Source organism: Pongo pygmaeus, chromosome 4 (genome assembly GCF_028885625.2).
Source record: "Pongo pygmaeus isolate AG05252 chromosome 4, NHGRI_mPonPyg2-v2.0_pri, whole genome shotgun sequence".
Taxonomy (NCBI): Eukaryota; Metazoa; Chordata; class Mammalia; order Primates; family Hominidae; genus Pongo; species Pongo pygmaeus.
The window spans coordinates 175,847,743-176,377,868 of record NC_072377.2 but is presented as its reverse complement, the minus strand read 5'-3'; the positions used below and the strand labels follow the sequence as shown (position 1 = coordinate 176,377,868).

General features: G+C 39.0%; 2 protein-coding genes, 1 non-coding gene and 2 pseudogenes across 12 annotated transcripts; all 5 read right to left on the bottom strand.

Annotated features, from left to right (window-relative positions):
- Positions 1 to 11,697: 11,697 nt before the first annotated feature.
- Positions 11,698 to 11,832, bottom strand: LOC129037702 (small nucleolar RNA SNORA70). The gene has a single exon (XR_008502930.1). It is a non-coding gene; the product is annotated as a small nucleolar RNA SNORA70 (small nucleolar RNA).
- Positions 11,833 to 64,665: 52,833 nt separating this feature from the next.
- TLX3 (T cell leukemia homeobox 3) lies at positions 64,666 to 67,564 on the bottom strand. Its single transcript, XM_054489195.1, has 3 exons — positions 67,026 to 67,564; positions 66,419 to 66,662; positions 64,666 to 65,416 (listed from the first exon to the last, which is right to left on the bottom strand). Exons 1-3 carry the CDS (start codon positions 67,444 to 67,446, stop codon positions 65,206 to 65,208), a joined length of 876 nt encoding a protein of 291 aa, XP_054345170.1. The 5' UTR covers positions 67,447 to 67,564; the 3' UTR covers positions 64,666 to 65,205.
- Positions 67,565 to 76,805: 9,241 nt separating this feature from the next.
- Positions 76,806 to 508,915, bottom strand: RANBP17 (RAN binding protein 17). Of its 10 annotated transcripts, XM_054488234.2 has the most exons (29): positions 508,638 to 508,825; positions 492,504 to 492,650; positions 488,857 to 488,947; positions 478,224 to 478,390; positions 474,557 to 474,622; positions 460,926 to 461,030; positions 459,557 to 459,722; positions 456,462 to 456,535; positions 454,383 to 454,502; positions 452,078 to 452,224; positions 451,334 to 451,506; positions 446,429 to 446,622; positions 411,010 to 411,115; positions 399,308 to 399,443; positions 217,699 to 217,758; positions 208,980 to 209,053; positions 207,889 to 207,969; positions 195,975 to 196,038; positions 195,775 to 195,883; positions 179,700 to 179,803; positions 173,857 to 173,945; positions 165,709 to 165,816; positions 157,617 to 157,699; positions 138,209 to 138,423; positions 136,523 to 136,661; positions 111,262 to 111,428; positions 83,079 to 83,177; positions 80,728 to 80,855; positions 76,806 to 77,994 (listed from the first exon to the last, which is right to left on the bottom strand). In XM_054488234.2, the coding sequence occupies exons 1-29, from the start codon at positions 508,653 to 508,655 to the stop codon at positions 77,898 to 77,900; spliced, it is 3,327 nt and encodes a 1,108-aa protein (XP_054344209.1). In that variant the 5' UTR covers positions 508,656 to 508,825; the 3' UTR covers positions 76,806 to 77,897. The 10 variants fall into 10 exon arrangements, with proteins under 10 accessions (XP_054344209.1, XP_054344211.1, XP_063521418.1 ...); XM_054488236.2 differs by lacking the exon at positions 217,699 to 217,758 and having other exon boundaries at positions 508,638 to 508,830; XM_063665348.1 differs by lacking the exon at positions 454,383 to 454,502 and having other exon boundaries at positions 508,638 to 508,794.
- On the bottom strand, positions 125,620 to 127,311 carry LOC129036707 (ubiquitin carboxyl-terminal hydrolase 12-like; annotated as a pseudogene).
- On the bottom strand, positions 461,293 to 473,745 carry LOC129037106 (tubulin epsilon chain-like; annotated as a pseudogene).
- Positions 508,916 to 530,126: the final 21,211 nt, after the last annotated feature.

Sequence of the window (530,126 nt, the reverse complement as noted above, 5' to 3'; positions counted from 1 at the left end):
TCCTTTTTCTTTTCTTTTCTCTTTTTTTTTTTTTTTGAGGCAAGTTCTCTCTCTGTTGCCCAGGCTGGAGTGCTATGGCGCGATCTCTGCTCACTGCAGCCTTGACTTCCCGGGTTTAAGCAAATCCTCCCACCTCAGTCTCCTGAGTAGCCAGGACTACAGGGACTCGCCACCGCATGCTGCCAATTTTTTGTATTTTTAGTAAAGACAGGGTTTCACTATGTGGCCCAGGCTGGTCTCCAACTCCTGGGCTGAAGCAACCCTACCACCTTGGCCTCTAAAAGTGCTGGGATTACAGGCATGAGCTACCACGCCTGCCCATATTAAACTCTTTAAGAAACTGCAGAGCCAGGGCCAGGCGTGGTGGCGTGGTGGTGCACACCAGTAAATGCAGCTACTTGGGAGGCTGAGGCTCAAGAATCGCTTGAACCTGTGAGGCATCATAGCAAACCCTGGTCTTTACTAAAAATACAAAAAAATTAGCCGGGTGTGGTGGCGCATGCCTGTGGTCCCAGCTACTCAGGAGGTTGAGGTAAGAGGATTGTCTAAGCTCTTGCCTGAGCCTGGGAGGTCGAGGCTGCGTGAGCTGAGATCGCACCAGTGCACTCCAGCCTGGACAACAGAGTGAGACTGTCTCAAAAAAAAGAAGAGGAAGAGAAGAAAAAGTAAAGAAATGGCCAAACTGTTTTCCAAAGTTATTGAAGTTATTGTACCATTTACAGTAAATTGCCATGTGTGATTGCTTTAGTTCCTACACATCCTCATCCTCACTAATGCAATTTCATTTCAGACGATCTATGATGTGTGCAGAGGCATCTTATTGTGATTTTAATTTGCATTTCCCTAATGACTAATGATGGTCAATGTGTTTTCATGTGCTTATTTGCTATTCACATATCATCTTTGGTGAAATGTCTGTTTAAATCTTTTCCTCCTTTTGTTAAATATTTTGCTTTCTTCTTTTTTTTTTTTTTGAGACGGAGTCTTGGTTTGGCGCCCAGGCTGGAGTCCAGTGGCGTGATCTCAGCTCACTGCAACCTCTGCCTCCCGAGTTCAAACGATTCTCCTGCCTCAGTGTCCCGAATAGCTGAGATTACAGGCACGCACCACCATGCCCGTCTAATTTTTATATTATTTTCTATTTTTAGTAGAGATAGAGTCTCACCATGTTGGTCAGGCTGGTCTCGAACTCCTGACCTCAAGTGATCAATGCCCTCGGCTCAGCCTCTTGAGTAGTCGGGGTTACAGGTGCCCGCCGCCACACCTGGCTAATTTTTGTATTTTTAGTACAAAAGACCAGCCCAGCCCTGTTGGCCGGGCTGGTCTTGAACTCCTGACCTTAGATGATCTGCCCTCCTAGATCTCCGAAAGTGCTGAAATTACAGGTGTGAGCCACCACACCCGGCCCTTCATCCCCCATCATTTTTTTTTAAGAGACGTCTCACTATGTTGCCCAGGTTGGTCTGGAACTCCCGGCCTGAAGTAATCCTCTCATCTCAGCTTCCTGAGTAGCTGGGCTTAGAGGCTTGAGCCATCTTGCCAGGTTTTTATGCTCATTTTTTAAAGTTGGATTATTGTTTTCTCATGATTGAGTTTTGGGAGGTTTATATATTCTGGATACAAGTTCTTTATCATCTAGGTGATTTGCAAATATTTTCTCCCAGCCTGTGAATTGTCTTTTCATTTCCTTAATAGTGTCTTTTGAAGAGTAGAAGATTTTAATTTTGATGAAATCTCATTTATCAGGTTCTTTCTCATATGGAGCATGCTTTTGATGTAGTGTCTAAAATATCTCAAAATATCTTTCCCTAATCAAAGGACAAAAAATATCCTCTGTTTTTTTGTTTGTTTTGAGACAGGGTCTCACGGTCATCGAGGCTGGAGTGTGATCACAGCTCACTGCAGCCTCAAACTCCTGGGCTCAAGCGATCATCCCATCTCAGCGTCCCCAGTAGCTAGGACTACAGGTGTGCACTAGACCACACCGGCTAATTTTTTATGTGTTATTGAGACAGGGTTTCTTCTCCATGTTCCCCAGACTGGTCTCGAACTCCTGGGCTCAAGCAATCCTCCTGCCTTGGATTCCCAAAGTGCTGGGATTACAGGCGTGAGCCACCACACTCGGCCTCTCTCTCTCTCTCTTTTTTTTTTTTTTTTTTTTAGAAGTTTTCTCTTTCTTTCTTTTTTTTTTTCTCTTTTTGAGACAGAGTTTCACTCTTGTTGCCCAGACTGGAGTGCAATTGCACTATTTCGGCTCACTGCGACCTCTGCCTCCCAGGTTCAAGTGATTCTCCTGCCTCAGCCTCCCGAGTAGCCGGGGTTACAGGCATGCGCCGCCATGCCTGGCTAATTTTTTATTTTTAGTAGAGATAGGATTTCTCCATGTTGGTCAGGCTGGTCTCGAACTCCTGACCTCAGGTGATCCGGCTCCTCGGCCTCCCAAAGTGCTGAGATTACAGGCATGAGCCACTGCACCTGACAGAAGTTTTTTCTTAGTAGTTTGAAGATGTTGCCCCATTGTCTTCTGGCTTGCTTTATTTTTTTCTTCTAACAAGAAGTCAGCTGTCATTTTTATATTTTTTCCTCTCTATGCAATGTCTTATTCTCTGATTACTTTTAAGATTTTCTCTTTATTCCTGATTTTAAGCAATCTGATTATAATAGATGGTATATATATTATACAGTAAAATATAATATAGTCTCATGTTTCTTTTGTCTGCGGTTCTTTGATTTTCTTGGATCTGTGGACGTATGATTTCCATTAAATATAGAACATTTGAAGCCATTATTATTCAAAATATTAAAATATTTTCCTGGTCCCTCTTTTACCTCCCTCCTAAGAGATTCCAGCTCCACATACATTAGGATATTTGATTTGTCCCAGAGCTCACTGATACTCTATTTTTTTTCAGTCTTTTTTTCCTCAATGTTTCATTTTTTTTAACTACTTTTTTTTTTTTTTTTTTCCGAGACGGAGTCTCACTCTGTCGCCCAGGCTGGAGTGCAGTGGTGAGATCTCAGCTCACTGCAAGCTCCACCTCCCGGGTTCACACCACTCTCCTGCCTCAGCCTCCAGAGTAGCTGGGACTACAGGCACCCGCCACCACACCCGGCTGATTTTTTTGTATTTTTAGTAGAGACGGAGTTTCACCGTGTTAGCCAGGATGGTCTCGATCTCCTGACCTCGTAATCCGCCCCCCTCGGCCTCCCAAAGTGCTGGGATTACAGGCGTGAGCCACCGCACCCCGCTCATTTTTGGTAACTTCTATTACTATATCCCTATTGTTCACGAATCTTCTTTTGTTTATTATGTAATTTGCTGTTAATCCCATTCAGTGTATTTCTCATTATCTTTTTTTTTTTTTTTTTTTTTGAGATGGAGTCTCCCTTCGTCGCCCAGGCTGGAGTGCAGTGGCGCAATCTCGGCTCACTGCAAGCTCCGCCTCCCAGGTTCATGCCATTCTCCTGCCTCAGCCTCCCAAGTACCTGGGACTACAGGAGCCCGCCACCATGCCCGGCTAATTTTTTGTATTTTTAGTAGAGACGGGGTTTCACCGTGTGAGCCAGGATGGTATCGATCTCCTGACCTCGTGATCTGCCCACCTCGGCCTCCCAAAGTGCTGGGATTACAGGCATGAGCCACCGCGCCCAACCTTTCATTATCTTACACATATTTTTTTTTTCTCTGAAAGTTCCTTTTTTTTGAGACAGAGTCTCACTCTGTTGCCCAGGCTGGACTGCAGTGGCACGATCTCGGCTCATTGTAACCTCCACCTCCTGGGTACAAGCAATTCTCCCGCCTAGCCTCCCAAGTAGCTCGGACTACAGGCATGCGCCACCCACGCCAGGCTATATCCCTAAAAGTTCTATTTGACTTTTTTTTTTTTTTACATCATTCATGTTTTCCTTTAATGCCTATGGTTTTTTTCTACCTTCTTGACCATATGTAATATAATATTTGTTTATTGTCTTTTTCTGCTAATTTAATCATTTGCGTTCTTTCTTTCTTTCTTTCCTTTATTTTTTATTTATTTTTTTTTTTTGAGACGGAGTCTTGCTCTGTTGCCCAGGCTGGAGTGCAGTGGTGCAATCTCAGCTCACTGCAACCCCCACCTCCTGGGTTCAAGCAATTCTCCTGCCTCAGCTTCCCGAGTAGCTGGGACTACAGGTGCGCACCACTACACCCAGCTAATTTTTTATATTTTTAGTAGACACAGGGTTTCACCATATTGGCCAGGCTGGTCTTGAACTCCTGACCTCGTGATCCACCTGCCTCGGCCTCCCAAAGTGCTGGGATTACAGGCAAGAGCCACCGCACCCAACCATCATTTGTGTTATAATTTGTGTTATATCTGAGTGTGTGTGTGTGTGTGTGTGTGTTTTACCAGAAATCGATGTTTACTATATGAGAAAATAGATATCAAAAAGTAGCACAAAAAGGAAGCATTCTGAAACGAATACTGTGGAGGTAACTGGAAATTCGCATGGAAAACCGACACAACGATTCAGATGGATTAAGAAAACATGAATACACACACACACACACACACACACACACACACAGAGAGAGAGAGAGAATAAGCCAAAGAAAAAGTAGTTGAAAACTAAAGACAACATTTATCCCAAATGTAGAGGATACTTACTAAGGACTGAAGATATTACATAAAAGTAGAAGTTCAGGCTGGGCGCGGTGGCTCACGCCTGTAATCCCAGCACTTTGGGAGGCCGAGGCGGGCGGATCATGAGGTCAGGAGATCGAGACCATCCTGGCTAACATGGTGAAACCACATCTCTACTAAAAATACAAAAAATTGGCCGGGCGTGGTGGTGGGTGCCTGTAGTCCCAGCTACTCTGGAGGCTGAGGCGGGAGAATGGCGTGAACCCGGGAGGCGGAGCTTGCAGTGAGCTGAGATCACGCCACTGCACTCCAGCCTGGGTGATAGAGCAAGACTCCATCTCAAAAAAAAAAAAAAAAAAAGTAGAAGTTCAGGCCAGGCATGGTGGCTCACGCCTGTAATCCCAGCACTTTAGGAGACCGAGGCAGGCTGATCACTGAGCTCGGGAGTTCGAGACCAGCCTGAGCCACATGGAGAAACCCCGTCTCTACTAAAAATACAAAAATTAGCCGGGCATGGTGACAGATGCCTGTAATCCCAGCTACTCGGGAGGCTGAGACAGGAGAATCGCTTGAACCCAGGAGGCGGAGGTTGCAGTGAGCCAAGATCGTGCCATTGCACTCCAGCCCGGGGAACAAGAGCGAAACGGTTTCAAAAAAAAAAGTAAAAGTTCAACAACTTTGAGTAGTTGGAAAGTTAAAATTTTGGACAATACAAAATAACAGCCCACAGCAGCTGATGCCTGTAATCCCAAAACTTTGGGAAGCCAAGTTGGGAGGACTGCCTGGGCTTAGGAGTTCAAGAACAACCTGGGCAACATAGCGAGACCCTGTCTCTACAAAAAATAAAAAAATAGGCTGGGCCCAGTGGCTCACGCCTGTAATCCCAGCACTTAGGAAGGCCGAGGTGGGTGAATCACTTGAGGTCAGGGGTTTGAGACCAGGCTGGCCAACATGGAGAAACCCTGTCTCTGCTAAAACAAAAACAAAAACAAAAAACCCCACACAAATTAGTCAGGCATGGTAGCAGGCACCTGTAATCCCAGCTGTTCAGGAGGCTGAAGCAGGAGAATCACTTGAACCTGGGAGGCAGAGGTTGCAGTGCCATTGCATTCCAGCCTGGTCAACAGAGTGAGACTCTCTCTCTCAAAAAAAAAAAAAAACAATAAAAATAAAAACAAATAAAATTATCCAGGTGTAGTGGTGCCAGCGGTAGTCCTGGCTATTAGGGACTCTGAGCCAGGAGAATCCCTTAAGGCCAAGATTTAGAGGATGCAGTGAGCGATGATGGCACCACTGTACTCCAGCCTGGGCGACAGAGCAAAACCCCAACTCAATAATAATAATAACAGTGGGAAATACTGGACTAGGGACAATGCCACCAACACAAGAAGTCAAGACCACCAGTGTTCACAATACATCCTCTGCTTCGTTTCACACCTGTGGGCAGGATGCATGTGCCATGAGACGATGTAGGCAGTATTCGGACATGCCGAATGATCAACCTTGCCAGGAAACAGACGCACATAAAAACAGAAAGGTGCCAACACAAGCCGAATCTATGCGGCTGAGGCTGCAGTAACAAGAGCAGCAAGCAGTGCCGCACTAAACCCACACCTGAGCACCCAGGGCCCACAAGGTCTGGACAGGCGCAGTGGGGGCTGTGGTGCTGCCGGCTCAGGGGCTGGTGGTCCAGGAGCCCTCTTCAGGACCTGGAAGCACCTTCCCTGGATCATCAACTCCAGTCTGGGTTCGGGAGATGGCACCTCTGCCAAGCACAGATCCCAGGGGAATTCTGGTCATGGTGAGAACAATCCACTCGTCCTTGGATTGCTGAATTTGCAGCTGGAGTTTGAGGAGGAAACCAGGAGAAAGCAAACCTCAATGAGGTTCTGGAAGGTGCAGGCTGACGCGCTTTGTGTCTCTTTTGATTGACTGATTTTTATCCTCCTTGTGGGTCATATTTTCCTTCCTTGCGACCAGGTAAGTTTTAATCAGATGCCAGGATGCCAGGTATTGTGAGTTTTACCTTGATGAGTGCTGAATATTCTTTTTTTTTTTTTTGAGACAGTGTCGCCCTCTGTTGCCCAGACTGAAGCACAGTGGCATAGTCTCAGCTCACTGCAACCTCCGCCTCCCAGGTTCAAGCGATTCTTCTGCCTCAAGCTCCTGAGTAGTGGGGACTACAGGCACGTGCCACCACGTCTGGTTAATTTTTGTATTTTTAGTAGAGATGGGGTTTCTCCCTGTTGGCCAGGCTGGTCTCAAACTCCTGACCTCAAGTGATCTGCCTACCTCAGCCTCCCAAAGTGCTGGGATTATAGGCGTGAGCCACCGTGCCCGGCCAACTGCTGAATATTCTTGTATTTTAAAAAAATACTGTCCAGCGTGGTGGTTCACGCCTGTAATCTCAGCACTTTGGGAGGCCAAGGCAGGGGATAGCATGAGCCCAGAAGTTCAAGACCAGATTGGGCAACATAGTGAGACCCTGTCTCTACTAAAATTAAAAAAAAAAAAATAGCTAGGTGGGGTGGCATGCACCTGGAGTTCTAGCTACCCAGCTACTTGGAGGCTGAGGTAGGAGGATCTCTTGAGTCCAGGAGGTCAAGGCTGCAGTAAGCCGAGATCAAGCCACTGCACTCCAGCCTGGGTGACAGAGCGAGACACTGTCTTTAAAAAATAAATTAAAAATACTATTGAGTTGGCCAGGCGCAGTGGCTCATGCCTGTAATCCCAGCACTTTGGGAGGCCAGGGCAGGTGGATCACCTGAGGTCAGGAGTTCGAGACCAGCCTGACCAACATGGTGAAATCCTGTCTCTACCAAAAAATGCAAAAATTAGCCGAGCATATGGTGCATACCTGTAATCCCAGCTACCGGGGCGGCTGAGCCAGGAGAATGGCTTGAAACCAGGAGGCGGAGGTTGCAGTGAGCTGAGACCATGCCACCACACTCCAGCCTGGGTGACAGAGCAAGACTCCATCTCAAAAAAAAAAATAATAATACTATTGAGTTTTGTTTTGGCACACAGTTAAGATTCTCAGAATGAGTTTGATTCATTGTGAATCTTGCTTTTCGGTTTCATTAGGTGGAATTAAAGCAGCCTATTATCTAGAGCCAGTTTTCTCACCATTTCTGAGGCAAAAACTTTTGAGTACTCTACTGGATGCCCTGGGCAGGATGAGGTTTTCCCACTCTGCCTGAATACCAATGATCCCCAGCCGTGTGAGCTCTAGGGATGGTTCTTTTGGGGGGGGGGGGGTTCTTTCTCCAGCTTCAAGTGGTTTCTTTTCTTTTCTTTTCTTTTCTTTTTTGAGACGGAGTTTTCACTCTTGTTGCCCAGGCTGGAGTGCAATGGCTTGATCTCAACTCAGTGCAACCTCCGCCTCCCGGGTTCAAGCGATTCTCCTGCCTCAGTGTCCCAAGTAACTGAGATTAAAGGTGCCCGCCACCACCCCTGGCTAATTTTTTTGTATTTTTAGTAGAGACGGGGTTTTACCATGTTGGTCAGGCTGGTCTTGAACTCCTGACCTCAGGTAATCCACCCACCTCAGCCTCCCAAAGTGCTGGGATTACAGGCCTGAGCCACCGCACCCGGCTTCAAGTGGTTTCTGTCACGCGCGTCCGTGTGAAGAGACCACCAAACAGGCTTTGTGTGAGCAATAAAGCTTTTTAATCACCTGGGTGCAGGCAGGCTGAGTCTGAAAAGAGAATCAGCAAAAGGTGGTGGGATGATCATTAGTTCTTACAGGTTTGGGATAGGCAGTGGAGTTAGGAGCAATTTTTTTGTGGGCAGGGGGTGGATCTCACAAAGTACATTCTCAAGGGTGGGGAGAATATTACAAAGTACCTTCTTAAGGGCGGGGAATATCACAAAGTACATGATCGCAAGGGCGGGGAGCGTGTATCATCATAAGGTCAACTGATCAGTGAGGGTGGGGCAGGAACAAAGCACAATGGTGGAAAGGCAAGACCTGGCTATTTTCACTTCTTTTGTGGATCTTCAGTTGCTTTGGGCCATCTAGGTGTATACCTGCAGGTCACAGGGGATATGATGGCTTAGCTTGGGCTCAGAGGTCTGACAGTTTCTATACAAGCCTTTGCTGATTCGTCTTCAGTTGAAGACATGAAGGGAGCTTTCTGCAGCTCTCTGGGTCTCTCTGTGTATAACTCTCTCCTCCCCAGTACTCTGCCCTGCAAACGCTAGCCACCTGGGCCTCTCTAAACTCCCAATGCTACCTCAACTCAGGGAGACGACCAGGCTCCACACATCCCGCCTCCCTTTGCAGTGGCCTGGAAACACTCCTAGAACTCAGCTGGGCAATCATCTGTTTCCTCTTTCAAGCGTGATTGCCCTGTGCTGACTATGTGATGTCTGAAAAGGCTTATTTCATATATTTTGTCAAGTTTTTAGTTGTTTAAAATGGAAGTGTAAATCCAATCCCTGTTATCCATCTTAGTCAAACACATTAGTTTAAGACTGTCGTTTTTTGTTTTTGTTTTTGAGACGCAGTCTCATTCTGTCGTCCAGGACAGTGATGCAATCTCGGCTCACTGCAACCTCCACCTCCTGGGTTCAAGCGATTCTCCTGCCTCAGCCTCTCAAGTAGCTGGGATTACAGGCACCCACCACCACGCCCGGCTAATTTTCCTTGTGTGTTTTTGTTTTTGTTTTTGTTGTTGTTGTTTTGTTTTTTTTTTGTTTTAGTAGAGACAGGGTTTCACCATGTTGGCCAGGCTGGTTTCAAACTCTTGACCTCAGATGATCTGCTCCCCTCCACCTCCCAAAGTGCTGGGATTACAGATGTGAGTCACTGTGCCCAGTAAGACTGTTGCTTTTTAACCTAAGTTTTGAAGTTGCAGTTTCTTCTAAAATTTCCCAGTGGAGAATCATAGTGTTACATAAATACTAACTATGTTCTGGGCACTGTGAAAAGCTAGGTTCCAGCTTTGGGGGATTTGTCTCTTTTTTTTTTTTTTTTTTTTTGAGATGGAATCTCACTCTTTTGCCAGGCTGGAGTGCAGTGGCGCGATCTTGGCTCACTGCAAACTCTGACTCCCAGGTTCAAGTGACTCTCCTGCTTTGGCCTCCCGAGTAGCTGGGACCACAGGCACGCACCACCATGCCCAGCTAGTTTTTTGTACTTTTAGTAGAGACGGGGTTTCACCATGTTGGTCAGGCTGGTTTCAAACTCCTGACCTCAAGTGATCCACCCGCCTGGTGAGATCTGCCTGCCTCTGTTGTTATTTTTAGAAACTAAAGTTTATTTTCCATCAATCTTATTTTCATGTTGCTTAAGAGCCTGTGGGGCTGGGTGCAGTGGCTCACGCCTGTAATCCCAGCACTCTGGGAAGCCGAGGCGGGCGGATCACCTTAGGTCGGGAGTTCAAGACCAGTCTGGCCAACATGGTGAAACCCCGTCTCTACTACAGATATGGAAAAATTAGGCAGGTGTGGTGACACACATCTGTAATCCCAGCTACTTGGGAGGCCGAGGCATGAGAATCACTTGAACCTGGGAGGCAGAGGTCTCAGTGAGCCAAGATTGTACCATTGCACTTCAGTCTGGGTGACAAAGCAAGACTTCATCTCAAAAAAAAAAAAAAAAAAAAAAAAACCTTGTGGAAGAACAGCTTAAGACCACACATTGGTTGTTCGTACCCATTTAGTGGCCTGAGCAATGAGAGCTGCAGGTCAGTCTTCCATGGCAGGCTGAGCGTTCCACATCTTCAATAGAGAACTGCTGGATAGACATTGGGTATCTGCATGCCTCCGACCAGTCTGCAACCTCAGGCTAAGTACCAGTGAACTCAGGAGCTGGAGCAGTCCATTCACCCTGAAATCTGAAATTCCTCTGTGGTCTGTGGTCGTAGCTTTTTCAGCAGTAGCTTGTTCTTTTTTCTTTTCTTTTCTTTTCTGTTTTTTTTTTTTTTTTTTTTTTTTTTGAGACGGTGTCTCATTCTGTCACCCAGGCTGGAGTGTGGAGTGCAGTGGTGCGATCTTGGCTCACTGCAACCTCCGCCTTCCAGGTTCAAGTGATTCTCCTGCCTCAGCCTCCTGAGTAGCTAGGACTACAGGCATGTGCCACCACGCCCAGCTAATTTTTTGTATTGTTAATAGAGACGAGGTTTCATTGTGTTAGCCAGGATGGTCTCAATTTACTGACCTCGTGATCTGCTTGCCTCGGCCTCCCAAAGTGCTGGGATTATAGGCATGAGCTTTTCAATCTCTTCGGGATCTCTGTAGAAGCAGAGATCAGGCATGATCTCTAATGGGTGTTCACAGGAGACAGTGCCAGGCATGTGCAGACCTCCCTGAACCAGCATTCCCCACATCAGACCCCCTGAGTGAACTCCCTTGTTGCATGGGATGGAAATATCCACACAGCGCAGAGGAGAACCTGTGTTCCACAGAGGTATGGTAGGTAGGTTATCATGAGATGCCGCTGTGAGAGGCCAGTGGCCACCCTGGGATCAGTATGTACCAACAGACGCAGCTCCCAGAAGGCTGCCTGGACCTGGTTAATGAAGGTTCCAGGAGTGAAGCGGCCAGCAATAGGAGTGGCTCCTGTGGCAGCAGCAAAGCTCAGCTCAGCCCGCTGGCCAGGATTCCAGGAGGACATGAGACTGACATCAGAAGGGTTTTAATTTTTTTTTTTTGGACAGGAAGTAGAATGTATTGGTGAATATTAAGAGGGGGGCAGCACAGTGCAAGCCCTCATGAGTGCAGGGCCCGCCACTTGTCCAGAAGGCCACGACTGGGGATGTACTTGACCCCACAGCCATCTGGGATGAGCCGCTTCTCAGCCACCATGTCTTCAAATTCATTGGCATTGAACTTGATGAAGCCCCACTTCTTTGAGATATGGATCTTCTAGCGGCCAGGAAACTTGAGCTTGGCCCTCTGCAGGGCCTCAATCACATGCTCCTTGTTCTGCAGCTTTGTACAGATGGACATGATAACTTGGCCAATGTGAACCCTGGCCACAGTAACCTGGGGCTTTCCAAAGGCACCTCGCATGCCTGTCTGGAGCCTACACTGGGGTAGTGCAAAGTCAGAAACATGAACATCCATATGAACAGCCTGTCTCCAAGGTTCCGTAGAGCAACCCATACAATAAACAGGCTGCATATACTACCAACGAAGCTGCTGTTTGCAGCGATTGCACACTGGGCCCCCATGAGGAAGGGAACTCAGTCGGCTTAATTGGCTGCAGAATCAGAAGGGTTTTCAATGGCAACAGTGGTACAAGCTGCCAACAGAATTAGATTCTTCAGATTTAGGAAGTAAATGCCATCAATTTTCCTTTTTTTTTTTTTTTTTTGAGACAGAGTTTTGCTCTTGTTGCCCAGGCTGGAGTGCAATGGCGCGGTCTCTGCTCACTGCAACCTCCGCCTCCTGTGTTCAAGTGATTCTCCTGCCGCAGCCTCCCAAGTAGCTGGGATTACAGGCATGCACCACCATGCCCGGCTAATTTTGTATTTTTAGTAGAGACAGGGTTTCTCCATGTTGGTCAGGGTGGTCTCAAACTCCCAAGCTCAGGTGATCCACCTGCCTCGGTCTCCCAAAGCGCTGGGATTACAGGCGTGAGCCACCGCGCCCAGCACTTTTCCTTTGTAGATATACTGTTCCAACTGGAACCAGGTTGGTGCCACCTAAGTGGGTTCTTGCTGCAAGAAACTAGAGGACATTCCCCTCCTTCATTTGCAGGACGTCGAGGTTCTGGACATTGTGGAAATTTCCCTTTAAGTTAAGATGAGAATCCAGAACAGCGTCGTATGGCCCCCTCTATGGGTAGCATGGAGAACCTACAGAATGTTAAATGGGGTCTTACTGATTATCTCCGGCTCCCAGTTCAGTCTCCAGTCTGAGGAAAATAGCTGACATGTCTTCCTCTTTCTAAAGTGCACCAATCAAGCAGAACCTACTAGAAGTTGCTAACCCATCCTATGGCATATAGTTCATTACATATCTCCAGATCATAGAGAAGAGCAACCAGGAGAGTCATTGAGGAGACTGATCGGAGGATACAGAGGATTTCTTTGAAAGGGGTTACTGGCCTAGAGGTCAGGGCTATTCCCACCCTGGACCTGAAGTCAAGTCAGAAGCCGCCATTAGCCTCAGTGCTGCCCTGTACTGGAGCAAAAGATGCTGAGGGAGATCTGGAAAATGTGACCTGTGTCTCCTGGAGTTAAGGGAGTGCAGAGTCCACTTCCCAACTCTTTTTTTTTTTCTTTTTTGAGAAGAAGTCTCACTCTGTTGCCCAGGTTGGAGCGCAGTGTCATGATCTCGGCTCACCTGCAACTTCTGCCTCCTGGTTTAAGCAATTCTCCTGCCTCAGCCACAGGAGTAGCTGGGACTACAGGCGTGCACTAGTACACCCGGCTAATTTTTGTATTTTTAGTAGAGACAGGGTTTCACCACATTGGCCAGGCTGGTCTTGAACTCCTGGCCTCAAGTGATCCACCCACCTCGGCCTCCCGGAGTGCTGGGATTACAGGCATGAGCCACCACGCCTGGTCAATGCTTCCCAACTCTTGCCTGGAAAAGTCTGAAGGCCAGAGGCTGGCTAGAGCTACCTGTGTTGGCAAAGAAAAGAGAGAACTAGAGTGAGCTTGACTGCATTTCCAGAATTTGGCACATCCAGAAGTAACCAGCTTAGAGAATTCTTAAAAGGACCTTACCAAGAGAACTTTACCTACTCAGTGAGGCAACACTAGGCTACAAAGGCTGATTTCTTCCCCCCAGATTTATTTATTTATTTATTATTTTATTTTGTAGAGACAGGATCTCCCTATGTTGCCCAGGCTGGTCTTAAACTTCTGGCCTCAAAATGATCCTTTCTGCCTCATCCTCTCAAAGTGCTGGGATTACAGGCGTGAACCACTGTATTCAGCCTCCAGATTTACATACATTGCAAAAATAGTACCAGAAAAAATTCCTTATACTTTTTGTCCAGATTCCTCAAATATTAACATTTTACATAACCACAATACATATATAAAAGCCAGGAAATTAACACTGATACAGCACTATTATCTGATTTATAGACCTAATTCAAATTTTACCAACTGTCGCACTGATCTTCTTTTTCTGGTTCAGGATTCAGTGCAGCATCTCACCATGCATAAAGTTGCATATCTCCTTAATCTTCTGTAATCTGGAACTGTTCCTCAGTCCTTTGTCTTCCATGACCGTGACACTTGTAAAGATAACTGGCAACTTATCTCGTACAATAGCCCGCATCTGGGGTTTGGCTGAGGTTTCCTCGTGACTAATTTCGGTTCTGCATTTTTGTTGTGAATATCAGAGAAGGCATGCTATGTCCTGTGTGCATCATGTCAGGAGGCACATGATATTTTTCCCATTTCTGGGGATGTTCACTGTGATCACTTGATAGGGTGATGTCTAGAGGTTTCTCCACTACAAAGTTACCTTTTCCCTTTGTAATTAATAAGTATTTTGTGGGAAGATCTTTAAAACTAAATAACTATCCCATTTTCTATATTATTTTACCTACTCATCCTAGCTTCTGCTGAAGTGTTTTTACCTAAAAAAGTGATTAGCATAGTATTTGCCAAACAATGCTTTTCAATGTCTATTTGCTAGTTGAAATTCTGTAAGGAAGAGCTTTTCCATCTTATCTCTGTATTTATTTGTCAGGATGGATTCATGATTCTTACTTTATTCTGTATGTTGTAATGTATTACTCTTAGTATTGACTTTCTTTTTTCTTTCTCTCTCTGTCCTTTTCTTTTTGAGACAGGGTCTTGCTCTGTTGCCCAGGCTCAAGTGCGGTGGCACAATCATGGCTTACTGCAGCCTTGACCTCCCAGGCTCAAGCAATCCTCCCACCTCAGCCTCCAGAGTAGCTGGGACTACAGGTGCATACCACCACACCGGGCTAATTTTTAAATTTTTTGTAGAGCTAGGGTGTCACTGTGTTGCCTAGGCTGGTCTCGAACCGTGGGTTCAAGAGATCCTTCCGCCTTGGCCTCCCAAGGTGCCGGGATTACAGATGTGAGCCACCAGGCCCAGCCTGCTCTCTTGCTTAAACTGTTTAAGGTTTGGCCATTGGAACCCCTTCAAATGGGCTCCTGTGTCCTTTTGACACATCCCATCATTTTGTGTGTGTGCAGTTCCTATTTTCTGTTGCACATTAATTTTGTACTTTCCCTGCCCTAGCACTGAAATCAGCCATTTCTTCAGGGAGATGTAATTCCTTTCATTGGCTAATGGTATTTAGAAATCCAGATCCGGGTGCTAGTTGTGTTCATTGGTTGTAGGATGCACGCGCGCACACACACACACACACACACACACACTAGTTCATACCTACAATTGCAAACCTAAATAATAGGTTTCACGCAGCCTTTCCCATTTCTTATTTTAACTGCTTTCTCTGACAAAGAGAAATTTAGCTTTCATTGTCCATAATGCATTTATTTTCTCCAATACACGTAAATTAGTTTCAGAGATGCTAATATATAGCCATGAGAAAAACTACTAAGTATAATACTTATGCTCAATTTTTTCTTTGGCCTTATAGGACATAGCCAAAAATGCTCTTTTCCAGAGTTACTTAGGGTAGTTATTTTCTTCCTCCATCTCCAGTGTGGTTTGGGATTCATTTTTGTTACAGCTAGTTTTTTTTTTTTTTTTTTTTTTTGAGACGTAGTCTCGCTCTGTTGCCCAGACTGGAGTACAGTGGCAAGATCTCGGCTCACTGCAACGTATTCCTCCCAGGTTCAAGTGATTCTCCTGTCTCAGCCTCCCGAGTAGCTGGGATTATAGGCGTACACCACCATGCCTAGCTAATTTTTTGTATTTTAGTAGAGACAGGGTTTTACCTTGTTGCCCAGGCTGGTCTTGAACTCCTGAGTTCAGGCAATCCACCTGCCTTGGCCTCCCAAAGTGCTAGGATTACAGGCATGAGCCACTGCGCCTGGCCAGTTTATTGTTTTTGTCTGTATTTCATTTGGGGCCCTATCCCATCTTTGTTGATTACATTTTCATTCATTTTTAAGTATGTGAAATATTTACATGGTTTTCAAAGTCAGAAATATACAAAAAGGATGGCTCAGAGTGATATCACTTCCCCTATCCTTTTTACCCTGTTCCTGTCTACTGCCTATAAATTACCAATCTCAGTTATTTCTTTTTTTTTTTTTTTTGAGACAGACTTTTGCTCTGTCACCCAGGCTGGAGTGCAGTGGAGCAATCTCGGCTCACTGCAGCCTCTGCCTCCCAGGTTCAAGCGATTCTTGTGCCTCAGTCTCCTGAGTATCTGGAATTACAGGCGCACACCACCACGACCAGCTAATTTTTGTATTTTTAAGATACAGCCATGTTGGCCAGGCTGGTCTCGAACTCCTGACCTCAGGTGATCCACCCGCTTTGGCCTCCCGAAGTGCTGGGATTACAGGCATGAGCGACTGCGGCCGGCCCAATTATTACAGAAAAGGAGTCCCGAACTAGACCCCAGTAGAGGGTTCTTGGATCGTGCGCCAGGAAAAATTCAGGGCGAGTCCGCAGTGCAAAGTGAAGGCAAATTATTAAGAAAGTAAAGGAATAAGAGAATGGCTACTCCATAGACAGGGGAGCCCTGAGGGCTGCAGGTTCCCCATTTTTATGGTTATTTCCTGATGATATGCTAAACAAGGAGTGGATTATTCAGGCATCCCCTGTTTAGACCATATAGGGTAATTTCCTGACGGTGCCATGGCATTTGTAAACTGTCATGAGGCTGGTGGGAGTGTAGCAGTGGGGACGACCAGAGGTCACTCTCGTGGCCCTCTTGGTTTTGGTGGATTTTTGCCGGCTCCTTCACTGCAACCTGTTTTATCAGCAAGGTCTTTATGACCCATATTTTGTGCTGACCTCCTATCATCCTGTGACTTAGAATGCCTTAACCGCCTGGGAATGCAGCCCAGTAGGTTTCAGCCTCATTTTACCCAGCCCCTATTCAAGATGGAGTTGTTCTGGGTCACACGCCTCTGACACAATCTCATGTCTCTGGATTATTCTTCTTGTTTTCTTTTTTGCATAGTCGAGCTGCAGAGATGAGATTAGGGTAAGATGTGTAAGGAACTCACCTTGAGCACAAAACTGGGGGGGGGGGGGTGTGTGTCAAAAAATCAGTAGCCAGGATAAATAATATTTTAGTGCAATGTTTTAAAAATCAAAATGAATGCAAAAAAATCCATGATAACAAAATATCAAAAATTTGAATAAATTTCACTGCTGTGCTGAGCCCTATTGGAACCAGAAGCAAAAGGAAAAGTCGTGCACCTCCCTGCACATGTTTTTAAGTAGCTTTTTTTTTTCTAGGTGAATCTCATTTTAATTGCAAAACACTTCAGTTACAGCACATTCAACAATGAACCAACAGGAAAGTTGCTGACTTTTGACATGTAAATATATAAAAATCTCTTGCAATTCAGGTAGTCAAGATAATAAGTGCATACAAGGAAAGCAATTCTCATTTTTCTGAAAATTGTTCTACATTTTATTTTATTTTATTCTATTTTAATTTATTTTGAGACGGAGTCTTGCCCTGTCACCCAGACTGGAGTGCAATGACACAATCTCAGCTCACTGCAACCTCCCCTTGCTGGGTTCAAGTGATTCTCCTGCCTCAGCCTCCTGAGTAGCTGAGAATACAGGTGCCCACCACCACGCCCAGCTAATTTTTGTATTGTTAGTAAAGACAGGGTTTCACCACGTTGGCTAGGCTGGTCTCAAACTCTGGACCTTGTGATCTGCCCGCCTTGGCCTCCCAAAGTGCTAGGATTACAGGCGTGAGCCACCGCGCCTGGCCTATTTTATTTATTTATTTATTTGAGATGGAGTCTTGCTCTGTTGCCCAGGCTAGAGTGCAATGGCGGGATCTTGGCTCACTGCAACCCCTGCCTCCTGGATTCAAGTGATTCTCCTGCCTCAGCCTCCCAAGTAGCTGGGATTACAAGCGCCTGCCGTCATGCCTGGCTAATTTTTGTATTTTTGTAGAGATGGGGTTTCACCATGTTAGCCAGGCTGGTCTTGATCTCCTGACCTCAGGTGATCTGCCCACCTCGGTCTCCCAAAATGCTGGGATTACAGGCATGAGCCTCCGCGCCCGGCCTGTTCTACATTTTAAAAGGTGACTAGGCATACTTGGAAGTTCAAAGCAGTAGGATGTACCTTGCCAGAAAAGAAGGAGAAAACCCTTTTTTATGTTGTTAGACAAATATATATCAAATATATCCCAGTTCCACTGGATAGAGTAAGTTGGATGACTTCTTTGAACTATGCTAGGGCAGAACATTTAGCACAAGGGGGTCCTGGGTGGAGAAGAGAATCCAGGAGAAAAGGAACACCAGATCCTATGCAATGCCAAACACATCAGTTCCACCCTCTGACACAGACGAGGCACACCGCCCCATGTCCCCAGACACGGGATGCATGAAAACAGTCATCCGATGGTTACTGTTCTCACTGCCTGGTGTTTTCTAGTGGTCTTCATTCAGGCCATGGAGAAAACCTTTTACCACCAAATGCAAACTGTCATTGAACTCAGGATCATAAAGGATGTTACAGGGAAATTCTTGTAACGATACGTAAGGACTCCTATTTACCTAATTAGAGCAATGATTACGCAATTGACATTTCTGTTTTCATAAGGGTTTGTTCTCTACACTCCAATGGTTTAAGAAAAACATTGTCGGCCAGGCGCAGTGGCTCACGCCTGTAATCCCAGCACTTTGGGAGGCCGAAGTGGGTGGATCACCTGAGGTCAGGGGTTCAAGACCATCCTGGCCAACATGGTGAAAGCCCGTCTCTACTAAAAATACAAAAATTAGCTGGGCATGGTGGTGGGCGCCTATAATCCCAGCTACTTGGAAGGTTGGGGCAGGATAATCATTTGAACCCGGGAGGCAGAGTTTTCAGTGAGCCGAGATCGTGCCATTGCACTCCAGCCTGGGCAACAAGAGTGAAACTCAGTCTCAAAAAAAAAAAAAAAAAAAAACTTGTCTAATTTTGATTTTATTTTACTTTTTTTTTTTTTTTGAGATGGAGTTTCGCTCTTGTTGCCCAGGCTGGAGTGCAATGGCACAATCTCAGCTCACCACAACCTCTGCCTCCCAGATTCAAGTGATTCTCCTGCCTCAGCCTCCCAAGTAGCTGGGATTACAGGCATGTGCCACCATGCCTGGCTAATTTTGTATTTTTACTAGAGATGGGGTTTCTCCATGTTGGTCGGGCTGGTCTCAAACTCCTGACCTCAGGTGATCAGCCCGCCTTGGCCTCCCAAAGTGCTGGGATTACAGACGTAAGCCACCGCTCCTGGCCCTTTTTTTTTTTTTTTTTTTGAGATGGAGTCTTGCTCTGTCACCCAGGCTGGAGTGCAGTGGTGTGATCTTGGCTCACTGCAACTTCTGCATCCTGGGTTCAAGTAATTATCCTGCCCCAGCTTCCCTAGTAGCTGGGAGTACAGATGTGCACCACCATGCCTGGCTAATTTTTTTTTTTTTTTTTGTATTTTTAGAAGATACAGGGTTTCACCATGTTGGCCAGGCTGGTCTCAAACCCCTGACCTCAGGTGATCCACCCGCCTCAGCCTCCCTAAGTGCTGGGATTACAGGTGTGAACCACCATGCCCGGCCTTCCTTCCTTATTCAAATTTCTTCTTTTCTATACCTTAAAGTAGCTTTTGATGCCTAGTTTTTCCCCAGAATGTTAAAGCAGTTGAGGGAAAAATATAAAGGTCAATGGATTAAAACTCACGTCATTTTAAATTCAAATATTTTATTTATACAAAAAATAGGCCCATCTATGGGGTACCCCATCTCTGAGCCAGCCCATGATTCTTCCTCTGTCATCTGGGAATAGGGAAGCTCCCATGAGGCCGTAGGTATAAGCTGAGAGAGAAGGAGTAGTGCAATGGAGGCAGGTGACATGGGTCTGGGCCCACCCATTCATATAACTTACTTGTGCCCTTTGGGCCTGTCTGAGCCCAATCCTGGGTGTACTACTTCCACTGTATAGTAGAATGAGGCTGTGCCCACCTAACCTTAGGATTTAGTGGGTCTGACAGTCACTTGATTCCAGCAGTCAGATGCTCAGTCTCTACCAGGACACAGTAGCACTCCAAAAACCCATTTTCTTAAGTGGTTCTCTATTGCAGATAGAATGCCCTTGCTCCAAAATTCTGTTTAGAGGTTTGACAGAAACTTCACATGGTGTGTTTACCACTGATAACCTTACCATGATGGGATCTGTTGGGCCATATGGCCCAGCTGGCAGGCCAAGTTATGCTGCAGCCTGGAGCTGCTGCAGAGCCCTTTCTGGCCCTGCCCACTACTCGGACCTTGCATTCTTTCAAGTCACCTGATATCTGATATATGGGTCAGAACAATATTTCTGAGAGTAGAACATCCAAAATTCAAGAAGCTTTTATCAAGCCTTGTGTGTCTTTCTTAGTGTGGGAGTTGCCAGATGCAATAATGCACTTGGTCTAACTTCCCACATCCCGCACTGGTACCTGAACACTTCGCTAGCTTCACTGGTTTCTGAACCTTTGCAGCGTTTAACTTCTTGCCCTCTGGAGCACATATATCTTGCCAGAGCATCTAAATACTTGCCATTTCCTTGTTGGCTGCCACTTTCTTGTCCCTAGGAACACCAGGGCCTATTCGTCATTATAAGCGATCCCTGGGAGTCAAGTCTCCCAGTGGCCATCCCAGCCTTGCTGCCCGTTAGAGTCATTCCACCCACCTTGCCTTTGGTAGTTAAGAACTGCCATCTAGCCCCACAGAACAGCCAATACTGAGCTTCTCGGTGATGGCAATGGCTGCCTCACTAACTCATTTCATATCACTTAATAAAAGGGAGAATCTCTCGGCCCTCTTTTGCCTGCTCATCTGGTAGGTTCTCAGGTCTTAACACAATGAGTGTTTTGGCCACTTCCTCAGCACTCTGCCCTGGCACCTTTCTAGCACGCCCCACCTTTATTTATGTGCACCATCAGTTTTTCCAAGGTTCCAGGAGCCACCACAACTGGGGCTGGCACCGGGAACCCTCAGTAGGGTGCTGAATCCTGAGCCATGGAAGGATCCTTCATATCAACAAGCTCTTCCTTACTGCCTCTTATATTCTCCCTTCATCCCTTAGCATCCATTCCCAGTGGGTACTTTTTTCCCAGTTCTGGGCCCTGCAGCTCTGCCATTTTCTTCCCTAGCAGGTCCTATACTTCCTCAGCTAGGCCACGCTGTGACTTGACTTTGATTATTGGTCTCATAGCCATAGGGGAGGTGGTAACCCATCTCGAGGAGGGCAGATATCATTTTGAAAGGCATCCACTTTGGTGGAAACACATATAATTTTCAAGAAAGGGGAAGCTGCTGTATACCAGCAAGGGATAATGGGCCACTCTTGCAGGCCCATGGGTTCAGGGGAATCTGGAGTTTCAATGAGATCACATAAGGTCTATCTAAATATCAGCATTCCGGATCTAAGGGGCCATTTCTTCCTTCTGGTGGCATAGGAGACTAGCAAAGGCTACAGATTCAGGCTTCTTTGTAGTTCTGTTGCTATCAAGTCTTGGGTGTGATTTTCAGCATGGTTTGCTCTCTCGATGAAGGTGCCTTAAGTGTTACCATAGAGGCCTTCTGACTCATACCAGGTCCTGAATTGGTAATTGGCCAACCTGAGCTTGTAATTTTCTTCTTCGGCATGGATCATTGGCATAGATATATTCAGCAAGTGGCAGAATCCCCACATTGGCTCCCTGATGTGTGGAATGAGTGCTATTAGGGTAGAAAAGGCCAAGTGGAAACCACCATCACCACCTCCACCAAATCTGAAACCAAAACCGATACCATCTTGCTGGAGGGATTGCAGAGACTAATATCGCCACCAAGGACTTGGTAGAATCTGAAGAGGTGGTGATTCCTACCCTATCCTCATTTAACTCACCTTTTCAGTCTGTGCAGAAGACAGGTGAACCCTGGAGAATGACAGTGGATTTTGTAAACTTAATCAGTAGGGACTGCCACTGCATTGCTGTCCTAGATATGGTTTCATTTCTGAAATAAATCACCACATACCCCAGGCCCTGCTGTTCAGCTATTGGAGAACACTTTTCCCCTCCATATCTGTTAATTTTTTTTTTTTTTTTTTTTTGAGAGAGTCTTGCTCTGTCACCCAGGCTGGAGTGCAGTGGCATGATCTTGGATCACTGCAATCTCTGCCTCCCGGGTTCAAGCAATTCTCCTGCCTCAGCATTCCGAGTAGCTGGGATTACAGGCAAGCACCACCATGCCTGGCTAATTTTTGTACTTTTAGTAGAGATGGGTTTTCACCACGTTAGCCAGGCTGGTCTTTAATTCATGACCTCAGGTGATCTGCCCGCCTCAGCCTCCCAAAGTCCTGGGATTACAGGCATGAGCCACCATGCTCAGCCCATACGTGTTAATTAACACCATCAGACACAGTTTACTTTCAGCTGCCACGGCCACCAATACACCTTCAATGTCCTGACTCAGGGGTAATCACCCCTCAGGCCCTCTGTCTTGCTTCAGTCTGGAAGGAACTGGATTGCATTTCCATTCCATAAGACATTAGGTTGGTTCACTCCTTTTATCATATCATGTTGGTTGGACCTGGTGAGCAGGAAGTAGCAAATACTCCAGCTATTTTGGTGAGACACTTACATCCCAAAGCATACGAAGTAAATCCCACAAAATTGCAAGCATCTGCCACCTCAGTAAAGTTTCTGTGGGTTCACTGATCTGGGACATTTTGAGATATTCCTTCCAAGATAAAGGGCAAGTTTCTCTGTCTGGTCCCTTCTGCCACGAAGAAAGTAGCACAATGCTTTGTGAGCCTCTTTGGATTCTGAAGGCAACATGTATCTTACTAGGCCACGCTGCTGCATTGTGTGTACTGAATAACCCAAAGGCTGCCAGGTTTCGGTAGAGTCTGGAACAAGTGAAAGCTCTGCAGCAAGTCCAGGCTACCATGCTGCTCCCACATTGGGCCATATGACCCAGAAGATCCAGTGGTGTTTGTGATGGTTAATTGACTGGATTAAGGATGCCCAGAGAGCTGGTAAAGCGTTACATCTGTGTGTATCTGTGAGAGTGTTTCCAGAACACATTGGCATTGGAATCATCGACTGAGTGTGGAAGATCTATTCTCACCAAAGTAGACGAACACCATCCAATCAGCTGAATCCCCACATTGGCTCCCTGACATGTGGAATGAGCACTGTTAGGGTAGAAAAGGCCAACTGGAAACCACCATCACCACCTCCACCAAATCTGAAACCAAAACCAATACCATCTTGCTGGAGGGTCCCAGATCAGTGAACCCCTAGATTGAATAAACCCAGATTGAATAAAAAAGCAAAAAGGAACCCCAGATTGAATAAAAAAGACAAAAAAAAAGTGAATTTGTTCTTCCTCTCCTGGAGCTGAGACATCCAACTTCTCCTGCCCTTGGATATCAGAACTCCAGGTTCTCTGACCTTTTTTTTTTTCAGATGGAGTCTTGCTCTGTTGCCCAGGCTGGAGTACAGTGGTGCGATCTTGGCTCACTGCAACCTCCGCCTCCCAGGTTCAAGTGATTCTCTTGCCTCAGCCTCCCAAGTAGCTGGGACTGCAAGTACGCACCACCATGCCCAGCTAATTTTTGTATTTTTAGTAGAAATGGAGTTTTGCCATGTTGGCCAGGCTTGAACTCCTGATCTCCAGTGATCTGCCTGCCTTGGCCTCCCAAAGTGCTGAGATTACAGGCATGAGCCACCCTGCCTGGCCCAGGTTCTATGACCTTTGGAATCTGGGACTTGTACCAGCAGCCCCCAGGTTCTCAGGCTTTTGGCCTTGAACAGAGAGTTACACCATCCGCTTCCCTGATTCTGAGGCCTTTGCACTTGAACTGAGCCTCACTACTGCCTTCCCTAGTTCTTTAGCTTGCTGATGGCCTATCATGGGACTTCTCAGCCTCTATAATCATGTGAGCCAGTTCCCACAATAAATCCCCTCTGCAGAAAACTGCAATCCCAGCTTCTTGTGGGGCTGAGATAGGAGGATCACTTAGGAGTGAGGACCAGGTGTTTGAGACCAGCCTGGGCAACATAGCCCAACACTATGGCATCAAGCAATCCTCCTACCTTGGTCTCTAAGGTCTCCGGGTGCCACTGTGACTCACTTGTGCAACCTCTTGCTGGCTTCGCCTCTCTGAATGTTCTCTTTCAGGCCCTCTGGGGCCTGGGCCAGTTGTATGTGCAGCTCTGTGGCAGAGGGCACTGGCTTTTTCTGCAGTAACCCACGGCATCAAGGTTGGAGGTGCTGAAAAAAAGATGTGGGTTCCAATATACCTTCATGGGTTCCAGTTCTAATTTGTCCTCACTCTCCCCTGCTTCACATTCAGCTTTGATTCCCAGCTTCCAGCCCTGCTGATCTACAGCAACTTCAGCCCAGTCACCAGACACAAAGCCTTCTATAGACGTCGTTGGCTTCTCTTCATGGTCCCTGGTTAACGGCTTCTCTCTGATCCTCTAACTGTCTTCTTCTTGACTTTCACTGGCCCAGCTAACCCTGACCCTGACCCTGACCCTGACCCTGGCCCTGACTCTGAAAATTTCAAACACATTTATTTATTTATTTATTTATTTATTTATTTATTATTTATTTGACAGAGTCTTGCTCTGTCACCCAGGCTGGAGTGCAGTGGCATGATCTTGGCTCACTGCAATCTCTGCCTCCTGGGTTCAAGCGATTCTCCTGTCTCAGCCTCCTGAGTAGGTGGGACTACAGGCATGTGCCACCACACCCAGCTAATTTTTGTATTTTTAGTAGAGACAGGGTTTCACCACATTGGTCAGGCTGGTCTTGAACTCCTGACCTCAGGTGATCCACCTGCCTCGGCCTCCCAAAGTGCTGGGATTAGAGGCATGAGCCACCGTGCCCAGCCCACCTACTACATTATATGGAGTAAGTCAGGATATTTAATATAGAGGGGTAGTAAACTTTATCATTGAGTCTATAGATTACAGGGTATGTGATTATACTAGAAGAGGAATGAACATCATGTAGAGATGGATGCAATGAGACTTGGGTCTCCTTTTTGGGATAAGCTCATTTTTAATTGTATGAGGTATGGGTCCCTTAGGAGAGTATGTTGGGTTTTGCTATTATTTTTGTTTGGGAGATTTACTGGCAGAAGGCTATATATGAGCCTGGCACAGTGGCTTATGCCTGTAACCCCAGCACTTTGGGAGGCCAAGGCAGGCGGATCACTTGAGGTCAGGGGTTATTGATCAGCCTGCCCAACATGGTGAAACCTCATCTCTACTAAAAATACAAAAAAATTAGCTGAGCATGGTGGCAGGCACCTGTAATCCCAGCTACTCGGGAGGCTGAGGTAGGAGAATCGCTCAAACCCAGGAGGTGTAGGCTGCAGTGAGCCGAGATCGCGCCACTGCACTACAGCCTGAGCGACAAAGTGAGACTCCGCCTCAAAAAAAAAAAAAAAAGACAAGAAAAAGACAGCGATGTGTAAAGGCTGCCAAAGGAATTGGCTGTGGCAGATACTACAGACTGGCTCATTCAGCACCATTCCAGCCACCGTGTATCATGTCTTACTGCCTGCTAAAAGCTGGAAAGCAAAACGCTATATTGCTCAGACTCCCTTATAGCTAACAATGTGCTTATATGAAATTTGAAAAATAAAAATTGGAATTATGAAGCAGAAGCCATCATTCTGTCAGTTATGCTGTTTTGGCCAGTAACCCAGGTTACAGAGGCATTTGGAGTTGCTGTGGCATTTGTAGTAGAAGACCCAGGATCAAATTCCTAGTTTAACGAGAGTTCAGATGCATCCATTTTGATAGTGTGAATCATCACAGAGGCACTGTGAGCCTAGAGACTGCAGTCATTATGGCAACTTTCTTTTTTTTTTTTGAGACAGTCTTGCTGTGTCACCCAGGCTGGAGTGCAGTGGCCTGATCTCGGCTCACTGCAACCTCTGCCTCCCAGGTTGGAGCAATTCTCCCACCTCAGCATCCCAAGTAGCTGGTATTACAGGCATAGGCACCATGCCCAGCTAATTTTAGTATTTTTAGTAGAGACGGGGTTTTGCCATGTTGGCCAGGCTGGTCTCGAACCCCTGACCTCAAGTGATCCACCCGTCTCGGCCTCCCAAAGTGCTGCGATTACAGGCTTGAGCCACTGCCTTCAGCCACAACTTTCTTGTTCCCAGGCTTCCAGACAGTGGCAGAGATAGCTCCCTTAGTGAACCAGTTTTGCAATATGGTTCTGGGTTTATTCGTGGGAGCTTGGACCAGCCTCTCCCAATCTCTTAATGATTTCCTAATAACTGGCAATAACTCTGCTTTCAGCTAGAGTGGATTCTGTTATCTGCAATGCAACTCTGACCAACACAATTGCTAATATGCAGAGTTGGGGAGGGTTCAAGAAAACAGGCCTTTCACATCTTCCTGATTGATTGGAATATGAATTGGTACAACTTTAAGATGATGTAGCATGTATCTTTAAAACTCTTACCCTTTGATTCTGTAATTCACTTCTAGAGGTGTATCCTAAAGAAATAGTCAAAGATGCATTGAAAGGTTTGCCATACATTCAGACAATGACAATGTTTGGCAGTGGTTAAAAATAATGTTTCTAGGCAGTGGCTCATGCCTGTAATCCCACTGCTGAGGCAGTGGGATCACAAGGTCAGGAGTTTGAGACCATCCTGGCCAAAATGGTGAAACCCCATCTCTACTAAAAATGCAAAAATTAGCCAGGCATGGTGGTGCGCACCTGTAATCAAATAACTTAAAACAGAATTACCACTTGACCCAGCAATCCCATTATTAGGTATATATCCAAAAGAAAATAAATTGTTTCACCAAAAAGATAGATGCACTCATATGTTCATCACAGCACTGTTCACAGTAGCAAAGACATGGAATCAACATAGGTGCCCATCAACAGTGGAGCAGATAAAGGAAACGTGGTACATATACACCCTGGAATACTATGCAGCCATAAAAAGAATGAAATCATGTCCTCTGCAGTAACATGGATGCAGCTCCAGGGCATAATCCTAAGTGAATTAATGCAGGTACACAAAACATACTGCATGTTCTCACTTATAAGTGAGAGTTAAACATTGGATACTCATGGATATAAAGATGGCAACAATAAATACTGGGGACTACTAGATGGGGGAGGGAGGGAGTCAAAGGTTGAGAAACGAACTGTTGAGTACTATGCTCACTATCGGGGTAACAAGATCATTCACATCTCAGTCCTCAGCATCACACAATATACCCATGTAAGAAACCAGCACACGGGCCGGGCATGGTGGCTCACGCCTGTAATCCCAGCACTTTGGGAGGCTGAGGCAGGTGGATCATTTGAGCTCAGGAGTTTGAGACCAGCCTGGACAACACAGTGAAGCCCCATCTCTACAAAAAATACAAAAAAATTGGTGGGTATGGTGGCATGTGACTGTAGTCCCAGCTACTTTGGGGGCTAAGGCACGAGGATTGCTTGAACCCGAGAAGTTGAGGCTGCAGTGAGCCAAGATGGCGCCACTGCACTCCAGCCTGGGTGACAAAGTGAGACAGAAAAACAAAAAACAAAAAAGAAAGAAAGAAGTAAAGAAAGAAAGAAAGAAAGAAAGGAAGGAAGGAAGGAAGGAAGGAAGAAAGGAACCAGCACATGTACCCCTAAATCTAAAATAAAAGTTGAAATTATTTTTTAAAAAATAGGTATAGGCCAGGGTGTGGTGGCTTACCCTTGTAATCTCAGCACTTTGGGAGACTGAGGCAGGAGGATTGCTTGAGTCTAGAAGTTTGAGACCAGCCCAGACAACATGGCAAAACCCCAATCTCTACAAAAAATACAAAACTTAGCTGGGTGTGGTGGCACGTGCCTATAGTCCCAGCTACTCAGGAGGCTGAGGTAGGAGGATTGCTTGAGCCTGGGAGGTTGAGGCTGCAGTGAACTATAATCATACCACTGCACTCCAGCCTGAGTGACAGAGCAAGACCCCGTCTCAAAAAAAAAATAAAATAAAATAAAAAAAATCCGGGAGTGGTGGCTCATGCCTGTAATCCCAGCACTTTGGGAGGCCAAGGCAGCTGGATCACCTGAGGTTAGGAGTTTGAGACCAGCCTGGCCAACATGGTGAAACCCCATCTCTACTAAAAATACACAAATTAGCCGGGCATGGTGGCACACCTGTAGTCCCAGCTGCTGGGGAGGCTGAGGCAGAATAATCGCTTGAACCTGGGAAACAGAGTTTGCAGTGAGCCGAGGTCATGCCACTGCACTCCAGCCTGGGCGACAGAGCGAGACTCTGTCTCAAAAAATAAAAATAAAAATAAAAAAAGAGGGTATAAAAGGAAGTTACCTTAACACAATAAAGACCCATATATGGGCCGGGTGCAGTGGCTCATGCCTGTAATCCCAATACTTTGGGAGGCTGAGGCGGGCACATCATGAGGTCAGGAGATTGAGACCATCCTGGCTAACACAGTGAAACCCTATCTCTACTAAAAACACAAAAAATTAGCCAGGCGTGGTGGCACGCGCCTGTAGTCCCAGCTACTCGGGAAGCTGAGGCAGGAGAATCGCTTGAACCCAGGAGGTGGAGGTTGCAGTGAGCCGAGTTCATGCCACTGCACTCCAGTCTGGGTGACAAAGGGAAACATTGTCTCAAAAAAGAAAGAAAAAGAAAAAAGAAAACAATCCCATTTAAAATAGCAACAAAAGAAATAAAATAATTAGGAATAAATTTAAATTTAAATAAATTTAAAACACTGATGAAAGAAATTTAGGGCCAGGCATCGTGGCTCACGCCTGTAATCCCAGCACTTTGGGAGGCCGAGGTGGGTGGATCACCTGAGGTCAGGAGTTTGAGACCAGCCTGGCCAAAAAGGCAAAACGTCGTCTCTACTAAAAACACAAAAATTAGCCAGGCTTGGTGGTGCACGCCTGTAGTCCCAGCTACTTGGGAAGCTGAGGCAGAAGAATTGCTTGAACCTGGCAGGCAGAGGTTGCAGTGAGCTGAGACTGTGCCATCGCACTCCAGCCTGGGTGAGAGAGCAAGAATCCGTCTCAAAAAAAAAAAAAAAAGAAAGAAATAAAGAAATTTAAGAAGACATAGATAAATGGAAAGACACCCATGTTCATGAACTGGAGGAATTAACGTGGTTAAAATGTCCATGCTACCCAAAGTGACCTACAGATTCAGTGCAATTCCTATCAAAATTCCAATGGTCTCCAAAATAAATTCATGGATTTATAGCCAACCGATTTTCACTTTTGTTTTTGTTTGTTTTCCTTTTTGTGGAGAATGGGGGTCTCGCTATATTGCCTAGGCAGGTCTCGAACTCCCGAGCTCAAGCTATCCTCCCGCCTCTGCCTCCCTGAGAGCTGGGATTACAGGCATGAGCCACCGCGCCTGGCCTATAGCCAACTGATTTTCAACAAAGATGCCAAAAACACACAGTGGGGGAAAGGAGAGTCTCTTCAATAAAACTGACACATGCAGAAGACTGAATTTGGATCTCACACTTGTCACAAAAATGGACTCAAAATGGATTCAAGATGTAAATGTAAGACCTGAAACAGTAAAACGACTAGAAGAAAACACAGAGGAAAAGCTTCTTGACATTAGTCTGGGCAAGGATTTTTTGGATACAACACCAAAGGCACAGGCAACAAAAGCAAAGAAAGACAACTAGGATTGCATCAAGCTAAAAAGCTTCTGCACAGCAGGAAACAATGAACAGAGTGAAGACACAACTATGGAATGGGAGAAAATATTTGCAAACCATATATCCAAGAAGGTGGTTTGTGTTGTTGTGGTTGTTTTGGTTTTTTGTTTGTTTGTTTTTGTTTTTTGAGATAGAGTCTCACTCTTTTGCCCAGGCTGAAGTGCAATGGCACAATCTCAACTCACTGCAACCTCCGCCTCCCGGGTTCAAGCAATTCTCCTGCCTCAGCCTCCCAAGCAGCTGGGATTACAGGCATGCACCACCACACCTGGCTAATTTTTTGTATTTTTAGTAGAGATGGGGTTTTGTCATGTTGGCCAGGCTGGTCTCGACTTCCTGACCTCAGATGATCCACCCATCTCGGCCTCCCAAAATGCTGGGATTACAGGCGTGAGACACCATGCCCGGCCAGAAGGTGTTAATATCCAAAACATATAAGGAGCTCAAACAACTCAGTAGCAAAAAGAAAAAAAAAGAAAGAGAAAAAACAACTTATTTACAAATGGGTAAAGGACTTGAATAGACATTTTTCTTTCTTTCCTTTTTTTTTTTTTAGAGACAGGGTCTCACTCTGTCAGGCCAGAGTGCAGTGGTGCAATCTCAGCTCACTGCAACCTCTGCCTCCAGGCTCAAGTGATCCTTCATTCTCAGCCTCCTGAGTAGGTGGCACCACAGGCATGTACCACCACGCCTGGCTAATTTTTGTATTTTTCGTAGAGATGGGGTTTCATCATGTTGCCCAGACTGGTCTCAAACTCATAGGCTCAACTGCTCTGCTTGCCTCGGCCTCCCAAAGTGCTGGGATTACAGGTGTGAGCCACCAGGCCTAGCTGAAATCAGTATCTTGAAGAAATGTCTGCACTGCCATGTTTATTGCAGCATTATTCACAATAGCCAAGATGCAAAAACAGCCTAGATATCCGTGGAAGGATGGACAGATAAAATGTGATAGATGTGTGTGTGTGTAGATATGTATGTGTATATATGTGCGTATAGACACACGGTGTATATGTGTGCGTATAGACGCACCGTGTATATGTGTGCGTATAGACGCACCGTGTATATGTGTGCGTATAGACGCACCGTGTATATGTGTGCGTATAGACGCACGGTGTATATGTGTGCGTATAGATACACCGTGTATATATGTGTGTATATTCATGTAATGGAATATTATTCACCTTTTAAAAAGAAGGACATTCTGCCATTTGCAGCAACATGGATGAACCTAGAGGACATTATGCTAAGTGAAATAAGCCAGGCACAAAAAGACAAAGCGCATGGCCTCACTTACATGTGGGCTCTAAAGCAGTGGAATTCATAGAGGCACAGAGCAGAGGTGGTAGATGTGGTTGCCAGGGTTTGGGGAGATGGGAGTAACCGAGTGACATTGGTCAAAGGTACAAAGCTTCAGTTCTGCAGGATGAATAATTCTGGAATAAGTCGTGATGTACAGCATGGTGATGATAGTTAGCAATGCTGTATTGTATACTTATGCTCTCAATACACACACACACACGGTGTGTGAATTAGTTTGACTGTGGTACCATTCACAATGATACCATTGTGAATATCAAGCATATGAAACATCAGGTTGCATACCTCAAATACCACCAACTTTTTATTTGTCAGTTACACCTCAATAAAGCTAGAAGAAGATGGTGACAAGAGGAAAGTGGCCAGAGAGAAGGGTGCAGTGTGAGCCAGCCCAGGGGTCTTATAGGAGGAACACACACACCAACAAGTAAAGAATAAAGTCTATGTTTAAGAAAATACCAAAATGTTACTAAAAGTTATCTCTCTCTTCGCTGCTGCGGCAGCAGCCATGAGTATGTTCGGGCTTCAGAAGAGGCCTGCTGCTAGTGTCCTCTGCTGTGGCAAGAAGAAAGTCTGGTTGGACCCCAACGAAGCCAGTGAAATTGCCAATGCCAACTCCCGTCAGCAGATCTGGAAGCTGATCAAAGATGGGCTGATTATCTGTAAGCCTGTGACTGTCCATTCCCAGGCTCAATGCCGGAAAAACACCTTGGCCCACCGGAAGGGCAGGCACATGGGTACGGGTAAGCGAAAGGGTACAGCCAATGCCCCAATGCCAGAGAAGGTCACGTGGTGAGGAGAATGAGGATTCTGCACCCACTGCTCAGAAGATACCGTGAATCTAAGAAGATCAATTGCCACATGTATCACAGCCTGTACCTGAAGGTGAAGGGGAATATGTTCAAAGACAAGCGGATTCTCATGGAACACATCCACAAGCTGAAGGCAGACAAAGCCTGCAAGAAGCTCCTGGCTGACCAGGCTGAGGCCCGCAGGCCTAAGACCAAGGAAGCACGAAAGCAACGTGAAGAGTGCCTCCAGGCCAAGAAGGGGGGGATCATCAAGACTTTGTCCAAGGACGAAGAGATGAAGAAACAAAAGCTCCCCCTTTGTCTGTACATACTGGCCTTTGTGATTACATAGATCAGCCATTAAAATAAAACAAGTCTTAAAAAAAAAAAAAAAAAGGATGGGTGCAATGACTAATGCCTGTAATACCAGCACTTTGGGAGGCCGAGGTGGGCGGATCACCTGAGGTCAGGAGTTTGAGACCAGCCTGGCCAACATGGTGAAACCCTGTCTCTACTAAAAATGCAAAAAAATTAGCTGGGCATGGTAGCGGGCACCTGTAATCCCAGCTACTCAGGAAGCTGAGGCACGAGAATCGCTTGAACCCAGGAGGCAGAGGTTGCAGTGGCGAGACCACGCCATTGCACTCCAGCCTGGGCAACAAGAACAAAACTCTGTCTCAAAATATATAAATCAATAAATAAAAGTTATCTCTGAGTAGTGGGATTAGCCTGTTAATTTTTTGAATTATACATGTCAAAATGTAAAATGTGTATTATTGGTGTATATTTTAAATCAAAGAGTATCTGTTTATGTATTTTTTTTTTTTTTGAGACGGAGTCTCACTCTTGTTGCCCAGGCTGGAGTGCAATGGTGTGATCTCAGCTTGCTACAACATCTGCCTCCTGGGTTCAAGCAATCCTCCTGCCTGAGCCTCCCAAGTATCTGGGATTACAAGCATGCGCCACCACGCCCGGCTAATTTTGTATTTTTAGTAGAGTCGGGGTTTCACCATGTTGGTCAGGCTGATCTGGAACTCTTGACCTCAAGTGATCCACCCTCATCGGCCCCCCAAAGTGCTGGGATTACAGACGTGACCCACCATGCCCGGTCCAAAGAGTGTCTGTTTAAATTAAATTCTTTTTTTTTTTTTTGAGACAGGGTCTCACTCTGACACCCATGCTGGGGTGCAGTGACATGGCTTATGGCTCACTGCAGCCTCGACCTCCCAAGCTCAGGCAATTCTCCCACCTCAGTCTCTCAAGTAGCTGGGACTACAGGCGTGCACCATGCCCAGCTAATTTTTGTATTTATTGTAGAGACAGGGTTTCCCTTTGTTGCCCAGGCTGGTTTCAAACTCCTGGGCTCAAGCGATCCACCTACCTCGGCCTCCCAAAGTACTGAGATTACAGTACTGTGAGCCACTGTGCCCAGCCCTAAATTGAACTATTGAACTAGCCAATATAATTTAGAAATTTAGAATTAATTAGAAATTTATTTATTTCATTTAAAATTTTTATTTATTTGTTTTTTTGAGAGAGAGTCTCACTCTGTCACCCAGGCTGGAGTGCGATCCCAGCTCACTGCAACCTCCACCTCCCAGGTTCAAGCGATTCTCCTGCCTCAGCCTCCCAAGTAGCTGGGATTATGGGCATGTGCCACCACGCCTGGCTAATTTTGTATTTTTAGTAGAGACAGGGTTTCTCCATGTTGGTCAGGCTGGTCTCGAACTCCCGACCTCAGGTGATCCCCCTGCCTCAGCCTCCCAAAGTGCTGGGATTACAGGCATGAGCTCCCAGCCTTATTTATTTACTTATTTATTTGTTTATTTATTATTTTGACAGGCTCTCTCTCTGTCAACCAGGCTGGAGTGCAGTGGTACAATCATGGCTCATTGCAGCCTCAAACTCCCAGGCTCAAGCTATCCTCCCACTCGGCCTCCCAAAGTGCTGGGATTACAAACGTTAACCACTATGCCTGGCTAGAAATTTAGAATTAATTTAGGATTTTGCTTAAACCAACTATTTTCTCCTAAGCGAATGCAGGACCAATTTTTTTTTTTTTTTTTTTTTTTTTTGAGACAGAGTCTCACTCTGTTACCCAGGCTGGAGTGCAGTGGTGCAATCTCGGCTTACTGCAACCTTCACACTCTGGGTTCAAGTGATTCTCATGCCTCAGCCTCCCGAGTAGCTGAGATTACAGGCATGAGCCACCACGCCTGGCTAATTTTGTATTTTTAGCAGAGACAGGGTTTCTCCATGTTGGTCAGGCTGGTCTCGAACTCCTGACCTCAGGTGATCCGCCTGCCTTGGCCTCCCAAAGTGCTGGATTACAGGCGTGAGCCACCTTTATAAAGGGCCTCCTATGTGCCAGGTAAGGTAAGTCAGACAACTCCCAGCGCTGGGGCCTGAGCCACTGAATGAGTGGCGAGCCATTAATGGGTACAGGAAGGCCAGGAGGTAAGTCATACTTGGGCTGAGATTGGTGGAGTCAAGAGGTCGGGTTGGGAAGTGCTAAATTTAAAATGCCCATTATATATCGTCTAAGGGTCTGAATGCAGGCGCCCAGGAACTCAGGGGAGAGGGTGGGATGGAAAGAAAAATCCTGGCAGTCAGTCAGTGAACACTGGTCCCCAGAGCCTGCTCGGATTTGAGATGCTGTCAGTATTTGGGTTTAAACCCCAAAAGCTGAGGAGCTGATCCTGACCTGGAGATCGTTTTCAGCAGGGATGTGTCTGTCTCCGTGCTCTTAGTGAGTTTTAGAATAGTGTGACAAACTCAGACTTACAGCAGAGGGCGCTGTGAATCTAAAGTCCTAAAGCACAGGAAAGGTTTGTGATATGCTGTGTGGATTTCAGCTTAAAATATAGTAAAATAATTGAGAAAGGGTCTACACCATATCTTGGCTTATAACCTGAAATAAAACAGAATCTGTAATATTTTACCTTGAAATATCACTAACTGTGTCCTGAAATGCAAATAAGACAAATAACACATATTAAAGAACAAATTAATGATTTACATGACCACGTGATTGTAGTTTATAATCTTATAAGAGTTCTTTAAATTCACAGGAGTCAGCACAGAGCTGATATTTTAGGGAAAACATATTGTATGCCACATTATACACATACACACAGAGTACAATTCTGATTTTGTTTTTTTTTTTTGAGACAGAGTCTCGCTCTGTAGCCCACGCTGGAGTGCAGTGGCGCGATCTCAGCTCACTGCAAGCTCTGCCTCCCGGGTGCATGCCATTCTCCTGCCTCCAGCCTCCTGAGTAGCTAGGACTACAGGCGCCCGCCACCATGCCCGGCTAATTTTTGTATTTTCAGACGGGCTAGACGGGGTTTCACCGTGTTAGCCAGGATGGTCTCGATCTCCTGACCTTGTGATCCACCCGCCTCGGCCTCCCAAAGTGCTGGGATTACAGGCATGAGCCACCACGCCCTGTCCAATTCTGATCTTTTTTAAGAGTTAAGAATAGATGAAATATAGACATTGTGATTGCAGTAAACATGTTAATTGACAAGTGATAGCAACTTTTTCCTCACAATCAGGCAAAGGAAAGTAGTCCTGATGATACAAGCTACTTGTAGGACTTAAATGGCATGAACCGAAGGAAAAACAAAGAACAAATAGTGAATAGGTGCGCAATTCAACATTTAAAAATATATATATATTTTTTATGACCAGGCATGGTGGCTCATGCTTGTAATCCCAGCACTTTGGGAAGCTGGGAGGTAGGAGGATTGCTTGAGCCCTGGAGTTTGAGACCAGCCTGGGCAACACAAGGAGAACCCCATCTCTACAAACATTAAAAAAAATTAGCCAGGTGTGGTGGCTCATGCATGTGGTCCCAGCTACTTGGGAGACTGAGGTGGGAGGATCACTTAAGCCCAGAGGGTCAAGGCTGTGGTGAGCTGAGATCATGCCACTGTACTCCAGCCTGAATGACAGAGTGATACTCTGTCTAAAAAAAAAAAAAAAAAGGAAAAGATAGCCTGATAGTACTGATGAAACACTTAGAACAGTGCCTGGTACACAGAAGGCACTCAATAAATGCTAGTTCCTTTCTTCCTTTGCTTCATTTATTGCATTTTCTTTTCAATTTACTTCTTATAAAAATATTATGTTTCCGGCCAGGCACGGTGGCTCACGTCTGTAATCTCAGCACTTTGGGAGGCCAAGGCAGGCAGATCACCTGAGGTCGGGAGCTCGAGACCAGCCTGGCTAACAAACATGGTGAAACCCCGTCTCTACTAAAAATACAAAAATTAGCCGGGCGTGGTGGCCGACACCTGTAATCCCAGCTACTCGGGAGGCTGAGGCAGGAGAATTGCTTGAACCTGGGAGGTGGAGGTTGCAGTGAGCCGAGACCGTGCCATTGCACTCCAGCCTGGGCGACAAGAGTGAAACTCCGTCTCAAAAAAAAAAAAAAAAAAAAAGTGTGTTTGCCACAAAGATTAGTAACATTAAGTATCATTCTCTATTATTGATTTGAGATGTTAGGAATGCAAAAGATAAAAAGTAGGGGCTCTTGGCAGATAGAAAGTAAACTTCCAATTGAGAACTCACTCCGTGGGTTTGTTGTCGCTGCTGTTTGTTTTTGATAATGTGCAATTATAGAAATTTACAAAGATCCTTTTAAGAGGGCAATGTCCTGCTTTCAGAGTCAGTTTGCTTAGGCATAGATCAGCTCATAGACTCTCTGTCGCCTTGCTATTGAATTAGGGCTATATTTTTGACAAGTACAGCAGCCATATCGTCACTTTAATCACCCAATAATCCACTGTGTCTCTTTATGCTAATAAATAAAACATCCTTCGTTAAATATTTCCTAGTAAGCAATAGAAGACCTGTAATCTCCACCCCTATATGTTACAAAGTAAAATGATATAACAGTAATAAAATCAAATCAAATCATGTCTAGGAGTTTTATAGACAACTAATAGCTGCAATTGCAAAGTGCAATCAGATACCAATTGAAGGGTACTTTTTTCTTTAATATAATGTACTATGCATATTTCACGAACTGTCTCATGATGTCAAATAAATTTAACAAGATGATTATGTAGGTCAAATTACTTAGTAAGTTCTTTTAAGAATGGCTTTTAGACCTATTATGACTTTTAATGGTGCAATTTGTTAAATGATTGGAATTTATAAAATCCTGCCTGCAAATGCCTGTCAGAAATACTTGCTGTGCCCTGGTAATTTATTTTTAAAACTACTTCTTGCTTGTAGCAATTGAAACAAAAACGACCACCATAGAGCAACTTCTTGAAGCTCATTTTTCATTTTTAATTATTTAAAATACTTTCTTATTATCAAATTATAATTTGAATATTCTAATTTCAAAGAGCCTTCTCACCAAATTTCTCTCAGCTCTATATGAAGATGTCCTAGAAGTTCTTTTATTCCCCTCAAATATGAAATATGACCGTGCTTAATTTATGTTGGGAACTATAGACAGAATAGATATTATTAAACTTTTTAAAGTGGTCTTTAGTTCTTTTATTGTATATCTCTAACAATAAAATTTTAAAGAGAGAAAACAATGAAATATGATTGAAAAATTCAGTCTTTGTGCTTGGAATATTGCCTTTGTATATGTTGCCTTTTGGTATCTGTAGGTACTGTATTTCAGTTTTATGCAGTTTGAGAAGGCTCCCTATTCAAGCTAAGTTTTTAAAAATTGCCCACCAAAAATCACATAGCTATCTCTTGTCTTTTTTTCTGAGACAGAGTCTTGCTCTGTCGTCCAGGCTGGAGTGCAGTGGCGCGATCTGGGCTCACTGCAACCTCTGCCTCCCGGGTTCAAGCGATTCTCCTGCCTCGGCCTCCCGAGTAGCTGGGATTACAGGCGCGTGCCACCACACCTGGCTAACTTTTTTTTATTTTTAGTAGAGACGGAGTTTCACCGTGTTAGCCAGGATGGTCTCAATCTCCTGACCTGGTGATTCGCCCACCTTGGCCTCTCCCAAAGTGCTGGGATTGATTTTCTTTTCTTTCTTTTGGGACAGAGTCTTGCTCTGTGGCCCAGGCTGGAATGCAGTAGCAGATCTTGGCTCACTGCAACCTTCATCTCCTGGGTTCAAGCTATTCTCCTGCCTCAGCCTCCTGAGTAGCTGGGACTACAAGTGTGTGCCACTGTGCCTGGCTAATTTCTGTATTTTTAGTAGAGATGGGGTTTCATCATTTTGGCCAGGCTGGTCTCAAACTCCTGGCCTCAAGTGATCTGCCTGCCTTGGCCTCCCAAAGTGCTGGGATTACAGATGTGAGCCACCACACCCAGGCTTGATTTTCTACCTTTAAAAATTATTGTAGCCGGGCGTGGTGGCTCACGTCTGTAATCCCAGTACTTTGGGAGGCCAAGGCAGGCGGATCACTTGAGGCCAGGAGTTCGAGACCAGCGTGGCCAACATGGCGAAACCCCATCTCTACTAAAAATACAAAAAATTAGCTGGGTGTGGTGGTGCGCACCTGTAATCCCAGCTACTCGGGAGGCTGAGGCAGGAGAATCGCTTGAACCCAGGAGGTGGAGGTTGCAGTGAGCTGAGATTGCACCATGGCACTCCAGCCTGGTGACAGAGCGAGACACCATCTCAAAAAAAAAAAAAAAAAAAAAAAAATTATGGTATAGAGTTACTTGAAAATGCCATCATGTAATAATTAATCTTAGAAGTCAATATTCTTTTAAAACTATCTTCCATCTCCTGTCACCACATACGTTACATTGAAATTCTCCTAAAACTCCAAAAAGTCTTAAAATCTTGGTGCTCCCTGATAACTCTGGTCAGGAACTGAAGCCTCTACTTCCCCAGTGTGACATTCTTCTTGCTGGGGAGCACAGGGCATGCTGGGACAGAAGTTCCAGATGCAGCTGGAAGGTGGTGGTTCTGTTCTCTCTCCACCCTGACTCACTGGATGACCCCGGATGCGAGTCCCTTGTCCACTTGGAGCCCATGGTTGCTGCTTGGAAATGAGGCTGACAACTCTTGATCTCTGCTCCTTGGGGTTGTTACAAGCCTTAATGAGATCACTGTGCACATTCTCATTTTCTCTTTCATGTCTTCAGTGAGCTGTAGGCAGGGCAGAGTAATAGTGGAATATGGAAGTCTGCTTGTATGTCTGGGTGAAAGTCACTATAGAACAGTGTTATTTAATTTTTCTACTTCTTTCAGTTCAATGGATGTAACATTCACAATCCTCTCTAAGCCCATCAACCACAAAAACTTAATTAGATATTATATCTCCTTGGTTTAAAATAGTATTTAATTTTACATAATGTGTTCAGCCAAAATATTAGGATTCCCTAAACAGAAATGTTCCCTCTATTTTTTTCCCTCGGGCTTTTCTTTCAATTTTTTTTTTGTAGCTTTTAAAAAAATTATTCTCCTTAAAGTATGATTTCGGCAGTTTCCCTCTGTGAAACATCGCTAAGTCCCCCGCCACCACTACTTAATTGAAGATGTAATCCCTACTTAGTGACTGTGCAGCCTTCCAGATATCGAGCACAGCGACCAGTAAATATTAACATTCCTGTTAAATGTGCGCTGCCTCTTATTCCTTTCCCCCCACAAATTGTCTTCCTGCTCCTCCGAGTGTCATCCAAAGTGAGATCATATTAACTGTGTCTTATATGGGGCTTGAGCGCTGGAGTTGAAATTAATGGGCAAATATCCTTTTCACTTACAGAGTAAATGAACATTTGGTCTTCAAACCATACTGAGGTGTGAAAGAAAGGCACAGACAAACCCAGTGAAGACCTCCACATTTTGGGCCAAATCTAAGCTTTTCATTGCTTGATGGGCAAAAAAACAAAATTCGAGTAAACGTTAAAATGAATAAATAATGCTCAGAACACAACAGCTTGAGGTTGTATAAAATCAGACCCAGATTATACTCTTAGAAGATGTCTCCAAAATATCGTAGAGCTCTATTTCAATCCCGAGAGTCATAGTATTTTGGTCAGTTTCCTTTTTTTGTTCCAAGACGCCCCAGTTCCATCTTTGGGGTGAACATTGAGGTTGACTTAACGGGACACTCCAGGTTTTGAGGGAGCCTGGCCCCCAACCCAAATAACTCGAAACAGCAGGAAGGCCAGATTCTGGCGGAAACATTTGCGAAATAAAGCGTAGTTCATTTTCCTTCCTTGCAGGAGACATGGCTGGCTCCCTAAAGAAGCGCTGGTTTCCCAAGTTACGGCAGAGGGCACTCGAGACTACGGCACCAAGTTCGCGTCTGTAGGGGCCGGCGGAGCCCTTCGCCACAATGTTTGGCACCCAAAGATCAGGGACACCTCAAATTCTTTTTAATGGAGGAATTCTTCCCCTGAATCATTTTGTTTGCGTAATATGGTGCTGGGAGGGAGTGTTGCTTCGGGGCCACGGTCCCATTCCGTTCCGTATGGAGCCGTCTCGAATGCGCATGTCCAATTAGCATTGACACATTTGTGCTCAGAGATGCGCATGCATCATTTTTTTAATCAAAATGAGAAGGAAAAATTATTACATAACCACAATCTCAGTCCTACTGAGGGACCTGTCACGGTGATCCTCTGGGGCTCTGTGAACATCTGCTCAGCATCCGTCCCCCACGAAGAAATTATTCTTCTGCTCATTTGAAAGACAGGTAAAGGAACGGTCAGACCGGTAAGACAGCTACGGCAGATGACAAAACCAGCCTCCATCAGCGAGTAACAAAGCTGGGGGGCGCGGCGAGCAAAAGGTTTCCGGGTCAGACAGGCACTCATCTGCTATTCCAGACAGCATTTGAGGCTGACATTGATTATGAAGGCCAAAAACCGTGGCTGAAACGCCGCTTCTTTCCTAAAGCACCTGGAAAGCTTCCAGATCATCCGCCTTACCGTGCTCAGTGGCAGATCCAGTTGATTCAGAAAGCATTTGATGGAGGAAGAAGCACCAAGCGTGGCAAAGGCTTCCTGGCCCTTCAGAATGTGGGAGGGAGATGTAGTTGTGTCCCAAGCAGAGAAATCGTATCCTTATCAGAAAAACCGTCCCCGGGGTTCTAAGGGGGCAGTCTGTCCTGGGGTTCCCTCTTATAGAAGTCTCTGGAAAAGACTAATGTTTGGACAAGGCACTTTGCTACTTAAAAAATTTTGCTTCTCCATTTCATTCCATTGAGGGGCTCCGAGTATCAACATTTGCAAACTCAGGTTTACAAGATGTATAACGATTTCTCTATAAGGAGACTCAGTTTCTTTTAAGAGCAACATTCTGACAAATGACAGAAAGTTGATCTTTGGGTTTTCCTGGATTGATCTCCATTCTGCAGGGCTACAAGGCATCAAGGCAAGCCAGACACCTGTCCTCATCTTCAGCCGCTGTCCATGTATCCTGGCATCTGGGGTGAAGACCATCATCTGGCCTTGATCTGGGTTCCTGAAGGAGGCTGCCACACAGCTTCCTTTCTCAAGCAGAAGGGCCCTCCGGATATGCTTTCCAAGCGCCTCCAGACTCCCCCCCTCCCCGGGCATATGGGAGTCATTTTGCATAGTCCCTGTGCCCTCTGGGGTGCAGGAAGCTCTGGGAGGTGGTCTCAGGCCCATCTGTCTAACCACGCAGCCGTTCTGCCATGGGTCTGGTGTTGTCCTTGTGCACTGAGTGGGAAGCAGGGCACAGGCTCCCTCTGGGACAGATGTCTCTCTGCAGTTCTGGTTTTCTGCTGTTCCCTCACTCTCGATTTCCTTTTGCTCCCTTCTCCTCCGGTCTGGGAAGCTTCAGCCTGCTTTTCTCCATCTGACTCCATCCCTCCTCTCCCAAATCTGTTGCTCAGGCCCAAAGTCCCTCAGGGTTTGGGCTTTGAAACTCAAAAGACTTTTTTCATCCTTCTACTGTGACATCCCTTCCCTGAGGCAAAGATGCCACCTGGTCTTGAATGAATGAGGGTAGGGATGGGGAAGGGGGACAAAGAAATGTAGGGCGAGCACAAAACATCAGTTGAAAATCCAAATTTTTTTTTTAGCCCATATGCAATAAAATCAATCATAATTTAAATATGAATAGAGAAGCAAATTCAAAGACCATGAAATAGACATAGAAAATCAAATTTTTCTACGGAAATAAAAGCATTTAACATATAGCCCAGGCAGCTAACATATGATTGAGTTTGGTCTGTGAGCTTCCTGGTAGCCAAAGCAGGGAAAGAAGACACTGTTACTTTATGTTCTTATTTTGTTGTTGTTTCCAAAGTCCCTTTTCCCAATGCATACTTCTTATTTTCAAAACAGAGAAAATATACTAGTTCATCAAGAGAAATAAAGAACTTTTCTTTCACTCTAAATTTCAAAGCATTGGGGCCTTATGATGACAGCCCCAGGGGAGAGAAGACAATGTGACACAATCCAGAAATGAGTTCAAATAGCTCTTTAATCCTGGCCATTCCAGACCAGAGGCTTGGAATCAGAGCAGAAGGGCTGCTTGGCATCCTATTAGCTTGCTTGCTTTTTTTTCTTTACATTTTTAAGTATTAAATGCTTAAAACTGATTTTTTAAATGTTCACAGGAAAAAAAAAGAGAGAGAAATTTCAGACACCCAAAAGGAGAATAAGTAGGAAAAAAAAATCTTTTGCCCTCGTATCTTTGTTTCCCATTCCCCAACTCCCCTCCCCTGAACAGTGGGAATAACAGCTTCTCATCCATTCTTCCAGAGCTGATCCATGGGTATGTTAAGGGCTTTTAGCTCTCCTTGTCTTTTTATACAAATATAAGTTACTATGCTCCCATTCTGTACCTTGCTCTTTCACTTTGCAGTATATCTGGAGATAGTTACATATTAGTCTTTTTTTTTTTTTTTTTTTTTTTTTTTTTTGAGATGGAGTCTCGCTCTGTTGCCCAGGCTGGAGTGCAGTGGCGCAATCTCGGCTCACTGCAAGCTCCACCTCCCGGGTTCATGCCATTCTTCTGCCTCAGCCTCCCACGTAGCTGGGACTACAGGCACCCGCCACCATGCCCGGCTAATTTTTTTTTTTGTATTTTTAGTAGAGATGGGATTTCACCGCGTTAGCCAGGATAGTCTCGATCTCCTGACCTCGTGATCCACCCGCCTCAGCCTCCCAAAGTGCTGGGATTACAGGCGGGAGCCACTGCGCCTGGCCATTAGTCCATTTTTTAAAGTGGTTGCACAGTATTCCATAACATGGGTATTCTATATGCTATTGAATCAGTTTCCTGTTGACATTCATTTAGGTCATTTTCAATCAACTGCTTTTTAAAATGGTGCTGCAACAAATTGCCTTGTTCTTTCTTTCTTTCTTTCTTTCTTTCCTTTTTCTTTTTTTTTTTTTTGGTGGGGGCAGTGGGGACAGGCTCCCACTCTGTCTCCCAGGCTGGAGTGCAATGGCACGGTCTTGGCCCACTGCAACCTCTGCCTCCTAGGCTCAAGTGATCCTCCCACCTCAGCCTCCCGACTAGCTGGGGCCACAGTTGTGCAGCAGCACACCTGGCTAATTTTTTGTATTTTTTTTAGAGACTGGGTTTTGCCATGTTGGCCATGGCTGTTCTTGAACTCCTAGGCTCAAGCAATCCACCTGCCTTAGCCTCTCAAAATGCTGGGATTACACGCATGAGACACCACACCCAGCCTCATGTACTTCTTTGAACAAACATAGAAGTATATGTGTTCAATAAAAACCTGTTCGTGGAATCATTCAATTAAAGGGAATGGGCATTTTCAGTTAGGAAAAATATTGTCAAATTGTACTACGAAAGGACTGAACTATTAACACTCCTGCCAATAGTGTATGAGAGTGCCTGTTTCCTCCATTCTTACTAACATAGTATATCATCAACAACTTTTAATCTTACAATTAGATAATCTTTTTCTCAATTGTTGACTGTTGTATTTATAGCAGAGGAAAGATGGGTGAGGGAAATGCTCAAAAGTAAAGGACATCGGAATTATGCAGGCAAGACCATGGACAACTTGCAGGCCCACTGCAAAATGAAAATGTGAGGTCAGGGGCGGTGGCTCACACCTGGAATCCAGCACTTTGGGAGGCCGAGGTGGCCAGCCTGGCCAACATGGTGAAACCCTGTCTCTACTAAAAATACAAAAATTAGCCGGGCATGGTGACAGGCGCCTGTAGTCCCAGCTCCTTGGGAGGCTGAGGCAGGAGAACCGCCTGAACTCAGGAGGCGGAGGTTGCAGTGAGCCGAGACCATGCCACTGCACTCCAGCCTGGGTGATAGAGTGAGACTCCATCTCAAAAAAAAATAAAATAAAATAAAAAATGTGGAGCCCCTTCAGAAATTCTTAAGAATTTCAAGATGTCAACAGGAGAGCTTTGAACCAAGCGCTGGACTCTCCTTGAGGCTGGGGCTCTGTAGATTGCACAGGTTGCAAATTCATGAAACTGGCTCTACATAGAAGGTAGAGCAGAACAATTGAATATCAAGTACAGTAAGCATTAAAAATGACAAGCTGGACACTGCCATTAGGACAGGAAAACAGATGAAAAAGCACATATGGAATTGTTCCTGCACGCAGTCTGTAGCTCACAAACACAGATATGTTTGAGTTCACAGAGATCAGACATGTTGCTTTGGCATCTCCATACATACAGCTTATGCACCAAGAATGACTAGTTATACCACATGAACTTGCTGTGGTAATAGGTGGCAATTTCATAGGTTCTATGTAGCTAACTCCATTTTGTTTTGTTTGGATTTTCCCCAAAAGCAGACTCTAAGATGAGTATTTGGGTGCAAGCAGCTTATTTGGCAGTGATCCCAGGAGTCAATGGAAAGAGAGTAGAGGCGAGGCAGGGAAGGGAAGACGATCAATAAAAGGTGTGCTTCCAGCCAGGCACAGTGGCTTACATCTGTAATCCCAGCACTTTGGGAGGCTGAGGTGGGAGGATCACTTGAGCCCAGGAGTTTGAAACCAGCCTAGGCAACATGGCGGCAGAGTGAGACTCCGTCTCAAAAAAACAAACAAAAAAAAACACAACAACAACAAAAAAACAAAAAAGGGTGTGCTTTCAAGTGAGTTCCTACTGTGGGCAATGGGAGCTCCTTCTCACTGGGGATGTCTAGGAGATGTGAGAACATGCCTCTCAACGCAGGGCCAGGTTGCTGGGACATGAATCCATCAACTCCTTGACCATTATTGGTTGAGAGCTGTAAGCAGCAACTTTCTGGCCCTTCCAGTATGCCCTGCTTGTAGGGCAAGAGATCATGTGCTCCATGACCAGGAAAAAAGCCCTGAGGGCCTGAGAGGCACAGGGATGGACCCTAAGGAGGAGTTTGTTGTGTCAGAGCCATGGCATCCCACCTCAGCCCATGTCCAATCCCCTTGGAACTCATCTCCCTGAGTCCACACTATGGTCACTTGAAAGGGTCAGCCACGGCCGGGTGTGGTGGCTCACACCTGTAATCACAGCACTTTGGGAGGCCAAGGTGGGCAGATCACGAGATCAGGAGTTCAAGACCAGCCTGGCCAACATAGTAAAACCACGTCTCTACTAAAAAAAAAAAAAAATTAGCTGGGCTTGGTGGTGGGCACCTGTAATCCCAACTACTCGGGAGGCTGAAGCAGGAGAATTGCTTGAACCCAGGAGGAGGAGGTTGCAGTGAGTGGAGATCGTGCCACTACACTCCAGCCTGGGCGACAGTTCAAGACTCTCTGTCTCAAAATAAAAAAAAAAGAAAAAGAAAGGGTCAGCCACAAGGGGTACAAATAAGCTCACACAGACAGCAGCACCTGCTTTAGCGCTGACACAGAGACAGAACTGCAGTATCACAAATCATGGGAATAAATGTCCTGTAGCTTGGTTTGCTCCCAAAGCTGAGTTTTGCGGTAAATGTGGCAGGCACCCCCCTAAGAATGGAGGACTCATGGAATGTGCACCTGCTGGGCTGACAGCAGACACCCACGCCAGGGGAGCCTGCATTCAGGAGGGATGGAGTGGCTTGAGGACTTGGGAGATCCAGGAGTCCTTGCCAGATTTCTCCTACAATATTTTGCAAGCAGGTCATACAACTTTGGGGGTGCAGCCACCAGGATTTCCCCTCTATTATAGTTTCTCTGATGAGACAAAACACTTGCCGTGTCCTACTACCTCAAAGCACCCATCCCTGAGTTAGCCAATGGGCTTCTCAATGTGTAATCAATCTGTAATAACGACTTTTTCATCCATCCCCTCCACAGGACCCGCTCTTGTTGCCCAGGCTGGAGTGCAACGGCGTGTGAGCCACCATGCCTGGCCTGATATCAGGCTTCTTCTAATGATTTTTTTTTTTAATTGGAAAAAATGTTCCTGGGGGCTGGGCATGGTGGCTCACGCCTATAATCCCAGCACTCTGGGAGGCCAAGGCGGGTGGGGATCCCTTGAGACCAGGAGTTTGAGACCAACCTGGCCAACATGGTGAAACCCTGTCTCTACTAAAAATACAAAAAAATTAGCTTGGCATGGTGGCACACTCCTGTAATCCCAGCTACTCGGGAGGCAGAGGCAGGAGAATCGCTTGAACCTGGGAAGCAGAGGTTACAGTGAGGTGAGATTGCGCCACTGCACTCCAGCCTGGGCAACAGAGTAAGACTCCGTCTCAAGAGAAAAAAAAAAGTTCCTGGGGGTCTTTGAGCATTGAACACTTTAAAAATACTGTAAAGACAATAAATAAATATGGACCTTTAGCATGTTGGCAAGGCTGCTTTTAAAAAACTGCTAAAAGTCTAGATCAGTGTCAGCGCTGTTTGTTCTTAGGAGCTTAAGGACTTGGTACTATTCGAGAATGGGCACCATTTTCTAAAGTTATCCTCTGGCTCTTTCCCTGATGTCCACCCACTCTGAGCTGCCTGTCCTCTCTCTGGAGTCAGCTGGTGTTATCACAGCCAAGACCGTATGAAGGAGGCCAGAGGGAGGGAGACAGAGAGAACAGCGGGGGCAGGCGGGAAAATGCATCTGTGGTCTCCGGTATTTCTGCCAGAACTGACACGCTGCCACCTTTTTTTTTTTTTTTCCTTTGACAACAGTCTGCTTGGAAATGCATCTGGACTGGTCTGCAGCTCTCTCTTTCCCTTGTTCAAAGGTCTTCTCATTCAGGAAGGCTTCCGTGATTGGCTCCCCCCGGCCACAGCTGTCGTCAGCTCCCAAGTGCAGGGCTCCGTGTCAGTTCCTCTGTAAGTGTGTTTGTGGAATGGCCAATTCCACCGTGAGATCATAATCATCCTTACTATCTATTGAGCAGTTGGGATGTGCTGACAGACACAAGGAAAGCAAGTGTCATTATGCACAAATGACAGGGGAGAAGAGCATACTTCAGAGAGGGAAAGTAACTTGCCCAAGGTCACAGAGCTACCACGTGGTGGCACGGAGATATGAACTTTCCTGTCTCATTCTCATCTCTGCCTCCCTGTCTCAGGTGGCTTGAGTGTTCAGGGAGGTCTGGGCTTCAAATTGCCCTCTTCAAGGTCCCTTGTGTCTGTCACTTGGGCCTCAACACTTCCCACTCACTCCATGGAGCTGCCTCACTTTGGAGAAGGTTTCTGGAGCCTGCGCTCTTCTCCCTCACGTTTTTGGGAACTTTCTTTTACAGCTCGAACCCTTTGGTCCTGCTTCCAGTCTCACTTCTAGACCCTCCTCCCTCAAGGCCACCAGAAAGACTTCCCTAGAATTTAACACCTCCCCACCCATATAAAACCCTTGTGTAACCAGCATCATGCACAAGGTGAGGTCCCAGCTCCCAGACATAGAATTCAACTCCCAATGAGTAAGCCCTCCCTCACCCACCAAATTGCTCTGCCATCTCTCTCTTTTGGATGCTACCCCCAGCCCCAACCCTGAGTGCCCGTCCCACTCTCCATGCTTGGTGTCACCTGCGCCATTGGCCAGGCAGCTGAGATGACCCTTCTCTGGTTCCCATTTCCTCTGCACCCAATCACTGCACATAGCGCCCTGATGATAAACATCTCTCTGTCCAACCCCCTACTGTGGGTCCCTCCAGGGTGGGGAGCTTTTTATCTTTTTTTTTTTTTTTGAGACAGAGTCTCACTCTGTTGCCCAGGGTGGAGCACAGTGGCATGATCTCGGCTTAGTGCAACCTTCACCTCCTGGGTTCAAGCGAGTCTCCTGCCTCAGCCTCCTAAGTGGCTGGGATTACAAGCGTGAGCCACTGTACCCAGCTGCTTTTCTTTTAAATTAACAAATAATAATTGTATATAATTATGGTATGGAGTACAATGTGAAGTTCTGATACATGTATACATTACGGAATGATTAAATTAGGCGAATTAACATACCTATCACCTCACTTAACATTTTTTTTTTTTTCTGGTGAGAACATTTAAAATCTACTCCTTTAGCAACTTTAAAATACACACTACATTATTATTACCTATAGTCACCTATTGACAATGTGCTGGGCAATAGATCACCGGATCTTATTCCTCCGCATAACCAAACTTTGTACCCTTTGCCTAACATCCCCTCTTTCCCTATCTCTCCACCCTTGAGCCCTTGGTAACCACCATTGTATTCTCTGCTTCTTTGAGTTGGACATTTTTAGATTCTATATATGGGTGAGATCATGCTGCATTTGTCTTTTCGTGCCTCGCTTATTTGAATTAGCATCATGTCCTCCAGGTTCATCCATGTTGTTGCAAATGATAGGATTTCCTTCTTTTTAAAGGCCAAACAGTATTCCATTGTGTATATGTACCACATTTTCTTTATCCACTCATCCACTGGTGGACACTTAGGTGGCTTCCGTATCTTGGCTATTGTGAACAGTATTGTGATGAACATGGGCTTTTTCACTGCAGCGTCTCCAGCACCAGCCACTGAATAGGGCACATGGTGGAGATGAGGAAGGGTTTGTTGAATCCAGAGATGGGTGAGACAGAGTCTCACTCTGTCACTCAGGCTGGAGTACAGTGGCATGATCACTGGGAGGCTTCCAACTGATGCCCCTCTCCTTGTAGGGAAAGGTTTAGATAGCAGGTTTCCATGAAGGAAGGGGGCAACCAGGAGCTGTCATTAAGAAGTTGACTGGAAAGACATTAGGGGTTGGAAGAAAAGACAAAGAAAACTCAACAGATTCCAAATGGTACCAAGTCCTCAAACCTCCTTCTCCTATACTGCCTTTTTGTGCCTGGCTCACCAGCTAGTCCAAAGTAGGTCTTGGAACCAGGTGAGTCTTTTCTCCAAGCGATCTCCCAGGCTTATGTCCTTTCTGTTCTCTTGTCATCTCCACTGAAATCAGCCTTGTGTCCCCCCACCCCCAGTCCTCAGCCAGCACATTCTGCATTGCAGCCCATCCAGGGTGAGTAAATATAGCCTCTACTTAACATGGATCTAAATTCACTCATTACTGGAAAAGCTATCGGTGTTGACATGTAGGGACATCCATTTTAATTATGGAAAGGGACCTCCTTATCAATTATTTACAACCCATAGAAAAGAATACACTGAAAATACGACAGAAAGCTAGCTCTCTCTTCTGCCTGGAATATCTGACATGGGGCCGCCACGGTACATGTACACATGTGCGCATACGCACACACAGAAACACCAAAGTCCACACATCATTTTGATTCAATTCTTGCAGATTTAAAAAATGCTACCTTTTGAAAAGAGATAAGACAGCATACTTTAAAATGTTGGCTGTGTTTGAGAAAAGCCATTGAAAAACAAACAAAAATTTTAGAACTCGGCATCATGAATCTGAGAGAATATTTAGTTGAGTAACTGATACCCTTCCTGAACTCAAATCAGTCTGCAGAGCTAGTCAAAACAAAGTCAAAGATTGAGATAATTATCCAAATCATTCTGAGTAAAAATCCCTTCTGAAGCCTTCCAATAACGAAGGTAAAAAGTTTCCCTGGGTAGTCGTGGTGTAGAGCTGCTTAGCCGAGTCTTCCTCTTGCACTTTACACACGGAGCATAGCCACTTTGTCTCATAAACATTTTATGTTCAATGTCTTTATTCTGGATCCTGAAAATTGTAGGAAAATGCAGTACTTTAAAAATCTTTTAAAAATTGGGGGTCTGAGGCCCTCATGAGCTCCTATTATTCTTGATTCATGGTGCTTTGAAGCACGATGCAGTCACGCAGGATAAGGAAGCCCCTGCTTAGTCAAAAGTTTCTTTTGATTCTTTTTTTTCCTTCTTCTTTTTTGAGATATTGTCTGCTCTGTCACCCAGGCTGGAGTGCAGCTCACTGCAACCTCCGCCTCCTGAGTTCAAGCAATTCTCCTGCCTCAGCCTCCCAAGCAGCTGGGATTACAGGCACAGCCACACGTCTGGCTAATTTTTGTATTTTTAATAGAGACAGGGTTTCACCATGTTGGCCAGGCTAGTCAGGCTGGTCTCAAACTCCTGACCTCAGAAATTCCACCTGCCTTGGCCTCCCAAAGTGCTGGGATTACAGGTGTGAGCCAGCTCGCCCAGCCTCTTTTGATGTCTTATAGGGTTTTTTCAGTGATACTGGAAAAGAAAAACCTTTGTGTCCTATGTGTTAAAAAACAAACAAACCCACAAAATGCTGGAGTCATACACACTAAAAAAGGGTTTGGGTGGCTAGATGATGAGCCGTTTTCTTTTTGCACCACCACTCTTCTGCGGTTGATACATTAGTAAATCCTTTGACTTAATTCAAAATATATTTTTATTTTCAAAAAGTCTTTAATTTTCTGCAAATCACAATGTGACACATTAAAGTAGGAGTCCCCTCTCATTCCCTCCAGCCTTCTCTCCTTAGCAGTAACTTGGGAAATCATTAGTTTTCTGTCTGTCCTTCCAGATTTTGTCCTATGCCTATCTGAGGGACACGGGTGTGTGCGTGTGTGAGTGTGTGTGTGTTTTATATACCTAAATAGAAACCAGATCCCACTTTGTTGTCTAGGCTGGTCTTGAACTCATGGCCTCAAGAGGTCCTCCCACCTCCGCCTCCCCAAGTTTTGGGATTACCAGTGTGAGCCACCATGCCTGGCCAGTGTATGCATTTTCGTTGTTGTTGTGTTTGAGACATAGGCTCACCCTGTCACCCAGGCTGGAGTGCAGTGGCATGATCATGGCTCACTTCAGCCTTTACCTCCCCAGGCTCGAGTGAGTCTCCCGCCTCAGCCTCCCAAGTAGCTGGGACTACAGGCATGAGCCACCATGCCCAGCTAATTTTTGTGTATTTTATAGAGATGGGGTTTTGCCATATTGAGTAGGCTGGTCTTGAACTCCTCGGCTCAAGCAATCCACCTGCCTCAGCCTCCCAAAGTGCTTGACTACAGCTGTGAGCCACCACGCCCAGCCCTGTGTATGTGTTTGAAGGTGGTATGATATACATATTATTTTGAAATTAAGTTATTTCACTTTATAATGCATTGTGGATATTATTTCCATGTTGGTACCTACCAATTAACTCCCACTTCCCACTTTTTTTTGATGGCTACCTCTTCTTATTCCATAGCACAACTGATTTTATGTGGCTAATTTTTAAATGATGGACATATGGTTATTCCCAAATTCCCCCTCTTACAGCCACTGCTGTGATGAACACCCAGGAAAATGTATCTCTGGACACTTAATGCTAATATTCCTTAAATGACTTCTAAAAATTAGATTAAATTCACATAACATATAATCATTTTAAGGAGTATAAGTCAGTGACATTTAGTACACTTGCAATGTTAGGCAATCACCACTTTTATCTAAGTTTCAAAACTTTGTCATCGCCCCATTAAGTAACCACTCCCAGTTCCCCTGTCATCTGGTAAACGCTAATCTCCTTTCTATCTCTACGGATTTACCTGTTCCAGAACAGAACAATTCATATCAATGAAGTCATACAATCTGTGGCTTTTGTATCTGATTTCTTTTCTTTTTTTGGACGGAGTTTCACTCTTGTTGCCCAGGCTGGAGTGCAATGGCACATTCTCGGCTCACTGCAACCTCAGCCTCTTGGGTTCAAGCAATTCTCCTGCCTCAGACTCCTGAGTAGCTGGGATTACTGGCACCCATCAACATGCCCAGCTAATTTTGTTGTATTTTTAGTAGAGACGGGGTTTCACCATGTTGGCCAGGTTGGTCTCGAACTCCTGACCTCAAGTGATCCCCCTGCCTCAGCCTCCCAAAGTGCTGGGATTACAAGCGTGAGTCTGACTTCTTTCACACAGCAATGTGGTTTTGAGGTTCATCCACATTCACATTGCACCATGTATCAATATTTCCTTCCTCTTTATGGCTGAGTAATATTCCACAATTTGTTTGTCCCTTCACCCACTGAAGGACTAAGATTCCTCCTCAGAGGGAACAGCTAGGCTCTCGGGTCCCTCCCAGGGTGGGCCGGGACTCAGACACTGTGCTTCTTTTTCTAGAAACAGCCCATGCTATTTTACCACATATCCTGGAAAATTTCTGTCCAAGAACTTTCGCTGTTTTTGTTTTTTTCTCTTTTAATCAAGGGCTGGATAAATGAGCCATCAGCCCTCAAGTGCCTCATGATACGGAGCTTCTCAAATTGGAGAGAATGTTAGGAAAGTAACTGGTTTGGTCAGTTTTTATTACGGGAGCTAAGAAAGAATCAGCTTACTGTAGGAAGGATTCCCGCTGCTCCTAAGACCTGGCCCTTGGGGGCTGGAAAAAAATGGCAACAATAATAACCCCTTATACTTGAAACAGTGTTGCATGGGCTTGGTGGCGGGGAGGTGGGTGAGTTTCTGCAACACAACACAATATATTTATCCAAGGTCAGTATTTCTCCCGTTAACACCGAAAACTGAAGCTGTATTTGATTCTCCTTTTCACTTCCTTTTTTTCCTTGGACTTATTAAGTCTTTTTCTTTTTAATGCCTACTATGTACCAGGCACGGAGAACCCCCAGGAGGTAAGAAACAGCCCCTGCTCTTGTGAGCTCATACCACAGTAGGGAAGATGGACATATAAAGGGGCAAGGACGGTAAGAGGTGGAAATGCGCCAGCCCACCCACGTGAAAATGCAAGCCCCCAATTGCTTGTCTGGATGCGCCCCCTGCAGTCTGGACCGTCACGTGGCTGACATCATGTGGACAAAACACGAGGCGGAAGAATGGGGTCAGCCGCTCCTCACGTTGGGGCTGCCTTACAGGAGTCAGGGCACTGAGGTTTTCTCATACCTGGGTTCAAATCCTGCTCCATGCACGAGCTATAAAATCTCAGGCCAGGATCTTACCCTCCAGGGCTTTACTTGCTTACCCACAAAGCGAGGCTGATGCTACCTTTCTGCTGTGAAGATTTAAATACTGTAGAAGTGTGTAAGCAAATGACGCAAAAAAGATAAGAAATATTATGCGTGTCCTTTTCCTGGGTTCGCTGCATACAGTTTCCCACAGCTTTTGAATTAATAGCAGCCCAGCTTCTCAAAGTCCTGTTCCAGTTCAGACAAAAAACCACTGGTACCCCAGAAAATGTCTCCAGAGGGACTCAGGCTGGCCTGCCTTCCTCTTTGCAGATAACTTGGCTTCGTTCAAGTTAAAATTAGCATTCCTATCCATGCCTCAAATTCCCCTCCTCTAGTGTGAACTCTCTACTTAGCTCCAAGCGAACCTCTTTTAAAGGCCCGTCTGGCCTCTGCACCCCAGCAGCCTCTGAAAATCACCCAAATCTGGCCTCGCATGAAAGGCAGCCGTGGCTGTGCTCTCCTGACAAATTGAGCCCGAAGCCGTAAAGATCTCTTCCATTAGAACTTTCTAACGGTGTCATAAATCTTTTATTAACATTTGGTATTATACTAATTAAAACTGTTCTCTGTATGTATTATTAATTTCCCTAGCACTGTTTGCTGGGGTGGCGTTTTTAGCCAGCTAAGCAGAATGTAGCACAGTAAATAAGAAGAAAGTCATTTCCAGACAATTAGCCTTGCAGAAAAATAAGTTGGTTAATGGAAGGCTTGATGATTACAAATTTTACTTAAATAAACAGGGTATCTTAATGGTAACTCTTCAAGCTAAGTAAACAGATTGGGGTGGTAATGTCCTAAGCAATACTTAAATGTAACTGTTTAATAAATTGGTAAATTACTCATTTCATCTTAGAACAAAATGGTAATACTGTAGTAATAACCTAGTATATATTCCGTAAATATGAAGCATTATCACTTTAGCTCTGTAGAAATCACCACAGTGATATGTCAGCATTGATCTAAAACTGCAGCATTTTATCTCAAGTTTATTACCCATTTTTGAGAATCGCTGAGATTTTCAGAGCATAATGGCAATAAAAGAAGAATTTAAAAAGCGCTTTAATGTGCATAAGTTAATCAGAGGTATCCTCGGGGGGAAAAGGAAATTTGGTAAAACATGAATTATAAGCATCATTTAAACTTACTTTGGACACTAGAGATAATAAATGGCACCATAATTTAGAAATAGCTTTTAACATCAATGACGGTAAGTACCACTTTACTGTTCATAAGAATTGCAGAGCAATGGTGCTGAGGCCAATTTCATTAGCCATTTTTTTCTTTATAAAAGCAATCCAGCCCTTTCCACAACTGAGGAGACAGGAACAAGAGTTACGTGCTAATATGCAAAATGCATTTAAGTTTTTTGAAATAGAGAATAATAAATTGTGCCAAAAGATAGAGTCTGGAGACAAATGAATGATCATTTAAAAAGAATAAGACACTCTCAGAGTTTACATATTTGGGAAAACTTGATTAAAAAAAAAGCCAACAAATTGTTCATACATTTTCCCATTTGCTAGAGCATGCCGGTATACTTTCAGATCCAGGAGATGAAGCCATAAATCCCAACTATTGGGAGATACTGCAACAGGAATATATTTTTGTAAATTGTTGCCATTGACAAATTGTTTTCAAAATATATAAAGGGCAGGTTCAACTTTGTCCTCAGGGCACCCAAGCAACCTTCTTGCAGGAAGCCTCAGACCCTGACCTCTTCTCACCAAGCAGAGACAGCCTCGCAGCTCAAGTGCAGAGCTCAGACTGTGGGTCAGGCAGTTGCCTGGACTCAATGAGCCACCTACTAAGCGCTCAGTGCTCTGCTGAGCATCATGAGGCCTCAGGAGAAGCTTGTATAGAGCAGTGCATGGCTGTGTTGGCAAAACCTGGCTTATGTGGAAGAAACAAATCCAAGAATTGTCAGTCTGGACCCTGCTCTTCAGGATTTAGTTACTCCAGGTTCAAGGTCTTTTGCTTTCCACCGCGTGAATTTAAGGACAAACCAAACAATTCACCTTTCTTGATCTTTAAATCTTAGATGCAATTGAGTGACACAGATGCCCTTCCCTCCTATGCTTTTGAACAGGAACTGTGCAAAAGGCCTGGGGCCTTTGTCCAAGGCATCTCCTTGTGGAGGCCGTAGGAGCAGTCAGTGGTGCAGGGAGAGGGAGGCTGGGGGAGGGGAAGAAATCAGTAAGGAGGGGCGGCTCCTAGCAATGCAGCCAGAGAACAGGCCTTCAAGCCCTCTGCCCACCTCACCGCTGATGGAACACTCTGTGTTCCTCTTGCTTCTGGACACTTCATCATTGTCTGGTCCCTGCCAGTAACATTCCTTCCCTGAGAGCCCAAGGAATATCATTTGCCTAGCCTCCTCACGGGAGAGGCTGCCTTTTATGTGAGAACGATCCCTCCCATAACAGTGTCTGCTCCACCTGCAGAGAGCACCCCAGCTTTGGTTGAAGACTTCGAGGTCAACTTTTGAGATGGATTGAAGCATCCTGAGCTAGTAGGTAGAGAACTGTTGTATTTAGCTATGGGCATATACACTTTCAAGTTGCTGAGCCTTAAGTTTTCTCATCTGTAAAATGGGGCTTCAAAACTGTTTTCTAAAGTGATTGTGAGGACTGAGTGAGAAAATGCACATCATGTCCCAGACAGAATACAGTGCTTGACACATAGTAGATACCCAGCATTTATCAGGTTTCTTCCCTCTCTTGAGTCAGAACACTTGCATCCCATCTCATACTCTATAGGACATTGATAAGTTACTTAACATCCCCAAATCACAACTTTCTTATCTTCAAGATAAGAAATTACTATCCATAGTTGACCCTTGAACAATGTGGGTGTTAGGAGAACCAACCTCTGCGCAGTCGAAAATCCATGTGTAATTATTATTATTTTTTGGCGGGGGGAGGAAGTCTTGCTCTGTTGCCCAGGCTGGAGTGCAGTGGCACGATCTCGGCTCACTGCAACCTCTGCCTCCCAGGTTCAAGCGATTCTCCTGCCTCAGCCTCCTGAGTAGCTGGGATTACAGGTGCACACGACCATGCCCGGCTAATTTTTATGTATTTTTAGTAGAGACGGGGTTTCACCATGTTGGCCAGCCTGGCCTCGAACTCCTGACCTTGTGATCTGCCTGCCTCAGCCTCCCAAAGTGCTGGGATTACAGGTGTGAGCCACCACGCCTGGCCTTTTTTTTTTAATTTTTTTTTGAGACAGCATCTTGCTCTGTTGCCCAGGCTGGAGTGCAGTGGCGCAATCTCAGCTCACTGCAACCTCTGCCTCCCATGTTCAAGCGATTCTTCTGCCTCAGCCCCCTGAGTAGCTGGGACTATAGGCGTGCACCACCATGTCCAGCTAATTTTTCTATTTTTAGTAGAGACGGGGTTTCACCATATTGGCCAAGCTGGTCTCGAACTCCTGACCTCGTGTTCTGCCCGCCTTTGCCTCCTGTAGTGCTGGGATTGCAGGTGTGAGCCACTGTGCCCGGCCTATGTGTAATTTTTGACTCCCCCCAAACTTAACTACTCATAGCCTACTGTTGACTAGAAGCCTTACTGACAAACAGTTGATGAACATATATTTAGTATGTTATATGTGTTATGTACTGTATTCGTATAATAAAGCTAGGCAAAAGAAAATACTACCAAAAAATCATAGAGAGGAGAAAAAATATATTTACTGTACATTAAGTGAAAGTGGATCATCATAATGGTCTTCATCTTCATCAACTTCATGTTGCGTAGGCTGAGGAGGAGGAAGTGGGCGAGGTGGGGGTTGGTCTTGCTGCCTCAGGGGTGGCAGAGGCCAAAGAGAATCTGCATATACATGGACCTATGCAGTTTAAACCCATGTGGTTTAAAAGCAACTGTACTTCCTAGGCTTACTTTAAGGATAAATGTGTAAGATGCTTGCGTAAATGCCCAGTTCACTGCCTGGCCCACGGTAGCGGTTCTAGAATTGCTACTTACCCATTAGTACGATTATTTTACGAACATGTACTGAGCACCTGCAATGTGCCAAACATCAGCAACCAAAGGAAACTGAAGCCCCAGAAGGCAGCAGAGTCCCTGGTTACTCTTACTTAGAATAATCTGGATTTTCAACAATCAATCAACAACGTTTTCTGAAGGTCTTCTTCAGGGGAGACGTGGTGCAGACTGAGGCAAGTCAGGGCTATAAACTCAGGCATAACCAGGTTTGAATTCCAGCTCTGTTACTTAAATGTCTGCCGGTGATCAAGTTACTAACTACTTGAGTTACTACGTTTGCTTCCTTCTCTCTATGAGGAGAACAAGAACAATATTTACCATGTGGAAATTCACCTACTATTTATAATAACATCATAGTGTTTACTGTGCACTGGGCTCCAGGTTTAACCTTTCAAACCACCCCATGAGGAAGATCTATTTTTTGCAATATCCAGATGAGCACACTGAGGCACAGAGATGCAAACTGACTTGTCTAGGACCACACAGCTTGTGAGTGACAAAGCTGAGATTTTAACCCAGGCCTGTTAAAGCTTCATATAAGTGGTGGGCATTTTGGTGCAGGAGGCAAAATGCATTAATGTGCCTGTCATCTTCCTTCCCTAGGGCTGAAAGTCCTCAGGCCCAGCAGCTGTGGGCTACACCAGGGCGCCTCACCACCACAGGGGTTCACCAGAGCCTGTTCTTCTGCCTGAGCTGGGAGTTGGAGGTGTAGGGGTGGGCATTAGAGCCTTCCTGAGTCCCTTAGATAAAGCACAAGGGCTATCACCTTCCAACCATCTTCAGGAGGAACAAAAGAGAAATAACAAGGGATTCTAATGGTAGCAGCAGCAACAACAATGTTAAAAACAAAAACAAAAAACAAGGCTGGGTGCAGTGGCTCATGCCTGTAATCCCAGCACTTTCGGAGGCTGAGACCGGGAGATCACTTGAGGTCTGAGTTTGAGACCAGCCTGGCCAATATGGTGAAATCCCGTTTCTATCACAAATACAAAAATTAGCCAGGCGTGGTGGCAGGTGCCTGTAATCCCAGCTATTTGGGAGGCTGAGGCAGAAGAATTGCTTGAACCTGGGAAGCGGAGGTTGCTGTGAGCCGAGATTGCACCACTGCACTCCAGCCTGGGTGAGAGTGAGACTCCATCTCAAAAAACAAAACAAACAAAAACCCACCCAGGACTTTCTTGTTTATACCTGGTGTTGTTTAGGGATGGTAATATTCAACCCGCTCAGAATTCCCTTCGGCAGTCACATAAAGACCTTGGCTTTAGTAACAAGAAGGTTTGAGGTGCCTCACTGGAGAAAACCAACGAGCTGGATTCAGGCGGCTCCCCTTAAAGTCCTGGCACAAGAGGAGCCTTGGGAACGTGGTGTAACTCCTCAGAGCCTCAGTTTACTCATCTCTAAAGTGGAGATTACAATAGTATCTATCTCTTGGGGCCCTTTGAGGATTACATGGAGTCGTGCAGGTGCCCTCACCAAATGGTAGCTGGGTGCTGGAAGCCTGGGCTCAGGATGATACAGGTGGCCACGGCTCTGAGGGCCTCGCGGAGCTGGGAACTATTAATAAAGGCATGGCCCCATCCCTGCCCAGAGGGGCCCTGCCCGCCCCCTCCAACAGACAAGCTGGAAACGGCAGGCATTAATAAAGTTCACCCCTGCCCAGCACCCTCTCTTGGCGTCTTCCCCGGGGTTGCGTTTCCTCTCTGCTCTCCCCTCCCCTTCTTAGTCTCACTACGTCCTAGGAACAAAAGTGCCCCAGCTGTGGCACCTGAACAGTGGATGCAAATGCAAGGCAGCTTCGCATGCTGAATAATCACCATCGGCCCCTGAGCCCAACACCAGCTTCTCCTGCCTCAGGGCGGACCTCGCCCCCTAGGACCAACGGAGGGCTACCTCCCTGACTGGGGGTGGTGGGGGCGGAGGGAAGGGCCGGTTCTCGGTTCTCCTCTGGAGTGCTCTGCATTCCTCTTGTTGGCTGAGTCTCTGCTGACTGGAGGAAGAAGTGGATTTTTCCTGGATGGGGGACGGAGGCAAAGGGTGCGCTGCCATCGCAGGCTCCCTGCCCTGGAGAGTTTCAGCACAGCTGGGATAAATCCATCGACCAACAGTGCATGATAGCAAAGCCAGTACATCTCCGGCAGCAGCCAGCGCATGGGCTGTGCGAGGTCTGGAGGCTTTTAAAGACAATCTAGGACTCTCACTCCACTCAAGGATTTGGCTTCTTAAAATCGGGGAGCCTGGGTCAGCACAAATCTCTCTAATGGACCTGCGGCCAATGGGGCTTTTCCAGGCTGTGATCCGTGGTCCAGTGGGGACACGGCCTGGCTTGGGCCCCACAGCCAGCCAGCCGGGCACCCCGGGGCCTTTGAGGCCAGAGGTGGTTAAGGCACCTGGGGGTGAACTTGGGTGGGTCGCCTGCCTTCTCTACTGCTCAACTTCCTACTTAATGGGGACACAGAACTGTTTTAGGGGATCAACGGGATGGTGGAAGATGTAGGAAAAAACCTGCTCAAATATTCTGTTCACATATGTTTTTTCTTCTCCCATCCCACCTGTCCGACACAAAGTGAGAGCATAGTAAAGGGGTTTAATAACGAACTCATTAATTGGCAGCGGGTCTGACACAGGAACAACATTCCTTTCAACTGGTGTGATGGCCACTAACCTCAGGGTAACACCAGGACACTGATAAGTCTAGGCAGATGGAGCCAGGCCAAGTTTCCCAGATGACTGTGCCACTGTCTCTACTACCGGTGACCAGAGGACAATTCATGGCAGTGGAGGACGCTGTTCCATTCCTGTCTTTTCCTCCAAAATAGCAACACCTCTGATTAAACCCCGCACTTAGATTTTTATCCGAAGAATACTTATAAAATACTTTTGTTTTCATAAAAAACTGATCATCAGCTGTACCATATGCCATGGTTTTTGTTTTTTTGCTTTTTCTGGAAGAGTCTTTAATGACTATTTTTACAGTTTCAGAAACCAAGCTGCAGATAATCGAAACCATTTGCTCAGGGCCACACAGCGAGGGTCCGCAAAACTGCGCGGAAGACTCCGTGCCACCGGCGGCTGGGTGGCCCGAGGGAAGGCACCAATCACCAAGGCAATTTCTCGAGGACTTTGCCAGTGTCTGAGCCAAGAAAGTGCACAGCCTGGGTCTGGGCGTCGCTGAGAGTAGATGCTCTTAACGGAGCAGGCGCTTAGAACTGGGGGGCTGAATTTCGAATTCCACGGAAGGAAAACCGCCTTCCCTGTGGAGGAACCTTCACTACTCCAGAACGCAGGCGCCTGCACCACACCAGCCGCTCTGCGGCCTTGGTGCACTTGTTTACACACGGTTTAGTTGGACCGAGGCAGAGGCTGGGATTTTGGCAAAGGCTCCCAGGAACCTTCAGTGGGGTCGCTGCTTAGGCCCGGTGCTGCCCGATTGTCTCTGCAGAAAGTTGGAGGCAGTGTCCCCCCATCCCTATTCCGGAGCGCCTGGCCCGGCCGCGGCGGAACAGAGCGCGCACCGCTGACTGCAGCCCAGGCCTTGGCGGTCGAACTGGCGCAGCCGCCTGCTTCGACGGCAGGTCCGCAAGAGCCTCAGCCCTAGCTGCGCGCCACTCTTCGCAAAGCTGCCGAAGCGGACAGGCGAAGGTTACCCTGCCCAGGGGCCCGGTGGGACCTCTGGGTGTCACCGCTGCGCTTGTGGTGGTCGCGGCTAGGTCTGCCCCCTTCGGCACGGATGGCAAAGGCGCCAGCGCGCATGCCTGGGAGACTGGAAGTGTCGGGCTCCGTTGGAACTCAGAGCCCAAGTCAGAGCGGCAGACTTTTCTGTCCCACTGCGACCCCTGGCCTGGTGTCAGGGTGGCTGCAGACGCCCCCCACCGCCACCCCGAAGCTGCATCTCCACCCTCATTACTCAAAGCTCCTCCACCCAGTACAAAGAGCGCTTGCTTTAGGGGCGAGAGCGCGGGGCCGCCATCACTGCACGACCCAGAACTAATATCAGACCTTCTTTGAAGCTTACTTTATTTTTCTTTTTTTCCTTTTTTGAGACAAGGTCTCACTCTGTCGCCCAGGCTGGAGTGCAGTGGTGCGATCACGGCTCACTGTAGCCTCGACCTCCCGGACTCAAGCGATCCTCCCACCTCAGCCTCCGGAGTAGCTGGAACCACAGGCGCGTGCCACCACGCCCGGATAATTTATTTTATTTTATTTTGTAGAGACGGGGTCGCTATGTTGCTCAGGCTGGTTTTGAATTCTTGGGCTCAAACAATCCTCTCGGCTTGGCCTCCCAAAGGGCTGAGATGGTAGGCTTGAGCCACCACGCCCGGCCTAGGCTTAGTATTTCCATCTGCAAATTGCGGGGGGCATTCGAACCTCACAAGTGCTGTGCATTGCAAATCAGAGCTCCCTACCCGGGGCTGGACTGGGAACTGATGACCGGAAATCATTCCCACTAGCGGGAAGCGAGCGGTCGGCCCCAGAGTTTTCGGCGTTCTCTCGTGAGGGCTCTGATTCGGCCAGGTCCCCGTTGCATCCCCCAGTCCCATACCCTACCCGCTGCGCGGCCTCCTAGGGAGAACTGATCGTGGCCTCACTCCCTGCCCGGACCGGGCAGACTCGCCCCTCCTTGCAGAAGCCTTCGGCCCAGGCCTCCCCGCCTGCATGTAGGGCCCCGGGCGCAGCCTCCAAATCAGGGCGCCGGGAGAACCTGCGCGATCATTCTACTCGGCCCCCGGAGCTGCCTCCAGTCTCCCTGCCCTGCATCTGTAGAATGGGCGCGGCTTTAGAGGCGCTGGGACTGAGGCTAAGGCGGCGAGGCGGCGAGGCGGCGAGGCTGCTTCCGTCCTCCATCCGGTCCTTGGCCGGGCTGGGCGCCAACACTCGGCCGCCTGCCTCCGGAGCCTTGGCCTAAGGCTGGGAGACGATCGCAAAGGAGGCCCCCTCGTGGGGCCCCTCAGGCTACTCCAGATTCCTTTTTTTCTTAACCGCAGCCTCAGAGGAGCCTGCCCCATCCAGATATTACCGTTGCCCCGATTCTGCCCATAGCCCGCGTGGCTGGGGGCAGTGGGAGGTGTGTCCCCTACTGAGGACGAGGAGTCGTCGGACTTCAGTCCCGCGCAGCCACGTTGGAAACGACGACCTAGCGGCCTGGCAACCCAGGAGGAGGGGGTTAGGCGTTAAACGCCCTTGCGCCGCTCGGCAATCCCTCCCACCCGCTGGGGGCGCCCACATTGCTCTGGGTGGACGTGGGCGAGAGATGGTCGCTACTTGGCACCACATGAGTGGGCTCAGCTCTGTAACTGGAAAAGACCCGTAGCCCGTCTCTGGCTGGGCAAGGCTGGGTGAGGGCAAAGCGCTGGAAGACGCCAAACGCCGCGAAGGCACTGGGTGCAGGAAAGCCGGGCGCCCCGAGGGCCGAAGCCAGACCAGCCCCCGACCCCCGGCCTGCCTGGACGCCTACCCCGGACAGGCCTCCGGGCCAGAGGCCTTCTGCGCAAAGCGAGGCGCCCGACAGAAAGAAAAAAAAACAACGTGCGTGTGTCTCTAAAGAGGCCCAAAGAATTGAGTGTCACCCTGGCAAAACAACAGAAGTAATTTTGAAAAACAAAAACTCTAGGCCTTATAAGAATGATACTTTGGGCCGGGCGCAGTGGCTTACGCCTGTAATCCCAGCACTTTGGGAGGCCGAGGCGGGCGGATCACGAGGTCAAGAGATCGAGACCATCTTGGCCAACATGGTGAAACCCCGTCTCTACTAAAAATACAAAAAATTAGCCGGGCGTGGTGACTCGTGCATGTAGTCCCAGGTACTCGGGAGGCTGAGGCAGGAGAATTGCTTGAACCCGGGAGGCGGAGGTTGCAGTGAGCCGAGATCGCGCCACTGCACTCCAGCCTGGCGACAAAGCGAGACTCCGTCTCAGAAAAAAAGAAAGAAAGAAAGAAAGAAAAAGAAAGAAAGAAAGAAAGAGAAAGAAAGAAACGTTGGATTTTGGGGCCTGTGGGGGAGGGTGGAAGGGCCAGGGATAAAAGACTACACATTGGGTAGAGTGTACACTGCTCGGGTGATGGACGCACCAAAATCTCAGAAATCACCACTAAAGAACTTATTCATGCAACCAAACACCACCTGACCATCTGTTCCCCAAAAGCCCATCGAAATAAAAACAATTAAGAAAAAAAACCCTGCTAGGCCTTTTTATGGAGCAACAGAATAAAACGGAAGGGAGCTGGACGGCGACACCCGTCTCTGAGGAAAGCGCTTCTCCGCCAGCAAGTCAAGGGTCCCTCTAGTTCTCAGCCGAAGGGCCAACCTTTCCCAACCCGATGACGGCGTTCATCAGGCTTTTTATTGGAGAAAATAAAAGCATTTCAGGAAAACACTCGCGGAAGAGACCCGAAGTTCTGAGTCACCCTAGTCCCTCCCCGGGTATCTTTATATCCCGAAAGGCGCAGATCCCAGGCTAGCTGGGCTTGGAGGTGGAGGTGACGGCGGGAGCTCTGGGCGTTCAAGGTGTTTCTCAGGCGCCCTCCGCTTCCTCCCGCCCTGCAGGTGAAGACAGTCCCGCAGCCCGCATAGAACGAAGGCTCGGAGCACGGGGACCCGCAGGGTGGCGCAGGGCTCCGGCTCCGAGGGAGGCAGTGGGATGAGGCGGGTGGGGGTGCTGGTGGAGTGGGGGGGGGGGTGTGTGCTCTGGGACGCGGCCCCGAAAGTGTTTTGCCTTAGGAGCTACTGGGAGCTGGGCCTGGAAGAGGGAGAGAGGAAGTCAGGGAGAAAGGAAAGGAGAGAGAGACAAAGACAGATACATAAAGGCAAAGAGATTCGAGAAATAAGAAAGGGAAGACAAAAGGACAAAAAGAGGACCCTGGAGAGGAGGGAGACAAAGAAGCCCAGAGACACACAGAGGCCAAGAGTCAGAACTGGGGAGAGAAGAAGAAGGAGACGACAGAACAAGAAAAGGCTGACGGCAATGAAAAGCAATAGAGGCCGAACTATACTGGGAAACATCATAAAACTGTAAAGAAAAGGAGAAAGATACAGTAAAACAGAGACCCAGAGTAACATACGAGGAGAAAACGGGGAACATTGTAGAGAAAGAAACGGAGAGGCCAGAAAGTAAGTTTTTAGAAGACTGAAAGGGAGAATGATAAAAGAGGGGGAAAAATCAAAGAACAAGAGGAAATGTTCACGGGCTTTGTGTGTTAGACGTGATTGGAAGGGGTCAGCCGCTCCAAACCTCGCAATTCCGAAACTTCCAACTCTTGAGCCACGGTGAAGCTGGGTGGACCCCGGCCACGCCGCTACCACACCAGGGCTTAGAGTTCTGAGTTCCGGGCGCCCCGCCCACTCCAGCCCAGTGACACCGCGGGGGCTGCGGTGACGTCACCTGACGTCACGCTCCACCTGGGGTCCCACGCAAACCCGACAAGGAGAGGGCCCCTAGGGTTGTGCGCTGCATTTGCTCTCCAGGCGTTTAGAGACCGAGGATTTGCACCGGCTCTGTGCGCAAAGCCTGCCCACAGCGCGCGCAGACCGGCCAGAGCCAGGTCCTCTCTGAGGCTCCGCGGGAAAAAGAGGGCGGAAAGCGAGTTGCGGGGTGAAGTGGGCTCCGAGTTCCGACTCGAGTTCTAAGAAGTTCGAGGCCACCCTGCCTCCCACCTCCCAGGTGGATTTGACCTGGGGACGGCCTAGGCATCTGCCCAGGCCCGGCCTTTCACTCTCCGGCCCGCCCCGGCGCTGACCCGCGGCCTTCGGGCCTGGAGCACCTTTCCCACGTCCAGTCCCCATCCCGCGCGCACCCAGGCTGCGGGTGGTCGGCAACTGACCTGCACCGCTCATCCTCCGCGGCGGCCCGGGTCGGGGTTGCAGCCGAGGCGAATGCAGACGAACGTTGCAGAAGTGGACGCGCCCTGCGCGCCGCCGCTCGGCTTCTACCGCCGCAGGGGTGGGGCGCAGGGCCGGGGGTCGCCGAGCATTATTGGAACGAAAACGAAATAAAAGCGGCGTTAAGTGAAATAGCTAACTTTTTTATTAAATAAAACGACTTAAATAAAAGGAACGGAAAAGAAGAAGAGTGGACCCAGCCTAAACGCAGGGTGCCCCGGGCCCCTGGCACTTCCCCCAGCGGCCGGGTCGGCTGCCCCTCCTCCAGCGGCCCCCGCGGGGGAAGCAGGTGGCCGGTTTCTAAAGAAAAAAGCCAAAACTTTTTTATTATTTACACGTTTGGGCAAAAGTACAAAGTATAATACAGGCGCCCGGCCCGGGGGGTGCGGGCGGGGGGCGGAGAAACGTAAGGCGCTTTCTTGTCAGGCCCGGGCCTGGGGCGGGACGGGGCGCGGGGCGGGGGCTCGGATTGTGCGGCCGCGCGGAGCTCGGGCCCGACCCCCTTCCGCGGCCGGCCAGTCTGTGGCCGCGCCCTGGGGCCTACTCGGGCTAGGCGGCCCCTTCCCCTCTCTGCCCCGGTTCCCCCGCAGCCCGGCTGGGGGGTCCGGGGCGCCCGGCTGGGTGGGGGCGGCGATCCTTGGCGACGGTGCGCGCTGGTGGGCTCACACCAGGGAGGTAACAGCGGGAACCTTGGAACTATCCTCCTCCCAGGGCTGCAGATTCTGCAGAGCAAAGAGTGACGAGTTGTGCAGACAGAGCGGGTCAGGCTGGATGGAGTCGTTGAGGCTCTTTTGGAAGGCGTCGTGTTGCAGCTGCAGCATGAGCCGGCTCGCCTGCTGCCGCTCCGCCTCCCGCTCCTCCGCCGTCTGCCGCCTGCACCGGGGGAGGGAGAGGGACAGTACCGTCATGCACCCGGCACCGCGGGGCCGCCGGCGGGGCCCCGGCCCTCCCGGGAGCCGAGGCCATCCGGGAGCCTCGAGGCGCAGAACCCTTCTGCCTCCCAGCCCGCGCTTTACGCCTGAGGCCCTCATATCCAGGGAGCCGGTTAGGATCATTTGTTTTTGTTGTGTGCCAGAGGGTCTCCAGGAGGGGACTCTGCCCGCCGCCCACCTGCACGCCCGGGTATTGTGGCTTCACCAACAATAAAGATTGTTCCTTTCGCCGGATAGCAAGGGCAGGGCCTATGTGTAACTGACTTGGCCCTGCGGGAACCGGGGTCGCTGGGGTCCGCGGGTGAGCAGGCTCGCTCTGCACCACCCGCACGACGCCCGGGGGCTAGGTCAGTCTCATCCAGTTCGCCCAGGGTCTGTCTTGAACCCCTTGCCAGACGCGATCGCTTCGCCCTTTACGGGTTGAATCAAAACAGAGATCGGATAAAAACGCGGCTGGAGTGGAGACGCGGAGATGGGGGGAGAGGAAACTGGCGTCCACGAGGATTGTTGAAAATCCGAGAGGGAGGGCTAGAAGAAGGAGGAGAAGGAGAGTGCGAGAGGCCCGTGTGTGTGCGCGCGCGTGTGTGTGTATGTGTGTGTGTGTGCGTGTGTGTTTGGGGCGAGGGGGGTGAAAGGAAATCAAGTGAACGCAGGAGACCGTACAAAACACGGGGAGAGAGTCGGAGGGGCTCACGAAAGATGGGGATGGGGATGGAGGAGAAACCAAGGCGTGGGACACCACGATGGAGAGAGAAGCACAGGCCAGCGAGAAGCGTGAAAGGAAGAGGTACAATCTGCGAAGGCGGAGTAGGGGTGTGTTTGGGGGAGGCAGAGTGGGGCGGGGGTAGTGGATAGCCTTAAAATAGGGCTAGTGCGAGGCTGCGGCTCGGGGCGGGACAGGTGAAGGGCAGGTGTAAGGTGGGCCGGGTCAGGCCTCTCTCACCGCCACTTGGTCCTCCGGTTTTGGAACCAGGTCTTGACCTGCGCGTCCGTCATTTTGAGGGACTTGGCGAGCGCCGCCCTCTCGGCAGAGGCCAGGTACTTCTGGCGATGGAAGCGCTTTTCCAGCTCGCAGATCTGCACCCGGGAAAAGGACGTGCGCGGCTTCTTACGCTTGGGAGGCGTCCGGTTCTGGTAGGGGTGGCCGATGCGCCGGGTCACGGTGAAGGGCGTGAGTGCGGCCGCCGCTGCGGAGACACAGGAGGGCCCCTGAAGCCCAGCCCGGCTCCGCCACCATTCAGGCCCCATGCGGACCCCGTGGCGCCCCGTGGGACACGGAGAGCTCCGCTATTTCGCTGGTCGCGCGCGTTTCCAGCGACACCAAGCCGGTCGGGAGACGCCCTCGCCCCCTGTCCCTTCCCCCAGGCACTGGCTTATTTTCCTGCAACTCTCCGATTACCCTCCCCACTACGGCAGCCCGGGGCCCTGGGGCCGAGGCCTCCGCCGAGCTTGGGCCTCTGAAATGGTTTCCGGGAGTGGAGCGCACAGGGCGCGGCTCCTCTGGCCCCGAGACGGCGGAGGCCTGGGGCCTGGTCGCCAGCTCTGCTCACCTGTGAAGCGGTCTTTCACGAAGCGGCGGCTGCTCTCCATCCAGGGGAAATTGAGGCCGCCTAGGCTGGAGACCGTGGGCACGGAGGGCATGGCGGGTAGCGCGCTTGGCAGAGGCGGTGGCACGGCCCCGGGCAGCGGCCTGTGCGCAGGCACCCGGATCACGCCCGCGGGCGCTAGGCTTAGGTTGACACTGTAAGATCCCGCGTCCTCGAAGGGCGCGCCGAGGCCCGCAAAGGAGGCGGGCAGAGACGGATATGTGGCGCCCGGACGGCCCCCGGGGGGCCCTCCCAGGTAGCTGGCGCCGTCGGGGCCCCGCGGGGCGGGTGCGCTGTCCTGGTCCGGGCTGTTAAGGATCTGGTCGATGCCGAAGCTGATGGGCTCGTGCGGGTGCGGGGTCTGTGCGCTGGCGGGCGCCTCCATCCTGCGCGGGCGGAAGGGCTGGGCTGGGCTGGGCGGGGAGGCGGCTGGGTCCCCGTTACGGCGCGGCCATGGAGCGCCCGGCGCCTCTCGTCGCACTGAAACTTTGCCAAGAGTGCGCGGGCCCGACAGGCTCTGTGTCATCTTTCTTGAACCGAACCTGGAGTTTCCGCTGCTAATTCCTCTCCCGCCGCAGCCATTGGCTGCGATCAACAAGCCTCTCTCCTCTCATTGGCTCCCGGCTTTCAATAAAGGCCTAATTCATGGAAATAGGAGCTTAGGGACTGTTCCAAGGTGACATCATTTTAACAAACGAACAATAGGTCAAATTTATTAGCCGGGATAATGGGCGGCGGATATTAGCGCCCGAACCGCAGCCTCCCAAACCCGAAATCTAACGAAGCTGCAATTAGCAGACGCTCCCCGCTCCTCCCTGCCGGGCCGCTTCCCAGACACCGCGCTGGGCGGGTAGAGCGCTCCGCTTGTGAAATTGTCTTTTGCTGAGTGGGTTTTCGTTTTCTTCCAATTTTTTTTTTTTCATCTGAGCAAAAGCCAAACCAAATGCATCCTTTCAGTTACAATGGAGTTGCAACCCCGGGACGACCCGGCGGAATCCACGGAAGCCCCTTGGACGCTACCGCCGCCGGAGGAACGAAAGGGGCGCACTCCCCGGGGCAGGCTTCGCGCTGCCTGTGCGCGGGGCGAGGGGAGCACCGTAGCGTTTTCCGCGCCCCGGAGGACGCCGACCCGCGTGGGGAGAAGTCGCCCCCGCCCGGGTTTCGGCCGCGGCCTCGCGGCCACTTTGGAGACACTCCCTGGCTCCGGCCAGGCGGACCGAGGCGTGACTCGCAGGTGCCCACGCGTGCCAGCTGCGGCTGGGCTAGGGACGCGGGGTCGCCCGGTGGGGAACGGGGACCTGACTCTCCAAATTCGTTGCAGGATGGAAGGGGGCTATGGTCGCGCGTGGGAACCCGCTCGCGGCTCGGCGGGTCTAGGGACTTCGGGTTCCCGAATGTCAAAGGCGCGGGCAGCTCCTAAAGCAAATCGCGGGATTTCTTTGGGAAACGCGAGTGGGGAGCCCCTCCCGGCTCCAGTCCAGTCTGGGCGCTAGAACCACTCCCCGTTCTCCTCGCGTCTCAGTGACTGTGTACCCGGCCCAGGGCACCGTGGACAGGACCGCACACGAAGTAGTCACCTTCCGCTGCAGCTTTGGGGAGACGAGCGGAATCATTTTCTTCCAGCGAATTCTAAAATCGTTAGGTGCAAACTCTTCGAGTGTCGCACCCCTGGCCTGGGCTCTTCCTCCCGCTCCTTGTGGTGCGGACAGTGGTGAGAGCTCGGATGTGCTGTTGGCCAGAAGTGTGTTCAAATTTGGACTGGCCACTTCCTAGCTGAGTGACCTTGAGCAATTGACTCCATATATTTAGGTTTCGGTTTTCTCGTTTGCAAAAAGGAAAATAATGCATGCATGCGGGTTGTTCGTGAGCCGCGAGTGAGATATTGAGGGAGCGCAGAGCACTGGGCCTGGCACGTAGTGGGCACTGGGCAGCGTGGCTCACCTCCCACTCCATCCCCCCAGAGTAATGGCTGATGTATTATTGTTGCGACTCTTGTTTATTTTGTTGGCAGTTTAATTTTATTTGCAGGGGCTCAGTACGTTGGAGAGAAAGGTGTATTTGTCTACGAGTAGGGTCAGTTTCAGAGGACGGGGAAGGACAGGAGGTGCAGGTTGGGGATTCTTTCTCTCTTCTCCCAACAATCCAAAGGCGTCAGGATTTGCAGGGCCTCCAGGCCTGGGTCTGGAGTTAGGTCACTTGCCCGCTGTGTGACCTTGGGCAAGTTGCTGGCCCTTGCTAAGCCTTCCTGGTGGGTGTGGAGAGGGAGGCCCAACAGTGAGGGGTGAAAGCTGCAGGATGCCGGGGGTCTGGGCAAGGGCTCCCTCACTCCCTTCCAGCGACAAGGACCCTCAGATGGGGTAGATGCCATTGCCCTGGCTCCAGGGGGCCTCCTGCTTCTAATTCAGGCTCTGCCACTGGCAGTGTGGGTCCCTAACCGCCCCTCCCGGAACCGCATTTTCCTTATTTGTAAAACAAAAAGGGCACCAGCTACCCCCAGGGTGGCTGTGAGAACAAAATGAGATAACATCTGTGGCAGTGCCTGTGCAAAACTCTGGCGGTTATATAATAATAACTTTAATGACAACTATAAAGCTACTGTAGCTGAGAACCTAGCCTGTGCCAGGCAGGGAGGTGGACACTTATTCATTCTTCACAATGACCCTGCGAGGAAAGGGCTGTTAGTGGCCCCAATTTCTCACTAATGAGGGAATTGAGGCTTTGAGAGTTCAAGGGAAGCACAGCTCCCCACTTCGGGGCTGCAGTTGGCACCTCACCAGCTCCACTTCCCTTCTGGCTTCCAGTGCCCGGGACTCAGGGCTGCCCTTGTCACTTCAGGCACTGTTAAATCAGGACAACAAGGCCCACCGCACAGAGGTTTGTGGCACGGAATTAAGGCGTGGGTGGCACAGCGCTACTCCCAGCTTGTGTGCTTAAGAACAGGATTCCCACCTCAGTTTACCAGCTGTGGACTCAGGGAATTATTCATCCTCTTTGTGCCTCAGTTTTCTCATCTAGTAAATAAACCTCATGGGATTAAATAAGCGCCTCCAGGTAAAGCCTGGCATGGGTCAGGGCTCTGCTTCACTGCTTGGGTTCTGGCTTCCTGAGATCCACGGTTCCTCATCGTCCAGCCCTGTCATCCAGATGAAGGAGCTTTGAAGCCTCCTTTCACTTCCTATCCAGATAGCTCTTAGGCAGCTCAGGAATGGGGGTAACTTGGTTAGTCCCTAGGACAGTGGTTCTCAGAGTGTGTTCCCAGAGCGGCAGCATCAGCATCACTGGAGAATTTGTTAGAAATGCAAATTCTTGGACCCTCGCCAGACCTACGGAATCAGACACTCTGGGGTAGGACTCGGCAATCTGTGTTTAACAAGCCCTCCAGGTGATTCTGATGCCTGCTCAACTCTGGAAGCCAGTGCCCAGAATATTGTCTATTTCATCTGAGTTTTCAAATGTGTTGTTATAACAGTGTGGGAAGATTCTCTCAGAATTTGCAACTCTCATACGAATCTGTACTAATACCTTCCACTTCTCATTCCCCGTGTTGCTCATTCATGCCTTCTCCTGATCATACTTGCCAAAGGTTTGTTATTTTGTTGGTTTTTAAAAAAGCCTTTGATGTCATTATCCCCTTTTAAGATGCCACCTCTTTCATGAATGTTATGGTTTCAAAAATTATTTATTTCTTCTTTGCTGAGTTGGAAATTCAATTTGTCAATTTTTCTTTCTTTTTAAATAAATGCATTCAAGGGCATACATTTTCCTCTGAGCACTGTTTTGGCCAGATACGTTCTGATATGTATTTGGTGTTCCTGAGGTTGTAATTTCTTGCTGCCCTTGTAATTTACCTGCTGTCACTTGGACAGTGAGGCATACACACTGAAAGAGCTTAGGAAATGAGAATTGTAAGAACTGGGGACGACGATTCCCAGGGCTAGAGAGATTTTCAGGATGGAGCACATCCTCCCCTCTTCCCCAAGAAGAAGCTGGAAGAAAGGGGTACAGCTGGTGGAGGCTTTGCCGAGAGTCATCTAGAAAAGGGTGGGGCTTCAGGGATGACAGGCAAGATGCTGGGATTTCCAGCTGGCCCATGAGCCCAGCTGTGGGAGGCCAGGTTCCTCCAGGCTCATTCTGCCATTGACTTCCTGAGTGAGATGAGACTCCATTTCCCTGTCTGTGAAATGGGGTGGAGACTGAATCAGGACTTTAAGTGTATTTGGGTCAGCTACCCTATTTGAAACACCGATGAAAATACTGTGGTCTGCTTCCATAGAAAAAGGCAGAAACACCTAATTTGGCACACACACCACGTCACAGGTTGCTGGCCTGCCGTGCTGTTCTTGGCTTACACACCCTAGTTAGGAGTCCCTAGGGGCACTTCCAGTTTTCCTGATGGAAGGCTCTAAAGACACTTGCCCAAATTTATTTGCCCATTCATTTATTTATTCAACGAATATTTACTGAGCACCTACTCACATTTCCTGGACCATTCCCTAGCGCAGGGGCTTGGTTTCCCCATCTAACAGTGGGCACAAAGCAGTCTGAGCTCTTCATCACTGCTTCCCCCAGTGGGCAGGACCTAGGGAAGAACCTTCCTGAGGAGGTCTGATCAGTCTCAAGACTCTGCCAGCCAGTGGAAGGAAAAGGCCTTCAGATGTCGGCTGTTGCTTGGGACCCCCCACTGCAGGTCACGAGGCTTCAAGGACAGTTGACTTAGGGAAACAGTCTCTTGTCCAAGTGCATGTAGTGGAAAGGGGTGGAGCTGGGATTTGAACCCAGGACTGTTTAGACTACAAAGCCCACATTTTCCCCTTTACCTCACACCCCTATTTGGGGGTAGGTGGTAAAGACTCTAAGTCACAGGACTGAGTGGCGAGGGGAATCAGTGCAGGGTCTGGGTGAATGAGCCCAAGAGTGGCGATGAGGGCTGGCCATAGTGGGGCTCACTTGTCTCCCCTACTGGCTTGGGAGTTCCTTTTGGGCAAAATGGTGTTGGTGGCATTTGATCCCATGTCCCAGGGCTGGGTCCAGGGCGTGGAGGACTGGAGGACATTATCAAGAGTTTGTGGTATTAAACTCAATAGCACAAAGCAAGGTCAGACAAGGGGATAAGAAAAAGGGGTCAGAATTGGGCGCAGGCATTCGCGTGCACTCAGTTCGGCATTCACCTCCCCTGCCCTGCTTATGGCTGGTTCCTTGCATCCTTCACGACCCAGGCCAGCCCTCACCTCTCTGTCCATCCTCCAGAGCAGCACCTTCACCCCACCATCCTCTCGACCCATTGATTTTCGTCATTCCCCTCGGAACCGATCTTATTTATCCTGCTCACTAGCTTTATCTGTGGCAGGTGAATGAATGAGTGAAAGAGTGATTTCCAAGGTGCTTGGGCTGGGTCAGACCCAGGCCCTGGCAAGGAGGCTGGCAGCAGCCTGAGGAAGCTGGCCCTAGGGCTGGGGGTTAGAGGAGAGGGGAGCAGGGCGAGATTCCTTTCTCCATGGGGTGGGGGGCTGGTGGAGGTTATAAAGGGCGCGTGAACAGGGACTGTGCAGATGGCTGCGTGTGCAGGGTGGCAGGAATCGGTCAGTGTGCGCAGACTCGGGGGAGCAAGGGCAGGCAGGGTGGGCAAATGCATGGGGTGGCCTTCTCAGGGACCTCCAAACCTGATCTCATGCCCTTGTTTCCTTCCCCTACACCTCAGCCATTTTCCCCATTTGTGCTCCACAACTTTCCTCCCTTCCTGACAGATTTCTCTACTAAATTTGACTTCAACACTTTTGTTGGGCAAATTACATTAAGATGAATGTGGCAGGTACCCTTTATGGTTTATTTATCGTGATACTGTTTGTATCTCACGCTTATAAATAACTTATGTTATAGCTTTTGTTTGTGGAAATGTAACTTACATATTTTATTACGCTTTCTGTAAACCTCAAAAAGAATCTTGTCAAGGAAGCACTCTTATCAGCAATCCAAACTATGGGACGTAAAAACCAACACTAACATTATTTTTTAATATGCCAAGGAGGCAGGTTACTCTTGCTGTAGTTTGAAAGGTTTGCTGTCCTTGTAAACTTGCACCTCAATAAAACATTTAAAAGTCTCGAGAATGATTTCAGAAAGTTCAGGGAGGAGGATGAATCGGTGGCAGGACCCACAGACACAGCACACAACGGGCCCAGGTCCTGGACTGGCCTTTCTCTGGGAGTGCCTAGTCCCACTGTGGGTGTCAAAGTGGTTCACATTGAGCTCTCCCACCCAACTGTCCCCTAGGCCCAACTGTGAAGGACCTAGTTCAAGGAATTATAGTGAAAAAGCAGCATGAGTTTTGAGGTCAGGCAAATCTGACTTTGAATCCTGGCTTGTCCACTTTCTAGCTATGTGGCTTTGGGTCAGTCTTTTAGTCTCAGTTTTCTCATTTTTAAAATGGGGATAATAATTCTTGACATTCTTCCTGGGAAGCAGAAAATGAGATAGCAATTTGCAATGCTTAGTGGGTGCTCAATAAATGATAGCAGTTCTAATTATTTTATGTTCATCTTAAAACTTTTAAGACCAGGAGTGGTGGCTCACATCTGTAATCTCAGCACTTTGGGAGGCTGTGGCAGGTGGATCGCTTGAGCCCAGAAGTTCAAGACCAGCCTGGCCAACATGGAAAAACCGTCTTTACAAAAAATACAAAAATTAGCCGGGTGCAGTGGCATGGGCCTGTAGTCTCAGCTACTCAGGAGGCAGAGGTTGGAGGACTGTTTGAGCCCAGGAGGTTGAGGCTGCAGTGAGCTGTGAGCGTGCTACTGCATTCCATCCTAGATAAAAGTGAGATCCTGTCTTAAAAAAAAAAAAAAAAAGAAACGTTTACTTTCTCCCTTTTTACTCTGCCCTGCTTTTCTCTTCAGGCACTCTTTTCCCTCCTCATCATAAGGAGCTGACTTCTCTCAAATATGACTTCCCCAAAACTGCTGAACATCTAGATCGGGTTTCCCATATTGCCAGATCTTTCAGTTTCTTCAATTTTTCTCACCAAACCCACTGTTTTCGGTTCTCATGTGCAGCTGTTGGTAGTCAGCTAATCTGGTCACTAATCTCAGCTAATAGCTACATGGCAAGCCACTTTTGCATTTTGAAAGAGGCCCCCACTACCATAATCCGTAGGTACTTCTAGGTTGTCAGGGCCAATAGAAGGGAGGCCAGAAGGCCAGGAGGGTTTTTCTGGGCAGTTTGGATAATCACACTCAGTGCAGGGGCTCTACACTCCTTTGTCCCCCAACCTAGAGAAGCCTGATTGGAAAACACAGAATAACAGCAACATCCGGAATACAGGCAGAATACATCTTTCTCAGGGGCCAGGTTCTGAAGTCAGTGTGGAAGGCAAAAATTGAGCAAAGTAAAAATCCCTTCAAACTGTTTCTTGCTTGAGCATCCCTGAAGCAGCTGGCTTGACTTAGCATCTACATTGCATGAACCATCCATCTATCTGTACACTAGAATCCCATCAGAAGGGTGAGTGTGCAAACAGCAGCCACACCTCCCATCTCATCCTCTCGGAGCACGTTTGTGAAGTGGTAGGCCCCTTGGAACTGCCAGCACTATTTTTTCCTTTTGTTCCATCTGAGTTAAGTTGGCTCCACGCGTGATCTGATTAGACCCAGCAGCCCCATTAGCTGTTTTTCACATGGCCTCCACAGGTTTGTGTGTCTGCGCATGCTTTATCCTTGGGACAGGATGTCCCTACAGGGTCCACTCCCACGTGGAACTCCAGGTCTCTTTTCAAGAATCCCCACTGTCCCTCACCAAGGCAGACTCTGGCAGTCTTGGAGGCAGAGTCCCAAATCTGGTTCTCATCCCACTGTGGGATGAGTGTGCAGTATGTGTGATCCTTAAACATCCCAGCTTCCCCACTTCCTTTTCCTCCCTCAGTAAGGGCTGAGAATGGAACCTGACCCTCTAAAGGAAAAGAAGGGTTCCTTTCCAGGTTCTAAGAAAGAAATTTACAGCTAAAACTCAACCTCTCTAGCAACGGCCAGACAACAGTTGTGGCAGACAGCTTTGAAAATGGCTCCCAATGGCTGGGCGCGGTGGCTCACGCCTGTAATCCCAGCACTTTGGGAGGCCACGGCGGGTGGATCACGAGGTCAGGAGATTGAGACCATCCTGGCTAACACGGTGAAACCCCAACTCTACTAACAATACAAAAAATTAGCCGGGCGTGGTGGCGGGCGCCTGTAGTCCCAGCTACTCGGGAGGCTGAGGCAGGAGAATGGCGTGAACCCGGGAGGCGGAGCTTGCAGTGAGCGGAGATCGCGCTACTATGCTCCAGCCTGGGCTACAGTGAGACTCCATTTAAAAAAAAAAGAAAAAACGGAAAATGGCTCCCAATGATCCCCACCTAGTGATTTACTTCTAATGAACAGAATACAGCAAAAGTGATGGGATGGCTCTTCTGAGATTAGGTTATAAAAGACGGTGACTTCCAGATTGCTGCAATCTGTCTGGCTCTTCTCTGATGAAACAAGGTTCCATGCTGTAGGCTGTCCTGTGAAGAGGCCCATTTGGGAAGAAACTGAGGTAACAACCCGTGAGAAACTGACTCCTGCTAACCATCACGAGTGAGTCTGGATGCAGAGCCTTACCCAGTCAAGCCTCGAGATGATCACAGCCTGTGACAGAGAGAGCCTGAAACCCAGCTGCAAATCAGTTAATAAATGTTGCTGTAAGGCACTAAGTTTTGGGGTAACGTGTTATGTAACAATAGAGTTCTGAGAAACAGATGATAATGGACCCAAATATTAACTGGTTTCAACACATCATTCTGAAATACAGGTCTTCCTTACAAGGGGCCGTGAATTCCTTTGAGGTGAAACAGATCTGGGTTCAAATCTTGCCTATGTGACCCATGTAAGCTATAGACACCATCTTTGAGCCTTGGCGTCCTTATCTGCAAAGTGGAGCTAATGCTGTCTAAACTTTAGAGGGCTGTTGTGAGGATTAGAAGAGATCATGTATGTAAAGGGCATGAGAGATATTCAATAACCATCTGCTGAGTCTTCTCCAGCTGATGCATGCTGCCTGCAGTGTGCTCTGCAAGGCCAGGTCTACCAGCAGGTCCTGTAGACGTCAGCAGTGGGGCAGGCCTGACCGGTCCTCCGAGAACAGCTCTCCAAGGCCAAGTCTGATGGAGCCATTCTTGTCTGCTATGAAACCACCAGGTGGCCTCTGGCAGCGTGGCAAGGAGAAGTGAGTGCCCATGGTCATTTTCTGGTGAACATTTTAATGCAAACAATATGGTGCTTTTAGATACTAGACATTTGTAAAGAAAACAGTGCCAGAATGGGACAAAACTTCCTTAACACATTTCTGTGAGGTGAGTGTGCAGTTATAAGCCTTCAAGAAACAGAAATTCATGTCAAACTTCTCTGAACAGCTGATGTTTTACAGAATTCAGAATTTGCCTTCTCAAGGAAAATTATATTTCCCATTTCTAATGAAACATAGTGTAAGGCCAAAGCTTATTTACCCATTAAATACTAGAAGTAACCCCATATGTAATGTATTTTCCCGATTTCCTTCATACACAGAAGACAAACATTTTGAGATAAACTTGATGACTCTGCTTTTATATGACAAGCCTATTGCAAAACTCAACTATTAAGAAAGGTTTCAAGAAACACTAGTCTGAGAAATGAGATTATAACAGGAGCCTGTGGATTTACTTATTGTTCAACAGTAAGGCCAACCTTTCATGTCTTATCAGAAATAAAGGATACAATATTTATTATAAGCCTGAATCATAAAAACAGCAGTGAGATAGTAAAACACTTGACAGTGGGCAACCTCAAATTAATAGCCTAGTAACAGCATAGCACAAACTGTAAAGGTCTTCTTCATGTTCTGGGTTTGGGTTAAGTCACAATCCCAAGTCCCAACAGTAATAAGAGTTTTTGTGGAGAGTTGGAAACCAGCTATTTCTCATCCTCTGAAAATCTGAATTTTAGCACCTAGAACTGTTTTGGGTAGCCCTAAGGAGGCAGAGCTGCTTCAAATATTATATTCTAATAGTTACCTTCACCTTCTCTTAAAAATTAAATGGAGGCAGAGGACTAGGTGCTGGCACCACCCAGAACTTCTGACTGGGGCTACATGACTCCTCCTGAAGAAATATCTCTGCAGGCAGTAATTGCACAGCTTAATTCTTCTAGACTGAACCACTTCAGATTTATGCCAGTGAAAAGCAAACGTTGTTTGTAAGTCATTTAATTGTGTTACTGTCTCTCAACTTTATCAGATGCAGCTGAGGCAGGGAGGCCTGCATGTGGTCCCTGTGGGATGCTCTGTAGTGCTTCCAGGCTCGTTCTAAATGCTCACAGCCCAAAGTCCCTAACGCTGCTTCTTCTAGACACATAACAAACTACTCATTTAACAGGTTCCAATGGCATTCGTCTCAATCCAGGATCCATGGTGAAGGCTGCATCTCCAACAAATTGACAACCTTGATTGCAGAACCATAAACTAGTACACACTTAGGTGCAAACCTGGTTTATTATGTTCTTTGGTTAAATATTGTTTCTACAACCTTTCAGAGCATTAGGAGAACAAAGATAATATTTGATAGAAAGACTGAAAACACATCCTTTGCTTTTCAGAGAAAAGACTGAATTTACACTGTGTACTGTTAGAAATTCTTATAATTAGGCTAGACGTATAAGAAGGTAGGGCTTTTGTTGTTGCTTATATGTTTTGAAAAATACATTCCCCTGGGCTAGCCAACATCATTGTCCTGAGACCCAGACCTTCAGGAGTCTCTTGATAAAGGCTGCTCCGCACACGGTCAGAAAAGTTGGGTCAGCTCATCATGTTGAGACTGCACGGTTCAGTGTTGCTATCACTGCACATCGCCTCTGCCACATCTCTTCTGAATACAGACAGATTTTGGGTGAACCTGCAGAAAGAGGAAGAAAGGGTCAAGGGTAGTAATGAGGCAATGCCTCCAAGAATTTCTGGACAATAAGGCCATTTTGGAGTTCAGGACTTCGGGGAGCCCCCTCCTGGAGGAAGGCTCTAGATTTCAGCTGAGCTCCTTTCTCTCCACTTGCACCGCCATTGCTGTTCTGCCACCAGTACTGCCAACCCCTCATCTCTTCCTGGAAAACAGGGTTGCCACTAAATTCACTCTGACCATCTTGAGGTGTACATTTTGTGGTTCTACTTTTAAAAAACAATTTTAGAAAAGTTAAATTACACATAGATGGTAAGGATTATAAAAAAAGAACAAAAGTTTATGTGCCAGGCATTGGAAGGAGTTTACTGATAAACTCATTTAGTCATCACAAGTCTTCCCTGAGGTAGGTATGAGTATCCTCATTTTACAGATGAGAAAACTGAATTTAGTAGCTGAAAAAGAGGGGGCACTGGGTTAGACTACCTGGGTTCAAATCCTAGCTCTACCACTTATGAGTCAGGTGATATTGGATGAATACTTAACCTCTTGTCTTGGTACCTAATATGAGTAGTTACCTCAACGGATTGTAGAAAGTGAGAATTTAGGCTGGGTGCAGTGGCTCATGCCTGTAATTCCAGCACGTTGTGAGGCCAAGGCAGGTGGATCACCTGACGTCAGGAGTTTCACACCAGCTTGGCCAACATTGTGAAACCCCGTCTCTACTAAAAATATAAAAAATTAGCCAGGTGTGGTGGTGGGCGCCTGTAATCCCAGCCACTCAGGAGGCTGAGGTGGGAGAATCACTTGAACCTGGGAGGTGGAGGTTGCAGTGAGCTAAGATTGCGCCACTGCACTCCAGCCTGGGAAACAGAGCGAGACTCTGTCTCAAAAAAAAAAAAAAAAAAAAAAAAAGGAATTTATTGGGTCAGTTTGAGGCAATGCCTGTATGCCTGTAAGTACTCAACACAGTGCTTGGTACACGGAAAAAAGTCAGTCTTCGCTGCCTATTACTCTCATTAAACTATGAGGGCCACCTGCCATCATTTCACAGCGCAGCTCAGGACGCAGTACACAAATTTCCAAGGCTTAGGTGAAGTAATTTCCACCGAGACACCTAGGACTTCCCAATTCAACTCTCATCTGCTGGATTCTGAGGTTGTCCCTTTCTACGTGATAGAGGATCTTGAAGTGAGCAGTCAAGGGAATACGTCTGCATACCCCAACTGACTTGCTCATGTATTACCAAAGCCCAGGCTGGTAACTCCAGAATACACTGTGGCTACTGGGATGACTGACGATTTGCATTTCAAATGGAGCAGCATTTGAATGCTATCACATTTATAAAAGGATGGTGGAGACCTTTTTTTTTCCCCCTGAACACATGCTCTTTCTCCATCATTCATTACTGTCTGTCTTTTCTATCAGAATGTTAAGATCCATGATGGGGAGGAACCTTAAATAATTGGTTTACCACTGGTAACCCCAATGCCTACACAGTAGATTCTGAATAAAGTTTTGTGAACTAAATGAATGAATGAATAAAGTCAGACCTAGCTGATAAGCCTGAACTTATCTCCTTTCATTTAGATCTCATTGGCAACTGAGATACCAGCCATTCTTAAAGAACAGGCAGAGGGAGAAACTGATACTGTAGGTCATAGGTCCCAGGTGCCATGCTTCACTGTGTTCTGTCATTTAAACATCACAACTGATTATCATCATCTCCATTTTACTGGTAAAGAAACTGAGGAGTAGAGAAGTTAACTGCCTACTGCCACACAACCTAAAAAGGCCAGATATAAAATATCTTAAAAAACTTTTAATTTTATTATTTTTGAGACAGAGTCTCACTCTGTTGCCCAGGCTGGAGTGCAGTGGTGTGATCTCGGCTCACTGTAATTTCTGCCTCCCAGGTTCAAGTGATTCTCCTAGCTCAGCCTCCTGAGTAGCTGGGACTACAGGCACGTGCCACCATGCCCAGCTAATTTTTGTATTTTTCATACAGACAGGGTTTCATCATGTTGGCCAGGCTGGTCTCAAACTCCTGACCTCAGGTGATCCACCCACCTCGGCTTCCCAAAGTGCTGAGATTATAGGCGTGATCCACTGTGCCCAGCCAATTTGTTTTTTAATTGATACATAATATTTTTACATCATTATGGGGTACATGCAATATTTTGTTATATGCACAGAATGTGTAATGATAAGTCAGAGGATTTAGGGTATCCATCACCTGCAGTATTTATCATTTCTATATGCTGGGGACATTTCAAGTCCTCTCTTTTAGCTATTTTGAAATATACAATACATTATTGTTAGCTATAGTCAGGATCCTAACTCAGCTGTATCTTGGGTCTGTCTGACCTCAAGGCCTATGTTTGTTCAAATGCCAAGAAGTCTTTCTTCATTTTCCACAGTGGATTTGCATTTTCCTTCTTTTGATCTTTCAATTACAGTTATTTTTTCATATCTCTCCTGTTGAATTGTAAACTGCTTAAGGGCAGAGACTACATTTTATTAATCTCTGCATCCCTGTATAATGCCTAGTATGACGCTTGGAAGAAAGCAAATAACCAATAGTATTTACTGAATGGAATGGAACTGAGTCTAGGATCACAAGGTGTAATAGAAAAGGGACATCCATGTGTGAGCTGTGTCAAGCACAAGACAATTATATTCAACAAACCTGGAATGTCTACTTCCCCCAGTGACACACTACTGGGCAATGCTCACCTGTCTCTGTTCTTGACGGACAGGTTCTGCTCCACTCCTTCCATTAGGTTTCTGAAGCACTGGACAAGGACCTCCTGCTTGGGGACAGGCTGGCGGTTTATCAAACTTGCTCTCAGTTCACTGAAATACTGATGGGAGACAGAATAGTGTCAGAGCTCTGACTCCAAATCCAGCCCGAAGACAGCTGGTAGGGGGATGGCTAGACCAGCTCTCATCTACTCAGGGCTCACTGATGCTCAGAGGAGTTTTTGTCTAGGTCCACTTTGAACTTCAAGCCCTTAGAGAAAATCTACGCCACAGAGACACGCCTAGTTATCAATTCTATGATCCCTTCCATAAAATGTCCTGCTGTAGGAAGGGGAACATCACACTCTGGGGACTGTTGTGGGGTGGGGGGAGGGGGGAGGGATAGCATTGGGAGATATACCTAATGCTAGATGACGAGTTGGTGGGTGCAGCGCACCAGCATGGCACATGTATACATATGTAACTTACCTGCACATTGTGCACATGTACCATAAAACCTAAAGTATAATAATAATAATAATAATAATAATAAAAGAAAAAAAATACAGAAAAAAAAAGAAAAAAAAAATAAAAATAAAAATTAAGAAATATTTTACAAATTTAAAAAAAAAAAAAAAAAAAAAAAAAATGTCCTGCTGTAATTGTTCTATTGTCACTGCTTAGGCTGATGAAGCCCTTGCGTCCTCTGTGGGGCACTGAACGTGTGCTTTTCCTGACTCTCATCTCTACTAACCACAGAAACACTGGAATGGGAGGGGCCCCCAGGCTGAAGAAAATAACTAAAAATGCCCAGGGAGCATTTTAAGTGACTGAAGGCAAGGCCAAGGGTCTTTCCTCAGGCCTTATCCTCTTTCCCGGCTTCAGTGAGTCACTCCTTCAACGACTTTGGGCTTTGTTCCAAGTTTCTGTCCTTGGGGGTTAGAATGGGTTTACTCCTCTGAGGTGGAGTACTAGACGGGCGTGCTTCAGTTTGGGGAGAGCTTTCTGGCACTAAGGAAAATATCTGTCATGCTGCTCACAAACATCTGCACAGCCTTTTCTTCTCTGCTGAGGACTGTGGGCTTTTATACAAACACAAGCTCTGATGCTAAACACAGCTCCTAATCATTGGAAACAGCCTAATTTCAGCACAAGGACAACATTTTGCCAGTCATGCATTTATTCTTCCCAGCCCGAAAAGCATGACATTTAATTTCCATCATATGTTAAAATGGCTTACATCAAAAAACACACATAATTAATATGTAGTCAGACTAATACTTAAATACTATATATCAGAGGCATTATACTTAAACCACAATGTCTTACTGAACAAGATTGGGAATGCACAAAACTACTTATTTTTCCCTTTTATAATGATGCAGTGACTCACACCAAATAGAAAATTATTAGTTTTTCATCCTAAACTGTGAAATATTGCCTCCATCAGTAAAGTATAATATTGTGATGTCATAAGCTTTTTCTAAACACTGAATTTGCCCTTATTCCCTCTCAATCATTTTAAAAGAACTGCTCTCTTTTATAGAGCTTGGATTGAAATCACAATAACACCGAGGGAAGATGAATGACAGTGCTACTGAATGTGGCTACAATTGGATACTTCAGCACAGGTGAATGATGAGACAGCTCTTCTCTTTTTGATATATTTTCTTCTTCTATTAGTTTCCTTCCAAGGCTGGGATTTTAGTTTGAATTTTAATGCATGCAGCTGCCTCTAATCTCACTGTCTTTTTCCCCAGTACTATCTTATTGTATAGACAATTCATTCTCCCAAGCTGTAATGCACTGTTCCTACTGACTACTAGGGAGATGCGTGGGTTCAAGAGGAAGCTGGAGAGGCTTGGAAGGTAGCCCAGGTGGTGAGTCCTCTAAAGAAGCTGGAGATGTGTGCTCCCCAGATGAAGGGTGCTGGTTCTGTGAGGAATCCCTGATGGGCTGCTGCTGCCACCACCTAGGGCAGTGGGGATCTCAGATATAAAGGGTGGCCAAGGAAGGCAAAAAGGGTTGTTGCTCGGAATTCCCCTGGAATGCGGGGAGTGGAGTGAGGGCAAGCTTGAAACACTACTGAGCAAATCACCCACCTGGTGAGTGGGGGCTCTGGGCTCCAGAAGCACTCGTTTTGAGGCCTCTGCTTACCTGAAGAAGATCTGAGGCCTTTGGGGAAGGGCCTTGTAGGGGAATAGGGCCTCACAGAGTTCTCAAGGTCCCAGTTCAAACTCAGTTGGCTCTGCTCCTCTGTCCTTCGTCGTCACAGCTCACGCTAGTTTATAGCTGCTCTCTTCTCCCAGGGACCACCTCCTGTGACTTCCTGCAATCACACTCACCTTCTCATTGAGCAGGATGAGCCCCAGGAGAGGCCTGGATACTGACCACTGGTTCCGACAGTCTTCAAAGACAATGGTGTTCATGAGGACAGACATCATCTAGAAGATGGAGTCGCATAAAGATTGAGATGCCTTGGCTCAGAGTTCCCCCTAATCCCAGGCCTTTCATGTGCTCAAATTCCACCCCTCCATCTTGCTAACAGCTATGAAAGCTCTTCCTGGACAAACGGTCTAGACTCTGGAAGCTTATAAGGCTGCCTGTAGAAACTGTTGGCAAAGACCCCCAGCTAGCTCCCTGTGGAAGAGCTTCTACCTCTGAAAGCCTTGGTGAGAACATTCCAGATGGGCATAAGTCAAGAGGTCACTGGGCCAAGATGATCAGTCCCTGTCTCTCAACCCTGACATGCTTTCGTCTATGCTAGGGCACCAGGCAAAAGCTCAGCTCACCTTCCTGTCTGCCTCCCATTTCACCTAAGAGGTCATGTTGTAGAGAGATGAAATCTCTCCATGGCCCCTCTTGGAGAGAGGGAGGGGAATGGGACACATTCCACGTGATCTTGGAACATCATGTTTCCTGCTGGCTTAGGCTGTTCAAGGTTTCTCTTCACTCTTCGTTGACTAATTCACTCACTCACTCATTCATTCCTACATGTACATTACTCATCCGTTCTCTTAAATTCAGCCTGTAAGATCCATAGGGGAGATAAGATAATACAGGCATTTACCACAACCTCTGACCTTAAGTAGCTTGAAACCTCCTGGGGGAGACTACTTAGAGAGAAATAACAGGAAATAGGGCTGAGCAAAGTACAGTGGGCATGCAGAGGAGGGAGGGATGACTTTGGGTCCTTGAGGAGAAGTCAGGGAAGACTCCATGGAGAAGGTAACATTTAAGGAGTTCATTATAAATATGTTCTAAGCAGAGAAGGCATCAAAAAAGGAGGGTGGGGATGCACATAAAGGGTTCTGCAATGGTAAGAAACTTAGCATGACAGGAGAGAGAGAGGTGGGCCAGAGGTGAGACGCCAGTGCCAGACTGGAAGACCCTGCTGAGGAATCTGGACTTCATCCTGATGGTAGTGGGGAGCTAGTGATATGTCTGCAGCACAGGTGAGACATGCTCTGATTTGCATTTAAGAAAGATCTCTTTGGGGACATGTAGAATGTGCACTGTGCGGGTGAACCAAAGGAGAAAGACCAGGGATGAGGCTGCTACAATAGTCCAGGCAAGTGGCTGTGAAACAGGTTTCTGTCATTCATGTGGAGCTGATGATACAGTTTCTGCTTCTTGGACTCTTTACCTCCTACCTCTAAGCTCTTCTGTTCCCACAGCTCCAGAACTCCTTTCCCCAAAAGAGGGCAGGGGAAACGGCAATTACGCGGCAAAGACCACTGCACACACCATCCCTTATTAGGCTGTGGTGGCCTGGCTTGTTTGGAACACAGTTGGTTTTGTCCTCTGGTATTTTTTGAAATCCAATTTACCCTGTGATCTCAGGCAAGTTACTGAATCTCTCTCTGTGTCTCAGTTTCATTAACTATAAGGAGGGAAATAATAATCCAGCACAAGGAAGCTCTGAGAATCAAATGAAATAGTGTACATAAAATGCATTGCAAAGAGTAAAAAGTGCTATAAACATTTAAGGTATATAGTAACAGTAATGAGCTTCTTTGCAGTTCTAAACGTCTGCCATTCTATATATCATCATAACAATTAGGCTGGTTGCAAATGAAATCTGCCAATTGCATATTTATGATATGTCCAGTCTCTCTGGGGAGAGGCTAGGACTTAAGCTTGGGATGTTGAACATCATTTGCAGATCACGAGTTTCCATGTACAATCTAACAAGCCACCCAAAGTCATAGAGCCACAAATTAAATTGACAAGCAAAACTAACAGATCCATCTAGACAGTCTAAAATATTATGGGCTTCACAATGTGAAGGCAGAATGGACATTTTAATGGAAAAGATTAAAGTTAGAGGCACCAAATTCCTCCAGTAACTGACAAAGCATCTTGAAGTGATGCGCCAATTACTTTATATGGTTCTCCTGTGTATTCATTTGTCTGAATGCATGTATTTATGTCTGTAATAAGTAAGGAGATGTTTGAATAAAACGCTTTTCTAAAAATAAAGTTGGCTAAAATGGGTGATTTTTTTTTCTTTTTTATACTTTTGGAAATACGAAAATTAGTGAGCAAATTGGCTTAAATAGTACTGACATGGCAGCCCATATCCAGAATTATTTTTTGTAATATCTTACAGTAGGGTATGGAGGAAACAGCCAACCAATGGAGGCAAATTCCTCTGGAGAAGGAGCATGTGGAAGAATACTGGATGAAATGCTTAAGCACAGAATCACTTCCCAGGTCATATGAAATCTCTGGTGGGAGGCTTTCTGTGGTTAACCACACAAATACAGGAATACTGAAAGGAGACAGCTCTTGACAATTCTGCACCACCCGGCCCACGGTGAGTCACAAGGCACCACCAGTATTTGGTACAAGGAATGGCTGCGTGAGCTGGGGCTCCAATCCTTCAACTTCTGCTCACTTCCAATACTCCTACAGGGATGGCTGGAATGGCTGTTTCAAATCTGCCCAGCTTCTGGAGGTCTGTATCTAAATAAAATAAAATTAAACAAATGTGCCCAACCTAGGCTACATTTTCTAGGGCCTGTATCTGAAAACACATACAGTATCTACTGCATTACCCTGAGCAGCTATTCTGCCAAACCAGGAAAGGGCCCATTTCTGAGGCAGAGTTGTATGACTTGGTCCACTTAGGAAAAGCACGCTCCACACCGCCTCAGCTGCTTCCTCATTCTCCTCCACTCTTCCCACAGGATTTGGCAGGAGTTTTAGGAAATTTCTCTCAACGAAGAGAAACCAACGTGGTATGGTAAAGCCAGGCTTTGGAGCCAATCGGAATGGAGCCCCATCTGGCCCTGCCACTTAACTTGAGACATTGGGCGAGTCATTTCACTTATTTGAGCCTTTATTTCTTTACAAATAAAATGGAGGACAATAACAGCTACTTCAAGGGGCTGCTGTGAGGAATAACTTCTCTGATATATATCAAGCATTTGATACTGTGCTTGCCACATAGCAGGCATTCAATCTACTGCTCCTCTACTGCTACTGCAGCTACTCTCTCAGGTCTAGCCCAGTGGAATTTCATGGCTCAATGAAGGGCCCCAATTCATGTCCTGATTAGATACAGATACATGAGATTATAGTCTCTTCACAACTATCTAACTGTGTTGAGGGTTGCAGTAAAACACAGACACATATACAACCAAAATAGGAAACAGTTCAGAAAACATCCTTATTTGATCTGGCACACGTATTTGTAAGGATTTTGAATGACAATGTTTCTGTTGTTCTGAAAACCTGTAATTCTAAATAAAACACAAAATTACTCTACAAATATCTGACCTGGAAAAGTAAAACAAAGTAATGTTGTGTGATCTGTATCTCTGTTCATTCCCCAGCTCCTCTCTTATTCTTCTACCCTAACGTGGGATGTAAAGCACAAGCATAAAGCAAATTGGACTTTCCTACCCAAACACACTGTGTCATACTTTCTTTCATCTTTTCTTTTCTTTTTCTTTTTTTTTTTTTTTTGAGACGGAGTCTCACTCCGTTGCCCAGGCTGGAGTGCAATGGCGCAATCTCAGCTCACTGCACCTCTGCCTCCCGGGTTCAAGCGATTCTCCTGCATCAGCCTCCTGAGTAGCTGGGATTGCAGGCACTTGCCACCACGCCCGGCTAATTTTTGTATTTTTTTAGTAGAGACAGGGTTTCACCATGTTGGTCAGGCTGATCTCTAACTCCTGACCTCGTGATCCACCTGCCTCGGCCTCCCGAAGTGCTGGGATTACAGGCATGAGGCACCGTGTCTGGCCCGAGTCATACTTTCTCTATGGCAAGGCGGTAACCAAACGCTCACTATTTATTGAGACAGGATTTCACTCCTATTACCCAGGCTAGAGTGCAGTGGTGTGCTCTCAGCTCACTACAACCTCTGCCTCCTGGGCTCAAGTGATCCTACTGTCTCAGCCTCCCAAGTAACTGGGACTACAGGCATGTGCCACCACACCTGGCTAGTTTTTGTATTTTTAGTAGAGATGGGGTTTCACCATGTTGGCCTGGCTGGTCTCAAACTCCTAACCTCAAGTGATCTGCCTGCCTTGGCCTCCGGAGGTGCTGGGATTACAGGCGTGAGCCACCGCACCTAGCCTGTTCATTTTTATTTTTAGAGATAGGGTCTTACTCTGATGCTCATGCTGGAGTGCAGTGGTGTAATCATGGCTCACTGCAGCCTCAAACTCCTGGTCTCAACTCCACCTCAGCCTCCCGTGTAGCTGGGACTACAGGCAGGTGCCACCACACTTGGCTAATGGTTTGATTTTTTTGTAGAGACCAGGCCTCTTTTTGTTGCCCAGGCTGGTCTCCAATTCTTGGCCTCAAGCAATCCTCCCCCCCAGCCTCCCAAAGTGCTGGGAGTGAGCCACCGTGCCTGGCTGAAATGCCCAATTTAAACCCCGTCTGTTCTGTCTCCTGCTGAAACAGAATAGACAAAGATGTGGTTTTTGTTGGATGCTTTACTGCTAGACAGTGAACTGTATTTTTTTCTAAGAAAGTTGAAGGCTCAGTGGGTCTAGAATCTGATGGCTGGACATTATTAAAGAGCAGGATGGTTGGAGAAATAGGAGCAGAGGTTGAGAAAATGGAAAAAGCCAACCTGAATGAGTACAGGGTGATGACTGCAATGGCAGTGGGGTGGGGAGACTGGATTGCAAACTCCTGTGGTACTGTATCCCCAGGGCCTAGGGTTACGCACTGGCACACATCAGAGATTTAGGAAAGAGCAACTGAAAGAGTAAATACATAAATGAATAAATGCAAAAGGATGAATGAAGTATCATAAGGTAAAGTATAAAGAGCTAAAGAGTTGAAAGGGCACTGTACAGAAAACAGGGAAGTTCATGTCTTAATCTATGACCAAAACTTAAAATGGTTACATACTGGAATTAATACATTGTTCATTTGCAAGGATCTTGTTTTTGTGTGTACAGCCTGAGAACTCTTCTATGCCACTGCTGTCCTATAGCCAGCTCCAGAGAGTGCCTTTGTAGGGCTTGCAGGTTGCAAAGGTCAAAGGCCAGGGCACCATCATTTCTAATGACGAGAACTTTCACCTAAGAGTAGGCTGTGCCTGACAAGTATTCCCACCATCCAACAACAATAATAGCCCTCATTTATGGAGCATCTTCTGGGTGCTCAGTGCTCTGCTGGGCACTTGCATACACCGTCTCTAATCCTCAACTAACCATGGGAAGTAGATATTATTCCCATTTTATAGACTAAGGATCTGAGGTTCTGGGCAAATAAGTAACTTGTTCAAGTTACTGTAGTTACCAGGATGTGAAGCTGAACCAGGATATGTGCATAGGTCTGCCTAAGCCCATCATGCCAGTCTGCTGGCTGCCACTGTCTTGCTGTCTGAGTGAGGACCAAGACCACCAGCATAGTGGCTGAGGCAGCATGACCTACTTTACACATCTGGAGGACTGATGGTGTGACAAACAAGGCTCATTTCTGGCCAGGGCTCATTCTTCCACCTTCAGTGAATCTCTTAGGTATGTGGTCCATGTGTACCTCCTCCGTTCAGACACCCTTGCCGCCTACTGATGAGTGAGGCCACCACTGAAATTCTTCTGATTAGAATCCAGGGTAGTGGTTCCTGGAGAGTTCTCAGCAGACCTTCCTGCCTCCCACCTAAAGCTTTTATAGCAGAGTTGGTCAACATTTTCAGACTCTCATGATGAACAATGGCAGCCTTAACAGGCTGTCTCTGGAAAATGGTCCACTGAACATTTTGATAAAAATAATGGCTTTCCTCCCACCAAGAGTAATGTACACAACAATTTAAATTAACATAATAGGAAGCATTAATAAATTAAGCCAATTTCCCTTGAGTAAAATGAACACTTTTCATTGTTAATGTTAAGCATACTGAAAAATATAACTAAAAAAAATTCCATAAAGTTCTAAGAAATAGGAGAAAAAAATTCAGACTATTCCCTCCTGCTCCCCATTGGTACCATAAAGACAAAACTGAGGCTAAAGTGATGATATGAACCCTGGTCCAGCCTGGCCAACATGGTAAAACCCCGTTTCTACTAAAAACACAAAAATTAGCCAGGAGTGGTGGTGCGGACGTGTAATCCCAGCTACTCATGAGGCTGAGGCAGGAGAATTGCTTGAACCCAGGAGGCGGAGGTTGCAGTGAGCTGAGATCATGCCACTGTACTCCAGTCTGGGTGACAGAGTGAGACGCCATCTCAAAAAACAAAAAACAACAACAACAAAAAAGAAGGCTCTGGTTTAGGTGAAAGAAGGACAGACCAAAAAGACAGACCAAAGAAAAGCTGAGAGACCAATGACAAAGCATCCCTGTGTCTGGACCTGGATAGTGGGTGGGGGTTGGGGAGGGCAGAGGACAAAAAAAAAAGGGATGATCAGAGCTGTGCTCAATAGGGTATGCACCATAGAATGGGATAACTTAATCTGTTAATCTTTTTTTTTTTTTTTGAGATGGAGTTTTGCTCCTGTCGCCCAGGCTGGAGTGCAGTGTTGTGATCTCGGCTCGCTGCAACCTCTGCCTCCGGGGTTCAAGTGATTCTCCTGCCTCAGCCTCCCGAATAGCTGGGGCTATAGGCACGGGCCACCACACCCAGCTGATTTTTTTTTTTCTTTCTATTTTTAGTATACATGGGGTTTCACCATGTTGGCCAGGCTGGTCTCGAACTCCTGACCTCAGGTGACCCGCCCACCTTGGCCTCCCAAAGTGCTGGGATTACAGGTGTGAGCCACTGCACCCGGCCAATCTGTTAATCTTAATTTGTCAGCCTTAATGGGAAGAGGAATAGGATACAAAATTATCTGTACTTCTGACCAAGCTAGATTGTCCTTCATTCTGATTCAATAAGTTGGTCATGTTTTGAGGAACAACCAATAATAAATGCATCTAAGTTTCAAGAGCTGCTTCTGAGTCTCAGGAATTTTCTGGCACTTGTCACTGGCCTTTCAGAAGGTCAGTAAAAGAGAAGGGAAGGCTGGCCCCAACAAAAACAATAAAACAAAAACAAACAAAAAACATGATTGCTTACAGTACAGTAGGATTTGAAAAAGCAGAGAAACCTACCCATCTCCATAGCAATTTCACCTAATCCCCATGCCCTGGTTGGAGACCCAGGATTAGGCAAAATCTGAGTGCTACTGAAAGAGAAAATGCTTCCAGATTTTCAGAGTTTGTGGTAGGAAGGGGGTTTCTGTCATTTCGAAATGCTGTTCCTGAGGCCATGTGTACAGCAGATATTGAAATGCGATCCTGCTCAAATTAGATAATAGTTATCTTTAGGGAAAAGAAATCAATTGTTCTCTCTGTCTGTTATTCACCTATGTGATATTAGTGGAATGCTATGAAAAATGAACATAATGGATAAATAAGCATATAATTAGTTATATTTTCCTGCCTGGATTAACTAAGTTCTACCATCTAAGTTACATTAAATTTTAAAATTATCTATATATATAAATAACATTACTAACTGCTTATAGTGTTTTTGCAGCCTTATAATAAAAGTATTTAGCATTTTAAATTAAAAAAAGTCAAATGAAATGCAGGATGAGGTGAGCCTCTCTTTTAAAAAAACAAGACTGCAATCAATTACGGATGACCTGCTCTCCCCTGGAATCATTGGGGATCCCTGCCAACTTGTTCTTTGCACAATGCTAGCCTTGCTCTTAAAAAAAGAAGCTTTTTACCTCAAAAGCACCTCAAGACCAGGAAACTCAGCTGGTTTTGGTCATATATTAGCATTGCATGCTTCCACATCTCAACTGAAAGCATCCCCCACTCTGCCATCCCCTCCTTACGGAAAGCCAAGGGATGCCTTTGCTCAAAGTGATTAATTGCTTCAAAAATTAAATAACTCTTCCAACCATTGTTAAATCTAAGGAAAAACACAACCTAGTTTTGCTGTTTCAATTTACTCTATTACCAACATTACCCCTAGTTCTCAAAACATCCATTTTAATCACAGTTTACCGGGGAAAGAATTACCTGTCAGTCTCCTAGCTTGTAAGAAAGAAGATAAAGTTAGAATGAAACTTCAGGATTAATTAATTGAGAGTACTGCATGTAATGTGTCTATTCTGAATGTTACTGCACACATCGCAATGAAAGCAGTTTTATTTTCCATGGTTGAAATAAATTATGATAAATAATTCATTTCAATGGCAGAGATGTACTGTGGAGCAACAGCAACAAAATTGACTACACTACACCACTGTGAGTCTCATTCCTGAATCTTCATTATCCATTTGAAACTTTTTACGAGTAGTAAATCATATTTCAAGTGGCTGCAGATCTCATAAAGCAGCTTGCTGCATTAAAATAAAACCAGAAAACCTGGGGCATTGGAAGGCTGCAGGGTTTGCCACTCAGCACTATTTGGGAAACTCTTTCTCTCTCTTGCCAATATCAAACAGAACACTTTTCAATCTGATGTAAAAATTAAGGATTACTTGTCAAAAATACCATCTAAATTTCCTCTGGGTAGGAATGTTGGGAAGATCTGTATTTTTGAGGAATAACTTTCAACTCCAAAGCCACTTTCCCCTAATTTTTTTCAAGTGACACTTATTTTTGGTTCATGGTACTTCCTGAATGACTACCACATAGGTTCTAGAACCTCTAATGGCCTATACCACCCTCTGGGGGTCCCCCAACTAGCAAACAATGTGTGCAAGCTTAAGAGAGACTAACAAAGGCGCATGTGCTCTGATTCTATCTAAAAAGACCAGCCTATCTTCATAGGATAGGTGATTTTAAGTTGAATCTTAAAAGATGCATATAGCATTACCTGGGAAGAAGTATATATTTGGAAGAGGAAATAAAATGAGAAAAGACACTGGAGACAGAGCTTGGCATGTTTGAGGAATGAACAGCCCATGCATAGGAGGTTTTTGAAAGAGACCTTTTGAGTGGCAGGGAGTAGATTTAAGGGGCAAGGAGTAGAAGACTGGGCTTGGTCCAGGCTATAAAAGGGCCTTTATGCCATGCTGAATGTAGAAATGAGTTTGGGCTAATACATGAAGGGTAGCCTTCAAAGAATTCTCGAGGAGAAGGTGACATGATGAGGTCTGCCATTTAGAACAATACTGATTAGGTTCTGGAGAACAGCAATTACGGGTAAGTACCGGAGGCAAGGTAACAAGTTTAGATACTGCAAGAAGTTCAAAATGAGGGGAGTTGAGAGGTAGGGTAGCAGAGACAGAGAGAAATGGCCAGAATCCTTGACTGCAATACCCCATTTTCTTCCCAATGAAATATTTCTAAGAAGCATAGTCTTAGAAACATACTGAAGCTGTGGATAAATTCAGAGCTTTAGGAACATGGCCTCAGGCTGGGCGTGTGGCTCACGTCTGTAATCCCAGCACTTTGGAGGCCAAGGTGGGCAGATTGCTTGAGTTCAGGAGTTTGAGACCAGCCTGGGAAACATGGTGAAACTCCACCTTTACAAAGAAATACAAAAATTAGCCAGGTGTGGTGGTGTGTGCCTGTAGTCCTAGCTACTTAGGAGGCTGAGGTGGGAGGATTGCTTGACCCCCAGAGGCTGAGGCTGCAGTGAGCCATGATCATGCCACTGCACTCCAGCCTGGGTGACTGAGTGAAACTCTGTCTCCAAAATAAATAAACAAAATAAAATAAAATAAAATAAAAAGAACATGGCCTCAAAGTCAAGAATTCCAATGAAGAGAAGGATGCCAGACTGTTCCAGAAATGCTACAGGTAGTGTAGAGGTGGCTGCTGTTTAGGTGGCTGTAGCAATGAACTGAACCCTAAGCAGTGTGCATATGTGTCACAGAGATGACTACAAGCACACGTTTATATTAAATATTCAATGATAAAGTAAACTCTAACTGAGGCCATTCAAAATCAAGGAAGGGAGTGGGGAAACAGCATGCCACGTTACTAAACAGTCATCAAACATTTCCCAATTATTATCGTACTTCACAACAGAGCAGCATAAGCACAATGGCACGAGGGCGTCTCACGCAGTCATCAAAGGAGAGTGCAATGAATATTGTAATGTACCAAGAAGAAAGAGACTGTGAGAGAGACCAAGAAACAGAAACTCTCAGAGACAGAGTCAGACACAAAAACAGAGATGCGGAGAAAGAGCTGTGAGTCAGACAGTGTTTCCCCAGTCTCTTTCTTTTGAATGGCCTCAGTTAGAGTTTATTACTGAATAATCTAAACATGTGCTTATAGTTACCTCTGTCATGGATATGCACACTGCTTAGGGTTCACATATGCACGTGAACACCCAATCATCATGCTCATCAACTACAAAAGGATTCAAAATGTTGTCATTTTTCATATGGGGGAAAAATTATTCCTGTGGACAATTAATGGGACCCTTCAGAAATATTTTCCATTAAATATTAGAGTTTATATTTAAACCATGCAGAATTTTCAGATTTGAGAGTTTTTATTTATAGTTATCTAATGGCATAGAAAGTGCCGGCCAAGAGGCCAGGGAGATGATTCAAAGATGCTACTGACATTTGGAAGCTCTTTTTCCCTAATAATTACATAGCCCAAGGAAGGCTAGTGACTGAAAGCGTCGGGAATAGAACCTCATTCTTCAATTAAACATTTACTGACCACCTAATTTGGGCAAGGCTCTGTGTCAAACCTTGGGAATACACAGATGAACAAATCACAGTCCCAGCCCTCAAAGAGCTTACAGTTGAATAGGGGAGGAGATACACAGTACAGAAACAATGGCAGAAGATACAGTAAGTGGCCATAAGCAGAAGCTTACACAGGAGGCTTTTAGAAACCAGAGGCTAACCCTTCCTAGGGGTAGAAGCAGCCAGGGATGGCTTCACAGGGAAGGTGACATTTGGATCTGTTGTTGAGAATAAGAGAAGTTTGACAGTCAGGTAGGAAGAAGGGCAAGCAGGTGCAAAGGTTTGGAGAAGAGTCTGGGGGAATGATGAGCAGTTCTGTGGGAATGGAAAGGGTGGATGGGGAGTACTGGTGGCAGATGAGGGTGATTACATAGGTTGGGCGCAGATCTTGTGTGCAGGAAATGGGGTGCCATTAAAGCTGAATAAATCTTTCTGGCAGTGATGTGGTAGTGAACTGCTGGTTTAACCATTCTCCACAGGGTCTAAGCCTTAGGAGGTCTGGGCCATCTGATTTTTCCCAAGAAGATGCAGCTTTCAGCCAGGTGCGGTGGCTCATGCTTGTAATCCCAGCACTTTGGGAGGCCGAGGCAGGTGGGTCACCTGAGGTCAGGAGTTCAAGACCAGCCTGGCTAACATGGTGAAACCCTGTCTCTACTAAAAACACAAAAAATTAGCCTGGAGTGGTGGTGCGCGCCTGTCATCCCAGCTACTCGGGAGGCTGAGACTGGAGAATTGCTTGAACCAGGGAGGCAGAGGCTGCAGTGAGCTGAGATCATGCGACTGCACTCCAGCCTGGGTGACAGAGCAAAACTCCATCTAACAACGACAACGACAACAACAACAACAACAACAAGATGCAGCTTTATTCCTTTTCTAGGATTGGGAAGCCACAGACACAGAAGGTTTCCTGCTTGGCTCCTGTGCCTTCGTCAAGAGGACACTTCTTGGGTCCTATCTTACTGGCTCTGTTGCCAGTACTCTGAGAAATGGCACTGATGTTACTTCCCTTGGCCTATAGCACATAACTTAATAGTGTACCCTGTCAGGAATAGTTCTGTTTGTCAGGAAGCTTTTTATTGATGTTCAACCTTCATTTTCCCTTTCTTAATATTATTCCATTATGCCAATACTCCATTGTGCCATGCTAAGTAATTCCCTTTCCTTCTTGGCATTTACTTCTTCCAAGTATTTATAGACTTATCAAATGCCCCATTTAGTTGTCACTTAGGTAAGCTATACATATTTAGCTTCTTTAATCTGCCCCAATAAGCCAGCCCTTCCATTCTCCTAAATCACTTGAGTTACTTTCCTCCAGATTTCTGTCAATTTGTTTTCAGGCTCTCTGCAATGCAAGGGGCCCAGGAAAAAGATGAAGTTGGGGAGGGAAGGCTTATTCTCTTGAGGGGTAAGTGTACTAATGGCCTAGCGTGGAACTTCTGCTCTTAAAGTGCAGTCTCCAAAACAGGCTAAGCCTCAAGAGGGACTATGAATGCCTCTTGTTATCTACAAGGTTTCTTTCACCTGTGTATATTTCAAGTCAATAATATTCTATTATTAGCTCTTTTTATGTGCTAGGCGCACACATGTAACTACATACTTACTGAGTACCTACAGTGTGTCTGGTACTGTGCTAGGGACTTTTCCTTCTGTCTTTTCCCCTCCCTCTTCATTTCTCACACTTACTCACTGCTCAAGGAATTTCTGACCTCCTACTGTGTGTCAAACACCATTGGTACGGAATTGGATAAAGTGTGGTCTCTGTGGCCTTAAGGGCTCATGTAGCCTTAGTATTTATTAATCTCTTACTGCCCACCCATCAAGTTGTTTCCTTCCAGTCTTAAGGGGTTCAGAGAGATCCCTAAATGCACTTATCTCTAATTGATGTTTTTCGTTCCCTGACCTTAGTGGAACTTGTTTGCCCCACGTAAAATAAGAAGCCACATTAAATATGGGCATGCACACTGAGCTCTTTTTTAGGGTTTTCTTTCTGGTAGGTTGCCTTGGTGCCTAAGAGATTTCTCTTCAGACCTTGCACTTTCCATCACTGTCTTTCTTGGGAGTTTATTTGACATTTTTTGTTTATAGGATCTCAACGAAGTATATACTCAAATGTTTTCCTTTTCCATGGTACCAATGTTCCAGACTACAGAGTAGGCTGAGGGAGTGATGGACTGGGAGAGAATCTAAGACAGTGAGTCTTAACTAAAGTCTGGGAATGACACCACAGGAGGGAGTGGTTCAGCTATCTGATCCTGGAGGCCAGTTCAGGTAAGCTATAGAATTCCCTTGGGTGAGGTGGTGATATCCTCCAACAGGTGGAGTAACTATTCCAAGGACATACAGTTAGCAAATAGTATAACTGGTATTCAAAACCAGGTATACTGACTGTAAAACCTGTCTGCCCTGATTGCTGTAAAATAGAAAGTCCCAACAAATATGGAGAATTTGCAATTTAAAAACTTAGGAGGATGAAATTTCAGTCATTTGAAAGCACTCAGTCTATATTCTTCTAAGCGTGCCAAGGGATAGAGAATTAATAAGCAAGAACTCTTCTAGGTTGCAAAGCATAAAAGGCAGCATTAATTCATGAAAGGCCAGAGGATGAAGGAACCTCTTTTTACCTTGTTCTTCAAATAGTGATAAGATTACAAACAAACAAGGAGTCTTCCTCAACACACTATATAAACTCACAGCTCCATCAGTGGCTACTGCTGGTTAAACTTTCCATGAGTTAAGGCCAGGTGTGGTGGTGCACACCTGTAATTTCAGCACTTTGGGAGGATGAGGTGGGTGGATCACTTCAGCTCAGGAGTCGGGACCAGCCTGGGAACTATGGTGAAACCCCGTCTCCACCAAAAATACAAAAAAATTAGCTGGGTGTGGTGGTGCACAGCTGTAATTCCAGCTACTTAGGAGGCTGAGGTGAGAGGATCGTTTGAGCCTGGGAGGCAGAGGTCGCAGTGAGCCGAGATTGTGCCACTGCACTCCAGCCTGGGCGACAAGGTGAGATCTTATTTAAAAAAAAAAAAACAAAAAAACTCCAAAAACCCCAAAAAACAACTTTCCATGACTTAAGAAATGAATGTAAAGGTTGGATTCACATTTCCAGCACACTACAGCACACTACACTTCGGGAATCACATAATTTAACCTGCAAGTATGTGAAAAACCAGTAATAACTGTAAAATAAATAAGTCATGTGATTTATTAAGCCCACTCTTACTTTATACTGTGTCATTCTTTGAAGAAATTCTAAGAGCTTCTCACACCACTCACAATTGCATGCAGAGAAATGAAGGCAGGGGAAACCTTCTCATTTACTCTGCTGTCTCTCTTAGACAAGGATGAAAAGGTAAGAAGAAATGCCACAGAGAAATAGTAGGTTAAGGCCCTGAGAAAACTTAGTGTGGTATTATAAAAACTGTGTGAGATCTAGTGATAAGAGCCTTAATTATAATCTAGATGCCACTATTTCCTAGCTGTGTGACTTGGGCAAGTTCTTTCACACATCTCTGAATCTCTGCATAGGTCTCTCATACAGTCACTGCGGGATTAAATTTGTTGATGTACCTAGACTCCTCAGTTAAAAAAAAAATCCGTGTTGGCCTTATCTCCCTGTTAGGGTTATTGTGAGAATCAGAGACATTAGGTATGAAGACATTATATGAATGGGAAGAATTATGAGGTACTATGGTTTGAATGTGTCCCCCAAAAAGAATGTGTTAGAAACTTAATCCCCAATGCAACAGCGTTAAGAGAGGTGATTAGGAATGAGGGCTCTGCCTTCATGCTTGGATTAATGCCATTATTCTGGGATTGGTTCTTTATAAAAAGGTTGAGTTTGGCCTCCTGGTGCTCTTTCTTGCCCTTCCACCCGCCTCCATTAGATGACACAGCAAGAAGGCCCTTGCCAGATGCAGACCCTTGACCTTGGGCTTCCTAGTCTCCAGGACTGTGAGGCAAATACATTTCTGTTTATTACATATTACCCAATCTATGGTATTCTGCTATAATATTACATAATGGACTAAGAAATTAGATTTATTTTCATTTTGGCCATTGCAAGGCAATGCCTGAAGTATGCAGGAGGAACGGGTAAGAAAAAAGTCAGTTTGGGGCCAAGAATTTCAAACTCACACCACACCATGCCCTCACCCAGTCCAGTGAGTGTGATTTTGAGAATGCTAATCACAGAAAGAACATTAGGAAAGGCAAAACACAGGGATGAGACCAGGAAAGATCTCAGTGATATGGCTTCAAAATCAAATTACCTTTGAAAGGAAGTCTTGGGCTTGGAATCTCTTGAAAGGATATTTTTCACTTTTATAGTATAAATAGCAGGGATATTTTCCCCTCAAGGACACAGAAAAGTGGTACCTGCATATTGTTTTTCAAAGTGAAGATGAATTTTACATGTTTATCGAATACTTTCTCTGTGTTAGGTAAGTCTATACTCATTGGTTCATTTTGTCCTCACAACTCTCCCAAGTCAAGAGTAGTCTCTGATAAAACTTAGGTCTTTAAGGGGTAGTTTCACTCCCAGACAAGGCAGTGCGGTTAAGTCTCTCAAGGGCTTGGAACCATGGACAAGGCAGCTGGCAGGGTATTTCTCAGTCTTTTTCTTTCTCTGGGGCTACTTGGCCTCTCATTTGAGATCCTTGGCATGTCTCCTTTTTTCTCTCCTCTAGGACTGGCTATTTCTCCGAGCATATGGCAGGGAATGGCTGCCTCATGGCTCTTGACTTTTTAAGTCTTCAGTTTAGGTGAGGACTAGTGGCTGACCAGCATCGTTACAAATTTTTTTTTTTAATTTAATTTTTTTTTTTGAGATGGAGTCTCAGGCTGGAGTGCAATGGCGCCTCACTGCAACCTCTGCCTCCCGGGTTCAAGCAATTCTCCTACCTCAGCCTCCTGAGTAGCTGGGATTACAGGCATGTGCCATCACATCCAGCTAATTTTTGTGTATTTTTAGTAGAGACGGGGTTTCACCATGCTGGTCAGGCTGGTCTCGAACTCCTGACCTCATGATCCGCCCGCTTTGGCCTCCCAAAGTGCTGAGATTACAGGCGTGAGCCACCATACCCGGCCAATTTAATTTTTTTGTAGAGACAGAGTCTTGCTATGTTGCCCAGGCTGGTCAGGAACCCTTGGCCTCAAGCAATCCTCCTGCTTCAGCTTTTAGTGAAATCCTAAATAGCTTCAGCTTCTCAAAGTGCTGAGATTACAGGCATGAGCCACTGTGCCTGGCAACCGGCATCTGTTAAGTGTCAGTTTCTAAATCTAGGGAGGAACGACCTGAACTGAGCCAGCTTGGGTCAAATGTCTACCTCCTGTCCAATCAGTTCTAAATAATTAAAAAAAAAAAAAAAAAAAAGAAAAAAGTCCTAGGCTCAAGGACTGAAGACTCAATTCAGTTCTTGATTGAAGAATGCTGTATGGCTCTTCCTGCCACTCTTCCATCCCTGCCAATCCTGTTTCTAGGCCAGTTAGTTAATAGTACTGTACAGCGGTTAAGAGCACAGGTTCTGCTACTTATTAGCTGTATGATACTGGGTGAGTTATTTAACTTCTCAGAGCTATAATTACAATATTTTGATTACAAAATGGAGATAAAATACCTACCTCACAGAGCTATAAGACGTAAACAGAAATATACACATGTATACACATATATGTATATGTAAGGCACTTAGCACACAGCCTAGCATATAATTAATTCTACTGTTTTTTTTTTAATCATAATCATTGTTAGTAAAATTCTCTGTTTGAGCCTGAGGTTTTCCTTCTATAGCGACATCTTACATCCCAGAAACCCTGCAGGAAATAAGGCTTCTGTTACAGAATGAAGGAAAAGCTTAGGTCTTCAAGAAGGATGTAGGAAGGTTCTTTGGAATAGTATGGTAAGAAAACATTACTGAATCATTATTTTCTGGCCAAGGTAGCCATCCTCTTTGTGGTAGTCATACAAATTTAGGATCTGTCTGGTAAGTCTTGGGCTAGCTTCGTGTGATGGAGGGAGATGATCCTAGGTGTCATTTTCTTATGTCATAGAAACACTAAGAGTAGAAAGGCTGCGCTTGTATCAAAACTTGGGAGTGCAAGTGAAATCCTAAATAACTTCTATGTGTGAAATAGACATAAATGCTGCTATCTGTGTTATGTTAGCATAAAGACACAGATGTTCTCTGCAGTGCTTCTTTTTCTGAGAATTCTTAAGAAAAAAAAAAAAAGACAAACCAAAAAATCACTGAACGTCAACAGATAAAACCAATTCCTTTTGAATACATATTGTTAAAACGCTTCCCAGAGTTGGGGTTAGTATTTAATCTATGGGTTAGAAATTTTCCTTGCAGAGGTTTTTTTTTTTTTTTTTTTTTTTTTAAGATACATTTAGTGAATTCTTTTTCTTCTTAATTTAAAATAATAGCAATTATGCCAACCACTATTAATGAAGAGGTTAAAAACCATTTTGGTTGCCATTTGCCATACTGGTGAGTTGCTGTTATAAAGCATGCCTAATTATTATTGGGCTAACCCTGTGTAGCTGTGCTTTCTTCCCTTATGAAATATTCTCTATCTGCTTTACATGAATGTGAGCAAAAAGGTATGGCTGTTGTTTATTTTTTTACCACTCCTTTGCTATCCTGAGAACATTTGTTGCTGACTAATAGCTAAACTGTAGATAAAAGAGAAATGACAGATTACAGTCTCCTTTAATTTATAAGGAAAGCATTTGGAGCCCCTGAGAATACCAAATCAGGCCACTGGCACCCAATGACTTCACACTAAGTTCCAAACCATATCACATTTATTAGTTTAAAGACAAAGCCAAATGGATATGTGGCTTATTTATTCCAAATTCTTCTTCATGAAGAGCTGGCTTCTTTTTTTCTTTTAGCCCCTTGTAAAACATTGTAATTCCCCTATTCTATAAACATACAAATATAATTGTAAAATGACATCATTCTGTTTTCATTTAATTACCCCTGAAATGCTTTCTATTTAATATTCATTACTCAAAAGCTAATTTAAAAGAGAAAGAGATGTGACTTATTCAAAAAGATGTACTGTCATTCACAGCAATAGTTATCTAATATACAGAAGTTAATAAAGCAGATTAATCTACAAGTCCCTTTAAGCCATTCTTGAGTTTTGAACAACTGCCTCTTTGACCTTTCACCTTCATGCTGTGCACCAGTAGCAGGTGCCAGCTGTACAGAAATTACGGCTGCTGTGTTTGGACGCAAAATCTTTTCTTACTTTGCTTCTGACCAGCAGCTGACCCTGTAGGAGTGATTGTTTCTGGTGCCGGCCTAAAGGCTACATAAACCAGTAGCAGATAAACAAAAGGCTACATATACCAGCTGCCTTGCCTAAGGGTACCATCCTAGACTGACACCTCCACTCCTTCTTCAGCGTTCCAAATTGCTCCTTGTTTGTTTCCATACATGCATTTCATCCATGTTATTTTGTGTGAGGGGTGGGGGTAGGGGAACCCCCCCAAAAACAACAAAAAAACCCTCTGCTCCCTCGAACTTGACTTTTGAGTATTCCATGTCAAACTGTGCCATTATAATGCTAATCTAGGCCTGATTTAGCAACTTTAATAAGAGGCTAAACCCTCTTGTAATTAGATAATAAAATTTTATTATGTATTTTAATATTAAAAGTCTTAAAATCAAACTCTTCAAATCATACACTGGCACAAAACTAAGGTGTTTAAATATCATAGCCTCAGAAAATGGGAACCTGAAAAAGCACATTGTGGCTAATTTTTCATTCTCAGAAATGTAAACATGGAATTCCTATGTGGTAATAGTGAAAGCTCCAATACTCTTAATTATGTACAAGGAAGAATGAATCTATTCAAGTATGAAGCACACTGTACCATTTCCAGCAACAGCATGAGATGACTTTGACAGTTATTTCTTGGATACAAATTACACAAGTATAAAAACAATCCCCATAATGATTAAATGCAGTTATGTACATAGGAGAATACCAGTGCAAATGGTAACATATTTAAATGGTTTTCCTTCATTAAAAAAATTATATATGATATTAAACCATCAATCACTGCTGAGGCACAGGAGTTTAAATGTATTGTCACTGGCTGAAATAAATGACTTGGAGACTGGATTCTGGCTCACTCAATATGGTGTCTTTGCTGTTGCTTAGTCACCCAACTCTCTGCTGGTTTGGGTACATCTGGTGGATTCCATCCCTTTCAATTAATAAGGCAAGTTGTGCTATCAATGGTTTACATCCTTAAACTGTGCTTAGAGGTAGAAAAACACATGTCCTAGTGGGGGTTGGGAAGGGGGTTCCTCTCTGTTCTGTTAACCATTTGGAACAATATTTGAAGTACTTTTTTCTTTCTTCACCCATGTTTAGAATAAAATTTTCTTGTAGAAGTTCAGCAGGGTTATTCTATAGTATATTATGATATAATCTTCTCTTAGCATTTCCATTTGGTTTATTATGTAGCAGTCTACGACTACACTAGGTTTGATACTTAAAATCACTGCCTGCAGATCATACTTCTGAAAACTAATATTTTGGGGGTTTACTTTGCAAACACTTATTGACTATCATGAAGTGTCAGGCTCTGCTAGGTGCTGGGACAAGTATCAGGATGTAGGTGATCTTTGAGGGAGAAAAAAATCACTCTATAAATATGTATTCTTATGGCTACAATGTTAATTTGATGACTTATAAATCAATAACAAATATATTTTTTAATTGTTTTTGCTGTTTTAAAATACCAATTTTGTTACCATTGAAATAGTCATTCATCAAATATTTCTATAATAAAAATTAAATTAAAATGGCAAAGATATGGTTAATAACAAAGGATCTGGACCAGATCATTCTTGTAAAGATAGATAAGTACTTTCATAACATCATAGGCAAAATGTCATCTTAATATTAAAAAAACTAGTGTTTCTCTATTTTTAAAATTATAAGCATTAACTTTCTAAACTGAGCTCTTGAGGCAATGGTCACAAATTTTTCATTCTTAAGAGGTTTACTCTCTTTTGGACTTATTACCTGGTTGTTACCTAGAAACTTTTGTACAGTCCCAGACCTCTTATTTTTTTTTGATCCTCAGTAGTTAGATTTTGCACACACACACACACACACACACACACACTTGATCAAACTAAACTTTATTTTTATCTCAAACAAACCTGGCTATTTTGAAGAAAAAGAAAGTTTGAAAAGTATTAGGTGAGTTTCACTTCACCGCCTGTTTATTGTATTCCTTGTGTGCAAAGATGTAATCCAAAAGTGATAAAATGGCCCCTTTAAGTTCCAGTAGACAAGTATAGTAAAAGTAAAAGCAAGAGCAAAATAAATTAAGAAATAACCCCCAAAGCCCCAGATTAAGTAAAATCAAAATAACTATATCCTTTTAAAACTAACCAAAAAAGTATGCTTCAGAAGTTAGAAAAAAACCAGATGGAAATAAAAATATCACTGCAGCAGTACTGTATGGGTTGGCTGTGAGAAATACAAGGTATCATGCATTGGGAGATCTTAGTTCTGAAATTCCTTAAGATTGTATACTACAGAAGTGGAAAGCTGGTATCCAGGCATACAGTGTTGGCCTGCCAAGTGTTTCTATTTTTTTTTTTTTAAATTTTCAATCAGTAGCTACATTTAAAAATCTGAATTTCTGGCTGTTTTTCAAGGGAGAAATTTCAGTGTATCTGGCAACACTGGGTCTGACCTTCTTATAAGGCAACAATTAGCTGGAGGTGTGCTGAGGCTGCCCCCTTTAGACAGAGATGTGCACTCAACTTGAGGATTCCTTCATGTCTACCTCATTCAGGTTTTCTGCTTCTTGGCCCTATAGGCATCTTAGTTTGTGACACCTGGTATAGTTATAATAGGTAGGAAAGTGAGAAGGAGGCTCAAAGGAACTCAGGTGTAGATTCAGACCTTAAGAATGACCACTGATAGAGTTAATGGTACTCAACAGCAGAAATTTCCTTTAGAAAACAGAAGCAGTTTACAACCAGAAAGAGGTTAAAAATGGCATTCTATGCTGATGAATCAGTGGTGAAAGCCAGGACAATGAATAGAGATGTGCTGGATATGGGAGAGAGATGCAAAGCACATGTTGCTTCCCTATCATCATTCACAGCTGCCATATTGATTCTGTCCTGGAAAAATCAGGTTAAACCTCAAGAGCTACCTCGGAGGCATTAAAGAAAAGTCACAAAGGGCATTATAACACAGCTGTACGACTAGATTCTGACCTTCTTGAGACTACATGTCCTGCTAAATTATATACCTTCAACATCTGGCTATAAAACGAATGAATGGGTGTGGGTGTAGAGTAAGAAAGTGGAAGCTTGGTTAGGTCTGTCTTGGTGGTGGTGGGAACCACAGGGCTTTTTCTGCAGCAGCTGGCAAAGCCACCTCCTTCTCCCTTGCCCGCTGCCTCTTTGGGTCACTGCCCATCTGTTTTGTCCCGGCTGTAGTATAATGCTGGGGTACTGAATGACTGCTTTAAACCATTCTACCTTAAGGATGGCCCCAGTGGGACTTACTGGAAGCTCAACTTGCCTCATTTTATGTGCTCAAAACATACGTACTTTAGATTAGAAGCCACTAAACAAAGGAACAGAGATAGCTTTGTGTTTAAGCATGTGAACCCCACAGTTAAACAGATTTCAGCTAAAATTTTAGTTCTTCCAGTTACTGACTTTGTGACCTTGGGAATGTTTCCTAATTTTTTTGTGCCTCAGTTTCTGTATCTGTAAAATGGTAATGATAATACTACACCTTCACAAAGATACTGTCATGATTAAACCAGATAATGCGTATGTAAGTAGGTTAAGCTAGTGCTTGCACACAGTAAGCACTTACATTTGAAAAATTTTATTTCTTAAATTTCTAAATTTTAAAGCTTTTATTTTAGGTTCGGGGTACATGTACAGGCTTGTTATATAGGTAAACTGCATGTCACAGGGGTCTGGTGTACAGATTACTTTGTCACGCAGGTAATAAGCACGGTACCCCCAATAGGTAGTTGTTTGATCTTCACCCTCCTCCAACTCTCCACTCTCAAGTAGGCCCCGGTATCTGTTGTTCCCTTCATGTCCATATGTACTCAGTGTTTAGCTCCCACTTGTAAGTGAGAACATGCTGTATTTAGTTTTCTGCTTCTGCGTTAGTTCGCTTAGGATAATAGCCTCCAGCTCCATCCATGTTGCTGCAAAGGACATGATCTCTTTCTTTTTGATGGCTGTGTAGTACTCCATGGTGTATATATGTACCACATTTTTTCTATCCTGTCGACCACTGATGGGCATTTAGGTTGATTCCATGTGCTATTGTGAATACAAGCACTTACATTTTGCCAATATTATTTTTCTTCCCACTACGTATACGCATAATATATGCATCGATTGCTGTTAAAACCAAGATTGTAGCACCATGTGCAAAAATTCTGTTATGAAATTTGAGTTCCTATTTTCCAATTTCAGTGTCTAATGACATATCCCTGGCTTCCTTTAAACTTTTAAAATCCGTTATTACCTGATCCAGTTGTGAATGTTCTTTCAGCTTGTTTTTGATATCAATATACTACTGTATTATTGAGAATAAAGTTGTAAATCAACCAGAGAGAGCTAATGGGTTACATAAAGAGCATACTTTTTATTTAAGGATCACTAGAAATGTCTTTATTAACATTAGAAAATCTGACTATTCTTTTTAAGAGAACAAGAGATATGACTGTATTTCATCTGCTTAAGTGTTTTTGACTGTAAGAGTCTTGCTAAGGTTCCTGTAGGCCAAAATCTCAACATCAGTTAAATATGCGACTGCATTTTCTCCTACTTAGTATTATGGAATGGAATCTTAAGTATGAAAGATGTCTTGTATAGTATGTCAAAATGTTGAGCAGTATCATTTCAGTCTAAACACAGAAATGAAAAAAGAGCAGATGATTTCCCTTTTGCTGTAATTCACTTTGGGATGCATGTCATGAAGAGCACTATACAAAAGCAATTTTCATTGATTGACTGACTGATTGAGGAAAAGGGTGAATGTTCTTTCAGCTTAAGTCCCTACTGAAGTATGATTTTTATAGCTCCTGACAGCTCTTCACAATTTGTAGTTAAATGCCATGTTAGCAAAAAAAAAAAAAAAAAAAAAAAAAAAGAAATAAATAACATAATAACATAAAAAGGAGGGAGAAAAGGGAGAGAAAGAAAATCACAATTAGAATTTCTTTTGGATTTCAGTACAGTTGACTTGAGCAAAATAGATAAATAGACAAGAGTAAGATGAATTCAACCCTAACTGCTCTAATTCCTCTATGCAATATATTAAGGTTTTCACGACTATAATTGCTAAAAATACACTCTTAACAAATTAATTGCATAATAGTTCTTGCTAATTTCTGTGGAAGGTGCTACTCTTTCTAGAGCAATTAGTTTTAACTGGAATTCTGATTTAGAGAAGCTTTCAGGATCAGTGTCTTATTCTAATAATCTCATAAGGAATTACTCACATCTCTGAGATGCCCCTCTAATTCTATAAAACACACCCTTTCATTACCTAATTTGGGCAAATCTTTCACTGTGATATAACGAAATGAATGCTATGTATCTATAACTATGTATTATAGATACAAATACTTACTGACCAGTGACGAAACTGAAAAAATTTCACATAGAAATGTTGTCTTCCGAATTATTGTAGCAGATCAGTGTCTTATCTGCTACTAATCAGTAGTAATTAGTAATCTGATCACTGTTACGGTTGGTCTCTCCTTAAATTTTTAGTTTATCCTTCTAATAACATGAAAATGCTTGGGGAATTTTCCACCTTAATTTATGTAAACTGGGTTTTTCTCAATTGTTAGGTCAAAGCAACGCTGGTGATGCAATCGTTTTTACTTCAAACAGATTCACTTACTTACAATGGATCTTCATACGGACTAAATTTTAATGCTTGCAAAGTTAGAGTTGTTTGCAAAATATGAAAAATTGCTTATTTGGAGAACATTTTAAAAAATTTTGAAGCTCTAAAGCCACATAGCAGAGAATAATAAACACAATTCCAGGTGAGAGGCACATAAAATATCTTTCCCAGGCTGCTATACACAAATGGAAAGGCCTGTAAGGATGTTGGAAAACCTTTATGTAGGGGTTCATGCTTCCTTTACTATGGAAGCTTGAGGAGATAACTTTTGCAATTTGGAATTAACATTCCTCATGCAATTATGCTTCCAGCAAAATAGGCCCAGGTTGGGGGGAAAAACAGTTCAAACTAGTAAATAATTGCAGTATCATTGCATCCGTTTAGTTTAAAGAGCTGACAAACCCTCTCTAAACTCCAAGCACAATTAGTCATTAGGGTCTAGTTTTTCAGCACTGTTAAGCAATTTGTAATCCATTCCTTTTAATAGGGTTAGGCATTACTTAACCGACACAGATGCCTTGAAAACTGAAACCTCAAGTTATAAAGCAGCAACCTTGTTCATTACCTTCTGTGATAGGCAAATCATCTATTAAAAACAGCATTTAATGGTCAACCAATGAATAATCAATGGCTCACTTTTCATCTGAGTGTGAAAATGAAAATAATCCAATACAAAATCCCACTGGTAACAGGCTGAATCTTGGGTTCTGCTGCTCTTCAGGGCTGATTTATAAGGTCTTGGAAAGCTGATGTAAACAGATGATCAATGGGACCCATCCCTGCTAATAATAACCCCCAACTGGCCCACTCCCTCTTTTTCAAGTCCATCCCTTCAGGCTATTAGCTCTGTCCAGCTAATTCTTCCCACTACTCCTGCCTGCTGCTTTTACTCTGGCCATCCGTTCAGTCCAGCCGACTCAGAAGTAATTTTATACGCAGCAGAGAGCGGGTGGAATTGATTTTTCACTCAGCGCTCTGTTCCCATCTGAATAATTATCAATTTTACTGCCTCATAAAGGGAAGAGTCAAAATTTCAAATCAATTCAAAAGAGCTTTTGAGACGACAGAAACTGTGCATAAGAATAGAGGTCAAAGTTGTCAGTGACCTAAGGAGATGATGTCAGATATTGCTATACCTAATAGCTGACATCAGAGGCACTCAAGATGATATAACCTAGTGCTAATGCAAATCATATTTATGCTGACTACCAGAGCCCAGTCATTAATATTTAAAATGCTATCTGAAAGCCTACATTCCAAATAAATAGAATGTATTCCACTGTTAATAAAGATATATCACTACTTAGTCATATGCTATAAAGTGAAGGATTACCAAGTATTATTAACACACAGAAATTACTTAAACCAACAAATGCATGCTAATTCTGAGTAAAGACAAACTTGATTTGTCTCCTGCCCAACCACATTACTTGCTTTGCAAAATATGATATGGTATTTTGTCTAGGGCCATAGCCTATTGATTTGTGCTAAAATTTTCTACGAACTTAAAAGTTTCTGCCAAAGTTTATGGGACAATACTGTGATTATGGCTGAGTGCTGGCAGGAGTGATTTGGCAGCAGACTTGTCCCTTGCCATGGTGGGGTAAAGGCTGGGTCTGATTCCTAGCCAATCCATGAATTTTTTTTTTTTCTTCAGTGGGGACATGCTCTAAGTCAGTGATCCTCAACCTTCTTCATGCAAAACACATGAGGGCTGTGACACACTCCCACCAGTACCAGTGGCTACTGCATTTGGGTGGGGTGGTGAGGGAGGAGAGACGTGCTGACATTTTGATAGCATGTATACTTTGAAAAGCCATTCCAGGTGAAGCTGAGATATTATCCTCACCTTGAATACCAATGGTGTGAGTCGTAAGAACTTGGGCTTTTGAGTCAAACAGACCTTGCTTCAAATTCCAACTCTACCACTTTCCAGTTGATCTCTCTGTACCTCAATTTATTCATATGTAAAACGGGGATGCTGATATCCACTTTTCAGGGTTGTTGTGGGGTATAAATGAGGAGACTTCTCTGACAATACTCCCTCCCCTTGTATTTCACTTTCTTTGTCATCACTATATTAATGAAATGATCAAATAACTGGTGAGTTACTTGTCTCTTTGTCCCATGGCAAGAAATTCTATAAGGAGAGAAATTATATCTCATGAATCTTAATAGCTCTTGCACCTGGCACATAATAAGTTCTCACTAAATGTGAGATACCTTCCTTTTTCCTTTATATTACCAACATGTAACAGTTCCAGGGTCACACCAAATAATTATAGGTCTACAGCCCTTTGCCTAGTTACACAAAATATGAATGACACCCATTATCCCTGGAAAATAATTGGTTAATTGAAACATTACCACAAATAAAGTTTACATAATTTCATTTAAATATTAGCAAAAAATGACAGCCAGGAAGCAATCCTCTTTCATAGCTGTCTCATTCTATTTTCATCATTTACTGATATAGAGTGACATTTTCTTTTTCTTTTTCTTTTTTTTTGAGATGGAGTCTCTGTCGCCAAGCTGGAGTGCAGTAGTGTGATCTTGCTCACTGCAACCTCTGCTTCCCAGGTTCAGGCAATTCTCCTGCCTCAGCCTCCCTCACAGCTGGGAATACAGGCACACACCACCATGCCCAGCTAATTTTTGTATTTTTAGTAGAGACAGGGTTTCACCATATTGGCCAGGCTGGTCTCAAACTCCTGACCTCATGATCCACCTGCCTTGGCCTCCCAAAGGTGCTGAGATTACAGGCGTGAGTCACTGTGCCCGGCTGACATTTTCTGATGATTGCAGGCAACTTATTTGCTCCCTAACGGTCCGGTCATACAGCAACACACTATTGATGTGTTTACATTTGCAAATTACAAACTATTATGGATGTAATTTGGCAAAAGAAAACAACTGAAAACAGGATGAAGATACTTTCCAAATTTACTGGAATTAGAAAATATAGTGATGGGGCTAGGCGCAGTGGCTCACACCTGTAATCCCAGCACCTTGGAAGGCTGAGGTGGGAGGACTGTTTGTGCTCAGGAGTTCAAAACTAGCCTGGCAACGTGGCAAAACCCCTTCTATCCAAAAAAAAAAAAAAAAAAATTAGCTGGATGTGGTGGTGTGCACCTGTAGTCCCAGCTATTCAGGAAGAGGCTGAAGTGGGAGGATTGCTTGAGCCCTTGAGAGACAGAGGTTGCAGTGAGCCCAGATTTTGCCACTGCACTACAGCATGGGCAACAGAGTGAGACCCTGTCTGAAAAAAAAAAAAAAAAAAAAAAAGAAAAGAAAATATAGTGATGGTATAGCCATAAAAAATGGTATTTTCTTTTTGAAATATTTTTGGCATGTATGTTTTTTAAAAAATATTTAAATTTTCTTTTTCCTTTTTTTTTGAGATGGAGTCTTGCTCTGTCATCCAGGCATCCAGGCTGGAGAGCAGTGGTGTGATCTCGGCTTACTGCAACCTCTGCCTCCCCAGGTTCAAGCGATTCTCCTGCCTCAGCATCCCGACTAGCTGGGACTACAGGTGAGCACCACCACACCTGGCTAATTTTTGTATTTTTAGTAGAGACGGGGTTTCACCATATTGGTCAGGCTGGTCTTGAACTCCTGACCTGGTGATCTGCCTGACTTGGCCTCCCAAAGTGCTGGGATTACAGGCGTGACCACCGTGCCCAGCCTAAATCTTCTTTTTTAGAGATGGGGTCTTGCTATGTTGCCCAGGCTGGTCTTGAACTTCTGTGCTCAAGCAATCCTCCTGCCTCCGCCTCTGGAGCAGCTGGTACTACAGGTACTGCACCTTGCAATATTCATTTCTTATGCATGCCGTTACTATTATTTGCACAAGTGAGTTTTTTAAAATGGTATTAAACTTGGATCTAACCCATTAGCTAGTTAGAAAATACATTAGAAAATAAACAAATAGTGGTTTTATTACTTATTAGTTAGATATTATTGAACATATTACCTAACCTATCTGAACCAAGATTTCTCATTTTAAAATGGGAAAAACAGCAACTATGATATGATGAATGAGAAATTCCTAGCAAGCTGCCTGGCATACACTAGGAGCCCAGCACATTGTAGTTTCCCAATATACTGGAGTATTCATAAGGCAAACTTAAGATGACATTATCAGAGACACCAGGAGAGAAATCAGAGGCTGACTGTTTCCAGTTCCGGTTTTGTCTAATTTTTCTCAGGCCTCTGGAAAAACTATCCTCTTTTTGAATTCTAGCTCCACTGAGGTGAGATGAACAACCCAGGTATTTCTTGAGGGTGGGTAATCCTAAGGCCTGTGTTTTCCCCCCACTTTCAGGCAAAATACTCCCAGACAATATATATATATTTTTTACCAGTATAAAAAGTCTGGCAAGACCAGCTGCTCTAAGATAAATTCGGGGCCAGGTATGGCTTCTGGGAACACTTGTTTCTTAAGCCAGGTGATCAACCACCAGTTACCTGCTGCAGGACATCTGGGTTTTGCTGCATAAAATGTAATAGTCTCTGACCAGCCTGGGTAGCCTCTCTGCATCGAAGTGGCTTCTTGCCCTCCTTTGCTATGTGCTTGAAGAGGTAGGTGACGATGTAGTCTAAACTGGTACAGCAGCTGGAGGAGACAACTGTATCTGTACAAATAGTAAATAAGAATTCATTTGCATTACTTAAGTTTTTGCTCCATTTGATTTTCTAACGGCTCCATTGAAAATAATTACTTTCTGGTTTCAAAGTGCTTTTATCAAATTGCAAGTTCTTTGAGGGCAGGAATTTGTTTTTTTGAGACAGAGTTTCATTATTGTCACCCAGGCTAGAGTGCAATGGCATGATTTTGGCTCACTGCAACCTCTGCCTCCTGGGTTCAAGCGATTCTCCTGCTTCAGTCTCCTGAGTAGCTGAGACAACAGGTGCCTGCCACCACACCCGGGTAATTTTTGTATTTCTAGTAGAGATGGGGTTTCTCCATGTTGGCCAGGCTGATTACGAACTCCTGACCTCAGGTGATTCACCTGCCTTGGCCTCCCAAGGTGCTGGGATTATAGGCGTGAGCCACCGTATCCAGCCAGGAATTTGTCTTATATAACTCTTTGAACCCAGTGTCTATTATAGGTCCTGGCCTAGAGACACATAAATAAATAATTCCCGGATAGATTAGGCAGATTTTTCCATCTGCGACCTTAGCAACCTCTTTTCAGTTCAAGTGACTGTTTATTAAGTATCTACTTAGTGCAAAGTGCTCTGTTTTATGGGAAACAGTGGTCTAACCTCATCCTGGTGTCAAAGAACTCATGGTTTAGTGTGCAAGTCACTGTAGCATAATGCTGTGTAAAAATGACAAATTGAGGATTTTGAGGGAGGGATCACATTTAGATGGGGATCAAGGAGAGTTTGGTGAAGGAGGCAGCACCTGATAGGGTTTCAAAAGATTATTCCAATTTAGATATAAGGAAGGATACTTTTCAGGTAGAGGGATTAGCACAAGGCAACAGTGTGGTGGGAAAGATACGGATTTTGGAGCCAGACAGTTCTGGTTTCAAGTCCTATCTTTGCCAATTACTTTCTGAGTTGCTGATTTGAAAAAGCTACTTCACTTTTTTTCATCATTTATAAAAGACCTTGCAGAGTTGAATGAGAAGAAAATGACAAGAAGTTCATTAGTAATTAAAAAAAAGCTGACATTTATTAAGAGCTTACTATGAGTTACTGTGTTAACTGCTTTACATGTTATTATTTGTAATTCTCATACAGCACTATAATAGTTACTGTTATTATCTCCATTTACAAGTGAGGACACTGAGTTTTAGGGAGCTTAGGTGACTTGTCCATTGTCACACAGCTAGAAGACTGCACAGCCAAGGTATGAAAATAAACAAGGAGTTGGACTCTGGATCTGTACTCTTTTTGAAAATTTTATTGTATTTTTTTTTCAATAATTTTTGGGGAATAGGTGGTTTTTGGTTACATGAATAAGTTCCTTAGTGGTAGTTTTTGAGATTCTGGTGCACCCATCACCCAAGCAGTGTACACTCTACACATTGTGTAGTCTTTTATCCTTCACCCCACCTACCTTCCTTCTACCTGAGTCCCCAAAGTCCACTGTATCATTCTCATGCCTTTGCGTCCTCATAGCTTAGCTCCCACTTATTGATGGGAACATACGACATTTGTTTTTTCTGGATCTGTATTCTTAACCACTACATTAAAACTAGGTAATAAGCAAAAATATATGTAAGCACCAAACACCTTTTTGTTGTTGTTGAGATAGGTTCTCACTCTGTCACCAAGGCTGAAGTGCAGTGGTGTGATCCTGGCTCACTGCAGCCTTGACCTCCTGAGCTCAAGTGATCCTCCCACCTCAGCCTCCCAAGTAGCTGGGACTGTAGGTGTGCACCACCATGCCTGGATACTTTTTGTATTTTTTGTAGAGACAGGGTTTTGCATGTTGCTCAGGCTGGCCTTGAACTCCTGAGCTCAAGCGATCTGCCAGCCTCAGCCTCCCAAAGTGCTGGGATTATAGACGTATGCTACCATGCCCAGGCTAAAACACTTTCTTGAATCACAATGGGCACTCAAAACATGGCAGCAACTACTGGTTTGCCTCATGGTAAAAAGAGAAGGGTATATTCAAGAAGTAGAACTTTTGGTTTCAGAGACAGAATGTGTAGAGGAGATGTAAGAGAAGGCCAACAGAGCAGGTTGAGGATCTTACTTGAGGGCATCCAATAGTGGAGTGTGACATTTACATTTAATATGAAAGGTTAATGGAGGTGTTACTGACAAGTAAGTGATAGAGCAACCATTTATTATCTCCTTTGTACACTAAAATTATTATCTCATTTACTTCTAACAACTACTTTGTATAGTAAGTATAATTTGCATTTTAAATGAGAAAACTGAAGCTTAGAGATTAAGTTGCTTATCAGAAGTCCATGGTTTTGAATCAGCATGACACCGCCCACATTTTTTGGCTAACAACAACATTTGCACATGATCCCTGGGAGTTTATGATTGTAAGAGAAACAGTCAACAAGAGCAACAATTAAAATGGTGAACAGGTAGACTCAGAAGAGGAGAAGTAGACTAAAAGAGTAGGGTTGGGAAGCAGATTATAAACTTCCTAAGGGAGTAGTTTCTCATTCATCTTATTCATCTCTGAGGTTCTGAGACATGTATGCCTGACATAGATTACAGGTGAAATATCAGCAGAATTAATTAAAGAATGAGTAGCTAAAGCTAACCCCAGAAAGTTTTCTTAGAAGTCTTAAGTTGTGTTTAGTAGTAATATCCAGCATTGATAAAACATTACAGTTTAAAAGCTCACATTTATCATTTTAGAGAGAAATGTCATGGAAAACAGAAAGAGGGAAGCTTACGGGCAAGTTTTGAAATACAGTCATATGCATTTAACACAGAGGAAAATGGTAGCTAATACAGGATCATGAGGGATGAGGGGTTGAATGGAGGTCTAGAAGACAGCCGTGGACCATAGTTTTGGAAAACTGTGGAACTACAAAGCTTTTAAGAAAGGAGCTTTTCCAAAGGTTGGTTAATGGATACAAAAGTATAGCCAGATAAGAGGAATAAGTTGTAGTGTTCTGTAGCACTAATAAGGTGACTATAATGAGCAATTTGTTATATATTTTCGAGTAGCTAAAAGAGCAGATTTTGAATGTTCCCAACACAAACAAATGATAAATGTTTGCAGTGATGGATACCCTAAATGGTCATTACACAGTGTACACCTATATCAAATATCACATGGTACTCCATAAATATATAAAATTATCATGTGTCAATTAAAAATAATAAGAGCCAAAAATAGAGTTTTCCCTCCTAAAGACATGGCATTTGATTGATTAATCAATAACTGATTAATTAGTTAATTTCTTCTTCATCTCTCCATATTAACTGGGTTACTTTGTAGAAAAGGGAGCTTTGGTTTTACAACTCTGGGATGTAGCATAGTATAAATGGAAAATGTCTAGGCCTAAAAGTCAAACACAGACTTGTTGAGCCTGGTTGCTTTTCTCTTTTCCTTCATATTTCTAAATTTCAAGTCCCAATCACGAAAGTAAATGGATTAAGTAACTCGACATCTACAAAGATAAGCAGGAAGCAGATATGGTTCCCCTCACCAGTGAAAAGCAATATGCTATCAATCATATAAAAATTATAAAGACTTCACATAGATTTGGTGACCACATGCCATGCAGGTTGCATTAAAAGGTTCCCATCTACTGAGTCAGCTGTGAAAAAGCCAGGTAAACACTTTGGACACGAAGATTGGAGCACATATCCTTGCAATAAAAGCAAGAAGAGCTTCCATTATGGTTGATTTATGGTTGAGGACTTTGAAAAAGATAAATGTTATTTCAAGGTAGATTTTAAAGTGTGGAATCATAAGGATCACAGGGCATTTGGTCAAAAGCAGAATGAATGGTGCTGAAGACTGTGTAACTATTGGTTTTCTTTATTTGCATCTCAAGCTACTATGTGAGATTCAAATAATGATACTTCCCAGACATAAAACACAGGCAGAAGTCATGAATTTTCATATTTTGTCCTAGTTCTTGGTGTTTAAAATATTTTAAAAGGGATTACATCTGCTATTTTGGAAATAATTTTTAAGGCTAATAGGCATTTTGTCCTCTGTAGCAACTTGTTGTTTGGCACTGAAAACAATCAAGTGCTTCTCTTCTGGAACCAGTCTCCACAGGAAGCACATGCATCATTAATAGCCTACTGCTCACTAAGACCCATCATTGAAAGCTGTGCTGAAAAGTTAACTGTATAGGAAAGAATTGCTTAACTGAGAGTCAGGAAGAATGAGGCTGAGCTGAAATCTGCCTTAAGCTCAAAACTTGTCACCACAACACAAAGGAGAATGAAGGTCTTAGAAAAATATAGTCTGAAGGGCAATTCCAGAGACAAAAGGCCTATTTGGATGGGGCAGTGGTTTTGGAAATAGGTGAGTCTAGGTTTGAATCTATTATTTCCTAGATGTTTGACTTCTTGAGGTTCAGGTGCACCTCTGTAAAATGTGATTAATATTACCTGCTTTGTAAGGTTTGGCATTAAGATTAAGTGGGCAAAAACTGTAACACAGTACCCAACACATAGAAGGTTTTCCCTTCCCATTTGTTTTCCTGGCTGTTTCAATCCGTTAAACACCAAAGCGCTCTTCTCTCTTTAGTTTTTTTTTTTTTTGTCTTTTTTTTTTGGGGTGGGGGGTGAAACTAACGTGTAAAATCTCTAAGTTCTAAATATTTCCTAAATGTGTCACTCGCATATTACATTCATACCACGACATCAAATTCAATAATGTGTCCAAAATAACAACATATCCTTTTATTCCTTATATATGTTTTATTAATAATGAACTTCATGGGAAATGATCTAGTAGTTCCTAGTTGGTTCAACTTTTTGCTTGCTCTTAGCTTTCCTTGTTTAGGCTTTTAGGCTACCCTTTACTTCTGCCTGAAACGCATCCATCCCTGCTATGACTAATCTCAGAGGCCTTCCTCCATCAGTCTACATTTAGACACACTCTATCCAACACCCCACTTTGTTTTTTAAATTTGTACAAATTTATAGTGTACATGTGAAGTTTTGTTATAAGTATATAATGCTTTCTGATCAATATGTGGTACTTAGGGTATTTGTCACCTGACAATACATTTTTGTTAACTATAGTCACCCTACTCTGCTATCAAACATTGAATTTATTCCTTCCATCTTACCATGTTTGTACCTTTTAACCTACTTCTCTTCATCCTCTCCTTTGCCCCTCACTCACCGTTTCGTCTCTGTTGTCTCTTTTTTTTTTTTTTTTTTTGAGACGGAGTCTTGCTCTGTTGCCCAGGGTGAAGTGCAGTGATCTCGGCTCACTGCAGTCTCCCCCTCCTGGGTTCAAGCTATTCTTACTTCAGCCTCCTGAGTAGCTGCCACCACAGGTGTGTGTGCCACCATGCCCAGATAATTTTTTTTTTTTTTTTTTTTTTGAGACGGAGTCTCACTCTGTCACCCAGGCTGGAGCGCAGTGGCGTGATCTCGGCTCACTGCAACCTCTACCTCCCGGGTTCAAGCGATTCTCCTGCCTCAGCCTCCCCGAGTAGCTGGGATTACAGGTGCCTGCCACCACGCCCGGCTAATTTTTGTCTTTTTAGTAGAGACAGGGTTTCAGTATGTTGGCCAGGCTGGTCTCAAATTCCTGACCTCAAGTGATCTGCCCACTTGGGCCTTCCAAAGTGCTGGGATTACAGGTGTGAGCCACTGTGCCCGACCTAATTTTTGTTTTTATTTTATATTTATTTATTTATTTTTGAGACAGAGTCTCGCTCTGTTGCCCAGGCTGCAGTGCAGTGGTGCAATCTCGGTTCATCGCAACCTCCACCTCCCAGGTTCAAGCCATTCTCCTGCTGCAGCCTCCTGAGTAGCTGGGATTACAGGCGCCTGCCATCACACCCAGTTAATTTCTGTACTTTTAGTAGAGATGGGGTTTCATCATGTCGGCCAGGCTGGTCTCAAACTCCTGACCTCAAGTAATCCACTGACCTCAGCCTCCCAAAGTGCTGGGATTACAGGCGTGAGCCACCATGTCTGACCCTTGTTATCTATCTTTCCATTCTCTACCTCCACGTGATTAAATTTTTGAGCTCCCACATATGAATGAGAACATGTGGTATCTGTCTTAATCTTTGCCTGGTTTATTTCACTTCTCCAGTTCCATCCGTGTTGCTACAAAAGACATTATTTCATTCTTTTTTATGGCTGAACAGTATTCCATTGTGTATATATACCACATTTTCTTTATCCATTCATCTGTTGATAGATACTTAGGTTGATTCTATGTCTTTGCTACTGTGAATACTGATGTAATAAACATTTGAGTGAGGCATTCCTGTGATATGCTGTCTTATTTTCTTTTGGGTATACTCCCAGTAGTAAGACTGCTGGATTGAACAGTAATTCTATTTTTAGTTTTTTGAGAAATCTCTGTACTGTTTTCCATAGTGGTTGTATTAGTTTACATTCCCACCAACAGTGTACAAGTTTCCTTTTCTCTGCATCCTTGACAACATCTGTTCTTTTTTGCCTTTTTAATAATAGCCATTCTGACAGGGGTAAGATGGTATCTCACTGTGGTTTTGATTTGCATTTCTCTGATGATTAGTAATGTTGAACATTTTTTCACATACATCTTGGCTGTTTGTATATCTTCTTTTGAGAAATGTCTATTCATGTCATTTGCCCAGTTTTAAAGGGAATTATTTGTTTTTTCCTATTGAATTGAGTTCCTTATATATTCTGGATATTGGTCTCCTGTTAGATGAATAGTTTATAAATATTCTCTCCCATTCAACAGGTTGTCTGTTTACTCTGTTGGTTATTTCTTTTGTGATTCAGTTTTTAGTTTAATTAAGCCCCATTTGTCTAATTTTTGTTTTTGTTGCTGTGTTTTGGAGGTCTTTGTCATAATTTTTTGCCCAGATCAATGTTCAGAAGAGTTTTCCCTAGGTTTTCTTCTAGTATTTTTTTAACAGTTTTGGGCTTTAAGTCTTTAATCCATTTTGAGTTGATTTTTTATACATGGTGAGATAGGGGTCCAGTTTCATTCTTCTGCATGTGGTTGCCCAATTTTTCCAGCACCATTTTATTGGAGAGACTGTCCTTTCCCCATTGTGTATTCTTGTCAGCTTTGTTGAAGATCGGTTGGCTGTAAGTATGTGACTTTATTTCTGGGCTCTCTATTCTGTTCCATTGGTTTATGTGTCTATTTTCATACCAATATCATTTTGCTTTGGTTACTATAGCCTTGTAATATATTTTGAAGTCAGGTAATGCAATGCCTACAGCTGAATTCTGGTTGGTCAAGATTACTTTGGCTATTCAGGCTTTTTTATGGTTCCACATGAATTTTAGGATTTTTAAAAAAATTCTGTGAAGAAGGATGGTATTTTGATAGGGATTACACTTAATCTATACATTACTCTGGGCAATATGGTCATTTTAACAATATTAATTCTTCCGATCCATGAGCATAGGATGTTTTTCCATTTATTTGTGTCATCTTCAACTTCTTTCATCAGTGTTTTGTAGTTTTCCTTGTAGAGATCTTTCACCTTCTTGGTTAAATGCATTCCTAGGGGTGTGTGTGTGTGTGTGTGTGTGTGTGTGTGTGTGTGTGTGTGTGTGTGTGTGTGTGTGTGTGTGTGTGTGTGTGTGTGTGTGTGTGTGTGTGTGTGTGTATTTTTTTTTTTTTTTTTTTAGGTGGAGTTTTGCTCTTGTTGCCAAGGCTGGAGTGCAATGGAGCGATTTTTGGCTCACTGCAACCTCTGTCTCCTGGGGGTGTGTGTGTGTGTGTGTGTGTGTGTGTGTGTGTGTATATATATATATTTTTTTTTTAGGTGGAGTTTTGCTCTTGTTGCCAAGGCTGGAGTGCAATGGAGCGATTTTGGCTCACTGCAACCTCTGTCTCCTGGGTTCAAGTGATTCTCCTGCCTCAGCCTCCTGAGTAGCTGGGATTACAGGCATGTGCCACCATGCCCGGCTAATTTTATATTTTTAGTAGAGATGGGGTTTCTCCATGTTGGTCAGGCTGGTCTCGAACTCCTGACCTCAGGTGATCCGCCCACCTCAGCCTCCCAAAGTGCTGGGATTACAGGCGTGAGCCACCGTGCCTGGCTTCCTAGGTATTTTATAGCTATTATAAATGGCACTGCCTACTTGATTTCATTCTCAGATAGACCATTATTGGTATATAGAAATACTATTGATTTTTGTACAATGATTTTCTACCCTGCAACTTTAGTGCATTTATTTATCAAATCTAAGTTTTTTGAAATTTTTAGGTTTTTCTGGATATAAGATCTATCATCAGCAAAGAAGGACAATTCAACTTTCACTTTTCCAATCTGGATGCCTTTTATTTCTTCTCTTGCCTCACTGCTCTGGCTAGGACTTTTTGTACTGTGTAGAATAAGAGTGGTGAAAATGGGAATCCTTGTCTTGTTTCAGTTCTTAGAGGGAATGCTTTCAACTTTTCCCCATTCAGTATGATTTTGGCTGTGGGTTTGTCATACGTGCCTTTATTGGTTTGAGGTATGTTCCTTCTATGCCTAGTTTGTTGAGGGTTTTTATCATGAAGGATGCTGAATTTTATCAAATGGTTTTTCTGCATCTATTCAGATGATGATATGGGTTTTTGTCCTTAATTTTGTTGATGTGATGTATCACATTTAATGATTTGTGTACACTGAATTAACGTTGCATTCCTGGGATAAATTCCACTTGATCATCGTGTACTATCTTTTGGATATGCTGTTGGATTTGATTTGCTAGCATTTTGTTGAGGATTTCTGCACCTATGTTCATAATGGCCTGTAGTTTTCTTTTTTTGTTGCGTCCTTGTCTGATATTGGTATCAGGGTGATAGTGACCTCATAGAATGGGTTAGGGAGAGTTCCCTCCTCCTCAATTTTTTGGAACAGTTTCAGGAGGACTGGTATTAGCTCTTCTTTGTATATTTGGTTTTGTATGTTTGTACATCTGGATTTGAATCCATCTGGTCTTGAGTTTTTTTGCTGGGGTTTTTTTTTTTTTTAAATTACTGATTTGATCTCACTAGTTGTTATTGGTCTGTTCAGGACTTCTATTTCTTCCTGGTTCAATCTAAGAACCTTGTATGTTTCCAGGAACTTATCCATTTTTTTTCTAGGCTTTCTAGTTGGTGAGCATATCATTGTTCATAATAGTCTCTGATGATCTTTCATATTTCTGTGATCAGTTGTAACATCTCCTTCTTCATTTCTGGTTTTATTTGGGTCTTTTCTTGGTTAGTCTAGCTAGTGGTTTACCTGTTTTGTTTACCTTTTTGAAGAAGAACCAACTTTTTGTTTTGTTGATCCTTTGTATTTTTTATTTCTTAGTCTCTACTTCATTTAGTTCTGCTCTGATCCTTACTATTTCTTTTCTACTGCTAATTTTGGGTTTGGTTTTTCCTTGCTTTTCTAGCTCCCTGAGGTGCACTGTCAGATTGTTAATTTGTGATCTTTCCACTTTTTTGGATATTAGCATTTATTGCTACAAACTTCCTTCTTTTTTTTTCCACAAATAAACCAACTTTAATAGATATTATTTTGTATCTACATAGTGCCTTCTTCAAGAACCTTAAATGCTTTATAGACGTTATCTCTAATTAATCCCCACAACAACCCTGTGAGGTAGGTATTACTCCCATTTTAAAAGACAGTGAGACTGAAGCACAGAGAGGTTAAGTGACTCGCCCAAGGTCACACAGTTAAATTCACTGAAGAGCCAGGACATGAGCGCTTTAGCCTCTCAGCTCCCAGTCAAATACCTCCTGATAGAATCTTTGATAAAAAGTGTTTTTAAAGAAAGTACCAAGAGTAGTTATGTTATGAAAATGAGGTCTTTCTACTGCCATCAAGGAAAGAAAAAACCCTATACTGATGGTTAGAGGCCACAAGACCCATATAATACAACATTTCCTTTATTCCCTATTCCCAAGCCTCCCGGTTCCTGTCTTAAATAATCTTTTAAAGGTAAAATTTCCAAGACAGAAGCCACATGACTTAAGAAGTGGGATTTAATTTAGAATATTTACTTTTAGTTACAATAATTTATAGAAATTTTTATTCCAATATACAAAATATAGGACAGCCATCCTAACAATCATGTACATAGTTACACAGCAATCAGCCACCATTTACAACTTAAACCAGCCCCACATTTTAATCACAGTCAACCAACATATAACCGCACAATGCTTTCTTCATAGGTCACTTCTTACTTACTATACCTGTATTTTCTCCCCCAACCCTGACCCTATATGTTTTAAAAGTATATTGAATTTTTGATAAACTTCAAAACATTTTACTTAGATCCAGCTGCATTAAGAAGAAAAAGTAAATGTAAAACTGTCACCCTACAGTCCCTCCCCTGACAAATCATACTATGAAGTATGGTGTAGATGTGAACAAAGTATGTGACTGTCAGGAACTCAATACATATACTAGAACTTGCTTTAATATGAAATTTAACTTGGCTTTTACTGCATGTTTTTTTTTTAATGCAAAAATGTAAAAATAAACACAATGTAGTATTTCAATGCTGTACTTTTATGCAAATGACTTCATCTATCTTTTAAAAATATGTTGTGATATAGCTAATGTTAAAACTGACACAGCTTCGCTTTCCTCTTTTTCTCTGTACTGAAAGCTGCAGAAATACAGCTTTAATTTCAAGACAATTTGATTTAACCCCTCAAAATAAAAAGTGTGCATCCACTTCCACTGCCCTGACTTTCCCCACATTGTTGACTGTGATTCTCTGTGGCATGTTGGTAGATCAGGCAGACTATATATAATTTGTACAAAACATCTCTAGCCAGGGTAAGGCTTTAGAAACTATCTTAAAGAGAAACTTGTCAAAATACTTTTGATATTTAGTACAAATACTAAATATTATAATTTTCTCCCACCACATCTGTTTAAGCAGCCCAATTACCTAAGTGACCCTGTTAAAGATCTGCTTATGGAAGAAATAGGTGAAGTCATTTACTGAGCCAAAAGATACAGATAATAAATGTTAATAATAGCAGCAGACTAAAAACATTCCTTTTTGTTGTTTGTTTTCCATAGTCAACAGTTTTAGCAAAAGAATTTTAGAAAATGACAGATTTTTAAAAAAATTTACTGCCTGAAAAGAGTTTTAATAAAGAACATCCAGAGCCTGATTGCTATTATCCTGAATATAACTTTCAATAATTTTCTGCAAGTTACATTCGGCTACTGTCAGACAACTTACTGATGCATGGGAAAATGTCCAAAAAAACTGCAATGGTTTACATATGTTATGTACATATATTACTTCTTAAAACCCCCAACAGAATAAAGTCTTAGCAAACACAAATTTTAATTTCTGAACACCCTTCCAGTAAGATTTGTAAAGGTGGAGGGAAGGGGTTCATATGGAACCAAAAAAGAGCCCGCATCACCAAGTCAATCCTAAGCCAAAAGAACAAAGCTGGAGGCATCACACTACCTGACTTCAAACTATACTACAAGGCTACAGTAACCAAAACAGCATGGTACTGGTACCAAAACAGAGATATAGATCAATGGAACAGAACAGAGCCGTCAGAAATAATGCCACATATCTACAAGTATTTGATCTTTGACAAACCTGACAAAAACAAGAAATGGGGAAAGGATTCCCTATTTAATAAATGGTGCTGGGAAAACTGGCTAGCCATATGTAGAAAGCTGAAACTGGATCCCTTCCTTACACCTTATACAAAAATCAATTCAAGATGGATTAAAGACTTAAATGTTAGACCTAAAACCATAAAAACCCTAGAAGAAAACCTAGGCATTACCATTCAGGACATAGGCATGGGCAAGGACTTCATGTCTAAAACACCAAAAGCAATGGCAACAAAAGCCAAAATTGACAAATGGGATCTAATTAAACTAAAGAGCTTCTGCACAGCAAAAGAAACTACCATCAGAGTGAACAGGCAACCTACAAAATGGGAGAAAATTTTCGCAACCTACTCATCTGACAAAGGGCTAATATCCAGAATCTACAATGAACTCCAACAAATTTACAAGAAAAAAACAAACAACCCCATCAAAAAGTGGGCAAAGGATATGAACAGACACTTCTCAAAAGAAGACATTTATGCAGCCAAAAATCACATGAAAAAATGCTCACCATCACTGGCCATCAGAGAAATGCAAATCAAAACCACAATGAGATACCATCTCACACCAGTTAGAATGGCAATCATTAAAAAGTCAGGAAACAACAGGTGCTGGAGAGGATGTGGAGAAATAGGAACACTTTTACACTGTTGGTGGGACTGTAAACTAATTCAACCCTTGTGGAAGTCAGTGTGGCGATTCCTCAGGGATCTAGAACTAGAAATTCCATTCGACCCAGCCATCCCATTACTGGGTATATACCTAAAGGACTATGAATCATGCTGCTATAAAGACACATGCACACGTATGTTTATTGCGGCATTATTCACAATAGCAAAGACTTGGAACCAACCCAAATGTCCAACAATGATAGACTGGATTAAGAAAATGTGGCACATATACACCATGGAATACTATGCAGCCATAAAAAATGATGAGTTCACGTCCTTTGTAGGGACATGGATGAAATTGGAAATCATCATTCTCAGTAAACTATCGCAAGAACAAAAAACCAAACACCGCATATTCTCACTCATAGGTGGGAATTGAACAATGAGAACACATGGACACAGGAAGGGGAACATCACACTCTGGGGACTGTTGTGGGGTGGGGGGAGGGGGGAGGGATAGCACTGGGAGATATACCTAATGCTAGATGACGAGTTGGTGGGTGCAGCGCACCAGCATGGCACATGTATACATATGTAATTTACCTGCACATTGCGCACATGTACCATAAAACCTAAAGTTTAATAATAATAAATAATAATAAAAGAAAAAAAAAAAAAAAAAAAATTTACTGCCTGAAAAGAGTTTTAATAAAGAACATCCAGAGCCTGATTGCTATTATCCTGAATATAACTTTCAATAATTTTCTGCAAGTTACATTCGGCTACTGTCAGACAACTTACTGATGCATGGGAAAATGTCCAAAAAAACTGCAATGGTTTACATATGTTATGTACATATATTACTTCTTAAAACCCCCAACAGAATAAAGTCTTAGCAAACACAAATTTTAATTTCTGAACACCCTTCCAGTAAGATTTGTAAAGGTGGAGGGAAGGGGAGGAAGGACTTGTTTTTTGTATTCCTAGTCTACTTGATTAAAATTTAATCTTCAAAGGGTTTGTTTAGCTCACTATCCAGGCTGCTAGGGTTATGATGAACATTATTACTTCTTTCCAGGGTAAAATGACATCTGCAAATAACATAAATGCTATGACATGATTTTCCCAAGCATGACCTCAACTTGAAACATTAGAATACTTAAAAATTCTAAAGATTGGTATACCACCACTGCACTAGAATTTTTAATTATTCCAACAACTACAGGAATTTTTTTTTTTTTTTTTAGACAGAGTCTCGCTCTGTTGCCCAGGCTGGAGTTCAGTGGCACAATCTCGGCTCACTGCAACCTCCACCCCTCCAGGTTCCAGTGATTCTCCCGCCTCAGCCTCCCAAGTAGCTGGGGCTACAGGCAAGTGCCACCACGCCCGGCTAATTTTTTGTATTTTTAGTAGAGACTGGGTTTCACCGTGTTAGCCAGGATGGTCTCGATCTCCTGACCTCGTGATCCACCCGCCTCGGCCTCCTAAAGTGTTGGGATTATAGGCGTGAGCCACCTCGCCTAGCCAGGAATTTCTTTTTATAGTTTTTTAATTTTATGAAATTAAAGCTGAAGAAAATAACTGATTTAGAAACCATAATAAAAGGACAAATATTTGGCCACAGATATCAGTTCCTCCTGAAAAAGGATATTTACCTTCTCTCATTGCAGTTTTTCTCAAGGTATCTTACTGATTTCAGATATAATTTAAAATTCACCTTAAAAATAGAAACAAACAAAAGGACTACTTAAACTGACATTAACTAATAAAAATATGCTCAAATTTACTGACAGAATCATGGGCACTTCATACAATACTTAGACTCTACCAGTTTTAAGTAAAATAAAAAAGGAAAAAATTATGATTACAAAGCCAGTCTTTCCCCTTGGGGAAACAAAAAGCCACTTTTGACCAATTACTCCCTACATGTATTATTATAAGCTTCTTCAGAGAAGCAAAACATCTTTGTCTTCCTGATACTGGATTATCTAGCATGTTAGTTTTTACATCAGGAAGGCAACTGCAAGTGTTGGGCCCAAAAGTGTTTCTGGTTTACTCTTGAAAAGACCACTAAATATGCTTCTATACATACTGAACCAGGCAAATTTATGCAGTGTGTTCAACATCATCTCCTTATCAATACAGCACAGATTCTGATTCTTTCTACTGCACCCCCAAGGAATTCATAGCATTATTGGTGCAATTAATAAAGAGAAAATGCGTGTTAATACTGGAAGGCTGTTTTACAAGAGGAACTGGTATCTCTGATTTCACCTCCTTGTTGAATGGAATTGTACAGACAGCATGATACCAGAGCAAATAAATCAACTACCGTGATCGGAAGGGCTTATCAATCCATCGTCTTTGCTTTATCGTGTGCAAAGTGTGCTACTGCCCCCTGAGCTTCCTGCATTTCTCTTTTCTTGCAAAATCAGTGCTTGATCCTTTCCAAAATAACCGGAGAAGAAATGCGGCAGAAAGTATCTATTCATCATGGTTCCCCCTCAATCCCGAGACTGACAGACAAGGATGTAACCAGACTCAGAGTTCTTTGAGATATCTGATGTCAGCCCGTAGACGTCTTCGATAGCTTGTGCATCTATTTTTTCTACAATGTCGTCATCAAACAACAACCAAAAATCATGACTCTTAACTATTGTAATATAATGGCCTCGATTGGGACCAATGCTGACAACGAGGCTGCACACACCCTCCACACTTTCATATGAAGCAAGTCTACAAATAAGTCTTCCGCAGTGAACCACAACAGCAACAAGGCTGTACATTCTGTCTGGATTGGTGGCATCACCTGAAGTGTTAAATAGACTAAGTTTTAAAGGAAAAACTACCTGGTAAGAGAGTTTTGTAAATCAATAAAGTTGATCCATATATTTAAATCTCTTCAGGTGTAGAGCTAGAATCATGGGCAGTTTTTAAACTTTCATCCATTTGTGTGCTTCCTGTTTGCTGCGACACTCTTCACAGTAATACTTGTGTTCACTGCATAGAGTTTCTGTGTTGCTGAAAGCCCTTAAGCAGTGAGTAATTGATGTATTTTGTTCCATGTCAACAGAAAGGTCTAAAAAATCTTCATCTTTGCTGCTTATAGTTTCACAAGTAAGACATCTGGTTTCATTAGTTAATGTTCCCTGAAAAATCTCATGAACCCGCTTTGGGTCTGGGGTGCTGTTATTATTCTCATTATTAATATTACCATTAGGTAAGCGGCCATTTTGTTCTTCCTGCTTTCTCTCTTCTTGTAAAATATCAGCAATTGTATTACTAAGTAATTTAAGAATTCATGGGGATCTTGTTGCATGTAGTTGTCAAAAGCTCATTTTCTTTCCGTAATCTTGTGATGAACTTCTTAGGAGGTATTACTCCAACTTTTTCTTCTGAGTGGCTATGCTATGGAAGAGATCTGCTAAGCATTTAAGAAGGCTCTCCTTTTTCCTAGATTGACTCTTCTATGCAAGAACTGTTTCCCGAAATGGACGACAAAAATAAAGTGCTTGAAGAACTGAATTGCAGTAGCAGGTATTCCCAAAACTGACTAATCCAAAATAGTGCTCATTCACTGGAAACTGTTCTGGACCAATCTCTTTCTCTAATGCCGAAGCATTGGCGCCCATGGTACAGATGGAAGCGAATTTGGAGACTGTCATTAGGATTTACATCCGGCCAGCACCATCTTCCACCCAATCACAGAGGCGGGGGAGGGCGCGGGAGGAGGGGAGCCGGGCCACCAGCTCGTACCGCAGCCCGCGGGCGGACCCCGAGCCGCCGCGGACCCACACACCGAGCCCGCTGGGCCGCCACTGCCGTCGTCGCCACCAGCGCTAAGGCCTATAAACTTCCTTCTTAGCACTGCTTTTGCTATATCCCACAGGTTTTGGTATGTTGTGTTTCCATTCTCATTTGTTTCAAGAAGTTTTTTTTTTTATTTCCACTATAATTTTTCATTGACCCAATGATTATCTGGGAGCGTGTTCTTTAATTTCCATTTATTTGTATAGTTTCCAAGTTCCTCTTGGTATTGATTTCTGGTTTTATTCCATTGTGGTCTGAGAAGATACCTGATATGATTTCAATTTTTAAAAATTTGTTGGGCCGGGTGCGGTGGTGGCTCATGCCTGTAATTCCAGCACTTTGGGAGGCCAAGGTGAGCAGATTGCTTGAGCCCAGGAGTTTGAGACCAGCCTGGACAACATAGCAAAAACCTGTCTCTAAAAAAAAAAAGCTGGGCATGGTGGCACATGCCTGTAGTACCAGCTACTTGGGAGGCTAAGGTAGGAGAATTGCTTGAGCTTGGGAACTCAAGGCTGCAGTGAGCCATGACCACGCCACTGTGCTCCAGCCTGGGTGACAGAGTGAGACCCTGTCTCTAAAAAAAAGTTTTTGTTGAGACCTGTTTCGTGGCTTAACATATGGTCTATCCTAGAGAATGTTCCATGTTCCGATGAAAAGAATGTATATTCTGTAGTTGAGTAGATTCTGTAGCTCTGTTAAGTCCCTCTGGTCTAAAGTCCAGTTTAAATGCAAAGTGTCTTTGTTGATTTCCTGTCTAGATGATCTGTTTTATGCTGAGAGTGGGATGTTGAAGTCCTCCAACTATTATTATATTGTAGTATGTCTCTTCAAATTTAGCCATTTTAGGAATCCAGGTGTTCCAGTGTTGGGTACATACATATTTAGAACTGTTATAGTCTCTTGCTGGATTGATCCCTTTATCATTATATAATGACTTTCTTTGTCTTTTTTTCCCCCTTTTGTTCTTGATATAAAGTCTGTTTTATCTGATATAAGGGTAGCTATTCCTGTTTGCTTTTGTTTTTGTTTGTGTGGATTATCTTTTTCCATCTCTTTACTTTCACACTATATGTGTTTACTGCTAAGGTGAGTTTCTTGTAAGCAGTATATAGTTGGATCAAATATATTTTTTAAATCCATTCAGCCATTCTATATCTTTTTAACTGGATAATTTAAATCCATTTATGTTCAAGGCTATTACTGATATGTGAAGGTTTGTTCCTGTCATATTGTTGTTTTCTGGTTGTTTTACATATTCTTTTTTCCTGTCTTTTTCTCTTACTAATTGTTGTGGTTTGGTGACTTTCTGTAGTGGTACCATTTCAGTCCTTTCTTCTCTTTGTGTGATTGCTTTGCTAGTGAATTTTACACTCTTGTGTGTTTTCGTGATGGTAAATGTCATCCTTTGTTTTCAGGTTTAGGACTCCCTTGAGCATTTCTTGTGGCTGCAGTCTAGTGGTAACAAACAAATTCCCTTAGCATTTGCTTCTCTTGGTAAGACTTTATATCTCCTTCATTTACAAAGGTTAATTTTACTAGATATAGTATTCTTGGCCAGTTTTTCTTTCTGTACTTTGAATATATCATCCCATTGTCTTCTGGCCTGTAAAGCTTCTGCTGAGAAATCCACTGTTAGCCTGATGGGGTTCCTTTTATAGGTAACTAGATGCTTTTCTTTTGCAGTTTTAAGGATTTGCTCTTTAAGTTTTACTATAGATATTCTGACTATAATGTACCATGGAAAAGACCCTTCTGCATTGTATCTTTCTAGGGATCACTGACTTCCCTGTATGTGAATATCTACATTTCTTGTAATAAATGGGAAATTTTCATCTATTATTTCTGTAAATGGGCTTTCTAATCCTTTGTCTCTGTTCTCATGGATGCTGTCAATTTGAATATTCAATCACTTTATGTTGTTTCATATGTCATGAAGGCTTTGTTCATTCTTTCCTATTCTTTCAAATTTTTTTTGTCTGACTGGATTATTTGAAAAAGTCCTGTCTTCAAGTTCTGAGATTCTTTCTTCTGCCTGATCTAGCCAATTGTTGAAGCTTTCAAATGTATTTTGTATTTCCCTCAATGAATTCTTCAGTTCCAGAATTTCTATTTATTTATTTTTTAAAATCTCTTTGGTAACGTTCCCATTCATATCCTGAATTGTATTTGCATTGTTTTTCAGATTTCTCTTATAACACACTGAGCTGCTTTAAAATCAGTATTTTGAATTCTTTATCTGGGATTTTGAAAATTTCTTTTTGAGTAAGATCTATTGCTGGAGAATTACTGTGTTCCTTGGGAGGTGTCATATTTTCTTGCTTTTTCATGTTTCCTGTGGCCTTATGTTGATATCTGCACATCCAGTTTAACAGTTGCTTTTTCTTATTTTTGAATTTACTTTCATAGGGAAGGCATTTTTCCTGAAGATGTATCTATGGTATTGGTTGGGTAGGGTACTTTGGCTTTGATTGTGGATGTATGTAGTAGTATAGTATTGTAGTATTATTTCTTTGGTTGTAAGTAGCATTAGTGCTTTCTGTAACTTTCTTGGAGGGTTAGGGTGCAGTTATTAGTGGAAGCTGTGGCAAATTTGTGCTGGGAGCTGGGAAGCCAGGTAGGTCTCGGTCTTCAGGCCCAGTGGTGGCAATGATGGGATGAACGTGCCTGTCTTTGTGCCCCAGGGTGGTATAGGCTGGCACTTGTGTTGGCAGTTACAGGCAAGCTGATTCTTGGGCCTCCAGGTGGCTTGCACATATGCTGGTAGTAGCAGCGGTGGGCTGGGTGGGCGAGCAGATTCTAGGGTCCTTGGGTGGCCCATGTGGCATGGGTGACGGAAGTAGCAGTGGTAGGATGACCGTTTGGGTCTTGAGTGGTGCAGGCTGGGTGAGTGCAGCTCTCTGGGTGGACACTGGGGAAGGTCAGCAGGAATTCTCAGGATGTGGAGATACAAGGGCTGTGGTTTCCAGGAGCAGATGCAGTCCCGTGATGGCTGCACTCTTCAAATGGTACCCTGCTGCATCTTTTCAGGTCTGGAAGGGTAAGTGACCCAGCACCAGTTCCCTGGCTGGTGCAGCAATGCCTTTACACCGTCTTCAAATCACTGCTCATGCTAATGTTAAGAGTTCATAAGGGTAGAAAAGCTTTCATGTGGTTTAGATTGCAGTAGTCTGTGGCAGGCATGTGGACTGCCTAAGTTCTCTCATTTACCTTTTTCTCTGCAATACTGAGCCCCTCTGGGCTTCTGGCCAATCTTGGCAGAGCTGGCTGCTTGCTTCCTTCTCTTTCTGTGCCTTAAATGTTTCCTATGAGTTTTTTTTTTTTTTTGAGACGGAGTCTTGCTCTGTTGCCCAGGCTGGAGTGCAGTGGCGTGATCTTGGCTCACTGCAAGCTCCGCCTCCCGGGTTCACACCATTCTCCTGCCTCAGCCTCCTGAGTAGCTGGGACTACAGGCGCCCGCCACCACGCCTGGCTAATTTTTTTGTATTTTTAGTAGAGACGAGGTTTCACCGTGTTAGCCAGGATGGTCTCGATCTCGTGACCTTGTGATCTGCCCGCCTCGGCCTCCCAAAGTGCTGGGATTACAGGCATGAGCCAACGCGCCCAGCCTTCCTGTGAGTTCTTTATAGGACTCTAGTCTTCTCTTCTAGATGTTCTATTCGAGGTATAAGATTATCTATTCATAATTTTGGTTCTTCTTTTGGGAGAGGGCAGGTGTCTGATGTCTTCAGTCAGCTATCTTGACTTATTCTTTTTCCACCACCCCATTTTAATTCTTTGTTTAGTGCATATAATGACTTGATTTTTTTGGTATGTGTATTTGTTTGTTCAATTATTGCTTATCTCTTCCCACTAGAATGCAAGCTTTCATGTGGGCAGGAATCTTATCTGTCTTGTTCCCTTCAGTACTGCCAAGGTTTAGAAAGATAGTTGGTACATAGTATATGCACAACTGATAATTACTGAATGAAGGAGTTCAGAGTCATTAGTAAGAGCAGCTTTTTGAAGACACTGTGCTTGGTGTCTGTGTATAAGAGTTGCGGGTTGGGGTGGGCAGAGAATGGATGGATGATTAAAAAGACAGCATGAAATTAAAAATACTAATGAAAGAAATTAACTAAAATTTTTTGTATCATTTTTGGAATATTCGGCAAGTCATCACTCTATCACTGATTCAACTTTTCTGTACCTCCTCATTTTTTCCATCAAGGCAACAATAGAAATTAAACCTGCCTGTAGTCCAAACAATACCAATAAATTCCTCTTTTTAAAATATATCATTGTTGGGAAAGGAAAAATCCAAGTAGTTACTTTCAACATTCTAAATAGTCCCCTTTCTTGATGACACAGGGCCCAAATTCACCTGCCAGTTACCCAGTGGTTACAATGCGAATTTGCAACAATACAAGAGGCTGAAGATAAAACCACCAATATGTACAAAGAAAATCATCTCTACCAGGCCTCTAGCTGTCAAAGCTGTGACCTTTATCAGGTAGATCTAGCAGGGTAGTGTGGTGAGGAAGAACGGGTTTTAGGGTTTGAATGATTCCTAGGTCATTCACTTATTAGTTTTATGATTTCAGGCAAATTGTTTCACCTCTCTGAGCCACAGCTTACCTCATCTGTATAATGAAAATAATATTACCTAATTAATGCATTCAGTAAATATTTATTGAATACTTACTATAATGCTAGGAGCTTGAAATAAAGTAGTGAGTAAGACACTGTTCCTGCCCTTCAGAAGCTTACAACCAAGTAGAAAATAAGAATAAAGAGTGCTCTTAGAGTACCTAACCTGCTTTTGGTATACAAATGGTTCTGAGAATGAAGAGAGTCCAGTATCCACATGAAACACCTATGACAGCAGCAGGCACACCGTATGTGCCCATGGTCAAACAAGTAGTAAGTGGCAGTGCTGAGACTTAAATGCAAATTCAGTATTCCCTTCATAATGCCACTTTGTCAAGATGCCCTTGAAAGTCTGTTAAAATGCAGATTCTAAGTCTTAACAAGATCACATGTTGAAAATAACATAGCTAACTGAAACTAATTCAAAATCTTCAAGTATTACTATGATGTAAGATAAAAGAATGTCCAGCCAAACTGTAATAATAGAAGACAGAATTTCTTCTTATTCCATGAAGAATTAACTGCTATGAGAATTTGCCCTCCTGCCAAACAACTAGAAAACAGGACAAATTATACGAAACAATGGTTTTCAATTATTGTACAACAAGCAGTACAGGATCATTAAACCAGAGAGGAGGAAAACAATTGCTCAAGCTTACTGCCCAAAGCAGTTTCCAGATTGCAGGCTAGTAAAGGGAAAACCCAAACAAAGCCAAACAGGCTCACTGAGTTGGAGAATAAAAGGTTGAAATCTGGGAAGGCTAAAGCAGCTAAAACTTGTAGTACAGGGTACCAGAGCGTGGGACCTACGTAAGAGAGTTCTACAGCTCTCCAAGGGAGTCTTCTCCAGTGTTTGTCTGAACAGTGACTTATAAAAGTATGAGAAGAGGCCGGGCGCGGTGGCTCACACTTGTAATCCCCGCACTTTGGGAGGCCGAGGCGGGTGGATCACTTGAGGTCAGGAGTTTGAGACCAGCCTGACCAACAAGGTGAAACCCCATCTCTACTAAAAATACAAAAAAATTAGCTGGGCGTGGTGGCACATGCCTGTAATCCCAGGTACTTGGGAGGCTGAGGTAGAAGAACTGCTTGAACCCGGGAGGCGGAGGTTGCAGTGAGCCGAGATCATGCCACTGCACTCCAGCCTGGGTGACGGAGCGAGACTCCATCTCAAAAAAAAAAAAAAAAAAAAAAAAATAGTATGAGAAGAAACTCCCAAGGCTGGGTAAAGAACCACTGAAAAGCAATAGGCCAAATAATTCCTGAAGATTACAAGCTGGAAGTCATTTGTGGAGGAACTTCATAACACATGGAGCACTGGAGTGTCATAAGGCTAACACTTTAGTGGTGGGGCCCAGTTACTCCAAAATAAGAGTTGCCATCTGATCTCAAATGAGTCAAACTGACCCAAAAGTTATTCAACTGCAGGATAGAATAAAATCCACATTAAAAAAATAAAAATTGGCTGGGTGCAGTGGCTCATGCCTACAATCCCAGCACTTTGGGAGGCTGAGGCAACAGGATCATCCAAGGTCGAGAGTTCGAGACCAGCCTGACCAACATGGAGAAACCCCGTCTCTACTAAAAAAACAAAATTAGCTGGGCGTGGTGGTGCATGCCTGTAATCCCAGCTACTCGGGAGGCTGAGGCAGGAGAAACACTTGAACCCGGGAGATGGAGGTTGCAGTGGGCTGAGACTTGTTGCAACAAGAGTGAAGCTCTGCCTCCAAAAAATAAAAACCAAAATCTAGCACAGAAATAAAATTCAAAACATAAAATTCATGATGTCTGGCACACATTAAAAAATAACAAGTTATATTAAGAATGAAAAAAACATGACCCATAAGGAGAAAAATCCATAGAAACAGATCCAGAAATCACATCAGTAGACAAGGACCTTAAAACAGCTATTAAAAATCTTTTTTTTTTTGGAGATGGAGTCTCGCTCTGTCACCCAGGCTGGAGTGCAGTGGCATGATCTTGACTCACTGCAAGCTCTGCCTCCCAGGTTCACGCCATTCTCCTGCCTCAGCCTCCTGGGCAGCTGGGACTACAGGTGCCCGCTACCACGCCTGGCTAATTTTGTTTTTGTATTTTTAGTACAGACGGGGTTTCACTGTGTTAGCCCGGACGGTCTCGATCTCCTGACCTCGTGATCTGCCCACCTCAGCCTCCCAAAGTGCTGGGATTACAGGCGTGAGCCACCGCGCCTGGCCTATTATAAATCTTATACATATGATCAATGTTAAAAAAACATAAACCTGATGAGGAGAAAATGGAAAATATTTAAAAATTCAATATTAAAATATTGAAGTCCAGACATGGGGGTTCATGCCTGTAATCCCAGTGCTTTGGGAGGCCGAGGTGGGCGTATCGCTTGAGGTCAGGAGTTCAAGACCAGCCTGGCCAACATGGCAAAACCCTATCTCTACTAAAAATATAAAAATTAGCTGGGTATGGTGGCACAAGCCTGTAATCTCAGCTACTTGGGAGGCTGAGGCACAAGAACTGCTTGAACCTGGGAGGTGGAGGTTGCAGTAAGATGAGATTGCATCACTGCACTCCGGCCTGGGCAACAGAGTGAGACTCTGTCTAAAAATAAATAAATAAATAAATAAAAAAGGGTTGGGGGGAGGGGGGAGGGATAACATTGGGAGATATACCTAATGCTAGATGACGAGTTGGTGGGTGCAGTGCACCAGCATGGCACATGTATACATATGTAACTTACTGCACATTGGGCACATGTACCATAAAACCTAAAGTATAATAATAATAATAATAATAATAATTACAATAAAAGAAAAAAAAAAAAGAAAAAAAAAATAATAATTCTAGAGAATAAAAATATAATGTCTAAAATGAAAACAAATACAGTTCTTTTTTTTTTTTTGAGATGGAGTTTCGTTCGTTGCCCAGGCTGGAGTGCAGTGGCGCGATCTTGGCTCATTCCATCCTCAGTGATTCTCCTGCCTTGGCCTCCTGAGTAGCTGGGACTACAGGTGCACACCACCACACCTGGCTAATTTTTTGTATTTTCAGTAGAGACAGGGTTTCACCATGTTGGCCAACCTAGGCTTGAACTCCTGACCTCAGGTGATCCACCTGCCTTGGCCTCCCCAAATGCTAGAATTACAGGCATGAGCCACCGTGCCAGCTAAAATCTTTTTATATTTTTTTGAGACAGAATTTCATTCTTGTTGCCCAGGCTGAGTGCAATGGTGCAGTCTCGGCTCACTACAACCTCTGCCTCCTGGGTGCATCTGGGTGCATGTGATTCTCCTGCCTCAGCCTCCTGAGTAGTTGGGATTATAGGTGCCCACCATCACGCCTGGCTAATTTTTTTTGTATTTTTAATAGAGATGGGGCTTCACCATGTTGGCCAGGCTGGTCTTGAACTCCTGATCTCAGGTGATCCACCCGCCTCAGCTTCCCAAAGTGCTGGGATTACAGGCTGAGCCACCGCGCCTAGCCCCAAATCCAGTATTAATAGAAGATTAGGTATCACAGAAGAAAAGATCAGTCAACTTGAAGATTCTCCTTCACAGCCACTATCATGGCTAAGATGAAAAAGACGCTAATAATGTGACCGAGTATACAGAGCAACTGGAATCCTCATATACTGTTGTTGACAGCAAAATGCTGCCACTGTCACTCTGGCAAACAGTTTGTTAGTTTCTTATAATGTTAAAAATACACTTAGCATATAACCTAGAAATCCCACTTCTAGGTATGTACCCAAGAGAAATAAAAAAAATTTACCTACATAAATACTTGTATAGGAATGTTCATAATAGCTGTATTCAAAATAGTCAAATAATGAAAGCAACCCAAATGTCCATCAGCTGGTGAATAAACAAACTAATAATCCATACGATGGAATAATACTCAGCAATAGAAAGGAATAAACTAATTGATTTTCAAAATAACATGAATGAATCTCAAAGTCACTATGCTAAATGAAAGAAGCCAGACACAAATAACTTCGTATTATACAATTCCACTTAAATGTAATTCTGGAAAAAGAAAACTATTGTGAGAGAAAGCATTAGTTCCCTGGGGTGAGAGGTAGGGGGAAGGGATTGATTAGACGGAGGAAAAAAAGGAGCTTTTTGTGGTGATAAAAATGTGCTACATATCGGTCGCGGTGGTTATGTTTGTGTACATGTACACATTTGTACAAGGACTCACTGAACTATCCACTTAAAGTCACTGAATTTTATTGTATGTAAATTATACCTCAGTAAAGCTGATTAAAGCATAACTGACTATGTATCAAAATATGAAGAAATACATTTTTCCCACTTGCAAGTAATAATTATAAAATAATCTTTCAGTTTGGGTTCACAATATCTTTTCCCCCTTTGTAGGATGATAGTCTCAATAATCACATACATTTAAAGCCCATGATCAAGTTTTTCCTATGGAAACAATGTCCTCTATGATCCTTACCAAGAGTAGTGAGTCCCTCTGAGATAGATGTGAGAACATACATGAGTACAGGAGGCTCTAAGTTGATGATGAAGCTCATGTGGTCCTGAGTGAGACATTCCAGGAGTGGATAATAAGATTGGCTCAGTTTCCGGTATTGCTACAACACAGAGATATACTAAATGTCAAGCCACAGGGAAGAAAAATACATGTTACAGTCCAGTGAAAATTGTCATTTATAATACTGGAAATTGTAAACTTATTTAAACACAAGGTCAATAAATATATAGAGCAAATGACATAATGAGTCCCAATCCAGCATTTAAAGGAGTTCTGATAGGAATCTCTTGATCTCTTTACCTTATATGGTTAGCACTTAAAAGTAAAATCCCTGCAGTATGATATTTCGAAGACTGTGTGAATTATTTTTTTGGATTGGAATACTGTAACACTGAACAGTGCTTAACAGTCGCTAGGAAACCTTTTTTTGTTGGTTTTTTAAACACAAAGACATTTGCTGTTATAATGGGATTTGGCACCATAGTCTGTTGTATTAATATAATGCTAATCCATCTAACTAAATAATAATTTGGTAAAGGGCTTAATATTTACCATACACTACAGGCAAAAGATAAGTGCATGAGAAAGATACCTGAAAAATCTCAAATGCAATCCAAACCAGTATCAAAGAAACACACTTGTAAGATAAATTAGAGAAGCTGGGCATGGAGGTTCATGCTGGTAATTCCAGCTACTTGGGAGGCTGAGGCAGGAGAATTGCTTAAGCCCAGGAGTCTAAGAACAGCCCGGGCAACACAGCAAGACCCCGCCTCTAAAAAAAAAAAAAAAAAAAAAAAAAGAGAGAGAGAAACCAGAGGAGCATTTCTTAAAGTGACGTTAAGACCAACTCAATAGGAATCACTTGGGGTGCTTGTTAAAAACGCAGTTTCCTGATCCCCACTTCAGACTCACTAAATGACAAGCTCTAGTGTAGGCTCTGAAACGTACATTTTTAACACACATGTTAAGAGAGTCTTATGTACCTTCAAGTTTGAGAATTACTGAGTTGAAGGTTTGCTTGACTATCAGAATAAAAAAATTAGAGAAAAATTCTTGGAACCACACCAGTTGTCTTGGTGGACTTTAACTGTAGTGAAGTAACTCCTTGATGAGGTGATTTTAACATATGGCTGATTTGACTCAAGTTTCTACTCTGTAATTTCTGTCTAACAGACATATCCTTCAATGATCATTCCACTCTACTACAAGGAAGTCCTCTCTTTGGCCTGAGATGCAGTCATTCCAAGATTAGTTATAAAGGTGGAGGATGATGCACTAGTCCACTAGGAGATCAAGAAGCGTTTCTTACACAGGTTGACTAACAAAGGCCTTCCAGATTTTACTTGTAACCTTGGGTGGGAGCAGGTGGGAAAGCCTGAACTAAGCCTGAGCATGATTTGGCTATGTTACTCAAGTAATTACTGCTACTACATTGGGCACATATTGGCTTCTGTATAATCAGGCAGAGATGCTAAAAAAAAAAAAGCCACTATAGTTTTCCAAATTCTGTAAGTTAGATCAAGTATGCTGTCTTAAAACATAAAATGTTCTAGGCTAACTCCCTGGGCTTCATTATAACCCTTCCAGGCCTGTGGTGGTGTTACTTCACATTTCATACAAAGACTCCCATGATGCATGATTGCTTACTAGCAAGTCACTGTGGGACACTGACAGCAGCATTTTGACAAAGGCCTGGAGTACATTGTCAAAATGGTTGTCCCCATACAACTTGAAGACGCCAAAGCTGACATAATTTCCACACAAGGCAGACTTGAGAGCTGAATAGCAGATGGAGATGCCCTTGAGTTTCATTGGATAAATCTGATCTTTTGAGAGGCTCCCAAGGGACAGGATCTGATTACCTGTTTTAGGATAAAAGCAGAAAGAGAAAGTGACATAAGTAGATGTCATTCAAAGCAGTTATGGGACACACTATTTAACATTTTTACTTTACTGCTAATGTTCACTTCCTCCCAGCATATTTTTAAGAATTTTTTTTTATTCATGGTAATAAAAAATATAAATACATATGGCAGTTTACCTGGAAGTACAAAAGGCCCAAGGAAAAATCAATCAAGGATATTGGAAAAACTCTATATTTTTATCTGCATGGTGATTACACAGATGTATACACAGATATGTAAAATTTCACTAAGTTGTACTCTTAAGACTAGTTCATTTTACTTTATGTGTTATCCTGTCAGTAAAGAATTTTAAAAAGTAGGATAAAACTAAGTCAAGAGAAAAAGATAACCTGACTGAGATGTAAATTACCCTAAATTCTCGGCAAATTTTTAACCTTTTATACGAATTTGATCTTGAGTTACTTCATTTTTAGGAGCCTCACAGGTTTGGTATATGAATTCAATGAAATAACACACACAGAAGTTCTTGGTGCAGTGTACAGTAAATATTACTTCCTTTTTCTTCTTAGATCCTTCTTCAGAAGATCTCAAGAGATGATTGTTTTAAAAATTGTACTTAAATTCTGTGTTGACCATCAGAAGACAAAGAAATGTTTGTATGATCACCCTAAAATCTTCTGTAGTAGTTAGCATTTACAATCAATAATTTCTGTTTCTGAAATGTGTGCTAGTAAGTATGTAACTAGGCAATACTTGATAATGCTTTAAAAAAATATAAAGTAATATATGTTTCTTACCTCTGCTTTTTCCTGGTCAAATGAGTATTGCTTCTAAAATTGAAACTAAATTCAATTTACAAAATTTAGAAGTATAATATAGTGGCTTACACCGTGTCAACTTAGCTAACAAGAATTAAGTTTCTTAGAATCCACTTCCCTTTATGGTTGTGGGCTAGAATTGGCCAAAAGAGACATTTGTGTGAGATTTGGATGCTAGGAGTGGAGTAGCTACCATGACTTTCTGAAGGTTGCTGTGGTTAGAGGTGGTGAGAGTAAGAGGTAGAAATGCTGCTCGGTTTCACTTTGTCCTTGTTCTTCCTTGTCCTGTTTGTGTCTAGAACTACCAGCCCTGCTGACCAATATCTCCAAGCCCACCACCAAACAGGTGGTAGCACACTTACAGAAGCAATAGCTATGCAGAGGCAACAGCCTTCTACTGACTTCTATACCATAACAGCAGCTACCTTCTCACCCCTAATCCTTTCATAGTTCCACTCTAGCACCTAAATGTGCCTGGTTTCTAGATTTCTCTGCAAATTCCAACTTGTCTATGCCATTATTTCAGGAGGGCTGATCAGTGATTTTTTTCCCCTGAAACTTCAACTCCCCCCTTTGGCCCTATTTCCCCATCTTTGCCTAAGATTGTATAACGTCTAATTTCTAAAATAAGTTATCCATTCCAAAAGTATTATCATGCTTGTTTTTCCTGGTTTGAAGCTTGACTGACATATATATATATTATGGTAACCACATGTGTACTAAGAGGTTAAGAAGGACTAATACTTCTAGCAGAGCATGAAACATAGGACTAGCGCAGGGTAAAGGTTCCCCCTTCTTGATCTGCCTTGATCTGTTCCATGTATGTGGAGCATTTCCATATGCATATTCTCTTCTGTGTAGCCTTAGAAGTCCATATGACTTTGCTTATAATTTATATATCTGAATGACAAAAGCACTGTCTAGAAGGCTGAAGCATATCTTGTAATTTACTCAATACCAAATTCTGTACCCTCTTTCATGATCTCAATGTAACTTACCTTAGAGAGATATAATAGTTGCATAAAGATTCAACTCAATATGACAGCATTTATTTAACAGCTACTATGTGTGAGGTGTTAGTATAAACAAATGAATAAAATAAAATCTCTGCCCTGAGGGAGTTCAGTCCGTTGGGGGAAACAGATCTGTAAATAAATAATTCCATACAATGTGACAAATGCCATCAGAGAGGTATGTCAAGATGTTATGTGAACAGAAAAAGAGACTAACTTTCCTTTGTCAGGAGGGCAGGGGGAAAGGCTTCATAGAACAGGCTAAGTTTGAAGGATAATTGAAGTTGCCACATGGACTTGGAAAAAGAGGAGTGTACTCTGGGTAGATGAAGTGCAAAGGCATGAAGGTCTAAGAAAGCCAGGTACTTCAGAAAAGAACAGTTCTAAACCACTGTTTTTCTACCTTTGCCTCAAATTCAATTTAAACCAAGGTTAGACATTTTCCCTCCTTCCCTTTCCCAAGAAAGAACAGCACTGTATACCCATGTGATGAAAAGAGCTAGGGTAATTTTGGTAATTTTCACTGGTTTTGTATTTGTTGGGAAGGCCAGGGTAAAAGTGAGAAAACTTTTGGGGCCTTTTTATGTTGATATCCTTATAGGGAAAGGAAAGGTCCTATATTCTGTAGCAACAGATGAAATAGGCAGTCCAAGAACTGCCTGATTGGGAAAAAAAATCTGTAAAGGACTGGATAATCTATCATCAAGAAATATTAGTTAGAATCATAACTGTTATCTCTATGTTAATATTGCAATTTGGCATATATGTCCTGCCTTTTGGACTATGTCAGATACATCTATATTAACCCATTTATGCCGAAGGTTGCAAATTTTTTTGTGTGAAAAATCAGACCTTGGCGATGACCTTGAGCAATAGGATACAAATAACTCCCACAAGCTTAGTGTCTTAATAATGGAAGACTAGGCATAAATGAGTTAAGACAGTAATTAATATACTATTTTGACCTTGCAACAGTAGAATGATGAATACTTTTGAAATAGGAAACTACCTCACTTTGCTCAAGTGCCTCAGCATTCCATGGCGATAATAAAAGACCATGGAAAAGAAGGCTTGGCCATGTTATCCATTTATTTACTGGAATGCAGCTTCATTCAATATGTATTATTCAGCAATACTTACTGAAATTGTTGATCCTGCCCTCAAAAAGCTGAAAATCTAGGAGTTAGACTCACATTAGTATAAACAAAAGTGACAGGGCTTAGGTTTGCTTTTGATCTTCCTCTCTATGTATGATATCCCTCCTTGTCCTCCCTGCTCCACTCCACACCTAGAAAGTTCTATTCCTTCCTTGTCAGCATTTCCTTCCTAAGAGGGAGATCTACACTGCACTGATGGACAGCTAGGAGACGATGGCATTGCCAGGTTAGCAGCTACTAAAACCAGTAACAGCTGCTACTTTGGTACTACTGTAGCAGCACAAAAATAAATCATACTTTACTGAAATAAAACAGACTTTCAAAGGCTAGAACTAAATGGAAAAACTCTAATTGTTTCTCACTGAGTACATGTGCCATAATTTGGGGAGGGGAAAAAGACACTGTAACATCCTTAAGCTGGGTAAGATATATGCTGAGGCTATGTTGGGGCTCAGGGGAAAAGAATACTGTGAATTGAATGGTTAACCTGGCCAAAGGCAATAATGGGGAATGGAGGCACAAGTACTATGGAATTCCCATTCTTACTCTTGTACTTGCTGTAGCAGTATAAGAAATCTCATTAAATAATGAGGGAAAACAAGTAGGAAATGAGCACAGATAATTCCTGATCTACATAATTTGGCTTATTAGAAATATTTTCCTCATTAATAGCTTAAGAGAACTGCTTGGGGTTCTCCTTCTTCACCTCCACTCTCTGTCCTTCATGGAGAGGCCTTTGTTGTTGTTATTAACTTCCAGTACTCAGAAGTACCCTTCTAGACAACTCTCAAGATGTACTTTTAAAGAGGGATACATATAGGAAGATGTCAAATCTCCTGCTCATCTGTGACCGACTCTCAGGTGCATTTTTTTTTTAAATTATTTTTTCTCCTGAGACCCATCCTTTTTGCTGAGTGACTGACTCCAGGATGTCTTCCTCTTCAGAAGAGACTCCCATTACCCAAAGAAGAATGGCTTTCTTTCACAGGCCTCAGCTGGAGAACTACATAATAAGATAATATTGTAACAGAAGATAAACATATAGTACAGAAGGTACTGATTTACAGTGTGGGCTTTTGACTCATACTGACCTGGCCTGAATCCTAGATCTTTCCTTACTATCTAGGTATCTGAGCAGATTATTAACTTATATAATTCACAGTTTCCTCATCTACAAAATGAGGATAATAACACCTATAATTCACAAGGCTCTTACGTGGAGTAAAAGAGACAGCATATGTAAACTAGCTGGCACAGCACTCTATAAATGTAAACTATGACAATACACAGTACTTGGGGCTCATTTTTTTTCTCCTGTAAGTTCACATTTGGAGGAACTATAGCCTCAAAAAGAGAAGGAGGTGAAGCTGAGTGTGTGCAGTATAAAATAATGTCACTTCCCTCTAGTCCTTTTCATTTACACAATTCAAAGTAAGGTCAATACTCTATCATTTGACAGCCTCTTCTGTTGCTTCAATAGAGAATTAGCTGCAGGGGATTACAGTTTTGCTATTTGCTTTCCATTCCACCAATTTGCTACGCCTCAAAATACTTAGAAAAGTGATGCAAGGGATAAGATATACCACCGTAGTATCTTATACCAGGAGAAACTAACAGTATAAACAATGTTATTTCTTGGCTTATGAAGCAATCAATCACATTGATTCACCTTTTCTTTTTCTCTTTTAATCTCCAAAATTTTAAAGTGAATTTGATAGCTAGCTGCCAACTGTACAGGCTGAATGTCTTCACTTATCATTGGAAGGAGCAGTTATGCGAAGAGAACTGCAACTTGCTGACATTCCTTTACTTCAGGCCACTTAACCCACTCTTGTCTCTCTGCAAACCAGCAAGGTCTCTGGACATAAATGGTTTGGGACAGAATTGAAGCTGTAAAGACTGGAGGGAATATAATATTTCCCTTTCAGATTAAAAAAGATAACACAATGCAGTGTTGATAAGGATTTAGAAAAATAAAAAATTGTTGGGAATATAAAATTAGTATAACCATTCTAGAAGGCAATTTGGTGACACTTATTAAAAATATTTTAAAAAGGCTGGGTGAAATGGCTTGCATCTGTAATCCCAGCACTTTGGGAGGCTGAAGTGGATGGATCACTTGAGCCCAGTAGCTTGAGACCAGCCTGGGCAACATGGCAAAATTCCATCTCTACAAAAAATTAGCCAGGTGTAGTGGCATGCATCATTAGTCCCAGCCACTTGGGAGGCTGAGATGGGAGGATCACCTGAGCCCAGGAGGCTGAAGCTGCAGTGAGCCATGATCACACCACTGCACTCCAGCCTGGGTGACAGAGTGAGACCCCGTCTTGAAAAAATATATGTGTGTGTGTGTGTGTACATCAATTTCTATATTCTAATACTAACATTCCCTACCATTTATACCTTTTTACTAGCATTTGCACTCACATATACTGTCTTTAGTAGAAGTCAATCCCTCAACGTGTCCAACTAGTTCCCATCTCCTCTCTCTTATGTGCTTAAGTACAAGGCACCAACAATTTTTGCCCTTCTCTATATGAAATCTTGTTTGTTTGTTTGTTTGCTATTGGCTCATTCTCATCAGAATACAAGTCACACTACTGTCTCTTCCATGAAAGAAAAAAAAAAAAAGACACATGCAAAAACTTCTCTTGGCCTTACTTCCCCTGCCAGATATTGCTCAATTCATTGTCTCCATTTCTTCTCTTCTTATTCTCTTTTATGCCTGCTCCACTCAAAGTGCTCTTTTCAAGGTTACTAGTGACTTCTGGTTGCTAAATGTAATGGCTGACTCTTAGCCTTCATCTTACTTGATTGACTGGCAGCTTTTGATAGGTCATAGGTGACCACCTCGTCTTCCAAGACACATTCTCTCGATTTTCTTCAGTGTGCGCTCCTTCTCACTCTTCTTTGCCAGTTCCTTCTTCTTTCTTACCTTCCAACATTGGAGTGCACCAGAGCTCAAACCTAAGTCTTCCTCTATATTTACACTCACTCCTAGTTCTAGCAGGTGTGCTGATGAAGCATGCACACTCATTCCTAGTTCTTACCTAGTTCTGCAGCTTTAAATATCATCTATGAGTCAAAGGACTCCCTAGACCTGTTTTCCAAACTCCAGAATCAAAAATCCATATTGGCATTCAACATCTCTACTTGGGTATTAATGGACATCTCAAATTCAACATAACCAAAAGGGAACTTTGGTCCCCCACACCCATCTTAGCCTTCTCCATCTCAGTTGATGGCAACTACTTCTTTCTAGTTGCTTGTGCTCAAATCTCTTGACTACATTTTTTCTGTCCTACCATTCGCCCAATGAATCAAGAAATTTGATTTGTCTTACTTTCATAATATATCCAGAATCTGACCACTCCCACTGCTATTACTTTGTTGAAAGCCAGTATCAAACTTTGCCTGAATTACTGCAATATTGTCTTATCTGACTTCCCTGCTTATACCTTTAATCCTCTATAGTCTATCCTTAATATAGCAGCCTGAGTAATTTTTTAAAAACTTAGGTCAGGTCACGTCATTCCTGTGCTCAATATGTTCTAGAGGCCCTCTATTTTATTTAGAGTTAAAGTCAAAGTGATGTTAGTGGGCTACAGGCCTTCTATGATACTGTTCTTGTTATTACTCTCCCTTTTGTTCAATCTGCTTCAGCTACTGACCTCCTTGCTGCCCTTCAGACATGCCAGATATGCTCCTGCCTTAAGACTCTACCACTTGCTGTTTCCTCAGCCTAGACTGGTCTTCAAGGAATCCACGTGACTAACTCCCTCATTTACTGGAAGTCTTTGTTCAAATGTCATATTTTCAATGAGACCTACCTTGGCCATTCTAATAATGCAACATGTCCCTAAATCCCTGGTACTTAAGATGTGTGTGCGTATTTTTTTTTTTTTTTTTTTTTTTTTTTTACAATAAGGAGTTTAAGGATCACAGCAAAGCTGAGAGGTACAGCGATTACCATACATCTCCTGCCCCTACACATGCACAGCTTCCCTACTATCAACATCCCCCACTACAGTGGTGCATTTGTTACAATCTGGACCTATACTGACATTATCATTATCAGCCAATGTCATAGTTTACATCAGCGTTCACTGTTGGTGGTGTACCTTTTATGGGTTTGGACAAATGTATAATGAACATGCATCCACCATTATAGTATCACACAGAGTTTCAATGCCCCCAAATCCTCTGCTCTGCCTATTCATCCTTCACTGTCCCCTAACCACTGGCAGCCACTGAGCTTTTACTGTCTTCATAGTTTTCCCTTTTCCAGAATGTCACGTAGCTGGGATTATACAGTATGTAAGGCTTTCCAGATTGGCTTCTTTCACTCAGTAAGAGGCATTGCAGTTCCTACATATCTTTTTGTAGTTTTACAGCATTATTTTTTTTTTTTTAGTGCTGAATAACATTCCATTGTCTGAGTGTACCGTTGTTTATTTATCCACTCACCTATTGAAGAAAATCAGTTTTAGCAATTGAGAATAAAGCTGCTATAAATATCAGTGTGCATGTTTTTGTGTGACCATAAGTTTTCGATGCCTTTGGGTAAATACCAAGGGGCATGATTACTGGACCGTACAATGACTGTGTTTAATTTCATAAGAAGCTGCCAAACTGTCTTCTAAAGTGGCTGCGCCATTCTGCGTTCTACTAGCAATGAATTAGAGTTTCTGTTGTTTCACTCTCTGGGACTTAGATGCCCCCTTATCCTAATCTATTTTCTTTCTTTCTTTCTTTTTTAATAGCACTTATTACCTTCTTTTACTTTTCTAATTTTTTTTTATAGAGACGGGATCTCACTGTGATGCCCAGGCTAGTCTCAAACTCCTGGGCTCAAGCAATCCTCCTGCATCAGCCTCCCAAAGTGCTAGGACTACAGGCATGAACAGCTGCGCCCAGCCTACCTTCTAATTACTAGTTAATTTCTTTTTTGGTTTGCCCACTGAGGTATCCAAAGAACCTGGAACAGCACCTGCTGTTCTTATTACACATTTGTTGAATGAATGACTGAAACTCACAAAGCTGAATGTACAAAGTTATTGACTGAAGCACTATGTATGATAATGGAAAAGCAGATGTTCAGCTAAAGGCGATTAATAAATTATAGTATGACCATAAAATGGAATATTTTGCAGCTATTTAAAAATATGAGGTAGATTTATATATGTTAACATAGAACAATGACCATAATATAAATAAAAAACAACAAATTACAGAATAGCAAGTATATTATGATATCACTTTTGGGAAAATATGTGTATATGTACACATAAAAAGCATAGAAGGGCACATACACTGAACTGTTAATAATGGTTAACTTTGGGTGATGAATGGGGGGGGGGTTTCTTTTCCTGTACCAAGTGAAAAATTAAAAATTTAAAGCTTACAGATTTTGAAATAACATTGCTGGATTTTTTCCCCCCTATGGGTATATTATTTTATAGTTAGAGAAAAGCAAAAAAAGAAAAAAAATTATTTTGCATGAAAAAAGATGAGAAAGAAAGTGATAGGTACAGAAAAACATGATAGAAAAAGACATGGCAGTACAAGTGGACCCCAGGCTGTATGCTTATGGTGGTTCCATACCTTCCTTAACTTTACAGGATAAGTTGCTGACACAGAAGATGGAATTTCAGCACTGATGTAATTTTGTTTCTGAACTCCCAGGATGTTGTCCAATAATTTAATTACAAATTTAAGTATGATTCACTACCTTTTTTGAATAAAAGATTTTATATAGGTTATTTTATAAGCATATTAGTAGATATAAAAGTCTTAAAAACATTAACTCTCAACCTCAATATTTCAAACTATTTTGAAGTTGCTGTCTTCTTTCAACTGTTGCCACGTATATAGAAGTCTAACATTACCTAGAGCATAGGTGAAATTTGAATTCTACCTTTACATAGTATTATTTATATTTCCCATAAGCTAGGTAATCTTAAAAGATAATTTTTAATGGTTGCAATTTATTCCACTGAACTGATATATCCTTCTATGTTATTTCAAGCATTTTGCTATTTGTAGCATTTTGTTTGTTTTCCCATTTTTCACTATTATGAATAATGTAACATCAAGGATCTTTAGCTGTAGTTAGCTGTCCTCTATCATTAGATTATTTCCATTATTAGATCATTTCCAACATTAGAAGAAAAATAGGAATGAGTTTATAAAGGTTATGGACATTTTTATAATTCTTGCTTTTCCATGGAGCCATACCAAGTAACCGAAAAAGAAAAAAAATAAATTCCCAGTATTTAAAGCTTACAGAGTTTATTTTGAAATCATTATACATTTTTTCTTATTTGTTGAAAGGAATTTCAACTAGACGCACAATTGTTAACTGGTAGCTACCAGCAAAACCTACTTCTAGTCCCTCAGTTAGATGCAACCACTTCTTGAGTGATCTCATGTGCAAACAATAGAATTAGGTATTGGGGGATGTCTTGTCCCAGACTGAATATTAACAAAAAGAAAACTATATTGAAGATGGCAAGGATCCTACGTATAGTCTTAGAGTAGTATTTGGTACAAAACAGTACATAAGATTCTATAAATTCCCAAGAACTGGTATACTTTTCTTTGTGTGATAATATAAATTTTGTAAAATCACATTATCATACAGGAGGGAATCATGTTGAGATAGGAAAGGAAGACATAATTTTATGTCTACTAAGATTGTATGCTAATTTAAATAACAATTCTGGCCAGGCATGGTGGCTCAAGCCTGTGATCCAAGGACTTTGGGAGGCTGAGTGGGGAGGATTGCTTGAGGTAAGGAGTTTGAGAAAAGCCTGGGCAACATAGTGAGGCCCTATCTCTACTCAAATTAAAAAAAAAAAAAAAAAAAAGAAAAGCCAGGCATGGTGGTACGTGCCTGTTGTCCCAGCTACTCAGGAAGTTGAGGCAGGAGGATCACCTGAGCCCAGGACTTCGAGGCTTCAGTGAATTATGATCATGACACTGCACTCCAGCCTGGGTGACAGAGTGAGATCTTGTCTCAACAAAAAACAAAACAAAAGCAAAAAAAGCCTAATTCTGTTCCTTTCTCTTCTAGCTTTACACCAAATAATTAACCTACCACAACGCTATCAAAGCGGTTTCTCAAAAATGTAAATATGGTCATACCATCCAGTATTTTCCTTAAGGAATGTATATCTTTAAAGATAAAGTTGTAATACTTTTTTTTTTTTAAGCAGAGTCTTGCTCTGTCGCCCAGGCTGGAATGCAAAGGTGCGATCTCAGCTCACTGCAACCTCCGTCTCCCAGGTTCAAGCAATTCTCTTGCCTCAGCCTCCCAGGTAGCTGGGATTACAGGTGCCCGCCACCATACCTGACTAATTTTTTGTATTTTCAGTAGAGACGGGGTTTCGCCATGTTGGCCAGGCTGGTCTCGAACTCCTGACCTCAGGTTATCCACACGCCTCAGCCGTCCAAAGTGCTGGGATTACAGGCGTGAGTCACTGTGCCCAGCCTAAAGTTGTAATTCTTTACTTTGACCCAAAAGTTACTACATAACTGGTCGTCTGTCACTGCCTAAAGCTCCTTAACATTAGCTTTAGTCTTCAGCAATTTTGAAATTCCTTAAGTTTCCTAACCAACCAGGCTGTTCTATATTTATGTGCTTTGTAAAATCTATTCTCCTCTTTAAATGCCCTTCTAAAACTTCTGAGCCTTATTCTTTTCCCTTCAAGAAATATTGCCTTCTCTAAACCCCCAGTTTCAGCTAGAAATCTCTTCTGGGCTCCTATGGCACTCTAAATACTTCTCAAGGATAACACATAGCACAACACATCATAATTCTTTCTTCATTTGTCTGACTCCCCTGCTGGACTTAAGTTCCTTAAGGGAAGAATCAGTAAGGTTTTTTTTCTTTTTTTTGAGACGGAGTTTCGCTGTTGTTGTCCAGGCTGGAGTACAATGGCACGATCTCGGCTCACTGCAACCTTTGCCTTCCGGGTTCAAGCGATTCTCCTGCCTCAGCCTCCTGAGTAACTGGGATTATAGGCATGCACCACCACACCCGGCTAATTTTGTATTTTTAGTAGAGATGGGGTTTCTCCATGTTGGTCAGGCTGGTCTTGAACTCCCAACCTCAGGTGACCCACTCGCCTTGGCCTCCCAAAGTGCTGGGATTACAGGTGTGAGCCACTGCGCCCAGGTGGATTCTTTTTTTTTTTTTTTCTTTTGCATCTTATTTATCTTCCTATCTCTCACAGGATCAGAAACATATTAACAGTAAATGCTCAGCCAGGCGCAGTGGCTCATGCCTGTAATCCCGGCACTTTGGGAGGCCGAGGTGGGCAGATCACTTGAGGTCAGGAGTTTGAGACCAGCCTGGCCAACACAGTGAAACCCCATCTTTACTAAAAATACAAAAATTAGCAAGGCATGGTGGTGGGCGCCTATAATTCCAGTTACTCGGGAGGCTGAGGCAGGAGAATCGCTTGAAGCCAGGAGGCGGAGGTTGCAATAAGCTAAGATCGTGCCATTGCACTCCAGCCTGGGCGACAGAGCAAGACTGAAAAAAAAACAAACAAAAAAACAACAAAAAAGTAAATGCTCAACAAATGTTAGGTGCATTGATGAAGGAATCCACTGAAATCTAAGCATGTGTTCAGCTATCATCCTGAAGGCCTTGCTTTGTAAGCCACCTGATCCTGGTTTTGGGATCCCAAGGTGTTGATCATTTCACTGCGCCCAGAAGACTTCTGTAAACCTTACTCTGCTACTTTGTTATCATATGCCTTAACCAACTGATAAGATCGAAGACCATATCCGTAGTTCCTGGACAATCTATTCTCTCGAGAACTGTTATTTTTTGGTGACATTTTATTAACTCTAGTTATTTCAAGACCAATGAATTATTTAGCTATCTTCTTGTAATCATTCATACATAAGTATCATTTATACATAAGTATCATTTATACATAACTATAGGCACACTTTGGAAATACTGTGAGTTCAGTTCCAGACCACTACAATAAAGCAAATATCCCAATAAAGTTAGTCACACAACTTTTTTTCTGGTTTCTCAGTGCATATAAAAGTTTACACTGTACTGTAGTCTGTTAAGTGTGCAACAACCTTATGTCTAAAATAATAATGTATATACCATAATTAAAAATATTTTATTGCTAAAATTTGCCAGCAATCATTTGAGCCTTCAGTGAGTTGTAATCTTTTTCCCGGTGGAAGGCTGGTCTCGATGTTGATAGCTGCTGACTGATCAGGGTAGTGGCCAAAGGTTGAGGTGGCTGTGGCAATTTCTTAAAATAAGACAACAGTGAAATCTGCTGCATCAATTGACTTCCTTTCACAAAAGATTTCTCTGTAGCATATGATGCTGTCTGATAGCATTTCACCCACAGGAGAACTTCTTTAAAAATTGGAGTCAATCCTCTCAAACTCTGCTGCCACTTTATCAACTAAGGTTATGTAATATTTTAAAGCTTTTTACCACAAGTAGATTCCATCTCAAGACAGCACTTTCTTTGGTCATCCAGAAGAAGCAACTCCTCATCCATTCAAGTTTTATCAGGAGACTGCAGCAGTTCAGTCACATCTTCAGTCTCCACTTCTAATTATAGGTCTCTTGCTGTTTCAACCACATCTGCAGTTAATTTCTCCCTTGAAGTCTTGAACTCTTCAAAGTCACCCATGACGGTTGGAATCAACTTCTTCCAAACTCCTGCTAAATATTGATTTGCACCTCTCCTGTGAATCACAAATGTTCTTGATGGCATCTAGAATAGTGAATCCTTTCTGGAAGGTTTTCAATTTACTTTGCCCAGATCCATCAGAGGAATCACTATCTATGGCAGCTACAGCCTTACAGAATGTATTTCTGATATAATACGACTTGAAAGTCAAAATTACTTCTTGATCCATGGGCTGCAGAATGCATGTTGTGTTAGCAGACATGAAAACAACATTAATCTCCTTGTACATCTCCATCAGAGCTCCTGGGTGACCAGGTGCACTGTCAGTGAGCAGTGACCTTTTGAAAGGAATCTTTTTCTGAGCAGTAGGCTTCAACAGTGGGCTTAAAGTGGTCAGTAAGGCATGCTATAAACAGATGTGCCATCATCCAGTCTTTGTTGCTATACTTCTAGAGCACAGGCAGAGTAGATTTAGCATAATTCTTTTATTATTATTATTATTATTATTATTATACTTTAGGTTTTATGGTTCTTAAGGGCCCTAGGATTTTCAAAATGGTAAATTGAGCATTGGCTTCAACTTCAAGTCACCGTCAGCATTAACCCCTAACAAGAGAGTCAGTCTGTCCTTTGAAGCCAAGCACTGACTTTACACCTCGCTAGCTGTGAAAGTCCTAGATGGCATCTTCTTCCAGTAGCATTTTGTCTCTGTGAAAAATGTTGTTTAGTGTAGCCACCTTCATCAAAATGAATCTTAGCTAGATCTTCATGATAACTCACTGCAGCTTCTCCATCAGCACTTGCTGCTTCACCTTGCACTTTGATGTTATGGAGGTGGCCTTTTTCTGTAAACCTCATGAACCAACCTCTGCTAGCTTCCAACTTTTCTTCTGTAGCCTCCTCACCTCTCTCAGCCTTCATAGAAGTGAACAGAGTTAGAGACTTGCTCTGGATTAGGCTTTGCCTTAAGGGAATATTATGACTGGTTTGATCTCAGACTACTAAAACCTTCTCCATGTCAGCAATAAGGTTGTTTCACTTTTTTATCATTTGTGTGTTTGCTAGTGTAGAATTTTTAATTTCTTTCAAGAGCTTTTCCTTTGCATTCACCACTTGGCTGTTTGGTGCAAGAGGCCTAGCTTTTGACCTGTCTCAGCATTTGACATGCCTTCTTCGCTAAGCTTAATCATTTCTAGCTTTTGATTTAAAGTGAGATATGTACAACTCTTCCTTTCACTTGAATACTTGTAGGCTATTGTAGGGTTATTCATTGGCCTGATTTCAATATTGCTGTGTCAGAAAATAGGGAGGGGGGAGGAGAAGGGAAGAGATGGGGAATGGCCAAAGCAGAGCAGTCAGAACACACATTTATTAATATGACTCAGAGACACAAAGTAATCATATGCTGGCACTGATATACTTGCTCCATGCAGGGTTGCTGCAAACCTTCAATTTATAAAAAACACAGTATCTGCAAAGTACAACAAAAAGAAGTATGCCTGTATACAGTCCTAATCTTCCATTCTTGCAACACTTCTAATAGTACATGCAAATGATTTTCAGCCTCTTTTTTAAAAAAAGTCCTAACAGGTGATAGCTTTTATGAACAAGTCTAGTGTAACTACATAGCTGGGTGGTTCTGGTCAAGGTGGCAAAGTGGTCCTCTTTCCCCCTTTTTCTGGAGGGCTGCTGTGGCACTTTCACAGGCCTCTACAGCTCTGCAAAACCAAGGGTGAAAACCAGTGGCCTGTTATCTAGGTGATGACGAATAACAGTGGCTTGTATACCACTTTACAAATTCAATTTATGCACATTAAGTTATACCTTACATACACCCAGAGCACATACTGCTTAAAAGAATCCTGATGTAAATGCTTATGACAGTGAATAATCATAGCTTGTACTATCCTTTTTTAAAATTTAGAATCTTTATATATTGCGTTCTTAAATCAGGTACCTAAGGAAGGAATAAAGGCAGTTCTATTTTGGCCAGTCTTATGAAAACAATCATTATTTCTCCCTTCTGTGCACTCTTCAACCAACAGATGTCACTAAAGATACCAGGACTCAGAGGCAAACAGAAGGAAAGATTAGACAAATGGAAATTGAACATAAAAATCATCCAGTTCTTAAAACTGAGAAGTAGGTTTCCAAAGTAATAACATTTATTACACTGCATGCAACATTTTAACCAAAAATTTAAGAAAGAAATTTCTTTTATTAAGTTGCTCAGGCTGAACGGATCATAGCACTAGGTTTTGAAATACATGTTCTTGAAGCAATTTAAAACTCATTAGAAATAATAGGCTTGGGCTAGTACAAAATGTGGTAAAATTTAATCCTCATCCAAATGTTACCTGGGCTGTACAAACAGGAAATTGTTTTGTGCTACTGTGGCTAACCTCATTGCTGACCCTGAGCTGTAACGGCAAGAGGAGCTGAGAGCTGAAGCAAAATTAAAAACTTACATCAAAGTATATCATGACAGACTACAGATAAATAAAACAGCATATCAAAAGTATTATTTTTCTGCCAGTCTCACAGAGCAGTGAGGTGGAGGTATTTCACAAAATACATAACAAGTCAGTTGCATTTGGAAATGCTTCCTTCCCTCTCTGCACCGCCCTGATCACTGACTAACCAAAAACTGCTCATGAGAGGTGATCAGAGAAGAACCCAGTGAGGATGGAAACAAAAGGGATCACAGAATGTTCTGGCCTCTTTCCTCCACGGGCTTCCCTTTCCTTCACCTCGGCTTACCAAAGAGATAAACAGTGCTGGCTCTTCCGTGCCCTCCCAGTCACTCTTTGCCTCATCTTCTAGACTCCTGAATGGCAACTACATGATCTTCCTCCAATGTGTATATTAGAACTTCCAGAGGTAAAAGCATGGGTAATAAAACATTACAGAAGGTAAAGACAGACAAATCGGATGGCTGATGTGGACCAGCAAGAGAATTAGTAGAGGTTAAGAGACATTTTTCTATTATTCTATGTAAAGTGCATGTATCAAAGTCACTGTCAAAGTCACTGGTGACCCAGTTGAAGGACATTTTTTTCATTGAACCTTTGATTTCCTTTAAGTTTTGAGATAGAAATCACCATACTTTAAAGAACAGTGCTTCATCATAAATATCCATGGTAAAATCTTACTTTGGCAACTCCCAAGAGGCAGTAAAGAATATGAAAAGACCACTGTCAGTATGACTGAATGAAATTCCAATTCAGCTACTTGCTAGCTATGTAATATTTGGCAATTTTTTTAACCTCTATGAGCTTCAATTTCTTCACAACAGTAATCACAGTCGTTAACTAGTCTAAGGGCTTTCCATACATTACCTAACTCAATTCTCACAACCATGTCTTTGAGGCATGAAGTATTTTCTCTAACAAGAAACTGAAGCAAGAGAGGCTTGCAACTTAACCAAGGTCATATAACTAGTGAGTAGCATATAATACCTACCTTGAGGATTCAACAGGGTAATTTATGATAAATGGTCTAATATAGGACTATAAAAGCTGATAACAAAGTGAAAGCTACCAATACTATTAGTCTAAATTGAGGAGCAGAGCCTTACTCTAATCTCATCTTTCTTCCATGTAAGAAAACTCCTTACTGGCTCTTCTTTGCAAGAATGCTCTGAACGTTTTGTCTCTTCCCCTACTCCACTTCACTTCTCCTATCCCTTCATTTCCTTTCTCTTCTGTCTCCTCTTCCTCCTCCTCCAATACAATCCTCACATAGTTATTTTTCTCAACTTTTGCTGCAATGCCTTTTTCTATGTCAGACAAGCCAACAGAGAACAGAACAACTTTTGAAGCCCATAGATTTGGCATTGTTCTGTGAGATTCCTTTTGGTGTCACTCACTGGACATACATTCTGTCCTAGAAAGTGACACTGGAAGAGGAAGCTCACTTCCCTTAACAGCCCTTGTGCAACAGTAAATAAGCCCTAAAGGAAAAAATATATTTAGTGAAAAGAAAGATCCAGAAAAAGGGGTAGGAATGACACAATTGTGACTGGTAACAGGAATCTAACATATGCATAGTTAAAGTTCTACTGATTACTAAGAGATTCTTATACATATATGCTGTTTATTTCCTTTAAATAAGAGAGGAAATAAAAACTAATCACTGGCTACAGGCAGAGGAAGCAGGGCAGTGTGGTCCAAACAGGAAGCACTGCTGAGCAAAGCAGTGATGTGTGTTGTTGAACCCCTGTCCAAAGAAGGCTGGCTTGGTGAGTATAAGAGAAAGGCTTTGGAAGAAGGAGAGGCATAAACAGCGAGTAACTATTCCATGTTAGCTCCTGTGCCAGGCCTTTTACCAGAATAGCTCAATTAACCTTCTTAATCCCAACTAGGCAGGTAAGTCAGTAGGTATTTAGTAGTCCTAATTTTATACAAAAGAAAACTAGCCACAAAGAGCTATATATAGTATTTTAGCTGAAGGTCATGAAGTCGATAAGTATTGGTAACAGTATTAGTACTGAGATCTTGTAAATTCAAAAACTGTGCTTTTTCTAATATACCATGCTGTTTTTGAAAAAAGGTCCAGACACACATCTTATATGATAAAACATGGAATGGAATTAGATATACACAAAAAGTATGGCAAATTGTATTTAGAGTATTTTTTAAAGGGGTCCATTTTTACCTCTAGGAGGCAAAGCATTTCCACTTTATATGATTTTATTTTTATTTTATTTTTTGAGACAGAGTTTCGCTCTTGTTGCCCAGGCTGGAGTGCAATGGTGCGATATTGGCTCACTGCAACCTCCGCCTCCCGGGTTCAAACAATTCTCCTGCCTCAGCCTCCCGAGTAGCTGGGATTACAGGCGCCCGCCACCACACCTGGCTAATTTTTTTGTATTTTTAGTAGAGAGTTTCACCATGTTGGCCAGGCTGGTCTCGAACTCCTGGCCTCAAGTGATCCGCCCGCCCTGGCCTCCCAAAGTGCTGGGATTACAGGCATAAACCACTGTGCCCAGCCCACTTTATATGATTTTAATGTGTCTATTTTCAAACAGGACACAAAAGTTGTGGCAATGTAGTTACTGGTACAGATGAAAATAAGAGAGTACAAGTTTACTGTCCTATATAGGTGCTTTCTCTAGTTTTTACACATGAAAAAATCTCAAATTCTACAAATCAGATGTGAAATTAAAATGAAGTATTTTTAATGGAGGCCTACAATGTATACAGCTCAGATCCCCAGAATGTGTTCTGAAATGAGGTAAAAACAACTTAAAACACCCATTTTTTTCTTTTTAAAATAGGCTTTTACTTTAAAAAAAGTGATAATGCTTCTATTGGTTGTTCTTACATACATACACAAACACATGCAGAATTAAAAATAAAGAAGCTTTATAAAATTTCATAAAATTTGTTTCTAGGTACTCAAGTATGAGAATCATGGCTGGGTGCAGTGGCTCATGCCTGTAATCCCATTACTTTGGGAGGCTGAGGTGGGTGGATCACTTGAGGTCAGGAGTTCGAGACCAGCCTGGCCAACATGGTGAAACCCCATCTCTACTAAAAATACAAAAATTAGCCAGGTGCAGTGGTGTGCCTATAACCCCAGCTACTCGGGAGGCTGAGGTGGGAGGATCACCTGAGCCTGGGATGCGGATGTTGCAGTGAGCTCTGAGATCACGCCACTGCACTGTTCAGTCTGGGTGTCAGAGTGAGACTCCGTCTCAACAAAAAAAAAAAAAAAAGAAAAAAAAGAATAACAGGCAACTTTTAAGATTAAATTTACTTAACAGTTTGCTGTAGATTTGGGAAAGAACAGAGAGGGAAAAAAAGGACACAGAGAAACATTTCTCAAGGAGAAGTGCATTGCACAGAGCCCAGCTCAGTTGACATTCAGTCACTGTGTGCCAAATTAGATTACAGAGGATTTTTATCCATCCTATCTGCATTCCCTATCTCCATAAAGGTCTCAGAGAGTAGAGAGTTTCATTGATGACAGTGTCAGAATTGGCAAGTATTAGTTTAGTGTAGTTTTAAGGCCCAAACTGCTAACCAAATACTAAATTTTGGACTTTAATTGAATAGGACAATCTTTCCTGTAGAACTCTGCTTCTAGAGGCACAGTACCCAAAAGTTCTTCATAATAAAATATTTACTGCTCTTTACAAGGATATTTTCCCACAATTCAGTGACATTCCGGTTTAAGCATTCCTTGGTTCAACATAGTCAACTCCCTGATGTAACTTTGAGCAATTTTGAATATGCTGTAACTTTTCAATATTCTATCTAGTGTATTCCCTCATCTACTGACACTGCAATTTTATCCAAAAGAAATTCATCAAGTTGGTCAGGCATGATTTAGTCAAAGGCATGCTGCTTACTTCTCCTGATGCCAATATGATAGCTACCTGGCTTTTTGCACTTGTATTACCAACTTCACAAATTCATAAAGATATGAAAGTTCAAAAGAACAAAATAACTAACATCTTTCTTTCCTCCAAAGAGATAAAACTATATTGCAGAGGCACATATGGAAAAGGACACTCACCATAAGTGCAAACCATTTTACTAGCTTCTCTGAAGAGAAGAATTCCATTAGGAGATGATACATCAAAATTCAAACGCTGGGATCTAAGAAATATAGAAAAAAATTGCCTATATGTGAAGATAAAGAAACCAAACACAGATTTAAAATGCCTAGCATTTTCACTTATAAGAAGTAGCAGCAGTACAATTGTCTCTTAAAGTTCCACTCCATTTTATAAACAACTGTTGATAAAATACGTATGCTAATTTCTTCACTCTAAAGATAGCAGGACAATTAAGAAGAATTATTTTCATTTATTTGCTAACTCAAAGCGTTCATTTTTTATCTGTCAAAACGATATCCTGACATTCTTTGTCAAAGATTTCTTGCCCCTTCTTTCATGCTAACTGGGTGATGGATAATAAGAAAACATCCCAGGCGTCTAAGTTTAGACAAATACTTGGATAATGATATATATTTCCATTTGAGATTTCCTACAGTGCCTGATACACATTTTTAAAACAAATTCTAAAGTGATGAATAGGAAATCTGGTACTTTTAAAATACTGCACCTATGTGTAATGAATTACCTGATACTTGAAGCATATTTCAAACACATTACAGTTTCCACTGCATACAACTTCAGTAAAGAGAAACAAGTGTCGTAAGTTCACTGAGAGCAATTCTACCTCCCTGGTTCCTACTGGGGTTGGGGAAGTGCCAACAGGGTGAAGAACTAACACGACCTCCGGACATATGTGATTTCTAAACAACTGCTTTGGCTTTTAAGAAGTAGTGGCATTTTTAAAAAAGGATTAGCAAAACAAAAACTACCAAAAAGCAAGACATTGCTAAAGACCTGTTTACCAAGAATAAAACAAATTTTTGCTTTTCCATGCTTTTTAAAAATACTTTAGTATTAAATGCAATGATTACCTATTAGAAATATTATTATGAACATGATTGCTGGCATACAAGTTCTGATTACAGAAATGCATATACCTAATTTGCATTAAATTCTAGAGAAATATAGAAAAGATAACATTTTCCAAAATAACAAAATTTCACAAGGTAATTCTTAGGACAATTGTACTAGATAAGAATCATTTGGGCCAGGCGCAGTGGCTCATGCTTGTAATCCCAGCACTTTGGGAAGCTGAGACGGGTGGATCACCTGAGGTCAGGAGTCCGAGACCAGCCTGGCCAATATGGCGAAACCCTGTCTCTACTAAAAACACAAAAATTAGCCAGGTGTGGTGGCATGTGCCTGTATCCCAGCTATTCAGGAGGCTGATGCAGGAGAATCACTTGAACCTGGGAGGTGGAGGTTGCAATGAGTCGAGACTGGGCCACTGCACTCCAGCCTGGGCAACAAGGTGAGACTCTGTCTCAAAAAAAAAAAAAAAAAATAGAATCATCTGGGGAGGGACCAAGATGGCCAAATAGGAACAGCTATGGTCTGCAGCTCCCAGCGAGACCAATGCAGAAGGCGGGTGGGTCCCTGACCCCCGAGTAGCCTAACTGGGAGGCACCTCCCAGTAGGGGGGCGACTGACACCTCATAAGGCCGGGTGCCCCTCCGAGACGAAGCTTCCAGAGGAAGGATTAAGCAGCAACATTTGCTGTTCTGCAGCCTCCACTGGTGATACCCAGGCAAACAGGGTCTGGAGTGGACCTCCAGCAAACTGCAGCAGACCTGCAGAAGGGCCTGTTAGAAGAAAAACTAACAAACAGAAAGCAACAACATCAACATCAACATAAAGGACCCCCATACAAAAACTCCATTTAAAGGTCATCAGCCTCAAAGATTGAAGGTAGATAAATACACGAAGATGAGGAAAAACCAGCACAAAAAACATTGAAAATTCCAAAAATCAGAATGCCTCTTCTCCTCCAAATGATCACAGCTCCTCTCCAGCAAGGGCACAAAACTGGACGCAGAATGAGTTTGACGAATTGACAGAAGTAGGCTTCAGAAGATGGGTAATAACAAACTCCTCCAAGCTAAAGGAGCATGTTCTAACCCAATGCAAGGAAGCTATGAACACTGATAAAAGGTTAGAGGAGCTGCTAACTAGAATAATCTGTTTAGAGAAGAACATAAATGACCTGATGGAGCTGAAAAACACAGCATGAGAACTTCGTGAAGCATACACAAGTATCAATAGCCAAATCGATCAAGCAGAAGAAAGGATATCAGAGACTAAGATCAACTTAATGAAATAAAGTATGAAGACAAGATTAGAGAAAAAAGAATGAAAAGGAAAGAACAAAGCCTCCAAGAAAAATGGGACTATGTGAAAAGACCAAACCTGCCATTGACTGGTATACCTGAAAGTGATGGGGAGAATGGAACCAAGTTGGAAAACATACTTCAGGATATTATCCAAGAGAACTTCCCCAACCTAGCAAGACAGGCCAACATTCAAATTCAGGAAATACAGAGAGCACCACTAACACACTCCTTGAGAAGAGCAACCCCAAGACACATAATCGTCAGATTCTCCAAGGTTGAAATGAAGGAAAAAATGTTAAGGGCAGCCAGAGAGAAAGGTCAGGTTACTTACAAAGGGAAGCCCATCAGACTAACAGCAAATCTCTGCAGAAACCGTATAAGCCAGAAGAGAGTGGGGGCCAATACTCAACATTCTTAAAGAAAAGAATTCTCAACCCAGAATTTCATATCTAGCCAAACTAAGCTTCATAAGCAAAGAAGAAATAAAATCCTTTACAGACAAGCAAATGCTGAGGGATTTTGTCACCACCAGGTCTGCCTTACAAGAGCTCCTAAAGTAAGTACTAAATATGGAAAGGAAAAACTGGTACCAGCCACTGCAAAAACACACCAAAATACAAAGACCAATGACACTATGAAGAAACTGCATCAACTAATGTGCAAAATAACCAGCTAGCATCATGATGACATCAAATTCAAACATAATATTAACCTTAAATGTAAATGAGCTGAATGCCCCAATTAAAAGACACAGACTGGCAACCTGGATAAAGAGTCAAGACCCATTGGTGTGCCGTATTCAGGAGACCCATCTCACATGCACACACACACATAGGCTCAAAATAAAGGGATGGAGGAATACTTACCAAGCAAATGGAAAGTGAAAAAAAAAAGGGTGGCAATCTAGTCTCTGATAAAACAGACTTTAAACCAACAAAGATCAAAAAAGACAACGAAGAGCGTTATATAATGGTAATGGGATCAATGCAACAAGAAGAGCTAACGTAAATATACATGCACCCAATACAGGAGCACCCAATACAGGAGCACCTAGATCCATAAAACAAGTTCTTAGAGACATATAAAGAGATTTAGACTCCCACACAATAATACTGGGAGACTTCAACACCCCACTGTCAATATTAGACAGATCGATGAGACAGAAAATTAACAAGGATATTTAGGACTTGAACTCAGCTCTGGACCAAGTAAACCTAATAGACATCTACAGAACTCTCCACCCCAAATGGACAGAATATACATTCTTCTCAGTGTCACATAGCATGTATTCTAAAATCGACCACATAATTGGAAGTAAAACACTCCTCAGCAAATGCAAATGAACAGATATCATAACAAACTGTCTCTCAGACCACAGTGCAATCAAATTAGAACTCAGGATTAAGAGACTCACTTAAAACCACAAAACTACATGGAAACTGAACAACCTGCTCCTGAATGACTACTGGATAAATAACAAAATTAAGGCAGAAAAAAATAAGTTCCTTAAAGCCCATGAGAACAAAGACAACGTACCAGAATCTCTGGGACACAGCTAAAGCAGTGTTAGGAGGGAAATTTATAGCACTAAATGCCCACAAGAGAAAGCTGGAAAGCTCTAAAATAGACACCCTGATATCACAATTAAAAGAACTAGAAAAGCAAAAGCAAACAAATTCAAAAGCTAGCTGAAGACAAGAAATAACTAAGATCAGAGCAGAACTGAAGGAGATAGAGACACAAAAAACCCTTAGAAAAATCAATGAATCCAGGAGCTGCTTCTTTGAAAAAATTAACAAAATAGATGGACCACTAGCTAGACTAATAAAGGAGAGAAGAATCAAATAGACACAATAAAAATGATTAAGGGGATATCACCAATGATCCCACAGAAATACAAACTACCATCAGAGAATACTATAAACACCTCTACACAAACAAACTAGAAAATCTAGAAGAAATGGATAAATTCCTGGATATGTACACCTTCCCAAGACTAAACCAGGAGCAAGTCAAATCCCTGAAAAGACCAATAACAAGTTCTGAAATTGGGGCAGTAATTAATAGCCTACCAAACAAAAAAATCCCAGACAGATTCACAGCCCAATTCTACCAGAGGTACAAAGAGGAGCTGGTACCATTCCTTCTGAAGCTATTCCAAACAATAGAAAAAGACAGACCCCTCCCTAACTCATTTTATGAGGCCAGCATCATCCTGATACCAAAACCTGGCAGAGACACAACAAAAAAAGAAAATTTCAGGCCAATATCTCTGATGAACATTGACGTGAAAATCCTCAATAAAATACTGGCAAACCGAATCCAGCAGCACATTAAAAAGCTTATCCACTACGATGAAGTCGGCTTTATCCCTGGGGTGCAAAGCTGGTTCAACATATGCAAATCAATAAACATAATCCATCACATAAACAGAACCAATGACAAAAGTCACATGATTATCTCAACAGATGCATAAAAGGCCTTCAATAAAATTCAGCATCCCTCCATGCTAAAAACTCTCAATAAACTAGGCATTGACGGAACATATCTCAAAATAATAAGAGCTATTTATGACAAACCTACAGCCAGTATCATACTGAATGGGCAAAAGCTGGAAGCATTCCCTTTGAAAACCAGCACAAGACAACGATGCCTTCTCTTACTACTCCTATTCAACGAAGTACTGGAAGTTCTGACCAGGGCAATCAGGCAAGAGAAAGAAATAAGGGGTATTCAGATAGGAAGAGAGGAAGTCAAATTGTCTCTGTTTGCAGATGACATGATTGTATATTTAGAAAACCCCATCGTCTCAGCCCAAAAACTCCTTAAACTCATAAGCAATTTCAGCAAAGTCTCAGGATACAAAATCAATTGTGCAAAAATCACAAGCATTCCTATACACCAACAACAGACAAGCAGAGAGCCAAATCATAAGTGAACTCTCATTTGTAATTGCTACAAAGAGAATACAATACTTAGGAACACAACTTACAAGGGATGTGAAGGACCTCTTCAAGGAGAACTACAAACCACTACTCAAGGAAATAAGAGAGGACACAAACAAATGGAAAAACATTCAATGCTCATGGATAGGAAGAAATCAGTATCATGAAAATGGCCATCCTGCTCAAAGTAATTTATAGATTAAATGCTATTCCCATCAAGCTACCAGTATCTTTCTTCACAGAACTAGAAAAAACTACTTTAAATTTCATATGGAACCAAAAAAGAGCATGTATAGCCAAGACAATCCTAAGCAAAAAGAACAAAGCTGGAGGCATCACGCTACCTGACTTCATACTATACTACAAGGCTACAGTAACCAAAATAGCATGGTACTGGTACCAAAACAGATATATAGACCAATGGAACAGAATAGATGCCTCAGAAGTAACACCACACATCTACAACCATCTGATCTTTGACAAACCTGACAATAACAAGCAATGGGGAAAAGATCTCCTATTTAATAAATGGTGCTGGGAAAACTGGCTAGCCATATGCAGAAAACTGAAACTGGACCCCTTCCTTACACCTTATGCAAAAATTAACTCAAGATGGATTAAAGACTTAAATGTAAAAAACAAAACCCTAAAAACCCTAGAAGAAAACCTAGGCAATACCATTCAGGACACAGGCATGGGCAAAGACTTCATGATGAAAACACCAAAAGCAACTGCAACAAAAGCCAACACTGACAAACGGGATCTAATCAAACTAAAGAGCTTCTGCACAGCAAAAGAAACTATCATCAGAGTGAACAGGCAACCTACAGAATGGAAGAAAATTTTTGTAAGCTACCCATCTGACAATGGTCTAATATCCAGAATCTACAAAGAACTTAATCAAATTTACAAGAAAAAAACAAACAACTCCATCAAAAAGTGGGCATAGGATATAAACAGACACTTCTCAAAAGAAGACGTTTATGTGGCCAACAAATATGTGAAAAAAAGCTCAGCATCACTAGTCATTAGAGAAATGCAAATCAAAACCACAATGAGATACCATCTCATGCCCGTTAGAATGGCGATCATTAAACAGTCAGGAAACAACAGATGCTGGTGAGGCTGTGGAGAAATAGGAACACTTTTACATTGTTGGTGGGAGTGTAAATTAGTTCAACCACTGTGGAAGACAGTGTGGTGATTCCTCAAGGATCTAGAACCAGAAATATCATGTGACCCAGCAATCCCATTACTGGGTATATACCAAAGGATTATAAATCATTCTACTGTAAACATACATGCACATGTATGTTTACTGCAGCACTATTTGCAATAACAAAGATTTGGAACCAACCCAAATGCCCATCAATGACAGACTGGATAAAGAAAATGTGGTACATATACACCATGGAATACTATGCAGCCATAAAAAAGAATGAGATCATGTCCTTTGCAGGGACATGGATGAAGCTGGAAGCCATCATTCTCAGCAAACTAACACAGGAACAGAAAACCAACCACCACATGTTCTCACTCATAAGTGGTAGCTGAACAATGAGAACACATGGACACAGGGAGGGGAACATCACACACAAGGGCCTGCTGGGGCATGGGGGGCAAGGGGATGGAGAGCATTAGGACAAATACCTAATTCATATGGGGCTTAAAACCTAGGTGATGGGTTGATAGGTGCAGCAAACCACCATGGCACATGTATACCTATGTAACAAACCTGCACGTTCTGCACATGTATCCCAGAACTTAAAGTAAAATTAAAAAAAAAAATCATCTCCCTATGGCTGACATAAAATACTTTATAATATACAATTCAATGATTTTTTTCCTTTAGTATTAAATGTTCTGTCAGTAATACATAATATCAATTTTCTGGTTGAAAAAATGGAAATATAATTAAAAAGCAAACTAAATTTCTAATATAAAATATAAAGCCACCCTTCCTTTAAGGCACCTATGAGGGTGGCTTTTAAAAATGAACAGCTTTAAAAAAAATGATATGCACATTTCTTTATTTGCAAGGTCTTTTTTCATCTCTTGTTTTAGGGTAAAAATTTTAAATTATTGCTGTGAAAAACTCAGCAGCAGAGATAACATTAGAGCTGCAACCCATATGCTTCCCTGTCTGGATACCTCTCTTCTAAACACACAGTTTACAAAGGGCAACTGATGAAACAGGACGGCTAAGTGACATGTAATTTGGTGCTAAGCCATATCCACAATGACATATTTTAAACCCAATTAGCTTATTGCCAGATTTTCTCTTTTAGCTACATCTTTGTTAACATTTACATGCAGAATATTTGAATTTCTGCCAGTCTATGCAAATTATAAGGTCAACTGGGCAATTTCAGAGAAGTATTATAGTTGCTCTCTCAATGAAAACTGTGAGTGTATAAATCATCCAAATACATGCATCTTGGCATAAAGGAAGAAGCATAGCTTAGAAGTGAAAGCAGGAATAATTCCCAGAGCTTCTGAGGCAAACTATGTTCCCATGAATTGCTGTGAGAACCAGTTTCCTTATCCATCAAATAAAGCATCTCAACTCAGAGACCTCTAAACTTCTTTCCTGCTTTAAAATTCTATAGAATTGCATTTAAGCACTGAAATAGTTAAAATAGCTGCCCTCCCTTCATTTTGTACCTTTGAATTTTTAAATAATGGTGGCTACAGTCTTCCAATTTATTTTCCATTTCCCTAGTCCCCATAGACAGCCAAGTATACTGTACTTCTTTCTCTCAAAAGGCCTCAATCTTATGTCTCTAATTCTGTTTTCACTAATCATCTTAAGACTTGGTTCCCGGGCTCTTGCTAACTACCTTGGAAATACACAAACCAAAAAAGAAAGTCTGACTGCTGGAGATTTCTGCTAATAGTAGACTGTTTTTTTCACTGCCTGTCACACTGCTTACCTGTTTTGCATAAGTTCTGCCATAAGTTTCAAGATGGGAGTTGTGCATGCTGGCTCTCCATACCACCGCTCGACAGCGTTCTGAAGAAGGGGAAGATATGTTGGGTACCTTTTATAAAGCCTGTTAAAGAATTTAAGGGTCTAAAGAAATACTGTTCCTGAAAATTAGTACCCCCTCAACACACACCCAAAGGGAATCCACATTTGTTCTGTATTTATACTAATTTGTTCTATGTCTATACTATACAATGGCATTTTATAAATTCCGCTCCCTAACCTGCACAGATATACATACATTTATGGGGTTGCTGGCGATTTGTTCTTATTTGTAACATATCCTACACGTTATATTGCTTTGTTCTTAGAATACTGTATAAATAAAATATACATTTTTAAAGTATCATATAAGCAGCACATTTAAAGATTTATGCCTAATGTTGTAGGAAAGGAAAATAAATTTAGTGAATGAGGATAAAAATATATTTGAGTTATTATTATCAGTTTCTTGGGTACTATACTACTTAGAAAAATATTTTTATTATGAAATTAATAAATATGTAAAAGTAGAAGGAACTAGTAATAAACCTCACATATCTCTCAGTTTCAAAATTACATTATTCTTTTAAAAAAAATATTGTTGAATTGCTCTTTTTGGTCTCACTGTAGCTCCAAGGAATATCTGGGATGTTGGCTTGAAGAAAAGCTTTGGGTAACTATTAATCTACTCAACATCAGTGTCACTAAAGATAGTCCCATGTACACACAACGAGACATTCTCTAACATCCTTATTAATAGTAAGGAGTATATGCCTTTGATAAATCTATGCTGAAGGCCATCAGAACCTGGAAAACTGACCCAGCTCCACTGGCCCTTTAATTTACACTGGGTATCTCCTTGCCAAGTAGACATATGAATATAGGATTAAGGTCCCAAACTGTAGCAGAAAAACTCTATGTCACTGCCTTAATTTCTCTTTTCTTTTCCCAATCCTCAAGTCTCTTTCTGATGTTTTCCAACATATTTGTCTTTTGTTTCAGATCAAAATGCTAAACTAAATCACTTAATGGTGTTTCTTTTCAGTGTGGTCTGGGTAGAAATCTCCATGGTGAGGTCATCACAATTTTCTTCCTTGCTCTTAGAATAAATTTCAAACTCCTTAGCACGGTGTTCAAGGTCCTTTAAGATCTGGTTCTTGCCTACCTCCAGCTTCATTTCTTAGCATTTCTGCTCTATGATTTAGCTTTTCATAACTCCCTGCAAAACCACTAATGCCAGCTCTTGTCTCCATTCCCTTATAAACCACTTCTTCTCTCTAACATATCCCTGTCTTTCAATACCTAGCTCAAGTTTTACCTCCCATGGGATGTTTTCTCTATTTATCCAAAGGCATCAGTCTCTTCCTCATCTATGTTCAATGAGCAGTCATGACCATATCTCTCTTACAACACAGCATGTTAGGGTTGGTTGCTTGTGTTATTTGTCTGCCCCATTAGATAGTGCATTTCTAAAGAGCAGAGACCCTACCATCTTCCTGCTAATTTCTATTTGAATGTCAGATTTCAATATAGGTGTCAATTATCTCAGGAGGCCTTCTCTGACATCACAGGCACTTGCCTCCTACCTCTCCCTAATGGGTTAGGAGTGTCTCCTGTGTATGGTGGTGGAACCCGGTGCTAGCACAATCATAGTACTTGTATATCTCTCCTATTATAAGCTTTTTGAGGGCATATACTAAGTACTTATTGAATGCATGGCCTGGCACAAAATAGATTTCAATACATATTTGTTGCTATAAACTTGCAACCTAAAAATGAAGTGTAGCTTATTTGATTACAACTATTTAACTGTGTATTTCACTTGGGAGCTTTAGAAAACAGTTCACATGATGTTCAATGAAAATAAGCCATCTATAACTTTAAGAGTGGTATGCTTCCTAGAAGTGCAAAAAGCAACACTTTCTCCTATTAGACAGACATACCATGTTAAGGCTGCATTTGTATATACTGAAACAGTTTTCTTATCAACTATTTTCTGAAGTCCTATTCTATAACAAGCATTGTTTGACACTTTCCAGAGACACTAGTTAAAAAAAAAGAAAATCCCTGCCCTCATGGAATTTATATTCTAGTAAACAAAATAAATATACATTAGAAAGTACTTCAAAGAAAGCCGGGCGTGGTTGCTCATATCTATAATTCCAGCACTTTGGGAGGCTGAGGTGGGTGGATCACTTGAGGCCAAGGGTTCAAGACCAGCCTGCGCAACATGGTGAAACCCTGTCTCTGCTAAAAACACAAAAATTAGCCAGGCATAGTGGCGCTCGCCTGTAATCCCAGCTACTTGGGAGGCTGAGGCACAAGAATTGCTTGAACCCGGGAGGCGGAGGTTGCTGTGAGCCAAGACTGCACCACTGCACTCCAGCCTGGCTGACAGAGTGAGACTCCGTCTCAAAAAAAAAAGTACTACAAAGGAAAATAAGGCAGGGAAGGGGGATAAGAAGTGAATGTATATGTGAGAATAAGGTTTCAGCTGGATGCAAATAACAAAAATAAAGTCAGTCCACTTGATTAACTTTATTTTGACTGTTATCAGACAACTTACTGTTTTGTTTCTATAGACTAGAAAAGCTGTTATTTTTGATAGATGTAGATACCATGTGCTATGTACTATGCTAAGGGCTGGGGATCCAGAGTTAAGAAAGACAGAGCCTTTTTTTTTTTTTTTTGATGGGGTCTCGCTCTGTTGCCAGACTGGAGTGCAGTGGCGCGATCTTGGCTCATTGCAACTTCTGCCTCCTGGGTTCAAGCGATTCTCCTGCCTCAGCCTCCCAAGTAGCTGAGACTACAGGCGAGTGCCACCACGCCCAGCTAAATATATTTGTATTTTTAGTAGAGACGGGGTTTCACCATGTTGGCCAGGATGGTCTCAATCTCTTGACCTCATGATCCACCCACCTTGGCCTCCCAAAGTGCTGGGATTACAGGCGTGAGCCACCTGCCCGGCCAGGAAGATATAGCTTTTAATCTTGGGGAACACATGCTCAAATCAGGGTGACCAACATATAATAGGGATGCTTTGAGTACAGAAATTCTGAACCAATGCCACAGGGGTACAGGTGAGAAAATATTCCACCAAGGGACCTCCTGAGCACAAACTCATTAGTGGGAATGCATCTGGAAGGCTCATGAGAAAATGGATTCAACCCAAACCTCAGAACCTAAGAATATCAGAGGCACACATAGGCCTCTGCAAGGCATTCTATAATGGCATTAGGACCATGATATTTTTCAGAGCACACAGTATTCACTATGGGATAAGGCAGGGAGATATAAGGGGATGCTCCTTTTTCTGTGTGGAATGAGAGTGGTGCCAATTCTAATATGCTTCTGACAGAGGTGACTGCCACAGAGAAAATGAGGGATTATTGGAAAGCACAACAGAGAGGTTAAAAGGGCTGCAGAGTGAGAGTGCCAGGCTCAATTACAGGGTGAGAACCAGAACTCACTCTAGGAGTTTAATTTTCCAGTGGGCCTTGTGAGGACTATGTACATATGAGTGGGAAGAAGAGAATGGGAGCCCTTAGGTAGAAGAAGCACAGATCTAATTGCTTTCACTGAGATCTTCTCAATGAATTTCTAAGGTCCACACCAGATAAATTAAAAATCAAAGGCATTAATGATATGACACTGCCTTATAGGATACCAAATATGAAAATGTGAAAAGCATCAGGTTTGTTTCTTTACAATATCCATCCATCCATCCATCCATCCATCCATCCATCCATCCATCTGTCCATCTATCCATTCATCAGTTGTTAATACCAGAAGGCAAAAGAATTTTCATTAAAAGTGTTAGGAGACAAGGGTTTGGGGATGTGGCTCCAGAATAGAAATAGCTTGCCAGTTCAGAGCTTAAAGGTCCTCCATGAATATGTAAACATCTGAACCTTTGTTCACAAGGGGACTGCTGCTGGAAGCCTTTTCTCTCTTGTGTCTGGCAAATGCCTATCCATCTTTCAAGGCTTAGCTCAACTTTCACTTCTCTTGAGAAGCTTTCTCTGTCTTGCAAAAAGCACTGCTCTTTTTCTCATACATGCTCATATAGCCCTTTGCATGCATCTTTGTTACAACACACTGACATTTTATTGTTTATTAGTCATGTGTAATCAACTAGAGAGTGGGCTTCTAAAGAGCAATCATTTTATTCATTCTTTCATTCATTTTGCCTGGCACAGAAATAAAACTAAAAAAAAAAAAGCAAAAAAAAAAAAAGCTTGCTGAACAGTGAATTTTCAGCTTTACTTTCTTCTCTATTTCAGTTTGCCCAAAATGATATTGCCAATTACTTTCTTCTTGAAAACAATTCTGATTTTCTTAGTCAATCAAAACCATCAGTTTCTTTATACTACCTATGGAATAAGGGTCTAAATTCCTTAGACTGACATTCAAGAGTCCCAAACAAACTACATTTCCAACCATGAAATGAGTGGTATCTCTAACAAAACATCTTCACTACTGACTCCCTAAACCTGATGCCTAGGCCAACCGAAAACCTGTATTTCTTCCTATTTCCATATGGTCCAATCCTACTTATTTGGTAAGACCCAAGGAAACACCTTCACCTTTCTAGAGCCCTTCCTGATTCCCCAGCTAAATGCACTCACTGTTCTGTTTGTATCTTTGTTATGGCTCTTAGCACTTTCTATATTTGATTATAGTAATTTATGTAAATAAGAAACTGACTTTGTTTGGGGTAGGATCTATATTCCTCATGAACCTAGCACAGCCCTTAGCCCACTTTGCTGAATAAGTGAGCAAATGGGATTCCTTTGTCTCACTATGTATCAGGGAACAGAACTAACAACAGCTGTAGAGTATTTACTTTACGACAGCCACTGTACTGGGCCCTTTACATAATCACAGAATCATGACACTTCTTACAACATACCTGTGAGATAGGTATTATTAGTCTTGTTTTATGGAAAGTGAAATTGTGATTCTGGGATATTAAGTAGCTTACTCAAGACCCACAGTTTAAGTGGTGAATCCAGGACTGGAATCTAGGACTGTCCTATTCCAAAGTTTGTGCTCCTCTATGTATCTTGTTATCTTGCCTTGCCATTGTATAACAGCACTGACTTCCTGATTAAAAATCAGTGAGTTCAATGATCAGATTTTAACAGTTAGAAGACTGCATGTGAGGAAATAATGTCATACAAATTCTTAATTTTTTTCCCAACTTCCCTCTGGATTTTTGATACTTCAGTTTAAGTATGATCCAGGAAAATTTTAAACAAGGAGATCAGATGCACTGCAAGCTAAGGTGTTTTCTTATTGTTGCATTCCCATCACAGGGGCAAAGAAGTATGTCAATGATTCTCCTTCAATTCTCCAGCCCTGGAAACCATTTATCAAGATGGTTGCTGTGTAGTTTCAGGCAATTTAGTTTTGGAAGGACAGAGTGAAAAGCAATGTAGTTTGTGTGGCAGTTAATGCAGTCAGTGTTTATAGAAATGTTTTTGAATTAAATAGCTAACCACTAAAATAGCATTTTATCAAATAATCGCCATAAATAAAATGCATTTTGACTTTAAGATGACATGTGCTCTTACAGGATGTTTCTTCTGCATGCTAAGGATTGTATAACAAATTAAAGAACACACATTTATGTGGATAAAAGGCAAATAAACTTTCCCCAGCAGTAATGTGGAAATCATCACTGACGGTTTGACATATCAATATTTCAGGAAGAATAAATGACTTTCATATCCATGGCATTTTTTTTATCATACTTATTCATTTCTGCATTACTTGAATACTTTGAAAAGAATCTGTACTTTATCACCTGAAACTGCTTAAAGTATTTCAAAATATTTTAATAAAGCTTTTTGAATTATCAAATAATATAACTTTTAAACAAATTTTACTATTATTATAAATATTTGCTCTTCATCCCTCGCCCAAAGGAAAACTATAAATCTTGTCTCAACTGAATGAACACCATTTATCATATTCATTTTGTTGTCAATACAATTATGAAAAGCCCTTGGCCTTTTCCCAAGGAAGCTGATTTGCTACTGAAACTCAATTATTATAAGCAACGCCAGTACCAAACCACCCCATTTGGCAATCTAACACAGCTTCCGGCATAACTGACACTTCTCTCCGCCCCGACCCTGGTAACTTCAACATCTATGGTCAAATGGAGGAGACAAAGGTTTCTAGTTCACAACAAAACATTAAGTCCCAAGATTTTCCGTTTGCTATTTTCTGCCATCTGCTGGACAAAAGTTTCATTTCAGAAAGGTTCCCCCGCTACCCTCAAAGGAGCTAAATAAGGAAATGGAAAACAATACAGTATCTTCTCTAAATTTTGGGCAGTATCAATTATGGCAGATAGTTCTTCTGTGACACTGAGGGGAAGGTTTCTGACCTTGACTCTTGGTTGAAATTGTTGAAGAGAAAAACATGAAATGTTAATCACTAGATAGCCTAGAGTTGTAGACTGGTTTCAAGATCACCATCGATATTACAGTGCCCAAAGTAGACTTTTATTATTTTTCAAATAATGAAAATTTTGATTTTGAGAGTTGCTCTTTATGTTTAGAGAAATAAAAGAGTCAAGCTGGGTGCAGTGGAGCACACCTGTAGTCCCACAGTCCCAGCTAGTTGGGAGGCTGAGGTGGGAGGATCGCTTGAGCCCAGGAGTTTGAGTCCAGCCTGAGCAACATACAAGACCCCTGTCTCTTAAAAATTAAAAAAAAGGCAGAAATAAAAAGGGTCACATATAATTCCAGTTTAACTGTCATTGTTAAGAGAATTTTAAGACTTTCCATGTTGAAATTTCATAATCTCTGTAGATATTATATGTAGATATAAACCATGTGCATGATTAACTCAATGACATAAAAATTTTATCTGTAACCCTTCTCTGGGTACATAAATCTGATGAAGTATATTTTAATAATAATTAAAGATATGTCAGTATCAAATTAATGTTTAAAAATTTTTATAATATGTAGAGTTCTCCCTAAAACATGCCTAGATCCCCTGTTAGTTATATTTTTGGCCATAACTGTGGCATAGTAGTTGACAGTTACCTTTAAGAAGTTTCTATTGCAATTTAATTCACAGGAAACTTTGGATAAGGAGGGTTTAAACAAAGTAACTGAGAAATAGTTTAGATTAAAAAGTAAATTAGCTTTCAGATTATATAATTTTTTTCACATGCTCTGATGGTTTCATGCATAAAAGACACGAAAGCATTATATAACACTTAGATGACTTGCATACAATATCACTTCCTGCCAGGATCAAACATAAGTCATACAACACTATTAGAACAATATTAATGACCATTTACAACTACCAAAAATGTGCCAGACATTATACAGAGTACACTTTACCTATTTTAATGGTTACAATATACCATGATACTGAATTATATCTGTTTTCAAATGAGAAAACCAAGACTCAGACAGGTGAAATGACTTGCCAAGGTTCACAACACAGTAAATGAAGAGCTGGGATTTTAAGCCGTGTCTGTCTATCACCAAAGTCTATGCTCTTTTAACTCTTATATGATAAGGCATTTCTGTGGGGGATTTTTTTTTTTTTTCCCTGTCTGTACTAACCCTTGGCAAAGGTCAATTCAAATTTTACACCAAATGACAAATCTTGACTTATTTATTTTTCCCTTTTCATGTCCATTAATTATTTTCATGATAATGAAAAACTGTGGCATGATGAGTTACGCCTTGAAGAGATAAAACGATCTTCCCAGCCTTGCTAATTGAGATGGAGATTCAAATCTCCCCTCAAAAATGCCAAATGGTAGGATTCATTGATCCCTAAAGATGTTAGCCAGATTATCCCTTCAACTCCAACATAAACAATCATTTGGGGGAAGTAATTTTTAAGTTATCAATATTTAACGGCACCAAAAAAGTGACCTCTCTGAGCTGGGTCTCCAAATACTGTGCTCAGTTATCTGCTCTGCTGCCACTGTGCTGTAATTTTTAGCTGATTACACATTAGTTCATTTAGCTTTGTTTCCTCTTCCCTACTGTGCCATACTATTAAACGAAAGCGAGGGGCCTGGCATCCCTCTGTGCACAGAGCTGGTATTGTCACAGTGTAATAAGGATACATCCAGTCAAACAGCATGGTGTAGCTGGTCTTTGTGTTCAGTGCAAAGGCAATCCCTCGAAGATCTCTTGCCAGCCCGATCAACATACGCTGTCAGTGGGAAAGAGACACAGTAATTGATTTTCACGTTAGCGCAGAGCAGATGGAGTAATAATCAGGCAATAATGACCACATATCTGATTTTGATTCATTAGCTAAAATGTCTCGTTCAGACCTCTTTCTACAGAAAAGCACAGACTCTTTAAACAGACCATCAAATCTGCTGATCAACTCCACTTTACTTCTTATAAATTTAGCTAAGTCATAATTCCAGTAGCGTAGCTAAGCATTTAGTCTTAATATACTTTGTTTCTGAATAATGCCAAATCAGAAAAAAAAGATGAGGATTGATAATTACACAAAACAGATATGTACAGGGTCTAGACATTATTTAATAACAGCAAATCTTGAACATCGGCTTGCATGCAAGTGGTCCCACAACATAATTTAGAGTCTATCCTAGAAAGGCACTGGCATTTAAAAATTCCTAATGAATATCCTTAATAACTTCAGGACAAAATAAAACTGGCCAAGTGACCTACTGGTATTATGATATATGCAGAATGGCAGTCACATTCCCCAAGCGAGGAAGATGTAAGGAAAAGAGTTCTATATTTGATGTCATAAGACTCGAATTTGAATCCCAGCTTTAGCTTTAAGACTTAAGGCAAGGCAATTTATCAGGCTCACTTTTGTCATCTATAAAAGGGGCTAATAATGCATTTCTCACAGAAGCACTGTGACAAATAAATGTGATAAATTTATGTGAAAATGCCTAGCAGAGCTTGATACACAGTAAATGTTCCATAAGTATTTCGTTTTAGAGAAAAAAACCAAAAACTTGACTCTTGAATAGAAGAGATCTGACTTGTACTCTGGACTCTTAATTAAGCTGTCCTTAGGTTGATGCTTGGGAAGAGAAAAAGAAAACCCATGAACAGATGCTAGAATGTCGGAACAAAGAGCACAAATAAACATAATTACAAAACAAGGGGGTGGGATAATTGAGATATACAACTGTGACTTCTAAAGATACTGTTTCATTGCAAATACTCAGCTAGAAAATGGTCTCTGAACTTTTTTTTCTACCAGATTTTCTCTTTTCTCACACTTTGGTAATAAATGAAAACCTCTTTAGGAAGGAGTTCCAATTATTATTAAGCAAACAGTGAATCCTGACCCTCCTCTTAATGGCTGATTCAATTAATTTAATTTCAAAGTAGCAAATAATAGTTTAACTCTCAGAAGTATCTAGAATTTCTCATCCTCTCCATTCTTTCTGCCTAAGAGGTGACTCAATATAACTGGATGTTATTTATAGGAATATTCAGTTTCTACACTGTCTAACAGTTCACAGAATGATGGTTATCTGAATTTCTGAATCTTGAAAACTCTGAATTTTTGTTCTGCTCCTTTAAATTACTTACTCCTTTTTTTTTCCTCATACTCTCACCAGTTCTTATTTTTCTATAACCAGCTGGCCTCCTTGTAGTTCCCTCATGTAACCTGCCATTTGTTTTTAAACATTTTGCCTTTTTATATAGCCTTTTTTCACCACCCGGAGCCTGTTCCTCCTCTTTTTCAGCTTTTCACATTCCTGGCAGCCTCCAGAACAAAATACATCTTCTAAGAAGCCTTCTTCAAACTATTCTATTCTGACTCCTTGGCTTTGCAGTGTTTCTATTAAAGTAGGCTTTTTGTTCTATTTTTATTAGATACACCTACAAGTTTCAGGCTATGCTTCAAATAATTTTAAGCTTCCACATACACATGAGATATTTACCATTTAAGTCTAAATTAGTCAACAAGAACCATGAGTTTTACTTTCTTTGTGTCTAGTACAAAGGGCTCTTAAAATATTTTAGACTATCCTCGTTATACAAAAATATTAATTTTTATTTTATCACAATTTTTTCATTCCTTAAACTATATCAAATTAATAGAAGTGGTCTATAGGACTCAAATCTATTGGCTTTTTTTTTAAAGTGGCAAAATGTGGCTATGAAATTATATCAATGTTTCATTCTAGAAAATGTTACTACAGAGGAAGCATATAATAATGCTTTAAATGAATTCAACTGAACAGAAAAATACAGTGTTAACGTGAATAAGAAATAGATTTCTTATGCTCAAACAATATCTTTTATCTCAAAGCAGCAGATAATACTGCAATAATCTACATGGATACACAAACAACACTAAAGAGAGTGTTTTCTCAATAGCCAAAACATATCCAGCCCCCATATGAAAAAGAAAAGCTGTTAACTAAGAGCTCAACCAGCCTACTAAGTAATTTGAGTGTGAGAGGTGATCTTATTGAATTTGAGGAAAGGAGGAGCTACAGTTTACCATCTCATTTAAAATAGTGCAAAGAGTTTTATTTTAAAAGTTGCCTCTCTCCTATAGTTGGTCAACACAAGATTGATCTGAAGAGTGACAGGCTCTTGTATTTTTAGTGAGGCTGTTTTGGGGAATGGGAGATATCTGGGGATCTAACCCTATGGATTCCTTTTTGGATAGTTAGGGAGAAACTGCTGAGTTCTTCAGTCTGCTGCATGGTGAACAGTTGTCTGTGTGCCAAGTGTGAGACGAATGGGCTGGGAAACAGCTGAAACGAGGCTCCTTCCACCCCGACCCCCAAAACAGGGTTTCTAATGGAAAGTCTGACAGACCCTTTACTGTAGTGGCACTACTGGGGGCAGCTATAATATTATCCTCATAATTCTACTATATAATAACAACAAAGAAAAAGAAGGTGAAGGGTCATTGTGCTTTGTCTTTAGAATTAAGATGGCTGTCTTCATCCTTACAGCATACTCTTAATTCTGAAGACACATCTTAATAACCTCTAAATAGTTCCAACAAAAGAGCCGTGTCAGAGGAATGAGCAGGCCCCAAGGTGTTTCAACTGGAGTGTTTTCATCTGCCTTTATTGCTCTATCCCTCTCCAGAATTAAGGCAATAACCTGTGATAAATTATTCAGGAACTGCTACAGGGATCAAAGCAAAATCATTCTGTTAAAGTGCTGTTTGCAACATTTGGCACTTAGTGCGAAAACTTTTAATGTGCGCATGCTGAAAATCAAGGATTTTAAATAATTTAACATTGTGGAGTTTTTACGAAAGGACTAAAGATAGCAGGTTCCTATTTAACTGCTTCTCTTTCTCTGAGAAGTTTTCATTCATTTTCCTTGAAACTGATGATGTCATGACCAAATCAAAAACGATGCATGAGTCAGGGGAGTACTGGACTATATTTTACCAATGGCACAATTATACGGGGAAACATATGTTTTGAAAGAGTACTCTAAAGCTAGGATTTGTCAGAGTATTTTTTCCTTTTCCCCTTTACTTTGAAGAGAAAAACCCAAGACAAAATTTCAATGTTTTCAATTTTATTAAGAATAAGTAAGAAAATAAAGCTATAAATTTAACACTTTTGCTGCATTTCCTCCTCTCACAACTGTATTTCAATTTGGCAACACAGGTCCTTAATGTTTAAGTTTATCCTGAAATCTGCATTTGAAAATATCTATAAATAGGGAGTTAGAAAATCCTGGTAAGAGGTGCAAATTAAATGAATTTGGCAGTCCTGCGGCATTTTCATAGAGATATTTTAACAGCATCACCTCCTGTGGATTGGAATACTAAATACTTTATTGAAGAACAAAACAGAAATGTTTTTATCTCTAGTACTTGCAAAATGAAGTACCTGAAAGCACTTTTGCACGTATTATTTATTCATCATGATAGAAAAATAGCCTTAACCTAATAAATTACATTTAAAAGCATTTAGTGCAAAAGTTTTGTTTATGATAAAGCAACAGATTTAGTTTTTTATCGGTAGCTTAAAGCACCAAGTTTTCTTTATACAAATTAGACAGATGGTGCTTACAGTAGAATTTACTAAAGGTCTGTCACAACAAATGCAGCCAAGCTGCATATTTAATCACTGCAGAATCTTGTCTACCTGCAGCTGCCAACTGCTAATCCAATTTCCCTGATAAATGTGGCAAGAGACACGATCAGCAATAAAGAGCATCTAACTCCATTTTCCTGCAGGGCGTCTTTTGATGAACATTTAGGACGGAAGCACGGAGTGCACTGTGTGGCCTTGGTTCGTGGCAGCTGCATGCATTCTGAGGCACAGTTCTCAGGTTACTCACTTAATTCTGCCACTATCATTACGTTGCTATTGATCTCAGTAGCTGTTGCCTACACAGCATTACTCTAGATGAAGCTGAATCAGGCAGTTATCATGCATCAAACTTGCTCAAAAGCCTGGAGATTTCCCCTTAATTACTTGTGATTTTATTTGCAAATACCGTTAAAGTGTAATCAAGCAGTCACTTTCCAGGGTCGTTAAGAACTTGCTGGTTTAGGGATATATCACTGGAACTCCATTAAAGATGACTCTAGGAAGATGGTTTCTATCAAACTAGATGGGATTACAACAAAATGGTCTTGGAATATAATGAAATCTTCAGATGAGACAGACGTAATTTTCATAAAGATGATGTTTTTCAACTTCACTGCTTCTTTTTGATAAAGGGCAGAAATAGCAACCTAAAAGCTGCAAAGATTTTGCTGGTCACTGAAAATATTTGGAAGACATCTAAAAGATACAGCTAACCTGAGTGGAAACTCTGGTGAAGAATTTCAGGAAGACTATAAACACAAAGAGAATCTGTAAGATCCTTCTTTTGGTTTTAAAATTCTATAACTATAGCATGCTGATAAACATTAATTTCAAAAATTCTTTTAAATTAAGAGGTATAGCATTTGGCTGATTATTTTTTGGTAGAAGAATTACATAAAGATAATTATCAAAGGGCATCATTTTTCTATTTGGCTTCTTACTGCTAGTTTTTTTGTTTTTGTTTTCTTTTTTTTGGTGAAGAGACACTATGCAAAAGATGGTTAATATTTCCAACATACTTCAAATAACTATGAAATATATGACTCAATTATCACCAACAAAGGTGTCTACATTCTCTGGAGTGCATTTATTAGTCTGTTAAAAATAATAATCAGTGTCCATTTATTTAATATTGCCCTGATACATTGTAATTTCAGAAGATACTATTTCTATTTAGCAGTGCTTGTGGTTCCCATCCCCCTCCTTAAAATATGGGGCTGTTTTGTCACAGACAGCTTGCTACACTTAAGGGTTTTACTAATAAAACATAATGTTGTCTTAGATATTATGACTGTTGCCACAGCTGAACTGACTTGTCAAATCAATCCTAATATGGCTCCCACAGGCACATAAAAACCTTATTTAGCTATCAGTTATCCTAATCACTTTGTTCCGTTTAAGAATGCAATACTTCAAGACCAGTTCCTATTTATACATATATGCCTAGCCATTTAATAAAGTCTTGATTTATATAAATTCTTGTTTAAAAAAATATTTAGAGATGTAGTGTTTTAGTATGTGTATGTTTGTGCATTCCTCCATATAGATCTGTTGAAACATAACAGTGCAGGACAGACGAGGGAATAGGGGTATTTAAAGTGGTGTACCCACAAGAAATATCCTATTAAAGGTAGTAACTGCCACAGGAGACAAATCTATGTCATCTTATCATGAACTGACTGTCCAAAACTATTTGCTGACCTCAAAGTCCATTTGTGTAAGAAACTAGAAAAATGCTTAAATAAAAGTAAAAATTAAAGACATGCAATTGGGAAAGCAGGTCTGAGGAGGCAAAGAGTACACACAGACATGCAAAGCCCTTTTCTGTATCTAGATATCCTAGAAAAAACAAAACTGTTATTCCTCATATTTGGAAACAAACCCACCTTTACATGTTCTTGTTTAAAGTTGTTGTTGAATATTTGTAACACTGTTTCAAAAGCAACTGTAAGAGGCAGCATGAAATTCTCAAATTCATCCTCATCTTCACCTATCAGAGAAACAAAAGGGTCACTATGGTTTAAAATGCATAGAATTGTACATTGTCCTCAGCATTGAGTGCTTCATTTAGGCTTAGAAATATTCCCGAGAAGGGGTCAGCCTGCATTCACATCCATGCCACATTTTGTACTTTTGCTCACTGAATATTCTGGTGTTTTGCCTTCTCTTTTGCACCAAATGAAACAGCAAAATTACTTACCAGCCATTTTTTTTTTTCCTGGTTCTTTAGTGGATCTAATAGACTCATGCCCCAGGCATCTCAGTCCTTTAGCTCCTAGGGCCCCTAGAGCTTCTCTAATGCCTCAAGGAAGGCCACTTTCAAAGCCTCAGAGATGCAGTGTTTTTTTTCCCCTTCTCTTTGGGTGCCAAGGCCCTAAAGGGCTCATAGACTCAGGTGCCCAGATAGCTCTAAGTTATTATTCTCTTTTATTTATGTTCTTTTTAATTAATTTATCAAATAAATGGCAGGGAAACTTTAATCTGCCAAAAAGGATGGGGTCCCTTATGGGTCATTTGGATTTTAAATACATTCTCCATGGGTACACTTCTTCCACTAAGCTTCCTTTCTTTCTTCTTTTTTTAAATAGAGAAGAGGGAAAAGAGACATTTCCTATTAACTTTTTACTTTAAAGGTAGACTGAAGTTTCCTCAAGGATTCTGTCAAAGCAGAATCTTCACTTCACACATGGATATGCACAACTGATAATTTATATAGTATTCTTTTTCAAAAGGGGTTTCTTTTAAATGAGAGATTGAATTCACTCATTCATCCTAAGTCACAGGGAGCTACGAGCTGCACTCTACTGAAGAAACAGGCAGAGAAAGGTTAAGTGTCTTGCTTAAGGTGGAATACTTAGTTGGAGGTGGAACGACATGGTTCAGACCTCCTAATTTCTATTCTATTAGTAGAGTTTTTCAATAGAGTATTAGAGAGGAAATGAGCTCAGAGAAGGTCCTCAAAGTTTGGTCCTTGACCTGGGAGCATCAACATCACTTGTGAACTTGTTAGATGTAAATGCCCAGGTTCCATCCCAGATCTATTGAATCAGAAACTCTGGGGGTGGGTCCCAGCAATTTTGTTTTAATAGGTCCTCCAGATGATTCAGATGCCTGTCAATGTTCGAAAACCACTGGCAGCTATAGTCATTTTTCAGACAAAGTAACGGAGGTCCTGGCAGGATCAAGATCCTTTGACTCTTAAGGAGTGGCTGATCTGGCTGACTCTGATCTTCTGTGATTTATCTCTTTCCTTCAATTTCACATTGTTTCAGGAGTACAACAAAACTGGGGACTTAGCTTTGTTACAAACAGATGCCAAAGGGCCAACAAATCTTTACTGGTGTGCCGTTCTAAATGAAGGTCAGTGTCCTGAGTAAAGAGTAAGGCAGACCAAATTATAATCTCTTCTCTGTCAACTGGCTATGTGACCAAGTGACTCCTCTTAGATACACTCTTCTCTGTTAACTGGTGATAACATAGACCTATACAGATGTTATTTTTCAAGGCCCAGGTGAAATAATATCTTTCCCAATGTCTAAGCTAAGCTTTCCTAAATCCCAATCAAGTTACCTCCCCTCTCCCTTTGGATTCCCATAGCATTTTGCCTGGCTTTTTTTGAGATGGAGTCTTGCCTGTCGCCCAGGCTGGAGTGCAGTGGCGCGATCTCGACTCACTGCAAGCTCTGCCTCCCAGGTTCACGCCATTCTCCTGCCTCAGCCTCCTGAGTAGCTGGGACTACAGGCGCCTGCCACAATGCCCAGCTAATTTTTTTGTATTTTTAGTAGAGACGGGGTTTCACTGTGTTAGCCAGGATGGTCTTGATCTCCTGACCTCGTGATCCGCCCGCCTCAGCCTCCCAAAGTACTGGGATTACAGGCGTAAGCCACCACGCCCGGCCGCCTGGCTCTTAACTATCGTACCAGTCTGCCTTGAATTGCAGATATTTAAGCATATATCTAATAATAGCAACAATAATACCACCTACATTATACCACAACTACCATCTGATCAGGGTTACTGCGGGAACTAAATGAGATAAAATTTATAAAGTATACATGTAAATTACTAGTTCTACTAGCTTACGCTGATAGTATCTTCAGATTAGCTTCTACAGCACTGAGACTGTGTATCTTTGAGTTTCTCAGTGAAGGAGAATGATGTAGGGCTCGGCAGTAAACAGGCCCAGGTGTCTGACTTTACCGTATATTATTTAACTTTGGATATTTTACTAATTACTCTGAGTCTCAGTTTTCTCATCTATAAAATAAGCATAAAAATACTTATCATTGAGGGTCACTGTGAAGATTAAATGTTATAATACATGGAAAACAGAAGATGCTCAATAAATAGTAGTGGTGATACTAGCACTATAGTATTAGCACAGAATAGAGCCTGGCATTATTAGGGAAATACTGTGTTTAGATAAAAAGTAATTTCTCAATTAAGGTGAATTTTAGAACATCTTTATTTTCTTAACACTTGACATAGAATAATACAATAAATAATTGAAATATACATTATCAAATCCTAAATACATAAAATATATGCACATTATACTTAAGCCATGTAATCTTACTCTTCTAAGATAAAGTATTTTCTAAATGTGGAATTATTAATGAGAACAGTGGCAATTATCACTGCAGGCACATAATGGTGCTAGAAGGAATGGATGCTTTGAAATCACAAAGTTTATCTAAGCTTAGCTGGGAGCAGTGGTGAATGCTTATAATCCTACCTACTTGGGAGCTAGGGTAGGAAGATCCCTTGGGCCCAGGAGTTTGAGACCAACCTGGGCAACATAGTGAGATCTCGTCTCTTAAAAAAAAGAAAAAAAGTTTATCTATGCTTGAATCCTGGCTCTGCCACTGTTAGCTGTCTGGTTTTGGATAAAGTCACTTTAGTCATCAAAGCCTTAGTGTGCTCACCTGTAATTAAGAGACATAATATTTACTTCATAAAGTTAGCCGTGAGAATTAAGTAAATGACAAAACATCTGTAACTACCACCCCCCACCCTGGCCCCATCCCCCCGCTCAGTGTCTGGTACTTAATAAATGACAGCCATTAGCACTATTGTTGTCTTGAGTCTAACATGGACTTAGAGAGGTGATTATGGTAATCAAAAAAAGTATAACTGCAAGATTGCCAGCCCAGTGTCCTTCCTTTGGGAACAAAGTTTTCCAAAGTAAGAATGCTTATTCAGAACAAAGACAAATTCAGACTTTTAACATTTCAACTCCTAACTTAATATTCTGAGCGACAGATAAAAAAACTTCCTGATTCCATCTCTTTCTCCATTCACATTTTAACGCAAACAAGGATAGCAGGAGCACAAGAGACAAGCCACCACAATGTGCAGGGAGAAGTCAAGGAGCAAATACTATAAATACAGTAATGTGAGCAGCAATTCTACTTAAGAGTCACGTCCTCAGAGAGGCCTTCCCTGGCCACCCTATGTAAAATGGTGATCACAGTCCCCTCCCCTCACATCACTTTCCAACCCCATAACCGGCTTTACTTTTCTTATGGGACTTACTATACTGGCCATTCATTGACATATTTATTCATTTGTTGTTTATCCTCTCTATTGGGATAAACAACAAAGTTCCTTGGGAAGGAAGTTGTTCTATTTCCATCATAGAGTATCCCCAGTGCCTTGAATAGGGTCTGACACTCAAGAAATATTTGTGGATTGACTGAATAACAGCTGTTATTCCTTGAGTGCTTATGCAGGCAATGGATTTGGTACTTTATTTGCTTAAAAAATACTTATGTGGCTCTTACTGTTTTCAAAGTACCGTTGAAGTCATTAATGTTCAGAACAATCTCATGAAGTTGTACGATTTTCTTCATTTTAGATGTGAGCAGAGAGACTGAAAGGAATTAGATAGCCCGCCCAACATCATCCAGCTGGTAAATGTCAGCGAGCCAGGATTCCCAATCAGGTCTGCTTTACTCCCAAGCTCATGCTTTTCCAGGTCTCTGATAAGGTGGAAGGCATCAGAGATGGGGACTAATGTTATTGTCACAGAATCCTGAATTTGGAGCTGCATGAAGTCAGAAGACAGTGAAGATCAGCCAGCTTGGTTCTAGTGAGGAAAATGGAATTCCTAGACAATCACTTGGGTTTAAAGTAGGCAAATATAAGACATTGGTGCATTATAATATAGAAATGTTTACATTTTTAGTTAGCACTGTTCCTGTGATTGCAACGTGAAATGTTGTGCCACCAAAGCTGGAGAACTGGATATTTTTGTTTATATCATGCAAACAACTTTTACAACATTACTATTAGAGATTTTTCTAATCTGTATTACCATACAGGTATCATTTACTATTTCTGATGCAAAAGGAGAAAACATGAGCTCACTCTCTTACAACTTCATATTCAAGTATGTAGTCATATATTTAGTGTTGCAAATGTATATATGATTATTTTATGAATAATAATTGAAGCTGTTAGTTTTTTTCTTAGTAAGACAAAGGTACAGAAACCAATATGATTTGAAGGTAAAGTGCCAATTTATGGACTAATATTTTCATTGCCATCAGGAAAAGTAAATGTGAACATAACATTGTAAGTTCTCAGTCATGTATAGATAAAAATTATAAATTCCTTAGCTTTTAGGTAAAACCCGAAGCTAATCACCTCCACTGTGCCTCTGAGAATATGTTTAAACAGAAAGCTATTCATTTTGTAAGTTCTAAACATTTTTTTTTCCTTCAGAGACATCATATTAAAATATAAGAGTAACTGTTTTAGTATGTTGGCTGGCAGATATTTTATTTGTAGGACATTTCATTTATTATTTTGTACAATTTAAAACCTCCAGGGGTGGAAATGTAAAATGGTACAACCAATGTAATATGGTGTACTCAATGTGGAAAACAGTTTGGCAGTTGCTTAAAAAGTTAGAGTTGCCAGTTGACCCATCAATTTCACTCCTAGGTATTTACTCAAGAAAACTGAAAATACATGTCCACACAAAAAGTTGTATGCAAATCCTCACAGCTGTATTATTTCATAACAACCAAAGGTAGAAAAAACTCAAATGTTCATCAACTAATGAATGGCTGAACAAAATATGGCACATCGAAAGTATGGAATATTATTCAGCCATAAAAAGGAACAAAGTATTAATACATGCCAAAACATGCATGTGCCTTGAAAACATGCTAAGTGACAGAGGCCAGATACAGAGGCCACAAATTGTATGATTCCATTTATATTAACGCCCAGAATAGGCAAATCCATAGAGACAGAAAACAGATTAGTGGTTTCCAGGGTTTGGGGGAGGGGAGAAGAGGAGCAATTACTTAATGGTACAGGGTTTTTTGGGGGGTGATGAAAATGTTGTAGAATTAGATAATGGTGATGGCTGCACAATTTTATGAATATTCTGAACATACTAAATACCAATGAATTACGTACTTTACAAAAGTGAATTTTATGGCATGTGAATCTAAAACAATAACACCAACAATAAAAATCTGGGTTTGCTCCCCCTCCGAAATGTACACGAAACAGTGAAACTTCTCATTTCCTTAAATTTGAATGCAAATAGCAGCTGGATTACTGGAGAGGTGGGGGAAGTGGGCAAGGAGAAGCAAGTAATAGAAATGATATGGTAACTGTAAATGATGGTAGCCAACAGTTACTGAGGATTTACTGTATAAGTACTGTGTGAAACACTTTGGCAATTGTGATAAATCAATATGGCAGGTAGAATACAGAATAATTACTGTCTCGAAGATATCCGTTCTAATTTTTGGAATCTGTGAGTATGTTAGGTTATGTGATAAAGGGAAACTAAGGTTGCTAATCAACTGACTTTAAAACAGAAAAGTATTCTGGATTATCCAGGTGGGTACAATGTAATCACAAGGGTCCTTAAAAGTGGAAGAGGGAAGCAGAAGTCAAAGAACCACAAAGATGGCAGCATGGGAAGGATTCGGCCTGAAGCTGCTGGAGAAAGGGAGGCCATGAGCCAAGGAAAGCAGGTGGTCTCCAGAAGCCACAAAAGGCAAAGGAACAGATTCTTCCTTAGAGCCCTGCTGAAACCTTGATTTTAGCTCGCTGAGACCCATTTGGACATCTGACCTCCAGGATTATAAAATAATACATTAGTATTGTTTAAGCTACTACCTTGCGGTAATTTGTTACAGCAATAATAACAGAAAACCAATATAGTCAGTAAAGGTCAGCTTTATTGCCAACCACCCCCACCCCCCATTTTCATCTGAAATACAACCTGGGGCACATGGCATCTAATTAAATTCATACAAAGTGCAAATCACTGAGTAGAAACCAAAATGCATTTCAAAGTAAATACCAATTAATGTGACACCCAATTTCTTTCCCCCTTTCTAGTAACTCCAATGTGCATGGCTTATACACAAGACATTTTCAATTTATTTTTGTAAGATTCAATTAGAATGTTTTATATTTCCATCCAAGAATCACATCCAACACTTTTGCAAGAAAGTAGGTGTAATGAAGCTCTGGTCCAAACTAAGGAAAATCAAGAGGAGAGATAAACAAGGAGACATAGGCACTGGGCGAAGAAAATAATCCATTCAAAACCAAGTAACAATGGGCAATCTCAGAAGAGCTGGTGACTTCTGCAGGTCTAGGCCCAGATCATCTGCTATTTCCCAATGCTTCATTAAGATACCACTTCTAAGTTATATTACAGTAAAACTTTGAGAAATGTGCTTAACTGGCCCCTGAAACTTGGGCCACAATTTGGTTTTCATTTAAGTTTCCCTCTAAATTGCTTAGGAGTTCTAGCTAGTTTTGAAATGACCTGTGGCTTCAGGCAGGTCAGGATATTTTAGTATGTGTTTGGAAGTGTCATCAGATCTTGCTTCCACAGGAAAATAATAGCCCTAAATATTGAAGGCAGAGTAGATGGCATTAAGAGCACCAAACTTGCCTCATTTTGAGGTCCCAGTAGCAGTCAATGCTTCTTCTAATAGTGCACTCAATAAACATTTCTTAATATTTTCTAAGAACTTGCTTTGTGATAGGAATTGCTCTAGGCCTTTTTATATATCTTTATCTTATTAAAACCACATGACAACTCTTCTACGTAGTTTTCTCCATTTAACAGATGAGAAAACTGAGGTGCCCTTTAATTCTTCTCCCTAGGGAACCAGAGTGTTTATTTTAGTTCCCGGAAAAAAAATACACTGCCCACTGCAGACTATAGCTACCCATTTTCAAAGAATCCCACCCTAAAAGTCTCATCCATGAAACATCTCATTCCCTGGGGTGCTCTGGACTGTCTAGCCTCAAAACCAGGTAAGTTATTAAAACTGGATCTGGACTTAATACGCTGCTTTCTGACTACAGCGCCAGCTAATTAGTCTTAATTATCTCATTATAGATTTTAAGTATTTCCAGCTGCTTCTTTACCCCTTACTGCCCACTCCCCCATCCCCCCATGTCTATTTTTCAGATAATCTCTGCCAAGTCATGGACACAGTTGATACATTGATGTATTCTTCCTATCTATCAGCTATTTCTGATCAAGCCCCTCACTTGCTAAACCTGCCTGAGATACCCACCTCTGTGTTCCTTTATCCATGAGAAGAAATATGCTTTGGCCAATTATTAGGCATAAGAACAAATTTTAAAAACTACGTTTGACTTTCACTCACCATCAAACTGTAATATACCTATACAGCACAAACAATAAACATGCATCTATCTGTTTATTTCATAGAAGCTTAGAAAGTAATCCTTTCTCATTTTCTTTCACTGCCCCCAAGCCCCAAATCAATCATTCGGACCAAATAGTTCAAATAAAAATGAAGGAAAAGAGTTATATTTCTCGATTGGTTGATAAGGTGAAAGATGAAGTAATAGTTTAGTAAAAGTGGATGAAAATATGTGGTCAGAGGGCTACTACTTACATGGCTGACCCCTTGGGCAGGTCATTTAATTTCTATGAACCTCAGTTTTCTTTTCTTTTTTTTTTTTTGAGACGGAGTCTCGCTCTGTTGCCCAGGCTGGAGTGCAGTGGTGCGATCTTGGCTCACTGCAAGCTCCACCTCCTGGGTTCACGCCATTATCCTGCCTCAGCCTCCCGAGTAGCTGGGACTACAGGCGCCTGCCATGACGCCCGGCTAATTTTTTGTATTTTTAGTGGAGACAGGGTTTCACCGTGTTAGCCAGGATGGTCTCGATCTCCTACCTCGTGATCTGCCTGTCTCGGCCTCCCAAAGTGCTGGGATTACAGGCGTGAGCCACTGCGCCCGGCCTCTGAACCTCAGTTTTCTAACAGATAAACAATGGAATAATACCTATTTAATGTGGGCAGGCGGATCAAAAAGGATCAAAAAGGATAAATGCCTATGAAGGTGGTTTATAAACTATATATTTTTAAACAAATGTTAACTATCATTAATAAAGAAAAGAAAAAAATTCCTTCCTGTGTTTTTATTTCTATCTTTAGTAGCTATTTCTAGAATACTCTTCCCTTGTTATTCAAGTCATTCATCATTTAAAATTTCTTAAATTTAAGCTAGTGATATCTTCAGATGCCAATTACCTCTTATAAGCCAAAGTATATGGATACTGTGCTACCCTCACCCCTAAAGATAGAACTATCTCTTTACATCCATAAACATCATTTTAATATTAGTATCCCCCAGTAATTAAAAATATGACTGTTTCTTAGAGTTTAAATACCCAAGGAATGCATTGCTGACTCAAATCCTATCCACGTGCTTCTCATCTAAGCAGTACAATATAAGATGCAATCATGAAATGTCCAAGGAAAAATCAACCATTGGTGGCACTGAGCACTTCCAAATTTGTGGCTGGTAAAAACTTAATTTGCAAATAATAATTTTGGTTCTTCACCAAATGAAAAGTGTTGTTATAGTGCCTTGCCACACTTACCCTCTTCAGTATTTGTCAACTAAATTCACCTGCATTCAAATGAAACAAAATAGAAGATTTTTATTTATTCATTATTCAAGTATTTTATACTGAATAGCTCCCTGGAGGGTCTCCATTTACTGGCTCGGGTAATACTATCTTTCTTTTAGTTTATTAGATCGACCAAGTTAATTTTAAATAACCTAGGGAACTTTAAGTGATTCTTGGAAGGGCTAACATGTGTGCACATATGGTTGGTCATCCATTTTTTCCTGCACGTGAAGGGATTTTCTGCATTCATTTTGATCATTTCTTCGAACACCAAAAAAACCTGCCAACATCTCTCACGTTTTGAAATATCACTATTCTAATGATGAAATGCTTTCAATTCTGTTCTTTATGCAAGTGAACATTTTGTCTAGTTTAGCTACAGCAATCTGATAAAATGGTACAACTGTTTATTGCCAAACACCCCCAGCCCCGCCGCCATTTTCATCTGAAATACAACCTGGGGCACATGGCATCTAATTAAATTCATACAAAGTGCAAATCACTGAGTAGAAACCAAAATGCATTTCAAAGTAAATACCAATTAATGTGACACCCGATTTCTTTCCCCCTTTCTAATCACTCCAATGTGCATGGCTTATACACAAGACATATTCAATTTATTTTTGTAGGATTCAATTAGAATGTTTTGTATTTCCATCCAAGAATCACATCCAACACTTTTGCAAGAAAGTAGGTGTTTTTTTTCCCTGTGATTCTTATCCCCATTCCCACTCTCCAAAAATCAGTGATATAAAAAGTTTGTCTTCATTTTTTTTTAATTTGGAGGATCCTCATTATCTAATGTTTTTATTTTTTCATTTAATATATGAATCTATGCTGCTCTTGACAACAGCACTATCTTTTTCTTCCTTGTTTCCATGACAATGAACACACAATAGAAAACTATCAAGCCATATATACAGAAATTCTGACAGCCATGTTCCAGTCAACCTAGTTTGTGAGACAAGGCTTCAAATAATAAAAACTGTGTTCAACAACGCTCAACAAATCATCGTCTATAAAGTAATAACACCTTGAACAGAGAGCAACAAGAGACTAATCGGACACAAGAGTGGCCAAGTGTAGCTAATCACTTGTGAAAGTAATCAGCCACTTGATTTGTTTTGTCTTGGAGAGGCCAATGATCAGAGCTACTTCCAGAAAGAACCTGGCAGCCAGAGCTGATTCCAGGAGCCACAATGACAGTATCTTGGTTACTGTATACTTGTTTGTCATTCATTCAACAAGCATTTACTGAGCCTCTGCAATGTAAAGACCCTGACTGGTGCTAGAAAAATATAAAAAAGATAGTTCACACCTTGAAGGTGCCCAACATAATTTTGGGAAGAAGAATAACTCTAGTTTTTAACAACAGAAAGAAGCTCTGGTAATTTACACAACAAATCATACTTGATGCTTTTAATCATAACTTGATGCTTATCATATACATTTCATTATTTTAAAAAGTAAAAATTACTGATAAATAAGGAAGGAGTTTCTTTTCAAACATGTGGAAGTTCTATGAGGGTAGCTACTATGATTTTAAATTTTATTTATATCCAGATTCAACTGACTTATATTGAGCACCTACCATGCACCAAGCACTTCCACCATAGCCTCTTTCTGTTTCTCTCAAGGTGTCTAAAAAGTGCTTGTAATGCAGCAGATATTTACATTTAAAAAAAAAACTTTGAACTAAAAATGTGAATTTATTCTTTATATTGTTATGGGTTAAGTATTTCAAAGGAATAGAATCCTGGGAAAACTAACAAAATCCAGTTATTCAAATTGTATGTGTTTATTTCAGTTTCTCATACCTCATAGTTTACATTAAGCAATACTAAATAAGAGCAAATTTGCTTTCCAAAAAGTGTGCAATGTCTTTCTGGGCATCATCATGAATATCAATTATCAATGCAGTAATAAGTACAGTAGTACTGTGAATACACAGTTGGGGCTGTGTGCAGGCTCCGATACCACTATCCTGTTGTTTGACTACCACAGATACATAGTGGGTTCCCTATCTGTGATGATCATATCAAAAAGGAAATGTTAACCCATTCCATTTCCAGGTTCTGAAAATGTGAGTGACACGGACCTAGTTTTAAAAACTCTCCTCCAGATACTTCTCTTTTTGGTCTCCCCACTTCTTTCACTCTGTGTGACAGCGTTATTAAAAGAGCATTTTTAAGGCCTGGGAAATAAATTAAGTCCAGACAAATGTTTCAAGGTCTCTTTAATGCCTGGACAACTGGGAAAGCAAGAAGACAAGCTCCTTGAGGCCAGGACCCAGTATGCCTGATTCATCTTTGTCTTGCCCTCAGAGTTTAGCACACTGTGCTTTCTAAATGATTGTCAAGGGCAATGACACAGTCTGGGGCTGCGCCTCTTCTCTCCAACACAGCAGCCAAGAGGTAAAACAGGCCAGGATGCAGTACGAAAAGCTGTCACTCAGTTATATCTCCCACTTGCCTAAGGTAGCAGATGATTGGGTTTTGCATGCCTGGTTTACACTCTTCAAATATTTATAGATAGTTCTGTTTGCCTCCAGCCCTAGTTGTCACTTAGCCAAGTTATACATACATGGTTCTTTTAATCTTTCCTTAGAAATCAATCTCACTAAGCTCTTTAATCATTCTAGTTGCATTTCTCTCAACTTTTGGCAGTTTGTCTTTCTGGTGATTTAGTCTGTGGAAAAGCATGAAAAAAAGCATGAAACATAGAGGGGTGTAGTCCCCTTTCCATTTCAAAATTCAATGCCTTTTATGGGCAAAATAAAATGTTTTTCTTCTGTTTGTATGAACACGTTTTTAAAAATTCATATTTAAGTTGATGTAGTAATAGACTGCAAGAGAAACAAAGAAAAAAGTATTATTGGTATTATATTGTCTAAGGATGATATCGTCACTGACTGAACCCTCCCATGTATAACTGGTCTAACCTGCAGTATTCAAATAGGAGAAATGGGAGTCTAGAGTAACATGGTCACTACAAAGAAGCTTAAGTGCCCATCCTAAGGTACTGCCTATCTGTAAATACTTCTCACTAACTTTAGCTTTTTAGTAACAAATTTTAAAAATAAGTTAATTTTTACCATTATAAAATACACTAAAAAAATTCAAATGATCGGAAATAGAAAAAATTACCTACATGCTACAACCCAAAGTCAACATTTAGCATTTTTAATTATTTTTTAAATTTACAGATAAAATTTTATGTTATTTATTGTATACAACATGTTTTGAAGTATACAGACAGGCATACCTTGTTTTATTGTGCTTCACAGATACCACACTTTTTTTTTTTTAACAAATTAAAGATTTGTGGCAAACCTGAGTCGAACAATTCTACTGGCATCATTCTGCCAACATCATGAACCTACTTCGTGTTTCTGGGCCACATTTTGATAATTTTCCTAATATTTCAAACTTTTTTCATTATTATTATATCTGTTATGGTCATCTGTGCCCTTTGATGTTACTATTGTAACTGTTGTGAGGCACCACAAATTGTGCCCTTACAGGACAGCCAACTTAATTGATAAATATTATGTATGCTGACTGCTCCACAAACCAGCCATTCCTTTGTATCTCTCCATCTTCTCAGGCCTCTCTATTTTCTGAGACACAACAACATTGATATTAGGCCAATTAATAACCCTGTGATGGCCTCCAAGTATTCACGTGAAAGGAAGAGTTGCACATCTCTCACTTTGAATCAAAAACTGGAAATGATTAAGCTTAGTGAGAAAGACATGTCAAAAGCTTTAATAGGTCAAACGCTGGGTCTCCTGCACCGGTTAGCCAGGTGATGAATGCAAAGAAAAAATTATTGAAGAAAATTAAAGCAATTAAATTAAAATGCCAGCAAAAACACACAATGAGAAAGTGAAACAACCCTATTGCTGATATAAAGAAAGTTTCACTGGTCTGTATAGAAAATCATACCAGTCATAACATTTCCTGAGCCAAAGCCTAATGTGAAGCAAGGCCCTAACTCTATTCTATGAAAGCTGAGAGGTGAGGAAGTTGCAGAAGAAAAGTTGGAAGCTAGCAGAGGTTGGTTCATGAGGTTTAAGGAAAGATGATGCCTCCATAACCTAAGAGTGCAAGGTGAAGCAGCCAAGTGCTCATGGAGAAGCTGCAGTGAGTTATACTGAAGATCTAGCTAAGACCATTGATGAAAGTGGCTGCACTAAACAGATTTTCAATGTAGATGAAACAGCCTTTCATTGGAAGAAGATGCCATCTAGGACTTTCATAGCTACAGAGGAGAGGTCAATGTCTGGCTTCAAAGCTTCAAAGACCAGGCTGACTCTCTCATTAGGGGCTAATGCTGATGGTGACTTAAAGTTGATGCCAGTGCCCATTTGCCATTTTGAAAATCCTAGGGTCCTTAAGAATTATGCTAAAATCTACTTTGCCTGTGCTCTAGAAATAGAGCAACAAAGCCTGGATGACAGCACATCTGTTTACAGCATGGTTTACTGAAAATTTTAAGCCCACTGTTGAAGCCTACTGCTCAGAAAAAAAGATTTTGTAAGGCTATAAGCTGCCACAGATAGTGATTCCTCTGATGAACCTGAGAAAAGTAAATTGAAAACCTTCTGGAAAGGACTCACCATTCTGGATACCACTAAGAACATTTGTTATTCAGTGGGGAGGTCATAATATCAACATTAACAGGAATTTGGAAGAAGTTGATTCCAACTCTCACGGACAACTCTGAGGGGTTCAAGACTTCAGGGGAGGAAGTAACTGCAGATGTGATTTAAATAGTAAGAGACCTATAATTAGAAGCGGAGCCTGAAGATGTGACTGAATTGCTCCAGTCTCATGAAAAAACTTGAATGGATGAGGAGTTGCTTCTTCTGGATGACCAAAAGTGGTGTCTTCAGATGGAATCTACTTGTGGTAAAGATGCTGTGAACATTGTTGAAATAACAAAAGATTTAGAATATGACATAACCTTAGTTGATAAAGTGGCAGCAGAGTTTGAGAGGACTGACTCTAGTTTTTAAAGAAGTTTTCCTGTGGGTTAAATGCTAACAAACAGCATTGTATGCTACAGAAAAATCTTTTGTGAAAGGAAGTCAACTGATGCAGCAAATTTCATTGTTGTCTTATTTTAAGAAATTGCCACAGCCACCTCAACCTTTGGCAACTACTTTGATCAGTCAGCAGCCATCAATATCGAGGCCAGACCTTCCACCAGGAAAAAGATTACAACACACTGAAAGCTCAGATGTTTGCTAGAATTTTTTAGCAACAAAATATTTTATTTATTTTTATTGTTTCTTGAGATGGAGTTCTGTTCTTGTTGCCCAGGCTGGAGTGCAGTGGCACGATCTCGGCTCACTGCAACCTCTGCCTCCTGGGTTCAAGTAATTCTCCTGCCTCAGCCTCCCAAGTAGCTGGGATTATAAGGTATTTGCCACCATGCCTGGCTAATTTTGTATTTTTCGTAGAGACAGGGTTTCACCATGTTGGTCAGGCTAGTCTCGAACTCCTGACCTCAGGTGATCCACCCACCTCGGCCTCCCAAAGTGCTGGGATTACAGGTGTGAGCCACCGCACCTGGCTGCAATAAAGTATTTTAAATTAAGATATGTACATTGTATCTACATCATGATATTACACACTTAATAGACTACAGTACAGTAAGTTTAACTTTTATATACACTAGAAAACAAAAATGGTGTGACTTGCTTTATTGTATCACTTTATCATGATGGTCTGGAACTAAACCTGCAATATATTTGAAGTACATATGTATGATGTAGAGTAACTAAATCTAACTAAAATGCATTACCTCTATAGTTACCATTTTTGTGGTAAGAACCCTTAACATCCATTCTTTTAGCATTTTTCAAGAATACAATATATTGTTATTAACTATAGTCACCATCTATGTACAACAGATCTCTTATTCTATCTACCTGAAACTTTGTATTTTTTGACTAGCATTACCTCAAAGTCCTCAGCTCTTAGTAACCACCATTCTACTCTCTAGTTCTATGAGATCAACTTTTTTAGATTTCACATATGACTGATATCATATAGTATTTGTCCTCTGTGCCTGGCTTATTTCACTTAACATAGTACCCTCCAGGTTCATCCACACTGTGGCAAATGGCAGACATTTTTTCTTTTTTATGGCTGAATAGTATACCACTGTGTATATATACCACATTTTCTTTATCCATTCATCTGTGGATGGACACTTAGGTTGATTCCATATATCCTGGCTATTGTGAATAACAATGCAATAAACATATGGGAATACAACTATTTAATATACTCATTTCATTTCCTTTGGATACCTATACACCCAGTAGTAGGATTGCTGGATTGTACAGTTATTTTATTTTGAATTTTCTGAGGATCCTCTACACTGTTTTTCACAATGGCTGTACTAACCATTTTTGAAGAATTCCATTTAAGCCTTTTCTGAAGTATTGTCCCATCCCCAACATACATGATCACACCATTTGCACCAGTGTAACACTTTGCCTTTTCACTTAATGTTATAATATAAAATTTCATGTATTGCCTTGTCTTTAAATCTTCATTTTTATTGAGTGCCAATCATTCTACAAGTAAGTAGGCGTGCCATAATTTTACAATTCCCTACTGTTGGACAGTTACATCATTTCTACTTTTTCTCTAGTTTAGCCATCACTGTGACGAAAATCTTTGTATGTAAAGTTTTTCTCTGTTTAAGATTATTCCTAGATTCATAGCAGTAAAATTAATGTGTCAAAGGATAGGCAGAAAGTAAGCTGTGAGGTAAAAAATCAGTGCAAGTGTTATGTGAAGTGAAAAATGCCATCTTAAGTACAAAGATTTGTCTTTTGGCTCTAATGCTAACAAGTGAACACTCAAATCCTGGAAGGTTGTAGAAAACTGTCAGAAGACGCTAACTCTAATAAGTTAAATGTTGTACCCACTAGTACTCCACTTCTTTACTCACACAAGTATATTGCTGATCCCTTATTAATTGAGTTTAAATTCTTAACCTTACCTAGATCTACCATCAGAAGGCGAGTGAGCGCTGTGTAGAAGGTTGTTCGACACCTGAAGTCGCTGAGACTGTTACTGTCACTGATGCCAAGAAAAGGGAAGTGTTCACTCTAATGAAAGCAAAAGAGTAATCCAAGTTACTAACGCTTTACCTCAACTATTTGTAAAATGTTATTCATTAATTAAAGAAATAAGACTTACCGTGTGGTTTTTTAGCATGAATTTCACAGCATCTATCTTCACAAGTTTTTTTAAAAGGATATAGGTAATAGAAGTTAAGGAATCTAAGGAAATATATTTGTCATATCAGTACGTAATAAATCACAAAGTAACAGTGAACTGTAGTGGCATCAATTTCTACTTATAAAAAATATAATTTCTAAAGAGCATTCCTATAGAAACGTCTTTCCTTCTGTTAAGAACGATAATCTATTATTAACCAATGCAATTACTTTTTCTATCTTATACATATTCTAGTTATGGAAAGAAAGAATGAATTTTATAATTAAGACAAGAACTCCTTTACTATTAAAGTCTTGACAGTGGAAAATTAAAACTGACCCCTTTTTATATTTTGGGTGTAACTTACGAACTTCTACTTACTTAATGTTATTTCATAATGAAATAATTATAAAAGACCCATAATAGGCTATCAAAAAAGAGAAAATATTATTCAATTCTAAGAAATAGTGAGCTCTCTTAGTAGAAACCTAAGATCAGAATATAATTAGGAGGATATAGCAGACTGCATGTCATCAAGTATAGAAGGACAGCTTAAAGGAACTAATATTTCTCAAGTGCCTAGTATGTAAAAGGCATTTCCATATGTTAATTCACCTAATCTTCACAATTACACTGTTAAGTATTATTTATTATTTTTAGTCCATAAATAATGAAACAGGAGCTAAGAGAAATTAAGTTGCTTGCCCAAGATTATACAGCCATGGATTGACAGTGCTGAGATTTGAACTGTAGTTTGGTTCCAAAGGCCATGTTCTTTCTGCTGTACCACATTATCATCTGAACAGTTCAACTTAGAAGGAGCATAAAGTTAAGAAATCGGGAACATGAATACAAGGACTAAATAATTTCAGGTATGATGTGGATTCTAAACACATCTACTCAGTATGCAAATACCCTCTTCTCTTACTCTACCATAGTCATGTGTTTTCTACCACAGCTAGAGCATCTCTCGGCCATTCCCTAATACCTACTCATGCCTTTCTTGAAGGCTGTAATAATCTTATATGGCTCCATTGATGTTACAAGGAAAATACTGGCTTTCTTTTTCCTTCACATTATCTCCAAATATATGACTCAGTCTATTGCCTCTGCACAGGGGCACTGAAAAGCATAATTCTAAATGTTAGTCACTCAGGCATGGGTATCAAAGAGTGGAAAACACATTGGAATATGAGTCAGGAGACCTAGGCTTGACTATACCAGTCAATGAATCCAAGTAATAAACTCAGCCTGTCTCAGCCTTAGTTTCCCTCTCCAAGAAATGAGGATGAAACTTATGACCAAGCTACCTTACAGGATTGTTTTGAGGATCAGATAATGCAAATGTCTTTGCCAATTATCAATCACGGAAAAAGAAAGATGCAGAGAATTCACAGAACGTGTGCAACTTGCAAGGCTAATTTTCACAATTCCATGAGATAGGTAGCATCACTTATATTTTTCAGGTAAGGAAATAAACTAAAAAAAATTAAATACTTTTTCAAAAGATAAACAATTAGTATGATTTATACTCAAGTTCCTCTGATTCCAAAGCAACCACTGCAGTTGCATATGAAGGATGTATGTTTGGCTTAGCCATATACCTGCTTATTTAAAATATACATCTACATTTTAGCATGTATCTGTATTAGACAGTAAACTTTCTAAGGGCAGGGACTACATCCATGCATTTTCCCTATTGCACTGCTCTCAGCAGGTGCTCAGTGCACTGTGTTTTTCTTTTTCTTTTTTTGAGACAGACTCTTCGCTCTGTCGCCCAGGCTGGAGTGCAGTGGTGTGGTCTCAGCTCACTGCAACCTCTTCCCGCCCAGGTTCAAGTGATTCTCCTGCCTCAGCCTCCCGAGTAGCCAGGACTACAATCATGAGCCACCACGCCCGGCTAATTTTTTGTATTTTTAGTAGGGATGGGGTTTCACTATGTTGGTCATGCTGGTCTTGAACTCCTGACCTCAAGTGATCCACCGTGCCTGGCCACAATGCACTGGGTTTTTCTGGCAGGCTGCAGGGCAACAAGATCAAGGCTGTCAGGTAGCAAGTTTTTCCTTGCCTCCAAAGATGCAGATTTGGTGATTATTCCTAGTGTCAGTCACTGGGCTGAAGACCTGCCACTCAAACTTCACTCAGTTAAACTGGGGTGGGATCAATAAAAGAAATATCTTAAGTAATTACCAAATAGAATTCTCTTAAAATTGCAAAGTTAAAAGTGACAGGGTCTATGGGTAATAAGAATGCTGCCATTAATAGGAATCTTCCTGTCAGTGCTGTTAATAAACAGCAAGTCATGTTTTGACAATAGAATATTTATGAAAGCAATAAACAGAACATTCACAGGAAGAATCTCATCTGTCAAAGACACATTTTCTGCAGAACGGCATCTGTGCACTTTGTACCAAGGCCAGCCTCACTGCCTTTTAATTACATTCTAAAGAAAAAAATGATTAAGAATGAATTTTTATATTTTTCAATAAAGAAAAAAATGAGAGTTCATCTGAATATTTATGTTCTCTTATAGAAATCCAATTCAAAGCTAGTTATGGCTCTTAAGTGGGTCTGTAATGTTAAAAAAGGCAAATGAACCCATCATCTTTATGATCTTTACACTCTGATCTTATTCTTCTCTAAGAGACTAGGGTTCTTCTGAGTTGTGCCATTTTGGCTGGGTGGAGCATTAGATAAATTATGGCAACACTAGGTTAGATTTCAGAGGTCTATTCAAAACACCTCTTGGCAGTAAATCTGATAATGGTGGTAACAGTAACAGTAGCAACAGTACTAGAAGTCTTGAGAGTAACATTAATATAGGAAACGTCACACATGGAACATGTCAACAGAAGAGTCACAATTCAAATCCAGATCTGTCTGACTCTAAAGCATAGGGTGTTTTCACTAGGCTATATCAGATCCATTTGATTTTAAAGAGGCTAGTTCTCCTCCAGAGATCATTTGCTTCTTGAAATACAATTGAAATCGGAATCAGGTCCCAGAAGGGACAGGGAAACATTTTATTTTAGGAGGGACCAATTCATTAATAAGCCAGCATCACATCCAGGATTGAGCAAACTCTATAGTCTGGCTGGCAGTAACCCATTAAACTAAATTCTCAGAAAATCCCTGTCTCTAGCCATGTGGTTATGAAAACATCGAAGAGGGTGAAGATGGTCTTATTGATAGCTATGATGACACATGAAGAAAAACAAGAAAAGAATCTCATAGATAGCTGAAAATCTATATCCTTTGAAAAGGAGGATACTAAATTGAGAATGAACTGCTTTCTTAGGTTACAGGAGTACTACACAATTCAGTAGCTGCACGACACAGTAACACCAAGTATGACTTCAATTCACAGTATCAGGCCTTTTCTGAGTATTTACCACATTTTATCAAATCTAAAACACCACTGATTGTAAAACAAAACAACCACTATGATATGTACTACTAAGAAAAAGTACTTAAAAATACCATCAATTATAAGATACATCCTATTTACAAAAGTGTAAAGATGTGAAAAAATTTCATTTAGAATTATATTAGTGTACTAGATACATGATATTCACTAAGTACAAGAGAGTGGGTAATCATACTGAATCTGGGCAAATATTTAAAAGTCATACATGTTCATAGACACTTTTTACAGAGTTAGATCCTCATGAAAGAAGAAAGTTCACAGATGACAATATTACACGTCAGAAATTGCTGTACTTTGGTTATATGCGCAACGTATAGTAACTGAAATGTAAGTTTAGTTATCTCAAAAGTAGAATTTTGCTCATGAACTCTACTAGACACACACATACACACAGACACAATTCCTTTTAAGCAAATATAAAGAAAAGAATAGAAGGAAGAACTACCCATTATAAAAGTACTAAGGGAGACTATATAGGCCAAAAACTATACTAATTAGTTATCCTCATATGATACCTGGCCATTTCTGATAATAAGTTGGGTAATAACATCAATATTTATTCACAAGATGGACTAAAGACTTAAACATAAGACCTAAAACCACAAAAACCCTAGAAGAAAACCTAGGCAATACCATTCAGGACATAGGCATGGGCAAAGACTTCATGACTAAAACATCAAAAGTAATGGCAACAAAAGCCAAAACTGACAAATAGGATCTAATTAAACAAAAGAGCTTCTGCACAGCCAAAGAAACTATCATCAGAGTGAACAGGCAACCTACAGAATGAGAGAAAAATGTTTGCAATCTATCCATCTGATGAAGGGCTAATATCCAGAATCTACAAGGAACTTAAACAAATTTACAAGAAAAAAACAAACAACCCCATCAAAAAGTGGGCAAACGATAGGAACAGACACTTCTCAAAAGAAGACATTTATGTGGCCAACAACCATATGAAAAAAAGCTTATATCATTACTGGTCATTAGAGAAATGCAAATCAAAACCACAATGAGATACCATCTCATGCCAGTTAGAATGGTGATCATTAAAAAGTCAGGAAACAACAGATGCTGGCAAGGCTGTGGAGAAATAGGAATGCCTTTACACTGTTGGCGGGAGTGTAAATTAGTTCAATCACTGTGGAAGACAGTGTGGCAATTCCTCAAGGATCTAGAACCAGAAATACCATTTGACCCAGCAATCCCATTACTGGGTATAAACCCAAAGGATGATAAATCATTCTACTATAAAGACACATGCACACGTATGTTTACTGCAGCACTATTCACAATAGCAAAGACTTGGAACCAACCCAAATGCCCATCAATGATAGACTGGATAAAGAAAATGTGGCACATACACTATGGAATACTATGCAGCCATAAAAAAGGATGAGTTCATGTTCTTTGCAGGGACATGGATGAAGCTGGAAACCATCATTCTCTGCAAACTAACACAGGAACAGAAAACCAAACACCACATGTTCTCACTCATAAGTGGGAGGTGAACAATGACAACACATGGACACAGGGAGGGGAACATCACACACCAGGGCCTATCGGGGGGTGGGGGGCTAGGGGAGGGATAGCATCAGGAGAAATACCTAATGTAGACAATGGGTTGATGGGTGCAGCAAACCACCATGGCATGTGTATACCTATGTAACAAACCTCCACATTCTGTACATGTATCCCAGAACTTAAAGTATAATAAAAAAAAAACACACATAAAAAAACCCAAATAGGTATAACAAAGATGAAGCATCTTAAGGGATACTAATAATCATTTACAAGGAACAGGAGTTAAGGCATAATCACTCAACAGAAGGGGCAACAGTAAGTTCTAAATGCCCACTGTATGAAGTTTTGAAACTATAAAGGAAGCGGAAAAAAGTCTTAATCTCTAATAATTTACAATCTAATAGGAGACAGGACCAGCAAATACTAAACTATATTACATTCATACCCAGATATATAGATTGAAAAAAAGGTGTTCACAAACATTAAGAAAAATAAACCACAAGTTGAAAGAAAATGAAGAGAATATTCAGTATTAAAGGACTAAGGATTAAGCTATTTCATGACGGCTTTACTAAGTCTTTAGCCAAGACTGAGAAACTGAATAAACCTAGTTGAGTTACAATGTGTCAAATGAGGGAGAGTGGCAAATGTGGTGATTCAGTGAAAGATAATGAAGGGTATCAAGGGGTAGGTAAAATAAATTTCCTTGGCCCAAGTATAAAGCACAAATTGTGGTCTAATGGAGGATCAGGAAGTTAGCTATGGGAACTCAATAAGTCAAGTACTGTCAAAGGGCTCAAATTTAAGTCAATATTTTTGCTTGACCTAAGAAGCAAGTGGAAGAGATTGTGGGCTTTTGGGAAGAGAAATGATCAGATCAAAACAATACTCAAGGTACGTAATTTTGTGAAACAAAAATCTAAAGAACTTGGTGAAGATCTAAATAAGGGGGCTACAGAAGAGGAATAGGGAGGATTCTACACCTGATTCTAGTATTCAAACAAACAGAGGAGATAAATTATGGGATGACTTTTCTGTGGCTGATAAAGACAGAAAACAATGAAATAAATCAACATTTCCTCTGATAAAAAATGCTAATAGAAGTATGCCTGAGGGATGTAAGCTGAAACTAGTTTTATTTAACATTCTCACAAACCATCTGGAGATGGTGGTATTCAGTAAAATAAAGCAATGCATTTTAATACTGTTTCACAAAAGCAGAAATATTATTGTTTATTGCTAAATAGTTCCTGTAACAGACATAAACAATTTTACTTTCATCCTTCACCCTTGTTTCATTCTCGCCCTTTGCTTCATCTCTCATCCTCTACTCTTTCCTGACACCTACCACGTTCAGGATTCACACCCAAATGGTGGGAAGGTCAGAAACAGATGTGAGGACGTCTGGTTTGCACATTACTTGGTAAGTTTAAAAGCCGCATACTTCACGGTTTATCTATAAGCTTATGTCTAAATGACCTCGAATAAAAGGGGCTCCCTCAAATCAGCCATATTACAATGTCACATACCCACATTATTTTTAATGTGTAGATTTTCAGAAAATTCGTATGTAATTTATCTGAGTTAAATTTAAACAGAAGAAATAGAAACTACATTAATAAAACAACTGACTTTAAGCTCTTTGGAGAAATACAGAAAAGGAAGTTTGGAATCAGTGTCAATTCTGTTAGAATTTAAAATCCATGAGGGCAGGGTCTGTGTTTTATTTGTCCTTTTGCCATGTACTTAGCAAATGCTTAATAAATATTTGCTGAATTGAAAGAGGCCAATAAGATTCAAGATGAGTATGGAATTAAATTTAAAAATCATTATTTTAGTCTCATTAAACGTTAACTCTAGATTAGGATGAAGTTCTAACGTACTTAAAACAAGCAAGCAAAAGAAAGACAAATGGAGCTGGGAAAGGTAGCGGTGAAAAATAAAATTTTCATGGTCATCAAGTGGCTTTGATAGAAAATAGATTCTTTGGCTTGTAGAAACGAAAATGACTGAAATAAACTAGTAGATAAATAGATTTATGATGCATATGGATGGGACTTATATTCACCAAATTCAGGTGTACAGGAACTTAAGGGGATAATCTTAGAGAGTCAGTCTGAGGCCAGATGGAATTATTTCTTTATATCAAACCAAACCAGAGCCAGCTCCATAGGCATGTGGGCTGTATACTTGCATAGGGGACCCTGTGCCTAGAAGAGCCTCTTCATGGTTTAATGCTTTGCTGTTGAGGTCTTGACATTCTTAACATTTTTTGAACAAGTGACTCCACATTCTTCTTTTTGAGATGGGCCCTGCAAATTATGTAGCTAGCCTTGCAATAACATGGAGAAGTCATTAATCTTGAGAACTGTTGCGGTTAACAGTATCAATAAGGTAAAAAAAAAAAAGAGTTTGGATAAACTCAAAAACTAATGTGGAACTCTCTTATAGAGTCTGATTTTAAAAAGCTAGATATTGGTATCTCATTGTGGTTTTGATTTGCATTTCTCTAATGACCAGTGATGATGAGCTTTTTTTCATATGTTTGTTGGCTAGATAAATGTCTTCTTTTGAGAAGTGTCTGTTCATATCCTTCGCCCACTTTTTGATGAGGTTGTTTGTTTTTTTCTTGTAAATTTGTTTAAGTTCCTTGTAGATTCTGGATATTAGCCTTGTCAGATGGAGAGATTAAAAAATTTTTTCTCCCATTCTGTAGGCTGCCTGTTCACTCTGATGATCGGTGATCATTAAAAAGTTAGGGAACAACAGATGCTGGAGAGGACGTGGAGAAATAGGAACGCTTTTACACTGTTGGTGGGAGCATAAATTAGTTCAACCACTGTGGCAATTCCTCAAGGATCTAGAACCAGAAATACCATTTGACCCAGCAATCCCATTACTGGGTATATACCCAAAGGATGATAAATCATTCTACTGTAAAGACACATGCACACGTATGTTTACTGCAGCACTATTCACAATGGTGAAGACTTGGAACCAACCTAAATGCCCATCAATGATAGACTGGATAAAGAAAATGTGGCACATATACACCATGGAATACTATGCAGCCATAAAAAAGGATGAGTTCATGTTCTTTGCAGGGACATGGATGAAGCAGGAAAACATCATTCTCAGCAAACTAACACAGGACAGAAAACCAAACAGCACATCTTCTTACTCATAAGTGGGAGTGGAACAATGACAACACATGGACACAGGGAGGGGAACATCACACACCAGGGCCTGTCGGGGGGTGGGGGGCTAGGGGAGGGATAGCATTAGGAGAAATACCTAATGTAGATGACGGGTTGATGGGTGCAGCAAACCACCATGGCACGCGTGTACCTATGTAACAAATCTCCACGTTCTGCACATGTATCCCAGAACTTAAAGTACATTAAAAAAAAAAGGACCTCAAAATACACACACACACACACACACACACACACACACACACACTCTCTAGATATTTTTAGTTTTCTCATGTTTGATGATTATGTAATAAAGGCCAACCACCAACAGAGGGCCTGATAGAGAATGAAATTTCCTTTCTGAAACCCAAGTGGAGCATGTTAACTGCTACAAATTTGAGTAAACAATAAATTGCAGTAGAAATACTGATCAATTATCTTTCAAAAGAATAAAAACTTGAAGTAATGATTAACGAACAAACAGAATTTTGGATAAAATGTGATACTGTTCTCCGTTTTCAGCATTTAAAATAAGTAAGTTTACTTGATTGCTCTGTATGACCCTTATTCTCTCTCCAGTTTTCCCAGGAGCTTCCTTGTTTCAATCATTTGAACAATCTCACCCTTTTCCCATTTAGACAGAAACTAAAATTTCTGACCAGGAAACATTTCAAAGAAGGGAAAGATCTCCAAGTACTGAACTTGAACACAGCGGGCTGGCTCTGTACAGAGCCATTTCAGCTCTGTGCCTGTTCAAAAAAGCTATTTAATCAGAAATTCTTGGAATTTGGTCTTGAAAATATAAAGAGTATGTTAAACAGTTACTCAAATGTATTTGCTAAATTTATTATAAATACCCATGTAATGAATCTGACGGGAAAACATAAACTTTGTCAAAAAGGTCACTGGATTTTAAAATAACAATAATCTTACCAATTTGAAAAGTTTCAAATCTGGCAAACAGCAATTCTGGGGTAAAATGCAACAGCCATCCAGTTACAATCTGGGGACTTATGTCCCCACATCATTATTTAGGAACTAGACTATCTCTAAAAATGTAAGTTTAGTGAGTCTTATGAAGTCCTACGAAAAAGTGTCTGTGAGGGAAGTACCAGACTTTTCTGCTCAGGACGTACAATGCAGCTCTATTTTCTAACTACCTAAAGACAGAAGTTCTCAAAGTATGGTCCTGGAGCCACCAACTTCACCTGAGGCTTGTGAAAACTGCAATTCTCAGGCCTAGGCCTAACACCTCCTGAAAGAGAAACTGGGGAGAGGGGCCTAACAATTTGTGTTTTAAAAAGCACTCACATTCCGATGCTCACTAAAGTCTGAGACTACTGCTTTAAGGCAACCAAAGGCTTTTTAATACTTCCTAAAAATGGGGGTCTTGTGTGATTTCAATTTCTAACAAGTGGTCAGATAAAAGACCACCAAAGTTCAGAGACTGGCCTTGAGCACCATAAACACTGAGTAAGGCTCATCTGAAGCAGATAAAATAGAAAAAATAAAACAAAGTATCTGAAGACATGTACTATAAATAAAGAACATTAAAAAACCTCATAGTGAGATAACATGCTTTTCATTTACTTCTAATATTTTAAATAAAAATATTTTGAATATTAATATATAAACAGATTTCCAATAACAAGGGCCTATAGGTGATGATTTTGATCTTGCATAAGTGTTTCTATTGCTGAAGAATGTCATCTTATTCCTAATACAGAAATAATGTATTGCTTTAAAATCAAGACTGAAAAACACATTATAATAAAGAAATCAATTGGAAAAACAAAACATGCATTAGGTAACCAGTAACTGCACTAAAACAGATACACCACTCACATATTCCATTATGTAAATGAATTCAAAGATATTTCATGACTGATCAGCTAGAAGGGACATAATGATTTATAATTCAAATAACTGAGCACTGAAATCAAATTGAACTAATATATATTTCTAAATATGCAAACCTGAAATAATTGCTAAAAAATATAAATCAATGTACCCATGTTGAAATCATTCCTATCCCCTGGTTTAAAATATTATAGCTTTTAAACTTTTATCTAGTAAGTTTTCTGAAAATATGATTTTTTAATTCACTTCGAGAAGTACTCAAAAGCAATAAACAGCATGTAAAATAGAAGGCTATAATATGTGAATTAAAGAATATATAATAGGTTTAATAGGATAGAAAAAAGATCTTAAATAGCAGATACAAATAAATTAGGCATTATGCAAATTACACTAAAAGAATACAAATCAAATTAATTTTATACTAAATATCAATTTCAACCTAAAAAAATAGGGTAAATCTAAACAATAGATATATGCTATAAAATAACTGAGGCTTCTTTGCAGATAATATGCTCTCAAAGTAATTCATTGTGAAAAGGCCAGAGTTTGCAATACTAGGAAGTACTTATAAACCACTTCATATGTTAGAAATAAAGAGTATTTCAGCATTATTATTAGAAAAAAATATGGGTTGAGTTTTTTTTTAATAAGAAAAAACACATATCTTAAAAAGCCAAATGACCATTGGAATTGGGTTGTACATCACTTTCCAGTAAAAAGGAAAAACAGCCTAGACAGGTGTAATTTATCATTTTTCTGATTTAATATCAAAGAAATATATTAAAATAATAAAAAGAATCCTGAAATCCTCAAAATTTGTAGTGATAAATAGCCCTCCCTGTCTTTATTGCATTATACCTACTAACAGAAATATTGCATGGTGGATTTTGCCAGACAAGGACGATTATTTTCCAATAAAAAGTTGCATATTAAATTCCAGCACAAAAGTGGGTGTCTAATACTTTGGAAATCTTTTATGGTTTACCAAGGAATACAATTTTAAACTTAACTAACATAAACATATTCCTGGAATGAACCTACATTAAAGGTTTCCATCCAACACCACCATTTTCAGAATTTGTCCTCATATTAAAAGATCAGCTAATCTTAGTGATCAACTAATCCAACACTTATCTTTCACAAGTCCTATATATTTGATAGCTAATGTAGAAAAGACAATCTACATGATTCTCTCTAGTTGTTAGAAATATGACAATACTGTCAACTATAATTTAGTAAGAAGATTCTTGGTTTTAGAATTTTAAAAATCTGCTAGACAGAGAAATCTAAACATTTAATGTATAATGGGAAATCTTATTTTAGATTAGATTAGATGTTGATTTGGTGGGGGCAATAATCAAAGAAATGGTCAAAAAACTTATCATTTTCTTTGTATTACTCCATTGTGCCTTTCAACTAATGAAAATGATGTTCTTTTCAACTGAAGAATATTAGAGATATATTTACTCGCAGGAATGCAGTTTTTATAAGGTAATATTTTTAGAACATTTTGACCTCCTTAAAATTAAGTTACATACTTTCTTTTAGGACACGAATTTCTGACAATTACAAAAAAGCATGAACTAAAATACATGTGGTTGCATACTTTCTTATATAACCATTTATTAGCCTGGGTGAGTATAAATGTAACTATAACTACTTAGGAATCTATATGTCCATATAAATTCAACAGTGATTCTGACTAAATGCTTCATAGTATACAGCTAACTAAAACCTTTCAAAAACATGCATTTACAGATAAGGCTAAATGAAAGGTCTTATTTTTTTTAAAAATTGCAGAAATTATAAACAAGGAAAATACCTGGTTAATTAAATGCATCTGCTAGGTTTTTTACATATAATGTCAGATATACAGTGAAAAGGATATCCAACAGAAAGGTCATTTAGAAACTGAAGAGTCCTTGAAATTACAGGCTCACATCTTCCCCAGTATTTAAGGTTTGTAACACTAAATGTGAAAAAAAGTCTTTAATTATAAGTAAGATATTTGCTTGTCTAAGGAGAACCAGAGAATACACATAAATTTATGTAAGTTTGATGACCTAAATCACAAATATTTCGAAAGTGAAAAGCAGGCTTAAAAACATTTTCTATTCTTTCAATAGCATATTCAAAATTATATGCAATCTGCAATGAATATTGCTCTCCAAATAGTGTATAATTCTACATATTTAGTTTTGTAAATTAAAAGTTGTCTAAGTGTTTCACTGGAAAACAAGTTTGTACCCAAAACATATTAGGGAGGAAAAGCAGGAGTTACAAAGCAAGCCAAATAAGGCTCACTGTTACTGCCAAATAATGAACCATGAATCTGTGGCTCCAAAACTCACTTCTTATGATCATGACTGTTTATCTAACTTTGCTGTCTGCAATCAAGACAGTGTTGTTTGTCTGTTACACAGATAAAGCGGGGTGCCAGGTGGAGGCATACAAGTTTGGCTATGTGTACAAAGTTATGTCTATGACTAGAAACTGGTTTATTCTGCTAATGTTATAAGTCCAATATAAGGACAGTTTCCATGAATATGTCTCTGCTAGCCATAGGTTTCTCTTAGAACTAATGAATGCCCTATCAGACCTCTCTCAATGATTTCAATTTGCAATAATCTCTTCAAGTGGTCTTTCAAATCGCGTGCTTTTCTTTTTAAATTAAAAAAAAAATGCTGCCCAATTGATCTGAAGAGTCAAGGTCTGTAAATCTTTTAAAATCATCATCTGATGCTGCACACTACAGTTGTATGGAAACTTGACAAATTACAATGTCCTTTGGATGGTGAGTTTTCAATATGTGAAATTAAGTTTCAGTTAAGAACAATGCTAACATTCTAACAATTAAAGCATAATTTTAAGTCTTTTATTTAAAAAATTAATATATAAAAAGATTTAAATACAATAAAAAGATCTATTACATTTAAAACAACAACAAAAGAAAAATTAAAGACCAAAACAAGAACTCACATTTTTGTCATGAATGTTTCTAGAACGTGGTTGTCATCTGTTATTCCTAAGACTTCTGACATACGAGCATATACCTGCATTAAAACATTTCATTGTTAAAAGTTTTACTATTAACATATATTTTCAAAAGACTATTCAAATTGAACAAACATAAGATTTAATGCACTGTGGTATCCACACTGAAGTAGGGAGTGGGTGGGAGAGCAAATGAATTTTTTAAAAAGAATCTTATAATTTTAAAAATTGCTAACTTTTTCCTCCAGATTGCTCCTATTTTGAAAAATATAAACGCTTACACACAAACACACTCATATATCCCTTTTACTCCCACCACACCACACACATTTTTTTTTCTCAAAGTGGTAGACCACCCCTTTCTGGAAGACGGGAGTAGGTATGCAAAGGGCTGGAAAGTAGAGTACTTCAACAAAAGGTTCCAACACTTAAAAATTTTCCACCTATTCTAGATTTCAGCAAAATATTAACCATTTCAGGATTATTTAAGGCAGTTATAAAAATAAGGATTTAAAAAAATCAAAGGAAGTTAAAGAACTTATAGAAATTCTCCTCAAATATTACCTATTAAGCTTCCCCAAATATACAGGTACGTCTTACTTTTCATGTTGACACTGAAATCCCAAGCTCAGGGATTCTCTGTTGAAAACATCAGGGCCTGGGAATCCACTAAGCTTCCAATTAGGGAGTGTTGGTTGCAGAGTTTGGGGTGCAACATTTCAGTCTCAGTCCAAGCCACATTAGGCTTATAAACACATATCCCACTTCAAGTGGGAAAATGCCACTTATACTCCTTACTAGCCTGGCAAAGCTGAGAGGTGGGTTGACACCTCCATACTCCCTGATGCTCTGGTGTGATTCCAGGTTATCCCTGCCAGACACCAGCTGTATGGGATTTCTCTTCTGTGATTTGATCCTCTGTGATTGTGTTCTCTTACTTTCTCCTAATCTGCCTATTTCTTATGTACAGCAACATAGCTTCTATTCCCTCTGTCTTTTGTCTTTTATATCTGAACACGAGCTTGATACACCACCATAGGTCATGAACGTATCACAGGGGCAACACAAATCACCCAGAGCTATAGGGTCATAGAGGGGAGGAAAGCTGCCATTGTAGAAATTTCTTTTCTGGATTTTAAACACCATTTGAACCAGCAGGTTGTGTTCCAGGCTTTCAACCTGAGTCCTGTGTCTGGAAGGCTTCTCCTCAGGCTGATGGAGTGAATCAGAGGGAGAGAAAAAGAGGGAGAGGAGGAAGGGTTAGGTGTAGAGGGTGACAGAAGGCAGGAGGGGCTGAATGGTGGAGAGGAGAAGCTGGGGAAGACAGAGAGAGAGAGAGACAAGAGAGAGAGAAAGGAAGACTGAGATTCAAATTCCTGCTGCCTTACCTACTAACTTCTGAGCCCTACAGAAAAGCATTTCAATGATTATATATCTGTGACTTTGCCCATGAGAGTAGGCCTTCATCTCTAACAAGATTAAAGTGACCACTGTTGCTTGTAAGATGTTTGGGGGAAAGAGGGAGCTAAGGATAGAGAATCCAGAGAAGTTAGTTACCAACAATCCTCAATAATCACAAACTTTTAAGCACAAAGAGGGCTCAAATGAAGAATGATATGTAGAACGGAAAGTTTCCCTAAGCTCACCATGATGCCAAACCTCTCTCGTATATAGAAGTATACAAATTGGGTCCCTTGGAAAACCTAGTATTGACATGATTAATGGCACACAAAGCATTTCACAACTTGGCCTCAACCTACCTCATCTTCCACATTTCCCTCAACCTCAAGCCACAATAAAATGCTGATGGATCACTGAAGCATCTCATGCAATTTTCAGATTTTTATGTGTTCATGTGCTGGTCATTTTGCCTCAATCAGTCTTCTTCCTCTTTTTCCCCTTATACTCATTCAAAAATCATCTCCTCTGAAGGCTTCCTAGGCACAGTGAGTTGAACTCTCCTTTATGTTCCCACAACATCCAGTCCATTCCTCTATCATGGCGCTTTTCACACTGTAACTGTTTGGATGTCAATCTCCCTCATTACACTGAGTGCTTCTTGAGGGGTGACACTATGCCTTATTCTTTGTGTCCCTACTATTGCACCTAAGGCAATATTTGTGAAGTGAATACTACGTGTTTTTAATGTGCAGCGGCAAAAGACACGGTCTGGATCTACTAGAACTATATTTTAATGTGAATATTACACAAAGAAAGAAAAATGACTTTTCCCATTAAGCATATATTGGATTCTACAGACAAAATACATAGAATCGTAAATTACAACAGAAAAAGAAAAGTAGCTAGAGAGAACAGCTTGAATATTTAGTACCTGATTACAGCAATTGTCTTTAATTTTATTTTAGTGGCATCCTTGTCAAAAGCAATCCTTAAAATTAGCCCAGTTTTATAAAATCAACTAACAGTAGGGATCAGACACCCTACTGTGTGCCCTGCTTTGCCCACTTGCTCAGTTCCAGGGCCAGAGACTGTGTGCCCTTAACTCTGACTGGAATTTAAAAGGCACGTTTGTTTAACGAAGATGAAAATATGAATGAGTATGTTTAAACTAGCTTTACTACAACTCAAAGCACAAATTCTTTGATGGTATACAGGATCATTTATATAGATAAATGAAATTAATAATAAATTCCATGACATCCTGGTTTTGGAAAGGATGTGGCCATGGAATTATCTCAAATTACTTACTTCCTTCTTATTGTATTTACATCTTTACTGGTTAATTTTCTTGTTTTCGATAACATAACTACAGTGGACTTTTGTAAAATCAAATTTTACATTTTCAAGACATTATAAATGCCTTTTTTATGGAAAACTCAGACATAACATAATTTTTGTTTTAATCATTTTATTATTCATTTTAAAATGTGATTTCAGACATTTCAAACATTTTAACTTTCTAATTCAATGGGTCCTACAAGGAAGTTTACCTATCGTGTCCCTGGCATTCAAAAGAGGAGGAAGCTAGGCAGGCAGGTCTGTTGTGTTCTGCTGTCAAAACAGTTTCTCAAAGCATCAGATCTGACCCAATAATATACTAGAAAAACAGTCAACACTGACACATGGCAGTGCTTTAATCCACAATTATCCTTGTAACTTGCACCATTCCTTTTATCATCCATTAGCTTTGATTCCCATTATCCCATCTAGAACTGTGTCAACGCTTTTGTCCTTGGGGATTTCTCTCCACTACTAGGATCTGACAGTCAAGCTTGAGTACTAAACAGGATCATTACCTCTTAAATCCACTTATCTGATCTACTGAATAGTAAATTGAAAAGCTCATTAAGAGCAACAATCTGATTTGTTTTCACGTGTGACAGGGTCATTTAAAATCAATGTATGATTACAGCGTTTCTTTTAAAAGACTGTTTCTCATTTTTCAAGGTACCTTATCATTCAGATAACATGCAGAAAACATGAAAATGTCTCCAAACATTTGAAATTTAATTATCCCTTTTAAACATGGATAATTTGGGAGTGAGAAGTAATTTGTTCAGTTAGGAAATACCTACAAAATTGTTTATCATCAAGCACAGGTCAATGAAAGTCTTCTACAGAAAAATCTTCTAACACAGTATTTAGAGTTTTTAACACTTTCTACAACTTTTATTATTTCACCCGAAATAATTTTTATGACACCAAGAAGAAACGGTATTGCAGTATCTAATTTAAGGAAGTATATAGGAGTTACACAGGAACGCAAGACAAGGAAAAAAAAAAAACTCACTTTCAGTCCACAGATTCCTTGTCTCTTATTTCAGAATCTATTAAGATAATCTCATCACAATGAAAAATGAGTCAAAATCTAAGAAATAAGAGACTAAACCTATCTGTGTGGTCATCCTTCAGAGAAGGATGGCCAATACAATGACACTGAATATATGGTTATGCCTTTGGTTATGAGTTTTATATAGTCAGAGATGCACATTCTGTAACCAAGTTTTTGCCTGTCTGAGCCCTCCTCCCTTCTTTCCTTCTGCATTTCATAATATGGCTGCATAACAGACTGTAAGCTCCCTGAGGGCAGAAATGATGCTCTGTTTTTTTAAAATCTCATATGCCTACTACTCAATAACGTTTTCTTTAATGAATAAAAAGAATATATGGTTAAAATGTACATTTTGGTCAATCCCATTTCATATATGATTCTTTAACAAAAGGAAAACAACCCATAGAAGGCATGTATTCTTCCCCCTGTAAAATACCCCAAATCCTACTCATCTGGGATGAACATTGGTAAAATGTTGTCATTTTAAAAGGTGTGGTTTTAATGCTTAAATAATATTTCTGGAAGAAGCTCTCCCTGTAAATTCAGTAAGAAGAGTCTTAATTTGAAACCTTGCCAGCCTGTTACGGGCACTTCTCAAAACATATAATAGAATATGATATTTTTGTAGTATTAATTTCCACGTGAATATGTTTCCTCCACTATTTTCAGCATGCACTCCTGGAATGCAGGGGAAATGTCTATTTCTCTTTACATCTCCAGTGGTATATTGTCTTAGAACGCTGTCGTGATAAACTTAGCGAAGTAGAAAAAGCACAGACTTTGGTCCCAAAGATACCTGCATTTGAATTCTATATCTGCCACTAACTAGGTGTTTCTTAAGGTCTCTGAATCTTGGTTTCTTACCCATAAAACAGTAATAATAATAATACCTACTTTAGGCTGGGCGCGGTGGCTCATGCTTATAATCCCAGCACTTTGGGAGGCTGAGGTGAGAGGACTGCCTGAGCTCAGGAGTTCGAGACCAGCCTGGGCAACACGGTGAAACCCCAAACTAAAATACAAAAAATTAGCCGAGCATGGTGGCGTGTACCTGTAATCCCAGCTACTTGGGAGGCTGAGACAGGAGAATTGTTTGAACCTAGAAGGCGGAGGTTGCAGTGAGCCAAGATTGCGCCATTGCACTCCAGCCTGGGTGACAGAGCAAGACTCCATCTCAAAAAAAAAAAAAAAAACACAAAAAAACCTACTTTATGGGCATTTGATTAGATTAAATGATGATCCCAAACTCAGAGCTTGACATTTAGTAGTTACTCAACAAATGCTGTTTCCCTGTACAACCTTTCATTGACCCTTCTGCATAGTAGGTGCTAAAGTGGTCAGGTAACACCTTTTGAAGAGAAGGCTCTTCACATGAAAAATAACAGAAAAATCAGAAGGTGCTTTGAAGATTTTCACACAGCATAAAGACGGTTAAAACAAATAAACAAAATCTTATAATCTGTATCCATAACTCTTAAATCTTTACAAATACTTTAAATTAACACCTTCTAGTAACACTCAGAAATTGCATTTGTTAAAGGCATAGAGGAACTGCCTCAAAATTTCATGATACAAAATCAAATTCTTTCTACTTCTCAATGGCTATTGTCTTAGAAGCTAGAAAAATTACCCATTTTAACCAGTTACCCATCTCTCTTGCTCCTGAAATATGCAAAGTGATTAGAAATGTAAGGAATTATCATTATTACAGATCTGAGAAGGCATGCTCTTAGAAAACTGTTTTAATATATTTGTTTTCTTAGCCATATTTATTTTACTGCAAAGGTTCTTATAAATTTAAGAAAAGAGCATTTGGATAGTACATAATGCTTCAATGAGCCAATACATTCTCCAAATTCTCAACTCGTCAAATGACAAATATTGCCTGTAGAATTTGCAAGTAGCTTAAAAGATCTTACATATGGTTTTAAGAAGGGAACTAGGTAAGAAAAACAGATGAGAGCATAAACTACAAATAGCAACATAATTTTGAGTTGTAAATTTACTAAAGAATAAAAAAAGCATGTGCCATAATAATTTTTAAAATTTCTTTTTCCAATCCTAATCCTTAGTCTTGGGTATCTGGAGCACTGTCTCTAACATTCTGGTTATAACTCTGAGGAAACCAATTATGTCAATCTTTAAATTTGAAGTAGATTACAGAAGTGGGAAACCCAGAATATTAGTTCCTAAAGATTGTATGGATATATAATGACAGTCACAGAAATTCAATAACAGCCCTCTATGAAATGTACTCAAAAGCACCACATGAAACAAATTAAAAAGAACAACGAATTCTCTCATTCTGTGCAAATAAGAAAATAAGAGAAAACACTGGTTCTATAGGTTTTCAAAAGAGTTTTTATAATGAATTAAGATTTTGGATAATGAATCTTCAGAAAATTATAGTAACTTAATACCCTTAGGCCTTCTGTAAATGTTTAAGATGCTATAACTTCTCAAAGAGCTTTAGTACATTGTTTAAGCAGGCTCAATGCAGAAAATTAGTGCAGTAGAAGTCAACAACAAAGTATTTTGCCATTGGATGACAAACCTTCTCCGAACCAATTTATTCTCAAAAACATATCAGGTAATACAAAAGTGATACCACAAAAGATCCCCCAAATATTACTGTGAATTTTCAAGTACTGTTTCAATCTATTGGAATGACTTATTAATGAAGGTTTTTAACTGGTTGTAAATTGGTAAAACAAAATCTGTCACTGGAAAGGATCCAACATAATGAAAGCATTAATGTTCCTTAGGAAGAGAATTTAGGAACACAGTATGAAATCACTTACTATGAATAAGAAATCAATTTTCATATTTTTATTTTAGGCTTCAAGTGCCTTTGAGGTCAATTCAGTGCTTTCTATAAGAAAGACCTCATCAATGTGAAAAGCATTAGTAGAGGAGGGAGGAGGAGAGGTGTAAGAAAGAATAGAGCATTTAATGACTTGGATCTAAACCATTTGGAACTAAAGGTACTTGGCTCTTTCATTAACATTTGAAGCAGGATAAAATATGATAATCACAATTAACTTATCACCATAACAAGAGAATTAATGGTACAAACATCATTGCTGTATATTAAATACACAAACTTAGTGACACTGAATAGATCCATATTAATCCTGGGTGACTAATTTTTCCATATCGTTTCAAATAACATCACTAAATACAAGCCTGAAATTAGACAGAAAAATCTTTTGCCAGAATTTAATTTTAAAACCATAATTTATGTTGGAAATCAAGTGGTAAAAGGTGAATAATCCTGCTTGCCTCATTCAGTTGAATAAGGAACGGCATCTGATAAAGAAAAACTGGTTATGGAAGTATAAAATACATCTGAATGTTAAACATTTATTTCAATTAGAATATCTGAACCCACCATCTGTGGTGGCCATCTTGCTAAGGGCACATGTACCTAACAAATCTCTTAAGAGGCATTCCCAGTCTGCTTGAATAAGCTATTGTATAAGAAAACTTGGAGTGACCACTTTGGCCTCACATTTCCTTCGCTCCACATCCTGTGGCACAAAGCATGAACTCAGCAGGCTGGGGTGCAGGGCTGCCTGCTGCCTTGTGATAATCCCCTCTCCCAGTAGGGGCCTCCACTGATGCATGGCTAAGAACATGCTTCCTCTTTTGCTTGCACCCCAGTGGGGTTTCCATTTCTAACTTGGGCCCAAATCCAGACTGCTAAGGAAGGTGGAAAAGTCGGAAAGCTCCAGATGCTGTCAGAGATATTTCTGAGTCAGTTTCTAAACAATAATTTATTAGAAAGAGTACAGGTATAATGTGAAAACCAGCAAGGCTGGTAATTTTGGAGAGATTCTTTTCCTCCCACCCCCAAGCAGATCTAGGGTCTAACTACCACCTGTTCAACAGAAGCTGGCGGTTTGCCTTACTTTCCTTCAGGGAGCCACTGACTAAGGATCTCCACCAGCATGAACCTAATGCCTCCCGACAGGCCGTCCCTAGCCAAGAGGGACCTGGGTTGAGTGCACCAGTTACTGGTCACAGGATATGCAGTCCACAGAAAGACTCCTGTGGTGCAACCAGCTGAAAGCCAACCAGAGAAAATGGAGAGTGTACATTTGTCCTGACACAGCTTTGCTCCTGCCGGCTGCCAACTCACTCCATGTCTGGGGCCAAGCTTCTGTTAAACTAGTCTTCTATGGATAAAGCCATGGTAAAGCCCTGGGTAAATATATTATCTCCCCAAGCCCATTCAAAAAGAAGCTAACTATGGCTATGGCACCAGATGCTTGGGAAGAAGGCTTAATTTTAGTAGAGGATTTTGAGACCATGGTTTGAAAGAGCATTTCAGACAGTTAAAGGAATATTTATAATTCTTTGCAATAGCAAGTTTATAAGATGACATGATTAAATTTTAGAGCAAAGAAGCTGATGCTGGATGAAGTTGGTGAGAGGGTGATAGTAGAGGTGGGGAACTGGGAAGTAAAATATTTTGTTTAATCCCCCGTACCTCCTAAAGGTGTCAGCCAGAAACACATTCTGACACAAGGGATACATGTGCTCTAGACCCTGTTCAATAACAGATGCTATTCGATGTAGCCAAATAAAACTTTCTTAAGTATTAATAACTGATTATAATTGGTTACTCAGCAATGTTAGCATCAAGAAATCTAGGGTGCTTTTGTACTATGCAACCACATTAAATATAGGCTTTGCAGCCAATACTGCTTATTAGTGGACTACTAAACCTTTGGCTATAAAATATGAACATTGTAGAATTAAATAGTGCATAAAAAGGGAATGAAGACAATGCATGCCTACACTTAATCATTGTATGCATATGCCTGTTTTACTAATTAGAATCTGAGGCTGTAGTGAGACAAGCATAAAGATTGCTGGTCCACCATCATAACCAGCAACCCAACTCACCTTAACTATTTTCCAAGCCTTCTCTGGAACTCTGGGTACATCACTCCTCAGGCGTACAACCTAAAAAGCACAAAGTTTAGGGACCTGCCACCTGGCACCAGAAATAAGAGCAAAAGGCCTCCCCAATCTCAAATAAAAGGAGAAAGTGGCTGACAATCTTTGTGGTTGTTACTTATAATATTCTTGGGACTTTGATTTTATTCTGGAGCCCATGAGCGGAGACATGGTGAAGTCCTGTTCAAATTCTGGATGCGGTTATATGAATGACAATGGGTTTGCTTCAATGAGATAATTCCAGAAACCAGATACTAAAAGCTAGCCCTAAAAAAGAATAAATCATAAATAATATTTGACAGAATGATTTTTAAGAATCTCAGCCGGGCGCGGTGGCTCACGCCTGTAATCTCAGCACTGTAGGAGGCTGAGACGGGTGGATCACCTGAGTTCCAGACCAGCCTGGCCAACAAGGTGAAACCCTGCTTCTACTTCTACTAAAAATACAAAAAATTAGCGGGGCGTGGTGGCACATGCCTGTAATCCCAGCAACTTGGGAGGCTGAGGCAGGAGAATCGCTTGAACCCAGGAGGCAGAGGTTGCAGTCAGCTGAGATTGCTCCATTGCATTCTAGCCTCGGCGACAAGAGTGAGCCTCCATCTCAAAAAAAAAAAAAGAATCTCTTAGTACTGTTTCCCATGAAGCACTTTCATTATAGAAGTGTGGCAACTGAGGCTAATGACTTAAGCAGGCAAAGTAACCTTCTGATGGGCAAAAGTACATCTTTTAACTAGGGTTACAAAGAATAATGTCACAAAATAGGAGGTAATCTAGTGAAGTGGTCTCTGAAGCCCAAGACTAGTGAGATTCTGCCACTTACTAAGTAATGTTGAGCAAGTTGCTTACCCTTTAAACCTTAGTTTCCTCAAATATAAAAAGGATGAGAGTAGTACCTAATCTGTGGAATTTTTGAGAAGATTAAAATGGGTAATTTATGTGAAGGACCTCTAATAGTCCTGGTATACAGTAAAATTTTCATAAGTGTTACCTATTATTTTTATTGGAATGTCTCTTTTCTTTGTGCTTTATCTGGACTAGATACTAGAAAATAGATATATGTTCTAAGTGGGTATGTGAGTAGCTTTAGTAGTAGTTAGAGGGGAGAGGGTCTTAATGAAAGGTAACATAACTTCTAATATTAAATAATGGGTCTAGTCTTTGAGTCTTGCAAAGAAATAAAGTAGTAAGAAAAGTGATAGAAAAAAAGTCAGGAGAAAAACAGAATGGTCTGTGATATTTGGTGTTATTTTATCTCAAGAACTTATCTACATCACCTATATTGCCAGATTCAAATCTTTCATCCTCATTTTTTGAGTCAATACAAGTTCCTGCTTCCTATCTCCAAAGTAAGTTTTCAGCTCACTGAGTAAGTAGATGATCACTGTGTCCAATAAGTTATCAAAGTTTTCCCATTCAGATCAATAGGTCCATCCAATTGTCCAAATTTGCTTTTCTTTTTTCTTTTTTTCTTTTTTTTTTTTTTGAGATGGAGTCTCACTCTGTTGCCCAGGCTGGAGTGGCATGATCCTGGCTCACCGCAAGCTCTGCCTCCCGGGTTCACACCATTCTCCCGCCTCAGCCTCCCGAGTAGCTGGGACCACAGGCGACTGCCACCACGCCCGGCTAAGTTTTTGTATTTTTTTTAGTAGAGACGAGGATTCACTGTGTTAGCCAGGATGGTCTTGATCTCCTGACCTCGTGATCTGCCTGCCTCAGCCTCCCAAAGTGCTGGGATTACAGGCGTTAGCCACCGTGCCCAGCCCAAATTTTCTTTACTAAATTAATGTACACAGACATGGGGTTCCAGAACACCATCATTAGTTTTAAATTATTAAAAGAGTTTTTAGGTGATGGGCTCCCAAGGGGCATTCTCTCACAGCAGGAACAGAAAGGGGCTACCTTTCAGAAATAAATACAATATTACTGATCTCTGACACTAGACTATTGGTTCTAGGTTGCTTCTCCTATTGTAGGATATAAAATATCAAGGATCTAGCTTAGTTCTTTTGTGACTGATGGCTAGCCAGGACTAGACAACCAATCTTCAGTTAAAGAAATGAGTCTTTTCCTTGGGAAATAAAACAGCTAGTATGGAGATGAAACTTATGATATTGGCATTATCCGTCATCACACTCTGAAACTGATCATTCCTGGACTCATGCCTAAATACATACATAGCCAATGTGATACAGTGAAAAGCAAACTGGGTTCAGAGTAAGATGATGTGGTTGAAACCAAGGGTCTGCCACTAAACAAGCTTTTAATTCTGAAATTGTTTCATATTTCTGCAAAATGATATTCATATATATTAAACAGAACATTGCTGAGAAGACTAAATGAGAAAATGTAATGAATAATTCAGCAAAGCGGTTAAATGCAAAGTAGAAACTCATTGCAGGTTAGATTAAGGTTGAAGATAAACTGTATTCTCAAATGATGTTTCCTAGATATTTCTCATTCTACATTACCTGAAAATACAGGATTCATAACTTACAACATGGATAATGTTTTAACCCCCAACACCTTAATCTTTAGGAAGGTTAGAGAGTATCATGTGTTAGGCAGCCGCACCTGCTGGAAAGTGTGGTATGACAGCCCACAGCTCATGAATGCAAATGACCAGATAAAAAGGGCAGGTGAGAACTGGCACCAACAAGCATGAAAACATTTCTAATGAGTCAGAAAAGTGGGCCAAGAGGGAGCATGGAAGGAAGTGACCATGAAAACTGAGAGACAGAAATGGACAATAAATGGTCAAAAGGCTTAAGAAAAAAAAAAGGTTACAACAAAACTTGAGAATTGCAATTCTCAGCAAATGGAAAGCCACCAGTACTAAGGTGTTCAGCACATTTCAAAATTTTCTATTATGTTATAATTTTTCTTGTTAAAAGTTTCCAACTAAACTTATTGGGCATAGGAGATTTTCCATGGAAATGCATTTCCAATTTTGTAATGGGTGTCAACCAGAAAATGCAATTCACATAGGAGAAACTTGTTTCAAAGCCAACTTGCTTAAACACATCTATTCAGTAAAGCAAGGGATACTGGCGCTGGGGAGCCACGCAAGGCCTAGGGGAAAACAAAATTCCAATAAGTATGCCAAATGTGCTTTTATATTTCAAGACTCCTTCAAAAGAAACATTATGGGGAGATAAAAATTAGGAAAACACTGAACTTAAGTAATTTAAAATGTTGAAAAAATATTTTGCATTTATGTTTTATAACCAAGTGCTTTTCTCACATTTGTCCCAAGGCAGCAGATAAAGCGCTATATTCACCATTGCTAACACTAGCAATTGGAACATGCTCTTTGGCAAGGCAGAAATAAGATAATTGTTCAACATAGGCTGGCTTTTCAGAAATACTGGAAGCATTGCCTGTAATTATAGACATCTGTCACTGCTAGCCACTCAGTACTAACCCTGACATCAATATACAACCATAGCACTAAACTGCCTGCAGGCATAGCAATGGAGACCAGATACGCTAGGCAGGCAATCATCTGCTTCATCCAAACTATCTGTCAAAGGTTCCCAACCACAAATAGCTCTTACATTTTGTATCCTTAGGATAATATGTTGATTTATTTTAGATTCTCTAATATTTACAGTCTAGACCATCTACTAAAATAAAGATACAAAACTTATGGCTAATGGATGCAGTTACTGTTCACAGTCATCATAAAAGGTCATAGCTCAACCCTCAAATGTTAAAAATTGATGGCAGCTTTAACCATGTGCTATCATACAGATGTTTCCTTTTGTAGAGGCAATTATTTTCTAAGGCAATTCAAAATGGTAAATACAATCTTTCATCAGCAAATACGTTGCCACATTGTTTTAGTAGAAATGCTCATATTTTGAAGCCCGTTTTAAGAAGTAAAGACAAGTTTCAATGTTCATCACTGAAGAGTCCAGATCATCAGTTTGGGTTTAGCTTTATACACAGCACCTTATTTGGCAATCCCTATATAAATGATGTAATATCAAAAACTAGGAAATGGTACTGAAGAATAAAATACTTAGTTAATGAATGAGTCAACTGACATAATGTTGCCGGGTATAAAACCTACTGAAATATACATGCACATGTACCTTCATATTTTTATAAGACACACTGTAGCTTTAAACATCACCCTCTGTTTTCTTTTAAACAGCCAGAGAAGCAAGCTGAAAATTATTAGAAATTTAGACTTATTAGGAATAAACATTCACAATTATCATAATGTGTTACTAAAAACCCAGATATTTCTTGGTCTGATCACAACAGCCAATGCTGAAGAAAAACTATTAATTACTGACAGACAGTTAGCTTACAAGTGAGCTGCATTTTAAAAACCTCCTTTAAAATACAATTGCTAAATGCCTTACAGTGCTGTAACGTGAGACAGGTTCAAATCTTATTATTTCACTGAAATTAAAACCTAAGTTTTAATACTGTTCAAGTCGAACAATGATTCCACACTTTATTGCTTTTGAAATCCCTTGATGATCATAGGGAAAAATGCCCCGGAGAAAAAAAGACTGTTTTCGATAAACAGAAAATACAGTTTGCACTCTTAGCCTCTTTGTCATCACAAAAAAAGGATTTAATGCCAATTCTTTAAAAAAAGACTTTTTTCCCCACAAAATGTGCACCTTGTGTGCCATTTGTAAAATCAGTTCACTTTCTTTTATTTATTACTGCAGCGCGGCAAGGCAATAAAGAAGCTACCGATAGCTAATAAATTACATGCCTTTTAAAACAATTCTCTTGCTACAAAAACATGTAACTACAAAGGTTTACATTTACATGGTACATCATATGAAATGTCTATATTTGTGTCCTATTAACCATTTTGGCAAATTGTGGACTTTTACCAAATAGCTAATAGGAAAAAAAATACAGTGATCCACACATGTTCACGACATGAAAGCCGTTCTAGAAAACTACTCATGTATTTGCACTTTATAAAAATACTCCAAAATTTATTTTAAAAACATTTAAATAAATTATTTCACACATCAAAATGGTACTCAAGGATCTTCTAATCAGGATTACACTTTACTCAATTACTGAGAACTAAGAAAGTACCTTTTTCTTCTAATTTATGTTCCTAGTATCACATAGTCTTTTAAAAATCATAATTTTAGCAGTTACTTAAAATAAATTATATAGAAGGTAAGATCGCTGGAATGTAACCCAGAATGTACCAATTCTGATTCTTAATGAATGTAATATAGTACTTGTAGAAAGATATAGAAACTAGGTAATTTCAGAAACATTAAGGAACATCTGCTCATAATCCTTCTTTTAAAAGAATATTATCTTCACATATCCATAAGAATTGCTTTTAAAATCTTAATGAAAGTAAGCTATTTTGTGTCTCTGGTTTGTCTATGTACAAATGAATTCTGAAATAACTATACTCCAATTTACAGGATTAAGTTGTTAAATTAATCAGGGCATTTTCTTAATGCTTTCATACTCCAATCTTATGATGAGAATATATTTATGAGGTAGTGTATTGCCTTTTATTATTAATTTCCTCCATTTCCTGTAATAGCTATCATAGCTGTGGCTCTTTTGTGCGTGATTCATACTTACAAAATTTCAACTTTGTTAATTATGCATGATGAACAATGCGTCAATGTTCAAAGCACAAACAACTTTGTTTCATTTCATCTTTACTTCAAGATGACAATCCACTATATAAATGAATGAAAATTTTATATTCTGTAGCACTCAATTTCTCCATTCAAATCTACTTTTTCTCCTTTCTTTTAAAATCAGTTTGATTAGGAATTTGTGGGAGTTATCTTTCTTGAAGGGTTCACTAAAATAAGTTTATTTCATTTTCACAGATTATGGAATTGGGGAATTATTATCATCATAAATCATAATTGTATAACATATATTAATGTATGTGGAGAACTCTGCTATATTTCATAACTTATTTTTGCTTCTTTTTTAATAGTAAATGATCATTTGCTGAAATCATCATTGCCTTTTCCCACACTGTAGTTGATATTAAATGATATTATTCTCAAATAGTGATCAAGAAAAATAACTGACAAAATATCCACTTTCTCTATGGCTACTTTCTGTACCTCCTACATCTCATTCATAAAATTTTATTTTAAATCTTTAATTACTTGGATTATCCTCTTTTTGGCTGAGGGAAGGCTAATTATATTCTCCCTCTTGCATCGCTAAGAATGTACAATCAAAATAGGCACAGCTAGGTATCATTAATGCCATATATATATACATACATATGTGTGTGTGTGTGTGTGTGTGTACACACACACACACATATATATATATATATATATTTTTTTTTTTTTTTTTCTAGATGGAGTCTCGCTCTGTCACCCAGGCTGGAGTGCAGTGGCGCGATTTCAGCTCACTGCAACCTCTGCCTCCCGGGTTCAAGCCATTCTCCTGCCTCAGCCTCCTGAGCAGCTGGGATTACAGGTGCCCCGCCACCATGCCCGGCTAATTTTTTGTATTTTTAGTAGAGACAGGGTTTCATTCTGTTGGCCAGGCTGGTCTCAAAACTCCTGACCTCAGGTGATCCACGTGCTTCGGCCTCCCAAAGTGTAGGGATTACAGGCGTGAGCCACTGCACCCAGCCTAATACAATACTTTAGATGGCAAAATCAAATAGTGGTTAGATTTCTTGAGGTTATACAGTCGAATGGTTTCCCCAACTTCCTGTCTTCACTGTTGGACAATGCTGTTTCTTAGCTGCTAGGGAAAAATATGTATTCACTGACATTTGTTCTAGTAAATCCAAAGTAAACACTATATTAAATGCTATTTCATTCAATACACATAAAATAATCTTGGCTGGGCATGGTAGCTCACATCTGTTGTAATCCCAGCATTTTGGGAGGCCAAGGTGGGCAGATCATTTGAGGTCAGGAGTTCAAGATCAGCTTGGCCAATATGGGGAAACCCCGTCTCTACTAAAAATACAAAAAAATTAGCTGGGTGTGGTGGCGCATGCCTGTAATCTCAGCTACTCAGGAGGCTGAGGCAGGAGAATGGTGTGAACTCAGGAGGCGGAGCTTGCAGTGAGCCGAGATCGTGCCACTGCACTCCAGCCTGGGTGACAAAGCGAGACTCCATCTCAGAAAAAAAAATCTTCACTTGCACATAAAATAATCTTCGCACCTATCAGAAAGTGGAAATGGCAGGTAGTTGTTGGTGCCAACTGAGAGGAGTAGGTCAAATTCATTTGTTTTACTAATTGTCTTCTTAGAAAAGATGGAATATTCACTTTGTCCTCAACCCCCTTAATTTGGTAAAAAAAAAAAAACAAAAAACAAAAAACAAAAAAAAAAAACTCAAGTGAACTGTTATTTAGATTTCTTGGTCTTGTTTGCAATTTTTTTTTTTTTTTGAGATGGAGTTTTGCTCTTGTTGCCCAGGCTGGAGTGCAGTGGCGTGATCTTGGCTCACAACCTCCGCCTCCTTGGTTCAAGAGATTCTCCTGCCTCAGCCTCCCGAGTAGCTGAGATTACAGGCATGTGCCACCATGCCTGGCTAATTTTGTATTTTTAGTAGAGACGGGGTTTCTCCATGTTGGTCAGGCTGGTCTTGAACTCCCGACCTCAGGTGATCCGCCTGAGGATTACAGGCATGAGCCACTGCGCTCAGCCTGTTTGCAATCTTGAATGGAAAAGTGGAAAACGTGAAGCTGAACACTTCTGTTCTCTTTTTGCACCAATATGCAACTCTTGGTCCTATCTTACTTCCCTGTGTTTGTTATATACAGAAGTGAATGACACTAAAAGAAACCCAAGCACCCCCTGGGTGTCAGTCTTCCCCTGTCTTCCCCAAGATTTCATCAGTTATCTTCCAATATGTTCCCAGTATTCTGCATATCAGTCATGGGCCTCATTATATTGAACAATGATTACCTATTAACTTTGTGTTCTCCACCAGTCTGTGATGGCAGGAGTATCTTTCCCTAGGCAATACTGTGTCCCACTGTTTAGCATATAATAAACAGATTTGTAATGATAAGTATTTGTATAATAAATGAAAGAAAAAAAAAGAGTGCCACTAATCTAGCCAAAAATAACATTCTTACAGACTCTGTATAAATCTTTTTCTAATGTACAATTCTTGAAAACTAAACACTGGCTGGTTCCAACCCACTGTTTCCTAATAAGATGCTGCTCTAATTAACAACACCTACTTCAGAAATATGACTAGGATCAGAATAAAATTTCTCTCCTTCTGTCACCATAAAGTCTGACCATCTCACTCTAATTGATATCCAATCAATCAATGAGAAAATAGGTGATAATCTAGCACTGTCCTAGTTGTATGACAGATACAAGATATGTATAGACACTGCCCCTTTCCTCAAGAATCTCAAACCTTGCTAAGAAAATAAGGACACAGAGCATAAAATGCTCTAGGAGCAAGATCAGGAATTACACTTCATCATTTAATGGATTTAGAGTTAGAAGGACCTAAGGTCAAATCTTGTGAATGCCACTTCCTACCTATGTACTCTTAGTTGAGTTACTCTACTATAGAAATGACGTTAATGACACCTTCGTCATAAGATTATTTTGAGACTTATAAGATACAATGCACGTAGAAGGTTTATCATCATAGTGACTGGCGTATAATAAACAATAAATGAGTGCGAGCATTGCCATTTTTAAGTTTTAACAGCATATATGATCCAGGTACTAAAAACTGTGTGTATGACTAAATAGAACTTTAAAGGATGGGGATTGTATGAGTGTGGGCAGAAGGAGGAAGAGAACAGTATGATTCAAGTTAAAAATGGGAGTCAGCCTGACAGAGGGGAGCTGTGGAAACTAAAAACTGGACAGTAGATGGAGCTAGATTATGGAGAACCTTAAAAGCCAGAGTACTGGCTTGATGTCATGAGCAACAGGGAGATTTCTAAGTGGGAAGAACCCTAGGACAAGAGTGACGTTTAAGATTTGTCTGACTACATTGTGCATGATAGTTCAGAATCAGAGGGGTAAAGCTTGTATCTTTCTGGGGCCTTTTTTTTTTTTTTTTTTTTTTTTTTTGAGATAGAGTCTCATTCTGTCGCCCAGGCTGGAGTGCAATAGCGATCTCAGCTCACTGCAACCTCCGCCTCCCGGGTTCAAGCGATTCTTTACCTCAGCCTCTCGAGTAGCTGGGATTGCAGGCACGTGCCACCATGCCTGGCTAATTTTGTACTTTTTTTTTTAGTAGAGACAAGGTTTCACCATGTTGGCCAGGCTGGTCTCGAACTCCTGACCTCAAGTGATCCTCCTGCCTCGGCCTCCCAAAGTGCTGGGATTACAGGCATGAGTGAGCTACCGCGCCCAGCTTCTGGGGCCCTTTATTGCCTCTGTTACCATGTGTTCTTTCTCCTTCATATTCTGAGTTTCATGGACATCTTACTCTGGTTTCTCACTTTTCTAATTATTTTCAGTTAGAAATTTCTATTCTTCACATTCTTGAATTGAGACTGCCCTCCGCCCTCATATACCCAGTTCCTTGGGGGAGTTCATCTGCTCCCAAGAGTTCAATTAAATATATACCAAAATGACCCTAAATCCACAGTTCTGAATGCAGAAAAACCAGCCCTCTCTGGTTTAGTTGTATTACTGAAGAAAGGTAGTTAGGTTTGGGAATTGAAAAGAAATGTCAAGGTGGCAAAACGGCAACAATTTTGGCTCTTTTTCCTTGGTTCGAGAAAGGCTAGGAACTTGAAGGAGGCGATTACCACTGCCTAGGTTAATTATATAAGAACACGATGCATCAGCTCAATGGCTCACCTAGTTCATAACTTTCTCTCATTAACGCTTCAATGAACTACCTTCCACCAATGACCATTAACCTCATAGGGTTAGAAATGTAGCCCAGATATTTATACCTTTTCATAATAACTTGTTGAAAATCTTTAATTCATGAACTTAAGACTATTTATATTTTTAGTTTGTGCCATTGCTTGGGACAAGTTCTGTAAATTTTATTATTGACCAGAGAAAGTGGAATTGCTTATTTTCCCTGAAATTAACATATATTTAAGGAGACTCTTGAATTTAAATATTTCAGAAATTTTCAAGTCCTGCCATTATCCTAACTAAAAAACCAAAAACCTGATCTTGCCTTTCAAGTGTTTAAATTCCTAGGCCAAAGAGGCCTGACTCTTTCATAATATTGATTTCTATGGTCTTTATGAGCTTTGCTCTAGAAAAGTGAAATATAAATATGGATTATATCTACTAACACTGTGCCTTTAAATTGTTTGAACTGAACCTCCACTTATAGCATCTTTAAGGTCTATTTTGTACAGATCACATTTCTGGGTAGTGACAAAGGTCAAAAAAATGTTAACATAGCCATTCTATTCTGACTATAATCTTGAAAGGTTACTAGAGGCCCCAGTAGACAGATATAAACTTTAAGGAAAAAGCAAATTCTCTGCTGTAATTTTTTACAGAGACCTCAACTAGTTCATTTTCTTTTTAAAGTAAAAGCATTTTTGAAAAACCTTGCAAAACGCAAAAGCAGCGGACCAAGTTCCAACAGTGTTCCTCAATGACAAAAGGAACAAAATGTCTGCAGACAATTAGAAAAGAGCTAGGAATTTAACAAACCAAATGAAGTGTGTTCACTTCTAACTAAACAAAATGCACCACTTCTGACTCCTTATGCAGAAACTTTGGATCACATAATCATCTCTTGGGTGTGACAGAATTTTTGAAAAGCAATGTAAAAACCAGAGTTCAAATCTCCAGTCACAAATGTGAGCATGAACAATTTCCTCAACTTCTTGAAGAATCATTTTTTTCATCTATAAAATGAGGACAATAATATCCACCTTGCAAGGCTGTAGAGAAGATTTCTGATAATGTGGACAAAATGCCTAGCATAGTATCTGGTGCAAAATAGGTATTTATAAATACTATATATTTTTATTGAGAATATCACTTGCCTATCATCTAGTAGGTAAGCTTATAAAAAATTAGTACCTTTCATCAAATTGTGTCATGCTTTTTTCTTTTCTTTCTTTTTTTAATGAGAGGGGACATATAAACTAATATTTACATTCAATCATTATGAATCTGTTATTAGTGTTATCACACTATGGCCAAGTACCTATTTAGACAAATTAAACTTTGATTTCTAAGAATAAGTAATTGGGAAGGGAGAAAAACATTTTAATCATATAACATTTAACACATTGCACCTAAATTAAAAAGTAATTATTCTCTGGAGGATTAAATGGGAATACCCTAAAAACACAAAGGTTTTAAAGAGTGGTATAGATTCCCAGCTTACTGTGAAAAATTCCCAACTACTTTCAAACATTTTAACAACTCCGAAATGGCTGACAGTAGGTAAACAGAATATAAAAGCAGATGGTTCGGACAATCTGAATACAAGAAAAGCAGGTGTTTAGCAAAACAGAAGCATTTGCCAGTTTGCCAATGCTGCTGGTTCCTGCTTCAACACTCTGCTTGCCTCCCCCTATCCCCACATCTGTTCACTAGTACTTACGTGACACATTAAATTGACACAGAGGATGAAGACTAACAACCTGCAAACCAAGAGTCTACAGAGGAGATCACTGTTATTTTAAAATAGGATTTCCTCTTCTTTGAGGTTTCTCTCACTATTTTAATCTTAGAAAGGTGGAAAAATGTGTCTTTCCTCACAAGTAAGACACGTTCCGTAGATTTAAGAGAATTATTTTCAAAAGAGCACAATAAAGAGATATTAAGGCCTGGCTTACAAAACACATTAATATAGATAGATGCAAACTAATTCAAAGCTTAAGCCATGTCTACAGAGTATACTCTATATTGCTCAAGTACAGTAAACAAAGAAAGTTACCATAAATTAGCTTCTAGACACTGAAAGAAAGCAATCATAGCGTGTCTTTACCAGATGTGGAACGAAACTACGCATTTCTCACAAAATCTTTCACTTTTGTTTTGCCTCTGAACAAACTAATCTAGGGACTTAAAGGAGATTATGATATAATTTAGAAGGAGGCTGATACAGTAAGTGAAATACGGTAAGTGAAAAGAATAAAATTAACAGTCATGTAGTAAGAGAACCCAAGATAGGAAACAGTTCTCCTGTTTAGATATTTTTATTTGTGTGATATGGGATTTTGGGGAGAAAATATATATAACTATGTGGACTTCAGTGGACACATGAAAAATGAGCACAGCCCAGAGCTCAGTAAAAAATGGAACAGTAAAAAAGATCCATGGTATCTCCAAAAGAGGTCAGGGATGCTAACAGTGGATGTTGGTAGATATCAAATGAGGAAAGGGGCCTTTTACAGTGGCCAGGGAAGTTGAGGTGATTTTATAGAATGGGTGAAGACAGTAGGTAAAGTTACATAGCTTGTACGTGGTAGCTACAGAACCTATGGTTAGGTTTACTTTACCAGCAATCAGCCTCTTAGTTGGCTATTCTAGTTTTTACCACATCACTTGTACTGAAGTTTCAGGGACAGGGATGATGACGATAATATGAACAGCTATTGTTTACTGAGTGCTCATTATGGGCAAGCACTATACTAAGCACTTTATATACTTTATCTCATTTAATCAACATGGTAAGTCTATGAAGCAGGTAGACGTTAATATCACAATTTTACCACTGAAGAAATCACATTAATATCACACCAATCACATTAACATCACAATTTACCACAAAAGAAATTGAGACCCAGAGAAGTTATGTGTCTATTGAGTCACATAATCTGTACGTGACAGGGCTGGGACTTAAATCCAAGTCAGAATAATGTCAAAGCCCATACTCTTAACCAATTACTTTATATATATGAACATGAAATGCTCTCTCTATCTATATCTATATCTATATCTATATCAATATAGATATATAGACAAGTATCTCAATACTAGAAGGACTAAACTATACACTATTTACAAGTATCTGATAGCATCAAATGTGGTTTCATATTCATTTATACTATCAAAAATTCATACTTTAAATGGGTTTTTCCATATAATATTGAGGTTCTACTAATTAAAGTCATTTAATATCTGAGATTAAAAATTTTATCTTTCTTTAGCTGTTTAGAAAAGATGATTATGGCCAGGTGTGGTGGCTCATGCCTGTAATCTCAGTACTTTGGGAGGCTGAAGTGGGTGGATCATGAAGTCAGGAGTTCAAGACTAGCCTGGCCAAAATGGTGAAACCCCATCTCTACTAAAAATATAAAAGTTAGCTGGGCATGGTGGCGGGTGCCTGTAATCCCAGCTACTCGGAAGGCTGAGGCAGGAGAATTGCTTGAACCTGGGAGGCGGAGGTTACAGTGAGTGGAGATCTCGCCACTGCCCTCCAGCCTGGGGGACAGAGCAAGACTGACACACACACACACACACACACACACACACACACACACACACACACACACACACACACACACACACACACACACACACACACACACACACACACACACACACACACACACACACACACACACACACACACACACACACACACACACACACACACACACACACACACACACACACACACACACACACACACACACACCAAGAAAAGATGATTACATAATAATTCTACTTTTTCTTCCATGTTTTTCTTAGACTTCAGCACAAAATAATAGCAAATGTTTATAAAAATGTATATGCCACTCATTGTGCTAACCCGGGGCTTCTCAACTTCAATACTACTGACATTGAAGGTCAGATAATTCTTTGTTGTGGGGCTGTCTTGTGCACTGCAAAATGCACCTGGACTCTATCACTAGATGACAGTGGCACCCCTCTCCCAAATTGTGACAACCAAAAATACCTTTAAATATCATCAAATGTCCTCTGGAAACTGCCGTCTGCACTAAGTAATTTACACATATTTACTAATTTAACGGTCACATATACCATAAGATGGTACTATTACTATTCTACTTTTATAAATGAGGAAACTGTGATAGTACGATTTGACGTAAGAGAATAAGTGGTAGAGTCAGAATTTAAATTTAAGCAATTCAACTCTAGCAACTGTACATTCACCTAGCACACTATACTTCTTCTCCAACAAAATAAAAAAGTAGACTTCTTAGCCCTAAAGGATTATGAAGGATATATGTATGTATTTTCTGGTTTAACTTGCTACTATTACCTGGGTAGAAGTTAAGGGAGATATAAAGACTGGGCTCACATAGCTCCAAGTTCCCTGCTCTGTACTGCTTATCTTAAGATGGCATAATATAGAAGTTGTTCTATTTTGGGGGGGTTAAGAACTTCTTTGTGAATATGATCAAAGATATTTACCCTCTCCCAGAAAAATATACAATACATTACATACCGTTTTTTTTTGGTCTTAGAGGATATTACCTGCAGAACCTGAGTTTAATTTCTGTCCCAACAATTACCAACTGTATGACTTTGAAAAAGTCACTTAACCATGTTGACCTCTAAGGTCCCCTCTGTGAAACGAAGAAAAGTGCATTTACCCTATATGATTGTTGTGAAGCTTAAAATGATTACATGTGTGAAACACCTAGCAGAATACTGGCACGTAGAAGTTACACAATAAACAGCATTCCTCCTCTTGATAATTACATTTTCTTGTTCTGCCCTTTCTACAAAGAAAGCCTTATCCACTTTTCAATATGCTCTGAGATTTTTGGGCACACTGCTTATCATCCATGTCTTCCTTCAACTCTTATATGCATAGAAGATAAATTATGTCTTTATCCTTATTTGTTAGCTTAGAGGATATTATTTGGTCACCTCATCCCAATGCCCAAGGCTTAAGGTAAAAAAGAAGGAAAAGAAGGCATTCCTCCTTGGCTGTGTTTCCTTACCAATGTTAGAAGTAGAATTTTATGGGATTGTTGCAAGGAATAGAAAAACTTTATGTAAAATGTTTGAGATTGCCTATTATAGGTGATTTTTTAAATTATACTTTAAGTTTTAGGGTACATGTGCACAATGTGCAGGTTGGTTACATACGTATACATGTGCCATGCTGGTGTGCTGCACCCATTAACTCGTCATTTAGCATTAGGTATATCTCCTAATGCTATCCCTCCCACCTCCCCCCACCCCACAACAGTCCCCAGAGTGTGATGGGAGAAAATTTTCACAACCTACTCATCTGACAAAGGGCTAATATCCAGAATCAACAATGAACTCAAACAAATTTACAAGAAAAAAAACAAACAACCCCATCAAAAAGTAGGCAAAGGATATGAACAGACACTTCTCAAAGGAAGACATTTATGCAGCCAAAAGACACATGAAAAAATGCTTATCATCACTGGCCATCAGAGAAATGCAAATCAAAATCACAATGAGATACCATCTCACACCAGTTAGAATGGCAATCATTAAAAAGTCAGGAAACAACAGGTGCTGGAGAGGATGTGGAGAAATAGGAACACTTTTACACTGTTGGTGGGACTGTAAACTAGTTCAACCATTGTGGAAGTCAGTGTGGCGATTCCTTAGGGATCTAGAACTAGAAATACCATTTGACTCAGCCATCCCATTACTGGGTATATACCCAAAGGACTATAAATCATGCTGCTATAAAGACACATGCACACGTATGTTTATTGTGGCACTATTCACAATAGCAAAGACTTGGAACCAACCCAAATGTCCAACAATGATAGACTGGATTAAGAAAATGTGGCACATATACACCATGGAATACTATGCAGCCATAAAAAAGGATGAGTTCATGTCCTTTGTAGGGACAAGGATGAAATTGGAAATCATCATTCTGAGTAAACTATCGCAAGGACAAAAACCAAACACCGCATGTTCTCACTCATAGATGGGAATTGAACAACGAGAACACAATGAGAACAAAGAGAACACAGGAAGGGGAACATTATAGGTGATTAACAAATGTTTTTTCTTCTTCCTGGGGCCTATTATACACAATATGGGGTTTCCTCTAAGATGTTATCCTTTGAGTATCTAAAAACCCACATTATTAATTAAAGTAATATGTTTTCCCTTACTTTTGGGGGGATTAGTTTTTAAAGAAGAGTTAATCCACTACACGACTTCATAGAAACACTATTTTTTGGGAATGAAATATGGATCCCATTATGCGGCTTCCAGGAGATGAGACATGACATATACTTTGGGCCTATTTCAATTAACAATTTCATTACTGTCATGAGCAACTTTTGGTGTGGGCCTTCTCGAAGCTGTGTAATTGGTTCTCGCTTGTTATGCAATCTTTCTCTATTGCGCTGATAAAAATATTTCATTATTTTTGCTAGTATCAAAACATTCAGAAATCTCCAAAAGAGCTGTTGAGAAAAATATGGAGGACCAGGGAGCAGAGGAACCTTGGAATGATGTAAGGGCAAGTCTACTCCTATGGCCTTTAGAATATGCATTGTTTCTAAGAATTTATACTAAAGAAAAGTTTCTGCTTCTCTTCTGTATTTCATTAAAAAAAAAAAAAGACAAATAAATCTTGCTTAGGAGAAAGTGTAATACAGATTTTATTTTAAAGCACAGGTGATCTAAGGTTTGGAGACAGAGAATGCTAAGATACTAGCTTACCCAGAATTCTGATTGAGTCTGGAGCATAATGTCAAGAAAAATGGCCCCCAAAGACCAACTGTTTGGGGCTTTTGATGAGAAAGAGAGCCTTAGGTTTCTTAGGAACCATTGCTAAGGTTACTTACTAAAGTAACGTAAGATAAGAAATCTGGCTTGACTTTTCTTTATATACAGAAGCCCTGGTATTTAATATCTAGCCTTCATAGTATATGCTAAAGCACTTTTTGATAAAACAATAGCTCTTTCAATTTAATATCATGCAAGCATCACACAAATAATTTAACACTGTATTTAGTCACAAAATAGCCAAGCGAAATATAAAATTCTCTCCCAACAGGCTGCTTCTCCATATATCTTTATGCCTGGAGCCAAAATCCATCACAAGCGAGAATACTCAAGAGAAATAGTAATATAAAAATCTTGTGTCCTTCCCATTCTCAGTTCCTCTGAACCAATGCAGAGCGGTCCATGGTCTATGACATCCAAAGAAGATCATGACAAAAGAAACTACAAATTATCCTGTCTCACAGTAAGTCATAATGTCATTTCAAGTGAAGCAAAACACAAAAAGGGATTTCACAGATAGTCAAACACTCAGTTTTAAAAGGTCCTCCAAAATCTGATCTATGCTGTTGTGGCAGGCAGAGACCATAAAGGACAAAACACCTTTAACAAAACAAGACATAATGAACACTTATTGCCATTGGGGAAGGCAATGGGGGCACCATTCACAGCCATCAATAAGTGAAAGAGGCAAGATGGCTGAAGGGCAACCTGCAGTTGGTATTTTTTTCCCTCTAGGACTAGGCCACTGCCACCAGAATAATTCTTTTTTTGAAATAAATAAATGATCAATCACATCTCTTACCTAGTTAAAAATATTCAATGGCACCCTATTTCTTTTTCTTTCTTTTTTTTTGAGATAGGGTCTTGCTCTGTCACCCAGGCCGTAGGGCAGCGGCATGATTTTGGTTCACTGTAACCTCCACCTCCCGGGCTCAAGCGATCCTCTTACCTCACCTCAGCCTCCTGAGTAACTGGGAGTAGTGCACATCACCATTCCTAGCTAATTTTTTGTATTTTTGGTAGAGACAGGGTTTCATCATGTTGCCCAGGCTGGTCTCAAACACCTGTGCTCAAGTGATCCACCCGCTTTGGCCTCCCAAAGTGTTGAAATTACAGGCATGAGCCACCACGCCCAGACGGCAGCCTATTTCTTACAGGGTAAAACCTTCCTTCCTTAGCTTGCTGTGGAGCATCTTTCCTGTTCTGGCCCTTCCCAACTATAGTAATAACCCTTCCCCTAATTGCTATTGTATCATCCCAGAATGTTACCCCCCCAGTCCCTCTGACAGGGACTAATCATGGCATGCTCTTTAATACCCCCATGGCTTTCTGTCTACTGTTCCCTCAGCTGGGAATAATCATCCTCTCCTTTCCAACCTGGCAAAATCATCTCCATCTTTAAGACCTGGTTCAAACATGATTTCTCTTAGGATGCTTCTCTTGACCTCTTTCATATGGAACTTCATACATTTCCCTTGTCATTCTGTGCTGTCAATTATTTGTTCATCCATCTGTCTCTTCCACTCATCCGTGAGCTCTAAGCATAGTGACTGGGATACAGCAGATGTTCAATAAATGTTTACCGAAGAAATGAATAAACTACAACACTGAAAGACCTACTCCAGCAAGTGGAATGCCCTTGGAAAGGTAATTCGTATTTCTAGGCCTTAAACTGCCATCTGTAAAATTAGGAAATGGTGAAAAAATTTTTTTAAAGATGCGAAACCATCTCTTTAAATAAGGGCTTACCTGGAAGGCCAATATGAGAAAGTAAGTGATAAAGAAAGTAAGCACTTAAAATAAAGTGCTCCGTTTCACGGAAGGAGAAGATAACTTGCCAAGCTCCTCCTCCTCCCCTCCCTGCCCAAACCACGGAGCAAACAGAAAAACTACTAGACTATATATTATATGATCTCTTCCAGTTGTAGTATTCTATGATTCCATGATGTTATTCAATAGTGTTTCATAGTAACACATACAAGAATTATTAAGTGGAAAATTCCTTTGTTCTGTCATCCTTTAGGAACAAAAACTTCCATTTGGAACTCTTATTTTCCCACAGTGGATTATTTTGTGGAGGTATCAAATTTGGACTAGCTGTGCTACACAATAGTGAGTAATTATGGAGCTGTTTATCCCACTAGCTTACCAGATAAAAGCAGGTGATTTGTGACAATCATTAATTTTAGGTACAAAATACTGCAATGGATAAAATAGATTTTAAAAATAAAAAACAAACTGTTGATTAATCTTTTAAGAAACCATGTCGTTATTACTTATGCCTAGAAAAATAATGTAAATGCCTATAATTTCAATTTTCATGTGCCTCTGTACTTAAGAGGTCAAGGTCTGAAACACTTGTCTATAATTCATTAGCTATTATTGACAGTCATTTATTCTGAGGTTTCATTTCCTCATCCCTAAAACTGGTATGATACTTGCTTTACGTAGTTGTTATAATGACCAAAGTAAATAAAGTATCCAGCATACTGGTACATGGTAGGCCTTTGATACAGTCTATACTTCATTCCTTATTGAATGCTAACAAATGCAAAGAGAAAGGCTTCTTCTTCTAAGGAAAAAAAAGTCATGTTTTGGACAGATACTGGCAATTTACTAAGACGAGAAGACCATGCTTGAATATATCCCAAACTTGAATTATAACTGTAAAAGCAAATTTGCAATAATTAATATTTGTGATGGGTATAAAATCTTATCTATAAAGGATAGGGCAGAACATTTGGTTCAGACTGTATCACCAACAGCAATAATAGCCTGGGTTCCAAGGCCTCACTATCTAACAAGAGCACTTATTTACTGAACATCCAGTTAGGGATCTAGAGCTGTATCGTTGTACTCTAACAATATTTTTTTCTTCAATTACTGTTTAAATATTTGAAACTACATTCTGGCAGAAAATTCTATGAAAAAGAGACGAGTCTTACTTTTAAGAATCACCTATCATCTTGAGAGAGGGGCTCTACAAACATTCTACTAAAAATATAGAGCACAGAAGACAAAAAAATGGAAGCTCTATTATCATTAAAAACCAAAAGTAAACTCATGGCCATAACAGGTAGAAATTTAACACCTCTATTTCCAATACAGCATATGAAAAAGATTTGAAACTAATGATAGGACCTTGTATATTTCAAGCAATCTGCATCTGCTGGTATTTCACCAATAAGTTTGAATTTCTTAGTCTTGATTTTACTTTGAAGGCATGCAAATTACGCATTTTTATATGACATACTAAATAGGTATAAAAGAAAACAAAGAGTTAACCAAAAAATGAAAGTATATAAAACCCAAGACAGATATGCCAGGTATTCTGTGCTACAGGCATTATTCAGCGTTAGGTCATCAACCATAATGTTTAAAATGAACTCTTGAATAAGGATGCAATCATAAAAAAATTGAGTGACTTAGTTGAATGTTGGCAGTAGCAAAAGTCAGAATAGGCACTCCTGTCAAACAAGCACTGTGATTTCAGCCTCCTCTTAATTAATTTAACCAATTCTCCAGTTTAGGCTTTTTGCTTGATCAAAGTATATATCTTTACTTTTTTTTTTTTTTTTTTTGAGATGGAGTCTTGCTCTATCTCAGTCTACACTCCATCCCAGGCTGGAGTGTAGTGGTGCGATCTCAGCTCACTGCAAACTCCACCTCCCGGGTTCACGCCATTCTCCTCCCTCAGCCTCCCAAGAAGCTGGGACTACAGGTGCCCGACATCACGCCTGACTAATTTTTTGTATTTTTTTTTTTTTTTTTTAGTAGAGATGGGGTTTCACCATGTTAGCCAGGATGGTCTTGATCTCCTGACTTTGTGATCCGCCCACCTCAGCCTCCCAAAGTGCTGAGATTACAGGTGTGAGGCACCGTGCCCAGCCTATCTTTACATTTTTAACTTCCCATTCTTAATAAACCAAATTTAAATACTAACTCAGTTGAACTTGTAAGTCTGAGTATACTTTGTTTTCACTGAGAAAGAGATCTTATCTTGGCCTGGATTTAGGAAATCATGCTATAGTGAAAGGTCCTCTCTGACACATTTATTTTTAGTAAAGAGTAGGGAAAGGAAAAAAGAAACATTTTTAGGGATTCTGCAAATGTTTCTTAAATGAATGTTATGAGGAAGAATCAGGTAGAGGTGAGTAAGTACAGCCTATCATGGGAAGAGAATGGCCTCAGAGCTGTCCTGATATGATCAAACAGCCAAAGATAGTTTCTGCTTTTCATTAATTCATTCAGTTTTCATAAAACTTAATTAGATTAAAGGGTGGGAGTAAGACACAGGTAGTGTGGGATATTCTGGACTTGGAATAGCTTTTCGTGTCTTCATGACACATGGATCTACCCTTCACAGTAACGTAAGGGGTAGGACGAAGAGGTCCTTGGATACAAAGCAGATGTCTACCTCAAAATACTCAGGAACTTTTTTTAAGTTGGTTATAATTTATATACAATAAAATTCAACCTTCTCAAAAGCACAGAGGTTTATGAGTTTTGACAAATGCATATGGATGTGTAACTACCACCACAACAAAAGTTTCCATTACTGCAAAATGCTCCATTGTGCCTTGTTGTACAAACCTCTCGGCCCACTCCCATCCCTGTACTCAGGATTCTTAAGTTTGGCAGGACATGTTCTCAAACAGAAAAAGACTGAGCATCAAAAGGACTTGGGGTGGGGTTTTATAAACTGGAGTATGACATGATATCTGCTCTTTATAGCCTAAACTCTGCTAACAGAAGAGGTGGCTAATCTAGTGTTGGGTATATGTACTCAGTTGTAGTTCCAGCTCCATCACTTAGCACAGTATAGCTTATTCTTTTATTCCTTTAATAAACATTGAACTGAATTTGATTAATGTGAGCTTGATAAATATTCCAATATGTGTCGAGTACTGTGCCAGATGCTGGAATGGACAAAATCAAACATGATCCCTATCCTCATGGAAGTTACAGTTCTAGTGAAAGAGACAGATATTAATTTAATAATCACACAAACATTATTACAAACTGTGTGAGTTGCTATAATGGAAAAGTACAAGGTGCTGTGAAAGTATATAAAAAGATAACATAACCTAGCCTGGGAGATCAGGGAGGGCTTCCATGAGGAGGTGAAACTTAAGCAGAGAGCTGAGGGGTAAGCAGGAAATAACGGTGAAAGGGGAAGGTTGGGAGAAACAGAAAAGAATGTTCCTGACTGAAAAAGTGATATATGTAAAGTCCTGGAGTTATAAGAGAGTTTGTGCTGCTGAGGATCTTAAAGAAGACCAGTGGGCTAGCTAGAAGAGTGGGGTTTACATGAAGGTAAAGAGGAAAATTGAGGCTAGGCCAGTAAGGGCCACATACCTATGTAAAATTGGGTTTTATCCTAAAAACAATAGAAAGTTATTTAAACAGGCAGAAAGGCAAAATCAGGTTTATATTTTTGAAGACTACCCTGGCTACAATTGTACAATGCCCAATAGTAGGCTGAAAGCAGGGGGAAGGTGAGAATAGAGTCAGGATTCAAGTTAGGGGTATAATGTAATATCCCAAGTAAAACAGATGGTCGCTTGGAGTTGGGCTATAGAGGAGACAGAAACAGATAGATTGGTGACATATTTATGAGGCAAAATATATATATTAGAACTTGGTAGAGAGTAAGGAAGAAATGAAATAAAAATGATTCCTAGGTTTCTGGCTTATACTAGAATGGTGCCATCCATCAAGACAAGCGACAATTAAAGAAGATCAGGTTTATTACAATAAATATCGCTGAATGCCTACCATGGGCCAAGCACTGAGGATTCTGAAAGAAAGATAAGTATGTAGATAAGTCTCATACAATGGGATAAAAACCTAAGCACAGAAAGAAAAGATGCTCATGCCAACAATGGGGTAGGGTAGGGAAGAGATGGATGGAGAAGACTTTCAGGATTTTGTAACTATATAAAATTATTTTAATAAGAAAAGAATCCTAATCTACCAAATGAGGGAACTATCTCTACTTCAAAGGAATGCTACCCGAAAAGCGGGTGGGGCTACAGTTGCTGCCTATTTTTTTAAACTTTGCATTTGAAATAATTTCATTTTTAAATTGTTATTTACAATTTTTTTAAATTTAAAATTTATTATTTTTCTTTTTTCTTAAAGAGACAGGGTCTCAGTGTGTTGCCCAGGCTGAAGTGCAAGTGGCATGATCACAGCTCATCGTAGCTTTGAACTCTTGGGCTCGAGTGATTCTGCTGTCTCAAGTAGCTGGCACTACAGGTGCATGCCACCATTTCTCAGCCAATTTTTCCATTTTTTGCAGAGATGACGTCTCATTATGTCGTCCGGGATAGTTTTGAATTCGTGGCCTCATGTGATCCTCCTGAGTGCCTCTGCCTCCCGAAGTGTTGGGATTACTAGTGTGAACCATTGCACCTGGCCTGGCATAATTTTAGATATACAGAAACGTTGCAAATATAGTACAAAGAATTCCTATATACCATCCATTTAGTTTTCCCTAAGGTTAACATCCTATACAACCATGGCATATTTGTCAAAAATCAAAATTTTGTTGGGGAAATAGGAAGAAGCGTTCAGGTGGAGTTTTGTGTCCCTTTCACTGTTGCTTTCGTTCTCCAAGACTGCACTATGAAGGATGCTTTCTCAGGACTCTTTTTTTTTTGCAGTAGGGAAGGGTAGGAGAAACTGCCTGGTGGGACTGTGATAAAAGAGCCTGCAAGAGGGTATAAAATCTCCATATATCTAAGGCCATCTGGGGCTTCACTTTCTCTTGCCAGCCCACACTCGGCCTCTACCAATTTATTAACTATCTAGCCCAGTTATTCTTACAGCATTCATGAGTCAACCTTAGGTAAGAAAGTGCTCATATTCCTTTTTTCCTAGCAAGCATCTATCTCTGCTTACATTTCTGGCTATTTGGTTGTCCTTCCACTTCAGTTCTCTGGCAGATTCAAGAAAAGTCATAAGCTTGCAGTTTTCCCAGCTTTATTGTTGTTTCGCGGGTGAAAGTGATGCTCTTTCCAGCTTTCTAGGCTCCAAATGGAAACTGGAAGTCCTATGTTGTTTTTAATCCTAGAATTTGGGTCTAAAAGTTCTCAAGGCCAATCTAGTTCATTCTTTATTTTACAAGTGAGAATACTAAAGCTCTAAAAGAAATAACTGACTTCTGAATATTTAGTGATAGAGTCAGGGCAATTCTACTTATTTACAAAGTGACTCAGTGTGTGTGTATATATATATATCATATATCACACTACTTATGGATATAGAGTAGATATATATTTACTTATTTACACAGTGACTCAGTATTTGGGGTGACATATAGGAAATCCCAGATATTAAAAAAGTAGAGATAAAATAAAATGAGACACAACGACCAGTTATAATATAAAGTTGAATCAGAGTGGGAGGAATACAAGGATAAAAATTCATGAAAGTAGATTATAAATGTTACATGCAATTGTACAGTTGAACCATAAATTGGTGGCAAATTTTCAGATGGCCAAAGTAAAAAGGGAAAGATTATTTTATAGTTTATCAATTAGGGGAATACACACACACACACACACACACACACACACACATCTCAAGTAAACAGAAGCATTTCCTAGTGCTAAATTAAGAAGTTTCTCTTATGTGGCTTCATGCAGGGGCCACTAAGAAATATAATGAGGCAATACTTTCAATGACAACCCTGTAGCAAAAGTAGTGTCCAAGTTTATACAAATGCTGGAGTTAGACCCTGGATGGAAGTGTTCAGTCTTCAAATCTAAATCTATTTACCCCACCATGCAGTCTATACTACAGCAATTCCCTAGGATAGATGTCTATTATGCAAACTGCTAATGAGCACTGGTAACTCAGTTACTATCAAAATAGGATGTCTGGAGTTACAAAACTTTCAAATTGGAAGAGACCTCATCAACTTGTCCCATCATCTCATTTTGGAAATGAAATAGAACATAATATACTTTCAAGTGGAAAAATATATATTAAGTATAGGAAAGTTAAATTCCTATCCAGTTTAAAAAGAAGTCTTAAAACCCAGCCAAGGTAAGATATTCTCTCTTTAACATGCTACTGATGTCAAAAATAGAACTTTATAAATATTTTAAAATAATTCTCAGGAATCAGAAGCAGAAGAAAAGGAAAACAAAAGCCAGCCACAAGTCTTCCTGCACTACTGAAAAAGGTCAAGATCTAGACAAAAACTGAGAGAAACCATGAAGAAAAAGAAAATGAAGAGTTACTTTAGGGATAAGATTTCCTACAACCACTCAAACGACAAAACTTCACAGTTCCAAGTTTCAAGTCTATGATGAATTTTTATTTAATTGTGTACATCAAGCGGAAAATTAATTTCTAAATCTCTAATTAGTCACCAAAGGCAGAGCGAGATAGAAAAGACCTAAGCTAGGAAGTAACACATATCTACATACACCAAAAACACTTAAAGAGGCTCCAGTTCATAAGACTATAATTAGAAATAAGAGACTCTCCTAAGACAATAATCTGAGTCTTGCTTTTAAAGAGTCCTGATAGCACAGCGTCTGAAAAGATACAAGATTCATTTTTGATCCTGCTCAAATGTGTTTGCTGCTAAAAGTCCTGAAAGATGACCTCTTTATAATATAATCTTACCTAAAGTGAGTCCTGCATTATGAACCCAGGAGACAGAATTAGAGACTCTAGCTTTCTCTCTTTCAAGAAAAGAAAAGAAAAAAGAAAAAAAAAGGTGAGAAAATCCGAGTAAAATGAAAATTTTATATAAAATATGTATAACACACACATAGACATATATTATAAACATGAACATCCAGTTGATATTCTTGGGTATCTTGAAATGGAGAAAATAATTTCGCTTCCCACTTGGCATTCTCATGTTTGAATAAAAAAATTTGTGAATAATACTCATGTGAAAATACCCTTATACAAATTAAAAGGAAAAAATGTTATTTTGAATCTATAATACTGCAGCCTTTCAGTTGGGATGCTGGTTGATCTTAATGAGAGAAATTATTTGATTCAAGTATCAACTAAATAGTAATTAAGATGAACATAAATGCATGAAAAGAAAATTAACTGTATATGACAAGTGCATGCCTCATAGCACCTGTCCTCACATGTAGAAAAGAACATCAGCCTTTGACTGATTATTTCTTTTTGACATGATTTATCACCCAGTATTCTTTAAACTTGATAAAGCAAATTAATCTTTGATTGCAGGCGGCACTGGAGGTTGCCATTAGTCATGTAGTTTGGTGAGGTTCCTTGTGTTTCATTTACCAGGCACACAGAAAGAGAGCCCAGAAGCAATTGCCTCAGCTAGGACTTCTTTCCCAATCCACCCAGGAGAAATGATCAAAGAATTCAATATACGGTATTTTAAATTACTTCTATAGAACTGACCAGTAAAGAGAAAAAAGAATTTTCTCTTTACTCTATTTTTATAATTATTTTTTAACCAAGGACAAAGGAAGACTTGTAACTTGTGATTTCAACATTAACAACTCAAAGTGATTTTTGTTTGTTGTGGGGCAAGGGGTCAGGGTGGAGAGTAATTATAATTTTTAAAACTGCTATCTTAAGAAAGGGTATTTAGGAATTGACTATGCAGGAATACAGAAATAGCAAATAAATATTCCATACTGAAAATATTCCCATAGGTTCAGGTACCAAAATGCTCCAGTTTATTAAAACCATTGTCTCCACCTTTTAAAATACTGAAGAAATATTTTCTAGATTAGTGAATATTCCATCCTAACGCATTATCCAATTTTTGCTTTTTAAAAAAGTCAGTAAACAATGATAAGAAATCATAACTTTTTAAAATTATTCTTTTTTTTTTTTTTTTTTTTTTTTTTTTTTTGAGACGGAATCTCATTCTGTTGCCCAGGCTGGAGTGCAGTGGCGTGATCTCAGCTCACTGCAACCTGCACCTCCCGGGTTCAACTGATTCTCCTCCCTCAGCCTCCCGGGTAGCTGGGATTACAGGTGTGAACCACCATGCCTGGCTAATTTTTTTTTTTTTTTGTATTTTTAGTAGAGACAGGTTTCACCATGTTGGCCAGGCTGGTCTCGAACTCCTCACCTCAAGTTATCCACCCATCTCAGCCTCCCAGAGTGCTGGGATTACAGGTGTGAGCCACCACGCCCAGCCTTAAACTTTTCTCTTTACTTACTTACTTTTCTGTTTGGGGAATTTAATTTATTTTTATTTTATTTGAGACAGGATCTCACCCTGTCACCCTGGCTGGAGTGCAGTGGCACAATCTCAGCTCACTACAACCTCTGCTTCCCAGGGTCAAATGGTTCTCCAGCCTCAGCCTCCCCTGTAGCTGGGACTACAGGCGTGAGCCACCAACGCCCAGTCAATTTTTGTATTTTTTGTAGAGATAGGGTTTTGCCACGTTGCCCAGGCTGGTCTTGAACTCCTGAGCTCAAAGCAATCCATCTGCCTCGACCTGGGCCTCTTATTTTATAATTTAATATTCAAAAGAGCATTACACTGGCCTAATGCTCACTATTACTCACCCTAATACCTCAGTGTGCAAGAGTAAGATTTATTTGACAAAATAACTATTAGGGAAAAATGTTTGAGTTAGAACTTAGGGTTTTCTACTTTTAGTCCCTTACTTAACTGATAATGCCTGTCAGAGACATTTCCCACAATTTCAAAAACAGATTCTTTGACTATGCCAACCATTAACAAATCATCACTTCATATATAATCTGATTATTTCAATGAAAAATTTCTTCAATCTAGCCATAAGTACAGGATAGATATTTGATCCCTCTGAAAGATGATAATCCTTATTAGGCTAAATACTGTATCTTCTAAAATTGCTGGAAAAACAATGTGAACAAACTACTAGAAAACTTAATAAAATCCCAATATTTATGATCATCTCAATTCCCAGTTAGTCTTCATGGAAGGCATTTCTACACCTAAAGGGGAAGAAGAGCCCACTGGGTAATGTATGTCCATCTTTTAACAATGGTTTATTTTAGAAAGGAATCCAAAGAATATATGAATAACCATTAAAAATAGCATATTCCATTTAGGACTTTAGGACTTATGCAGTAAGTATTCATTTTCAAAAAATAATATTTCATGAAAATTAACTGAGGTAGGGTTAACATCAATGTTTCAAGTATTTATCTTAGATGGTACCATTTGTTCATAGAACAAAATTCATTAAATGATCCAAATGTGCAAATAAAGGCAGTACATGTATAGATACTTAAAAGACCTTTCTCTTAAATAAAATGTAAAAGCAGCTCCTGATGCATTACAACGCACAGCCACAACCTGAAAGCTCAAGTACAATGCTCTTTTTCAAAATAAGAACTGTTAGTGTTCCTACTCCAATGTTTGGGAAATCACATTCACCAGACTCCTGGTCATACACTTAAGCACAAAGAAATACAGTAACTAGGTTTCTGTCAATTTTCCTACCATCTAAATATGAGCTGAAAATTCCGGGTAGCCTATGCCCACATGGGTTTAGCAATTCTATGATCTTTTCAGGCATTTATGAAAATTCTGCAAAAATATAATTTCCTAAAAACAATCTTTTATTTTCTCTTAGTATATAGGAAAGTTTGTTGAAACTATAATTTTATAAATAAATTAAAGAATTAGGAATAAATCTTTACACATGAAGAATTAGGAAAAAATCTTTACATAATGATACTTGAAATGCATGAAGTTGGCAAATACTGTCTTGTCACTAATTGCAAACAAAATGTATCAAGTTATTTGGCATTTTTTATAGAAACTTTAAAAAGCTAATTAACTATTAACCATAATAGTCACATCGGAGTTCTGAAAACTATGTATCTCCTTACAGCAAATTATGTCAGATATAAGCAAATAATATGTGTAAATGTATTTTTTTCAAAAAATGTAACTCCACATTATTTTAACATGTTAGCTTAATTTATTAAAAGACAAACATTTGGCCAGGCGTGGTGGCTCAAGCCTGTAATCCCAGCACTTTGGGAGGCTGAGGTGGGTGGATCACAAGGTCAGGAGTTCGAGACCAGCCTGGCCAACATGGTGAAACCCTGTCTCTACTAAAAATACAAAAATTAGCCAACTGTGGTGGCGGGCCCCTGTAGTCCCAGCTACTCGGGAGGCTGAGGCAGAAGAATCACTTGAAACCAGAAGGCGGAGGTTGCAGTGAGCCGAGATCATGCCACTGCACTCCAGCCTGGGCAACAAGAGCGAAACCCCGTCTCAAAAGAAAAGACAAACATTCTGACTAATCTCAAGAATTATTTAACAAACAATTTAGTTGAAACATATTTTCTTCTGGAATAATAAATTACTATAGCTTAGAAAATCAGAGTAAACAAAAAGAGTTGAAAAACTGTCAGTACAGAGTCAATGAAAGGACTTCAAACAAAGTTTTTTTTTTTTCTTGAGATAGGGTCTTGCTCTGTTGCCCAGGCTAGAGTGCAGTGGTGTGATCAGGGTTCACTGCAGCCTCAAACTCTAAGGCTGAAAGGATTCTCCTGCCTCAGCCTCCTGAATAGCTGGGACTGCAGGCATGCACCACCATACCTGGCTAATTTTTAAGCTTTTTGTAGAGATGGGGTCCCCCTATGTTCCCTAGACTGGTCTTGAACTCCTGGGTTTGTGTGATCCTCCCATCTCAGCCTCCCAAAGTGTCTGGATTACATGCATGAGCTATCCTGCTCAGCCCAAATAAACTATTATCAAAACAAATTTTAGTCTTTTCCCTGCAGACAATTAAAAAAAAAATTAAAGTCAGAAAAACAACTTGCTCCATAATAATAATTTAAGCCAGCCTTCCTTCCTTTGTTCCTTCCCTTACCTCCTTCCTTCTTTTCTCTCCTCTTTCCTTCCTTCCCTCCTTCCTTCCCTTGGGTGCGGGGTAGGGCTTGGAAGAGTAAAGAAGGATATTTCAGGATAGAATAAATTTAGTAGGATAATTAAAAGTGTCTTTCCCTTTATAAAAACTTTAGTTGTAACTTACATGTTTATTTAAAGCAAGTTCACATGTAAGAATCTATTATTTATATATAAATATACATTTACTGCTTGGCTCCATTGAGAAACTATAAATTTCATCTATTGAACATTAGCAAAAAATTACATGTGTTTATCATCTGGAATATTCTCAGATTAATAGAGATAAATGACAAAACATAATCAGTAGCAGCTCTGCAACTTAATCATTGCATCTGAGCTATAGGAAGCACTTAATTACTCTCATTTACTAGGTTCAATCTAATGAGAAAGCATTAGCCAAATGAAAAGAATGCAGTACAAACAAACAAAATAGTTATACCATCATTAAAAAGAAACTCTGACAGTGCAGGTGACAGCATAGGCAGGATAAATTACCATAATGTTCTAAATGCTGAGCTGTCAGCATGCTAATGCCATGATCAGCTACCCTGGGAATCTCTGCACTATAGCTGTCAGAAACAGGTATCATAAATCACCTCTCTCTACTGTACTGCTCATTATCACAGCTATAGTATACATGTTTTTCAGCATACTTCAGTACAAATTTGAAAGCAACACTTATTCTTATGAGTGGGTCTCTTTACTCTTGCAGACACTGTAGACAATCCTTGCCTAATAAATGGATATTTTATTTTGCAATAATGAACTACTGGATCTTAGAACATGATAGGCCTCTGCTTTTAATTCATAAGCCATCTGAATGAACAGACTGCAAAAACAGCACATTTTCCCAAGCTGTACGATACAGTAGCAGTGGGCTAGGTAAATTAACATTATTCCATCTAAAGGAATCCCACTATTTGCAAGCTATTTCTGGATCTGGAAAGCAATAGTAGCAGATATAAATGGAACCACTTGCAATGCTTAGAAACCTTTATGACATAATCTTAATATTTTTAAGGAAAATTTTATATTTTATATGGAAAAATAACTAATATTTTGAGAGCTTACTACAGGTAATCTCCTTTAATCCTTGTAACAGCCTTGTGAGTTACATATTACTATTGTAAATTTGTAGACAAGAAAGCTGAGGATCTGAGTTTGAAAAATTCGCCCAAAGGCTACTAAGTGACAGAACCATATGCGAACCCAATTCTGTGTAACTGAAAAGTTCATGCCCTTATTATTGCTAGAGTTAGCAAAGGAATTCCGAAGACAAAAGTCTCTGAACATGTGAAACATAACAAATTTCTTTAAATAATCATAAACATGTATACTATAGTTTTATTAGAAATAAAATGCTATAACACTCCTAATTTCTATTCACCAAAAGTAGCTAGAAGGGAAACTAGCTTTTCATCTTCACAACATAACTTGTAATACAATTATACAAAGATAACAGTCAATTTGATGGTGTATCTGTATTCTCAAAATACTTCTTAATAAAAAGCACCTGACATATTTTACAAATAAAATGGTGTTTCTACATATATATAAAAAAGTATTTTTTTGGTCGGGTGTGGGGCCGATCACCTGAGGTCGGGATTTCGAGGCCAGTCTGGCCAACATGCAGAAACCCCGTCTCTACTAAAAATACAAAATTAGCCAGGCATGGTGGCGCATGCCTGTAGTCCCAGCTACTTGGGAGGCTGAGGCAGGAGAATCACCTGAACCCCAGAGGCGGAGGTTGTAGTGAGCCGAGATCATGCCATTGCACTCCAGCCTGAGCAAGAAGAGCGAAACTCTGTCTCAAAAAAAAAAAAAAAAAAAGTCTTTTTAAAGTATTCTGATTGAGCATATTTTAAGATTGTGAGAAAAAAGAAAATATTATAATATATTCAGGGAGAAAAGCTAAATTTCCAAAGAAAATGAAAACGATGAATGACATTTTCTAATAATCTGTTTGCAATTTCTTCTCCTGTGCTTATTCCAAGAGAGTGATATTTCTTACTATAATTTCTTGTATTTTGGTGGGTGGTTAGTGATGGGGGAGGAGAGTGTTCCAAGAATTGTTTTAATGTTCTTATGCAAAGTACAATTTAGTTGTATGCTGAAGCTTCGGTGAGTTTTACTTCAACAATGATATAGTTCTTCCATGCTGTAACCAGAATACCTATTATTGTGAATTTAAGTCCTTCCCTTAACATGTACACCACAGACCATGATTTTCCTTTTAAAAAGTAGAGCCCTGACACCAAATAGATTTGCAAAATGTCCATTTTCTTTTCTCACGTTGCACAAATTAGTTTCATTATTTTTGTAGAATTTTTATTGTTTTCTGGCTCCATCTAATACTATTCATATGATTGTGAAAGATAACAACATAACTCACTTCTGGCGGCCTATCCTGTTCTAAGCATTCTGCACATTGGAACAGAGAAACTCTACAAGCCCAGAGGGTGGAATTGGACCTGGGTCAGTCTAGGACAAAGCCAGTATGGCAACTATGCATGATAAGGTGTGACTCTGATTTCTTAGATTGTCATAAAGAGAAAATTCTCTATAAATTTCATACTAATTTATTTCTGTGACATAATTTCACAGAATTGCTCATTGGAAATGGTAGCTTTGGTGGCCACTGGTTAACAGTCCCATTAGACACAATTTAGAAATGGTGAGAAGAGTTCTGAAGCTGCAATGCCTAGCCAAACGGCACAGAATGCCTGTCACCTCCCCTGACCCACAGAAGTTGCTCTGGGCTTGACTACAGTGTCAGATTGAAGCCAGCGGTGGCGATATAGGGATGGGTTGGGTCACGGGGTGAGCAGAAGGAAGAGGAAGCTCTTTTCTAAGCTAAAAGTCCACACAGCTTTAATTAATTATAACTTAGCTATCTGAAATATCACCCCAGTCAGGTAGTAGAAACTGATTGCATTTTTGCAACAAATGTGTGGTAAAAGAATTGCTATAAATTGTTTCCTACTGATCTACATTGTAATTTCAGAAACTGATAAAATTGTATTTTCATTTTGATTGATTTTCAGAAACAATGACAGCTAGACTTGTTGCTTTATGTCTCTCTACCCATTCTTCCCTCTTTCCCTTTCAACGTGAGGTTAAGGATTTTAAAAACCTTTAAGACACCGGGCAGGCTCTGTAATAGAGAATGGTGATGGGGGTTGGGGAGAGAGACAGGATACAGTGACTATCCTTGAGGAGTTCACCAACTAAAGTAGGAACTTAATCTCTTCAACTGTATTATATGCTCATTAAAGGCAGGGCCAGAACTAATTTATTTATACTGGTATTCTTTATAAGCACTCATTAATATCTATTGAAAGAATAAATAGGCAAATATATTAGTTGCCATTTATATAAAGTGTAGAGGGCAGAGTTTCCATTATTGCAATTCATGTCCAAATTTTTTTTGGGGGAGGTCTTGACTTTTACTTTTTTATTAATAAAATAATCATTGTATATATTTATGAGGTACACATGATATTTTGATACATGAATAAAATGTGTAATGATAAAATCAAGATATTTAGGATATCCAGCACCTCAAACATTTGTCACTTCTTTGTGATGGGAATATTTCAAATCCTCTCTTGTAGCTATCTTGAAATATATGACACATTGTTGGTAGCTATAGTCATCTTATTGTACTATCAAACACTAGAACTTATTCCTTTATATAACTAGGTTTCTACCCATTAACCCCTCTGGGGGTTCATCCCGTCCCTTCCATTCTCAGCCTCTGGTAGTCATCATTCTACTTTAGATCTCCATGAGATCAATTTTTTTAGCTCTCACATATGAGGAACAACATGAGATAACTGTCTTTCTGTGACTGCTTGTTTGACTTAATATAATGACCTCCAGTTTCATCTAATGGAATGAATGGATGCTTCGATGACATGATTTCACTCTTTTTTTCATAGCTGAATGGCATTCCATTGTGTATATATACAACATTTTCTTTATCCATTCATTCATTGATGGATACTTAGGTTGATTCCATATCTTGGCTATTGCTAACAGTGCCACAATAAACATGAATGTACAGATGTCTCTTTGATATACTGATATTCTTTTTTTTTGAGACGGAGTCTCACTGTCACCCAGGCTGGAGTGCAGTGGCGTGATCTCGGCTCACTGCAAGCTCTGCCTTCCAGGTTCACGCCATTCTCCTGCCTCAGCCTCCCAAGTAGCTGGGACTACAGGCACCCGCCACCACATCTGGCTAATTTTTTGTATTTTTAGTAGAGACGGGGTTTCACTGTGTTAGCCAGGATGGTCTCGATCTCCTGCTCGTGATCTGCCTGCCTCGGCCTCCCAAAGTGCTGGGATTACAGGTGTGAGCCACCGTGCCCGGCCTGATATTCTTTCCTTTAGATAAATTCCCAGTAATGAGATTGCTGAATCATATGGTAGTTCTATTTTTGTTTATCGAGAAACCTCTATACTATTTTTCTACAATGGTTGTACTAATTAACTTTCCCAGAGTGTATGACAGTTCCCTTTTCACCTCATCTTTTTCAGCATTTGTTATTTATTGTCTTTTTGATAATAACCATTCTAACTGCAATGAGAAGACATTTCATTGTGGTTTTGATTTGCATTTCATGGATGATTAGTAATAGTGAAGATTTTTTTCATATACTTTTTGGCTATTTGTATGTCTTGAGAAATGTCTATTCAAATCCTTTGCCCATGTTTTAATAAAACTATTTTTTTTCCTGTTGTTTACATTCCTTGCATATTCTGGATATAAGTAACTTGTCAGATGAATAGTTTGCAAATATTTTCTCCCATTCTGCAGGTCGTCTCATCTTTGTCTTGTTCCAGTTATTAGAGAAAAGACATTCAACTTTCCCCAGTTCAGTATGTTAGCTGTGGGTTTGTCATATATAGCTTTTCTTATGTTGAGATATATTCCTTCTGTAACAAATTTATTGAGAATTTTTATCACGAAGGCATGTTGAATTTTATCAAATGTTTTTCTGCATCTATTGAGAGGATCATATGGCTTTTGCCCTTCATTCTGTTGATGTGATGTATCTCGTTCATTTATTTACATATGATGAACCATCCTTGCATCCCTGGGATAAATCCTGCTTGATTATGGTGTATTATCTTTTGATGTGCTGTTTGGTTTGCAAGTATTTTGTTGAGGGTTTTTGCATCTATGTTCATCAGAAATACTGGCCTATAGTTTTTATGTTTTCTCGTGTTCTTGTCTGGTTTTGGTATCAAGGTATTGCCGACCTTACAGAATGTCTTAGAAAGAATTCTCTCCATTTCAATTTTCTGAAATAGTCTGAAAAGCATTGGTGTGAGATATTAGATCATCTTTATAAGTTTGGTAAAATTCAGTACTAAAGCCATGCAGTCCTGGGCTCTTCTTTTTTGGGAGACTTTTTATTACTGATTCAGTCTTGTTACTTGTTATTGGTCTGTTCAGGTTTTCTACTTTTTCTTGGGTCAATTTGGGTAGGTTGTATGCGTATAGAAATTTATCCAATTTTGTCTAGGCTTTCCAATTTTGTTAGCGTATTTTTGTTCATAATGGTCTCAAATGATCCTTGGTATTTCTGTGGTATCAGTGTAATGTCTCCTCTTTTGTTTCTGGATTTATTTATTTGGGTTTTCTCTCTTTGGTCCCTGGTTAGTTTAGCTAGCAGCTTAGCAATTTTATTTATATTTTCAGAAAACCAACTTTTTATTTCATTGATATTTTGTATTTTTATTTTAGTTTCTATTATGTTTAATTCTGCTCTGATCTTAATTATTTCTGTCCTTCAACTAATTTGGGGTTTGTTCTTATTTTTCTAGTTCCTTGATGTGCATCATTTGGTTGTTTATTTGAAATCTTTCTACTTTTTTGATGTAGGAGTTTATTGCTATAAAATTCCTTCTCAGACTGCTGCTACAGTATCACATAGGTTTTGGTATGTTTTGTTTCCATTTTCATTTGACTCAAGAGTTTTTAAAAATTTCCTTCTTTATTTATCCATTGACCCAGTGGTTATTCAGGAGCATAATGTTTACACTGCATGTATTTGTACAGTTTGCAAAGTTCTTCTCATTACTAATTTCTAGTTTTATCCCATTGTGGTCAATTATGATATGTGGCATAATTTCAATTTTTAAAAATTTACGGCCAGGCACAGTGGCTCACACCTGCAATCCCAGCACTTTGGGAGGCCAAGGCGGGCGGACCACGAGGTCAGGAGTTTGAGACCAGCCTGGCCAACACGGTGAAACTCCATCTCTACTAAAAATACAAAAAAATAGCCAAGTGTGGTGGTGCATGCTTGTAGTCCCAGTTACTCTGGAGGCTGAGGCAGAATTGCTTGAACCCAGGTGGCAGAGGTTGCAGTGAGCCGATATTGTGCCATTACACTCTAGCCTGGGCGACAGAGCAAGACTCCGTCCCAAAAAAAAAAAAAAAATTTTACTGAGATTGTTTTTGTGTGTCTTAACATGTGGCGATCCTGGGAGTGTGTTCCAAGTGCTGATAAAAAGAATGTATACTTTGCAGGTATTGGGCTAAATGTTCTGTAAATGTCTGTTAGGTCCATTTGGTCTACAGTGCAGATCAAATCCAATGTTTCTTTGTGGATTTTTTGCCTAAATAATCTGTTGAATGCTGAAAGCGCAGCGTTAAACACCAATACAATAATAGCTGGGGACTTCATCATTCTCTTTAGCCTTAATAGTATTTGCTGTATATATCTCAGTGCTCCATTGTTGAGTGCATATATATTTACAACTATTATATCCTTTTGTTGCACTCATCTCTTTATCATTTTATAATGGCCTTCTTTGTCTCTCTTTTTTTTTTCCCCTTTGTTTGATATACAGTTCCTTCTGGCAGCTTTTGGTTACTGTGTGCGTGGAATATCTTTTTCCATCCCTTCACTTTCTTTCTTTTTTTTTTTTTTTTGATTTTTGATACATAGTCTCACTCTGTCACCCACGCTGGAGTGCACTGGTGTGATCTCAGCTCACTGCAACCTCCACCTACTGGGTTCAAGTGATTCTCATGCCTCAGCCTCCCGAGTAGCTGGGATTATAGGCATCTGTCACCACACCTGGCTAATTTTTGTATTTTTTCAATAGAGATGGGGTTTCGCCATGTTGGCCAGGCTGGTTTTGAACTCCTGACCTCAGGTGATCTGCCCTGCCCGCCTTGGCCTCCCAAAGTGTTGGGATTACAGGCGTGAGCCACCGCCCCCAGCCCATCCCTTTACTTTCAATCTATGTGTCTACAGGCAAAGTGAGTTTCTTGTAGGCAGCATATAGTTGGGTCCTACTTTTTATGTCCATTCAGCCAATCTATATCTTTTAATTGGAGAAATTTAAACAGTTTACATTCAAGGTTATAACTGACAGGTGATGACTTACTCCTACCACTTTATTAGTTTCCGATTGTTTTGTATATCCTTTGTTCTGGTCTTCCTCTTTTGTTGTTTACATTTATGATTTGGTGGTTCTTTTTGTAGTGATGATTGACTCCCTTCTTTTTTGTGTGTATCTGCTCTACCAGTGAGTTTTATACTTTCATGTGTCTTCATAACAGTAGATACTGTCCCATATAAACATTCCCTTATATGTTAACTGAACACTTTTGTTGTTTTTTATAATTATCTTTACGTTTTTGACTTTTGACAGTTTGACTATGATGTGATCTGGAGAAGACCTTTTGGGTTGAATATATTAGGGGATCTTTGAGTTTCCTGTATCTGGAAGTCTGTATCTTTTTGCAAGACATATATTTTGCAAGATTAGTTTTCAGCTAGTATTTCGTTAAATAGGTTTTCTATGACTTTTCCATCTCTTCCCCTTCTAAAAATTAACAAAAGTAGGAAATCTGGTTACTTTATGGCATCTCATATGGTATACCGGGTTTCTTCATTAATTTTTATTCTTTTATCTTTTCTTTCTCTGCCTATATAATTTCAAGCAACCTGTCTTCAAGTTCAGATACTCTTTCTTCTGCTTGATCTAGTGTATTGCTGAAGCTCTTGACTGCCTTTTTTAAAATTTCCTTCACTGAATTCTTTGGTTTCATGATGTTGTGCCATCTACCTTTTTGATAAATTTCTCATTGAGATCATGAATTGTTTTCCTGATTTCTTGTTATTGTTTATCTGTGTTTTCTTGTATCATCATTATTTTGAATTCTTTTTAAGGCATTTTATAGATTTTCTTTTCTTTGGGATCTGTTACTTTAGAGAATTAATGTGCTCCTTTGGAATTACCATGTTTCCCTGCTTTTTCATGTTTCTCATGTCCTTATGTTGATATCTCTGCATCTTGGTAAGTTGCTCCTTTTAATTATACAGACTACCCTCCACAGGGAAATAGTTTCTGTAGTGTTGGTTAAGTAGAGTGCTTTGGCTTTTGATTCTGGGGAGGTGCAGTAATGTGCTCCCTGCATGGGTGCAGTAGCCAATTCCTTTGGCTGTTCCTTACAGTGGTGCCTGTAAGTTCCTCCGTGGTTTAGGCCACCGTTGTTAGTGGAGGCTGTGGTGAGGCTTTGCTTAAGATGGGGACACCAGGTGGGTTAGCTCTTAGGCAACCATGCAGTAGCAGGCCATGTTCGCCAGTTCTTGGGCCCCTAGGGAATGTATGTGGGTGCCAATGGTGGGCAGGTATTGACAGGCCAGTCCTCGGGCCTCCAGGTGGTGTGTTTAGAAGTAGCAGTGGCAGTGGGGTGGGCATTTTATCAACCCTCTAGGCAATGTCTATGACACGAGCAGTGGCAGTAGCAGTGGAAAGGCAACCACCTAACTTAAACCCTTGATCCCCCAAATGACATACATGTGTGCCAGCGTTGGCATTGGCAGTTTGGGTGAGCTGGGTCCTGGTAGCTGTGTGTGGGTGCTGGCATCTGGTGTACAAGTCAGGCCAATCCCTGGATGGTACACATAGGAAGCAGTGATGGTGAGCAGGGCAGGTATGTCCTTGGGTCCCTGGATGACATGTGTGGGTACCAGCAGGTGGCATGTGCCTGTATTCAGGTGCATTGGTGGTGCACATGGGTGCTAGCTCTGGTGGGTCAATCCCCAGGGCCTCTGAAGGCACATGCGGGTATGCCAGCACCCCTACCAGTGGCAGGGGCAGGGTTACTGTCTACGGCAGCAACACCAGGGAGGCAGTTCTCAGGCTCTGGGGAGTGCATGCTTTGGCTCCCTTTGTCCCAGGGCCACTCTCCTACCCCTGGTGTGCTGCACTGCCTGTTTCATATGGTGCAGAGGACTGCATTAGCTAGAGTTTTGGGAACCTGGCTGCACCACTGGGTCCAGTCAGCATCACAGCACTGAAGCCCTCTGAGTGGACATGGGAGGATGCCAGTAGGACTCCAGGTATGTGGGGATACAAAGGCTGCTGGGCTCCAGGGCAGAATGTAATCTGGCAGTGGCTGGGCTCCCAAAATGGCACTATGCTGCAGCTTTTTGCAGGGAGGGGTGTGAGAAACAGTACAAACTCCCTCTCTAGAACAATGCCACTGCGTGGACTACAAGTAGCTTCCTATACTACTCTCAGGGCCTCCAAAGGCCAAGGGGCACTCCTATGGCTAGGACTGCAGGAGTCTGCAGTGGGAACATGGACTGTTAGAGATCTCTTGCTTGCCTTTTATTTGCAGTGTGGTGTTCCTCCTGGCTCTGAGCCAATCCTGGCCAGGCTGGCTGCTTCACTTCCTCCTACTGTGCCTCAGAGGTTCCCTGTCACTTCCATGCTAAACTCCAGTGTTTTTTCCTAGAAGCTCTATTCAGTGTGTATTTATACTTTACTATTTTGGTCCCTTATTTGTGGAAGAGGCGAGTGTAGGGCACCTGTAGTCAGCCATCTTGAAGTCACACTCAAAGCACACTTTCAAACTTTCTTGAAATACACAGGCAAGACGTCAGCAAGACAGCTGACTAGACACACCTGATGCTCGTTGACTCCAAAAGAAAAAAACCAAGGCAATAAATAAACAGATATGATTTGACTGGAGTGATGAAAGGAGAGCACTAGAGTACAGCAGGGGAGTGCAGACAGACCTGTGGGGACTGGAAGTCCAGGAGGGCAGCATTGAGGCACCAGTGACCTCTGCACTCTATCTTCCCTGTGTGGACTGGATCTGCCTAGAGCCATGAGGGAGGTCCTATTGCAGGGAAAACGTAAGCAGAAGAACCCCACCAGCCCCCAGTGCCACCAAAAACAATGGCAGTCCTTACTACAGGAGAATGCAACAGTCCTCTCAATCCCTGAGCCCAGTTTAAAGTATTGCTGGAAATTCATGCAGCTGCACTGCCCTGAGTAAGGAATACAACTCTCCCACCCTCTACTCACCCCACAAATCAAGCTGCTGTAGCACAGTGCCATCTTGAGATCAGAGGCACCTCTGGAGTGTGCCCTTCTAGGCAGGGGTGGGGGTGTGGTGGGGGTGAGTAACTACTGCATTTATCCAGCACTGCAGCTCCCATCTTCTTTTCAGCAAGCCCACACCAGTGGCTGAACACCACACACCTAGTTGCATGGAGCCTGGTCCCAGGAGTGGCTGTGACTCTGGTCCTGCGCAGTAGGAAAACCACCTCCCACTGTCCTCACTTCTACCCAGAACAACAGTCTGGCAGTCTCACCCGGTGTGAACCCGCCCTTCAGCCTAACAAACTGCTGCATGTTCTGCCCTGAGTGGGAGCTCTCAAGCCTCTGAACAGCCAACATGCTACTGGGCCAGCAGAACAGCGAATCAGCCAACTCAGAACCTGAGAAGCAGCCCTGTAGCACCCCAAGCTCTGCAGATAAGTTCCTGACCTGCGCAACGGCCCTGTGCCTGCAACAGGTCCTGAGAAACAGCTCCGCGGGTGCTCTTGGAAGATACAACCCTGTCTGGCAGAGCAGCCTCGCACTTGCGTTCCAGGCCTGAATAGCAGCCCCACAGGCTGCCCCTGGCACACATGCCCTCAGACTGGTAGAGCAGTTATGCACCCATGTCCCAAGCCTGAGAAATAGCCCCAAGGGCCACTCCTGGCAAGCACACCCCCAGGACAGCTGAGGAACTGTGTGCACATGCTCCTGGTCAGAGTAACAACCCATAGCCCCAATACCAGCTCCAAATTGGCAGACCCACTGTGGCACACATATGCTCCTAACATGAGAAACAGCCTTTTGAGCCCACCCTCAGCAGAGCTGGACCACCGCCACCATAAAGTCTCTCATTCTAGGCCACTGAGACACTTGCATACACGACTAGCGTGGATTACAGCTAAAGAAGGAACACAGAAGTCACTGCTGCATCCACATAAAACCAAAGCCACCAAACCATAACAAACCCATTCATATGAATAAATCTTTGTCTATCAATGAAAAATTCATACAAGTAAATCATTGTCTGTCAAACCGACTTCATAAAATTGGAAGAGGCAATTCTGAAACCAGATGTATAGAAATCAACCTAGGGACACACCAAACATGAAAAAGTAAGGAAACATAACATGTCTAAAGGAATACAATAATTCACCAGTAACAGACTCCAATCACAAGGAAATATATGAAATGCCAGAAAAATAATTCACAGCAATATTCCTAAGAAAACTCAGTGAGATACAAGAGAATACAGCTAGACAATTCAAGAAAATCAAGAAAACAATTCCCAATTTGAATGAGAAATTCAATTAAGAGACAGCATAAAAAGAACAGACTACAGCTAAAGAAGTCAATGAGTGAAATGAAAAATACAATTGACAGCTTCACAGACTAGACCAAGGAGAAGAAAGAATTTCCAACCCAAATGTCCAACAATGATAGACTGGATTAAGAAAATGTGGCACATATACACCATGGAATACTATGCAGCCATAAAAAAGGATGAGTTCATGTCCTTTGTAGGGACATGGATGAAATTGGAAATCATCACTCTCAGTAAACTATCGCAAGGACAAAAAAGCAAACACCACATGTTCTCACTCATAGATGGGAATTGAACAATGAGACACATGGACACAGGAAGGGGAACATCACACTCTGGGGACTGTTGTGGGGTGGGGGGAGGGGGGAGGGATAGCATTAGGAGATATACCTAATGCTAAATGACGAGTTAATGGGTGCAGCACACCAGCATGGCACATGTATACGTATGTAACTAACCTGCACGTTGTGCACATGTACCCTAAAACTTAAAGTATAATTAAAAAAAAAAAAAAGAAAATGCCAATGACATTCTTCACAGAAATAGAAAAAAAATCCTAAAATTCGTATGGAAGCACAAAGACCCCAAATATAGCCAAAATGACATTGAGTAAAAAGAATAAAGCTGCAGGCATTAGACTACCAGACTTCAAAATGTAATACAAAGCTGTAGTAAGCTAAACGGTATGGTGCTGGCATACAAACAGAAAGATGGACCAATAAAACAGAATAGAGAACCCCCAAATTAATCCAAATTAATGCTGAAGTATAAAACTAGACCTCCAACTCTCACTTTATATGACAATCAACTCAAAATAGATCAAAGACCTAAATGTAAGACCTAAAACAATAAAACTACCAGACGAAAACACTTCAGGACATTGGTCTGGGAAATATTTTATGCGTAAGACCTCAAAATCACAGGCAACAGAAACAAAAGTAAATAAATGGGATTATATCAAATTAAATACCTTCTGCACAGCAAAGGAAACAATCAATAGAGTGAACAGACAACCTACAGGATGGGAGAAAATAATGGCAAACTATTAATTGGCAAGGGATTAATATCTAGAATATACAAGGAACTCTAACATCACAACAGCAAAACAACAACAACAATAAAACCCCACAAATAATGCAATTAGAAAATGGGCAAAGAGGCCAGGTGCAGTGGCTCACGTCTGTAATCCCAGCACTTTGGGAGGCTGAGGCAGGTAGATCACAAGGTCAGGAGTTCAAGACTAGCCTGGCCAACATGGTGAAACCCCATCTCTACTAAAAATACAAAGATTAGCTGGGCCTCATGGTGTGCATCTGTAATCCTAGCTACTCGGGAGGCTGAGGCAAGAGAATCGCTTGAACCTGGGAGGAGGAGGTTGCAGTGAGCCAAACCATTGCACTCCAGCCTGGGCAACAGAGCAAGACTCCATCCCCCAAAAATAATAATAATAAAAAAAGAAAATCGGCAAATAATCTGAACAGACATTTCTCAAGAGAAGACATACAAATGGCCAACAAACATATTTAATCACTAATCATCAGGGAAATGCAAATCAAAACCACAATGAAATATCATTTCATCCCATTAGGATGGCTATTATCAAAAAGAACAAAAAAAATGCTGGTGGGAATGTGGACAAAATACTGTTTATATACTGTTGGTGGGAATGTGATAGTATAGCCACTACGGAGAAAATACGGAGGTTCCTCAAAATACTACAAATAGAACTACCTTATGATTTGACAATCCTATTACTGGTACTTTACCAAATGAAAGGATATCAGTAGATCAAAGGGACATCTGCACCACCACCCATGCCGCCATGTTTGTTGCAGCACTATTCATAACAGCCAAGATATGGAGTCAGCCTATATGTCCATTCGTGGATAAATGGATAAAGAAAATGTGGTACACATACACAATGGAATATTATTCATCCATAAAACAGAAGGAAATCCTATCATTCACGGAATCATGGATGGAACTGCAGGCATTATGTTAAGTGAAATAAGCCCAAACTGAAAGTGAAACACTGCATGTTCTCACTCACATGTGGAGGCTAAGAAAGAGTTGGTCTCATAGAAGTAAAAAGTAGAATAGAGAATACTAAAGGCTGGGAAAGGCTAGGGAGAATAGGAAGATAAGGAGAGATTTGTTAAAAACACACCCACACACACAAAATTACAGCTAGATAGGAGGAATAAATTCTAATTATAGTAGAATGGCTATAGTTAACAATAATATATTATACAATTTTAAATAGAAGATATTGTATATTCCCAAGAAATGACAAATGTTTGAGATGATGGATATGCTAAAAATCCTGATCTGATCACTATACATTATATGTATCACAACATCTCTATGTGCCCCATAAATATGTACAATTATTATGTGTCAATTAGAAAATGTTTTAAAACAGGGAAAAACAAGAATTTTAAAAAAAGAAATCAACAGGCTAGTAAGACAGTGCTCAGGACTCTGGCCATTACACCAGTGTTATTAATATTTTAATTCCCATTCTTGGAATACTTCTCCCCATCTTTCTACCATCCATCATCATTTTGATAAACATAAAGTTCTCAAATCACACCAGAGATTCTAGTCCCTCTTAGTAGAAGATGGGAGGGCAGGGGCAACTTGCCCCTTCCCCAGAAAAAAAAAATCACAGTATCTTTACCAGTCAGGAATATTTCATTGAGTTTTATTTCAGTAATAGCTGGTGTTATGAAAATACATTTTTTATTTTCCAAAAATTAGCAATACATTGTATACTTTTCTAACTACATCTCCCTCCTCCTCTAACAGGAATACCAAGCCAAGAAATCTTAAATTTACCTGTCTTTAATTCTCTCTACAAGAAGTTAGTAAAACTGATCATTAATCTATACAACATTTAAAAATTCAAAACAAAGCCACAATTTCATTAAAATGTACCTCTTTATTCATGTCTATTTTTACTGGGCCCTAGAAACTCCACATAATCTAAATGGCTGGGCTAGGACTCAGATACTGTTCCAGGTTAGCGTGACACTGTGCATCTCAAAAGATGTTATTAAATTCAGGGTAATACCAAGTTCATACTTCATTAGAATAAAATTTTTAGTAGTAAAAATTTTGCTAGCAAGTTTTAGATTTTTAACTTTGTTTCTGGACAAACTGTCATCTATGAATTCTAAGCTAACGATATTTACCACATGGGAGTCCCACTTCCCCTTTCCCGTGAAATACCAGTAATGTGATACTTGTTAGAATCCCGTTAGATTGTGCACTAAGTAAGTATATAAGTAAGGCAGACCTATAAAGCATTTCTAGCTGCAAAAATTTAAACTGCGATCAGTTTGTTCAGCATAAAAAGGGGTATACGTCCACTGTAATATTTGGATATGCAGTCTAGTTATTTAAAATCTACACCTACATGTTTCACAACTTTCTGGGAAATTTAGGATACTGTTCTTTTTGATGATCACATGTACAAACTCATGGCAATTAACTTTGTCTTAGAGTGAACAGTCTCTGTGTCCACTATATACATAGACAATATTATCTCATTTTATCTTGAGAGAGATTAGAAATAGAATAGTCATTGTTTTATGAAATACTTTATCATTGTATTAGATCTCAATAATTTCCATTTCATAATGGGAGTAGAATTTGCTAATATACTACACTCATATCAAATAGGCTACATTTTATTCACATAGAATCAATGATAATTACCATTCATCAAGAACAAAAAAGATGTTATTTTTAAGAAGTTTAATAGTAGCTTGGCAAAAATCTCTTTCATTTGTTTTCTTTTTTTATCTCCCCTAACATAAAGTTTTTGTTTTGTTTCGTTTTAGAGACAGGGTCTTGCTCTGTGACCGAGGTTGGAGTGCAGCGGCATAATCATAGCTAACCGCATTCTTGAACTCCCGGCTGCAAACATCCTCCCAAGCAGTTGGGCCTATAGGCGCACACCACCATGTTCAGCCACTTTCAAAATTTTTTTGTAGAGACACGGTCTCACTAAACTGCCATGGCTGGTTTCAAACTCCTGGCCTCAACTGATCCTCCTGCCTTGGCTTCCCAAAGCGCTAGGATTACAGGCTTGAGCTACCATACCTGGCCACTCATAAGATTTTTAAAAACCAAGACCACATTTAGTCTGTGTCCCTGGTACTTAAGCAAAGGGTCTGGCATATGATTAACAACTGTTTGTTAAATGAAATAAATAAACAGGTCTGTTAGAAACCATCTAGGGTGCCATACTCTATAATGCTTCTAAAATGCTGGCAAATATATTATTCAATAAACTGTATTAAAACATTCAACCATTTCATTATCTAAGAAAGAAAACAGAATATTCCCTCTTTGTGGCTGGATAAACTTTTGGAGATAGTGATATACCAGTTGTCATACCAGTGATATACTGAAATATAAACATTTACACCCAATCTGCTTTAATTATAAAATCATTCTATGTATTTCATAAAAATTAACTTTAAAAGTGACTCAAGTACACCAGAATCATGATATTCTGGTATGTACTGTAAGCTCTTGGAGCAGGTAAACAGGGTCAAAGAATATACAAAGGTCTCAAGTATTACTGCTAACAATTCTGACAACTTGTAAGAAAGGCTTTTCTTAACAGAATGGCTGGATTGTCTGAAGTTGGGAGGTTAACTTAAAACATACAAAATGTATGCCAAAAGAAACATTCTGAAATACGAGGTTCTGAAATATGAGGAAGGTTCTAACACTGTAGAGTAGCAGTTCTGAAACTCTTTGTACATGGACGCTTTCGTAATTTAAAAAAATTCCTGAAGAACCCAGGAAGCTTTTATTTATGTAGGTTATATCAACTGATATTTACCATATTAGAAATTAAAACTGAGAATTAAAAAATATTAATTTATTTTAAAAAAATAAATGTATGGCATGTTAATATAAATAATACATTTTTGTGAAAAAGCTGTATTTTCTGAAACAAAACCTTTTTAAATTAGAGTGGTGCTGTTTTACATTTTATAAGTTTCTTTCATATCTGCTTCTGCATTCAATCTGTGGTGATATCATAATGGCACAGAGCTTCTAGAAAACTCCATTGTACATTCATGAGAGTGAAAAAGGTAAATATTATTCTAGTATTATTTTAAAAGTAGTTTTGATCTCACTGACTCCCTGAAAGGGTCTTGGGGATCTCTAATAAGTCCCTGAAACTCACTTTGAGACCTCCTGGCACACAAGTTAAAAATCACACATTCTAGACTCAAAGTGCCTAAGGTCTGAATCCTAGCTCCTTTTTTTATTAGCTATGTGAACTTCGGGATATCACTTAACTTCTCTAGGACTCAATTTCCTTATCTGTAAAATGAGGGTTAATTATAGCACCTACCTTGGAGGAACCATTGTATAAATTAAATAATTTATTTCAAGAGCTTGGCCTGGTATTTAATGATATTGGATAATAATACGATAGCTAAGATTAAAATATCTATTACCTTATAAGAGTTAATGGTATTTGTCAGGAGCATGTCTGTTCCATGTCTGGAACATAGGAGGTACTAAAATTTTTGTCAGTAAATGAATGAGTGAATGGATGAATGGCTGTTCACACACAATGACTGCATTCCCATCCCAAGAGTAACATAATTTTTCTCTATTTGTAAGTTGTAGTAGCATGGGTAATAATTGCCAAGAGTGCTCAAATCTAAAAAATTAACCATTGGTAGTTTAGTAGGCAGGGAAAAGACGCGTGATCACATGAAAGGCAGATGATGTGACAGTGACTATTTAAGCAGGAGACTGTTTAGTGATACATCTTCAGATAGATTTGCAACCTGCAGTTTGGGTGGGTTCCCTGATTACAATTATGCTGTACACATGCTATATGGGGAAGCAGGAAGAAAGAAAGAAAACCAGCTTTTATTAAGTATCTACTCTATGCCAGACATGATTTTGAAGTAGGGATTTTTATCCCCAAGTTTTAAAGGGGAAGCCAAGACTCAGGCAACTTATATAACTTTGCTTGTGGGGCATAGAGCTAATACTTGACAAAGCCAAGAAGGCCCTGGATTTTTCCTGCTTTGTTTCTTGCACTATCTCTAAAATTTTTTTATAGAGCTTTGTTTAATTCCTTGCAAATTATATATCTTAATAAATGTTTACAGGATAAAAATGGCAGATTGTGTCCCAACAAAAAAGGCAGATACTTAAAACGAAAGTAAGATTACACCATGGAAACAAAGGATATTATGCTGCAAGCAGGTCATTGTTACCACAGACAGACAATACTATTTGGTTATATGAACTCTTTAAGAGAAGTTAAGACAAAATCATCTCTTGTTCTGCTGTTCCTTTACCAGATCCGTCAATCAGTGTTACTTTTTTCATGAGTCTGGTGACAGTCTATAAACCTCCTTTTAAAGAGTTCATATAGCCAAAATAGTATTGTCTGTCTGTGGTGACAATGACCTGCTTGCTGCATAATATCCTTTGTTTCCATGGTATAATCTTACTTTCCTTTTAAGTATTTACCTTTTTTTTGTTTGTTTGGACACAATATGCCATTTTTATCCTACAAACATTTATTGAAGATATAAAACTTTCAAGGAATTAAACAAAGCTCTGAGAAAAATTTTAGAGATAGTGCAAGAAACAAAGTAGGAAAAATCCAGGCCCTTCTTGGCTTTGTCAAGTATTAAGTCTATGCCCACAAGCAAAGTTATATTGAGGACAACTGTTATCCCTGCTCACCAAACATTAACCTTACTAACTCTTCTGACTCCATGTATCCACCATGGCTCACAATTATGAACAGAAGTAAGAACAATAAATAAAAAAACAAGTTATTAGGAGAATAATGATAGTTGTGATGGTGAGGACAAGATGACTTTGCTATGTATAATAAGAACAGAAGAATAACTAGCAATACATATTATTTTATAAAAAAATTACCCATCACCGGTAATTTGCTATTTTTCCATCAAGTTTACTTTTTCATTCAGTGTTTCCTGGGTGTCTGCCATTTTTCTGGGCACTAGATGCACAGAGATAAATAAGGCATGATTCCTAAGTATAAGGGGCTCATAACCTAAAGGGGACCAGAGACAGGGAAATAGACAATTACCATAAAGTATGATAAATTCTTTGATTGCTTTGTTCTATGTGTTAAGCCAATTTGGAGGAATACCTAATGCAGAGAAGAAATAACAGAAAGTTAGAGAGCATTCCAGAGAAAAGGAAGAGCATGTAGGAGGGCCCAAAAGTAGTGAAGGAGCACATCAAAGAGCTACAAATAATTCAGGGAAGCCAGTGAGAGGTGGAATGAATATAGCTCAGACCCCCTGTTTTGGGCTAGGTCTTGGAGGTCTGGGTTTCACTTTGAAAGAAATGGGGTCACTGAAAGACTGATACTTCAGAGACACTGCACTAGCAGCTCTGTCTAGGGTGTCTGGGGAGAGGAAAGCCAAGACTAGAATTAGGGGAACCCATTAAGAGGTAGATGGGAAATAAAGGTCTGAATTGTGGCAGAAGGGAAAGAAAAAAGCAAAGGTTTTCAAAAGAACATAGGAAGATAAAGCATCCAGATGACTTCCACATCTTTCATTTTGTGACTGAGGTAAGAATGACATTGACTTAGCAAAAGGGAGGGAAGTTTGGGGAGAAGGTGAATGGTTATATCTTAGAAATGACTGAGTAAGAAATATGAGTAGCAGAATATGCTACCCCAAAATATGCCACTTTGGCATAAAGAATATTTTGAGTTAAAGGCACTTAAAAAACAGCAGATACAAGAAGAGTACTCTGACCTTTCTTTTTCTTCCTGAAAGCAGGAGATCAAACTCTCAAGTGAAAGGAACTCTCCCTGTACCAGTAGGAAGAAAAGACATTCTCATCACCAGAGAGGGGAGTCCAGGTAGAGAAAAATCTATAAAGAAACTCTGTTAAACTAACCTTTATCTTCCTAGTGACTTTTCCAAAATGAACTTCCCTGTCTCATCACGTTTCCACAATTTAATACTCTATATCTAACCTAGTATATAACCTTTTGGCCCTGTTTTTTTTGATCTTCACTTTTCTTGTCAAGGCTCCTATATACATGTAAAAGTTACTAAATAAAATTTGTATGCTTTTCCCTTGGTAATCTGTCTTTTGGTAGTATAATGTACAGGGCTACAGTCGGAAAATGTAGAAGGAGCAGAGGAAAAAGTTTTTGCCTCCCCTACAAAGCTCATGAGACATACAGATGGCGACACAGAGAAGGAAGATAGATACGATGGCTAAAGGGCTAGTGAACGGTGAGTAGTAAAGCAACAGGCTGCGCACCATGCTACAACACTAGAAGGGCTATGCTCGGAAGAGAGCGGACAAGGTTACAGCACTCACAGCATTATGTGATTATGTGTTTACTTAAACTCCAAATGTATTATTATTAAAATATAATTAATCTTCATATCAATCCTACAAGATAGGTTCTTGTACCCATTCTACAGATGAGGAAACCAAAGCATAAAGAGTATAAATATTTGTCCAATGTCACAGAGCCACAGAGCCTGGAAGTAACAGAGCTGGAATCTGAACCAGGCAGTCAGGCCTTACACACTATGCTATGATGATACTGATAAACATATCAGAAAAAAAAATTTTATATGATAAAATATATAAATAAGAAAAAAGACATAATACGACCACTTCTAGGTGACCACTGTTTACATTTTAGCATACTTCCTTCCAGTCTTTCTCAATAACCCTCATCTCACCCCTAAATATGCAATTTTCTAACCTGCTTTTTAACTTTTAAGGTAACAGTTTCCCAAGTTATTAAAAATCTACCCTATCATCATGTTAATACCTATAATATTTCTTCAAAGTGATGTACACAATATACTCAACCAATGCCTTAGTGTTGGATATTCATGTTCTCAATTTCTCATTATACAGTTGGACCTTCTACAGATTCAACCAATCTCAGATTGAAAATATGGGGAAAAATGGATGGTTGCAACCGTACTGAATATATATGGACTTTCTCTTTGTCATGGTTCCCTAAACAATACAGTATAACAAGTATAGCATTTACATTGTATTAGTTATTATAAATAATTTAGAGATGATTTAAAGTATGTGAGAGGATATGCATTGGTTAAATGTAAATACTACACCATTCTATATAAGTGACCAAAGCATCTATGGATTTTCGTACCTGTAGGGTGTCTTGGAACCAATCCTACACAGATACTGAGGGACGACTGTCATTTCAAAACAATATGCATAGTCAAATTACAATTAAAACTTCAATAAATAAAACCTCAGTGCAACTTTTTCTAGAAATAACTTCTAAGGCATATTTGATTTTAATAAAACATTATTTCTAAAACTAATAGGGTAAGTTAACAGAATAATCAACTGTAGCTCAAAAACAAATAGCTGCTTAGTTTGGGCAGTTATCTTTAAACTATAATAGATAATTTGAAATTCATAAAAAAGGCAAATTTCCCTTCATTTGGACTGGCAATTAATATTTTCAGTTTTCTAGTAAGTTTTTCCAAAATAAGCAAAATTCAGTCAGCCATTTTTCTGATACTATTTTATTTGAGTGAAACACTGTATAGAAAAAGAAGACACAAAAATTTTAACGTCTGGGGGTGGCGGCTCATGCATGTAATTCCAGCATTTTTGGAAGCAGAGGTGAGTGGATCACTTGAGTCCAGGAGTTTGAGACCAGCTGGACATCATATGGAGTCTCCATCTTTACAAAATATAAAAAAATCAGCAGGATGTGGTGATGCATGGCTGTGGTCCCAGCTACTTAGGAGGGTAAGGTAGGAGGACCGCTTGAACCGAGGAGTTTGAGGCTGCAGTGAACTGTGTTTGTACCACTGCACTCCAGCCTGGGTGACAGAGTGAGATCTCGTCTCAAAATAAATAAATAAATAAAATACACGATTTCACTTAAACTTTAATTTTTTAAACTTATTTTTAAAGTATGTTGATATGCTATGTGTGAGTTTTTTTCTAGTATAATTTGACATATGTAATTCCAAAAGTCCCCTTATTAGTTGCACTGCTTCATACATAGGAAACTGAAAAACAATACTGAAAATTAAGACCCCCTCTCCACCCCAAGAAAAAACCCGAACAACAACAGCTGTTGCTTACAGAACTGTTTGGCAAGGAATTTCTTTCCAAAAGCAAAAAACGAAATTATTTGTCATGACATTTCTATCTGTCAAGCACACAACAGGAAGATGAGTAAATTATAATATCTATCACCAATAAGCCTTCTTTGAATATCAATCGACCCTAACCATAATTGATAACCTAAGCCAATAGTACATTCTGCTACAATTCCAAGTTCAAAAGGTTAATTATGGCCTGGCCACAGGCTCATCCAGAAACCTGAAACTGATTGCTCTATGCCTTCCTAATGAAGATGTATGGCATGTATTATAGGAGCATAGTGGTAAATGATTGGGACCTCCAACATCAATGCAGCAAGCATGCATTAACCTTCACCATATCAATTTAACTGTCATTCTCACAGTTTATATCCTAGAAGGTCTTTTTATTCTATGACAAAGAAAGCGTCTGATAACCATATTTCCCTTGTAAGGCAAGATTTCCCTTTTCATTCTAATAAATATAGAAATCAATAATAGTAAGTGAATTCAAACTATGTTATGAATTAACAACACTCAGGAAAGTTAAGAAGAGACTGGAGTCATGATGGGTGTTCTCATTTGTCACCAAAATCTTTAATTTGCATGTAGATTTACTGCCCTAGCACAGAGGGCATGAGAAAAGTATCAGCATCTTTTCCTTTTTAGAAGCACTTACACTGCTTGCTTTCTTACTCACAGGCCAAGAAAAAAAAATGGCAGTCTGAACTATAAGCATCCACTCACAAATTAGAGCAATTTAACAAACTTTGTTGCTTGCACTCAATCCTTACTGCCAGTCTGAGGAAGAACAGGAACTAGGGATGCTCTAGAACAGAGTTGTAGGGACTAAGATCTTCAATATAGTATAGTTCTGAACATATCATGTGATACTAACTAGCAACAAACTAATTCCTTTGATACCAGGCAACAGAGAAGAAGAGCAGTGTAATAAAATGAGTACTAGAATGTGAGGCTGATCATGTAATGGCTGTGTTCTTTACTATCTGTGTGGCCTTTTAACAAACCACATAGCCCTTCTGTTTTTTTCCTATAAAATGAGAGTAATAATTCCTGCTTTGTCTATCTTATAAAGCAAAAGCTTTCAACCATGGCTACACACCATAAACATGTTGAACTCCAAAATGACAACAACAACAACAACAACAAACAAAAGATACCTGGGTCCTAAACCCCAAGAAATTTTGACCTAATTGGTTTAGGATGGGGCCCAAGTATGGGTATCTTTTGATGGCTGTTCAGAAAAAATTCTAATTTTACTTTTTAAACTTTTAGTTATGTAAATGCTCAAACATATACAAACATAATGGAAATATATTACCAAGTGTCAGTGATTAGCAATATTTTGCAAATCGTACATTATCTATTTCCCCACCCCCCAACATTAAAAAAAATTTCCACTGGGACATTTTACAGCAAATCCACAGTGTTATTTTTACAAAACTTCCTCATGTGATTATATTGTAAAACCAGTATTGAGAACCATGTGAAGATTTTGAAAAAATTTTTCCAAGTTACAAAGTTAACAATAAAGACAAATCAACGCCCAAATGGATTATCAGGCTCCAAGTCTGACTTGACTGACAAAGTCAACAGAATAAAATATTTAGTTTAATGAATACTACTTCAATCATTTTCCTCCTCTGAACTGACTAGTTTCTTCACAAAACAGACCCTCTAACTGATGGGCTATATAGTGCAAAAAAGTTACATCTAGAAAAATCTCATTCTTCTCTAACACCCAGTATTCTCATTCTATTCCCTTATCTCATAGTTCCTCAAACATGTTGATCTCTCAACCTGGAAAAATTTACCCCCTTCCCCTCCTACCCTCCATCTACCTAGCCAGCTCCCACTTCATCTTCAAGGCCCAGAATAGATATCAATATTGTGAAGACTTCTGATTCCTCTCTCCTGTCTGTCCTACCTTCCCCAAGCCTGAGGAAAGTACTTCTCTTAAGGGCTGCTGTAACCTTGTGTTTACCTCAGTCACAGTACTGTTTTTTTGTCAGTCTCACCAATGAGTACAGGATTCTTAAAGGTAGTGGTTATTTCACAATGGATCTATTCCACCACAGTCACCCAATTTATGAATATTTCCATTTTCAAAATTGTATGTCAGCCACTTTCTATAGGAAACAAATTAGGTTTGCTCAACAATTTGCTTACCCAGCTTACTAATGTGTAGAACAATTTACCCCTTGCAGTGCACATCAATTGATGGCCTAAAGCAACAATCGGGGTGACTGCTTCACTGACAAAAAACAAATACAGGTAAGAATGTATAATAAATTCTAATCATATTTTTTCCAACAATACCCCCACAACCTCAGAATGGTCTGCTGCAGAGAACCTTGGTTTCTGTATCAGACTAATGTCTAAAAAAACTGATTCTAAAAATATAGGCTTTTGCAAGTCAAAGATATAAGATAGAATAAATTTTATTTTTTTTTCTTTTTGAGACAAGTTCTCACTCTGTCACCCAGGCTGGAGTACAGTGGTGTGATCACAGTTCACTGGAACTTCGAACTCCTGGGCTCAAGTGATTCTCTTATTTCAGTCTCTTAAGTAGCCAGTACTACAGGGTGTGTGCCACCATACCCACTCAGCTAATCTTTTAAATAATTTTTTTTTTTTTTTTTGTAGAGACAGGATTTTGCTATGTTCCCTGGGCTGGTCTTGAACTCTGGGCTTAAGTGATCCTCCTGCCACAGCCTCCCAAAGTGTTGAGGATTACAAGTGTGAGCCACCATGCCAGTCCCAGGAAAATTTTTTAAATAAAGAAAATTGTTTAATCCTCTCCAAAAGTTTTAATTTAAAGGTACTCACAACATGCTAAGAAGCAAAGTTTATCAATGTACAATATATAATAAAGGCTATCATTTATATAAATACACTCCCTGTGATTATTTCCCAATGACTTTTCCTCAGTTTAGGGGACCACTGGAAAAATTAAATCACTGTATTCAAAGATGATAATAATATTTGTCATAGCAATGACAACATCATCAACAGAAACATCCAATTTTAACTAACTCTTAACAAGCATCTTCTATATGCAAGTTATCAAGCTAAGCATATTATCTCTATCCTCACATTAGACCTATAAGGTAAGTATTATTATTCTCATTTTATGGCCAAAGTGAAGCGTAGAGAGGTTCTTTAGACAAAAGAAATTTGCCTAAAGAAAAAGAGCCAGTTAGTAGCATGACTGAGACTAAGTTTGTCTAACTACTTAGTTCAAGCTCTTGACCACTATCATTACTCAAAAGCAAAGATAATGCTCCTAACAGGTCATTTCTGTTCTGTGGAAAATAGTTCAGAGGTATAACTGTTACTCAACCATTGATGTAATGTGGCAATGAAGCAGAAATAAAAAGGCAACATTCTGGATAGTCTTATATTTCATCCTCTACATAAAAACTATTTTGACTACTACATTTCTGCTCTCTTTCTGAGTGAATGAATTGCAGGATGCTGAAAAATCAAGCTCATAACTGACATATGTAAGATAACTAAAGAGGACAGGCCAGGCGCAGTGGCTCACCCCTGTAATCCCAGCACTTTGGGAGGCTGAGGCGGGCAGATCACCTGAGGTTGGGCGTTCGAGACCAGCCTGACCAACATGGAGAAATCCCGTCTCTACTGAAAATACAAAATTAGCCGGGCCTGGTGGTGCATGCCTGTAATCCCAGCTACTCGAAAGGCTGAGGCAGGAGAATCACTTGAACCCAGGAGGTGGAGGTTTCAGTGAGCCAAGATTGTGCCATTGCACTTCAGCCTGGGCAAAAACAGCAAAACTCCAACTCATTAAAAAAAAAAAAAGCTCCCAGCAAGGCCAACACAGAATGCAGGTGATTTCTGCATTTCCAGCTGAGGTACCTGGCTCATCTCATTGGGACTGGTTAGACAGTGGTGACAGCCCACAGAGGGCGAGCCGAAGAAGGGTGGGGCACCACCTCACCCAGGATGTGCAAGGGGTTGGGGACGTCCCTCGCCTAGCCAAGGGAAGCCCTGAGGAACTGTGCCTTGAGGAACAGTGCACTCCAGCCCAGATACTACGATTTTCCACAGTCTTTGCAACCCGCAGACCAGGAGATTCTCTCGGGTGCCTACACCACCAGGGCCCTACGTTTCAAGCATAAAACTGGGTGGCCATTTGAGCAGACACCTAGCTAGCTGCAGGGTTTTTTTTTTTTCATACCCCACTGGCACCTGGAACACCAGTGAGACAGAATCATTCACTCCCCTGGAAAGGGGGCTGAAGTGAGAGAGCCAAGTAGTCTAGCTTAGCAGATCTCACCCCCACGGAGCCCAGCAAGCTAAGATCCCCTGGCTTGAAATTCTCGCTGCCAGCACAGTAGTCTGAAGTCGACCTGGGATGCTTGAGCTTCGTGGGGGGAGGGGCATCCACCATTACTGAGGCTCGAGTAGGCAGTTTTCCCCTTACAGTGTAAACAAAGCTGCCAGGAAGTTTGAACTGGGTGGAATCCACTGCAGCTAGGCAAAGCCACTGTAGCCAGACTGCCTCTCCAGATTCCTCCTCTCTGGGCAGGATATCTCTGAAAGAAGGGCAGCAGCCCCAGTCAGGGCTTATAGATAAAGCTCCCATCTCCCTGGGACAGAGCACCTGGGGGAAGGGGTGGCTGTGGGCGCAGCTTCAGCAGACTTAAATGTTCCCGCCTGCTGGCTCAGAAGAGAGCAGCGGATCTCTCAGCACAGCGCTCGAGCTCTGATAAGGGACAGACTGTCTCCTCAAGTGGGTCCCTGACCCCTGAGCCTCCTGACTGGGAGACACCTCCCAGCAGGGGTCGACAGACACCTCATACAGGAGAGCTCTGGTTGGCATCTGGCCGGTACCCCTCTGGGATGAAGCTTCCAGAGGAACAAACAGGCAGCAATCTTTGCTGTTGTGTAGCCTCTGCTGGTGATACCCGGGCAAACAGGGTCTGGTGTGGGCCCCCAGCAAACTCCAGCACACCTGCAGCAGAGGGGCCTGACTGTTAGAAGGAAAACTAACAAACAGAAAGCAGTAGCATCAACATAAAAAAAAAGGACGACCAAGCAAAAACTCCATCCGAAGGTCACCAACATCAAAGACCAAAGGTAGATAAATCCACGAAGATGAGGAAAAAAACAGCACAAAAAGGCTGAAAATGCCAAAAACCTGAATGCCTCTTCTCCTCCAAAGGATCACAACTCCTTGCCAGCAAAGGAACTAAACTGGACAGAGAATTAGTTTGACGAATTGACAGAAGGAAGCTTCAGAAGGTGGGTAATAACAAACTCCTTTGAGCTCAAGAAGCATGTTCAAACCCAATGCAAGGAAGCTAAGAACTTCGATAAAAGGTTAGAGGAATTGCTAACTAGAATAACTAGATTAGAGAAGAACATAAATGACCTGATGGAGCTGAAAAAAACAGCATGAGAAGTTTGTGAAGCACACACAAGTATCAATAGCCAAATTAATCAAGCGGAAGAAAGGATATCAGAGACTGAAGATCAACTTAATCAAATAAAGTGTGAAGACAAGATTAGAGAAAACAGAATGAAAAAGAACGAACAAAGCCTCCAAGGAATATGGGACTATATGAAAAGACCAAATCTACGTTTGCTTGGTGTACTGGAAAGTGACGGGAAGAATGGAACCAAGTTGGAAAACACACTTCAGGATATCATCCAGAAGAACTTCCCCAACAAAGCAAGACAGGCCAACGTTCAAATTCAGAAAATACAGAGAACACCACAAAGATACTCCTTGAGAAGAACAACCCCAAGACACAATCGTCAGATTCTCCAAGGTTGAAATGAAGGAAAAAATGTTAAGGGCAGACAGAGAGAAAGGTTGGGTTACCCACAAAGGGAAGCCCATCAGGCTAACAGTGGATCTCTGCAGAAACCCTAAAAGCCAGAAGAGAGTGGGGGCCAACATTTAACATTCTTAAAGAAAAGAATTTTCAACCTAGAATTTCATATCCAGCCAAACTAAGCTTCATAAGTAAAGGAGAAATAAACTTCTTTACAGACAAGCAAATGCTGAGGGATTCTGTCACCACTAGGCCTGCCTTACAAGAACTCCTGAAGGAAACACTAAATATGGAAAGGAACAACTGGTACCAGCCACTGCAAAAACAAACCAAAATGTAAAGACCATTGACATTGAAGAAACTGCATCAGCTAATGGGCAAAATAACCAGCTAGCATCATAATGACAGGATCATATTCACACATAACAATATTAACCTTAAATGTAAATGGGTTAAATGCCCAAATTAAAAGTCACAGACAGAAAACTGGATAAAGAGTCAAGACCCATCAGTGTGCTGTATTCAGGAGACCCATCTCACGTGCAAAGACACACACAGGCTCAAAATAAAGGGATGGGAGAAGATTTACCAAGCAAATGGAAAGCAAAAAAAGAGCAGGCATTGCAATCCTCACCTCTGATAAAACAGACTTTAAACCAACAAAGATCAACAAAGACAAAGAAGTGCATCACATGATAATAAAGGCATCAATGCAACAAGGAGAGCTAACTATCTTAAATATATATGCACCCAATACAGGAGCACCCAGATTCATAAAGCAAGTCCTGAGAGACCTAAAAAGAGACTTAGACTCCCACACAATAATAATGGGAGACTTTTAACACTCCACTGTCAATATTAGACAGATCAACGAGACAGAAAATTAACAAGGATATTCAGGACTTGAACTCAGCTCTGGACCATGCAGACCTAATAGATAGCTAAAGAACTCTCCACCCCAAATCAACAGAATCTACATTCTTCTCAGCACCACACTGCACTTATTCTAAAATTGATCACATAATTGGAAGTAAAACACTCCTCAGCAAATGCAAAAAACAGAAGTCATAACAAACGGTCTCTCTGAACACAGTGCAATCAAATTAAAACTCAGGATTAAGAAACTCACTCAAAACTGCACACCTACATGGAAACTGAACAACCTGCTCCTGAATGACTACTGGGTAAATAACGAAATTAAGGCAGAAATAAATAAGTTCTTTGAAACCAGTGAGAACAAAGATACAATGTCCCAGAATCTCTGGGACACAGCTAATGCAGTGTTTAGAGGGAAATTTATAACACTAAATGCCCACAGGAGAAAGCTAGAAAGATCTAAAATTGATACCCTAACATCACAATTAAAAGAACTAGAGAAGCAAGAGCAAACAAATTCAAAAGCTAGCAGAAGACAAGAAATAACTAAGATCAGAGCAGAACTGAAGGAGACAGAGACACAAAAAAACCCTTCAAAAAAATCAATGAATCCAGGAGCTGGTTTTTGGAAAAGATTAACAAAATAGATAGACTGCTAGCCAGACTAATGAAGAAAAGAAAGAAGAATCAAATAGACACAATAAAAATGATAAAGGGGCTATCACCACTGATCTCACAGAAATACAATCAACCATCAGAGAATACTATAAACATCTGTACACAAATAAACTAGAAAATCTAGAAGCAATGGATAAATTCATGGACATATACACCTTCCCAAGACTAAACCAGGAATAAGTTGAATCCCTGAATAGACCAATAACAAGTTCTGAAATTGAGGCAGTAATTAATAGCCTATCAACCAAAAAAAGCACAGGACCAGACAAATTCACAGCCAAATTCTACCAGAGGTACAAAAAGGAGCTGGTACCATTCCTTCTGAAACGATTCCAAACAACAGAAAAAGAGGGACTTCTCCCTAACTCATTTTATGAGGCCAGCATCATCCTGATACCAAAACCTGGCAGAGACACAACAAAAAAATAAAATTTCAGGCCAATATCCCTGATGAACATCAATGCGAAAAATCCTCAATAAAATACTGGCAAACTGAATCCAGCAGCACATTAAAAAGCTTATCTACCACGATCAAGTCAGCTTCATCCATGGGAAGCAAGGCTGGTTCAACATATGCAAATCAGTAAACATAATCCATCACATAAACAGAACCAATGACAAAAACCACATGATTATCTCAGTAGATGCAGAAAAAGCCTTTGATAAAATTCAACACCCCTTCATGCTAAAAACACTCAATAAATTAGGAACTGATGGAACATATCTCAAAATAATAAGAGCTATTTATGACAAACCCACAGCCAATATCATACTGAATGGGCAAAACCTGGAAGCATTCCCTTTGAAAACTGGCACAAGAAAAGGATGCCCTCTCTCACCACTTCTATTCAACACAGTGTTGGAAGTTCTGGCCAGGGCAACCAGGCAAGAGAAAGAAATAAGGGGTATTCGAATAGGAAGAGAGGAAGTTAAATTATCTTTGTTTGCAGATGACATGACTGTATATTTAGAAAACCCCAACATCTCAGCCCAAAATCTCCTTAAGCTGAAAAGCAACGTCAGCAAAGTCTCAGGATACAAAATCAATGTGCGAAAATCATGAGCATTCCTATACACCAAACTCCCATTCACAATTGCTCCAAAGAGAACACCTAGGAATACAACTTACAAGGGATGTGAAGGACCTCTTCAAGGAGAATTACAAACCACTGCTCCAGGAAATAAGAGACGACACAAAAAAATGGGAAAACATCCCATGCTCATGGATAGGAAGAATCAATATCGTGAAAATGATCATACTGCCCAAAGTAATTTATAGATTCAATGCTATTCCCATCAAACTACCATTGACTTTCTCCACATAATTAGGAAAAAACTACTTTAAATTTCATATGGAACCAAAAAAAAGCCTGTATAGCCATGACAATCCTAAGCAAAAAGAACAAAGCTGGAGGCATCATGCTACCTGACTTCACACTATACTGCAAGGCTACTGTAACCAAAACAGGATGGTACTGGTACCAAAACAGATACATAGACCAAATGGAACAGAACAGAGGCCTCAGAAATAACACCACACATCTACAACCATCTGATTTTTAACAAACCTGCCAAAAACAAGCAATGGGGAAAGAATTCCCTATTTAAGAAATGGTGTTGCAGAAAACTGAAACTGGACCCCTTCCTTACACCTTATACAAAAATTAACTCAAGATGGATTCAAGATTTAAACATAAGACCTAAAACCATAAAAACCCTAGATGAAAACCTAGGCAATACCCTTCAGGACATAGGCATGGGTGATAACTTCATGAGTAAAACACCAAAAGCAATTGCAACAAAAGCCAAAATTGACAAATGGGATTTAATTAAACTAAAGAGCTTCTGCACACCAAAAGAAACTATCATCAGAGTGAACAGGCAATCTGCAGAATGGGAGAAAATTTTTGCAATCTATCCATCTGACAACGGGCTAATATCCAGAATCTACAAAGAACTTAAACAAATTTACAAGAAAAAAATGAACAATGCTATCAAAAAATGGGCAAAGGATATGAACAGACACTTCTCAAAAGAAGACATTTATGTGGCCAACAAATATATGAAAAACAGCTCATCATCACTGGTCATTAGAGAAATGCAAATCAAAACCACAATGAGATACCATCTCATGCCAGTTAGAATGGCCATCATTACAAAGTCATGAAACAACAGATGCTGGAGAGGATGTGGAAAAATAGGAACGCTTTTATAATGTTCGTGGGAGTATAAATTAATTCAACCATTGTGGAAGACAGTGTGGCAATTCCTCAAGGATCTAGAATCAGAAATACCATTTGACCCAGCAATCCCATTACTGGGTATATACCCAAAGGATTATAAATCATTCTAGTATAAGGACACATGCACATGTATGTTTATTGCAGCACTATTCACAATAGCAGAGACTTGGAACCAACCCAAATGCCCATCAATGATAGACTGGATAAAGAAAACGTGGCACGTATACACCATGGAATACTATTCAGCCATAAAAAAGGATGAGTTCATATCCTTTGCAGGGACATGGGTGAAGCTGGAAACCATCATTCTCAGCAAACTAACACAGGAACAGAAAACCAAACACCACATGTTCTCACTCATAAGTGGGAGGTGAACAATGACAACACATGGACACAGGGAGGGGAACATCACACACCAGGGCCTGTCGGCGGGTGGGGGGCTAGGGGAGGGATAGCATCAGGAGAAATACCTAATGTAGACAATGGGTTGATGGGTGCAGCAAACCACCATGGCACATGTATACCTATGTAATAAACCTACATGTTCTGCACATGTATCCCAGAACTTAAGGTATAATAATAATAATAATAATAAAAAGAGTGCATACAGGTTAAGGTTTTGCCGCTTAGTAGCTATGGGACTATTGATAGACTTAATTTCTTAGACACCCATTTCATTTTCTCTAAAATGAGGACAATAATTTATAGACTTGTTTACTCATTCACTGTCTATCTAACTGTATACACTTATTAAACGTACAGCTAATTAGAGAGATTACATAGATGAAGACCCAAAGCTGTGCTCCAAGGAGCTTATGGTCTAACAGCCCTTTCTGAAGATTAAATTACATATTAACATCTAGAATTTGATACATAAGAAGCACTCAGTGACCACTATTTGCTTTCCAACTTCTCCTATGTTTTCTCAATGAGATTATTAGATGAAAAATTATAGGGATATGGTATTCTAAATTTTTATAAATCTAACAGATACCTTGACTAAAGGAAGGGACCAGCTAAAGAGAGACACTAAAAATGGAGGTAACATGACTCAAATTTCTTCCATCCACTACTTACTCATAGCCTGGAACAATTTCCACATTAGATTTAGAAAATCGAGGGAAAATTCTTATAACCTCCTTGAAGAAGAAATAAAATCTTTTTGTAAAACGTAAGTATAAAAAACACAAATTCAAGAATCACAAACTTTAGTTACTTGGTCACGATCAACACTGAATAACTTCAACCAAAACCATTATAATCCTTCTTGTACTAAAGATGATTTTCTTAAAGTTCTACCATATACTTAGAATTTTCTCTAAGATCTTAGAAACATCCCTCCACCCCTTCTTCACAGTTTTTTTTTTTTTGTTGTTGTTGTTGATAAAGTAGGTTTTAAAGTACATACCAGATCTTCAGAAAAGTTAATAAGAACTACCTCCTTCTTTACATACAGATATAAAAAATTCAGGCCCTATCCTGGTTACATTATTATTTCCCTAAATTTATTCTTTCTCTGTAAGTTTCAACATTTCCCCCAAATTCTCAAAGTCAAGTTAATTTGTAATTTATTATCCTAATCTTTTTCTCTTACCCTTTGGTAGGCAGTATCTCTTTAGATCTACGGTGTATTACAGTTGTTTTAAAAATCAGTCTTTGCCAACAACAATGAAATTTGCACATTTTATTCCTTCTATGAGGATGTGCTACCTAAATATTTACTGCCTATGTAGCAAATGAATTCAACATTCTTACAAAGCATTTCTCCTTGGATTTCCTCTCACTTCACTTCTATCGCCAATAACACATTCAATTCAATGACTTCATTAGCGACTTTTGCTTCAAATCCTTTTTGGAAGACAGACAACAATAAGTTAGTAAGTATGATATGGCAACACAGTCTCTTTCCTTAAAGGATTACTTGGTCACTAACACTTTAAAATCATAAAGTATATAATGCTTTGATGATAGACACATTATTTTTATATGCATTTCACATTACAGTTGACCTTTCAATAATGCAAGTTTGAACTGTGCGGGTACACTTAAATGCAGATATTTTTCAATAAAAGTTACACCAAGTGTGCCTGCCACTTCTTCCTCCCCTTCCACCTTCTCGGCTTACTCCTTCTGCCTCTGCCACCTCTGAGACACTAAGACCAGCCCCTCCCCCTCCTCCAGCATCCTTGACATGAAGATGATGAGAATAAAGACCTTTGTGATGACCCACTTGCTCTTAATGAATAGTAAATGTATTTTCTCTTCATGATTTTTTCCCTACCTTCCTTTATTTTAAGGGCATACATAGTACACAATACATATAACACTAAAATGTGTGTTAATTGTTCATTTTATTGGTAAGGCTTTCAGTCAACAGTAGGTTATTAGCAGGTAAGTTTTTGGGGAGTCTAAAGTTACGCTCAGATTTTTGACTGTGTGGGTGTGTCAGTTCCCCTAACTCCTGTGTTGATCAAGGGTGAACTATATTTCATCTGATCTTTATACAATCCACGGAAATAGAAAGGGCAGTTAATATGTCCATTTTGTACTGAAGAAAACTAAGGCCCAGAAAGCTTACAACCTTCCAAAGCTCACTGGACTACTATAACCATTCTGAATTTCCATTCATTTGTTTATCAGCATCAACAATGAAGTTCCTTTGGTAGGCTATAAATCTAATACAAGATTGAAAGAATGGTCCTTTCTTTTTATTTGATTTCTTTACAGTAGCCAGTAATGTCCTACATAAGTTCAACTCCAAGAAAATAAAATAGAAAAGATTGACAACAGCCATATAAAGTCTATAGCCTATTTCTGTACCTGTTGTGATCCTCTCTTCTCCACAAACCAGTCTAAACATGATTAAAGTTGTCACAACAAGTACATCAAAGGGATAGAGACTAAAGACAAAAATATAGAGTAAAATAATATAAGACGGCATTACGAATTCTTCAGTGAGAATGTACTTAGAATAAAATCTTAAAACTATCAGGAAAAAGTAAAATTAAATCAAATCATCACAAGTCTCTTAGTCCGTTTTCTGTTGCTATCACAGAATACCACAGACTAGTTAAGTTATAAAGAAAAGAAATTTATTTGGCTCACAGTTCTGGAGGCTGGGAGGTCCAAGAATATGGTACCAGCATCTGACAAGGGCCTTTGTGCTATGTCATAACATGTTGGAATGGCAAGCAAACACCAAGAGAGACCAAGAGAGAGGCGCCAGGGATTGGACTTACTTTATTCAACCCAATCACCTCTTATTAGATCCTACCTCCTAACACTATTGCACTGGGATGAAGTTTCAAACACACAAACTTTGGGGGAACAAAGTCAAACCACAGCCAACAGGGAAAAGAAAAAAAGTAGGGACAGAATACTGAAAACTTGCCAATATGAGTAAATGAAGACTGGCAATTAGATAGCACAAAATGAACACATTCCTCTTGGGAAAATTGCAGAGACTACCATATAGCAAGATTAGCCAGATAGCAAACTCTTCCACAATTCCTTTACACAAAGAGAACGTACTTCTGAAAGATCAGAAGAAGTAATGTTAGAAGACAGGCTTAGGTGGGAATAGTAAAAAGTTAAGAGCATTTTTACTTTCAGATGCATAGAGAGCTTCTATTGTTATTTAAAGGATGTGTTGCTAAGCAACAGGAAAATATTGCAAAGAGGATCCTCAAAGGACAAACCCACCTTAAGTACATAGATCATTATATAAAAATAACAATGATAATAATGAGAAAAATTAAGGTTCAATTTATAGAAGCATTTTCAAAATGCCAGGCACTGGGCATTTTACTGACATAATCATCAATCTTCACAACTTTACAACACAAATAGTATTGGCCTTATTTTTACTAGAGAAAATGTACTCTTAGAGTTGAGCTCATCTAGTGACTTGCCTAAGGCATTAAACCTCTCATCATGCAACACACACAATTAAAACACACACTAGTTGGCTGCCACCATTAAGACCCTACCCCAATCTGATGACTGTTATCTTCCATTAAGTAAAAAAGCACAAGGCCTCACAAAAGAGTTAGTTGGTGCTTTCGTTCTTGGTCTGTTTCAGAACCTGAGTCTCCTTTTTAGGTAGGCATGTTTCCACAGAGCTACCAAGATATATTACATGCTGGTAAACTGTACTTTCAAGGAAACAAACTTCACTCCTTTAACACAGTTTTTCCTACCTAATGATTATTTTAAAAACTATGCACTCTTTAAAGTAAAATAACATTAGCTACCATTTATGGGGCAACTTACCAGGAGCCAGGCACTGTGTTCACTATTTTATATTCATTACCTCAATTAATGGGAATCCAGGTCTATCTAATTACAAAGCCAGGGATCTTTCTAACTCATCATCTTGGCTCATATCCAGCTTTGATTTAGTCTGCATTACTCTATTGCCCAAAGCACTAAATTAGACTGATGCAGATAGAGGATTACTGCTATAAGTGAAAAAGTGCGTGATACATACATACTTAATCTGATTACTTTGCCAGACTGCATAAAACTAAACTGAAAATAACCAATAAATTTCTGTAGTCAGTAAAAAATACAGAACTGTTTAGAGGTCATGAAAATTATACCAGTGATTGTGACTATATTTGTCTTTTGTCTCTGAAAATATAGCAGTGACAATTGGCAGGTGCTTTTCCAGAAGCTTCCCTCTCATATAAGCTACCACATACAATGGGTTCTTGATTGTTTTTCTGGTAGAGAGGAATCATTACAAAGAAACTGATTTTTTTTCATTAACAACTCAGCTATTATATCGTGTGTGATTCCTTATAATCATCAACTTAATAAATGTAACTGATTGTCCTATATGTGCTAAGTAGTAGTAAACAGTGGAGGGACATAAATAAATAAAGTAGAGCTTTTAACCTCAAGTAGCTTACAGTCCACAAGAGACAAGATCATATATAAAACCTGTCCATGATATGTATAAAAATGTCTGTTTTTTTTTTTTTTTTTTTGGGGAGACTGAGTTTCACTGCTATTGTCCAGTCTGGAGTGCAACGGTGTGATCCTGGCTCACTGCAACCTCTACCTCCTGGGTTCAAGCAATTTTCCAGTCTTAGTCTCCCAAGTAGCTGGGATTACAGGCTTAATAACAAATTTGGGGCACTAAAGCACAGCTGTGAGGACTTAGATGTTGGTAGAAAATTGGAGTGGCAGGAATTTGACTTTACAATACACTTGTCTTCCCACAAATTCAAAGGCAGTGGCATAGACATTAAATATAGATGAGTGCTTTCCATAACATGCAACACAAACCAAACTAAATATTAGTGGACATCCATTAAATGCCAACTACAGAGTTTAAGGACTAGAGATCAAAGGTGAATAACAATTCTTCTTAGAACATAAGAAGAAGCTCCTTGTAGTGCACAGGACAGGTTCCTTCATTACTATGGGGTGAATAACAACTGTGTTTCCTAGATTTTATTAGAAGCTGGATGGACTTCATCAGAATGATCATGTCACTATCATATGAAAAAGATCTCTTAGGAAAAATAAGAATAGGTGACAAATACCATTAAGCTCTCCTGGTTGATAATTTCTCCAGATAGATAGAACCTTAGCAATAATCCAGTGTCAGCTCTCATTTTATAAGTAAGACCTTAACAGGGTAAGGTCACCCAGGTAACTGGAGGCATAGTCTTATACCTGGTTTGTCCTAATGGTTGCAAGAGAAGTTTCAGTAGATCCTCTTTGTCTTAGTATATTATGCTGACACTATTATGAAAGGTGACTATATATTAGGGAAGTAAATATGACACAGAGCATCACTCACACACTGGGAACATTTTTGTTGTATGAGTCACTGCAACAAAATTTGTTTTTGTAGTCATAGATCAGTTTGGCCAAATATTCTTAGATCTGTAACATAATTTGAAGTACCATTCAATATATTATTAGGGGTTCACTAAATGCCAAATGCTAAGCATAAGAATTAGATATCAAAGGCAAATAAGAATTCTCAGAAAGGAAATTTTTTTCCTTTGTTTTACTGCAATTTGTTAAGTATTAAATCACATTTTCCTATTGACTTCAATAAATTTAAAGCATGTCCTTGGGTTACTAGAATGAACCATTAAAGATCACTTCATCAAAATAAAATATTTAAACATAAAAACCTATAGTACAGTTGTCCCTCAGTGTATTCTGGGATTGGTTCCAGGATCCCTCATATATACCAAAATCCGTGCATATTCCAGTCCTGCAGTTGGCCCTGTGGAACCTGCATATATGAAAAGCTGGTGTATTAGTCTGTTTTCATGCTATTGATAAAGACATACCCGAGACTGGGCAATTTACAAAAGAAAGAAGTTTACTGGACTTACAGTTCCATGTGGCTGAGGAGGCCTCACAATCATGGTGAAAGGTGAAAGGCATGCCTTACATGGCAGCAGGCAAGAGAGGAACTTGTGTAAGGAAACTCCCCTTATAATACCATCAGATCTCATGAGACTTATTTGCTATCAGGAGAACAGCATGGGAAAGATCTGCCCAATCATTCAATTACCTCCCACTAGGTCCCTCCCACAACACGTGGGAATTCAAGATGAGATTTGGGTGGGGACACAGCCAAACCATATCATTCCACTCCTGGCCCCTCCCAAATCTCATGTCCTTTACATTTCAAAACCAATCATACCTTCCCAACAGTCCCCCAAAGTCAACTCATTTCAACATTAACTCAAAAGCCCACAGTCCAAAGTCTCATCCAAGAGGAGACAAGTACCTTCTGCCTATGAGCCTGTAAAATCAAAAGCAAGTTAGTTATTTCCTAGACACAATGGGGGTATAGGCATTGGATAAATACAGCCATTCCAAATGGGGGAAACTAGACAAAACAAAGGGGCTAAAGGCCCCATGCAAATCCGAAATCCAGTGAGGAAGTAAAATCTTAGAGCTCCAAAATGATCTCCTTTGACTTCATGTCTCACATCCAGGCCATGATGATGCAAGAAGTAGGTTCCCATGGTCTCAGGCAGCTCCACCTCTGTGGCTTTGCAGCGTAGACTCCCTCCTGGCTGCTTTCATGGGCTGGCATTGAATGCCTGCAGCTTTTCCAGATGCATGGTGCAAGCTGTTGGTGGTTCTACCATTCTGGGGTATGGAGGATGGTGGTCCTCTTCTCACAGCTCCACTAGGCAGTGTCCCAGAAGGGACTCTGTGAGGGAGCTCTGACCCCACATTTCCCTTCTGCACTGCCCTAGCAGAGGTTCTCCTGAGGGCCCCGCCCCTGCAGCAAAATTTTGCCTGGGCATCCAGATGTTTCCATACATCTTTTGAGGTCTAGGCGGAGGTTCTCAATCTTCAATTCTTGACTTCTGTGCACCCGCAGGCTCAACACTATGTGGAAGTTGCCAAGGCTTGGGGCTTCCACCCTCTGAAGCAACAGCCTGAGCTGTACCTTGGGCCCTTTTAGTCACAGCTGGAGTGACTGGGACATAGGGCACCAAGTCCCTAGACTGCACAGAGCAGTGGGACCCTGGGCCCTGCCCATGAAACCATTTTTTTTTTCTCCTAAACCTCTGGGCTTGTGATGCGAGCAGCTGCTGCAAAGTTCTCTGACATGACCTGGAGACACTTTCCCCATTGTCTTAGTGGTTAACATTTGGCTCCTCCTTACTTCTGCAGCCAGCTTGAATTTCTCCTCAGAAAATGGGATATTCTTTTCTAACACATTGTCAGGCTGCAAATTTTCCAAACTTTTATGCTGTTTCCCTTTTAAAACTAAATGCCTTTAACAGCACCCAAATCACCTCTTGAATGCTTTGCTGTTTAGAAATTTATTCTGCCAGATAGCCTAAATCATCTCCCTCGAATTCAAATTCCACAAATCTCTAGGGCAGGGTCAAAATGCTGCCAGTCTCTTTGCTAAAACATAACAAGAGTCACCTTTGCTCCAGTTCCCAACAAGTTCCTCATCTCTATCTGAGACCACCTCAGCCTGGATTTTACTGTCCATATCATCAGCATTTTGGTCAAAGCCATTCAACAAGTCTCTAGGGAGTTCCAAACTCTTCCACATTTTCCTGTCTTCTTCTGAGCCCTCAAAACTGTTCCAATATCTGCCTGTTACCCAGTTCCAAAGTTGCTCCCACATTTTTGGGTCTCTTTTCAGCAGTGCCCCACTCTACTGGTACCAATTTACTATACTGGTCCATTTTCACGTTGCTGATAAAGACATAACCACAACTGGGCAATTTACAAAAGAATGAGGTTTATTGGACTTACAGTTCCAAGTGGCTGGGGAGGCCTTACAATCATGGCAAAAGGTGAAAGGCACATCTCACATGGCAGCAGGCAAGAGAGGAGCTTAAGTAAGGAAACTCCCCCTTATAATATCATCAGATCTTGTGAGACTTATTCGCTATCATGAGAACAGCGTGGGAAAGACCTGCCCCATGATTCACTTACCTCCCACTGGGTCCCTCCCACAACATGTGGGAATTCAAGATGAGATCTGGATAGGGACACAGCCACACCATATCAGCTGGCCCTCCACATATATAGGTTTTGCATTACATTAATAATGTATTTTCCATTCTTGACTGAATGGAAAAAAAATAATGTAGAAGTTGACATGCACAGTTCAAACTTGTGTTGTTTAAGGGTCAACTGTAATTGTCTTAGTTCAGGCTGCTGTAACAGAATACCATAGACCAAGTGGCTTATAAACAACAGAAATTTATTTCTCACAGCTCTGGAGATTGGAAGTCCAATATAAGGGTGCCAACATAGTCAGGTCTGGTGAGGGCCCTCTTCTGGGTTGCAGACTACCAACTTTTCATTCTCTCCTTACATGGTGGAGGGAGTGGGCTAGCTTTTTGGCATCTTTTTATAAGGGCACTTACGTCTTTCATGAAGGCTCCACTCTCATGTCTTAATTACCTCTTAAAGCTCCCACCTCCAAATACCATCATATTGGGATTAGATTTCAACATATGAATGTTGGGGGCACACAAATATGCAGTCCATGACAGTAACCAACGCAAAATATAAATGCAAAGTAACTAGGGAATTCCTTTGATATTTACCAAGAAGATTAAAAGTTCAAAGTCAAACAAGAAAAGAAAATGAATTAAATTGAATACTTTATTCTGAAAAGCCATCTTTCATTTGTTCAATTTATAATCCCTGTTGGGGAGTTGACTGTCTTTTTAAAAATGGACACGTTTACTTGATAAGAGAAGCAAGGAAGAAAACCATGATTTTCTTCCTTGAAACAAGAAGTAAATAAATTCAGCTGTTCCTTTTTTTTTCTTTAAAGAGGTTACATCTGACCATGCCCAAAATGTTACAGTATATCTAAGGTTACACACCAAATCCAGGTTACAAAAACTTGTACTAGCAAATAAGATACCTAAATAAATTGTCTGGCAAAGCAGAAGTTATTTAAGAGTTCAAATTCTTTCACATATGTTAACTAAAATAATTCCCACAATAACTGTTTAATAGGTTCTATCACCCTCATTTTGCAGACAAGAAAGCTCAGGCCTCAAAAGGTTATGTGACCTTCCGATTTATGTGACCTTCCAATTTATGTGACCAGAAAATTAGGGGCAGAGTCACACTAGAACAGAGGCTTCCTGATTTCTACTACATTCTCTTTTTGGAGGTACTGGGTCAGTGTAAAAATGTTGAGCACAGGGTAGATGAGACTATAATTTTATCTGAGATGCATACATTGATTATAGCTTCTGCGACACTGAGATTGCCTAAGGATTATCCTCTCATCACAAGTTGAAATGTTTCTTACAAGCTTAGCAGTTAATTACCTATTTGAACTGATCAACTGGCTCTTTTATCAAATATAGAATTAATCCTCATGCACCTGGAAACATCAGGCTCCCAGAAACAAAAGAAAATGGCTGATTAATCATTATTCCTTTACTGACACCTGAAGGTGCCTGGAGTAACAATGCCACATATATTCTATATGTGTGTGTGTATTTTAATGAAAAACAAAGGTAAGATATTCTATTTGAGATGAGCGCAAGTCAGGTGTGTAACACAGTATTGCCATTCAAAGAAGGCAACTGGATATTAGAAAAATATCTCCTTTAAGGGCTAGGAAGAGGAACATTTAGAAATGCTGTAACAAAAATTATTTTTAAGGTTTTATTAATTAGGAGTATGTGAAGGAAAAAATGATTTCAAGTCAAAATTCTAAGCCTAAAAAGTTACACAATTTTAGAGTTAGAAGGATTCTCAGGTCATTTCATTTATTTCAGTTTTAATAAAGAAATGAAAAATGACAAACATTAAGTGACTGCTCCACAACAGATTCATGGAAGAGTAGGAAAAGAACTGTTCATCTGATAGTAATTGCATTCAACATATCTAACATATTACATGTATTACAATAAACTGGTAAGAAGCTATCTTATTTCCTTTATAAAAATTCCAATTAAGTAATGTGCCTTTAAATGTAAAATAACATCAAATTAGGAGGTTTTATGTGAAAATTTTTATTTAGCAGTATATGTTCCATGATATTTTATATCAAAACTAAGTTGATTTTCTTAGTTTGAATTACAAAGACTATTTCCAAATCACAAAATAAATACGTTGCTTTCTCAAAGATAACAGTTGCACAATGATATGTACAAATTAAACAGCTAGAAAGTTAACTATTTTGTAAAGTCAAGATTATTATGTTATAAACAAAGGACACTACATGATACGTTCAGTTAATACTTCAACACTTGGCATTAGATTGCAGCTGATTGTGAATACACTGCTAACTACTATATAGCAATCTAATATCTCATAAATCATTCATAATAAATCAAATCTGCAGAGTATACTGGGAAGCAGTTCTTAACCCATATTCTTTTATTCAGTGACCATGATGTAGCTCTTATCCTCTTATTAAATGATGTGAAGGCCATCACTTATGTTAGTTTTACTGACTAGGGGAAAAAGGAGAAAGAAAATAAGAGATGCCACTACTGAAGAAATAGAATCAAGGGCAAGAACACCTATTGAGTGCCTGTCCTCAGAGACACAGCTGGAAAGTAGTAAAAGGATAAGCTTTAAACTCAGATGGACTAGGGTTTTAAATATCAGTTCTATCACTAGTTAGATGAACTTAGAGCCTCTGGGTCCCAATTTCATCATCTATAAAGTGGAGTCAAATAATCTACCTTAAAACATCACACAGTCAATGCCCAGTACAAAGGAGGTTCTCAGTATATAAAAACTGTTATTATTTGGTTGAGGAAAAAGTTTGGCACATAAATTACACTTAAGACGAAAAAAAATTGTAAGATATGGTCCTCTCTTTTCATACAAAAATGCCCCAAAAGGCTGTACATTAACCAAGGCCAGTCTTACACAGTTTCTTTCTTATAATAATGATGAAGAGTGTTCTATGCAGAATGTTCTATTTGCAGCAGTGATTCATTGTGTGCATGGAAAAAACTGCTGACACGTAGAGAAGATATTTTCCCGTAAAAGGTTGAAGTCCTTAAGCAGCAAAAAACACCAACGTCCATCATCTTTAAACCCTATTGATTTCTGGTGAAGATTTAAAAGGCTGTTTACTTATTTCCCATCATTTCTGTCAGAGCTGTAACAGTTCTCTTCCCACTGAATAAACCTCACATGATCCTCCTGGTGATTAAGGTCAGACAAAATGTCAAACTCCTAATGCTAAGTGCTTTCACATTAAAAATTCATATCAAATCACCAAGTAAAATCCAAACAAGAAGTCAGACATGTAAACAATTCACAAAAAAGAGTTGCACTGACTATTATAGAATATAGGTGCACTGTAGATGTGGAAAAAAAGGTTTGGCAACAGGTCAGAGCACTTTGTCCTGTATCCTGGCATTTACACTGTCATTTCCTATTTTAAAATCAGTAGGCCATGCTGGACTCAAGCCGTGTGTGTGTGTGTGTGGTGTGTGTGTGTAAGACAATATATCACTTGTATCGCCCCAAGTAATTAGCAACCATTTGGTTCTACAAGTTCAGTATGGCCTTTTGTTTTAAAGCATAAAGTGTGTGGGCAGAGGGAGTATTTGCTCAAAAAGAAAACAAAACAAAACAATGACAGGTTTTCTTCCAGGCATGAGTGGATCCAAAGGGTAAAAAAAATGTTATCAGGATCTGTTTATCTCCATCTCTCAGTGTTTCTTTTGACCCTTTTCATTCACTCTCAAGCTAGCTATTTGAATATGGTAGCCCCTAAATACCAGTCAAGACTTATATTTTCCAAGCTACAAATTCAGTGAAATGAGAACTTCTCTTCCCAAATACTGGCACATCTTAAAGATAATGCAGTTTCTGTTCCACACCACTGCAATAAAGCAAGTCATACAAATACTTGTGTTTGCAAAAAAAATTGTTGCATTTACATGTTTACATGATACTATAGTCTATTACGTGTGCAATCACACTATGTCTAAAAAATAATGTATACACGTTAATTAAAACATACTTTATTGCTAAAAAAAAAAAAATGCTAACAATTACCTGAGCCTTCAGTGAACTGTAATTTTTTTGCTGGCAGAGGGTCCAGCCTCGATGTTGGTGCCTTTTGACCAATAAGGGTGGTAGTGACTGAAGGTTAGTGTGGCTTATGGCAATTTCTTAAAATAAAACAACATTGAAATTTGCTGCACTGATTGACTTCTTTTCACAAAAAATTCCTCTGCAACATACAATGCTGTTTGATAGCATTTGACCCACAGGAGAACGACTTTCAAAACTGGAGTCAATGCTCTCAAACCTTGCCATCACTTTATCAACTAATGTTATGTAATTTTCTAAATCTTCTGTCATTTCAACAATGTTCATGGCATCTTCACCACAAGTAGATTCCATCTCAAGATACCGTTTTATGTGTTTATTCATAAGAAGAAACTCATCTGTTCGATTTTTATCATGAGATTAAAGTAATTCAGTCACATCTTCAGGCTCCACTTCTAATCTCATAGGTCTCTTGCTGTTTCAGCCACATCTGCAGTTATTTCTGATCCTGAAGTCTCGAACCCCTCAGAGTCATCCGTGAGGGTTAGAATCAACTTCTTTCAGAGTCAATATATTAATGTTAATATATTGACCTATTTCCATGAATCACAAATGTTCTTACTGGTATCCAGAATGGTGAAACCTTTCCAGAAGGTTTTCAATTTACTTTGCCCAGATCCATCAGAGAAATCACTATGGCAGCTGCAGTCTTATGAAATGTATTTATCAAATGATAAGACTTGAAAGTCAAAACCACTCCTTGATCCACAAGCTGCAGAATGGATGTTGTGTTAGCAGACATGAAAACAACAATATTCTTGTACATCTCCACCAGAGCTCTTGCGTGACCAAGTGTGTGGTCAATGAGCAATAATCTTTTGAAAATTAATCTTTTTTTCTTACCAGTAGGTCTCAACAGTGGGCTTAAAATGTTCAATGCTGTAAAAAGATGTCCTGTCATCCAGACTTTGCTGTTCCATTTCTAGAGCACCAATAGATCTAGCATAATTCTTAATAGGATTTTCAGGTGGTAAGTGAGCAATGGCTTCAACTTAAAGTCACCAGCTGGATTAGCCTGTACTAAGAGAATCAGCCTGTCTTTTGAAGCTTTCAAGCCAGGCATTGACTTCTCTTCTCTAGCTAGGAAAGTTCTAGATGGCATTTTCTTCAACAGCAGACTGTTTCATCTACACTGAAAATCTGTTGTTTTGAGTCAGGCATGGTGGCTCATGCCTGTAATCCCAGCACTCTGGGAGGCCGAGGCAGGTGGATTGATGTCAGGAGTTTGAGACCAGCCTTGCCAACATGGTGAAACTCCATCTCTACCAAAAAATTAGCTGGGTGTGGTGGCAGCTGCCTGTAATCCCAGCTACTCAGGAGGCTGAGGCATGAGAATCACTTGGGAGGCTGAGTGAGACTCGAGAATCACTTGAACCCAGGAGGCAGAGGTTGCAGTGAGCCAGATTGTGTCACTGCACTCTAGCCTGTGCGGTAGAGCGAGACTCAGTCTCAAAAAAAAAGAAAAAAAAAAGAAAAGAAAAGAAAATCTGTTGTTTAGTGAAGCCACATTCACCAATTATCTTAGCTAGCTCTTTTGGACAACCTGCTGCAACTTCTCCACCAGCACTTGCTGCTCCATCTTGCACCTTTATGTTATGGACATGGCTTCTTTCCTTAAACCTCATGAACCAACCTCTGCTAGCTTCCAACTTTTCTTCTGTAGCTTCCTCATCTCTCTCAGTCTTCATAGAAGTGAATAGAGTTAGGATTTTGCTCTGGATTAGGCTTTGTCTTGAGGGAATGTTATGGCTGGTTTGATCTTCTATCCAGACAAGTACAATTTTCTCCATACCAGCAATAAGGCTACTTCACTTATCATTTGTATGTTCACTGAAGTAGCACTTTTAATATCTTGGTGCTTTTCCTGTGACTTAAAAATTTATGTTTTTTAAAAAAGTAATATAGTACAAAATGCAAAACGCAGAGAGAAATGTGTATTAAAAAGCAATTACCCTTTCCTTTCTGCCCATCAGCCTCAAATTCTAACCCTTAGAAACCACAGCTATCAATTTGTTGTGTTTTTTTATAGAACTGTTCTATGCATGTTCATGTTGTCTCTAACTTAGCTTATGGTGTCTTCTCTTTTAAGGGGATTTTAAATTTATATATACTGAACAACCTGTCTTGTTCTGTAAATTTAAACGTGTTCCTTTGGCACTGTATTTCCTGTATTTTATTAGTAAGACCTAGAGACTTCAGGCTTGCCTTTTTGTTTTATGGCAAGATTACTTCATAACTTACATTGTACACTTTTTTTTTTTTTTTTTTTTTGAGATGGAGTCTCGCTCTGTTGCACAGGCTGGAGTGCAGTGCCGTGATCTCGGCTCGCTGCAAGCTCCGCCTACCGGGTTCACGCCATTCTCCTGCCTCAGCCTCCCGAGTAGCTGGTACTACAGGTGCCCACCACCACACCCGGCTAATTTTTTTGTAGTTTTAGTAGAGACGGGGTTTCACCGTGTTTGCCAGGATGGTCTCTATCTTCTGACCTCATGATCCACCTACCACGGCCTCCCAAAGTGCTGGGATTACAGGGGTGAGTCAATGCGCCCGGCATGTTGTACACCTTTTTTAGGAGCCATATAATGGCTGGTTGTCTCTACATTGCCAATGATCATTATTTCATTGAAGATTACAAAAATGGTAATACTCTAATTCTCATTCCTTCCTCCTTCATTTGTTAGATATGTCCATAGAGAAAACATTCCTCTACTCAATTACTTGCTTACCTCAAGTTACAACTGGTATAGTCAAATTGGATATAAATGGTGAATGTTTTTTCCCTAATATCTTTCTTTTTTTTTTTTTAATTTCTTCATTGAAGCCTTTTAAGGTGTACATCTATCATTTTTAATGCTGGTATGATTATCAGAAAAAGAAGTCCCTTTTCAAAGACAGCAAAATGTTAATAACGTGGTCATCACATGACATCACTGCAAACATTTATCTCCTATTGAACTGAGAAACACCACAAAAATCTTGCTTAGACTCAGTTATCCTAAGGTCTCTTATCATTCTATGAAAGGGAAAAATCAATAAACAGAAACCATGCAGATTCCAAGATTTTAGACAGGTACAGTTAATTAAGTCTAACAAACGTTTTCATCACAGAAGTAATGTGATAGACTTCTTAATAACATAAGGGGGTGGGTGGGAGCCATGGAAAATCCTTTTAAAATACATAAATTGCGATAGAAGTCATTAAGGTCTGTGCCAAAGTTAGAGTCTCACCTGTAAAGAAACACATTCACACACATATATAATTGTAAAACTACAATCGGTGATTATGTGCTAAAGAAATTATCCTTACTTAAAAAAAAAAAAGACCTGAGTTACCACATTCGATGTCTAGAAACCACAAAAATCTTTATCCTGAATTTAACCAAAACTTTGAGTGTCAATTACATGTTGCGTTTTGAGGCTACTAAGATGAAGAAAACTCGGTCCCTGGTCTCAAAGAGGCACTCTTACGCTTCAATATTCAAAAATGGAAGAAATGCAGTCTCACTATTTAGGCCTCTACAATGCTGTATATTTGCAGAAAAAAAAAAAATCCGTAATCTACTGGCAATGAGCTGCCAAATTATATCTCATTATCAGAAAGGGGGAGGGGAGAAAAAAACTTTTTAAAAACCCTCTAAGAAAAGAAAAACGCGCAGTGGCATTAGAAAGCATAAAGAGACCAGCTTTAAGCCTCACAACCAGGAAAGAAAAGAGTATCACCAGAAATAGAGAAAGAAGGAAACAGAATGAAACCCGGTTACCCCATCAAAACAAAACAGGGAAAGCAATACATAAGTCGTTTTGGAGGAGGGCACCCTGGGAAGTGCCCCCTTCTCCGACCGACTGTGAATGCTAGGGAGGCGGAGGCGGAGGCAGGCGGACTCAGCGCTCAAAGCTGGGCTTTTAACTCGTGCTCCTACATTCAGACAAGGTCAGTGGAAAGGGGCTAACTTGGGCGCACAAGACAGGCATCTGGCAACGGGAGGAAGAGAGTGAGCAAGCTGAGGCAGACCAGGAACAGAAAAGCAACATCGAATGGGCCCGAGGGGCGCCAAGAGCGAGCCCGAACCCCAAGTGCTGATCCCGCGTGGAGCAGGGTCTTGGCTCCCCACCGCCGGGCAATGTTTTCTTTTGGGGTTGTTTTGGTTTTCTTTGTGGACGGGGCGGAGAAGCTGGAGTGGCCGGGCTAGTTAGAGGTTCCACCAGCTCTTCCGGAAGGGGAAGGCCCCCGGCCCAACGGCAGCTGACCCAGCCAGGAAGGGTCGGGGGACGTGGGAACCCAGCACACGGGGGAAATGCGGCGGCGAGCGGGCGAGGAAACAGGAAGGTCCCCAGTCCTGCCTGCCTCCTACCAGGGGGGAGGGTCGGGCTCTCGTGCCACCCTCTCCACCTACCTCTTCCCCTTCCGGGACGCCCCCCAAGGCCCAGCCCTCCCTAATATCTTTCAAGGGAGTTTTTCTTTAGTATGATCACAAACACATGAATTTAAACATGTTTGATATTAGGACTGATACTCTCTAATATCAATAGAGATTTTTCTATATACAAGATGATATCATCTGCATCCTCTCTTTGCCTTTGGAAGTCTCTTCAAGTTGGATTCAGCTTATCCTGAATCTTTTTGACCCAAACCTAGTAGTTTTTGACATCTTTCTTGCTATTTGGTATAACAAGGTATTCCAGACTTATCTATTTCCTGCCATAGATCTTGAATCAGCCATTTCTCCCAGGAGCCCTTGTTCATTTAAGTGGAAAATAAATACTTTTGTAGTCACATTTCATTATTGCTGAAGTGGTTCTTATTTCTAGGCCTATTCGGTGGATGGAGCTAGAATATATGACTTGTTTTGAAGGCAAAGTCAACATAAAATTATAGTGATATTTCCAGTAGAAATTTAGCACTTCAGGATATTGACTGAAACTCAGATATCTTTCATTGTTTCTTCTTTCCCCAGAACCCAAAATCCCAGTTTTGCTACACCAACAAAATTACTTATTATCTTATCACAAAACACTAATCTTGTAATCTTAGAATAACTCAGCTTTTTACTATCCACAGTGTCACTACAGAAAGCAGTTTACAGTTTTAAAAGTTGTTTTCATCCTTAGGTTATATATCACACCAGAGTCAAATTAACTGTTTCAAGTATTTTGTCATTACAAGCAGTGCTGCAGTAAATATAGTCATATGTGCATCTTTTTGTCTTCTGATGCAATTTAATTATTTTTTAACAACTTTATTGAGATATAATCCACATACCATATAATTCCCCATTTAAAGTGGGTTTTTAAAATTTTTTCTTTTTTTTCACAAGTCTCATTCTGACGCCCAGGCTGCAGTGCACTGGCATGATCTCAGCTCACTGCAACCTCCACCTCCTAGGTTCAAGTGATTCTCATGCCTCAGCCTCCCAAGTAGCTGGGATTACAGGTGTGTGTCACCATGCCCAGCTCATTTTTGTATTTTTAGCAGAGACGGGGTTTCGCCATCTTGGCCAGGCTGGTCTCAAACTCCTGGATTCAAGCAATCCGCCCACCTTGGCCTCCCAAAGTGTTGGGATTACAGGCTTGAGCCACCACGCCTGGCCTAAAGTGTTTATTCAGTGACTTTTAGTATATCCACAGAGTTGTGCAACTGTCACCACAATCAATTTTAGAACAGTTTTCACCCCCAAAGGAAACACCTCTCTCCTTATCCATCATTCTCCAAGCCTCCCTGTATCCAGCCCTTGGCAATCAATAATGTACTTTCTGTTCCTTAGAATTGCCTACTTTGGACATTTCATATAAATGAAATCTATATAACATGTGGGTTATTGTGACTTATTTCATTTATCATTTTTTGAAGTTTCACCCATGTTGTAGCATGTGCCAATACTTTACTTTTATCATTTCTTTAATCAAGTTGGCATACTTACAAGCAGAAAAGAAGATATGGTCTTTTATTTTACATTTTGTAAATGTATGTCATTTAATTCTAAATCATCTAAAATAATTTCTCTGAGTTTTTCCTATTATATTGCAGGAAAGGCAAATTATCATATTAGAAAGGAGACTAAAGCAAGAACTGCATTTAAATCCTGTCCCTGCTAAATTTCATTTTTGGCAAGTTATTAACATTTATGCCCAATGTTCCATTATTGGAACGCTAAGCTTGTGGGAGTTATTTATATCCTGCTGTTCAAGGTCATCGCCAAGGTCTGATTTTTCACAAAAAAAAATTTTGCAGCCTCCGGCATAAATGGGTTAACCTCCCAGTTTCAGTCTTCTTATCTGCAAAGTGGGTAAACTTCACATACTTAACATGGATTGAGACAACGTGCAAAAGCTCCCAGCATCTAAAGCAGAGAAGACAACAACCAACTTTTAAAATAAGCCTTCCTTTTAGAACACAAAGTCTCAAAAATAGTATGTAAATAATATAAACAAGCTTTTTCAGGTATTGATATAATTTATAAAGAGCCCAAAACAAGCCACAGATAGCAATAACATGTAATAGTGTACCTAACCTAAAAAATGGACAAAGATTATAATAGGCAATTAATAAAAGGATGATCAACAAAGAGATGCTCATTCATTTGCATAAATATTTGTTGACAGAATGTACCTTTATTAAATAAACATTTTGTCTTGAAACAATTTTAAAGTTATGGGAAAGTTGCAAAGAGAGTACAGAGAGTTCCCAGATATCCTCTATTGAGCTTCTCCTAGCATTAGCATCTTCCATAATCAAGGTACATTTGTCAAAATTAAATGATTAATACTGGTACAATAATATTATTAACTGAATTACAGACTTTATGTGTATTTCACCAGTTTTCCCACTAATATCTTTTTTTGATTCTAAGATCCAATCTAGGATTCCATCTGCATTTAATCGTCGTGTTTCCTTGGTCTCTCCAATCTGTGACAGCTTTTCAGACTTTTCCTTGTTTTTTATGTCCTTGACACTTGTGAAGAGTAGTAATCAGGTATTTCGTATTTTGTAAAATTTCCTTCATTTTGAGTTTTAATGTGTTCTCATGATTAGGCTGGGATTGTGGGTTATGGGACTAATACCACAGATGTGCTACCACATGAGTTATCATTGGTGATTTTAACCCTTAACACTTGACTAAGGTGGAGTCTGACTGATTTCCTAACTATGAAGTTATTCCTTTTTTCTTTTCCATATTTTCCTCTTTGGAAACAAATCACTAAGTCCAGTCCACAAGGAGAGAGAAAAGCTCACCTCCAGAAGGGGATAGTATTTATATAATTATTAAAAATTATTCCTTAAGGAAGATTTGTCTGTTTTCTCCAAAGAATTAATCAATTCAGTCATTTGTTTATATCAGTATGGACTGAAAGATGTTTTCTGAGTAAAATATAACATCCCATTTTGTTGCTCAAACTGTTCCGTGCTTTAAAAAAAAAAAAAAAGTACCTCCTTACTTTCTGACCCCATAAGATACTCCAGGCTCATCTTGTATTTCACCTGTCCCAGATGCAGCATTAGCCATTTCTCCAGGAAGCCCTGCTTCCTTTTATTGAAAAATGGTATGCAGAAACCAACATTAGGGTAGGTGCTGAATGAGTCTGTAGCTACTGGAGTGTCACTGCTTCTAGGCCTTTACATACATGTATACTAAGCCATGTATCCACTCATATCTGAGGTTAGTTCTATATATATTTATCTGTATATATATTAAAATAAACACGAATCTCTGCTCATACATCTCTCCAGAGCCAGAGTTCATTCTAGTTTCCCTGTTGTTTACTTGTAACTTCTTACTCTGACAGAGAGAAACTTGGCTCTAAACACCCACAATATGTTCACTTATTGTTCAATCCTAGAATAGAGGTAGAGTAGTTTTAGGACTGCTAACCTGTACCTGTAAGAAACAAATTTACCAACTAGAGTTCAATGTTTTTGTCTTTAGTCTTACAGTATCCAGTCAAAACATTACATTACCCGTTTTCCAAAGTTACTTAGGTCAGTTCCTTTCCCCCCTACCACTTTCATTAAGATATGTCATGCATTTATAATATAGTTAGATTCATCAGTTATAGTTTCCATTTCATCCTGGGATACCCTGACATTTTGGTTGATTTTTTAATTTACACCAGGAAAGTTCATTCTACAAATGAATGGATAGAATCCATCTACCATCCCATTACCACACAGAACAACAGTTCTATCACACCCCTTTTGCAGTTGACCCCTCCCCCACCTCCTGGTAACCACCTATCTGTTTTCTGTTCTTATTAGCTTTGCCTTTTCTAGTATGTCATGTAAATGGAATAATACTATACACTGCCTTTTAGTTCTAGCTTTGCTCAGCAAAATGCATGTAATATTTATTCATGTTGTTGCAGGAATAACCAACTCACTCCACTTTATGGTTGAGTAGTATTCCACTGTACCACTTACTGAAAGACATCTTGGTTGTTCCTAGTTTTTGGCGATTTATAAATAATGCTGCTATAAACATTTGCATATAGGTTTCTGTGTGAACAAAAGTCTTCAATATATTTAGGTAAATACCCGGAAGTGATATTTAAGAAACTATCAAACTGACTTCCAAAGTGGCTATGCCATTTTGCATTCCCACTGGCAATAAATGAGAATGCCTGCTGCTCCAGATCCTTGCTATTATTTATTTATTGTCTGTTTGTAACAATTCTAACAACTGTGACATAGCATCTAATTGTGATTTTAATTTCCATTCTGTAATGATAAATGATGTTAAGTATCTTTTCATATCCTTGTTTGGCATCCATATATCTTCTTTGGAGAAGTACCTATTCAGATCTTTTGTCTTTTTTTTGTTTTTCAGTTAGCTTTTTTGTTTTCTTCCTGTATTAGTTTCTTATTACTGCTGTAACAAATTGTCACAAATATGGTGTCTTAAAACAATATAAATTTATGGTCTTACAGTTCTGTATGTTAGAAATTTGGCAGAGGTCTCCCTGGCCTAAAATTAAGGTGTCAGTAGGATTGTGTTCCTTTCTTGAGGTTCTAGGGGAAAGTCCATTTCCATGCTTTTTCTAGCTTCTAGAAATCATGCATGACCCTTGGCTCATATTTCTCTTTCTTCATTTTCCAAGCCAACATCATTGGATTGAGTCTTTTTCACATCATATCTCTGACTTCCTCTTCTACATCATCACTCCCTTTTGGATTAGGATGTAGGCATCTTTGGGTGATCGGGGTGTGGGGGCATTATTCTTCCTATCACACTTACTGGCAAGTTCTTCAGGGTCCTTTGTATATTTTGGATAATCCAAGTCACTTGCTGGACTTGGAATTTCCAAATGTTTTCTCCCATTCAGCACTTGACTTTTCATTCTTGTTAACAGGGCCTTTCTTAGAGTGAAAGTTTAAAAGTTTAAACTTTGATAATAAAGTCCAATTTCTCAAAAAAGTTTTAATGAGTTGTGTTTTTGGTGTCAATTTTAAGTACTCATCACCTAAGTCAAAATTATGGAGATTTTCTTAAATGTTTTCTTCTAGAAGTTTTATAGTTTTATGTTGTACATTTTAGTTCTATGATGCATTCTGAGTTAATTTTTGTACAAGTTGTGTGGTACATGTTGACGTATTGAGGGTCTTTTTTTTTTTTTTTTTTTTTTTTTTGCATAAAGCTGTTCATTGTTCCAGTACCATTTATTGAAAAAACTACCCTTTTCCTGTGGAATTTCTTTTTAGCTTCTGCCAACAATCAGTTGATAATATTTGTGTGGGTCTATTTCTGAGCTCTCTATTCTGTCTCACTGAATTACATGTTTATCCTTTGGCCGGGACCCCACTGGCTTGACTTATGTAGCCTTATATTAAAATTGGGTAGTATGAATTCTCAACTTTGTTCCTCTTTTTCCATTTCAAATTTTGGGGGCTCTTCTAGTTCACTTGCCTTTCCACATAAGTTTTAGAATTAGCTTGTCAATATCTACAAAAAATATGCTGGGATTTTGATCATGATTACACTGAATTTATATGTCACACTGGGGCAAATTGACATCTTAACAATATTGAGCTCAATTGCACTAATACTTAATGACATACAGATTAAATAAAAGTAAGATACCTCCAATTACCAGACTTGCAAAGATCACAAAAGAAGGGTTAAAAAATGGCAAGGTTACACAGAAACATGAACTGTATGTTTTGCTGGTGATGTACAAATTGGTTCAATCTTTTTGGAAGGCGAACAGTAATTCATACAAATTTTTTTTTGTGTTTCCTCTTTCACCCAGCAATTTTATTTCTAGGAATTTCTGGCACATATACTTGCAGAACAGTTATGTACCAGAATGTTTACCATAGTACTGAATGTAACATATACATATTTTAAATTTAAGCTTCTATATTGGAGACAGTTTAAACAAATGGGACTTTCATAAAATGGAAAACAATGCAGTCATTAAGGCAAAACTAAATGTGTAAATAAAGAGTAAAAATCAAGTTCTAACTATGATGAGGATACACTGAAGAAGTCTCCATATAGCAGAGAACATGCAGATTAACTCAGAAAACTGATACTAGTATTGTAAAGTGTAGAGGAGGGGAAGGCAAACAGGAAAGAAAACTATCTCATTATTATAATATGAAGAACTTAACTATTAGGGGTAATGCATGAGTAGACCATTCTAATTTCTTCTAACATTGACCTGCTTTTGAATCTTGAAAAAATTACTGTCTCCTGGTCTTGGACTTTTCCATCTATGTCAGAAATTATTACATATCTAAGTCAGTAGTCTATGGATAGGACATAGCAAGCACATTTTATCCAATTCTCAAAATGATCTTTGATCCAAAAAAGATGAACAGCTAATTTCTAGGAACTTTTCCAGTGTTAACATTACATTTATTCAGATTATATACAGAAACAAACAGCAGAAGTAATTCCAAGTAAGAGAATACATTTTGTGCTAAAAGTTTCTTTTGAATTAGGAGGGAGGGCTACTAAGTATGTTGAAAAAGGAACAAAATGGCAATCAGGAGATTTTTGTTCTTTATGGTAATTAATTTTGTTGGATCTTAACTTTCTCACCCATAAAATCAGAAGTCAGAATTAGTCTTAATTCAATTAAAGTGCCCTACAAGTAAGAACATTCTCAGATAATCTGTCCTATTGAAGTTTGGGCTAATTAATAGAACTTGCTTAGTCTGACCCATAGAAAGGTTAGATTTTTTTCTGTCAAGACAGAAAGGAAAAATACAGACATGCTTAGCCTTTAAGGCCATGTTTTAGAAATTTTGTCTACTGAGTTACAAGAGCTCCCCTCTGTTTAATTCTATATTCTTGATAATATTATATTACCTTTCACTTCTTTTACAAGGAGGAGCAGATGCAGGTTTGGCAGACCCTTTTTAGAAGGTTAGATTTCAACAGCACTACAGCAAACCTACCTACCTATGCTTAATCTCTTTTCTGATCTTGTCATCCTATCACTGTATTTTTTTCTAAAGTACTTTGTACTTTGTCTTTACAGATGCCCTTCGACTTATGATGGGGTTACATCCTGACAAACCCATCATGAGTTGAAAATATCTATCTACTGAACATCATAGCTTAGCCTAGCCTACCTTAAACGTGATCAGAACACTTAAATTAGTCTAAAGTTGGGCAAAAGCACCTAACACAAACTCTATTTTATAACACAGTGTTGAATACCTCATTAATTTATTGAATACTATACTGAAAATGAAAAACAGAATGTGGATACCAAGTATGGTTTTAATTTATGATGCAGAAATAATATTTTCAGAAATAATGGCTAAATGATGACACAACAATGGCAGGGTAAGAAGCTCTAGTAATCAATTCCTCCACTGAAACCATTGAGCTAGCGAGAACTCTCAGAATCAATGATTTCAGAACTCTAGACTCTAGCTGAATACTTGTGGCATCCAGGTGACTGATTGATGAAGAAAGAAGCTGGTAAATTTCAGCATTTTGCACAGCAACTATCACTTCCAGACCTGCAGAAGGCAGTGAGGGGAGAAAGGACCAAGTTCCTGGTGCAGCTTCCTGCTGCTAGGGCAGAAAATAAGGACCCTGTCTAACAAAAATCAGAGCTGTATATTTGAATCTGCCTAGTGGTTCAATGACTGGCCAGCACTGTTTCAATCCCCTCAAGTAGAAGTAGATTTCCTGGAGGCCTCTGTTGAAATAATTTAAAGAAACAGAACACCTATTTTTTTCTCCTTTTCTTATTGGTTCCAGGCATTCAGGTAAACTGCTGTCAGGTCACCAGATGGCTGTAGAGAATATGAAATAGAGACCTCAGTGACCACACATGACAAGGATAGTTTTCAGAAACATAGTTTGGAAAGTTACTAAATAAACAAGTAACTGCAGCCTTTGAGAAGTATCAGCACCAGCTGGGTGTGGTGGCTCACTGCCTATAATCCCAGGAGTTTGGGAGGCCGAGGCGAGTGGATCACTTGAGGTCAAGAGTTTGACCTTGGCCAACACGGTGAAACCCTGTCTCTACTAAAAATAGAAACAAAAATTAGCCAGGCGTGGTGGTGTATGCCTGTAATCTCAGCTACTTGGGTGGCTGAGGCAGGACACTCACTTGAATCTGGGAGGCAGAAGTTGCAGTGAGCTGAGATCACATCCCTGCACTCCAACCTGGGCAATAGAGTGAGACTCTGTCTCAACAACAACAACAACAACAGGAAAGTAACAGCAGTATTCTCTGGGGAGGAAAAATATAATTTTCAGAGTTGCCACATTATAATACTCAAAATGTCTACTTCTCAACTAGAAATGACAAAGCATACAGAGAAACCAGGAAAGTATAAGCTATGCACAGGAAGAAAACTGACAAAAACAATTTCTGAGGGAAGCCCATACATTGGATTTACTAGACAAAGACTTTAAATATGTTCAAAGAGTTAAAGGAAAGCATGGAACAGGAATGAAAGGAAACCAGGAGAACAATGTGTGAACAAGTAGGTAATATTAACAAAAAATAGAAGTTATAAAATTAACCAAGCAGGAATTCTGCAGTTGAAAAGTACAATAGCTGAAAGAAAATAAAGTGATAATAGCTGAAATAAAAAAAAAAATCAATATAGGAGTTCAAAAGCAGATCTGAGCATCCAGAAGAAAGAATCAGTGAACTTGAAAACAGGGAAATTTACTCAGTCTGAGTATCAGAAAGAAAAAGAATGAAGAAAAATAAACAGTCCAGAAGGAACTTGGGAGAAATGATCAAGCATACCAACATACACATTATGAGAATTAAAGAAGGAAAAGAGAGGGAGAAAGGAGCAGTAAGGAAGAGAAGAAATAATGAAATGAAAAACACACCAAATTTGCTGAAAGATATGACTCTATAAATCCCAGAAGCTCAGTGAATTGAAGCAGAATAAATTAAAAGAGATCCACACCAAGACACATTATAAAGAAACTGCTGAAATAAAAAGAAAATCTTGAAAGTAGTAAGTAAGAATTGAGTTATCACATACAAAGATTCTCAATAAGATTAACAGCAGGTTTCTCATCAGAAAACATGGAGGCCAGAAGGCAGTGGGATCATCTAACTGTTGAAAGAAGAAAAAAACTGTTGACTAAGCATTTGATATCTAGTAATACTCTCCTTCAAAAATAAAGGAAAAATTAAGACATTCCTAGATTAAAAAAAAATTTTAAGCAAGCTAAAGAAGCCCATTACTAGCAGACTAGCCCTATTAAGCAATGCTAAAGGAAGATCTTCAGGTTGAAATGAAAGAAAACATTATACTGTAACTCAAAGGCGTACAGAGAAATAGAGATCTCTGATAAAAGTAAGTACATAGATAAATAAATGCCAATATTATTGTATTTTTGGTTTGTAACCCTTCTTTCTGCTTCCAATATGATTAAAAAGGCAAGAACTGTAAATATATGTTAAAAAGAACACAATGTATACAGATGTAATTTGTGGCAATAATAATGCAAAGGGGAGGGGACAGAGCTAGATACGAGGAGAGTTAATGTATGCTATTGAAGTAATCTTAATATCAAGTCAGAATAAATTTAGGATGTTTAGTGTAATCCCCATGGACACCACTAAGAAAATAATTTTAAAATTATACAAAATGAATTGCAGAGGGAATTAAAACTGGCACTAGAAAAAATATCAATCAAAGAAGTCAGTATAGGAGGAACTGAGGAACAAAAGCATATAGAAAAACAGCAAAACAGCACAACTAAGTGGTTCATTATTGATAATAACTTTAAATAACCTTATATTTTTAATGTAAATAGATTAAACTCAACAATTAAAAGGCAATGGGCAAAACAAAAAACTTTCTTCATATGGCTTTGAATTACAGTGTAGGGTTCTTTCATTTCAGTCTGAAGGACTTCTTTAGCATTTCTTGTCGGACAGGTCTACTAGTGATGGACACCCTTAACTTCTCTCTTTTGAACTTTTTTTAAAAAAGATCTGGTAACGTTTGCACACTCTTGGTGAGAATGTAACTTAGTACAGCCATTATGGAAAACAATATGGAGGCTCCTCAAAAAGTTAAAAACAGAATTACCATATGATCAAGCAATCTCACTACTGGCTATAAATCCAAAGGAAATGAAATAGGTACGTTGAAGAAATATCTGCACTCCCATGTTCACTGCAGCATTATTTGGAACAGACAAGATATGGAATCAACCTAAGTGTCCAACAACAGATGAATGGATAAAGAAAATGTGGTATATACATACAGTGGAATGCTATTCAGCCTTAAAAAAGAAGGATATCCCGTCATTTGCAACAACATGAGTGAACTTGGAAGACATTATGTTAAGTGAAATAAGCTATCCACAGAAAGGTAAATACTGCATAATTTCAGTTATATGTGGAATCAAAAAACCCTGAACTCCTCATAAAAGTAGAGAGCAGAATAGTGGTTACCAGGGACTGGAGGAAGGTGAAGTTGGGGACAGATTGGTCAAAGGATACAAAATTCTAGTGGGATAGGAGAAATAAGTTCAAGAGAACTATTGTACAATATGGTAACTATGATTAATAACCATGTATTGCATGCTTGGAACAAATTTAGTTTTATTTCAAACTGAAAATAAAAAATAAACACAGCCGGGCACAGTTGCTCATGACTGTAATCCCAGCACTTTGGGAGGCCAAGGCAGGCAGATCACTTGAGGTCAGGAGTCTGAGACCAGACTGATCAACATGGTGAAATCCTGTCTCTACTAAAAATACAAAAAATTAGCCGGGCATGGTGGTGGGCGTCTGTAATCTCAGCTACTTGGGAGGCTGAGGCAGAAGAATCGCTTGAACCCAGGAGGCAGAGGCTGCAGTGTGCCGAGACCATATCACTGCACTCCAGTCTGGGTGACAGAGTGAGCCTCCGTCTCAAAAAATAATAAAAATAAACACAAGAATAGCTAAGAAATTACTGAATATAAAGATCTGTGAAAGGTGGGAAAAGGGGCAGGGCAGAACTACTCCAAGGTATAAAAACATGCTACAAACCTCTTTCATTAAACAGTATGGTACTGGCACAAGAATAAGCTATCAAATCAATGGAATAAAATATAATTTCTAGAATTAGATCCAATTACATATAAACATCTAGTACATGATAAAAGTGGTATCTCAAATCATTGGGTCAAAGATGCTCTGGTTAATACACAGTGTAGGGCAGGGAGGGATCCCAAAGCCCTGGACCATGGGCTGGTACCAGTCCGTAGCCTGTTAGGAACTGGGAGTCACAAAGCAGGAGATGAGCAGAGGGCAAGCCAGTATTATCACCTGACAGCTCCGTCTCCTCTCAGGTCAGCAGCAGCATTAGATTATCAAAGGAGCAGGAACCCTACTGTGAATTGTGCATGGGAGGGATCTAGGTTGTGTGCTCCTTATGAGAATCTAACTGATGCCTGATGGTCTGAGGTAGAATAGTTTTATCCCAAAACCATCCCCTTCACCCAACCCCCATTCTGTGGAAAATCTGTCTTCCATGAACTTGGTCCCTGATGCCAAAAAGGTTGAGGATGGTTGGTATAGGGAATACTGGGTAGCCACTTGAAAAAAGGTAAAAGTAGATTCATTCCTTCCACTACACCCAAGAATAAACTCCAAATGGATCAGAGATATAAATATAAAAAGTAAATCTATATATGCACCAAAAGAAATAATCAGTGAATTCCTCTAAAACCCATCTGTAAGGAAAGGGTTCCTAACTATGACTAAAATCCTAGATGCAATTAAAAACAAAATAAGATGACACATTGGAAAATTTGCATAGCCAAAGAAAACTCATTAACAAAATCAAAGGTAACTGACAAAACTGGGAAAAACATTCACAGCATATATTGCAGATAAATAGTTACATCCTTAATATATCAAGGATTTTTTTTTTTTAATTGAAGAAAATCAACCTATAGAAATCCTATAGAAAAATGGGCAGGGAGGCTGGGCATGGTGACTCATGTCTGTAATCCCAGTACTTTGGGAGGCAGAGGCAGGCAGATCATGTGAGCTCAAGAGTTCGACACCAGCCTAGGCAACATGGAGAAACCCCATGTCTATGAAAAAAAAATACAAAAATTAGCCGGGCATGGTGGCATGTGCTTGGGCATGGTGGCATGTGCCTGTAGTCCCAGCTCCTTGGAAGGCTAAAGTGGGAGGATCACTTGAGCCTGGAAGGAGAAGGTTGCAGTGAGCCAAGATCATGCCACTGTACTACAGCCTGGGCAACAGAGTGAAACCCTGTCTCAAAACAAACAAAAAAACAAACCAATGGGCAAAGATTTGAATAAACTCAAAAGAGATATAAAAATGCCTCTTAATTATGTAAAAAGATATGTAATTTCATTCATATAAAAGAGAAATACAAATTAAAATTACAATAAAAGTTAATTTTTTCACCCATCAAATTAGCAACAAATTCAAAAGCTTAAAAATACATTCTATTAGTGAGGTTAAGAGAGAAACAGGTAATGCCATATATTGTTGATGGATACAGAAAATTCATAATCCCTATGAAGGGGAATTTGTCAATATCTAACCAACCACATATAACCAAATCTCAAGCCAGAAATCCCTGTATGAATTTATCTAAAATATGTATCTCCAACAATATGAAAACATGTGATATGGTTTGGCTCTGTGTCCCCACCCAAATCTCACCTCCAATTGTAATCCCCATAATCTCCATGTGTCAAGATCGAGACCAGGTGGAGGTAATTGGATCATGGGGGCAGTTTCCCCCATGCTGTTCTCGTGATAGTAAGTTCTCACAAGATCTGATGGTTTTGTAAGCATCTGGCATTACCCCTGCTTGCACTCCCTCCATCATGCTACTCTATGAAGAAGGTGCCTTCTCTTTTGCTTTCCGCTATGACTGTAAGTTTCCTGAGGCCTCCCCAGCAACAGAAAACTGTAAATCAATTAAGCCTCTGTCCTTTATAAATTATCAAGTCTTGGGTATTTCTTCATAGTTGAAAAAAGACTAATAAATACATAATCACAAAGTTATTCGTACAGTATCATTTGTGATTGTAAAGCAATGGAGATTGGGGGGTAAATACCCTATGATATCCACACAAAATGGAATACTATGAAGCTATAAGACAGAATGAAGAGGAACTCTATGTATTGAAATGGAATGATTTCCAGCAGATATAATTAAGTGAAAAAAGCAAAATGCAATAAACACATATATAAACATAATTATATAAATATGTATAAAATATGTTAACTTTATTGTACAAAAGGAAAACATTTAAAAATATATAAAATGGTTTGTCACTATAAAAAGGAACACAGGAACCACAAACCAGAAAACAATCAAGTTGTGGAGGATTTGTGAAAAAATAATCTGTAAAAGAAATTCTGTGTGTGAACATATTGGCTAAAGTAAAAGTGGTACTCAGTTTTCCCATAAATTGAACATTAAAATAAAAGCACACCAGAATTTTCTTACAGCATGGATCTGCTCTTTCACAAAAGTTGTAAAAGGTTATAAAAGGTTTATATGAATCTTACCTTAAGGTCATACTGATTGAGACTAGATGGATTTGTCTATAGGGTTTTGTTAAGGTTTGACATCAATAGTGCACTAATGCAAAGGTGAAAGCTAGCTTCCTTTCTTGAATAAGATTTTCATGTTATATTAAAAAAAATGAAATATTTTTGTTTGCCTTCTGAGTAAACTGTAGGAAAAAGGAGGGAAAGAAAAGAGACAGACTGGCTGGAAAGCTGTCTTCCCCTTAATCAGTAAAGGTTTTTGCCTTTTAAAAATTTTTGAGGTATAATTTTGCCTAAATCAATGACTTCTGGTGACCTGGGATTTGATTTTACAATATCAAGTGTTTTAAACCTTTAATATATGACAAACTTTCCAAAGTAAAATTATAAATGATGTCTTTTCTAACCTAATTCATCTTCTAGATATTAGGTCCCCTAAAGTCCAAAAGTGACATATGTGGCTTATTTGGTATAAAAATCACAAGAAACACTGTCAAATATAAAATGGTGTTTGGCTTTCCTGGGGCTGTATTTGTTTAAATATGTTATTGGTGTTATTGGTATCTGTTCCAAAATTATGGGAAACTCCTGTAATTCTGATATGACTTAGTGCATGTTATCAGTAATAATTATAATTGTTACATAAAATCATTGTATGCCACCAAGATAACAAAATTTCTTTGTCAATCATGTTTTTGACTGTGGCTGCCCTAAGACATGTTGTCATTCACAAACAATTGTTATCTTGTTTTGATCCTCTTTAAAAGGTGGTTTATAAGTCAGCTACAAGACTTTGACAGGTGCTCCTGAATGCAGGTTTCTGATAACTTTGGAGACTGTGGCATTAGAATAGAGGAAAAAACTTTCAGGACTTACGGAGAGCTGAAATGTTGGTGATGATAAGTCAGGACAGGAGTTAACTGCATGGACTGAACTAATAGAAAACTGAAGTAATCTTTTTTTTGGCTTTTTGCTTAAAATGTTACCAACCCTTTGTTTTGGTTTTCAGAGTCAAGAAAATTTTCTTTTGAGCTATTTACAACTTTAAACAATTGAATAAAGTATTTTCCTGTAAACAAAATTTGGAACATATTTGTTTCTCTCTACCTGATTTCTCCAGAATTTCAAAACTATTTGTGAGTAATCTTAATCTATGGCAACATAGTTACTTGCACAAGTGTAATAAGAATGTTTTTTTTTTTTGCAACAAGACACAACTGGAGAAACTGGTTATTTTACCAAGGCTTTGACTGGGATAGCATGCTTTTCTTAAAGGTATCAAACTTGACTTACAGAGCCAATAAAAGCCCCTTGGGAAAACTGGCCTCATACCTTGTCTACACTGTCCCTATAGAGGGTTCCTGATCTGTGGTAAGTAAAGAATGTCACTTTCTAACAGGTCCAGAAGCCCCAAGTTATCTTGGAACCTCAAGATGAAAGGAATTTGCTCAACTCATAGGTATTTGATGGTACAAACCCATGGTTGGGCTCAGCTTTACAAAAAAAAGTCTTGTCTGAGATTCCTTTTACAGAACAAAGTTCCATCAAAGCCAATTTAAAAAGTGTATGTGAAAATTAATTATTCTTGCTGAACTTTATACAAATAATCAGGCCAAGTATAAGAATACAGCTTATTTTGAGAACAAATCACTCATACCATGATTTGTCTTTAGTAAAAATGGGAGACTGGAGAGAGAAAAATTATGTTTCAAGAAATATGGTACACCTGTTAGTACATTCTAGTTTCATCAGTTGTTTCTGACGTTTTTTTCCTGCAATTCAGTCTAACCCTGCCTATTCCTGTAAACCAACCAGTGATTTCTGGCTGCTGCTCACAAGAAACAAGAGGGATGAGTAATGCAAAAATCTGGATCAGTATTCTAATTCTGGACACATATCGGAATCAGCTAGCAACCCCATATCAGTTTGGTTCTGACAGTGGCCCAGTTCATGGAAAGCTCTCTTTACTTGGGATAACTTTGCTTATTTTTCTTTACTGTTGTGGAATACATTGCTGTTGTACTCTTTGTGTAGATATGCAGGATAAACTCACTCAATGTTTTCTTAAGTTGAACACTTATTAGTCTTCCAGATATCACCTTTTGTCGGATCTCAAGACTTATGAATGGCCCTCAGCATATGGATGCTTTCTAAATGAGCACCTCTCCACCCTGAATACAAGAGACCCTAATAGTTAGACAGGTATACCATCACCTGTATTCAGCCTGAAGAAGTTATAGAAGATGTATCATTGTCCCTCTACAACCCTTAAGATTAAGGATTCTCTTGTAAAAGGGAGGGGGGAAATATGTCACAGGTGTCTGAACCAGAGCACCTCCATGTTGAATAGGGGCTGGGTAAAATAAGGTTGAGACCTACTGGGCTGCATTCTCAGGAGGCTAGGCATTCTAAGTCACAGGATGAGACAGAAGGTTGGCAAAAGGTACAGGTCGCAAAGTCTTTGCTGACAAAAGGATGTGGTAAAGAAGCTGGCCAAAACGCACCAAAACCAAGATGGTGATAAAAGTGACCTCTGGTCATCCTCACTGCTCTTTATATGCTAATTATAATGCATTAGGATGCTAAAAAACACTCCCACTAGTGCCATGACAATTTACAAATGCCATGGCAATGTTAGCAAGTTACCCTATATGGTCTAAAATGGGGGAGGAACCCTCAGTTCCAAGAACTGCCCACCCCTTTTCCAGAAAACTAATGAATAATCAATCCCTTGTTTAGCATATAATCAAGAAATAACTATAAGTGTAATTACAGTGAGCAGCCCAAGACACTGGTTCTGCCAATGGAGTAGTCATTCTTTATTCCTTTGCTTTCTTAATAAACTTGCTTTCATTTTAAAAATGAACAAATGAACAAAAAACCCCCAAAAAGAAAACCAAACCAAACCAGTCAACTACATGCTGCTTATAGGAGACTCACTTTAGATCCAAAGACACAAACAAATTGAAAGTGAAAGGATAAAAAAGGATATTCTATGCAAACAGTAACTAAAAGATAGCTAGAATGGCTATTCAAATATCAGAATACATAGATTTTAAGTAGAGAATTATCATAAGAGACAAAGAAAGACATTGATAAAACAGTCATTTCAGTAAGAATATATAACAATGATAAGCATATATGCATCAAATACAGCAATAATATATATATATATGAATCAAACACTGACAGGATTTGAAGGAAAAAAAGCTAACATCACACTCAATGGTGAAAGACTGAAAGCTTTCCCCCAAGATGAGTAACAAGAGGATGACCACTTTCACCAATGCTATTCAACATTGTACTGGAAGTCCTGGCTAGAGCAATTAGGCCAAATAAATAAATGGCTTACAAATTGCAGAGTGGGGAAAAAACAAAACAAAACAAAACTACCTCTTTACAGATGACATAATTCTATATATAGAAAATCTACAAAAGTCTACAAAAAATCTACTACAGCTAATAAATGAATTCCACAAAGTTGCAGGGAACATGATCAACAAACAAAAATTCTGTTAAGTTCCTATATACTAGCAATCACAATCCAAAAGGAAAATTTTAAAAATTCCATTTATAGCATTCAAAACGATACAATATCTAGGAATGAATTTAACAAGGGAGGTGAAAGATTTGTACAATGAAAATTCTACATGGGCAGAAAAATGAAAACAAGAGACACTGGGGACTATTAGAAGGGAAGTACGGGAGCAAGAGTTGAAAAGCTACCTCTTAGGTTTTATGTTCACTACCTGAGTGATGGGATCATTCGTACACTGAAACTCAGCAACACACAATTTACCCATGTAACAAATCTGCACATGTACTACCTGAACCTAAAATAAAAGTTGAGAAAAAAGAGAACTTGCCTAATTTAAAAAAAGAAAAAAATTCTAAGGAATTGTTGAAAGAAATTAAAGAAGGCTTAACTAAATAGAAAGACATGGCCGGGCACGGTGGCTCACACCTGTAATCCCAGCACTTTGGGATGCTGAGGCAGGTGGATCACCTGAGGTTAAGATTTTGAGACCAGCCTGGCCAACAGGATGAAACCCCATCTCTGATAAAAATACAAAAGTAGCCAGGTGTGGTGGCACACGCCTGTAATCCCAGCTACTTGGGAGGCTGAGGCAGGATAATCACTTGAATCCAGGAGGCGGAGGTTGCTGTGAGCTGAGATCGTGCCATAGTACCCCAGCCTGGGCAACAACAGTGAAACTCAATCTCAGAAAAAGAAAGACATTTCATGTTCATGGGTTAGAAGACTTAATATTATTAAGATGGCAATACTTATGAAAATAATCTACAGATTAAACACAATCCCTATCAAAATTCAATGGCATTTTTGCAGAAATAGAATATCTGATGTTCAAATTCATTTGCAATTGGAAGGAGTCCTGAATAGCCAAAACAATACCGAAAAACAAAGTTGGAGATCTCACACTTCCTGATTTTAGAACTTACTGCAAAGCTACAGTAACCAAAACCATGTGATAATGGCATTAAGAATAGACATACAGAACAAAGGAACAAAATTGAGAATCCAGAAGTAAACCCTATAATCTACGGATAAATGATTTTTTGACTATGGTGCTAAGATATTTTTATGGGGAAAGAATAGTACCTTCAGCAAATGGTGCTGGGACAACTGGATGACCACATGCAAAAGAATGAAGTTGGATCCTATAATCTCATACCATATACAAAATATAAGAGCTAAAAGTATAAAATATTTGGAAAAAACATAGGGATGAATCTTCATGACCTTGTAACTGTCATTAAATTCTTAGATTTGACTCAAAAACCACAAGCAACCAAAGAATAGATAAATTAGACATCCTCAAAATTAAAGAATCTTGTGCTTCAAAGATTATCATCAAAAAAGTGAAAAGATAACCTACAAAAAGGGAGAACATATTTGCAAATCACGTATTTGCTAAGGGATTCATATCCAGAATATATAAACAATACTAACAGTTCAACAAGAAAAAGTCAAATGACCCAATTTAAAAATGAGCAAAGGATTTAAAAATCTAGATCCTCCTTCAAAGAATATATACAGAGGAGGAGCCAAGATGGCCGAATAGGAACAGCTCTGGTCTACAGCTCCCAGCGTGAGCGACGCAGAAGATGGGTGATTTCTGCATTTCCATCTGAGGTACCATGTTCATCTCACTAGGGAGTGCCAGACAGTGGGCCCAGGTCAGTGGGTAAGTGCACCATGCGCCAGCCGAAGCAGGGGCGAGGCATTGCCTCACTCGGGAAGCGCAAGGGGTCAGGGAGTTCCCCTTCCAGGGGTGACAGACGGCACCTGGAAAATCAGGCCACTCCCACCCGAACACTGTGCTTTTCCGACGGGCTTAGGAAACGGTGCCCCAGGAGAGTATAGCCCGCACCTGGCTCAGAGGGTCCTATGCCCACGGAGTCTCGCTGATTGCTAGCACAGCAGTCTGAGATCAAACAGCAAGTCGGCAGCCAGGCTGGGGGAGGGGCGCCTGCCATTGCCCAGGCTCGCTTAGGTAAACAAAGCAGCCAGGAAGCTCGAACTGGGTGGAGCCCACCACAGCTCAAGGAGGCATGCCTGCCTCTGTAGGCTCCACCTCTGGGGGCAGGGCACAGACAAACAAAAAGACAGCAGTAACCTCTGCAGACTTAAATGTCCCTGTCTGACAGCTTTGAGGAGAGCAGTGGTTCTCCCAGCATGCAGCTGGAGATCTGAGAACGGGCAGACTGCCTCCTCAAGTGGGTCCCTGACCGCTGACCCCCGAGCAGCCTAACTGGGAGGCACTCCCCCAGCAGGGGCAGACTGACACCTCACACGGGTACTCCAACAGACCTGCAGCTGAGGGTCCTGTCTGTTAGAAGGAAAACTAACAGAAAGGACATCCACACCAAAAACCCATCTGTACATCACCATCATCAAAGACCAAAAGTAGATAAAACCACAAAGATGGGGAAAAAACAAAGCAGAAAAACAGGAAACTCTAAAAAGCAGAGTACCTCTCCTCCTCCAAAGGAACGCAGTTCCTCACCAGCAACGGAACAAAGCTGGACGGAGAATGACTTTGACGAGCTGAGAGAAGAAGGCTTCAGACGATCAAATTACTCCGAGCTACGGGAGGATATTCAAACCAAAGGCAAAGAAGTTGAAAACTTTGAAAAAAATTTAGAAGAATGTATAACTAGAATAACCAATACAGAGAAGTGCTTAAAGGAGCTGATGGAGCTGAAAACTAAGGCTCGAGAACTACGTGAAGAATGTAGAAGCCTCAGGAGCCGATGTGATCAAATGGAAGAAAGGGTATCAGCCCTGGAAGATGAAATGAATGAAATGAAGCGAGAAGGGAAGATTAGAGAAAAAAGAATAAAAAGAAACGAGCAAAGCCTCCAAGAAATGTGGGACTATGTGAAAAGACCAAATCTACGTCTGATTGGTGTACCTGAAAGTGACAGGGAGAATGGAAACAAGTTGGAAAACACTCTGCAGGATATTATCCAGGAGAACTTCCCCAATCTAGCAAGGCAGGCCAACATTCAGATTCAGGAAATACAGAGAACACCACAAAGATACTCCTCGAGAAGAGCAACTCCAAGACACATAATTGTCACATTCACCAAAGTTGAAATGAAGGAAAAAATGTTAAGGGCAGCCAGAGAGAAAGGTCGGGTTACCATCAAAGGGAAGCCCATCAGACTAACAGCGGATCTCTCGGCAGAAACCCTACAAGCCAGAAGAGAGTGGGGGCCAATATTCAACATTCTTAAAGAAAGAATTTTCAACCCAGAATTTCATATCCAGCCAAATTAAGCTTCATAAGTGAAGGAGAAATAAAATACTTTACAGACAAGCAAATGCTGAGAGATTTTGTCACCACCAGGCCTGCCCTAAAAGAGCTCCTGAAGGAAGCGCTAAACATGGAAAGGCACAACCGGTACCAGCCACTGCAAAATCATACCAAAATGTAAAGACCATCGAGACTAGGAAGAGACTGCATCAACTAACGAGCAAAATAACCAGCTAACATCATAATGACAGGATAAAATTCACACATAACAATATTAACTTTAAATGTAAATGGACTAAATGCTCCAATTAAAAGACACAGACTGGCAAATTGGATAAAAACTCAAGACCCATCAGTGTGCTGTATTCAGGAAACTCATCTCACGTGCAGAGACACACACAGGCTCAAAATAAAAGGATGGAGGAAGATCTACCAAGCAAATGGAAAACAAAAAAAGGCAGGGGTTGCAATCGTAGTCTCTGATAAAACAGACTTTAAACCAACAAAGATCAAAAGAGACAAAGAAGGCCATTACATAATGGTAAACGGATTAATTCAACAAGAAGAGCTAACTATCCTAAATATATACGCACCCAATACAGGAGCACCCAGATTCATAAAGCAAGTCCTGAGTGACCTACACAGAGACTTAGACTCCCACACATTAATAATGGGAGACTTTAACACCCCACTGTCAACATTAGACAGATCAACAAGACAGAAAGTCAACAAGGATACCCAGGAATTGAACTCAGCTCTGCACCAAGCGGACCTAATAGACATCTACAGAACTCTCCACCCCAAATCAACAGAATATACATTTTTTTCAGCACCACACCACACCTATTCCAAAATTGACCACATACTTGGAAGTAAAGCTCTCCTCAATAAATGTAAAAGAACAGAAATTATAACAAACTATCTCTCAGATCACAGTGCAATCAAACTAGAACTCAGGATTAAGAATCTCACTCAAAACCGCTCAACTACATGGAAACTGAACAACCTGCTCCTGAATGACTACTGGGTACATAACGAAATGAAGGCAGAAATAAAGATGTTCTTTGAAACCAACGAGAACCGAGACACAACATACCAGAATCTCTGGGATGCATTCAAAGCAGTGTGTAGAGGGAAATTTATAGCACTAAATGCCCACAAGAGAAAGCAGGAAAGATCCAAAATTGACACCCTAACATCACAATTAAAAGAACTAGAAAAGCAAGAGCAAACACATTCAAAAGCTAACAGAAGGCAAGAAATAAAATCAGAGCAGAACTGAAGGAAATAGAGACACAAAAAACCCTTCAAAAAATTAATGAATCCAGGAGCTGGTTTTTTGAAAGGATCAACAAAATTGATAGACCACTAGCAAGATTAATAAAGAAAAAAAGAGAGAAGAATCAAATAGATGCAATAAAAAATGATAAAGGGGATATCACCACCGATCCCACAGAAATACAAACTACCATCAGAGAATATTACAAACACCTCTACGCAAATAAACTAGAAAATCTAGAAGAAATGGATAAATTCTTCAACACATACACCCTCCCAAGACTAAACCAGGAAGAAGTTGAATCTCTGAATAGACCAATAACAGGAGCTGAAATTGTGGCAATAATCAATAGCTTACCAACCAAAAAAAGTCCAGGACCAGATGGATTCACAGCCGAATTCTACCAGAGGTACAAGGAGGAGCTGGTACCATTCCTTCTGAAACTATTCCAATCAATAGAAAAAGAGGGAATCCTCCCTAACTCATTTTATGAGGCCAGCATCATCCTGATACCAAAGCCTGGCAGAGACACAACAAAAAAAGAGAATTTTAGACCAATATCCTTGATGAACATTGATGCAAAAATCCTCAATAAAATACTGACAAACAGAATCCAGCAGCACATCAAAAAGCTTATCCACCATGATCAAGTGGGCTTCATCCCTGGGATGCAAGGCTGGTTCAACATACGCAAATCAATAAATGTAATCCAGCATATAAACAGAACCAAAGACAAAAACCACATCATTATCTCAATAGATGCAGAAAAGGCCTTTGACAAAATTCAACAACCCTTCATGCTAAAAACTCTCAATAAATTAGGTATTGATGGGACGTATCTCAAAATAATAAGAGCCATCTATGACAAACCCACAGCCAATATCATACTGAATGGGCAAAAACTGGAAGCATTCCCTTTGAAAACTGGCACAAGACAGGGATGCCCTCTCTCACCACTTCTATTCAACATAGTGTTGGAAGTTCTGGCCAGGGCAATTAGGCAGGAGAAGGAAATCAAGGGTATTCAATTAGGAAAAGAGGAAGTCAAATTGTCCCTGTTTGCAGATGACATGATAGTATATCTAGAAAACCCCACTGTCTCAGCCCAAAATCTCCTTAAGCTGATAAGCAACTTCAGCAAAGTCTCAGGATACAAAATCAATGTGCAAAAATCACAAGCATTCTTATACATCAATAACAGACAAACAGAGAGCCAAATCATGAGTGAACTCCCATTCACAATTGCTTCAAAGAGAATAAAATACTTAGGAATCCAGCTTACAAGGGATGTGAAGGACCTCTTCAAGGAGAACTACAAACCACTGCTCAAGGAAATAAGAGGATACAAACAAATGGAAGAACATTCCATGCTCATGGGTAGGAAGAATCAATATCGTGAAAATGGCCATCCTTCCCAAGGTAATTTACAGATTCAATGCCATCCCCATCAAGCTACCAATGACTTTCTTCACAGAATTGGAAAAAACTACTTTAAAGTTCATATGGAACCAAAAAAGAGCCCGCATCACCAAGTCAATCCTAAGCCAAAAGAACAAAGCTGGAGGCATCACACTACCTGACTTCAAACTATACTACAAGGCTACAGTAACCAAAACAGCATGGTACTGGTACCAAAACAGAGATATAGATCAATGGAACAGAACAGAGCCGTCAGAAATAATGCCACATATCTACAACTATCTGATCTTTGACAAACCTGACAAAAACAAGAAATGGGGAAAGGATTCCCTATTTAATAAATGGTGCTGGGAAAATTGGCTAGCCATATGTAGAAAGCTGAAACTGGATCCCTTCCTTACACCTTATACAAAAATCAATTCAAGATGGATTAAAGACTTAAATGTTAGACCTAAAACCATAAAAACCCTAGAAGAAAACCTAGGCATTGCCATTCAGGACATAGGCATGGGCAAGGACTTCATGTCTAAAACACCAAAAGCAATGGCAACAAAAGCCAAAATTGACAAATGGGATCTAATTAAACTAAAGAGCTTCTGCACAGCAAAGGAAACTACCATCAGAGTGAACAGGCAACCTACAAAATGGGAGAAAATTTTCGCAACCTACTCATCTGACAAAGGGCTAATATCCAGAATCTACAATGAACTCCAACAAATTTACAAGAAAAAAAACAAACAACCCCATCAAAAAGTGGGCGAAAGACATGAATAGACACTTCTCAAAAGAAGACATTTATGCAGCCAAAAAACACATGAAAAAATGCTCACCATCACTGGCCATCAGAGAAATGCAAATCAAAACCACAATGAGATACCATCTCACACCAGTTAGAATGGCAATCATTAAAAAGTCAGGAAACAACAGGTGCTGGAGAGGATGTGGAGAAATAGGAACACTTTTACACTGTTGGTGGGACTGTAAACTAGTTCAACCATTGTGGAAGTCCGTGTGGCGATTCCTCAGGGATCTAGAACTAGAAATTCCATTCGACCCAGCCATCCCATTACTGGGTATATACCCAAAGGACTATAAATCATGCTGCTATAAAGACACATGCACACGTATGTTTATTGAGGCATTATTCACAATAGCAAAGACTTGGAACCAACCCAAATGTCCAACAATGATAGACTGGATTAAGAAAATGTGGCACATATACACCATGGAATACTATGTAGCCATAAAAAATGATGAGTTCATGTCCTTTGTAGGGACATGGATGAAATTGGAAATCATCATTCTCAGTAAACTATCGCAAGAAGAAAAAACCAAACACCGCATATTCTCACTCATAGGTGGGAATTGAACAATGAGAACAGATGGACACAGGAAGGGGAACATCACACTTTGGGGACTGTTGTGGGGTGGGGAGAGGGGGGAGGGATAGCATTGGGAGATATGCCTAATGCTAGATCACGAGTTAGTGGGTGCAGTGCACCAGCATGGCACATGTATACGTATGTAACTTACCTGCACATTGTGCACATGTACCATAAAACCTAAAGTATAATAATAATAATAATAATAATAATAAAGAAAATGTGGCACATATACACCACGGAATACTATGCAGCCATAAAAAAGGATGAGTTCATGTCCTTTGTAGGGACATGGATGAAGCTGGAAACTATCATTCTGAGCAAACTATTGCACGGACAGAAAACCAAACACTGCATGTTCTCACTCATAGGTGGGAACTGAACAATGAGAACACTTGCACACAGGGTGGGGAACATCACACACCAGGGCCTGTCATGGGATGCAGGGAGTGGGGAGGGACGGCATTAAGAGAAATACCTACTGTAAATGATGAGTTAATGGGTGCAGCACACCAACATGGCACATGTATTCATATGTAACAAACCTGCACATTGTGCACATGTACCCTAGAACTTGAAGTATAATAATAATAAAAAAGAGAAGTGAAAAAAAAAAAAAAAGAATATATACAAATAGCCAACATACAAATGATGCTAAACCTCAGCTGACATTAGGAAAATGCAAATCAAAACCACAATGAGCTATAATCTCATACCTACCAAGATGGCTGCAATAACATAAAACCACAACAACAAAGCGACCCTAAAAATAACAAATATTAACAAGGATGTGGAGAAAGATAAACCCTTTTACATTGCTGGTGGGAATGTAAAATGGTGTGGCCATCATGGAAAATAGTTTGACAGCAATTCAGTTAAAGAATTACCATATGATTTAGCAACTCTACTTTTATGTATATACCCAAGAGAAATGAAAATATATGTCCACATGGTAACTTGTACAAAAATGTTTACAGCAACATTACTCATCAAAGCCAAAAGGTGAAATCATCTCAAATCCAAACCAGCTGATGAAAAGATGATCAAAATGTATAATAGCCATAAAGTGAAATATTAAATAGTATTCAGCCATAAAAAGAAGTTAAGTGCATGTTACAATTTGGATGAACCTTGAAAACATAATGCTAGGTAAAAACAGCATGACAGAAAAGCTCAAATGTTATATGATTTATTTAATATAAAATATACAGAATTGGCAAATCTATACAGACAGCAAGTAGATTAGTATTATCTTCAAGGAGCAGGGGAAATAAAGAATAGAGGGTGATTACTTAATAGGTACAAAGTATTTCTCTGGAGTGGTGAAAAGTTTTAAAACTAGAGAGAGGTGGCGAATGCACTAAAGGTCACTGAATGTGTATATTCAAAAACACTCAATATAGCATGTGAATTTCACAACAATAAAGAGAAAAGGAATAATGACAAATTCTCAAATTCGGCAAAATATATAAACTTACAGTCTCATGAAAGATAAACAAAAAGAAATCCAAACCCAGACAATTTTGACTGAATTGCTGAAAAGTAAGGCCAAGAAAAAAGAAATCCTGAAAGCAGTCCAAGAAAAACAGCACATAACATACAGGCGATAACAATTCAAATGAATGTGCAATTTTTATCAGAAACAATCCAGTCAGATATAAGTAGAACATTTTTAAAGTGCTGAAAGAGAAAGAACCATCAAATCAAAATTCTATTAGAGAATTACATTCTCTAATTCTAATTCTATTAGAGAATACATTCTTCATGAATAAAGATGAAATAATGACATTCTCAGATAAAGGAAAACTAAGAAAATTCATTGTCTGTGGATCTGCTCTATAAGAAGTAAGGGAATTTCTTCAGACAAAAGGGAAAGTATGTGAGGGGAAAACTTGGAATATCTGGAGTAAAAGAAAACAGAAAGGGCAGGTATTTAAATAAATGTAACAATATTACTTTCCTCTTACATTGTGTAAAAAAATTATTTTTCTTTCTTTCTTTTTTTTTTTTTTTTTTAAGATAGGGTCTCACTCTGTCACTCAGGCTGAAGTGCCGTGGTGCGATCTCACTCCTGCACTCAAGCCATCCTTCTGTCTCAGTCTCCTGAGCAGCTGGGACCACAGGCACATGTCACAATGCCTAGCTAATTTTTGAATTTTTTGTAGAGATGGGGTTTTGCTGGTCTTGAACTCCTGAGCTCAAGCCATCTGCCTGCACTGGCCTCCAAAGTGCCGGGATTAAAGATGTGAGCCACGTAACATATATATTACAGTTAAAAGCAAAAGTTACAACATTATCTGGTAGGTTTTCAATGTATGTAAAAATGTATGTAATATGTTACATACAAAGAGTGAAGAATAAGGGGACTTACATTCTACTTTAAATGATAAAATATTAATTCTAAGTAGATTGCGAAAAGTTGAATATGTATATTATAATTTCTAGAGCAATCATGAAAAAATCCATTTGAAGATACTAATAGTAGTTTATAGTTTATAGTAATAAACTCAATAGATAAAATGGAAAACTAAAATGTTAAGTAATCTAAAGGCAGCAAGAAGGAAAAATCAGAGAGGGAACTGCTCAGAGAAATCAGAGTGACACAAAGGAAAAACATTCCATGTTCATGGATAGGAAGAATTAATATTGTTAAAATGGCCATACTGCCCAAAGCAATTTACAGATTCAGAGCTATTCCTATCAACTACCAATGTGATTCTTCACAGAATTAGAAAAAACTGTTCTAAAACTCACATGGAACAAAAATGAGCCCAAATACCCAAAGCAATCCTAAGCAAAAGGAACAAAGCTGGAGGCATCACATTACCAGACTTCAAACTATAATACAAGGCTACAGTAACTGAAACAGCATGGTACTGGTACAAAAACAGACACATATACCAATGGAACAAAAAAGAGTGTGCAGAAGTAATTCTGCATACCTACAGCCATGTGCTCTTTGACAAAGTGAACAAAAACAAGCAACGAGGAAAAAACTTCATATTCAATAAATGGTGTTGGGATCACTAGCTAGTCATATGCAGAAGATTGAAAATGGACCCCTGGCATTCACCATATACAAAAATCAATTCAAGATTGATTAAAGCTTAGATGTAAAACCTAAAATTATAAAAACCCTGGAAGTTAACCTAGAAAATGCCATTCTGTACATAGGCCTTGGCAAAGATTTCATGACAAAGATGTCAAAAGCAAATGCAACAAAACCAAAAATTGACAAATGGGACCTAATTAAACTAAAGAGCTTGCTTCTGCACAGCAAAAATAAACCATCAACAGAGTAAACAGACAACCTATAGAATGGGAGAAAACATATGCAAACTATGCATCCAACAAAGGTCTCATATCCAGTTCCTAATATCTATAGGGAACTTAAATTTACAAGAAACCCATTGAAAAGTGGGCAAATGACATGAACTGACACTTTTCAAAAGAAGACATACATGCAGCCAATAAAAAATATTCAGCATCACTAATCATTAGAGAAATGCAAATCAAAATTACAATGGGATACCTCCTCATACCAGTCAGAGTCACTATTATTAAAAAGTCAAAAAATAATAGATGCTGGTGAAGTTGCAGAGAAAAGGGAATGCTTATAAACTACTCTTGGGAATGTAAATTAGTTCAGCCATTGTGAAAAGCAGTGTGGCGATTTCTCGAAGAACTTAGAATTACCATTCCACCCAGCAATCCCGTTATTGGGTATACACCCAAAGGAATATAAAGTGTTCTACCATAAAGACACATGCACAAGTATGTTCACTGCAGCAATATTCACAGTAACAAAGGCAAGCATATCAACCTAAATGCCCACCAACGGTAGACTGGATAAAAAAATGTGGCACATACACACTGTGCACTACTATGCAGCCATTAAAAAAATGAGATTATGCTCTCTGCAGCAACATGAATGGATCTTGAGGCCATTATCCTAAGCAAACTAACACAGGAACAGAAAACCAAATGCCACATGTTCTCACTTATAAGTGGAAGCTAAACATTGAGTACACATGGACAGAGAGAAGACAACAACAGACAGTGCAGTCTACTGGAGGGTGGGGGATGGGAGAAAGGAGAGGACTGAAAAACTACCTATCGAGTACTATGGTTATTACCTGGGTGACAAAATAATCTGTACACCAAACCCGTGTGACACACAATTTACCCATGTAACAAACCTGCACATGTACCCCTGAACCTAAAAGTTAAAAAAAAAGAAAAGGGTAGATCTACATCCAAGCATCAGTAATAATTAAATGCAAATGGTATAAACATAGCAGTTAAAAGACAGATTGTGTGAATAGATTAAAAACAAGACCTAAAGATATGCTTTTGGGCTAGGCATCCTGGGTCACACCTATAATTCCAGCACTTTGAAAGACTGAGATAGGAGGATCACTTGAGTCCAGGAGTTTGAGACCAGCCAGGGCAACAGAGCAAGAACATGTCTCTACAAAAAATAAAAAAGTTAGTTGGGTGTGTAGTGCACCTGTGGTCCCAGCTACGTGGGAAGCTGAGGTGAGAAGATCACTTGAGCCCAAGAGGTCAAGGCTGCAGTGAACCATGATTGTGTCATTGCACTCCAGGATGAGACTCTATCTCAATTAAAAAACAAAAAAATCTATCAGAAACTGACATTAAATGTAAAGATGCAGGTCAGTTAAAGCAAAAGGAAAAAAGATAGCCCAAAAGATTTATATAAAATTCTATCACTTTTAGGAGAAAATATTTGTGAACCAGAAGTAGTCAAAGATTTCTCAGATATGATATCAAAAGCGTGATCCATAAAAATGTAATAAATTAGACTCTGCTAAAATAAAAACTTTTGCTATTTAATGGATACTTCAGAATGAAAACAAGTTACATACTTAGAGGAAAAAAATGTGCAAATCATATATCCAACAAAGAACTTGTACTCAAAATCTATAAAGTATTCTCAAAACTCAATAGCAAGAAAACAAATGACCTAACTTAAAAAATGGGTAAGACTTGGGAGGCTGAGGCAGGCCGATCACGAGGTCAGGAGTGCCCAACATGGTGAAACCCTGTCTCTACTAAAAATACAAAAATTAGCCGATGTGGTGGCATGCACCTGTAATCCCAGCTACTCAGGAGGCTGAGACAGAACAATCTCTTGAACCTCGGAGGCAGAGGGAGGTTGCAGTGAGCCGAGATTGTGCCACTGCACTCCAGCCTGGGCGACAGAGTGAGACTCCATCTCAAAAAAAAAAAAAAAAAAAAAGGGTAAGACTTGAACAGATACTTTTCCAAAGAGGATATATGGAGGCAATTAAGCTTGTGGGGAAAAAAACCGTTCAACATCATTACCCATTAAGAAAATGCAAAATAAGGCCAAGTGCAGTGGCTCATGCCTGTAATCCCAACACTTTCGGGTGCCGAGGTGGGTGGATCACATGAGGTCAGGAGTTCAAGACCAGTCTGGCCAACAGGGTGAAACACCATCTTTACTAAAAACACAAATAATTAGCTAGGTGTGGTGGTGGGCACCTGTAATTCCAGCTACTCCGGAGGTGAAGCAGGAGAATCACCTGAACCCTGGAGGCAGAGGTTGCAGTGAGTTGAGATTGTGCCATTGCACTCCAGCCTGGGCAACAAGAGCAAAACTCCATCTCAAAAAAAAAAAGGCAAAATAAAACTACAATGAGATGCCCTACAATCCCACTAAAATGGTAAAAATAAAATGACAAACTTGTTGAGATTTATAAAAATTAAGATTGTACTGAAACTGCTCAAATTGGAGAGAAATAATATATTAAGAATACTGAGTTCAAATGTCCTAATATTTAATGAAATAGAAATTAAAGTAAGACAGTCTATCTACTAGACTTGCAAAGATTACAAATGACACTGATGGCAAGATAATGGAGTGAGGTTCAAACTGCTTCAATCTTCTTGGAAGGCAAATTGCAATCCATCCAACCATATAATTTTGTGTATTTTTTTTTCATCCAGCAACTGCTTTTCTGGGAATTGAAGGCAGCTATTCTTACATATCATATGCTGTATAAGCAAGTTTACTGTAGCATTGAAGATAATTAAAAAAAATATATCTAAGTATCTATGTTGGAGACAGGTTAAACCAAGTATGGTACATCCATAAAATTACAATGCAGCCATTAAAAAGGCAGAACTGGCCGGGCACGGTGGCTCATGCCTGTAATCCCAGCACTTTGGGAGGCCGAGGTGGGCGGATCACGAGGTCAAGACATTAAGACCATCCTGCCCAACATGGTGAAATCCTGTCTCTACTAAAAACACAAAAAATTAGCTGGGTGTGGTGGAGCGTGCCTGTAGTTCCAGCTACTTAGGAGGCTGAGGCAGGAGAATTGCTTGAACCCAGGAGGCAGAGGTTGCAGTGAGCCGAGATCACGCCACTGCACTCACTCCAGCCTGGTGACAGAGTGAGACTCCATCTCAAAAAAAAAAAAAAAAAAAAGGCAGAACTATAGGCATGAATAGGGTAAAAAATCAAGTTCTAGTTCTTTTAGGGATCCTATGATGGAGAAAATAAGTTTCCATATGGGGCAGATAATTTATATTCACTTCAAAAACTGATATTAGTGTTGCTATAATTTGGGAAGAAGGAGACAGAAAACAAACTGTATTGTAAAAACATGGAGGATTCTCAAAGGCATTGTGCTGAGTGAAAGAAACCAGTTTTAAAAGGTCAAGTTTTATAGGATTCCATTTACATAACATTCTGGAAAAAGGCAAAACAGTAGTGAATGGGAACAGATCAGTGGATCCCAAGTGTTAGGGACAGAGGGAAGATGTGACACCATGAGGGAGGTTTTATTTATTTATTTATTTATTTATTTATCTCAGGTGACAGAACTACTCTGTATCCTGACTGTGATAGTGGTTACATGAATATATACTTGGGTTAAAACTGAACTGTACACCAGAAAAGATGGAAATGTGAATTTTATTGTATATTAATTTTTAAAAGAAGAGTGATTTACATTGCATACTGTTTTAGAGGCTATTTTGCTTTTCCCCTAGAAAGTCTAAACTTGGAAACTGTATTTTTTATTACTAAAGCCTTTGTTCTCATTTATTTCTGATTTAAAGACAATTAGTCTGTTAAGTAAAAGTGATTAAGAAGCATATTGTTTGTGACATCCACAATACATTATTACTATAAATCTTTCTTTTTGAGAATGAGGATTGAGTTTTTCACTCTCTAGATAGAGCATGAAGAAAACTCGTCTTTCCAGCTTTAAAATAGCAATCAAATCTCTTACGCTATATCATATTTTAAGTTAAACTAATGAGTCACCGGCTTATCTTCTCCTGAATGAAATCTGTTCATTCTTCTCATTCATATAGTTATATCAAGTACTACCTTGGATATTGAGAGGTTTTTCTTCTCTATTTGCACATATATTGCCATGTGAATTTGTATCAAACCTTTATTTTCATGCAAACTAGAAATAATGCTTTCTTTTGCATAAGAGAAGAGAACAATATAAGCATTACAAAACTGCTCAAATTGTTTGTTAAGTTATACATTATAATTAGTTTGGCAGAGCTAATACAAATCACATTTACAGACAAACAATAATAAAATTGAAGTACCAGTTAAATATCCAAAATAATTAAAGGAATCATTTTTAGCCTGGTATAATTAGCTAATTCACTTTACAAGCATTTATTAAAATGAATTCACATGTTATTATTCCATAGGTAGTTACACAATAGTGTTTATACAAGAAAAAATAATGAACCAAACTCTTTGTATCCAGCACTCCACAATTAAAACGAAGACTCCCCAAGTAATATCAATCTAGGATAGACTAATTAAGTTTGGTTTGATAACCATTCATTTCTTCTATTGCCTCTGAGCAAATTGTTTATTAGAGAAAGTTATTTTACACAAATCAAATCAAACTGGGTAAACCATTATATTTGAGGGAAACTTTAGCCATCAGTCAATTAATCCATCATTTTCTCCAGACACTATTGTTTAACGAGCAGATCATATTATCAACAATTTAGATATCATGTGATTCAATTATAACAGTAAATTTATTGACAGTTCCTATAATATTTTTATTATGAGTAAATTTGGAATTCTCTTTACCTTTGTGAGCAAAGCAAAACCAATTTGAGTATTATAGTCAAATATCAAATAAATATAAAATCTCTACAAAATTTACGATGGTTTGAAAAAACGTTATTATTACAAAAGCAAAAATAAGCCTTAATGAATTAAAATTGCTAATAAGGTGAAATAATTTTCCAACATAAAATTCTTCCTTATTCTTTAATATGCTGAAATATATATGACTTTAATGTTATATTAAAATTCATTTTAAGAAAAGTCTTGTGAAAAAAATTAATTTGTACTCATAAACAATACAATCTGTTAAAGCTGAAAAATTCAGATTTCTAGTTCTTTAAGAATACAGATTTCACTGGGGGCATTAAAATGAAAATGTAATATATATTAATACTCATAGGCACCAGGGGAAAGAAAGCAACTAATACCTTTCTACACATGTTTAGGAGATCATATTTAAGATCATAATAGTGCAACAGGATTGATTTCTAGTTCTTAGTAGGAAAAACATGTGTGTGTAATTTGCCAGTTCACCAAATTAGATGAAATGTCAAACAGGCACTTTTAAATGTAAGGATTTTAAAATAGATCCTTTCTATTTGCCTCTTTATAAGTTTAGATCCTACAGTGCAAAACAATTTATTAATACTTTGATAGATTGTCTCTAATAGTTTCATGTTGGCTAGTTTTATCTCACCAATCTGAGTTTAAATCTCTTACAGTTCCAAACCACGGCTTAAGACTTTTTTCTTTATCTCATAGCAGAAAAGTTCTAGACTCTTCACTGAAGGTCAATAAATATTATCAGAACCACAGAATGGCAGATGCCAGGAGCTTCTGCTTACCCTAGTCCAACTCCCTCTAGTTACATACATATAAAGAAATTGAGAATTGGAAGTGTCTGACCCCACATCACACATCTAATTATCAGTGTCAATTAGACAAACATGTTCACTAATAATAACTTTTATATGCAATAAATATATTCCTGTTTACTGTTGGCTAGCCTATGTGATCTAACAATGACACTGAGGCAGTGTCATCTAACACCCAAATGAATGGCATATGGCCTATGAATTACAAATTCCTACATATGTTCACAGTTCTCAAAATGCACTCCTTAGAGGCTTAGGATGCCAGAGAGACACCCCAAGGGCACCACAGAGAGAGTAAGAACTGAACCACTGGAACAAATGGCTTCTTGCAACCCCACATCCTCATTTCAGTCTGAGCCATTTGCTTCTATGTAAAATTTCATTTGAAGAAACAGTTCCACTGATTGTAAACCAGTTTGAAACCACTATTTTATCCTATGTATGTTCCTGGAATCTTTGGAATAAAATATTTTCAGTAAAAAAAGAAAGATCCTAGGTTTTCTTAAAGAAGAATACTTCATTTTACATATTTGTCTCAAAAAGAATTACTGATTACAAAAGTAATTCAAGGAAGATCTGCATGAAAATATTGTAGTCAGTCACTTGATACAGGTCAATATTTGCACAGTATAAACTGTTTAAGTACAGGAAAGTTGTCATCAATCAATACACACCATCAGCTATCTCTCTTTTTTCTGAAGTTATCCCATATTCATCCACTTTTTAATCAAATTACTTTATCTTTTAGAAGAGACTGCAGAAAATACTTTATGAAATGACTTATCCAAGTGTCTGTAATATATACTCCCTCTGTACAAAGCACAAATTTAAGAGTAGGAGCCTATCTGTAAACCTGATTGTCCTGACAAAAAGATGATGACCCCCTCTAGAGTGGGTTATTACAATCATTAAATGGGTCTTAGAAAACATTTGGCACACTATAGTTTTACATGTTTTTGATTTATAGTTATAATTAAGAAAAGCAATGCAAAAAGGACACTAGTTAGAACCTTTTAATCCAAAGATGATTCAAACGTGAGTGCTACTGTAATAAAAATCTGTTCTTGATGTTCCCAATCATCCTCAAAATATAAGCAAAAGGAAAATTTCCTCTTTGATGCAGACAACACACCAGCATTAATTAATCATCTCTTTCACCAAAAATATTTCCCTAACACTGAAAACAAGCATATTTAAATGTAGCCATGATGTACAAAAGCCATGCACTATATAATGACATGCTGGTCAACAACTGGCTGCATATAAGATGGTGATCCCTTAGGATTACATGGAGTTGAAAAATTCCTATCATATGGTTAGGATAGGACCTAATTATATTGTTAGTTCCTATATAGTTAACTATATATAACTATATAGTTAGGTCCTATCCTAACTACATGATAGGAATTTTTCTACTCCATAGTTAGTTGTGTCTTGCTGATCCTGACCCTGTATAGGCCTAGGGTCTATGAAAAATATACGTGTATTTTTCAATAGCAAAGACATGGAATGAACCCTAATGCCCATCAATGATAGACTGGATAAAGAAAATGTGCTACATATATATCATAGAATACTATGTAGCCATGAAAAAGAATGAGATCATGTCCTTTGCAGGGACATGGATGAAGCTGGAAGCCATTATCCTCAGCAAACTAACACAGGTACAGAAGACTAAACACCACATATTCTCACTTATAAGTGGGAGGAGAATAATGAGAACACATGGACACAGGGAGGAGAACGATGCATACCGGGTCCTGTCGGGGGTGCAGAGGAAGGGAGAGCATCAGGATAAATAGCTAATGCATGTGGGGCTTAATACCTAGGTGATGGGTTGATAGGTGCAGCAAACCACCATTGCACACATTTACCTATGTAACAAACCTGCATGTCTTGCACATGTATCCCAGAACTTAAAATAATATTAAATTAAAAAAAAAATAAGTGTATTTTTTACTGTGCCTTTTCCATGATTAGATACATAAGTACTTACCATTGTGTTACAATTGTTTACAGTATTCAGTATAGTAACATGCTGTACAGGTTGGTAGCCTAGGAGCAATAGGCTATACCATGCAGTCTAGGTGTGTAGTAGGCTATACCATCTAGGTTTGTGTAAGAACAGTTCATGATGTTCCCACAACAACAAAATTGCCTAAAAGGACATTTCTTAGAACATACTCTTGTTGTTTAGTGATGTGTGACTGTACTTCAAGAAATGATTTCAACTAGGATATTACAGAACTTCCTTCAAAATACATATATATATTTTGTATTTTATCACAAGTTGGTGGTGGTAGCTTGTTTTCTTTGTTTTGGGAGATTGTTATTTTGTGCCCTGAGATGTTCAAAAACAATGAGGAATCACAATATAAATGAAGAAAATGAGTGCTATCAATTACTGAAATTGTTCATTGCTTAATAGTAATAATAAATAAATAACAAATAATTAATAACATGACCCCCAATTTTTACAGTAGTTTTCCCACCCTCTCTCTTGCATCACTCACTTTGGGGAAATTAGCTGCCATATCATGGGGACAATCAAGCAGCCCTATGGAGGGCTTCATGTGGCAAGGAGGTGAGGCCTCCTGTCAACAACAGGCTGGAACTGATGAGGCCTTCTGTGAACAGTTATGTGAGCAAGCCATTCTGCAAGCTGACCTTCTAATCCCAGTCAAGTTTTCAGAGTTTTCAGCCCTGGATGAACATTTTGACTGAAACCTCATAAAAGACCTTAAGTGAGAACTACTCAGCTAAGCCATTCCCAAATTCTTGTGCCTCAGGAAGTCTGTGAAATAGAATATGATTTTTCCTAAAACTTCTAAGTTTAGGGGTAATTTGTTCCACGGCAATAGATAACTAATGCAGGATGCAGCGAGGAAGAATTCCTTCTTCACTAGTTTCCTCTTCTCTGTTTCACAAGTTAACTTTTTACATTTTTAACTTATTCCCTCTCTTTGAACCTCAAGCTTCTCCTAAGGTCTTCTTTTCTACCTCAGTTTTACCATGTTTGGGACCTCTGCTCCATCTTCTGCCTGGGAAGAAGGCAACTGGTTCTCAAAACTTTTTTTCAATTCAAGGACCCCTTTTACAGGATTAAAATCCCCAAAACTTCATATCTCACATATTTCCACTTGTCAGCAACCTAAATAAATAAAAGAACAAGACTTCACAAACTTTAGCAGACTCATATACTACGTTGGAAGAACCAGTAAATTAAATAATATGTTTTTACTGAGTGCTAGAAATAAATGGAAAACCTATTTATGCCAGCAGTAAAAACAAAGACATTTTACAACTATAAGCTCTAAAATTATTTAAGAAAGTCCCTGGCTCAGACTCTGAGACTTTCTGTCATATCTTATCAAGAACAAAAATCAAAAGCTTTTTCCCCATCTATTGAAATGATTATATGGTTTTTCATTCTGTTTAAGTGGTGAATCACATTTATTGATTTGCATTATGTTGAAACAATCTTGCATCCCAGGAATGAAGTCTACTTGATTATGGTGAACTAACTTTTTGATATGATGCTAGATGTGGATTGCTAGTATTTTTTTGAGGATTTTTTAAATCCATATTCATCAGAGATACTGGCCTGTAGGTTTTTTTGTTGTGTCCTTGCCAGGTTTTGTTATCAGGCTGATGCTGGCTTCACAGAATGAGTTAGGGAGGAGCACTTCCTCCTCAATTTTTTGGAATAGTTTCGGTAGAGTTTGTACCAGCTCTTCTATGTACATCTGGTAGAATTTGGCTGTGAATCCACCTGATCTGGGGCTTTTATTGGTTGGTAGGATTTTTTTTATTACTGATTCAATTTCAAATGTCAATATTGGTCTGTTCGGGGCTTCAATTTCTTCCTGATTCAAACTTGGAAGGTTTTGGTTCCAGGAATTAGTCCATTTCCTCTGGATTTTCTGTTTGTGTGCACAAGGGTGTTCATAATAGTCTCTGAGAATCTTTTGTATTTTTCTGGGATCAGATGTAATGTCACCTTTGTCATTTCTGATTGTGCTTATTTGGATCTTCTCTCTTTTTTCTTTGTTAGTCTAGCTAGCAGTCTATCAAATCAACAAAACAAATATTGACAAATGGGAACTAATTAAAGAGTTTCTACACAGCAAAAGTAACCATCAACAAACAGACAATCTATAAACTGGGAGGAAATATTTGTAAAGTATGCATCCAACAAAGGTCTAATATCCAGAATCTATTAGGAACTGAATTCAATAAGCAAAAAAACAAAAACAAAAACAAATACATCTCATTAAAAAAACAGACAAAAGACATGAACAGACACTTTTCAGAAGAAGACATACAGGTAGCAACAAAGATATGAAAAAATGTTCAACATCACTAATCATCAGAGAGAAGCAAATCAAAACCATGTCGCACCAGTCAGAATAGTTATTATTAAAAAGCAAAAAAACAACAACAACAACAAAAAAAACAGATGCTAGCAAGGCTGTAGAGAAAAAGGAACTCTTACACACTGTTGGTAGGAAGATAAATTAGTTCAGGCACTGTCTCCACAGTCTGGAGATTTCTCCAGGAACTTGAATCAGAACTACCATTGGACCTAGCAATCCCATTACTGGGTATATAACCAAAAGAAAAGAAATCATTTTACTAAAAAGACACATACACTTGCACGTTCATCACGGCACTATTCACAAAAGCAAAGACATAGAATTAATCTAGGTGCCCATAAATGGTGGAATGGATAAAGAAAATGTGGTACATCCTGGCAAAGACACAATGAAAAAAGAAAACTACAACTCAATACCCACGATGAACATAGACACAAAAATCCTAGACAATATACAAGCAAACTGAATCCAGCAGCACATCAACAATTAATTCACCAGGAACAAGTAAGCTTCATTCCTGGGAAGCAAAGTTGGTTCAACATAAGCAAATCAATAAATATGATTCACCACATAAACAAATCATCTCAATAGATGTGGAAAAAACTTTCAATAAAATCATCTCAATAGATGTGGAAAAAACTTTCAATAAAATCCAACTCCATCATGATAAAAACCCTCAACAAACTAGGCATCAAAGGATCATACCTCAAAATAATAAGAGCCATCTATGACAAACCCATACCCGACATGATACAGAATGGGCAAAAGCTGGAAGCATTCCCCTTGAGAACTGGAACAAGACAAGGATGCCCTCTTTCACCACTCCTATTCAACATAGTATTGGAAGCCCTTGCCACAGCATTCAGGCAAGAGAAAGAAATAAAAGGAACGCAAATAGGAAAAGAAGTAGAGAATAGGAAAACTATCTCTCTTGGCCAACAATATGATTGTACACCTGAAAAAAACCTTAAGAGTCTATCAAAAGGCTCCTGGAACTGATAAACAACTTCAGTAAAGTTTCAGGATACAAAAATTAATGTACAAAAAGTTACTAGCATTTCTATACACCAATAATATTAAAGCTGAGAGACAAATCAAGAATAAAATCCCATTTATAATTGCTGCGCACACATGTACGCACACACACACACACACACACACAATACCTAAGACTACATCTAAACAAAAAGGTCAAAGATTTCTACAAGGAGAATTTCAAAACACTGTTGAAAGAAATCACAGATGACACAAACAAATGGAAAAACATTGCATGCTCATGGATTGGAGGAATCAATATTGTTAAAATGGCCACACTGTCGAAAGCAATCTACAGATTCGACACTATTCCTATCAAACTACCATGCCATTTTTTCACAGAAGTAGAAAAAACTATTCTAAAATTCATACAGAACAAAAAGAGCCTGAATAGCCAAAGCAATCCTAAACAAAAAGAACAAATCTGGAGGCATTCATCACATTACCCAACTTCAAACTATACTATAAGGCTACAGTAACCAAAACAGCATGTTAATGGTACAAAAATAGATGCATAGACCAGTGGAACAGAATAAAGGAGCCAGAAGTAAAGCTACACACCTACAGACATCTGATCTTCAACAAGGTCAACAAAAATAAGCAATCAGGAAAGGACTTCCTATTGAATAAGTGGTTCTGGGATAGTTGGCTAGCTATACGTAGCTGTATATATCATATACAAAAATTAACTCGACAGATTAACAGATTTTAATGTAAGACCTCAAACTATAAGAATCCTAGAAGAAAACCTAGGAAACATCATTCTGGACATCAGTCATGGGAAAGAATTTATGTTTATGTCCTCGAAAGCAATCGTAACAGAAACAACAACTGACAAATGGAACCTAATGAAACTATAGAGCTTCTGCACAGCAAAAGAAAATATCAACAGAATAAATAGACAATCTACAGAATGAGAGAAAAACCTATACATACAACAAAAGTCTAACATCCAAACTTTAAGACAAACGTAAACAATTCAGCAAGCAAAAAACAGCTCCATTAAAATGCGGGCAAAGGACATGAATCGACACTTCTCAAAAGAAGACATATAAGCAGCCAACAAACACATGAAACAATGCTCCACATCACTAATCATCAGAGAAATGAAAATCAAAATTACAGTAAGAGACCATTGTGTACCAGTCAGGATAGCTATTATTAAAAAGCGAAAAAAGAAGAAAAAACAACAGATGCTGGCAAAGTTGCAGAGATAAGGGAACACTTATACACTGTTGTGGGGAACGTATATTAGTTCAGCTACTGTGGAAAGTACCTTGGGATTTCTCAAAGAACTTGAAATAGAACTACCATTTGGCCCAGCAATCCTATTACTGGGCATATATCCAAAAGAAAATGAATTGTTCTATCAAAAAAACACATGTACTCATATGTTCACTGCAGCACTATTCACAATAGCAATGACGTGGAATCAATCTAGATGCTCATCAATGGTGGACTGGGTAAAGAAAATATAGTACATACACACCACGGAATACTACACAGCCATAAAAAAGATTGAAATTATTTCCTCTGCAGTCACATGGATGCAGCTGGAGGCCGTTATCCTAAACAAATTAACACAGGAACAGAAAAACAAATACCACATGTTATTACTTGCAAGTGGTAGCTAAACAGTGGGTACCCATGGACATACAGATGGCAACAAGAGACACAGGGCACTGCTAGAGGGAGAAAGGGTTGAAAAACTAACTATGGGTACTATGCTTACTTCCAGGGTGATGGGTTCAATCATATTCCAAACCTCAGCATCATGCAATATACCCATGTAATAAACCTGCATATGTACCCTTGACATCTAAAAATAAATGCTGAAATTATAAAGAAAAAGAAAATTGTAAGAACAAAAGGAAAGAGTAGCATATATACACCATAGACTACTATGCAACCATAAAAAAGAAGGAAATTGTAACCTTTGCAGCAACATGGATGCAGATGGAGGCCATTATCTTAAGTGAATTAACACAGGAAAAGAAAACCAAATATCGCATGTTCTCACTTATAAGTGGCAGCTAAAAATTGAGTACTCATGGACATAAAGACAGCAACAAGAGACACTGGGGAGAGGCATAGAGGTGGCTCACATCTGTAATCCTAGCACTTTGGGAGGCCAAGGTGGCTGGATCACTTGAGGCCAGGAGTTCGACACCAGCTTGGCCAATAAAATAGCCTGAATATTTTGTTGTATTTTGTATTTTGTAAAAATACAAAAATTACCTGGGCATGGAAGAACACACCTACAGTTCCAGCTACTCAGGAGGCTGAGGCACAAGAATTACTTAAGACTGGGAGGTGGAGATTTAGTGAGCTGAGATCACACCACTGCACTTCAGCCTTGGCAAGAGAGCAAGACTCTGTCTCAAAGAAAGAAAGAAAGAAAAGAAAACCTACTGGGTACTACGCTCTCTACCTTGGTAACAGGTTGTAGTGTATCCCAAACCTCAGCATTATACAGTATACCCATGGAACAAACCTGCACACATATCCTGAATCTAAAATAAAAGTTGAAATTACTTAAAAAAACAAAAAAAGAAACAGTGCAAACAATGGCTAAAAGTTCAGAATCTGGGCTACACTTTCTGAATTTGATTCCTGGCTTTAGCACCTACCAGCTTATGAGCCACTAGGTAAATGCCTCAGTGTTCTCATCTGCAAAATGGGGAATATAATAAAGCCTGTATCATAAAAAAAAAACCCTAAAAAACAAAACAAAACAAAAAACTCTAGATCTCCACAAAAGATACATGATCGGGTTAATATGTTCAAGCATATTTAAATACTTAAAAAACAAGGTCATTTCCAATATATTAAGAAAGATATCAGAAGCATCATTTGACTTAGAACCACCTCTCTAATAGCAAAAACCTAACCACACAAAAAAACTTTAATGTTATTAAATTCATTTAAAAAATTACTAAGGTATCATGTTTAATTTCTTATGTTTCCCCCTTTATCTGCTGAGCCATAGCAGTCTTACTGTTCTGCATACACATCAAATATGCTTCTATCTCAGAACATTTACATTCACTGTTCCTGGGATATTTTTACCATAGATAAATATCTTGGCTTGTCCTGCCCTTTATTTAGATTTTTCCTTAAATGCCATCTCATCAGAAGGGACTTCTACAAAAAACCATATATATAACAACCCCATCTAGCATTTCTTATACTCTGTAATTTCATTTTATTTTTCTTCTTAGCACTTACTCTTTTTAAATTTTCTTATTTTTTATTTATAGCCATATGTCCAACCTATTTAAAAAAAAAAAAAAAAAAAACCAAACGTGGTGGTTCATGTCTATGGTCCCAGTTGTCAGGAGGCTGAGGCGGCAGGGTCACTTGAGCCTGGAGGTTGAAGCTGCCGGGAGCCGTGAGCCGTGATGGCAACACTGCACTCCAGCCTGGGAAACAGAGTGAGACCTTGTCTCGGAAAAACAAAGAAAGAAAAAAACCTTTAATTTATTCATGTTCTCTCTTTTTCCCCCAAAAGATATTGAGGGAGGTAAAAGTCATAGAGGATTTTAAAGATTTAAAATGCACCTTTCTCTAACTTTGCCTCTCACTATTATTTCTGGCTTTCTGCTTTTGCACTGCATCTCTGTTTTTAACATGGAAGGTGCTCCCATGAAGTGATGAAATGAACTGAGTCACAAAAACATTCATGTAATTCAAAGTGGCTATATACTCTGGCAAGCATGGAAAGAAGTTGATTAGGATGTTTTACAGTTTTCTTCACTGAAGAGTATAATAGGTAGAGTTGGCTGAGGCATCATTTAGGCCTAGTCCCCTCAGCCAATTCTAAGGTTTCCTTTTATGCAGCATGTCTCATTGCAGTTCTTTGGTAAGCAAGCATTCAGGTTTTATACCACTACAACTACGGTATGTGTTATAAATAAAAAATATGCTTTACAAAGGGGGTGGTAATTACATATGATAACTGTAAGAGTAATGTGTAAGTGGCTTCTAATTACAACCTGGGACCAAGCTGTCCTCTTTGGAAGAATATGTTGCCTTTTCTAAGTTAACAAGAGCTTACTATTGCTTTTGCAAAGTATTTATATGTAAAGTGTTTCATAACCATGAACATATGCTAATTTCTGGCTTTTATTTTATATTATTATTTGATATTCATTCATTTATTATTATTTTTTAGAGACAGGTCTCACTCTTGCCCAGGCTGGGGTGCAGTGGCCCCATCATGGTTCACTAGATCCTCGAACTCCTGGGCTCAAATGATCCTCCTTTTTCAGTCTCCTGAGAAGCTGAGACTACAGGAATGCGCCACCACGCCCAGCTCATATTTTATTTTTACTTGTAGTAGAGACAGAGTCTCACTATGTTGCCCAGATGGGTCATTGTTTGATATTTAAATTGTAATGGTATCAAATCACAGTGAGATTGAGATGAGAAAACCACTCTGCACTGAGAACTTTAAATCCATGCAATCTTATCTCCAAAATCAGTACCCTGGGCTTTATACTGTTCATATTATGCTCTCAATGTTATATCTCATAAACAAGACTCAACAGAGAGTAAATGAACATATGCACAATTTAATAAGTTCTAGTTATAGTGCTACTGCCCTCCAGCCTGGGCAAGAGTGAGATCTGTCTCTAAAAAATAATACTAAATAAATAAATATATATCAAATAATAATATAAAACAAAACCCAGAAATTAGCATATGTTCATGATTATAAAACACTTTACATATAAATTCTTAGCCAAAGCAACAATAACCTCTAAAGTTAGAAATGGCAACATAGGCAACATATTCTTCCAAAGAGGACAGCATGGTCCCAGGTTATAACTACAGTAAGTTCTACTGTCATAGGATTTTCTTCTTTAATGTGGACGCAGTATATTTTTTCTATTTTAGTCTTTGAAACATCAAAAGTATTTTACAATCAGGCTCTAGACAGTTACATATTTTAAACCTGTATTCATTGCTTAGAATATTGCTGCATTAATACATTTATTTCAACTGAAGAGCCTGAAGACCACTGGCCTATCTACACTGTAAATAAAACGTATAGTATGCTGAAAATAGCCTAAAGTTTAAAGTGTTCTACCCACCCTCAGAAATGGTAGGCTTAGTAGCAGTAAAATGTCTCATCTCACAACAGGAAAAACGCAGATTCCAAGTCCAGTCCTAAGCATTCAAAGTGCATCAGGCTACAGACTTTGAAAGGACATAATTGGGGGTGGGGAGGTGGTGGTTAAAAAAAAAATCTTTAGAAAATATTAAAAGGCTATGATTCATGTAATACATAAACAATAACCTGAGCATAACAAATATATTTGACCTTTAACGTAATAAAAACAAATGTAAAAAGAGTCTTCAGTTTTTTATTACTGCCAAGTTTATTTTCCTCGTAAGTTTCAACCCATTATGGTACAATAATCCCTCATTACTGTAGCACAATAATGCACAGTCTCTACTCTACCTATAGTTGTCTTGTGTCTATTTAGTTTTATAGCAAGCAAGCAATTTGAGAATATGGTAATAAAGCCTCAATCACAGTAATGATGTATGATGGGCTGTAATTTCTCTGCGCTAATGGGTTACAAACAGTATTACAGTGATGACGGGAATCTCATTGATTCATTATATGACTGCAATAATATCAAAATGACTTAATATAGATCACTATTAAGTCATGCACATGTTACTAACAACCTCTATATTTCACTATATAGATATATAGGGGAATAAAATTAATATTAGTCTTCCTATATAAAAGTTCACACAGCACAAAACATTTTGTGTTGAGTCCGCTAAATCAATGTTTAAAGTTGGAATTACTGCATTGAACTGGTTCTTTGAAAAGAAAACCATTGATTTTAATCTGCTTGAAGCAATCAATTACTCCCTGTCCTCTTTATTCCAAACTGTAATGAAAACTAAACTGCGTTGTCTTGAAAACTAAATGTGAAGATGATCATAAACAGAATTTAAACTCCATGGATTATTCATATCTACCCATTTAGATTTGCCATTTCCATTATGAGTACATTTGCCATGAGCATTTAATGGACATCTAAAAGGGAATTCATTAAAGCAGGAGCTGTTGGCAGCACTTACGGGCTTCAGACTGCTTTATGCTTGCCTTTAATAGCTCACTATTATAAAAGTGATATATTGTGTTCATCCCATTAGTAGTTTGCAGGAAGGTCTGCAAGAGATAACAAATCCTTCTGAATATTTTCAGAACTGAAAGTAAATCACTATTTGTTTGTTTTAAGTGACATATTCTAAGAATATACAATTTTACTCGGTCAACTAAATTTAGTTGTTTCTAGCCAAATAAGACTTTAGCAATCATAGACACATTTTATAAAGTGGATGCCACCTTTCTGAAATATTCTGTGGCTATTAACTTGAGACATTAGTAGCCATCAGGCAATCTAACCAATGACAAGAAGGTATGGTAGAGATAATAGTAGGATATACATTTTTATGAGTTAATGGGAAGACATCACCAAACGAAAAGCTAGGTGGAATATTTCTTCCTATACCATTGCATGTTGCTACTACTCAGGAGGTATGAAAGGGTTATTTCTGGCATCTTGGATGCATTTAAAGAGCTTCTTAGAAGAAATGGCATTCACTGGTCTTTTCTGTGTGTCTTACAGAGGTCAGAAAATGAACATGAAGAAATTTAAACATGATTTCAATGTTAATGTTTATTACAGTAATGCAATCAAATCCTAACTGGAAAGGGAGAATGAAGAAAAGAAACCCCAATTTCAGCATATCATCTCCATAATGCCTGGCTCTAGGCTATGCTATATTCCAAACACAACATATTTTACTTAACAGGTAAAGCTTGTGGTGGGGTCAGCAGTATGCTCTTGCATAAGAAAAGGCAGATCAATCCAACAACACATAGAATAGTCCAAAAGTCACATTTTTGATTTTGGAAATCATCGATTTCTTATTTTTCATAACAAATCTGCTTTTATAATTTTGTTTTGCTTACAGTAAGGTACAATCAGCTAGCATGTCCCTTAATACATACAGCACATGTCTCTGAAATGCATTAACTGGTATAGAATGAAAATGCTATCACAGATAATCTAAATCTACATATTTAAAACCTACAAATCTTTGGTAGATGATTAAGAGCTCATCCTGCTCTAATGTTTTAAAGACTAAAAACTGATCTTTTAAGTTTCCAAATTTTAGTTCATTCATATATTGAAACAGATGTTGTAATAATTACACTACTATAAATATGGAAATGTTTAAAGCTCACGTATGTGTCTACCTAAAAAACTACTGGTTACAAAAACATACAAGGATAAAAGTAGGAAAAAAAGTAGGAAAGATTATTTAAAAATTCACAGTCTTAGAAATATAAGATTTCCAAAGCCAGTCAGATACAGCCATCAAGTATCCTTTGTAGTCTGCTAATTTCTCCAAAATTACAACCCTTTGAGGATGTAATTGACTTGCCCAGCCCAAGAGCATAATGGAAATCTGTGCTACTTCCTAAGTCTTTGAAACATGCCTACTGAGTTCATTACAATACAGATTCAAATATTTAATACACACTTTAATGTGGATGACATTCTTGGTTTAATAATGTTATTGAGATTTCTAAATATTTAAATTACTTTATATATCTATAAAATTGGGTTAGGATATGTTTACATGCTCATACAATGCACATACAGGAACCTAATCATCTTAAAACACTTATGATCTACTGGGAAATAATTTTCTACTAGAAACTGAAGCAGAATTAAATAAATGGCTTTTCTGTTCAAGAGAGATATCACTGGAGACATTTTTTAAACACTCAATAAATATTTTGATTCTTCTGCACATATTACACAACATAATGAGATAGAGGGTTTGTACCCAACAATTTCTAAGTCCATACTAACTTAGTTGTCCTAATATAGACTCAAGTAAATAACTACTTTATTTAGGTTCCAACAGTAACATGGTTCCAAATAATGAATGCTTTAAAAAGTTGCCTTTCCAGCCAAAGAAATGTTCTCTTGCTCAAAACTAGTACAGATGTTTTTGAATAATAAACACAAAACAATGTATCTCAAGAAGCCAACAGTATTCTTACAACCCATTTACCTTCATGGTTGGAAAAATTTCAGAGGAAGACAATCTCTCTTCTTCCTAATGACCAGTAGTCATTACTGTAGCAAACTCACTGAAGTATATTAACTTCAGTTCATAACTCAAGAGTCACTTGGAAAATTAGCCAATAGGAGAAATAAATGCCCAATTCATATCTGCTATGTGTGGGTGAAAGTCAGAGACAAGGTATATTAAAGTACTACTTCTGTTTTCTTCACAACCAAATGCACACAATGTCATTATCATGATGAAACAAATTAATCTTTTGTAAGACTTAAACTAATTTACTTAAAATGGCCACCTATAAAACAAATTTCACATAATGCACAAGTGCATTTTGAAGGATTATGAATGTCAGAATATATGGTAGATTTTTTCCTCAAATAAAAAGTTTTTTTTGAAAAATAAGAGGCTCTTTTGTCCAGAAAATAGCCTCATAGCCACAGACCTAATTTACTTCCCAAGTTGTAAGATAGCATCAAGGGACAAAACCAGATTTCAATTAGCTATGACCACTTGCCTGAGGCACAATCAGAAGTTTCTTATTACTAGCATATAGAAGTGGGTTACAGAACAGGAAAATTCTTGTCTCTATCTTAGTCATTTTGACATTAAATGAAAGAATTCATGGCAAGCCAACAAGGACCTCCGTGATGACCACGGGTGCAAATGTTAGCTCTACTATTCTCAATCAGCTTCTGGTTCCAAGCCATCTACAAACATAATTAAACATTATTAAAATTACGAAGGTATGAGATCATATATTCCAGGCTGATTTTAAGTTGTTCTAAACTCTTACGCATAAAATAAAAATGAAGATAAGGATAAGTATTAAAATTGCAACTAGAAATACCTGTCTGTTTCAATATTTTTCTCCCTCTCACCCCACACATATACTCCTTTTAAGATTTCTGGAATTTAAGATGAACAAGTGTGTTGAAAATGATCACATTATACACAGAATGGAATCATTTAATAAGGTGATTAATCATCAATAGTTTAGGTGCATCCTAGAATAAATGAATAGATAAATTGTATTATCTCTCTAGGGACTAGGAAACTTTTAAAAAACTAAGGCTGACTGATGCTGAGTGAGTTCGTGCCTGAGTATGACTTACCTGACCAGAAAAGAACTGGCTTAACATATAGACTGACTTGCCCTCACCTGGACCCTTAGACTGTGATCCCTGGTTCAGATGATGATGAATCAGATCGTTCTCAAGGAAGAAGAAACCCGAGTTGGATAGGTTTGCCACAAGCCCTTCACAGGAAGATGTCTGTCTTCTGTGCAAGACAAAAAAGAAAAGAAAAAAAAGGTACAGTGGCAGTGGATGAATTCTCCTTTCTTAGGAGAGGGAAAAAAGGCAGGTTTGCACATTCTTCATTAGCTACTAGCTCTTTTCCGTATGCAAGCAAGGAAAATCTCTGCAAAAGTTGGAAGAGACAAAGGTATCAAGGTATCAAAAGCCTAAAATTATCTTGGAATGGATATAATAATAAAGATGCTAGCCACAATTGATCATGACACCTTACAAATCAATTCTATGAAGATCAATAATCAAAAGATTGCTTTTTGGACAAAATAATTAGTCCTAAAACATTTTTTTAAATGCTTAAGGTTAGATATGGAAGATGTCTACATTCAGCATCAGTCCAAATTAATAAATTATCTTCACATATTATAGCTATGCTAGCAGTGATTTATAAGAATATATATCTTCACAGAGTTTAACTTATCTGGCATTCCAAACACCAGTGCCTAATATGTCTCTAATGTGTTCCAATCAGGTTTTCCACTGGTATAAAAATGTCCTTATTGAAGTTTCCATATAAGATTCCTAAAAATGCATTTCATCTCCAAAACTGATGATTTTCTTCTTTCAATATTAGAATCTATATTTTAAAATATAATGTGTCTTTCTTACACATATGAACAACATTAATTAGTATTAGGATTCTATAATGTCTATTCCACCCCCCATCAACACTATTAATTTTTGTTTTTTAAATTAAAAATGTATTTAGTGCTTTTTTTTTTTTGCAGTGCCTTATAAATCTAGCATTAATTTAACTGTTTTCCTTCATGGGAAAGCCTGGAATTTCAATGTTATTAATATGTATGGGTATCACTCAATTCTTATGTAAAAAATCAGTAAGCAAAAAATTCCATTTTACCTCAGTAAGATAATATGGTGAGATGATATGAAAAGCTAACAGATGATACTTTAATAAAGTACTCAGAATAAAACTGGTTGCAAAAGTTCAATAGCTACTCTAAAAATTTAATAGGCCAACTAATTAATAGCAGAAAAAATTGTATGAAATTGAAATCACTTCCTCAATTCCAGTTCCCAATTCCCATTCTACAAAATAACCAGGAAAAACTAGGTCTACTGGTCTCTATTCTTACATACAGTTCAAGAGGTAAATAAAAAAGTTTATCATTGTGATAAAAATCACTATATTAGGCTGCAAAGTTTAGTAGTTAAACTTAAGTGTAACGACAATTATTATGAATTGTTACGCAAGCCCTGGTGACATTAATATTATTATTATTAATTTTAATATGATCCTACTGGGGCTAGTTCAAATGCTTTACAGCCTCTTTTTAAATATACAAATTGATGAGTTTTTTACGAAGGCACTTTGCAAAACAAAAAATTTCAGAAAAAAGCTACCAACTACCTGCAAATCTCACAGATAGAAAAAGTGACAAAGAGTTTAGTTCTACCAAACTATCATAGGTAATTCCACCTATATTAATACTTCAAAAGCATCATAAGGAGATAAAATGTTCCATGACAAAAATGAATCTGCCAATGCTGAAAGGACAAAAATTAATTCTTTAAGACACTGCTTTAAAGTAGCTGAATCTTTAAGAATCTGGAACCACGCAGTAATAACAGAGTGAAATAAACTGCATTTTTTCAAAGCAATGCCTGGTTTTATGTGATAAATTCATTAAAGAAACAAACTGTTAAACAATCCATTCAAGTTTCACTGCATGTTCTAAAGCAGAGGTCCCTAATGTTTTTTGGCACAAGGGACCAAATTTTTCCCTGGACGGACGGTGGGGGAGCTTCAGGATAAAACTGTCCCACCTCAGATCATAGGCATTAGAGTCTCATGAGGAGTCCGCAACCTAGATCTCTTGCGTGTGTTCACAATAAGGTCCGTCCTCCTATGAGAATCTAATGCCGTCACTGACCTGACAGGAGGTGGAGCTCAGGCAGTAATGCTTCTCACGCACTGCTCACCTCCTGCCATGTAGTCCAGGTCCTAACAGGTCACAAACCAGTACCAACCCATGGGCTGGGGGTTGGGGACCCCTGTCCTAAAGTAGAGAAAATATGAAGCATTCCAGTATTTAATTGAAATTTGTGAATAATTTCTCATCTCAGGGTCAAAACTTGTTAATGAGAATTAAGAAAAAAATTGTAAACCAGTTGTAACTTTTGGAAAACAATTCTACAGAATATCTTCAAAGATCCAAACCAAATTACTAAATTTCAATACTCCTTCACGATTTCACAGATGTTTGGTAATCTAAGAAACACTCACATTTCTACAATCATTGTGTGAATATAAATTATTAATGAATATATAAGCTGGTATGTCTAGATACTAACTTTAAACTCTTCTGTTAAAGGAATGAAAAGGGGAAAAATATAGTGGGAGCCTTGTGATAAAATTAGAAATTGCAGGAGTTTTCGCAGTAACTATCTGGTTAGAAGGCAGCAACATACAGTGGTAGAGTATAAGAGCATACAGAGAAAGATCAATTAGGTTTGAATCATGGCTCTGTCACTAACTGTGTACACTGAGCAAGTGAAATACCTTCTCTGAGCCTGTTTCCCCACATAAAAATGGAAATAAAGTTAACTACATTGTAAGGGCGTTGTAAGGGTTAAAATAAGATTGTGTATGTAGCCTAGTGAACAGCAAGCACATGGGAGTTTCTCAATAAATGGCAGCTATTACAATTACTCTTTACCAAATTTCTCCCAAGGAATTTAAAAGCCTCCCAAAGAGAAATAATAAATTACAGGGGTTTTGTGATAATTAAAAGACATAATATACTCCTTTATTATTTCATTTCACAAATATTTAGTATCAGAAAATGTGCTTGGTGCTGTCGATGCAATGGTGAACAACACAGACACAAAGCCTTCTTTTATGGAGTTTACAGTTTTGTGAGGAAGACAAATAATTCACATTAGTTATAGTTGTGATTAATCACAGATGTAATAAGTGCACTTAAGACTAAGGATAGGCTGGGCACAGTGGCTCATGTCTGTAACCCCAGAACATTGGCAGACTGAGGCAGGAGGATCACTTGAGGCTAGGAGTTCAAGACATGGCTGGACAACATAGCAAGACCTTGTCTTTACAAAAAAATGTACTGAAAACAACAACAACAATAATTACTTGGGCATGTACCTGTAGTCCCAGCTACTTGGGAGGCTTTGGCACAAATTGCTTAAACTCAGGAATTCAGGGCTGCAGTGAGCTATGATCACATCACTGCACTCCAGCCTGGGTAACAGTGATATTCTGTCTCAAAAAAAAAAAAAAAAAAGGACTAAGGACAAAATAATATGAGAACCTAAGAGGAGGGAGTGAGGGTGAGGGAAGGCTGCCTAGAGAAAACAGATAGGAATTAAGTAAGCAAAGAAGAAAGAAAACAGCCATTCCATGCAAGAAAGAAACAATACATGCAAAGACCCTAATAAAACATTTGGAGAATTTAGGTAGTAAAAGAATGCCAGATTACCTAGAAAAAGGAAAATGGTATAGCATAAAGCTAGGGAGGACAGTTTCTTCAGTGGACTCTATAAACCATGGAAAAGACTTTGATCTTTATCCTAAAAACACTGGGAAGCCACTGATTTTCATCTACAGTAACTCTGGCTATGGTGTCCAATGAACCACTCTGAGAATGGATATGTGGAGACAAACAGGAAGTTACCACAAAGGTCATGGAAAGGCAGCTTGGACTAGGAACATAGAAGCACAGAAAGAACTATAAACAATCAAATACCTAGAAGGGAGAATTTTGAAAGGCCTTAATGACTGATTGGTTACACTGATGAATTCCAGATTACTGACATAAGCAATAGATGCCATTTACTGAAAGAGAGAAATATAAAGGTAAAGCAGCTTTTTCAGAGGATATCATGAATTCTGTTTATAACCTATTGAATTTAGGTTGATGAATGTCATGTAGATAGTTGGAGACATAGGTTTAAAATTCAGAAGACAGGCCTAGCTAGAGATATGTATTTGGAAGTCATGAGGAAACAGACAGTAATTGAAGACACAGGAGTGCATAATGCTATTTAACAAAAAAAAAAAAAAAAAGGAGAAGACAGACATGAAACCTAGCCCTAATATACTGTAACACTAAAGATCAGATTCAGGAAAATTATTAGACTAAAGAAGCTGAGAAGAAGTTGCTACAGAGATTAGAAAATAAAACAAAAGAACATGGTATCAGACAAGCTAAGAAAAAGAAGAAACGATTTCTAGAAGGAGTTAAGTGGTTGATTATGTTGAATAAGGATAGAAAGCATATACTAGGTTTAAAAGTAATGTAGTCAGTGGTGATCTCAGCTCAATCAGCAAGTGGTGTGCTTCTTTTATGTTAGGGATTGGCAAACTTTTTCTGAAAAGACCAGAGAGTAAATATTTTAGGCTTATGGTCCAACTACTCAACTTTGCCATTATTGTTACAAAGCAGCTATAGACAATATGTAAAAGAATGACTGTGGCTGTATTCCCATAAAACCTTATTTACAAAACAGACACTGGCCCTCAGACCACAGTCTGTCAATTCCTGTTTTTTATTATAAGGCTAAAGTCAAATATTACCATCTCAGCAATTTCATGTTTTTCCTATTCAAAGTATACTCTTTCCCCCATCACTGTATCATACCACCGTGCAGTACTGTCTTCACAGATTCTCTATTATCTTAAATTACCTTTTTGATTTGCATAGTTATTAAATGTTTCTGATTCCACTGGAATGCAAATTTCATGACACTAGAGACCAAGCCTATACAGTTAATGTTTTTATAATTCTAGCATCTAAAGAAGGAAAGTCGTTCCTAGTGGATTCAATGAATATTTATTTTTTAACTTTCTGAAATAAAGAACATGTTATTCTAGCTATGATACAGTAACAGGGTCCAGATTTACTCTCTTGATTTTTGCAACAACAAAAAACTGGATTAAATATATGAAGTAACACTTTTAATCCAAGAGCAAACAGCTAGTGAAGGACTAGAATGTATGAGACAGAAAATAAGGTGAGCATTCCAAACTACAGAGAAAAAGGCAGGATCGTAAGTAAAGTACAGAAATTTCACTGAGTTGAGAAGACAGAGGTAACAGTTCAGAGTCTAAGGTAACTTGTTCTTTCAGGGTAGAGTTCTGGAATTTCCACAGACTTCTTGTCAGAAACTATGAAAGCCAGACGACAGTGGAATACATTTTTAAATAGCTGAAAGAAAAACAAAATGCCAAACTGGAATTTTATACCCAATGAAAATGGCTTTCAAAATTAAGGAGAAAATAAATTTTTCACCTAGAAAAAAAGTAGATGAGAGAATCCATTTTCATCAAATCTGTACTATATGTTAAAGAGTTTTTCAAATAGAAAATAAAAAGGATATCACATCAAAATTTAGATCTCTACAAAGAAAAGAAGTGTCAAATAGCACACATGTGACAAAAATTTTCCTCTCACTGTTCAATTTCTTAATAGGCAATTAAAAATAATAATGTTTTGACAGGTTTAATGTAGATGTAAAATCTATAAGAACAATAGTACAAAGGACAGAAGTATAAAAGTTATATAAGTCTTACATTAGAAGTGAAGTACTGTAATACCATTGAGGAAGTAGATAAAGATGCATATTGGGGGCAGGGCCAAGATGGCCGACTAGAAACAGAACAGCGGCGTTCAGAGGGTCCCAACAAAAAGAACTATAATAGGCATGTGAATCCTTCACTGGCAACCAAGGTATCCAGGTTCTCTCATCAGAACTGACTAGGAGGCTGGTGTGATCCAGAGAGGAAGGAAGAACAATGTGGTGCAGCAGCCCATCTGAGCCACATGGGGCAGGGGAGCCCCCTCCCACCAGTGAAGGGAGGCAGTGAATGAGCATGCTACCCAGCAAGGCAAACTGTGCTTTTTCCACAGAACTGTGCAACCCATGGATTGGAAGATCTCAGTCACAAAACCACACCACTGGGGCTAGCTTCCCAACCCCAGAGCCCTGCAGATTCTCAACCACCTCTCAGCTGGAATCTGCTTAAGCCTACCAAGCTCCCAGTGGGAGGGGCAACAAGCACCATAACTGCGGTTGCCTGCTGTCTAAGCCATTTGAGCTCCTTGTGGGAGGGGTATGAGACAGCACTGGGACTCACAACTGCCTAACATGCTAAGTTCCCTGGGCAGGAGAAGGGCAGCATCCCTCTGTATAGCTCCAGACTGCACTTTTCCCCTCCTGGGACCAGGAAGGCTGGAAGGCTTGGTCCCAAGACATGTCTCCCACAGCCCAACACACCGGCTGTGGCAGACTGTGGTCAGAGTGCCTTTTCAGGCTTGACTCTGACCTATCCTTCCTCATTGGGTGGGGTTCCCCTGCAGGAACTCTGTAACTCCAGCCAGAGGGTCAGGGACAGAACCTGGATCTCCCTGGGCCTGAGCCCCTAGGGGGAAGGATGGCCGCAGTCTTTGCGGACCAGCAGACTTAGCCTTTCCTCCTCGTAGTTCTGAGGAATCCAGGCAGCCCAGATGAGTGGGTTTCCCCCCAGTGAAGCACACCCCACCACCAAGGGACAAAGTGCTTCATTAAATGGGTCCACATCCCTGTGCCACCCAACTGGGTGAGACCCTCCAACAAGGGTTGTCAGATACCCAATGCAGGAGCAATCCTACGGGCATCAGGTTGGTGCCCCTCAAAGTCAAAGATCCAAGAAGAAGGAGCAGGGACCCATCTTTTCTGTTCTCCAGCCTCGTTGAGTGACATCTCCAGGTGCAGGAGTGAACCAGATGAATAGGGCCTGAAGTGAACCCCCAGCAAACCCAGCAAACCTTACAGAAGCCCCAGCAAACCCTACAGAGGAGGGACCTGAATATTGAAACAAACGAACAAACAATGCGACAAGAGGAGCATCAACAACAACAACAACAACAAAAAAGCCCACACAAAAACCCCATTCAAGGGTTAGCAGCCTCAAAGATCGAAAGTAGACAAACTCATGAAGATGAGACAGAATCAATGAAAAAACACTGAAAATCTAAAAGGCCAGAGTGACTCTTCTTCTCCAAATGATTGCAACATCTCACCAGCAAGGGTGCAGAACCGGACAAAGGATGACACGGACGAATTGACAGAAGTAGCCTTCAAAAGATGGGTAACAGAAAACTATGCTGAGCTAAAAGAGCATGTTCCAACTCAATGCAAAGAAGCTAAGAAACATGATAAAAGGTTAGAGGAGCTGCTAACTAGAATAACCAGTTTAGACAGGAACATAAATGACCTGATGGAGCTGAATAACACAGCAGGAGAACTTCGTGACGCATATACAATCAATAGCTGAATCGATCAGGTGGAAGAAAAGATATCAGAGATTGAAGATCAACTTACTGAAATAAGGCATGAAGACAAGAGTAGAGAAAAAAGAATGAAAAGGAATGAACAAAGCCTCCAAGAAATATGGGACTATGAGAAAAGACCAAACCTACGTTTGACTGGTGTACCTGAAAGTGACAGAGAGAATGGAACCAAGTTGGAAAACACACTTCAGGATATTATCCAGGAGAACTCCCCCAACCTAGCAAGAAAGGCCAATATTCAAATTCAGGAAATACAGAGAACACCACTAACATACTCCTTGAGAAGAGCAGCCCCAAGACACATAATCATCACATCCTCCAAGGTTGAAATGCAGAAAAAAATGTTAAGGGCAGCCAGAGAGAAGGGTCAGGTTACCCACAAAGGGAAGCCCACCATACCAACAGCGAATCTCTCTGCAGAAACCTTATAAGCCAGAAGAGAGTGGGGGCCAATATTCAACATTCTTAAAGAATTTTCAACCCAGAATTTCATATCCAGCTCAACTAAGCTTCATAAGTGAAGGAGAAATAAAATCCATTTCAGACAAGCAAATACTGAGGGATTTTGTCACCACCAGGCCTGCCTTACAAGAGCTCTTGAAGGAAGTACTAAATATGGAAAGGAAAAACTGGTACCAGCCACTGCAAAAACACACCAACATATAAAGACCAATGACACTATGAAGAAATTGCATCAACTAATGTGTAAAATAACCAGCTAGGATTATTATAACAGGATCAAATTCACACATAACAATATTAACCTTAAATGTAAATGGGCTAAATGCCCCAATTAAAAGACACAGACTGGCAAATTGGATAAAGAGTCAAGACCCATTGGCGTGCTGTATTCAGGAGACCCATCTCACATGCAAAGACACAAACAGGCTCAAGATAAAGGGATGGAGGAAAATTTACCAAGCAAATGGAAAGCAAGAAAATAAAAAAAAAAAAAGCAGGGATTGCAATCCTAGTCTCTGACAAAACAGGTTTTAAAACAACAAAGACCAAAAAGAGACAAAGAAGGGCATTACATAATGGTAAAGGGAACAATTCAACAAGAAGAGCTGACTGTTCTAAACATATATGCACCCAAACAGGATCACTCAGATTCACAAAATGAGTTCTTAGAGACCTACAAAGAGACTTAGACTCCCACACAATAATAATGGGAGACTTTAACACCCCACTGTCAATTTTAGACAGATCAACAAGACAGAAAATTAACAGGGATATTCAGGACTTGAACTCAGGTCAGGATCAAGTGGACCTAATAGACATCCACAGAACTCTCCACCCCAAATCAACAGGATATACATTCTTCTTAGTGCCACATGGCACTTACTTTAAAATCAATCACATAATTGGAAGTGAAACACTCCTCAGCAAATGCAAAACAACAGGAATCATAACAGTCTCTCAGGCCACAATGCAATCAAATTAGAATTCAGGATTATGAAATTCCCTCAAAACCACACAATTACATGGAAACTGAACAACCTGCTCCTGAATAACTCCTCAGTAAACAGTGAAATTAAGGCAGAAATCAAGTTCTTTGAAACCAATGAGAACAAAGAGACAACGTACTAGAATCTCTAGGATGCAGCTAAAGCAATGTTGAGAGGGAAATTTATGGCACTAAATGCCCACATCAGAAAGCTAGAAAGATCTCAAATCAGCACCCTAACATCATAATTAAAAGAGCTAGAGAGGAAAGAGCAAACTAATCTGAAAGCTAGCAGAAGACAAGAAATAACTAAGACCAGAGAAGAACTGAATTGAAGAACTGAAGGAGATCAAGACATGGAAACCCCTCCAAAAAAATCACTGCATCCAGGACCTGGTTTAAAAAAAAAATTAACAAAATAGATATGCCTCTAGCTAGACTAATAAAGAAGAAAAGAGAGAAGAATCAAATAGATACAATAAAAAATGATAAAGGGGATATCAGCACTGACCTCACAGAAATTCAAACTACCATCAGATAATATTATAAACACCTCTACACAAATAAACTAGAAAATCTAGAAGAAATGGATAAATTCCTGGACACATACACCCTCCCAAGACTAAACCAGACAGGTCTATTCGAATCCCTGAATAGACCAATAACAAGCTCCAAAATTCAGGCAGTAATTCATAGCCTACCAACAACAACAAAAAAAAAGCCCAGAACCAGACGGATTCACAGTTGAATTCTACCAGAGGTATAGAAAGGAGTTGGCAACATTCCTTCTGAAACTATTCCAAACAACTGAAAAGGAGGGACTCCTTCCTAACTTATTTTATACAGGCAGCACCATCCTGATACCAAAGCCGGGAAGACACATGACATAAAAAGAAAATTTCAGGCCAATATCTCTGATGAACATCAATGTGAAAATTCTCAATTAATTACTGGCAAACTGAATCCAGCAGCACATCAAAAAACTTATCCACCACAATCAAGTCAGCTTCATCCCTCGGATACAAGGCTGGTTCCACACACACAAATCAATAAATGTAATCTACACATAAACAGAAACAAAGACAAAAACCACATGATTATCTCAATAGATGCAGAAAAGAACTTTGATAAAATTCAACATCCTTTCATGTTAAAAACTCTCAATAAACTAGGCACTGATGGAACATACCTCAAAATAATAAGAGCTATTTATGACAAACCCACAGTCAATGTCATACTGAATGGGCAAAAGCTGGAGGCATTCCCTTTGAAAACTGGCACAAGACAAGGATACCCTCTCTCACCACTCCTATTCAACATAGTATTGGCAGTTCTGGCCAGGGCAACCAGGCAAGAGAAAGAAATAAAGGGTATTCAAATAGGAAGAAATGAAGTCAAATTGTCTCTGTTTGCAGATGACATGATTTTATATTTAGAAAACCCCATCATCTCAGCCCCGAAACTCCTTAAACTGATAAGGAACTTCAGCAAAGTCTCACAATACAAAATCAATGTGCAAAAATCACAGGCATTCCTTTACACCAACAATAGACTAGCAGAGAGCCAAATCATGAATGAACTCCCATTCACAACTGCTACAAAGAAAACAAAATACCTGCGAATACAGCTAACAAGGGATGTAAGGACCTCTCCAAGGAGAACTGCAAACAACTGCTCAAGGAAATAAGAGAGGACACAAACAAATGGAAAAACATTCCATCCTCATGGATGGGAAGAATCAATATTGTGAAAATGGCCATACTGCTCAAAGTAATTCATAGATTCAATGCTATTCCCATCAAACTACCATTGACATTTTTCACAGAATTAGAAAAAAAACTACTTTAAATTTCATATAGAACCAAAAAAGAGCCCATATAGCCAAGACAATCTTAAGCAAAAAGAACAAAGCTGGAGACATTACACGACCTGACTTCAAACTATACTACATGGCTACAGTAACCAAAACAACATGGTACTGGTACCAAAACAGACATACAGACCAATGGAACAGAAAAGAGACCTCAGAAATACCACCATAAATCTACAACCATCTGATCTTCAACAAACCTGAAAAAAACAAGCAATGGGGAAAGGATCTCCTATTCAATAAACGGTGCTGGGAAAACTGGCTAGCCATATGCAGAAAACTGAAACTGGACCCCTTCCTTACACCTTACATGAAAATTAACTCAAGATGGACTGAAGACTTAAATGTAAAAACCAAAACCATAAAAACCCTAGAAGAAAACCTAACCAACACCATTCAGGATATAGGCATGGGCAAAGACTTCATGATGAAAACGCCAAAAGCAATTGCAACGAAAACTAAAATTGATAAATGGGATCTAATTAAACTAAAGAGCTTCTGCACAGCAAAAGAAACTATCATCAGAGTCAACAGGCAACCTACAGATGGGAGAAAATTTTTGCGTTCTATCCATCTGACAAAGGTCTAATATTCAGAATTTATAAGGAACTTAAACAAATTTACAAGAAAACAACATACAACCCCATCAAAAAGTACGCATAGGATATGAACAGACACTTCTCAAAAGAAGACATTTATCCAGCCAGCAAACATATGGAAAAAAACTTAACATCACTAATCATCAGAGAAATGCACATCAAATCTACAATGAGATACCATAACACACCAGTCAGAATGGTGATTATTAAAAAGTCAAGAAACAATAGATGCTGGCGAGGGTGTGGAGAAACAGGAATGCTTTTACGCTGTTGGTGGGAATGTAAATTAGTTAAACCGTTGCGGAAGACAGTATGGCAATTTCTCAAGGATCTAGAACCAGAAATATCATTTAACCCAGCAATCCCATTACTGGGTATATATCCAAAGGAATATAAATCATTCTACTATAAAGACACATGCACACATGTTTATTGCAGCACTATTTACAATAGCAAAGACATAGAACCAACTTAAATGCCCATCAATGATAGACTGGATAAAGAAAATGTGGTACATATATACCATGGAATACTATGCAGCCATAATAAGGAATGAGATACTGTCCTTTTCTGGGACATGGGATGAAACTGGAAGCCATCATCCTCCAGTAAACTAACACAGGAACAGAAAACCAAACACCAAATGTTCTCACACATAAGTGGGAGCTGAACAATGAGAACACATGGACACATAGAGGGGAACAACACATGCCAGGGCCTGTTGGGGGGTAGGGGGCAAGGGGAGGGAACTTAAGACGACGGGTCAATAGGTGCAGCAAACCACCATGGCGCATGTATACCTATGTAACAAACCTGCACATTCTGCATGTGTATCCCGCTTTTTTTTAAGAAGACGTAAAGAAAAAAATGCATATTATAAATCACAGGGAAACAAATAACAAATAAAACAGAGGTACAACTAATAAGTCAACAGTGAAGATAAAACGGAATAATATAAAATACTCAATTAAAAAGAACAAAAAACAATACCTAATGTAAATGACAAGTTAATGGGTGCAGCACACCAACATGGCACATGTATACATATGTAAAAAACCTGCACGTTGTGCACATGTACCCTAGAACTTAAAGTATAACCAAAAAAAAAAAAATATATATATATATATAAAAGAAAAGAACAAAAAACAGATGGGAGAAATAGAAAACAAATGGCAAGGTAGTAGCCATATTGATAATCATATTAAAGAAAAATGGTCTAAAGAGAAGTCAGCAGCAAACTACAGATTACAGGCAAAACTCACCCTCTCACTTATGTCTTTATGGTCTGTAAGCTAAGAATAGCTTTTTCACTTATAGAAATTTTCCAAAAAAATTTAAAACTTGTGCCAATATGGAGTAACAGGGAGTATTGACCCTCTTGCCTAAAACAACTAAAAAAACCTAGACACTTTAAATATATGAAACAACAACCTTCAAGACATTGGAGTCAAGCAAAAAAAAAAAAAAAAAAAAAAAAAAAAGCAAAAAAAAAAAAAGCAGTGATCCCTAAGAAACAGGACATAAGGGTGAGCCCTGGGATTGCCCCAGAAAAGCAGAACCTTAGTGGAATCCAGCAGACTCTTTTTAAGTTGAGGAGATGGAAAGGGAAGTCCAGAGGTCAAAGTAGCTAGAGTTTGCAGAGTCCTGGAGAGGAGAGAGCTCCAATGAGAAGTCTAGAGATGTGAAGGGGATCAATCAACACATGCATGTGAGATATCATGCATCCAATGTTACAGAGGGAAAGAAAACCATCAGAAGGATTAGACAGAATAGTATCTAGGGTTCATACAAGGCCAGAAATAATCTCTGTATCACCAGATACAGAAAACCTTCTAATTCATGGTGCATCAAGTACTAAGAAAGATTTTGTTTCAGCATAGGAGAAAAATTAGTCCTAGACTATGTGCTTTTCTACTTTTGCATAACAAAGTTTAAAAGCAAGATCTGAAAGAAGCACACTGTTTCCAAGTAATTTAATTGTTTCCCAGAAGAAAACTCAAAAATATTTATAGGAATACAAAAAAATATGTCTGCAATCCAATATAAAAATTACTAGGCATGCAAAGAGAAGGAAAATTTACAGGTTATTAAATTATTAGACAAAGACATTAAAACCAATATAACATGTATTTCATATGTTCAAAAAGTTAGAAAATATATTTAGAGACGTAGAAAATATAAAAACAGCCCAAACCAGACTGCCTGAGAAGAAAACACAATGTCTGAGATTTTAAAAAATAGACTGGATATGATTAACAAGAGATCAGACACTGTGGAGGAAGGTATTAGTAAACTTATCAACAGCAATAGAAATTATCCAAAGTAAAGTACATACAGAAACAAAGACATCAGCAAGCTGTTGGGCAACTTCAAGGGGTCTAATAAATGCATAACTGCAGTCTTCAAGAAAGTGAAGGGGGAGGAACAGAAAAAATATTTGAAGAAATAAAAGCTAAAAGTTTTCCAAATTTTACAAATGAAACTCAAAATTTGCAGATTCAAGAAGCTCAACTCCAAGCACAAGAAATATAAGAAAACAACCAAGGCACACAATAATCAAATTGCTTAAATCCAGTAAGAAGGAAAAAATTTTAAAAGCAGGCAGAGTAAAAAGGCAAATTACATACAGTGAGATAGAGAAAAGGATTACAGCAGATTTCTCATCATAAAAAATACAAGTGAGAAGACAATGACACAATTTCTTTAATGTATTGAAAGAGGAAAAAAACTGTCAACCTAGAATTATATACCGGTGTTAACATCTTCCAAAACAATAGGCAAAATAAATGTTTTTCCAGACATATGAAAGCTGAAAGAATCTGTCATTAAGATTTCTCTAATACATGAAATTTTACAAGAAACCCTTCAGAAAGAAAAAAAATGATACCACATGAAACTCTGGATCTGCACAAAAGGAATGAAAACTGGAAATGGTAACTATCTGAGTAAAATACTGATTTTCTTATTATTTAAATCTCTTCAGAAGGTAATTAACTTCTTAAAGCAAAAGTAATACCACAGTATTATGAGGCTTATAATGTATATATAAATAAAACATATGACAACAATAGAACAAGGTCAGCCAGGGAGGAAATGGAAGTACACTGCTGGAAGGTTCTTTTTTGATAAGCAAAATGGTATAATATCATTTTAAAGGGGACAGTGATAATTAAGGATGTATACTATAAACCCTAAAGCATAACTACCAAAATAATAGTTATAGCTAGTATGTTCAAAAAGGGAGATAAATGAAATACTAAATGTTCAATCTAAAGAAGGCAAAAATCCATTGAATAAAACGGATAAAAAGGGAAGACAGTAGATTAAATCCAAGCATACTAATAATTGTAGTACATGTAAATGGTCTATACAGCTCAATTAAAAGGTAGAGATTTTCATCTAGGATAAAGAAAGAAGGCTGAATCATATGCTGTCTACCACCCTATTTATATAAAGACATAAACAGGTTACAGATTAAAAAAATGAAGAAAAGATATACCACGCCAACATTAATCAAAAGAAAACAGAAGTTGCTATATTAATATCAAATGAAGTAGATTTTGGAGCAAAGAATATTAGCATGAATAAAGAGGGTCTTTTCAAAATAATAAAGAGGTCAATTCATCAAGGATATACAAATTTGTGGACTTAACAGAGTTTCAAAATATATAAAGCGAAACTGTATAGAAGTGTGAGAAGATAAATCCATAATAAGAGACACTTTAAGACTTCTCTCTCAACAACTGAGAGAACCAAGTACAAAGAGAATCAGGAAGAATACAAAAACCCTCAATATTCTTAAAATGTCAAATTTTAAGACAAATTGATCTGTAAGTTCAGTGCAATTCCAATAAACACCATACTCTTCTATTTTTTGTAGAAATGCATGTGTTAATTCTAAAATTTGCATGGAGAGGCACAAAACTAAAATAGCCAAAGCCATTTTTAAAAAAGAATATCGAATTTGGAGGTTTGAACACTATCTGACTTCAAGACTTATTAGAAGCTACAGTAATCCAAATATTGGGATAGGATAGGCTTAAAGATCAATGGGACAAAATAGAGAGTTCAGAAAAAGATCTACACATATATAATTAATTGATTTCCTCAAAAAAGGCCAAGATAATTAAATGGAAGAAAGGATAGCCTTTTCAACTAATAGTGCTGCCACAACCTGATACTAATATGTTAAAAAAAAATCTAGAACAGGCTGAGAAATGAGCAGTTGATGAGGGCATGGAGACAAGTGGTACAGACAACATTTCTAAGAAGACTGGTTATGAACAAGAAAAAAAGATGAGGTAGTAACCAATAAGGGGGGCTATGTGGTTTCTCAATAGGAAAGTCGGTTGGATCATAGTTAGAAGTCCAATAGTTGAGAGTTCTGCTTCAGTCTGATGCTCCATGAAGGCTGGGAGTTGGGCTGAAAGCAGCAGTTTGGGCCATATGGTGGGTGATGAATGTTGAGATTATCCTTGAGTTCTGGGAACTGCTCTGAACAAGTTCATAAGGAACTGTAAGCAGTATCAACTAAATGATTGTGCATCAGTATTACTGCAGCAGTGTAAGGCCGTTCTAAGCTGAACGTACACATACACTCAATATTTATTCACATTCTTATGTGATGGCAAACTAAACAAATACAAGCAGTACAATATCTATTGTTAGTTGAATTAATCTTAAAAACTAATGAATTCTTTTTGAAACCTAATAATTTGGGTAAAGTTTAAAATTATTGGGAATTTTTATATCTGTGCTCATGAGAGATGTTAGTCTGCAATCTTTTTTGGAAATGCCCTTGTCAGGTTTTTGTATTGGTTAGATTAGACTCATAAAAGAAACTGGGAAGTTCTTCTCTTCCTCTTTTTTCTGAATGTTTGTGTAAGAGTGGTATTATTTTTTCCTCCAATGTTTGATAGAATTCATCAGTGAAATCCTGTGGGCCTGCAATTTCCTTTGTAGGAAGATTTTACATTACATATTACAATTCCTTTTATTAAAATGTAAACCCACTTACAAGTTTCCATTTCTTCTCTTACTAGTTTTGATAAGTTCTGTTTTTAAAAGATTTTGTCATTTTTCTCTAAGTTGTCAAATTTACTGGTATAAACTTACTCATAAGGTTCCCTAATAATCCTTTTAACATCTATAGGATCTATACTGATGTCCCCTCTTTCATTCCTGATATTGGTTTTTTGTGGGGGATAGGGGAGTTTCCTCATTTTTCCCCCTTAGATTTTTTAGCATATTTATTATAGTTAAGGTCCCTGTCTAGTAATGCAGCATCTGAGTGAACTGCTGGTCTCTTTCTGCAGATTTTTTTCCAATGAGGTGCCTTTCCTTATTTCCTCACTTGTCTATTAATCTCTGGCTGGGCACTTCATATAATCTTGGAACTCTGTATTGTATTAGCTTCCTCCAGAAAATAATGAATTTTATTCTTGCAGACAACTGAATTAATAGAGGATCACCTTAACCTTGTAAGGGCTTGCTTAAAGGTTAGAACATATTGATAGCTATTTCAGTTTGGCTTTGGTTTTATCGTGAAGATCTCAATCATAGGATAAGATCCATACTGTGTGTGGTCATTTCAGGTTTTCGGTAGCAAGCCTGAGGCATTTACCAAGTTCCTCTATTTCAGCAGGGCGGGAACTCTCAAGTCCATCTCCAGCAACTGCTAAGATCTCTCTTTAATTCTTTAAGCTTTCTGCCTATTGTTCCTTCACTGCCTCTGGGTTTCCTGGAATCTTGTCCCAAATGGTTGTGGGGGAAACGTGCATACAAATTTCGGGGTTCCCTCACTTTGTGGCTCCTTCCTTTCTGGGATCACTCTCAATTTTTCACCTGCTCTCATTGCCCTAAATATGATCCTCTAACTCATCAAAAAGAGGGCTGATTTCTGCTTGAGCTGTATTCCCATAGACTGCATAAACTTGTGCATTTATTTAAAGAATAAGTCAGATAAATGCAGACCTCAACCAGTTTGGTTCCTTTCCATAAAGGTGCATCTTACCTCCAATTCCTACCTACTTTTGATCACTCTCCAGTGCCTTCAAACAGTGTTTCTTTTTCTTTAATGTTTTGTCCAGAGGTTATAATTGTTATCAGCAAGATGGTTATTTGATACAAGTGTTTCCATCAGTTACCAAAAGCTAGAAGACTGTAATAATTACTTTTAACAGCAACAAACATTTACATTCTCAGGTCCTGATTTAAAAAATTTTTCGGGGAGAGGAGCCAAGATGGCCGAATAGGAACAGCTCTGGTCTACAGCTCCCAGCGTGAGCAACGCAGAAGACGGGTGATTTCTGCATTTCCATCAGAGGTACCGTGTTCATCTCACTAGGGAGTGCCAGACAGTGGGCGCAGGTCAGTGGGTGAGTGCACCGTGAGCCAGCCGAAGCAGGGGCGAGGCATTGCCTCACTCGGGAAGCGCAAGGGGTCAGGGAGTTCCCTTTCCAGGGGTGACAGACGGCACCTGGAAAATTGGGCCACTCCCATCCGAATACTGTGCTTTTCCGATGGGCTTAGGAAACGGTGCACCAGGAGATTATAGCCCACACCTGGCTCAGAGGGTCCTACGCCCACTGAGTCTGGCTGATTGCTAGCACAGCAGTCTGAGATCAAACAGCAAGTCGGCAGCCAGGCTGGGGGAGGGGTGCCCGCCATTGCCCAGGCTCGCTTAGGTAAACAAAGTAGCCTGGAAGCTCGAACTGGGTGGAGCCCACCACAGCTCAAGGAGGCCTGCCTGCCCCTGTAGGCTCCACCTCTGGGGGCAGGGCACAGACAAACAAAAAGACAGCAGTAACCTCTGAAGACTTAAATGTCCCTGTCTGACAGCTTTGAGGAGAGCAGTGGTTCTCCCAGCACGCAGCTGGAGATCTGAGAACGGGCAGACTGCCTCCTCAAGTGGGTCCCTGACCCCTGACCCCCGAGCAGCCTAACTGGGAGGCACCCCCCCAGCAGGGGCAGACTGACACCTCACACGGCCGGCCGGGTACTCCAACAGACCTGCAGCTGAGGGTCCTGTCTGTTAGAAGGAAAACTAACAGAAAGGACATCCACACCAAAAACCCATCTGTACATCACCATCAAAGACCAAAAGTAGATAAAACCACAAAGATGGGGAAAAAACAGAGCAGAAAAACTGGAAACTCTAAAAAGCAGAGTACCTCTCCTCCTCCAAAGGAATGCATTTTCACAATAAAGGCCGCCTTATTCTTAATATGCATTTTATCACCCAGTCAGCTCTTGACATTAGAAAAAAGCTTCAAAAATTGGAATCCAGCCCTCAAACCCCACAACAGGAATTAATCAACCTCGCCTTCAAGGTGTACAATCATAGAGAGGAGGCAGCCAGACAGCAACGCATTTCTGAGTTACAGCTACTTGCCTCTGCTGTAAGACAACCCACAACCACATCTCTAGCATACAAGAACTTAAGAACATCCAAGCCACAGCTCACAGGGGCTCCTTCAAAACATCCTCATGGACCTTGCTTCAAATGCCAAAAGCCCGGCCACTGGGCCTCAGAATGTCCGCAGCCTGGGATTCCTCCTAAGCCAAGCCCTGTCTGTGCGGGCCCCCGCTGGGGACTGGACTGTCTGACTCACATCGCTGCTGCTCCTAAAGCCCCTGGAGCCCAAACCCAACATTTCTTGACCGACTCCTTCCCAGATCTCCTCAGCTTAGCAGCTGAAGACTGACGGTGCCCATCACCTCGGAAGCCCCCTGGACCATCATGGATGCTGAGCTTCAGGTAACTCTTACAGTGGAGGGTAAATCTGTCCCCTGTTTAATCGATACAGGGGCTACCCACTCCACATTACCTTCTTTTCAAGGGCCTGTTTCCCTTGCCCCCATAACTGTTGTGGGCATTGATGGTCAAGCTTCAAAACCCCTTAAAACTCCCCCACTCTGATGCCAAGTTGGACAACATTCTTTTATGCACTCTTTTTTATCCCCACCTGCCCAGTTCCCTTATTAGACCAAGACATTTTAACCAAATTATCTGCTTCCCTGATTATTCCTGGACTACAGCCACATCTCATTGCCACCCTTCTTCCCAACCCAAAGCCTCCTTCGCGTCTTCCTCTCGTATCCCCCTACCTTAACCCGCAAGTATGAGACATCTCCACTCCCTCCCTGGCAACCGATCACATGCCTATTACTATCCCATTAAAACCTAATCACCCTCACCCCGCTCAACGCCAGTATCCCATCCCACAACAGGCTTTAAAGGGATTAAAGCCTGTTATCACTTGCCTGCTACAGCATGGGCTTCTAAAACCTATAAACTCTCCTTACAATTCTCCCATTTTACCTGTTCAAAAACTGGACAAGTCTTACAGGTTAGTTCAATATCTGTGCCTTATCAACCAAATTGTTTTGCCTATCCATCCTGTGGTGCCCAACCTGTACACTCTTTTGTCCTCAATATCTTCCTCCACAACTCACTATTCCGTTCTTGATCTTAAAGATGCTTTTTGCACTATTCCCCTACACCCCTCGTCCCAGCCTCTCTTTGCTTTTACCTGGCCTGACCCTGACACCCATCAATCCCAGTAGCTTACCTGGGCTGTACTGCCGCAAGGCTTCAGGGACAGCCCTCATTACTTCAGTCAAGCTCTTTCTCATGATTTACTTTCTTTCCACCCCTCCACTTCTCACCTTATTCAACATACTGATGACCTTCTACTTTGTAGCCCCTCCTTTCAATCTTCTCAACAAGACACCCTCCTGCTCCTTCAACATTTCTTCTCCAAGGGATATCGGGTATCCCCCTCCAAAGCTCAAATTTCTTCTCCATCTGTTACCTACCTCGGTATAATTCTTCATAAAAACACACGTGCTCTCCCTGCTGATCGTGTCTGACTGATCTCTCAAACTCTAACCCCTTCTACAAAACAACTCCTTTCCCTCCTGGGCATGGTTGGATACTTTTGCCTTTGGATACCTGGTTTTGCCATCCTAACAAAACTATTACATAAACTCACAAAAGGAAACCTAGCTGACCCCAAAGATCCTAAATCCTTTCCCCACTCCTCTTTCTGTTCCTTGAAGACAGCTTTAGAGAGTGCTCCCACACTAGCTCTCCCTGACTCATCCCAACCCTTTTCATTACATAGAGCTGAAGTGCAGGGCTGTGCAGTCGGAATTCTTACACAAGGACCAGGACCGCACCCTGTAGCCTTTTTAACCAAACAACTTGACCTTACTGTTTTAGGCTGGCCATCATGTCTCCGTGCAGTGGCCGCCATTGCCCTAATACTTTTAGAGGCCCTCAAAATCACAAACTATGCTCAACTCACTCTCTACAGTTCTCATAACTTCCAAAATCTATTTTCTTCCTCACACATGACACATATACTTTCTGCTCCCTGGCTCCTTCAGTTGTACTCACTCTTTGTTGAGTCTCCCACAGTTAACATTGTTCCTGACCCAGACTTCAATCCGGCCTCCTGCATTATTCTTGAAACCACACCTGACCCCCATGAGTGTATCTCTCTGATACACCTGACATTCACTCCACTTCCCCATTTCCCCATATTTCCTTCTTTCCTGTTCCTCACTCTGATCACACTTGGTTTAATGACGGCAGTTCTACCAGGCCTAATCGCCACTCACCAGCAAAGGTGGGCTATGCTATAGTATCTTCCACATCTATCATTGAGGCTACCATTCTGCCCCCTTCCACTACCTCTCAGCAAGCCGAACTCATTGCCTTAACTCAGGCCTTCACTCTTGCAAAGGGACTATGCGTCAATATTTATACTGACTCTAAATATGCCTTCCATATCCTGCACCACCATGCTGTTATATAGGCTGAAAAAGGTTTCCTCACTACACAAAGGTCCTCCAACATTAATGCCTCTTTAATAAAAACTCTTCTCAAGGCCACTTTACTTCCAAAGGAAGCTGGAGTCATACACTGCAAGGGCCATCAAAAGGCATCAGATCCCATCGCTCAGGGCAACGCTTATGCTGATAAGGTAGCTAAAGCAGCAGCTAGCATTCCAACTTCTGTCCCTCATGGCCAGTTTTTCTCCTTCTCATCGGTCACTCCCACCTACTCTCCCATTGAAACTTCCACCTATCAATCTCTTCCCACACAAGGCAAATGGTTCTTGGACCAAGGAAAATATCTCCTTCCAGCCTCACAGGCCCATTCTATTCTATTGTCATTTCATAACCTCTTCCATGTAGGTTACAAGCCGCTAGCCCACCTCTTAAAACCTCTCATTTCCTTTCCATTGTGGAAGTCTATTCCTAAGAAATCACTTCTCAGTGTTCCATCTGCTATTCTACTACTCCTCAGGGATTGTTCAGGCCCCCTCCCTTCCCTACACGTCACACTCGGGGATTTGCCCCTGCCCAGGACCAGCAAATTGACTTTACTCACATGCCTCGAGTCAGGAAACTAAAATACCTGGTGGTCTCGGTAGACGCTTTCACTGGATGGGTAGAGGCCTTTCCCAGAGGGTCTGAGAAGGTCACTGAGGTCATTTCTTCCCTTCTGTCAGACATAATTCCTCGGTTTGGCCTTCCCACCTCTATACAGTCCAATAACGGACTGGCCATTATTAGTCAAATCACCCAAGCAGTTTCTCAGGCTCTTGGTATTCAGTGGAAACTTCATAACCCCTACCATCCTCAATCTTCAGGAAAGGTAAAATGGACCAATGGTCTTTTAAAGATACACCTCACTAAGCTCAGCCTCCAACTTAAAAAGGACTGGATAGTACTTTTACCTCTTGCCCTCTCAGAATTAGATCCTGTCCTTGAGATGCTACAGGGTACAGCCCATTTAAGCTCCTGTATGGACACTCCTTTTTATTAGGCTCCAGTCTCATTCCAGACACCAGTCCAACTTGAAATGTACCCCAAAAACTTGGATAGAGCCTAGAAAGTCGCCAACCAAGCAAACGATAACGTTGAACCCCCTTGAACACTCTCTAATTGGACGTCCTGGGTTACTCCCAATTCTTAGTCCTTTAATACCTATTTTTCTCCTTCTTTTATTCAGACCTTGTGTCTTTTGTTTAGTTTCTCAATTCATATAAAACTGCATCCAGGCCATCACCAATAATTCTATATGACAAATGCTCCTTCTAACAACCCCACAATATCACCGCTTACCCCAAAATCTTTCTTCAGTTGAATCTCTCCCATTGTAGGTTCTCATGCTGCCCCTAATCCCACTCGAAGTAGCCCTGAGAAACATTGCCCATTATCTCTCCATATCACCCCCAAAATTTTTCACTGCTCCAACACTCCACCACTATTTTGCTTCGCTTTTCTCATTAATATAAGAAGACAGGAATGTCAGGCCTCTGAGCCCAAGCTAAGCCATCCTATCCCGTGACCTGCACATATACATCCGGATGGCCTGAAGCAACTGAAGATCCACAAAAGAAGTGAAAATAGCCTTAACTGATGACATTCCACCACTGTGATTTGTTTCTGCCCCACCCTCACTGATCAATGTACTTTGTAATCTTCCCCACCCTTAAGAAGGTTCTTTGTAATTCTCCCCACCCCTGAGAATGTACTTTGTGAGATCCACCCCTGCCCACAAAACATTGCTCCTAACTCCACTGCCTATTCCAAAACCTGTAAGAATTAATGATAATCCCACCATGCTTTGCTGACTCTCTTTTCAGACTCAGCCCGCCTGCACCCAGGTGAAATAAACAGCCTTGTTGCTCACACAAAGCCTGTTTGGTGGTCTCTTCACACAGATGCGCATGACACGGATGCACATGACACAGTAGATTTCAATAGTCAATATATTCAGATTTAAAAGCAATTTTGCATTGATAGGCCCCAAAAGACCTTTCGAGTTAAAAAGCTTGATTATAGCTACATCAGTTTTTTTGTAAACAGAATTTATACATATTTTGTATGAATAAAAGACTTTAGTAAAACAAAGTAGAAAATAAGTGTTGGTGAGGATGTGGAGAAACTGGAATCCTTGTGTAATGCTGGTGGAAATATTAAGTGGTACAACTGCTGTAGAAAAGAGCATGGAGGTTCCTCAAAAAAATAAACACAAAATTATCCATGATGCAGCAATTCTACTTCAAAAGAATTGAAAGCAGGGTCTCGAAGAGATATTTGTATACCCATATTCATAGCAGCATTATTCATGATAGCTAAAACATGGAAGCAACCCAAGTGTCTACTGATGAATGAATGGATAAGCAAAATGTGATATACATAAACAAGGGAATAACAGTCAGTCTTAAAATAGAAAAAAATTCTGATGTCTGCTACAATATAAGCTACCCTTAAGGACATTATGTGAAGTAAAATAAGCCAGTCACAAGCACACTAATACCATGTGATTCCACTTACATGAAGTATCTAGGGTTGTCGCAATCACTGAGACAATAAGTAGAAAGGTAGTTGCCAAGGACTGGTGGGAGGATGGAAATTATTGTTTAATGGGTATAGTGTTTCAGTTTTGCAGATGAAAAGACTTCTGGAGATGAATGGTGGTGATGGTTGCACAACAATATGAATGTATTTAATATCACTGAACTGCATACTTTAAAATGGTTAAGATAGTAAATTTTATGTTGTATATTTCTTACCACAATAAAAAACATGGAACAAAAGACTTCAGAAAGAGTAACAGGTATTAGGTTATAGCAACTATATTAAAAATTCATCTATCTCAAGACACATATTTCAATTATCTTTGAGAACTCCCATATTTTTCTAAGCACATAAAAACAATCAAACTAAATGTATATAGCATTCATTTTTAAGTTTACAAAAAGATTATATCAATTCTGAATTATTTAAATATTAGTTTACAAATATTGTTTATAGTTTAATAGCATTATAGGTACAGTTTCACGAAGATATTGGCTCTAGACAGTAATTATATACTCAGCCTAATGTTTCAGTTAATGGACATGCATTTCAGTGATAATTGCAATGCTTGAACATAATGTGCCTTTATTAGCAGTATAAAATAAAGCCAGCTTATACCAATTGAAAAACTAGGCTATTTATTTTTATAACTGCTTAATTTTTATTATAAAAATATGATAAAAGAAAACCCCATCCTGTAACAAATGTCAGGATTTTATTTACAATTATAGAAATATACTTAAAATTTAATTATTGCAAACACTGACATATGCTCTACTTGTGAAAAATGAATGCAATGATTTAAGAAAATAAATAATAATTAGATAAAATCATTACATCATGAAAATAAAGGCCTAGATTCTAGTTTTCTCTATAATACTAGCAATATGAGACAGTGGGAAAGTCACACATTTTCAGTGAGCCTCAAATTTTTTTAATTGCCTCACAGTAGCAGATGATTCATCAAGATATTTTCTTGTTCTGAACTATACAATGCTATTATAGTATATAAATATAAAATAAAAACATGCAAGCAAAATATCCTAAAATGTGATCATCTATCTATCTACATTTTCTGTATCTAGAAAACAATACTCACAAATGAAAAATTACTAGAAAAAAATCTGAAATTTCCTTTCCAAAATAAAAAAAGATTACACAAATTAAAAATCACAGCCCTAAGAACCGTATCCCTCTAATATGTATTTTGTAATTGAAACCGTTAATAGATGATTTGATTTCTCAACAACAAAAGTATCTGAATGAACATCCAAGACACAATAAAGCACAGTAAAACAGACTAGTCAGTACGTCTATTTTTAATTAGTAGTGGTTAAAATGCCTAACAAGCTTCAACAAGACTATTACACTGTTTAATGAGAAGCGCTTAACGATGGATTAATATTGCTATCAAGGCCCTCTACTACTTTTAGTACTGACATTATTTTTAGGTGAAATATTGTGTACATTTAAATACTGTGACAATGTAGAGTCTAACCACAATCATTTTGGTAATTTTACACGGATAAGCCTCAGAATGAAATAAATTTTTAAAAAGCAAACCAAGGTTTATAAATGGCTTCTACGTCTTTTACAAAATAGCTCTATGCCAAAGTGACCTGAGTGTTCCTAATGATTTGAAATGGCAATTGCTCCAACGTGACCATTATGTTCAAAATGCTATATTCAAAAATCTACACACATAACAATAAAATATTCCAATGAGAAATGTACATGCATTTCACAGACCTCACAGCATACTGTGAAACTAAGTATAAAAGAAAAGTAATGTGAAATTGTTAGACTTTCATCTATATAATCAAGTTAACTGTGAAGACAGAAAAAGGGTTTTTTTTTTTTTTTTCCAGTAGAGATGGGGTTTCTCCATGTTAGCCAGGCTGGTCTCAAATCCCTGGCCTCAAGTTATCTGCCCGCCTCAGCCTCCCAAAGTGCTGGGGTTACAGGTATGAGCCACCGCGCCAGGCCGAAAAAGGGCATTTTTTAAATTAATATGTTTCTTTTTATAAGAAATAATACTGGAAAATACAGAAAAGCAGAGGAAAATAAATCTCTGTGTCATGAGAACTAAAGAAAATGAACATTTTGGTTCATTTCCTTATAGTGCTTTTGTTCCTCCTATTGTCATATAGTTGAGATCTTATTATATTATTTAATACTATGTATTCTTTTCCATTCACAACATAAAGGAAACATCTTTCTCAAGTGATTTCAAAATTTCCCTAATGATAGATGTGAGTCTGTTCATGCTAAATTTAAATAGAAATACTGGATTAGTATATGCTTTTCTAACAGTTTGGAATTACACAAGAATGGGTATGTAGTATCTAACGAAGCCAAATAGGCAAACAGCAACCTATGTCAAGCATGCTAGAAAGACTTTCTGAGAGGACTTATAAAGAAATCTCTCAAACCTTGGTAGTACATTTACTATGTGGACTGGGAGGATGAACTTTCGGACCAGTTTCTTCAAGAGTAGTTGAGGGATCATCTATCTCAAAATTACCAGAAGTTCTTGTTAAAATACAGATTTCTGGGTCCTACCTCAGATTTACTGCATGTGAATCTGTGAGGGATACAGGACTCTGGATTTAACAAACTCTCCGCCCCCACTCCGTGTATTAGTCCATTCTTACACTGCTATAAGAACTGCCCAAGACTGGGTAATTTAGAAAGGAGAGAGGTTTAATTGACTCCCAGTTCTGCATGGCTGGGGAAACCTCAGGAAACTTACAATCATGGCAGAAGGTGAAGGGGAAGCAATGCGACTTCTTCACAAGACGGCAGGAGGGAGAATGAATGCAGGAGGAACTACCAAACACATAAAACCATCAGATCTCGTGAGAACTCACTCACTATCACGAGAACAGCATGGGGGGAAGCTGCCCCCATGATCCAATTACCTTCATCTGGTCTCTCTTTTGACATATAAGGATTATGATTCAAAATGAGATTTGGGTGGGGACACAAAGCTTAACCATATCATTTAGGATTGTTATGTGTTTAATCACCTTTCTAGACACATCACGCTGAAGATTTGGAGTCAAAATGCAGTTTTGGGGACTTAACTGTAATTGGGTTTCCTCCCCTTTTTGCTAGCAATCCACTTCAATTTTATAGAAACTAATGCAAAATGAGTAGGAGCACAGAGAAATGTTCGTCCCTTTCATATAGTTGAGAAAGATAAATTATTCTTTTCTAAAAGGAAAAGTAGTAATGATGACAATGTAACCTAAGATACATTTTTTATTTCCAAACTGAAGCAGTACATCTTACCCAGAAAGTAAAATGCTGAACATCATGTACATCTACACCAAGTGCTTTTGAGTACAACCATCCTAGGTCTGAATGCTGTCTTTATGACTTTTTATCTGCAAAAACTTTTTGGCATATTATAACTATGAAATCAAAATGCTCCAGAACAGAAAACTTTCTTCATATTCACCTAGTATAGTGGCTGAAAAGCTATTTTACACAGCATGGATAAAACAAATCCCAATTTCAAATGATCAAGACAACCAATCTCATGAAGACTATTTTTGCTTCCTCTGAACTTCATTACAGGTATTATGATAATCACTTCAAGTCAAACTTCCACTAAAAAATTTTCCATTCCTCATTTTATTTCATTGACATTATTGCCTACTACTGTCCTTATCTTTTCTTTCATTGCCTTGCTTTTTAGGGAAAAAAAGCAGCTTTAGCTAACACTTAATAACAATGAGAAAGGAGAGTGTCCCTCAAGCATTCTCTTTCTCAGACTTTTAGATTTCTAGCCCTTTTGATGTAGAAAGATTATCCTTTTTCCATGAGCTTTTCTTAAAAATAAAATTATTTGAGGGGCTATGGAGGGTAACTGAAGGTATATAACAGGCCCTGAGATGAGCAATAACTTTTTTTTTTTAAGAGACAATTTCTCCTATGTTGCCAGGCTGAAGTGCAGTGGCTATTCTCAGGTGTGATCATAGCACACTGTAGCCTGAAAATCCTGGCCTCATGGGATCCTCCTGCATCAGTTCCCCAAGTATCTGGAACTACAAGGCACATGCCACTGTGACCAGCATTAACATTTTAATGTATTTTCTTCCAATCTTTTTAGTGACGTTTAAAAACATTTATATGTTTATAATTTGTTCACCCCCTCCCTTTTAAATGTAAGATTATATGCAAAACATCAATCATGTAAAACATTTTTCATAAAGGAAAGTGTCTAGAGTGATACAGTGGTTATGCCTAGAAAGAGGGAGTACAATGGGGTAAAGAACAGAACTTTTTACATTCAGTAAACAAATTTCATTATCTGCCTAATATTTCATCATATGGCTGTATAACCTATTTAATCAATCATCGACTCTATTAAATATCACTGGGATTAATACCTTGGTATACAAAGCTTTGCCTGTATTTCAAATTATTTATTCAGACTGCACTTCCAGACATGAAACACTGTGTCAACAGATATGAATATTTTTAAGGACCTTCATACTATAATTTTATTTGGTTTGGTTTCTCTGAAGTCAAAACAGGAAAGAAAAGTAGGTTACAAAATAAATTGGAGAACAAAAGATAACAGCATCACAACTTTGAAAGTAAAAACCACACAAACCTATCTTTAACCTAATACGTAGAAAATACATGCTAATTGACACCTTGTAAAAAACAACATGCTAAATGCAAAAATGTGTATGTAGCTTGGCCATAAATGTCAAGATCTTAAAGAAAAGATATGCATACAGTATGTCTCGGAAATGTTTCAACTGTAACACATAAAATCACCACGTAAGATCATAAAATCTTAATAATTTAATTAATGCAATATACAGTTTGACTTTCTTCAACTGGCTGGTTTAACTATGAATATTTGAAAGCAGACATCTGAATATATACCAGAACTAATTCTTATTTCATAGGGAATTCTTACTGTCTTTATAGGCCTTGAATAGGTATCAGTTATAAAGGCAATGTTATTATTCTAAATATTATCAACATTTACCAGTTACAAATTCTTAGATGTTTTCTGACATAAGATCTAGATTTAAGTTTAAATTATAGGTATACTATCCCTTTAGAATAAATCCAACAATGTCATGGTCAAAAAGTAAAAAGTGAATATAATGAGTCATTTATGAAAAGAGAGCTTAACCTTGTTGATAATTTGTTAGGTTGATTAAAATGTATAGCTCTAAATAACCTTACAGCTACCTTAATAGATAGATTTCTATAATTGCATTAGGCACTAGCTACTAGAGGGTACTGAAAAGAAAGACAACAAATAAGCAAGTAAACCAAATTCTTTGAGATCTAAACGTACATGAAATGAGGTTTATCAGCATTTCTTGGGATAGAATCTGGTCCATATTTAATCATCTTTCTGCCAATACAGAAAGTTAACACCAATTATCTAGTTACTCAGAATCATAAGACACAATTTATAAAGATCAAACTCTGAAAATCTTGGACCTTTTCACGTATGATCCAGCAATGATAATCTTACCTCATCCCTACAAATTAATATTTACAGGAGTCTAAGAATCTGTGTTTTAAACAAGTATCTTGGATTCTCCTACAATCAGGCAAAAATAAGCAGCACTATATTAGAATTATCTCTCATTCCTCTTTCCTTCTACATAATAGAACCACCTCTAATTTTCTACCAATTCAAATAATTTTCCTTTCTATATCCGAACTTGATTAGATAAACAAGTGAAACAAGACTAGGAAAAGCTTTGAGTTCCAAACTGAGTCTACAGCTGTATGACCTAAGGCAAGTCATCAATTTCTATGGAGTGGGGTGGGGGAGATGCTTCTTAATAAAAGAAAGTGCCTGGTCTAGATAGCATTTCCCAGACTGTATTTTGCAAAACATAAGTAGGTATTTCCCACAGAAAAGGTTTCTATGGTTAAGTAATTTTGATAGCTGCTAAGGATCATTTAAGGTAGGAGCTCCTTAAAGCGTTTAATATGCCAATATGCATTATAAATTTCCAAGAGAGATACAATACACTGGCTTTTCCAAGTGTATTTTGGAAAAAAAAATTCTTTTTTAAAAAAATTGCTGTTAACTTGTTAAATTCTGTTTCCAAGAGGCTTGTGATATGTAGAAAACAGCTGGGAGAGTGCTCATTTAAATTACATCTGTAGCCTCTTCAGGGCTCTAACATTTTGTAACTCTAAAAACAGTGTATACTGGTTAAATTGAACCAGAAAAGTGACAGCCACGCAATGGTCATCATTATCATCATCATTACAACAGTTAATATTTATTAAGCACTTACATGTCAGGCACTGTGCCAACTATTTCATATACACTCTCATTTAATGTCAAAACTTTCCTAAAACATAGGTACCATTATTCTCACTGTCTAGATGAAGAAAGAATGGTTTAGAGATATTACATATTTGTCTAAGACAGAACTGGCAGTTAAATCCAAACAATCTGATTCTAAAGCCAAAATTCTAGAAACAAAGTGTGACTGCTGACCTAATCTTGGTACAGTGTCTCAAGTACTTTTCTTTAAAAATATTTGTTTTAGAAAGTTACAGTCTACAGATAACCAGCAATATAATACATGTAAAATACCAGGAACAGGGAATAGTTACATTTGAGAACTAAGGCATTGGTCTGATTGCAGTTTTCTGAAAAGTCATTAGGAGAAAATTTAAAACAATTTAAATAAAAACTGTGTATAACCATACAAATTTTAGTTATTGGAACAGGAGAACACAGATCCTATTGACTTATACCTTCCCCTAGAGTATTTTAGCACAATGTTTAACATACAATGGACAAGTGGCTTTTTCCCCCTTCCCTTCTCTAGATCACAGGTTAAGATAAAAGAAAGGATCTGGTAGTCAGGTTAAAAAGGGGGAGGGGATATTACCAAACAAACAAACCTAGTTCCTTGTGATGATAAAAAAGAAACAAGGCAGAGCATCTGCCTTCAAATAACAATTCAGTAGTTCTCAAATTTTTGTGAGCATCAGAATTACATGAAGGGCTTACTGGGCCTACCTCAGAGCTTCTAATTCAGAAGATGTGGAGCAGGGCTCAAGAATTTGCATTTTTAACGTTTCCAGGTGGACTGACACTGCTAATCTGGGACCTTGGTTTGAGGCCACTACTCTAATTCAACATTTCTAACCTTTTAAAACCCCATCCCCTTTGAGATACATAAAAATCTTACCTCCTTTCTTCCTCTCTGACATTCTCTCCCACTCTCCTATACCCTCCACAGAAACAAACCCATTCATTTTCCTTCTCTTCAGAATCACCGCTTTCATTGTTCTTTTTGGTCAGTTTGTAAGCAGGTGAAAGGTAGTATGCTGATTTGACATGTACCACGGAGACATGCACAATGCTTTGTAGTTTACAACTTACTTTCACATACAGTATATTTATTTAGCATTCATAATTCTGTTAAGTAGACTGGGCAATGCTTATTTTTTAAGGTAGTACAGTATTCGTATCTTGATTAATTATGAAATGTCTTTCCTGCTCTCTCCTCTTTCCTATTCAAATTATTTTTTTTACAAAAGAGGCAACATAACTAATGAACGAATGTTGACATAACACACTGATTACACCGATTCAATTACCAAAAAGAGCAATGAATATTATTATTTTATTTTACTGGCAAGGAAAACAAAGGAGAGAATTAGTGTCACAGATAGAGTTAATAGCCAGTTTGTTTCATGACTACTACTCCCGAAAAGGTAGCAGAGGAGAGCAAAAGAGGAGGAATGGATGGAAACACAAATGCAACACAAGCATCAAAAGCAACTGAGGGGAGAAGCAGAGCTTTTGAACTCATTACAGATTTCATCAGGTCAGAAGTCACACTTTTGTCTTTTTCTAGAGTCTTGACTTTAGAATCAAACTGTCTGGTTTTAATTCCAAGTTCTGCCTGGCATTAGGAGACAACATGTATAATTACCGCAAATACTTGCCCCAAAGACCAACTGTTTCCAAATTCTTCCCCAAAAATCAATCTGTGATAAATTGGTTGGTTTCCAACACAAATTTAGAATTACATTAGATGTTCTAAAGATTACATATAATTCTTTCAAAGAGAATTTTCCCATTAAATTTAAATAGTGGTAAAATTTTAAAAATAGTCCTTTCTTCTTATTCTTACCAATAACAGCAGCTATGTTTCTTTGAACATCTGTACTGTACTAAATTCTGTGCTTGGCATTTGCCATATTTTACTTAATCATCCCAAATTTCTGTAAAAGGTATCACTTCTGTTGACAGGTTAGGAAACTGATACTCAGAAAAAGTAATGAGATTTCCCAGGGGTAGTAAGAGCTAGTTGAAGCCCAGAGCTGGCTGGAGATCTATCTGATGAAAAGGCCAAGTTGCTTCCCACTGCAACACCACATCTTTATTCTAAACAGATGAATCCTTTCTTAACTGGATTGTTGATAACTACCTTATGTGAGGAAAGAAAAGGAATCACAAGCCAAGTTTCTAGAATAGATAGCCTCTAATTCTCCATCCTGACTACCCGAAATAAATAAGGTGACTACCTTTACAAGCAACAATTGGGTTGCTTTTTAAAAATTCAAAATAAGTAATCATCATTATCTTATTATAACAAATAACAGAGACTATATGCAGTTCTCATTATGATGCTTTCTTAAATCCTAACTGATAAACTTAAATGAGAGGCATTTGGTACAATCTGAAAAATATTCAGTTCAATTAAAAATAATTGATGCATGGTGAAATAATTCTTCCCAAAGCTGCTGTAAAATCTTCAAAAAAATAAAGCTACTTAATAATTTTCATCTCCTACAGGCTAGAGAGAAGCATTATTGCATATTAAAAATTGGAGTGTAGTTTTCCCAGAGGTAAAAGAAAGTTATTAAAACAACCTATTTATTGTTGATATAACTATCCATTTGTGCCACACAAAAAGTAACAAATTTCAGTACATTAAAAGAAAAGCTAATTAAGGCATAATTAGTATTTTCTGTATTTTGATAATTAGGGGTTAGTTGGCTATTCCTTTTCAAATTTCTATTTGATGCACCCTGACAATGCCTTTAATGAGCAACTAACGCTATTGAATCCCTCATGGCAGAGGAGTTTAGTGACCACTACTACATTACTTTCATTTATCACTGCCTCTTTACCTATAAATTAATCTAGCCCTGTAGCTATGTTGATCTACTTTATATCAATTTCTTCATCCATATCAGCTGAATATGTATGGCATTAACCTCATTTGCTAGTTGAGAAAAGCAGAATTAAAATGAGATCTAATTTCTCGTGCACAGCACAATTTCAAAACTGCCTGCTAATTTCCACCACCTGTCAGTGTGAAGCGCCTTTACTTTCTTATAATTAAATAAAACAGTATATTTTTTTTTACCAGCTCTGAAAAATGCTAATCTTTCAAAAGTGTTCGGTGATCATTAATCATTAGGACACTAAAGAAGCCTTATTCAGAATGCTCATTTATCCTTTGTTTAAACTGAAAAATTTTGTTGGCCTTTTCAGAGGAAGGAAAAAAATAAATGTAGCAGATGAAATATAAAAATAAACTATTATATTCCACACTACTAAAGTTTATATTTATCTGGTTTACTGCCACATGCTGGCAAGACGCTTAACATTACATAACCAAGAGGTAGCTACTTTGATAAAATAAGCAGAAAAATAGTAAGCCACAACTTTCGCTGAAATCAGTGGGAATCTAATAAACACACATTGTATTCATTTATGTGTAGTAGAATCTAAAGTTATAAGACAGTACAGTATAATTGGAGAATAATTATTGATACCATATTTTAAAATTTTTATTCAATAAATTGCAAACTATGCTATGAATTAAATTGTTGCTTAAAAGTATCATCTGAACAATGGCAATACCATTCAAACTTAGACAATTACAGTTAAGCACTTTAACTTGGACTTTGCTGATTTTCCCAAATGTATATAACAAGTAGGGAAAATGTGAAAATATAAAAAACAAGAAAATAAATGCTCATTGTTTTAGTACTAAAGACAATAAATATTTTGTCGTATTTCTTCTGTCCTTTTGCTAATACTTTAGCTTTTATTGTTTGTTTTCCATCTTTGTAATCATACTGTATACATGTAAGTTGATAGTCTGCAATTCTGGCTTAACAGTCATATATATTTTTCAATAAGCCTAACTTCTTAACTTTTCTTCCTGGATATTAGATAAGAACATGAGTTAGCAAAGACCAGTATACATTTGAGGAAAAAATATAAAAACACACATACTCCAATACATTATTAAGATGTTTAAACTACTTAATACCAAGCTCTCAGGCTAAACGTATCTATTCTCCAAATACTAATTTTCCTTGGAAATAATATCCAATGATTATCTTCTTATACTTATCCTACCAAAACAGTATAACATATTAGTATAGAAGTGATTAATTAATATAGGGAACTTTTAAATAATCATGAAATAAATGATTAAAAATGAAATAATCCACAATATTCCTCATTCAGTTTTGCAGGAAATAGTTGACATTAAAGGATCACTATCTTGAAACCTAAAATTCTTTTGGCAATATTTCAATCATTTTTATTTACAAACTTGTAGCTATTATGACTTATCTTTCCAAAAGATACTCAAGCCATCATAATATATGGATGTTAAGCATTCACTGAAGAGGAAGCAAAGATGTGGGATGGATTATTTACACAGACTGAATAGCTTCAGCGTTTCTGCAGCATAAGTAGGATAGATTATATCTCATCCTGATTCCCTTCAAGCAAGATACTTAAATCAATTATAAGCACTAGAAAATACTTCCAGGATGTAGTATCAGATTCTCACTGACAACTATTTTTGACAAATAATAAAGATAATTTTAGCACCACCATTACAGGTGAACATATTTCTAGTAAAAACTTAGTAGAGGGTTTGCCTATGACTTTATCACTGAAATACCAAAGTTACTGACGTGTATTCACACAAGATCTTACTTTAAGCAACTTGAATATTTTTAAGATAGCAAATTCTACCCAAGACTCCGGTAAGGAAGGCTTCCCATCTTCATCTTACAAACTAGTTGCCAGTAGCTAGGACTATAGGTGCATTGCCACCATGCCTGGCTAATTTTTTTTTTTCTAGTCAAATAATGGTATATTTAATTTGGTACAAAAACAATAAACAGTAAGAGGTATCTGGCAGAGTCTCTGAATGTTCAACAACATCCATCCTTATTCCAGAAGCAAGAACTATCACATAAGTGCAAAGATCATGTATGTATAATACATATATAATGAACTGTAGACATAAAATTTTAATTATGAAAATCTTTTATCACGGAAAATATGCATATTTGTAGCCCTAGCCTTCTGATTTGTGGAGGAAGATTGCCTTGTTGATGATTTCCACAAGATCCAATGACTATTAAAAAAAATTACAGACTGATGGAGGACCGGGTTTTCAAGTCGTAAAATTTAGTAACTAAAACCTCTTTCAAATTGAAAGTCTTCTTTAGTGCTGACAACTCTTCAAAGTACATCTACTTGGTATTTAGGTATTCAGTCACATACTACATGATATTTCATTTATTATTCTTATTCCTAGAATCACCAAAAAAAATCAAACACTAAAAGATAAGTGGAATACAGAAAACTTTTCTCTACCAGATGAAATTATCACCTTCTCCCTTATTCAAAAAAAAAAAATCAATCATCAAACTATGATTACTCGAGAACAATCCAAAAAGTGCCATTCATATCAGAATGCATGTGGAGTTTTACTTTGTGCATTTATCCACAGATATTGAATTTTATAATGATTGAGAATTTATAATCATTAAAAATAAGTAGAAAAAAATTAGAGGAAAAAATAGTGTAAAAATATTCTGTGGATAAGCATATATTTTATTAAGTAATCACAAAAAATCATCATCTTTGAATTCTTCCAGGATCTAGCATAGTGCTTGGCACAAGGGAGAGAGTAAGTGTTTAATGTATATATAAATAATTACATAACAAAATATAATTCCCACAAGATTTGATGTCAAATAATGGTATATTTGGTGTGATAAATAGTAAAAGTCACCTTATTTAAAAAAAATCTAAGCCCATATTTTTCCAATTTACTTCCTGTATTTCTCTTACTTACACCATAATTTTAATTACCAGTGGCTGCAAAGATTTTAACTAGATTTTTCTGCCCCAAACATCCTCGTCTAGTGCTTAATGCTCTTGCACCAACACTTAAATGCACTTATGGAATTCATTCACAAAAGTAGAATTTCGTAAATCTATTTATACAGCAAAGACTTTTTAAATAAAATAATTAGGCCTTTAGTCTGCTTTGCTCAACTTTCTGTTAAGCAGGTATAAAATGTGTGTTTTTAAAAACAGTTAATATATATTACCATGTAGGATAAAAGAGTGGTAAGGGGTATAGAGAAATTATTTTTTTTAAAAAGGCCTATCTGAATACTGATGTATTATATATGTATTGAGCATATGACATGACTATTAAAATAACAATTCCCTGAACAATAAAACTATCTAGCAGTATGTACATCAACTTGAAATATAAGCACTAACCACTCACCAAGAAGGAAAACCTAACTAGGTCAAATTGTTGTTATCTATTACAAAAACTGATTACGATATATTTATTCAGTATATGGTAGTCAAAAAGCAGCCCAGAAATAGTCTGAAAAGCTTTAAAACACTTAACAGAAAAAAATCCCTAAAGTCACTAAGCATTATTCTGTAACAATCAAGCTTCAACATATAATCTTAAAGGCCACAGGTACCTTTCCTCTATAATCTACATGATATATTTGGCATGCTGAAATATTTAAAATGTTTCAATGTTTAGTGTTTAAAAGGTATTAAAGCTGCTACTTATTTTTCACCAAAGTGAAAATTCTATGTATGAAACAATTTGTTTAGGCTGAACTTTCTAAACACTTTTCCTCCAAATTGTGTATCAAATACAAACATACAAGTTGCCAGTAATCAGAATATATCCAAGTACCATGAAACAGCAGCTAGTACATTATTTTAACACTGGATTGCACTTAAAATTGTAGTTGTCCATTGAAGTTACTATCATGAAATGTTTTTCTATTTCCTTATTCAAGTGTTTTCCTACTCAATTTAACAGTAATTGTTATTATGGTAACATACCATACAGGAAGACATAACAATTGCAGGGAAAGAATGCCATCTGCTGCTTCATATGTGTACTCAACAGTAGGAAAAAGGCTGAATAATAAGTAATTACACAAAACAATTTAGAAATCCACGTACACAGATAAAGCTTGAAAGTTTAGATAATTCCCCATTTTTATTTTGGACAATTTGAAAATACATCAATGAGCACTTATCTTTTAAAAAATTTCTAGATTTGCAATTATTATGGGTACATCACAGGTATATATGTTTATGGGGTTCATCTGATGTTTTGATAAAGGCATACAGTGTGTAATAAACATCAGGGTAATTGGGGTATCCATTACCTCAAGCATTTGAGATTTGTGTTAGGAGCATTCCAATTCTACTTGTTTAGTGATTTTAAAATATACAATAAATTATTGTTCACTATAGTTACACTACTGGAGCACTTATCAGCTTAATGCAAATTTCAAGTTATTCCACAAAAAAGATCTAAACGTGCTTATATATCACTAGTTCATGACACTTACAAACAAGGCTTTTACTCGGGTACTGAGAGCCACAGAGTCAAAAGGAAAGGTGCACTTCCTGGCCTTTACAAACTTATTTATGAATTACTATATTATCCTCTTGAGAAACATGTGGTTTATATGTAAGGTGATCATATAGTTTATATCCAAACAGAGACATTTTTGAGAATGAAAGATGAAGCTATTAACTAACAATCTGCCAAGACAACAAGTGCGAGCTGGGGAAATCTTAGGCAAATCTGGGTGTATGATCACTTTATTTATAAATTACTATTCTGTTTTCACTCCCTCTGACTTCATAACCTTTCCAATGCCTGAAAATCTTCCTGAAAAGCAATTTGGAAATTTTTAGGAAATATGTAAATTCAGAAGAATGAAGGCAAAAAATAAAAAGGAGGAAAACTAGCATAGGTGTACACTCCCAGACAAGATGGTACCCCTATCCAAGTAGCTACCTCAACACATACTGATTTTTTCACTTCACTTTGTTATACCATTTGAATTATTTGGCACTAATAAATATTTTCTTTAGGAAAGGCAATCCTTTCTAGGAGAATTCATTTATACAATAGCATGACATCCTTCAACTGGAATGTTTTCCAGTTGACATCTGGCAGATGAAAGGTACTGGAAAGAAAGCAGATTTGCACAAATGCACACACGTGTGTGTTTTCCTGTGTATCTAGATGGTGATGAACAAAAGAGATACAGGGGATTTCACCCTTTGGTGGTGAAAGATTGAATAGGATATGAAAACAAGGAATGAAGAAAGAGCAAAAATTTCGAAGATTAACTTGTCTATTTCAAAATTTAAATCGAAGAGAGAAAGGGAATTGTTTCTTGCTCAATTTCTGGTATCCTGTTTTGGGAGGACAGAATTCAGGCAAATTCTACTATACTATGCTTGATCAGTACCACTGTTTATGGGTCTATTTTTAAAGGAAAATACATTCCAGGACCTTAACAACCACATATTTACTAATTTTTGGAATTTCACTCACTGATAAGGTTTCATAACCAAGACAAAACTGACGGTTATGGTAGGGCAAGCTTGAATAAAAGGATTTAAGAACACAGTTCAAAACTTCTAACTTTTGGTAGATATTCAGGAGCTAAGATGTGTGTGTGTGTGTGTCTGTGTGTGCATTTGTGTGTGTCTGTGTGTCTGTGTTTGTGTATGTGTGTCTGTGTATGTGTTTGTGTGTGTGTCTGTGTGTGCATTTGTGTGTGTCTGTGTGTCTGTTTGTGTATGTGTGTCTGTGTATGTGTTTGTGTGTATGTCTGTGTGTGGTTCTGTGTGTGTGTGTGCCTGTGTGTGTGTATATGTCTGTGTGTGTCTGTGTGTGCCTGTGTGTCTGTGTCTGTGTGTATATGTGTATGTGTCTGTGTGTCTGTGTATATGTCTGTGTGTGTCTTAGTGTGTGTGTCTGTGTATATTTTAAAAGGACTCTTCCTTATCCATTTTTAAAACCTAAAAATCACATTTTAATTGGATTAAAAATTAAAATGGACCTTTTCTAACAGATGTTTAGCATAAAAATATGATACTTAAAATTGTTATCAATAAACTAAGACAATTTATAGTTAGAGTAAATGGTGACACACCAGGTAACAACTAATAGATACAAAAATAAATAGGAAATACTGCAAAATTTTGATACAGTCTAAGAAATATTCTAAGAGCTTTAATTTTTTAAATTATACCCTAATAAATAGGTGATCATTTACATATATATTTAACTATTAGCTACACTTTTTTTTTGTTTTGGTTTTTTGCGACAGGGTCTTGCTGCCTCATCCAAGCTGGAATGCACTGGTGTGATCACAGCTCACTGCAGCCTGGAACTCCTGGACTCAAGTGATCTTCCATTTCAGCCTCATGAGTATCTGGGACTACAGGTATGTGTCACCACACCCAGCTAATTTTTAAAATTTTTTGTAGAGACAGGGTCTTGCTATATTGCACAGGCTGGTCTCAAACTTCTGGCCTTAAGCGATCCTCCCGCCTTATCTCCCAAAGCACTAAGATTACAGGGGTGAGCCACTGCGCCTGGCCTAAATATATGTTTGGTTAGAATATTTTATTCCATGAACATTCTGGAGTACTTTAATTACATGTTACTAAACTCCTGGGTGGATTATTTATGTACCTCAGAAAGAAACCATACACCCAGATGACAAACTGGTCAGTTGGTAGAGACCTGAATTTGCTATACCTTCTTGACTAGAATTCTGGTGCTCTAGACACAAGGTAGGCTGCATGTGACTGCTATGTGTCTGCTTTCCCAGACTTCCTACTCTTAAACAACTCCTTCCCTTACATCAGTTATTTATTTATTTATTCAGTATTTTCTGAGAATCTAATGTTAGGCTCTGCAATGGTCACTGGGAATACCACAAGCCTTAGCTATACTAACCTATCTGGATTTCTTCCAATGTAGAGCTTTAAGGCTTTGCACATTCTGCTTCTACCTCCTAGAACATGCATCCCACTTTCCTTCCTCTTCAGCAGCTTCAACTAATTCTTCTGGATTTCATTCAGGAATCTTCTCTCCCAGAAGCCTGTCTGATTCCCAAAATCTGGGTTAAATACACTGTCCCCTGTGTTTCCAGGACACCAAATGCTTACCATTATTTTTTCATGCATAAAACTGTATTGTAATTGTCCAAATTTGTATTTCTACTAAAATTATATGATTCAAAAAGTAAAACAGTAATAAAAAACTGCCATCTTCTGACATACTCCTCTCCATATCTGATTCCAATACTCAAGTCAACCCACTTTCAACTCTTTCAGTTATTTCTTTTACTATTTTCATTCATTCTTCTAAATAAACATGCAGACAGAGCTATTTCCTGATTTAAAAACTTTTCACATTATCTTTTGACTCCCTAACACATTTATGATAATGTATTCATTATTCATAACTAAGTTCCATGGTACTATGATTCAATTTCCTTTTGTGTGCAAATGTTTAGTTTGACTTCCTTTTCATTTACCTAAGTTTTCTGTGATTTTATTTATTACAAGTTGACCCTCAAACACTATTCCAGATCTGTAAAACTCAATTCCTCTCAACCTGGCCCAAGACAGCAAGTAATCTATCAGTTCTTTAAAGAAAAATAACAAAACAAAACACCTATGACCGCCCATCTGCTCCAGTTTGAACTGGTTGCTCTCAGGGCCTGAGGCACAGCTGTTATCCTAGAGCTTCCCTTAGCCTCTCTCCTGTGTTTCATCCTCTGATTCTCAGATCCCATCTCTCCCCTCTTCCTCTTTTCTTGGTTTACTTTTTTAATTGAGTAGTATATAGTCTCCAGCAACTTTCTGGTAAAAGATATAAGAGAAGTAAAGTTTGAGGCTTTGTCTGAGTGAAAATGTATTTATTCTATTTTCATACTTAAGTTTTACTGGATATACAATTTTAAGTTGAAATTCATTTTCTTTCTCAAAATTGGCATGACAATGTTTCACTGTCTTCTATTTTAATATTGCAACTGAGAAGACCAATGTAATTTTCATTCTTAGTCCTTTGAATGTAACCCTTCTTCTCTCTGGAAGCTTTAAGGATCTCCTCTTTTTCCAGTCCTGATGCTGTGAATTTCCAATACTGTACCTTAATATGGATCTTCTTTCACTCACTTTGCTGGACCTCTGCATAGTCCTTTTCAATATGGAACCTGTTATTTTTCACTACAGGAAAATTTCTAGTATTTTTTCTTTTTCTCTTACTGGAACTCCCATTAATCCAATGTTGGACCTCCTGGATCCTCTATTTTCTCTCCTATTGTCCAGTTTTATTTTAAATTTCTGTTCTGCATTCTAGGTGATATTGGCTACTTTATCTTCCAAACCTACTAAGTTTTAATTTCTTCTATCATGTCTTAATTCCAAAGAGCTCTTCTCTGAATCATCTTTTAACAAAATCCTTTTAATGGTTTCAATATTAATTCTGTTTTCCTCCAATTTCCTATTTTCTGTTTGTTTTTCTCTTTGGTTTTCATATGAGGTTTTCTTCAAGACGCTAGCTATTGTCAATTGTATTATCAGAATGAGTTACTCAAAAAAGAATAGGAGCTTTATGTTCACAACAGGGCTTCTCATCCAGTAAACCTCACTGTAGGGTCATAAGCAGTTAGGCTGATTTTAAAACTGAGGATCCTATATATCTATGCCTGTAGGTCTCTCTCTTGAATAAGCTTCTTCATCACAAAACCATTTCACTAATTTCCTGCTTTGGGGTTTTAACCCTAGCTAACAGTTCATGACAACTAAGAGTTGTGAAGTATCTAGGAATATTTTTCAGTCCAGTGTCTTATTCTTATCCCCTAGAACCTCCTGTTCAAACTTCCATAAAAAACTTCCTATCTCTTGCAAGAATTTGGGAGAGACAATCTCCAGTTGTGCTGGGGCAGGTAAGGGTTCTGGGAATATAATTAATCCTAATTAAATCAGTTATCCTATTTTTAACCACACCCTGAACTGCAGCATTCAAAGGTATCTAGAGTCTCCAAGTTCTGAGCTTTTCCAGGGTTCTTAGTGCAAATCATCTAACTACTGGCTTTCTTCACTGCAAGAATTTAAGGTTAGAATCTCTCAGGTATATTAAGACAGATACCACTTATACATCTGGTTGCTAGTTTCAAGTCTCCTAACATACTATATTAGTCCGTTTTCATGTTGTGGATAAAGACATACCACAATTTTTTTATGTGGTATTTTATGGTACTTTATGGTAATTTATGAAATTTATGGGTAATTTATGAAAGAGGTTTATGGACTTACAGTTTCACATGGCTGGGGAGGCTTCACAATCATGGCACAAGGCAAGGAGCAGCAAGTCACGTCTTACATGGATAGTGGCAGGCAAAAAAAAAGAGAGCCTGTGCAGGAAAACTCCCCCTTATAATAACCATCAGATCTCATGAGACTTCCTATCACAAGAACAGCAGGGGAAAGACCTGCTCCCCTCCCACAACACGTGAGAATTCAATTACCCCCCACCCGATCCCTCCCACAACATGTGAGAATTCAAGATGAGATTTGGGTGGGGACACAGCCAAACCATATCATTCCACTCCTGGCCCCTTCCAAATCTCATGTCCTCACATTTCAAAACCAATCATGCCTTCCCAACAGTCCCTCAAAGTCTTAACTCATTTCAGCATTAACTCAAAAGCCCACAGTCCATAGTCTCATCTGAGACAAGGCAAGTCCCTTTTGCCTATGAACCTGTAAAATCAAAAGCAAGTTAGTTATTTCCTAGACAAAATGGGGGTATAGGCACTGGATAAATACAGCCATTCCAAATGGGAGACACTGGCCAAAACAAAGGGGATACAGGCCCCATGGAAGTTCGAAATCCAGCAGGGCAGTCAAATCTTAAAGCTCCAAAGTGATCTCCTTTGACTCCATGTCTCACATCCAGGTCACAATGATACAAGAGGTGCGTTCCCATGGTCTTGGGTAGCTCTGCTCCCATGGCTTTGCAGGGTAGACTCCCCCCTGACTGCTTTCACAGGCTGGCGTTGGCTTTTCCAGGTGAACAGTGCAAGCTGTCAGTGGATCTACCATTCTGGGGTCTGGAGAACAGTGGCCCTCTTCTCACAGCTCCACTAGACGATGCCCCAGTAGGGACTCTGTGTGGGGGCTCCAACCCCACATTTCCCTTCTGCACTGCCTTAGCAGAGGTTCTCCATGAGCGCCCCGCTTCTGTAGCAAACTTCTGCCTAGACATCCAAGCATTTCTATACATCCTCTGAAATCTGGGTGGAGGTTCCCAAACTCTAATTCTTGACTTCTGTGCATCTGCAGGCTCAACACCACATGGAAGCTGCCAAGGCTTGGGGCTTGCACCCTCTGAAGCCATGGCCTGAGCTCTACGTTGGCCCCTTTCAGCCACAGCTGGAGCAGCTGCGACACAGGGCACCAAGTTCCTAGGCTGCACACAGCATGGGGACCCTGGGCCCAGCTCATGAAACCATTTTTTCTTCCTAGGCCTCTGGGCCTGTGATGGGACGGGCTCCCACAAAGGTCTTTGACATGCCCTGGGGACATTTTCTCCATTGTCTTGGGGATTAATATTCAGCTTCTCATTACGCATACAAATTTCTGCAGCCAGCTTGAATTTCTCCTCAGAAAATGAGATTTTCTTCTCTATCGCATTGTCAGGCTACAAATTTTCCAAACTTTTAATGCTGTTTCCCTTTTAAAACTGAATGCTTTTAACAGCACCCAAGTCACCTCTGGAATGCTTTGCTGCTTAGAAATGTCTTCCACCAGATACCCTAAATTATCTCCCTCAAGTTCAAAGTTCCACAAATCTCTAGGGTAGGGTCAAAATTCCGCCAGTCTTGTTGTTAAAACATAGTAAGAGTCACCTTTGCTCCAGTTCCTCATCTCCATCTGAGATCACATCAGCCTGGATTTCACTGTCCATATCATTATCAGCATTTTGGTCAACGCCATTCAACAAGTCTCTTGGAAGATCCAAACTTTCCCACATTTTCCTGTCTTCTTCTGAGCTCTCCAACCTGTTCCAACCTCTGCCTGTTACCCAGTTCCAAAGTTGCTTCCACATTTTCTGGTGTCTTTTCAGCAATGTCCCACTCCCAGTACCAATTTACTTTACTAGTCCATTTTCATGCTGCTGATAAAGACATACCTGAAACTGGGCAATTTACAAAAGAAAGATGTTTATTGGACTTACAGTTCCACACGGTTGGGGAGGCCTCACAATCATGGCAGAAGGCAAGGAGCAGCAAGTCACATCTTACATGGATGGCAGCAGGCAAATGAAGATAGCTTATGCAGGAAAACTCCCCTTTATAATAACCATCAGATTTTGTGAGATTTAGTCACTACCATGAGAACAGCATAGGAAAGACCTGTCCCATGATTCAATTACCTCTCACTGGGTCCCTCCCACAACACATGGGAAATCAAGGTGAGATTTGGGTGGGGACACAGCCAGACCATATCATTCTCTAATTTTTTCCGTGCAAATGTATTACCTTTTATTCCTCTACTCTCATTATGATACAGTTTCAAGGGGATAGGAGGGTAAATGTGAAATTTTAATTTGCTATATTTAACTAGAGTTCTTATAATTATTTCTTTTGCAAATTAAATATTTCAAATATAGAGAAAGGCATAAAATATAATAAACACCCATGCACACCCAACATGCAGACTAAGAAAATATTACAGATATGGTTGAACTATGCCTTTTGCTCTAATCCATTCCTCTTCTCAACCAGAGATAACCATTATCCTGAATTTAGTGTTTACTAATCCCATGCACATATTATTTTTACCATAGGTAGAATTCATGAGCATACAATTTTCTTAACATATTTGACATAGGAGTGTCATTTGTATCCTTGTATGACTTTTTTCATACCATGAAAAAAGTGGATGGTTTTATAGATTTATCCAAAAATAAATGTAGTTTTAGACCACTCATTTTCACTGTTATACAAAATCCCACTGTGTGACTATACCATAATTCATCCATTTTTCTAATGATGGGCAAGTTTCCACTTTTTTACACAATTACACACCAGGCTTCCGTGAATAATCTTTTGTAAAAAAAATTAATTGAGGCATAATATGAAGTGCATAAATCATAATATGAGCTCAGTGTGTCTTTATATATGTATACACTCATGTAAGCTCCATCAAAATAAAACATTTCAAGGTCCCCAGAAGGCTCCCTTGGTTCACTTTCCCAGTCAAAATATTCTCCCTACCCAAAGGTAACCACCATTCTGACTTCCATCACCATAAATTAGTTTTGACTGTTATAGAAATTGGTAAGTGGAATAAAATATGTACACTTTTGATCTTTTTCATTCTTCATCATAGCTGAAGTGATTATTGTAAAATCATCATAAATTCATCCAAATTTTTCCACATAGTTTTTCTTTTTTTAAATCATTGTATAGTATTACAGTGTATGAGTATATATTAATTTATTTATCCATTTGACTGCTGACAGACACTTGGGTTGTTTCCAGTTCTTGGATATTATAAATAAAGTTGCTATAAATATTCCTGTACATTGCATTTGGCAAACATATAAATTCATTTATTCTGGGTAAATAAGAGTAGAGCTGATGAGTCATAAGGTAGACTATATCCAGCTTTAGTACATCGCCAAATAGTTTTCCAAAATGATTTTATTAATTTACACTGCCACCAGCAACAAATGTTATCATGTGTTCCACTCCATCATCAAGGTTTGGTTTTATCAGTTTTTAAAATTTTTAGCCATTTTGTCAGATGTGCAGTGATATTTCACTTAGGTATTAATTAGTATTTCTCTGATGATGACTAATGATACTGAACACCTTTTTATATGCATATTGGCCATTTAGATACCTTTTTTCAGTGCTTGTTGAAATCTTTTGCCCATTTTAAAAGTGGGTTTTTTGGTCTGTTTTTTGGTAACAAGTTGACATATTCACCTACTATATAATTCACACACTTAACATGCACAATTCAATGTTTTTTTCTATGGATATGTGCAGCCATCACCACAATCAATTTCAGAATATTTCAACACCACAAAGGTATTTCATACCTTTTGTCCATGACTATCCAATCTCCAATAACCCCAGCCCTAGGCACCCAAAAATCTACTTTCTGTTTCTATGGATTTGCCTATTCCAGACATTTCAAACCACTGGAATCATGTGGTATTTGTTTTTTTGTGGCTGGCTTATTTGACTTAGCATAATGTTTTCAATTATCATACTTGTTGCAGCATCTATCAGTACTTCATTCCTTTTTATGGCTGAATAACATTCCATTTGGGGAAATACCAAATTTTATCTATCCATTCATCAGCTAATAGACATGCAAATTTTTTTCCACTTTGTGGCTATTGGGAATAATGCTTCTGTGAACATGTGTGCAAATGTTTACGTAGAGTGTAGTTTCCATTTTATTGGATATATACATAAGAGTAGAAATACTGAATCATGGTAACTCTATGTTTAACCTTTTGAAGAACTGCCAGACTGTTTTTCAAATTGGTTGCAATATTTTATGTTCCTTGCAACAGTGTATGAAGATTTCTATTTCTCCACATTCTCACTCACATTTGTTATTATCTGTCATATCTTATTATCACATATGTTATTTTTTATCATATTCATCCTAGTGAGTGTAAAGTGGTATCTATTTCTGGCACTGACATGAATTTCTATGATAAATAATGACGCTGAAGATCTTTCCATGTCCTTGTTGCCCATTCATAGATTTTCTTCAGAGAAATGTCTGTTTAGATCTTTCACCCATTTAAAAAACTGGGTTATTCATCTTTTTATTATTGAGTTATAAGAATTCTTTATAGATTCTAGATGCAAGACCTTTATGAAATATATGATATGCAAATATCTTCTCCCATTTTTGTAGGTTGTGCTTTCATTTTCTTGATGATGTCCTCTGAAGTAAAAAAGTTTTTAAATGATGAAATCCAATGTATCTTTTTCTTTAGCTGCTTGAGCTTTTGATGTCATAGCTAAGAAACCACTGTCCAAAGTCATAAAGACTTACTTCTACGTTTTAAGCATTTTATATTTTTCTCACATTTAGATCTGATTCATTTTGAGTTAACTTTTGTGTATGGTGTGAGAGAGGGGACTAACTTCATCCTTTTGAATGTGAATATCCAGTTGTACCAGCACCATTTGTTGAAAACTATTCTTTCACTACTGAGTCATGTTGACATCCTTGTCAAAAAATCACCTGACTACAAATGTGAAGGTTTTTACCTGGACTCTCCATTCTATTTCATTTGTTTATATGTATATTCTTACCACACTGTCTTACTATAATTACTATAACTTAATATTATTGTAAGTAATAACTTACTGCTGCTTTGTAGTAAGTTTTGAAATTGGATAGTGTGAGTATTCCAACTTTGTTCTTGGCCAAGATTGTTTTGGCTATTCTGCGTTCTTTTAATTTCACATGAATTTAAGGATAAGCTTGTCAATTCCTGCAAAGACAACAGCTAAGATTTTCGTAGAGATTGTATTAAACCTGTAGATCAATTTGAAGAGGACTGCTATCTTAACAATATTAAGTCTTGTAATCCATGACCATAAGATATCTTTCCAGTTATTACAACCCCTTTAATTTGTTTCAACAATGTTTTATGATTTTCAGATTATAAGTTTTACACTTCTTTTGTTAAATTTATTCCTATTTAATTCTTTCTGATTCTATTATAAATGGAATGTTTTGTTCATTTTGTTTTTGGGTTGTTTATTGCAAGTACACAGAAATTCAGTCGAGTTTTTGTATTAATCTTATAATCCTGCAAACTTACTGATGTTATTAGTTCTAACAGTTTTTCAGTGGATCCTTAGGATTTCCCATACATAAGATCACGTTATCTGCAATTAGAGTTGTAATCCCTTTATTCCTAGATTCCTTTTTTTTAATCTGGATGCCTTTTTGTTTTGTTTTTTGCCTATTTATCTCGCTAGAACCCCTAGTACAATATTTAATAGAAGAGAAGGGAGTAGCCATCCTTGTCTTACTCTTGATCATAAGAGAAAGCACTTAAAAGATGTTGGAATCCGTTTTGGGTTTTTTTTGTTTTTTAGCTTTTACATCTATATTAAAACCCTAGTACTATTCAAAGAACAGAGAGAAAAAGAATAAAAAACAAATAGAGCTGCAGAAAAAATGCAGGAAATTCGTATGTTAAAATCTAATTTCCAATGTGATGGTTTGAAGAGAGAGGGCCTTTGGGAGAGAATTATAAGGGGGATTGGTGCCCTTATAAGTGTCAAAGAACCTAGATGAATTATTGTTTGTGTCCTACTGTTTTGTAAAAAAGAATTTGTAAGGAATGATATAGAATATTTGGCTGAATACATTTCTTTTATTTTTTGAGACGGGAGTCTCATTCTGTCGCCCAGGCTGGAGCGCAGTGGCATGATCTCGGCTCACTGCAACCTCTGCCTCCCAGGTTCATGCAATTCTGTCTCAGCCTCCAGAGTAGCTGAGATTACAGGTGCGTGCCACCACGCCTGGCTAAATTTTGTATTTTTAGTAGAGATGGGGTTTCACCATATTGGTCAGGCTGGTCTCAAACTCCCGACCTCAGGTGATCTACCACCTCAGCCTCCCAAAGTGCTGGGATTACAGGTGTGAGCCTCCATGCCCGGCTGGCTGAATAAATTTCTAAGCAAAATAATGGCTTGGTTTCCCTTGAATGTTTATAATAATAAAATGTGAGAAGAAAAATGATTTAAAGACAAAATGGTCAATCAAAAGGAAAGAGAACTTAAAGGTTTGAAAAATTATCAGCCTTTCCATATTGTAAAAAATGAGAAAGTGTGTTCAGGAGAGAATACAAAAGGTGTGCCTGGACTGGCAGGGACAAGGAAAAAATGACCCTGAAAGTGTATCACAGATCCTTGGGGCTGTCTCTCATTCTGTCTCCCAGGCCCAGAGTGCAAGGGCCTGGAAGAAAAAATGATTTCAAAGGAAGGGCCATGGGTACTCACAGGACCCTAGCACTTGCTGCCTGGCCCTGCCTTAATACTCCACTCCCCACATTCTCATGCAGTGCTCCTTAGCTGCCCCAGGTGCAGTTCCATAGGCCCAAGTGCAGCCTAGGCTAAAGTGATTACCCCTTCAGAGGGCATAAAGAGTAAACACTGGTGGCATACATGCAGTACCACTTCCTCCAGCTTGCAAAATGCTCAAGCCATGGGGGTGTGGCCACCTCCATTTCCAAAAATAGAGCTGCCTGGAGCTTCAGGTGCACAACTCAGAGGGTTGCTGGGAGGACAAGGCCACCAGAGAAAGTCCCCACTATGGCAATGCCTAGTGGAGTCATGGGGGCAGAGTCATTCATCTCTGGAACTCTAGACTAAAAGAGCCACCGGCATGTGATTCCGTCCTGGGAGAGCAGCAGGCACCCAACTCCAACATGTGAGAACTCTACCATCTAGAGCCCTGGGAGCCTAATCCCTACCCCAGTGTCTTCAGAAGGCAGGACGTTAAGTCAAAGAAGATTATTCTGGAGCCTGAAGATTTAATGCAGCCTTATTAAGTTTCGGACCTGTTCGAGACCTGTCATTTCTTCCTTCATTCCTGTTTCTCCCTTGTGGAATGGCAAGGTCTATCCTGTGCCTGTCCCACCATTGTATTTTGGAAGCATATGATGTTATCTGCTTTAACAGGCTCACAGCTAGGGGGTAATTTGGCTCAGAATGAATCACTGTGGAGTCTCAACCACATCTCATTTAGATGATACTTACATGAGACTCTAGGCTTCAGACTTTGGAGCTGATTGTAGGATAAACTAAGACTTTGGGGACTAAACTAGAATGGAATGGCGTGTTTTGCATATGAGAAGGACATGCACTTTGTGGGGCAAGTGTGAAATGCTATGGTCTGAATGTTTGTGTCCCTGACAAAATCATATGTTGAAATCTAATTCCCAGCATGATGATATTAAGAGGTAGGGCCTTTGGAGACAATTAGGTCATGAGGGCAGAGCTCTCATGGATGAAACTAGTGTCCTCATAAGGGGTCTGAGAGAGTTTGTGTGCCCTTTCCACTATGTGAACACACAGAAAGACGGCACCAACTATGAAAACAGAAAAGGGCTCCTACCAGACACAAAATCTGCCAGCCTTGATCTTGAACTTCTCAGGCTTTCAAACTGTGAAAAACAAATGTTTGTTGTTTATGGTATTTGTTAACAGCAGCCCAGAGGACTAAGACCATGTTTACTGGCCACTGTGATTTCTTCTTCTGTGAAGTGTTTATTCATGTATTTTGGCCATTTTACTATTAGGTAGCTTTTGTCTTATTTATTCACAGAAATTATATAACCGAATGTTGATTCTCTATAAGTTACATGTATTATGAATGTATTCCTACAGCTTTTCTTTACTACTTTGTCTATTGTGTCTTCTGATTCACAGGAGTTTTTACTTTTAATGTGGGTAGAAGTTACCAACTTTTGAGTTTAGAGCTTAGCCTTTTTATGTCTTAAAAAATTCTTCCCTATCCCTAAATCATAATATTCTGCTTTTCATATTTAGAGTCTTCAACTAGAAATTGATTTTTGCATGATATGAAGTCATAATCCAAATTTTCACATACAGATAACCAAAAATCCCAGCAGTATGTATTTAATAGTCTGTCTGGTCTTCATTTCATCATATGCTGTTTAAATGCATATATGAATCAATTTTATAATTTTTTTCCTTACTTGTCCATGTTCCCTTTAACAAAAACTCACAGGGGAGATGGATGATCCTATTCACTTTTGCATCCCTGGCATTAATACATAGTGGTTATTTATCAATAGTCACTGAGTAATGAACAGGAATAAACCAAAGGAAAAAAGACAGCAGCACATATGAATCATGTCATAAAGTGGAATGAAAAGAAATGATCTCAAAGGTAGGCAAAGTTTCATCATAAGCAAGAATTCATTTTATAAGTAACGAGAAACCAATAAAAAAATTTCAGCAGAAAAATTGCACAGGAAAAATTTTTCTGAAAGACTGGCAAAACTTAAAGTCTGACAAAAGCACATATAACGACAATAGAAACAGACACCTACCCTGGCTGGGGGAGAGGAAATAAGCTGTTATAACACTTAGGAAGGCAACCTAGTAATATCTAGTAAAGCTTAAGATATGTACATTTTACAGCCCAGCAATTCTACTATTTATCTTCACAAAACTCTTACATATGCATGAGGATGCAGACATGAGAATATTTACTGCAGTATTGTTTGTAAAAATTGAAAATCTGGAAACAATCTAACATATCAACAATAAAATGAATGTATAATGGCATAGTGATACACTCTAATACCACTCAATAATTAAAATAATTAGAACTGTGTCATCATGAATAAATCTCAAAAATGGTAATCAAAAAAGATGAATTCTGGTCAGATGTGGTGGCTCACGCCTGTAATTGCAACACTCAGGGAGGCTAAGGCGGGTAGATCACCTGAGGTCAGGAGTTCGAAACCAGTCTGGCCAACATGGTGAAACCTCGTCTCTACTAAAAATACAAAAAAATTAGCCAGGCGTGGTGGTGCATGCCTGTAATCCCAGCTACTTGGGAGGCTGAGGCAGGAAAATCACTTGAACCTGGGAGGCGGAGGTTGCAGTGAGTCAAGATGGTGCCATTGCACTCCAGCCTGGACAACAAGAGCGAAACTCCAACTCAGAAAAAAAAAAAAAAAAAAAAAATTCCTAAAGATCCAAACTGAATAATACTTTTATATAAAGTTAATAGTGCTGTGTTTTGTTTATATATACACAGAAATGTAGAAAAAGTATAAAATCATCGATGAAAATAATACTAAATTTAGAACAGTGGTTACTTTGGGGCAAGAAGCTAGAGAAGTGAAACCAGAGCAGCAACAGGATTATTCATGTTTAACTCAAAAATACACAGATCTGAAGCAAATATAGCAAAGCATTAAGACTTCACAAAACTGAATGATGGGCATATGAGTGTTCATTACATTATTCTTTGGTTTTCTAATAAAAAATACTCTGGTGGCAGTATGGAAAATAGACTAGAGTGGGGAGAAGCAAAATGGAAACAAAGAGGGTAAGTAGAATACTTTTGAAATTCCATAGGAAATAACAAGCAGTGAAAGTGAGGCTAAAAAGAAAGGGGCGGAAGAAAGGAGTACACCTGAGAGATCCTCCAAAAGTAAAATTCACAGGATTAGGTGACAGATTGGATACAAGAGGTACAAAAGGGAAATTCAATGTCATTCTTCTTTAAAATATGGGAAGCAGGAAGAGAGAGTTCTAAAAAATAGTGAGTTCCTTTTTGGAAATAAGTTTGAAGGGCCCATTCAACATCCCAGTGGAAAGATCCAATAGAAAGGAGGCAATATAACAAAGTGGTCAGCAGCTCAGGCTGTGCAGTCAGGTGCCTAGGGTTCAAATACAGGTTGAACCACTTAAACACATTGGTTAACCCCTCTAAACCTCAATTTCCATGTCTACAGAAAGGGAGGATTTTAACAAAATCGCTATTTTCATAGCATTTTAGTGACAATGAAATTATATAATGCCTTTCAAGTTCTGAGCAAAGTATTTGACACAGACTTATTGCTCAATAAATGCCTATGGCTACTATTTACAACATTCTTTCTCACATATAGGACTTCTACCACACACATCACTTAGGACACCTTAGTAATTCCACCTGGGTTCCTGAAGAACTTATTTCTATAAATTATATTCTGTTGTCTATACAGGCTTTTATAAAATGTTTAAGATGCTTAATATTATACCTTATTTATAACTGCTGAATAATTTCACTCAAGTCAGCATCATTTTCCAACTCAAGAATATATCCTCTATTACCTGAAAGTATTATACATGAAATCTAGGCCGAATTCCTATAGAATTCTACTAAATACACACATTCAACAGTAAGTTGAAAGTATACAAACAATACATACATGCCAGGCTCTTTCAGATGACAATAAACAAGGCAGAAATAGTACTAACCAAAATTATAGTCTATTCACTAACAAGTAGTTACAAAGCAGTATAATAAATATTAAAACAGGGAACAAATGGGTGCTACAGAACACAGACAAAATGAACACTCTCAGAATTTGAAAGTTAAAAAGGGGATACTAAAGGATGGGGTCTCTAATGACAATAAGTAGTTGGCAGAATAAGGCAGAGAAGTGAAAGTTGGATTTAAAAAAAATAGTGTCTTAACCCATTTATGCCTGAGGTTGGAATTTTTTTAATTTTTGCAATCAGACCTTGACGATGACCTTGAGCAGTAGGATATAAATAACTCCCACATGCTTAGCGTTCCAATAATGGAACACTAGGCATAATTAAGCAGGGGGAACATTTTCTTCTAATACCTGGAATTAACAAAGAGCACAGACTGCTGAAGAACCTGAAATAAGTTTACCACATATAAAGTATGCAGTGCAAGTATGGTGTACTGAAGTATGAAGCTGGTAACATATGCAGAAAACAGATTGGGAAGAACCTTGAAGTCATACTCTATATGATACAATTAAATGAGACTGCTTAAAAGTGCTTAGCACAGTTCCTGGTACAAAATAAGCATGCATTAATTGTTAAACATTCATTTGCTATTATCTAGTATTCTCCCACTTTTTGCCACAATTTGGAATCAGACAATACACCCACCAAGAAATATGTTCCACCCAGTCTTCCTTACATAGTTGGTTGCTAAAAAAATTCTATATATAGTACTTATGAAATGTCTTAGAGAGTCTGTTCTTTCATTAGTAAAATGAGAACATTAATACCAACCTTGCAAGCCTACTGTAAGGAATAAAGCTAGCATGAAGAGTTCCTAGGAGAGTGACGGGACACATAATTAAGGACTTGCGAAAATGATTTCTATTAAGACAGATTGGCAGGTAAGTCAGAGAAACCAAAAAGTAGGAAGATTTAGTTTCACTCTGGGGTTATGCAATAGAAATGCCTTAGAAATTTTGTCATCTTAGGACTAACTTCCTTTAATAGGGTAAGATACACACACCAACAATGTTAAAGTTACAATAAAGGAGCCAATACCATTCTGATGATGTGTTTACTTTTTCCTAAAGTGCAAGCTTTTTCAAAAACGAAAAACTAATCTGTAATTCGCTTTTTTTCCCACAATTACCTTATATTAAAAGTTTTGAAACAAAATCCGAAATCCCACAGCCCTAAAACAACTAGTCTCATTTTACATATTTCCTTCCAGGTGCCTTCAAAACAATAATTAGAAGGCTTTTCTACTCCATATTTTACTGTTTTGATTTAAGACCTACACCAAATGAATATTGTATTAGCAATATTTTGAGAGTAATCCTTTTGCAAAAGCAAAGATACTCTCTGGACATATTAAACAAGAAAATTTATCATCATTTGATTTATATTCAATATTCAAGTATCACATCTGGGATTATTAAAAAAGCACTGTGTTATATAAATTTGATAGTATGTAATTATTGTCTGATTCTAAGTTGTCTTACTGACAACCTAAAACATTTATTTCTAGCTACCCTTTTTCTTCCAAATGGTCTCATTTGGTGGCAGCTAAATTCTAAGAGAATTTTATTGATATTAATCCTAAATGATAATATCATAATATATTTGAGAAAGAAATTATCAAATGGCATCATTTCCTTAAAAGAGTAAAGAATATTTTACCTGAAATAAACTAAAGGATAATCTTAAAATCAAACAAAATATTTTTTTCACACTACTACACAATTATTATCAGAAAATCCTAAGTAAACTGAAGGTTAAATTTCCTAAGATAAAACAGCTAAAATGAGTACAAAAAGTTTATTTTAGAATTTTCAAATAAAAAATCCCACAACACCACTAAAACAAACTGTAAGTTCAAAAGAAATGAGAATATCCTTAGAACTTCTTATGGCGAAGATTTTACTCAGTGTCGGTATCTAATGTTACTAAATATCTGCTTAGGGTTCACATAAATGCTCTTAATAATCTTTCATTATACTTTAAGATCAAGTCATCTTAACTTGCTGATGCTAAACATTCAATTATCATACTATGAGTACTCCTAACATTAAGGTTATTTGCAGTCTCTTAAGGACACATCTAATTTTCCTAGTCCTTGTTATTTAATCATGTACAAATGCCAAGAAATTAGTGAAATATACTAGAAGCCACATAAATAAATAAATGTCCAAAAAACCCCGGGACTACTAAAAAAGCAAATCTTACGCTTTCAATCTTGAAATACAATAAGGCAAAATTGATTAGTGTTTAAAATAATCTCAACTATTTAATGACCATCCATGTAAAACATATTCACACTACCTCTCTGCCACTCAATCTTTAAAGAAAATGGTAAACTAGGTATAAAACAAGCAACTTAATTTTACACTGCACTTCAACACCAATTCATCAATTGATTAATCAATTACACGTCTTATGTAGAAATTTCCCAAATACATCATTCAGTTATATATGTACATCTTTCTTCATCTCCAATAACATGTTTTAAACTCTCTAGTAGAAACCTACCTTTGAGGTTCTTTGAAGTTGATCACCAACATATGTTTTACGAAACTGATCCAAGAACCACAGAATAGCAAGCTCTATTTTCTCATTAGAACATCGAGGCAATCCGGTATCCATTAAAGATATAAGCTGAAAAACTCTTCATGAAGGGAAAATAAAAAAAAAAGCTTCAGTACAAAACCTTAGAGAAACAACATTAAAACATTTACCATAAATGTAATATAACATATAATCACTGTAAAAAGTGGGAAAATACAAAAACATATAAAGAAAATATTTTTTGAATCATCTGAAATCCTACTACTGTGAGATATTACAAGTTGGTCTAATTCCTTCTAGCCTTTTTTTCCTAAGACATATACATACTTGCATATAGATGCAAAACTCTGTATGTATATACAGATATTATTTTACTAAAAACTGATAAAATAAATGCATGGCATACACATAAAAAACCCTATACATAGATATAAATTTTTAGTAAAAGAAGAAAGATATTAAGTATGAAGTTTTGTATTTCACCTTTTTACTTAATCTTATATTTCTAAATAATTAAATATTTTGAGGTCATGACTCAAAGTTCAAAAAAATATCAAGAGGTACATCTATCAAAAGTTATATCCCGCCCTTAATGAATAATAAAATTTTACCTTAAATAAACTACAAGGTGATCTTAACAAAATCAAATATTCCTAACAGCAGTTAAACTATTATTAAGAGAAAATCATAACTTTTCTATTTATTATTATTCAAAATTATTATTATTAGAAAATTATAAATGAACTGAAGATTATGTTAAATTTCCTACAGAAAAAGCTTAATTCAATATAATGAAAAACTTAGTGCAGAACCTCAAAAAAAAAATCCTTCAATATTATCTATTTTCATTAAAATTTTCTGGTGGATGACCGCCAAGTACCTTGTGCTAACAAAATCAATATAATATAATAATTTTTCAAGACAGAAGTAGAGGTTGATGAAGCAGTATCCTTTTCTAATTTGCACAAAGGCAGCTCTGCCTAGCCCTGACCCACCCAGTTTCTTCCATATATGCACACATGAACATATATATCACATTATTAATAGTTTATATGTCCTTCCAGAGAATGTTTTATGTATGTACAGGCAGATATGACTACAGATTCTCCTCCCAACCCTTCTGAACACATAGAACATATTACCCACATGGTTCTAAGCTTAGCTTTTTCCATTTAACAATGAATCTTAGAGCTCTTTACACATCAGGCATAAGGAGGTTCCTCATTCTCTTCTGAAGCTGCTTAACATTCCATTATATGAATACACCATAATATTTTCAAACATTTCCCTATTGATGGACACTAAGGTTGTTTATAATTTTTTGCTGTTACAAAATACTGCAATTAACAATCTTGCATATGTCATTTCACACATGTCCATCTATAACATACATTTCAAAAAGTCAAGCTATTCACTCGAACAGCATAAATTATTATAATTTTGATAGCTATTACCAAAGTGTACTCCATAAAAATTGAAATAACTTATACTCTTACCAACACTCCCTAAGAGTGTGTATATACACACAGACAAGATAATTCAGGATGACAGACAATTAGAATTTCTGGAAAGTTGAAAAATGGCATTTCGGTGTATTTCAATTTGTACACCTCTTATCTATGCGAGGTTAAAAATTTCCCATGTCATTTTCTGTGACCTGTTTGCTCATATCCTTTGCTGATTTTTTTTCTATTTGGTTGTCTCTTAATTACTGAGTTTTACAAATTATTTGTATATCAGAGGGTTGACCCCTTTGTCTATAATTGAACTGTAAACAATTTTGTGTTTAATTTGTCTCTTGACTTTATGACAAGGGTCCCCAAACCCTGGGCTGCAGACCGGTACTAGTCCGTGGCCTGTTAGGAACCAGGCTGCACAGCAGGAGGTGGGCAATGAGCAAGCAAGCATTATCGCCTGAGCTCCGCCTCCTGTCAGATAGGCTGCAGCACTAGATTCTCACAGGAGGGCAAACCCTACTGTGAACTGCATGCGAGGGATCTAGGTTGTGTGCTCTGTATGACAATCTAATGCCTGGTGATCTGAGGTGGAACAGTTTCATCCTGAAACCATCCCCTGCCCCGGTCCATGGAAAAACCATCTTCCACTAAACCAGTCCCTGGGGACTACCACTTTATAATGTTTAACGTCATGCAGAAGTTTTTGTTATTGTTTTTCTCATGCAGAAAATTTGTTCAATTTTTTCTTTCATGGATTTTACATAATAGCAAGGTCATACCTGAATCAGGTATTTTTGTGATTCTTTTTTCCTACATTTACCTTTATGATACACTGAGATTCATCTTGATTATACAGTGCGAGACAAGGAGCTAACATTATTTTTTAAAGATGCCTACCCAGTTGCTTCAAAACCATTTATTTCCTGTAGAGACTATCTTTTGTTCACCATTATGAAGTATTTATCATATATACTAGGATTCACTTATGCATTCAGAACACTTACTGAACCTTTTATTCTTTTCTACAATCCATCACACTAAATATATCTTGACCAATTATTTTTACCATGTTATTAAATAATTTTCCAAAGCACTGTTTTTAATGGTTGCATAAAATTAAGGCTACATCAAAATTTAATCATCTTATTTTGGATAAAAATTCATATTTCTAAGTAAAACATAACTACTTTCCCCTCCTTTACCCTCAATGACTTCTCGAAACAAAACGTCTAGGTCACAGCATATGAAAATTTTTAAAAACTTGCTATGTATTGCCAACATGTTATGAAAAAATATTTTGACAAGCGTTTTTATAGTGATTATTTCCTATATTTATAAATAAAGCTCCTTATTTAAAAGTACCCTTTGCATACCAAATATTCTCAGTACTGCTAAGATTTATGGAGAACTTGCTGAGGAATTAGATTTAAGAATTAGATTATTATAAACAGGTTTTGAGGTTTTTTTCCTAATAGGATGTGTGATATGTTTATCTTCTAATTTTGAGAGGAGGAGTAAAGCTAAATTTTAAAATCTGTGTACTGGTGAATTAGCAGATTATTGGAGTAAGTTTTAGTTAAATAAATAGATATATACAGCAAACTTCATCTCTGGAGCCAAGTGATTTGTCAAGTGACTTAAATAAGGTGTATCTTGCTTTTAAATTCCTCATTGCATAGGATCTCCCTTCTCCTACTCAAGTTCTTTGTTGATTTTATGCACTTTCTCTTATTTACTTTTATTTCCTTTTTATAGCACACATTCCCCAATTCAAAGAAGATGTGGAACAAAAAGTTTGTTGGGGTGCCTTTACAACTCATTTTAAGCTGGTGATCTGCATTTGCCTAAGAGGCAATGACATCCCCACCAGCAGGAGAGTAGGAATGAGTTCCCAGCAGGGTATACGATCCATTTGTCAAAGAAGTTTTAGCAGTTGTACAGGTTCAGCTGCAAGTGTATGAAATCCAAAATAACAATGGCTTAAATAATACAAATGTTTATTTCTCTCTCAAGCAAAAATCCAGGGTAGTTCCCTAAAGCTAGTTGGTGCTCCATGATGTATCAGGGGCTCAGGTTCCTTCCATCTTGTTGTTACACTTGCCTCCACAAGCACTTTGTGGTCTAAGGTAGCTTCTTCAGCTCCACCCATTAGGTCTACATATATTACACATAACATGTTCATTTACACTCAGAACATGATCACTTTGCCATACCTAGCTGCAAAACAACCTAGAAAATCTAGTCTTTATTCAGAGTGGTCATTTGCTCAAGAAAACAATCAAGCACTTTATTATGGGAAGGGAAAGGAAGAAGAGATGAAAGACAATTGACAGTCTCTACCACAGTGCCCTCTGAAGATGTGCTGCCACCTCTAACAAGTGTATAAGACTAATGCCTATACATACCAATATATACAGGTTAAGTATCCCTTTTGTGAAATGCTTCAGACCAGAAGTGTTTCAGATTTTTAATTTTTTTGAAATTTGGAATATTTGCATTATACTTACCATCTGAGCATCTCGAATCCAAAAATCCATAATCTGAAATGCTTCAATGAGCATTTCCTTTAAGCATGACCTTTGAGATTCATGTTGATGCTCAAACTGTTTCAGATTTTGAAGCATTTCAAATTTCAGATTTTTGGATTAGGGATGCTCAATGTGTGTATAATATCCATTCCCAGTTTCAATTTATTGTCCTACATATATTATTCGTTTATCTTAAATTATTTCTGGTAAAAAGCACAGAATAAAAAGATAAATAATTTTTGATCCAAGTATAAGCATGCCATTTCAAACACAATGAAATGAATTTTGGATAACTGTTCTGAATTTTCCTAGGTATCCAACTAAATAAGCATTTATTCAGTCAACAAATTTGAGGACCCACTATATGTCAGATATGTGTCAGGCATTCAAAATACAACAAAGTACAAGACCTATATATCCCCAGTCCTCTAGAAATCTATAATCTATCAAGAGGAAGATAAAAGAAGCAGCTGGAAAAAAGAATGACAAGTCCTATAACAAACGCTATTTCCTAATATTCTAGGATGGAACAAGGCAAAGCCATAGAGTGTTGCGACAAACAGGAAAGCATGTGTAGCCATCTAAAGGGGCAGGGGGCCAGGCGCAGTGGCTCACGCCTGGAATCCCAGCACTTTGGGAGCCCAAGGCAGGCAGATCCCTTGAGGTCAGGAGTTTGAGATCATCCTGGCCAACATGGTGAAATCCTGCCTCTACTAAAAATAAAAAAATTAGCCAGGCGTGGTGGCAGGAGCCTGTATTCCAGCTACTCAGCTGTATAATGTTCAACATGGCTATAATGTAGTGAATGGCAGAAAATGAGGCTAATGGGACAGGCAGGAGCCAGATAATGAACAGCCTGATAAGCCATGTTGTTCATCTTAAAAACAATGAAGTCATTGCATAGTTCAAGCAAAGCATTGACATAATCAGATCTGTACTTTAGAAAGATTACTCTGGCTGCAAAAAGGAAGCAAAAAGTCCATTTAAAAACTGTACTACTAATGCAGGTGAAAGATGATAGTAGCTAAACTGGCAGAGGAGATAGGACAGGTGGACTAACTGAGGTAACTAAAAGGCAGAACTGACAGAACTTGATGACTATATGAATGCTAGAGAGAAAAAAGGCAAAAGTTAAGGATAACTCTCATGATTCAGGCTTGGGAAACTGAGTGTACGATGAAGAGACATGTGAAGAGTCAGGGTTAGGTGACGGAAAAGATGAGTTTAATTTTAGTCACTGAATTAGAGGTGCATGTGGGATACAACATCCCACTGAAACAGCCCAATAGGTGTTTAGAAGTCAGAAGACAAGAATTACTGAAACAAAATAGAATCACTGAGCAATGCTGAGGGCCTAGTTGAGGTTAAAAACAACAAGTGACAATGGGTCCTATCCACAGAAGTGTGCAATTTCTGTTACTATCACTCAACAAATTAGAAAAAACCCTAAATTCCCTCAGGGTTAAGGTTTTGCTACACAGAGGAGATAAAATACAGCGGTAAGCAAAACAAAGCTTATTCCTTCCCTTACTCTAGTAGAATAAACAACATCCAGAGGTAATAAGTACTATTAAGAAAAATAAAGTGGGGTAAGGATGTTATTTTGGATACGGAGGTCAGAGGAGCCCTCTTTGAAAAAGACATCTGAGTACAGACCTGACTGAAGTGAGGGAGAATAGTTTGCCCTTGAACAACACAGGTTTGAACTGTGCGGGTCCACTTACACGCAAATTTTCTTGCGCCTCTGCCATCCCTGAGAGAGTAAGACCAACTTCGCCTTCTCAGCATTTAAGCCTACCCAATATTTAAGATGAGGAGGATGAAGACCTTTATGAAGAACCACTTAATGAACAGAAAATTTATTTTCTCTTCCTTATGATTTTCTTAGCAACATTTTCTTTTCTCTAGCTTCCTTTGTTAGAATACAGTATAGAATACATATAACATACAAAATATGTTTTAATTGACTGTTTATGTTATCAATAAGGTTTACAGTCAGCAGTAGGCTATTAGTAGTTAAATTTGGGGGGAGTCTAAAGTTATAGGCAGATTTTCAACTGTGTGGAAGGATGGTGCCCCTAACTCCCACATTGTTCAGGGGCCAAATGTACTATACAAACATCTGGAAGAAAGTATTCTTAGCAGAAGAAAGAGAAGTGCAAAGGCCCTAAAGTGAAAACACACTGGTAATACTCAAAGGACAGCAAGGAGGCCAGTGTTAAATGGGAAAGGGTAGGAAATGAGGTCAGAAGTAGCACAGGATACTCTGGGCCATCACAAGGGCCTTGAAATTTGTCTCAAGTGTGATAGGAAGCCACTGGAGGCTTATGAGTAGGAAAAGGGGAGAAATATTATCTGATCAGAAAGCAGTTGAAGTTATTTATAAAATAGTAGGGTTTGGGAGAGAGAGGAAAACTCTGAGCTAGTTATTAAAGTCTTGATAATGAGGGATGACTGGGAGATGGGTAGGTGAGAGCAATGAGAGACACAGGGTGGCACAGCTAAGTAGAATAGGTCTGAAAGAAGCTAGCACTCACTCTACTAGCACTAGTGGATTACATTTATGCCTAGTGTTCCATTATTGGAATGCTAAGCATGTGGGAGTTATTTATATCCTATTGTTCAAGGTCATCGCCAAGGTCTGATAGCAAAAATTTAAAAAATTGCAACTGCATGCATAAATGAGTTAACAGGACGCATGATGAATAAGACAAAATCCCTGGAGAATCTCTCAAGAGGTTTTCATTTTAGTCATGATGAATGAAACTAAAATGACTATAAATGTCTTTATTTAATTAGAATTATGTGGCCTGAGTGTAAATATATTTATTTCCTATGTTTAAAGTAGCATGTTTCAGTCATAATTATAAACCATCACAATGTTAGGAGCTTTTATGACTCTTCAACTTTTCATGCCAAAATAGCACATAAATTTTTGGCAGGAGCTTCATGATCTTCTAATTTGGTAGTGTTTTCTGAGGAGTTGGAATGCTATTATATATAACATATAGAAAGTCACAGTACTGTAGTTCCAATTATTTGGAACATCTTCATATGAAAGTGATTTTTTTGTAATTTTACGTTAAGACATCATTCTTAATTAAGAATCTCAATATTCTAAAATGCATATTTATTTCCAGACTGTTGTGTAAGTCTTAGAATATGCCCCACCTTGAATTTGCTTGGCCCTGCTTGCACACCCACCAACCACACTATCACCTCTCACCTCACCCCTGGCTTCAGCCACTTGTCTTGTAGCCCCAGAAAAGACTCACACAGTTTCTGTAGTTATAAATCTTCCCAGAAAAGAGAGACAAACCACCATTCCTGTTCATAGCTCCAACAGGACCAATTAAAGCTCTGTCTTCCCAGCAGCTCCTCAAAGAGGCCAGGAAACACAACTGAGAAGTGTGGAAAAGTGAAATACCCCAGGAGTAGACATAAGGAGTAGACAGTAAGAAACGAGACACAGAAAGAAGCCAATGGATATACGGCTTGTCCTTACTGCCCCAACCATCAGTTGTTCTGAGGCACAAGTGGTTTCGTGTGGCCTCCAGGAAAATTCTTATAAAAGCAAGCAACCAGTTGTATTTTCTCAGTAATACACCACCTTACATAGTTGGTTCTCATTATTCATGGTAGTTATGTTCTATAGTCACTGTGAACACTGAATTAGTGAATAATGAACCATTGCTCCTAGGTAAAATACAGAATTAGGTTCCTGCAAGCCTCTGGTGACAACATTCTGGTCAATGGATTGCAGTTGTGTTTCTGTTTAGAGAGGCTTTTTCAAATATATTGTTGACTTGTTAACACTGAACTCACAGACTACTGCAGTATTCACAGTACTCCCACTGGTACCCAAACAAAGCTAATCTAACCCATGTATGGCACATGACAGTCTTTTTGTATTTAGGAACACTAAATAGCACTTTAACAATACAGCTGGGCTATTTTAAACACTGAAAGCACCAACAAAAAGCACAAAAGTATGACAAATGTGGCTCTAAACAGAACATAAAAAAGGACAATTATTTGCAGTACAGGAGCTGAAACAAGGCAGAGTATCACCTTGTTCAACCTCAGTTGGGAAAGTGCAACACAAAACTCAAATTTTTTCATCCCTAAGCACATGTCTGCAAATGACCACAAAAGCACCATGAGTACTGATTTTGGGGTTAGAAACACATTTTATGAAGTAGGCAAATTCACAAAAAATGGAATCCAGGAATAATGAAAATTGACTGTATTTGTTTTCTCTTATTGTCTCACTTACTTTCCCTTTCCTCTTATTCTTTCTTCTCTAAAAATGTACTCTTCTTCCTAACCTCCAGAAAAATATTAGCCCATGAACTTCACCCAAGGCTGTTTTCCAGGAAATGCAGGCCAAAACACAAATCTTAGTTCAACACGTTCAACACGTTTGCTGCTTAAATAAAAAACTAATATTTGTTTCTCATTGGCAAATACATACCTACTTTATTTCCTAATATACGTTTTCTCACGAGATAGTGGCAGTGTGCGTGTGTGTGTGTGTGTGTGTGTGTGTTTGAGACGGAGTCTTGCTCTGTTGCCCAGGCTGGGGTGCAGTGGCACGATCTCGGCTCACTGCAAGCTCCGCCTCCGGGGTTCACACCATTCTCCTGCCTCAGCCTCCAGAGTAGCTGGGACTACAGGCGCCCGCCACCACACCTGGCTAATTTTTGTATTTTTAGTAGAGACAGGGTTTCACCGTGTTAGCCAGGATGGTCTCGATCTCCTGACCTCGTGATCCACCTGCCTTGGCCTCCCAAAGTGCTGGGATTACAGGCGTGAGCCACTGCGCCGAGTCTTGTATTTCCCTACTTGATGATTAAACTTTAAAAAAAAATCAGCTGGGCACAGTGGCTCACGCCTGTAATCCCAGCACTTTGGGAGGCCAAGGCAGGCAGATCACCTGAGGTCAAGAGTTCGAGACCAGCCTGACCAACATGGAGAAACCCCATCTCTGCTAAAAATACAAAATTAGCCAGGCGTGGTGGCATATGCCTGTAATCCCAGCTACTCGGGAGATTGAGTAGCAAATTTTTTGCTTGGTTGAAAAGTAACTAAAGCACTTTAAGGAGGCCCCAAACACCTATTATTCATATTTTCAAGTAATTTAATTTGATAGAGAAAATAATAAATCTTAGAAAAACTAAAAATATTCATGGTCCATGAAGATTCACATTTTATTGAAGAAATAGTTTAAAGGTTAAAAAGGGAATGGAACAAAATGAAATTTTTTATACAAAAGTACAATAAATTTATTAAGCACTTAGAAATATATCTAAGAATAATAATGAAGGAGAATATCACAACTAGGTATAACAATTTTAAGGTCTTTAATAGGGTAAAAATATATAACAATATACTTCTAAGATCAATGGAAAAGTATGAAAAGCCTGAAAAAAGATGAAATAATTTTGTGTAAGATATAAGTGGCACTTCAAATCAGTAGAGGGTAGGATTGGCATTAACTGGAAATTTTGGAAAAAATATATGAAACCAAATGTCAAGACATATTAAAAATAAATATAAAAAGCTATTAATAATACCAAAGACAGCTGGGAGAAAATACAGGTGGATATTTTTATTAATCAGAAGTGGAAAAAAAATCTTTCTAAATATAAGCAGCAGAGAAATATGAAGGAAAAAGTCCATAGATCTGAATACATAATATTTAAAGCCAGTAAAGAAGAAATTTCTGAAGTAAAAATACGGAGAAAACATTTTCAAAATGAGGAGCAAAATATTAAGATCTCTGAGATATATATATATATACAGGAATTTTAGGTTGTTCCTCAATTTTTTTCTTATTAGAAATTACTTTTAGATATAACTAAATTATTTTTAGTTATATCTTTATGTAGACTGAAATAATTTCATTAGAGTTCGTTCCTCTACAGAGTTCATTCAGTGTATATATACACATACTGAGCTCTTACAAATAAGTTAGAAAAGATCATCACAAAAGAAAAGCAGGTAGATAATATAATCAATATAGATATAAAAATCACAAAGAAAAAGCGGCAAAGCTGGGAGTGGAAAAGAATGATTCTACTAGTAACCAAATAAATACAAATTGAAATAACACATTTGTTAACTATAAACTGGCAACAATATGAACCCTACTATCTGGCAGTTCAACCACTAACAAATGTTAACTATTATACAATTTGGGTTCAGCACAGTGATCCCCAACCTTTTTGGCACCAGGGACCAGTTTCCTGGAAGACAATGTTTCCATGGACGGGGTTTGGGGTGGTGTGGGGTGATGGTCTCAGGATGAAACTGTTCCACCTCAGATCACCAGGCATTAGATTCCCGTACGGAGCATGCAACCTAGATCCCTCACATGTGTAGTTTAGGGTTCACCCTCCTATGAGAATCTATGTCCCTGCTGATCTGACAGGAGGTGGAGCTCAGGCGGTAATCCTTGCTCACCTCCTGCTATGCAGCCCAGTTCCCAACGGGCTGTGGACCAGTTCAGGGGTTAGGGACCCTTGGTTCAGAGGATACATTGGTCCTTTTTCATAACACCGTGTGGTAATGGGTATTGAAAGTCTTTAAAATGCTACATAACCTTTGACCAGCTATTCTGCATTTAAGAACGAACTCTAATGAAATTATTTCAATCTACATAAAGATATAACTAAAAATAATTTAGGATATCTAAAAGTAATTTATAATAAAAAAAATTGAGGAACAACCTAAAATTCCAAAAACAAGGAATTTTCTAAATTTAGAAAATTTAATGTCCAGGTAAAATGTTGATATTGCATTTGATTTTAAAAAGTGGTGTTGGGGTGGGTGGGTGGGGTTGAGTGTGTGTGTGTGTGTGTGTGTATGTGTGTAAAATATATCACTAATTGCCAGGCACTGTTCTAAGCATTTAAAAAAATAAATTCCTTATAATAGCCCAAAATAAGTTAGGTATTATTATTAGCTCCATCTTATATTGTTTTGTAAAGTTTAAGAAAAGTTGAAAAACACACATGCAGTAAACATACCATACACATTAATTAAAAAGACTCAAAGGGACTTTACAAAATAATAGTAGTGGTTATCTCCAAATTAGTATATAATTTTTATTTTCATTTGAATGTTTAAGTCTTCAATAAAAACATGTATGACGCTGTTATAAGGAGATTTGTTATTAAAAATAAATTGAAATATATAGAAAATCAATTCACTTGTATTATTCACATATAGAAATTTTCCTCAGGTTAGAATAGGAACTTGAAGAGAATAATTCAACTGCTTTTTCCTAAGATGGTGGCCAATAGGTGACAAAACCTGCGATGGGTAACTGACTACCTAATACTTTCTGATTGGATGTATGTCACCCAATTTTGCCACCTTTCCAATACACACCAACTGTATGTGCTTGCTCAGATCCTAAGTAATAAAAAGCAACCTAAATCTTTATCACATTATTTGCACAAACATGTACAAAATATTTTGAGTCTATCACTTATTAGAGATTTGACTTCTACAAATCATTTAACCTTTGAGCCTTGGTTTTCTCACCAATAAAAAGGGAAATAATACCTTCCTCAAAAGGCCACATACAAAATGTCTTCACTCACAATACTAGTTCAATAACTAATTTTTTTTAACTATTTAGCACATTTCAGTAAATTACATAGCTCTTACTTACCGACAGGATAATTCTCCATCCATAGCATCATGCTCATCTGTACTGGTATATGTTAATCTTCCTCCTACAACTGTCCCAACTAAGTATACCAGCCATGCAAGACGTCCTAATATAGAATAAGAAAGAAAAAAGTTTAAGAAGTATTCATAGAAACGTAGCTTATTTTGGGGGAAATTCCAAAATTAGCACAATGATCTGTTCTTCCAAACAAGTGATAAATTATTGTGAACTCAGTTCTTGATAGAAAGCAGATGGGTTTTAAGTTTATCAAGGCAGTAGAACAGTGAAAATGGCATAGAATTTAGAACCAAATAAAACTAATTTGAATCCCAGCTCTACTAATTGCTATGTGATCTTGCATAAGTTACTTATCTCTTTTAAGTCTTAGGGTTTTCATTTGTAAAATAGAAAAAACAATGTCTACCATGAAGACATGACTGAAAATAAATTTGAATACAAAACACTAAACTGTCTAGGACCAGATCTGTTATTCAGTCAGGACGTACTCTTATGATCCAAGGACCAGCATCTTTTCTGAATGGTCAATGTCATGATAGTACCAGTGTGATCATTTTAAATATTTCCCCTGCTTGGAACATAATAGATAGTAATAAATTTGTTCCTTCTGTATTTTTATGCATGATGTATTAAAAAATCCAAGATTTCACATTGTTTGACAGTAGAGTTAACTTCACAGCTGATAGCAGTAGAGGATTAAATAGCTTTAAGGCAGTGGCACAAATGGCAACATCTACAGTTTTCATAAATCTTACTTTGGGGGCAGCTGAAATTGACTAATTTAGAAATGGAAGTATTTATTCAATGATTTTTGCTTAAGGTATATTATTTTACATCTCTGGATTCATTGATCTAGGTGATCCTTCAGTACTTTTGAGACCTTTATAGATAATTAACAACATAAAATTATCTTGCTAAAAACAAATTTTATGCTATTCCTGGAGACTGATTTTTCAAAGATGAGAGGGCTATTTCATAATACTGAAATCAATTGTTTCTGATTAAGAAACCCTTTCAAGTAAAAATGTTTTTTTAAAAGGTATGGAACTGAATAATGAAGAAAAGAGGCTATCTGCTTGTTAGAAGACTCAGAAAAGACAAATAAAAGTTAGAAAAAGAACAAATTATTTCTGTTCTCCCATGGACACTAGCAGTCATTATTATACTACAATTAATCAACAACTCTTTTATAATTTTTGGAGAGACATATCAACCTATTAGGGTGACAAGATTCCTGTAAATTAGAAATCTAACCTGGCAAGTATTCACATCCTTTATTTTCTCACAAAACAACAATAAATCAGAACTGACCAATTATGCAGCCTTATACATTAGGAATGTGAAATAGATTAAGTAGGAGAACAAGAACACTAATTTGATCAAGTAATCCATTGAAAAACAGACTCAACTTTCATGACATACAATTCATGAAAAAGGTGACAGAACAAAAACTTCAGGTAGGAAGCTGAAAGTATCCAGAAAGTAACCTTATGAATTTCAGTGTTTTAGGGTCAATATAAAAGTCTATCATAGAAGCTCTGCCCTGATGACCCTGCTTTCTCTGTAGGCTCTATCAAGTGGTAGCTGCTTTTTCTTCCACTTCTCGTGTATTTTGGGCCTTGAATATGGAGTAGGTGATCTTCATGTTCTTCGTTTCTACTTAACATTTTCTCTTTCTTCGTCATGAAAGCATTCACCTTTACATCTTACATCATCAACAACACTAACAAATATCCCTTCTTACTGCAATTATCTGCTCTCCTGCAGATTATTTCCCCCTGTTTTTTGAAAGTATTGGTTCTTGGCTGTCACTCTTTCCAACAATATTTATATCATAATCACTAGTGATTTCAATATCTACAAAGATGAATCTTAAAACTCCAATAATCCTTTGTTCTACTGGGAATCTTCAATCCATGAACCTATCACTTTTTGAACAGCTTCACTGAAATATAATTCACATACCATACAAGTAACCCACTTAAAGGACATAATTCAATGTTTTTTAGTAAGTTAACAGGGTTATGCATGCATCACCACAATCTAATTTAGAACATTTTCATACTAGCTGTCATTCTGCATCCTACCCCCATGCCCCTAGCCTCTAAGCAACCACTAAGCTACTTTATGTCTCATTAGATTTTTCCCATTCTGGGCAATTCATATAAATGGAATCATACAATAAGTGTGTGTTGTGACTATCTCCTTTCACTCAGCATAATGTTTTCAAGGACCACCCATGTTTTAGCACGTATCGATACTTATTTTTCTTTATAGCTGAATAACATTCCATTGTTTGTATAGATCTTATTTATTTTTATTGATACACCATATTTGTTCATACTTGTGGGGTACATGTGATACTTTGTTACATGCAAAGAATGTGTAATGATCATGTCAGGGTATCTGGCGTATCTATTGCCTCGAGTATTCACCATTTCTGTGTTGAGAACAATTCAAATCCTGCCTTCTAGCTATTTTGAAATATGGAATACATTGTTAACTATAGTTACCCTACTCTATCAAACATTAGAACTTATACCTTTTATCTAACTGTATGTTTGTACTCATTAGCCAACCTCTCTTCATACTGCCCCACTCCCTAGCCCACCCACACACCATTCTCAGCTTCTCCTATCTATCATTCTATTCTTTACCTCAATGAAATGAATTTTTTAGGTACCACATATGTATAAGAACACGTGGTACTTGTCTTTCTGTGCCAGGCTGATTTCACTTAACCTCCAGTTCCATCTATGTTGCTGCAAATGACATGATTTCTTTCTTTCTTATGGCCTAACGGTATTCTACTATGTATATATACCACATTATTTTATCCATCCATCAATGGGAATGTAGGTTGATTCCATATCTTTGCTATTGTGAACAGTACTGCAATAAACATGGAAGTACAGGTATTCTTTTAACATACTGAACTCTTTCCCTTTGGATAAATGCCCAGTATTCGGATTGTTGGATCATATGGTAGTTCTATTTTTCATTTTTGAGAAATCTCCCTATTTTCCATAATGGCTGTTTTAATTTACATTCCCACCACCAGCGTGTAAGAGTTCCCCTTTATCCACATCTTTGCCAGCTTCTGTTATTTTTTCTGTTTAATAATAGTCATTCTATGGCCGAAAAGGAACAACTCCAGTCTACGGCTCCCAGCGTGAGCGACGCAGAAGACGGGTGATTTCTGCATTTCCATCTGAGGTACCGGGTTCATCTCACTAGGGAGTGCCAGACAGTGGGCGCAGGACAGTGGGTGCAGCGCACCGTGCGCCAGCCGAAGCAGGGCGAGGCATTGCCTCACTCGGGAAGCGCAAGGGGTCAGGGAGTTCCCTTTCCTGGTCAAGGAAAGGGGTGACAGACGGCACCTGGAAAATCGGGTCACTCCCACCTGAATACTGCGCTTTTCCGACGGGCTTAGGAAACGGCACACCAGGAGATTATATCCCGCACCTGGCTCGGAGGGTCCTACGCCCATGGAGTCTCGCTGATTGCTAGCACAGCACTCTGAGATCAAACTGCAAGGCGACAGTGAGGCTGGGGGAGAGGCGCCCACCATTGCCCAGGCTTACTAAGGTAAACAAAGCAGCTGGGAAGCTCGAACTGGGTGGAGCCCACCACAGCTCAAGGAGGCCTGCCTGCCTGCCTCTGTAGGCTCCACCTCTGGGGGCAGGGCACAGACAAACAAAAAGACAGCAGTAACCTCTGCAGACTTAAATATCCCTGTCTGACAGCTTTGAGGAGAGCAGTGGTTCTCCCAGCACGAAGCTGGAGATCTAAGAACGGGAAGACTGCCTCAAGTGGGTCCCTGACCCCTGACCCCCGAGCAGCCGAACTGGGAGGCACCCCCCAGCAGGGGCAGACTGACACCTCACACGGCCGGGTACTCCTCTGAGACAAAACTTCCAGAGGAACGATCAGACAGCAGCATTCGCAGATCACGAAACTCTGCGGTTCTGCAGACACCGCTGCTGATACCCAGGCAAACAGGGTCTGGAGTGGACCTCTAGCAAACTCCAACAGACCTGCAGCTGAGGGTCCTGTCTGTTAGAAGGAAAACTAACAAACAGAAAGGACATCCACATCAAAAACCCATTTGTACAACACCATCATCAAAAACCAAAAGTAGATAAAACCACAAAGATGGGGAAAAAACAGAGCAGAAAAACTGGAAACTCTAAAAAGCAGAGTACCTCTCCTCCTCCAAAGGAGCGCAGTTCCTCACCAGCAACGGAACAAAGCTAGAAGGAGAATGACTTTGACAAGTTGAGAGAAGAAGGCTTCAGACGATCAGCGAACTACAAGGGGAAATTCAAACCAAAGGCAAAGAAGTTGAAAACTTTGAAAAAACTTTAGAAGAATGTATAACTAGAATAACCAATACAGAGAAGTGCTTAAAGGAGCTGATGGAGCTGAAAGCCAAGGCTCGAGAACTACGTGAAGAATGCAGAAGCCTTAGAAGCCGATGCGACCAACTGGAAGAAACGGTATCAGTGATGGAAGATGAAATGAATGAAATGAAGCGAGAAGGGAAGTCCAGAGAAAAAACAATAAAAAGAAACGAACAAAACCTCCAAGAAATATGGGATTATGTGAAAGGACCAAATCTGCGTCTGATTGGTATACCTGAAAGTGACAGGGAGAATGGAAACAAGTTGGAAACCACTCTTCAGGATATCATCCAGGAGAACTTCCCCAATCTAGCAAGGCAGGCCAACATTCAAATTCAGGAAATACAGAGAACACCACAAAGATACTCCTCGAGAAGAGCAACTCCAACACACAGAATTGTCAGATTCACCAAAGTTGAAATGAAGGAAAAAATGTTAAGGGCAGCCAGAGAGAAAGGTCGGGTTACCCACAAAGGGAAGCCCATCAGACTAACAGCGGATCTCTCGGCAGAAACTCTACAAACCAGAAGAGAGTGGGGAACAATATTCAACATTCTTCAAGAAAAGAATTTTCAACCCAGAATTTCATATCCAGCCAAACTAAGCTTCATAAGTGAAGGAGAAATAAAATACTTTACAGACAAGCAAATGCTGAGAGATTTTGTCACCACCAGGCCTGCCCTAAAAGAGCTCCTGAAGGAAGCACTAAACATGTAAAAGGCACAACCGGTACCAGCTGCTGCAAAATCATGCCAAAATGTAAAGACCATCAAGACTAGGAAGAAACTGCATCAACTAACGAGCATAATAAACAGCTAACATCATGACAGGATCAAATTCACACATGACAATATTAACTTTAAATGTAAATGGACTAAATGCTCCAATTAAAAGACACAGACTGGCAAATTGGATAAAGAGTCAAGAACCATCAGTGTGCTGTATTCAGGAAACCCATCTCACGTGCAGAGACACACATAGGCTCAAAATAAAAGGATGGAGGAAGATCTACCAAGCAAATGGAAAACAAAAAAAGGCAGGGGTTGCAATCCTGGTCTCTGATAAAACAGACTTTAAACCAACAAAGATCAAAAGAGACAAAGAAGGCCATTACATAATGGTAAAGGCATCAATTCAACAAGAAGAGCTAACTATCCTAAATATATATGCACCCAATACAGGAGCACCCAGATTCATAAAGCAAGTCCTGAGTGACCTACACAGAGACTTAGACTCCCACACATTAATAGTGGGAGACTTTAATACCCCACTGTCAACATTAGACAGATCAACGAGACAGAAAGTCAACAAGGATACCCAGGAATTGAACTCAGCTCTGCACCAAGTGGACCTAATAGACATCTACAGAACTCTCCACCCCAAATCAACAGAATATACATTTTTTTCAGCACCACACCACACCTATTCCAAAATTGACCACATACTTGGAAGTAAAGCTCTCCTCAGCAAATGAAAAAGAACAGAAATTATAACAAACTGTCTCTCAGACCACAGTGCAATCAAACTAGAACTCAGGATTAAGAAACTCACTCAAAACCACTCAACCACATGAAAACTGAACCACCTGCTCCTGAATGACTACTGGGTACATAACGAAATGAAGGCAGAAATAAAGATGTTCTTTGAAACCAACGAGAACAAAGACACAACGTACCAGAATCTCTGGGACACATTCAAAGCACTGTGCAGAGGGAAATTTATAGCACTAAATGCCCACAAGAGAAAGCAGGAAAGATCCAAAACTGACACCCTAACATCACAACTAAAAGAACTAGAAAAGCAAGAGCAAACACATTCAAAAGCTAGCAGAAGGCAAGAAATAACTAAAATCAGAGCAGAACTGAAGGAAATAGAGACACAAAAAACCCTTCAAAAAATTAATGAATCCAGGAGCTGGTTTTTTGAAAGGATCAACAAAATTGATAGACCACTAGCAAGACTAATAAAGAAAAAAAGAGAGAAGAATCAAATAGATGCAATAAAAAATGATAAAGGGGATATCACCACCGATCCCACAGAAATACAAACTACCATCAGAGAATATTACAAACACCTCTATGCAAATAAACTAGAAAATGTAGAAGAAATGGATAAATTCCTCAACACATACACTCTCCCAAGACTAAACCAGAAGAACTTGAATCTCTGAATAGACCAATAACGGGATCTGAAATTGTGGCAATAATCAATAGCTTACCAACTAAAAAGAGTCCAGGACCAGATGGATTCACAGCCGAATTCTACCAGAGGTACAAGGAGGAACTGGTACCATTCCTTCTGAAACTATTCCAATCAATAGAAAAAGAGGGAATCCTCCCTAACTCATTTTATGAGGCCAGCATCATCCTGATACCAAAGCCGGGCAGAGACACAACCAAAAAAGAGAATTTTAGACCAATATCCTTGATGAACATTGATGCAAAAATCCTCAGTAAAATACTGGCAAACCGAATCCAGCAGCACATCAAAAAGCTTATCAACCACGATCAAGTGGGCTTCATCCCTGGGATGCAAGGCTGGTTTAATATACGCAAATCAATAAATGTAATCCAGCATATAAACAGAACCAAAGACAAAAACCACAGCATTATCTCAATAGATGCAGAAAAGGCCTTTGACAAAATTCAACAACACTTCATGCTAAAAACTCTCAATAAATTAGGTATTGATGGGACGTATCGCAAAATAATAAGAGCTATCTATGACAAACCCACAGCCAATGTCATCCTGAATGGGCAAAAACTGGAAGCATTCCCTTTGAAAACTGGCACAAGACGGATGCCCTCTCTCACCACTCCTATTCAACATAGTGTTGGAAGTTCTGGCCAGGGCAATTAGGCAGGAGAAGGAAATCAAGGGTATTCAATTAGGAAAAGAGGAAATCAAATTGTCCCTGTTTGCAGACGACACGATTGTATATCCAGAAAACCCCATTGTCTCAGCCCAAAATCTCCTTAAGTTGATAAGCAACTTCAGCAAAGTCTCAGGATACAAAATCAATGTACAAAAATCACAAGCATTCTTATACACCAACAACAGACAAACAGAGAGCCAAATCATGAGTGAACTCCCATTCACAATTGCTTCAAAGAGAATAAAATATCTAGGAATCCAACTTACAAGGGATGTGAAGGACCTCTTCAAGGAGAACTACAAACCACTGCTCAAGGAAATAAAATAGGATACAAACAAATGGAAGAACATTCCATGCTCATGGGTAGGAAGAATCAATATCGTGAAAATGGCCATACTGCCCAAGGTAATTTACAGATTCAATGCCATCCCCATCAAGCTACCAATGACTTTCTTCACAGAATTGGAAAAAACTACTTTAAAGTTCATATGGAACCAAAAAAGAGCCCACATCGCCAAGTCAATCCTAAGCCAAAAGAACAAAGCTGGGGGCATCACACTACCTGACTTCAAACTATACTACAAGGCTGCAGTAACCAAAACAGCATGGTACTGGTACCAAAACAGAGATATAGATCAATGGACCAGAACAGAGCCCTCAGAAATAACGCCGCGTATCTACAACCATCTGATCTTGGACAAACCTGAGAAAAACAAGCAATGGGGAAAGGATTCCCTATTTAATAAATGGTGCTGGGAAAACTGGCTAGCCATATGTAGAAAGCTGAAACTGGATCCTTTCCTTACACCTTATACAAAAATCAATTCAAGATGGATTAAAGACTTAAACGTTAGACCTAAAACCATAAAAACCCTAGAAGAAAACCTAGGCATTACCATTCAGGACATAGGCATGGGCAAGGACTTCATGTCTTAAAACATCAAAAGCAATGGCAACAAAAGCCAAAATTGACAAATGGGATCTCATTAAACTAAAGAGCTTCTGCACAGCAAAAGAAACTACCATCAGAGTGAACAGGCAACCTACAAAATGGGAGAAAATTTTCGCAACCTACTCATCTGACAAAGGGCTAATATCCAGAATCTACAATGAACTCAAACAAATTTACAAGAAAAAAACAAACCACCCCATCAAAAAGTGGGCAAAGGATATGAACAGACACTTCTCGAAAGAAGACATTTATGCAGCCAAGAGACACATGAAAAAATGCTCATCATCACTGGCTATCAGAGAAATGCAAATCAAAACCACAATGAGATACCATCTCACACCAGTTAGAATGGCAATCATTAAAAAGTCAGGAAACAACAGGTGCTGGAGAGGATGTGGAGAAACAGGAACACTTTTACACTGTTGGTGGGACTGTAAACTAGTTCAACCATTGTGGAAGTCAGTGTGGCGATTCCTCAGTGATCTAGAACTAGAAATACCATTTGACCCAGCCATCCCATTACTGGGTATATACCCAAAGGACTATAAATCATGCTGCTATAAAGACACATGCACGCGTATGTTTATTGCAGCACTATTCACAATAGCAAAGACTTGGAACCAACCTAAATGTCCAACAATGACAGACTGGATTAAGAAAATGTGGCACATATATACCATGGAATACTATGCAGCCATAAAAAATGATGAGTTCATGTCCTTTGTAGGGACATGGATGAAATTGGAAATCATCATTCTCAGTAAACTATCGCAAGGACAAAAAACCAAACACCGCATGTTCTCACTCATAGATGGGAATTGAACAATGAGAACACATGGACACAGGAAGGGGAACATCACACTCTGGGGACTGTTGTGGGGTGGGGGGAGGGGGGAGGGATAGCATTAGGAGATATACCTAATGCTAAATGGCGAGTTAATGGGTGCAGCACACCAGCATGGCACATGTATACATATGTAACTAACCCGCACATTGTGCACATGTACCCTAAAACTTAAAGTATAATAAAAAATAAAAAAATAAAAATTAAAAATTAAAAACAAACAAAAAAATTGTAAATAATAATAATAATAATAATCATTCTGACTGGGGTAAGATGGCATCTCATTGCAGTTTTGATTTGCATTTCCCTGATGATTAGTGATGTTGAGTATTTCTTCATATACCTATTGGCCATTTGTATGTTCTTGTTTTGAGAAATGTCTATTCATGTCATTTGACTGCCATTTATTTGAATTATTTTGTTTTTGTTTTTGTTTTTTTTACTGTTATTTGTGATCCTTGCATATTCTATTCCTCCCTGGTCAGTTTGCAAATATTTTCTCCCATTCAACAGGCTCTATTCACTCTATTGACTGTTTCCTTTGCTGTGAAGCGTCTTTTTAGCTTAATATAATCCCATTTGTCTGTTTTTATCTTTGTTGCCTGTGCTTTTGAGGTCTTAGCCATAAAATATTTGCGTAGATCAATGTCCTGAAGTGTCTCCCCATGTTTTCTTCTAGTAATTTTATAGTTTCAGGTCTTAAGCCTAATCCATCTGATTTCATTTTTGTATACGGTAAGAGACAGAAGTCCAGTTTCATTCTTCTGCATCTGCATATACAATTTTCCCAGCACCATTTTATTAAAGAGGGTATCCTTTCCCCAATGTATGTTCTTGACACCTTTGTCAGAAACCAATTGGCTGTAAATATACGATTTATGGGTTTTCTATTTTGTTCCATTGGTCTATGTGTCTGTTTTTATACCAATACCATGCTACTTTGGTTACTATGGATATATCACATTTCATTTACCCATTCAGTTGATGGATGCTTGGATTGTTTCCATCTTTTGACTATTATAAATAATGCTGCTATGAACATTTGTGTACAAGATTTTATGTGGACGTTATGTTTTCATTTCTCTTGAGTATACCTAGAAGTGGAATTGCTGAGTTACATGGCACCTCTACTTTTCACATTTTGAGGAACTGCCATAATGTTTTCAAAAGCAGCTGCACCATTCTATGTTCCCACCAGCAATGTATGAAGATCAAATTTATCCAAATCTTTGCCAACACTTGTAGTTGTCTTTTTTATTACATCCATCCTAGTTGGTGTGAGGAGGTATTTCATTATAATTTTGATATGCCTTTCCTTAATAACTAAGGATGCTGAGCATCCTTTCATGTGTTTAGCGGTCATTTGTGTGTCTTCTTTGGAGAAATGTCTATTCAAATCCATTGCCCATTTTTAACGGTTGTCTTTTTCATTACTGGGTTGTAGTAATTATTTATGTATTCTAGATGCTAATCTGTTATCAGTCATATGATTTGCAAATATTTTCTCCCATTCTGTGGGCTGTACTTTCTTGATGGCATGCTTTGATGCACAAAATCTGCAACTCTGTTGTATCTAATTTATCTGATTAATTAGATAAACTCTGGTCTATCTAATTTGTCTTCTGTTGTCTGCTTCAGGTGTCATATCTAAGAAATACTTGCCCAACCCAAAGTCACTTAAGATTTACTTGGTCACCCAGGCTGGAGGGCAGTGACAAAATCATAGCTCACTGCAGCCTCTAACTCCCAGGCAAAAGTGATCCTCCCGAACAGCTGGGATTACGGGCCCATATCAACATAGCTACCTAATTTTAAAACCTACCTAATTTTAAAATATTTTGTAGAGATGAGGTCTCACTAGGTTGACCAGGCTGTTCCTGAACATCCTGGGCTCAAGTGATCCTCCCACCTTGGCCTCCCAAAGTGCTGGGATTACAGGCATGAGCCAGCGCACCCAGGTCCTATATGTCTACCTGTATGCTGGTACCAAACAGTCTTGATTACTGTTGTTTTGTAGTAAATTCTGAAATCAAAAAAAATATGTCTTCCAATTTCATTATTTTACAAGATTATCTTGGCTATTTTGGGTCTCATGGATTTCCATATGAACTTTAGGACCAGTTTGTCAATCCCTGCAAAAAACCCATGGGATTTTAACATGGATTGTACCAGATTTGGAGATCAATCTGAAGCGTATTGCCATCTTAACAATATCAAGTCTTCTGATCCACGACCATGAGAAGTCTTTCTATTTATTTATATCTTGAATTTCTTTCAACACTGTTACACAGTGTCAGTATATAATTCTTACACTTCTTTGTAAAATTTATGCCTAAGTATTTTATCCTTTTTGATACTACTATAAATGGACTTCCTTTCTTCTTTTCATATTCAATTGCTGATTGTTAAAAAATAGACATGCCATAGATTTTATTTATTGATCCCGTATCCTGCAAGTTTGCTGATCTCTTTTATTAGTTTTTGGGAATCTGCCAATTTTTCAATCTCTCTTATACCCTTCACATATTCTCTATCCTATGTACCTAGCTTTAATTATATGGTCAATCATTATCATCTCTGCCTTACATTTACATTTAGCTCCTCTTTTGCTATGATATACTCATCTTACAAAACCATGACTGTTTATGTCTGATACACCACTACTCTTTGCCAATACTCACACAGTTTAATATAACTGGGGAAAGATACAACTATGCTAACCAGTCTTACTTGATGTCACCTTCTCAGACCTTACCAAGATATCCTATCAATTTTCAATACTTAGCATGGTAGTCTGTCTTCAAATACTCATCACCAATTGCTTCCATGTATGTATATGCCATCAAGAGGTGGAGTTTATTCTTCCAATCTTTGCAAATTTATAACTGCTTTGACCAATAGAATTTGGTGAAAGTGACACCATCCTAGTACTGTGCCTAACCTTTACAAGAACTGGCAAATTCCTCCAGTCTCTCAGAGAATGTTCACTCTGGGGAAGCCTGCCACCATTTAAGAAGACCATATACCCTGAGACCATTATATTATTAGGAGGCCTAAACTAGCCATCTGGAGAGATTGAACAGAGAGAGAAATGCCCAACTAGATAGAGTATACACTCTAAGCATTCCAGCACACACACCAGACGGGTGAGTAAAGAAGCATTCAGGCAACTCCAGCCCCAGTTGTCATCTGATTACAATGACTGAAAGACCTCTAAAGAGAACCATCTGAGACTTATCAACCCCCAGAACACCGAGAGATAATAATGCAATTGTTACCTGATAAGCCATTAAGTTCTGGTAATAGATAATACAATCCCCCCCAGCATTTCCTATCTTCTTTCCTTGCTTCATTATTTTAAATCTTAGCACTTAACATTTTCTAACATATTTTACGTATTTATCTTGTACCTGTGTATTCCAACAGAATGTAAACTGCATGAAAACAGGTATTTTTGTCTGTTTTGTTCTCTATTGTATTTCCAGAGCCGAAAACAACGCTGGGTATATTGTACATTATCAACAGATATGGGTTACTGAATTAAGAAATCATTATATAGAAAACATGGCATGAAAAAGGAAAGAAAAAGTTAACATTAACAATTTAATAAATGTATTAAAATGTAGACCCATTATTAATAATGAATGGTAACAGTAATTATATTTCTATTGCTTAAATTAAATAAAAGCAACTTCTCCAATAATACTTAATATAAGATGTGATATAGTTGATCCTCATTACTCAAAGATTCCATTATTTGTGAATTTGCCTACTTGATAAAATTTATTTATAATCCCAAAATCAATACTCACAGTCATCTGCTGATGTGCAAAGTAGTGAAAATCTGTAGTTGTCCAGTACACATGTTTCAAGCTCAGAGCAAACAAAGTGAAACTCTACCTTCTTGTTTCAGCTTCATAATGTAAACAAGTATGCTTTTAATGGTCTATCTACTACCACATTTTTGTGTTTTTTGTTAGTGATTTCACTGCTTAAGATGATCTAAGCATAATGCTGAAGTGCCATGCAGTGTTCCTAAAGAAAAAGAGCTTGTTGTGGCTTGTATAGAAAACACATGTTAGATAAGCTTTGTTCCAGCATGAAAAATAGTGCTGCTGGCTGAGTTCAGTGTCAATAAATCGACAATATATATTGAATAAGGTGTCTTTCTATAGAAACATACATAAAAAAAAAGGTTATGTGTTGGTTAGCTGATGAAAATGTTGTGGTCAGAGGCCCACAGGAGCAATGGTTTGGTATTCGCTAATTTATTGTTCACAGCGACTTTATATAACGTAACTACCAAACAATGATAATTAGTAGGATTTCTCAGAATTTTACAGAGGTTGCTATTAACAGACTATGCTCCAATTGTGTGAAGGATATGTTATACACTTCATGTAATGGATGTGAATCTGAAACATTGCAAGCATGACTTTTGGTGAATGCATATGTAATGACTCTCTGCAGGAGTCACTCTTTTTAAAATCTCCTATTGTAAATTATTTCTCAAAATGAAAAATACTGAAATGTAAATAATTACCTTCCTGTTATGTTTTATCAATTTAGATTTTTAGATACTGGTTTCTTAAAAGAAGCCTTTATTACTATTAAAAATAATAGCAAACATTTATATAGTAGTTACTCTGCACTAGGCAATGTTCTAAATACTGCATCTATATTCATTTAACGTTACAAGTCCCTATTTAAAAGTGCAGAGCTGTGACTGAAATCTAGGCAACGAATTTCCAAAAGTTCATTCTCAAACTATTATACTTCCTCTCAAGATTGGTAAAACGGAATGCTCCAGCAATACAGTTGTCAATTAGCTAGACAGACCTTCATGATCCAACAGTATCTTATAATCCAACAATCTCTTAAGCATTTAACACATTATGAGTCCTAACCCTGAACTGTTCTTTAGCTGTCTCCTGAGTCTTAATCATAGATGAGACTGCATATGCTTTGGGGATCATTACCAAGGAGACATTTCACACTTTTTTTGATTCCCAAAACAAGACACATAGAATGAATACTGGTTGATATAGCTGAATTTAAAATAAGCAAGCTTAATTTTTTGGGCTTACCAATAATGTAAACACAGAAATACCTGCCTATTAGCCCTTAATAAAACATGCCTACCTGAAAACAGACAAAGACTTCACCGTGCATGCAATTTTTTATATTTCTCTACTGGAAGATAAATATTTGTTTTAAAAAAAGGGAGGCAGTACAATTTAGCTAATAAGAACACAGCCTAGGTTCAAATCCTGCCTCCAGTACTTATTTACACTAGCTACTTAATCTTACAGGGATAATAATACCTGGCCCATAGAGTTGTGACAAGCACCAACTGGTATTTTGCATGTAAAGTATACGAGTAAGTGCTATAAGTGCTCAGTAAATGTTGGCTAGTGTAACTATTATTAAATTGTCATCCCCTTTTTAACGTGGTTCTATATCATACCTACAAAAAAAAAAGACATACCAATATGTAACATTCATGTTCTTTCTGTGCCTTACTTCAGATGCTGCTCAAGAAAATGAAGTCACACAATAAGAATTTTTAAGTTCTTTCCTCTCTACCAAAGAGGCTTATTACAATTAAAGCTAGTTACGACTAGCCATATACACTTTCTAATGCTGTTAGTAAAACAAACACCCTCCAAACAGGAAAAAAAAAAAAATTCCAAGTAAAAGACATTCCAGAAAAACATCTGCTGTAAGTATCTACTTTGTATCATGTTCTGTGCTAGGGATATAACTAAATACACAAAGGTATGGGAAAGGGTGGGGCAGGGGAGAGAGAGACTCCATGCTCGGGGAACTGAGCCTAGTGAGAGACAGATAAGATAGAGGAAAAAAATCAATAATTTTTGCAATGCAGTATGATGAGCACCATTGTTTAAAAACAGAATGGCTAAAGCATCTAAATATAAAATGTGGATTTCTCAAAATTTAAATTTGTACTAATTTCTGTGACCTTGGAATTAAACTTATTAGATCAAAGAATGCTGTGCAAAGATAGCATGTGATTAATTATGGGCATTTTCTTCTAAAATTATGGTAAATTTTGAAATGAAGTTTACTTACAGAAAAATAGAGTACATATTTACTCTGTTTTAGAAAGCAATGGTTTCTATTGTATGAGAAATGAAAAGCAGATATTTCTTAAACCTTAAAAATCGAGCAAGTACTGAATGAGTTAGAATTAATGTTAGAGATGAACAGTGAAATATAAAGACATTATTATTGGGGCTGGTTGCAGTGGCTCACGCCTGTAATCCCAGCACTTTGGGAGGCCGAGGCAGGCACATCACTTCAGGTCATGGGCTCGAGACCAGCCTGGCCAACATGGCAAAACCCTGTCTCTACCAAAAAATATCAAAATTAGCTGGGCGTGGTGGCATGCGCCTGTAATCTCAGCTACTCAGGAGGCTGAGGTGGGAGAACAGCTTGAACCTGGGAGGCAAAGGTTGTAGTGAGCCGAGATCGCACCACTGCACTCTAGCCTAGGTGACAGTGAGACCCTGTCTCAAAAAAAAGACGTTATTATTAAGCTGTCAAATATAATTTTGATATTTAGATGAAAGAGAAACAGTATTTCTCATAAACGTTAAACTATTTCCTAACCCTGAACAATTTTAGACTCACAGTGTTCAAAACAGTAAATGTTAAGAAGTTACTTTTGGAAATTAGCTACTAACAGAAAGAAAAATACTATATGGTCTCACTCATATGCAGAATCTTAAAAAAGGTAGAATACATAGGAACAGAGTGTAAAATGGTGGTTACTAGAGGTAAGGAAAGGGAGGAAATTAGAAATTAGGTCAAATGGTACAAACTTGCAGCTGTACAGGAGGAGAAAGTCTACTAATGTACAGCATGAGGACTATAGTTAGTAATACTTTATTTGCTAAAAGATTAGATTTTAAGTGCTCTTACCACAAAAATTTTAAAAATGGTAACTATGGAAGGTGATAGGATAATTTGGATGACTGTGGTAGTAATTTCACTATGTATTTATCAAAACATCATGCTGTACACCTTAAATATATACAAAAAATGTTATTTTGGTAACATAATTACATTCACAAAATTTAAAGAACCACGTAAATACACATATCTAAATTGCATTTAGAGAAAAAAATCTGCTACATGAGTTTCATATCTATAAATTTTTTTAAATCTCATTTTATAATAATACTAAATTTCCATTATAATTTTCCATTTTTCTATTTATCCTGAAATGTTCAGGGTGCTTGTTTTAGCAGCTATTCAAACATAGAACATTTTCTCCTTAACAAAATAATTATTGCTGTAATAATCTGTAATTATGGATTATAACTGCAATAATCTTAAAGAAATCAGTCATTACCATAGATCACAAGTAAACGTTAACTACTGTTAATGACCTATTTCTTAGGGATTATTGTTTTCGTAAACCATGACCATATCACCACAAATACAGAAGAGCAAGACATTATAATACAAATGAGATCATAATATAATAATAAACTTATTTTGTAACATTAAAAGCCATTAAGCATCTAAATTAAAGCACACGTAACAAGAGCATATAATTTTCTTTGTTCAACACTAACTGAAGTGTTTACACACACAAAAAAACTGAATACTACTACACACAGTGTATACAAACTAGGGCCATGGTAGGCATTTTTCATAATATAAAATGATCATTTTGAGCAGACCACAAATATCTCTAAAAGGGCAGACAGATCCTTTCCCACTGACCTTTTGATTAATACTATTAAAAATGTTCTAAGTATTAGGCATTATATTACAGACTCTGAAATGTTATTTTACTAAAACTGCATAGTGTATCCAACTATAAAAACTCCTTCGGTTTATATTAACAAAGAATGAGGTATGGCATTTTATTCAAGAGATAGTCCTATGTAATACCACTAAATTATTACATTTCAACTAACTGATTCACATATTTTAAAACATTCATATCTTCATTCAATATCCTTTTGAATGAAAATAGGTCTTTTCCAACTGAATCTTTTTACATTTTAATGTAATAATTGATATATATGAAAACATATATGTAATGCATATGAAGTGTAACAAAACAAACACCTACCCAATAGAACAATCAATGCATTAGCAATACTGTCACACCTACCTCCATACCATTCCCGAGCTTGTTCCCTTACCTTCCACCCTAGAAGTAACCATGATTCAATATTTAATGCTTATTGTTCTTTTGATTTTTTAAAGTTTTCTCACATATACATATATTCCTAAACAATACACTTCAAGTCTCATTTGTTTGGAGACTTTATTACGTTTCATGCTGTATGTAGCTTCCTGACAGTTGCTTTCCATTACACATCTTATCTCTGACACTCATTAGGTATAGCATTCATTTTTTTATATAATATTGTATAATTATATTATGATCTATTTATTCATCTTCATATTGATGAGCATCTGAGCTGTTTCCACTTTTTGACATTATAAACAATAATGCTATGAACATTATTGTACATCTTGTGTACAGATTTTCTAAAGCAGCGGTCCCCTACCTTTTTGGTACCAGAGACAGGTTTCATGGAATACAATTTTTCCACGGACTGGGGAGGAAGGGGAGGTGATGGTTTTGGGATGAAATTGTTCCACCTCGGGTCATCAGGCATTATACACATTAGATTCTCAAAAGGAGTGTGCAACTGAGATCCCTCGCATGCGCAGTTCACAATAGGGTTCACGCTCCTATGAGCGAATCTAATGCCGCTGCTAATCTGACAGGAGGTGGAGCTCAGGCAGTAATGCTTGTTCACCTGCCGCTCACCTCCTGCTGTGCAACCCAGTTCCCGGCAAGCCATGAACCAGTACCGCTTCATGGCCTGGGGTTTGGGGACCCTTGTTCTAGAGGACACATGTAAGGGTGCAAGGGTCAGGTCAATGGGTATTCAAATGTTCTGCTTTACAAGACTACACCAAATTCATTTCTATTCCATTTCCAACTGACTCCACTTTATACTCCCACCAGAAGTATATAAGAATTCCTTTTGACTCACATTTTTCTGTAAGATTTCTTACGATTTTATTCCCAGTAGACAGGAAAATATATTTCATGTGGTCTATCTCTTTTATTGGTAATGAAGTTGGGTTTTTTGTATATGCACCATTTATGTTTCTCTGCCAGATGCCTATTTGCTATTGATCATTTTCCTAAAGAACTGTTTATTTTACTGATTTGTAAGAATTCTTCCCATATTCTTGTAGATGGTGATTCTTGCTTAGTGTGTGTTGCAAATATCTTCTAAATTCTTGTCTCTTTAAGTCAATTTTAGTATTTTTTCTAGAAATTTATTCATTTCCTCATTTATTGACCTCTGGAAATAGCAAGAATGATTTTACCTTTTAAATCTTTGCTGTATCCATTATTAAATTTCCTCTATTTGTTCCTAATAGTATATACTTGTGAATTCTTTCTTCCTAATCACAAGAGGTTTGTTACTCTTGTCTTTTTGAAGATCTAACTTCTGATTTTTTAATTCTACTAAATCTTTATTTTTTAGTTCATTAATTTCTGCTTCGTTTCCTTCTTTCTCCATTCTCAGGGTTTAATCTGTTCCTCTCATTCTAACTTCTCAAGTTAGATGCTTAGGTCCCAACATTCTGGCCTTTTTTCTTTTCTAAATAAGCTTTTTGGTCAATAAATCTCCTTTGAATTAAGTCTTTCACTATATTCCAAAAATGTTGTATTTCTGTATTATTGTGTTAACTCTATTTTAAAATTTTCCTCAAGATTTCTTTTACCTCATATTTACAAGTATATGTTTTAAATTCCCAAGTGTATGGGGTTTTGTGGGGTTTTTGTTTTGTTTTGCAATTTAGTTTTTTTTTTTTCAAACCAATCAGCAATTAAAACTACATTGCAAAAAAAAAAAGTGGTCTCTATGGCACTGAGTCATTGCCATTTGCTGAGACTCACTTCATATGCTAATGCTTGGACAATTTTTTTTAAAACACGCCATGTGTCCTGGAGAAAATTGGTATTTTCAAACTGTTGGTTCCAGTGTTTTATATATATCAATTCATTAAAGTCTGTTAATCACATTGTTCAAATCCCTTCTAAGTTTACTAACTTGCTACTTATTTGATATGCCAACAATTAAGAAGTGTACTGCAGCCTTCCATTATGATGGCAAGTCTGTCCGTTTCTCCCTGCAGGACTACCAATTTTTGCTTGATATGTTTTGATACTACTTCACTGAGTATTAGATATCTAAAATTGTTATACAGGTTGAGTACTCCCGATCTGAAATACTTGGGACCAGGAGTGCTCTCAGTTCTGAATTTTTTCAGATTTTGGAATATTTGCATGCCTGGGTGAGAATGACAATTCCAAAAATCCGTAATTCTTAATGCTTGAATGAGCATTTCCTCTGAGCATCATGTCAGTGCTCAAAAAGTTTTAAATTTTGGAGCATTTCAGATTCCAGATTTTTGAATTTGGTGTGCTCAACCTGTCTCTTCCTGGTACACAAACTATTAGCTCTAGTTTTAATAATGCTTTTTCTCTTAACAGTCATTTTTGTTTGATATTAACAATGACCCTAGCCTCCTATATGTTCATATTTGCATAGCACATTTTAAAAAATCCTTTTACTTTCAACTTTCCATGTTTTAATGTTTTGAGTATGTAACTTATAATTAATTGGCTATTTTTAAAATATTCAAATTTACAATCTGGTTTAACTGTAAATTTAACTCATTTATGTTTATTGGATTAATAACACATCTGGAACACTCCTACCATTTTTTTATTGTCTATTGTTCTATTGTCTCTGGTTATTTTCCTCCTTTCTTGGCTTTAAAAAAATTGAATTTGCTTATTTTTCTATTTCATTATTTTCTCTTTGCTGGGTTATGGGAGACAATCATACAGTTTCTACTCTTTTAGTTGTTACCCTTGAAGTGCTGCCATTTTAATTCCCTTCCTAAATAAGACAAGGACTTAAAATAATTTTAATTCTCATCACTCCCCCGACTCTCTCTCTCTGACATGCTTCTGTCTTTTCATGTTTTTATTCTGTTCTTAATTCTACAAATTACACATAATCCTTTTTTTCTACAGACTACGAATGTTAAAATGTATGTGTTTACAGCTGGGTGTGGTGGCTCATGCCTGTAATCCTAGCATTTTGGGAGGCCGAGGTGGGCAGATCACTTGAGATCAGAAGTTTGAGACCAACCTGGACAACATGGCAAAACTCCGTCTCTACTAAAACAATACAAAAAATTTAGCCCGGCATGGTGCATGACTGTAGTCCCAGCTACTCAGGAGGCTGAGGCAGGAGAATGGCTTGAATTTGGGAGGCAGAGGTTGCAATGAACCAAGATCACGCCACTGCACTCCAGCCTGGGTGAAAGGGCAAGACTGCATCTTAAATAAATAAATAAATAAATAAAATAAAATTTTTGAGTTTACCAATTTCCATGTAGTCCTTTTCTTCCTTCTGGGACCATGCCCCTTCTTCCTCAAAAATAAACCTTTAAAATGTTTAATAAAAACTTTTAATGAAAGATCAGCTAGTAGAAAACTTTCTACTTTCACTTGTCTGAAATCTCTATTGTACATCGTTTTTCTCGAAAGATATTTTTGCTGATATACAATAACAGCCTGGCAGCTATTTTTGCTCAGCTATTTGAGAATAATATTCTAACACCTTCTGGCTTCCATTTTTACTGTTGAGAAGTGAGTTATCAGTCCAGTTTACACTACTTTCTTAGTGATCTTTCTTCTCCAGCTGCTTTTAACATTTTGTCTTTGGAGTTATATAGTTTGACTAAAGTTTTGTTTTTTTTGTTTCTGATGGGTATATGTTGGGCTTGCTGTATTGATGAATTCATGTCTTCTATTAAGTCAAAAAAATTCTCAGAATTTCTTCAGTTATTACCTCTCCTCTTTCCTCTGTTCTATCTTTCTGGGACTCATTTTGACATACCTGACCTCATTCCATCCTTTAACGTCTCTTTTAATATTTTCATTTTCCTTTTTTCCTGCAGTCTTGAAAATTTCTTCTGTTCTAACTGTCAGTTTGCCAGTTCTTTCCTCAGTTGGGTCCAATTTACTGTTTAACACATCCATGAAATTTTAGATCACAAAGTTTTCAATAAAAAAAGTTTTTTCAGGTCCTTTTCATATCCTCCTGGTTGTTTTTCACACTGTTATTTGCTCATTTGTGATTCCACTTTTTATTTCTTTAAATATTTCGCACATAATTGCTTTATATTCCTATCCAATTCCAACATCTTAAGAGTCTTTAGGAGATAGGGGTTCTAAATCAAATAGATAACTTATTTTTGTTAGTGCTCATTCATGGCAGCTTATTTCATTGTTTATGTGCCGGCTTTTATTGTTTTTATTATGAACACTTGTTTAACTTAATCTGCAGGATTTCCAAGGCCCTAAATTATGGTTGATCCTTTGGAGAAGGTTTTCATTCCCTTCTGCTGGAAGCCAGGGTATCTACCAATTTAAAACCATTTTATACCCTTTTGAGGGTTCAACTTAATACAAGAGTCTCAGGTTGGCACACCTATCTTGCTACCGGCCTAAGGCTTTGTCACCAATTTCATCATTGATATTTATTATCTGTCTTTGACAGCAACCCTGCTTTTTGCCCTTGTTTGCTGTTTGACCCGTCCCACCCTGATTAAAGTTTACTTTTTGATCTGGATGACGGGAGAGGTTGGGAGGGAAGAGGTCAGAGAAAGGAGAGACAGAGAATCAGAGAGCAGAGGAGTGGGAAGAAAAATAAAAACCTAAGAAATTTAATGTACTTACTGTAAGCCCAGGATCTGATTGTTTTGCAGCTAAAAGGCCTTTCAGAGGATCTAGTTGACCACACTGAAGTTATTACTAACTCTTTACTTTTGAAGAACCAAACACTAATTGTCTGTGTTATATATTTTTTTTAAATGTAATTTTATAGATAGCTGGCTAAACACAGTCCAAATTATAAAATAACATAATCCAAATTAATGTCTGCACACAGAACACAAATCTGAAATGACAAAAGATTGTCATGTGTCATCAGTCAAAACAAAAACAGTTAACACTACAACACAAGCTTACAGGGTCACCTGTAAAGATACTCAACTGAAAGGACAAGTTGAGACTGAAATCCAGCCTATATTCTGCTCACCAATCTATTTACTCTAGCGTGTTGTTGCAATGGCCTGGATGAAATGGAACATTTTTCTAATTTGCACAAAGGTACCAAATGTACTACCTGAGCTGGTAGAAGAGTAAAATAATCCTCAATGTCCAAAAATAGTATGAAGGCTGAAATTTAGAGTTACAGGCACAGAAACAACTAGAGTTTGAGCTTCTCCTCTAATGGCCAAAGGAAAAAGCCTAGGACAGGCCCAATATGAGAAGTCCAAAAAAGCTGATGCAAAGAGTTACACCCTAAATGAAAATACAAACTGGGGAAAAAAAATCTGCGCTAAACAGAAAGACAAGACAGAAACCGATCTGACTTGACCTCAGTGCTAACTGAAGAGGAGGAAAAAACCTTTAAGTCAGACCTCACATGGTTTGTGGACTACATACAGACTACCAGTGTGATATGAAAATGAGATATGAAAATCTCATTCTAAGGAAATAATTTAAATGGAATTAAGTTGGTGTCCTCCATCAAGCAAATGAACTAAACATTACAGTAAAAAGAGATGGTCAGAATGGATTTTTGAAAAGGGAACAACTATATACCACCTACAAAAGACACACTTTAAATATAAAGACACAGGCAGGCAGGAAGTAAATGGATGGAGAAAGATATACTACATAAACAGTAAGCATAAGAAGACAGTGGAGTGGTTACAGTAATATCAGATAAGATAGATTTCAAGAGAAAAGGTCAATAGGAAGACATAACAATTACAAAGGTTTACATGATGCAAAAATTTAAGGAATTAAGATTATAAATAGTTCCACAATCATAATTGGAGATTTTAACACCCCTCTCTCTGCAAACAGTATAATTAGACAGACAAAAGAAATCAATAAAGACAAAAAATATATGAACATTATCTTAATTTATATTTATATTACACCCAACAATAGCAAAATACATATTCTTTTCAAGTGTATATGCTACGTTTGCCAGGACAGACCATATTCTGGGTCATATGACAAGTCTTAATAAATTTAGAAAGACTGAAATCACACAAAATGATACTTGACCAAGGTAAAATTTAAAAATCAGTAACAATAACTAGGAAAACCCTAAATATTTGTAACTTAAAAGCACACTTCTAAATAATCCATAAATTCACAAAGAACAAAGAAATAATAATTAAATTAGAAATTATCTTTAAATGAAAATAAAAATAAAACAACAGCTTGGTGGCGCCAAGATGTCCGAATAGGAACAGCTCCAGTCTGCAGCTCCCAGAGGGATTGACGCAGAAGACAGGTGATTTCCGCATTTCCAACTGAGGTACCGGATTCATCTCACTAGGGCTTGCCAGACAAGTGGGTGCAGCCCACATAGCAGGGCGGGGCATTGCCTCACCCCGGAAGTGCAAGAGGTCCAGGAATTCCCTTTCCTAGCAAAGGGAAGCTGTGACAGACGGCACCTGGAAAAATCGTGACACTCCCACTCTAATACTGGGCTTTTCCGATGGCCTTAGCGAACAGCACACCAGGAGATTAGGACCTGCACCTAGCCCTGAGGGTCCCACGCCCACGGAGCCTCGCTCACTGCTAGCACAAGAGCCTGCCATGGAACTGCAAGGCGGCAGCGAGGCTGGGGGAGGGGCTTCCGCCATTGCTGAGTCTTGAGTAGGTAAACAAAGCAGCCAGAAAGCTTGAACTGGGTGGAGCCCACCACAGCTCAAGGAGGCCTGCCTGCCTGCCTCTGTAGACTCCACCTCTAGGGGCAGTGCATAGCTGAACAAAAGGCAGCAGAAACTTCTGCAGACTTAAACGTCCCTGTCTGACAGCTTTAAAGAGAGTAGTGGTTCTCCCAACATGGAGTGTGAGATCTGAGAACGGACAGACTGCCTCCTCAAGTGGTTCCCTGACCCCCGAGTAGCCTAACTAGGAGGCACCTCCCAGCAGGGGGGTGACTGACACCTCATAAGGCTGGGTGCCCCTCTGAGACGAAGCTTCCAGAGGAAGGATTAGGCAGCAACATTTGCTGTTCTGCAGCCTCAGCTGGTGATACCCAGGAAAACAGGGTCTGGAGTGGACCTCCAGCAAACTCCAACAGACCTGCAGCTGAGGATCCTGACTGTTAAGGAGGAAAACTAACAAACAGAAAGGACATCCACACCAAAACCCCATCGATAACGTCACCATCATCAAAGACCAAAGGTAGATAAAACCACAAAGATGGGGAGAAACCAGAGCAGAAAAGCTGAAAATTCTAAAAATCAGAGGGTCTCTTCTCCTCCAAAGGAATGCAGCTCCTCGCCAGCAACGGAACAAAGCTGGATGGAGAATGACTGACGATTCGAGAGAAGAAGGCTTCAGACGATCAGTAATAACAAACCTCCAAGCTAAAGGAGGATGTTGGAACCCATCGCAAAGAAGCTAAAACCCTTGAAAAAAGAGTAGACAAATGGCTAACTAGAATAAACAGTGTAGAGAAGTCCTTGAATGACCTGATGGAGCTGAAAACCATGGCACGAGAACTACGTGATGCATGCGCAAGCTTCAGTAGATTTGATCAAATGGAAGAAAGGGTATCAGTGATTGAAGATCAAATGAATGAAATGACGTGAGAAGAGAAGTTTAGAGAAAAAAGAGTAAAAAGAAATGAACAAAAGCCTACAAGAAATATGGGACTACATGAAAAGACCAAATCTACGTCTGACTGGTGTACCTGAAAGTGACAGGGAGAATGGAACCAAGTTGGAAACCACTCTTCAGGATATCATCCAGGAGAACTTCCCAACCTAGCAAGGCAGGCCAACATTCAAATTCAGGAAATACAGAGAACACCACAAAGATACTCCTTGAGAAGAGCAACTCCAAGACACATAATTGTCAGATTCACCAAAGTTGAAACAAAGGAAAAAATGTTAAGGGCAGCTAGAGAGAAAGGTCGGGTTACCCACAACGGGAAGCCCATCAGACTAACAGCAGATCTCTCGGCAGAAACTCTACAAACCAGAAGAGAGTGGGCGCCAATATTCAACATTCTTCAAGAAAAGAATTTTCAACCCAGAATTTCATATCCAGCCAAACTAGGCTTCATAAGTGATAGAGAAATAAAATCCTTTACAGACAAAAGCTGAGAGATTTTGTCACCACCAGGACTGCCGTACACTAAACGTGGAAAGGAACAACCGGTACCAGCCACTGCAAAAACATGCCAAATAAGACCATCAATACTAGGAAGAAACTGCATCAACTACTGAGCAAAATAACCAGCTAACATCATAAAAACAGGATGAAATTCACACATAACAATATTAACCTTAAATGTAAATGGGCTAAATGCTCCAATTAAAAGACACAGACTGGCAAATTGGATAGAGTCAAGACCCATCAGTGTGCTGTATTCAGGAGACCAATCTCACGTGCAGAGACACACATAGGCTCAAAATAAAGGGATGGAGGAAGATCTACCAAATAGAAAACAAAAAAAGCAGGGGTTGCAATCCTAGTCTCTGATAAAACAGACTTTAAACCAACAAAGATCAAAAGAGACAAAGAAGGCCATTACATAATGGTAAAGGGATCAATTCAACAAGAAAAGCTAACTATCCTAAGTATATATGCACCCAATACAGCAGCATCCACATTCATAAAGCACGTCCTGAGAGACCTACAAAGAGACTTAGACTCCCACAAAATAATAATGGGAGACTTTAACACCCCACTGTCAACATTAGACAGATCAACAAGACAGAAAGTTAACAAGGATACCCAGGAATTGAACTCAGCTCTGCACCAAGCAGACCTAATAGACATCTACAGAAGTCTCCACCCCAAATCAACAGAATATACATACTTCTCAGCACCACATCGCACTTATTCCAAAATTGATCACATAGTTGGAAGTAAAGCATTCCTCAGCAAATGTAAAAGAACAGAAATTATAACAAACTGTCGCTCAGACCACAGTTTGATCAAACTAGAACTCAGGATTAAGAAACTCACTCAAAACCGCTCACTACATGGAAACTGAACAACCTGCTCCTGAATGACTACTGGGTACATAATGAAATGAAGGCAGAAATAAAGATGTTCTTTGAAACCAACGAGAACAAAGACACAACATATCAGAATCTCTGGGACACATTTAAAGCAGTGTGTAGAGGGAAATTTATAGCACTAACTGCCCACAGGAGAAAGCTAGAAAGATCTAAAATTGACACCCTAACATCACAATTAAAAGAACTAGAGAAGTAAGAGCAAACACATTCAAAAGCTAGCAGAAGGCAAGAAATAACTAAGATCAGAGCAGAACTGAAGGAAATAGAGACACAAAGAAACCCTTCAAAAAAATCAATGACTCCAGGAGCTGGTTTTTTTTGAAAAGATCAACAAAATTGATAGACCACTAGCAAGACTAATAAAGAAGAAAAGAGAGAGGAATCAAATAGACACAATAAAAAATGATAAAGGGGATATCACCACCAATCCCACAGAAATACAAACTACCATCAGAGAATACTATGAATACCTCTACACAAATAAACTAGAAAATCTAGAAGAAATGGATAAATTCCTGGACACATACACCCTCCCAAGACTAAACCAGGAAGAAGCTGAATCTCTGAATAGACCAATAACAGGTTCTGAAATTGAGGCAATAATTAATAGCCTACCAACCAAAAAAAGTCCAGGACCAGACGGATTCACAGCCAAATTCTACCAGAGGTACAAAGAGGAGCTGGTACCATTCCTTCTGAAACTATTCCAATCAATAGAAAAAGAGATAATCCTCCCTAATTCATTTTATGAGGCCAACATCATCCTGATACCAAAACGTGGCAGAGACACAACAAAAAGAAGAGAATTTTAGACCAACATCCCTGATGAACATCGATGCAAAAATCCTCAATAAAATACTGGCAAACCAAATCCAGCAGCACATCAAAAAGCTTATCCACCACGATCAAGTTGGCTTCATCCCTGGGATGCAAGGCTGGTTCAACATATGCAAATAAATAAATGTAATCCATCATATAAACAGAACCAAAGACAAAAACCACATCATTATCTCAATAGACGCAGAAAAGGCCTTTGACAAAATTCAACAACACTTCATGCTAAAAACACTCAATAAACTAGGTATTGATGGGACGTATCTCAAAATAATAAGAGCTATTTATGACAAACCCACAGCCAGTATCATACTGAATGGGCAAAAACTGAAAGCATTCCCTTTGAAAACTGGCACAAGACAGGGATGCCCTCTCTCACCACTCCTATTCAACATAGTGTTGGACGTTCTGGCCAGGGCAATCAGGCAGGAGAAAGAAATAAAGGGTATTCAATTAGGAAAAGAGGAAGTCAAATTGTCCCTGTTTGCAGATGACATGATTGTATATTTAGAAAACCCCATCTCAGCCGCAAATCTCCTTAAGCTGATAAGCAACTTCAGCAAAGTCGCAGGATAAAAAATCAATGTGAAAAAATCAAAAGCATTCCTATACACCAATAACAGACAAACAGCCAAATCATGAGTGAATTCTCATTCACAATTGCTTCAAAGAGAATAAAATACTTAGGAATCCAACTTACAAGGGATGTGAAGGACCTCTTCAAGGAGAACTACAAACCACTGCTCAGTGAAATAAAAGAGGACACAAACAAATGGAAGAACATTCCATGCTCATGGATAAGAAGAATCAATATTGTGAAAATGGCCATACTGCCCAAGGTAATTTATAGATTCAATGCCATCCCCATCAAGCTAGCAATGACTTTCTTCACAGAATAGGAAAAAACTACTTTAAAGTTCATATGGAACCAAAAAAGAGCCTGCATTGCCAAGACAATCCTAAGCAAAAAGAACAAAGCTGGAGGCATCACGCTACTTGACTTCAAACTATACTACAAGGCTACAGTAACCAAAACAGCATGGTACTGGTACCAAAACAGAGATATAGACCAATGGAACAGAATAGAGCCCTCAGAAATAACACCACACATCTACAACCACCTGATCTTTGAATAACCTGACAAAAACAAGAAACGGGGAAAGGATTCCCTATTTAATAAATGGTGCTGGGAAAACTGGCTAGCCATATATAGAAAGCTGAAACTGGATCCCTTCCTTACACCTTATACAAAAATCAATTCAAGACAGATTAAAGACTTAAATGTTAGACCTAAAACCGTAAAAACCCTAGAAGAAAACTTAAGCAACACCATTCAGGACATAGGCATGGGCAAGGACTTCATGACTAAAACACTAAAAGCAATGGCAACAAAAGTCAAAATTTGACAAATGGGATCTAATTAAACTAAAGAACTTCTGCACAGCAAAAGAAACTACCATCAGAGAGAACAGGCAACCTACAGAATGGGAGAAAAATTTTTGCAATCTACCCATCTGACAAAGGGCTAATATCCAGAATCTACAAAGAACTTAAACAAATTTACAAGAAAAAATCAAACAACCCCATCAAAAAGTAGGCAAAGGATATGAACAGATACTTCTCAAAAGAAGACATTTATGCAGCCAACAGACACATGAAAAAATGCTCATCATCACTGGCCATCAGAGAAATGCAAATCAAAACCACGATGCGATACCATATCACACCAGTTAGAATAGCGATCATTAAGAAGTCAGGAAACAACAGGTGCTATTGAGGATGTGGAGAAATAGGAACGCTTTTACACTGTTGGTGGGACTGTAAACTAGTTCAACCATTGTGGAAGACAGTGTGGCAATTCCTCAAGGATCTAGAACTAGAAATAACATTTGACCCAGTCATCCCATTACTGGGCATAACATCCAAATGATTATAAATCACACTGCTATAAGGACACATGCACACATATGTTTATTGTGGCACTATTCACAATAGCAAAGACTTGGAACCAACCCAAATGTCCATCAATGGTAGACTGGATTAAGAAAATGTGGCACATATACACCATGGAATACTAGGCAGCCATAAAAAAGGACAAGTTCATGTCCTTTATAGGGACATGGATGAAGCTGGAAACCATCATTCTGAGCAAACTATTGCAAGGACAGAAAACCAAACACCACATGTTCTCACTCATAGATGGGAATTGAACAATAAGAACACATGGACACAGGGTGGGGAACATCACACATCAGGGCCTGCCGGGGGGTAGGGGGAGTGGGGGAGGGATAGCATTAGGAGACATACCTAATGTAAATGACGAGTTAACAGGTGCAGCACACCAACATGGCACATGTATATATATGTAACAAAACTGAACGTTGTGCACATGTACCCTAGAACTTAAAGTAAAATAAATAAATAAATAAATAATAAAAAAAGATTAGAAAAAAGTAATAATAAAACAACAAAACTCATGGGATGAAACTAAAGTAATGTTTAAAGAAAAATTGATAGCTTTAAATGTTTTTATTAGAAAAGCCCAAAAATCTAAAACTCAAAGATCTGCAGTCTGCACCCAGAATTAGAAAAGGAATATCAAATAACATCCAAAGTAAGTATAAGGCAGAAAATAATAAAGGCGAAAAAAAATCAATGAAATAGAAAATGAAGAAAGAATAAAGATCAATGAAACTGAAAATAGTTCTCTGAAAAGATCAACAAAAGTGATGAAAATCTAGTTGGGTCACTCAGAACCAAAGGAAAAAATGACAAAATTATCAATCTCAACTTCAACTTCTGGAGATATTAATAACAATGGAATATTAAGAATAGTTTTATTCCAATACACTGAAACATTGAGTAAATTCCTTGAAAGACACAAATGACTAAATTTGACCCCAAGGGAAACAGAAAATTTGAATAGTTCTATGCTGATTAAAGAAAATGAATTCACAATTATAAACCCTCTTGGCCCACTGGCTTCACAGATGAATTCTATCCCTCTTAAAGAGAAATAATAGCAATACTACACAAATTCTTTCACAAGATAGAGGAGGAAGAGGAAACACTACCGGACTCATTTTATGAAGCCAGTATTACCATGTTACCCAAACCAGGCAAAGTCACCACAAGAAAACTACAAACCAATATCCTTCATAAACACTGATATAAAATAACAAAAGTGTTGCAAATTGAATTTAACAATTTCTAAAGAAACATTATATTATGACCAAGTAGGATTTATCCTGAGAATGCAAAGCTGGTTTAACATCGAAAAATCAATTAACATAATTCACTACATTTGTAAAATAAAGGAAAAAAGCCATTTGAATAGATGCATAAAAGGTCTATTTTAAAACCCCCAAATAATGTTATTCATTATAAACACCCTAAAGAATTGAAGAGAACTTCCTCAAACTCATGAACATCTTCAAACAGCGTACAGATAACATCATACTCAACAATAAAATGCTCAATGCTTTCTATTTACAAACAGAAACAAGGCAAGAATGTCCCCTTCTTAACACTTTATTCAACACTGTACTGGAAGTCCTCAGTAGAATAAGGCAAGAAAAATAAACAAAAGGCATGGAGACTGGAAAGATGATATAAAACTATCTTTATTTGCAGACAACATGATCACACAGACAATCCTAAGAATCTATGAAATAGTTGTTAGAACTAATAAATTAAGCAAAGTTATAAGACACAAAGACAAAATTCAATTCTGATTTAATAGAGTAACAGAGAATAATCAGGAAATTTGCAATAGCATCAAAAATACATATGAATAAACTCAGTGAACAATTTCACTAACTGTACACTGAAAACAATAAAACATTGCAAAGAAAACTAAATGTTCATGAACTGCAGGCCTCAATGTTGTTAAGCTGGCCCAAATTGATGTATATTCTGAGGCAAACCCTATCAAAATGCTAGCACCTACTTTGAAGAAACTGAGATGCTGATGCTAAAATTAATTAGTAAAGCCAAAAGACCTATAATAGCCAAACAGTTTTGAAAAAAAAAAAAAAGGTTAAATAATTTGTATTACCTGATTTCAAGAATTATTAATGCTACAGTAATCAAGACAATATAGTATTAGCATAAGGATAAACATATATAGATCAGTGGTACAGAACAAAAAGTCCACTAATAGACTCTAGCATTTTATAGTCAACTGATTTTTGACCAAGGTCTCATAGTAATTCAATCGGGGAGAAAGACAGTCTTTTCTACAAATGGTGTTAGAACAACTGGGTAACTGTAAGCCTTGACCCTTAACTCACAACATTCACAAAAATGAACACCAAATGGATCACAGGCCTCAATATAATAGCTGAAACTATTAAACTTACAGAAATCATAGAACTCTTCATAGCATTAGGTTAGAAAATATTTCATAAACACAAAAACCTCAAGCCATAAAGAAAAAAGTGAAAAAGTAGACCATCAAAATTAAAAACTTTTCACCTTTGAAAAAGAGTTAAGAAGACAAACCATAGACTGGCAGAAAATATTTGTAAAACATATATGTGAAAAAGAGATTGTATACAAAATATAGAGCATATAAAGCACTCTTGCAATTCCCTAACACATACGAAAGAGCCAACAATCCAATTTAAAAATGGGCAACAGACTTTTCACAAAATAAGAAATACAAGTGGCAAAAAAGAATAGAAAAGATGCTTAACATCATTAATCATTAGGGAATGCAAATTATAACCACAATGAGATAACACTAGACACCCAGTAGAGTGCCTAAACAGATGGCAAATGATGGCAAGGATGCAGAGTAAATGAAACTCTTATACAGTGTTAATGGGAATGAAAAATGATACATCCACTTCATAAAACTGTTTAGTAGTATCTTACAACATTAAACATACATTTACCATATGACTCAGCACTCATCTTAGGTACCTATCCAAAAGAAACGAAAATTTCTTCTACATACAAAGACTTGTCTAAAAATGTTAATAACATCATTATTTGCAATAGCCAAAAACTCTAAGTGTAATTCAATGTCCATCAGCTGGTGAATGGATAAACTATGGTAAGGCAATACTATGGAATACTATGCAACAACAAAAAGAAACAAAATATGCTCAACGTATTTGAATCTTTAAAACATATGCAAAGAAAAAAAGGAAAAAGATATTTGCAGTTCTGATCACACACAAGGAGCTCACTTTCCTAACTGTAAAAAGCTCTTAAAAATCAAGGAGAAAAAAAGGACCAACAACCCAATAGAAAAATGGCAAAGGAAATGAATTGTTCATTTACAAAAAAAAAAGACCAAATGGCTCTTATGTAAATTTAAACAATGCACAACCTCACTGATCAGAAAAATGCAAAGTTAAATTATACTGAGAAACCATTTTTCACCACAGGATTGCCAAGAATTCCAAGAAATACCTAATGTAGATGACGGGCTGATGGGTGCAGCAAACCACCATGGCACGTGTATACCTATGTAACAAACCTGCACGTTCTGCACATGTATCCCAGAACTTAAAGTATAATAAAAAAATATATATATTGTCCTATGAAGGATACATGGAAACAATCTCATACATTTCTAGTGGACAAGTAAATGGTATAGTCCTTACAGAAAACAACTGGGCAACATTTGCAAAATTACAAATACATTAACCTTCCAATCAACGGCACTTTCACTAGGAGAAATTTATAAATTCATATATACATAAAATGACATGTACAAGGTTTATTCCTGTACAAGTACAGGAATACTTTTAATAGGAAAAGACTAAATCACTCAAATCATTGTCAACAGTGCATGGAATGGTTAAATTATGATATATTCAAAAAGTAAAATATTATGTATGTATCTACAAAAAAATTAAGAGCTCTCTATATTATGAAAATAGCTATAAAACACTTTAAATGAAAAAAAGCAAGAAGTAGAACAGTGAGTATGGTATGCTGCATTCTATGCAAATAAGGGAGGTAAGAATTTATATATTCGTAACTCTTTGTATATGCATATAGAAACTTTGGAAAGACATGCAAAACTAAGAATAACTACTTGCTAGAGTGAAGAAAGGGAGGACAGAGTATAGCACTGGAACAGAACACATTTTAATTTTTTTTAATTTTTGCACAGTGAAATACATTACCTCTTCAAAAAAAATTTTGTGAATTAATCAAAATCAAGTTTGATATGAAAATAAGAATATCACACTATGATATGCAGCAGACAGGTCGCAAACTTGGAGTGATATTTACAATTCAAAAACCTAAATGATTAATGTCAAAATACATAAAAGACTCCTACAAATCAGTGAAAGAAAGCAATCCAGTGGTGAGGTGGAAATGAACAAAAAAGATGCACATACATTTCACTGATGATGACACAACGATCAATAAACATGAAATAATACTAAACTTATTAATCAGTGGAGTGAAAAGTAAAATACCCATGAGGTATATTATTCTCAACTAGATCATCAAAAATGTAGGTATAATAATATGGGCTGCTGGCAAGAATCTAGGTCCAGGTCAGCAAACTACAGCCTATAAGACAGCCTCCTGTTTTTGTAAATAAAACTTTACTGAAACACAGACACGAGTATGGTCTATGGCTGCTTCCTAGCTACAAAGGCAGACTTGAGTAGTCGTGACAGAGACCTAAAACATTTACTGTTTGGCACTTTAAGAAAAAGTTTGCCACTTCCTGATAGAGATTGATGGGAACACCTGAACACTACTGGTAGGATGTCAAGTAGTACAAACACTTTGTAAAACAGTTTAACAGTACCTACTAAAGCTGAATATATAATGGATATACACAACAATTATTAAGGAGCACTGATTTTATTAGCAAAAAACAGAAAACAAATACCTATTAACAAGAGAATGCACAAATAAACTGAGGTACATTCAAACAACGTAACAGTGCATGGCACTGAAAATGAAGGAACAATAGCTATATGCATCAGTATGAGCTGTCATAAATAAAATACTGAGAAATGATAAAAATAAAGTTGTCAAAGAATAAATGCAGTATGATTCCATTTGTATAAAGTTGAGAAATATGCAATATCATGTATTATTTTTGGAATGCATACACATGTGGTAAAACTGAAGAAAAGGCATGAATTGATAAACACAAAATTCAAGATTGTTAAGTATTTTCTGTTGATAGGACAGAGGACAGATTTGGAAAGAGGAACAAAAATGCTGCACAGGTAATGGCAATGACCTATTCTTTAAGCAAGGTAATGGTGTTTGTAGTTACTGCTATTCTGTATGTCTCAATATATATAAATATTCTTTTATATGAATTTGATATTTAATAACTTTCAAAACTCTTCTAGAAGAATAAATCAATAATGAGACTAAATGCTGCAAAAGTGTTAGTTCTCCCCATTTAATTTACAAATAAGATCCCATAAAAGAAAAAAAAACACTGAAGTAGAGAAGATTATCTCACACTAGCCCCTCATCAGTACTGTGTGACTTAAAGCAAGATGGACAGATAATAAACAAAAGGCATTTTTAAAAAACATCATTCAAATGTAAAGGATAATCTTCTAAAAAATTTTTTTAAATTAAAATGGGAAACCACTGGAAGTAAATTTGATTATGACCTCTTACTAAACTCACTTTCCAATACAAGATAAACAAATATGAAAAACAACTTCAGAACTATAAAGTGCTTTCTACTAGAAATTTTCATTACTGTAGTGCATCTTATCAATAAAATTGGAAAAATGTATTTATTTTTACTCCCTACGTTCCTGAAAGGACCTAAAAGGATATACAGAAATAAATACCTCCTCCATCAATAAAGAGTTAAAAACAAAATAAAGAAATTGAGGAATAAAAATAATAGTAAAGCCATAATGAAGGCTGATACCTAAAAGCAAAATCACAATGATATATTATATACTTTTTATTGGCTGAAATTGGGTTCTGAGTTTGCAATCAAGTATAGCAAAGAAGAAAACATAACCAGTTAAGATAGTTATGTTCATAAACTATCTGCTCAAGGGCCATTATCAATTTTTCTTCATACTGATTCCAGAGAGAAGTATATCCTATGACTCTTATAGAGGAAAACTGAAAAAAAAAAAAATCAACCAACAAATTACCAATATACCCAGGAGGTTAATAAAATGAACGGCTTATTAGGGGACCAGGAATTGGGGAAAATACATAAAAATAATTTGCAGTAAAACTATTAAAGTGATTAATGATGTTACTTAATATTCAGCATAATACTCAGTAGTCATATAAAGTTTACTGACCTTCCTGAATGGTGATGTCCACAGTTACACCAGAAGATGGATGCAGAAGGTGTTGGTAATTCTGTGCATTTTGGTCGAATAACTGCACAAGAAGAGCACATGTCTTTTCATATTCACATCTGCTGACAGTGCATAACTGCTCCAACTGCTGAAACACAGTGGCAGTATCATCCAGTGGATCATCTAAGTGATCTCTGCAAACACAGAATAAGTTTGCAGATAACATTAGAATGTGAAGTACTTTTATTTACCACAAATAAACTTTATGTTAAATAAAAATTCTATAATAAAGGAATAAAAGATAGAGGCAGGAGGTTCACTTGGGGCCAGGAGTTTGAGACCAGCCAGGCCAACATAGCGAAATCCTGACTCTAAAAATACAAAAGTTAGCTGGGCATGGTGGCACACACCTGTAATCCCAGCTACGCAAGAGGCTGAGGCATGAGAATTGCTTGAACTTGGGAGGCGGAGGTTGCAGTGAGCTAAGATTGCGCCACTGCACTCCAGCTGGGGTGACAGGGCGAGACTCTTTTCTAAAAAAAAAAAAAAGAAAAGAAATAAAAAATAAAATAGAAATGTATTAGAAGGTAAAAAATAAAACTGTCTGTATCTGAAGATGGCATGATTATGTAAATAGAAAATATTTTTAGAAACACAAAAATGCTACTCAAACTAATAGGTAAGTTTACTAAGGTCATAGCATACGAGGTCAGTATACAAAATGACCTGTATTAGTAGATACTGGCAGTGAACGACTGGAAATTCAAATTTAAAAAACAGTATCATACAAAGGCAGTAGGAAACATAAAATATCAATTAAATCTACCTAAATGTATGCAAGATCTGAAGGCTAAATACCAAAAATGTTTGATTAAAGAAAAATCAGAGAAGAGCTAAATAAATTAAAAGATAGACATGCTCAGAGACGAAAAGACTCAATATTGTTGAGATGTCAATTCTTTCCCCAAGTTAATCTATAGTTTCAATGCAATCCCAGTCAAAATCCCAGCAGAACTTCTTTGTAGAAACCGAGAAACTCATTCAAACATATACATGGAAAAGCAAAGACAGCAGAATTGCCAAAATAATTTTGAAAGAGAAAAGCCACTTAAAGAACTCATACTATCTGGTTTCAAAGCTTATTATAAACCTAATCAAGACAGGGTACTGGTGAAAGAACAGACACATAGATTAATGAAGACAGAGTCCAGAAATAGAACTACATGTATGTGGTAAATTAATTTTTGACAAAAGTGTAAAAACAATTCAATGGAGAAAGGATAGTCTGTTACACAAATGATGTTGAAATAACTGGTCATCTATATGCCAAAAAAAAAGAACTCTAGCCTTATGCCAGGTAATATACAAAAATTAGCCTGAAAGAGATCACAGACTGAAATGTAAATTCTAAGACAATAAAACTCCTAGAAGAGAAAATAAAAGAAAAATCTCTGTGACCGTGGATTAGTTTCCATAGGTATAACAACAAAAACATAATACATAAAAGAAAAAATAAAGCATTGGACTTAGTCAAAATTTAAAACTTCCGCTCTTCTAAAGACTCTGTTAAGAAAATGAAAAGGCAGACAGCTTCCAAGATGGCCAAATAGGAATAGCTCTGGTCTGCAGCCCCCAGTGAGATCGACGCAGAAGATGGGTGATTTCTGCATTTCTAACTGAGGTGCCTGGTTCATCTCATTGGGACTGGTTCGACAGTGGGTGCAGCCCATGGAGGGCAAGCTGAAGCAGGGCAGGGCGTCTGCTTCAGGGGTCGGGGGATTTCCCTTTCCTAGCTAAGGGAAGCCGTGACAGACTTTATCTGGAGAAAAGAGTACACTTCTGACCAAATGCTGTGCTTTTCCCACGGTCTTAGCAACCTGCAGACCAGGAGATACCCTCCTGTGCCTGGCTCAGTGGGTCCCACGCCCACAGAGCCTTAACTCACTGCTAGTGCAGCAGTCTGAGATCAAACTGCGATGCTGCAGCTTGACAGGGGAAGGGGGATCCGCCATTGCTGAGGCTTGAATAGCTCACAGTGTAAACAAAGCACGGACTGGGCAGAGCCCACCGCAGCTCAGCCTCTATAGATTCCACCTCTCGGGGAAGGGCATAGCAGAACAAAAGGCAGCAGACAGCTTCTGCAGACTTAAACGTCCCTGTCTGACAGCTCTGAAGAGAGCAGTGGTTCTCTCAGCACGGCGTTCAAACTCCGAGAACGAACAGACCACCTCCTCAAGCGGGTCCCTGACCCCCGTGTAGCCTGACTGGGAAACACCTCCCAGTAGGGGACGACAGACACTTCAAACAGGCAGGTGACCCTCTGGGATGAAGCTTCCAGAGGAAGGATCAGGCAGCAATATTTGCTGTTCTGCAACCTCTGCTGTTGATACCAAGACAAACAGGGTCTGGAGTGGACCTCCAGCAAACTCCAACAGACCTGCAGCTGAGGGGTCTGTTAGAAGGAGAACTAACAAACAGAAAGGAACAGCATCAACATCAACAAAAAGGACATCCACACAGAAACCCCATCTGTAGGTCACCAACATCAAAGACCAAAGGTAGATAAAACCACAAAGATGGGGAGAAACCAGAGCAGAAAAGCTGAAAATTCCAAAAACCAGAGCACCTCTACTCCTCCAAAGGACTGCAGCTCCTCACCAGCAAGGGAACAAAACTGGACGGAGACTGAGTTTGATGAGTTGACAGAAATAGGCTTCAGAAGGTCGGCAATAACAAACTTCTCCGAGCTAAAGGAGCATGTTCTAACCCAATGAAAGGAAGCTACGAACCTTGATAAAACATTCCATGCTCATGGATAGGAAGAATCAATATCGTGAAAATGGCCATACTGCCCAAGGTAATTTATAGATTCAATGCTATCCCCATCAAGCTACCACTGACTTTCTTCACAGAATTGGAAAAAGCTACTTTAAAGTTCATATGGAACCAAAAAAGAGCCCGTATAGCCAAGACAATCCTAAGCAAAAAGAACAAAGCTGGAGGCATCACTCTACATTACTTCAAACTATACTACAAGGCTACAGTAATCAAAACAGCATGGTACTGGTACCAAAACAAATATGTACACCAATGTAACAGAACAGAGGCCTCAGAAATAACACACATCTACAACCATCTGATCTTTGAATAACCTGACAAAAAAAAGCAATGGGGAAATGATTCCCTATTTAATAAACAGTGCTGGGAAAACTGACTAGCCATATGTAGAAAGCTGAAACTGGATTCCTTCCTTACACCTTACACAAAAATTAACTCAAGATGCATTAAAGACTTAAATGTAAGACCTAACACCATAAAAACCCTAGCAGAAAACCTAGTCAATACCATTCAGGACATAGGCACGGGCAAGGACTTCATGACTAAAACACCAAAAGCAATGACAACCAAAGCCAAAATTGACAAATGGGATCTAATTAAACTCAAGAACTTCTGCACAGCAAAAGAAACTATCATCAGAGTGAACAGGCAACCTACAGAATGGGAGAAAATCTTTGCAATCTACCCATCTGACAAAAGGCTAATATCCAGAATCCACAAAGAACTTAAACAAATTTACAAGAAAAAAACAACCCCATCAAAAAGTGGACAAAGGATACGAACAGACACTTTTCCAAAGAAGACATTTATGCAGCCAACAGACATATGAAAAAATGCTCATCATCACTGGTCAGAGAAATGCAAATTAAGACCACAGTGAGATACCATCTCATGCCAGTTAGAATGGTGATCATTAAAAAGTCAGGAAACAACAGATGTTGGAGAGGATGTGGAGAAATAGGAATGCTTTTACACTGTTGGTGGGAACGTAAATTAGTTCAACCAGTGTAGAAGACAGCATGGCAAGACATTGTGCACATGTACCCTAGAACTTAAAGTATAATAAAAAGAAAGAAAATGAAAAGGCAAACAACAGAGAAAATATTTGCAAACACATAACAGAAAGACTTGTGAAGAAAATATACAGACTGCTCAAATCTCAATATAAGAAAATATACAACCCAATTAAAAAATGGGAAATGGATTTGACTAGCACACTACCAACGAATACATACAGATGGTAAATAAGTGCATGAAAATATGGTCAACATTATTAGTCGTTAAGGGAAAACCACAATGAGGTACCACGACATACTTATTAGAATGAGTAACATTTTTTCAAACTAGCAATATCAAGTGCTAGTGAGAACACACAGCAGTTGAGTCTTTCATACATTGTGAGTGGGAATGCAAAATGGTACAGCCACTTTGGAAAATAGTTTGGCAGCTTCTTATGAAGTACAATATATACTATATTTAACATGCATCCCAGGAATCCCACACCTAGCTATTTACCCAGGAGAAACAAAAACTTATGTTTGTACAAAATCTGTACAGGAGTATTTGCATCAGTTTTATTTACAATGGCCAAAAACGTAAACAACTCAAAAGTCCAGCAACAGGTGAATTGGTAAACAAACTGATATATCCACAAAATGGAATACTACTCAGCAATGAAAGTAAAGTACTAACACAACACAGAGGAATCTCTCAAATGCATTATGCTAAGTGGAAAAAAATCAGACTAAAAAGCTGCATACTGTATAATTTCATTTATACAACATTCTCGAAAAGGCAAAAAAAAAATTACAGGGACATAAAACAGATCAGTAACTGCCAGAGATGAGGGTGAGGAGAGGGGCTGACTGAAAAAGGAGCCAAAAGAACTATCTGGATTGATGGAACTATTCTGTATCTCAATTGTGATGGTAGTTATACAATTGTGCGCACTTGTCAGAAATCATACAACTGTACACTTAAAAGGGTGAATTTTAAATTTATACCTTTATCTTAAAAAATTCCAAGTGTCAAAAGGAAATACAACAAAAACATTTAGTTTTTGAATACCTCACAACTATGGCAACAGAGTCCAACCGAGAAGTGATAAAGGCCTTCGTGATTTCTGGTGCATAAGTGTCTAATAGGTGGGGTTCAGTTGATTTCACAAAAGGAACAGATGCTACCATCCTTTGCCACAGAGTTAATAAATAATGAACGCTGTTAGGAGCAAATTCCCAGTGCTACAAAGAAATAAACAGAAGTTATTTAAAATATTACATCTTCCTACAATAAGAATTACAGAATAAAATTACTAAACATACATTTTTAAATTAACTTTTATTCTTACCATAAAACTAATAAACACATAATATAGCAAATTTATAAATGCAAAAAAGTATAAAGAAACCAACATCTCTATTATTTTACCACCCAGATCAACATTAAAATATTACTCTACTTCCCTCTAATCATTCCATGAATATTTTTCAGAGTTGACATCATGTGAAAAACATGATTTTATAATCTCTCCCTTAAAATTATTTTAAAAACTTTTCTATAATAGAATCTGTAAAAATTTTATTTCTTCACATTTTATTATAGTTTCTCAAGCCATTATTCAATTATTAGATATTTAAGTAGCTTCTCAATTTTTGTTATATACATTTCAATGAACTTTTTAACCTAAAACCCTGCAATGAACATTTCTAGCAATCAAATTAATAGATATTTTTAAAATACCCCCACCAACCCTTACTAAGAAGCTGTTTTAAAACTGGCTACAGTTTAACATAATTACGTATTTTTACCTACCTGTAGGCTAGTAATGGTAAAATTAGCAATCAATCTAATAACTTCAGGATATTCCTTCACCATAACTAATTCTCCCAGCTGATAATTTGTCTTTAAACGAGCCAAAAATCGACAAAATTCATGATAATTACCTGGATCAGACAAACCCTAAATTATGAGACAAAAAGAAAGGCTTAAAAACAAGCCAACCTATGGACAATAAAATCAGTAAAACCCCAAAGCATCTTAAATCTCCCAATTTTCATGAGTACTTACTTAAAATACTCTGTGTCAATTGGGTAGTTAACAATGTAAAAAAAATAGAGGGATTCTTGCTAGGTCTAGTTTTGTCATCAATGACTAATAATAAGGAATCCAAAGTAGAGGCCTTGGAAGAAGATCTGCATCACAATGACTAAATTATAATTTCGGGGAAGCTATTATAGTACACAAAAGGTGTGTGTGTGTGTGTGTGTGTGTATATATGTGTGTGTGTACTGTGGTTTAAACAGAAGTCAACAAAGGACCTGGAAAATATTTAAGATTAAAAGTAAATTCTAGGAAAGAACAATACTCACCAGACTTAAATGGTATGTATGAGCACACAAATAACAGAAATTTTCTTAATTAAACAAATATTTATTGAGTATCTACAGGCACTGTACCCTCAAGCAACTCCGTGTCTCTCCATGTCTCTAGACAGTCATTCAAGCAAATTACTGCAATGTAAGGAATAAAGTTGAGCAAATAACTAAAGTTGAGCAAAAACAAAATTTACCCAGGTAAATTTTGGAGGAGTATAGATTAAAAGGAAATAACAAAAAAGATCTGCCCAGTTGTCTGTAAGCTCCTTGAAAACAGTTTTAGTATGCACTGTAGCTGGGATGAAACAGAATTCAAAAAGTATCTTTGTAAAACTGAAAGTCTCTAAGCAATTTCATTCATAGGAGCTCCATGAAATATATAGAAAATAGTATCTATTAAGGACAAATAACCAAAAAAATTTTGTAATCATAGATCTTTAAAACATGTTTGTGATTCTAAAACAATCTAATGTTCATATCAACTTTTACAGCCATGAAACATCAACATAAGGATGTTGGAAAATCATTTAAGAGAAATTATCAGGAATCAGCATATTATCTTCCACCTATTGGTTGATGATAGTGAGTTAAACAACTAAACATTTTAAAGTATATTGGTAAAATCCTCTTTATCAGCAAAACAGAAAATTTCACAACTATACTAACATTGAAAAGATAAAATAAATGCATAACCCATAAAATACTTCTGAGAATATGCAAAAACAATTGCTTTTTGTAGAACATTCTTACTAAAGATATTATGTCACCCCCCAAAAATTTATTAATAACCAAGAGAATTAGATAAACCTCCTTAAATCATTTAACCTTTAAAAATCTGTATTTTACAGATATTTTAAACCAAAATCAAAATAAAAAATAAAACAAAATATTTTATCTAAGCACCCAAAATTACTCAATAGCAGCTTCGCAATTCTCTGAAATGAATATTGGCAATGAAGCTCTAAAGTTAATGCAGAAAAAATTTTAAAATCTACAAACTCTTACTTGTCCACAAGAGGGCAAGAAAACATTATTTCATAATTTAAGGCCACTTGCTCCAATATTAACATTCAGATTTATATTATGTCTTCTAGTTCATAAGGTGGACATACTGAATTAATCACTTCAGTAGTTTAAGAAGTGTAAGCAAAAAAATGTAATACAATGGTAAAAGACAGAAGCATAGTAAGATAGATAATCTCTAGTCATATTTGCCTAAAAGAAAAAAATAAGAGAAACACAGAAGTCAGCCATGGAAACATTTATTTTTAAAAACTACCCATCTCTACCACAAATGAGATCTAAGGGCTGAGCATGGTAGCTCATGCCTGTAATCCCAGCACTTTGGGAGGCTGAGGCAGGTGGATCCCTTGAGGTCAGGAGTTCAAGACCAGCCTGGCCAACATGGTGAAACCCCGTCTCCACTAAAAATACAAAAATTAGCAGGGGTAGCGGGTGCAAGCCTGTAATCCCAGCTACTCAAGAGGCTGAGGCAGAAGAATCGCTCAAACCCGGGAGGTAGAGGTTGCAGTGAGCCAAGATTGCACCACTACACTCCAGCCTGGGCAACAGAGCAAGACTTGATCTCGGGGAAAAAAAAAAAAAAAAAGCTCTAAGGAAGATAAATATGATACTAAATGTTTTCTTCCAGAATCATAATAAATTCATGATGAGTTTATTATGTGCCTTTAGCTGAAAAACTGTATCTCTATATGCTAAGTATTAAATTACTTCATAAATACCTGAGGGTTTTCAAGTATCCTTTTTACTCCCTTAATTAAATTACCAAGGTACTTGGCACGTTCAGGACTGTTAAATAAGGACCTTCTTGTCGAAGCAAACTGAACTAAACATGAAAGTGCCTAAAAAATACCAAAAAAATTTCATTTCAATTTTCAAAGTAACTGTGGCCACATGTAAGGAATACTAGTCTTTACATTTAAAATGAATTTAATTTTAATGCATTATAGAATATAATGCATTATAATGCAATATAAAAAGCATTATAGAACATAAAAATAATAAAAGCTAAATATCATCAACCACTCCCACCACCCACAATCCTTCTACCCCATCATAAAAATTCCTATTTGTATGTATTCCCCTCTAATGTTTTTTCATTAACAAAATCAGCCAGTTCAAGGCCTGGACATGCTATACATTTAATAGGCTCTCAATTGCTTATGATACCCAGTTCCATTTTCTAATGAATCAGGTTTTCTACCAAAAAGAAAATATGGTTTTGTGGTACAGTATGTTTGCGAAATAGTGCACATTATGTACTGTGGTATCCTGTTGGGGGGGGCAGGGGGAACCTGTAATCTAATCCAGCATATTCCAAATTTAATTGGTCAAGGAATATTTTACACCATCCATTAGCATCTTAAAAAGTGGTCTGAAAATGGTGCTGGAAAAGGTAGGTACTTTATGGTGAGAAAAGAGACAAAAATCAAATGACGCCCTTTTTAGATGTGCTCCAGTTTGCCACAGCCCCTACCATGAGAACCTAAAACCCAAATTAAAAACAAAAACAAAAACAAAAAACTCCTTAGAAAACTCAGAAGTACAAGTATGGAAACCACTACCATATTAAAAACACCTGGGGTTGGGGGCAAAAAAGACCTGTGTTTGAATCTCAATGCCAATATTTTCTTTGTTGCCCTGGAGGAAGTCACTTAGTCAATCTGGGTCTGTTTTCTGTTTTTCTGGGTCTACATAGTAGGGATTTTATTATTTACCTTTCAGGGCCACTTTGAGGATTAAGTGAGATAAGTATCATACAATAAATAGGACATGTCCAATAAATGTTTGTTACTATCTCGCAAAGCAGTTGTTTTCTACTTTATTTTTTAAGCACTTGTACCTTTTTTGTTTTATCCCAAAACATAATTACATGAAACCATGGTTTTTACACAACTAAAAGCAAGACTGTTGTGACTGAAAGACAGAAGGCTGTGGCCCCAACTGGAAACATGAGGTACCCTGAGAAACCCAGTTTAAAAAGCACTACCTTAAACTCTAGATTCAAGAGAAGACACGTTTTTTTAAAAAGGACATTTCTGTGAATGCTTTCCTCCCTTTTAGGCAATCAGATACCTAAACAAACATATCATTGATATATACTTTAAATATGGAATATGTTTTTCAGAAAATGGCAATATTAGAACTCCCCAGCTTTACTTCTGCAAGTTTAAACATTAAACTTACAATTTTTAATAACCTTGACAGATTTGTTTTAGGCTCTGCAAAGATGGAGCTCAGAGTCTCAAAGTTCTATACAACTACAGAGTACCAACAACTTTTTAAGCAGGCAATAGAATTTACACTGATTCAAAAAATAAATAAATAACTGGCTTGATGAACACAATTCAAGTGAGTAGATCCCCTTCGTTTCTTATTCAGAGATCTGAAGGGGCAGCCTGTCAAACCTAAGACATGGAGCCAGGCAAGGTTGAGGAAGAGTTAGAGAAGGGTAGTAGAAGGGAAAGTCCTTGTGTGGTGGTCAGCTGCTGGACTTAGGCTCTATGGGAACTGAGTAGGAGAAAAATATGTACTTAGGGATTGGTAGGTTGTCCTGGCTCTGGGCAAGAGCTAAATCAACAGTTACTGGTTCTAGGCTCACCCATGAAATAAAATGTAATGTTGACAAAACAAACAAAATTTGACAAATAGTTTAAGCAGTATACATCCCAGAAAATATAAGAACTTATTGTGAAAAGTAAACTCAATTGAATATATAAACAGAATTTTTGAAGTAAATATATATCACCCCTTATTTACACAGGTATTTTTTAATGAAATAATGAATGACTTTTACTTACTAACTGAGACAGTAGTGGTGGAAGTGAATGATACAAATTGAAGAAAAGATCCAATGTTTCTGGTTCCAGGAAAACTGGGAAAAAAAATTATTTTCTAACACCATTACTTTCAATTCAGTGATCTTAACAAAGTAAGACAATATCACACAAACAGAAATCTAAGGCCTCTGCATGCGGCCATTCCTTCCAGTTAGGCCTATTTTTAATCCCTAGCTATTTTCCTTTGAAAGATGAAATAATACAGAGAGAAATTAACTAGCCAGGCTCTTCCTCATGTAGCACTTCCTCTATGTAGCACTACAGTTTGAACTGGGAGAATCTTCTTACTGTTTTCATTTGTATTCAAGTAATATAAACATTGAGAATTCAAACAGTATCAAAAAGTAAACAGTACTAACAAGCTTACAATAAAAAAAAAACTGTATCCTATCCCATTCCAACTGCTTTTCAACTCTTTTGGCTATAGTTACATTCATGTTTCCAAATAATAGCCTATACTATTTCTTCATTTGATTGTTTTACTTTAGACATCAACGGCATTCCTATTACAGTGTGTAACGCTTTAGCTGTCTCATCACGAATGCCACATCCCTACCACCCCTACCACTCTCTCCACAATCAATCCTCTCAAAAACCCATCCACTAGGATCACAATTTGTGATTAAAGCAATTCTATGTGTTTACATTTATTATGACTATGTAAATAATATTAACGGCTGAGCTGTAATTACATCACATTTCTAATACTCGCTGGACTTAATCATAGCATCTTTTCTGTGCTTAGTTGTGTATCTGTCACTAATTCTCTCCAAATGCTCTGACAGATTGGCACAATGTTCTTCATAACATGTTCCACACCATCAATAGCATCAAATAACCCATCATTTGCATTCACCCACCCCTGCCTCCCAGAGCCTTCAACTTGAACTAGTTGCTCCTTAACTTTGTTATACAACTGTAGCCTTTCTATGTCTTTCACTGTCATCTTGTGTTGAAGTGCCCATTTCCCAAATTCCATTATCTTCCACTTTCTTTGCTTGTACATCAAGTAGCTTCCTGAGAGCAAGTACATAAGGGATAAATTTTGGAAGGACTCGCATATCTGAAAATGTCTTTATTCTATCTTAGATTTGATAAGTTTGGTCTAGTTTGGAAACAATTTTCCCTCAGAAGCCTGAAGATACTACTCTATTGTTTTCTAGCTTTCAGTGCTGCTGTTGAGAAGTCTAATACCTTCTTGACCCCAATCCTTTGTAGGAGGAGACTTACTTTTTTCTTTCTGGTAAGTTTTAGAATTTTTTTCTTTATCCTTACTATTCTAAAATGTCATGATTATAAAGCTTAGTGAGTATCTTTTTTCATTCATTATGCTGGGAACTTGGTGGGATCTTTCAATCCAAAAATGCATACCCTTCAGAGCTCAGAACATTTTGGGGTACTATCTGTTTGCAAATTTCCTTCTTTCTCCATCCTCTCTTTCTAGAACTCCTAACCATCACACCTCCTTAATTTCATCTTCTAGTTTTCTTATTTTTTTTCCTCCTATCAAACATCTCCTTGCTTTTTTGTTCTACATTCTAGGAGACTGTGTTAACTTTGTCTTACAACTTTTCCACTGGATGTTTTATTTTGGCAACTGTCCTGTAAATTTGGAACATTCTCTGAACAATATCCTGTCCTTGTTTCAGGGATGCATTATCTCATCATCTCTCTGGGCATATTCATTATATCTTTCTGAAGTTTGTTTCTACTTTCACCTTGTCTCTGTTGCTATTAACTACCCTCCATTTTAAAATTAAACTTTCTGAGATAATTATAGATTCACATGCAGTTGCAAAAAATAATACAGAAAGACCCCATGAACTCCTACCCATTTTCCTACAATGGTAATTTCTTGCAAAACTACAGTATAATATCTCAACCAGGAAACTCACATTGATAAAATCCACAATCTTATTCAGATTTCCCAGTTTTACATGTACTCATGCGTGTGTAGATGTGTGTTTTCAGTCTGTGAAATTTTTTATTACATGTATTGGTTCATGTTTCCATCATCACAGTCAAGATACAGAACACAAAGTCCCCTTTTGTTGTTGTAGTCTCTGATCTCCATATTAGAAGTTTTTCACAAAATTAATACTGTTCCTCTATTATATCTGGTATCCATGAATATGAGGCCTCTCCAATTTTATTTCTTGAGGAAAAAAACTCTGGTCTTGGAAAGTAAAGAAGTAGCACAGGTAGAGAAAAGGGAGGAAAAGGCAGTCACCTAGCTGCACAGGTGGTAGAGAAGATCCTGGAGAGTTTAACTGTTCAGAGTACAGACTTTTTATCAAACCCCGTCAGCCCCATTTCCCAATTCTGAGTTCAGAGGTACCTTAGGTGCCATTTTTCTGGAACATGGGAGAACAAATTAGCTTCCTTTTTCTTGGTATCCCTTTCTATAAGCAAGTTGCAACTCTCCTCTTCTAGGTCACTTAATCTAATTCATTCTCTTTATAACCCTGAAAAATATGTTGACATCTCTTGCCAACTCTTCATATTAAACTTTTTTTCTTTCTCATGATGACCCTTCAGACTGAACTTTTTTCTTACTTGATCTCCAAGCTGTTGGAATCTGCACTGTGCAAAGATCATTTGCAGAATCACCTATTGAACTGCCAATGAAGTCAAAGTTAAGGCAGTTAAGGACCAGTTTCAAGACCTTCATTACCAGATTTTGCTAACATTGATCCTGAAGATTTAAAGGTTTGGCCAACACCTGAAAATGATCATAAACAGAGTGGGATCCTGTCCCACTCTGTTTATCTGAAAGTTTCAAGTCAGAGCTCTTGACTTTCCTCCCAAATCTGCTCTCCATTTAGCTCTAGTGCAGTCCTTCTTTTTCTTTTTTCCTAAATCAAAATATAGAAGTTACTATAATATGAATTACAGAAAACATTTCAACATTAGCCATCAGCAGCTACTTCAGGTTACAAATCCATTTGAGCTCTTTTTTTAATTCCTAGCAAAAAGATAACTATACACAGGGGAACTATATTGCTTAATACTGTGTCTTTATGTTGATGACCCTTCATACCAAACTTTTTTCTTACTTGTTCTCCAAGTTGTTGGAATCTGCACCGTGCAAAGATCATCTGCAGATTCATCTGCTGAACTGCCAATGAAGTCAAAGTTAAGGCAGTTAAGGACCAGTTTCAAGACCTGCATTACCAGATTTTGCTGACATTGATCCTGAAGATTTAAAGGTTTGGCCAACACCTGAAAAAAGTACAAAATCAAATAAAACACTGTGAAATACATCAATAAATTTACACTTCATGAATTAAAATAATTTTTCAATGTCAAATGAAAACTAGTAAAAGGGTTTACAAAGTTATTCTGTTCCATATATGAGGAAGTAATGTTACCTTCTTCAAGAAAAACTGGGTTAACTTCATGCATAAAAGAATCACATTCAGCTAATAAAGGCAATCAGAACTCTGAATGTTGGAGGACACTCACAAAGCTTCTGGAGAACAATCCTATTTCCAAAATAATGCCCATTCTCACACAAACCAAAAACAATTATACCTTTTAGATATACTGTGAAATATTTATAGAGGAAATTATATGAAATTTGGGATTCTGCTTGAAGAGTAATATAAAAAGAAGTAGGTAGGCAGGAATAGAGAGAAAACAAGATTGGCCGTGAGTTGCTACTGTTTAACTGGCTGACAGGTTAACTGGTTATACTATTCTATCTACTTTCGTGTATATTAAAATTTTCTGTGTTAAAAGAAAAATTTTAAGATAACAGAAGGTCTTTGGGTCTGACATAGTGTGGCAGTTGTCATGTTACTATACCAAAGAATTGAAATAATTGGAAACTAGTGCTTATTGGAGCATACTGTCAGAAATGCTATATTACACCAATTATCAAGCTTGAATAGCATGATGGAGTCCCTATATTATACAAGAGAATACAGTATCATTACGAATCATGCTATCACTAATATTCAATAGGGCACTAAGTAGCAAATGGAGAAATACTATTTCCCAAAGAAGTTGTTAAAGTCAACGATCTTGGCTAAACTATGAATAAATTTTGATAGTTGATGAATCAGGAAAATATTGTCATTTCATTTTTCATCTGCATCCTATCAAAATATAAGCAAGCAGATAAAGAAACTAATACTCAATTAGCTTCTATAATTAAAGAATCTACACTGGGAAGGCAATGAAACTACTGCCTAAAGATAAGTTATTAGATTCCCTTTGGATTTCACCTTATCATATGCCCAGTGAGTAGAAGTAAATTTTTTGGAACTGCTTACAGACTTATGCAAATTTACTATACATAAGTCTGTCCACAATAATTCTTTAAAAGGCAAAATTGGGGGGAAAATTCAACTGAAATTCTTTTGAAACTCTTAAAATTTCCCAAATATTCTAACTAGGGAGTTGAATTATCAAATAACTTACCTGTTTTAAAAGAGAGCATGCTAGCACTAAAACGTCTTTGAGAGAAGTATCACGAAATGAGGTAGCTATTTTCCTGTGTTTTGCTGAAGGTCTAGAATAATCAACCTAAAAAGATAAAGATGAAATTAGTTTAACCAGACCTATGAAAAAGCAAAGCAAAATTTACTAAAAAAAAACGGAAATAAACTTGAGTAGAACCCAAGTTTCCAGACTGTTTCAATTTAATGTTCTTCCTACAACCCATACTGATCCCACTACTAAAAACCAAAGTTCATCACACTTTCAGAGGCAGTATAAACAACATAGATTATAAAATAAAAATAGATACTAAGACTATTAACTCCTGAACCATGTACCATATTTTATATCATGCAGTAACAACTTCCCTGTTCCTCACATTCCACTTGTAAAATGAGAAATCTCCAAGATAATCTCCAAATTCTAACTTTGTCTATGAATAAGAAAACTGAATTAGTCACAGAAAAATTCTTCTAGTTGAAAGTGATACTCCTATATGTACCATATATGTCATTGGTTCATATATCTTGGATACTACAAAAAGAAACCAAGGCAGAAATTATAAATAATCAGAAATCTGATTTCTTATATAAGCAATAGTATATTCCGTCTGAATATTTTATTAGCTAATGACAAATAATTTTTAAGAATAAACTAAGACTAGCTCTTAGGCCTCTAACCTAAAATGTAGTATATTCAAAATTATACTATTAATACCATTAGTATTTCCATTTATCAATAGGAAACAAGCAAAGCTGAAGTCTGACACTCATACTAACATTAACACTATGGTCTACAGTTGCTATAGCATTACTATTTATTCTTATTGCTATTTGGAAGAAGAAAATAAACCATTTTCCTTGCTAGTGTTTATAGATCTGAAAGAAGCAATGGGCTTAAAATTGATTATGTGATACTTCCTAAGCTCCAACATATAATTTAGATTATACTCGATTGCCATATTTACTTATAAAACATGAAACATAACAGAAGACCAAATGATTACACAAAGTAGTTATGGAACCTATACCCAATGTGTAAGACTTAAATTAGCATTTTCAGTGTTCCTTATTTTTTTTTTTCCAACTTTCATTTTAGCTTGTGGGGGTACATGTGTGTGTTTGTTGCCTGGGTATATTGCATGTTGCTGAGGTTTGGGGTATGAATGATCCTGTCACCCAAAAGTTAGTTTTTCAACCTTCACCCCTTTCTATCTCTCCTGTCTAGTAGTCCCCAGTTTCTACTGTTGTCATCTTTATGTCCACAAGTATCTAGTGTTTAACTCCTACTGGAAGTGAGAACATGTGGTATTTGGTTTTCTGCTCCTGCATTAATTTGCTTAGGATAAGGGCCTCCAGCTGCACCCATGTTGCTGCAAAGGACATGATTTCATTATTTTTTATAGCTGCATAATATTCTGTGGTATACGTGTATTTTCTTTATCCGATCCACCGTCAATGGGTACTAAGGTTGATTCCACGTCTTTGCTTTTCTGAATAGCACTACAGTGAACATGTAAGTGCATGTTCCTTTTTGACAGATTTGGGTTTTGGGGGATATATACTCAGTAATAGGATTGCTGGGTTGAATAGCACTGTTTTAAGTTCTTTGAGAAATCTCCAAACTACTCTCCACAGTGGCTGAACTAATTTACATTCCCACCAACATATATAAGAGTTCCCTTTTCTCCACAGCCTTGCTAGCATCTGCAGTTTTTTCACTATTTAATAATGGCCATTCTGACTGGTGTGAGATGGTATTTCATTGTGGTTTTGATTTGCATTTCTAAGATGATTAGTAATGTGGAACATTTCTTCATGTTTTTTGGCCACTTGCCTTCTTTTGAGAAGTGTCTGTTCATGTCTTTTGCTTATTTTTAATGCCTCTCTTGATTAATTTAAATCAAAGCTCAACACTTTCCTCAATATATAAAAATACTTTTTCCTTAATACAAATTAAAAGCAAACAGCATTACAATTGCAATTTATAAAGTATTCTTCATATATTATTTCGCTTATTCCTTAAAACGAATCTGTGAGATGCATTTTATCTTTTTAAAACACATGAGTTTTGAAATAAAGGATGATTTTAAAAGATGAGAAATTCAAGTTTATAGGCAGACTATCTTAGACTAACTTCTCACTCTCATCATATCCATAATATGGAAAGAAACTTAGGTGCACTGAGCACTTTCTACACACTAAGTCCTGTGCAAGTTAATATAATCTTATTAAGATCCATGTAAGTAGTTGTCATTCTCACTTTACAGGTAACAATATGTAAGTTTTAAAGAAGCTAAGAAGTTTGTAAAAGGTAAAACTAGAGTGAAAATACAACTCCATGTTTTATTCCAGAGTTATATTAAAGGACTGCATGCCTATTTTACTTGGGTTACTCATTTAGATATCCAATATTTTGAGACGAAGGATTGCACATCCATTTTCTATTGCATATATATGCCTCTACCTTGGAGGCACAGGATCTTTTACTTCCTAATGACTGGATAGTGAGTATACTCCAGGAACAGAAACTCTAGCTTCTAAAACAGCAGGATAACTTATATAATCCTCCTAACTTTTAGGAAAATTCAAGTGTAGATCTTTTTCTTAAGAGACACATCCTGTTATGGATACTACATGAATTTATCTGGCTCACATCTGATAACTAGAATATTTAATTATCCTCATGCATTATAGATCTCCCTACTTCCTGGTTCAGAAATGCTTAATAAATGCTAGTTGAAATCGTAAATGTCATAAAATTAGGCTGAATGAACTGTCTCCACAGAAGCCATCTATATTTTTCACCATATAAAGCCAAAATCACACTTCAGACCTTAAAGCTTTTCTTAAAAGGTGCTTGGTTCAATGCAAGAAAAGCTTAGACTATCTTGTGCCAGAAGGTAAGAAAGAACCCAAAGAATGGTGAGGAAATATCAAATGGACACAAAAATCAGCTTGAAAAAGGTCCTATTGGTCAAATCTTGGAAAATCTGAGCAACAAAACAAATAATGTTAGCAACGAATTATAACCTATTAAATAAAATGAAACCAGGAATCCATAGTAATATAAATTAACAAATCAATAAGCTGAAAGTCTGATAAGGAACAAGATATTTTCAGAGACTTAAGTACCTTTTCACAAAATATGTATTAATTACAACAGGGAAAAGAGTAAGTCTACAGTGGGGGAGCCCAGAGGAGTCCATCTTAATTAAGAGATCAAAGTGAACATCATCAGTAATGTGACAAATCATCACGCGCTTCCTGATAGGAGGCAATGAGATGGGCACAGTATCATTTCTGTGGTATTTCTGACAAATTCACGTAAGCTGAATCTAATAATGAGGAAATATCAGACAATCCCAAATACAGTGACGTTTTACCAAACTGGCCTATAATCTTCATAAATGTCAAGGCCATGAAAGTGAAAAAGATTGAGAAATTTTTCTCCAGATTGAAGGAGACTAATAAAACATAAGAACTAAATGTGATACATAATCCTAAACTGGTTCTTTCGCTAGAAAGAGTGTTTATAACCAGTGATGAATGGGGTATGAGGATTAGATAGTGGGAATAATTCCAGTGTTCATTTTCTGATTGCAAGGTTGTATTGTGGTTAGGTAGAAGAACGTCCTTGTATATAGGAAATACACTAAATTCCCTGGTGGTGGAGAATCATGTTAGCAACTTAGCGTCAAATAGTTGAGAAAAACTTCTCTTTACTATACTTAAAACTTTTCTGTAAGTTTGCTAATTAAGAAAAAGAATTTATCCTGTTGCTCTCTAAACTACACATTTACCAGAACTTCACATTAACTAGTCTTATTTCAGTGATAATCTAAACACAGCAAACTCTGATTTCCAGGGCAGACTATTTTCCTATTACGCTGAGAAGCACGAAATGAATCAAACTGCTAGTTTCAAAATTAGAAAAAAGTTGTAAAATGAAGATAAGTACATGAGGTTATCATACTATTCTCTTCACTTTTATGAAAATATTTAAATGTACTTTTTTAGAAGGAAGCTACAGTTCTTTAGACATATTTAGAGTTCAATAAGATTATCCCTGTCGTAATATCCCTGCTGACACAGTATTATTAATAGATACCTATATACACACAAACACACAGCATATACTCTGGGGTGGAGGAGTCAGGAAGGTGATGGCCGTGATAAGTTAAGAGATCACTTTAAATTTTAGAAATCCATCCTATAAATCTAAAAATATTTTCTAATTCCTGATTGAACACAAGAAGAAAAATGGTTCTTTTGTATTTTTTTATGCACATGGCTGGCTATACTGTTACTCCAAAGGGAGCTGGCCAGTGATCCTGGGTATGCAAGCTCTTCTACATATATACATCTATATGTGCATGCACACACGCAAACACATACCACTCAAGATGACAGTTTTTAAACACTACATTCCTCTTTATTATAAAATTACTCCATATAGAACCCAACTTCTGCTTTCATTCTGTTTAGAACCATGTTATGTGCAAACGGAACAGGTGATAATATGTTCAGATCACAAAAGCACTGTTGGGGAGAAGTACAGCTTCTGAAAACTCCCCTTGTACAGGGTAAAAATCCAAACTAGGAGCCATAAAGTGAAAAAAGCCCTGTTTTGTTTTTTAATATAAACATTTATTATTATAAAATCAACTGGTTTGATAAGAAAGCAATTATTTTAAAAATTTAATACAAATACATGTTAAGTGTACAAATTAGAATTCTTTTGAGAAAACAAGTTCTTATCTAAAGAAGAGACAAAACCTCCTTAACGGTTGGAATAAAACCTATCCCTGAATAGTTAGTGGTATTACATAGAAATATTTATATTATGTTCTTCTATTCCCAGTACCTACTTTTACAGAATCAGGAGAATTTAAATAGAATATCAAAATATAAATGATAAAAATCTGTACAAGATTTTTATTGAAGACACAATTATCAGTGTATAAATGCCTAAATATGAGGTTATAAATACAACATAATACTGAAGAACTCCATTCTCTCAATTTTAGAAACGGAGACTTTCCTGAAGACAAATGTCTGAAGTTCAGGTACTAGGATTTCACTAATTTCACACACTGGTATTATCGACAAATTGTGATTAAACAGAAATCACTCTTTTAGACAAAAATATTTCCTAATATGAAAAACAAATTGGACTTTCTGAATCTCAAAGAAATACTGAAACAGAAAGGTAAGAAAAAACATGAAATTAAGAAAATATTTTGGAGGGTTTCTTTTATATACGGCTATGCTTAGGCTTGGTAAATCTTGCACAGGTATGTTTTTTCTGGCATCCACTCATACAGCGGTGGCCACTCCTGTATGAGTGCTGATAAAAACAACACAGCTTCTGTGAAATAGCTTTCTTCCATGCCTTCAACTTGTAGACACTGATGAAGGTAAGCTTTTTTCTTGTAGAGCCTCATGAATCTCTCTTTCATTTCCATGAATGTGGGATTCACACATGTGTTATTTGTTAAAGCTAATAATGAATAAAAATGGCCCACAGGAGGGACAGGCTGGTCTTCCAGCCTTCTTGATTTCAGGAGACAAATTGTAGAGATGATTTTAATCTTCCAATATTTCTGTAAAGATGTAAAATCTGTACATTTCCTCTAACCATAAGCACACAGGTGAGGTAAAGACTATGTTTGGGGTCTGCCTGAAGCAGCTGGTGATCTTTACTAAAGGCATCTGAAAACATCTGATCCAATCTTTTAGTAGGCATGTTAACATCCGCCAGTATATATAGAGGTGTTAGGCTTGATACCAGATAATGAAGCTGAGGAAAAGAACTAAATTCATGCTGATTTCATCACGGTCCTTATTAAGGACCCTTCAAATCTTGCAGAGCAAATTTGCCACAATGTTGTTGACTGCAACAAAGGGCTTATTATGCCGCTTTTTAAAGCCACAGCACTTGAAGTCGTCTACAGTTGTACCCAACTTTCCAGAATTCACTATGAGGTCAACTTTGCTAATGATGTCAAATAAAGATTGTCAATGGGCAACACACAGTCTGCATGCTCATTAAGTTCCTTCATTGCCAAGATGCCATTATGAGGCCAAGTTATGACATCCTCCTCACCGGAAGGATAAATGGAGGTCATAAGTCTACACACTTCTGGGAATTCATCTTCAACCACCTTTAAAAGAAATGTGCCGAGTGGCACCTGGAACACCAGCCAGCAAGACATAAGCGTTCACTCCCCTGGAAAGGGGGCTGAACCAGGAAGCCAAGCGGTCTAGCGCAGAGGATCCCACCCCCATGGAGCCCAGCAAGCTAAGATCAACTGGCTTTAAACTCTTGCTGCCAGCACAGCAGTCTGAAGTCAACCTGGGATGCTCCAGCTTGGTGGGGGGAGGGGCGTCCACCATTACGGAGGCTTGAGTAGGCGGTTTTGCCCTCACAGTGTAAACAAAGCCACTTGGAAGTTCAAAATGGGCGGAGCCCACCATGGTAGCCAGACTGCCTCTGTAGATTCCTCCTCTCTGGGCAAGGCATTTCTGAAAGAAAGGCAGCAGCCCCAGTCAGGGGCTTATATATAAAACTCCCATCTCCCTGGAACAGAGCACCTGGGGGAAGGGGCAGCTGTGGGCACGGCTTCAGCAGATGTAAATGTTCCTCCTTGCCAGCTCTGAAGAGAGCAGGGCATCTCCCAGCACGGTGTTCAAGCTCTGCTAAGGGACAGATCCCCGTGCCTCCTGACTGGGAGACATCTCCCAGCAGGGGTCAACAGACACCTCATACAGGAGAGCACTGGCTGGCATCTGGTGGGTGCCCCTCTAGAACAAAGCTTCCAGAAGAAGAAACAGGCAGCGATCTTTGCTGTTCTGCAGCCTCCACTGGTGATACCGAGGTAAGCAGGGTCTGAAGTGAACCTCCAGCAAACTCCAGCAGACCTGCAGCAGAGGGGCCTGACTGTCAGAAGGAAAACTAATGAACAGAAAGCAATAGCATCAACACCAACAAAAAGGACAGCCACACAAAAACTCCATCTGAAGGTCATCAACATCAAAGACCAAAGGTAAATAAATCCACGAAGATGAGGAAAAACCAGCGCAAAAAGGCTGACAATTCCAAAAACTGGAACACCCGTTCTCCTCCAAAGGATCACAACTCCTCGCCAACAAGTGAATAAAACTGGACAGAGAATGAGTTTGACGAACTGACAGAAGGAGGCTTCAGAAGGTGGGTAATAACAAACTCCTCTGAGCTAAAGGAGCATGTTCTAACCCAATGCAAGGAAGCTAAGAACCTTGAAATAAGGTTAGAGGAATTGCTAACTAGAATAACCAGTTTAGAGAAGAACATAAATGACCTGATGGAGCTGAAAAACAGAGCAAGAGAACTTCGTGAAGCATACACAAGCATCAATAGCCGAATCGATCAAGAGGAAGAAAGGATATCAGAGATTAAAAAACAACTTAATGAAATAAAGTGTGAAGACAAGATTAGAGAAAAAGAAATGAAAAGGAATCAACAAAGCCTCCAAGAAATATGGGACTATGTGAAAAGACCACATAGTGGTCTTTCAGTTGTACCTGAAAGTGACAGGGAGAAAGAAACCAAGTTGGAAAACACTCTTCAGGATATTATCCAGGAGAATTTCCCCAACATGCCAAGACAGGCCAACGTTCACATTCAGGAAATACAGAGAACATCACGAAGATACTCCTAGAGAAGAGCAACCCCAAGACACATAATCGTCAGATTCACCAAGGTTGAAATGAAGGAAAAAATGTTAAGGGCAGACAGAGAGAAAGGTTGGGTTACCCACAAACAGAAGCCCATCAGACTAACAGCGGATCTCTCTGCAGAAACCCTACAAGCCAGAAGAGAGTGGGGGCCAATATTCAACATTCGTAAAGAAAAGAATCTTCAACCCAGAATTTCATATCCACTCAAACTAAGCTTCATAAGTGAAGGAGAAATAAAATCCTTTATGGACAAGCAAATGCTCAGAGATTTTGTCACCACCAGGCCTGCCTTACAAGAGCTCCTGAAGGAAGCATGAAATATGGAAAGGAAAAACTGGTACCAGCCACTGTGAAAACATACCAAATTGTAAAGACCATCGACATTATGAAGAAACTGCATCAACTATCAGGCAAAATAACCAGCTACAATCATAATGTCAGGATCAAATTCACATATAACAATACTAACATGAAATGTAAATGGGCTAAATGCCCCAATTAAAAGACACAGACTGGCAAATTGGATAAAGAGTCAAGACCCATCAGTATGCTGTATTCAGGAGACCCATCTCATGTGCCTTTGCACATAGCCTACACACATAGGCTCAAAATAAAGAGATGGAGGAAGATTAACCAAGCAAATGGAAAGCAAAAAAAAGCAGGGGTTGCAATTCTAGTCTCTGATAAAACAGACTTTAAACCAACAAAGATCGAAGGAGACAAAGAAGGGCATTATATAATATTAAAGGGATCAACACAACAAGAAGAGCTAACTATCCTAAATATATATGCATCCAATACAGGAGCACCCAGATTCATAAAGCAAGTTCTTAGAGACCTACAAAGAGACTTAGACTCCCACACAATAATAGTGGGAAACTTTAACACCCCACTGTCAGTATCAGAGAGATCAATGAGAAAGAAAATTAACAAGGATATTCAGGACTTGAACTCAGCTCTGGAACATGCAGACCTAATAGACATCTACAGAACTCTCCACCTCAAATCAACAGAATATACATTCTTCTCACAACCACATCGCACTTATTCTAAAATTGACCACATAATTGGAAGTAAAACACTCCTTGGCAAATGCAAAAGAACCAAAATCATAACAAACAGTTTCTCAGACCACAGTGCAATCAAATTAAAACTCAGGATTAAGAAACTCACTCAAAACTGTACAACTACATGGAAACTGAACAACCTGCTCCTGAATGACTACTGGGTAAATAACAAAATTAAGGCAGAAATAAATAAGTTATCTAAATCCAATGAGAACAAAGACACAATGTATCAGAATCTCTGGGACACAGCTAAAGCAGTGTTTAGAGGGAAATTTATAGCACTAAATGCCCACAACCAGAAAGCTGGAAAGACCTCAAATCGGCACCCTAGCATCACAATTAAAAGAACTAGAAAAGCGAAAGCAAACAAATTCAAAAGCTAGCTGAAGACAAGAAATAACCGAGATTAGAGCAGAACTGAAGGAGATAAGAGACACGAACAACCCTTCAAAAAATCAATGAATCCAGGAGCTGGTTTTTTGAAAAGATTAACAAAACAGATAGACCACTAGCCAGACTAACCAAGAAAAAAAGAGAGAAGAATCAAATAGACACAATAAAAAACAATAAAGGGGAGATCACCACTGACCCCACAGAAATACAAACTACCATCAGAGAATACTATAAACACCTCTATGCAAATAAACTAGAAAATCTAGAAGAAATGGATAAATTCCTGGACACATATACCTTCCAAGACTAAACAAGGAAGAAGCTGAATCCCTGAATAGACCAATATCAGGTTCTGAAATTAAGGCAGTAATTGGTAGCCTACCAACCAAAAAAAAGCCCCGGACCAGACGGATTCACAACTGAATTCTACCAGAGTTACAAAGAGGAGCTGGTACCATTCCTTCTGTAACTACTTCAATCAATAGAAAAAGAGAGATTCCTCCCTAATTCATTTTATGAGGCCAGCATCATCCTGATACCAAATCCTGGCAGAGACACAACAAAAAAAGAAAATTTCAGGCCATTAAACCTGATGAACATCAACTCAAAAATCCTCAATAGAATACTGGCAAGCCAAATCCAGCAGCACATCAAAGAGCTTATCTACCACGATCAAGTCGGCTTTATCTCTGGGATGCAAAACTGGTTCAACATACGCAAATCAATAAACATAATCCATCACATAAACAGAACCAATGACAAAAACCACATGATTATCTCAATAGAGGCAGAAAAGGCCTTCAATAAAATTCAACCCTTCATGCTAAACACTCTCAATATACTAGGTATTGATTGATGGAACACATCTCAAAATAATAAGAGCTATTTATGACAGACCCACAGCCAATATCATACTGGATGGGCAAAAGCTGGAAGCATTCCCTTTGAAAACCAGCACAAGACAAGGATGCTCCCTCTTACCACTCCTATTCAATGTAGTATTGGAAGTTCTGGCCAGGGCAATCAGGCAAGAGAAAGAAACAAAGGGTATTCAAATAGGAAGATAGGAAGTCAAATTGTCTCTGTTTGCAGATGACATGATTGTATATTTAGAAAATACCATTGTCTCAGCCCCAAATCTCCTTAAGATGATAAGCAACTTCAGCAAAGTCTCAGGATACAAAATCAATGTGCAAAAATCACAAGCGTTCCTATACACCAATAACAGATGAACAGAGAGCCAAGTCATGAGTGAACTCCCATTCACAATTGATACAAAGATAATAAAATATCTAGGAATCCAACTTACAAGGGATGTGAAGGACCTCTTCAAGGAGAACTACAAACCACTGCTCAAGTAAATAAGAGAGGATACAAACAAATGGAAAAACATTCCATGCTCATGGATAGGAAGAATCAATATTGTGAAAATGGCCATATTGCTCAAAGTAATTTATAGATTCAATGCTATCCCCATCAAGCTACCACTGACTTTCTTCACAGAATTAGAAAAAACTAATTTAAATTTCGTATGGAACCAAAAAAGAGCCCATATAGCCAAGACAATCCTGAGCAAAAAGAACAAAGCTGGAGGCATCACACTACCTGACTTCAGAGTATACTACAAGGCTACAGTAACCAAAACAGCATGGTACTGATACCAAAACAGATGTATAGACTAACGGAACAGAACAGAGGCCTCAGAAATAATGCCCCACATCTACAACCATCTGATCTTTGACAAACCTGACAAAAACAAGAAATGGGGAAAGGATTCCCTATTTAATAAATAGTGTTGGGAAAACTGGCTAGCCATATACAGAAAACTGAAACTGGGCCCCTACCTGACACCTTATACAAAAATTAACTCAAGATGGATTAAAGACTTAAATATAAGACCTAACATCATAAAAACCCTAACCTAGGCAATACCATTAAGGACATAGGCATGGGCAAAGACTTCATGACTAAAACACCAAAAGCAATGGCAACAAAAGCCAAAACTGACAAATGGTATCTAATTAAACTAAAGAGCTTCTGCATAGCAAAAGAAACTATCATCAGAGTGAGCAGGCAACCTACAGAATGGGAGAAAATTTTTGCAATCTATCCATCTGACAAAGGGCTAATATCCAGAATCTACAAGGAACTTAAACAAATTTACAAGAAAAAAAAAACCCATCAAAAAGTGGGCAAAGGGTATGAACAGACACTTCTGAAAAGAAGACACTTATGTGGCCAACAACTGTATGAAAAAAAGCTCATCATCACTGGTCATTAGAGAAATGCAAATCAAAACTACAATGAGATACCATCAAAGGAGAAAAAGAAGGGCATTACATAATGTTAAAAGGTCAATGCAACAAGAAGAGCTAACAATCCTAAATATATATGCACCTAATACAGGAGCACCTAGATTCATAAAGCAAGACTGCATCTCACGCCAGCTAGAATTGCGATCATTAAAAAGTCAGGAAACAACAGATGCTGGAGAGGATGTGGAGAAATAGGAACGCTTTTACACTGTTGATGGGAGTGTAAATTAGTTTAACCATTATGGAAGACAGTGTGGCAATTCCTCAAGGATCTAGAACCAGAAATACCATTTGACCCAACAATCCCATTACTGGGTATATACCCAAAGGATTATAAATAATTCTACTATAAAGACACATGCACACATATGTTTATTGCATCACTATTCACAATAGCAAAGATTTGGAACCAACCCAAATGTCCATCAATGATAGACTAGATAAAGAAAATGTGCCACATATACACCATGGAATACGATGCCGCCATAAAAAAGGACGAGTTCATATCCTTCGCAGGGACATGGACGAAGCTGGAAACCATCATTCTCAGCAAACTAACACAGGAACAGAAAACCAAACACCGCATGTTCTCACTCATAAGTGAGAGTTGAACAATGAGATCACATGGACACGGGAGGGGAAACATCACACACCAGGGCCTGTTGGGGGTTGGGGGGCTAGGGGAGGGACGGCATTAGGGGAAATACCTAATGTAGATAGATGGCTGGTTGATGGGTGTAGCAAACCACCATCGCACATGTATACCTATGTAACAAACCTGTACATTCTGCACATGTATCCAAGAACCTGAAGTATAATAATGAAGAAAATATGGTTGTACATACACACATACGCAATGGAATATTTGAAAAAAAAAAAAAAAAAGAAGAAGAAATGTGCCAAGCCCAGATCCTGATTCTCCTCCCACGGAATGTATTATAAAGAAAGACTGCAAGCAATCACAGTGCTCTGCCAACTTTCTGAGTTTCTCTAAAACCTGGTCTTGATAAAGACTGCCAAAAACTTTGTGATCCACAGCCCAATTATTTCCGGAGCCAGAAGTATCAGTGATGAGCTGTTTGGTATCAAATACATCCTCAGTGGTCCCTGCAGAATTTCATTCACTATCCCTTCTACCATGTCAATCAAGACAGCTGGTATCCACATTTCTAAGGAAGTTGCTTATTGCCTCATAATAGATTCCTTTCTGGCTGACCACGGTGTGCTCCCTTAGTGCCAGGTCCCAGAAGCAGCAGCCAATCTGGTTTTCGCACTGGCCAACCAGTATGACCACCAACTGGGTCATGCTGGTGCATAGCCAGCTGGGGGCGCTTGTGAGCCGCGCCGGCCTCTGCATTCGGCCTGCAACCCAAAAGGCCTGTATCGTTTCTTGTTGTTGCTGTTTGAGACAGAATCTTGCTCTGTCACCCAGGGTGGAGTGCAGTGGCACGATCTCGGCTCACTGCAACCTCTGCGTCCCGGGTTCAAGCAATTCTCCTGCCTCAGCCTCCCAGTAGCTGGGATTACAGGCGCCCATCACCACGCCCGGCTAATTTTTGTATTTTTAGTAGAGATGGGGTTTCTCCATGTTGCCCAGGCTGGTCTCGAACTCCTGACCTCAGGTGATCCCCCTGCCTCAGTCTCCCAAAGTTCTGGCATTACAGGCGTGAGCCACCTGGCCCAGCCAAAAAAAGGCCTGTTTTTTATGAGTCCTGCTGTGTATCCATTGTTGACAATCAATTCCTCAAACCACCTATATTTTATTTGTAAGGGAATAAAGGTTTGTATCTCTTTTGCATATATTTCTTATGGTTAGCATATTATGATATATATGAGGTAAAAGAACAATTCTCCAAGTGCCCATGGGAGCAAGAACCATGTCTAATTCTCTGTTCTTTGTAATACTCTGTACTATTGCAGATATCTTCAATAACAATGAAAATATTCCATCACTTAATTAGCCCATCAATGAAACAGACACACACACAAAAAACTTGATTATTCAGAGTTTTATGCCACAAAAAGAAGGCTGTCTATTTTGCCACAAATAAAAGCAGAAAAGAAACAGCATTACTTAAGCAAACTCAGGCTCCTGTTAGATGGAAAGGCTCGCTTACCAGGTTCATTTCCTGAGTCAATTCAGAAAGGATTATTACTCCTATTATGCAGTGTTCCACAGTACCCTTTGGAGAAAATAACAAAGTTTAGCCTAAGTGGAGACAAGTGATTGGTTCTTAATGTATATACCAGGTAATATTTACAAATAATTAAAGACTGAAACACCACATTTACTCAATAATAAAATGGAAATAAAATTTTAAAATATAAAGAAAAATCGCTATGTGTTCTATAAACAAAAGAATTTCAAACCTATTTTTTGAAAGATAAATTTGGGTACACAGAGCTAAATGGGAAAAAGCTCCTCCCTTATAAATGCATGATACTCAACAAAATGTTTCCAGCACTTATAGGACAAATAATAAACTAAGTTTCAAAATACAAGAATTTAGCTTAATACCTTTTATAAGACCAAGAATAAGAATAAGCAAAAAATGCTTTTAGCTCTATAATTTGCTTAAAGCCTATTGAGATAGAGGCACTCAATAAATAAATAATAAATAGCTTAGGCACTAATTCAAATTTCTTGTTCTAATATCAGATAGGATCACTTAGGCTCTTTTAACATTAATTGTGCATGTATATGAAATTGTTACATACCTATAATGACGGCATGTAAAGTACACAATGCAATGAGATAAATGCATGACTGTCTATACAATGTTTTTAATTTAATCAGCTTCCAATTTAATCTCAAATTTTCCATCATTAAAATTCAGACTTTATATGCACATTACTAACAAACTACCCTTGTGTGAAATCATACTGGAATTATGAAAATCATAAATGTGGCATCCAATTACATTGCAATCATTTTTAAAAACTGACACAGAAGATAGATACACTTTTCAAATCTTAATTTTATAGTTGGTCATCCCTTTTAACTATCACAGAATTCCATTATCACTGGATGTAATTAAATTCAAATTATCTCAGAACAAAAAAAAGTCCCACAATTTTTGCATTTTAATTATTTATGGCCTTTCAAGACAGTCTCAGTGTCTGAACTGAGCTCCAGATTTCCTACACACTGAAACATCCATCCCATGTGTACACCAGGTTAATGTTCCCCAAAGTGTGGTACCCTGACCAATTGCTAGAACCAGCTGATTGATGACCTACAAACTCAGTTCTAATCTGAAAATAGTTTGTTACTGGTCCATGACAAAATAAAGAGCATGTAACAGATTATAAAACAGCTAAGTCACAAAGTACACTAGGTCAGCTGGCTTTTTTTTCATAGCAAGTCTTTCTCAATGAAGAAGGCACTATGTTCATTTACAGCCTTACATAAGCTCCTTATCTTGCTGAAGACCAGTAATTTGAATAGCACTGCCCTAAATGACAGTAGGATCTCCTGAGTATATCAGTAGAAAGGAGATACATAAGTATGTCTGGAGTGTGGCAGCAAGAGGGCCGTAATAATAGAAAAAAGAGAATGCACAAAAGTTCAGGCTGTTAAAGATGTGACAAACTTAAAACAATTTTTAGGACAAAATTCACAAAAGCTACTAATACCCAGAGGAACCATTCGATAATATTCTAGAAAACTAAAACACTAAAGCCAAAATTGACTTTCTCATGATGCAGGGTTAGGTCAAGCCATCTATCTATATATATCTATATATATATATATATATACATATATATATATATATATATATACATATATATATATATACATATATGTATATATATATATATATATACATACATATATATATAGAAAACACGTACTAACTATTCTGTGGTGATACTATTATACAATAAACTTTCAAGCTAAAACATGTTGTTTCTTTTGGTCTTCCAGAACTGGTAAAAGTACACTGAATCCCAACTTAAGTTGAGCTTACTGGCCACTAAAGAGGGAGCTTGAGAAATGTTAGCCAACAAGAATTTCATTCAATTTCAACCTTGATTTTATTTTAAAAGAACTGCATGGTCGCTTCTTGTCTACTCAAATAAATCTTGATGAACAATCTTAGTAAAAGACAAAAGGGGGATGCTACTGTGCTTGCCAAACTTACAAATGCAACTCTGAAGTGTGAAGCTCATACTTGTCCTGAATAAACTATCCTTCTGCTCTAGTATAAACCGATCTCCTCAGAGCTAAGAACACTTATTCCTGTGAAGTTCTAAATGATCAAATATTTGTTAACCAGGTTTTAACAACATGGATAAGACAGAAGCAGCATAACCTAGCATTTCATATTCTGAGGTTTCCAGCACTGCACTATATGATGAAGTTATATCTTACACAGGGGTTGAATTTTAAAGTTACTGCATAAAAGTAAAATCTCCAAAAGTCAAAATTGCCCATACTCAACCATGAACCAAAACTGAACCATCTATTAATCAAAACTGTCAATTTTTCCTCAAGAATACCAACAGATCATGGTTTTTTTTGTTTTTTTTTTTTTGAGACAGTGTCTTGCTCTGCTGCCCAGGCTGGAGTGCAGCGGCGCAATCTCAGCTCACTGCAAGCTCCGCCTACCGGGTTCACGCCATTCTCCTGCCTCAGCCTCCCAAGCAGCTGGGACTACAGGCGCCTGCCACCACGCCCAGCTAATTTTTTGTGTTTTTAGTACAGACAGGGTTTCATCGTGTTAGCCAGGATGGTCTCGATCTCCTGACCTCATGATCCACCCGCCTCGGCCTCCCAAAGTGCTGGGATTGATTACAGGCACGAGCCACCACACCCAGCCCAGATCATGTTTCTTTAGCTGGACATCAGATAAAATAGTTCTCTTCTACTTGGGAATTACGTTTGTATGAAAAAATATATACATATATCTTCAAATATCTGAATCATACTGAGCAAGGCATGACAGTCATCCTAAGTAAGAGTAAACAGGAAACAAGAGCAGATTCAGGTTTCCCTAAATCAGCCCAGGACATGGAATCACTGGCATGATTTAGTTTAATGTTTTCTTGCCTTTGTTTATTTTGTTTTGTTTGTTTTAGTTTTTGGGTTTTTTTGGCAGTCCATATATCTGAATTTATGTAAGTTAAATGTGCATATGCTATGACTTTATTTTAATCACTTAGGTTAAAAATATTGTTTTTAAAATAACCATTCTTTATTGATATATAATAGTTGTACCTATTTGATACCTATATACAATGTGTAATGATCAAATTGAAAACATTCTTGAGAAACTGATATAGTCATTGTGGTATAGTGTAAAAATTAAAAAATTAAAAAATTTATTGTAAGTTGGAGGCTTGTTAAATGCTAGCTGTATGCTTTAATCAGTCACCATGCAATCTTACAGAAATTATTTAACCCCTCTAAGCCTGTTTTCTTATTTACAAAATAAAATCTATTTCATTTTAGGTTGTGATGAACATTTAATTACATAATCTATGAAAAGCATTATATACATGTTTTATATATATACAGTACACAGACATGTGTCATAAATGTACACACATTTTGAAATTAGAAAACATGATTATTTACATTCTTCTGGTTTGGAAATTATGTAACAGCACGATCCTCATTTACTAACAATAAATGATAAAGGATCCAGAGGATAAATAATAAATCATAATTAACATGGTACTGGTAGTCACAAAACAAACTATATCGCTTTAAGAAGAGCAGTATTCTAAACCAAAAAAAGCAAGTAGTGATGTTCTAACAATGTAGCAATGACTTCTTACCTGGAGAAACTTCTTCACATCAGCAATAATTTCTCTGAAGACAAATTGGTCTTTCTGAACCTCAAACCACCCCAACTTAGTGATTTTAGCAATGACTTGAATAAGAGCTTGGATGACAAAGGGAGCCAGCTTGGGCTGTGATGCCACGTAATTCAGAATGTAGTTTCCTACAAAGAAAACACTCCATGGATCATTTGGACTTTTCAGAAACAACATAGTGTGAATCATATGAAGAAAGAGAGGTGGGGGTGGAGGAAGGGGAGGGAGAGCATTAGGACAAATACCTAATGCATGCAGGGCTTAAAACCTAGATGACGGGTTGATAGGTACAGCAAAACACCATGGCGCATGTATACCTATGCAATAAACCTCCACGTTCAGCACATGTATCCCAGAACTTAATGTAAAAAATAAAAGAATTTTGTGAACTTTAAACAAAAAAGTTGCAGTATTTGTTAAAAAAAAAAAAAAAAAGAAAAGAAAAAGAGGTGGCAATGACATGCTGTGACAAAAAGTTAATAGCTCTCCTCAAGATATATGTTTGTTTATATAGTTCTTTTATTAGGCTTGTTTTGAAAAAGCAAATTTGTTCCAATGCATTTGATATATTAGGGAAAAACTTGAATAGAACACTTTTGTTGAATACGTCACTTTTGTTTCTGCATGATTTTATCTACCAAAAAATGCTAGGTGAATGCAGAAAACTGAAACCAGGCTGATATGGTTTGGATTTGTGTTCCTGCCCAAGTCTCATGTCCCCAATGTTGGAGGAGGGACCTATTGGGAGGTGACTGGATTATAGGGGCAGATTTCCATCTTGATGTTCTCATGATAGTAACTTTCACTAGATCTGGTTGTTTAAAGTGTGAAACACCTCCCCCTTCTCTCTTCCTCCTGCTCCAGCCATGTAAGCCATGCCAGCTTCCCCTTCACCTACTGCCATAATTGGAAGTTTCCTGAGGCCTCCCCAGCCATGCTACCTGTACAGCCTGTAGAACCATGAGCCAATTAAACCTCTTTTCTTTATAAATCACCCAGTCTCAGATATTTCTTTATAGCAGTGTGAGAACCGACTAATATACAGGCCAATTGAACAAAATGCATACACCTCAAACATCTACTATGTATTATCAACCCCAACCATCCTTATCTGGTATTATATCTTTCCATACTATTTCAGATCATCTTTCTTTCACCACTTTACAATAACTCACAAGCTGCAACCCTTCTGAGGCCCACTTCTATGAACAAACTTCAGGTCTTTCCCAAGGTAAAGTGTCATATTTATTGTACTATGTTTTTCTTAACCATTTAACATGTGTAAAACTCTACTAACCTTTGATTTGATTTGTATCTTTTTTTAAATATGTCACTGACAAGACTTTTAAATTTTATTTTCATAATCTAATTTCTCTCATAAGCCCTGTGCTTTTTATTATGTAGCATTGCATAGCACAGTCACTTTTAGGAACATGTCATGTTATAGCAAAAGTGACTATACACTGTCTTCTTGAAGTAGCATTAAAAACACAAATAAACCCCGTCTCTACAAAAAATTGTTAAAACATTAGCTGGGTATTGTGACATGCGCCTACAGTCCTACCTACTCGGGACACTGAGAATGACTGTGCCACTGCACTCCAGCCTGGGTGACAGAGTGAGATCCTGTCCCACAAAAAACAAACACAAATAGTACAATATGATAAAATAAATATATAAATTCAAGAAAGCATGAGTAGAATAGTAAAGTCAAGCTTGTAATAAAGTTAATACACCAAAACTGTTAAAAGTGGGTAGCAAATTCAGTTATGAGCTTTCTAGTTGACTAATGAAGTCAGATAACAAATACACCAAGAAGTCTCTCGGAAAACTACAAGAAGAATTTTTAAAAGAGAAAAAACTCCATTTCCACTTTGGCCTGAAAGGCCAGCATGCCATTTGGGAAAACAGTAAAGAAAAGGTAAATACCTCAATATTTAATTAAAAACAGCTTTGATGGAAACAACTCCCAAATCCAAGAATGCATGCAACAAGCATTCTTGATAATTGTAGTAAGATTCTTGACATTTAAAAAAGTTCTTGTAACTATTATACTTAAACCTTAATTTTTATTAATATTAAAATATTGTTATACAGTAAAAAAGATAAAATATATTTTGAAAAAAAGCATAATTTCCTTAGCATTAGGACAGATAACAGAGAAGTTTCTCCTACGAATCACAGTAATATGGTTCTAAGCTTTGTTGCATGTAATCTTTTATTTCAATAACAAAACTTAAGAAGATGACACTGCTTCCTGAATAGAAAAGAAAATCCAGTGTATTTACTTCAGTTACACTTTTATTTTTAGTATCTTGAAAACGTCCATCTTGCAGTGGGTGCAGGCAAACCATACGTGGGTAGTAGTAACCACCAGGAGGAGGGCAATCTCAAAATAATAATAAAACAAACAAATAGGAGACAACTCAAGTTTCACATTTAAAGCTAGACACCAACAAGGACATGTTCCCAGACTGCCGAAACAAAGGTACCTGGGGCTAATAAATTCATTATCTAAGGCAGGGAAAAAAAATCACTAGAATATGTTTCTGTTACTTTAGCTGAATGTTTTACACAAAATATTCTCATGTTATGCTTTTTACACGAACTATAAGATCGTTCCAATTTAGTAAGCACCAATAATTACAATCATTTAAAACATCAGCAATCTCCTCCTCAATGGTACAATTAATAGAGAAAAGCCATACTAAGAAGAAATGGAAATGTTTGGGAAGATACATGGGAGAACAAAAACCACAACAAACAGCTGTGGTTTTGTCTGGGAAAAACCCCAGACAAAAGTACAGTAGAAAGTTGGAAAGCTACACACTAGAGGTCCCTTGCGTGTCAAAAGCCTATATAACAGTAACAATAATATTTCATGTTTATGAACCACGTCAGAAATTGTGAAGTGCTTCCCATCAAATACTTGATGTGGCTCTCATTGCAATGTGAAGATACTGTTATTATGTATTACTATTATTCTGTCTTATAGGCCAAAAATATGAAGGTCAAAAAGGTAAAATGACTGGGACTCTGAATCAGGTTATTTTGGTTCATTCCTATTTTCTGTTTGTTTCCTGTTTCCAAATATTGGACAAACCATATATTTTAGTAATAATTCATAATTCAAAACTCTAAATCCGAACTTGTAGATAGTCTTTTAGAGTGTGCTATCTAAATATAAAAATAATATAAAAGAAAGGGGAAACATTCAATTTCTACCTGTTCCAAAAGCCAGTATGTCATTTGGGAAAGGAAAGAGACGATATACACCTCAAAATTTAACTAAAAATCCTTTGATGGAAACAACCCTAAATTCTAATAGTGAGAAGTATATGCTATAATCTATGTCTAGAGAGTTAGCTTATGAACTATTTGGAGAGAGAGTGTGAGAGAGAGAAAGAAAGAGCAAGCAAAAGAAAGCAAGAGAGAAAGAGAACATGGAACAAAAAGAAACTACAAAAAAAAAAAAGAAAAAAGACACATGAGGCTAGTTCAATATTCAAAAATTAACTAATGTAATCCATCACATCAATAAGCTAAAGAAAAATCAAATGATAACATAAATAGATGCAGAAAAAGTATTTGACAAAATTCAACATCTATTGATGGTAAAAACTCTCAGTAAACTAGGAACAGAGGACAACTTTCTCATCTACAAAAAACCTACAGCTAAAATCATATTTAATGGTGAGAAACTTGAAGCTTTCTCAGTAAGACTGGGAAAAAGGCAAGATGTCCCCTCTCACCACTGCTTTGCAACATAATACTGTAAGTCCTAGCAAATGCAATAAGAAAAAGAAATAGAATGCATATAGATTAGGAAAGAAGCAATAAAAGTGTCTTTGCTCACAGATGGCATGATATGCAGAAAATCTGAAAGAACTGACAAAAAAATTATGAACTAATAAATGATTACAGCAAGGTTACAGGATACAGGTTAATATACCAAAGTCAATCACTTTGCTTTACCAGCAACTGGAACTTGAAATAAAACACAAAATAACTTACAATAGTACCCTCAAAAATGAAATACTAATACTTAGATTTAAATCTAACAAAATATGTACAAGACCCATATGAGGAAAATTACAAAACTATAATAAAATAAACCAAAGAAGATCTAAATAAATGAATACATATTACATGTTCATAGACAGGAAACTCAACACTGTCAAGATATCAGTATTTTCCAACTTCATCTAAAGATTCAATGCAATCCCAATCAAAACCCCAGTAATTTATTTTGTGTATATCAATGAACTGATTCTAAAGGTTATACTGAGAGGAAAAGACCCAAAATAGCCAACACAATACCGAAGAAGAACAAAGTTGGAAGACTGACACTACCCCACTTCAAGGCATACCATAAAGCTACAGTAATCAAGACAGTTTGGTATCAGCAAAAGAAATGACACATCAACAGCTATAGTTTGAATGTCTGTCCCCTCCCATACTCATGCTGAAACTTAACTGCCACTGTAACATCTTAAGAGGCAGGATCTTTAAGAGATGATTATACCAAGAGTGCTTTGCCCATATGAATGGTTTAATGTCATTATTTCAGGAGTAGGTTCCTTTAAAAGACGATTTCAGCCCCCTTTTGTCACTCTCTTTTGCCTTCTCTTTGCCCTCCCACCATGGGATAACGCACCAAGATGGCCCTCACCAGATGCCAGCCCCTTGATCTTGAACTTTCCACCCTCCAGAACTGTAAGAAATACATTTCTTTCTTGATAAATTACCCAGTCTCAGGTATTCTGTGGCAGCAGCACAAAACCAACTAAGATGCCAATCAACAGAACAGAATAAAAAAACCCAGAAATAGACCCATATAAATATAGTCAATTGATCTCTGACAAAGGAGCAAAGGGAGTAACAAAATATGTTATGAGTCTTTTAAATATGAAAAAAGTCTTTTCAGCAAATAGTACTGGAACAACTGGACATCCACATGGAAAAAAGGATTCTTGACATAGATATGCCCATTACAAAAATTAACTTAAAATGGTTCACAGACCTAAGTGTAAAACATAAAGCTATAAAACTCCTAGAAGATAAAATAAGAGAAAATCTAAGTGACCTTGGTTCAGTGATGACTTTTTAGATGCAACACCAAAGGCATGATCCACGAAAGAAAGAATGAATAAGGTAAACTTTGTCATGAAAATGAAAAATTTCTGCTCTGCAAAAGACAATGTCAAGAGAATAAAAAGATAAGCCACAGATCGGGAGAAAATATTTGCACAAGACATATCAAAGGAACAGCTTTCCAACTACACAAAGAACTCTTAAAACTCAAAAATAAGAACACAACCTGACTAAAAAAATGGGCTGATGACCTTAACAGACACCTTTTCAAAGAAGATAACAGTTCACCCTTGAACAACATGAGTTTGAACTGTACAGAACCACCTATGCGTGGATTTTTTTTCAATAAATATATTGGAAAAATTTTTGGAGACTTATGACAATTTTTAAAAACTCAGACATAGCCGGGGATGGTGGCTCACGCCTATAATCCCAGCACTTTGGGAGGCTGAGGCAGGCGGATCGCTTGAGCTCAGGAGTTCAAGACCAGCCTGAGCAATATGGTGAAACCCCATCTCTACAAAAAAAACACAAAAACTTAGCCAGGCATGGTAGTCACATCTGTAGTTTCAACTACTTGGGAGGCTGAGGCGGGAGGATCACCTGAGCCCGGGAGGCGGAGGGAGGAGTGAACCAAGATCACAGCACTGCACTCCAGCCTCAGTGACAAAGTGAGACTCTGTCTCCAAAAAAAAAAAAAAAAAAAAAAGCACCTCAAACGAATGGTGTAGTGTTGAAATATTTTTAAAAAATAAGAAGGTATAAATGTAGACACTACTCTATTTTATCACTTACTATCATAAAATATACAGAAACCTATTATAAAAAGTTAAAATTTATCAAAACTTACACACACACTTAGACTGTACATAGTTCCAACCACAGTCAAGGTTTATGTAGTCAGGTTTATGATCAGGACTGCCCTTATCTACAAAGCTGCTAATCTCCTAGCCTTGAAGGGAAAAAAATAAATACCAGCTGCCAGTCTTCTGGCTGTACAACAAGGCCTAGAAGAGAATCTTTTTCTGGATTGGTTTCATAGATGCTTTGTCCCTGAAGTTACTAAGTACCCTGCTGGTAAGGGAGCACCTTTTAAAGCTCTTTTCATGTTGGACAATGTCCCTGGCCACTCAGAACCCCATGAGTTCAATGAGGACATTAAAGTGGTCTATGTGCCCCTAAACACATCTCTAATTTAGCCTCTGAATTGGGGGTCATAAGGACCTTTATTTAAAGCTCATGACACACGGTACTGTATAAAAAGGATTGTCAACACTATGGAAGAGAACCCCCACAGAGAGAACATTCATGAAAGTCTGGAAGGATTTTACCACTGAGGATGCCATTGTTGTTACAGAAAAAGCCATGAAAGCCATCAAGCCTGAAGCAATAAATTCCTGCTGGAGGAAGCTCTGTCCAGATGTTGTGCATGACTTCACAGGATATACAACAGAGCCAATCAAGGAAATCATGAAAGAGACTGTGGATATGGCAAAAAAAAAAAAAAAAAAAAAAAAAGGGTGGAGAGTGAAGGGTTTCAAGATACGGATCTTGGAGAAATTCAAGATCTAATAAACCTAATAGGTAGTTTTCATATGAAACATTTTTTAAAAATCAAATATATGTTCCAATGGGCACTACTGTTTACAAGCAATATTAAAGAGGACAAAACAATACTTACTTAATAGGGACAAATATACCACAAGGCACAGGATCAGTGCAATAAATTCACAAAACTATATTACAGCTAGTTAATCAGTTTAAGAATTGTTCCCAAGTCAGTCACATTTTTGGCCCTCAGAAGTGCACTCCTACAGATTTCAACTACTCTGAATTTTTAGCTACAAAGAGGTTAAGAATGATTACAAGAGGCTTTCCAAGAGTTACAAAATCTTTGTAGACCAGAGTCAACTATCATCACTGCAAGTCTGCTCTCACCAACAGCTCTTGCATTTTTCAGGAAGAAATCTCCAGGAAAAGAGTCACACACCAGTGTAGTCACTATCTCCTATGCCAAACCTAGGGAACTGAAATGGACGATATTACCCCAAAATGAGAATTCTGAGGTTTATCTTTAAAGGCTTATTCCAATCTCAAAGATAAGTCAGAGAAGATTATCTTCTACTGAAATAAATCTTGGCTAAATATAGAAAACTTCTGTACTTTACTGCTGTTCTTCGAGTAAAAGTCATAGACACGAGTCTTAACCTACTGTATACTATAGCTAAAGTCAGCTGAAAATCTGAAATTAAAAGTATGCTAAAATTCCTGAATCTTTTGGAAGTCTGCTACTAAAAAGCCTTTAAGGATTTACTAATGTCAACTCGAAGTAAAGGCAACAAAAGGTCTAAGCCTGTCAGACATTACTCATTTGAAAAAAAAGATCAAAGTTTCCTACAAATTGCTAAGCAGGGAGAAACCTACACCTACTAGGGAATCTAACAAAACAAACACCAGAATTTCCAGAATTTCCAGAAGACGATTTCATGGAGATGAGTGCTTCTGAACCAGTGCCACATGATGAGGGAGAAGATGTAGTAGAAACAGCAGTGCCAGAAAAAAAAAAAAATTAACATTAGACAATCTGGCAGAAATGTTTCCATTATTCCAGACTTCTTTTAGGACATGGACCTTTCTATGATACAGGGCACTGAATTTAAAGTGAACACAGAAGGATTGGTACTTTATAGAAACATTTTTAAAGAAATGAAAAAGCAAAAAAGTCAGACAGAAATTACAGTGTATTTCCATAAAGTTATACCTAGTGCTCCTCCTGCCTTTCCTGCCTCCTCTGCCTCTGCCGCCCCGAGACCGCAAGACCAACCTCTCCTCTTTCTCTTTCTCAGCCTACTCAATGTGAAAATGATGAGGATAAAGATCTTTATGATGATTCACTTCCATTAATGAATAGTAAATACATTTTATCTTTCTTTTAATTTTCCAAATAATATTCTTTTCTCTAGCTTACTTTATTCACAGAATATAGTATATAACACATATAACATACAAAATATGGATTAATCAGCCTGTTTTTATGTTATTGGTAAGGCTTCCAGTCAACAGTAGACTAGGAGCAGTTAAGTTTTGGGGGAGCCAAAAGTTGTAAGTGACTTTTTGACTGCGCAGGGGGTCAATGCCCCTAATATCCGCATTGTTGAAGGGTCAACTGTACAGAGGTCAAATAAGCACATAAAAAGGTGCCGTATATCATATGTTCTCAGGGAAATACAAATTAAAACAAGAAGATACCACTACACATCTATCAAAATAGGCAAAATCCAGAAAATGCCAAATGCTGGCAAGGATGTGGTGCAACAGGAACTCTCACTCATAGCTGGTGGGAATGCAAAGTGGTACAGCCACCTTGGAAGACAGTGTGGTGGTTTCTTATAAAATTGAACATACTCTTGTAACATACAATCCAGCAATTGTGCTCCAAGGTATTTATCCAAGGAAGCTGAAAATGTTTGGGGACACAAAAACCCACATATGTATGTTGATAGCAGCTTTATTCATAATTGTCAAAACTTGGAAGCAACCAAGATGCCCTTCAGCAAGTGAATGGATAAACTGCGGTATACCCAGACAACAAAGAATTATTCAGTGCTAAAAAGACATGAGGTATCAAGCCATGAAAAAAACATGGAGGAAACTTAAATGCATATTACTAAGTGAAAGAAGCCAATCTGAAAAGCCTACATGTATGATTGATACCTCAGGCTGTATGATTCCAACTATATCATATTCTGGAAAAGGCAAAGCTATGGAGACAGTAAAAAGATCAGGGTTGGGGGAGGGTGGGATGAATAGGCAGAGAACAGCGAATTTTTAGTGCAGTAAAACTATTCTGTATAATACTATATTGGTGGATACATGTCATTGTATTAACACATTTGTCAAAATCCATAGAAATACAACACCAAGAGTGAACCCTAATGTAAATTACAGACTTTGGTTAATGATGATGTGTCAATGTAGGTTCATCAATTGTAACAAATGTACTACTTTGGTGCAGGATGTTGATAGTTGGTAAGCTGTGCATGTGTGGCAGAAGGGAGTATATGGAAATCCTCTGTACTTTGTGCTCAATTTTGCTGTGAACCCAAAACTGCTCTAAAAAAATTAAGTCTATTTAAAAGATGTGTATTGAAAAGTATAATAAACAAAATCACAAGTTTTATGACTTAGCTTTATACTATTTGAACCCTTATTTTTAAAACTGTAAACTCTTTTCCTTTGCTTTCTTAAGTACACAAGTCCAACAGTGGATAAATCCTTCTCAAGGCTTTCTGCAGTACCTAAGACTCAGAGTGCTTATAAAAATAACAGTCAATACAGAGGAAAACAAGGTATCATTGTGAGATTTTGACCAGTCAAATTTAAACTTAAAGATCCATCACATGCAATACATTTTAACTTTTCTGATAAATATAAATTATGTTAACCTTGAGGCTGAAGAACAGAAATGAGTCAACAATCTATTTCTAATATGAATAAAGATGACCAAAAAAATCCCATACCTCAATTATTACAATTTTGTCCATATGAAATGCAAGCTACTTTCATACACACAAAACCTTAAAATACATTAACTCTGAAAAACATACTGCTACTTTATAGAATCATTTTTCAAGTTCCAAGACTGTTTATCCAATATAAATTATCTTCCTAATAAGAACCTGCTTTTATTTTACATATACCCCAAATGATTTTGACATAGCATCCTGAAAAATACTACAGCACTGAATTCTGTCCTGTCATTCAGTTGCATACCAAGTTAAGATAATGACTAAAAGCCTGGACTCTAAACAGGTAGAGCAGCTTTGAATCATAACTCTACTACTTTCTAGTTGTGTGATCTTGGGCACGTGACAGAGCCTGTCTGCAAATCTAATTTCCTCATTTGTGAAATGAGGATAACTCAAAAATCTTATTTGGTGGATAAAATGAGATAGTACAAATCTTAACAAACAGTACACAAAATGCTAGTTATTGTTTATCATTAAATAAATGCTTTTTTGGCCGGGCATGATGGTTCACGTCTGTAATCCTGGCACTTTGGGAGGCCAAGGTGGGCGGATCATGAGGTCAAAAGACCATCCTGGCCAACATGGTGAAACCCTGTCTCTACTAAAAATACAAAAATTAGCTGGGTGTGGTAGCACGCACCTGTAGTCCCAGCTACTTGGGAGGCTGAGGCAGGAGAACTGCTTGAACCCAGGAGGCGTAGGTTGCAGTGAGCTGAGATCGCGCCACTGCACTCCAGCCTGGTGACAGAGTGAGACTCTGTCTCAAAAAAAGAAAAAAAAATGCTTTTTTGATTAGACATTGCTTTATGTAACACATCACTGTTCATCACAGATGAGTAAATGAGACTTGATACTCACATTTTAAAAAATGACAAACACAAAAAATTTGCAATCCTAGTAACAGTTTAGTATATTTAAAAGAAAAAGATTTTTAAAGCGCAGTTGGTTAAAAAGCATAATAAGCCACTTACTGATGTCCATCCTCTGCTCAACAGGTAAAGGACTGACTCGGCTGACAAGTTTTGAAAGACATGTTGCTGCAAGGAGCTGAGCATAGGATGTCTGTAAAGAATAATTTATTATTATCATAAATGAAATTAAAATAAAGCATTGTGATAGAGATGTTCTTCTAAGCAATAACAGAAATTCTTCCGGTTTTCCAAACTAGCAAATTTACAATAGATAAAATATGTCAATTTGAGATACATATATACAGAAAAGGATACACATACACAGGCATACAGTCTCTTATAAGAAATCATTAGTTGAGGGAGATGTAGACAGCCATCTCAAATAACAATAAGCAAACGGGAGAAATAAAGCAAGTTCAAATAAAATACAGTACTCTTACCATGGTCTACAGCCCTACACCATCTGGCCTCTGATTATCTCTTCAAATTCATCTGATTCCATTCTTGACTTTGCTCTGACCATGATAGCCTTTAGGTTCCTTTCCAAATCTTCCCCACCCTGACCTCCGTGTTCCTTGAAACCCATGTCTGACTATATTCTCTCTGGCCCCCAATTATCTTAATACTATACTCAAACTCTCTAAACGCATGCTCACCCTTGAAAATTTGGTTCATGTATTCACTCCACCTCCTAGAAATTCTTGCAAAGATACTCCCTCTTTTTTTCTCTAGACCAGAGGCTGGCAAACTATGGCCCTTGACCAAATCCTTCCTGTTTTTACATGGGTTGTCAACTAAGAATGTTTTTTGCAATTTTAAACAGCTTTTCAGCTGTTCAAAAAAATCAAAACAATAACAATATTTTGCGACAGAAAAATATATGAAATCCGTATTTTGGTGTCCATAAAGTTTATTAAAACACAGCCATGCTCATTCATTTACACACTGCCTATGGCTGCTTTCATGCCATGATGGCAGAATTGAATAATTAAAACAGAGACCACATGTGGCGCTCAGTGCTTCCTACTGCTGCTCAAGAGTATCATAAACCACAGTGAGGTAGGTACAACTCTACAGTGCCTAGAGAGCCATGGGTGTTGTCATGATGTGACACATTCCTTTTATTATTACCAGCACATGTCTATCATATCAAAATAAGAAAAGATAAAAGTGGACTTCAAATATCTAATTTTTAAGGCACAATGGAGTATGGACTATTCTTTTATTGATTACACAGCAAAACAATATGCTTTTTATGTAATGGTACTATGGTTGTCCTAAAAGAATACAATATACACTGACAATATCAGACCAAGCAATATCCCCAATATTCCCATCACAATATTCCCAACTCGGGAAATCAAAAGTCAGAAAAAATAGAAAATTGTATATCTCATCATAGTAGACTGTCTTTACAAATATAAAAAATGAGACTGCAACCAAAGTTTCCAAGTGGCTCATTTGTTAGCCAATCACACAGCCATTTACCAATGATGAGTTAATTAAATCAACATTGTTTTATTACAGCAGCCAAAGTTATGTGTGCAGAGAAAATAAGATTACTAGTTTCTGGTGGGAGCAAATTCTCAAAAAGTTGAAGACATTGGAACAGCATCAAAAGTCAATTTAAAAACAAGACAAATGATTTGGAAAGGTTCTCCTTCAGTCTTGATGAGTGGACAGATGTTTCTTATAATGCTCATACTGTTAATGTTACCAATACTTACTATCTGTTTATTCTAGAAGTCAATGCTGAATGTGAAGCAACTAAAGAATTGGCCTCTATGAAGACTGTGGGAGAACTACAGGACAGAATATTTTCAAAGAAGTTGAGGACACATTAATTCAATATAAACTGAAGTAGAATCTGCTATGATATGTCACACTAGTGGTAAAAACATATGGAGCGGAAAAGGGCTTAGCTGAACAAATTTACAAACCTTGTGAAAAATATAAGATGTTTAAAGTCTATGGTTATTCACCATATTATTCATCAGCAGATACTGTGTGGTAAATACATGAATCTATTGTAAGTTAATAAATCAGTAGTGTTAACAGAGGACTTCATTCACTTTTGTGAACTTTAACTCTGTTAATTTCTGTAAGATAAAGAAGCAGTATTTGAATATTCTGTGTTGGAAACAATATCCTTACTTGTCTCCTCACACAATAGTTTAATAGCTTATCAGTGATAAATTTTTACTGCTATTTTTTTAGCTCAGGGATAAGGCTAAAATTTTTCTGAATGAGACAACCACGTCACTATTGTTCAACACTAAATGGCTTTGGAACTTACTTTTTGCTGCAAAATTGATAATGTTCCTCAATAAATTCAACCTAAAATTACAAAATTGCCTAAAACGTGCTTAGTACCTATATGCAGAACTTATACTGCAGTAAAGCCATTTTGATAACATCATTTGAACTGCAAGTAATGTCAGGCAGCCCTATATACTTCCCACATTGTCAAAAGTTAAAACAAGTAGTGAGCTCTCTATTCAGAGATATATTTTCTGAGCTTCAACTACAGCTCCAGCTTCAGATCTTGATGCAAATGTAAAGGAAATTTCCATATTATAAAATCCATTTAACTGTGCAATTAAGAGCTCCCACTTAATCTTCAATTGAAAGTGGTCAATCTGTGTATAATGACATGCTAAAAAGCAAATATCAAGATTTAACAGAATTTTTTAAATGCCTTGTAAATGATGAATGTGCTTAATTATAATCATATGCTCATGGACTGATATTAATATTTGGCAGTACCTATCTATGTGAAAAGATACTTTCAAATATAAAATATGCAAAATCTCATTATAGATCAGCATTAACATATGAACATCTGCAATCAATGTTGATGATAGAAAACAACTCTGAACTCCAATTATTAATAGAAAAATGTTATCTGCCCAAAAACAGTTCTATTCTCTTCATTAACAGACCTATATTATTAAAAAGTCTGTATTAGATTATTATATTTTGAATCTCATCAATAAAACTTTGTAGAAATCTGTTTTTTCTCTTTCTATAGATGTTCTTACAAAATATCTTCCATTTTGCCTCCTGGCCCACAAAGTCTACAATATTTGCTATCTGACCCTTCATAGAAAAAGTCTGACAACTCTGCTCTAGACCACACAGTCTCTTACTGCATCATTTCATAGCTTTTTATGTATCTGCCTCTCCAACTAAACAAAGAGCTACTTTAATTCATGTACATAAATCAAGTAAACAGTACAGCGTCTGATTTGACATTTGAATATTTTACTAAATGAATATGAATGTCTAGACTATGAATATCTAGATGGGAGGCAGGCAAGAGGTAATCAGCATGCTTTCGAATCATCCTTTCATGTTTCTGAGGTAATTACAATCTGCCTCCCCTATCTAGATTTTTTTAAGTTGTTAGTCAACTTCCTAAAAATGTAATTTTGCCCACTAATATGAGACATAAAAAGAGACCAGTAGTAATCAAGAAACTATCTCAATTCATTCCTATTTCATTTCCTGGCTCTTCCCTAAGTTTGCTTTCCAGGTTTTCCAATTCTTTTCCTGATTAACCCCTTTGACAGTGGAACTATAGTTTCACAAAAACAAAAAAACCATGTGGCAATATCTATCAGTTACCATTGCTAACACACGAGTTCATTAACAATGACATACATCTACTGATCTTTCATGGTTAATCATTGTTACCAAATACTTACTGTTCCTTGTTCTAATAAAAGTTGACACTTGCTGAGACATTCTGGACTGTCAATAAGTTCCAAGAGTGCTTTCTCAGCCTCTATTCTTTGTATAAGATCAGTCCCTATGTAGAGATGAGTACACAACACTTCCAACTCAGCCAAACTCTTCAAAGAAAAAAAAATTAGCATTTTACTTCAATGAAGAAAATGAGGTAAATATTTAATCACAAAAAACAAGGGATACAAATATCACATGTGTATTCATTAATTCAACACATGTTTATTGAAATACAACTACTTACTAGGGGATACAGTTGCAAACAAAACAGGCCCATCTCCTACTCCCCAAATTATTTACTTACAAATTGATAGTTCTGCAATGGAAAAGTACAAGAAAGGGAGAACTTGTCTACAACAAGGATTTGGAAAGGTACGCCTCAAGAAATAATATTTATGCTAAGACCTACAATGGTGAATCAGATTTTAAAAAGACTAGAAGGCAGTCCAGGCAAAGAAAGAACATTTACCAGGGTCCTTCAGTAGAATGGAATTTAGTCATCTCAAAGCATTAAAGGTTAGTGCGGCTGATAAACAGAGCAAGGAGATACCAGATGAGGTTAGGGAGATGGATGGGGGAAATGATCATGCACAAGTCGCAGGTAACCAAATTTATATTCTTTCTCAAATTTTAAGAATTTAAGGCCGGGCATGGTGACTCATGCCTATAATCCCAGCGCTGTCAGAGGCCAAGGCGGAAGGATGGCTTGAGCCCAGGGGTTCAAGACCACCACAGGCAACATGGCAAAATCCCCTCTACAAATACAACAAAAGTAGCTGGGTATAGTAGGGTACACCTGTAGTCCCAGCTATTAGAGGGCTGAAGTGGGAGAATCGCTTGAGCCCTGGAGGTTGAGACTGCAGTGAGCCTTGATACTATAATTGTACTTCAGCGGGTGACAGAGCAAGACCCTGTCTCAAAAATATATATATATTATTTTTATTATATGTTGATTTCGGGCTTCTGAACCAACAACTCAAACTGCTGCAGGATTTTCAGGAACTTTGACTTGATCCCATGGTATTTCTAGCAATGTAATAACCAGTTATGTTAAAGTCTCCATTTTATAAGCATAAAGACTAAAGCATTCTGTTTATAATCCTATCTTGATGACATAAATCTAATCTCATGACGATCTGGGACACATGGAAACCATCTAAAAAAGGAATTAAAAAATGAGTTCAGCACTCCTCTCCAGCTTAAAAATTTTTTTTGTTAAAGAGGTCTTCTGAAAACAAATTACCTCACTTTAAACTTGAATTAGAGAATCAGTGTCTGAAAGAAAAAATATTGGCACAGATTTCAATGTCAGGTAGGCATATGAAAATAATAGGATATTCCTTTAAAAAAAAATGCCATCTTTTTGTCCTTTCTAGCCTGAATTTTATGTGGCAACCTTATAGCTACACTAGCCCACACATTCCCTCACGTGCATATACCTTCTCATAAAAGGAATACACAAGTAACACCAAAATGAGACCTACTCTAGCTCCCATTATTTCTTTTACTTCTCTCTTCCTCTCTCCTTCTTAGCACTTTTACAGCATTTTCCATTTCCCTAACTACATCAAAGCCCAGCATCCCAGACTTGGAAATTTCCTGCTAGAGTAAACACAGAAGTCCAAAAATAAGATTTCAAATAGGCTGATTAAGATAAAGAACCTCAAATGAACCACATTTTAAACATTTCCCCCACCTAGATTAGCCCAACAAACCCAGATTACTACTACATACTATTCACAACAGGAAAATGCATACAATATTTATGGTTCATGAATACATAAAAATTATATTGTTTTATCCAGGTAAGAAATACAAAAATAGGGGGCCAAGATGGCCAACTAGAAGCAGTGGCGATCGGAGGCTCCCACTGAGAAGAATCAAAACAGCATGCAAATCCTGCACTGATAACCAAGGTATCCAGGTTCTGTCATCAGGACTGACTAGGCAGTTGGGGTAACCCACAGGGAGAGGGAAGAGCAAGGTGGTGCGTTGGCCCACCTGAGAGCCACACAGGGCAGGGAAGCCCCTACTCCCAGCCAAAGGAAGCGGTCAGTGCCCCTCGAGGACAGAGATCCCAGAGAAAGGAACAGGCACCTGTCTCTGCCGTTCTCCAGCCTCCTCAGGTGATATCTCCAGGTGCAGGAGCGACCCATATTAACAAGGCCTGAAGTGAACTCCCAGCAAACCGCAGCAGCCCCACAGAAGAGGGAACTGAGTATTTAAAGAAAAACTAACAGAAAGCAACAACAGCAGCATCAACAAAAAGAGTCCCCACAAAAACCTCATCCAAGGGTGAGCAGCCTCAAAGATCGAAACTAGACAAACTCATGAAGATAAGAAAGAATCAATGAAAGAATGCTGAAAACCCAAAAGGCCAGAGTGCCTCTTCTCCAAATGATCGCAACACCTCTCCAGGAAGGGCACAGAATTGGACGGAGGATGAGTTGGACAAACTGACAGAAGTAGGCTTCAGAAGGTGGGTAATAACAAACTTCACTGAGGTAAAGAAGCATGTTCTAACCCAATGAAAAGAAGCTAATAACCATAATAAAAGGTTACAGGAGCTGCTAACTAGAATAACCAGTTGAGAGAGGAACATAAATAACCTGATGGAGCTGAAAAACACAGCACAAGAACTTTGTGAGCATACACAAGTATCAATAGCCAAATCAATCCAGCAGTAGAAAGAGTATCAGAGCTTGAAGACTATCTTGCTGAAATAAGGCAGGAGAGAAAAAAGAATGAGAAGAAATGAACAAACCTCTGAGAATTATGGGACTATGTAAAAAGACCAAACCTATGACTGACTGAAGAACCTGAAAGAGACAAAGAGAGTGGAACCAAGTTGGAAAACACACTTCAGGCATCCAGGAAAACTTCTCCAACCTAGCAAGACAGGCCAACATTCAAATTCAGGAAATACAGAGAACCCCAGTGAGACAATCAACCCCAAGACACATAATCATTAGATCCTCCAAGGTCAAAATGAAGGAAAAAATATAAAGGGCAGCAGGAGGGAAAGGCCAGGTCACCTACAAAGTGAAGCCCATCAGACTAACAGCAGATCTCTCTGCAGAAACCCTACAAGCCAGAAGAGAGTGGGGGCCAATATTCAACATTCTTAAAGACAAGAATTTTCAATCCAGAATGTCATATCTGGCCAAACTAAGCTTCGTAAGAGAAGGAGAAATAAAATCCTTTTCAGACAAGCAAATGCTGAGGGAATTTGTCACCACCAGGCCTGCCTTCCAAGAGCTCCTGAAGGAAGCACTAAATATGGAAAGGAAAAACTGGTACCAGCCACTGCAAAAACACACCGAAATATAAAGACCAAGGACATTATGAAGAAGCTGCATCAACTAACGGGCAAAATAACCAGCTAGCATCATGATGACAGGATCAAATTCACACATAACAATATTAACTTTAAATGTAAATGGGCTAAATGCCCCAATAAAAAGACACAGACTGACAAATTGGACAAAGAGTCAAGTCCCATCAGTGTACTGTATTCAAGAGACCCATCTCACATGCAAAGACATACACAGGCTCAAAATAAAGGGATGGTGGAAAATTTACCAAGCAAATGGAAAGCAAAAAAAAAAAAAAAAAAAAAAAAAGCAGGGGTTGCAATCCTAGTTTCTGACAAAACAGACTTTAAACCAACAAAGATCAAAAAAGACAAAGAAGGACATTACATAACGATAAACGGAAAAATTCAACATAATGAGCTATCCTAAATACATATGCAACCAATGCAGGAGCACCTAGATTCATAAAATGAGTTCTGAGAGACCTACAAAGAGACTTAAACTCCCACACAATAACAGTGGGAAAATTTAACACCCCACTGTCAAAATTAGGTAGATCAACAAGACAGAAAATTAACAAGGTTATTCAGGACTTGAACTCAGCTCTGGATCAAGGGGACCTAATAGATATCTACAGAACTCTCCACCCCAAAACAACAGAATATACATTCTTTTAGTGCCACATGGCGCTTAGTCTAAAATCAAACACATAATTGGAAGTAAAGCACTCCTCAGCAAATACAAAAGAACTGAAATCATAACAGTCTCACAGACCACAGGGCAATCAAAATTAGAACTCAAGATGAAGAAACTCACTCAAAACCACACAGCTACACAGAAATTAACCTTGCTCCTGAATGACTCCTGGGTAAATAATGAAATTAATGCAGAAATCAAGAAATTCTACAAAACCAATGAGAACAAAGAGCCAACATACCAGAATCTCTGGGATGCAGCTATAGCAGCATTAAGAGGGAAATTTATAGCACTAAATGCCCACTTCAGAAAGTTAGAAAGATCTCAAAATCAACCCCCTAACATTGCAACTAAATGTACTAGAGAAGCAAGAGCAAAGAAATCCAAAAGCTAGCACAAGACAAGAAATAACTAAGATCAGAGCAGAACTGAAGGAGATAGAGACATGAAAAATCCTTCAAAAAAAGTCAATGAATCCAGGAGCTGGTTTTTATAAAAACTTAGTAAAATAGATAGACTGCTAGCTAGACTAATAAAGGAGAAAAGAGAGAAGAATCAAATAGACACAATAAAAATGAAAAAGGATTATCACCACTGACCCCACAGAAATACAAACTACCATCAGAGAATACTATAAACACTTTTATGCAAATAAACTAGAAAATCTAGAAGAAATGGGAAAATTCCTGGACATACACACCCTCACAACACTAAACCAGGAAGAAGTAGAATCCTTGATTAGATCAATAAGTTCTAAAACTGAAGCAGTAAAAAAATAGCCTACCAACCAAAAAAGCCCAAGATCAGACAGATTCACAGCTGAATTCTACCACAGGTACAGAGGACCTGATACCATTCTTTCTGAAACTATTCCAAACAACTGAAAAGGAGGGACTCCTCCCTAACTCATTTTATGAGGCCAGCATCAGCCTGATACCAAAACCTGGCAGAGACACAACAAGAAAAGAAAACTGCAGGCCAGTATCCCTGATGAACATCGATGTCAAAATCCTCAATAAAATACTGGCAAACCAAATCCAGCAGCACATCAAAAAGCTGATCCAAGCCCAGTGCCATGGCTCACGCCTGTATTCCCAGCCCTTTGAGAGGCCAAGGTGGGTGGATCACCTGAGGTCAGTAGTTCAAGACCAGTCTGGCCAACGTGGCAAAACCCCATCTCTACTAAAATACAAAAATCAGCCAGGCATGGTTTCACGTGCCTGTAGTCCCAGCTGCTTGGGAGGCTAAGGCAGGAGAATCTCGTGAACCTGGGAGGTGGAGGTTGCATCGAGCCAAGATTGCGCCACTGCAATCCAGTCTGGGTGACAGAGTAAGACTCCGTCTCAAAAAAAGAAAAGAAAAAGAAAAAAAAAGCTTATCTACTACAACGAAGTCAACTTCATCCCTGGGATGCAAAGCTGGTTCAACATATGCAAATCAGTAAACATAATCCATCACATAAACAGAGCCAACGACAAAAACCACATGATTATCTCAATAGAATGAAGCAGAAAATGCCTTCAATAAAATTCAACAACCCTGCATGTTAAAAATTCTCAATAAACTAGGTATTGATGGAACATATCTCAAAATCATAAAAGCTATTTATGACAAACCCACAGTCAATGTCATACTGAATGGGCAAAAGCTGGAAGCATTCCCTTTGAAAATTGGCACAAGTCAAGGATACCCTCTCTCACCACTCCTATTCAACACAGTATTGGAAGTTCTGGCCAGGGCATTCAGGCAAAAGAAAGAAATAAAGGGTACTCAAATAGGAAGAGACAAAGTCAAATTGTCTCTGCAGACAACAGGATCCTACAATCTAGAAAACCGCATCATCTCAGCCCAAAAACTCCTTAAGCTGATAAGCAATTTCAGCGAAGTCTCACAATACAAAATCAATGTGCAAAATCACAAGCATTCCTATACACCAATAAGCAGAGAGCCAAATCATGAATGAACTCCCATTCACAACTGCTACAATGAAAATAAAATACTGAGGAATACAGCAAGGGACGTGAGGGACTTCTTCAAGAAGAAGTATAAACCACTGCTCGAGGAAATGAGAGGACAAAAAAAATGGAAAAACATTCCATCCTCATGGACAAGGAGAATCAATATTGTGAAAATGGACATACTGCTCAAAGTAATTTATAGATTCAATGCTATTCCCATCAAACTACCACTGACATTCTTCACAGAATTAGAAAAAACTACCTTAAAATTCATATGGAACCAAAAAAGAGCCCATATAGCCAAGACAATCCTAAGCAAAAAGAACAAAGTTGGAGGCATCACACTACATGACTTCAGACTATACTGCAAGGCTACAGTAACTAAAACAGCATGGTACTGGTACCAAAACAGACACATAGACCAATAGAACAGAATAGAGACCTCAGAAATAAGACCACACATCTACAACCATCTGATCTTCAACAACCTGACAAAAACAAGCAATGGGGAGAGAATTCCCTATTAATAAATGGTGCTGGGAAAACTGGTTAGCCATATGCAGAAAACTGTAACTGGGCCCCTTTCTTACATTTTATACAAAAATCAACTCAAGATGGATTAAAGACTTATAATATCATTCAGGACATAGGCATGGGCAAAGATTTTATGATGAAATTGCCAAAAGCAATTGCAACAAAAACCAAAATTGACAAATGGGATCTAATTAAAGAGCTTCTTCTACACAGCAAAAGAAACTATCATCAGAGTGAACAGGCAATCTACAGAATGGGAGAAAATTTTTGCAATCAACCCATGTGACAGAATTTACATGGAACCTTAAACAAATTTAAAGAAAAAAACAACCCCATCAAAAAGAGGGCAAACGTAGTGGCCAGGCATGGTGGCTCACACCTGTAATCCCAGCACTTCGGGAGGCGGAGGCAGACAGATCATGAGGTCATGAGTTCGAGACCAGCCTGGCCAACATAGTGAAACCCTGTCTCTACTAAAAATACAAAAATTAGCCAGGTATGGTGGCAGGCGCCTGTAATTCCAGCTACTTGGGAGGCTAAGGCAGGAGAATCGCTTGAACCCGGGAGGTGGAGGTTGCAATGTGCGAAGATTGTGCCATTGCACTCCAGTCTAGACGACAGTGCAAGACTCCATCTCATAAGAAAAAAAAGTGGACAAAGGACATGAACAGACACTTCTCAGAAGAAGACATTTATGTGGCCAAGAAACACATGAAAAAAAGTTCAGCATCACTGATCATTAGAAAAATGCAAATCAAAACCACAACGAGATACCATCTCACACCAGTCAGAATGGTGATTATTAAAAAGTCAAGAACAACAGATGCTGGCCAAGCTGGGGAGAAACAGAAATGCTTTTCTACTGTTGGTGGGAATGTAAATTAGTTCAACCATTGTGGAAGACAGTGTGGCGATTCCTCAAGGACCTAGAACCAGAAATATCATTTGACCCAGCAATCCCATTACTGGGTATATACTCAAAGGAATATAAATCATTCTATTATAAAGATACATGCATATGTATGTTTATTGCAGCACTATTCACAATAGCAAAGACATGAAAGCAACCCAAATGCCCACTGATGGTAGACTGGATAAAGAAAATGTGGTACATATACACCATGGAATACCATGCAGCCATAAAAACAAATGAGATCATGTCCTTTGCTGGGACATGGCTGACGCTGGAAGCCATTATCCTCAGCAAGCTAATGCAGGAACAGAAAACCAAACACCAAATGTTCTCACCCATAAGTGGAAGCTGAACAATGAAGACACATGGACACACGGAGGGGAACAACACATACAGGGGGCCTGTTGTGGGGGTGAGGGAAGGGAGAGAGAGCATCAGGACAAATAGCTAATGCATGCGGAGCTTAATACCTAGGTGTCAGGTCGACAGGTGCAGCAAACCACCACGACACATGTATACCTATGTAACAAACACGCACGTTCTGCACATGTATCTCAGAACTTAAAGTAAAATTAAACATGTATTTATATACAAAAATAAAAACGGGTCCCTTTTTCCCTCTCATGATCAACCTAAGAAGTCTTTTCCTTCATCTAATAAATTTGGAGCACTGAATTTTAGAACTGATAATACTCAGTATAATTAATAAACTGATCCTGCTGGCATGCATTGATCTAGGCCTAAGATTCTTTGAAGTAGACTTTGACTGCAAAAAGAATTAGGCCAAGAAATAGTAATAGACCTGTTTAACAAAAGGCAGCAAAAACGAGACTAGTAACAGTGCCTGTCTCATATGTTTGGAGGATTAAGAGTTAGTGTCATGTAACTTCTGGTACACAGTTGTTTTCAACATTACCTAATAATATTGTAATGATTTTAATTATATCCCCTTAAAATATATGTCCATGTCCCAACTCCAGTACCTATAAATGTGACCTTATTTGGAAACAGGGTCTTCACAAATCCTTAATTAAGAATCTTGGTATGAGATCATGCTGGATTTACAGTAGGCCCTAAATCCACTGACTGGTATTCTTATAAGAGAAAGGAGGGAGATTTGAGATGCAGAGACATAGCAGGGAAGACCACATGAAGATGTAGGCAGAGACTAGAGTGATGTTTCTGCAAGCCAAGGAACAATGAAGATTGCCAGCAGCCATCAGAAGCAGCTGGGCGAAAGGCATGAAATGGTTTCTCCTTCAGGGCCTCCAGAAGGGACCAAACCTGTGTATGTTTCAGATTTCTTGCCGCCAGATCTATGAAAATATATCTGTATTAAGGCATGGTGGCACATGCCTGTAATCCCAGCTACTCTGTAGGCTGAGGCAGTAGGCTTGAGCCCAGGAGTTCAAGGCCAGCCTGGTAAACATAGCGAGACTCCCAACTCAAAAAAAAAAAGTGTTGTGAGCCCTGGAAAAGTAATATTAATAGTAATCAATTTAATAGCACCTAAATAAACCCATTTGGAAAGATAATGGAAAAGTCTGGAAATTATTTGTCTGTTTTGTTTTACTGATATAAAGAACCTCAAGAAAGAACAGACCTGGGGTGTATTTACATAGTATTTAAATCAACAATGTTACCAATCACTTTTTTTCCGAAGATATTTCAAATTATTAACAAATGAAAAAGGCCATCCAAGATAAAAAGGGAAAGGTTTAAATTTTCTTTTACGAAAGACTCAAAGGGAAAATCAAGTTATTCTTTCACTGTAATGGTAACAAACATGTACCTGGTATACTAAAAACCTTTTTAGAGAAAGGGATACACACACAAAGACCCTTCCCCTGGTAGAAAGGTATTATCTAGACATATAAAGCAATTAAACCCACAATATGGTGGTTACTAAACAATCAAGCAATCTTCTGTTTAGCACTTCATTTTCTAAGGAAACTTTATTTTTCATAGTAAACTGATAAATTTTCATCTTAGTTTTATGCATTGATATCTGAGAATATGATTAATATGAGAATGGTCTCAGAAAAATGGATCCCTTCTCAATTAGTTGACAAATCAGGTTTGAGTTCTTAAAGCTTCTACAAGTCTTAATGATAACATTAGAAGCCCATATAAATAACTAAGAGGTAAAACAAAGAAGTGGACATCATTCATCTCCCACAGAGTAACTATCAAATACAAACAGACAGGCCAGGCATGGTGGCTCACACCTGTAATCTCAGCACTTTGAGGGGCAAAGGTGGGTGAACTGTTTTGAGCTCAGGAGTTTGAGACCAGCCTGGCCAATGTGGCAAAATGCCATCTCTTCAAAAAATACAAAAAAAAAAAAAAAAAAATCAGCCAGGTGTGGTAGCACATGCCTGTAGTCCCAGCTACTTGGGAGGCTGAGGTGGGAGGATTTCTTAAGCCCAGGAGGCAGAGGTTGAAGCAAGCCGAGATCCCACCACTGCACTCCAGCCTGGGTGACAGAGCAAGACCCTGTCTAAAAAACCACACACACACAAAAAAACAGACAGCATCCAACTTTCATACCCTAGGAGACAATGATGTAATCTTGACCATAGTCTAAATAAGGATCTTCCAAATTATTCTGGACTTATTTCTGGCCTTTGTACCTGACACAGAATTGGCCCCTAAATGATGAGTTATTTTTATATAGCAAGTAAAAACTCACACACACATGTAACTGTCAACAGGTGAATGCTGAGTAAAAGCCACACATGTTGATAGTCATGCATGCAACTATCAATAGATGAATGCTGGAGAGTGTATATTGTATGGTTCTTAAGAAACAGAAAGCAAATCAGTGATTTCCTGGCTGGGAGGGAGGACAGCAGAGGAGTGGGGGAAAAACAGAGATTACAAAGGGGCACAAGAGCACAAGGAAACTTTTGGGGGGATGGATATGTTCATTTTCTTGATTTTGGTGACAATTTCACAGATGTATACATATGTCAAAACCCATCCAATTGCACAGTTTACACACATTTTATTATCAATTGTACTTCAGTAAAGCTGAAAAAAGAAACAAATGTTCTCTAATAGTAAAACATTAATAAGCCACAAAAATCCTCTTCAATTGAATTTAAAGATCTTTTCAATTATTTTCCTGTATCTTTCCTGCCTTCTGGAATTAAGCTTCTTGATTACAATAAACAGAAACTGCCTTCATTTTGAAGTTACTCATTTCCCACAAACTCTTTTTTTCTTCCTCTTACTACCTTTTCCTGAGTATCCCTGAAGGCTTTTACCTGGATCTCTTGGAATTCTTCCTTCTTAAAATGAAATAGATAATATTTGTTTTAGTGCTTTATAGTTTACAAAAGTATTTCCACCTTTTTTTCAAACCAATCCTGAAAAATAGGCTCTTGTGAAGTATGTATTTTCAGTATATTTATTCTACAGATTTAAAAAACTAAAGCTGAGATCAAATATACATAAATTCCTCAAGATTAGAGATAAATAATCAAATTCTGAGTCAAATACAAGTCTACAGACCCCAAATACATGTTGTCTCCCCCAACCTGCCCAAATTGCCACTCTTTATTTCCATCATCATCAACCTGGAGATGATGTCCTAGTTCACACTTCAAGAGACAGGGTCTTGCTATGTTGCCCAGGCTGGTGTGCAATAGCTATGCACGGGCATGGTCCCACTACAGATCAGCACTAGAGTTTTGACCAGCTCCGTCTCTGACCTGGGCCAGTTCATCGTTCCTTAGGCAACCTGGTGGTCCCCCATTCCCATATTGATGTGAGGTCAATATTATTGATGAACTTAGTGGAGACACTTGATCGGTGGAGCACACTACAATACAGCCCAGAACCCCTAAGCTCAAGTGATCCCCCTACCTCAGCCTCCCAAGTAGCTGGGACTACAGGCACACACCACCATGCCTGGTAGTCCATACTTTTAGCCCTGTCTGTTCACCATCTTCACATTTGTGTACAAATTTCTTTCTCTTGGAAATCTAGAAAGATGTAAAAAAATCACCCAAAAATGTCACAAACAGAATTGAACATGCTTTCCACTTTAAGTGTCCCTTCTTTTTTTTGTTGTTGAGATGGAGTCTCACTCTGTCGCCCAGGCAAGAGTGCAGTGGTGCGATCTCGGCTCACTGCAAGCTCCACCTCCCGGGTTCACACCATTCTTCTGCCTCAGCCTCCCAATTAGCTGGGACTACAGGTGCCCGCCACCACGCCCAGCTAATTTTGTGTATTTTTAGTAGACATGGGGTTTCACGGTGTTAGCCAGGATGGTCTCGATTTCCTGACCTCGTGACCCACCCGCCTCAGCCTCCCAAAGTGCTGGGATTACAGGCGTGAACCACCGCGCCGGGCCTAAGTGTCCCTTCTTCTCAGTAGTTTCAGATTTCTAGACCAGAGTGTAGATTTACAAGCTCAATGTTATCTTTTGCTTCCCCCTCTCCTTAGTCTCCTTTGTACCTCCTGTATAGTAACAGATTTGGTCTTGCCATAAGAGACATCTGACCTTTGCTTCTGAAAGGTAATGTATATCATACCTGATAGGAATGTTTTTATTTAGGGGGGCGCTGGCCATACCCAATAGTGGTAGGTTGGGGGCTGGCCACACCAGAAACACCAACTACGTGTTTAGGGTCGGGACTTTGGGTCACAAGGTAATAGTCAACCTAGGACTGATTTCAAACACGTGGGCAATCAATCAATCATACCTAAGAACTGAAGCCCCAATAAAAACCCTGTATAATGAAGTCTGGGTGAGCTTACCCAGTTTGCAATAATTAGTGCATATTGCCATATATTGATGCAGGGAGCACAACGTGTCCTGAGGCCAACAGAAGCTTAGTTTTGAAACCTGCACAGATTTTGCCCTGTGTCACCTTCCTTTGACCAATTTTAATCTGTATCCTGTCCCTGTAACAAACTGCAACTGAGTATGACAACTTTCGGTGAATTCTATGAGTCAACTACTGAACCTGAGGGTGGTTTTGGGAAACCCCCAAACTTGCACTTGGTCTGAGAAGAAAGGGCAGTCTTGTGGACTCTGCCCTCAAATCTCAGTACGGCTAATTCCAGGGACATACCTAATTTGTCATAAAGTCCTCCCAATTATTCTTCTATAAAGACTCAACTCTACACCTCCCCGTGATATTCAGAGACACTAGATCAAGCAATATTTTCTAACTGTGGCTGCCAGGGCCAGGGATTTCTCAAGGGGCTCCTCTGGGAATGCGAGTAGAGAGTAGTGGGGTCTTAGAAATGTCATGGTTCGATTTGAAAACCACTGGTCCAACAGTGTGGACACAACCTTTGGAATCTGCCACTCACTTATTAAGTGACCTCGGGCAAGTAATTTAACCTTTCTAAGCCTTGCTGTTAAAACTGCAAACAGGGCCGGGCGCGGTGGCTCACTCCTGTAATCCTAGCACTTTGGGAGGCCGAAGTGGGCGGATCACCAGAGGTCAGGAATTCGAGATCAGCCTGGCCAACATGGTGAAACCCTGTCTCTACTAAAAATACAAAAATTAGCTGGGTGTGGTGGCTTGCAACTGTAATCCCAGCTACCCAGGAGGCTGAGGCAAGACAATCACTGGAACCCGGGAGGCAGAGGCTGCAGTTAGCCGAGATTCCACCACTGCACTCCAGCCTGGGCGAGCAAGACTCTGTCTCAAAATACAAACAACAACAACAACAAAAAACCGCAAACAGCAATATCTACCTTCCAAAATAATTGTGAGAATGAAGATAGAAAAGATGGGGAAAGCCTAATCCAGTGCCTGCCATACAGAAGATCCACAATAAATTATAAATAATCTCTCCGGTTACTGGTGAATATAAAAGACCATACTGATCTTCTATAGTTTCTTCCATTCAAGTCCACACTGCCAGAATGGTCATTCCCACATATCTTTTTTCATGTTATAATTGCATTTAAAAATAATAGTTCTCAATCACATCTAGATCAAATCAGGTAGCTTGACTGGAGATTAAGAAGCATGGCTATATTTCCTGCTTCTTAAACAGCCCTAAGCAAAAAAGTTGGATCAACTGAGTCCCTTAAATTTTTCCTAACATTCTCTCGATTCTCACTAAGGTACCTCTGTTCTATCTAAAGTGCCTACCTCTTACTTATTCTCAATTCTATCTTTTTCCTCACTCTGCCCCCTTATCTAAATTGCCTGTCAGGGAATCCAGACCTATTAATTCCTTTGCGACAGGGTATCCTAATTCACAGCTTCCTAACCAGAATGCAACTGCTTTGAATGATTCACAGGTATGCCTGAGATATTGATCCCTCTGCTCTCCAGGCAGCAGGGGCAGAGCTTGAGACACTGGAGAAAGTGCACACTGATGGCCTTCGGCAATGAGCGGTTTATGTTAATGAAACACACAATTAACATTTTTTATGTAAGTCATGATGTGAAAAAGATGTTGACCAGTACCCTAACCTCACCCTACACAAATCTGCTTCTTTACTCATCATCTTGATGGCATAATTTTTGCCTAGCTGCCCTTTTGGGTAAGTGACAGTAAGACAGAGGTAATGGGGAACACGGAACTTGTGAGTTATGAGGCCTACTCTAACTCTGTAACGTTGGGCAAGTCACAACTGTTTTAAGACTCAGTGTCTTCAGAATAAAATGTATATATGCACACTTTTTAAGTTAGTGGCAGGGCTCAACTCTATAATGACACGAAAACTCAAAATGCTAGGTACTGGTTATCACTATTAACAAATGTTCCTTGAGTTAACTGATGAACAATATGATCCTATGTGCTAAAAAGAATTCAAACGGAGAAATTTCAGTTTTTTTCTAGTCAACAAAACTGTCTGATCTTTTATTTGTCCAACTCCACTTTTAAGCTGTCTACAGGAATGTACTGTGAAGTACATTCCTGCAAAACCAATATGGGTAGTTTTGACATCAGCAGCTAATTTTTCCAACACTGTGCCTAAATATGAAGAAGTCTTCCAGGACTTGGTGATTTACTATACATCATCTTTCCATGCATGAAAAAATTCCAAAGTTCCACCATACCTTTTAATTTACTCTCAAGATTTACTCGGGCTCTGTGAACATCTGATTACCTATTTACAATCCATAAATCCTCCTTGTAAGATTCTTCCTGTGAAAATTTCCCAGAGGGCATATTTACTAAAGTGGTAATACATTATTTTGACCTGAGGACCCTTAGAAATGGCACGAAATCAAAAGGTAATGTGTGGGGCTTACTACATAACATTGTAGAACTGTCGATTATCAGACAGTAGCTGGTTTTAAAAAAAGACCCTTTAGAAGAATCAATAAATCAGCCAAGTTATAAGTCAATGTGATCACAGGGGGTTCAAAGAAGTCTACAAGGGGAATGAGATTTTTAGATACACTATCACCATATTATGAAATTCCCTTCCCTCCCCGGGGTCATCTCCTGCCACCCACTGCCTCCCCTGGTCCCATTCCTTTGTCCCAACCAGACTGAACTTTCTGCAGTACACCATGTTCTTCCACAATTCTTTGCCTTGGCTCACACTGTCCTTCTACCTCCATATCCTTCCCTTCCTCTTCACCTGGCAAACACCTACGACTCTTTCAAGGACCAGTAGACTGCAAGTTCCCTAAGAGTAGAAACCACAGAGTTTTGTTCAGAGCTGTTGTATCTTCAGCGCCTAGCATAGTAGGCGCTCAATAATTAATAAATGGAAGAATGGAGGCTCAAAGAATCTTAAAGCATCTCTCAGCTAAGAGCATAACAGCTCTGCTTCACTCTTTCTCAACATACACATTTGGCTGGCTGCCCCCTTTCCTGTACTCTCATGATACTGCGACTATTTCTACCATACATTTTTCACTTCTACCGTAATTCTCTGTTAACTGTATGAGGGCGAGGATAGTAAGATGTCATCCTTTATCCCTAGAACTTTCCACAGTGCTTGAGACACAGTGGGGAGATAATAAATGTTTGCTGAATAACTGAACGGGGATGTCAGAGCAGCCCGAGGATACACAAGCACGCGTCCCATCTTCGTAGCCTCTGCGATCCTCGCGCCCGCGCCCGCGCCCGCGCCCGGCCCGGGTTTCCTCCTCCGAAGAAGCGGCCGCGTAGCCCTCCCTCGCAACTGCCCCCAGACGCAGCCCCTGTCTCCTCTGGCCAATTAAAGTCCAACTGCTGCCGCCGCTCCTTCGGTGGATCCCAAGCCCCCGCTCCGGCTGGGGCTCAACTGTGTGGAGGGAGGCTGACGACAGAGCCGCGCCGGCGACGCGGCGGGAAGGCGGGAAGGCTGCCCCACCGCTCGGCAGCCGCGCGAGGCGCGCGAAAGCCGGCCCAGTTGGGACTCCCACCTGCCCCGGCGCCACTAAAGCCGCAGTCAGCGCGCGTGCTGCCGGCGTCCACACCTTCCTCGGGACCAGCCCTGGGCCTGTCCCCCGCCCCCTCCACCCGCCGCCTCCAACCCAGGCTCGGCCGCCCCTTTCTCGGGCTCCGGCCCGGGCCTGGGGTGTGCAGCCCAGACCAGTGTCCCGGTCCCCGGCTAGGGACAGAGGCAGGGGCTGGGACTCCGGGGACACCGGCCCACGGCCCTGCGGCCTCCGCCGCTGTCCTCGGCCCTCGGTCTCCAGACGCGTCCCGCCGGGTTCCCAGGGCGGCGGAGCGCGGGACCGCGGCGCAGAGCACACTGACCTGGAAGTGCAGCGCCATCTTCCCAGGAGGCGGCGCCGGCCGGCCGGTCGGCACCCAGCGCCCGAGGGGAGGGAGCAGAGGCGGGCGCCGCGGAAGCCCCAGCCGCCTGCGGGGTCCCTGCGCCGCTCGTCCTTCGCAGCCTCAGCCAGGCTCGGCGTCCGCATTCGAAGCGCTGGAGGGGCGGGACTGGGAGGGACGGGGCCGGGCGACGGAGGCGGTGCACGGGGCGGGGCCGATAGGGGCGTGTCCTCCGGGAATCTCAACCGTCCCTTGCGCTCAAGTTTCAACCGGCGTGTGTTGGTGGGTCATGACCTTCCACCTCTGCCCTTTGACACAACTACCACGACCCACCTGTCAGCCGTGGACCCTGACTCATAAGTCTTCCAAAGGCTCTCTTGACCCCTGACCCTCAAAATACAACTATCGCCCATGACTCCTGACCCCTGCATCTCCACAGATTTTCTTGTCTCCTAACAGCCACGAACCACAGACACACACAAGCCATAACCTTTGACTCCCACATGCCAGCTGTTGCCCTTGACCCCTGACTCCCAGGGCCCAAATTCCACTGTTGCTTAACAATGTTTTTAACTTGATTTTGGTTAAAATTAAAACGACCATGTCTACATGCTGTTAAGTTGTAAAATTCAAGCTTTACCTCTTATTCTTTGTCTGCATTTTGTTTAATATGAACTTATGTTTTACAACAAATGATTCCACTGCAATGAGAATTTATTGGAGCAGAAGTGGGTCAAAGTCGCTGCTTTCTGATGTTCTTCGTTTTTTCTTCAAGTTCAACAGTTCCATTTGGGAGCACTGTACTGTAGTATTTAAGAGGGAAACTCCCTTAAGCACTTCTTGTATTCAGGTCTGCTAACAACAAAGTCTCTCAGCTTTTGTTAACATAAAATCATCCTAATTCGCCTTCATTTTTTAAAGGATAGTTTTGCTGGGTATAGAACTTCACATTGGCTTTTTTTTAATCTTTCAGCATTTTAAAAATGTCTTTTCATTGTCTTCTGCTTGTCATTGTTTGTACTGAGAAATCAGCCATCAGTCTGTTGCTCCTGTCTTTTGGCCCCCTTCTCAGCTACTTGAACATTTTTCTCTTTTTTTATTTTTTCTTTTTGTCTTCAGCACTTTGTGCTTGATGTCGCTAAGTTTGTGTGTGTGTGTGTGTATGTGTGTGTGTGTGTGTTGTATTTATCCTGCTTGGGATTCATAAAGCTCTTTAAGTGTGAATGTAATCTTTTTCATCAAGTTTTGAAAAATCTTGGTCAGTATTTCTTTAAATATTGCATCTGTCCCCTTCTCTCTCTCTCTTTCTCTTTCTCTCTCTCTACCTCTCCATTCTGGAACTCCAGTTACATGTATGTTATAACTTTTTGCTATATTCCTTATTTATATTCTGTATTTTTTATTTGCCTGCTGCCCATTCCATAGAAACTCTGTTCGGCTGTGTCTGAGCTGCTATACATCTCCTCTGTTGAATTCTTAGTTTTAGTTATAATATTTTCAGTTCTGGAATTTTCATTTAGAAAGTTGAAATTTTCATGCTTCCTCCTCCTTTCCCATTTTAAAAATAGATTCCAAGGCTTTGATGAAATTCTTTATCTTTATTTTCTTAAACATTTTAACTGTATTATTTAAAGCCCTTATCTGTTAAGTCCAATATCTGAATCATCTGAGTCTTCCTGGGTTTTTGGTGCTTGGCCCTTTTTTTTCTTTCTTTTTGTGTGTGTGTGTGTGTGTTTTTTTTTTTTTTTTTTTAACATATCTCATGATTTCTTGTTGAATTCAAACGATGTAGAAGAAAATTTGCAGAGGCTCTGGATGGTAACAGGTTTCTCCAAGGAGGGCTAAGTTTTCTTGTTGTAGTAGGCAGACAAGAGTACTAGTGGATCATTGAGTCTTTTTAATTCTGGTTAACTTCAGTTACAACCTTACTCCTAGGCCATGGTCCTTACTAGGTCTTACAACTAAAAGCCTAGAATGTGACTGAGCATGGTGGCTTATGCCTATAATCCCAGCACGTTGGAAAGCCAGAGAGGGTGGATCACTTGACTCCAGGAGTTTGAGACCAGCCTGGGCAACATGGTGAAAACCCATCTCTAGAAGAAATACAAAAAATTAGCTTGGTGTAGTAGCATGTGCCTGTAGTCCCAGCTACTCAGGAGGCTGCGGTGGGAAGACCACTTGGGCCCAGAAGCTACAGGCTGCAGTGAGCCGTGATTGCACCACTGCACTCCAGGCCAGGCAACAGAGCAAGAATCTGTCTCAAAAAAACAAAAGTCTGGAATGTTTACCAAGATTCTTCCACCTTGTGGGGCTTGAACTCTAGTCTCTGTTTCTCCAGCCCTGTGTAGCTGCTGAAATCTTTGTTGAGCTCCTTAGGTGCTGTTGTTCTGCTGGATTTCTTAGAGTCTCTTCATGTGCATGTATATCTTAGGAACGGACACAAATTTGGGGACTCACATCTCTATAGTTTCTTTCTTTCTAGAATTTTGTCCTTCAAATCTCAGTTGCTCTTATTCCCAAACTCCAGCCTTTGCTCCTAGCCTATTGAGACTGCTGCTTTCTACTTAGCTGTTACTCCTTGCTGCCACTTGGAAAATGCCTTGGGGTGATGACAGGGAGGAGCAGGTGGGGAATCTAAGGTAAATTTGAATCTTACCTCTTGTGCTTTCCTTCTTTCAAGATTTGTGGCCACTTAAGTTCTGCCTTTTCTATTGTCTTTAGTTGTTAAAGATACTTATCTGTCGTGTGTGTGTGTGTGTGTGTGTGTGTGTGCGTGCGTGCATGATTGCTGATAATTCATATTTACTCATAGTTTAATATATATTTAATATATGTGATAGAATTGTCATACACACACATGTGTCCTATCTTTATAATAGTTTTCAGTGGGAGGTCTAATCCAACATAAGATAGTTTATTTTATTTTTTTTTTATTATTATACTTTAAGTTTTAGGGTACATGTGCACAATATGCAGGTTAGTTACATATGTATACATGTGCCATGCTGGTGTGCTGCACCCTAATTAACTTGCCATTTAGCATTAGGTATATCTCCTAATGCTATCCCTCCCCCCTCCCCCCACCCCACAACAGTCCCCAGAGTGTGATGTTCCAATTCCTGTGTCCATGTGTTCTCATTGTTCAATTCCCATCTATGAGTGAGAACATGCGGTGTTTGGTTTTTTGTCCTTGCGATAGTTTACTGAGAATGATGATTTCCAATTTCATCCATGTCCCTACAAAGGACATGAACTCATCATTTTTTATGGCTGCATAGTATTCCATGGTATATATGTGCCACATTTTCTTAATCCAGTCTATCATTGTTGGACATTTGGGTTTGTTCCAAGTCTTTGCTATTGTGAGTAGTGCCGCAATAAACATACATGTGCATGTGTCTTTATAGCAGCATGATTTATAGTCCTTTGGGTATATACCCAGTAATGGGATGGCTGGGTCAAACGGTATGTCTAGTTCTAGATCACCGAGGAATTGCCACACTGACTTCTACAATGGTTGAAATAGTTTACAGTCGCACCAACAGTGTAAAAGTGTTCCTATTTCTAAGACAGTTTATTATTACAAGCCTGTTTGCAGCTTCCATTCTTGACCCTTGGTTTTCATAGCTCATCCACTGTCCATAAATCTGCATTTCCACAACTGAACTCCTTTAAACCTTAAAATCGTTAATACCCTCCCCCTGCCATTTTTCACTCCTGTGTCCCAAAGTTCCTGATTCCCATAGTCGTAACTTCCATTTCCATGTCTCAGTATTTTTGATATCCAATCTCAACTGTGATTCCCACAACCCAACATATCTGATGCCCACATCCCAAACACCCATCCTGATTTCTGACCTCTGTAAGATGTCTGCTGCACAATACCCCATTATTTTAACTGCCTGCTGCTTTTGCCTAACTTCTAAAACCCAACCACTTTTTAAAGCTATTGTTTTAAAATGGCATTTTTATCACCTCAAATTTTAGGTCCTTGAGGGAGAAACAATTATTTGAGTTTTGAATCATTTAATTTTTTTCCCACTCCAGAATATTGTCGCCAGAAATGTAGGGTTGTGAAAACAACAACAGAGGATGCCAACTACTCTGTGGATTCACCAGGAAATTCTGGAAACAAGGAGACAACTGTTTTTTTCCTTTTTAAATTTGAGTGACTGCTTAAGATTTCTGTTTTCAATCAACACTCTCTTCCGTGAGTGTCTATCAACAAAATATGCATACAACTCCATCTCTTTTATGTCAGTTAATAAAATTTAAGATAGAATTATGTCCCTATAACTATTAAAATTAGCACAGAAGATGCTCCAGGACGTCAAATAATTCATTTCTATCACAAAACTCAATTAAAGGAAGGACATTTAGAACCCATAGGAATTATAAAATTATCTTCCTTTATGGAAACTAGCCTTCTAAAAAAGACAGATGGATCTTTGATCTTTGTACTTTTCAGGAGATTCAATTAACATTTGTAATTCTGATACCTTAGGAAATTCATCTAACATCTCTGAGTTTTGATTTGTTGTTTCTAAGATCAGGATGACAGTAAGTCTGTAATTCAAATAATTTTCTGAACAATAACATGAGATGAGGCAGGAGAGCACAGTGGTTAGGAAAACAGAGTCTAGATTTTGATGTCAGCTGCATTCCTTACTAGCTGGCAAACTTGAAGTCACTTCATCTCTATGCTTTCATTTCCCCATCTGAGAAATGGACATGTAATAAGACTTATCTCATAGGTTGCTGTGGTGATTAAATGAGTTGATATATGTAAAATATTTAGAAGGTGCTTGGTAAATAATGAGTACTATATAAATAGTAATTATCAAGTACATTTATGTCATCTGAATATAATGTTTAAAATTATACTTTGATAGCATAGGATTATAATTTTAATCAAACAGACTAAGTTACTGTCTTTTTTTAATTTGTAAATTGATCAAACTGGATATTTCCTCATTGCCCTGCTCCAACCTCACGCAGCTTTTCTAGCCTGAAAAATTTTGAATGGTTGTGACATTACCTACATTACCTTTCTGGATGAAATGGAAAGGCTGTTAATGTTAATATTTTTGTAAATTGTGAGACTGAAACTGAAACTCTATCAGTACTAAAAAAGTAAAATCTATGATCAATCATTTACTTTAGTAGCACTTTTAAACAAAGTACAGGAAACATTAGTGTACAATTCCCTTAGCTTATTCTACAATTGCAATTTTGTTAAGTACATTTAGAAAGATTGCTGAATAACTCAGTAAGCTTTGGGAATCCAGCAGAGGGCAGGCAGGTGAGAGAAACAGGAGAAGAATGCATCCTCAAAATTCAAATTTACATTAAATCCTCCCAAAACGCAACAGTTATCTATTAATAAAATATTCACCCGTGTGTTTTCTTTCATGCTGGTTAATTTTTGTTTTGTCAAGTCATTGACCTTAAACATAATTTATTTAAATATCCAGTGCCTAACCAGAGTACAATAACAAAAAATTCTTCTCCACTGTTGATATGAATTCGTTATTTCATAATCTTGATTATTACATATACACTAAAAATTATACATACTTTTCTTTAGATAGTTTTACACTTTTAACATACTGGCAATAGTAAAAGTATACTGCTCTGTATTAATAATGCCAGTATTGGCTGGGCACAGTGGCTCACACCTGTAATCCCCAAACTTTGGGAGGCCGGGGAGAGTGGATCACGAGGTCAGGCATTCGAGACCATCCTGGCAAACATAGTGAAACCCGTCTCTACTAAAAACACAAACAGAAATCAGCCAGGCATGGTGGCAGCACCTGTAATCCCAGCTACTCGGGAGGCTGAGGCAGGAGAATCGCTTGAACATAGGAGGCTGAGGTTGCAGTGAGCTGAGATCACGCCACTGCACTCCAGCCTGGGCAACAGTATGAGACTCTGTCTCAAAATAATAATAATAATAATAATGATGCCAGTATTTTGACAAGTAAACCTTAAATATTTCTCATTCTGTATATTGTCTATTTGCATATTAGTGCTTCCATATAATACTAAGTAGTTTAAGGAATTGATTATGTAAGCAAGATAGTAATATTATGTTAGTAAGTGTCCTTAAAGTTATTGCTAAGCAAAAATATGATAAAATATCACCTGACAGTCAATGCTATTGGACAAATAAAGCAGTACATATTTTCGAAAAACAATTTGGCAGTATATATCAAGAACCTTAAAAATGTACGCCCTGGCCAGGTGCGGTGGCTCACACCTGTAATCCCAGCACTTTGGGAGGCTGAGGTGGGTGGATCACCTGATATCAGGAGTTCAAGACCAGCCTGGCCAACAAAGCAAAACCCCGTCTCTACTAAAGATACAAAAATTAGCTGGGTGTGGTGGCTGGCGCCTGTAATCCCAGCTACTCAGGAGGCTGAGGCAGGAGAATCACTTGAACCTGAGAGGTGGAGGTTGCAGTGAGCCAAGATTGTGCCACTACACTCCAACCTCGGCAACAGAGCGAGACTCCATGTCAGAAATAATAATAATATTAATAATAATAAGTACATCTTCTCTACCCAACTTCTAGAAAGTGATCCTAATAAATAATCTAAATTGCAAAAAAAAAACCGTGAAGGTATTTATTACAGCTGATTTATAGTAGAGAAAAGCTGAAAAGGTTAAGTGACAGTACAGCATATGGCAGAATTTTATATAGTCAGTAAGAATTATGTTTATGTTGTGCTAAGTGAAATAAGCTAGGCACAGAAAGACAAATACCTCATGTTCTCACTCACATGTGGAATCTAAAACTCACAGAAGCAGAGAGGAGAATGGTGGTTACAGAGTCTGGGGAATAAGGAAAATGGGGAGATGATGGTCAAAGGGTAAAAAATCTCAGACAGGAGGAATAGGTTGAACAATGTAGTAAATATACTTAATGACAGTATATTGTACATTTCAAAATTGCTGAGAGTAAATTTCAAGTGTTCTCAACACAAAAAATGATTCATATTCGAGGTGATGGATATGTTAGCTTGATTTAATTATTCCACATTGTATTCATAAATCATAACATCATTTTGTACCTCATAAATATATACAACTGTAAATTGTCAATTTATAATAAAATTTAAAAAAGAATTATGCTTACGGACTTTCGTAAAAACACAAAAAAATGCCACGTTACAAAGTTAAGTGCAAAAAGCAAAATGCAAAATTTGAGTCCAGTGAAAAAAGGCGTAGAAAAAAATTAATGGAACAGAAAAAAAACAAATGTTAACATTGCTGTCTTGTGAATGGTAATGTGAAATTAACAGGTGATTTTCTTCTTCTTCATAATGTTTATGTACTGTCAAGATTCCCTAAAATGTACATTATTCATTTTTTAATAAGAGAAAAACTTATGGTGTAACAAAAAGTCAAATCTAAACAGATTGCCTTAATGCTCATTTAAAAAGTATTTATTGGCCAGGCGCGGTGGCTCACGCCTGTAATCCCAACACTTTGGGAGGCCGAGGCGGGCGGATCACGAGGTCAGGAGATTGAGATCATCCTGGCCAACACAGTGAAACCCCATCTCTACTAAAAATACAAAAATTAGCCGGGCATGGTGGCGCCTGCCTGTAATCCCAGCTACTCAGGAAGCTGAGTCAGGAGACTTGCTTGAACCTGGAAGACAGAGGTTGCAGTGAGCCGAGATGGCACCACTGCACTCCAGCCTGGCGACAGACCAAGACTCCGTCTCAAAAAAAAAAAAAAAAAAGAAAGTACTTATTAAAGAAACATTGATGGGAGATGTGTAGAGGGCAAGACCAATCAGGAAAGGTGAATTTAACCAGGTGCTGGTATTGCCACATTTTTTTTGTTTTGTTTTGTTTTTGTTTATTTGTTTGTTTGTTTTGTTTTTGAGAACCTCTCTCTGTTGCCCAGTCTGGAGTGCAGCGGCACGATCTTGGCTCGCTGCAACCTCCATCTCCCGGGTTGCCAACTTATGTCAGACAGAATCCTGTTATTGATTTTGCCAATAATTCTGATCAAAAGCATTGGAATTTGTATGAAAGAAATGCTTTTGTAGTGGTGGAAAAAAATGAAATTTGGTTAAGAATGGAGTATTTACATAGTCTCACAATAACACCTCACAAAATACTTATTCATTACAAAGCAAAATAAAGTAACTTTTCAATACAAAAGTCTGGCATATACAGCCATAACTGAGTGATTAATGTGGATACTATTAGTAATGGGACAAGTCTAAATCGTGTACTCTCTGATGGAATGCAGTAAGAACACAGCACCACCTTGTCGATGGTCCAGCAAAAGATGCACATCCTGAATCTAATCATGAGGAAACATCAAACTGAAATTGAGAGACATTCTACAAAATAACTGGCCTATACTGTTCACAAGTGTCAAGATGACAAAAGTCAAGGAAAGACTAAGGAACTGTCTCAGAATAATGAAACTAAAGAGACATGGTAAATGCAATGCACAATTCTGAACTGAATTGTTTTCAATAAAGGACATTTTGGGGATACTTGGGAAAACTTGAATGAGATCTGAGGATTAGAAAGCAGTAATATATCAATATTAATTTCCTAATTTCGTGGTCGTATTGTAGTTAGCAAGAGAATGCCCTTGTTTGTGGGAAATACACACTGATGTCTTTGGAAATTATGGTTATCAGCTTGGCAAATTACTTTCCAATGTAATTAGAACTTTTCTGTAAGTTTGTATAAGTTTGTGATTGTTTCCAAAAAGAGAATTCTAAAACACAAGAAATACACCAGGACAATTGGCATAAACTAGATTGTTCTAGAAGACTGGATATTATCATCATCCAGCTTAAAAGTAGGTTTAATAATTAAATACTTCTTCAAGAACTAGCATATTTACCTAATGTCACACCAAGGTATTAATATGCTACCCAAAGTGGTAGTAAACCTTTGCTTTGGTGGAATGAAAGGATTTATCATCCATTATAGGAATTTATGAAACTGTCACTATTAGGTCTAATGGGGACCTTATCAGAATGTTTTATGAGGAATTTTACTTTCACATCTGAACTTGCATTCTGAATCCTCTTCATCCTAGCTAACCCAAGGAAAATTACCTCATCTCTGGGATCCTTAGGAATGTAATGCCAATCACTCTGCAAGATTGTTTTAAACATCTGATACTATGTGAAAGTTTAAACATCTATGTGAAAGTTTAAAGTGTCCAGCACACAGTAGTTAATGTCATATTTTATTGATTCCAGATGCACAGCATCATTTTTCACATTTTATAATTTCTGAGGTCAGGACGTACCTTACAATGGAAGGCCTTTTATAGTTGTGAACAGCCAGAGAGAGGCCAGAAGTACTAGTCATTGTCTACATATTTGCAAAGTTGAATATAAGTACTGGCAGCCTGGCTGGAAAATTACAACCCTTCTATGTTTCAGTCAACAAACTCTTTTAGGTTCATTTGAGGAAGGAACATTCGTATTGGTTATAGAAACCTTTTTTTGTGCCCTTCTGGTAAGATCAAGAAAGTGCCGTCCTAAGAACTTGCAGGATGAGAGTCAGTGGCTGTGGTGGAGCCTTCTTTTCAAAAAATGCTATGTCCCAAGAGGACATTACTAATTGAAAACACACGGACACCAACGAGTCTGAGTTGAAGTAATTTGGAAGATTCAAATTCTATGTGCAAAGAAGTTTTAGAGATCTCTTAAGCAGTTAATTTCACTTCTGTTTTTTTGTTATGTATGTACAAGAATGAATAAAGGTGGCCAGGCACAGTGGCTCACACCTGTAATCCTAGCACTTTGGGAAGCCTAAGCGAGTGGATCACCTGAGGTCAGGAGTTTGAGACCAGCCTGACCAATAAGGTGAAACCAAGTCTCTACTGAAAATACAAACATGAGCCAGCTACTTGGGAGGCTGAGACCGGAGAATCGCTTGAACCTGGAAGGCGGAGGTTGCAGTGAGCCAAGATTGCACCACTGCATTCCAGCCTGCGAGACATAGCCGAGACTCCATCTCAAAAAAAAAAAAAAAAGTATAAAGGTAAAATCCAGGTCTAAATAAGTCTAAAAGATCTCTTTCAATAAGTACTTAGTAAGAATTCTAAGTTATGTTGCTATAGTTCAACTGTCAGTTTTTCTTTTTTCGTGGTATATAAAATAATTAGGCTTATTACAATTGATATGTGCCTTAGATTTGAAGAAAATCAGTCAGTGGTAATTTTTATTTTCCTTGAAATGGCATCACTTAAATAGTTGCCACACATAGACAATAATCTGCAAAAACATGCCAAGGTCGGCCGGGCGCGGTGGCTCAGGCCTGTAATTCCAGTAATTTGGGAGTCCGAGGCGGGCGGATCACGAGGTCAGAAGTTCGAGACCAGCCTGACCAACATGGTGAAACCCCGTCTCTACTAAAAATGCAAAAATTAGCTGGGCATGGAGGCATGCACCTGTAATCCCAGCTACTTGGGAGGCTGGGGCAGGAGAATCGCTTGAACCTGGGAGGCGGAGGTTGCAGTGAGCCGAGATTGTGCCATTGCACTCCAGCCTGGGCGACAGGGCAAGACTCCATCTCAAACAAAACAAAACAAAACAAGACAAAACATGCCAAGGTCCCTAGGATTGGTTCCTTATTATGGCAGAATTCGTTTGGATAAAATAATCTCTGAGAGACTGTCTCTACCTGGGAGAACTAAAGTGGTGCCCGTCATGTCTGCATCATTAGGAATATACTTGAATTGCTGTTTAATATAGGAAAAAATGAAGATATACTCTAGGCACATGTTAGTAACATTCATCATTAATTAGCTAATAGGGTCCCACGGGGTGGTTGTCTGAGAAGTCAAAATATTGGCCTCAGTGGGCCAGGAGAATCTGTGCAAATATGGATGTATTAAATAATCAAATTTTAGAGTGTTAAAGGAGACCATGGCTGGCTAATGCATTGGCCATGTGAGTAAGAAGGGAATTCGTGACATGATAAAAACAACATGGAACCACTCTGTGGACTGATGTATAGCTGGCCACTCTGTCTAATATTGAAACCTCCTCTGGAGGGATCCACTGACAAAGTGATGATAGAATCCATCTGGACAGTGGTTTTTATTTCTGTATGGTTTACCACAACCAGCATATTTGAGACTGGGGAAGAATGTATGGCATTTCCAAAGTCCCCTTTGGAAACCAGATCATTTGAATTTAGGCTAAAGCAGAGGCACTTCGCCAAGGGGTTACCATTGGCCTGACACCTTCAGCAAGGACTCAGCATTGGCCATTTGACATTTGCCTAGCACTGGACATTTCCTGTGCAGGACCTCTTGGACTGCCTTACCTGCAAACAATCTGATATTGACTGTTTTACAAAAGAGATACCAGAATTTTGAAAATGGGCCAGGCGAAGGCATATCTTAAATGAGCTATTCTAGCCAAGATTTTCACCCCGCTGTTTCCACTGATCCACACCCCTCCCCACACACAATTTGGACAATCTGTTTAAAAACTGGATGACTGATGCTATTTTATATCTGTCTCTGCTGCCATGTTGACTGTAGATGAACCTTAGTCATTTCACAAACTGGTTAATCTTCTGATCATTTGCTGAGGGTGGTCTGTGGGCAACATTTTACAAATATCCAATTGCAAATCATTTTATTGATTCTTAGAGTATTTAAAGATTGCTATGTTAAGCTATTTGTGAAATAGAGGATTAAACTCATTTAAAATGTTAATCTTCTTCAGTGAATGAATCATGCATTCAGCCTGTTTTAGTTCTTCCGTAATGCTCAACAGAAAGTTTATCATAGAAAAGTACTTACAGTATCACTGAATTATTCTTGTCAACTAAAGTGGTATGTGGTCATCATATGAGTAAGACAGGCTTTTAAATTGTGTGAATACTATCAAAAAACTAGATCCTATTTTGTCTGGAAAGAATAATTATATTAAACACTTTGATAGGAAATCTCGACTTTCTAAAAAAACTATCTTAAGTATATAAGTAAATATACGTGATATTTTATGTGAAATGTCTATACTTGTATAAATTTGTTTCCTTTCTTATAGTCAGCAGGTTCATATTCTCCCTCTTCTTCAATAGAGTCTTGAAATCTTTTTTTTTTTTTCGCTTTTTGAGATGGAGTCTCACTTTGCTGCCCAGGCTGGAGTGCAGTGGCACAATCTCAGCTCACTGCAACCTCCACCTCACTGGTTCAAGTGATTCTTCTGCCTCAGCCTCCCGAGTAGCCGGGATTATAGACACCTGCCACCATGGCCAGCTAATTTTTTGTATTTTTAGCAAAGATGGGGTTTCACCACGTTGGCCAAGCTGGTCTTGAACTCCTGACCTTGGCCTCCCAAAGTGCTGGGGTTACAGGCATGAGCCACCACACCCGGTCTGTTCAATATAGTCTTCATAATCTTTATCATTCTTTGTGACTCAGTTCCATGCAGGAATTTGATATGCGAATGAAGAGCCTATGCATCCAATAGATTAGAGGTCGCATAAGTGCAAGATACAATGTACTTCATAATGTGCTGCACTTAGAGGTTTACTCTCAGGCCAACAGTTATGAAATGGTGCTACTCCACTCTTTCCTTACCCCTTGTTGTGAATTGAATGTTTGTGTTCCTCCAAAATTCATATGTTGAAGCCCTAACCCTCGCGTGGCTGTGTTTGGAGATAGGACTTGTGAGGAGGTGATAAGGGTTAAATAAAATGGGTCCTAATCCAGTACAGCTGGTGCCCTTATAAAATGAGGAAGAGATAGTAGAGCTCTCTCTTCCCACCATGTGAGGACACAGTGAGACGGTAGCCATCCGCAAGTCAGGAAGAGTACCCTCATCAGGAATCAAACACTGCTGGACCTCGATCTTGAATGTTCCAGCATCCAGAACTGTGAAAAAATAAATTTGTGTGGTTTAAGCCACACAGTCTGTGGTATTTTGTTATGGCAGCCCAAGCAGACTAAGGCACTCCTATTTGGCCTTTCCTCCCCCAGTACACACATCCCTATAAATGTACTAGTATTTATCAAGCTCCCCAAATTAAACTAGATCTGTGCCATGCTTGGATTACTTTATATTATTACTGGGTGTCTTAAAGCATTTGAGTTCAATATTCCCCAGACAAATCACATTGTTTACCTTATTTAATATACAAAGAACCTGAAAGCAAAGAAATTTGTGTTCTTAAGTGGCCAAGTTTTACTCTGACTTTTCAGTTCTAGAATCTATGAAGACCATTTCAAATTATTCACAAACTATCTTGGTTAATTCTAAGTTGCCATTCAGTCTTGTATTAGAGTGGCAATATCAATTAGCTAATATTTGAATCTCTATTCTCTGTAAGTCATTCCAGTATATATTTGGGCAACACAAAGTTTAAGACCATCTTTGCTTTTAAGAGGCCTCTAATGCAATGAAGAAACAAAGCATAAACTGTTAGAGGCTTAATTTTGCATTCAGATATGAGGAAAATAATAACAAAAAAAGACATCACAAAGTAAGTCACAATCATGCCGAATGAAGGGTCACAAATGTGGAGTATTAGTATTCCTGAATGGAAGCGTGAATACATGTTAAGGTAAATATTTCACAGTATTCTTAAAGAAGGGAGAAGACATGGATCACATCATTCAAAGGACGGGAGTGAATCAGTTTGGTTTGCAGAGAGGACTTGGGAAGGTAAATAGTTGATAGATGCTTGAAGGGGTTTGGCTGGAGCAAGATAATGGAGGAACATCAAAACCAGCCCGGGGTCTTTGGGCTGTTCTTCTGCAGGTAATGGGAGAGAACAGGATGGAAATGAAGTCAAAAGATGACTGTAGTTATAATATTCAGGACAATGTGAAGGGGAAGGCCCAGAAGGTAGGTACCCCAGCTAAGGGGCTTTTGTAAGAACTGAAAGAAAGGATCAGGTGCAAAAGACAGCAGAATGGAAGTTAAAGAAAGATCATACAGAAAGGTGGATGCCATTTGCTCTTTAAATATTAACTTTAAAAAGACAAAAGTAGCATTCCATGGTATGTATATACCACAGTTTCTTTATCCACTCTTTGATTGATGGGCATTTGTGTTGGTTCCATGTTTTTGCGATTGCAAATTGTGCTGCTATAAACATGCATGTGTATCTTTTTCATATAATGACTTCTTTTCCTCTGGGTAGATACTCAGTAGTGGGATTGCTGGATCACATGGTAGTCGAACGAATTAATGGCATTCGCAGCAAACTGGATGACATTGGAGGCTATTATTCTAAGAGAAGTAATTCAGGAATGGAAAACCAAACATTGTATGTTCTCACTTATATGTGGGAGCTAAGCTATGAGGATGCGAAGGCGTAAGAAAAACACATTGGACTTTGGGGACTCATGGGGTAAAGGGTGGGGAGGGAGTGAGGGATAAAAGACCACAAATTGGGTAAAGTGTATGCTGCTCGGGTGATGGGTGAACCAAAATCTCACAAATCACCACCAAAGGACTCACTCATGTAACCAAACACCACCCGTTCCCCAATAACCTGTGGAAATATAAAAATTTAATAAAATAAAAAAAAAAGACAAAAGTAAACATTCATTATGCAAGTTTAGAGTATCTATTTATTAAAAATTAGCATTGAATTAAAAGTGTAAATAACTCTTATTATCCCTTCTCATGCTGTGTAGGGGTAACTACATTTAAAAGTATAGCACAATCTTTCCGCCATTTTTCCTGTTTTTGCCTTAATTTGGAGTAAAAAGCTACTTAGCAGTCTTGTGTAGGCATAGGCTATCCCATATTCATCTTTGGTGTGGCAAGCATTAACACATTCATCTGTTTTCCTGATTCCTTAAATTTGCAGTCATCACATCAGATCATATGTCAGAGGTCCACCTCTCATCTGTTAGAAAAATTTTCTTTCAGCAGTTATTTATTTATTTATGCATAACCTCCTACAATGGACATTTTAAACATATATAAAAAAAGAGAGGGCCCGGCGCGGTGGCTCATGTCTGTAATCCCAGCACTTTGGGAGGCTGAGGCGGGCAGATCACCTGAGGTCAGGAGTTCAAGACCAGCCTGACCAACAAGGAGAAACCCCATCTCTACTAAAAATACAAAATTAGCCAGATGTAGTGGTGCATGCCTGTAATCCCAGCTACTCAGGAGGCTGAGGCAGGAGAATCACTTGAACCTGGGAGGCAGAGATTGCGGTGAGCTGAGATCATGCCATGGCACTCCAGCCTGGGCAGCAAGAGTGAAACTCTGTCTCAAAAAAAAAAAAGAAGAGAGATTAGCATAATGAACTCTCGTATACCATCAACCACAATATACATAGGCCAGCCTTTTTTCATCTCTTATTCTCTCCTTAGGATCTATCCATCTACCCCTACTAGCTTATTGTAAAGCAGTTCCTAGACATTATAGTTTAGGATGGGTCTCTATGAGATAAAGATTCTTTTTTTTAAAAAAAGAAACACAATTCTAGTATAGCTTTTAACATTTTTTAACAGTTCCTTAATATCATCCAGTGGCCAGTCAGTATTCACAATGATTTAATTAGTTCACATATATCTTTATATATAATTTGTTTGAATCCAAATCCAAAGAAGGGCCACACATTGCATTTGGTTGGTATGATTTTCTTTTGTTTTTCTTTTTTCTATTTTGAGACAGGGTCTGGCTCTGTTGCCGAGGCTGAAGTACAGCAGTACAATCACGGCTCGGCTCACTGCAACCTCTGCCTCCTGGGCTCAAGCGTTCCTCCCAACTCAGCCTCCTGAGTAGCTGGAACTACAGACGTGTGCCACCATGCTAGCTAATTTTTGTAGTTTTTGTAGAGACAAGGTCTCACCATGTTGCCCAGGCTGGTCTCAAACACCTGAGCTCAAATGATCCTCCTGCCTCAGCCTCCCAGAGTGCTAGGATTACAGGCAAGAGCCACCACACCAGGCTGATATCATTTTCAAGTCCCTTTTAATCTGTACTAGTTTGCTTCCTGCTTTTACTTCTCTTACCATTAGTTTATTGAAGAAAGCAACTTATTTGTCCTGTCAAATATCCTGCATTTTGGATTTGGCTGATTACATCCCTGTGGTATCATTTCACATGTTTCTCTAGCCCTGTGTTAGTATTTTCAGGAATACTTAGGTTTTAAACATATTTGAGGTATTACAATCCATGCTAGCCATTATGTTTTCTGATGTTTGCATTGTGTTTCTTTGGCCAGTGGGAGTCCCATCGAGTTGGTTCCTGTGTCCTGTTGAGGAGGTGCCAGTGGAATGGTAATGCCCTTATTTTTTGGTATGACAACATGTTCAGACTCAATCTGTGTATTTGCTGCCTCAGACCTGGAATCAGCCATTTCTCTAAGGAGCCTCCTTTCCTCTTAGTGGAAAATTATATTGCAAAACCATAATCTGGGTGCTACAGGTGCTCTTGACTACAGGGTTGGGCATAACTTCTAGGCCTTTTCATTGCTCAGAGCTGGTAAATGGTTTGGTTTTGTTTTTTTCAAAAATAAAATTACATCCCGGATTTAAACTGATATTTTCAATTGAAATTTAAGGTTACAGATTTTTCACTTATCTTCTTTCTCTTACATTTGTACCATTCTTTTCTTTGATGCTAAAAATCTTGGTTTCTAATGACACTAACATAATTACTATTTGACTTACTGTACAATATATATTTATTTGTTTCAAAACTGTAATTCTGGTAATTTTACTAACAGATAAATGATCATGCTGTCCCTAAGGAAGACCATAGACAAATCCAGAGTATGGAGTGTTCTGTATGAACAAAGCACCTGGTTCCTGCCATGAGCCAATGATATAAAAAACAAGGATGAGGGAGAGTACTTTTCTAGATTGAAGGGACTTGAGAAACCTAGTGACTAACTGTGATGTTTGAACTGTTTGAAGTCTAATTCAGAAAACCAACTGTAAAAAGATTTTTCAAAGAAAGTTGGGGTGTGATTACAGACAGGCTGATAGATGATGCCAAGAAAATATTGCTAATTTTTCTGGTATGATAAAGGCATTTTGTTTATGTAAGAAAGTGCAATATATTCCATAGAGGCATACTGAGCCATGCAGGGTGACATAACAGGAAAGCTGGAGATTGCTTTAAGATATTTTGGCAAAGAAAAAAGTAAAACAAAAAAGGATGGATGAATAAATGTGACAAACCATTGATAATGATTGAATCTGGGTGGTGGGTATAGAGGGCTTCATTATACTGTTCTTTCTATTTTTGAGGATGTTTGAAACTTCTTATAATAAAAATATATAGTCTTTCTATGACTCCATGGCTCACTGTGAAAAATCCAATCTCTGTACCCTATTGGATCTTCTTAGCCAATTCAATCCTACTTTTCCAGGTTTACCTGTGAATGCTGTCACTCATGCACACTGCACTGCTGTAGTGAATAACTTGTGTAACATGACTGTCCTTGCTGCTTTGCTTACACTGTTTCCTCTACTCACGGGTCCTCTCCACCCATTATTCCAAGAAGAATGCCCCCAGAGAGATGGTTAAAAACACTGATTATAGTAACTACCATTTATTGAGTGTTTACACTTGGCAATGGAATGCACTGGGTAATGATTCATATTCCTTTTCTTTTTCTTTTGAGACAGTCTTGTTCTGTCACCCAAGCTGGAGTGCAGTGGTGCAATCTCAGCTCACTGCAACCTCCACCTCCCGGACTCAAGTGATTCTTGTGCCTCAGCCTCTGGAGTAGCTGGGACTACAGGCATGTGCCACCATGCCCAGTTAATTTTTTTGTATTTTTTATTAGAGACGGGGTTTCGCCATGTTGGCCAGGCTGGTGTCGAACTCCTGGCCTCAAGTGATCTGCCCACCTTGGCCTCCCACAGTGCTGGGATTACAGGAGTAAGCCCCCACACCTGGCCAATATTCATTTTTAAACAATCCTGAGGTATACCTGAGAAAAAGAGGAAACCAGATCAAAGAGGTGAATTTGCTCATAGTGCAATTCATTCTGAGGCATAATATGCCGTTCGTTTGTTTGTTTAACTATATCAGTGGTTGTCAAATTTTAGAGTGGCATGAGGTCATCTGGAACAGTTGTTTTCACTTGCAGATTCATGAGGCACACCTCCCGAATCTTGACTTTTTTCAGCTGCACTTGAGCCCTGCAGCTGATCATTTCACCAGGGTGTCAAGAGGGTGCTGTGACTTGTGGTCTTTAAGCCGCACTTTGAGAAGCACTGCACTACAGCATGCTGTAACCTCCTTTCATCCTTTCTGCCACCACCTGCAGATCCCTACGTCCTATTAATGAGATCCTATATATGAAATGATTTTATATATCTTCTATCACCTTGAATATGGAAGGCATTATATTGCCTGACATGGTTACAATGGAAACATTTTAATATTTCAAACTTGGATTATAAAATGCGATCTGGGAAAGAGAATTCATTAATGTCATCAACAAATATATTGAGTGCCTCTGTGTGTTGTGCCAAAGATTCATGTACCTGAATTGGAATGCACCTATCATCACTGGGAAGAAATGTTTTATCTGCCTTTGCCTTCCACTCCAGATGTTTTATGGGGTAGGCTGAATTTTCACAAACAAAAATGACATTAGGTATTTTCAGGGGGCAAAGAAATAACAAAAATGAAATTTTTCCAGTGAAATTCTCTGTATTTTCAGGAGGCAAAGAAATAACAGAAGCTACAAAAAAAGTGAGAAATTTGTGTCAAAAATGGCTCCCATACAGTTTGGAGACTCCTCAAAAAACTAAAAATAGAGCTCCCATATGGTCCAGCAATCCCACTGCTGGGTATATACCCAAAAGAAAGGAAATCAGTATACCTAAGAGATATCTGCACTCCCATGTTTATTGCAGAGCTGTTCACAATAGCCAGCATTTGGAAGCAACCTAAGTGTCCAACAACAGATGAATGGATAAAGAAAATGTAAGACATACACACAATGGAGTACTATTCAGACATAAAAAGAACAAGATCCTGTCATTTCCAATAACATGGATGGAACTGGAGATCACTGCGTGAAGTGAAATAAGCCAGGCACAGAAAGACAAACATCACATGTTCTCACTTATCTGTGAGATCTAAAAATCAGAACAATTGAACTCATGAACGTAAAGAGTAGCAGGATGGTTACCAGAGTATGGGAAAGGAAGTTGGGGGGTGGAGGGGGGATGTGAGGATGGTTGATGTGTAGACAAAAATATAAAATTAGAATGAATAAGACATACTATTTGATTGCACAACAGGGTGACTATAGTCAACAATAACTTAATTGTACATTTAAAAGTAACTAAAAGAGTGAAATTGGATTATTTATAACACAACGGACAAGTGCTTGAGGGGATGGATACCCCATTCTCCATGATGTGGTTATTTCATATTGCATGCCTGTATCAAAACATCTCATGTGCCCCACAAATATGTACACCTATTATATACCCACAAAAATTAAAAATAAAAAAAATCTTAAAAAGTGGCTCCAGTGTCTAAGGAAATATTTCTGAAAATAATTTGTGCATATGTAAATGCAACTGGGGCCGGGAGTTCAGGACCAGCCTGGTCAACATGGTGAAACCCTGTCTTTACTAAAAATACAAAAATTAGCCAGACATGGTGACATGTGCCTGTAATCCCAGCTGCTTGGGAGGCTGAGGCAGGAGAATTGTTTGAACTTGGGAGGTGGAGGCTGCAGTGAGCCAAGATCATTCCACTACACTCCAGCCTGGGCAGCAAAGTGAGACTACATCTCAAAAAAATTAAAAATAAAAATAAATAAATGCAATTGGAATAAATAATTGGGGTCTTTTTTCAGTACTCACATAGTAGACTTTTAGCCAAAATTTTTACAAACATCTGCATAGTATTTATGCAGTATGAAAAAGGGAATCCAACAGCAAAAAAACTTTGCTTAGAAACTCATTCAGAGATGCCTCTCATTTAGTTGAATATGGACTTTTTTTTTTTCAGATGGAGTATCTCTTTGTCACTCAGGCTGGAGTGCAGTCGTGATCTCTATTCACTGCAACTTCCACCTCCTGGGTTCAAGTGATTGAACCCAGGCTGCCTCAGCCACCTGAGCAGCCAGGACTACAGGCACAAGCCACCATCCCTAGCTAATTTCTGTATTTTTGGTAGAGACAGGGTTTCACCATGTTGGCCAGGCTGGCCTCGAACTCCTGACCTCAAGTAATCTGCTTGCCTCAGCCTCCCAAAGTGCTGGGATTACAGATGTGAGCCACTGTGCCCAGCCAAACATGGACTATTTACAATGGGAAAAACTTTTATCCAAATTTCCAAAAGTCCTGGTGAAAATGGAAGCTATGAAGAGTGTTGTGTTAAGTTGGATGGGGGACGTTGAAGAGGAAGAAAAAGTAGGAAAATGGTGTGGAAAAGGGGAACAATGTATCTGTTAAGGAACTTGTATCTAGAATATATAAAAAACTATTATAATTCAATAAAAACACGGCCAGGCGCAGTGGCTCATGCCTGTAATCCCAGCACTTTGGGAGGCTGAGGGGGACAGATCACAAGGTCAAGAGATCGAGACCGTCCTGGCCAACATGGTGAAACCCCGTCTCTACTAAAAATACAAAAATTAGCTGGGCGTGGTGGCGCCCACCTGCAGTCCCAGCAACTTTGGAGGCTGAGGCAAGAGAATCGCTTGAAACCGGGAGGCGGAGGTTGCAGTAAGCCGAGATCTCGCCACTGCACTCCAGCCTGGCGACAGAGTAAGACTCCATCTCAAAACAACAGCAACAGCAATAACAACAACAACAACAAAAACCCTAAGAACCCAATGAAAAATTGACAAAGGATCTGAGTAGACATTCCCCCAGAGATGATATACAAAAGGCCAATAGACACATGAAAAGATGCTCAGCTTCGTGAGCCGTCTCGGAAAGGCAAATCAAAACCGCAATGAGACAGCCCTTCACACATACACTACCAGGGGTCCAGTTAAAAACACAGATGGTAACAAGAGATGATGAGCAGCGGGAGAAACCAAAACCCTCACATGTTGCTGGTAGGAATGTAAATATTATGGAAGGAAAATAGTACAGAAGTAACAAAGAGTTATCATGTGAGGCAGCAATTCTACCTGTAGGTATATACCTAAAAGAAATGAAAACATGTCCGCAGAAAAAACTTCTCCATGGATTTTCACAACAGTGTTATTCCTAGTAGCCAAGAAGTGGAAACAACCCAAATGTCATCAAGTGATGGATGGGTAAATAAAATGTGGTGTGTTCATGCAATGTAGCATTCTTCAGCAACAAAAAGGAAAGAAGCACTGACCCATGCTACCATGAGGATGAACCTGGAAACCCTTGTGTTAAGTGTTAGAAGTGAGTCACAAAGGACCACGTATTATATGTCCAGAATAGGAAGCCTCTAGAGACGAAAATAGGTTAGCGATTGTCCGTGACTTGGCAGGATAGGGTACTGGAGGGTGAGGGCTTATAGGAGTGAGGTTT

Bases quoted from the DNA above. Each gene is read 5' to 3' on its own strand.
- RANBP17 (XM_054488234.2), bottom strand. The intron at 454,503-456,461 runs GTAAGTAAAAGT...GGTATTTTTTAG, and splicing joins CACCACTACTGTCTCAGTTA to GCACTTTCATGTTTAGTTCA. The intron at 165,817-173,856 runs GTATCCTTATTA...GCTTTATAAAAG, and splicing joins ACCATGCTGTTTGACTGGAT to GTACCCAACATATCTTCCCC.
- TLX3 (XM_054489195.1), bottom strand. From the start codon at position 67,446: ATGGAGGCGCCCGCCAGCGCACAGACCCCGCACCCGCACGAGCCCATC. The intron at 66,663-67,025 runs GTGAGCAGAGCT...GTGTCTCCGCAG, and splicing joins CGTGAAAGACCGCTTCACAG to CGGCGGCCGCACTCACGCCC. The intron at 65,417-66,418 runs GTGAGAGAGGCC...CCCCCGGTGCAG, and splicing joins AACCGGAGGACCAAGTGGCG to GCGGCAGACGGCGGAGGAGC.